At 52.4% G+C, this 461,106-nt stretch overlaps 7 protein-coding genes, 2 long non-coding RNA genes and 1 pseudogene across 28 annotated transcripts; 4 read left to right on the top strand and 6 right to left on the bottom strand.

Moving 5' to 3' along the window:
• The first annotated feature begins 31,725 nt into the window (after positions 1-31,725).
• Positions 31,726-123,348, top strand: PPARA (peroxisome proliferator activated receptor alpha). 6 transcript variants are annotated; one of them, XM_034951723.3, is made up of 8 exons: positions 31,726-31,845; positions 33,062-33,143; positions 78,060-78,309; positions 94,814-94,974; positions 97,924-98,062; positions 99,483-99,685; positions 111,444-111,891; positions 114,776-123,348. In XM_034951723.3, exons 3-8 carry the CDS (start codon positions 78,102-78,104, stop codon positions 115,018-115,020), a joined length of 1,404 nt encoding a protein of 467 aa, XP_034807614.1. In that variant the 5' UTR covers positions 31,726-31,845; positions 33,062-33,143; positions 78,060-78,101; the 3' UTR covers positions 115,021-123,348. The 6 variants fall into 6 exon arrangements, with proteins under 6 accessions (XP_034807614.1, XP_034807615.1, XP_008963040.1 ...); XM_034951724.3 differs by having other exon boundaries at positions 78,063-78,309; XM_008964792.5 differs by lacking the exon at positions 31,726-31,845 and adding an exon at positions 31,959-32,366.
• LOC134730098 (uncharacterized) lies at positions 95,678-99,679 on the bottom strand. Its single transcript, XR_010111755.1, has 2 exons — positions 99,544-99,679; positions 95,678-97,979 (listed from the first exon to the last, which is right to left on the bottom strand). It is a non-coding gene; the product is annotated as an uncharacterized LOC134730098 (long non-coding RNA).
• Positions 123,349-123,605: 257 nt separating the features above from the next.
• Positions 123,606-133,492, bottom strand: CDPF1 (cysteine rich DPF motif domain containing 1). 5 transcript variants are annotated; one of them, XM_003812383.6, is made up of 4 exons: positions 129,861-133,492; positions 127,761-127,873; positions 126,700-126,811; positions 123,606-124,828 (listed from the first exon to the last, which is right to left on the bottom strand). In XM_003812383.6, exons 2-4 carry the CDS (start codon positions 127,871-127,873, stop codon positions 124,682-124,684), a joined length of 372 nt encoding a protein of 123 aa, XP_003812431.1. In that variant the 5' UTR covers positions 129,861-133,492; the 3' UTR covers positions 123,606-124,681. The 5 variants fall into 5 exon arrangements, with proteins under 5 accessions (XP_003812431.1, XP_063459225.1, XP_063459223.1 ...); XM_063603155.1 differs by having other exon boundaries at positions 126,696-126,811; XM_063603153.1 differs by having other exon boundaries at positions 126,700-126,851.
• Positions 133,493-134,562: 1,070 nt separating this feature from the next.
• On the bottom strand, positions 134,563-145,096 carry PKDREJ (polycystin family receptor for egg jelly). The gene has a single exon (XM_014343344.6). It carries the CDS (start codon positions 142,911-142,913, stop codon positions 136,158-136,160), a length of 6,756 nt encoding a protein of 2,251 aa, XP_014198830.4. The 5' UTR covers positions 142,914-145,096; the 3' UTR covers positions 134,563-136,157.
• A 264-nt stretch (positions 145,097-145,360) lies between these two features.
• TTC38 (tetratricopeptide repeat domain 38) lies at positions 145,361-173,983 on the top strand. Its single transcript, XM_003812380.4, has 14 exons — positions 145,361-147,666; positions 148,108-148,185; positions 151,912-151,993; positions 153,480-153,651; positions 154,829-155,002; positions 158,178-158,253; positions 161,175-161,294; positions 163,529-163,588; positions 164,797-164,835; positions 166,632-166,713; positions 167,995-168,160; positions 168,975-169,134; positions 169,399-169,472; positions 172,766-173,983. Exons 1-14 carry the CDS (start codon positions 147,634-147,636, stop codon positions 172,857-172,859), a joined length of 1,410 nt encoding a protein of 469 aa, XP_003812428.3. The 5' UTR covers positions 145,361-147,633; the 3' UTR covers positions 172,860-173,983.
• A 711-nt stretch (positions 173,984-174,694) lies between these two features.
• On the top strand, positions 174,695-213,966 carry GTSE1 (G2 and S-phase expressed 1). The gene is made up of 12 exons (XM_008964776.4): positions 174,695-176,902; positions 177,351-177,450; positions 188,081-188,138; positions 188,250-188,874; positions 192,178-192,342; positions 193,924-194,047; positions 196,081-196,461; positions 203,439-203,511; positions 206,694-206,912; positions 208,956-209,157; positions 209,640-209,849; positions 210,329-213,966. Exons 2-12 carry the CDS (start codon positions 177,372-177,374, stop codon positions 210,410-210,412), a joined length of 2,220 nt encoding a protein of 739 aa, XP_008963024.3. The 5' UTR covers positions 174,695-176,902; positions 177,351-177,371; the 3' UTR covers positions 210,413-213,966.
• Positions 213,967-215,654: 1,688 nt separating this feature from the next.
• On the top strand, positions 215,655-238,160 carry TRMU (tRNA mitochondrial 2-thiouridylase). 10 transcript variants are annotated; one of them, XM_003812378.6, is made up of 11 exons: positions 215,659-216,122; positions 218,053-218,218; positions 224,227-224,333; positions 227,343-227,465; positions 231,151-231,323; positions 232,981-233,034; positions 233,124-233,190; positions 234,627-234,727; positions 236,273-236,417; positions 236,812-236,894; positions 237,664-238,160. In XM_003812378.6, the coding sequence occupies exons 1-11, from the start codon at positions 216,041-216,043 to the stop codon at positions 237,826-237,828; spliced, it is 1,266 nt and encodes a 421-aa protein (XP_003812426.3). In that variant the 5' UTR covers positions 215,659-216,040; the 3' UTR covers positions 237,829-238,160. The 10 variants fall into 10 exon arrangements, with proteins under 10 accessions (XP_008963014.3, XP_003812426.3, XP_008963017.4 ...); XM_034951712.3 differs by lacking the exon at positions 215,659-216,122 and adding an exon at positions 216,184-216,378; XM_008964766.4 differs by lacking the exon at positions 236,812-236,894 and having other exon boundaries at positions 215,655-216,122.
• A 147-nt stretch (positions 238,161-238,307) lies between these two features.
• CELSR1 (cadherin EGF LAG seven-pass G-type receptor 1) lies at positions 238,308-424,031 on the bottom strand. Of its 2 annotated transcripts, none has more exons than XM_034951717.4 (35): positions 420,065-424,031; positions 348,187-348,825; positions 322,193-322,415; positions 319,178-319,293; positions 316,401-316,489; positions 293,824-293,981; positions 292,596-292,759; positions 291,925-292,050; positions 291,175-291,341; positions 281,889-282,074; positions 280,696-280,809; positions 279,845-280,019; positions 278,792-278,933; positions 276,329-276,449; positions 273,818-274,001; positions 273,371-273,472; positions 272,577-272,671; positions 271,481-271,690; positions 268,577-268,760; positions 266,715-266,858; positions 264,032-264,236; positions 262,976-263,143; positions 260,784-260,910; positions 259,253-259,453; positions 254,864-255,038; positions 251,488-251,600; positions 250,962-251,041; positions 249,389-249,515; positions 248,653-248,778; positions 248,046-248,140; positions 246,488-246,591; positions 246,131-246,280; positions 245,412-245,636; positions 244,890-245,151; positions 238,308-244,082 (listed from the first exon to the last, which is right to left on the bottom strand). In XM_034951717.4, exons 1-35 carry the CDS (start codon positions 423,582-423,584, stop codon positions 244,073-244,075), a joined length of 9,027 nt encoding a protein of 3,008 aa, XP_034807608.3. In that variant the 5' UTR covers positions 423,585-424,031; the 3' UTR covers positions 238,308-244,072. The 2 variants fall into 2 exon arrangements, with proteins under 2 accessions (XP_034807608.3, XP_034807607.3); XM_034951716.4 differs by having other exon boundaries at positions 238,308-244,142.
• On the bottom strand, positions 367,385-370,288 carry LOC129395186 (protein FAM136A-like; annotated as a pseudogene).
• An 8,731-nt stretch (positions 424,032-432,762) lies between the features above and the next one.
• Positions 432,763-449,248, bottom strand: LOC129395187 (uncharacterized). Its single transcript, XR_008622694.2, has 3 exons — positions 447,185-449,248; positions 445,387-445,667; positions 432,763-434,069 (listed from the first exon to the last, which is right to left on the bottom strand). It is a non-coding gene; the product is annotated as an uncharacterized LOC129395187 (long non-coding RNA).
• Positions 449,249-461,106: the final 11,858 nt, after the last annotated feature.

Here is a 461,106-nt window from a genome sequence, read left to right on the forward strand (position 1 = left end):
CCCTCCCCTCTTCTCTCCCCTCTTCTACCCCACTCCCCTTCCCTCCACATCACAGACCCAACAGCCTCTCTCGCCAAGCCCATCCACCCTCCTTCCTCCCGCTCAGCCTCCAGGGCTTCTGCCAATTTCCTGGGTCAGCCCCACACAAGTCCTGGCCCCGAGTAAAGATACCATATCCAGGCAGGCGCAGTGGCTCCCACCTGTAATCCCAGCACTCTGGGAGGCTGAGGCAGGCACAGCACTTGAGCCCAGGAGTTCAAGACCAGCCTGGACAACATGGCAAAATCCCATCTCTACAATAAAATACAAAAATTAACTGAGTTTGGTGGCTCACGCCTGTGGTCCCAGCTACTCGAGAGGCTGAAGTGGGAGGATCACCTGAGCCTTGGGAGGTCAAGACTGCAGTGAGCCCAGATCGTGCCACTGCACTCCAGCCTGGGTGACAAGAGTGAGACCCTGTCTCAACAAATAAATAAATAAGTAATAAAGTTGTCATATCCTATGGAGCAGCTGGCCTGGGGGGTCTGGGTGTGGTGGGGAAGGATTTGAAGGCAGACGCTGGGGGACAGCAAGGGAAGAGAAGGGGGAAACCCAGGGAGGCAGCAGGGGAGGGGTGGCCTCCAGAGGAAGGAAGAAAGGGGGAGGGGAGGCAGCAGGGGAGGGCAGGGGAAGAGTTGTGGCTGGTGCTAGGCCTGCGGTGAGTGTGGGAGGGGTTCAGCTGGGCAGACTCATGGGAGGTACATTCCAGGGTCAAGGAAGGAGTTAACAGAGCCTGTCAGAGCATTCGGGATGCCGGGCGGGGAGGGATGGCTGGTCCCCGAGTGAAGAAGGCCAAGCTGTGTCCACAGAGGTCATGGTGAGCCCAGGAGTCCAGGAAGGGCCCAGCCAGGTTGTCCACCGCCCCTGCCAGGCCAGAGGAGTTGAGGCTTTGGGTAGCACCCCACAGGCCCAGCAGTAGAGCTCATATGGCCTGGGGTCACCCCCGGGGGTAGGCACCCTCCAGTGCCCTGCCAGGGGCAGGCTGAGTGCGGGCACCAGAGAGGCCAGCTAACAGCAGGAAGCCCAGCCCTCAAGTGATTGCCCCCTGCAGCCCTAATACATGACAGAGGGGCCTCGGGGTGGCAGAAGGAACACAGGCTGCAGAAACCACCCAGCAGAAAGGTGGCAGCCAGCCGTGAACCAATCCCATGGCCCAGGGCGAGGCCCTTACCCTCTCTGTGTCCTTATCCAGGCTGAAGACAAGGAGACCTGGCTCTCATGGGTACCGCGAGGTCCAGGGGGCAGCAGGCAAGTGCCCTGCAAACGCCAGCCAGGGCAGGCCAAGCAGACCAACGTCCTGAGATGAGACAAGACCCAGCCTGCTCAGCACCCCGCAGTCTGGCCTCCTCCCCTGGACACACAGGGCTGCGCCTGACCCCAGGCCATCAGCAGGCGGAGGCAGGGGGCAGTGGGTGGCAGTGAGGGAGGAGACCAGCCGCTCCCCTCACCCACTTTGATCTTCTCCGTCAGCTGCCAATGCCCTCAGCCCACGGAGGAGTGAGTTCCTGTGGCAACGCAGGCGGCCCAGTGTCCTTTGCCATGAGGGAGAATGCACGCTGTGGGATCTGGGGATCCGGGGGTGTCTGTGATGGGGTGTTTGGGGCTGTGCTGCGGGATGGGGAGGAGTCTGAGGAGGCGGGGCTCTGGGTTGGATGCTCTCAGGACGCAGGATCGTCCTCCGATCAGCAGTCTTAACAAGCCTTGTCTCCAGGGCAGGGAGCCCAGAGCAAGGCTGGAGCTGCGATTGGTGACATGGCTGCGGTCCCCCTGCTGCCTGGGCCAGGAGAGGCTGGACATTCTGTGGCTTGGATGGTGTTCATGCTGTGGTCTGTGCTCAGACGTGATTATGAAGGGGGTTTTGATTTGTCCTGACCCTCACAGTCCCAGAGCTGATGCAGGTGCCCGCAGGTGGACACCCAGGGCCGGTCATGTGTCAGGTCTCGCCTGCCAAGGCCACTTCCCCTTCCTCCACCCTCCCTGGTACATTCTGTGTCTGCCTGTGTGAGCCCTGCCCCATGTGCCCCGTTCACTAGGCTGTGAGCTCCAGCAACCGTGTCTTCTCAGCTCCCAGTCCAGCACCCAGCACACAATAGATGGTCAATCAGTGCCCACTGAGGCCAGGCACAGTGGCTCACACCTGTAATCCCAGCACTTTGGGAGGTCAAGGCGGGCGGATCACCTGAGGTCAGGAGTTCAAGACCAGCCTGGCCAACATAGTGAAACCCCGTCTCTACTAAAAATACAAAAATTAACCGGGCTTGGTGGCGGGCGCCTATAATCCCAGCTACTCAGGAGGCTGAGGCAAGAGAATCACTTGAGCCCGGGATGTGGAGGTTGCAGTGAGGTGAGATCATGCCACTGCACTCCATCCAGCCTGGCGACAGAGAGAGATGCCATCTCAAAAAAAAAAAAAAATGCCCACTGAATGAACAAACAGGTTAGAGTGAGGACTCAGTCAAGTTGAATAGGGTGGAGCCTAGCACCATGGGGAAAGTGGCAGAGGGGGCTGCAGGGCAGGCCAGCAGTGGGGGGAAGCCCCCAGGGGACCCTGGGGACCCAGGCTGAGGAGGTAGCTGGCTGGCTGTCTCTCTCAAGGGCCTGGGAAATGCTCTTGGATGGCACGTTTCCTGGACAGATGATCCACAGTTGCTGCTCACGATGCCCTCTTGGAGTCACGCTGTGGTGAGCCTATTGAAGGCTCTGACAAGGCCTGCAGGGAGGAAACAGGTCCGTGTGACTTGGTTTACCCACAGTTTCCCAGGCTAGCCTGACTGTACCAGCTCTGGCTTTTTACGTCAGACCAGTGGCTGTCCCACAGTGCAGGAGCCAACACAGGGGTGCAGCCCCGCCTGGCAACCCTGCATTGGCCACCATGAAGGGAGAGGTGTTTGTGGGGGTATAGAGCTCTGAGAGGGTGGCTGCTAGGGCTCAGGCCAAAGGATGTGCTCAGATGACAGTAATGACCAGGGAGTGTTGGAGGTGTCAGGTTTGAGAAGCTGTTGAAGGGTGACATTGCTGGGACCTGGGGACCAGCTGGGGCAGAGGCGGGGGTGGCGGGGAGGCCCAGGTCTCTCTAGGTGGGTGGGTGGATGGCCACTGGGACAGAGGAGCCAGGCTGGGGAGAGGTCTGAGCAGGCGAGGTTTAGGACCTGTCATTTGTGAGGTGCCCCAGGGACTGACCTTGAGGGCTGGAGGCCAGGCCTTTGCTGCCAGGGGAGCCACCTAGACCCACCCTGCGACACCAGACTCAGTAGCTGCCAGTACCCCCACCCTCCCTGCCCACCCTGCCCTAGGGGCTTCCAAAGAGAGGCCTGGCTTTCTTACTGTCTCGCCTGGGGCCCTCAGAGTCAGAGAGCACACCTCACAATCTACCCCCATGGGACTCAGCGGGCTCAGGAGCAGCAGAGGGAACAGCAGCCAGGCCTGGGACAGGACTTAGAGCTGGGCAGTGCTCTGAGCTGCTCCATGAGGCTGGCTCAGGGCTGGGAGCTCCGAGGACAGGCACTGACACGTGGTCGTTGGTGCTGCCGCTCTAGGCAAAGCTCTGGGCCATTGTGGGGTCCCCCTTTCCCCAGCGAGCTGGGCCTTGGGCCTGGGCAGGGCCTGGCTCCTAGGTGTGAACCCCAGACCTGGTCCCATTTCCTTGCTATCAAGAGTGAGGCCACTGTCTCCTACAAAGATGCTGCCGAACATGGGCCCTGGGACCCATGCTGGGGAAGCAGGCGGGACTTGCCAGTGCTCACGGCTCCCAGGCCTTGGCGTGGCCAGGGCAGGTGCACCGAACCTCAGGCGCTGGGCTCAGTCCTCCGTCCTTGCATGGCCAGGCCCCCACATCTCCTAAGTCACTTAAGCCCAGCTGCAGGCGCTGGACAGGCGTTAGGAGCCCTGACCTCTGCCCCTACTCCAGGCCCTGCCTATCTGAGGGACCTGGGGAGCTCCTACCCCTCCCTGGCCTCAGTTTCCCCAAGCTTACAGGAGGAGGACATTGAGGGTCTGGGGATGCTTTCCACACGGTTCTGGTAGCGGCGGCTTCTGGCTTGACCACCAGGTGGCGCCTGGTGCCCAATGAAGCACGTGGGGCTGGGAAGGGGCGGCCGCGTGGACACCGCCCCGCTGAAGAATCAGTGTCCGGGAGGCCTGGCCGTCCCCACACCAGCCCGAGGCTGAGTGGCCCTCGGGTCAAGAGCACAGAGGTGGTGGGGTGGGTGCGCAGTGTTTCCAGCACCGGCCTGGCCACCATCGCAGGGGGGCATCTCCGGCTCGGACAGCCATATCCCCCCCAGGCGGGCACGGAGCTGGGTACGGCTGGGGGCTGTGGGTGGAGGGGTGTGTAGGAGGCCAGCCCCTCACCCCTCCAGTGGGGTTGCAGGAGTTCTGCCGGGCTGGGGTCTCACCCCACCTCCCTCTGTTCTCGCTTCCACTTAGCCCTGGGCTCTGCTATCTTCTGCCTCTCCCAGCCTCAGTTTCCCCATATGTAAAACAGGTAATAATCCCACCCCTTCTGTGGGTGGGTGAGGCTGGCCACAGGCCAGGCCAGGAGGCCCTGCACATCCCCCTCCTGTCAGCACCGCCCTCTGCTCCCACTGCCCCAACGGTGGTGCCAGCCCCTGCACACAGGGTATCCCCACCAGGGCCGCCTGCAGAGCGGAGGGTGCTGCCCCATGCCCGGCTGCAGAAGGTCGTGTGGCCCGAGGTCACACCTAGCAGATGAAATGGCAAGAGACAGGAACAAAGAGGAAGCCCCCGTGGTCTGGCACTTGCCGGGTGGCAGGAGGCATGTCTAGGTGACTCACATGATCCCATCTCATCCCAGGAGAAACCGAGGTCCAATCTCCCATCCTTGTGCTCTAGATGAGGACACGAGACCCAGAGACATGAGTCCAGGTCACACTGTGGTGTCCCCCAGAGACAGGGGCCTTCCCTGCTCCCCCCTTCCCTTGGGCCAGCCATAGGAGTGCGAGGCAGTAAACACTGTTGCCTGTTGTGCCCAGCATGGTGACGGCTGGGTGACCCTGGGCAAGTCTCCAACCTCAGGGAGACATCCTCAAGAGAGTCTCGGGGAGATCAGGGGCAGACAGCAGCAGGGAGGGCCGGGGTGTGGGAACGGCTGTGGGAGGGTGGGCAGGAGGCCCTGGCAGCTGGTGGGAGCTGGGTTCCCAAGGGCAGGGGAACCACCGGCTCTCCCAGCTGGACCGACCCATGCCTCAGTGAGGGGCAGGTGGCCCAAGGGTGAGATTGCCCCATCAGCAGTGGGCAGGGTGGCTGCTGGCTGGCACAGCGGGAGCCTGATGGCAGGCAGGGGAGTGGGCTGGGAGTTGCGGCCGGGCCTAGTGGGCTCTGCTGCTCTGTTCTGACCCTGATGTCCCGGGCAGAATCCCAGCCAGGGCAGCCTTGTCTGGAGGTGATGGGCGGGGCCGTCTCACTGGGCCTGGGGGAGGTGGTCCTGAAGAGGTCAAGGCCAAGGCCACTGCTGTCCTGCCCAGCGCAGGGCCCAGTCCCGGCCAGGGTCTACTGGCCAGAGACACCAAACTGCTGGAGCCAGAGGGACTGGATGGCAGGAGCCCTCCCCAACCTGGCTCACAGCCTCAGCTTGATCTCCCCTAGCGCTGAGGGGCTCCCTCTCAGGGACAACCCTCTCCCTGCAGCCTTCCCCTGCCACCCTGGAGGACAGGGACAACCCTCTCCCTGCAGCCTTCCCCTGCCACCCTGGAGGACAGGGCATCTGGCCGCTGCTCCCGGGAGGTCCTCGCCTCAGACAACCTCCTGCTGGCCCCGTCCTTGGCTCACCACTGCCCTGGGCCTTCCATCCTGTCACCCCATCCCACCTGCCAGCTTCTGCTCACACCAACACCAGGCCTGGTGTTATGCAGGGCTGCCTCACAGACTGTGACATCTGACCTCCCCAACTTAATGATGAGGAAACTGAGGTGAAGGGAGGCAGAGAAACTTCCCAAGGTCCCACAGCCTAGAAGATGCCCGTCAGGAGCACCCGAGGCCCCGACACACTTGCACAAACACAGGCACGCCCAGCCTCACCTCCACCAGCCCCAGAGGCTTCCTGGCCACTGGCTGTCCTCTGTGCCCCTGTACTTGTACCCAGACATCCCCAAGTCCTGGCATCGTGGGCACTTGTGGATAGCTGGAGGCGGAGGGGCTTGTGGCCCGGTGCAGCCTTGACTGCAGACTGGCCGTGACAGAATGACCATTGCCTCAAGCGATCAGCGTGGTGGTGCAGCCCTCAAAACTCTTATCTCCTTCAACACATGGCATGGGCCAGGAACAGTTCAGTCAAGGGAGGAATGCCCAGGGCCTTGGGAGCATGGGATAGGAGGGAGGACCCATACAGTGTGGGGTGAGGGGAAGGCAAGGGGGATGAGCTCATGGAGAACTTCCTGGGGCACGGAAGTCCTGAGTTGGGTTTTGCAGGATGAGTAGGAGTTTGCCAGAGTAGGAAAAGCAGTGAGAAGCCCCAAATCCACACTCTGTGACTGTGTGTTTGTCATGGAGCCTGTGAGTGTTGCTATGTGGTATACTGATGGGATGGGAGGGCAACGGACTCTGTGGGCACCAGGGAGCACCCACCCCTGAAGAAGCAAGTCCTTCCTAGAGTCAGACACGGAATTTGTGGGGAAGCATTAGTTTCAGGGGATAGAAACCCAAACCAAATTAGCGCAGGCCCAGAAGAGGATTTGTTTATATAACATAAAAATCCAGGAATTGGTACAGCTTCAGGCGTGGCTGGATCGAAGGGTGCTTCCCCTCAGGGCTTCTACCACACGGGCCCCAGTCTCAGCAGGGTCCCCATGAGGTAGTAGAGCCCGCTGTTCCTCCATCCCGCTAGCTCCCACCAGTGCAAAGCTCTCTCTCCCCCTTTCCAAACAACCCCACAAAAGTTGCCAGGTAACCTCTGGCTGGCAGGGCTTTGGGTCAAATGCTCAGCCCTGAGCCAATGACTGAGGGTTCCCACTGGAGGGGCAGTGGGAGAGACAGGGGACACCCAGTGGGTGGAGCTGGCGGCTGCTCCTGGGGCTCACCGTGGAGTCCAGTGGAACGGGCACCATGCAGCAGGCTCCTTGGAGCAACCTAGAGCTGTGGAGAAGCAAGATGGCACCTGTGGCTTGGTGGGCTGGAGATTCACCTTCTGTCCCCAGAGCCAAGGACAAGCTCGTCTGAACACAGCCTCACCAGGGCTCAGCTCTGCATGGGGGCTGAGGGTCAGGTCTGCGGCCCCCCTGGCCAGAGTGTTGGGAAGGGGACAGCACCCACTGCAAGGCCAGGCCAGCGTGGACCTGGCAGTGACCCCTGGGCGGGCCATGTGCCCTCCCACCTGTCTCAGAGTATCGCCTGAGAGTGGCGTCTTCCGCCCTCTGACCGCCATGGCTCCACAGGCAGCCCGCAAGAGCCTCCAGCCTCTGGCAGCCCTGGACCAGACCTTGGTAACACCTGCCCCATTCTACACAGCCGAGCCAAGGCACTGAGCGCTCAGGAGCCCAGAGGAAGCCTGGAGGCTGTGAGCCGGGCCGGCTGGCTCATTCAGCCCAGGCCCCACCCGCCCTGGGATGATCTGGACCCCGGCCCTGCTCTCAGCTCTCAGCGCTCCCTTCCCAGATGAGCCAAGACATCCCATGCAGACGGATACCTTCCCCAAGTGCCCGTCCCGGCGCTGCACAGCCCACGCCCTGCTGTCCCGGGGAGCAGCATCTTCCACCAGGCTCAGTGTCCTCTCTTGGGGGCACTGGAAGGGCTGGGCAGGCTGCAGCTGGCCCTGGCCCAGGAGGGGCCAGGAGAATGTTCCAGTCTTGAGGCTCACAGCAGGTAGGACAGAGGCTCGGTGGCACCAGCCCACACACCCCTGGCCGCGGTGCTCACTGCTGCCCGGCAGCCATGCTCCCGGCCCCTGGTTCTGCTGTCACTCCCTGTGTGATCTCAGGGTGTGTTGTCACCAGCCACACCCTGAGATCCATTCTGAACCTCTCCATGGAAGGCTGGGTTGGAGGGGTGACGGGAGAAGGCCTTCCACGAGGCAGGCGCCCAAGTCACATGTGGGGCTCAGCCCAGCCCCACAGACAAGAGGCGTGTCTGTGACCCATGAGTTCAGAATCTCGTCGTGTGCCCTGGGCTGCCGCCCCGGGAGAAAGGTCAGGAGTGTTTTGCAGAGACCTGCCCGGAGAGGCTGGAGCTCGGCACAGGCTGCTCCTCCCTGCCCAGGAGCCCCTCCTCCGAGGTTCCCCCACCCCCACCTTGGCATCTCAGTGCCACCACACTGAGTGACACACCAGTGAGTCTCAAAAGAGTCCTGTACAGACAATGAGACCCACAAGTACACAGATGACGACTGCCATGTGGCTGCCAGAGAGAGCCACGCTGTGGGTCTGGCCGGAACCTCTTTCCTTTGTGCACCTGTGCCCAGCCCATGCACAACGCAGAGCTGACACCAAGTGAGCATCTGTCACTAAGTGAGGCAGGCAAATGAGGTAACACTCAATCTGGGCTTTGAAGGATGAGTAGGAGTTCCCGGAGGAGAAAAAGAGAGGCCCTTCCCAAGTGGAGGACGCAACAGGCGCAGAGGCCTGAAGGTGGCGGGAGCTCTGTGTATCCTCCTGCTGCCCACCCTCTGCATGGGCTGGCACAGGCCGGGGGATGGGCTGAAGAGGTTGTGGCACCTCCACCTGAAGGAAGAAGCAGGTCCTGGTCTACCAGGACCAGTGTCCACTCCTCCCGGCCCCTGCTCTGGCCTTGCAGTCTGTCCCCTGTCCTGGCTCCCCAGCACAGCCCTGGCCACTGTCCCTCACGGCTCCCCTTCCTCTCGCAGCCCCTACCCCTCCTCCAGGAACCCCCTTTGGACCACTATGATACTTCCTGCCCATTCCTGCCACCCCTGCCCCTGACCTCACCCTGGTCAGCCCATGTGACCCCCACTACTGGCTGGACAGCACCCATTGGACAGATGCGGATACTGAGGCCCAGGAGGGTGCCAGGTGGCCCAAAGTGACACCCTCAGCTAGGGTGGATTAAGTTAGGAACCCCCTGCCCCAAATCTGGGGCCGACTCCTAGTACAAGACTAAAAGCCCTTTCTGCCTGGATGCCTGCACAGGGGCAGCTGCCCAGGCTGTATGGGGGCAAGGGTGCCCTACCCGGCCCCACACCCACGACCTCGAGACCTAGGCAGCCCCTGCCCCTGGTGGAGCCTCCTGAAGTCCCTTCCTGTGGTAAGCGACACCTCCAGGCAGGCCTCAGCCCCTCCCTGACCAGGCCCTGCTCTTCCATCTCTGGAAGGACCGTCACCCACCCAACCCTCGCCCAGCAGCCCTGCCTCCGTCTCCTGGGCTCCAGCCTCTCCCGACAGGCTGGGGCTAGCAGGGAGAAAACTGGGCCCCCCTTCTGTGCCCCCATGAAACTCAGCCCTGCCGGCTCTGCTCACTGCTTCCCTGAGGGTCCCCCACCTGTGTCACCAGCTGCCTGTCCCCGTCAGGCCGTGGCCACACCCAGCCACTGGCATTGCCAGGCACCCCAGATCGTTTCATGCCTCCCCTGCCCTGGCCCTGCCACCCGCCTGCCTGGAGCACTCCCCCACCACCCCATCCCCACCGCCGGCTCATTCTTCCACTTTCCCCACTCAGTTAAAGCTGAGCTCCTCTGCAGCACTGCCCCAACCTCCCCGAGGCCAGGCTAGCAGTCACCTCGCCACACCCCAGCCCCCAAGCCCTGACCCCCAGCCCCATCCTCCTCCTGAGCACATGCGGCTGGGCCACAGGTGTCTCTGGGCAGCATCTTGAGAACAGGCTGGGGCCAGGCTGCCCCCCAGCTGGGACCCCAGGGGTGGATGGGGCCAGACCCAAAGCAGAGTGTGGGAGGTGGGGCCCTCAGCTGCAGAGGGCCTGGCCGTGGCCCCCTGTGACCACACATGACTGCCCACATCCATCTCGCCCCCCTGACCAGGTGGGCCACTGCCCACGAGTTGGAAGGCTTCGAGCCATGGGCAGCTGCTCTCCTAGTCCCTGCTGGCATCCCCAATGGCAGCAACAGGGCAGGTGGGCTAGGAGAGATGGGGGCTCCCGTCCTGGCTCCACCTATGTGCAGGGAGGCTTGGCCCTAATGCCTCTACCTCGAGATTCAGGGTCTCAGGACACAGAAGGCGCAAGCCTCGCTCCTCCTGTCTGTCCACTGGTCGCTCCTGCACTGCCTGCTACGCTGGGGTTAGGACCCAGCCTCAGATCACCTAGTCCAGCTCCCAGGAGCCCCATGTGGCAGCGCCCAACCGCCACACGAGAGGGCAGGTGCTCAACCTCCCCAGTGAGCTCCTGCAGCCGGAGTGGGCTTTGTCACCTGGTGTGAACAGACCCCTGAGGCCGAGAGACCAGCAGGCCCACCCCAGCTTGGCCGCGCGTCCTCAGGCAAGGCCCCCACTGTCTCTGGGCCTCTGCCGGAGTTAGTAGCCACACAGTGGAGAGTGAGGCTGGGGCTTGATAAAGCTTCAGTACTCCAGCTGATGGGGGACAGGCCCCAGGGTGCCCCTCCTTTCGTTCCCTAGCCCCAGATCACCTAAATCACTCCCTCCCCTTCTCCTGGCACCCCAGCCCTGTGTCTCCACACCCACAATGGGCCTCTCCTGGAGTCAATTGAACCAGATGGAGCCCTGTGGACAGGGCCAAGGCCAGGGCTTGTTGTGGCGCTGGGCCCACCTGGCTTTTGGTGAACAAAATAGTCAGTGGAGAGGGGAAGGAGATGGGGAAACTGAGGCACAGGGAGTGAAGTGCCCAGTCCAGGCCAGCACGGCCTCAGGTTCCACACGGCTGCTTTCATCCCTGACACTCGCTCGTCCACCCCAAGCCTGTGCCAGCCCCCAGTGTCTTGACCCAGAGCCTGTGCGGCTGGAGGGGCTCTCAGCCCAGGCAAGGGCTGGTGGCCAGCTACCCGAGGTGACCTGCAGCTGCAGAGGGGTGGCCTTGGCGCCTCTCTTGCTGCAGGAGGAGGAGGAGGAAGAGGAAGTGGCCCCTCTGCTTTATGGGGCTGTGATTCCAGTGGTAAATGCGGAAATACGGCTTGGCTGAGTGCCGCGTTCGGCCAGGGCCAGCTCCCAGGAACAGCCGGGCTGCGAGGCCATGACCCAGGGCCTGGGAACACAGTGAGGCCTAGCCATGCTGCGAGGCCTCAGAGGGGCGGACTGCTTAGGAGGCCAACGACCTTCCTAAGGGTGGGCAGTCAGGGAAGGGCCAACAGCATGCCCGCTGTGTCCTCAGGCGGGCCCTCCCTCCCTGGGACCCTCCCAGTGCCAGCCTCCTGCCTGGGCCGGGCTGGGAGCTCCCTGACTGCTCTGGTCCCTGGGCTGCTCCCGCGAGCCTGACTCTGACCGTGTCTGCTGCACATCATCCGCGGAGTCCCGAGTTCTGGCCACCGCGGTCGTCCCCATTTCACAGCCAGGAAACAGAGGACAGGGGAAGTCAACTGGAGGTCATGCGGTGGTGAGTGACAGAGTGGGTGTTGCAGGCAACCGCTGGACAGAGCCACAGCCACACTCTCCCCAGCACACCCCACTGCCCCTGTGCTGGGGGACTGCTCCCCATTTCACAGATGGGGAAACCAAGGCTGGCGGGAGGAGCAGCAGGAGCACGTCCGTGGACTCTAAGTCAGCACCCTGCCTGCACACGCAGTCCCAATCCCCATAGTGAGGTTTGCCTCCCTGGCATGAACCAGGAACGTCCGGCCTCATCGGGAGGCTGGCACCAAAATCCATTCTATGTGGGTGAAGGCACCTACAGGGAGCATGCATGGGCCATGGGAGGTGTGCCCTCACCAGCCTGAGAATCACGGAGGGCTTCCTGACCACTAACCTGAGTCCTGAAGGGCAAAGAGCAGAGATAAAGCAGGGCTGTGGGGTGAGGAGAAGCGTGCACAGCCTCCACAGGTGAGGAAGCCCCTGCCAGGGACGGGGCTTGGGGGTCAGGGGAGGGTGGGCAGGCCACCAAGGGCCTTGGGCACCCGTGGGTCCCTGAGGGCCATAGGAAGTCATTGAAGGTTTTAGCAGGTGAGTGATAAGATGAGAGGAGTGTTTTGGTGGTGGTGGTTGTGTTTGTTGCTTTTTTGAGATGGAGTCTCACTCTGTCGCCCAGGCTGGAGTGCAATGGTGCGATCTCGGCTCACTGCAACCTCCGCCTCCCAGGTTCAAGCGATTCTCCTGCCTCAGCCCCCCGAGTAGCCGGAACTACAGGCGTCCGCCACCACATCTGGCTAATTTTTTTTATTTTTAGTAGAGTTGGGGTTTCACCATATTAGACAGGCTGGTCTTGAACTCCTGGCTTCAAGGGATCCACTCACCTGGGCCTCCCAAAGTGCTGGGATGACAGGCATGAGCCCCACGCCTGGCCCAGAGGAGTCTTTTGAAAGTTCCTTCTGGCTGGGTGTGGATTCTGTATTGGGGTCACGAGGGTTGGGGCAGAGAGGGCAGGTTGGTAGGTGGGGGCTTCCCCAGGCAGGCGCCCTGCAGTGTGGACAGGAAGCTGGTGGGTATAGGACATGAGGCAGGGGCTGCATCCCACAGCCCTCAACTCTCTCCAGTGATGGATGAGGGGCGTGGATTCAGCGGCCCCCTGCCTCTGGCAGAGCCTGGGTCTGGGATTGGTGCTGCCAGGCCTCTGGCCCCATTCCCAGGACCAGTCCCTCTACCCTCCCAGGCTCAATCTCGTCAGCCCCGGCACAGGGATTCACGCCGGGGATGGGCCTGGCTCAGACGGTGCCCCCCTCCTAGCCCACATCCAGGCAAACAGCCGTAAGAGCAGTGAGAGCGCCCTCTCCTGGGAGCGCTGGGCAGATGCCAGGGCTGACGCCACCATAAGGGTACAGGGCAGGGGTCACTCCTGCTAAGCTCCAGGGAAGCCCCTCCCTACAAGTTGGGTCCCAGGTAGCAAGGGCAGGAAGGGTGTTTCGGGCATGGGGAACAGCATGTGTGAAGGCTGAGGTGGAGGGAAGCGGGTGGGTCCGGCAGGGGGCACTGGTGGGTTTGGGGTTCAGAGAGAGAGCCCTGTGTTCAGTGTGGGCCATGGAAGGAGGGAAAGTGCTCTAGGCAGGCAGAGGGGAGGGAGGCAGCAGAGGCTGGGGATAGACTTGGGCCCTGTGCACATGAGGGGAGGGGACGGAATGAAGACACTGAGCTGGCCACAGAGGTCACCGAGGTTGTCCGGAACACGCCCGCCATATTTATGGGACACCTCCTGAGACCCCCAGGCCTATTTCAGGGCCTTCAGTGCAGGGCCCCGGGATCAGCAGCGAGCAGCACAAATGAGACCCTGGGCTCAGGGAGAAACACAGGAGGGGAAGAGGGGGCGCAGTTGGGGGCAGGCTTCCAGAAGCACCTCGCCTTCAGGAGTGTGGGTCGGGGGACTGGGCTGGAGACAGGCCCCAGACTGGGGCAGCAGTGGCAGGAGCTAAGAGTGTGGGTGGCCAGGGTGACTGGGACAGGGGTTGTGCCAGGAGCAGCCTCATCGCCCCTGGGTTTCCCAAGAGCCATCAGTGCCCACGCCCGGGTGCTTGTGGCTCCCATACCTCAGGACGAGCAGCAGGATTCGGACCCAGGGCGCTGGGGTCTGCAGCCCCCCACTGGACGCTGAGATCTGCACAGCTTCAGCACTAGCTGCTCTCAGCCATCAGGTCACCCGTGAAGCAGCATGCAGGGACCCGGCACTCTCCACCCCACAGAGAGGGCTCAGGCCCCTGGTCTGCTGTGCAGACCCAACACAGACTCTCATCTTGTAGTTGTTTTTTTTTTCTTTGTTTGTTTGTTTTGAGACAGAGTCTCACTCTGTTGCCCAGGTTGGAGTGCAGTGGGGTGATCTTGGCTCACTGCAACCTTTGCCTGCCAGGTTCAAACGATTCTCCTACCTCAGCCTCCCATGTAGCTGGGATTACAGGCATGTGCTACTACACTCAGCCAATTTTTTGTCTTTTGGGTAGAAATGGGGTTTCGCCATGTTGGCCAGGCTGGTCTTGAACTCCTGACCTCAAGTGATCCACCTGCCTCAGCCTCCCAAAGTGCTGGGATTAGAGGCGTGAGCCATTGCACCCGGCCTCATCTTGTAGTTAATGCTTTCTGTGTACCTGGCCTGTGCTGGCCAGCGCCATGGTGGTAGCCACCCACTTGACAGCAGCTGGGAGGTCCCTGGGCACAAGGAGAAGAGGTGACAAGGCCGGGTGGGAGGAGCTTGGTCTCGCACAGTCCTGAGGTGACAGCCACCTTGGGCTGCATACCACTGACCTGGCCCTGCAATGGAGGCAGTTGCCCAAGTATCAGCTGCTGGCTGGTGCTCCGAGGCAGAGGGCACTGTGGGGTCCAGCTGGGTTGGGGGGCCACTGACAGCCAGGGAGCAGCAGGGGGCTGGGTTGCTGTATTATCAAGGGCACAGCTGTCCCTAAAGCCACTAGGCCAAAGGGCCTCCTCACTCCTGTGTGACGTGGCCCTGAGAGTCCAAAGGCCAGGCCAAGGTCACGCCATGGTCAGTGCCGGCCAGGGCTGGAAGCCGAGCCTCCTGACCCTTGCACCCAGCCCTCTCCTCTGTTCAGGCCACGGCATCCAGGCCTGGGGCCACGAACCCGCAGTTTTCTCCCGTCCTTGGGCAGTCAGCCCTGGGCTGTGGGGGCTGCTGGGGCTGGGGGTCCAAAGGGCTGCGGACTCACAGGAAGGAGATGTGAGCTCTATGGAATCCTAGCAGGAGCCCGTGGCATCCTCAGCTCTTCCGGGTGTGCTGGGTACAGGGGCAGATGGCTGGCATGCTGGGGGGCCTGAGGCTCTGGCAAGGCAGCTGGGCACAGCCTGAAGGTCTGAGTGCCTGGCCCCCAGGGAGGGATGGCTTTGGGCCACCTTTGAAGGCCTCTTGACCCGCAGATGATGCAGCCTGCAGCCACCTCTGTCCACTTAGCAGGCCCTTTCCAGCCTGGCACCGGGTCACAGGTCACATTGGCCCCTGAAGTGCCAGCCCACAGCTCCAACGAGGGCTACAGGGGAACATCGGCTGGCTGGGAACTCACAGAGCCCCAGGCAGCGCTCAGCTCCCTCCCTGGCCCTGCCGCAGGGCCCTGCTGGCCTCCTCACCCCATACCTCCCTGTCAGTCCTCCTTCCAGGGCAAAGGCCCCAGCTCTCACTTGGGGCTCAAGCTATCCTGGGCTCCTCACTCTCTCTTGGTCACTGCCCTCCCCTCCCGGACACCCGTCTCCCAGCCACCTGCACCTCCCCAGCCCTGTGGTGCAGTGTAAAGCTGGCCCTGGCACCCTGTGGTTGTCCCGCCTCGCCCTTGGACCCCCAAACCCCCCAAGCCCCAAAGTCAGGACTGCATGACGCTTAGAAGCCCAGCCTCCAGAGCTGAGTCCCTGGTTCAAATCCCGGCTCCACCAGTTTTAGCTCTGTGACCCCTCTGCCTCAGTTTCCTCACCCGCAGAATGGGGATCACTGGTGCCATCCCATAGGGCCAGCGTGGAGATTAAATGAGCAAGTTCTTACAAAACCTGAGAATGGGGGTCCGGCCATTGCTCCAGTCTGGTCTGGGTGTTCTCCCTGCTGGAACATTCCTGCTGCCCCCTCTCCCCACAGCGCCTTCCCCACCCCACCCCTTCTAACTGGAAAGCAACGGGCCTCATGCCTGGGAGGGGCCTCCTGACCCCCAACCCCAACTGCCCAAGCCACGAACCAGAGCACTCACCACTGGCCTGGTGATCCTGGGGTCTGGGCCAGAGATGGGGTCACCTCCGCATCCCCCACCCAGAGCAAACCTGCCCCTGTCCAGCCCCGGACAGCTCTGCATCTCCCTCCTCCTGCGGAGGGCAATGGTAATCCTTGACATGCGGTCCTCCTGTCCTCTTAAGATTCCGTGGCCTGTGGTGTCTGGAAAACTTTGAATTCCATGACTGTCTGGGGCCAAAAACGATGAGTGCACAACAAGAAAACCCTCCCAGGAGGCCTGGGCAGCCAGGACGCGCATCTGTGCAGGACCCTCAGCGGAGGTGGGGCCAGGGGACCTGCACCTAGAGCTCCCGGCATGCCCAACCCTGCAGGTTCAGTGTCCTTGTCATTCCCCATGAGCCAGAGGCATGTGATGCTGGGGGCTTCATCCTGTGGCCACAGGAAGGCTCCAGAACATTTTAGGCAGAGTGACAGGGTCAGAGGTGTTTTTATTTTCATGTTTTAATTTTGTTCGAGATAGAGTCTTGCTCTATCGCTCCGGCTAGAGTGCAATGGCTTGATCTCCACTCACTGCAACCTCCGCCTCCCGGGTTCAAGCAATTCTCCTGCCTCAGCATCCCAAGTAGCTGAGATTACAGGCGTGCACCACTACGCCCGGCTAATTTTTGTATTTTTAGTAGAGACAGGGTTTTGCCATGTTGGCCAGGATGGTCTCGAACTCCTGACCTCAAGTGATCCACCTGCCTTAGCCTCCCAAAGTGCTGGGATTATAGGCGTGAGCCCCTGCACCTGGCCCAGAGGCACTTCGCAAGAAGGGCTGAGAGGGGCAGGGGAGTGCAGTAGGGCGCTACTTGGGGAGCAGGCGGCCTGCCAGGGCACAGGTGACAGTGACAGTGTCGAGGGTGGCAAGGTGTTGAGGAAGCCACTCCTAGGAGGTGGTCACTGGTGTGGAGGGCAGAGGGGCTGTTAGGCCACGCACAGATTTCTGGCTTAGAAACAACTGACTGGCAGGTGATGCCCTACACCAAGACAGGGAGCACTGAGAGAGGTCAGGCTTCAGGGCAGTTTGGGGATTCCTGTGAGGCACCCCAGTTGGCAGCTCAGGAGGCAGGGGGCAGCTGGAGGCAGCATGGGAGACACTGGCCCCTGGGGATCTGGAGAGCACCCAGGGAGGGTGGCAGGCTGGGAAGAGGCTGAAGCCAGCAAGGGGCCTGGAGAAGGAGGTCAGGGAGGCTTGTGTCAGGAAGGGAGAAAGAGAGGCCAAGTACATCCCACACACGCACATGGGCCGGGCATAGGCCACGCAGGCTAGGATGGATGCCCAGGAGGTGCTGCGGGGATGACCACCCCACCCCCTGCCCCAGCTCCTCCCCGCAGCTTCGGAATTCCCAGGCAGCCCATGGGCCTAGTGACCCTGCTCGGATAAGGAAAGGAAAAAATACATTCTTTGTGTCCCTTTCCCACAAGCCGCTACAATCATCATCTTTGTTCCCTGGTTGCAGCAAATGATAGGGAAATGGACGGCCGTTCGAATTCCTGTTGAACTTTTAAGAGAAGTCCCCTCAGAGCCCTGGGGAAGGGTGGCAAGCTGTGGGTGATGGAAGCTGGCCGGCGGGGAAGGGCTCCACGGAGCGCTGGCCTGTATGCGTCCCTGGGGAGCTAACTGGAAAATGAAGCTTCCACAAGGACATGAGGCTGGCTTTTAGAACGGGCTTGAAACCAAAAGACACAGGCAAGATGCCCTCCATGGGGAGAAGTTGGGAAATAATTGTCAGAGAAGGTCAAAGGTGCTGGTGCCATTGTCCTGGGACGCCTCCTGGCTCTGCCGACCTTGTCTCTGCCAACCTTGACTTTGCCGGTGCCGAGTTGGTGTAGGATGGGCCCCAGGCCCGGGACATCTGCTTCTCTCACTTCTGGCTTTGTCTCCACCTCCACCTCCACCGCTCCTGATTGTCCGAGGGAGTAACAAGAAACTCACACACGCAGACATGTACATGTGTGCACACAAATAGCACACACACCCATATGCATATACAGAGACATGCACAGGTGCTCACTCACATATACATGCAACACACACGGGTGCATTCATGCATGCACACACAGGTATGCGTGTACACAGACGTGTGCAAGCACATATGCGTATTTGTACATGCATATACACATGTGCTAACACAGGTGCCACACACGTACACATGTGCACACACATGCCCGCTCACATGTACCTGTGCACACACATGCCTGCTCACATGTATGTGTGTGCACACACACGCAGACACAAGCACACGCCCTTGTGCACACAGGTATGGCAGGCCCCACGTGGCAGGCAGGCTTCACCAAGGACTTGGTGTGGAGCTGGTGGCTCCCACCCCCGCCTTTCTCTGCTGAGCAAGGAGGTGGAGCCGTGGCCTTGGGGAACTCCCAACTCCCATCTCTGGGCGGCACACAGACTCCTGCTGAAAGTCGGACAGATTTGCTCACTCTGGTTTCTGGGATTCCAAGGGGAGACTGCAGGGATCTCCCAGCAACGTGAGAGGGCACGACCCTGACAGACACGCCATTCCTCTTTCTGTCAACCAGTGGAATCCAAGCAAGAGCAGCCCCTCACCGGCCGTGTGGTCACGGCTGCCTTAGGCCACCTTCCTGCCCTCCTGTCCCTCACTCCAGGGTGTGCCAGGCGTGTTCTGAGTGTGGGTGCAGGCAGCACCGGGCTCGAGAAGGAGTGATGTACAGATGGACAGCTGTCCTGCCTACTGGCCTAAGCGGTCAGTCCCTCAGCTACATGGGCCAGGGCCATGGGAGGCTCCAGAAACAAGGCCACTGCCCACAGCACCGGCATTTGCAGTAGGTGTGTGGAAGCATCTGCAGGCCAGAGGCAGGAGCCAGGGAAATGTGGCGCCCCAGGCTGTCTCGTCCCCTCTGGGCCTCCATGTCCCCACCTGCACCGTGGCTCGATGGAGCAGGACATCTCCCTGGGGGTGGCAGCCACATTGCCCTCCCGCCAGGAGCCTCCCGTGAGCCCCAGGGCACAGGCCAGCTTCCCCTCCAGGGCTGTACATTTGCCTTTTAGGAGCCAGAGTTGAGCAGCTCCTGGCTGGGTGTTGGGAACCCTGCCCCAGGCCCATGGACGGCACAGCCAGCCTCTTGGAAGTCTCAGAAAATGTATCACCCGTCACAGGGATGGTTTCCTGTCTCTGCAGATACTTCACTCTCCCCTCCCCCGACTCCTCCTCCTGGGCCATTTCCCAGAAGCGCTCATCCCCATGCCCACACGAACACAAACCTCCACGCAGCACTGACCAAGAGCCAGGCCCTACCCCAGGACCTCACAGATGTCACCTTCGCAGTCCTTTCAGCAACCGAATGAGGTAGGACTATCATTATCCCCTCTTCACAGATGGGGAAACCGAGGCACGGAGCTGTGAAGTGACTTGCCCAAGGCCCCACCGGCAGCCAGTGGCAGAGCCAGGTGCCCCCCAAGATGTTCACGCCCTAATCCTCAGGATCTGCAGACATGTCACCTTTCATGGCAAAAGGTCTTTGCAAATGTGATGAAACATCTGAAGACGGCAAGATTCTCTTAGGTGATCTCAGTGGGTCCAAGGTAAGCACGAGGGTCTTTATGAGAGGAAGAAGGTATTTGTTGATGTCTCTTTCATTCCTGCTGATCACTTGATGAGTACGGAGTTGGCCAGATTTCTCCACTGAAAAGTTACTGTGTTTCCTTTTGTCATTAACAAGCATCTTGTTGGGCGATACTTTGAGACTTTGTAAATATCATATTACTCAAATTTTCACCCGCTAATTTTAGCATCCTTAGATGACTCCACCTGGATGGGTTATTATTATAATGGTTATTAAATGGTGATTCCATCATTCCTGTAGTTACTGTTTTAATCACCTCAGATGAGATCCAGATTCCCAAGAAACTTCCAGTCTAGTGAGGGAGATGACTTAGTCAACAAATATAATAAAGTGAAATCAGCAAGAGGCACTGGGGCTGAGGGAGTAAGGAAGAGGAACACAACACGGGGAGGAGTGATCAGGGAGGCCTTCCTGGAGGAGGTGGTGCCTGAAGTAAATCCTTAAAGGAAAAACAGAAGTGAAGGGAGGAGATGCCCTACAGAAGGAAAAGCAAGTGCAAAGCAATGGGATGGAAGTGGAGAGCTGGAGAGAGAGGAAGAGACATGACCATGGCGGACTCCAGGTGTTGGGCCCAGGGGCTCTGCCCAGGCCTGCGGAGCCATCAGCAGTGCAGGGCTTGGCCAGGGGGTGGGCTGTGCAGGTGGGCAAATGAGAAATGAAAGGGCAGGGTGGGCAGAGCAGGGGCAAAGCCAGGGCGACAGCTCGTTGACATGCGCCCTGTTGACCTTCGTAACCTCTGACCCTCACAGTGACCTTCCGAAGGTAGCCTTCTTCTTCCTATGGAAAACAGGCGCAGAGAGGTGAGGTGATCCCTGCAGGTCCCCCAGCAGAACCAGGATTCCAGCTCAGACTCTCAGAACAAGCGGTGAACAGGAGGCTGGGCACGGTGGCTCACTCCCGTAATGCTGGCACTTTGGGAGGCTGAGGCGGGCGGATTACTTGAGGTCAGGAGTTCCAGACCAGCCCGGCCAACATGGCGAAACCCTGTCTCTACTAAAAATACAAAAATTAGCTGGGTGTGGTGGTGCATGCTCCCAGCTACTCAGGAGGCTGAGGCAGGAAAATCATTTGAACCCAGGAGGCGGAGGTTGCAGTGAGCCAAGATTGTACCACTGCACTCCAGCCTGGGTGACCGAGTGAGACTCTGCCTCAAAAAAAAAAAAAAAAAAAAAAAAAAAACAGGCGGAGAAGGGGAAAGGGTACCTCTCTCAGCTGCCTGCATCTTTCTTATGGGCCTAAGCCTGGCCCTGAGTACTCACAGAGGATTCCATGGGGTCCCGTCCCCAAGAAACCCTCCGAGAAAGTTCCAATCAGGACTCAGGTCCCACCGGGAGTTCCCCCCCTAGCTGACTTCTTGGGCTCCCTCCCAAAGTGGGCAGAAGGGACTGGGTGAGGGACCTGAGCCTGGTTTTCACTTCCCTAAGCCCGAGGGTCCTCTTCCTAGCACAAGGCCTCGAGGATGCTTGGGAAGCCAGCCTTCAGGTCCCGCTGTTTTGTTATTTTGCCAAAGTATGTCCCGTCTGTAAGTTTGCCCCCTCGGGTCACTTTCTTCACCTTATCAGCAGGGCCCATCATTCCTGCTGCTTTCCAACAAGACGCCAGAGCATATTTTTAGACCAATGAAGTCGGTGGGACAGTGGGTGGGACCCAGAGAGTGACAGACAGTGAGTCGGCCTGGAGGGTGGGAAGGCAAAGCGAGTTCCCCTCCTGGGACGGGGCTGGGAGGGGACATGGGATGGTCTGTCAGCTATGAGTTTGTGGAAGGCAGAGTCGGTGACTTTCAGCTGACCTGCCTTGGTCTGGAAGATTCCAGTAGAGAAAGGGAGGGCCAGGGGCCTGGAGGCTGGTTCCAGGCCTGGGTACTGGGCCTGAGAGCATTTCCAAAGCACTGAGCCTGGGACTGAAGGTAATTCACCACAAGGGCACAGCTGGGGAGGACCGTGTGTGTGCTTCCCCCACCTCCCAGTCCCTCAACTCACCCCCAGTCCCCCCACCCGCCTTAACTCAGGAAAAAGGCCTCCCTCATGAGCACTGGCAGCTGCCTTTGGAGGCATGTCACAGTCACACCCCAGGACAAAACACAGAATCTCAGGCTGGCAGGGGACATTTGAGATCAGCCAGCCCAGCCTCTCATTTTACAGCTGGGAATGGGCGCAGGACGGCCATGGCTGCCCAAGGTCATAGAGCCCGGGAGGGAGCAGCAGGCACAGTGGAAAAAGCAAGGTCACGTGAGCCAGGTCTGGGCACCGGGTCCAGGCCTGCCACTCCCCTGCATGCGGCTCAGGGCGATGGCTCAGCCTCTCGGCCTCAGGTCCACAGCTGGAAGCAGGCAGAGGAACAGATGTTTGCGGGGCTGCCTGGGGAGCAGCGGGGCTGGGTGCCCTGTGCGCACAGCGGAGACTTCATCAGCCACTCTGTAGGCAGCCAAGCCGGGAGGGCCCTCTGGGCACCTGGGCCTCTCCGCAGGAAGAGGAGCAGGGACTCACTATCCTTTGGGTCAACGACGGCCTTAAGCAACGGGCTCGAAAATCCCTCATTAGTGACAACCTCCTGTTGCTAGGCAAGATGGGGACAAAGATGGGTCCAGTTCTCCAGCTGTTAAACATCTGTCTCATCAAGAAGATGGGACAGCACATGGAAAATAAATTTCTATGGTTATAATAACTGTCCCAGATTCTCTGTGCAGTAATGGCAGACCCCCTTTCCCTCTGAAAACAAGCAAGAATTTTGGATAAAACAATAACAAAATTAAGTTAAATGCATCAAAGGGCTGCTAAGCTAGTGGGAAACCTCCAGGCCAAGTTTCAGGGGGAAACCAAGAACCTAGAGAAGAACGCTGGGGTCACTGGTGCCTGCGAGCATTTGCCAACCTGGCAAGTTGGGCTTCGACCTTGGAGGGAGTAGGGGGGTAGACAGAGATCAAGGTATGAGGAGCCTGATAGGGGCATATCAAGCTGGAAGCCTGAAAGGCCTCACCTTGGGTGAAGACTGAAGCAGAGATAACCCTGGCCCCTGCCCCAAAACAAGGAATTCGTTAGCATTAAAAGGAGTGGGAGGAAAAAAGGAAAGGAAACTCACGGATTCAAGCACAAAGAGCCTCGGAGCTCCTGCGGACTTGGACCCCTTGCCCATCACACCCAGGAGGCCCGGAGATGGTGGGGCTTCTGTGCACTTGGTTCCAGGTGGTCTGGGCTGTCCATGTGAAAGTAAACACCATCCTTGTGGGAAGGAACCTCTGTCCTTGGCCTCACGGAAACCCCACAGACACCCTTCAAAGGGCCCCAAGACGCACACAAAGATATCCAAGTCTGAAAGGGAAGAAGGCACCATGAGTAAGAACCAGCAGACAAGCTAGCAGACACCCACACGGTCTCCCCATATTATTAGAAAATTACCAAACAAGACACTAGAGGACATTTCAAACCATAATAGAAGAGATGGCCCATGTTCGGTGGCCAAGCATAGCACAGAGCTCCTCACTCCTCCAGGAATTCCACTGAAGGGTGGCAAGTTCTGGAGTTCAAGCCACTGGGGAGGCAACAGGAGTGCAAGTGGCCACAGTTCAGGCGCTGAGGGGCAGAGGCGGGGAGGGGGCGCTCCCAAGGAGTCCACTGGGAGACGTAGGCAGGGGGCTTCCCAGGCAGCCTCACCAGCTTCCCTTCACACTGATCCCCTGTAAAGGTGTGTCCGGCCTCGACGTAGGAGGAACAGGGAGAAACTGATTTGCTATTCATAAAATGCATCTGCAGAAACAGATTAACTCCTGATCCACTTTCACGGCTGAAGCAGAGCCTGCCTTGTAAAACACATGGGCATTTTCCTATAGTTGTTTTTCTGTTTTCAGTTTTGTTTGCCATTTCCTGAATCTAACACCTTCTGAGGGGGATGCTTAGAGTTTAGAATTTACACAATTACCCGAGTCACTTGTTAACTCCCTGTAAGCAGCACCCTCGCTGGATTTGATCACTTTTGCTTTGCCATGCCTGCATAAGCTTGCCACCGAAATACTTTAAAAAGTGGACTTGAGGCCACACACAGTGGCTCATGCCAGTAATCCCAGTACTTTGGATGTCAAGGTGAGAGGATCACTGGAGGCTAGAAGTTCAAGACCACCCTGGGCAACATACCAAGATCCCTTCTGCAAATAATAATACAAATAGTAATAATAATAATAAATATATATATATATATATTTTTTTTTTGAGATGGAGTCTCGCTCTGTTGCCCAGGCTGGAGTGCAGTGGCGCCATCTCGGCTCACTGCAAGCTCCGCCTCCCGGGTTCACGCCATTCTCCTGCCTCAGCCTCCCCAGCAGCTGGGACTACAGGTGCACACCACCACGCCTGGCTAATTTTTGTATTTTTAGTACAGATGGGGTTTCACTGTGTTTTAGTCAATCTCCTGACCTTGTGATCCGCCCGCCTCAGCCTCCCAAAGTGCTGGGATTACAGGCGTGAACCACCGCACCCGGCCAATAATAATACTTTTAATTAGCCAGTCATGGTGGTGTACACCTGTAGTCCCAGCTACTCAGGAGGCAGAGGCAGGAGGGTTATGTGAACCCAGCAGTTTGAGGCTGCAGTGAACCATGATTGTGCCACTGTACTCCAGCCTGGGTGACAGAGCAAGATCCAACCTCCCCTCCGCACCAGAAAAAAAAAAAAAAAGGAAAGAAAGAAGACAGACTTGTGCCTCACAAGTGGTACTTTTGAGTTCCCACTCAAACTACTGTCTTTGGAGTAGGGCAAGACCACTTTCCATTGTGGTATCTTTGCAGCAGTGCCATTGTTCCTTATGGAACAGTGTCTCAGGACCCCGCTCCTGCTCCTTCTGCCGGCTCTGAGCAGGTGAGGACAGGGGACTGGGAAGGTCCCCTGCCTCTGAGCCCGCCGGTGCTCAAGCATCTTTCTTGGCTGCCCAAGAACATTGTCTGCAGGACAATCCCAGCTCCTCAGCCTGCGTCTCTGGCCCTCCAGGTGCCCACTGCTTATGCTTCTCAGTCACACCCCTGGCCTGCCTGGGCTCAGGGCTGACTCTTACTCCAAGGGTGGGCAGCATGAAGCTGGAGCCATTTTGCAGCAGGAAGGATTCTGACTACTAGGAGCCGAGGCCACACATGGGGGAAGGCAGGGTTCCTCTGCCGGAGCCCCTCCTGGTGTAATGAGGGAGGCAGGCACACAGAGAGGGAGTTAGAAGAATGGGGTTAGTGGGAAACTGAGGTCTGCCCCAGGCATGAGGAGGCAGTGAGGGCAGACTCCTAGCCCAGCAGGGAGAGGAGGTACTGAGAGCACAAAGCCCTGAGTGAACAGCAGCTAGACCAGGACGGGCAGATGGCCAGTCCCTCCTGCAGCGCACTCCAAAGTCTCAGGGAGCCAGGGAACAGGCAGAGCTGAGAAAACGTCCTGGAAACTCCACAGGAGCCCAGAGCCCACCATGTTCTCTGAGAGAAAGTCAGCACTGGGCACGCTAGACAGGGAAGCAGGGTCATGCTTGGAAAGGCCAACTCAGTCCTTGCCACCCACTGAGCACCCACTAGCTAGTTATTTGGTTTTGTTTTAAAAACTCAACTCAGCACGAATACTCACCAAGATGCTTTGATCTAATTTAATGCCTCCACCTGGAGAGGGGGAATGATGAATTGACAGTCTCCCAGCCTGTCTTCCCCACCAGCCATCCAAGAACCCTGCCTGCCAGGATGCTGGTCCTGTGTCTGCCTGCCCCATGCCACCGTCACCTTGCAGAGAAACACTGATTGCCTTCACACATCTGGCTCCAGCCAACTCCCTCCTCTGCACACCTTGAGGCTCCCAGGCAGAGAGGAGGCTCTTCCCCAGGCCGGGGGCCCCCCTGGGAGGGTGTCCAATGTCATGCGAGCCAAGGCCCGTGTGGGCGTAGCTCCTGCAGGTTCTCAAGGTTGTAGCCCACACCCTGCTCCTTGGCTTTGTGAAAGATCAAAATCAGGGCCTCACATAGAACTTTATATTCCAACGTTGCAAGTCTGAACACAAACCAATGTGTTGACTTGAAAATAAATATCACTAATAAAATGGAGGAGAGAGCTGGCATGGAAAGATTGGAAAAATGTCAGGAATTCTTGGTGCTGTATGTTTATCAGTAAATAAAGCACATCTGAGGGGTGAGGGGTCGGCCCTTGGACCTTGGGCTCTTACAGATGGGTGCCATTTTCAACAGCTTTGGAGACAAACATGGTGTTTGCCAATATCTTGGTTTTGCCAAGTCAAAGCTAACCAATATCAGCACTTCATCTAAGCAATTCCCACTAAGGAAAGGTATTTTCAACAACAAAAGAACATAAAGGATATAGTCTTGGCAAGGAAAAGGATATTTGTCTTGTTTTTCTTTGAGAAAAGAAATGAGCCTCTCAATGTTGCCCAGGCTGGAGTGCAGTGGTGCAATCACAGCTCGTTGTAGCCTTGACCTCCCAGGCGCAAGTGATCTTCGCACCTCAGCCTCCTGAGTAGCTGGGACCACAGGCACGTGCTACCATGCGTGGCTAATTTTTTTTTTTTTTTTTTTTTACCTTTTGTAGAGACGGGGTCTCATTATGTTGCCCAGGCTGGTCTCAAACTCCTGGCCTCAAGCAATCCTCCCGCCTCTGCCTCCCAAAGTGCTGGGATTACAGGTGTGAGCCACTATGCCTGGCCTGAAAAAAAAAGGGTATTGATTTTTTTTTTCTTTTTGAGATGGAGTCTCACTCTTGTTGCCCAGGCTGGAGTGCAATGGCGCAATCTTGGCTCACTGCAACCTCTGCCTCCTGGGTTCAAGCGATTCTCCTGCCTCAGCCCCCAGAGTAGGTGGGACTACAGGTGTGCACCACCATGCGCAGCTAGTTTTTGTATTTTTAGTAGAGACAGGGTTTCACCATGTTGGCCAGGCTGGTCTCGAACTCCTGGCCTCAGGTGGTCCACCTGCCTCGGCCTCCCAAAGTGCTGGGATTACAGGCATGAGCCACCACGCCTGGCCCCGAGGTATTTCTTTAAATCAGCTAGTTTAAGTTCTATAGGAAACTCTTCACAATGTCAGTTTTTTGTTTTTTTGTTTGGTTTGGTTTTTTTCACTTTGCTGCAGACCCAGAAAACTGTCAAACATGACCTGTCCCTTCCAGGAGATGAGGGACCATGGCCCAATCCCACATTTTAGTGAAACCCAAGCAGAGCAATGCAATAGGGCAGCCCCCTTTCCGCTCAGCTGCACGGGCTCCGGTTCAGATCGCCTTTCCTGGCTGGCAGGATTCTTTGGTGAAAGGCAGATAACAGGGTGGGACAGGGGATCACGGGCGGGAGACACGTAGGCACTGGGGCTGGTGTCTGCGAGGCATGAGGCCTGCCTGTCGGCTGTCCTGAGTGGAGAGACAGGACCGGGCAGTGGGCCCCCGTAAAGATGGTGCTGGATGCAACAAGAGCCACATGGAACACCGGAGGTGGTGGCCACACAAGGCAGAGGGCAGCTTTGGCAGGGGGACGGTTGCCAAGCAGGCTTCCTGTAGGAGGCAGAGCCCTCAAGCTGGTGGTTACCATGTCCCAAATATGACCCACTCATCAGGCCCCACCCTGCACCACCCCCATGCTCCCTCCTCAAACTCACACCAGGACCCATCCAGGAAGGCGTCCCTGCCCCATTTTAGAGATGAGGGGGCTCGGATAGCATCACCGGCTGGAGGTTGTAGTTTGAGGAAAAGGTACAGGAAGATTTGAATCCAATTCTGTTGAGCTCCAAACCCCAGGCACCCACTCATTCCATGAGGGAAAGTTGGGGGACAGTGCCCACGTGTCACGGTGCTGTGCAGGTAAGCTTGCCTGTCTTGTGTGTTTCCAGGCCGTCATGCCAGACCTCATCTCTGCACTTGCAGTCTTCCCTGCCCGCAGCAGTGCCACTCACTGCCGACCACTGGGTCAGATCATTGCAGAATCCAACTCCATGCAGAGCAGATTGTCCTTTATGGACCAAATATGTCTACCTGGCTGGGCGCAGCGGCTCACGCCTGTAATCCCAGCACTTTAGGAGGCCAAGGCGAGCGGATCACCTGAGGTCAGGAGTTCGAAACCAGCCTGGTCAACATGGTGAAACCCTGTCTGTATGAAAAATACAAAAAATTAGCCGAGTATGGTGGTAGGTGCCTGTAATCCCAGCTACTCAGGAGGATGAGTCAGGAGAATCACTTGAACCTGGGAGACGGAGGTTGCAATGAGCCGAGATCTCACCACTGCACTCCAGCAAGGACACAAGTGCAGAGCAAGACTCCATCTCAAAAAGAGAAGAGAAGAGAAGAGAAGAGAAGAGAAGAGAAGAGAAGAGAAGAGAAGAGAAGAGAAGAGAAGAGAAGAGAAGGGAAGAGAAGAGAAGAAAAAAGAAAAGAAAAGAAAATCCGTCTATCTACACATCACGCTTTGCAGTGAGACTCCCAAGGCACCTAGCATGACACAGGCAGGGGTCCTGCAGCTTCCAGTCCATGTCCTGGACTGAATAAACAACATCCATGATCTAGCCCTGGAGCTGGATCCTGTGTGACGAGGGGGACACCTGTCCCTTTGGAGGGGCAAAGAAGGGAGGCAGTGCAGCTGCAGGTGGGCTGCCCTGTTGTCAAGATCTACAGAGACAGACATCTGAGCCATGTCGAATGGGGCCTGCTGCAAAGCTGGGGACTGGTTAATTTTCAAAGGGTACAGTGTCATGACAGCAGCAGTTTCTGGACCTGCGGAAGCTTCCAGATCCTGCAAAGCTAGAATGGGTGCACAGCTTAAGCCCCTCCCCACCACCTCAGCTGTGACCACTGGTTAACATGTAGCATGCAGCACTTGGTGCTAATCTGATGGAGTCATGCCTCTGCTGACAACCCTCCATGGCAGGTGTCCCACAGCCCTTAGGACCAAAGTTAAACTCCTCACTGGGCTGCAAGACCTGCCTGGCCAGGGCCTTGCCCAGCTCTGCCCGCTTTGTGCCATCTCCACACTCTCTCCCCTTGAATGTCTCCTGCCACAGGCTTCTGCACATGCTGCTGCCACCCCCCTGGAGCTGTGGGGCCAGGACAAGCCACCAGGGAAATCTGATCCTTGACCCTGGGCTCCTGAGTCTGCCAGAGGCTGCCGTATCAGCCAACAGACAGCTTCTGCAATAGACAACCGAACCCCGGGGGTACCCAGGGCCAGGTGCTGATGGACTGGGACTCCGGAGAGTTCTCACTCCCTGCCGGGGACCTTGGCCACGTGCTACCATTCCTGGCCCTTCGTTCCTCATCTGTAAGATGAGCATAAGCACAGCTGCCTTGTGGGACTCTTGTAGATTCTGTCCCCTAGTATGACAATACTTCGTTACCTTGGACCCATGGGGTTTTGCTGTCAGTACCAGGATGGCAACTAAGGACATGCCCATGGTTGGCCCTCACCGACGAGGTCCAGCCTCGGGTCGCCAAGCAGCCGCCTGCTCGCTGCCAGTGAGCCCTCCCTTTCTCAGCCCACGGCCCCTGCCCCGGTGGACTTCCACCACCTGACCTGCAGGCACGCTTCCAGGAGCTCAGAGGCCACTGCCCTGGCGGATGACACCCTGGAAGCACACACTCCCCCTTGACAGAGAGCTTTGCACATCAGCACAGGGCAAGCCAGCAGCAAACTTCGCAGGCCCTGGATGGCAAACAGACTCCAGCCTGGACCCCAAGCCCATAGGAGAAGCTTCACCCTGGCAGGGTCAGGGAAAGCACTGGGGTCCCTGAACACAGATGACCGTCATCACCTGCTCCCAGCACTCAGGGTCTAACTGCTGCCCTGTACTGAGCGGCCCAGCCCTATCACTCCAGGTTGCCTCCTCCAGCAACCCCTTCCCATCTGAATTCCCAGCTTCCCAATTCTTTCCCTGAGGCTGTGGGAGAGCCTCGGCTTCTCTGGCTGGCTGGCAGGTCAGCACTTGCAGGAGTGAGCAGCTCAGCAGGGCAGACGTGGGCTTTACAGACCTGCCTTCCGTCCTGCGCCCTGCCACTGGCCTGGGGGACCCAGTGCAGATGGGGCTTCTCTGTGCCTCAGTCTCCATCTTGCAATGTGGGCACAGTAATAATTACCCTCAGAACATCTTCCGGGTCAGAAAATGTAAAAAGCGACCTGAGACAGCATTGTCACCACATAAATGGTAGCTATGAACTAAGATCCATATGCACCAGATGCTCCCAGTAGTCACTAAGGCACCAGAGAGGAAACTCAGGTGGTGCTCAGAGACATTTTCAAGAGCACTGATTTGTCCTCAAAGTTACAGATTTCTACTCAGTCCCTGCACCAGCGGTGTTTCTGTTCTGTCGTGTGGCCCTCATTTCATCAGCACTGAAGAAGGTAAAGAGAGACTTCCTGGAGCTGGGAATGGGGGTGAGGGTGTGCCCTTTGTGACAGTTGCTCCCATGCTGGGCGTGTGACAAGGTCTTCGTGGCCAACAGAAAATTGCTTCATCTCTCTCATCTGAGCGTGGTTTCCCAAAAGAAACCTACCACCCCCGGGAGGCATGGATATGGGGCTGTTTCTGGCCAGGATACTCCCAAGAGAAGAGTCCTGAACTTGCTTCTACCCTCAGGACGCCTGCGGGAGACTGGCTGACAGCATTTGATTGAAAATGCTTATTTCTGGGACACATGGATGAAAAACAAGTTTTCTCTCCCTAAAACCTTGGGAGCCCCCAAAAACCCAAGAATATCACTTTCCTATGTCTGCTGAGTGTACGTGACCACTCTGCAGACCCCCACATAGCCTTTGTCCTTGTTCATGAGAAGGTTCACTAGGTCTTTCAACACCTGGTTGACCTGGGTGGTGCATCTGGGTCACACACCTGTGTGGACCCTGGTCCTTGAGAGTCTGGGATATGGGTATGCCAGGTAATGTCTTTGAGCCTGGAGGTCCTCATGAGGACGTAGCCCCTGAGCTCTGCGTGGGCAGCCCAGGGTCAGCTTCCCTCACCAAACACAACAGGATGACAAGCTTGGATGTGGCTGCCTGCACACCCCACGAGATATGCAGGATATTACGTGTACAGGTCACCCTATAAACTCTGAAACATAACATAAATGATAGCTATTGCTGGCTAACATGTGCAAGAGAAGGTGAGGTTGCCGTGTGCCAGTGGGAAGGATATGTGGGTGTCTGGAGGGTGGGGCAAAGTTCACCATAGGTGCCTGGCTAATCAACAAGGGTGAGTTTAAGAGAAGTTTGTGAAAGGGCCAGTTCCCGCCTGATCTCCAGTTCCCCTGCCTAATGAGATCTGGGTTTCCTTTCCGGAGTGGGTCCTCCTGGGCGCCCGCTGCCACAAATAGCACAGTGGCAGGCACAGCTGGCAGTGGAGGGCAGGCAGTGGAGCGGGCATAGCACACATTGCGTTCCCGAGGAGGGGAGCCCTGATGTGCCGGCACCCAGGGGCTTTGTGCATTCCGCTCCGGGAGCTCGAGCGTCACGGCGCGAACAAAGCGGCTTTGCAGGGCTCTCTCCTACTCCTCGCCATTGGCCACCGGGCCGCGACCTCTCCTTGCGCTGGCAGAGTCCCAGCGCCTTGCGTAGGCACAAAGTCAGCCCCTCACCCCCCAGCGCATGGAGTAGGGGCGGGCATGGCTCTTGGGCCGCTGGAGAGGGGTGGGGTTGTGGGGTCGGAGCTGGCGGCGCCTCCCCGAGCCCGTCCGCGTTGCCCTTCACCTTCCTTGTTCCCCCGCCCACCACACCGCCCTGGCACCTCCCGCCACCTGTTTCCTTGTCCTCCCAGCTCGCCTTCCCCTTCTCCTTATTTTGCATCCTGGGGTTCCAGGGACAAGGTCCCTCCCGGGCCGCCTCCCACCCTACGCACTTCTGAGACTCAAGGGCACCCGGTCCCGGGTCCCGGGTCTAGACCGGCTCATCGCACAGAGTAGCAGAGCCGGGCTCATCGAGGAGGCAGGAGGGGCTCGCCAGCGTGGCACGGGCGCCCGGCGGGAACCTCCACCCGCCCCGCGGCCGCGCGTCCCCGCCTCGAATTCAGCCCCGCCCCGGTGCGCCGGGCTGGAGGGGCGCTGACGCTCAGCGGTGTCCCATCGGTGACCTTGGACAGTCCCTCCACCTCTCCGGCCTCAGTTTCCCTTGGCTGCAGCGGCCGCGGGGCGCTAGGTGGGAGCCGCTGAGCGCTCCCGGAGCCCCGCCCACCGCGAGCAGCCAATCGGGCGCCGCCCTCCGGGGGGTGTGTCCCGGGGCCGAGGCCCGGGGCCCGGAGGGCGCGCGGGGCGGGCGGGGCTTCCGGGTCGGGCCTCGGGACACTCGCTCGCGCGGACCGGGGCAGGGGGCGGGCCGAGGGGCGGTGCGTGTCGCGGGGGCGCGGCTGGCACGGACGCGCGGAGGCGGCGCCGGGCATGGGCCGTGGACGCGGCGGCCCCGCGGCGGGGGCAGCGGGCGGCGGGGGCGGAGGCGGCCGCTAGCGCCCTGCCCGGCGCCGCCTCCTTCGGCGTTCGCCCCACGGACCGGCAGGCGGCGGACCGCGGCCCAGGTGCCCGGGGGCGGGCGGGCGGGCGGGAACGCGCGCGGGGGTCCGCGGTCCGGGCTTCCCAGGTCCCGGGACCCGGAGGGCGGCGGACGGGGGAGGGGCAGGGGCTGGGCGGCGCATGCGCGGGGCCCGGGGTCTCGGGGTCTCCGGGTCCCGGGGACCCGGGGGCCCGGGGTGCGCGGCTGGGGACCTGAGGGCGAGGAGCGAGGACACACACCGAGGACTCTTGTGAGGGATCTTGGGGCCCAGCTCGGCCTCCCTCCTAGCGCTGGGGGCCTGCCCGGAACCCGAATCCGCGGCTGTCCCTGGGGTTTGGCGCTGCGCGGAGGTCGGGTCTGGGGACCGCAGCGACTCTGGGTCTTCGGGTTGTCCCCTCGGAGGGAGGGCCCACGGGCGGGGACATCGGGACTTGCCCTTTCCTCGGCGCAGTGAAGCTGGGGCGTCGCCGACTCAGAAGGTGCTTTCCGAGACCTCCAGTGATCTCCGAGGCGAGGAAACCCGGGCCCCGGACAGACCGACCCTGGGTGGGTGCGCCCGGCTTCTGCCGTCGGACGGAGACGCGCGTGTTTGTTCCTCCAGCTGCGATCACCTTTGAGGAACGGTTCCCACTTTGTGCCCCAACGCGGCGGGGCGACCCCGGACAGGCTGCGCTGGGCCGGGTGGCTTCTCTGCGGAAGCCGCGCCACGTCGCTCCCGGTCGGGGCCGCTGAGGGTCGGGCGCCCAGGTCTTTCCGGAGTCCCGGGCTGCGCGGCCCGCGTGGTGCGGGTGAAGCTGGAGGGGCGCGGGGTGGTGCCAGTGGAAGTCAGGAGGGTCGGCCCTGCCCCCTCACGCACCCCAACCGGGCACAACTGCACGCCTGTGCTTTTCTGAAGTCTTTTTTAAAAGTTAAAAGAGAGGAAGTGTGCTCCAAGTGTCAGGATTCTTTCCAAGAAAAACCCACAGTTGTCCAATGGCCTGGGCTTCGTGGGACCTCCGGGGCTGCACGCCCACGTCAGCCTCAGCCGACCCCTGCCAGGAAACCAGGGAGGCCCCTCCTCTCCCAGCCTCCTTGGGATAAGGGTGCCTTGGGGAACTGGGTCAGGGCAAGGACACGGGACCCTGCGACACCCGTGTCGTTGCAGGGCAGGGTCAGCATGACTTTCCTCTTCCAAGGTGAAGAGTTGGGGGGCATCCAGAGAACAACCGTAATCACTTCCTCCTTCACCTTCTTACTGCCAGGCTGAAGCTCAGGGCCCTGTCTGCTCTGTGGACTCACAGTTTGTGGCAAGACAAGCTCAGAACTGAGAAGCTGTCACCACAGGTAAATAGAAGGTTTAATTTACTGTTTCCAGATGGAAATATTTAAGTGTTTTCAGTGTTTACTTCTGTTGCACTATAGACCAGCAATCTGGGGATTATTACTTTGTGATGCAAGGTTAGATACGTTTTCAGACTGAAAGTAAAATACATGTGCATGGATTCACTTTTTTTTTTTTTTTTTTTTTTTTTTTTGAGACGGAGTCTCGCTCTGCCGCCCAGGCTGGAGTGCAGTGGCCTAATCTCAGGTCACAGCAACTTCTGCCACTGGGGTTCAAGCGATTCTCTTGCCTCAGCCTCCCGAGTAGCTGGGATTACAGGCGCCTGCCACCACGCCCAGCTAATTTTTGTAGTTTTAGTAGAGGCAGGGTTTCACCATCTTGGCCAGGCTGATCTTGAACTCCTGACCTCATGATCCACCTGTTCCTCCCAAAGTGCTGGGATTACAGACGTGAGCCACCGTGCCTGGCCTAGGATTCACTTTGAAGTTCTGAGTTATTGTGTGACTTTTGCTAGGAACTTCATTGCTTCATGGCAGGCATGTTTTGTATAATTTAAAACTTGATAACATTAACTTTGAGAAATGTGAGTGCTTAGCAGACCCTGGGGATGGCCACACTGACTGGTACCGAGTAGTGTACTGTCTCTGAGCTGTTTTCATTTTGATTTGAATATTAAGCAGATGGCTTATGGAGATACACCCATGCCAGAACATGCCAGGGATAGGCTGAAGAAACGGGCCAGATGATACAAATTTGTGTGGTCACCATCCATGAGAGACCAGGGACACTGGGGCTGATGATGACCTCTGCAACTCTGAAGCAAAAGTAAACTAATTGGCAAGTTGGGTGCGGTGGCTCACTCCTGTAATCCCAGCACTTTGGAAGCTGGGGTGGGCAGATCGCTTGAGGCCAGGAGTTCGAGAGCAGCCTGGCCAACATGGTGAAACCCTGTCTCTACAAAAAAATAGAAATATTGCCTTGGCATGGTGGCGGACACCTGTAAGCCCAGCTACTCAAGAAACTGAGGCAGGAGAATCGCTTGAGCCTGGGAGGTGAAGGTTTTAGTGAACTGAGATTGTGCCACTGCACTGCAGCCTGGGCGCCAGGGCGAGACTCCGTCTCAAAAATAAATAAATAAAATAAAATTAATTAACTAATTGACATTAGAAAAAAATGTTTTTTCTTTCTTTTCCCACATCCTTTTTTTTTTTTTTTTTTTTTTTTTTTGACAGAGTTTTGCTCTTGTCACCCAGGCTGGAGTGCAGTGGCATGATCTTGGCTCACCGCAACCTCTGCCTCACGGATTCAAACAATACTCCTGCCTCAGCCTCCCGAGTAGCTGGGATTACAGGCACTCACCACCACACCCGGCTAATTTTTGTATTTTTAGTAGAGGCGGGTTTCACCATGTTGGCTGGGCTGGTCTCAAACTCCTGACCTCAGGTGAACCACCTGCCTTGGCCTCCCAAAGTGCTGAGATTACAGGTGCGAGCCACCGCGCCGGGCCCTTTTCCGACTTCTTAAACGTAAAGTAGGAGACGTGTCATAATCATCGAATACTGCAGTGGTTTTCATTAGCTCCTGTTTGTCAAACTTATGAACAGAGTTTTAAAAATTGTGTATCAGCCGGGTGCGGTGGCTCACACCTGTAATCTTTGGGAGGCTGAGGTGGGCAGATGACAAGATCAGGAGTTTGAGACCAGCCTGGCCAATATGGTGGAACCCTGTCTCTACTAAAAATACAAAAATTAGCCGGGCATGGTGGCGGGTGCCTATGGTCCCAGCTACTCAGGAGGCTGAAGCAGGAGAATCTCTTGAACCCGGGAGGTGGAGGTTGCAGTGAGCTGAGATGGCACCACAGCACCCCAGCCTGGGTGACAGAGCAAGACTCCGTTTCCAAAAAAAAAAAAAAAAAAAAAAAAATTGTATATGAGAGAGACAGAACTAGACAGAGAAGAAGGAGAAAATGTGTCTTCTTTATACACTATTTTGTAACTTGCTTTATCGAGTAGGTTATGAAAAATCTTTCTATGTGAAAAACATTTCTGCATCATTTGAAATGTCTATATAATATCCCACTGTGTTTAGATACAATAATATTTAGCCAATCTCTTTATATATGTGTATATATTTAATACAGTCATTCTATAAATATTGACTGAGTAGCTGCTGTGGGCTACTGTCCGCAGTGCTGAACAAGACAAGCATGAATCCATGAAACTGATTTTCATACCAGAATATAAAAAAGAAACTTAAAGATAATCCTCATCATGGTAAAAGATGAAGAACCTATTTTTGCCGGGACATCTTACTCTTTAGTAATTGGTGGCCAGTGTTCTTTTTCTTGCATGCTGTTTTGGAGAGTCGGTTTTTTAAATAAATATTTAAGTAGCCTGGGCGCAGTGGCTCACGCCTATGGTTTCAGCACTTTGTGAGGCCGAAGGGGATGGATTGCTTGAGCCCAGGAGTTCAAGACCAGCCTGGGCAACCTGGCGAAACCCTGCCTCTACTAAAAATACAAAAATTAGCCAGGTATAGTGGCGTGTGCCTGTGGCCCCATCTACTTGGGAGGCTGAGGTGGGAGGATCCCTTGAGCCTGAGAAGTGGAGGTTGCAGTGACTGAGATGGCACCACTGCACTCCAGCCTGGGTGACAGAGTGAGACCTGGTCTCAAAAAATAAATAAATATTTATGTAATCATCTTTAAGCAGTGTTTTTAATTTTATTTATTTATTTATTTATTTTTGAGATAGGGTCTCACTGTGTCACCTAGGCTAGAGCACAGTTGCATGATCACGGCCTATTGCAGCCTCGACCTCCCTGGGCTCAGGTGATCCTCCCACCTCAGCCTCCCAAGCAGCTAGGACCACAGGCACACGCCACCAGGCCTGACTCATTTTTGTATTTTTTGCAGAGACGGGGTCTTGCTATGTTGTTCAGACCTGTCTCAAACTCCTGGGCTCAAGCCATCCTCCTGCCTCGGCCTCCCATAGTGCTGGGACTAAGCCATGAACCACTGCACCCGGCCTAAGTGGTCTTTCTTTAAAAAACAAAAAAACAAACAAAAAAAAACCACATTAATTAAAATATGTATTTGCTTATTATAAGTATATTTGAAACATGCCAATTTTTCTTCTCTTTTTTTGCTCTATTGGTTTCTGTGTGTGGATGGATATATTTTTAATGGCAGATAGGATGAGTGTCTTCACTTCCAAGTAGTCAGTGTTTTTCTTTAATGTTTGTACTAATTTTGTCACATTGCAGTTAGAGGTTGTGGCCTGTCTAATTTCTGCTTTGTTGGAACTTGAGAGTCTCTGTTTTTATTTGTTTTTGGTAGCCTGGCATAGAGTCCATTTTTCTTTCCTTTTCTTTTTTTGAGACGGAGTTTAGCTCTTGTTGCCCAGACTGGCGTGCAGTGGCGCAATCTCAGCTCACTGCAACCTCCGCCTCCTGGGTTCAAGCGATTCTCCTGCCTCAGCCTCCCAAGTAGCTGGGATTACAGGTACCCACCACCACACCCGGCTATTTTTTGTATTTTTAGTAGAGGCGGGGTTTTGCCATGTTGGCCAGGCTGGTCTCAAACTCCTGATCTCAGGTCATCCACCCGCCTCGGCCTCCCAAAGTGCTGGGATTACAGGTGTGAGCCACTGCGCCCAGCTGTAGATACTTTTTAAAAAGGTATAGTTTCTGATTATGGGGTAGAAATGTGCTATGTCTGTCATTTCAGCCTTATGAATTGCCCAGAATAAGCTAGATCACCTTTAAGGCCATGTGGTTAGGGAAACTTGGGCACAGAATTTACATTTTCAACTTGGTGATAAGATGGGTTTAAGGTAAGAATCAAATAGGAGAAAGCCTTAGCTGTTCCAGTGGCCCATGTTTAAAAGAATGTGCTTCTTTTTCCAAGTATTTCTGCCGCTTGCATGCACTGAGCTTCTTTGGAAAGGAGCAGCATGCAGGCATATTTTCCAGACAGGACCGGATTTGCTCGTTACTCAGAGGTGTGTGCATTCTTTGCTTTTAGGATATTTAATTAGCATCTTTTAATAGTGATATTACGGTGTCTTAAAAGTTTATGCATTTGAAAAGAAAAGAACTTACTCCTTGCCAGGTCTCACCCTATCATGGTTATCTTTGCAGCTGAGCTGCGTTGGTTTTGAGGCTCACATATGGTAAAAGTGGTTGGAAATTTGGAAATATTGCTGTGTATCTGCAAAGCAGCTTGATATAGTGGAAAGGGTATTAGGTCATTAATCATGAGATTTGGATTCTAGCCCCTTAGCTGCTGCCTGCCAGGCCTGGGGACCTTTGTTCTCTTCTTTAAACTGCTGCTTTCTCATCAGAAAATGAAGTTCCTCTCCATACCACCTCTCTGAAGGGCTGTGAAGCTCGAAGTGGCAGCTTAAAAAACTGCCCATCTCAGGAGGTGTCTTAAGAAGGAGGACATACCGCTGGCTCCTGCCTTCCTCACTTAGCCAGGTCTGATACCTGTATTGTTTTCACTGTGGCCATTTTAGGATTTTTCAAAGGCTTTCAGAAAGCAACATGCTACCTTACCCCTTATACACCAAAACTGGTTTTCATTTTGGAATATAAAAGTGAGATTTCTCCACCAGTACAATAAAGTTGTTACAAGTGGTTCCTATGTGTTTGTTTTTGTTTTTGAGACAGAGTCTCACTCTGTCACCCAGGCTGGAGTGCAGTGGCACAATCTTGGCTTACTGCAACCTCCGCCTCCTGGGTTCAAGCAATTCTCCCGCCTCAGCCTCCTAAGTAGCTGGGACTACAGGCACCCGCCACCACGCCCAGCTAATTTTTGTATTTTTAGTAGAGATGGAGTTTCACCATGTTGGCCAGGCTGGTTTTGAACTTCTGACCTCAGGTGATCCACCCGCTTCAGCCTCCCAAAGTCTCAGGATTACAGGCGTGAGCCACCACACCCGGCCTCCCGTGTGTTTTGAAGGTGATTGTGATCTCAGGTTTTGGCAGGGCTATACCTTGTGTTTGCTCTTACTCCAGCTCCATGGCATACCTGGACCAGGCCTCTTCATCTTGAAGAGGGATCTGCTGAAATGCAGGCCCAGTGAATCTCCCCATGCCTGGACACAGTTCCGTCAAGCCAGGACCCGGTGCTGCCTGCACCCCTGTTCCTGTTAGTCTGACTGTCCTCACTGAGTCTAACTCCTTGAGGGCAGAGAGAATGTCTTATTTATTTCTGCCCCGCCAGCCATGTAAACTGAGTAGGTACTTGTAAATGTTCATTGAATAAGTACCTGATTAATAGAATTTAATTCAAGAAGAATGTATTGATGGGCCTGTGTGGTCACCACAGTACTGAGATGTAGGTGGGAGCTGGCTGAAGGGGGAGGCACCTAAACAGGAGTGCAGACAGCGGCACCTACGGATGATGGCCTGCTCCATCCCACCGCAGTGAAATTGTCCCAGACCTCTGCAGCTTCCCCCACACCTAGACTGAGAGAGAGCTCTTCTTCCTTCTGTAGGGAGCAGGTGTTTCCTCCAGATGTCCAATATGTACCTCCCATTACAGCGGTGTTAGCAAGGTGAGGGCTGCCGCTGAAAGGGTCCTCTTCATAATCATCACTAGATTTGGGGTATATTATGGATTAAATAGAATTTTTATAAGATGACCTGAGGATCTATTTAAATAAAATCCTCTTTCTTTCTGCAAGATCATGGATTTAAATTCAACACAACTGACTTCATAGGGAAGGGGTATGGTGAAAGGGAAGTGAGGTGGGCAGCACTGATATTTAACAAGGTGAGGGTCCTTCTCCTGCTGTGACTGTCACATTAAAATATTCCCAGGAGAAATTGGAGAAAACTCAGATGAAATATCGTCTGTGTTCCAGGAGGCAGGACTCATCGGAATGCTTTTATTTTGCTCCATTTTAAGAGATTTGCAGATAAAGAGGAGTGAAGATTTCTATTGAGATTTACTTGCTTTATACTTTTAACTTATAGACCACAAGCCAACTTTCGAAAGAGCATCATTTTGAACAGTAAGAGTTAGGAAGGCAAATACAGAAGGACTAATGGCTTCCAAGATTATGAGCTTCATAGGAATGGTTTGAGATGAGGCTATAGTAAAGCAGAATATTGAAGTTCCCCCACCCCCTTTCATTTTTCATTTTTCATTTTTAAGAGTGAGCGAGGCCAGGCATGGAGGCTCATACCTGTAATCCCAGCACTTTGGGAGGCCGAGGTGGGCAGATCACAAGGTCAGGAGTTTGAGACCAGCCTGGCCATCATGGTGAAACCCTGTCTCTACTAAATGTACAAAAATTAGCCAGGCGTGGTATCAGGTGCCTGTAATCCCAGCTACTCAGGAGGCTGAGGCAGGAAAATTGCTTGGACCCAGGAGTCGGAGGTTGCAGTGAGCTGAGATCGCACCACTGCACATCTCAGAAAAAAAAAGAGTGAGGCCCCAAGTTTTTTTGCATTTGTTTGTAACTGAATACGTCTGAAGTTATGTGATAACCACGCCAAGGTGACAAATTGCCAAGTTGCAGTAAAAGAGACCCAGTTATTTAGAGGTTGACACGTGGATATGTCCCTTTCTAAGAAGTTCGTGGTCAGCTTTACATGAGTATTTAAATGCGTGTTTATAATTCAGCAATATGGCTTGTAAAATACAGATTGCCAATCAAGTGACATGCAAATCTTGATGATCTGAAACAAGTTTTCTTCTATTATCTATGGAAGAAATGGTAATAGGGATATTTAAGTGGGATGAATTTTTTGAAGCATTTTCAGGCAGTTTTCCACATGGAACAAAATAACATTGACTGGGCTGCTAACATGAGGAACATATTGCCCTCTGCCTAGGATTATGAGTAAATTTGATAAATTCTAGACTGCAGTCTCATTTTAGCTCATTTTATGAGGCAGCTTGACAACTGGGATAGTGTCTCTTTTTTTTGTCGGGGGTGTTGAGGCTGGAGTCTCGCTCTGCTGCCCAGGCTGGAGTGCACTGGCGTGATCTCGGCTCACTGCAACCTCTGCCTCCGGGGTTCCAGTGGTTCTCCTACCTCAGCCTCCTGAGAAGCTGGGATTGTAGGCATGTGCCACCACGCCCGGCTAATTTTTGTATTTTTTAGTAGAGACGGGCTTTCACCATGTTGGCCAGGCTGGGTCTCAAACTCCTGACCTGAAGTGATCTGCCCGCCTCAGCCACCCTAAGTGCTGGGATTACAGGCATGAGCCACCACACCTGGCTTCTGTTTTTCTATCTGTGCATTGGGGATGAAATTAACACAAATGATGTTTAAAGAAAAAAATGTTCAGAGAAGTTAGAAATGTGCTTTAAATTGGAATCATCTCTTAGTATGTGAAAGTTTTTTGTAATAGAAACAAGCAGGGCAGTATTTGACCTGTTGACAGTGTCCTTGGACTTTACAATTTGTGAAGCAGCGTATTTTGCTTGAGTTGTACGATTGTCGTTTTTTTCCCCCCACTTTGACAACTGTTACAGAACCTGTCACCAGATACAGGCAAGGGAGGTTGGGCTTCCCATCTCTGCACGGCTTCCCTGTGATTCACAAGCAAGCAATCAGAAGTGCACAAAAGTTTAGAACGTGATTTTCATTCTCTTCTTTCCTTAGAAAAACTCGCTTTGTTAGCCTTTTCCAGAAAGGAAGGCACTCAATTGTTGTAATATTCAAATCATAAAAAGAAGCCTAGTCTAGTCTATTCAGCAAGGTGTTCTGAAAGAGGGAATTTTTTAAGTTCAATTATGCGAAGATCTTGAAGGTGGGACTCAAAGGAGAGGGCTCTCCTGGGAAGAAGGCTTTGGAAAATGAGAGGCATGAAGGGGAGAGGGGATTTAAATGTGTTTGAAGCCAAGGATCCTTGAGAGAAAAAGCTGGCACTAACAGGGTTCAAAGAACTTGCGTGACAAGTGATGACTAATGACACTGAGGGTGGGTTGTGGGTGCCTAGTGAATTCCTCCAAAGCCAAGAGAGAGGTTTCCAGACCCAGGGAAGAAGGTGTGTACACCCAGAAGTAGTGTAGGGACAGAGATTCCGATCACAAGCTGTGAATGGAAGACGCCGACCACCACTGCAGCAGCCTGAAAACCACAGTCTGGAACCGCCAGCGAAGGGCTGGGAAGTGCGGATCCAGGGCTGGTGCACTGAACCCAGAGGAGCAGGCTCCCATTCCCAGCTAAGGGTGGCAGCTGGCGGGGATCTTTCCAGCAGAAAGCTGTAAGTGGAAGCTTTCAATTCAGAGCAGTAGCAATGCCTTCAAAGTCCCAGGCTTCACGTGGGAACAGAGAATGTGAAGAGTATTTAGCAGGATGCCAATATAAGAAATCTATATTGGTGTTTGTTTGTTTGTTTTTGAGATGGAGTCTCGCTCTGTCACCCAGGCCGGAGTGCAGTGGTGCGATCTCAGCTCACTGCAATCTCTGCCTCCTGGGTTCAAGCGATTCTCCTGCCTCAGCCTCCTACATAGCTGGTACTACAGGCACGCGCCACCATGCCTGGCTAAATTTTTGTATTTTTAGTAGAGATGGGGTTTCACCATGTTGGCCAGGCTGGTCTCAAACTCCCGGCCTCATGATCCGCCCTCTGCGGCCTCCCAAAGTGCTGGGATTACAGGCGTGAGCCACCGCACCTGGCCCAATATTGTTTGTTTATTTATTTATTGACAGGGTCTCACTCTGTCACCAGGCTGGAGTGCAGTGGCGTGATCTCAGCTCACTGCAACCTCCACCTCTCTGGCTCAAGCAATCCTCCCACCTCAGCCTCCTGAGCAGCTGGGACTACAGGTGCACACCACCACACCCAACTAGATTTTGTGTTTTTTGTAGAGATGGGGTTTAGCCATGTTCAGCTAGTCTCAAACTCCTGGGCTCAAGTGATCTGTCCGCCTCGGCCTCCCAAAGTGTTGGGATTACAGGTGTGATTCATGATGTCCAGCCCAGTATTTTTCTTTCACTCTGGAAACCAAAAATTATTGGCTTTTTTTCCTGTTGCATTCCCTTTACTTAGAGGAATCTAGCAAGGTTGGCTGTTAGTGTCTAGGTCAGAAGTCTAAGTGAAAGTGAATATTTAACCACACTCAAGCACAGCTGACGATCTTTAATACTAATAGAGGTATAAGACTTAAAAGAAACAAGAACCCAGAGGGAAAATATGGCCATGGACGCAGAGAAAACCATGGCAGCTTCCGTGGACTCATAAAAAGAGCTCAAAACCTAGGAAGTGGATGGAGACTCTTTTTGGAATGAATGAATTCAAATGTGGGCTTTCTTAGTAGATTAAATCATTTTCTAGAAGGAATTTCAGAAGGATGTGTGCCCAATTATGGTATCAGGTCTGTTGTAGACTCTTCAAGGAGGAAGCCTCTGAAAGACAAGAAGGAACAATTAAAAATTAGAATTCAGGTGAGTGGATCACGAGGTCAAGAGATCGAGACCAGCCTGGCCAACATGGTGAAACCCCGTCTCTACTAAAAATACAAAATTTAGCTGGGCGTGGTATGGCTGTAGTCCCAGCTACTCGGGAGGCTGAGGCAGGAGAATCGCTTGAACCCGGGAGGCGGAGGCTGCAATGAGCCAAGATCGTGCCACTGCACTCCAGCCTGGCAACAGTGAGACTCCGTCTCAAAAATAATAAGTAAATAAATAAATAAATAAAAATTAGAACTCAGAAAAGGAATTAATTTCTTCTGAGAGAGAAAAAGATGAGATTCTAGCCTAAGGTGTAACACATCCATCCACCAGGTATCATTTTTATACACGTGAAGTTAAATCACCGAAGGACCAGGTGAGCAGATGTGGACTTTCCAACTGTGTGTGTGCGACTTCCTCAGAGCCCTCAGCGGCGTTCCCTTTTCTGCGCTAGCGTTTGGTCCCTGCGCTTTTCTGGATGCCCCCACCCCCTCTGGCTCCATGAGGCCCCCTGTACGTCGCCATCACCTTTGTGAGCTTGAAACCTGTCACCCACCCGCCTTCCCGATGTCACCTGGGCCCTCCCGGAGGCCCTCGCCCTCAGTGTGTCTGATTCTGAGCTGTCCTGCGTTTTCCCCTCCCCTCACCCTGGCGACCCTTTTTGGTCTCAGTTGCCAGCCTCCTGCTAGGGCTGGGTGGGGGACATCAAAGGCAGGACAAGGTGTAGGGTCCTCACCCACCACTTTAGCAGCTCTCAGATGCAGACAGATTTTTCAGCTGGCCTGTGGCTCAGTTTCCCTCAGCTACAAGAGGTGTGCATGCTAGGGTTTCTCTGGATTGCTGCACCTGGCAGGTAGTGTGAGCTTGGTAGGTGCTTCCTTGCATATCATTGCCTCTCCCATCTTAATGTTGTCCCATCCATCCAATGTTTATGGGATGAGAGGTTGATAGGAGGGCATGGCCCTGACATTCCAGGGACTGACCGACATGCTGTCTACACAAGCCCCTTCTGGTTCTTCTCGTGCACTGGGCGTGCCGGAGACACACTCCCTTACCCTCGTACCCCGTCGCGCCCCTGTGACCTCTACCTTTGAGACCTCAGCTTAAACTCACTCTTAGGGAAGGCTCCCTGAACCACCTGCTGGGGTTGTATGCTGATGCAGGTACTTGTAACACCTGGTGCTTTTCCTTTCATGCACTCAGGCAGTGTTTATTCAAGTGATGGCTTGGTGACAGTGGCTCTCCCTGAGACCCCGTGAGGCCAGAATCCTTGGCTCATCACTCATGGTTGAACCCGGAGCCTCTTGCTGGTAGGTGCTTCAGGACTGGCTCTGGGAGCCTGTGGCTCCTGCCAGGTACCCACCGCTTGAGATACCTCAAGTTTTAAATGCCACCTCCTTCCTGAAGCCTTCCTTGCTGCTCCCCCAAACTAGAGGCAGGAGTTTTGTCCTTCAGATAACCTATGGCATTTGAGTCACTCTGATTTGATGAATTCTGCCTTCACTTGAGCAGCTATTAGGGGCACATGTCAGTCATTCATTCCTCAGTTCATGTATTTATTCAGCAAATATTTACTGAGCACGTACTGCGTGCCAGGCGCTGTCCTGCTGTGGAAAACAGCAGGCATGATTCCCTGCCACTACCAACCACTGCATCGCATAACTGGCAGACTCCCAGCTTCAAGGAGAGGCACGGAGGGAAACTGAGAGCAGCCTGCAGAGGGGAAAGAGCGGAGACAGAGGGTCACAGGGGTCACGGGGGCGTGTGTGCAGCACCTGCCAGTGAACGGAATGTGCGGCTCCAGATGTGGTTGTCTTTAAACTTCGGAATTTCCTTTCACTAAAGAACCAAGTCCAGGGAGAGGAAAGAGTGAATACAAATTATCCAAGAAACTCGAGAGCTCATTTTAGTTCTCCTGATTATGATCTTAAAGGCATTAAGCACTCAAGTTAAACTCCTTGTGACCCACATAGGTTAGCAGAATTTAAATCCTAGGTGATTATTAACTCTAATCATACATCTAATGACCTATATTGAAGATACACTGCCTGCTTAGTTGTGGCTTCAGCCTTTGCTCCATCACTGATAGTTCTAGCCTGAAAAGCAAATGAGCCCTCATGCTCACGATTTCACCACGGTCACATAAGCGGGAAGAGCAGGCTCCTGGCTGTGGCGAGCTTGACTCCATTTGGTTTGATAGAAATGAGAGGTAGATGATTCCCTAGACAAATGCAGGCCTTTCTCGAAGCCCCTTTCCCAGGACGATGTGACATGAGTGGTCTGTGCCTTCCAGGGCAGCCACATCATGCTTTGCCCAGCCAGGGCGGTGGGGAGGGAGACAGCCACATCCTGCCCAGGGCTCCTGGGACCCGCTGCATCAAGTGAAAGCAGGGCTGGCTCCCTGATGTCCTTGGAGAAGTCGCCCACACTGCTTTCCCCCATGGGAGTGATAAGGATGTGTCCTGCCAGCCTTCCACGACTGACCCCCCACTCTCTATTAATTCCCAAGAAACCAGGCCATGGAGATGGGTTTGAGGGTTTGTATTGGTGTTTTTTAAAGTCAGGTTGACCGAGTGCGGTGGCTCACGATTGTAATCCCAGCACTTTGGGAGGCTGAGGCGGGCAGATCACATGAGGTCAGGAGTTCAAGACCAGCCTGGCCAACATGGTGAAACCTTGTCTCTACTAAAACTACAAAAAAAATTACCTGGGCATGGTGGTGGGCGCCTGTAATCCCAGCTACTCAGGAGGCTGAGGCAGGAGAAACCCTTGAACTAGGGAGGCTGCAGTGAGCCGAGATCGCGCCACTCCAGCCTGGGTGACAAGAGTGAGATTCTGCCTCAAAATAAATAAAGTCGGGTTTATTAAGATGTAATTTACATACAGTAATTTTTTTTTTTTTTGAGGCAGAGTTTCACTCTTGTTGCCCAGGCTGGAGTGCAATGGCACGATCTCAGCTCACTGCAACCTCCGCTTCCCGGGTTCAAGCCATTCTCCTGTCTCAGCCTCCTGAGTAGCTGAGATTACAGGCGTCCGCCACCATGCCTTGCTAATTTTTGTATTTTTAGTAGAGACAGGGTTTCGCTATGTTGGCCAAGCTGGTCTTGAACTCCTGACCTCAGGTGATCCGCCAGCCTCGGCCTCCCAAAGTGCCGGGATTACAGGCATGAGCCACTGCACCCGGCCAGTACATGCTTTCTTGATTTGTCTGTTTCCCACCTGTCTCCCCTTCCTAGAATGGCAGCTCCATGACGACAGAGGTGTTTCTCTGTTTTCTCCACGGCTGCACCCTTAGCTGCTAGAAGGTGGCTCAGCATAGGAGGTATTTAATGAAACCTTCCTCTCCACTTAAATCTACACCCTTGTGCTTATTAAAAGGTGACAGTTTTCTGTTTGAAAATTTTATTAGTGTTTTAATGAGAAAGTTATCATTTGGGTAATGCCTGAATATGAGGAAAACATTAAGGATAGAAATGTAATTGTTTTCCTATTTCATTCAGTCTATGGATTTTATTGAAGATTACAGAATTACTTCTTTGTAGCTATGGAAGTAAAAAAATAATAAGACGAGTAGCTATTTCAAAACATAGGGCTGATAAATTTGGGATGGTTTGAGAACGTTAAGTTGGGGAACTCCATTTCTTTTTTTACATTTTTATTTATTTTCATTTGTTTATTTATTTATTTGAGACAGAGTTTCGCTCTGTTGCCCAGGCTAGAGTGCAATGCCATGATCTCGGCTCACTGCAACCTCCGCCTCCTGGGTATAAGTGATTGTCCCATATCAGCCTCCCGAGGAGCTGGGACTACAGGCACCTGCCACCACACCTGGCTAATTTTTGTATTTTTAGTAGAGATGGGATTTGGCCATGTCGGCCAAGCTGGTCTCAAACTCCTGACCACAGGTGATCCGCCTGCCCTTGGCCTCCCAAAGTGCTGGGATTACAGGTGTGAGCCACCGCGCCCAGTCAGGGAGCTGCATTTCTGACAGTGGCTCAGTAGTTTGGAAGTTAACTGGCAAAGGTGGACAGAATCTTTAAACATATGTGGAGGAATTGGAGAGTTTACAAGATAGTGAAGAACTGCCAGGCCATGGTCTGGAGAAGATGGAAACTTGATGTTTGGGGCCATTGTGTCCCTGGGGTGTTGGCCAATTTATGAAAGCAGCAGTTAAGAGCCTGAGTGGCACTTTTGAGGGGCTAGAAGGGAAGACCCTGGTAAACATCCCAAACTTTGGATTGGGACCCAAAAAAGCTCCCTCCCAGGAGTACAGGTGACCTGGAAACAGATCAGCTTAATCAAGGACTGAAGTCCAGTTCTAGCTACGCCCAGTCCTTGAGACTGGATTAAGGTGATCTCAGATTGCAAGGACCTCAAATGCCTGGCAGAAGCAAGTGAATATCCTTCTGGAGGAACAGAGCCTCATCCTAGGCCTCTAATTATTTTTAAGGACAATTTTTCAAATGCAGGCTTTCCTCCCTTTGCACAGTTCCATTATGCATAAATTTCAGTCAGTGGCTGGCTGCAGTGGCTCATGCATGTAATCCCAGCGCTTTGGGAGGCCAAGGCGGGTGAATTGCTTGAGTCTGGGAGTTGGAGACCGGCCTGGGCAACATAGAACCCCATCTCTATTTTTAAAAATAAAATATTAATTATCACTGCTTAGTTAAATTATAGTGGTCTCCCAACAATACAGATCAGATCCCAGCTCCCATGGTATATACACTGTGAGTGCTGTATAAAGTACAAGCTCTGCCGCCAGTTCTCCAGCCTACAAATCACAGTATAGATAACAGATGTGCATGATGATCACTGGCCAATTGCGTCACTTCTCTCAAAGTCAGTCTGTGATTGGTCCCTGAGCATCTGTCAGTCAGTTTCATGCACAGACTGCAAAGCGTATGGTTGTGTCGACTCCTTGTCTCTCAGTGATAAACCCACATGGCATTTTATAAAAGTGGATACATCAGGCCAGGTGTGGTGGCTCATGCCTGTAATCCCAGCACTTTGGGAGGCTGAGGCAGGTGGATCATTTGGGGTCAGGAGTTTGAGACCAGCCTGGCCAACATGGTGAAACCCCATCTCTACTAAAAATACAAAAATTAGCTGGATGTGGTGGCAGGCGCCTGTAATCCCAGTTACTGGGGAGGCTGAGGCAGCAGAATTGCTTGAACCCAGGAGGCAGAGCTTGCAGTGAGCCGAGATCATGCCACTGCACTCTAGCCTGGGTGACAGAGCAAGACTACCATCTCAAAAAAAAAAAAAAAAAAAAAAAAAACAGTAATCAAGCATGAAAATTATGAAATGCTCAGAGATAAAATGCGCGAGGCCTGTACACTGTAATCTACAAAACACTGCTGAGAGAAATTTTAAAAGACCTAAATAAATGGCAAGTTATAACATGCTCTTGAATCAGAAGACTCAGTATCTTAGGATGGCGACTTTTCCCAAAATGATCTACAGATTCAAAGCAATCGGAATCAGACCTCAGCATGCCTACTTGTAGAATTTGATAACCTGATTCTAAAGTTTATATGGAAATGCAAGGAACCCAGAGTTGCTAAAATAACTTTGAAAAAGAACAACACAGTTGAAGGACTTAGACTACATGATTTCAAGAATTATTATAAAGCTACAGTAATCAAGACAGTATGGTATTGATATGAAAATAGACCATTAGATGAATGGAACAGATTAGCAAGTCCAGAAATACATCCACACGTATATGGTCAATTGATTTTCAGCAAAGTGCCAAGTCATTTAAGTGGGGAAAAGATAATCTTTTCAACAAATGATACGGGAACAACTGGATAGCCGTATGCAAAAGAACCTCAGCCTTCAGCTCACAGCACTACAAACTCATAATTATTATCATTATATTATACAATTATGCAATAATAGTATATATCATGTTACATATTATATTATGTAATATATATCATGTTATATGATACTGTGTTATGTCATATAATTATTATTGAAATGGGTCGTAGATCTAATTGTAAGAGTTAAAACCATCCAGGTACAGTGGCTCATGCCTGTAATCTTGCACTTTGAGAGGCCAAGGCGGGTGGATCACTTGGCCCCAGGAGTTACAAGACCATCCTGGGCAACATAGCGAAACACCGTCTCTACAAAAAAATGAAAAAATTAGTTGAGCATGATGGCACTCACCTGTAGTCCCAGCTACACAGTAGTCTGAGGTGGGAGGATCACCTGAGCCCAGAGAGGTCAAGGTTACAGTGAGCCATGATTGTACCACTGCACTCCAGACTGGGTGACAGGGAGACCATGTGTTAAAAAAAGAGTTAAAACTATAAAACCTTCAGAAGAAAACATATGAGAAAATTCTAGTGATTTGGGGTTTGGCAAAGATTTCTTGAACATGATTTAAAAAGCATTAACTAGGCCAGGTATGCTGGCTTACACCTGTCATTCCAATGCTTTGGGGGACCGAGGTGAGAGGATAGCTTGAGGCCAGGAGTCCGAGAGCAGCCTGGGCAACATAACAAGAGTGGGTCTTTACCAAAAAAAAAAATAAAAAACCTGTGCCAGGCACAGTGGCACATGTCTGTAGTCCTAGCTACTCACGAAGCTGAGGCAGGAGGATCACTTGAGCCCAGGAGTTGAAGCTTGCAGTGAATTATGACCATGCCACTGCACTCCAGCCTGGGCCACAGAGTAAGACTCGGTCTTTTAAAGAAGAAACTGGCCGGGCGCAGTGGCTCACGCCTGTAATCCCAGCACTTTGGGAGGCTGAAGCAGGTGGATCACAAGGGCAGGAGATCAAGACCATCCTGGCTAACACGGTGAAACCCCATCTCTACTAAAAATACAAAAAATTAGGCGGACGTGGTGGTAGGCGCCTGTAGTCCTAGCTACTCGGGAGGCTGAGGCAGGAGAATGGCGTGAACCTGGGAGGCGGAGCTTGCAGTGAGCCGAGATCGTACCACTGCACTCCAGCCTGGACGACAGAGCGAGACTCCATCTCAAAAAAAAAAAAAAAAAAAAAAGAAGAAGAAAGCATAAACTATAAAAGAAAAAATTAATAAATTAGTCATCCTCAAAATTAGAAACTTTTACTCATCAGAAAACACTTAATAAAATGAAAAGTCAAGCCATAGACTTAGAGAAAATATTTACAAAACATATATCTGACAAAGGACTTGGATATGGATTATATAAAGAACTATTGTAATTCAATAAGATGTCAAACAACCCAATTAAAAATGGGTGAAAGATGAACTAACTCTTCAACAATGGGCATGTCATTTGAATGGATGGTAAGCAAGCACATGAAAAGATGTTCATGTGCCTTTCCCTCATTAGTCACTAGGGAAATGCAAGTTCATAGACATCTCTCTTGGTAGAAAGATATCACTACACACCCACAAGAGTGGCTGTAATTAAGCAGTCTGACCAAGTATGCGTAAGAATGTGGAATAAGAACTCTCATACACTGCCGATGGGAATGTAAAATGATAGCCACTTTGGAAAACATTTTGGCAAGTAATACCACTTACATTATTATTGAAAATATTGTATACCTGAAAGAACTCAAAGTGAAAAAGCTATATACTGTCTGCTTCCAATGCTACACATTATGGGAAAGGCAAAACTATGAAGACAGTAAAAAGATGCGTCAGTGGTTGCCAGGGGCTCATGGGGAGGGAAAGAGGAATGAATTGGTGGAACACAGGGCATGTTTAGGGCAGTGAAACTATTCTGTATGGTACCGTAACGATGAATACATGTTATTAGGCATTTGTCAATACCCATAAAATGTACAACACAAAGAGTGAAAATGAAAACTGTGGGCTTCAGTTAGCAATAATATGTCAACATTGGCTCATCAGTGGCAACAAATGTACCTCACCAATGCAAGATGTTTGTTTGTTTGTTTGTTTTGTGACGGAGGGAGTGCAGTGGCGCAATCTCGGCTCACTGCAAGCTCCGCCTCCCGGGTTCACGCCAATCTCCTGCTTCAGCCTCCGGAGTAGCTGGGACTACAGGCGCCCGCCACCACGCCCGGCTAATTTTTTGTATTTTTAGTACAGACTGGGTTTCACCATGCTAGCCAGGATGGTCTTGATCTCCTGCTCTCGTGATCTGCCCGCCTCGGCCTCCCAAAGTGCTGGGATTACAGGCATGAGCCATCACGCCCGGCCACCAATGCAAGATGTTAATAACAGGGAAACTGTGGTGGGAGTGAGGTGGTATATGAGACCTCTCTGTACTTTCCACTCAATTTTTCTGTAAGCCCAAAACTTCTCTAAATAAGAAAGTTTATTAATTAAAAGTTAGTTTTATAGTGTATCTATATCTAGGAATAAATCTGAAAAAGATACATAAGATCTCTACTCAGAAAAGTGATTATGTTATTAAGAGAGCTTAAATATAGCCCAAATAAATAGATGGATATACTATGTTCATGGAAGGGACAGCTTAGTATTGGGAAGGTGTCACTCATCTTAAGAAAAGCCTCATGTGTCACGCAAGGGATACTGACATCTGACACCAAGCACATGTAGGCATCCTGACTACGTTTACTTGAATGATGTGGACTTTACAGAGCTGACTATAGACAGTTCAAATGGCCTGAAAACTGTTCAATGCACTCCCTCCCAGGCTGTCACGGGATGCACTTCAGGAACTTTACTTTTTAACAAGAAAATTCAGTTTTCCTCTTAAACAGCTGGCTTCTGTTCCATTAGCATTCATGTCACTTTAAGTTGCATTCATCTTTGTTTTTTTTTTTAGAAAAACATTTGTTCTGCAACCAGTCTTGTTCTTTAAATACTTGTACTATATACAGGCTCTTTTTCATAGGTCCATTACTTAAAATGATTTAAGTGTGTTTTTGGTGGCAGGGGGTGGGAGTTGTTTGTTTTGTTTTGTTGAGACAGGGTCTTACTCTGTCACCCAGGCTGGAGTGCAGTGGTGTGATCTTGGCTCACTCCTGGCCTCAAGTGATCCACCCACCTCAGCCTCCTAAGTAGCTGGGACCACAGGTGTGTACCACCACACCCGGCTAATTTTTTTTTTTTTTTTTTTTTTTTTTTTTTGTAGGGACGGGGTTTTGTCATATCACCCAGGCTGGTCTCAAACTCCTGGACTCAAGGGATCAGCCTGTCTCAGCCTCCCAAAGTGCTGGGATTACAGGTGTGAGCCACTGCACTGGTCCTGATTTGAGTTTTCGTAAGACAGGGAACAATGTTCAGAATTTAGCACCAATGTCAGATTCATTCTGTAAATTTTTATTGAACGTCTGCCTGGTGTAGGAGAGGAAGATGACAGACAAGAATTGTTCCTCCAAGAGTGACAGGTCAGTTGAGCAGAAAAGGCATACATCAATACCCACAATGAGAGTTGTCGTGATTCAGAGGAGGGACAAAGTCCTTCCCCTGGGGGGATCCTGAGCACTTTGGAGAGGAAAGGCATCTGTACTGCCCCCCAAATGTGTAGAATGGGATGCATTCCTGGCAGAAAGAAGTAGGATAAAGTACAGAGGCCAGGGCTGGGTGCAGTGGTTCACGCCTGTAATCCCAGCACTTTGGGAGGCCGAGACAGCAGATCACCTGAGGTCAGGAGTTCGAGACCAGCCTGGTCAACATGGCAAAACCCTGTCTCTACTAAAAATACAAAAATTAGCCAGGCACAATGGCAGGTACCTGTAATCCCAGCTACTTGGGAGGCTGAGGCAGGAGAATTGCTTGAGCCCAGGAGGCAGAGGTTGCAGTGAGCCAAGATTGCGCCACTGCACTCCAGCCTGGGCAACAGAGCAAGACTCTGTCTCATAAAAAAAGAAAAAAAAAAAGTACAGAGTCCAGGAAGCCTGGGGTGGGGCTGGCAGATGCCGAGTCATCTATTTTGGCCAGAGTCCAGGGCTTGCTAGGGGACATGAAGAGAAGATTCGTGCATTCTAGTTCAAACTCCACCAGATATTTGAGCTCCTTCTCTGTACCAGGCATTGTTCTAAGATACGTAAGTGAACAAAACCCATGACACCCTCGTCTATGAGAGCTGATCCTCTGGCAGGGACAGACAGGTCATGAGTGGAGTGATGGAGCAGCTGGCCTGGTGACTTAGCCGCCTTCAGGTACAGTAGGAGGAGCAAGCCCAGGGCAGGTGAGTGGGTCAAGGGTGCCAGAAGGGGTGAGGGCACCAGGAGGCTGGTCCAGGCTGGCCTCCCTGAGGTGGTGACCAGGACCTAGCATCTGAGGAAGGGCTGGAAGCAGGTGAGAGCAGGTGGAGCAGACATCAGGATGGGAGCATCCTGACAGGGAGGGCAGCAGGGTGGGCTCATGAGAGGAACAGCCAGGAAGTGTGACTCGAGCAGTGTCCTGGAGAGGAGGAGGAGGAGAAAGAGGTCAGGAGGTCCCAGGGGAGAGGCAGGACCAGTCTCGTGGAGGTCGGGGCCGTTGTGAGGACTCTGGTTTGTGTTGTGTGTGAAAGGCCATGGGATGGGGACCAGCGAGGGCTTCTTAGGGGACTGGATATGCTCTGATCTAGCTGCTAAAAAGCCCCCTTGGGCAGCTTGCAGGGCCCGGGCAGAAGCTGTAGGTGGTTCTGAGGTTTGCAGAGGGACCTGAAGGGGTGGGGCCCGGCCAAGCAAGGTGGCTAAGTGGGAAAGGCTCCACCGCGTTGGGTGTAGGAAGACCTTGACCTTAGCTCCAGCCCAGCCACTGAGCAGCCGTGTCGCCTTGGGTGATAGCTGTCCCTGGTCGGTTTCCCTACCTGTGAATCTGGGTACTTGGAAGCCATGCTCGAGAAGAGCCCATCCACAGGAGGTGATCAGGGCTGTCCTCCAGGTGAGGAACCTGGCAGCCGTGTGTGAGAACCTTAGAAAAGGGAGAGGGAGGAGGCTGTGGCAGGAAGTGAGGAGGGAGGGAGTGATACCCTGGGCAGGATGCCATGAGCTGGGATGGAAACCACAGGATGAATGCAAGTAATAAAAACAAACAAACAAACAAAAGAAAAAAAAACAGCATTGGGCCGGGCGGTGGCTCACGCCTGTAATCCCAGCATTTTGGGAGGCCGAGGTAGGTGGATCACCTGAAGTCAGGAGTTGGAGACCAGCCTAGCCAACATGGTGAAACTGAAAATGCAAAAATTAGCCGGGCATGGTGGCGTGTGACTATAGTTCCAGCTACTCAGGAGGCTGAGACAGGAGAATCACTTGAACCTGGGAGGTGGATGTTGCCGTGAGCTGAGATCGTGCCACTGCATTGCAGCCTCGGTGAGAGAGCAAGGCCCCATCTCAAAAAAGAGAAAAACAGTCTTTCAGACCAAACGATCGACAAACCAGACTGTCCAAACAGCCACAAGCCGTAACTTTGTGCAGAGGTAAAAGACCGAGGTCACATCAGGACCAGTTGGATTCAAGGCATGTTGACAGCTGTTCCAGGCTTCAGATAGAGCCTCCAGCTGGCAGGGTGGCCGCAGGGCTTGTTGAGTAGGAAGCCCCGTTGCTTTGACAGGTTACTTGGCCCCATGAGGGACAATCCCATAGTCAGTTACCCAGAAACGTGACTGTCTCCTTGAAATCCTCAGCATGGGGTCTTATGAATAAACCCTTACTAGATCTCCTGTTCTGTCTTATTTTTATGCAGAGCTTTACTTTATAGCAGAAAATTCCATTTTTACCCTTAAATGGCTTGCTTCTGCTCCCTTAGTGCTCTTGTCACTTTAAGTTGCATTCATCTTTGTCCCTTTAGAAAAGGATTTGTCCTACAACCAGCTCTTGCAGAAGGTACTTGGTTTATTGTTAACCGATGTTTGCTAAATGTTTGAATTATGTTGAGTTGCTTAAAGTCATGCTATCAGGTAGATGTTGTGGCTGTTCTTTTCACTCTCTTATTTGGGGATTTACAAAACAGTTATGTTTTTAGTTTTCTTTTATTTGTTGTGTTGAATAGGAATGTAGCTCTGGGAACCTCTAGTTCCAAATAAGAAAGCCTTGGACACATTTCCAGTTGGCAAGCTGGCAAAATGAAGGGCGTACAAGTTGTTAGAGAGGCTGGGAGCCTATTTAAGAACTCAGCTTCAGGATGGGACATGGGATATACCTCGAGTTAGAGGTTCTTATTAACTGTGGATTCTTCTATGCAGATATCTGTCACAATATAAGTTACTATAAGTCAGTACTAAGGCAGCTGCTACATTCTGTTTGCCAAGGGGAAGAAGAAAGCTTGGAAATGGTGGAAATGGTATTCCTTAAAAATGTCAGTATCATAAAAGACAAAGAAAAGCTGCAGAAATGCTTCAGATTAAAAGAGAGAAGACAATAAAATGTAATACCTGACTCTGAACAGCATCCTGTACTGAAGGAGGAAAAATGCCATCAAGGACATTATTGGGTCAACTAACAAAATTTGAATACGAATCATAGATTGAACTGTATCTGTTAAATTAACAGAAGCGAAGTGTTCTGTGGTGTGTAGGAGCACACTGCCATTCTTAGCAAACGTGTAGTTTAGTATTTAGGAGAAAGGGCCATGAGGTATGCAACTCACCCTCAAATACACACACACATACACATATATACATACATACCTATAAAGAAAGAAATTATGGGCTAGGTGCAGTGGCTCATGCCTGTAATCCCAGCACTTTGGGAGGCCGAGGTGGGCGGATTGTGAGGTCAGGAGATCGAGACCATCCTGGCCAACATGGTGAAACCCCGTCTCTACCAAAATACAAAAAATTAGCTGGGCATGGTGGTGCACGTCTGTAGTCCCAGCTACTCGGGAGGCTGAGGCAGGAGAATTGCTTGAACCCAGGAGGCAGAGGTTACAGTGAGCCGAGATTGCACCACTGCACTGCAGCCTGGCAACAGAGCGAGACTCCGTCTCGAAAGAAGGAAGAAAGAAAGAAGGGGGGGGGGGAAGAAAGAAAGAGAGAGAGAGAAAGAAAGAAGGAAGGAAGGAAGGAAGGAAGGAAGGGAAGGAAGGAGGGAAAGAAGGAAATAAATTATGATAAAGCAAATGGTTAAGTTGGTAACTACCAGTGAATATGGGTAAAGTTAGGGTGTTCTTTATTCTGTTTTGGGGGGTGCAACTTTTCTATAAGTGAAAGTACTTCCAAATAAAAAGTTAAAAGGCAAGCAAATAAATAAAAGAGACAGTTTCTATGTTATATATCCTAGCTATGTTTACCATGTCTGGATTCTGAAAGCTGCAGAGCAGAAAACCTGAAGAACAGATCACCTGTTCTTAAAATACCACTGTTGGCCAGACATAGTAACTCACTCCTGTAATCCCAGCACTTTGGGAAGCTCAGGAGTTTGAGAACAGCCTGGGAAACATAGTGAGACCCTGTCTCTACAAAAATTTAAAAAATTATCCAGGCATCATGGCTCGTGCCTGTAGTCCTAGCTACTCAGGAGGCTGAGGTAGGAGGATTGCTTGAGCCTGGGAGTTCGAGGCTGCAGTGAACCATGATCACACTAAAGCACTCTAGCCTGGGCAACAGAGCAAGACCCTGTATCAAAAAAACAATCAAACAAAAAATCACTCCTAATTTTCCTCCCTTTTAGTACTTTTAAAAATTAACTTAAAACATTTTTTGGATAATTGTAGTTTTTTTTGCTTTTTTTTTTTTTTTTGAGACAGAGTCTCATTCTGTCACCCAGGCTAGAGTGTACTGATGCAATCTCAGGTGACTGCAACCTCTGTCTCCGGGGTTCAAGTGATTCTCCTGCCTCAGCCTCCTGAGTAGCTGGGTTCATAGGCGTGCACCACACCTGGCTCGTTTTTATATTTTTAGTAGAGATGGGGTTTCACCTTGTTGGCCAGGCTGGTCTCAGATTCCTGACTTCAAGTGATCTGCCCGCCTTGGCCTCACGTGCAGTTTTAGGAAATAATACAGAGATCCCCAGCACTCTTTCCAGTTTTCCCCAAGGGTAACATCTTGCAAAGTGAGAGGACAATATCACAGTCAGGATACTGACATTGATACCATCAAGATACATAATGTTTCCATCACCAATCAGCGGTCATGGTGCCTTTTATAGCCAAACCCACTTCTCTCCTACCTTCCCATCCCTTTTTTAATTTTGCCAGTCATTAATCTGTTGCCCATTTCTGTCATTTTATGAATGTCACATAGGCCGGGCGCGGTGACTCACGCCTGTAATCCCAGCACTTTGGGGGGCCAAGGCAGGCAGATCACGAGGTCAGGAGATTGAGACCATCCTGGCTAACACAGTGAAACCCTGTCTCTACTAAAAATACAAAAAAATTAGCCGGGCATGGTGGCGGGCGCCTGTAGTCCCAGCTACTCAGGAGGCTGAGGCAGGAGAATGGCGTGAACCCAGGAGGCGGAGCTTGCAGTGAGCCAAGATCGCGCCACTGCACTCCAGCCTGGGTGACAAAGTGAGACCCTGTCTCAAAAAATAAAATAAAATAAAATAAAAATAATCTGTTTAATAGCCTACTAGTGTTCTTCCTTTACTATTTTATTGAGCATTAATTAATCCCAACATTATGTCTATGTCAGGACTGATGACAATATTTGGTATAAAAATTTGATAGTATCAGAGGCTGAGGCAGGAGAATGCTTGAATCCAGGAGGCAGAGGTTGCAATGAGCTGAGACCGTGCCACTGCACTCCAGCCTGGGCAACAGAACAAGACTCCATCTCAAAAAAAAAAAAAAAAAAATCGATAGTATCATATCCTCCAGGATTCAAAGTGAACTTCAAACAGTCTTATGTAGTCTAAATTTTGGAATGCATCCCAGTATTGAGTTGCAGCAGGGATTTGAGTTTTTGTGAAGAGAGAGAGGTATATCAGAATCTTGGGCATAAACTAAGGAGCCATGTCAGAACCTCAGGTGTATGCCAATGAGATAGATCAGAACCTCAGGCATGTACCCGATGAGACAGATCAGAACCTCAGGCGTGTACCCGGTGAGACAGGTCAGAACCTCAAGCGTGTACCTGTTGAGACAGGTCAGAACCTCAGGCGTGTAGCCAGTGAGACAGGTCAGAACCTCAGGTGTGTACCCAGTGAGACAGATGAGAACCTCAGGTGTGTAACCAGTGAGATATATCAGAATCTTGGGTATTTACCCAAAGAGGTATAGCAGAGTCTCAGGTATATACTCAAGAAGGCATATCTTGAGGCTTTAAGTATCTAGCTAAGGATTTATATCAGGATCTCAGGTTTATACCCAGGGAGGTATAGCAGAATTTGGGGTATAGATCTAAGGAGGTCTATCAGTCTAGAGCATATAGCCAAGGAACTATATCAGAACCTCAGGCACCTACCCAAAGAGGCATTTTAGGACTCGTAAGGAGGGGGTAGATTTCAAAAGTGTAGTCTAACAGTTTATCTACTTTGAAATTTAAAACAATATTAAAGGAAAACATGAAATATTTATCTGTCAGAAGGTGACATGAGTTTTAAACAATTAAGAAATATACTGGCTGTGGCCTTGTAACCAAATTATTATGCCTATAGAAATTACAGGCTCCATTTTCCAGGATAGAATAACAGGGACTGACTTACCTTCTCATCTGAGATAACAAAACCTCCATACAAATACATGAAACAATGTTCTTCAAGATGCTGGACATCAGGCAGTGAAGGGCACTGATGGTTGTAAGACAAGGTGAGAGGTGTGGCTTGAGAGAGTTTCCAGGCTGCAGTGCAGGGAGAGGGGAAACTGAGGCAGATCTTGGCAGACTTCCTCAGTTGACAAAATAGAGCTGAGAGTCCAGGGAGACCATGGTGTATAGATTATCCAAAGCAAAGTATGAGAGGTGCAAGCCATATACAGAGGGACTCCAGAGATCTACCAAAGTACTGCTTGGTGCATCCATGTGAGCAAAACTACTTGAGGCCAGGAAAAGAACCATCTGAGAGGATTAGAAGGAACAGTGCCCAGTACTTGTGCCAGCCAGGAATGGTGCCTGGTGCTCACGCAGGGCCAGGAACAGTGCAGGGATTTGAGTGTTTGTTAGGAGAGGGAGGTATATCAGAATCTTGGGCATAAAGACAAGAAACCATATCAGAACATCAGGTGTGTACCAATGAGATAGATCAGAATCTCAGGTGTATACACAGTGAGATAGATCAGAATCTCAGATGTGTACACAGTGAGGCAGATCAGAATCTCAGATGTATACACAGTGAGATAGATTGGAATCTCAGGTATGTACCCAGTGAGTCCAAGAGCATGGTGCTGGCATCCGGTGAGGGCCTTCCTGCTGGATCGTGACATGAAGCAAGGCAAAGAGCCTGTCAGCTCAGGGCTCTCTTCCTCTTCTTATAAAGTCACCATTCCTATCATGGGGGCCCCACCCTGATGATCTTATAATCCTAATTACCTCCCAAAGGCTACCTTCAAATGCTATCAACATATGAATTTGGAAACTAAGTTTCCAGCACATGAAATTTGGGGGATACATTCAAAGTATAGCAAATATTACATCATAACCAGTAGGATTCATCCCAGGAAATGCCAAATGGCTTGATAATCAAAAATTAATGTAACTCACCGTATTAACAGGATGAAAAAGAAAAACCATGTGATCATCTTAGTAGATGCAGAAAAGCAGTTGATTAAATCCCACATTCATTTCTAACTTAAAAAAACAACTGGATTTTGACAGAGGTGCAAAGGCAATTTGGTAGAGAAAGGACAGTCTTTTCAATAAATGGTGCTGGTGCAATGGTTATCCATATGCCCAAAATGAACTTTGACCCATGCCTCATGCCATACACAAAAATTAACTCAAAATAGATCAGAGATCTGAAGGTAAAATTTAAAACTATAAAACTTCTAGAAGAAAACACAGGAGAAAAATCTTTGTGACCTTGGGCTAGGCAAAGATTTCATAGATATGACACCGAGAACACAATCTATGAGAGAAAAAAATCAATAAATTGAACTTCATCAAAATGAAACTTTTACTGTTCAAAAGACAGTTTTAGGAGAATGAAAACACAAGTTACACACTGGGAAGAAATATTCAAAAAGCATTTGCCTGATAAAGGTTATTGTAGCTGGAAGACAGAAAAAATTCTCAAAACTCACCTAGAAGAAAATAACCCAGTTTTAAAAATGGGCAAGAGATCTGAACAAACACATCGTCAAAGAAGATAGATGAATAGCAAGTAAGCATGTGAAAAATTCTCAATGTTATCAGTCATCAGGGCAATGCAGATGAAACCTACAGTCCCCATGCTAATGTTCTACAACTTACGCAGTGGTGGTATGATACCACTACATGCCCATTTGAATGGCCAAAATTAGAAAGGTTGACCATACCAAACATTAGCCATGATGTGCAGGAACTGGAACTCTCATCTCTGCTGACAGGAAGGTAAAATGATACAAACACATTGAAAAACAGGTTGGCAGTTGCTTTTTTTTTTTTGAGATGGAGTCTTGCTCTCCCAGGCTGGAGTACAATGGCGCAATCTCAGCTCACTGCAACCTCTGCCTCCCAATGAATTAGAAAAATAATAATAAAGTAACAATAGCAGTAATAATAATAGAAATAATGATAGTTTCTTTAATAAAAATGCTGTTTAGGCCCAGACTGAAAGGCTTTAAGTAACCACTCCCCCACTGAAGTTAGAGTTAAGAAAGAATATTAATTTTCCTTGTGTGAAACATTAATCTTATCTAGCCTCCATGTATTTTGTAAGTTCTGTAAATTCCTGTTTTCCCTGCACAGCTGCAAATTCACAAGGCAGATAAGCTTAAGCTGCAAAACATGTTTTTCTTAAGATGTAAGGCATGTCACAAGAATATCACAAGATGATAATGGCCTTTATTCTCACTTCTGTATGTCTGCTTCCTGCCTCACATATTTCCCGCCTCAAGATGCATAAAAGGTACTTGCCTTCTTTGTTTGGTGCTCTGACTTTCTGGATGCAAGTCCACTGAGCCAGCGTACACCTTAAATAAATCCTCCTGAACCCCATCAATTGCTCCAGTTCTCTGATTTCCCACTACATTTTCTGGGGGCTCGTCCGGGATTGGAGATGGCAGATTTTCTGTCTCCCTTGCCTATGGGACTGGAGCCTGGGTCGAGGGAGACCTGGGACCTTTGGTGCCAATGGGAGGACTTTAGCCCGGAGAGGAGATTGGCTCTCCTGTGTCCCGGTGTCCTTCCTAGACAGCACAACGGAACCTATAAAGGGCTTTCAGGACGGTTCCAGCAGGGGCTGGGGATGGTGAGAGTAGCTCACCAATTCAGATGACAGGGTTTTGCCATGTTGCCCAGACCCAGACAGGCTGGGGACAGTGAGAGTAGCTCACCGATTCAGATGAAACTTACACCTTAGCCGATGCAGGACGCGAGAGTGGCTCACTAAGTTGGTCAGGAAAGAAACTGAAAATGGGAAGAGTGGCTTCCTGCCTTGACTAAGGATCGGGAACTGGGAGCGGGGAGGTGTGTGAAAGAGATGGTTCCGGGAGGGCCGTGATGTGGGGAGACACAGATCTCTTAGCATGGACTGTGTGCTCTGAGGCGAGTGTGTGATTGACCAGAACTAGGGCATCGCATACGGCTGACAGGAGCTGCCCCACAGCTGCAGCAGGCTGTGGCAGGAATAAGGTACTCTCCTAGCTAAGCAGCACCTGAAACTCCCGTAATAGGACCCAGTCTGGTCAGTCTGGAATGAAAGTGAGAGTGAGTGTGCATCACAAAGAGTGGGATGGGAGGAAAAGCATGGAAACCCACTCCTCTGGGGTGCATGTTAAAGAATTTTAAGAAAGGTTTTGCTGGAGATTATGGAATTAAGTTGTCCCCCCAAAGATTGAGGGTTCTGTGTGAAGTGCAATGGCCTTCTTTTAATGTCGGGTGGCTGGCCGAGGGTACAATAAATAGGGAAGTGATTGGTCATATATTTAGGGTAGTGACTGGGGTTGGAGGACACCCTGGGCATCCAGATCAGTTCCCATACATCAATTCCTGGATGATTACAGTCTAGACATGCCCCAGATGGTTACAGCCTTGTCTGGCAACTTACTGTAAGACTCTAGTGACCTGAGCCGAACCTAAGGCAGTTAGAGGGCCCCCTTCACCAGACACCTCAGGTGGAAAGAAAAAGCCACAGGAAAATTAGGAAAAGCCTGTTCTACTTCACTGGGATCAAGTGATTCTCCTGCCTCAGCCTCCTGAGTAGCTGGGAGTATGGGTGTGCACCACCACGCCTGGCTAATTTTTTTTAATTTTATTTTTAGTAGAGACGGGGTTTTGCCACATTGGCCAGGCTGGTCTTGAACTCCTGACCTCAGACAGTCTGCCTGCCTTGGCCTCCCAAAGTGCTGGGATTACAGGTGTGAACCACCATGCCCAGCCAGCAGTTTCTTATAAAGTTAAACCAATGCCTACCGTGAGATCTGGCAATCCCACTCCTAAGTATTTGGCCAAGAAAAAAGAAAGCATATATTCCATACAGAGTCTAGTCCTGAATGTCTATAGCTGCTTTATTTATAATAGCTCAGACTTGGAAACAATTCAGATGCCATTAATAGGTGAATATATTCTCAAACTGTGGTTATCCATACAATGGAGTATTACTTTGCAATCAAAAGGAATGGCCTATGAATACCCATAACAACATGGATGAATGCTGAAATAATTGTGCTGAGTAAAAGAAGACAGGAAAAATAAGTATAATACATACTGCTTGATTCTATTTGTATAAAACTAGAAAGTACAAACTAATCTGTAATGACAGGAAGCAGATCAGTGACAGTGGGCATGGAGGGGCAAGAGGGAGAGATTAGATGGGCACAGGAAAGCTTTGAGGATCATGGGTCTGCGTACTGTCTCGGCTATGATGGTGGTTTCACAGGTTTATACATATGGCAAAAAATACCAAATTTGTACACTTTAAATATGTACAGATTATTGTATGCCAGTTACATGTCCATAAAGCTTTCTTTTGTTGTTTTGTTTTTATTTTATTTTTTGAGACAGAGTCTCGCTCCGTCGTCCAGGCTGGAGTGCAATGGCACCGTCTCAGAGCACTGTAACCTCCGCCTCCCGGGTTCAAGCGATTCTCGTGCCTCAGCCTCCCAAGTAGCTGAGACTACAGGCATACGCCACCATGCCCAGCTAATTTTTCTATTTTTAGTAAAGACAGGGTTTCGCCATGATGGCCAGGCTGGTCTTGAACTCCTGACCTCAGATGATCCACCCACCTCGGCCTCCCAAAGTGTTGGGATTATAGGCATGAGCCACAGCACTGGGCCCATAAAGCTGTCTTTTAAATGAAAAAAAAGTTGGCTTGAAATAAGCATTAGAACTGTGGCTTTGGCTCTGAAATCCTCATCTGAGGACCCACACTCGGGTGCCCCAATGTGGCGGTGCTTACAGAAATGACTCCATCTGCTAAGTGAGTAAATGGGTAATTCTCCACTGAACACACACTCGTTTAGCAGCCTAAGCAGCAAGAGTTCAGGTAATCCTCACATTTCAATTTGTCATTAGTTTAAACTTCCAGTCTTTGTTTTAAAAACACATTACAATAATACTACATTTTCCCTCATCTCTAAACTTTACTGAAGACTCCAACAGAGAGTAATATTCACCGAGAGGATCATCTACTCAACACAGATAAACTGGGAAAGAAAAATAACTTGTGAGTAATTCAGAATCTGGATTATCAGGTCAGGCGCAATGGCTCACGCCAGTAGTCCCAGCACTTTGCGGGGCCCAGGAGGGCAGATCACTTGAGTTCAGGAGTTTGAGACCAGCCTGGGCAACACGGCGAAACCCTGTCTATACAAAAAATAGAAAAATTAGCCAGGCATGGTGGCATGTGCCTGTAGTTCTAGTTACCCAGGAGGCTGAGGTGGGAGGATCACTTGAGCCTGGGAGGTCGATATTGCAGTGAGCTGTAATTGCACCACGCACTCCAGCCTGGGTGAAAGAAGGAAACTCTGTGTCCAAAACAAAACAAACAAAACAAAACAAAAAAAGCTAAATTATCAAATGTCTAGATCGTTGATGGTTGGAAGTAAAGTTGAGAAATGTTCACACTGGGAGATGACACACAGTGAACCACACAGAGGGTTCTAACGTGGTTGTTAGAAGCAGAAACTAGAGGCTTGCTGCCTGAGGTCAAACCCCGGTCCCGGTGGTTCTGTGCCCCAGCGCATGTTGTGGTAGCCTCTCTGTACTTCAGTTTCCTCATCTGTAAAGTAAACATAATGATAATGCCTGCCTCATGGGGTTGCTGTTACCAGGAAGTGAGTTAATGCACATTAGCTTCTTATTTATGACAGTGCCTGGCATAGGATAAGGGCTCAAAAAGTGTTAGCTGGCACCACTATCATTATCAACATCTCTAATTTATTGCAGGGTTGGTTCTGAAAAATGGCTGATGATGATTTGATGATGACTTCATTTTTATAAAACAATAATATTGCAGTGCAAATTAAACACAAGCAACCTGCAACACGCCACTGCAAGTTGGATGTCTAGAAAAGGTGCCATGAGTTACCTTCTAAAACATCATAAGAAACCATGTTCACCAATAATTACCATAATAGGAGAGAAGTACCAAGTACCATGGGGAGACAGAGTCCAGAATCTCAGAGAGAGACACAATTACCTTTTAGTTACACTAATGGGGAAAACAGGAGCTTTGCTACCCTTGCACCTGATGGAGGGCTTCTCTGAATATAGGGCTATGGGGTCAGAAGCCAGTTTCCTCCCATATTTAGAAGGTTTCCAACTGTTGTCTTTCACTTCCCATGTTGCTGTTGGAAAATCCAAAAGTATTCTATTTGGCCAGGCACAGTGGCTCACACCTGTAATCCCAGCAATTTGGGAGGCTGAGATTACCTGAGGTCGGAAGTTCAAGACCAGCCTGGCCAATATGGCGAAACCTCTTCTCTACAAAAAATACAAAAATTAGCCAGGCGTGGTGGTGCACGCCTGTAGTCCCAGCTATTAGGGAGGCTGAGGCACGAGAATTGCTTTAACCTGGGAGGTGGAGGTTGCAGTGAGCTGAGATTGTGTCACTGCACTCCGGCCTACGCGACAGAGCAAGACTCCGTCTCAAAAAACAAAAAAAGTATTCTGTTGGATCCTTTGTGTGCGACATGTTTTTCCCTCTCAGAAAGCTCGTGGGATCTTCTCTTTGTCTCCAGCATGGTCTGGAATTTCCCAGTGAGTGACCATCTGTGTGTGTGTATTCATCCATTCTGTTGAGTCCCTGGTGGGCCCTTGCAACCTGGAAATTCATGCCCATCATTTCTGAGAAGTTATCCTGAATGCACTGGTTGGTGGTTTCCCGTGCTCCATGTTCTTGCTTCCTGCTCTTCGGAGCTCCTGTTATTTGGATGAGTTTTGTCTCCTGGACTGGTCCTCTCTTACTTCTCTTGCTTCTCCCATGTTCCATCTGTTTTCACTCTACTTTCTGTGAGATCAGGCCCTTTATCTTCCAACCCTTCTATTAGGTTTGCAATTGAGTTTGTAATTCCCTAGAAAAGTTCTTATTCTCTGAATATCCCTTTCGATAGCATACTCTTCCTTTTTCATGAGTGCAGTATTTCTGCATGGCTCTCATCAGAACGTGCTAGTGTCTCCCATTTCTCATAACTTTCTAGAGTGAGGACCATTTGAACTTGGAGTGCCCTCATTTTAAAACTCTGTGGTTGACCTTGTTCCCCTCTTTTGCTGCTGCTTTTCACCAGACTTTGAAGAAGCAGAAATACATTCAGAACTTGTCTGCTCTGGCAAAAGACAATACTGTTGGCTTAATCTAAAAGCTGAAGAAGAAAGCTCAAGGAGAGAAGTTTAAAAATATACCATCTCTGGCTGGGCGTGGTGGCTCACATCTGTAATTCCAGCACTTTGGGAGGCTGAGGCAGGTGGATCACCTGAGGTCAGGAGTTCAAGACCAGCCTGGCCAACATGGTGAAACCCCGTCTCTACTAAAAATACAAAAATTAGCCAGGTATGGTGGCAGCCACCTGTAATTCCAACTACTCGGGAGGCTGAGGCAGGAGAATCACTTGAACCCAGGAGGCAGAGGTTGTGGTGAGCCGAGATCACGCCACTACACTACAGCCTGGGTGACAAAGTGAGACTCCATCTCAAAAAAAAAAATATATATATATATATATATATATATATACACACTAACTTTCAGCATATAGGACTATTGCAGAAGGGATTATCTTTCTACTTGGTTGGTTCCTCTTGGTCTTGAGCAAATTTTGACTTCCCTGAGTTGGCCCCTAAAAGTTAAAGGGAAAGGGCCTTTTCTCTTTCCTTTAAAACCAATATGGCATATTTGCTGAGAACTTAGATACCACAGGATTGGCAGTGTAGACTTACATTCATAGACCGGATGCCATCAGCCAACCTTGAATAATTTGCAGCACATTGCATCATTTTATTTAAGTAATGCGAAGTCCTTGACATGTCTCAGACGTTGTCTTGGTTACTTGTAAGGTCTCACATAAATCTAATTTTCCTCTTTCTCTGCCCTTTCTGGTTCAGCTCAGTTTATTCAAGGGTGTATTTGTGCAACACACTTGAATAAGGTGTGGTCCTGCCTTTGTAGATGTTATAGTTTGGGAAGACCAGCCGGGCGGAGAGAAGAGCATGATTCAAGGATGAAGGCGTGGGCTGGGGGCTGGGGGAGCAAGGATTCCCAGTAACGAGGGAGGAAGGAGCGGCACCATGTGCCCGTTACTCTATAGACATCTCGAACCACCTGGCCATGTAGCTGTCATTAACCTAAATTTACAGTTATTGAAACTGAGGTTCAGCCAGGCGTAGTGGCTCACGCCTGAACACAGGAGGCGGAGGTTGCAGTAAGCCGAGATCACGCCACTGCACTCCAGGCTAGGTGAGAGAGCGAGACTCTGTCTCAAAAATAAATAAATAAATAAAATAAAAGAACAAAACAAAACTGAGGTTCAAAGAAATGTACAGTGCTCCCCCCCTTATCCAAAGAGGATACATTCCAAGCCCCCACAGTGGATACCTGAAGCCTCAGATAGTATCAAACCCTATATATGCTATGTTTTTTCCCTGTATATGCATACCTATGATAAAGTTTATAAATTAGGCACAGTAGGAGACTAACAACAATGATAATAAAATAGAAAAATTATAACATACACTGTAACAAAAGGGTCTCTTCCTCTCTCAGAATATCTTATTGTACTGTACTGGGGGTAACTAAAACCAAGGAAAGTGAAACCATGGATAAGGGATATCTACTGTATATGGTGGAGTTTTCAAGGTCATAGCACTGCCTTCCCCTGAGGTTGGCCTTGCAGCCTCTCTAGGCACTGCTAAGAACCCCTCTGAGGTGAACACTGTAAGCGTCATCATTGCTTCTCAGAAGAGGAGACCTGGCTTACAGAGGTCAAGCCTCAGGTACCTTAAACACCAGTTTAAAACTGAACTCATGGCCAGGTGCATTGGCTCATGCCTGTAATCCCTTCTCTCCATGCTCAAAACCTGCCCTCCTTGTCTTTATATTCCAAATTTCGTGGGTGCCACCTCCTCTGCCCAGTGACTTGCCAGAGCATACATTCATCCTAGACTCTGTCCCAGGTCCCTGGTCCAGGCAGTTGCCAGTTGTCAGGATCAGCTCTTTATCTCGCAGTCCTCCTGCCTCTTGTGTCATTACCCAGGGCTGTCACCATCTCTTCTTGGGACAGTTACAACAGCCCCGTAAGGAGTTGTGCTGCTTCTAGTCTTGTTCCCTTTGAATCTGGATTCCTTCTTGCCATCAAGACAATCCTGATACAAATTTGATCACGTCACACTTCCCTTCAATAGTCTTCCATGGCTCCTTATTGTTTTAGGATGAAATCCAAACTCCTAAACGTGGGGATTAACAATGTGCCATGATTGGCACTGCTGGCCTCTCCTACCTCTGCAGACTCACCTCTTGCCACTTCTCCCTTGAGGTAGATCAAAAATGGTCACAAGTTCTTTGAGGCTCTTCCCATCAAGAGATAGAGTTTATTTCCCCACCTCTTGGATCTGGGCTTGCCTTGTGACTTGCTTTGACCCACAGCATGTAACAGAAAGGACACTGCCTAACTTACAAATGAGGTCTACCTTAAGAGGCTTTGCAGATTCCACATTCAACCTCTTGGAATGCTGCCACCATCTGAGAAGCCTGAGGTGGCCTCTGTGAGGATGAAAGACTTCATGGTGAGAAATACCTAGCCAACAGCCTGGCACCAGCTACCAGGCATGTGACTGAGGCCATCCAGCCATAGCTGAGCCACAAAATGACCACAGCTATGTGAATTATCCCAGGTCAGACCAGTAGAAGAGCCGCCTGGCTGAGCTCAGCCCAATTTGCTGACCCATAGAATTGTGAACAAATAAAATGGTTGTAGTTATAAGCCATTAAGTTTCAGAGTTTGTTACACAGTAACATGTAACTGATACAACTCTTGGAGCCAGTTGTTCAGCCATTCTCAACCACTTATTCAATGATGTTTTGGGCCATATATGCAGATGTGCTGTTCCCTTTTCCTTGAAATGGCCCTTACCCTCCTTTCTGTTGGGTTTTCCTATGGAATATCCAGTCAGCCTTTAGGATTCATCTTGGGTGTCCCTTCCTGTATGTAGGCTCCCTGGCCCTCCAGGATTCCCCTAGTAACAGCCCTCATCACGCTGCCTTTACAACCATTTGTTTATTTGTACCTCTCACCTGCTAGTTGGGCAAGTTACTCACCTCTCTCAACCTCTGCATTTTTCTTCTTTATAAATGGGACCAATAATGCCTACCCTGCCCTGGCATGGATAGATTAAAGAAAAAAAATACATGCAGCTGCCATTGAGGGCCTGGCCCACGTGCGATGTTCAATAATATTATTTCTCCTTGTTTTCCTTCCCGTGCCAGTGCCACACCCCCCTGTCCCAGTGCTCTGGGGCTGTGGATCCCTTCAAAGCTGAGATTGCCTGTCTGTGGTCTCCAGCGTTAAGCACAGTCATTAGCTCAGGTGCGTGCTCATGTGTTCCACGAGTTCAAGCCTCAGCCCTGTAAAGTTTGCCTGCCATGTATCTGATATATTTCTGCTAAAACCCATTAGGCCTTTCTTGTTCTGAAATGTCATCGTTAGTTGTGTGTCACTTCAGTTTTGTAACTGGCCAGGCCACTGTGCCCAGGCTGCTTCCTCGTCATCTGGCTGCTAAATGCTTCAACTTTACCTGCCTTGCTATGCGTCCCATCCTGTATCAGGTCAGAGCTCTTGAGTGGTGAATACGAATTTCATTTCAGTTGACTTTTGATTCTTGTGGCAGGCCTCTCGGCCTACTCTAATTTGATTGCAACGGACACAAAATGTGTCCAAACTTGCAGCTTTTCTTCTCTTATTTTGATATCACCATCCACAAAGGTAAGATATTTTAAAACAGTAACTACAAACTTTCTGAAAATTATAAAGAAGTGCTGGGTTTTAAACGGAAGTCATATAGTGTGAACTTTGTGTAAAGTCCGTAGGGAGTTTTCTTGGAAATGGCTGGGAACATTCTTTTTGCACCTTTGAAGATAAAGGTGGAGGAGCTCACAGCTCTTGTGCCATGTTGGGCTTGTCACTTTTTTTATGTGCCAAATTCTTTTGATTACAAAATTTTAAGTTTAATGCTTTAGGTATTGTTGGGCAAGATCTAGATGTATCTAGTTAAATGTAGGTGATATGCAAATTATTTATGATGCATTTGATTTAAATTCATTAAGATAGAGTGTCTTTACCACCATTATAGTCTGGTCCTTTTCCTTCTGTTTTAAATGTGTTTCCATTGGCATTTTCTAAACTGACTTTGTTAGCGTGTTAATCATTTGGCACTGGTAATGATTAATCTTTTCTTTCTTTCTATTTTTTTTTCTTTTTTTTTTCTTTTTTTTTTTTTTTTTTGAGACAGAATCTTGCTCTGTCACCAGGCTGGAGTGCAGTGGCGCAGTCTCAGCTCACTGCAACCTCCGCCTTCCAGGTTCAAGTGATTCTCCTACCTCAGCCTCCCAGGTAGCTAGGGACTACAGGCACGTGCCACCATGCCCAGCTAATTTTTGTATTTTTAATAGAGATGGGGTTTCACCATGTTGGCCAGGATGGTCTCAGCCTCTTGACCTCGTGATCCGCCCACCTCGGCCTCCCAAAGTGCTGGGATTACAGGCATGAGCCACTGCGCCCAGCCGTGTTCATCTATTTCTGTGAACCGATGCTAGGTGAAGGTACAGAGGGCTTTCTAGCTTCTGTGTTTATTTTGAAATGTTATTTTAAATCTTAGCCCAACAAATTGAGCGAAAAGACTTCTAGATGTTAAATATGATATTCAAAAAATATAAAGACAAGGTGATAAATTAGAATTGGTGGGAAAGAGAAAAATCTGTCTTCTGATAGTCACCTGCCCCAGCAACACTACTCGTTTGAGAAGACTTCCATCCTTTACCCTGAAAGTGTTCCATGAGGTTGGATCAGACCTCATTTAGCAAAGAAAGGTGTAAATAGATTTCTGTAGGGTGGCATTATTAAGCATATTAAGTGGTTACAATACAGTAAATTAGAGGGAGTAGTACAGAAGCATAAGCAGTCAAAAAAGTGAAAGTCTAACGTTCGTAATTATTGTTCTGGAGGCTTTTGTATCACATATAAGTTCCAGGCTGGGTATGATGGCTCACACCAGTAATCCCAACACTTAGAGGCCAAGCCGCGTGGATCGCTTGAGCCCAGGAGTTCAAGACCAGGCTGGGCAACATAGTGAAACCTATCTCTACAAAAATACAAAAATTAGCTGGGGGTGGTGGCAGCGCCTGTAGTCCAAACCACTTGGGAGCCTGAGGTGAGAGGATCACCTGGGCCCGGGAGATCAAGGCTGCAGTGAGCCATGATCTTGCCATTGCACTCCAGCCTGAGTGACAGAGAGAGACTCTGTCTCAAAAATAGAAAAGTTTTGAGTGTGAAAATTCAAGCTCAATTCCATTTGTTGGTTGTCTTGAGTGTCTGATCACATAAAATATAAAGATGTTTTGATAGTCGGGACAGTATTCAGCTACCTGCTATTTAATACATTATTTCAGAAAATATTTACAAAGGGGGCTGGGCACAGTGGCTCATGCCTGTAATCCCAGCACTTTGGGAGGCCGAGGTGGGCGGATTACCTGAGGTCAGGTGTTCAAAACCAGCCTGGCCAAACACGGCGAAACCACATCTCTACTAAATATACAAAAAATTAGCCGGGCGTGGTGGTGTGTGCCTGTAGTCCCAGCTACTCAGGAGGCTGAGGCACGAGAATCGCTTGAACCCGGGAGGGGTGGGGTTGCAGTGAGCCAAGATCGCACAACTGCACTCCAGCCTGGGTGACAGAGTGAGACTGCGTCTAAAAAAACAACAACAAAAAAGAAAATATTTCCAAAGGACCTTCTGGGTCCAAGAACCTCATGTCCAATACAAGGGTGCACACGTGGGTGAGACACAGCAGCTGCCCTCCAGGAGCCCACAGTGGAGGGGTTTCCCTTCGGTCTCCTTTTATTCCAAGCAAGTGGCAAAATTACTTTACTCTTAATACAAACCACTTCCTTCTATCACAGGACGCTTCCCAAGCTCTGCAACTGTTGCTCCTGAGGAAGGGAGTGGAACTGATAATCTGTTCCTCCCTATTGTGTTCAGTATGGTTTTTTTTTTTTTTTTTTTCCTTTTGCTGGCTTTGTTTTCCTGTCCCTATGGGGAATTAAAATTCACTCTGCAAATTAGATCACCTTTCCCACGCAGAATCCCTTTGACTTCTGTTCTAGATATCCATTACATTTTTGTAGTCTTCGGACACACTGTGTGTGCCACTTTGCCCTCTGGGTGACAGCAGGCTGTGGCTGCGGCGACAGAGCTGAGGTGAATTCTCACAGACCATCACTGGGTTACTCCTGGAGTAAGTAATTCCCAAGAGCTCCTTCTGTGCAGATCGTTAGAAATAGATGTTGAGGAAAAAAAAAAAAAAAGAAATAGATATTGAGGCCAGGCGCGGTGGCTCATGCCTGTAATCCCAGCACTTTGGGAGGCTAAGGCGGGCAGATCACGAGGTCAAGAGATCAAGACCATCCTGGCCAACATGGTGAAACCTTGTCTCTACTAAAAATACAAAAGTAGCCGGGCGTGGTGGCGCACGCCCGTAGTCCCAGCTACTCAGGAGGCTGAGGCAGGAGAATCACTTGAACCCGTGAAACGGAAGTTGCGGTGAGCCGAGATCACGCCACTGTACTCCAGCCTGGTGACAGAGTGAGACTCCATCTCAAAAAAAAAGAAAGAAAGAAATAGACATTGAACACCTGCTACACAGCAGGGATTGTGCTAGAACTATGGATGCAAAGATTAGGCGAATATGTTCCCTAGCCTCACAAAGCATACAGTCTAGTAGGAGAGACAGACACGTAAAAAGTTTCAACAGCACAGATAATCAGGGCTACACCAGAATTGGGCCCAAGATGCTGCAGGAATCTATAGGTGAATGGGTTTCATGAAGGAAGAGCTTCTTCTCCCATTTATAACTCATTTTAGCCTAATCTTCCAAACAGTCACGCATCTAAGAGCTGGTGATGCAGAAAATACCTTCGTGTTAGTTATGAATTACCGTTGGAATCCTTCCAGTGTTTGCACCTGCCCTGTGCTCGGGTAACGTAAAACAGTGATATAATTTGATGTCTACTTCCTCTTGTATTTGTCTGCTTTTAAGTGTTCTACAATTTTCATATACTCTGTTTCATCGTTCTCAAAGGAATATTTTGATTGATAAATGTTTAGTTAGTAAGACCTAAAAACCGAATCTCAGTAGTTTGAGCTTATGATATACAAGATGCAGCTCTAACATTTAAATTGGAAGGGAAATGTCAAACAGATACCTGCACTCTTGTTTGTTGCAACACTGTTTACAATAGCTAAGATTTGGAAGCAACCTAAGTGTCCATCAACAGACAAATAGATAAAGAAAATGTGATATATATATACAATGGAGTACTATTCAGCCATAAAAAAGAATGAGATCCTGTCATTTACAACAACATGGGTGGAACTGGAGATCATTATGTTAAGTGAAATAATCCAGGCACAGAAAGACAAACTTCACATGTTCTCACTTATTTGTGGGCTCTAAAAATCAAATCACTTGAACTCAGAGAGAGTAGAAGGATGGTTACCAGAGGCTGGGAAGGGTGGTGAGGGGTTGGGGGCAGTGAAGATGGTTAACAGGTACAAAAAACTAGAAAGAATGAATAAGACCCACTAGGTTTTTTGTTGTTGTTGTTGTTGTTGTTTTGAGACAGAGTCTCACTCTGTCACCCAGGCTGGAGTGCAGTGGCATGATCTCGGCTCACTGCAACCTCCACCTCCTGGGTTCAAGCGATCCTCCTGCCTCAGCCTCCCAAATAGCTGGGATTATAGGCACGTGCCACCACACCTGGCTAATGTTTGTATTTTTAGTAGGGACCGGGTTTCACCAGGTTGAACAGGCTGGTCTCAAACTCCTGACCTCAAGTGATCCACTCGCCTTGGCCTCCCAAATGCTCAGATTACAGGCATGAGCCACCGCACCTGGCCACTGTTTGATAGCATAATAGGGCGACTATAGTCAATAATAACTTAATGGTATATTTTTAAATAACTTAAAGAGTATAATTGTATTGTTGTAACTGAAAGGATCAATGCTTGAGGGCACAGCTACCCCATTCCCCATGACGTGTTTAGTTCACATTACATGCCTATATCAAAGCATCTCATGTGCCCCATAAATATATACACCGAGTATATACCACAAATATTTTAAATAATTTTTAAAATAAAAAAATAAATTGTAAGAGAAAGAAAATTATGAATTTAGAAATGTAAAAGGTCTCAGGTAAGGAAGGAATGAGAGGATCATGCAGAACCTTCCATCATTGCTGGGACTGGAACAGAAGCCCTACCTTTTCCCAACACCCTATCCACCTGTCCCTCACCTCTCAGCTTTTGTGAGACTCTGTCTGTGCTATGAAACTGAAGATCTAATTCAGTGCTGTTTGCATTGTCTTGCCTCCTGGACCAGAGTTTGCAGTTGTTGAGAAAAGGGATGGTTGGTTATGTCTTGATCCCCCCCAGAGCATTTGGGGCATAGGACACGGGAACTGGCCAGCCTGGTTCACTCTTCTCGATTAGCTGGACAGCGGCATGTCATGTGGGTAATAGGAAGGGGTGGGGACTTCCCCGGGATATTCTGCTCCTGATCAGAAGCTCCAGTGATGTGGGGGGAGCCCCAGCACCAGAACATGCTGGGAGGGCGTGCAGGGTGGGGCAGGTGCCCGTTTCGCCTCTGCTGTCTATCTGGGGGATGCATCCAAAGGCAACTGTTCCTTATCTGCTCCTGTTGGGAGCAAGGAAGGGCCAATTTGTTCAATGATCCGTGTACAGCCAGTCCCTCTGGCCAGAGTTCAAGACAGTATTGCCTCACTCTATATAGAGATTGTATCTTGGTTAGCTCTTCATTCATAGCAAGACCAATGTTTCTGTAAATTAATCCTGGGTATTGTTTAAAAGCAACTAAAAATGATGAAATTGTAAAACTTTGAAACTCCCTGAATGTAACGACAAGCAAACTAACATTGTTATATTGGTCGATGCTCCTGGCCAGAAGAGAGAATATTAGCAGGGATAAAAGGCATAGGCCACATGCATTTTCCACCCCAGTGCTGAGAACACGATGGGCGAAAAAGGGAGGTGGCCACAGCCCATCCATCACACAGTCTCTGCCCATCTACTTGCTTTTTCCTTTTTTTTTTTTTTTTTTTTTGAGACAGAGTCTCACTTTGTCACCCAGCGGTGCAATCTCAGCTCATTGCAACTTCTACCTCCCAGGTTCAAGCGATTCTCCTGCCTCAGCCTCCCGAGTAGCTGGGATTACAGGCACCTGCCACCAAGCCCAGCTAATTTGTTTGTATTTTTAGTAGAGACGGGGTTTCACCATGTTGGCCAGGCTGGTTTTGAACTCCTGACCTTAAGTGATCCGCCCACCTCAGCCTCCCAAAGTGCTGGGATTACAGGTGCGAGCCACCACGCCTGGCCCCAGCTACCTGCTTTCTTTTTTTTTTTTTTTTTTTTTCTTTTTTTGAGACAAAGTCTTGCTCTTGTCCCCCAGGCTGGAGTGCAATTGCACGATCTCAGCTCACTGCAACCTCCGCCTCCTGGGTTCAAGCGATTCTCTTGCCTCAGTCTCCTGAGTAGCTGGGATTACAGGCGCCTACCACCACGCCGGGCTAATTTTTGTATTTTTAGTAGAGATGGGATTTCACCCTGTTGGCCAGGCTGGTTTCGAACTCCTGACCTTAAGTGATCTGCCCGCCTCAGCCTCCCAAAGTGCTGGGATTACAGGTGTGAGCCACCATGCCCGGCCCCGGCTACTTGCTTTCTATTGGGATGAACCTCATGGTTAATACAGTTAGTTAGTGACTGCAACTTTTGAACTTTTTGTTCATAGTGAAAAATATTTTAAGTAATGCTTACCCCATTATGTTTCTTGTCATTTGAAAAAAAATCTCCCTTCAGACAGAATGCAGAATAAAATACAATAGAAAATCTGTACAGAGTCACAGGCTGATTTATGCTAATAGGTTACAGAGAAAGAAAGTCTTCTAAACCCTATGAAAGGTTAACAGTTCTCTTTTATTTTTCCCTGTGTGCTATTTGATGATTTCCCTGTGAACTTTGATGATTTATTGCCAGAATTCCAAACATAATATGTGAATTTCACAAAAATGGATGAAATGTATCTATTTTTCATTGGTAGAGGAAGCCAAAACATCCCTTCCTCACCGCACTAAAAGCTGTTGTTTACATTAAGCAAACCTCAAATGTGAACATATTTTTACGCAAATGCATTTAATGGGTGAATATTTTCTTTGGGACGGTATTCTTCACTCTATCTGGAGAGTCTGGCGTTCCGTAATCACCATGTGATGACGGCTGCCCTGACAGTGGCTGGTAGCAGCACATACCCCCGAGCCTCTCCGTGATGTGAGCCGTGGGCATCATGTGACCATTTTCAGAAGGGAAGACAGTTCTGGAAGCTAAAGGTCACCTAGTCAGCCTCATTGGGTGATTGATGACTCAGCTGGGTTCAGGGAGGTGGACCCGAGGCAGAGCCTCTAGAAGGCAGCGGTGGGCAGGGCGGTTGAGGCAGGTGGCACCTGGGCAAAGGTGCAGATGTGGAATCCTGAAAGCAATTCTCAGCGCTGCTGCGTTTCCAGGAGGTAGAAGAACGGTGACAAGTGCACAGTCGGGTAGGGACAAATGTGGAAGGGCTGGGAACAGTGTGTTCAGGAGACTGGACTTCAATCTGGAGGTCTCGGGAAGTGGTTTAAGATGTTTCAGCGAGAGCATGATACAGACTAACCCAGGAAGAACCGCTGCTTTGTCACTTATACCCCTATGGAAATGCCGTTCGCTTTGCTAGTTGAAATAGCCTACCATTGTCTGGGACTCACCCGGTTAGATTTGTTTGGACTCCACAAAGTATTCTTGACCATACAATCATGGTCGAGGACCCCCTGCATGAGCCGCCTTCATGGCTACAGGGAGAGCACACCAAAGTGGATGTCACACCCAGCACACATGCCACCGGCTTGGCCCTGCGCCCTGTAGCCTGAGCCACACTGGCCGCCTGTTGTTCCTGGAATGTGCCAACATGTTTCAGTCCTGCAGCCTTTGCACTTGGTGTTCTCTTCGCTGGAACATTCTCCCCCAAGACATTTACACAGCTTGCCCCCTCATTCCCTGAGGTTATCTCCTGCCCCCTAATCAGTGAGGCCTTCCCTGGCCTCACCCTGGACACTCCACACGTGCATTCGTTTCGTTGTTCACCATCTGTGTCCCAGTTACAAGGGAGGCTCCCTGAGAGCAGGGATCTGATTTTTGTTTGTTGTTGTTGTTGCTGTTTTGAGGTGGAGTCTCGCTTTGTCGCCCAGGCTGGTGTGCAGTGGTGCGACCTCAGCTCACCGCAACCTCCGCCTCCCATGTTCAAGCGGTTCTCCTGCCTCAACCTCCTGAGTAGCTGGAATTACAGGTGCCTGCCACCATGCCCAGCTAATTTTTGTGTTTTTAGTAGAGACAGAGTTTCATCATGTTGGTCAAGCTGCCCTCCAGCTCCTGACCTCGTGATCTGCCCACCTGGGCCTCCCAAAGTGCTGGGATTACAGGCATGAGCCACTGCACCCGACCCGTTTTTTGTTTGGTTTTGGTTTTGGTTTTGGGTTTTTTTTGAGACACGGTCTCACTCTGTCGCCCCAGCTACAGTGTGGTGGCATGATCTTGGCTCACTGCAACCTCCACCTCCCAGGTTCAAGTGATTCTCCTGCCTCAGCCTCCTGAGTAGCTGGGATTACAGGCACATGCCACCACGCCCAGCTAATTTTTGTATTTTTAGTAGAGATGGGGTTTTGCCATGTTGGCCAGTCTGGTCTCAAACTCCTGACCTCAAGTGATCTGCCCGCCTCGGCCTCCCAAAGTGCTGGGATTACAGGTGTGAGCCACCGTGCCCGGCCCAGGGATCTGTTTTTGTCTCTGCTGTGTCCCCAGCACCTCAAACATATTGTATGGAGCTGCGACAGCTGCGCAGTCAGTGATGACTGAGTGATTCCTGGCCCCGTGGGCTATGGCTCCTTCAACAGTTTGTTGTTTAAAGGTTTTTCACTTTCTCAGCGTGCTGATCAAGAGAGAAGCCTAGAGGAGAGGCTCAGCAGTGTTCCTGGTTAGATGATGAATTCAGGCGTATCTTGGATGGTAAATGACGTTGCATTTAAAACCAAGCAAGTGGCCAGGCGCAGTGGCTCACACCTGTAATCAAAGCACTTTAGAAGGCCGAGGTGGGCGGATCACCTGAAGTCAGGAGTTCGAGACCAGCCTCCCAGCATGGTAAAAACCCGTCTCTACTAATAATACAAAAAAACTAGCTGGGCTTGGTGGCGGGCACCTGTAATCCCAACCACTCAGAAGGCTGAGGCAGGAGAATTGCTTGAACCCGGGAGGTGGAGGTTGCAGTGAGCTGAGATCACACCACTGTACTCCAGCCTGGGTGACAAGAGCAAGACTCTATCTCAAAAATAAAAAAAATTTAAAATTAAAATTTAAAATTAAAACAGCCGGACGCAGTGGCTCACGCCTGTAATCGCAGCACTTTGCAGAGCCAAGGCGAGCGGAATACGAGGTCAGGAGATCGAGACCATCCTGGCTAGCACAGTGAAACCCGTCTCTACTAAAAAGAAAAATACAAAAAATTAGCCAGGCATGGTGGCGGGCGCCTGTAGTCCCAGCTACTCAGGAGGCTGAGGCAGAAGAATGGTGTGAACCTGGGAGGCGGAGCTTGCAGTGAGCCGAGATCGTGCCCCTGCACCCCAGCCTGGGCAACAGACTGAGACTCTGTCTCAAAAAAAAAAAAAAAAAAAAGAATAAATAAATAAATAATAAAAAATAAAAACAAACAAGTGAACGTTGTTATACATCAGTCTTACCAATTGTTCCTCTTTCCTCCCAGTAGCTTGGAGCTCGGCGGCACAACCAGCACCATCCAGTCGCGATGGTGGACACGGAAAGCCCACTCTGCCCCCTCTCCCCACTCGAGGCTGGCGATCTAGAGAGCCCGTTATCTGAAGAGTTCCTGCAAGAAATGGGAAACATCCAAGAGATTTCGCAATCCATCGGCGAGGATAGTTCTGGAAGCTTTGGCTTTACGGAATACCAGTATTTAGGAAGCTGTCCTGGCTCAGATGGCTCGGTCATCACGGGTAAGTGTGCTGTTTCCTAGAAAGTTTTATTTAGAAATGTTTCTTCCTCCAAGAAAACTGTTCTCTTTTTTTTTGAGACAGAGTCTCGCTCTGTCGCCCAGGCTGGAGTGCAATGGCTCGATCTCGGCTCACTGCAAGCTCCGCCTCCTGGGTTCACACCATTCTCCTGCCTCAGCCTCCCGAGTAGCTGGGACTACAGGTGCCCGCCACCACGCCCAGCTAATTTTTGTATTTTTAATAGAGACGGGGTTTCACTGTGTTAGCAAGGATGGTCTCGATCTCCTGACCTCATGATCTGCCCGCCTCGGCCTCCTAAAGTGCTGGGATTACAGGCGTGAGCCACCACGCCCGGCCGAAAACTGTTCTCTTTAGCTGGAAAAGAAGTCACACTTTTTTGCAAAGAAAGCTTCAGACGTGGTAAAGCATGACCTCCAGTGCCCCTGGGCCCTGGAAGGCGCGTGTCACGGCTCACGGTGCCCCCTCTTGTGAAAGCCATGCACACATCAAACAGTGCTTGAGATTCAGTCATGGGGAGCAGCTAAAGTACACAGACCCTAACCCCAGCAAGCCCGCGGGGGACAGCTAGACATTTTTAAGAGGAGACATGTGCAAGGGTCTGCATAGAGGTACTGTTGGTAAGAGGGAAGGATGGGAAACAAGCTGTACATGCGTCAAACGGAAACAGATAAATTGGGATGCATTTATACAGTGGTATATACTTCATAGCAATTTAAAAGAACAGACTAGGACGGGCGCGGTGGCTTACGCCTATAATCCCAGCACTTTGGAAGGCCGAGGCAGGTGAATCACTTGAGGTCAGGAGCTCAAGACCAGCCTGACCAACATGGTGAGGCCCCATCTATACAAAAAAAATTTTAAATTAAAAAAAAATTAGCTAGGCATGGTGGTGCATGCATGTGGTCCTAGCTACTCAGGATGCTGAGGGAGGAGGACCACTTGAGCCCAGGAGCTCGAGGCTGCCATGAGCTATGACTGCCACTGCACTCCAGCCTGGGTGACAGTGAGACCCTGTCTTTTAAAAAAAAAATTTTTTTAAGCAACATTGAATGAAAATAAACAAGCTTAATGAATATTTTTATGATCCAATTAATGTAAAATCTTTTATTTTTTATTTTTTGAGACAGAGTTTTGCTCTTGTTGCCCAGGCTGGAGTGCAGTGGTACGATCTCAGCCCACTACAACATCCATCTTCCGAGTTCAAGCAGTTCTGCCTCAGCCTCCCTAGTAGCTAGGATTACAGGCGCCCGTCACCATGCCAGGCTAATTTTTGTATTTTTAGTAGAGATGGGGTTTCACCGTGTTGGCCAGGCTGGTCTCAAACTCCTGACGTCAGGTGGTCCGCCTGCCTCAGCCTCCCAAAGTGCAGGGATCACAGGCATGAGCCACTGCACCCGGCCCAATTAAAATCTTTAACACTAAACAATCTAGTACATCACTGGTGGAAACAGACATACACCTATTGCAAAGGGCATCTCAGCTTTAAGGACTCAGTCACCTCCTGAGCAAGATGGAGGGAGAACTGGGGAGGAGTCCCATGGGGACTGTAATTCTCTCTAGGTTGTATATTTTTAAAAGACTTCAGCAGTGTGATAAACCTGGGTGGTGTGTTCATGGGTATTACAGTCATGTTGCTTAATGACAGGGACAGGTTGTGAGAAATGCATCCTTAGGTGATTTCATCATTGTGTGAAAGTCATAGAGTACGCTTAAACCCAGATGGTACAGCCTGCTGCACACCGAGGCTCTGCGGTGCAGCCTGTTGCTCCCAGGCACGCACCTGTACAGCGTGTTACTGTACTGAACGGCGTAGGCCCCTGTGACACAATGGTAAGTATTTGTGCGTCTAAACATACCAAAACATATAGTAGAAAAGGTTACAGCAAAAATACAGTATTATCATCTTATGAGACCATGATACCACAGTTGAACTTATGGTCTATTGTTGACCAAAATGTCACTGTGCAGTGTGTGACTATACAGAAATAAGCTCAGAGAAATTAAGTAACTTGGCTGGGCGCGGTGGCTTATGCCCGTAATCCCAACACTTTGGGAGGCTGAGGCAGGCGGATCACCCGAGGTCAGGAGTTCAAGACCAGTCTGGCCAACATGGCGAAACCCCATCTCTACTAAAGAATACAAAACATTAGCTGGGAGTGGTGGCAGGTGCCTGTAATCCCAGCTACTCTACTCAGGAGGCTGAGGCAGGGAGAATTGCTTGAACCCAGGAGGCAGAGGTTGCAGTGAGCAGAGATCATGCCACTGTACTCTAGCTTGGGCGACAGGGTGAAACTCCATCTCAAAAAAAAGTTGGGGCGTGGTGGCTCATGCCTGTAATCCCAGCACTTTGGGAGGCTGAGGCGGGCGGATCACTTGAGGTCAGGAGTTAAAGACCAGCCTGGTCAACATGGTGAAACCGCATCTCTACTGAAAATACAAAAATTAGCCAAGCATGGTGGTGCACACCTGTAATGCCTGGGCAACAGAGCAAGATTCCGTCTCAAAAAAAAAAAAAAAAAAAAAAAGTAAGTCACCTGCCACGGTTCATACAGCCAGAAAGACACAGAGCCGGGCCTGGACCCCGCCTCTCAGCTGGCTCTAGAGGGCTATTCTCTGCATGCTGGCATGATCGCGCCTTGTAAAAGGTGGCAGTGTTCTCAGCTTAGTCAATCAGGAATTGCAAGAGACAAGTGAGCCCCTGAGGACTCTGGGGGGCCTTTGTGACCGAGCAGCTTTGGGAGTGACCCTGACAGACCTTTACAGGTGGTGCAAGTTTTGACTCCCTTTCTCCTGGCGCGTTAAGCAGAGGATAAGCGCTGTGGAGAGAGTGAAGGTGTAGGGAGATGATGGCCCCCAGAGCAGTGGGGAAGGGGACAGGGAGGCTGGAGGAGAGCAAGGAAAAGGCTCCATGTCAGGTGGCGCCTTGAGTGGCCTGGGTAGGTTGTCTTGCAGTGAACCCGGGTTAATGGCCTTGACAATGACCGCATTGCTTCCTGAGCACTGCAGGCTGCCCACACACCTCACACCTCGGCTTGCCTAAGCCCAGAGCAGCCTTGTGAGGTCGTTGTTATGTTTATTTAAGGAAGGAGGAAAGGAGGCAGGTCCCAGGACATCCTGACGTGCTGGAGATCACCAGCCCAGAACCCAGCTCTTAACCCCACAACGTGGGACCTTTCTTCACCCATCACAGACACACCCCATGCTGGTTCACCGTTTTCCTATAATGACTATTTGTGCTATTTATCAGAAAAATCTTTTCCTTATGGATTTGAAAAGATTTATCTTGCTTTTGTTTTTCTTTTTTGCCTTTCTTTTTTAAGGCAGGCAGGCTCCCCCAGCCCCACCCCCAGGGTGAAAAATATAGTTCATTGTCTAGTAAAAGAGTTCAGAGATACACTTTTTTCTTTGGGTAAGATATACTCTAGAGCTTGTTCTGAAATATGGAATTTGTGTGAGCTGCGGGAGTGGGTGGGTGTGTGGCTCTAGCTCTGGAAAGTTCTTTCCTGGCAGTGGCCAGGAGGGCTGCCCAGCCCCCTCCTGCCTCCCCCAGCAGCTTAAACACAGGACCCCTTATTCTGTGCTCTCTCCTGACCCCTGGTCCTCATGCAGGAGGGAACCCTGCTCTTCTAGGGTCCTTTTCTAAAAGTAGTGTCTTTTAGGTCATTGTCAAGGACTATAATCTAAAATGTATTTTTAACTCATCTGGAAATTCTGACAGAGGTAAGGCTTAAGAATTTCCTGCATACTAGCCTTGTGGTCTATATAATCCATTAAAAGCCACATTTAACCCAATTCCACAGACTGAACTGTGCTTCCCATCTAAATAAAGAGCAGGCCGGGCACGGTGGTCACATGTGTAATCCCAGCACTTTGGGAGGTCGAGGCGGGTGGATCACCTGAGGTCAGGAGTTCGAGACCAACCTGGCCAACATGGTGGAACCTCATCTCTACTAAAAATACAAAAAAATTAGCTGGGCGTGGAGGCGTGCACCTCTTAAGCTTAAGGACATATTTCTTATGATCCAATTAACGTAAAATATTTTATTTTTTATTTATTTTTTGAGACAGAGTTTCACTCTTGCTGCCCAGGCTAGAGTGCAGTGGTGCGATCTCGGCCTGTAATCCCGGCTACTCAGGAGGCTGAGGCAGGACAGTTGCTTGAATCCAGGAGGCGGAGGTTGCAGTGAGCCAAGATCATACCACTGCACTCCAGCCTGGGCAACAGAGTGAGACTCCGTCTTTAAATAAATAAATAAATAGTGAGGGTTCAGGGGAGGAGAAAAAGGGTTCCAAATTTGTTTTGAACCAATTCCAAGGAACTTTACGGCAAAAAGAAAAAAAAGGGGAACTTACAAAAAGTGACCACACTGAAGCATCCTGGTCACCCATCCCTGGTTTTGACCACCAGCCTTTAAAGTAGCAAGTGGGTGATAACCCATTTCTTATTTCCCCCTCAGCATTTCCTCACTGTTATTCATACATGTGGTCATTTGTACTCCTCTCACAATTCTTAAAACCTCTTTCCTCCCTTCCAGGTTTTACTGAACTGTTACTGCGAAGTCTGAGAGATGAGGTCATTTAAGATTATTTCTTATTTGTAAATTAGATCGTTCATATTTGTACCTAATCTGATCTTTTGGGTAATATTCCTAGTTATGTAGACTGGTCTCTCAGAAGAGCCGGATATTAAATGCTCTACTTTAAACTTTACACCCAGGAGACCGGATGGGTGAGGCTGGTTCACTCGGCCAACGTACCATTTTATCCCTGCTTTTTCTTCCTGGCTTTATTGCCGTAATTGACATACAATAAACTGCATGTATTTACAGGTACAATCTGTTGGGTGTACACACACACGCATCTGTGAAACCATCATCACACTCAAAATAGTGATGTAGAAATTTTGCTCCTTAGTTCAACTAAATCTGGGTTCTTGTGTCATGACCAGGAAAAATTAGGCACGTGGACACATTGAAGGGTGAGGAGAGCAGTATTGGGCGAAAAGGAAAAAAGAAAAAAACTCTCAGCAAAGCTAGAGGGGATCCTGCCAATGGGTTCCCAGCTCACAGACTGATTAGCAGGCCACCACACATGAGCTGGAGGCCAGGCTCCTCCCACTGCGCAAGGTGAGAACTTCCCGTGGCTCCACCCCATTCTCCCAATGCCCAGGTGGGTCCCCGTCCCTTGCGGGCCTGTCCAGACAAGGAGACCCCGGGCAGGTTCCCTCATCTACACAAAAGCATCTGAGGTAAACACTTGTGGGGCAGGTTGCAGATTCTCTGGGGACGCCCCCCTTATCTGCCTCCTGCATCTATCAGTAGTGCCTCTGTCTGTCACCCCTAAAGTTTACTTGTGCTGTTTCTAATTCCTCTTTCCCCAGCCCCGTGCCTCCCTGCCTCCCTCCCCCAGTAAACCATGGATCCACTTTCTATCATTCTAGGTTGCTTTATGTTTCCTAGAATTTTATATAAATGGAATCATACAGCACGTACTCTTTCTAGGCTGGCTTCTTTCACTCTGCAGAATGGCTGTGAGACTCATCTGCATTGCAGCAAGCATCAGTAGTTCATTCTTCATCCATCATGTGGACATAGCACAGTTTGCTGATTCACGCACCTGTTGATGAGCATTTAGGTTGTTTCTAGCTTGTGGCTATTACAAATAAATCTGCTATGAACATTCATGTACAAGTCTCTGTACAACCCTCTGCTTTCATTTCTTTTGAATAAATACCTAGGAGTATGATGGCTGGAACAGATGGCAGGTGTTTGTGTAACTTTTTAAGAAACTGCCAAAATCTTTTCCAACATTTCGGAAAAATCTTAGAAAATGCTATACTATTTTATATTCCCACTGGCAGTATATGGGGGAGTTCCAGTTCCTCCATACCCTCATCAACATGAGACATGATCAGTCTTTTTAATTTTAACCATGTCAGTAGGTGTGTGAAGGTCTCTCACTGTGGTGGTTTTTATTTGCACTTCCCTGGTGATGTTGAGCATCTTTTCGTATGCTTATTTGCCATATATCTTCTTTGGTGACATTTCTGTTCAAAGCTTTTGCTCATTTTTTAATTGAGTTGCTTTTCTACTATTCACTATTGAACACTATTTATATATTTTGAATACAAATACTTTATCAGACGTGTGATCTACAAATATTTTCCCCAGTGTGTGGTTTGTCTTTCTTTTCTTTCTACTGATAGTATCTTAAAAAAAAAAAAAAAAAGATTGTTTTGTTTGTTTTTTTTTTTTTTTTGAGATAGGGTCTCAATCTATTGCCCAGGCTAGAGTGCAGTGGTGCGATCATGGCTTACTGCAGCCTTGAACTCTTGGGCTCAGGAAACCCTCCGACCTCAGCCTCCCAAGTAGCTGGGACCACAGGTGTGTACCACCATGCTTGGCTAATTTTTTTTTTTTAGATACAGAGACTCATTATGTTGCCAGGGGTGGTCTTGAACTCCTGGACTCAAGCGACCCTCCCACCTCGGCCTCCCAAAGTGCTGGGATTACAGGTGTGAGCCCTCATGCCCGACCAGTTCTTAATTTTGATGAAGTCCAATTTATCAATGTCCTTTTTTTATGGATACTTCATTTATTTATTTATTTGAGAGAGGGTCTCACCCTGAGCCCGGGCTGGAGTTCAGTGGCATGATCTCAGCTCACTGCAGCCTCAACCTCCCAGGCCCAGGTAATCCTCCTACTTCAGCCTCCCAAGTAGCTGAGACTACAGGTACCCGCCACCATGCCCGGGTAAGTTTTTTGTATTTTTTTGTAGAGACGGGGTTTCGCCATGTTGCCCAGGTTGGTCTCAAACTGCTGGGCTCAAGTGATCTGCCCATCTCAGCCTCCCAAAGTGTTGGGATTACAGGCATGAGCCACCATGCCCAGCCATATATATATATATATATATATATATATATATTTTTTTTTTTTTTTTTTTTTTTTTGAGACAGAGTCTCACTCTGTTGCCCAGGCTGGAGTGCAGTGGTGCAATCTTAGCTCACTGCAACCTCCTTCTCTGAGGTTCAAGTAATTCTCATGCCTCAGCCTCTTTAGTAGCTGGGATTACAGACATGTGCTACCAGGCCCGGCTAATTACCAGCCTTATATTTTTGAACTCTGTTTAAAACATTTAGGTGCATAAACATTCAGGCTTGTTATATTCTGTTGATGAACTGAACCTTTTATTATTATGAAATTGCTGTTGTAATCCGTGGTAAAATTATTTGTTCGGAACACTACTTTGTCTGTTATTGATGTAGCCACTGCAGCTTTCTTTTGATTGGTGTTAACATGGTATATCTTTTCCCATTCTTTTTCTTTTAACTGGTTTGTGTCTTTATATTATGGTTTGATTTAAATCTATTATCTCACAATTTGTTCTCTTTGGTACATCTTTGTTTTGTTCCCTTTTACTCTTTTTATGCCTTCTGTTGAATTAATTGAGTCTTTTTTGTTTTGTTTCATTTAATTTTGTTTTTTGAGACGGAGTCTCTCTCTGTCTCCAGGCTGGAGTGCAATGGCGCTATCTCGGCTCACTGCAACCTCCGCCTCCTGGGTTCAAGCAATTCTCCTGCCTCATCCTCCTGAGTAGCTAGGATCACAGGCATGCACCACCACGCCCGGCTAATTTTTGTGTGTGTGTGTATTTTTACTAGAGACGGGGTTTCACCATGTTGGTCAGGCTGGTCTCAAACTCGTGACCTTGTGATCTGCCTGCCTTGGCCTCCCAAAATGCTGGGATTATAGGCGTGAGCCACCGCACCCAGCCTAATTGAGTCATTTTTAAGATTCCACTTTATCTCCTTTGTTGGCTTATTATTTATAACACCTTCTGGTGTTATTTTAGTAGTTGCTTTAGGGTTTATAGTGTATCTCTCTAACGTCTCCCAGTCTACCTTCCAGTGGTATCATTCTATCTTACAGATATTATAAGAACTTTATGACAGTATACTTTCATTTTTCCCTTCATGCATTTGTGGTAATGTTTCACATAATTTTATTTATTTACCTACATTATAAATATTACAATATGTTATTGTTTTACATAGACAGCCGGTTATCTTTTTAAGATAGTAGTAAGAAAAGTTTTTTACATTTACCCACATAATTACCTTTTCTAGTGCTATATACCTTTGTATAAATCCAGATTTCCATCTGCTATCATTTTCCTCCTGCCTGAAAGACTTCCTGTGATATTACCTGTAATATGGCTCTACTGGTAATGAATTACTAGCTTTTGTATGTCTGAAAAAGTCTTCATATAACCTTCATTCTAGAAAGCATGTGATTCAAAGGGCTGGGCACAGCGGTTCACGCCTGTAATCCCAGCACTTTGGGAGGCCGAGGCGGGTGGATCACCTGAGGTCAGGAGTTCAAGACCAGCCTGACCAATAAGGTGAAACCCTGTCTCTACTGAAAATACAAAAATTAGCTTGGCATGGTGGCTCATGCCTATAGTCCCTGCTACTTGGGAGGCTGAGACAGGAGAATTGCTTGAACCCAGGAGGCAGAGGTTGCAGTGAGCCAAGATCATGCCACTGCACACCAGCCTGGGTGACAGAGCAAGACTCCATCCCCCTGCAAAAAAAAAGAAAAAGAAAAAGAAAAAAGTATGTGATTCTACATTGGCAATTTTTTTTTTTTTTTTTTTTGAGACAGAGTCTCGCTCTATCACCCAGGCTGGAGGGCAGTGGCGCCATCTTGGCTCACTGCACGCTCCGCCTCCCAGGTTCACGCCATTCTCCTGCCCCAGCCTCCCAAGTAGCTGAGACTACAGGCACCCACCACCACACCCGGCTAATTTTTTTGTATTTTTTAGTAGAGACGGGGTTTCACCATGTTAGCCAGGATGGTCTCAATCTCCTGACCTCATGATCCGCCCACCTCGGCCTCCCAAAGTGCTGGGATTACAGGCATGAGCCACCGAGCCTGGCCACTTGTTTTCTTTAAATGCTTTTAAGATGTTCCTACTATCTTCTTGTTTTTAATTATTATTATTATTATTATTTTTAGAGACAGGGTCTTGCGCTGATGCTGAGGCTGGAGTGTGCTAGTGCCATCGTAGCTCACTGCAGTCTCAAACACCTGGTCTCAAGCAATCGTCCTGCCTCAGCCTCCTGAGGAACTAGGACTAGAGGTATATACCACCATGCCCAGCCAGTTTTAAAAATTTTCTGTAGAGGTGGAGACTCGCTATGTTGACCAGGCTCCTCTCGAACTCCTGGCCTCAAGCAATCCTCCTACCTCTGCCTCCCGAAGTGTTGGGATTACAGGGATTACAAGTGTGAGCCACTGTGCCAGTCCCCACTGTCTTCTGGCTTGCATCGTTTCTAAAAGAAACTTGATGTCATCCTTATTTTTGTTTCTCTACATGTTATATGTCCTCTTTATCTGGTTGCTTTAACTTTATTTATTAATTTTAGTGTAATTTTTAATCAACAAATAATAATTGTATTTTTATGGGGCACAATGTGATGTTTTGGTCTATGTTTACATTGTGGAATGTGTAAATCAAGCTAGTGAACATATCCACCACCTCACACACTTACCATTTTTTGTGTGTGGTGAGAACATGTAAAGGCTGCTCCTTGAGGCCAGGCCCAATCCCAGCAATCTGGGAGGCCGAGGCGAGTGGATCACTTGAGGTCAGGAGTTCAAGACTAGCCTGGCCAACATGGTGAAACCCCATCCCTACTAAAAACACAAAAATCAGCCAGGCGCGGTGGTACACGCCTATAGTCCTAGCTACTTGGGAGGCTGAGGCAGGAGAATCACTTAAACCCAAGAGGCAGAGGCTGCAGTGAGCCAAGATCATGCTACTGCACTCCAGCCTGGGCAACAGAGCAAGACTCCATCTCAAAAAAAAAAAAAAAGTCTATTCCTTGAGCAATTTTGAAATACACAATACATCATTGTTAATTATGGTCACCATAGTGGGTAGTAGATCACTAAATCTTATTCTTCCTGTCTAACTAAAACTTTTTTCCTTTTAACCAACTTCTCCCCATTCCCTCCCTCAACCTCAGCCCCTGATAACCACCATTCCACTCTCTACTGCTATGAGTTTGACCTTTTTAGATTTCACATATGAGATCACATGGTATTTGTCTTTCTGTGCCTGGCTTCTTTTACTTAGCATAATACCTTCCAGATTTACCCATGTTGTTGCAAATGGAATTTCCTTCTTTTGTAAGGCTGAATAGTGTTCGTGTGTGTGTGTGTGTGTGCGCTTGTGTGTGTGTGTATCACATTTTCTTTATCTCTTCATTCATTAATGATCATTTAGGATGATTCCACATCAGGCTACTGTGTATAGTGCCGCAGTAAACATGGAAGTGTAGACATCTCTTCAGCATGCTGCTTCCAATCTCTTTGGATATAAACCCAGAAGTGGGATTGCTGGATCATATGTAGTGCTATTTTTGTTTTTTTGAGAAACCTCCATACTTATTTTCCATAATGCTATTCTAATTCACAATACTACCGACAGTGGACATGGGTTCTTTTTTCTCTACATGCTTGCCAACCACTTGTTATCTTTTATCTTTTTATATATCTGGCTGCTTCTAAATTTTTTTCCTTCTTACCAATTCTGAACCATTTGATGGTTTCTTCCTTTATGCTTCTTGTGCTTGAGGTTCATTGGGCATCTGGGATCAGTGCACTTATTGTTTTCATCAAATTCAGAAGGTTAGTCCATTATTTCTTCAAACTTTTTTGTCCTTCTCTGTCTACCTTTGAGAGCTCCAATTATACATACATTAGGCCACTTGAAGTTGTCATACAGTTCACTAATGCTAAGTTCTTTTTTAAAGTCTTGTTTCTGTGTTTCATTTTGGACACTTTCTATTGCTACATCTTCAAATTTACTAATTTTTTCTTCTGCAATATCTAATCTGCTCCTAATCCTATCCAGTGTATTTTCCATATTAGATATTGTAGTTTTCATAACTAGAAGCATGATTTGGTTCTGTTTTCACCCATGTATCTATATAACATGTCCAGTCTTTCACTCAGCTTCTTAAACATTTAGAATATGGTCAGAATAACTTTTTTTGCTGTTTTATTTTAGAGACAGGGTCTCACTTTGTTACTCAGGCTGGAGCGCAGTGGCATGATCATAGCTCACTGCAGCCCCAACCTCCTCGTCTCAAGGAATCCTCCCACCTCAGCCTCCTATGTAGCTGGGACCACAGGTACACACCACCACACCTGGCTAATTTTTAAATTTTTTGAAGAGACGGGTCTCACTTTGTTGCCCAGACTGGTCTCAAACTCCTGGGTTCAAACAATCCTCCGGCCTTGGCCTCCCAACGTGTTGGGATTACAGGCATGAGCCACTGTACCCAGCCCAGAATAACTTTTTAAAAATGTCTTGAGGCCGAGGTTGGGAAATAATCTGAGGTCGGGAGTTCGAGACCAGCCTGACCAACATGGAGAAACCCCGTCTCTACAAAAAATACAAAATTAGCCAGGCACAGTGGCACATGCCTGTAATCCCAGCTACTTGGGAGGCTGAGGCAGGAGAATTGCTTGAACCCGGGAGGCAGAGGTTGTGGTGAGCCGAGATCACACCATTGCACTCCAGCCTGGGCAACAAGAGCGAAACTCCATCTCAAAAAAAAAAAAAAAAAAACCTCTTAGCCACAATTTCTATCATCTGTGTCACTTCTGAGTCCCTTTCTATTCAGTTATTTTTCTCCTTGTCATGGGTCATATTTTTCTGATTCTTCCTGTGTCCCGTAATTTTCTTTTCTTTTTTTTTTTTTTTGGAGATGGAGTCTTACTCTCTCACCCAGGCTGGAGTGCGATGGCACAATCTCGGCTCACTGCAACCTCCACCTCCTGGGTTCAAGTGATTCTCCTGCCTCAGCCTCCCAGGTAGCTGGGATTACAGGCGCTCACCACCATGCCCAGATAATTTTTTGTATTTTTAGCAGAGACGGGGTTTCACCATGATGGCCAAGCTGGTTTTGAACTCTTGACCTCAAGTGATCCGCCCACCTCGGCCTCCCAAAGTGCTAGGATTACAGGCATGAGCCACCGTGCCTGGCCAATTGTTTTCATTGGATGTCATATGTTGGGAACTTTATTGGGTGATGGATATTTTTGATTTCCTATAAATATTCTTGAACTTTGTTCTGGGATGCAATTAAGTTACTTGGAAAATCTTTTATCCTTTCAGGTCCTGTTTTTCAGCTTCATTAGATGGGACTATCACAGTGTTTGTTTTAGAGATAACTTTGCCCCACTGCTGAGGCAAAACCACTTTGAGCTCTTCACCTGATGCCCCATGACTTTAGTGATCTTCCACTGTGGGAGGCGAGAGCAGGACTATATCCAGCTCCATGTGGGCCCCAGGCAGCGTTCACTATCATCATTTCAGGTTGCTACTGAAGTATCCCTTTTTCAGGCTCTCAGTTGGCAGAGCAAATACATATATGTATACATACTAACCTATGTCTATACAGGAATCTATCGGTATTTCTGTCTGTGGCCATCTGTATCTGTATGAAGCCAAACATGAGTGTGTGCTGATGTCTCCAGCCCTCATCTGTTACCAGATGGATCGTTCTAGCCTCCTCCACTTGCCTACCTGTCAACTTCACCATTCCTTGAATTCATTGTTCATTTTCAGTATACCTGTACAGTGGCATCAGAATTGTTAACCCACACCCTGTGGGGAAAAAACTGCATCAGCTAGAGCACAGTGTTTACGGCCAGATCCTTTTGCCTTTAGTCTTACAGATTCCAATCATTCCAAATTATTTGGTGCAGCGCCTTTCCGCACCTGCGCCCACTTTTTTCCCTGAGATTGTTTCCTACATTCGTAGCACAGTTAGATTGTTTTGTTACATTCTGCATTTCACCCTGGGATCCTCCAACCTCCTAAGTTATTTTTGTTTTATTTGCACACGTTAGGTTCAATCTGAACTATAAAGTTCTGTGGGTTTTCACAAATGCATAGTGTCATGTATCCACCACTACATTTTCCTTCTCTCTCTTTCTTGCTTTCTCGCCTTCTTGTCTCGCTCTGTCACCCAGGCTGGAGTGCAGTGGCGCAATCTCGGCTCACTAAAACCTCCATCTCCTGGGTTCAAGCCATTCTGCTGCCTCAGCTTCCCGAGTAGCTGGGACTACAGGCACGCACCACCACCCCTGGCTAATTTTTTGTATTTTTACAAAATACAAAAGACGACGTTTCACTATGTGGGCCAGGCTGGTCTCGAACTCCTGACCTCGTGATCCACCTACCTCGGCCTCCCAAAGTGTTGGGATTACAGGCGTGAGCCACCACACCCGGTCTCTCTCCTTCCTTTCCTTTCCTTTCCTTTTCTTTCTTTCTCTTTCCCTCTCCTCTCCTCTCCTCTTCTCTCCTCTCCTCTCCTTTGATGGAGGTCTCACTGTGACACCCAGGCTGGAGTACAGTGGCAGCATAATCTCAGCTCACTGTAGCCTCAGCTTCCCAGGGCTCAGGTGATCCTCCCACCTCAGCCTCCCAAGTAGCTGGGATTACAGGTGCACACCGCCGAGCCCAGCAAATTTTTGTATTTTTTGTAAAGATAGGGTTTCACCATGTTGCCCAGGCTGGTCTCAAACTCCTGAGCTCAAGTTATCTGCCAGCCTCGGCCTCCCAAAGTGCTGGGATGACAGGCATGAGCTACCGTGCCCAGACCACTGTTACATTTTCATATGAATAGTTTCACCACATCAAAAAACCCCGTGCTTCACCTATTCAACCCTTCCTCTCCCACCCCCAGCCAGCTCAGAAATGGTTCTTTTTACCATTGCTATAATTTTGCCTTTTCCAGAACGCCATGAATTTGAAATCATATAGTATGTAGCCTTTTCAGACTGACTTCTTTCATAGCAATATGCATTTAAGAGTCATCCATGTCTTTCCATGGCTTGATATCTCATTTCTTTTTACACTGAATGAGTTCCCACTGTCTGTTTGTACCACAGTTTGTATATCTATTCACCTATCTGAGGGCATCTTGGTTGCTTCCAATTTTTGGCAATTAATAAAGCTGACCACGCGCAGTGGCTCACACCTGTAATCCCAGCATTTTGGGAGGCCAAGGCGGGCAGATCACTTGAGGTCAGGAGTTTGAGACCAGCCTGGCCAACATGGTGAAACGCTGTCTCTACTAAAAATACAAAAATTAGCCGGGCGTGGTAATGGGCACCTGTAATCCCAGCTACTTGGAAGGCTGAGGCAGGAGAATCACTTGAACCTGGAGGCAGAGGTTGCAGTGAGCTGAGATCGTGCCACTCCACTCCAGCCTGGGTGACAGAGTGAGACTCTGTCCCAAAAAGAAAAAGAATAAACTGCTGTAAACATGTGTAGGTTTTGTGTGGACAGAAGTTTTCAAATCAGTTGGACAAATACCTAAGAGTGTGATTCCATCATACAGTAAAACTGCTTTGCTTTGTCAGAAACTGCCAGAATGTCCTCCAAGGGGGCTGTCTCATGTTGCATTCCCAGCAGCAATGAATGGGGGTTCCTGTTGCTCCACATCCTCACCAGATTTGATGATGTCAGTTTTGTGGATTTTAGTCATCCTAGTAGGTGTGTGGTGACACCACATTGTTGTTCTCATTCTCAGTGCCCCGATGACATATCATGCTGAGTATTGTTTCATATGCTTACTTGCCATCTGTATATCGTCCTTGCTGAAGTGACTGTTCAGATGTTCAGATCTTTTGCCCATTTTCTTTTCTTTCTTTTTTTTTTTTTTTTTCCTTTTGATACGGAGTCTTGCTCTGTCGCCAGGCTGGAGTGCAGTGGCACGATCTCAGCTCACTACAACCTTTGCCTCCCGGGTCCAAGCAATTCCCCTGCCTCAGCCTCCCAAGTAGCTGGGACTACAGGCACGCACCACCATGGCAAGCTAACTTTTTCTTTTTTTTTTCTTTTCTTTTTTTTTGAGATGAAGTCTCGCTCTGTCACCCAGGCTGGAGTGCATTGGTGCGATCTTGGCTCACTGCAAGCTCCGCCTCCTGGGTTCATGCCATTCTCCTGCCTCAGCCTCCCGAGTAGCTGGGACTACAGGCGCCCCCACCACGCCCGGCTAATTTTTTTGTGTTTTTAGTAGAGACGGAGTTTCACCGTGTTAGCCAGGATGGTCTTGACGTCCTGACCTCGTGATCCGCTTGCTCCGGCCTCCCAAAGTGCTGGGATTACAGGCGTGAGCCACCACGCCTAGCCCCCATTTTTCAATTGAGTTGTTTGTTTTAAGACCTCTTCGTATATTACCACATGTGTGTTGAAAATATTTTCTCCCAGTCTGTGGCTTGTCTTTAATTTTCTTAGCAATGTCTTTTGCAGAGCAGAAGGTTTCATTAGCTTTCATAGATTCCAACTTATATTTTCTCTTTCACGGATTGTGCATTTGGTGTTGCCCACACAGATTTTTATACTGTATTCTGGTGCCATTTACTGAGTTAACAATTGCGGAAGAACTGGAAGAAAGGAAGCAAACAAAACGAGTTCTGCGTGGCACTGTCAGCGCGGGGGCATGGGGAGTCCTGCAGGGTGAGGTATGGGCGGTATGGCAAGGCGCGGGCCCATAGATGTGCAGGTCTGGAGATGTGTGCAGCGGAGATGTGCGGGCCCGAGATGTGCGGGTCCGAGATGTGCGGGTACCCAGAGGTGCAGATCGGAAATGTGGGGGTCCGGAGGAAATGTGCGGATCAGGAGAAGTGCCAGTCCCGAGATGTGCGGATCGGAGATGTGGAGGGCTAGGAGATGCGTGGGTCCGGAGATGCGCAGATCAGGAGATGGGCGAATCGGAGATGCGCGGGTCCAGAAATGTGCGGAGCGGAGATGTCTGGATCAGGAGATGTTGGGGGGTCAGGAGATGCGGGGGTCCAGAGATGCGGGGGTCCGGAGATGTGCGGGTCTGGAGATGTGCAGAGCAGAGCAAAGATGAGCTGATCGGAGATGCCCGGGTCCGGGGATCCACGGGTCCGGAGACGCGCGGGTCGGGAGATGCGTGGGTCCAGAGATGTGCGGGTCCAAAGATGTGCAAATCTGAAGATGTGTGGATGGGAGATGTGCAGGTCCGGAGATGCGCGGGGCGGAGATGTGTGGATCGGAGATGCTCATATCGAAGATGTGGGAATGAGGAGATGTGCGGGGCGGGATGTGTGGATGGGAGACGCGCGGGCCCGGAGATATGCGGGGCGGAGATGTGCGGGTCCAGGGATGTGTGATCTGAGGTGTGTGGGTCCGGAGCTCGGGGTCAGCTCAGCAGCAGTGAGAGCGAGCATGCTGGCTTTGGGAGCACAGCACAATGGCAGCTGTAGGAGTGCAAGAGGGTGTGACCCAGAGGCAGGGCCCGGCCCCGCGTGGGTGTTCTGAGGTTTATGCCTCAGCACTAGAAGCCTCGTATGCGAAATCACATCCTCATAGACCCGGTTCAGACACAGGATAGTGATGCCTGGACTATTCATCCGTCTCTCCTCTTTTTCCCCAGACACGCTTTCACCAGCTTCGAGCCCCTCCTCGGTGACTTATCCTGTGGTCCCCGGCAGCGTGGACGAGTCTCCCAGTGGAGCATTGAACATCGAATGTAGAATCTGCGGGGACAAGGCCTCAGGCTACCATTACGGAGTCCACGCGTGTGAAGGCTGCAAGGTAGAGGGGAGCTGGAACAGGGCCTGGTGGCCGCCACCATCAACTACTTATGGTCACTTTTATAGCAAATGGCAGTCATTACTGAGAGGTTGCAGAAAGTCCCGGATAAGAAACTGACTTCAGGCCAGGCGCGGTATCTCACGCCTATAATTCCAGCACTTTGGGAGACCGAGATGGGTGGATCACCTGAGATCAGGAGTTTGAGACCAGCCTGGCCAACATGATGAAACCCTGTCTCTACTAAAAATACAAAAAAAAAAAAATTAGCCAGGCGTGGTGGTGGGCGCCTGTAATCCCAGCTACTCGAGAGGCAAAGACAGGAGAATCGCTTGAACCCAGGAGCCAGAGGTTGCAGTGAGCCAAGATTGCACCACTGCACTCCAGCCTGGGCAACAAGAGTGAGACTCCGTCTTAAAAAAAAAAAAGAAAGAAAAAAAGAAAAAGAAAAGGAAACTGACCTCAGTGATAGATTAGCCTCTCTTTATAGCACAGAACCCCTGAGAGCGTAAGCCCTGTTGTGAACTGCGTATTTGAGGAATCTAGCTTGTACGCCCCTTATGAGAATCTAATACTTGATGTTCCGAGGTGGAACAGTTTCATCCTGAAACCATTCCTCCCCACCCCCATCTGTGGAAAAATTGTCTTCCATGAAACCGGTCCCTGGTGCCAAAAAGGTTGGGGATTGCTGCTTTAGAGAGTCTAGGACAAATGTTTCCTCTGTGCTTTGTAAATACTTAGAGAAGTGTGTTCTTTAAAAGAAAATAAGCCACATTGGACTGGGTGCGGTGGCTCACGCCTGTAATCCCAGCACTTTGGGAGGCTGAGGCAGCTGGATCACCTGAGGTCAGGAGTTCAAGACCAGCCTGGCCAACATGGCGAAACCCTGTCTCTACTAAAAATACAAAAATTAGCCAGGTGTGGTAGTGGGTGCCTGTAATCTCAGCTACTTGGGAGGCTGAAGCAGGAGAATCGCTTGAACCCAGGAGGTGGAGGTTGCAGTGAGCTGAGATCGAGCCATTGCACTCCAGCCTAGGAGACAAGAGTAAAACTTTGTCTCAAAAAAAAAAAAAAAAAAAAAAGAGAGAAAAGAAAATAAGCCACATTAAGAACATCACTTCATTCGAATACAAGACAGAGAGCCGTTACCATTGATCTCTGGAGCCTCCCTGAAGGCCAGGTGGGGCAGGTGTTCTCATGCTCCTGCTGGGGGAATTGGCCATCAGAGACACAGAGTATCTTGCTTAGGGTCCCACAGCCCCCAGCAGCAGGGACTGGAACCAGAGACTGGCTGCTCCTGCCCCCCGGCAGTTCCTTCCTGCACATCAGGGGCTTCTCTACCCAATTCAAGCGACAGGAACCCCCTGTGCATCTTCATCCTCCTGCTGGCTCAGCCTGCCCTAAACAGATGTGACCCGGGCCAGGAGTGCATGAAGGCAGGCCCTGTTGTCCTGCATGCTGCCAGCTGGACTGGTGGCCCTTCCGTGTTTGTCAGCGTGGTGATGAGGAGAGCTCCTGCAGCAGCGTCCCTTTAGGGTTGCACAGACGTGCTCAAGTCTGGCGCCTTATGTACGTGATATGTGGGAGATCATCATCTGAATGTTTGGTTTGAATCAGAAATCCCTTCTCATGGTGCACGCTGCAGGTGTTCACTAACTTGGAAAATGACACCGCCTTTCTGGCACAATGTACGATCTTGGAACACCAGCATTCTGCCCTGAGCCAGGCTTGGCCTCAGAGGCCTGGGCCACAGGGAGAACCTCACAGCCAGGACACTGTGGCACTCTGCTGTCTAGAAGCCTGTCTCCCCACCCTTCTCATTCTAACCCCATGCGTTCCTCAGCCTCCCCACTGTGCAAGCCTAGGTAAGGACATTATGAAGACGTCAGCCTGCCTCTCACATTCCCCTGCACACTGCTGTCCCTCTCCCGCGGGCCAAGCAGACCCACTGTGGCAAAAATATAGAAGAATGACTTAAAAGCAAAGACAAAAAAGAACCCAAAGCAAAAATGAACTCCTTCGCAAGTTTTCTAACCATATACTTTTGAAAAAGCTCCTTATAAAGTGGCCTTTTCCTTAGGGCCATGATTAATTACTCATTTAGTTTTGTTTTTTATGGACTATTTAGTAACATTGTTTCTTGCTGGGTAGAGTTTAAGATGCTTTTACAAAGCAAGAAAATTGTTTACAAACAGCTGGCTTCCTTTTATTATAATTTTTGTCTTTGAGGGAGTTAATATACTCTTACAAAAATTCTTAGAAAGTCTTTAGTCACAAATATGGAAATGTCATAATGCTGGGGATAGTTACATTCATATACATTGTAACAAGGCTGAGTAACTCTTTGGAAAACTATAATTGTGTTTTCCCAAGTCAGATGAGGGCATTTTGAAATGACTTCGAATGCTGCCTCATTTTATTGTTTTTCACATTAAATGTAACGACATTTAAAGTTCTGTATTTGTCCTAATCATTCCAGACTTCTTAGAAGAACTATTTCTTTCTTTTTTCTTTTTTTTTTTTTTTTTTTTTTTTTTTGAGATGGAGTCTCACTCTGTCGCGCAGGCTGGAGTGCAGTAGCACAATCTCAGCTCACTGCAACCTCCGCCTCCTGGGTTCAAGTGATTCTCCTACCTCAGCCTCCCGAGTAGCTGGGACTACAGACTTACATCACCATGCCCGGCTAATTTTTGTATGTTTAGTAGAGACAGGGTTTCACCATGTTGGCTAGGCTGGTCTCGAACTCCTGACCTCAGGTGATCCACCCACCTCGGCCTCCTAAAGTGCTGGGATTACAGGCATGATCACCATGCCTGGCCTGGAATAACTTTTCTCTAAATTTTGTTCATTTAAAAAGAAACAATAAATGAGCAACAAAAAAGGTGAGTAAAGCAAGTGCGCTGGTTTCTCAGTGGCCCAGGTCTTTAAATCCACTGTGTATTACCCTCACAGGGCTTCTTTCGGCGAACGATTCGACTCAAGCTGGTGTATGACAAGTGCGACCGCAGCTGCAAGATCCAGAAAAAGAACAGAAACAAATGCCAGTATTGTCGATTTCACAAGTGCCTTTCTGTCGGGATGTCACACAACGGTAGGTAAGGTGGCCCTGCACATTTTCCCAGTTCGTTCCTCAGTTCCCCTTCCTTGCTCCAAGGGAACAGATCAAGCTATGGATGAATGTGCTTCAACATTTCACACCCAAGTCATTTTGTAATCAGAGTGGCCTAAGAAAATAAAAGTCGCCCAGGCGCGGTGGTTCACGCCTGTAATCCCAGCACTTTGGGAGGCTGAGGTGGGTGGATCACCTCAGGTCAGGAGTTTGAGACCAGCCTGGCCAATATGGTGAAACCCCGTCTCTACTAAGAATACAAAAATTAGCTGGGTGTGGTGGTGCATGCCTGTAGTCCCAGCTACTCGGGAGGCTGAGGCAGAAGAATCGCTTGAACCTGGGAGGCGGAGGTTGCAGTGAGCTGAGATTGCACCACTGCACTCCAGCCTGGGCGACAGAGGGAGATTCCGTCTCAAAAAAAAAAAAAAAAAGAAAAAAAAAGAAAGAAAGAAAATAAAAGTCTCCCAGGTGTGGTGGTTCACACCTGTAATCCCAGCACTTTGGAGGCCGAGGCTGGTGGATCACTTGAGGTCAGGAGTTTGAGACCAGCCTGGCCAACATGGCAAAACCCCGTCTCTAATAAAAATACAAAAATTAGCTGGGCATGGTAGTGCACACCTGTAATCCCAGCTACTTGGGAGGATGAGACAGGAGAATAGCTTGAACCCGGGAGGCGGAGGTTTCAGTGAGCTGAGATCGCACCACTGCACTCCAGCCTGGGCGACAGAGTGCGACTCCGTCTCAAAAAAAAAGAAAAAAAAAGAAAAAGTCTCAAATAGCTGAGATTCAGTGGTGCATTGGACTCGCTGTTAGAAACTTCAGTGGTAAGACTTTGATACAGAATCGAAAAACCAAGTGGAAGGCACCAAAATGACAGAATGTTCACCTCGTCCATAGGAAGGGTGTACCACTTCAAACATCTCACCACATTATGAATTTCCTTCTAGCCAATCATTTAATAGTTTCAGAACATGCTAATTGTGATGTGAATGTAACTAAAGTAAGTCGTTCATAAGAGTTGCATGTCTACCTTCTGGAAAAAGAAGCAGTTATTATATAAACTCATCCCGAAGCCCCGTTCACCTCCTTCACTCAAAGGTTGATGATGCACCTGATAGTGGTGTGCACCCTACTAATGAGACGAACGATGGTGTCACCTTCAGCCTGCACCTGTTAACGATGGTGTCACCTTCAGCCTGCACCTGTTTAAACATCTACAGTGTATGGAGTTTGAGTTTTTCATCTCTCCATAGTGGAAAGCCGAATAGTAATCAAGGATGGGTCTGAACTGCCTGTGAATTTTCATTCCTGGTTTAAAGTCCTGGGGGAGCCCCTCATCCAGCCCTGTCCGCGCAGTCATGACCTCACTGCTCATGCCTGTGTTTCCCCCTCCAAACCCTAGCGATTCGTTTTGGACGAATGCCGAGATCTGAGAAAGCAAAACTGAAAGCAGAAATTCTTACCTGCGAACATGACATAGAAGATTCTGAAACTGCAGATCTCAAATCTCTGGCCAAGAGAATCTACGAGGCCTACTTGAAGAACTTCAACATGAACAAGGTCAAAGCCCGGGTCATCCTCTCAGGAAAGGCCAGTAACAATCCAGTAGGTGTTTGCGGCTGTTCTGGGTTCTCTTGGCAACATGGAACCAGTGTCGTAGAGGACGATTAAGGACACATGTGTTGAATGTTGAGAAAATTATATTTATCCCACAGTTAAGCAAAGGACAGCGAAGATGGAAACAGTTCATTCTGAGACTCTGAGCTGTAGCTTAACAACAACTCCTTTCTTCTTGCTTGGAGCCACCTCAAAGCTCTTAGCAACTAAGTTATTATACTGGCTATGTAATTAATACACTTAAAAAAAACCTTAATAGCTTACCAAGTACTAAGATGATTTCTTAGGAGCATTTTTTCTTAAATAGAGATAGGTTCTTGCTCTGTTGCCCAGGCTGGAGTGCAGTGGTGCAATCATAGCTCACTGCAGCCTTGAACTCCTGGGCTCAAGCAATCCTCCTGCCTCAGCCTCCCAAGGAGCTGGGACTACAGGTGTGCACCACCACACCTGGCTATGTTTGATGTTGTTGTTGTTTTGTTTTGTTTTTGTTTTTTGGTAGAGATGAGATGTTTCCCAGGCTGGTCTCAAACTCCTGGCCTCAAGTGATCTTCCCACCTCGGCCTCCCAAAGCACTGGCATTACAGGTGTGAGTCATGGCGCCCAGCATTAACTGGATTAAAAAGAAAAAAAAACTGACCAGGCAAGATGGGTCATGCCTGTAGTCCTGGCACTCTGGGGAGGCCAAGGTGGGTAGATTGCTTGGGTCCAGGAGTTTGATACCAGCCTGGCCAAAATGGAGAAACCCCAACTCTACTAAAGATACAAAAATTAGCTGAGCAGGGTGGCACACACCTGTAATTCCAGCTACTCGGGTGGCTTAGGCATGAGAATTGCTTCAACCCGGGAGGCAGAGGTTACAGCGAGCTGAGATCATGCCACTGCACTCCAGCCTGGGTGACAGATCGAGACCCTATCTCAAAAAAAAAATAGAATAATAAAATAAATCCCTACTTTGAGGTGTATTAGTCTGCTATAAAGAAATCCCTGAGACTTGGTAATTTATAAAGAAAAGAGGTTTAATTGGCCCGTGGCCCACAGGCTGTACAGGAAGCTTCTGCTTCTGGGGAGGCCTCAGGGAATTTGACTCATAGCAGAAGGTGAAGTGGGAGTAGGCGTCTTGCATGGCAGGAGCAAAAACAAGAGACACACACTTTTCACCCATCAGATCTTGTGAGAACACTATCACTAGAGTAGCACCAAGAGGATGGTGCTAAACCATTCATGAAGGATCACCCCCATGATCCAGTCCCTCCCCCCAGGCCTCACCTCCACCACTGGGGATTACAGTTCACCATGAGATTTGGGTGGGGACACAGAGCCAAACCATATCATAAGGCTAGAAAAGGAAACCACTTACTTCCCACTCAAAATGTGCTCTTGGTCCTTTCTCCTAAAACTACTCCCTCCCTCTCAGACAAACATGCCTACATTCTTTTTCTGCCTTCAGTGAAAAGACAGTGACATCTTGGGGCTTAGAAAGGGCCACTTGTAAGCCAGGAGCAGTGGCTCATGCCTGTCATCCCAGCACTTTGGGAGGCCAAGACAGGCGGATCACGAGGTCAGGAGATCGAGACCATCCTGGCTAACATGGTGAAACACCATCTCCACTAAAAATACAAAAAATTAGCCGGGCGTGGTGGCGGGCGCCTGTAGTCTCAGCTACTCGGGAAGCTGAGGCAGGAGAATGGCGTGAACCCAGGAGGCAGAGCTTGCAGTGAGCCGAGATCATGCCACTGCACTTCCAGCCTGGGCGACAAAGCCAGCTGTGGCTGGGCGCGGTGGCTCACGTCTGTAATCCCAGCACTTTGGGAGGCTGAGGTGGGTGGATCACTTGAGGTCAGGAGTTTGAGACCACCCTGGCCAACATGGTGAAACCCCATCTCTATTAAAAATACAAAAAATTAGCTGGGCATGGTAGCAGTTGCCTGTAATCCCAGCTACTTGGGAGGCTGAGGCAGGAGAACTGCTTGAACCTGGGAGCTGGAGGTTGCAGTGAGCTGAGATCGCACCACTGCACTCCAGCCTGGGCAACAGAGTGAGACTCTGTCTCAAAAAAAAAAAGAAAGGAAAAGAAAGGACCACTTGTTATAGAAAGCCTGTCTTTTAAGGTAGCTCTGGACCTTTTCAGAGGCAGCCAAATTGCCCCTCATGGCTCGTCCCCCACGTCCCCGCCTGCCTGGCCTAAGTCCTCCTTCCCCCTCCCCAACAGTTAAATAAGTCTTTGTCTCCATTACAAAACAAATCTCAGAGCTACCTTCAAAGAAGAGCCAGCCCTCAGTTGGTGAATGAAGATACTTTGACATTTTCCTATGAGCATAGTGAAACAGGTTTAATTTGTATTAAATAGCTTGAAGCAATCCTTATTGGGAATTACAAGGTGGAATTTTAGTCACAGGAAAATAAAGCATTTCACAAGCTACTTACTTTCATGAACAAACCAAACCTTTTCTTTACTGAGTCCTTTAATTCTTCAGTGAATTCTCCAATTAAATAGGCCGAGACATTTTAGAAGTTTCCAGCAGACACCCACACTAGGCAGCTCCAGAGGCTTGTCCCAATTAGAACTTTCCTGGATTATGAGAGTGAAAGAAAAGGTAACTTTTAGCTTCGAGTCTCTATCCTGGATATGATTAGTACAGCCCAAAATTGGGATGGCTAAAACTTTTGTTTGCCAGCTTATATTTCTCCCTTGGATTTAAGAATTGAAAGCAGGCTGGGCACAGTGGCTCACACTGTAATCCCAGCACTTTGGGAGGCTGAGGCGGGAGGATCACTTGAGGCAATCCAAGAGTTCGAGACCAGGCAACACAAGGAGACCTCGTCTCTACAAAAAATGATTTTTTTAAAAACTAGCTGGGCATGGTGGCATGTGCCTGTGGTCCCAGGTATTTGGGAAGCTGAGATGGGAGGATGGCTTGAGCCCAGGAGTTCAAGACCAACCTGGGCAACATGGCAAGACCACATCTCTACAAAAAATAAAAACATTATCCAGGCATGGTGGCACATGCCTATAGTCCCCGCGACTTGGGAGGTTGAGGAGGATGCCTTGAGGCCAGGAGTTCAAGGCTGCAGCGAGCCACGATCGCGCCACTGCACTCCAGCCTAGGCGACAAAGCGAGACTCTCTAAAAAAAATTCAAAGCAGAGTTAAGTTGTCTTTCTTCCTAACAACCTGCCCCCACCATGGGGTGCAAATGGGACTCCTGGAGTCCTCCTGCACCTCCCCTTGGAGACCACCAAGCTCTGGGAACCCCATCACCTTCAGCTGAGGATCACATGCAGCAACTAGCAGGCAGGAATCTGTTTGCATTTTGGCCTTAAAGAAATAAATAATAGGCCAGGCGCGGTGGCTCATGCCTGTAATCCCAGCACTTTGGGAGGCTGAGGCAGGTGGATCACCTGAGGTCAGGAGTTGGAGACCAGCCTGACCAATATGGTGAAACCCCGTCTCTACTAAAAATACAAAAATTAGCCAGGCATGGTCGTGGGCACCTGTAATCCCAACTACTCAGGAGGCTGAGACAGGAGAATTGCTTGAACCTGGAAGGCGGAGGTTGCAGTGAGCCGAGATCACACCACTGCACTCCAGCCTGGGTGACAGAGCGAGACTCCATCTCAAAAAAAAAAAAAAGAGGGCCAGGTGTGGTTGCTCATGCTTATGCCTGTAATCCCAGCACTGTGGGAGGCAGAGGAGGGCGGATTACCTGAGCTCAGGAGTTCGAGACCAGCCTGGGCAACATGGTAAAACCCCATCTCTACTAAAATACAAAAAATTAGCCGGGCATGGCAGTGTGCGCCTGTATTCCCATCTACTCGGGAGGCTGAGGCAGGAGAATGGCGTGAACCTGGGAGGTGGAGGTTGCAGTGAGCCGAGATCACACCAGTGCACTCCAGCCTGGGTGATAGAGTGAGACTCCATCTCAAAAAAAAAAAAGAAAGAAATGATAGATGAATAGTTTAGGATTGGGGTTCACAATTTGGTTTTCTGTAGAAAAAGAGAACCGGGCACTCTTCCGAGAGTCAGATGCCCTCTTCCACCCACACCCACAAAGCCAGAGCACCACAGGTACCAGTTTTCAAGGCAACCTCCAACCGTCATGTGACTCTTTGTGTTTGATCACACTGTTTGCTCCAAGCCAGGGTTGCGTCCCACCCCATGTCCTTGTCTGTGCACGGACGCTGGAGGCACGGCCCCCTCCTCCCTGCCTAGCCTGCTGACGGGCTTTCCAGAGCTGGCTCCTTCAAGTGCAGGACACCCTCTCTGCTTAGTCTGGGAAAAGGCCCCGTTGGCAGGATGCCCACCACCAGGCCACACTGCCTGAATCTATTGGCAGAGCTCTGGTTTTGTGGCCAAGGTGGGTAGTGGAAGACCATAGCCTGTGTCCCTTACACATCTCAGAAAGCAACGCCATCTGTGGGCAAGAAATCTGTTAGGGAGACCAAGCAGCGGCCGGGAAACACTCACCTTGATCTCTGCCCAGTGGCCCACATCCAGTACCCGTTTCATCAGTTTCCAGCCTGGGTGACCTCACAGCCCCAGCCACGCCCCACAGAGCCTCAGGAAGGCACACTGACCTCAGGGCCGGCGGCTGACTTCATTTCTGTTTGGGGATGAGAGGAGGCACAGTGAACTGTCCAGGCCAGTAAACTAATGGATTCATACGAACCGTAATGAACATGGGCTGTGTGCTGGGGAGGGCAGGCTCGCCTCCTCCCTGCAGGGGCTGCTGGGGTGAAAGCAACCCTGAAATGTTCAAAGCCTTGATGGGGAAGCACAGGGGATGGATAGATTTTAATTTTAAAGCAGCCCTCTGGTTTGCTATAAGTGGGGGACTGAATTTCTCTTTGCAGTGGCCAATGCCTTTCTTCTGTCAAGATCAGCTCATGACCTTCAGATCAGATGACGCAAAGCCCCATGGCTGAGCTGGAACAGGCTAGAATGCTGGGGAGCCTGAAACCAGTGGGGTAGTTGTGGGAGGCCTAGAATCAGCCAGGAGGCTTGGGTCGGGGTTGGAACCGGCCAGGGTGCACGGAGGAGGCTGTGGGGGCAGGGGGAGGCCGCTGCATGGAGCCGCATAGATGCCATTGCTTGAGGAAAGGTGGGCTTTAGCTAAGGGAAGGAGTGAGGGGTGGACGGAGAATGTCTGTGTCCATCTGGACACTGGGACTGTTTGAGCCCCTGAGATTTCAGAACCGTGGGCCAGAAAATGGTCAGGGCCCTTGGTGATGGGGAAGGGCGCCTCTGGGGAACTCACTGCCCCTTGATTTGAGGGTAACACGGATGGAAGCAGAGTCAGGGGGCTGAGGGAGGCAATAAAAATGGGTGCTTTTCAACAGTGTCTAAAAAGATACGATGTTGACCTGTCAGGGGTTGAGAATGTCGTCAGAAGACTTTGGAGGAAGCAACAGAAAATGAGACTGAGGGGCTCGGGCAGAGTCAGTGCCTTCTGTGTGATGCACGCTCATGCACAAATGCGCACACACACACACTCACACATCCGTGCACACACAGGTACACACACATACACGTGCACCCACATGCATGCTCACACACATGCACCCACACTCACACATCCATGCATGCATGTGTACACAAACACACCCACACATACACATGCACCCACACATGTACACAGATGCACCTCCACCCCCATACATGCACATGGACACACACATGCACCCACACGCACACAAGCATCCATGCTCACACGGGTACACACTCACACATCCATGCATGCACGTGTACACACACATACACGTGCACCCACACATGCACACAGACGCACCTCCACCCCCACACATGCACACACACACACATGCACCCACACATGGATACACGCACACTCACACATGTACCCACACCTGTGTACACACACGCATGCTCACACACATGCACCCAGGCACACACAAATCCACATTCACCCATACACTCACACACATGCATACACACACATACAAACACATGCATTCACATAGATGCATACACACACGTACTTACAAACTGCACATATGTGCATATACATGCTCACATGCATGTATATGCACACACACACACCCTCACCTTATGCACACATGTACCCACACACGTACCCACACATATACAAGCATGCACACATATATATACACGCTCACATGCATACCCACACTCACGTGTACACATATGCTTTCACACACACGTGCACACACATGCTCACACACACACACACTTACTGTTGCTCAGGCTTAGCTGCTTTGGGCTTAAGAAGCAAACTGCACCTTCCAAAAAATGAGTGTGGTGTTCAGTTAAACAACCAAATAATTCTTTAGCACTGAATATGTGGACTTTAGAAATTCAAAGTATAAGGTGATAATAACGTTGTCCTGCTACTTTTTAATCTAACAAACATATCAGAACTGACACTCAGTTCAAATGAAGAAAGTAGGAATTGGGCGTGCCATGTGTTTATTTCAAAGATTCTCCTATTGCTCCAAATTGTTGGGGATTATCTTTAAAGTCTTTGAATAGCTTCAGTTATGGAAGATTTTACCCTCTGAGAATAGAACTGAATTTTAGACAAACCCTGAGTCCATTGTAGCTAGACTGGCATGCAAGTTGGGATTAAACAGAGTAAAAGGTCTTGTTTGAAAAAATAAGAAAGGCCGGCTTGGGCAACATAGTGAGACCTCCTCTATGAAAAGTTAGCCGGGCATGGTGGTGTGCGCCTGTGGTTCCAGCCGCTCAGGAGGCTGAGGCAGGAGGATGGAGGTCAAGACTGCAGTGGACTGTGATTGCGCCACTGTACTCCAGCCTGGGTGACAGAGCAAGACCCCATCTCAAAAAAAGAAAAGAGAAAACAGAAAAAAAAAGTTGAGCAAGGAGACTAATTTGTGACATGCAGCTGAACATGGTTTTTAAGACCAGTTTTGAAAGAGGAATTCCAATATTATTCTTAACATTTCAGAAGCTTGGGCATAAGGGTGACCTCCAGGGTGCCGTGTTATAACAGGACTGCTCCTTTCAACAGCTATGACCTTATACCATGTCTTGGGGTGTTGCCTGCCGTGTGACAGTCCAATATTATACCTACTACTTAAGTTGTCTTTAGATTAAAAAATGTGCTTCATATTTTATGCCATTTCTACAAATGTATAGTAAAACATAACCAAGAGAGCTTATTAAATAATTTCATCCAAAGCAGTTCTACCAGTGCTTCACATTTATTTTTTATTTATTTATTTATTTTTGAGACTGAGTCTCACTCTCTTGCCCAGGCTGGAGTGCAGTGGCGCAATCTCGGCTCACTGCAACCTCCCGCTCCTGGGTTCAAGCGATTCTCCTGCCTCAGCCTCCTAAGTAGCTGGGATTACAGGTGCCAGCCACCACACCCGACTAATTTTTGTATTTTTAGTAGACATGGGCTTTTGCCATGTTGGCCGGGCTGGTCTCGAAATCCTGACCTCAGGTCATCCACCTACCTCGGCCTCCCAAAGTGCTGGCATTGCGGGCATGAGCTACTGCGCCTGGTCCACATTTAATTTTTTGCAAAAAGATGACAGCTGCTAACAGAGATGAATTCTCATGAGTGATGTCACTGAGCTTCATAGGCCACATGAGTGTGTGCCGGGACCAGCGTGGCAGCAAGCGGGGCGTTCTGCTCTCGGCATGGAGTGATTGGGGAAAATCTAGGCAGCTTCCTGCCTCACGCTGTTTAAAACCTTTATAATGTGCTTTATTTCATTTATTTGAAATGACTGCCTGTGGTGTCAGATATATTCATAGTCAAGCTTGAGTATAAAAGGCATATTCCAAAGTTAAATATAAGCTGCTGCATAGATTTTTTTGTAAAATGATCTCACCAAGAATGTTTATCCATAAAGTTTAGCGAATTTGCAAGTGTGTTTTTCAACAGCATTTCTCTTTAGCTTTAATATACATTGGTGTCGTCATGGTACCACTCATTTTGAATTCAGTGGTCTCCAGTTTTCCCTGTTCAATGAGGCCCACTTTCTAAAACCAAAGTGATAATTTTATAAAAATGAAATGAGATATTTGTTACCACAGAAGTCCTCATTTATGAGAGTACATCCCCATAGAACTACTCCACGGTGGGCCTCAGGGGCATGCAAGCTGTTTAACGATGCCCCCAGCCTAGAAAGGCCCAGGCTTGGGTGTTCACGCTCCGCTGTTGCCTTCTTGAAATTCATAATCATCTTTGAACAAGGGATCCCGCAGTGTGTGGTGGCTCACGCCTGTAATCCCAACACTCTGGGAGGCTGAAGCGGGTGGATCACCTGAGGTCAGGAGTTTGAGACCAGCCTGGCCAACATGGTGAAACCCCATCTCTACTAAAAATACAGAAATTAACCAGGCATGGTGGTGGGTGCCTGTAATCCCAGCTACTCAGGAGGCTGAGGCAGGAGAATCACTCAAACCTGGGAGGTGGAGGTTGCAGTGAGTCGAGATCACGCCACTGCACTCCAGCCTGGGCAACAGAGCGAGACTCCGTCTCAAAAAAGAAAAACCAAGGGGTCCCACATTTGCATTTTTGCTCTGGGTCCTGCAAATTACGTAGCCAGGCCTGCATTTGTCCTAGGAGATGCTCTACCAAAAAACAATAAATAACACCAAGCATTCTGTAATCAAACACTGTAGGAACCCCTGCTTATCCTAGCCTCATTCTCATTCTGGAAGACTGCACATTTATCATGTTAAAGACTCAGCTAGGGAGGCCCAACTTCATTTAACTCAGTGTTTCTTATTTTTTTAAAACAGAACTCATTTTTTAAAAAAATTATTGGCTGGGCGTGGTGGCTCACGCCTGTAATCCCAGCACTTTGGGACGCTGAGGCGGGTGGATCACGAGGTCAGGAGATCGAGACCATCCTGGCTAACACAGTGAAACCCCGTCTCTACTAAAAATACAAAAAAAAAATGAGCTGGGCATGGTGGCGGGCGCCTGTAGTCCCAGCTACTGGGGAGGCTGAGGCAGGAGAATGGCATGAACCCGGGAGGCGGAGCTTGCAGTGAGCCAAGATCACGCCACTGCACTCCAGCCTGGGCAACAGAGCAAGACTCCATCTCAAAAAAAAAAAAAAATTATTTAACACCTTTATTTCTGCTGAATGTACTTTAGAAAGATTGAGTGATTTGAATAAAGTGACGGTGGCCTAAGAGTCTATTTTCTGGAATTGAGGGAATACTGCCATCGATCCTTGAAAAATATTTATTTAGTTCCTCCTAGAGGCCGGGCACAGTGACTCACGCATGTAATCCTGGCCTGCACTTTGGAAGGCTGAGGTGGACAGATTGCCTGAGCTCAGGAGTTCAAGACCAGCCTGGGTAACAAGGTGAAACCCGTCTCTACTAAAATACAAAAAATTAGCTCGGCGTGGTGGTGTGTGCTTGTAATCCCAGTTACTCGGGAGGCTGAGGCAGGAGAATTGCTTGAACCCAGGAGGCGGAGGCAGAGGTTGTAATGAGCTGGGATTGCACCACTGCACTCCAGCCTGGGCAACAGAGCAAGACTCCGTCTCAAAAAAAAAAAAAATTATCTAGCCCCTCCTAGAAATGTTAATTCCTTAAATCTGAGCTTCAGCTTTCTGTGAAGCAGAATTATCTCCAAACTTTAACAAACAATGGTCAGAACTGTTTTTAAGGTCTTGGAGAGGGATCATTTTCAGTCTTCATTAATCAGACTTGAGATTATTTAGAAACTTGGCTCTGAATATTGTATTCAGAATGTTTTCACTCATTTGTGAGTAATTTTTTAAATATCCCCTTTCCTCAGATGCAGAATCAGGGTTTTTTGTCCAGCATTATGTTGCAAGTCCTGGTTCTGTTGAAACATTCCATACCATCTGTGTGATGGTTATCGGCACCTCCACCGGTGCCCTGAAGACAGTTTTGTGCTGTGAGTCCAGAAACAGGAAACACTTCAGGCTGTGTGTCAGAAGCATTGTCAGTGGTTGTGTTTTGCCCACTGGCAGGGGGCATTCTTTAAATCCCTGGGATGCTTCTGCGCTCTGGGCTCCACTGTTCCAGCAGTGATTAGAAATAACGCTGTAGGCCGGGCGCGGTGGCTCACCCCTGTAATCCCAGCACTTTGGGAGGCTGAGGTGGGCAGATTACCTGAGGTCAGGAGTTCGACACCAGCCTGACCAACATAGTGTAACCCCGTCTCTACTAAAAATACAAAATTAGCTGGGCGTGGTGGCGCATGCCTGTAATCCCAGCTACTCAGAAGGCTGAGGCAGGAGAATTGCTTGAACCTGGGAGGCCGAGGTTGCAGTGAGCCGAGATTGTGCCATTGCACTCCAGCCTGGGCAACAAGAGCAAAACTCTGTCTCAAAAGAAAAAAGAAATAACACCTTAGCCCACTGCATTATTGACCCGTGTCTGCATGAGCTGTGGACCACATTATAATCAGAGAGATCCCTCAGATGCTGTCACTTTCCTGCTCTACCCGCAGATGTAAATTTCAGCCAACAGCAGTGTTTGTGCTCATTTTCCCCGGCTCTCCCACACATGTAATCCCTTCTGAGCATGTTGGCTTCAAATAATATGGCCAGCCACCTCTTCCACCACAAGATCTTCAGGAAATGGCAGGCCACTGGGTTTACATGCAGATGGCATGGGAGCACACAAGGCACGGCTGTGGGGAGTTGGCACTTACTCCAGAATATGGAGCACTGAGTGAAGGTTTCAGTCTCCTGCACTGAGAGAAACAAGGGCGTTCCGCGGCTTTTCCACTTTATCTCTAAAGAGTTTCACAACGCTTGTTTGCCGATTTCTACATAGGTGCCAACTTTCTGAGTTGTATGTATTTACATGCCAAATGTATTCATTGAGCAGCGTTAAATAATGGTGTTCACCCCTAAAGTGCATATACTGGTAAAATTAAGAATGATCGTAATTAAGCCTCTTGCAATAGTCATTAGTTCAGAGAATATTTAAGAATATTAAAGGTGCTTTGCTAATATCCTCGTTAGTTTTGTTTTGACAAAATCAGTACTTCAGTTTCTTGTTTCTTTTTGTTTTTTGAGACGGAGTCTTACTCTCGCTCTGTCGCCCAGACTGGAGACTGGAGTGCAGTGGCACGATCTTGGCTCACTGCAACGTCCACCTCCCAGGTTCAAGCGATTCTCCTGCCTCAGCCTCCCGAGTAGCTGGGGTTACAGGCACACACTATGCCTGGCTAATTTTTTTTTTTTTTGAGACGGAGTCTCGCTCTGTCACCCAGGCTGGAGTGCAGTGGCGCAATCTCGGCTCACTGCAAGCTCCGCCTTCTGGGTTCACGCCATTCTCCTGCCTCAGCCTCCCGAGTAGCTGGGACTACAGGCGCCCGCCACCACGCCCAGCTAATTTTTTTGTATTTTTAGTAGAGACGGGGTTTCACCATGCTGGCCAGGCTGGTCTCGAACTCTTGACCTCAGGTAATCCACCCACCTCAGCCTCCCAAAGTTCTGGGATTACAGGCATGAGCCACCATGCCCAGCCCAGTGCTTCAGTTTCTTAGCAATGAGATCCACCCAATGTCAGGCGATGATTATTATTATTTTACTGATTTATACTGTTCGTTCTCTATTAATGTCTTATTTTCCCCAACCGATTTTGAAGTTGAGTAAGGACTATGTTCCGCGGGTATCTTGAGTCCTCTGGGGCACCGAGCTTGGTGATTTGGACGCAGGAGCTGCGCATTAGTGAGCTGATAGCTGGGAGCATAGCGCATCCCACATCACCTGACTTACCTTGGTGTCCTCCTTTGTAGCCTTTTGTCATACATGATATGGAGACACTGTGTATGGCTGAGAAGACGCTGGTGGCCAAGCTGGTGGCCAATGGCATCCAGAACAAGGAGGCGGAGGTCCGCATCTTTCACTGCTGCCAGTGCACGTCAGTGGAGACCGTCACGGAGCTCACGGAATTCGCCAAGGCCATCCCAGGCTTCGCAAACTTGGACCTGAACGATCAAGTGACATTGCTAAAATACGGAGTTTATGAGGCCATATTCGCCATGCTGTCTTCTGTGATGAACAAAGACGGGATGCTGGTGGCGTATGGAAATGGGTTTATAACTCGTGAATTCCTAAAAAGCCTAAGGAAACCGTTCTGTGATATCATGGAACCCAAGTTTGATTTTGCCATGAAGTTCAATGCACTGGAACTGGATGACAGTGATATCTCCCTTTTCGTGGCTGCTATCATTTGCTGTGGAGGTGAGTGGTTGATTTAATCTCCTGGTGTCATGTCACTGACAGGCTCCTGTCTTGAAAAATTTGACAATGGGAAATCCAGTACCAGCCTGAGCTGTTCCAGTGGAGGGGACACTCACATGGTGGGAAGACGTCTGACCCCCAGTCACTGCTGAGAATTCAGTGGGAATTATAACAATATTGTATAATATTATAGTATATATTGTTATTATCTATAAATACATATTTAATATTTTGTAAATGTATGACATTTTAATCATAATATTAGCCAGGTGTGGGGGTGCACACCTTTAGTCCCAGCTACTCAGTAGACTGAGGCAAAAGGATCTCTTGAGCCCAGGAGTTCAGGTTGCAATGAGTTATGAATGCACCATTGCACTCTAGCCTGGGCAACAGAACAAGACCTATTTCTTTAAAAAAAATTATATATTTTGCACAAATATATATATAGAGAAAAAGAGGTCAGACATGGGCCTGTAATCCCAGCCCTTTGGGAGGCTGAGGTGGGTGGATCACTTGAGCCCAGGAGGTTGAGACCAGCCTGGGCAACATGGCAAGACCCCGTCTCTACAAAAAAAAAATAGAAAAAATTAGTCAAGTATGGTGGCATGTACCTGTAGTCCCAGCTACTTGAGAGGGTGAGGTGGGAGGATCACTTGAGCCCAGGAGACAAAGGTTGCAGTGAGCCAAGGTCACGCCACCACACTCCAGCCTGGGCGACGAAGAATGACCCTGTCTCAAAAAAAAAAAAAAAATTATATATACACACACATACACACACATTTCATTTATATTATATCTAATATTATAAACAGATATAATTTATATATTATGATATTCCTGTATATATTATATAATGATGTTGTATTCATATTATAGACAATATTGTATGAAGTGCTATACAGATGTCAGTATAGTTGCTGTCACAGTTGGTTATGTTGATGAAAAGTATATTTCCTAATGCAAAATATAATATCAGTCAGCAGCCAAGTGGCAGTGACTGCAAGGTTCGCTTTGCCCGAGGAAGCAGATCCCAGGGAAGGCCGATCTGGTCCTCTCTGTGGAAGCTGGCTCTGCAGCCTCCACATTTTTGGCTCGGTATCACGTTCCTTTAAATAGCCCCGTCTCAGGTCTAGGAAGGTCATCCACCTACTGCAAACTCGGCTGACCTTACCCAGGGTTGGTGGAGACGGATGGGGTCTCCCACACTGCCTGCAGCCATACTGCGCCTGGGGGATTGACTCACTGTCAGCATGGAGCTGACTCAGCCCTACCAGCCGTGCCCGTTACTGTGTGGCTGGGCACAAGTCAGATGAAGGAAGTCCTTGCGCTCTGGCGTAAAGTGTACAAAGACAAAGCAGTTACGCATAATTTGTCCTTTAGTATGGTCAGGATGTAGCATTGTGGGTAAAATGCAGTTGCAGAACTATTTATATGTAGCATGATCACAGTTTTATAAAGGAAATTATAATCCTATATCAATCCTATGTATATAGAAAAATGTCCAGTGAGATATATGTTAAACCTATTATGGTGGGATTAAAATTATGAGGGGGGATTTCTATTTTTCAAAAGATTCCTCCTTTTTTTTTTTCTTTTTTTTTTTTTGAGACAGAGTCTCCGTCTGTCACCCAGGCTGGAGTGCAGTGGCACGATCTCAGGTCACTGCAACTTCCGCCTCCTAGGTTCAAGTGATTCGCCTGCCTCAGCCTCCTGAGTAGCTGAGATTACAGGAACATGCCAGCACACCTGGCTAATTTTTGAATTTTTAGTAAAGATGGGGTTTCACCATATTGGCCAGGCTGGTCTCAAACTCCTGACCCAGGGTGACCCACCCACCTCGGTCTCCCAAAGTGCTGGGATTACAGGCACCCGGCAATAATTCCTCTCTTTAGAGACTTAATAGTTATAGCCCCAGCCACTCTGGAGGCCGAGGCAGGAGGATTGCTTGAGCCTAGGAGTTCCAGTCCAGCCTAAGCAACAGAGCAAGACCCCATCATTAAAACAATACAAAAACAAGAATTTTAGAAATAAAAACTTAATAATTACATTTACAACCAAAAACAATGAAGATGTTTAAATCCTCATCACTAGCAACCCTGTTAAGAATCATAGTAATGACTGGGTCTGTGAGGGAGCACCGCCTGCTGAACATGGCTCAGGGCAGTATTTTCTGGACCAAGAATCAGGTCTCATGCTTTGAGACTGTCCCAGGATGTCTAGTGCCAGCTACCCCAGGCAGGTCATCTGGTGTGAATGTTGACTCTTCCTGCACCAAGTCTCAGACCTGCCCCACCCTCCTCCCCACTCTGGGTCTCCTGATCTTGGCTCACTGCAATCTCCGTCTCCCAGGTTCAAGCGATTCTCCCACCTCAGCCTCCCAAGTATCTGGGATTACAGGCGTGAGCCACCGTGCCTGGCCTACAAAACCTAGTTCTAACACAATCACTCCTTAAATATGGTGGAACACTTGAAGCTTAATATGTAGTTTCGATTCAAAAGCTTCATTTCCCATATTATGCAAAACTGGTGGTTGTTATCTCCAGAATGTACTGTTCCTCCTACTAGCTCTAATTTTTCTCCCTGACAGGTGGTCATCAGGTAAATAACAAGTGAAAAGGCTGCACCATAAGGTGTACTTAGGGCACTATTGCCGCCTAGTAGTATGAATATTTAGGAAAGAGTACTGGTCCTGTCTGTCCCTACTTCACCTATTGACTTTGGAAAAACCTATGTCTATCTTCCAGTCAAGTTGACAATATCTAAAGGCAGCTCAGTTTTTTTCTAAGAAAGGCCACATAAAATAGGCATGTTTGGTTCCTGAAACCGATAAGCAGTTCTTGGGTGATTATCACACTCAAACCTCTCTCTCTTCTTTCGAGACTAGATCGTCCTGGCCTTCTAAACGTAGGACACATTGAAAAAATGCAGGAGGGTATTGTACATGTGCTCAGACTCCACCTGCAGAGCAACCACCCGGACGATATCTTTCTCTTCCCAAAACTTCTTCAAAAAATGGCAGACCTCCGGCAGCTGGTGACGGAGCATGCGCAGCTGGTGCAGATCATCAAGAAGGAGTCGGATGCTGCGCTGCACCCGCTACTGCAGGAGATCTACAGGGACATGTACTGAGTTCCTTCAGATCAGCCACACCTTTTCCAGGAGTTCTGAAGCTGACAGCACTACAAAGGAGACGGGGGAGCAGCACGATTTTGCACAAATATCCACCACTTTAACCTTAGAGCTTGGACAGTCTGAGCTGTAGGTAACCGGCATATTATTCCATATCTTTGTTTTAACGAGTACTTCTAAGAGCATAGAACTCAAATGCTGGGGGTAGGTGGCTAATCTCAGGACTGGGAAGATTACGGCGAATTATGCTCAGTGGTCTGATTTTAACTCACCCGATGTTAATCAATGCACATTGCTTTAGATCACATTCGTGATTTACCATTTAATTAACTGGTAACCTCAAAATTCGTGGCCTGTCTTCCCATTCACCCCGCTTTTGACTATTGTGCTCCTTTATAATTCTGAAAACTAATCAGCACTTTTTAACAATGTTTATAATCCTATAAGTCTAGATGTATCCAAAGGTGAAGTATGTAAAAAGCAGCAAAATATTTATTTCAAAGACTTCACTTCTGTTTCCTGAATCTAAAGAAAGACAACATGCTGCTTTTTAATCATAGGATGGAGAATTTTAAAGAACTGTTTGGGCCAGGCACAGTGGCTCATACTTGTAATCCCAGCACTTTGGGAGGCCGAGGCGGGTGGATCACAAGGTCAGGAGATCGATACCATCCTGGCCAACATGGTGAAACCCTGTCTCTACTAAAAATACAAAAATTAGCCGGGTGTGGTGGCACATGCCTGTAATCCCAGCTACTCGGGAAGCTGAGGCAGGAGAATTGCTTGAACCAGGGAGTTGGAGGTTGCAGTGAGCTAAGATTGCACCACTGCACTCCAGCCTGGTGACAGAACGAGACTCTGTCTTAAAAAAAAAAAAAAAAAAACTGTTAGATAAGCTATCAAAATGCAGCTGTTGTTTTGTTTTTGGCTCACTGTTTTCGTGGTTGTAACTAATATGTGGAAAGGCCCATTTCCAGGTTTGCGTAGAAGAGCCCAGAAAACAGAGTCTCAAGACCCCCGCTCTGGACTGTCATAAGCTAGCGCCCGTGGTAAGCGGGACGAGACAAGCTCCCGAAGCCCGCCAGCTTCCTGCTCCACTCAGCTCCGTCCAGTCAACCTGAACCCACCCAGTCCAGCTGTCTGTGGGAATGGTGGTGTTCTTAGGGACAGACTGACACCTTACTTGTCAGTGTTCCTCCGGGCCCCATTTGGCAGCTCCCGTATCTTTTGTTATGTTGCTTTTAAAGATATGATGTTTCATTGTTTTAACTCTTGGTGACAGTAGATGCTCTCTGGAGCGCAGATGAGGCACATGTGTCTTCATAGCCTGGGCTGGGTGGGAGCCAGTCCCCCTGCGGATCGAGAGAGGGGGTAGAGTCTTCTTCAAATGGCAGTTTTACTTCAAATGGCAGATTTCATAAGAGTTGGTTATTTTTTACAATGGTTTAGGTTGTTAAGTCTCCTTTGTATGTAAGGTAGTTTTTTCAACATCTAAAATTTTTGTTTTAGCCTTCAAAACCAACTTACCAACCTCAGTCCAGCTGGGAAGGCAGCGTTGATTATGGCAGTTTGTCAAGAATATATGGACCTGGAAACACTTTCTCTCTCTGTCCACCTGGTAGATAAATTGTCCTGTTGAGAATTTTTAGATCTGGACTGGAACTGCCAGGACCACCGCCTCCAGGGAGTCGCTGGGCACCTGGAGGTATCGTCGATGCCTCTCCCCCATCTTTAGAAAAGTTGGCTCTTCTGAGGTCATTATTATTTTAAGAATGATTAGGATTGATAAGGGTCCCATGACCAGCATTATGAAAATGCGAGAGTGGGAAGGACACAGTGTGAGACTTCCACTAGAAAAAAGTGAAAGTTAGGGTTAGGACATCCTTTTTTAAAAATTACAAATTTAGTCCGTTTTGGTTTTTGTAATCAGGCTAGGCGCAGTGGCTCACACATGGAATCCCAGCACTTTGGGAGGCCGAGGTGCGAAGATCACTTGAGCCCAGGAGTTCAAGACCAGCCTAGGCAACATAGCAAGACCCTGTCTGTACACAAAATTTAAAAATTAGTTCATCGGGGTGGCACACACCTGTAGTCCCAGCTACTCTGCAGGCTGAGGTGGGAGGATTGCTTGAACCCAGGAGGTCGAGGCTGCAGTGAGCTGTGATCTCACCACTGCATTCCAGCCTGGGTGACAGAGTTAGATTCCACCCTCTCCCACCCCCGCAAAAAAAAAAAAAAAAAGATGCAATCAAAGGGGCTGTTGGCCAGCAATGGCAGCAGCAGCAGCAGGCAGTCTGCCCAAGTGTCTTAGGAACCAAAAGCAAATAAAAGTGTTTCCATATATGCCACCAGCCAAGTGGCCATCCTAATTCAGAAAGAAGCTAGCCTTTGAGTGTCATGGTGCATCCGTTTCAGTATTATTTCCTAAAATGAGAAGCCCCTGTGTCAACAAGATCCAGGGGCTGGAGCCCAATGCCAAGCCTGTGTTGTCCCCAACGACCCTGCAGCTGCTCGCTCTGATGTACCCTGTGCCATTCAAGGAGATGTGGTCCAGGAAAGTGAGCCTCATGGTTTTCAGAGAAGTCATTGTTCTGTTTACATTTTCATAAAACCTGTTTAAAATAGCTCCCCGTCTCAGGCTTTCAGCAGTAACAGTGAGCTGACTGGCAAGTTCGATGTTAGCTCCCGGGACACTCAGCAGCGATGGTGAGCATTTGGTTTCCTTAAGGCCCAGCAAGACTTCCAGGGACATCTCTGGTGAAGCCAGAATGGAGACACCAGTGACCTCAGGATGAAAGTCACTCGACATTGGTCTCTTGTGTTGATAGGGAAGGAAATCAGGCATTCCTATTTCTTTAAATAACAAAACCACTAATTGCCACTCAATGCTGGAATATTTTGGGTCACCTAATCATAGATTTCTCAGGGCATCAATACTCAAATATAGGCTGATTATGCCCCAGTTCAAATGGGAACTATTAACAGAGTGCATTTCTTGCTTGCTGGGTTTCAACAGACATCAGCCAAAAGAACAAAAGAGATGTCAGGACAGATTCCAGGAGTGTCGGAGCACATGTGTGGCACCCGCTCCCTCTGGCAGCGAATGTAGGAAGTCGCCAAATTTACCCACTCTTCAACAAGTCATTGTTTAAACACGGTTTTTCATTTTCTCAACTTTTAATAGCAAAAAGTGCCAAAGTCCTCAGAGACCAAACAGCCTTGGTCTACCGTGCTGACCAGGGTGAAGGCACGGCGAGGGACTCCTCCCAGACGTGCCTCTTGTGTGCCAGCTGGCTGTGGCTCGGGAGCAGACGCAGGCCTCCCCACTGTCCAGGGGAGCCTGGCGGCGCATCCCTCCTCTCCCACCTCCTGGCACTTCCAGCTGGGTGTCCCACATGTTGGATTCTGTCCCCACCACACTTCCAGAGACCAGAGAACTGTGCAGGCCTACGTCCGTTTGGATGAATTGTCAAAACAAGATGCTTCCAGTTACAGCGGCAGGAGCGGGACTGGGAGCACGGGCTGACGGCTGCTGGTGCCTTTCTTCCCACCTCGCTTGCCTGTTTCCGCTTGACCTTTCCTCCAGCTCCGATGAGAAGAGTATAAAGCATCTTCCTAATGGGTGTGTTTGCTATACGAACATAATGGACGTGAAGTGGGGCAGAAACCCAGAACTCAGCATTCAAGGATGCCCAGGAGAGCTGTCCCTGTTTTAAAGAGCTGTGTTTTGTTTTGTTTTGCATTTAGAGAGCAGACAAGGCACCCTTCTGCTGCGCTGATGCGTTTCTTACACTGGGCCATTTTAGACCCCCAGGGAAACAGCCTTCCTGGAGCGTTGTCTGGAGGTTCCAGGGACAGGGCAGCCTCCCAGAGCTGAGCAAGAGCTCAAGGTACAAATGAGAGATTTGTTATACCATGAGAAGTCAACAACTTAGCCACCACTTCCCCGCAATGGACCATGTAACAAATACCTCAGCAGGCTCTGCAAAAGGCCATGCTAGAGCTGAGGCGCACACCCTGTGGCCTCTGTAGTTAGGGCAGGTGGGATGGAGACTCCTCGAGTGCACACACCTGAGCCTGCCCACACACAGGGGAGCAGCATCTCGTATGACGTCTGGAAGGAACTTCGGTTGTGTAAAGGGAGCCTTGAAGATACGTGCAAAAGGTGCTACCCCAATTTGGTGAAACTGACATTGGGCACGTCTTGGGCTTAGGAGAAGCGGCCGATGGTCCCGGCCTGCAGTGACAAACCCCCCTCCCCGCACCGCCCCCAGCACCCCCTCTCCTCTTCACCTCTTCCTGCTGGCCATGCGGAAGCCACTTCCTCAAAGAGACCCTACCAGACGCGGATGGAAACAGATGCACCAAAGCAAGCCCTGATGAAACCGCGACCTCCTAAGGTCTGTCTCCTCTGAACTTGCACCTGGGCCTCTCTGTGTTTGGTTCCAAGCACTTCCCACCTCAAACTCCCATTTTCAAACCACTGTATCTCTGCGCACATCTGATACTTACCAGCCGCATACATGATGGAGGGTTTTTTGGTCCTGATCCAGTGGCCACACCTGTCTTTGAAATGTCTCACTGAACTCCAGTTTTAAAATAGATTCATTGCTTCAACACAGCAAGCCCAATGCACCCAGCTAAGACTGGCTTGACCGACAGCCTGGCCTTTGGTGGGGGGCTTCCTGGGGCCTGGGGAAAGCTGGCCACCTTCAACAGCTGGTACCTCTTCAACAGTGTGGCCTTTCAAAATGCAGATGCCACCAGGAGAACATGCCCACAGCTCACCACCTATGGATGCCATGGCTCTGGGCAGCTTTCAAAGCAGGTTCCTGTGGTCTCCTCAGCTGTTTGAGGGGGTAACAGCAAATCAGCCTCCATTTTAAAATGAAAACACCAGCCTCCAGATGTAGGGCCTGCTGGGTGTTGCTAGCCGCTGGTCCCCAGGCACGGTGCACTTTCTCCACCTCCTGCAGCCTCCCTGTTGTTTCTAGACTCTTACACCTGGTGAGTGCAAGGACAGGTGACCCAGGGGCCTGCAGCCTTGTCCTCAGCTCCCATCTCCTGGACTGCCAGCCTCACCCTCTGCAGTTAGCATGGTTGGCCTGATGCAGGGATCCTGAGGGATTACTTTTTAGACCTTCTTTCACATTCAGAAAAGTGGTATAGATTCAGGAGAGGCAAGAAAATTATGCTGTCCATAGAAGTCACCCATGAAGACTGATGCCACCACCTGAAGGCTCATGATTGTTAAAAATGTCCACGGGAACCTCTCGTCCACAGGAGGTTTGTCTCAACACTTCCCATTTTTACGGCATTGGCATTGCCAAGCATGGGGAAGTATCCGCTCTTCTCATGTTAAAAGTGGCCCAGCTTTTCTTAACTCAGTCCAAGCTGACTTGTTTAGCTGCACTGGAATTTCTTACCAACCAAATATTTGCATCGAGCAAAGGGGGCTGTGTGCACCTCCCTAATGGCAGCGATGATGGCTGCTGTCATTCAAGCCCATCTTCAGACGTCACAGTCTGGAAGTGAAATGTCCACAAATATCTGTGGCAGAAAAGGCTATACGGACCACCCAGTTGTGCTGCAGCTTTACAGAGCAAGGAAGGGTTGTGGCAAATAAATGATTAACCTGCCTCGACTGTGCTGAGGGCAACCAAGGCCACCTCACCAAAGGATTATTTGATGCCATTAAATCATCCCGTGACCTTCCTGCTTCCGAGTCCATGGCCTTTACCCAGGGCATGTACTCCCCTGAGAGGCCTTCTGCCTAGAAAGATCTATGACTGGGTTGCAACGGTTGAGGTCTAGGTTTTTGCTGGGATTTAGATATTTTCAGGCGCCATTTTGACAGCATTCAGGAAAACGGTTATTGACCCCATAGACTAGGGTAAGAATAAAGGCAATAAATTTGGTCTGACTCAGAATATAGGAGATCCATATATTTCTCTGGAAACCACAGTATACACTAAAATGTGAAATTGAAGGTTTTGTTAAAAAGAAAAAGATAATGAGCTTCATGCTTTGTTTAATTACATAATGATTTCCATTACGCTATTTCTGTGAAATGCAGCAGGTTCTTAAACGTTATTTCAGTGGCATGGGCTGGAAGCTTATCACAAAAAGCCATGTGTGTGGCCTTATCAGAACAGAAAGAGACAGGCTGGTGCCCAAGGCTGCTGCCTGCTCCACCTTTTGCCAGCTCTGGACATCTGAGGACGTCCCTGCAGATCTGGAATGGGGCCCTCAACTGACCATTTGCTTCTCAGAATTTCAGTTTGAGACATGAGAGGTATAATCAGTTACTTTTCTCCCCCCAGAGAAACCCTTTTGTGAGGGGAGGAGCTATGGAATGTGGTTCAGCTGAAACACATACAACTGCATCCTTTTGGAGTCCTTTGCCAACAAAAACAGACCAACAGACCAGATGGTGTCCATGTTCAATATCATGTCTTGATGGACGCAGCTGATGACCTCAAATACTTGAGTGGTCTCATGGCTGTTAGATGGATTATTTGTGAAAAAAAAAAAAAAGAGAGAGAGAAAATAATTGATTTTTACATCAGAGATAGCAAACTGAGACCTGGGGAGGGGGGTCAGCTTTTATTTTATTTTATTTTTTTTAAGTTTGCTAGTTGGGTCAAATGTGAGGAGGAGGGAGTCTACCTGCCACCTCTTCTCTTGCCCCTCTTCTGCCCACACATCCAGCATCCAAAATCCATTCATTTAATGAATTGATAAAGTGCCATGCAAACTGGTGCACAAACAGGCCCCCAGTCCACCCAGCCTGGCTCCTAGGAAAAGTGGTGACCGGGCGTGGGGGGCCATGCCGCAGGCCTGGGACACAGTCGGGCACCTTCCCCGGCCCCCCAGGCCTTGGCTGTGCCTCAAGTCAGAGAGGGTCAGCCTTCAGGCCCCGGAGAGGAGTGACTGGCCGATCATTTCACAATAAAATCACTCACTTTTGGCAACTTCACTTTTTTTAAGGCACAGTCAGTTCCTTTTTCATGTACCTCACAAAAGATGAAGACCATGTAGTACTCTTTTTGGTAAAGTTACAGTGTTCATGTTAAATATCACTTTTTTCTACATTGTGTGGTAAAAGGAACTATGTTGATAGCTATATCTTAAATACTGTGATTTGAGTCTTTGAAAAATATCCTAATACAAATATTTTACTAACTTACGATCATTCATCTAATAACAAACATTTGGATTCTTTGGAAATCAGTGTTAATTGACTCATATTCTTAAAAGCCTGGCTCTTGACCCTATTGGAAACACAAAGGAAGCTGAAATCAAACATCGAAAATACACTACGCACACACACACAGCTTTTCATTTCTCCTGAGCCATGCAGAATTTACTTTCAATGTGGAAATCTGTTCCCTTTACCACACTGTATATGCACAGAGCACAGGAGAGGCTATCACTAGTCACTTCCACCAGCGACGCCTTAGACTCCGTGTTAGAGGCCACCGATTTCATACAACAGTGTTTCGCTAAAGACCCTTCACTATTCTTGTTTAGTAAATAGCTGTCTGCTCTTCAGGGAACTGTTACCTATGGGTTATTACCAAAGAACGCTGGTAATTGGAAATGTCCTGATGGAAATTCTTTGCACGTGCCGGTTCTCTGGCATCCTCCAGGTGGCCCAACCCAAAGCAGAAAGCAGAAACCACAGACCCCGTGAGTCTCCCCATACCTTGTTTCCAATAACTTGGCAAAACTTCTCAGTGCATATTGGTTACACCCTCTGGGATTCATAATGCCATTAGGCTAAAACCCTAAGAGAGAGGGTTGACAGAAACACACGCGAGAATGAGGCAGATCCCAGAGCAAGGACTGGGCCCAGTCTCTCCACATGTGCTCTACTAGTGAGTGCCTTATACTCTCAGTATTTTGGGGCTTACAGCTTCTTATTTGTGCTAAACAGGTGCAGTTCCAAAGTAGGAACTGCCACACAGGCCCCAGCATCCTCTCTGCAACTTCATACCTCTCCTGGTGGGGGGAGCGGGCATCCAGGACCTCCGGAATCAAGGGTGTGCAGAGAAGAGCGAAAGTAATTTTTCTAGTCACATGAACTGATTGGTTCCAGGCAATTAGAAAATGGCTATAAAATAACCTTAATTTTTAAAAAAATCTTGGGTCTTCATTTTCCTATTAGGAGACTGAACTGACCACATGTATTGATTTATATCCTGAATATACGGGAACTTCTGTGTTTGGGATGTCCCACTGTAAGACTGATGAATGTACAGAGTTAATTTCAGGGTACAGTTTTGCCTTAATGGTTTTAAAAAAATAAACTATTTTTTAAAATTTTTTGGTGAGTTTTGAGTGATGCTGCGAGATGGACTGTTTGGTCTAAAAGAACCAAGTCCCCAGCTGTGGGGTCCGCCCTCCGCCAGAACAGTCCCTGCGCCCCTCATGGAGGCTGTCTCCACCTGCACAGTCCCTTTTGTGTCCTTCAACATACAGAATGGATCAAGGACAATCTGGCTCCGGAATACGACATCCTTTCGTCTGAAGTCACCTACAATGGGAACTTTTAAAGCAGTGAGCATCTTAAAGTCCATCAGTGCACAAGTCAGTAAAAACTCTTTATTCATTCCTTCATGTGACAGTTGGCCTTGAGTAGTTACAAAGACAGAGCAGTTCCTGCCTCTCAGAATTCTAAGCAGACATTCCAGAGCTCACAGATCAGTGTCCCACCAGCTGCTACCCTGGAAGCTTCAGGGAGATGGGGAGCCTGGAGTAGGGGGTGCTGCAGGAACCCCCGGCAGGCAGTGGGGCCAGGCTTCACAGGCACCCAGGGCTGAGTGCGAGATGGCAGGGGGCAAGCAGGCAGGCAGTGGGATGGTCTTGAGGTGTGGAGTGAGGGCAGGAAGCCCACGGCATTCCTGACTTGGAATCGAGAGAGACAGAACGGAGGGGCCCGAGCTGAAGCCAGAGTCTGAGGGAACTGGAGAGGCTAGAAGCCAGCACTCAGCTTCCCAGGAGACCCCAACTATTGCCGGGCCAAGTGTCCAGGGAGAACGTCGGGTATCCAAATGTTTCAGTGGAAGATTCCTTTTCCAAACGAGCTGGTTCTTTGGGTTTTTAATTATAAACATAATACATGGTCGAGGTTAAAAACATTTTCCAAGCACCACATAAGTATATGAAATAAAAATTCTATACCCCTCTAGACCTTCCAGACTGGCTCCAGAAGGAGCTGCTGTCAGTGATTTTCCTTACAGAGAGACCACTGCAGCCACCTACAGTGCACCATGGCCCCGACACAGTGTGGCATCTCCCCCCACATGCACCTGCACGCAGCCTCTTAGGAGCTGCCCTGCTGAAGGAGGTCATCCCTCTCAGTCACATCTGAGCAGCACTCACTCAGGCCTGGGCCCTGAGGGCCATGTGGGGGGACCTGGCCGGGTTCCTGGCTGTGTCTTGTCTGGCATCTGCCTTTGGGCTACCCTCTTGCTACAGCTCCCTGGGCCTGTGGCTGCTCCAAGCTGGACTCCAGCTCCCCTGGGCTGCAGTGCTGCTCCCAATGGTCCAGAAACAAGGCCAGGCATGGTGGCTACCAGCTCAGCAGCATCCCCGGCGCAGGATGGCCCAGGAGCTCTGTGCAGGGTGCCGCCCGATGACCTAGCCCCAGTTGCACTCACGTCCGAGAACCGGGCTGGCTGGGGGTCCTCTTTGATGGAGCTTTCCTTTTCTCCAAGTCTTGCCGAATTTCCTGAGGAAAAGCACTGATGTTCTCCCGGACACAAGGGAGGCAGAATCTCTTGGAGTAGAATAAACTGCATTCCTTAAAGAAGTGGACAAGGATGGAGGCTGAGTATCCTGGGAACATGGTGCAGCTCCTCCCAGGGGCCAGCCCTTCCCACACTTGGGGGGCTGGGCTGGGGCCCCAGCATGCACAGTGTGGGCAGGTGGCCAGAGCTAGACCAGCAAGAGGGAGAGCCAGGCCTGAGGGCCTGGCAGGGTGTCCAGGAGAAATGCAATGCAGGCCTGGGCTACCCTGGGTGGGAACAGCTGGGATGGGACAGAAAGACTCTGGGGCCTGCTCTGCTCCATCACGGGGCAGTGACAACAATGGAAAGGTGGAGCACAGGCCATGCCCCGAAAATCCCAGAGTCCTCCCCTCCCAGCTATCACAGCACGAACAGTGGCCACCTGGTGCTGGGAGCGGCAGGGGACAGGAAGGACAGCCCCACAGACCGAAGACGCCATGGACGAGCCAGCTAGTCTGGGCAGGAGGCCAGAACTGTCCAGCCATGTCCGCTCTCCTCTCTCTTACACACTAGAACTCCCGAGATTCATCACGGTGCACAGCACGTGGCTAAGAATGACATTCCCCAGCCCCCTCTGTAACTGGGCATCGCCATGTGACTCAGGCTGGTTAGGGGTGTCAGCAACTGTGTGTGCCACCTCCTGGTCATGCCCTTTGAAGGAATGGACTGTGCTCTCACATCCCTTCCCGCTGCCTGGGATGCAGATATGATGGTGGGAGCTGCCACAGCCACAAGGGACCCAAATAGAGACTCTGCTGAAGACAACAGGGGTGCCCTTCCAGCCAAGGCCACCAGTTCTGGACTCTTACATAGGAGAAAGTAAGTAAATAACTATTTGCTTTACTTAGGCCACTCTTATTTTTGGTGTCTGTCTGTTCTTAAAGCTTAGTGTGCTCGCAAACATAAGGCTGCCCTCCTGCAGTCCTTAGAAAACACCCTTCGCCATGGAGATCCACTCACTAACAACCTACTGTTTAAACAAACAAAGCTGCAGACTTGTGGTACCTGCGTGCGCCCCCCACCCCCGCCACCCCGCTGCTCACGAAGAGCAGCCCAAGGCCAAGGTGTTGCATTCAAGACCTCCACCTCCCCACCTGGCCCACCCACCTTTGCAGTCTTCCTTTCCCAGCTTCTCCTGGACCACCAGCTCCTCCATGAGCCTCAGATACTCCCATGCCACACTGCGGAGGCTCCTCCCACCCTGGCCCATCTCGTCCCCCTGGCTATTGATACAGCTCCCCTTTGCGCGTGTCGACCTGTGGCAGATGCTCAGGGACTTCTCAGACTCTGGGGTCACTCTGAGTACACTGGGCACGCTGTGAAAGCCACACTGCTCCACTTCCATCCGTCGTTGGGTTTTCAGCTACCCAGGTGAACCTGGCCCACCCAGCCTCTCTGAAGCTCAGTTCCCTCATCTATAAAATGGGTGGAATATAATACTGCTTTACCTGACTAAGGGGCAGGACTGAATGAAGCCTCAGCAGTAAAACAGGTCCCAAGCACAGGACCTGGCACACAACAAGTGCTCATGAAAGGACAGTCCCTTCTCCTGGAGATCCCTCCAAGAACATCTAGAAAGTAAGTCACCATCCTGGTGAGAGGGAGCACAAGGACTGTCTGCACTGTTGGTGGGAAGGGGAGGAACCCTGAGGGGCCACTGGGGTGGGTGCAGAGCCACCAATTACCTATTTCTATTCCTACACCAGGCTGAGACCCTCTAACTGACCCTAGCTTGCCCTCTCACCTCTCCCCTTCATCAGCTGAGGGGCCCCATCTATAATGGGGTGAACCCGCTGGTCCCTCTCTCCCAGCCCTCCCTACCCAGGGAGAGCTCCAGGATAACCACAGCAAGGACAGGTGGCCCCAGCCCACACTGCTTACCCACCGGGCCCACACACACCAGCCTGCTGCACAAACTGCAGCACGAGCCGAGGACCAGGAATCTGTCCTTGTCGGAGGTGAAGGGATCCTTCATGACATAGCTTTCCTCCAGGAGGCTGCAGGAGAGTGATGCCGGCGTCAGAACAGCCCAAATCTCTGCCATCGGAAAATCAGCCATGACCTATGGCCAGGCAGCAGCAGCCTGCACCTCTGCAGGGCCTGCATACCTGCGTGGGCTCATCAGGGCAGGGGACTAGGCCACCCGTGCTGCAGGGCAGTGACAGAAAGGATCAGCAACTGGGGCCACACTGGCACTGAAATTGAACCTGCTCTCACCTCTGTAACAGCCATGGTAGAGAGAACCCCTTGTTCTCAGCCAAAAGCAGGGCTGCTGCAACATGGGCCCCCAGACCCTGACTGATTCACCAGAGTGGGGGCACAAGGCTGCCATCTGAATACCCCAGGCCTCCCTACACCCCAAGCCACACCCTCACAGCCCCTGGAAGCCAGCTGGCCTCATGCTACACATCAGAATGAGACCCCAGGGTGACATGATGACACTCAGGCTCCTGGTCAGCAGAGGGATGACAGCCAGAAGGAAAAAGCCATGCCCCTGCCACTGCATCCCATGTGAGTAACACACCGGCCAGCTTTCCAACAAAGTGGCATTTGATGAAGGACAAGCTGGAGGTCAAGAGATAAGCCCCCGGACCCACTGGCTCTAATCCAGGTCTGCAAGGGAGACAGGCCTCCCATTAAGAAAGTGTCATGGCAAGGGTGCAGCCCCAAAGGGGGAGGCCACCACAGGTCCCCCAGCTACTGAGCTGCTCCCCCACAGCTAGAGCAGGTATTGGACTCTGGGCTAGGTGTGGAGGAAGGTTCTGGAAGAGTCAGACCTCAAGCCTTGCCCAGGCCTCCAGAGATTACACCGGAAGCATTCAGAGCCTGGCCAGGGTGGGGCCTAAAGCGCCACACCTGAGCCAGCTGTCAGACCTAGGCACACCACCCACCAACCAGCACTGGGCACAGGCCTCCCCGGCACTGGCCCAAAAGGCATGCACTCACACCATCGACTGGGTGTTGGGGGGCTTCTGTCCCACATAGCTGTACGGAGCTGTCAAGGTACAGAGTTCACACTCAAACACTCCCAGAGGACGGCACTCTGCATGGGACGCCATCTGCAAGATCAAGAGATGGGGTGTCCCTGGGTCACAGGCTTTCTCAGGAATCCTGCCCCTTTCTCAGCTATGAAGACCCTAATCATATAGTCCTAGGACAGTTTCTTGCTTCCCCACCGTACCCTTTTCTCTATCCCCGGCTGAAACAGGTTTTCACCGGTGCCCAGAGTGACAGGATTTGCTGTCCATATTCCAATGGTTTAAGGTTTTTGTACTGCTAGAGAGAAGGATCCAGACAGGATCGAGCCAGAGCAGCCATCTCTTCTTCCAGGTCTGCACCACGGTAAAAGCGTTCTGGTCTCCTGCTCTGCCCCATTCTTTACCACAAGCCCCCAGTGAACGCTGGTGGAGAAGGGCCCAGAGTGGGTGCAAAATCTCCTGTTTCTGCTGCTCCTAGAAGCTCTATGCCCTCACATTAGTCCACACGTGGTGTGGACATTAGAACTGTTTTCTTGGCCAGGCGCAGTGGCTCATGCCTGTAATCCCAGCACTTTGGGAGGCCAAGGCAGGCGGATCACGAGGTCAGGAGATCGAGACCATCTAGCTAACATGGTGAAACCCCGCCTCTACTAAAAATACAAAAAATTAGCCAGGCGTGGTGGCGGGCGCCTATAGTCTCAGCTACATGGGAGTCTGAGGCAGGAGAATGGCGTGAACCCAGGAGACGGAGCTTGCAGTGAGCCGAGATCGCGTCACTGCACTCCAGCCTGGGAGACAGCGAGACTCCATCTCAAAAAACAAACAAACAAAAAAACTGTTTTCTTATCTGCTTGTATGGAACCCCCTTCTCATGTTCATGGTTGGGTCTTGGAGGCCTCTCTTTCCTTAGATTTCTGGCTAAATGGCTGCCATCTGATGGGTTCATCAAAAGTTACAATTTTGCTGATTACCCAGCTCCTTCTTTGACTATGGAATCAAGTACGACATTATCAGCTGGCCCCTAGCTCTTGGCTGTGACCTCCCCTCGCCTGAACTGAGCATGGTGTATAAAGGCGTATCAAATGCGATGGGTTTCCCCACTGGGTGTCCCCAGATGCAACTCCAGGAAGCATGGGTTACCAGTGACTTTAAAAGTTAAGTCTGGCCCGGTGTGGTTGCTCATACCTGTAATCCCAGCACTCTGGTAGCCAGAGGCGGGCGGATTACCTGAGGTCAGGAGTTCAAGACCAACCTAGCCAACATGGCGAAACCCCATCTCTACTAAAAGTACAAAAATTAGCCGAGCATAGTGGCGGGTGCCTGTAATCCCAGCTACTTAGGAGGCTGTGGCAGGGGAATCACTTGAACCTAGGAGGCGGAGATTGCAGTGAGCCGAGATTGTGCCACTGTACTCCAGCCTGGGCGACAGGGCGAGACTCCTTCTCAAAAAAATAAAAACAAAAATAAAAATAAAATAAAATAAAATATTAGCCGGGCGTGGGGGCGGGCGCCTCTAATCTCATCTACTCAGGAGACTGAGGTAGGAGAATCGCTTGGGGGGGGGGGCGGGGAGCGGGGGCTGGGGGGGCGGAGGTTGCGGTGAGCCGAGATCGCGCCACTGCATTCCAGCCTGGGCGACAGAGCGAGACTGTGTCTCAAAACAAAACAAAACAAAAGTTACGATCGATCGCGGGTGTGCGTGAACCTGATCCCGCTTCTCTTCTGCACACCGGGGCGTCCTAGGCCCCTGCCGAGGCTCCTGGGGGCGGCGCCTGTGAACAGGGACGGCTGAGCGGGTCCGGGGGTGCTGGTGGTCCCCGCGAGCCTCCGCCTGCCCTCTGTCGCCCCAGCGCTGCCCGAGGTCAGGGGGGACAGTCCCGTGAGGCCCACACCCCGCTTCTCGGTCCCGTCCCCAAAGCTGAGAGCGGCTGCGCCGACTCCTGGCGCTTGGAACCCAGCAGGCCACGCCGGCGCGGAACTCAGTCCCGGCGAGCGGGAGGCACCCTGAGGCAGCGCAGGGAAGGGCCACAGCACGCTCGCCCCAGTCAGTCGGCCACCTCGAACTTACCGCCGCCCTCGTCCCACGGCTCCGCGTCCAAGGCGCCTGAGCGGCCCCGCCCCACCGCGGCCCGGCCAACCCCGGTGCAGTCGCAGACGCAGGCGCGGAGCGGGGGCGGGACCTCGCGGTGGTTTTCCGCCTCTGCCTTGCTTTTCCGGTCGCCGCGGTCCTCTGCGCGGGATGTGGCTCTGAGCTTCGGGGTAGTCCGCGAGGCTGGGTTCCGTGCTGAGGGGCGTCGCGTCTGGCCGTGCGCTGCGGGAGCGCGCGGGCCTGGCCTGCTGTCCTGGCCGCTGCGAGGCGCTCAGCTTCTTTCTGAGTGTTCCGCCGGGTTCGACAGGGTCGAGGTCGCCGGCGCGCGGCTCCCGGATAACTGAGGGGCGCGAGGGCGCCTCCAGCCTCCCACCTGCCCTCCCGCGCCGCGGACTAGGCTGCCAGTCTACCCCACCGGGACGTCTGCCCCCGCACGCAGGAGGGGGTGTGTCGGCCCAACGGGGTCTCAGGACCTGTCCGTGCTCCTCCAAAGCCCACGTCGCCTGCGGCGCCCCTCGGGTCTGCGCCGCGTTCTCCTTTAGCCTCCCGGGCCTCTCCGCTGCCCCTCGCCCCCAGGCACCAGCCACACCTGCTTCCTTCTGTTCCCGCCCGTGGCCTCTGACACGCCGTGCCCTGGACCCGAAATGCCCGCCCCACTCCTGGAGCCTCCGGTGTGTGAGAGGCACCTTTCCTTGGGGTCAGGGGCCCGGACTCTGAAGCCGGCCTGGCTTTGTCTGTGGGCCCCAATCCTCCCAGCTCGGGTCCCTCGCCCCAGCCGCCGCGGGCCGTCACCTGTGCTTTGGGGACGACAGGGTGGCCACCCCTCCTTCCCCCAAAGATTTGAGGGTTTTGCTCCACGCGGGAGGAGGTCTGCCTGTGCCACCAGCCGGCAGCCTTTCACATGCTGTTGCGTTACGGGGCCCTCTGTGACCTTTCCCTAGGCCGAGGGGTGCTTCGTCTCTGTTCCTGAGAGACCAGAATTTCTTCTTAGTTTGTCAAGCCACATCTGTAGGAATAGTTGCCAAGTTGCAGCAGGCTGGGGTCTGGGACTTGCTCCTTTGGCGAATTGAGAAGTAAGGATATAGAAGGCATTTTAGCACTAATGGAAACCAGAACCACTCTTAGACCTGGGCAAGAGGGGCCCCGGAAATTAGCAAGCAATTAGCAAGCAGCTGGATTTCGATGACCACTGTACTTAGAGCAACGGCATTCGATTCGTTGGATCATTTCAAAGATGACATACTGGGTTGTTTTTTTGTTTCTGGCGGTGTCTAAAGATGGAACATCTTGAAGCATTTTGAATTTGACCTGTGGCTACCCTCAGATACAATGATGGTAACCCCATGAGTGCTGTTAAAGCAATTTGACTTATTGTAGACAGGTTAACACATGAGATGCGTTAAAAGAGTTAAGTGAAATATATAGGCAGCATTCAAAGAGCAAATCGTGGTCTTTGGCAGAAAATAGAGTTAATTTTGTATTTGAGCTGTCTAGTTATTACAATTAGAAAAAGTTTTAAAGAATCCAAAAGGATTTAAAATATTGCATAAAGTTTTAGGAGAAAATGGTTTCCAAAAAGCAACTGCATATGAAATAAACACTAAAATGACATTAAAGTACAATGTAAGAAAATCGGAACTAGAAGCATTTGCTGGAGTCTGAAGAAAAAGATTTATGCATGAATGATTCTGAAACTAACTTCTATAGAGACGATTTTCCGGCGATGGTAGATCAAGGTGTAGATTGTACTGAAGAGAGAGATTCAAACAAAGTGAGTAACCTACCGCAGTTTTCAGTTTTCTTGATAATACCCCAACAACAACGTAAAAGAAAAACGTAAGAAATCCTATATGGATCTAAATGTAAGAAACGATGATAATGGTGAAATAATAACATTATTTTATATAATGAAAATATTGTGTAATATTTTCTGCAATCATGATAATTTTTCATATGCACCCTTTCTACACTGTTTAAACATGATATCAACAGTCATGATTCAGTTCTACATATAACGCTTTAAGAATTTATTCATAATTCGTTACCACTCAGCAGAGTCAAGTTTCTCCCAATTGAAATAACTAAAAACTATCTGAAAGTATACTGACTCAGGAAAGTTTGTCTAATTTGGCACTACTGTCAAAAGAATGCAATTGCGTGAAAATCTTCATTAGTCATTCTTCTGAAATGAAGATGAGAAACATTTATAGAATAAATAACATAATTTATGGATTATGTGATTATGTATGTCTTTATTACCCATCCAAGCATTAGTGGCCCATCAACATAACACCTAGAGATACACAATAAAAATTAGCTATCTTTAATATTTTGCCAATTTTCAGCTATATTAAAACCATAGTTTTACACATAATTTTGAATTCGGTGTATTTGTCCAGGTAAGTGGATGTAAATATTTTATGTAACAGTTTGTAAGCTTTTAAATATTTAGACATACAGAGATTTGTAGTCCTGCCCTAGGCCCCACAGATGCTAGGGGTGGGCTCACTGGGAAAAATGCATATATGTTGTGGCAATACTTATAAAATGTTGTATGGATGTAATCTTAAAAGATTATCACAATATCAGATATTGTACATTGTGTATTTAGGTGAAGACTGTGAAAGAAAATCTGAAAATCAGAAGGAATTGGATGCAGATGAAAATCTAGAGCTAAAATATTGCTAATAGCAGCAAAAGGGGGTACTGTGGAAGAATAACTTCTTATGTACCCCACTTCACTAAATATCCTATTCACCCCGTTCTCCATTTCCGCCAGTAACATGGAAGTCTAAAGGCTTGCATTTTGTTTCTAGTGCTAACTAATGAAATTCCAGAAGCAGGCCTTAAAAATGCAAAGTCTTCATAATTAACAATAAGTGTTGAGATAGTTGAAGGGCATATATCCCCTTCTCTGTACCTACAGCAATGGAACTTTCTCTGCATATAAAACTTGTTTTTATTAAATATTAAATACTACTCTGAGTATTTAATAAGGGGCTAAATTGAGAACAAAACCAGGAATATCCATCTTCTTGTTCTGTGCAACAGAGACAGTGGGAGGGTATTCGTGACTATAGCCAATTATTCTGGAATAGTCCTACCCTATCCCTGGAAGTATAATGAGAACAAGAGTCTTAAAAGACTCCTTTAGGCTGGGCGCGGTGGCTCATGCCTGTAATCCCAGCACTGGAGGCCGAGGCGGGCAGATCACTTGAGGCCAGGAGTTTGAGACCAGTCTGGCCAACATGGTGAAACCCCATCTCTACTAAAAAAATAGAAAAATTAGCTGAGTGTTGGTGGGAGCGTGCCTGTAGTCCTACCTACTCGGGAGGCTGAGGCACCAGAATTGCTTAGTCCCACCTACCTGGGAGGCTGAGGCACCAGAGTTGCTTGAACCCGGTGGGCAGAGGTTGCAGTGAGCTCAGATCTTCCAGCCTGGGCAACAGAGCAATACTCCATCTCAAAAAAAAAAGACTCCTTTAGAAATTGTTGCTATGGGCCGGGCGCAGTGGCTCATGCTGTAATCCCAGCACTGGGAGGCCAAGGTAAGTGGATCACCTGAGGTCAAGATTTTGAGACCAGCCTGGCCAACATGATGAAACCCCATCTCTGCTAAAAAAAAAAAAAAAAAAAAAAAATGCAAAAAATAGCCGAGCGTGGTGGTGCACACTTGTAGTCTCAGCTGCTTGGGAAGCTGAGGCAGGAGAATTGCTTGAACCCAGGAGGCGGAGGTTGTAGTGAGCTGAGATCAAGCCACTGCACTCCAGCCTGGGCGACAGCGAGACTCCGTCTCAAAAAAAAAAAAGAAAAAAAAAAAAGAAAAAAGGACACCTCCAACCCAACATACACACAAATTGTTGCTCTATCCTGTGAAAATGGCCTTCAAAAGAAACCTGAATTTTTGTTACTTGATACCTTGTCCTCCTGATAATGGTATAATTGGCATCTCTTTGTTTCTAAACTGTATAAATACCTGTCATCACTCTAACAGATTAGAAGAAAACCCCTCGTACTCTCTTTCCCAACATGCCTGGAAAAACTCCTGTGACTGCTGGATTTCTCACTTTCACCAAGAAATTGAGATTCTTGTCTCATTTGGCAGGCCCCACAGCAGCTGTCCCTGGTCGTCACTCAAACCACCTCCAGTGGTTGTTCCTGGGCCTCCAATGACTCCCTACCGCCTCTGCCCACGTGGCCCCTGTGGTTACAACTGTGGCCCTCCCTGACTCATTTGTAATTCATTCTCCCACTGCACAGCTCGGGCTGTGTTGGTGGGAAACCCTTCTCCACCCCTGGTGCTTTCTTCCTGGGAAGGGTGGCCAACTAGGCTACCCTGACCCCGCTTAACCCCTGGGAAGAGGCAGGGACTTCAATGGATTACCAAACTGGAGGAGAAGGCCTGGGAATGCCCACCCACAGACAGCATGTGTCTACCTCGCCCTCCTGCCAGCAGCCTCTGCTGCCTTGAAGGGCAGGCCTCTGCAACTTGCCTGCAACTGGGTCTCGAACTCCCTCATTCTGCAGTTCAGTGGGCAAGTGCATTTGACCCAACTGCAACCAGCCTCTATCAGTAAAAAGTAATCATTTGGACACCTGCTGACGCTTTTTTTCAATCCGTTCAGAAGTCAGGTGGTTAAGAGAGGTGCTATCTCAAGAACATGTGCCCCAGTCGCAACCAGTGGGCCAGTGTGGGCCAGGCCACTCCCATGGCCTTCCCACCAAGGCAGTTAGAAAATCCCCATCTGACTTTTTTTGTTGTTTGTTTTGAGATAGAGTCACGCTCTGTTGCCCAGGCTGGAGTGCAGTGGTGAGATCTCAGCTCACTGCAACTTCTGCCTCCTGGGTTCAAGTGATTCTCCTGCCTCAGCCCCTTGAGTACCTGGACTACAGGTACCCACCACCATGCCCGGCTAATATTTGTATTTTTAGTAGATACGGGGTTTCACCATGTTGGCCAGGCTGGTCTCGAACTCCTGACCTCAAGTGATCCGCCCACCTCGGCCTCCCAAAGTGCTGGGATTACAGGCATGAGCCACTGAGCCCAGCCCCCATGTGACCTTCTGACCCTTGCTAACTGTGTGCAGCCTTGGGTGAATCATGAGACCTTTTCATCTTCCCACCTGGCAACAGGTGAGACAGAACTACATTCTGCCCAGGTCTAGGCATCCCGTTGAAGGAAACGATGGAAGGAATCTACGTGTGTCTGCAGGGGCCTAGTGTGCTATGGCCATTTCAGTGCAGCTGAGGATGATGGACACCGAGGTGTGTACAAAGCAGCCACCCATCTCATTTGGTTGTCCCCCTTTTCTGGGACTCCACTTTGAGGGCAGCAGCTATGTGTGTATATGCCCCTCACACAGAAATCACTGCAAGGCTCAAAGAAGAAATCTCACATTTAATTCTGATAAAGCTTAAAGTGGCATCTACATAAATGAACATGCTTCTGAGTGAAAATAGTACAGCTACCAGCCCTTGTTTCTCTTAAGTAATAAACCACATTTTCCTTATTCCTAAATAGTCCAGCACGCCATGAATAACCAAATGCCCAAATCTTAGATGCATACGTTGCTATATTCAGCATATAGACATATTTCAATGTGAACCCATATGTACCTTTTTGTTGTTTAACAAAACATGTCTCTTGGTCAGAAAATGTTACTGAATTTTACTTTAACTACCAGTAGCTTTAAGAATAAATGAGAAGCACCACATCTGCATTCCCAAGCATGAAGCAAGTCCTGGAACTCCCCACGAGGCCCTAAGCCCAGGGGGAACAAGAGGAGGGGAGCCCTGGTCTACAAAGGGGCCTCCAAGTGAGGCCGAGGAGTTTGGGGCTCTGTCAGGAGCAACAGGCCATTAGCTTACAGCATGGGTCAAGCGCAGAAACACCCAGACAATGCTCCACCCTGGCCAGGTCCCTCTCTCAAATCTGGTTCTCAAAACCAGTGGCTCTGCCTTCTCTAAACTGCAGGCACCAAAGAAACAGGGTTGCCCTTGTACGGGGAGTCACATAACTCCCCTCTAAAGGGAAATCAGTCCAGGAATCCCACACTGTGATCCTGCTGTCTCCCCAGATGCTACACTACACTCCCAACTTTTACACTCCCAAGAGCAGAGGTCAAGATTGGGGATTCTTCCAAATGTAGGGGATGTGCCTTGTGAAGGACATGAGTAGAAAGCATGACTAAGCCACTGACACTCCCTAATCCCCTTAATCCCACAGACTCAGCAGTTGGGGGAACGCTTGCTTGTGACTCATGAAACCATCATTCATCAAACAACAAGGTAAACCATTTTCTTCCCGTTGATGTTTCTGGTCTTCAGCCCCAGATAACGGTGGCTGTTCTTCTCTGGCTGCCCATACAGCATGTCAATAAAGAACTCAGGCTCATCTTTGGCCTTAGATTGCGAGGTCAGAAAGCTGAACATGGTTCTCAGCTTACGGCACAAATAGGTCATTGCTTCCACTTCATCCGATGGCTCCTCATACACGGGCTGCTTCATTCCCTCATGTGCAGACAGAATTACAGCCTGAAATAAGTTGATCAAGACGCAGATCATCACCAGCATGAAAGATGAGAGGAACAGGACCCCTAGAATCCTGTTATTGGAAAATTCAGTGTTCTGGAAAGCTGAGACACAATAGGAAAATACTGTCTGAGTGGAATGAATCAAGTTACTGTAGTTCCATTCATGCTGACCAAACACCAGGTAACCAAAAGCTATGTATACGAAGAAATACACGGACACAACAAATGCCATGTGGCAGATGCCGGGTAGGGCAGCCTGGATGGCCCTCTGAGCCAGGCGCACATCGTAGAAGAATCTGGAATACCTGAGGGTCTTCAAAATTGTCAGAAATAACAGGAAACCCAAAATTATCCTCATAATGTGATCTACCTGAGAAACTGCATGAAAGGGAATGAAGTCTTCCGGGTTCGACAAGTAAAACCGAATTATGCCAGTGGCCAGGAAATGTTTCCTGAGAAAGAGCACAATCAGCACAGTAAATATGCACTTTAAAGCAAAGTTGAGCAAATTATACACACTTCTCACATAGGAGGCTCTTTCTTGCATAATGATACAACCCTCATCAACAACGTAGGCTAAGAAAAAAATGAGAATGGCCACATACAAGTAGATTTCTGCTGAAGCTTTTCTGTCAAAATCAGCAAGTGAAAAAGAGTGCAGAGATACGCTTGTGTTGACAACTCCTAACTGAGAGACTTCAAATATGACCGAAATGCTACAGAACAGATTTATATCTGGATTAAAAGTTGTTAATTCCAAAACCACAGCCCATGTCTTCTCATCCAGCCAATTGCTTTCTTGAAGTTCTTTGAGCCTCCGTGTGGAATTAAACCGCTGCTGTTCTGGAAAAAAATAGAGTGCATATCCTCCAGATCCATAGGTGTGTAGTAGTCCATAGGAATAATATAGCCATTGCGTTCCTTGAGGCTTATAAGTAAATCCATTGGTACTCTCATCTATAGCCTGCTTATCAACTTCATTCCAAAAGCCAGAATAGTTTTTTGTGTCTTCTGGGTCAATGCCATATTTGGGGTGACAATGAATTTCTCTTCTGATGCTGTTTTGCACAAACTTTTCGGCAGGTAGACACATTTTTTCACTAGATTTTGCTCTCACTTGCCTCATCAATGGAAGGCCAAGGATTTTAGACGAGCTTTCAGGAAGAAATGTTGGATTCAGGTCATTGTGTAACAAAGGCAACAGCACGCTGTTTAGCCATCTATAGATGTCTTCCAGCTTAGTCACAGTAGCAAGATCCATAGAGAACCGATCACGAATAAACTGGTTATAGTAAAAGCAGTCAGTGTGACGTAGTAAGACGATAAGGATCAACAGAAGGGCTAGAAAGATAAAGTGAGTTAGAATGTAACTCAGAAACAGGAGTGCTCTTCTCTTGATCCTCTTCTTTCTTTTGAATATTCTGATTTCATCTTCTGTAAGGGGTTGGTACATCCTCGTGCCTCGGATTCGGACGATCTGGTCATGTATCCTCTGCATTTCTTCTGGATGCATACGCATTCCATCCAACCTGATCTCAGTATATTTATACTCGGTTGACCATGAAAGGTTTTTGCAATACTTGGGTTTATTCGTTCTGAAGCCTGACAAGAGTATAATTTTAGATGGCTGCACCAGAAGAACTGACTGACAGAATGAACAAAAAGATGCAAAGAGCCATTCTATTGACTTGTCATAGCCGTAAGTCAGTCCATAAAATACAATGAAGAATGAGGATATGCTAGAAGTAGCAAAAACCAAAAACCATGCAACATAAACACACCACCAAGGTAGGACGATCCGGGGCTTTTTCTTAAGCTGCTGGAGATCCTTTTGGGAAGGGTGCTGTTCGGAATGGACATCCTGATCATCTTCTATGTTGTTACTGGAATTTGTATTTGGCCCGAGGGTCTCCGGGGTCTTGATTTGTGCTTTCCTATGCCTGTGCTTGGGTTTGGAGGTTGCCTTAGGAGAAGCCTTTGGAAGCCTGGGCTTTCCTTTAGATGCAGGTTTTGCAACCTCCCTGGGGTGCACCTTAGCAGTTTCATAAGCATGCCACTTTCTCAAGTATTCTTCCCAGTGCTCACTTGCTTCTGACATTAGAGGATGCTTTTGAGGAGATACCTCATTTAGATCCGCTTGAGGTTTCCTCTGGGAACAGGTGAACAAAAAAGTTATTAATAATTGCACAGGGATTGTAATTAAGACACTTTCAATTCCTATCATCATTGATCTCATGTATTTCCTCTCTCTTGACTCAGTTTGTTCTTGTCTATTTAGATTAAAGAACATAATGTTACAAAGAAGAGAGCTAAGCAACATTGCTAAACAACAGGACAATCTCTGGAGCCTATTGAATGTTTTAGCAACAACACTAGCAAAAATAGAGAACCACATGTGGTTTTTCCGGAGATTACTACTCACATCTATAAAGAAAAAGTCTTTTCTAGTCAGAGGCTCATCTGGATGGGTAACATGAAATGTTCTGTCCAAAGTGGTATCAACAGAAAGCCATTTCTGGCATATGAACAGCCAAATGTGCCTGCTAAACAGATTTTCCACTTTGATTCTACTTAAATACCAGCTAGGCGATCGACCCTCGTTGTTGTGCCACACACGGATGGAATGGATGTCCCCCAAGTCACTTTTTGTCGTTAGGAGGAAAGTGTTGATGCTACCTCGGTAGAGAGTTGTGAAATGTGGATGGCTTAAACAATGCACGTCGCTGGTACTCACAGTTCCTCTAAGTTGCACAAAGACATTGGCCCTGGTCCCAGACCCCCAACGACTTCCTGTAAAAATAGTCACCAAGTAGCATAAATTATCATAAGGATCATTATCTGGTAGAACTATCACATGCCCCCGAAGATGCTGGTCCATTTCATCCCTGTATAAAGCCCAAAAAGCTAGGCCCACGTATAAGAGAATAATGAAAAGCACAGTGAAGAGGGTCACGGGGTTTTGGTGAAGGCTCTTGATGATGTTTAACCGTAGATCCACAGGATTAGGGATCACAATCACCTTGGCCATCACATAGTGGGTATGCAGGTGAATGCCAGTGAGTCCGATTGTGCCCAGCTGCCGCCTAGCCCTTACTGCCTTCTTGCAGATGCAGTGCACCTCATGCCAGCTGGTCTTCTCACCAAGAATGCAGTAACCCTCTCTCCATTCACTCTGGATCCCATACATGTCCAAGCACTGGACGCTGAAAATAGAAATTCTCACTAGCTTGTCATTGAGCTTCATGACAAAACGAGGTGCCTGCAGAACTACAGATACAGTACAGTGGGGAGAGTGGCTGTGCTGAGCTATGAGTTGCAGCAGGGACACAGGGAGGCAGACTACACGGGCCTTCTTCACTGTGCAGGCTGGGTCAAACAGGGCACTCTGGCTGGCAACTGGAGGGATGTCATGAGGCACCAGGAAGGTGGCGACCAGCGCTGTGGGAGTGATCTGACTGCCTGTGTACACCAACACTGTGAACAGCACCATCACTTCTGTTACTATGTGGACCAGAACCTCCCTAAGCACTGTGCTGTCCACTTGAAAGCTAAACCCACCTGTCGTCTTCTTCAAGGACCCATCAACCTCGCTGTTGGGTCCCACTGTGAGATTAAAAGCTGCAAAGGTCAAGTTTTTCCTGACAAGGTACACTTCCGCTACATCAGGTGTGATCTCTAGCACACTACCGTTATCTGCAACTCCTGTCATTCTGAATCCAGACACCTCCACCGAAGTGTTTTCCTGATCATTTAACCAAGGAAAGGGGTCATTTGTGAAATCACAAAACATTGTAGAAACGGGACCATTTGCAGACAGACCAGGAACACTGCTCACATTGAGTGTTGGATAAAAACAATTTCTGCAGTGTTTCTCATTTCTGAAGAGCTGGTTAATACCCCACTTTTCAACTTTCTTGACATACATGTTGAAATTGGGGGTTCTCATTGAGGTGGTTTTGTTCCCTGGCACTTTATTAGCCAGTATTGTGTCTGATAGAGATTCTATTACATAGAAAGGATCTTTAACTACTTGGTGAGGAGAAGTCATTTTAAGAATATTAGACAAACTCATTAGTATTCCAGTACTCACGATTTCTATTTGTTCAGATCGAAAGCGTTTATCTTTTTGCTGATACTCTTGTAGGGCTTGATTTGCTTGCCATACCCTCATGGTGGCACGTTTCTGAGCATCCCAAGTGAATTCAGAGGGTTTCTGGGTTAATTTGGTAATAGTCATGACTACCTGGCCAATTTCTACCAAAGTGCTTACAGGAAGAAGGAAAGACTGATCGATGAGGTGTTTTCGGAGATTGACTCTGTCATCTTGGAGAGGTAATTCAGTTTTCATGTTATTCAAAACGGAAGCTACTATATACAGTAAGTAACCTGCAGGTAAAAAATCCTGCTTTTGAATCAAAGTAGACAGCAATGAACTTGGTCCCACGGTGAAACTGAGTAACTGATTCAACACTGTCTTTGATGAATTTTTGTCAGTGGGAGCCTGTGCGGTGGCATGCAAAGTCACCTGAGAAAAAGCTCCTAGAGAGTCATAGACCTGGGCATATATCTTCAAGCCATATTGACTAGCCAACGTACCAACAGGGAGAAAGGAAGGGGGTGCTGTGGACTGAGGCCCCAAGTACAGGATGGTCCCCAGGGTGTTCTCTTTTACTGAACTGATTTCACCAACACTGTGCAAATCAGAAACAATTATTTTATATGTAAGAGGGACGTGCTTATCCCTAAAATTACTACACTGGACAACAAATTTAGTAATAAGTGCAATTCCTTTAGCTGGATTAATTTTGCATTCTCCGATCTGAGGGCCATGGTTAATAATAAAAGAATGCCTGAAGACCGAGGTCACTCCACTCCAACATGCTAGATACAGAGAAATCGAAAACTCAGCTTCCAAAAAATGCCGAAAAGCAAAAGCTTTTATAGACAGATAAGCACCATTCCTTCCTGTTACAGTTTCCCCCATCCAATCAAATAGCATCTCACCACCTGAAGAAGACAAAATTGACCATTTATAGAAATCACGGCTTGCACAATTTGTGCAATTTAGGAACAAAGAAAATCTATCAGAGACAATGAAGTTTCTCTCACAATTTTCAATACATGTGATGTGTGCTATGGCTTTTGGTCCTTGGAGCACGTGGACCCTCTTATCAGAAAACGCTGTCCTAGAGTCCTTCCGAATCACCATTCTGAAGAAATACACGTGGTCGCCTTTAAGTGTTTCTGGCAAAAGTGTCAGTACAGGGCCCGAGGCCCAGGGCCATTTCAGATTGGCCTGCTCGGGGCGACAGACTTCCTTGCTCCCCAGGTTTATTCGATCCCCGCGGTAGTTTCTGGGATCTGTGGTACAGTACCAAAAGAACTGGAGTCCCTGTAACGGGCTGTCCGCATCTGGGTCCGAGGACGTGGACCCGTCCAGAATCAGCTGCTCTGTGAAATTAGCTGTTATGTTGGCATCGCCAAGCACCACCGCCTGCAGGGAACTCCTGACGATCCAGACATAGACGGCGTCCGAGTCTTTCACCTCGGGCATCTTGGGGTTCCCTGTGGTGATGGACACCGTAAAATTAAACACATACACTCCCCACTGTAACGAATTGCTGGGGATGTGAATGAACAAGGGGCTGTTCCTGATCTCGAGCTGGGGCAGATCCAAGGGCTGCGTCCAGTCGGGCGCCTGACCCACGGCGGGCACGGAGAACACCTGCCAGTACTGGGCGATGGCGCGCGCGGCCGGGCAGTCCAGCTGCACCGAGGCGTTGATGGTGGCCTCCGCCTTCATGCTCAGGCGCACGGGGGCGCCCTTCTGGTCCGTGTTGATCCTCACGCGCTGGATGACGCAGGCGTTTATCTGACAGGACACGGACGACTCGACGGCTCTGTGGCTGGACGAGTTGACGGCCTGCAACATCACGCGCGCGGGGCCGTCTGTGGGGCACTCGGTGCGGGCCACGAAGCCCTGCTGGGGCCGCGGGCCTGGCGCGGCGGAGCGCGGGGAGACGCGGGCCGCGGGGGAGGCCGGGCGGGCGGCGCCGGGTCCGAGCAGCCGCAGGCGGAAGGCCCAGGCCAGGCGCCCGGGCGAGCGCGGCAGCCGCACGGACCACGTCAGGGAGAGGCGGCCTTCGCGCGCGGAGAGCTGCAGGTCGACGAGCGCGGGCGCGGCCGGCCAGGGCAGGCGTTGGGCGCTGAGCAGGACGCGCAAGTCGAGGCAGTACCAGCGCCGCCCGGCCCCGCCACGGGGGAAGCAGAGGCTGCCGCGGCCGCTCAGGACAGCGCCGCCCGCCCGCACCGCGCTGGGCCGCAGACTGAGGAGGGCGCGGCCGCCGCGCACCCCGAGGCCCGGGGCGCCCCTGAGGAGGCCACCGGGCGCCCCGGAGACGGCGGCTTGTGCCCCGCGAGGAGCCGGCGGCAGCGGGAGGCGGCCGACGCTCAGGCTCAGGCCCACGCCCAGAAGGAGGAGAACGGGCCCAGGCCTCATGGCGCCGGCCCAGGAGAAGCTGGGAAAGGCCGCGAGGCGCGCCCAACCGCCACCGGGGTCGCGGGGATAGTGAGGGTCTTGGGGACAGTGGGGGTCTCGGGCGTCGAAGGGCGCTGGCAGAGGGGTCCCAGGGACAGAGTCCCAGAGAGCAGCTGGGACCTCGGAGCTTGGGGTCAGTCGGCACTGGGGACTTCTTGGGTACCTCTTCCCTCTCCGTCCCCAAGTGTGTGCAGGCCCAGGGTCAGGATGGCTCAGGAGGGCAGTTCAGCCCCGTGCAGACCACAGAGCTGACCACGGAGAAGGGGCTTCAGCAGGAACCCTTGGGAAAGCCAGTCACAAAATGGGAGATCAGGAGGGAACTGTGAGATCCCTGGGCGCCCAGGAAGGTCTGATTCTCGGTTTCTTACTTTGGGGTCGCTTTGCTCTTTTCTTTCTAGTTGGTTTGGGGGTTTTGTTTTTTGTTTGTTTGTTTTTTGAGACGGAGTCTCTGTCACCCAGGCTGGAGTGCAATGGCTTGACCTCAAGTGATCCACCCACCTCGGCCTCCCAAAGTGCTGGGATTACAGGCATGAGCCACTGTGTCTGGCCTCATTCTTTAACTCTGTCCATTTTTGCTGTATATTTTGGGACTTGATTGATTGATTGAATGATTTTAGAGACAGGGTCTTTCTCTGTTGCCCAGGCTGGAGTGCAATGGTGCAATCATAGCTCACTGTAACCTTGAACTCCTGGGCTCAAGGAATCCTCCTGCCTCAGCCTCCCATACTACAGGTCTACACCACTACACCTGACTGATTTATTTTTTATTTTTTATTTTTGTAGAGATGGTGTCTTGCTGTGTTTCACAGGCTGGTCTCAAACTCGTGGTCTTAATTGGCCCTCCCCTGTATTAGTCCGTTTTCATGCTGCTGATAAAGACATAATCAAGACTGGGAAGAAAAAGAGGTTTAATTGGACTTACAGTTCCATATGGCTGGGGAGGCCTCAGAATCATGGCAGGAGGCAAAAAGCACTTCTTGCATGGCAGTGGCAAGAGAAAATGAGGAAGACGCAAAAGCGGAAGCCCCTGATAAAAGCATCAGATCTCCTGAGACTTATTCACTACCACAGAACAATATGGGGGAAACTGCCCCTGTGATTCAATTATCTCCCACCCGGTCCCTCCCACAACATGTGGGAATTATGGGACTACAAGATGAGATTTGGGTGGGGACACAGAGCCAAACTATATCATTCCACCCCTGCCAAATCTCATCTCCTCACATTTCAAAACCAATCATGCCTTCCCAACAGTCCTCCAAAGTCTTAACTCATTTCACATTAACTCAAAAGTCCACAGTCCAAAGTCCTGTCTGAGACAAAGGAAGTCGCTTATGCTTATGAGCCTGTAAAATCAAAAGCAACTGGCTGGGCGCAGTGGCTCACGCCTGTAATCCCAGCACTTTGGGAGGCTGAAGCGGGCAGATCACCTGAGCTTGGGAGTTTGAGACCAGCCTGACCAACATGGAGAAACCCCATCTCTACTAAAAATACAAAATTAGCCGGGTGTGGTGGTGCATGCCTGTAATCCCAGCTACTCGGGAGGCTGAGGCAGGAGAATCGCTTGAACCCGGGAAGCAGAGGTTGCGGTGAGCCAAGATCGTGTCATTGCGCTCCAGCCTGGGCAACAGGAACGAAACTCTGTCTCAAAAAACAGAAAAAAAATCAAAAGCAAGTTAGTTATTTCCTAGATACAGTGGGGTACAGACATTGGGTAAAGACAACCATTCCAAATGGGAGAAATTGGCCAAACAAAGGCGTTATAGGGCCCATGAAAGTCTGAAATCCAGTGGGGCAGTCAAATCCTAAAGCTCCAAAATTATCTCCTTTGACTTCATGTCTCAAATCCAGCTCATGCTGATGCAAGAGGTGGGTTCCTATGGTCTTGGGCAGCTCCGCCCCTGTGGCTTTGCAGGGTACAGCCTCCCTCCTGGTTGCCTTCGTGGGCTGGTTTTGAGTGTCTGCAGCTTTTCTAGACTCATGGTGCAAGCTGTTGGTGAGTCTACCATTCTAGGGTCTGGAGGATGGTGGCCCTCTTCTCACAGCTCCACTAGGCGGTGCCCCAGTAGGGACTCTGTGGGGGGGCTCTAACCCTACATTTCCCTTCCACACTGCCCTAGCACAGGTTCTCCATGAGAGCCTTCCCCCTACAGTAAACTTCTGCCTGGCATCCAGGTGTTGCCATATATCTTCTGAAATCTAGGCAGAGGTTCCCAAACCTCAATTCTTGACTTCTGTGCAACTGCAGGCTCAACACCACATGGAAGCTGCCAAGGCTTGGGGCTTGCAACCTCTGAAGCCACAGCCCGAGCTCTACATTGGCCTTTTTTAGCCACAGCTGGAGCAGCTGGGACACAGGGCACCAAATCCCTAGGCTGCACACAGCTTGGGGACCCTGGGCCCAGCCCACAAAACCACTTTTTCCTCCTGGGCCTCCAGGCCTGTGATGGGAGGGGCTGCCATGAAGACGTCTGACATGCCCTGGAGACCTTTTCCCCATTGTCTTGGGGATTAACATTTGGCTGCTTGTTATTTATACAAATTTCTGCAGCTGGTTTGAATTCTCCTCAGAAAATGGAATTTTCTATCACATTTTCAGTCTGCAAATTTTTCAAACTTTTATGCTCTGTTTCCCTTTTAAAACCGAATGCTTTTAACAGCATCCAAGTCATTTCTTGAATGCTTTGCTGCTTAGAAATTTCTTCTGCCAGATACCCTAAATCATCTCTTTCAAGTTCAAAGTCCCACAAATCTCTAGGGCAGGGGCAAAATGCTGCCAGTCTCTTTGCTAAAACATAACAAGCGTCACCTTTGCTCCAGTTCCTCATCTCCATCTGAGACCACCTCAACCTGTACCTTATTGTCCATATCACTATCAGCATTTTGGGCAAAGCCATTCAACAAGTATCTGGGAAGTTCCAAAATTTCCCACATACTCCTGTCTTCTTCTGACCCCTCCAAACTGTTCCAACCTCTGCCCATTACCCAGTTCCAAAGTTGCTTCCACATTTTCAGGTATATTTTTGGCAACACCCCACTCTAATGGTACCAATTTACTGTATTAGTCCATATTAGTACTCAGCTCAAGTGCAAAATTTAAGGGTGGAGGGGCACCAAAAACTCAATAATCAAGACAAATTCTCTTTTATTGAGGTAAAGTTCACATAAAAGTAACCATTTATGGGAGGCTGAGGTGGGAGGATTGCTGGAGCCAGGAGTTGAAGGCTTCAGTGACTTATCATCCCTATCCCCTCAGTCCCTGGTCACCACCAATCTTCTTTCTGTCTCTATGTTTGCGTATTCTGGACATGCATGTAAATGCACTAATACAAGTGTGACCTTTTGTGTCTGCCTCTTCCTTCAGTATGAATGAACCTTGAAAACGCTGTAGGAAAAGTGTGTCTTCTTTGGAGAACTGTCACCTCAAATTCTTTGCCCACTTTAAATTTGGGCTGTTTGTCATTTCACTGTTGAGTTGTAAGAATTCTTTTTTTTTTTTTTGAGACAGAGTCTGGCTCTATTGCCCAGGTTGGAGTGCAGTGGCACAATCTCGGCTTACTCCAACCTCCACTTCCCGGGTTCAAGCGATTCTCCTGCCTCAGTCACCCAAGTAGTTGGGATTACAGGCGTGCACCACCACGCCTGGCTATTTTTGTACTTTTAATAGAGATAAGGTTTCACCATGTTGGCCAGGCTGGTCTTGAACTCCTGACCTCAGGTGATCCACCTGACTCAGCCTCCCAAAGGGCTGGGATTACAGACGTGAGCTGCTGTGCCCGGCCAAGATTTCTTTATGTATTCTGGATTCTAGACTCTTACCCAATATATGATTTACAAATATTTTTTCCCATTGTGTTAATCTTTTCAGTTTCCTGAGTAGTGTCCTTTGATTCAGAAAAGTTTTTAATTTTGACGAAGTCCAACTTATCTATTTTGTTGTTGTTGCTTGTCCTTTTGGTGTTACATCTAAGAATCCATTGCTAAATCCAAGGCCATGAAGATTTACTTCTGTTTTCTTCTAAGAGTTTTATCTTTACAGCTCTCACATAAAACAAATAATACTTCAGTGCAATATTTCAAAAATCAAAACTAATGCAAAAAGTCCATGATGAACAAAATAGCATTTTAAATAAAGGCCAGATCTGCCCGTGCGCTTGGTTTACGCCCTTGATTCGTGCACCCTGGGGCGGGGGCAAATTAAACTAGGGGAGCCCATTGGACTGGGGCTGGTGTGTGGCTGATGGCAGAGTTCAGGCCGGGCCAGACCGGGCCAGTCCAGAGGGAGAAGCCGCTACTGCAGGAGACAGAGCGATTTTTCCGCTGCAAATCCTTGAGAAGGGAGGATGGAGGCGGCGGGACGACCCAGTGAAGCCGGCCCCGAACGCCAAGTGAGTGTGTGCCGTGCGCGCGCGGGTAGCTGCCGACCGCAACGACATAAACTTGAAAGTGACCGCTGTCCCGGAGCTCCCTGCTCCCAAGGGACCCGTCGCGTTGCAGAGTAGTCCGGTCGGGCCTCTGGGGCGGGCCCGGATCCTGGACCAGGGCCAGTCTGTCCGAAACCCACCAGTGAGCTAGCGGGAGAGCGCGGCCGCCGCGCCCCGCCCCTTTCCGCGCCCGCCCCGCCCACTCCCCGGAAGGCCCGGGTGCCCAGAGCTCGCGGTGGACTCCGACCCGGCGCAACATGGCCGCACCCTCGCCTCTGCGCGACTGCCAGGTACACGGAGGCTGCCCCCAACCAGGTCCCCCTCGGGCCCCGGGTCCTGGGGGTGGCCCGGTGCTGGCGGAATAACGGGAGACATGGCCCGGGCGCGGGGCGTGGGGTGAGCCCTGGGCGCACGGGCGCGTCCGTGGCAACGCCTGGAAGGGACCCGAGGCCCTTCTTGTGGAGTCCCCACCGAGGGAAATAAGGGACGCCTGTCAGGGTACTCGGGAGACCCCAAGACCTCCTAAAAAACGTAGCTCACTGGGCATGGCTGGGGACGCAGGGAAGCCCGCAAAGGTAAGGGGCTCCTTGGAACCGGCCCAGGACTGGGAGCCTGAGCCCATTTTACAGATGAGGAAGGTGGAGGTCAGAGGGGCCAGGAGACGTGTGTGTGTTGAAGTTTGAAGGGCTCTTGGAGAGAAGGCACTGCTATTCCCTTCTTGCCGTCTGTAGGCCTGGAAGGATGCGAGGCTCCCGCTCTCCACCACAAGCAACGAAGCCTGCAAGCTGTTCGATGCCACGCTGACCCAGGTATGCCTGCCGAGAGAGGCCGCGGCCCCTTCTGTGGAGGTCTAGGGGAAGGTTTTTTAATTGGGGAAAGCTGTTTTTTTGTTTTGTTTTGTTTTTGAGGCGGAGTCTCGCTCTGTCGCCCAGGCTGGAGTGCAATGGCGCGATCTCGGCTCACTGCAAGCTCCACCTCCCGGGTTCACGCCATTCTCGTCCCTCAGCCTCCCGAGTAGCTGGGACTACAGGCACCCGCCACTGCCCCCGACTAATTTTTTTTGTATTTTTTAGTAGAGACGGGGTTTCACCGTGTTAGCCAGGATGGTCTCGATCTCCTGACCTCGTGATCCCCCCGCCTCGGCCTCCCAAAGTGCTGGGATTACAGGCGTGAGCCACCGCGCCCGGCCATGGGGAAAGCTTTTTAAATTGCGCCATGACCTTAGCAATAGATGGCAGCACATCTGTGCACTTTGTACTGGAGGACGTGGGAGGGTGGGGACATATCTCTGCCCTCCACAGCGTCCTGAAAGGGCCTCTGCACTCGCCCTCCTTCCCCAGGACTCTGAGTGGTGGGTGGACAGCGGTGGGTGCCGTGGGGATGTTTTTTGAGGGTGCTGGCCTTCCCGGGCCTCCCGTTGTGGCCTGCTGAGGGTCTGATGCAGGGCTCGGCTACTTAGGAGGTGGGATCCTGTCCTGGGATGAATCTGTGAGTATACTGCCTTCACCTAGGCTGTGCCAAGACCTTCTGCCACATTACCAGTCATTTCTCTACCAATGAAGGGTCCTATAGTTTTAGAACTAGGAGAAGTCTCAGAAGTAAGATCCAACTAGCTTCCTTGACAGGTGGGGAAACTGAAGCTCAGAGAGTTGAACCTACTTGACTTGAAGGTTGTCCATGAATTACAGGCAGAACCAGGATGAACCTGAGCCTAACTGCAGTGATAGAAACCTAAGCTGACCTTGGCGTGGGTGGTGAGGCCCCTGCATACTGACTTCATCCACGTAACAGGAGGACTCAGGGAGCTCTTAGAAGCCTACGGGCTGAACAAGAGAGGACTGATGGAATGCTGTGAGCTGTGCCATGGGTGCCTCTCCTGTTCCCAGCCTGCCCTGCCAAGGGACTCTGCTGTGGGCATCTGAGTTGTTTGTTTATTTTGTGTTTGACCTGGCTCACTTGCCCTTCCTGTATCTCGCTGGCCTCTGTAGAGTACTCGATTTGTTTTTTGTTTGAGACGGAGTCTTGCCCTGTCACCCAGGCTGGAGTGCAATGGCGCAGTCTTGACTCACTGCAAACTCCGCCTCTCGGGTTCAAGCGATTGCCCTGCCTCAGCCTCCGAAGTAGCTGGGATTATAGGCACGCACCATCATACCCAGCTGATTTTTTGTATCTTTAGTAGAGACGGGGTTTCACCATGTTGGTCAGGATGGTCACAAACTCCTGACCTTGTGATTCCCCTGCCTTGGCCTCTCAAAGTGCTGGGATTACAGGCGTGAGCCACTGTGCCGGGCCCCTAGTACTCAGTTTGTTACACACCACATCCCCAATCAGTGGCAGCTCATCCTCCCAGCCTGGGTATATTTTGTCCCGTGTATTGGTGTCTCTGTGCTGTCCTGTGTTAGAACTTGGCTTCTTTAAATCTCTGTGCCAACCCTCCTGTATCTTGTCAAAATGCTTGCGTAGCCTATAGTCTCAGCTATTTGGGAGGCTGAGGCAGGGGGATTGCTTGAGCCTGGGCGGTTGAGACTGAAGTGAGCTGTGATTGTGCCACTGTACTGCAGCCTGGGCAACAGAGCGAACCCTGTCTTAAAAAAAAAATACACGTACTAATTCTGTGTAGATGTAGGTTAGACAGCTGAAAGGGCATATTTTAAAATCTAATGTGTGATTATAGGTCTAGGACTTTTTTTAAAACAGGCATTTGAGTAAAGGACCAGGTACAAATACAGCAAATTGTTAAAAATGATGATGTGCTGGGTGCGGTGACTCACGCCTGTAATCCCAGCACTTTGGGAGGCTGAGGCAGGTGGATCATCTGAGGTCAGGAGTTCAACACCAGCCTGGCCAACATGGTGAAACCCCGTCTCTACTAAAAATACAAAAAAATTAGCCGGGCATGGTGGCATGGGCCTGTAATCCCAGCTACTCGGGAGGCTGAGGCAGAGGAATTCGTGAACCAGGGAGGTGGAGGTTGTAGTGAGCTGAGATAGTGCCACTGCCTTCCAGCCTGGGTGACAGGGCAAGACTCCATCTCAAAAAAGAGGAAAAAAAAATTAGCCGGGCGCAGTGGTGCACACCTGTAATCCCAGCTACTAAGGAGGGATTCTCCTACCAAGGCAGGAGAATTGCTTGAACCCTGGAGGCAGAGGTTGCAGTGAGCCAAGATCGTGCCATTGCACTCCAGCCTGGGTGACAGGGCAAGATTCTGTCTCAATTAAAAAAAAAATGATAAAATGAGATTTGGGTAAGTTTTATCTTTCAGCTTTTGTGTCTTTCTAACTCTGTAAAATAAATGTTTTCTGTGAATATTTTTAAAACGAATGAATAAGAAGCAGGAATATTCCTATCGTGACCAACTTCAAGTCTCCTCTTAGGGCAGAAGAAGCCGATGTGGAGCAGGTCACCTGTCAGGAGGAACCTGCCTTTTCTTTCTTTTCTTTTTTCTTTTTTTTCTTTTTTGAGACAGAGTCTCACTCTGTCGCCCAGGCTGGAGTGCAGTGGCGCCTGGGTTCACGCCATTCTCCTGCCTCAGCCTCCCGAGTAGCTGGGATTACAGGCGCCCACCAACACAACCGGCTGATTTTTTGTATCTTTAGTAGAGACGGGGGTTTCACCGTGTTAGCCAAGATGGTCTCGATCTCCTGACCTCATGATCCGCCCACCTCGGCCTCCCAAAGTGCTGGGCTTACAGGCATGAGCCACCACGCCTGGCCTTTTTTTTTCCTTTTCTCTGTCACCCAGGCTGGGGTGCAGTGGCACGATCTCAGCTCACTGCAACCTCTACTTCCCAGGTTCAGGCGATTCTCCTGTCTCAGCCACCCAAGTCTCAGCCGCCCAAGTTGCTAGGACTACAGACACGTGCCACCACGCCTGACTAATTTTTGTATTATTTGTAGAGACAGAGTTTCGCCATGTTGGCCAGGCTGGTCTCAAACTCCTGCCCTCAAGTGATCCACCCGCCTCAGTCTTCCAAAGTACTGGGATTACAGGCGTGAGCCATCGCACCCAGCCAGAACCTGCCTTTTGATGTTTCTTTTTTGGAAATGCAGCATCCCTAGCCCTAGAAAGTGTGCCTTGGGTGATGTGTATTTCATTTCTTCGTATGAAGAAAGTTATCAGCCAGGTTATGCCTTCTTTGGGTTAGAGTCCAGAAAATACTCAGTGTTCTACAAAGAAAAACAAATCTGGATTTATTTTTATTTTTTGTTTTTTGAGACAGTCTCTCTCTGCCATCCAGGCTGGAGTGCAGTGGCACAATCTTGGCTCATTGCAACCTCAGCCCCCGGGTTCAAGTGATTCTCATGCCTCTGCCTACCAAGTGGCTGGGACTACAGGCATGCACCACCACGCCCCACTGATTTTTCTATTTTTAGTAGAGATGGGGTTTTACCATGTTGGTCAGGCTGGTCTCGAACTCCTGACCTCAGATGTTCTGCCCGCCTCGGCCTCCCAAAGTGTAAACCTGGATTTAGAGCCACCTTTGTTAGAATGATCCAAGGGCTCCATGAGGACTTGTTTTGCTTTTCCCATTTCAGTATGTAAAATGGACCAATGACAAGAGTCTCGGTGGCATCGAGGGCTGCCTGTCAAAGCTGAAAGCAGCAGATCCAACCTTTGGTGAGTAACGCCTTCCCTGGGTGGAGGAGCCCCGCTTCGCACATCCAGCCCCTCTCTCTTTCCTTTACCACAGGGACACAGTTGGGATGGGGAAGGCAGGTTGGGTGGCAGCAACCAGGGTGGCATTTGCACAGAGGGAGAGAAGATGACAGCTGCCTTTGTGTCTGGAAAAACAGTCACTCCCATAAAGATGCCAGGTTCTAATAGAAGGCATTTTTCTCATCTTTTCTTTAATTACCATCAATTCGGGAATGAAGATGCTGATCTCATTTCTCAGATGAGGAAACTGAGGGTTGGCAAGAGTAAGACTGTACTTAAAGCCACCCAGCTGGTGGTTGACACCTGGGATTAGATAAAGCTTCCTGAATCCAAGGCCCAGACCCCTGGAACATGAGAGGTGGCTGCTGCAGCCTCCGTCAGGGGACCAGTGAGGCCTCATCCAGAGTGGCCAGGGTGAGGTGGTGACAGAGGCCGGCATCCAGGCAAGCCACGTGTACAGCGGGCATGGGGAAGCCAGCACAGTGCATTGCGGGTGGGTGGTCCCACGGTGCGGCAAGGTTCCGGGCCTGGGAGAAGGTCTGATGAGGGGACAGGGCTCTTGTCAGTGCGGCAGGGACACCCTTCTCACCCTGCTGCAGCCTAGTCAGACTTAAGGCAGGGGACTTGTACTGCCCTGGAGAAGACAAACAAGGAAATAACTGGGGGAGGACGGGGGAGCCAAACCCAGTCATGGGGAGCCAGGAGCCAGGGGTGGGCTCGGACTCTCTGAGCAGACCTTGAGCCCTGATCAGGGGGCTTCGACCACCTGAATCATCAGCTGGGCTGGGCTGGGCTGGGCTCGACCATCGGAATCACCAGCTGTTTTCCAGGGTCCACATGGGTGGGCCTAGCACACTATGGTTGGGTCCTGGGTCCCAGGCCTGAGCCAGTGACCAAGTTCCAAATGCCAGTGGACACCCTGGCTCTCCCACAGTGGGGCCTGGGGGCCTGCACTCCTGCCAGCAAGGCTGCTGCGAGGGCCACAAGGCACTCACCCCCACCCTAACTTTTAGCATGTGTGAGCAGCACAGATGGGATCATGACTTCTGTGCTCCGGGGCCTCCTTGGTCCAGCCCCTTATGAGCAGCATCCACTGATGCCTCCCGGGAGCCGTGTGCTGGCTGTGGCGATAGTGTCAGCTGATGAGCCTGCAGGCAGCCTCTAAGTGGCTCATCCATTGAAGGGGGAAGGTGCTTTAGACACTGGCACTCAGCAGAATGTCCTCACTAGAAAAATGTTCAAGGGTGCCTTTAGGCTGGCAGTTCCCTCCATGCTTGACAAGCGCCGAGGCTGAGTTCTAGACAGTAGGCAGGGCCACAGTGCCCAGCCTGCTGCTGCCTGGCTGGCCCCTCCTGGGACGTGGGGTGTCTCTGACATGTGGAGTCTGGGCTGGGATGGGCTGAGCTGGACCATCTGAACCACCAGCGGTTCTCTAACCTCCCACCAGTGATGGGCCACGCCATCGCTACTGGCCTTGTGCTGATTGGCACTGGAAGCTCCGTGAAGCTGGACAAAGAGCTGGACCTGGCTGTGAAGACAATGGTGGAGATTTCAAGAACCCAGCCGCTGACAAGGCGGGAGCAGCTGCACGTGTCTGCAGTAGAGACATTTGCCAATGGGTGAGGGGCCTCCCTGGGCCGGGAGCTGGCACCCTGAGGTTGAGCTGGGGGAGTGGCAGGGTATCCCTTTCCCGATGCCCTTGGGAGGGGGGCGGGGTGGGAGAATGCTTCTCTCCCTGCCTCCTGAGATGCTCTGACAGAAAATCGCATCCTGTCTGCTTCCCTATTCTTGGTGGAGTGCTGAGTAAGGAAGCAGTTGGTGAAGATTCCCAACTTAGTGTCCAAAGTAACTTGCTTTGTTTCATTAAGTAAATTATATATTATTTTCCTTACAAAAATAATAGGGTCACACTACAGAAATTACTAGGTTAGGGAAGAGAGAAGAAAACATGCTTCTTCTAGTGAGAAATAAACAATCAAATCAAATCTTCACCCATAAGTTCCTTGCTCTTGCACTGACTCTCACATCCTCCCCCTGCTGTTCCTACGCTGGTTCCCTCATTCTCCGGGACAGCCCCCATGTCTGCTCAGGCAGGCGAGATGCCCTGCAGAGTTAGGCGACCTTAGCCGATTGTGCAGGGGCTCAGGGATTCCGAACCCTGAGACTGGGGAGGTGCGGCCTGGTCTTCCTGGTAAGTCAGCCCAGGTGTGGGTTCCACCTCAGAGACTTCCGGTGGCTGTCTCACGGTCTCCACTGGGATTATCTTTGGCAATTTGTTAAACCAGTTTTGTTTTTTTTTTAATTGAACGAAAGAGTAAAAGTTCCCACTGGGTTTTCAGTTTGTTTTCTGATTCACAACCTAACATAGAAACTGATTTTTTTACATTTATTTATTTAGAGTTTTGCTCTTGTCGCCCAGGCTGGAATGCAGTGGCGCAATCTCGGCTCACTGCCTCCACCTCCCGGGTTCAAGCGATTCTCCTGCTTCAGCCTCCCGGGTAGCTGGGATTACAGGCACATATCACCACACCCTGCTCATTTTTGTATTTTTAGTAGAGACGGGGTTTCACCATCTTGGCCAGGCTGGTCTTGAACTCCTGACCTCGTGATCCACCTGCCTTGGTCTCCCAAAGTGCTGGGATTACAGGCATAAGCCACCGCACCCAGTCAGAAACTGATTTTTAAAAAAACACATCCATGTAGACCATGACACTGGTGAGAAACAATGCCTCTTACACTCCCTGTGTGGGTGGACTATGTGTTCAGCGTTGGTGAGAAATCTTTCTCGGTTTCCAGGAACTTTCCGAAAGCCTGTGAACTATGGGAACAGATTCTCCAGGACCACCCGACAGACATGTTGGCCCTGAAATTTTCCCATGATGCTTATTTTTACCTGGGCTATCAGGAACAGATGAGAGATTCTGTTGCTCGAATTTACCCCTTCTGGACACCTGATATCCCCCTAAGCAGGTATGTGCCAGCTGGAAATCGCATTATTTCTGTTTCTTAATCTCTCTTTTCTGCCCTAAAAATATGGTGACTCTCTTGGCCCTGTCCTAAAAATAATGGGACCACTGTTGCTATTCTCCTAGTTCCTTAAAGTTCAAAGGCCTCATTTTCTTCACTTGATTTTCATCCCACCTGTGAATGAGGTAGTACCATTATGTATCAGTCAGCATGGGATTGTTTTTGCTGCAGTAACAAACATCCCCTGGTTCTTCTTCCCCAGAGCTTATTACAGCAAAGGTTTATTTTTCACTCATACTACGTGGTTACCTTAGAAGGGCTGAGGGCTCTGCCACCATGTCCTTGTCTCCATCTGGGATCCCAGCTGATGAAGCAACTGCCCTCTGGACATACCTGTCACTAAGAGGGAAAAGCAAGCTTTCCTGGGGGGGGCTTACAATGGCAATTAAAGGTTTAGAATGAAAGGATACCCTGCCACTCCCAAGTCATTGGCCAGAACTGATCACATGACCTCACCCACCCACAAGAGACCAGGAAGTACAGTTCTACCGTGTGCTTGGGAAGAGAAGAAGGCCTGGAATGTGCATGAACAGCCTCAGTGACCACCACACAGGACTGACTTCACTGCAGCTTCATTACAGAATAGTTGTGAGGTTCGGACAGGTTAATAAGCTGTATTATTTAGTCAGCACTCTCCAGAGAAGCCCAGAGAGCTCTGAGACAGAGAGAGAGATGGAGATTTATTTTAAGGAATTGGCTCATGTGAGTGTGAGGGCTGGTAAGTTCAAAATCTGTAGGGCAGGGCAGCAAGCTGGAAATCGCTGCAGGAGTCAGCATTAGTCTTACATCTGGAGGCAGTCTGCAGGCAGAATTTCTTCTTCTAGGGGCCTCCGTCTTTCTCTTAAGGCCTTTAACTGATTGGATGAGGCCCACTCACATGGAGGGTAATTTGCTTTACTCAAATCGCATCTAGAAATACCTTCACGAGACTGGGCACAGTGGCTTATGCCTGTAATCCTAGCTGTTTGGGAAGCTGAGGCGGTAAGATTGCTTGAGCCCAGGAGTTTGAGATAAGCTTGGTCAACATGGCAAGACTCTGTCTCTACAAAAAGAAAAAATAAATTAAAAAAGTTAGCCAGGCATGGTGGCATGTGCCTGTAGTTCCGGCTACTCAGGAGGCTGTGGCGGGAGGTTCCCTTGAGCCCAGGAGTTTGAGGCTGCAGTGAGCTGGCGATCATGCCACTGCACTCAGCCTGGGCAGCAGAGCAAGACTCTGTATCTAAAAGAATATATATATTAAAAATATATATATATTAAAAATTATATATATAAAAATATATATATTAAATATATAAAAATATATATTAAATATATATTAAAAATGTATATTAAATATATATTTAAAACATATATTAAAAATTATATATTAAAAATATATATATTAAATATATATATTAAAAAACATATATATATATATAAAAAATACTTTCACCGCAACACCTAGACTGGTGTTTCACCAAACAGCTGAGCACCACGGGCCAGCCAAATTGACAGATAAAAATTAACCGTCATGAGAACCTAATAGTACCTGACACACAGCAAACATACAATAAATAGCTTAAGTGTTGAGGATTAAATGACCCCAGTAAACAATACATATATACACACACACACACACATACATTTTAAAGATAACTCTGGAAGCCAGTGCTTAAGAACATTGCTTCAATGAATAACAAAAGCTAGAATCAGTCTTCTTGCAAAGTAATGAAGCTAACATCTTAGTCTCAAACAGAAGCCCTATTGCCCTATTTTGTTTTCACTTAACCCCGAGAAACCACAGGAAAGAAAACTTGTTTCATGTGTGACCACCCTAGATACTCGGGTGCGCAGTTGCAGATGAGATTGGAAGTGTGGGCCGGACGCAATGGCTCACGCCTGGAATCCCAGCACTTTGGGAGGCCGAGGCGGGTGGATCACCTGAGGTTAGGAGTTTGAGGCCAGCCTGGCCAACATGGTGAAACCCCGTCTCTACTAAAAATAGCAAAATTAGCTGGGCGAGGTGGCATGTGCCTGTAATCCCAGCTACTCAGGAGGCTGAGGAAGGAGAATTGCTTGAACTCAGGAGGCGGAGGTTGCAGTGAGCTGAGATTGTGCCACTGCACTCCAGCCTGGGCAACAGAGCGAGACTCTGTCTCCAAAAAAAAAAAAAAAAAAAGAGAGAGAGAGATTGGAAGCGTGCAATTATTCAGCAATGTCTTCTAGCCCATCCTGGGCTGGGCCTGGGCTGAGGCTGAGTTGGACAGACAGGTCCCAGCCTGTGGGAGCTCCAGGTCTGGGGAGGACCCGGCCATTCACTGAGTGCATTCCAGGCCGGGCAGGGGACTGTGTACAGCACTGCAGAAGTCAAGGAGGAGCTTTTGACAGCCCACAGGTCACGGAGGCTTCCCAGGGAGGTGCCCATGGGTCATGCCTCTGGGTGGATGTCACCATGCAGACAGGAGCGGGAGGAGACCCTTGTTACTCTCAGTGGAGACCCGTGTTGATTCTTAGAAGGTGGGATGCTAATTGAGGAGCAGGGCCGCTCTCCGTGCTGGGCTTGGGGATGATTGTGCGGATGTAATGTTCACCTTGCCCCTCACCAGTCGGAAGCACGGAATTGCTGACAAGCACAGAGCTTGGCGTGGGGTTGGAGGTTGCGTTAGTCTCCTGCGGTTGCTGTAGCAAAGGGCTGCAAACTGGGTGGTTTGGAGCAGCAGACAGGTACTTACAGCTTTGAGGGCCAAGAGTCCCATCTAAGGTGTCAGCAAAGGCAGTGCCCTCAGAGCCTCAGGGGTGGGTCCTTCCTGCCTCTTCCGATTTCTGGTGGTGCCCAGAGTTCCTTGAAGTCCCTTGGCTCGCAGCTGTGTCACTCTGCCTTGGTCTTTACCTGCCGCCTTCCCTCGGCATCTGCGTCTTCACACGGCCCTCTTGTAAGGACACCAGTCATTGCGCTAGGGCCCACCCTGATCCCGTGTGACCTCCTCTAAACTTACTACCTCTGCAAAGACCCTGTTTCCAAAGAAGGTCACATTCCCAGTGCTGGCAGTTAGGACCTCAGTGTATCTTTGCGGGGACACAGTTCAACCTGCTACCCATCCATCTTCTTGTATTCTGAGATATTTTTTTCTGTTTTTAGCTATGTGAAAGGCATCTACTCTTTTGGCTTGATGGAAACCAACTTCTACGACCGGGCAGAAAAACTCGCCAAAGAGGTAAGTGGGTCCTTCCTAAGGTGCCTGACCCCTCAGGGAGTAGCCGTTGGCTGGACCGGGGCATATGAGGGTCACCATTCATGTGTGACCCCGGCGAACCCCATCCCTGGTCTCACTTCCTCAGAGAGACTGGGGAGCTCATGTTAGTGTGAGCAGCTGCCGCCCGCCAGGGGCTGTCATTCACCTGTGGCCCCCCAAAGTCCCCAGAGCCACGTTCCTTGGCTAACACTGGATCCACATCTACAGATGAGGTTGATGGGGTACAGGGAGCCTGTGGTCAGCCTGCTCACTTAGGGTTGCACAGAATGGCAGGTCTGGGCTCCCACCAGCTCTGCCTGGCTCCGGAGCCCACACTGCCCTGCTGGGACAGGACTTTGTAGGAGGAGAAGTGTAAATAAGCGTTGGCTCTTCCTTCCTGAACTTCGCATTTCTAAGCATCACTCACGGCACCAGAGGTTCAGGGAGCTGAGTGATGTTCGCCAGTCATGATCATTGCTGGGTGCCCATGTGTACCTGGGCCCAGGGCTGGGTGGCAGGCTGCAGCTGTCAGGCCTGGGGCGCGTGTGGTCTCACGCTCTGGGGGTCCCTCTCCTCTACTCCTCTTCTTGCAGGAGTGGAAACTGAGGCCCATGGAGGGGCTGCCATGCACAAGGGAGTGACAGCTTCTCCTGTGCCCGGCTCTGTGTGGCACTTTATGTGTGTCTGCTTGCATCCACACAGCTCTGCCCACGTGATGTCCAACTCCTTGTTGCCCAGATGAGAGGCCCAAGGCTCAGAGGCCAAGGCTAGAGCCTGCCTAAGACCACATGGCTCAGAGATGGCAGAGCCGGATTCTACCCAGGCTACCTGGCAACGGCTGTCCTTTCAGCTGCCTGCTCCAGGCCCCACCTCCCAACATCCTGGCTGGGGTTCTTCCCCTAGTAGTTGCCCTAGTCGGCCTGCAGCACCCTCTCTGGGAGACAGCATTGGGGCCCAAGGGTCGCTGCGCTCTCTGAAGACTGCTCTGATTACAGAATCCGAGACTTGAGGCTTGAGTGATGTGTTCTTTGCTTTAACTCTGAGTCAGGGCAGGTGGGGGACCCGAGTGGCTTTCTGACAGTCTTGGTTCCATGGCCTGGGTGACCAGACAGCACCATCCAGGGGTCAGCTGTAGGAAAGTCCCTTGGAGACCATGGCAGCTGGGCCCTCCTGTGGGTGGCATCCATCTGGGCACCTGAGAGCTCCTGGGACATTTGGAGAAGCTCTGGACAAGGGTAGCTGTGGCAAACCAGATGTGGCAAGTCCCCCGCACTGAGGGTGGCCAAAAAAACATGCAAACCCATGCCTTGCAAGGAGCAAGAAGTGGTGGATAGGGTCCCCTCCCTTCTCCATTGCTCCCCTTTCGCCTCCTGTCCCTTGTCTTGAAGGCACCAACTCTTTGTCTTCAACACCAGCACCCCACAGACAACTACTGGGCAGGAAAAGCAGGCTGTGACGGGGCCAGGAGTGGTAACACATGGGCTCTGTGTCTGCAGCCCCAGGCTGGTGAGGGTAGGAGGAGCCAGGGCAGGAGCAGGCAGGCAGCAGGCACAGCCACAGCCACAGAGCTTGGGGACCTGGAGCTCCATCCAAGTGGCTCAATGGGTGGAGGCTTAGGGAGGAGGCGGCAAGCCAGGGCGCCAGGAGCCAGGGCTGTAGAGGGGCAGGTGAGGACTGGATTCTACTGGGCCTTGTAGCCTGGGAATGCAGTTTGGACTCCTTCCCACGGAACCACTGGAGGGCTCCAAGAGAGGGAAGATGCCAGTCAGCTCATCAGAGCTGGTGACAGCCACCACCCTTCACTCCTGCCATTCGTGAAAGCAGCATGCTTAGCAGGGTCCCGTCTCGGGGCCCCACGCCCACCCTGCTTAGACTGTGCCCAAGTGTCCTGTACTCAGAGCCCCTGCCCAGGGATGCCCACGGTCCCCTACAGACACACTTTCTTTCCCTCTGTTCCCACATGGAGTGGGCTGGGCCCACAAAAGCTGAGTGGTGGGCAGGGAGGCAGGGCTTGCTGGGGCCGACCTCCTGCCAAAAGCCTCACAGGAGGTGCTGGGCCAGGGCAGAAGAGCTTGGGGCTTCTGGACCCCTATGAAAGGCGTGGGGAGACTGAGGCAGTGGGGCTGGCGGGAACTCATGATTTGGCATGGGGGACCTGGGCACAGGCCAGGCAATGGGGCTTCTGTGAGCCTCAGTTTACTGCTCCATTTTCTAAGCTCTGACTCGGGCTGAGTAGATGCTTAGCAAACATGAGCTGAACACATAAATAGAAGAAAGAAACAGCTAGGAGGGGAGGATCATTCCATGAGTCCTGCCTGCCTCGCTGGTCGCTGTCAAGCTCACAGGTCATGGGAGCGGCTGTTGTCATGAACTGTGATAACCTCAGAGCCAGCTGTTTCTGCACCCAGAAAGCCACATGTCCTCACATATATGGTAGTGGGAAGAGGCAGTCACAGCCACTGGAGGACTTGATAGTTCACACGGGCAGTAACCACTTCTCTAAGAGAAAGGCAGCATCCGTGGCCTTCCAGGCGGCAGCTGAGGCCCAGAGAGGGCGGGTATGTTTTGCAAGCGCCTCAGCTGTATGCAGAATGCTGTGGGCTTGGGTCTGAGCCCTGGCTTTAGAAAGATCCTGCTGCCGTCCAGCTGGGTGAAGTCACATAGCCTCCCTAAGACTCAGCTTCCTCATCTGTGAACTGGGCAGTGAGACCCATGAGCTGGTGTGCCCGGGCAGGCAGGAAGTGGTGCTAATTGTCAGTGTTTTGAGTCAGAGCCCTGTCCCCCCACTTGCTCCACCCCGTTCAGCCCAGGCGCCTCTTGCCCCTTAGAGACCTGTCGTCGCCTGCCCCGGCAGCCTGACTGATCTGCTTTATCTGGAATCCTCTTCCCCGCACCCTGCGTAGGCTTTGTCTATTAACCCGACAGACGCATGGTCGGTGCACACCATCGCTCACATCCACGAGATGAAAGCAGAGATCAAGGATGGGTTGGAATTCATGCAGCACTCAGAGACCCTCTGGAAGGTATGATGCTTGTCAATGGGTCACCTCCCTGGGAAATTCAGTGCATCCCCTTGAGTCAGGCCAAGGCTTTATGGACAAGAGTTACAGGGCATGGCTTAATTCTCGGGGTTCCCTCTCCTCCTCCACCTGCTCCTGCCTCAGGTGTTTGGCTGCTGAGCAGAATGCAGTCAAGATTCCAGTCCCCACCCCAGGCCCATACCTTGCCCTAGGGACTCCACTGAGGGTCCAGCCCAGACTTCTCTGTCCTCACAGGGCCTGGTCAGGAGGAGCGAGCAGCCTCTTCAAAGCGCATGAGCTGCACCATGACGGGGACCCTCTGTGGGATGTGGAAACACAGAGGAAGCATTAAACTCAACTGGGCTTGGGGGGACAGTGGCTAGGGAAGGCATCCTGGAGGGGGCAACCTCTGAGTTGGCTACTGAAGGATGAGCAGGTGTGTGCCACACAGAGGGGGAAGATGGAGGGCATCCCAGCCCGTCAGTAGCTTGAGCAAGGCCTCCAAGGCCTACAGTGGCCTGTGAGGGAGAGGAGAGCTGCTTACTTTGGTGTCCTAGAGCCCAGGTACAAGGCGGACATGGGCTGTGCAGGAGGCCTTGTCAGTCCCTCTTTCCAGGGGAGGCAAGGTGGTGTCCAGGCAGAGGCAGAAACGCCTGCAGAGGCCTCAGAGAAGGAAAGGCTAGCACCATGGTGGAGGTGGGCCCTCTGGACAGACGGGGCTGCATCAGGTGAGCCTATTGGGCTCAAGGGAGATGGGGCCTCCCCTGGGACAGGGACACAGCGTCGCTCACTCAGCGTTTACTGAATACCTGCTTTGTATTTGGGGCAGCAAGAAATCAGGGAAGGGTGTGCACTTGGCTCCCAAGCAGGGGCCATGCAGTCTGAGCCTCGCTGCGGAGGATCCTCGGGCCTCCAGATTCGGCTCTGTCAAGGGGGCAGCGGTCAGGTTCCCTTCTCAGGGACACTGAGGTTTGTTTGAGGTTTCTGAGTGCTGGGCACTCTCGCTTGTTGAGGATCACGAGTCCAGTCTCCTGAGCTTGGAAATACCCTAGCAGGGGCCAGCTCTGAGCCCAGCACAGGTCCTACTTTAACACTGCTTCATACTGAGGGCAGCCTAAGGTAGCCACCCACATACCACCCACTCCCCTGGCTCTCGGGGCTTTGCCAGCACCTGTTGGAGTGTGGCCCTGGGCCTGTTGATCTCTGCAGGTTTTTGTTTTTTGTTTTTTCTGAGACAAGTTCTCTCTCTGTCGCCCAAGCTGGAGTGCAGTGGCACAATCAGGGCTCACCGCAGCCTCGACCTCCTGGGCTCGAGCGATCCTTCCACCTCGGCCTCCCAAATAGCTGGGACTACTGGTGTGTGCCACCACACCTGGGTAATTAAAAAAAAAAAATTTTTTTTAGAGAGACAGGGTCTCTTCCCTATGTTGCCCAGGTGGGTCTTGGACTCTTGGGCTCAATTGATCCTTCTGCCTCGGCCTCCCAAAGTACTGGGATTACAGGCATGAGCCACTGTGCCCGGCTGATCCTTGCAGTTTTATCCAAGTGCCCTGAGCTGTTTAGACACCCATGGGCCTCACACCTCCCTGTGGAGTGGCTCTGTTAATCCTTTTCTCAACTTCACATGTGAGGAAGGCAAAGCTGGAGTTGCTGAAGTAACTTCCTCTGCACCAGTCCTGGGGCTGCTGCTCCCCAGCTCAGGCGAGTAGGTTGGGAACCTCCCCTAGCCTCAGTTTCCTCCTTGGTAAATGCAGCATAATTTCTTCACCGCCCTTCGGAGTGGAAGATTATGTGGCCTGGAGGCACCTAGTGCAGAATATTGTTTCCTGCACTCAAAGATGATGGTTTCTGTAGCTAGGCGCGGTGGCTCATGCCTGTAATCCCAGCACTTTGGGAGGCTGAGGCGGGCGGATCACCTGAGGTCAGAAGTTCGAGACCACCCTGGCCAACATGGTGAAACCCTGTCTCTACCAAAGATACAAAAATTAGCCGGGCGTGTGGTGCACACTTGTAATCCCAGCTACTCAGGAGACTGAGGCAGGAGGCTTGAACCCGGGAGGCAGAGGTTGCAGTGAGCCAAGATCATGTCACTACACTCCAGCCTGAGCAACAGAGCCAGACTTAGTCTCAAAAAAAAAAAAAAAAGATGATGGTTTCTGCATTAGCACAAAACAACATTTGTTTTTTTCCCATAGGCCTTCAGACTTTTCATAAATTCTCGTTTTTTTTTTCTCCAGGACTCTGATATGTTGGCTTGTCATAACTATTGGCACTGGGCTTTATATCTGATTGAGAAGGTAAGGTGACCGTCTGTTTGCACTGTCTTATCCTGTAAAGATGTCTAGAGGGAGAAAGATTTTTCTAGCTTTTGCTATGTATTCACATCCATTGGAGCCCTGATACAATGGAGCATTAACATTTCCAAAGAGCACTCCAGGCTTCAACCTTTTTAGGGATTTTTTCACTGTGGAGGCCTGGAAATCACATCTGTGGTGTATAACTTGCAGAGACCATTCAGAGCGAGTGCCTGTGGCTGGAGTGGAGAGCCAAGCCCCAACCCTGCAGGGTGTACCTGCCTGGGCCATGAGATCTTCCAACGGGAGCCAGGCTATGGGGCAGCTGCTCAGGACACCCTTGACCCCAGTGATTCCGCCACAGGGTTCCATGTACAAGACTGTCACTTGCAGTGCTCCTTATCGTGCACAAAAGCTAGAAGCTCCCAGAATGTCCATAAAGTGAGAAATGCTGAGAACATGAGGGCCCTGTCATGACATGGGAATGTGATGATACAGTGTCTGGAAGACAGCACAGAGCCCAGCTAAATGTACAGGAGAGGAAACATATGCAGAAAAGAAAAAGGCAGCTGGGCACAGTGGCTCATGCCTGTAATCCCAGCACTTTGAGAGGCCAAGGCAGGCAAATAACTTGAGATCAAGAGTTTGAGAGCAGCCTGGGCAACATGGTAAAACCCCATCTCTACTAAAAATACAAAAATTAGCCAGGCATGGTGGCGCCTCCCTGTAGTCCTGAGGCTGAGGCATGAGAATGGCTTGAACCTGGGACGCAGAGGTTATAGTGAGCCGAGATTGTGCCACTGCACTCCAGCCTGGGTGACAGAGTGAGACCCCATCTCAAAAAAAAAAAAAAAAAAGAAAGAAAAAGGCTAGAAAGAAATACATGAAAAAGCTTGCAGCAGTTAGTATGAGCAATACCTATATTAACTTTCCACTAGGAGAGAGAATGCTTCCACAGCAACTGTTTCTTCAGTGGTGGTGGCACAGGTGCTGCTGTGCTTTCTACACTGGGGAACCAAAGCCCCGGTTGGAAGCGGGTTCACCTTCTCCCATCCCTAATGCCACCAAGACACCGTCCGTCCCCCACTGAGAGGAGGTGGAGGCCGGAGACCATGTGCTCAGGGGTCTTTGGCCTGGCCGTTCTCAGTTCACGTCCCAGCATTACACTTTGCCTTCTCCAGGGTTTAATAAGGAGAACTTTATTCTTCCAGGGCGAATATGAGGCCGCGCTGACCATCTACGATACCCACGTAAGTTGCATTCACACCGTGTTTGGTTTGTTGCAGCATTTTGCCTTTGAGTCTCAAAGAGACCAGATTTTTGAGTTCATCAGAATTGTCCCAGCCAGAAAAACAGCTGGAGCAAGAACACATTTCTTGTGTAAGGCCTCATGGGGTTAATTTTGCCAAGAGCAATGTTGTAACCCTGCCTATGATGGGGGCAGTGGTTGGCCCTCCTCAACCCGAGGGTGCTGATAGATTTACACATCTAAGGGCCTCACCTCTGCAATTGTGGACTCTCCTCCAGCCCTTTCAGATCACTTTTCTTTGGTAAGACAACTGGTCTACCCATAGGAATTTTTTTTTTTTTTTTTTTTGAGACAGAGTTTTGCTCTTGTTGCCCAGGCTGGAGTGCAATGGTGCGATTGGCTGGAATTTTTTTTCTTTGCTGTGATAAAATAAAAATAACATAAAATTACGTGTACAAGGCCGGGTGTGGTGGCTCACACCTGTAATCCCAGTAATTTGGGAGTCCGAGGCGGGTGGATCATTTGAGGTCAGAGTTCAAGACCAGCCTGGCCAACATGGTGAAACCCTGTCTCTACTAAAAATACAAAAAAAGTAGATAGGCGTGGTGGTGGGCACCTGTAATCCCAGCTACTCGGGGAGCTGAGGCACGAGAATCACTTGAACCCAGGAGGCAGAGGTTACAGTGAGCCAAGATCACGCTACTGCACTCCAGCCTGGGTGACAGAGTGAGACCCTGTCTCAAAAAAAAAAAAAAAAAAAAGTGTATAGCTCTGTGGCATTAAGTGCATTCACATTTTGCAACCATCACCACCCTCCATTTTCAGAACATTCTTCATCTACCCAAACTGAAAGCCTATACCCATTAAACACTAACTCCCCATTCCTCCTCCCCGGGCCCAGGCATTCTTTTGAGAGGGGGGAAAAAAAAAGCCTGAAGCCTGACTCACAGCTCCCAAGGACCCCAGGGATGGCTTCATCAGAAAAGCCTGGGACCACAGAAATGCTTGTGATCTGGGGATCTAAACATCAGAGAAAAACACACAGTAAATTTCCCTTGAAGTAATCCTTTCTACACAGTCAGGAAGCTGTAGTAAGAAATGAAGGGTGGGCCGGGCACGGTGGCTCACACATGTAATCCCAGCACTTTGGGATGCTGAGACAGGTAGATCACCTGAGGTCAGGAGTTCGAGACCAACTTGGCCAACGTGGTGAAATCCCGTCTCTACTAAAAATACAAAAACTAGCTGCATGTGGTGGTGGGCACCTGTAATCCCAGCTACTTAGGAGGCTGAGGCAGGATAATTGCTTGAACCCAGGAGGCGGAGGTTGCAGTTAGCCAAGATTGCGCCATTTGCACTCCAGCCTGGGCGACAGAGGGAGACTATCTCAAAAAAAAAAAAAGAAAGAAAGAAATGAAGGGTGACATACACCGTGAGCTCGAGGTGGCCTCCTCAGCAAAGCTGAGTCTAGAAACGTGATCGGACAGACAGCCCTCCCACCAGTGTGGTCTGAGGCCCAGGGGTGGGAGGTGGCAGATGCTTTGGGCCTGGCCTGGGCCCTGGGTATGCAATGCAGTGGGCTCTTTCTTCAGGTCTACCTGGTGACCCCTCTAGTGCTTGGAGCAGTCTACACCCCAGGCAAGGGTGATGGGCCTGTCAGTTGAGGTGATGGGGACAGTGGCAGAGGGCTTGCTCTATGCAGGCCCCACCCCACCTGGACAGGCTGACCCTGGCTGTGCCTGCAGCCCCATCATCTGGCCCACCCGCTGAGCCCGCCTTGGCCGCCCTGTCTTCCAGATCCTTCCCAGCCTGCAGGCCAACGGTGCAATGCTGGACATGGTGGACAGCAGCTCCATGCTCTACCGCCTGCAGATGGAAGGTAGCCATCCCCGCAGCCCCACTGGCTTCTGCCTCTTCCTCCCACATCATGAGGAGAGGGTGCTGTGGCCTAGGCCCAGGGTTGGGCAAGAGCTCATGGGTGAGCTGCTCCAGACCCCTTTGCAGGCCTGGCCACTGCCTTGGGTACCGTTCTGCAGCTGCCTCCCAGCTGGCCCAAAGCTGGAGAGGGTGTCCAGGCCACACTACTCTTTCTTCCAGTTCCCACTGCTCCTCGATGTGGATCCCTCCAGCTCTGCACCCAGGGCGGCACCTGCTGTGCTGTTCCCATGGCTGGCCTGCCTGCCAAACCTTCGGGGCACTGGTAGCACCTGGCCACCTGTCTCGATGCCACCTCCTTTCCTAAAACATGAGAGAGTTTCTCAACTCCCTGGGATTGTAGACAGGTTTCTCAACCTTGTCATGCTCTGCAGGTAGCCTGGAGGGACCAACCACAGCTCTGGGGGCTCTTGAGGGCTCTAGCCAACCACTGGGGTGCCAGATGGTTCTCCCCTTGTCTCAGGCTCAGCAGAGTCACCCTGGAACCACAGAGGCCTGGGCTAGGCCCTGGATCAGCAGTACGATGAGGGCTGCAGGCCTGGGCTGAGCAATTCAGGGACCTGAGGGAGGGCATGGCAGGCTGTTTCTAGAGATTCAGAAGGCTTCCTAGTGGAGGTGAAATGTGAGCTACCGAAGCATATGTGGGGCTTGCTGGGCAGAGACAAGGGAAAGAGTTACTCTCAGAGAAAGCAGACCATCCAAAGCTACCTGGACATAGAAGCCAGCAGCCTGCTGCGGGACAAGGGGCTGGAGGGCAGGCTTGATGTGGTCAGATGGGCCAACAGCAGGCTGAGGGGCACGGGAGCCAGGGAGTCCACCTGTGGGAAGGGCAGGCTGAGGCTGGAGACCCAGAGAAAAGTGGGGAGCCTGGGGGATCCTTGGGGAGGTCGGGGGATCCATGGGGAAGCCAAGGGTTGTGTGGGAAGGCCGGGGGATCCAAGAGGCCTAGAGTTTGTCAAAGCGGCCAGAGGCTTTATTTAATAACCTTTGACACTTTTTAAAATGTGCTTCCTACTTACGCGTCTATGGCCTCTATAATTAGACAGTCCTAATAGAGGCCTAAGCACAAGGCCAGACGCTGCCCGTGGCCCTGCCCACCTCCTCGGCCTCTCACCTGGGACAGGGTCATCAAGGCCTCCAAGGGAAGCGCTGTGAGGGAGGCCCTTGCACGGGACATGCCCCAGAGCCTCACTCCAGGCCCTGGGTCTCCTCCCCATGTCCTCAGGAGTGTCTGTGGGCCAGCGGTGGCAGGATGTCTTGCCTGTGGCCCGGAAGCACAGCCGAGACCACATCCTGCTGTTCAATGACGCACACTTCCTGATGGCATCCCTGGGTGCACACGACCCCCAGACCACACAGGAGCTGCTGACCACCCTGCGGGACGCCAGCGAGTATGCAGAGGGGCCTTCTCGGGGTGGGGGTCCTCACCCTGCCGAGAGGGTGAGGGGGTGCTAGGGCCATGCCGAGACTTGTTCAGTGCCTGCCCCGCCTGTGAGTGCAGCAGGGGGGATGCCCATGGAGGCAGCTCCCAGGTGTGCACCCCTATAGATGTGCATCCCCTGGTGCAGACCCCCAAGGTGTGTGCACCCACAGCTGTACAACTGGTTGCCCCAAGACACAGAGCTGCCTCCATCCCCAGGGTGGGTATGAGATCCGCAGGGTCACAGGGCTGCCTCCCGTGGAGAGGACACAGTGAAGCCCTGAAGCCAGAGACACCTGCTGCTTACAGGCCCTGAGGTCCTGGACGAGGTGCTTCTGTGCTCTGAACCTCAGTTTCCCCATCTAAATCAGGGCTGGTGCCTGGCAAGAGCTGGTGAGGGCTGACCTGGAGGACCTGGGCTGCCCTGCCCATTCCCTTCTGGGGATGATGATTGCCTTGACTTGCAGTGCCAGGCCTTTGCCTGTATTATCAGCAATCCTGACGGTTCCGTTAGATTGGCACTGTTATGCCTGCTTACAGATGAGCAAACTGAGGCTGGAAGGTGGGGGACCAGGTAGCTGGAAATGGGCAAACTCCAATCCAGGTCTGAGCTCAGTGCCCTGTCCTGTCCCCTCGATGGGCTGCCCCGCCTGTCACCTCACCTCATCAGTGTGGCATGTGTCAGGCACTGGACCAGGGACACCTCGCTGAGGAAGAAATGGCTCTGCCCTTCCCGGATGTTCTGTGATGGGCAGGCAGCTGAGGGCACCGTCTTGGGTTCGCAGATCCCCAGGGGAGAACTGCCAGCACCTCCTGGCCCGAGACGTGGGGCTGCCCCTGTGCCAGGCCCTGGTGGAGGCTGAGGACGGGAACCCTGACCGCGTCCTGGAGCTGCTCCTGCCCATCCGCTACCGGATCGTCCAGCTCGGTGGGAGCAATGCCCAGGTGAGCTGATGGCCGCCAGCTGGGGTGCCTAGGGCCTGGGCCAGGGAGTCTGGGCGCCCTGCAGCCCCCAAGTTTCTCCCATGGTGTTGGTGCCAACAATGTGGATGTGAACGTGTCTCTCACACTCCCGCCCTGTAAGTTCGTCGTTGAGGGTGTGGCATCAACACCACTGTCTCCCTGGAGAGCAGGCAGCCCGCGGTGGGCAGGGGCTCGCCTCCCCCATCCTGAGGTACAGGAGACTCACATGCCCGATTGACATTTCAGAGAGACGTCTTCAACCAGCTGCTGATTCACACGGCCTTAAACTGCACCTCCAGCGTCCATAAGAACGTAGCCCGGTGAGCTCCTGGCCCCTGCCCAGCACTCCCGACCTTCACAGGCTCTCCCTGCAGACCTCGGGAGTGCCTGGAAGCCCCACCACCCTTGGCCCGAGATGCTCCTGCTTCTGAGGCTGTGAGGTCGGGAGGCTGTGGGGAATTTGGTTCTCCTTTGTTAGCAGGCTCAATGTGACCAAGTGGAGCCAGCCCCACCCCAGGCCCAACCTCCCACCCTCCCCAGCCCACTCCCTTTTAGCCATGCTAAGCTACCTGGGTACGTAAACACGTCCTACTCTTTCAGGCTCCTGGGCCTTTGCACGCTTGGAACACCCTTTCTCCTTTTGCACCTGGCCAACACCTAATGCTCAGTTAGACCTCAGCTCATTTCACCTGCCTGCCTGTGCTGGGTACCGAGAGGGAGCAGTGAGCAGGCACACCAGTCACTGGCTACCAGGAGCCCATCTGTAGTCGGGGGAGCGACAGGGAGCAATCAGTCCCGTACACACGTAAACTCGCACTGAGGGAGCAGCAGCTGAGGGCAGACCCGAAAGCACAGTGGGTTTAGCCAGGCCAGGCATGGGGCTGGTAGGAGGGTGGTGGGGCTGCAGGGTGAGTGTTAGGAGGGTGGTGGGGCTGGAGGGTGAGTGTTAGGGTGGCATGGCTGGAGGGTGAGTGTGTTAGGGCAGCGTGGCTGGAGGGTGTTAGGAGGGTGGTGGGGCTGGAGGGTGAGTGTTAGGAGGGTGGTGGGGCTGGAGGGTGAGTGTTAGGAGGGTGGTGGGGCTGGAGGGTGAGTGTTAGGAGGGTGGTGGGGCTGGAGGGTGAGTGTTAGGAGGGTGGCATGGCTGGAGGGTGTTAGGAGGGTGGTGTGGCTGGAGGGTGAGTGTTAGGGTGGCATGGCTGGAGGGTGAGTGTTAGGGCAGCGTGGCTGGAGGGTGTTAGGAGGGTGGTGGGGCTGCAGGGTGAGTGTTAGGGGGGTGGTGGGGCTGGAGGGTGAGTGTTAGGAGGGTGGCGTGGCTGGAGGGTGTTAGGAGGGTGGTGTGGCTGGAGGGTGAGTGTTAGGGTGGCATGGCTGGAGGGTGAGTGTTAGGGCAGCGTGGCTGGAGGGTGTTAGGGTGGCGTGACTGGTGGTTGAGTGTTAGGAGGGTGGCGTGGCTGGAAGGTGTGTTAGGGTGGCATGGCTGGAGGGTGAGTGTTAGGAGGGTGGTGTGGCTGGCAGGCGAGTGTCAGGAGGGTGGCATAGCTGGCAGATGAGAGTGCTGGGGGAACTCCAAAGAGCCCTCACCATTGCCAGCAGCCTTGGTGCTTCCATGGCCCAGCTTGCCTCCCTCCACTTAGGCTGCTGAGCTCTTGGCCAGCAGCCGCGTAGCCCCTGTGTGCCTGAGCGGCGAGTTTGACACCTCTCCTTGCCCATGTCCCTGCGACCCTCAGACATAAGTGAAAGGAAGAATAGAGGAGTCATGGGGTGCCTGGTGGGGAAGGTGTGCTGTGAGAGCAGGTGGCAGCCCGGGTCCACAGGAGGCCCTTGGCTGGTGACAAGCCCAGTGGTTTAGGCGCAGGTGCACCAGCGCAGCTCCCTCCAGGCAGGGTAACCCAAACTGAGCTGTACAGGTTCTGTGGTACTCATGAAACAGGTCTGGCTGGCAGCACTGGAACCGCCTAGAACTGTAAAATGTCTTGGACGCATGCTCCCCGCTTTCACCTTCCATGGCCGTAGGCAAAACCGTGCGTGTTTCTTTAGTGGTCAAGCCCCCTGGGGAGCTCAGGCTGTGGTGTGGGTGGGAGTTGGTGCCTCTGGCAGCAGCGGTGGGGAAAGTGGCTGTGTGGACAGGAGGGCTGAGGGTGGAGCTGGGGTGACATCTGTGGGGCAGTGCGGCAGTGCCGATGTGGCCTTCTGCGGGGCCCAGTGGGGGAGGGCAGGGGGAGAGCAGGCTGCACAGGGAGCCGACTGCATTAGGAGACGTGGAGGGGGCCTTCTCTCCAAGTCCTGTCCTGCTACCAGGCAGCATCCATGGGGCCATCAGCACAGCTCACCAGCCCTCAAGGTGGGAAACCTTCCACCCCCAGCCATGGTGCCCCCCACAATGAGTGCCCGGCCCCAGCCCCTTCACACCACCCACGCCCTCCAGAACCACTGTTTTCAGGTGTTTGGGGGCTGTCTTAGTCAGTTTGGGTTGTTATTTTAAAAGTGCCACAGACAGGCCGGGCACGGTGGCTCATGCCTGTAATCCCAGCACTTTCGGAGGCCAAGGCGGGTGGATCACCTGAGGTCAGGAGTTCAAGACCAGCCTGGCTAATATGGTGAAACTCCGCCTCTACTAAAAATACAAAAAATTAGCCGGGCGTGGTGGTGGGTACCTGTAATCCCGGCTAGTCGGGAGCCTGAGGCAGGAGAATCGCTTGAACCTGGGAGGTGGAGGTTGCAGTGAGCCGAGATCGCGTCATTGCACTCCAGCCTGAGTGACCGAGGGAGATTCTATCTCAAAAAATTTTTTAAAAAAGTGCCACAGTCTGGGCGGCTTGCACAGTAGGCATGCACTGTCTCACAGTTCTGGAGGCTGGAATGTCCAGGAACAAGGCCTGGCTGGGTTCAGTTTCTGCTGAGGCCTCTCTTCCTGGCTTGTGGACAGCCACTTTCTTGCTGTGTCCTCACATGACCTTTCCTTTGAGTGCTAATTCTTTCACGTCTCTTCTTTCTTCTTTCTTTTTAAATTTTTTTATATTTTTAGAGGCAAGGTCTCACTCGGTCATCCAGGTTGGAATGCAGTGGTGTGATCACAGTTCACTGTAAACTCAAACTCCTGGGCTCAAGGAATCTTCCTGCCTCATCCTTCCATAGTGCAGGGATTACAGGGGTGAGCCACCACACCTATCTCTTCTTATAAGGGCACTAATCCCATTCACAAGGGCCCCACCCTCATGACTTAATCACCTCCAAGAGGCCCTGTTCCTAATACCATCACCTTGGGCATCTGGGCTTCAACATATACATTTAGCCTGGACACAGACATTCAGTCCACAGCAGGGTCTTTACCTCAAACCGTACCTGGGTCTTCTCTCTTCAAACCTGGGTTTTCCCCACTGCCACCTGTTGTGCCCCATCTCGGGTGTGGCTTCCTGCGCTGGAGGTCTGTGCCCTCCCATCCTCACCTCTCCCCAAACTGAGGCCAGGCCTCCTGCCCCTGGGCCTTGGCCCTTGCTGTTCCCTCAGTGCCGCAGTCTAGCCTGCCTGTGTTCTGCCTTGGGACCAAGGGACCACCAGGCCCCACATCCCTCTAGAAGGTTCTGTAACAGGACCTCTGTGTCTGTTTCCACAGGAGCCTTCTGATGGAGCGTGATGCCTTGAAGCCCAACTCGCCCCTGACCGAGCGGCTCATCCGCAAGGCAGCTACCGTCCACCTCATGCAGTGAGCCAGCCTGGCCGCCTCCACCCTGTAGAACCTCAGTGGTGGCGTCACTGCGTCCAGTCAGCTGCTCCACCGGGTTAGGGTCAGGAGACGGCCAGAGCCTGTTTGTTAGGGCTGTTAGAGGGTGATCTTCAGTTTTACAGGAAGTGGGTCACGGGTTAATTTTAAATGTGATTCCGAATCTCCTTTCAGTCCTCGAGAAGGGCCAATGAGCATTTTTCAGCAGTCACAGCCAGTGTGAGTGCTGCTCTTTCCACCTGCCTTGCAAATTCTGTTTCCCAGGGGAATGTGTCTACTGCCTGGTGGTTCAAAGGTTGGAAGGCAGGGCAGAGGTAGGGGCTGATTCTGCTGGGACAGGTCTTCCAGAGGCAGCCTCCCCCCACTGCCTGTCCCCGTCCCCACCAGGCTGCCCTTGGGATGGACCTTTTCATTCTTTTCTTTATATTCTAGACAGTCTCTGTTGTCTCATTGTGTTGCTGTCCCATTTTTCAGGTGAGGGTACCAGGGTAGGGGAGTGGCCTGCCCAGGGTCACACTATGAGAGGCCCCCACCTGCTGCCTTTGGACGCAGCCCCCTGCTGCTGCATCCACCACCCTTCTTACAGATCAGCGTGCACATGGGGTCCTCCTGCTGTCTCTGGGGCGAGTCTTGGAGCCCCCTGGGGGGCTCTGTTGGTGCTGATTTGGACCCGTTTCTCTTTTTAAACTGCACATCATAACAGGGCTTCATGTCGAGCATGATTTTAATCATAAATGCACTTCTGAGGTGCAAGGACTGAGCTCAGAGCTGCTCTGTTGTGGCAAAACCCAAAGTGCTGTGATGTGTGGCTGTGACAAGCCTGGAGCGGGTCCTGTGAGCACCGCCTCTGTCTCCTGCTTCCCCACTGAACGCCTGCTGAATGTGCCGCTGACTCAGCTGTGCTGCTTTCAGCCCTCCTGTGAGGGGCGGTCCCAGTGCACAGATGTTTTTCAAGTTCCTCAGTTTGTACTGAAATTAGGGATTCATCAGGGCAGGAAGCAGGCAGGCCTCTCAGAAGGGAGAGGAGGCCTCCAAATCTATTGAGTCCCCACAGTTTGCTCAAGCCCAGGCAAATTTCTGTGATTAAAATGAATTCATCAGTTCCTCCAAGTCTTTGAGCATCTGTGGTGCAGGCCTGGGGCTGGGTCCTGGGGAGATGGCTTCTCCTTGAACTTAAGGTAGGTGGGGCAGGCCAGGTGCAGTGGCTCACGCCTGTAATCCCACCACTTTGGGAGGCTGAGGTGGGTGGATCCCCTGATGTCAGGAGTTCGAGATCAGCCTGGCCAACATGGTGAAACCCTGTCTCTACTAAAAATACAAAAATTAGCTGAGCATGGTGGCACACGTCTGTAATCCCAGCTACTCGGGAGGCTGAGGCAGGAGAATCACTTGAACCTGGGAGGCAGTGATTGCAGTGAGCCAAGATCGTGCCATTGCACTGCAGTCTGGGCAACAGAGTGAGACTCCCATCTCAAGGGAAAAAAAAAAAAAGTAGGTGGGGCATCTAGTCAAGAAAATGGGAGGCCGGGCGCAGTGGCTCACACCTGTAATCCCAGCACTTTGGGAGGCCGAGGCAGGTAGATCACGAGGTCAGGAGATCAAGACCATCCTGGCTAACACGGTGAAACCCCATCTCTACTAAAAATACAAAAAATTAGCCGGGCATGGTGGTGGGCGCCTGTAGTCCCAGCTACTCGGGAGGCTGAGGCAGGAGAATGGCGTGAACCCGGGAGGCAGAGCTTGCAGTGAGCCGAGATCGCGCCACTGCACTCCAGCCTGGGTGACAGAGCAAGACTCCGTCTCAAAAAAAAAAAAAAAAGAAAGAAAAGGGGTAATTATAGTAGTATTTACAGAGAGGCGCCTTCTCTACCCAAGAACTAGGGACACATCCTAAGGGGAGCCTCATTCCCCTCTCCTGGTTCCAAGCAAGAAGACATGACTTGGCTGTGCAATTGGGAACCCTGGTCCCTCCTCCAGGAAGCCTTCTACCCCCCAACCCCCACTGCAGGCTGGTGAGGGTGCTGCCTCTGTGCCTCTCAGCCCTTGGCACTTGCCCTTGCTATTGCACCCCTGCCATGACCTCTCCAGGTCAGGGACAGCATCTGTCCCCAGCATCACCTGGCACATGGCCTGCACTGAGTAGCTGTCAGTGAAAGTTGGTGAATGAAGGCATAAATAAATGAAGTCAAACTCTGTATTAGGCCTTCTTGCATTGCTATGAAGAAATACCTGACGCTAGGTAATTTATAAAGAGGTTTAATTGGCTCACAGTTCTGCAGGCTTTTCAGGAAGTATGGTGCTGGCATCTGCTTCTGGTGCAACCTCAGGAAGCTTAAGATCATGACATAAGGTGATGGGGAGCCAGTATATCACATAGTGAGAGCAGGAGTAAGAGAGAAGGGGAGGTCTTAGACTCTTAAATAACCAGATCTTGTGTGAACTAAGCAAGAACTCATCACCAAGGGGATGGTGCTGAACCATTCATAAGGGATCTGCCCTCACGACCCAATTACTTCCCACCAGGCCCCACTTCCAACATTGGGATCACATTTCAACATGAGATTTTGAGGGGACACACATCCAAACTACAGCAAATCCTATTGGGGGCAGAAATGAATCTGCCATACATAGGCCACACCTACTATGTGCTGACATGATACAGGGAGAGGAGTATCAGGAATGACTGTTGGGGATCCCTCTGCCATTCTCCCATGAGCAGACATCCCCAGGATGAGCTGAGGGGAATGCAATGAGCAGGCCAAACTCTTTCCAAGCTGTTTGACCACACCCACCTACCCCAGCACTCTCAGCCCCTGCCTGGTGCCCTGTGCTGAGCTGGGTGAGGCTGGGGAGACTGGTGAGTGAGGGCTGCCCTGCCCTTTTTGAGCCCCCAGTCTCCTGGTGAAGGAACATAGCAACATGGAGTGATTGGTGTGGATGATGCAAAACCAGGGACATGGGACCCAGAAGTGCCCGAGCCAGCCTGGAAGGCCTCTGCCCTGGGCCCCGGGTGGCTGTTTGCTGGACAGCTCTCCCCACAGCCTGCCCCAAATAAACAGCTTATCTTCGTCCCTGAAAATGGTGCTCTCGAGTTCCATCCTTTCCAGAGCGGGTCCTCCCAGACTCCTCTTCCTGCATCCTCCTCCATCCCGCTTAGTGACACTTTGCCGTGGGTGGAGCCCCTCATTTGATCCTCAAGCCCCCGAGGTGGGTATTATACCTCGTTCGCAGGCAAAGGCTCAAGCGAGGTCAGTCTTAAGTTGCTGCCCACTGACCCGTCTACCAGTCCTGTCCTTGCGTCTCCATGGCTCAGGTCAGGGTTATCCTATCTGCTTCCCACCTCTCTCCAATACATGCACTCCCCAAGGCAGGCTCCATCACCGGGCCCCAGCCCCTGGCTCTCTCCTCCAACGCAGCTCCCCAGGCGGCCTGTAAAACCCAGGACAGGCTCCCGCCACGCCCTCGGCGGTCCTCAGGCCTTGGCGGTTGGGGAAGCCCGCCAAGGGCGACGGTTCCCCTCCAGCCCCACAGGCTGTGCAGCTCCGGCAGTGAGTCTCCCTCAGGTCTCTGGGTCAGCCGGCGCCCCAGTGCGTGCCTCGGGGCAGGGATCCCGGCTTTTCACTACTGTTAGTAACAGCTCGCGCGCGCTGCTTCACAGCAGGTGGGGGAGCCTACTTTTAGTCTTCCCATCGACACCCTTAGATGGCAGTTTTAACTTTCTCCCTACACACAAGGAGCTGCTATACATGGTTCCGGCTTGACGCGGATACCTAGGTGACACTTGGCGGCCAGCCCGGGCAGACTTCCGGGTGGGTGAGCCCTGGCGCTGTGCGGAGCCACTCGCTGCGCTGAAGCAGTGCGCATGCGCACTGGACGCTTCTTACCGGCGTCCTGACTACAATACCCAGGACGCACCCAGCCCGCCGCCTCTCGGAGCCCTTTTCAAACCGACCAATCGGCAACCCGCGTCTCCCGGCGCCGCGTTTAAATCCGTGCCGGAGGCGCGTCCTGCATCGTCTGCCGCTTTGGGTAAGGTGGGGTCAGGGTCGGGGGCGAGGCTTGCCCGGTGGGCCAGGTGCGGCGCGGTGCCCGCCGTTTTCGGGACGGGGAGGGGCCGCGCCCCGCCAGGAGCCGGGCCTGGGCTCGAGCAGGGGTCACTGAGGCCCCTCGCGCCGTGGTCGGGGATGCCGGGAGGTCTAGGGCTGCCCCCCAGGCAAACAGAGCCCCCAACACTCTGGCCCAGAAGCCGAGAATTCCGTTATCTCGTCCGATAGCGTTCGGGCTGACTCCCGGCCTGGCGGCACTCGGCCCCTGGGGTCCCCTGGGATGCGATCATTTCAGAGCGGCCCCCGCGCCGCCTCTCCCAGACCTGGCCGCGGCCTTCAGCTCTCTCTGCCTCTGTGAGCCGAGGGCTGAAGGAAGCCGGAGCCCTGGGCCCTGACACGTACTCACTTTCTGGCCCCGTTCCACCCTGCAGTGACTTCTGACAGCTCTCTCCATGGAAGGAGGCGGCGGCCGCGATGAGCCTTCAGCCTGCCGGGCAGGGGACGTGAACATGGATGACCCTAAGAAGGAAGGCAAGTCCTTGCTGTTGCGGCGCTGTTCTTGTTCAGGATGTTCGGTAGAGTGGAGGGTGATTTAATGTTTCCCTGAGAAATTCTTTCTCAAGTGCTCGACTTGTACTCTGCACCTGTGAAACACATGACATCTGCCTTCGTTTTCTGGTTTTCTTTCACCTCCTCCCCATTTTAAGCTTCATCACAGCCAGGATTCTCATCCGTTTTATTTACCGCAGTGCTCCCATGCCCTGAACAGCACCTAACACTTTGTGGGCTCTCAAATATTTATTGTATTGAATTCGATGTTTCCTTTTTTGTTTGTCGCTGGTTTCTGTTTGCTAAGACTTATTTAGGATCTTTGAGACCATGTTAATGAGTAAGCCTGGCCCCAAATCCCTTTCTTCTTGTGTCTTTGTCTGGTTTGGGTATCAAGGTGAGGGTACAGCTTCACAGAATGAGTTACAGGCCACACCCTCTTTTTCTCTCAAAGCGTTTTTATTTATTTATTTATTTATTTATTGACGGAGTCTCGCTCTCTCACCCAGGCTGGAGTGCAAAGGCGTGATCTGTACTCACTGCAACCTCTCTCTCCTGAGTTGAAGGGATTCTCCTGCCTCAGCCTCCCTAGTAACTGGGATTACAGGCACCCGCTGCCACACCTGGCTAATTTTTGTATTTTTAACAGAGACGAGGTTTTGCCACGTTGCCCAGGCTGGTCTCGAACTCCTGAGCTCAGGCAATCTGCCTGCCTCGGCCTCCCAAAGTGCTAGGATTATAGGTGTGAGCCACCTCACCCAGCCTCACAAAGCATTTTGACATCCCTTTATCCTTCGTTTCTCACACTACCCAAGGATCCTTTCTTTTTGAGACCAAGTCTCACTCTGTCTCCCAGGCTGGAGTGCAATGGCATGATCTTGGCTCACTGCAACCTCTGCCTTTCGGGTTCAAGTGATTCTCCTGCCTCAGCCTCCCGAGCAGCTGGGATTACGGGCACCCGCCACCACACCTGGCTGATTTTTGTATTTTTAGTAGAGATGGGGTTTTACCATGTTCGCCAGGCTGGTCTCAAACTCCTGACCTCAGGTGATCCACCTGCCTAGGCCTCCCAAAGTACTGGGATTACAGGTGTGAACCACTACGCCCGGCCCCAAGCATCCTCAATGCCTCCATTTTGCAGGAACTGTCCTGGAGACTTTACAAATCAATGTTGCATCTTCATATCTAGCAAGGCGCTTGCCTCTGCACCCCTCTCCTCCTTCCTGTCATGTCCTTCCTTTCAAATATGTCCTTTCCACGTGCATACTGCACCCCCTGCTCCTTCTTGAGGCCTTCCCCACTTCCGTTGACCTGGCTTCATTTCCTTACTTTTCCCCTGTCCACTACTGGATCATGCGCATCCACATACAGATAATGTTCCCTTGTCTCACTTGTCGCCACGTCTCCTCCGTTGCCTCTCCATTGCTGTGTTTCTCCTTCCAAGCCAAACTTTGAGAGCTTTCTCACTTGTTATGCCATTTTTTTCCGCCTCTCAATCCCTCCCATTCCGGCTTCTGTCCTTACCACTCCATTCAAGCTGCTTTCATCAGTCGTTGACGACTTCCACGTTGCTGAATCTCTTTTCACTTTTCTATCGCCAGTCAGCTTTTCAGTAACATTCGTCCTTCTGGAAACTTCCCTTGCTTGGAGTCCAAGACGCTCTTGGTTTTTTCCTCCTGCCTCTCTGGCTGGTGTATCTTTTCTCTGTGGGGGGCTCCCCCTCTGCTGTCTTCTGAGGCTGATTTCCCCAAGACCTGCTCTGGGACCGCTTTGTGCTTTCGCCCTCAGGGCAGTCAGCATTCCAATAGCTGTGCAGCGTATCTGCTCTCTGCGGCACCCACGTTTTGTCTTGAGCGCAGCCTCTCCTCCGAGCTCTGGGCTTGTATATTCACCTGCCTATTTGGCGTCTTCACATGCACGTCTCATCTCAAACTTGTCATACCCCCTCTGCATCTGCACACCCTGTTTTTTTTGTCTTTCTCATCACCCATTTTATTTCTCCATTTCACCCAGCTGTGCAAGCTGAGAACCTCCTACATTCATGCCATCACCAACTAACGTCTTCTCCACCTTCAGAAGATATCCTGAATCCGTCTACAGACTCTCCATCTCCATCCACATGCTGCTGTCTGGGTCTCAGCCACGCTGTCTCACCTGCTTCTACTTCCCGTTGGCTAATATGTGCATTTGTAATGTCAGGGGATATTACCTGCTTCCTTTCGGATACACTTTCTACACAGTAACGTCACCTTTTAAAAACACAAGTTAGATTATGAAGCTCTTTTCTTTTCTTTTTTTCTTTTTTCTTTTTTTTTTTTTTGAGACAGAGTCTCACTGTTGGCCAGGCGGGAGTGCAGTGGCGTGATCTCGGCTTACTGCAACCTCCGCCTCTTGGGTTCAAGCAATTCTCCTGCCTCAGCCTCCTGAGTATCTGGGACTACAGGCGCCCGCCACCACGCCCTGCTAAGTTTTTTTTTTTTTTTAGTAGAGATGGGGTTTCACTGTGTTAGCCAGGATGGTCTCAATCTCCTGACCTCGTGATCCGCCCGCCTGGGCCTCCGGAAGTGCTGGGATTACAGGCATGAGCCACTGTGCTCAGCCTTTTTTTTCTTTTTGAGATGGAGTCTCGTTCTGTCTCCAGGCTGGAGTGCCGTGGCGACATCTTGGCTCACTGCAACCTCCGTCTCCTGGGTTCAAGTGATTCCCCTGCCTCAGCCTCCTGAGTAGCTGGGATTAAAGGCATGAGCCACCATGCCCAACTAAGTTTTGTATTTTCAGTAGAGACGGAGTTTCACCACGTTGGTCAGGATGGTCTCGAACTTGACCTCAAGTGATCCGCCTGCCTCAGCCTACCACTGTGCTGGGATTACAGGCATGAGCTACCACGCCAGGCCTAAAGTTCTTTTCTTAAAGCCCGGTAATAGTTTCCTATCCCACTTTGGAGAAAATAAAAGCTCCTTGCCATGGCTTGCAAACCCTCTGTGATCTGACCCAACTTGTGTTTTCACCTCTTCCAGCCACTCTGACTTCTGACCCGTTCCTCTCACACACGCTTTGATATTTTCTCAGAGGTGTTCCCACCTCTACATGTCTCTCACCGCACTGCCTGAGGCACCCTCCAGGGCGGGCTGCATGTACCCCAAGCCTGCCTGGCACCTAGCGAAGGATGTGGTCTGTTGTGGTCTCATGTGTTTGCAGGATGAGCAAGTCAGCCAGCCCGGGACCCCTCGGAGCCAGTCACAGAGCCTAGAGCAGAAGACTGCTTCCCTGAGTTCTGGTCCTGGATTCTTTTTCCACGCCAGACCATTAGAAGTTTCTGAAATTGACTTCCTAATTTAGAGGTGTAAAAAGTGAAATGTCTCCCTCTCTATATCTCTAAGTCACCTACTTGCCCTTCCAAGGGCCATCGATGTCATCAGTCTCTTGGGTATCCTTCCAGACATAATTTGTGCAGGTGCAAGCCAACACGCATAGAGTTTTGCATCCCCCTTTCCATATAGCATGGAGAGCCCTGTCCTGTATCTTGTTTTTCAGGCTTAATTTATCTTGATGAATATTGTGTATCAACACATGAAGAGCATTACTAGTTTTTGTACCTATATAGGGTTCCACCTTGGGGATATGTCATTCATCTCATCTGCTGTGGGTGAACGTTTAGTTTGTGCCTAGAGTCTTGCTGTTACCAATGATGCCGCAGTAAATAACTGTGGACACCGCGTAACTGCACGACACATTGCTTTCCACACCTGTGAGTGTCTGTAGGATACACTTGCAGAAGTAGACTTGCTGGGTCGAAGAGGGTGTGTGTTTCTTACTTCGATAGGTACTGCCAGGCCCTCTAGAGAGCTGTGATAATTTACACCTTCCCCAGCAGTGTAGAAATTGTCTCTTTCCCCACAACCTTGCCTATAATTCATACATCTTTGAGTTTTGCCAGTCATATAGGTGAAAACTGCATTCTCAGAGTAAGTTTATTTTTAATTACTTTTTTTTTTTTTTTTTTTGAGACAGAGTTTCCCTTTTGTCCCCTAGGCTGGAGTGCAATGGTGCGATCTCGGCTCACTGCAAACTCCCCCTCTCAGGTTCCAGCAATTCTCCTGCCTCTGCCTCCCAAGTAGCTGGGATTACAGGCACCTGCCACCAACGCCTGGCTAATTTTTTGTATTTTTAGTAAAGATGAGGTTTCACCATGTTGGCCAGGCTGGTCTCGAACTCCTGACCTCAGGTGATCCACCCGCCTCGACCTCCCAAAGTGCTGGGATTATAGGCGGGAGCCACAGCGCCCAGCCTCATTACTCTTATTTTTGAGTGAGGCTGAACTTCTTGCCATCTATTTAATAATGTTTCGGCCAGGTGCGGTGGCTCACGCCTGTCATCCCAACACTTTGGGAGGCCAGGGTGGGCGGATCACCTGAGATCGGGAGTTCGAGACCAGCCTGACCAACATGCAGAAACCCCGTCTCTACTAAAAATACAACATTAGCCAGACATGCTGGTTCATACCTGTGATCCCAGCTACTTGGGAGGCTGAGGCAGGAGAATCGCTTGAATCCGGGAGGCAGAGGTTGCGGTGAGCCGAGATCGCGCCATTGCACTCCAGCCTGAGCAACAAGAGTGAAACTCCGTCTCAAAAAAAGTAAATAAATAAAAATAAAAAAGAATGTTTTGTTTTATTTTCTGTGAACTTTATCTGTTTGTATCCTTTTTCTATCTTTATTAGATTATTAATTTTTTATTACTTTATAGATATGCTTCATGAATTAGCCCTTTATGAACTGAGTTGCAAATATTCTTTTCCCCATTTCTTGTTTAACTTATTGTGATTTTTGCCACACAGAGATGTTACAAATTTTAATGTTTGAAGGTCAATCTTTTATTTTTTATTTATTTATTTTCTGAGACACATTCTTGTTCTGTTGCCTGGTCCTGAGTGTAGTGGCGAGATTGTGGCTCACTGCAGCTTTGACCTCCCAGGCTCATGCGATCCTCCTGCTTAGGTAGCTGAGACTACCACGCCCAGCTAATTTTTGTATTTTTTGTACAGATAAGGTCTCCCTATGTTGCCTAGGCTGGTCTCAAACTCCTAGGCTCAAGCGTTCCTCCCACCTCAGCCTCCCAAAGTGCTGGGATTACAGATGTGAGCCACTGGGCCCAGCCGATCAATCTTTGGTAGCTTCCAGTTTAGTGTCATAGTTAGAAGTCCACACTCCCAAGTTACAAAAGTTTCCTCATAGCTGATTCTTGTTTGTTTAGGGCTTTGTTTTTTTTCCATTAAGTCCTTGATTTGTTTGGAATTAGGCCTGATGTGGTGTGAGGCATGGACCAAACTTAGCTGGCATTTTTCCAGATGATTATGTAGTTTATTTTAATACCATTTTTTCACTTTCCCTCTTTTTTTTTTTTTTCTTTGAGATGGAGTCTTGCTCTGTCACCCAGGCTGGAGTGCAGTGGCGCGATCTTGGCTCACTGCAAGCTCCGCCTCCCAGGTTCACGCCATTCTCCTGCGTCAGCCTCCCAAGTAGCTGGGACTACAGGCACCCGCCACCACACCCGGCTAATTTTTTGTATTTTTTAGTAGAGATGGGGTTTCACCGTGTTAGCCAGGATGGTCTCGATCTCCTGACCTTGTGATCCACCCTCCTCGGCCTCCCAAAGTGCTGGGATTACAGATGTGAGCCACCCTGCCCGGTCTACTTTCCCTCTTTATTTGATATGTTACTTTTATGATATGCCAAGTCTTCTTTATATCCATTTTGCATATTTCTTGTTAGGTTTGTTTATCGTTATTTTGCATCTTTCGTTGCTGCTAGAAACGAAGTATTTTCTTCCATGTTATCTTCTCACTGTTCTTTGTAGATATGAAAGCTGTTGATTGCTCTGTAATGATTTTGTCCTTAGCCATGTTCTTTTATCCTTTTACTACTTATAGTAGTTTCCAGTTGATCTTCTTGATTTGTTTCTCGTGTCTATAATCATGGCATCTGTGCAGTGTGATCATGTTACCTCCACATTCCTTCCTTTGCCTGACTGTGTTGCTTTATGTGTCCAGAACAGTGTTAAGAATTGTGCTTGGAGATGTCATTGCCACGTGCCTGGCTTTAATGGAATTGCTTCTGTGGTTTTTCATTAAGTCCAATACTGGGTTATGGGTTAATTTCCAAGTAAATGGTAGTCGTAGGTGTGCTATTCATGAGCATTTCTATGTGTTTGTCTTCTGGGCATGTAATAGAATTGTACTCCCTGTTCACTTGAAATTCAGTTGGCTCTGGTGACTCACTTGGCCAGTGAAATGGGAATGTTGTCATGTGTGTCATTTCTGGGTGGAAATCTTCAAGAACCAGTGTGGAATTGGTTCTTTTCCTTCCTGCCATGGAGACCAGCAGTGTTCCTGATGGTGGAGGCTCCATCAGTTGGGGTCCTGGAGTGAGGAGGCCAGGGAGCAGGGCCCCAGCCTACCCCTCTGCAGACATATAGTTTGAGTGAGAAATATACCTTTGTGGTTTTTGGTTTGTTTTGAGACAGTGTCTCTCGCTCTATTACCCAGGATGGAGTGCAGTGGCTTGATCATAGCTCACTGCAGCCGCAAGCTCCTGGGCTCAGCATCCTGAGTAGCTGGGACTACAGGTGTATGGCACCATACCCCGCTCATTTTTTTTTTCTTTTTGTAGAGACGGGGTCTCGCTATGTTGCGAGGGCTGGCCTTGAACCCCTGGGCCTCAAGTGATCCTCCTTGGCCTCCCAAAGTGCTGGGATTACAGGCACAGGCCACCATACCTGGCCTACCTTTGTTGTTTTAAGGGTTGTTACTTCAGCATGTTAGCCTATCCTAACTGGTAAGATCAATTTGTTCCTGTCTTTAGAAGGAATACTTCTGACGTTATCCCACTGAACCTAATGCTGGCTTTGGGTTGAGACGGGGATTTCCTTATATATCTATTACTTTTTATTAAGAGCCTCTAAAATCAAGAATGTATGTTGTATTTTATCATATGCCCGTTCAACATATGAGCAGACGATCATGGTTTTCTCTTTAGCTCTAGTAATAAAATGATTATATGAGTAGATTGTATGATATGAAACCATCTCACAGTCATGAAATGCAGGGAGCTTGGTTGTGTTATGTTATTACCACTTTAATGTTTGCAGGATTCTTTTTGCTGGTATTCTTGTTAAAGAGTTTGATGTTAGGCCAGGTGTGGTAGCTCATACCTGTAATCCCAGCACTTTGGGAGGCCAAGGTAGGAGGAATGCTTGTTCCCAGCAGTTTGAGACCAGCCTGGGCAACATGAGGAGACCCCATCCATCTCTACAAAAAATACAAATATTAGCCAGGCATGGTGGTGCGTGCCTGTAGTCCCAGCTACTCGGGAAGCTGAGACAGGAGGATCCCTCGAGTCCAGGAGTTCGAGGCTGCAGTGAGCTATGATTGCACCACTGTACTCCAGCCCGGGTGACAGAGCGAGACCCTGTCTCAAAAAAAGAAAAAGGATTATTATGCTGATGTAAGTAAGGCTGGTCTTTACTTTCTTTATTGATCAGTTTCTAGGTTTTTTGGTAACATACTTGTTAATCCTCTGGAGTGATGTAAATAGTATTGGAATTATTTGTTCTTTAATGTTTTGATACAATTATCCTATGAATCTAGTTGGGACCCTTTTTTGGAGAGGATAGCTCTTTAATAAATTTTACCAGTTATTTTATGATTATTGAAGTATTAAGATTTTCCCTGTCTTCTGGAGTCAGTTTTATAAATAAGTACATTTAGACAATTTAAATAAAAAATAGACTGGATGTGGTGGCTCATGCCTGTAATCCCAGCACTTTGGAAGGCCGAGATGGAGGGATCACGAGATCAGGAGATCGAGACCATCCTGGCTAACATTGTGAAACCCCGTCTCTACTAAAAATACAAAAAATTAGCTGGGTATGGTAGCACGTGCCTGTAGTCCCAGCTACTCGGGAGGCTGAGGCAGGAAAATCGCTTGAACCTGGGAGGCAGAGGTTGTAGTGAGCCAAGATCACACCACTGCACTCCAGCCTGAGTGACAGAGTGAGACTCCATCTCAAAAAAATAAAAAGAATATATCAAGTGCAGTGGCTCACGCCTGTAATCCCAGCACTTTGGGAGGCTGAGGCAGGTGGAACACAAGGTCAGGAATTTGAGACCAGCCTGGCCAACATGGTGAAACCCCATCTCTACTAAAAATATGAAAATTAGCCCGGTGTGGTGGCGCGCTCCTATAATCCCAGCTACTCAGGAGGCTGAGGCAGAAGAATCTCTTGAACCTGGGAGGCGGAGGTTGCAGTGAGTCAAGATCACCCCACTGCACTCCAGCCTGGGCAACAGAGTGAGACTCCATCTCAAAAAAAAAAGAATAAATAAAATTATATTTTCCTAGAAAATTATCTCTTTCAGCCAAGTTCTTAGGTTTATGTGCATGAAGTTGACAGATGTGCTTATGGATCTTTTCATTCCCTCTCTGTGTGGTTATTTCTCTTTTCTTTCTTTTGTGCATTTGTTCTGACTTCTCCTTGATTAGGTAATTAAGAGTAATTGATTAATTAGGACCAAATTAGGATATTAGTATATTTTCAAATTTTATGATTTTTGAGAAGCATGCTGTGTTGTTATTTTTATTTATTTTTTTATTTTTTTGAGACACAGTCTCACTCAGTCGCCCAGGCTGGAGTGCAGTGGCGCGATCTCTGCTCACTGCAAGCTCCGCCTCCCGGGTTCACGCCATTCTCCTGCCTCAGCCTCCCGAGTAGCTGGGACTACAGGCACCTGCCACCACGCCCGGCTAATTTTTTGCATTTTTTGTAGAGACAGGGTTTCACCATGTTAGCCAGGATGGTCTCGATCTCCTGACCTCGTGATCCGCCCGCCTCGGCCTCCCAAAGTGCTGGGATTACAGGCGTGAGCCACTGCGCCCAGCCTGTTTTGTTTTGTTTTTTGAGACACAGTCTTGCTGTGTCACCCAGGCTGGAGTGCAATGGTGCGATCTTGGCTCACTGCAACATCTACCTCCGAGGTTCAAGCAATTCTCCTGCCTCAGCCTCCCCAGTAGCTGGGATTACAGGTGCACACCACCACGCTCAGCTAATTTTTTTATTCTTTACTTTTGGTAGAGATGGGATTTTGCCATGTTGGCCAGGCTGATCTGGAACTCCTGACCACAAATCATCTGCCTGCCTCAGCCTCCCAAAGTGCTGGGATTACAGGTGTGAGCCACCTTGCCCGGCCTTCATTGTTTATTAAGATAAAAACATTTATGGGAGAGCTTTATAAGCTTTACAGTATTGAGTAAATACTGTATTTCAGTGCATTTTGATAAATATTTGCTAAGTGTCCAGGCCCTTAGCTGGACATTTGGGAATTTGGGTTAGTGTTAGACACTGTTATCTTGGAGGAGCTTATATAGTCTAGTTGGGGCCATAGAAGGGTCAAGAGGCACTCACAGAGGCTAGTGCAGTGGTAGAAGTGAGGTCCAGGCACTGCGGGAGCCTTGCGGGGAGCTGGGGGAGGTAGCAGGTGCCCCTCCAGAGGGACCCACTAACCTGGAACTTGTGATCTGTTTTAGAGGGACCTGGACAGACAGGGCCATGCCAGCTGTGATAGAATTATGGATGGGGTGGGGTACAGAGTAATTTCATCTGAGGGTTCAGGAAGGATTCCAAGAAGCAATGGTGGTCAACAAATTCTTATTGAGTCCCTACTCCGTGCATTTGAGTAATATTAAATTCATTGTTGAACTATGAATAGATGTTTTGTAGCTTGTAAGAGGGGAATTTAATTCTAGGGGAGCTGAGGAAGGTGGTCTTTTGAAAATGTTCTATACCTGGAAAATGACTTATCTCTTCTTGAAAAGCTAGTTGAATGAGTCAGTGAATGCATTTTAGATTATATCTTAAAAGTAAGGACCTAAGCTTTTGGGTGGCTTAGTGAACATAGAATGGCTGATGTAATTTCTTTTTTTTTTTTGAGACAGAGTGTCTTTCTGTCACCCAGGCTGGAGTGCAGTGGTGCCATCTTGGCTTACTGCAACTTCCGCCTCCTGGGTTCAAGCGATTCTCCTGCCTCAGCCTCCGAGTAGCTGGGACTACAGGTGTGCGCTACCATGCCTAGCCAATTTTTGTATTTTTAGTAGAGACGGGGTTTCACCATGTTGGCTAGGCTGGTCTTGATCTCTTGACCTCGTGATCTGCCCGCCTAGATGTCCCAAAGTGCTGGAGTTACAGGCATAAGCCACCGCCCCCAGCCAGCTGATGCAATTAAAAAAAAAAAAAAAACTGGCCAGGCATGGTGGCTCACGCCTGTAACTCCAACACTTTGGGAGGCCACGCCAGGAGGATCACTTGAGGCCAGGAGTTCGATACCAGCCTGGTCAACATAGCGAGACTTCGTCACCAGAAAAAATTTAAAAATTTTTTTATAAAGGAAAAAATATAACTTAGAGCCCCCTATGAAAAACTAAATTAGCATCATGACAGGATACACTTTGGGGAGTGAAATTTCACAGTACCTTTATTTAATTCCAAGCTATAGAGCCTGGTAATATTTTTCTCTTTATCTGCTGTGGCACTAAAATAACAGTGGATTTTTTCCCTCTAGACATTCTTCTTTTGGCCGATGAAAAATTTGACTTCGATCTTTCATTGTCTTCTTCAAGGTAAACAAATGAGTTTTCTTCCCTTGCCGTGGGCATAACCACATTCAGTAAAGTCTTTCCTTTAAATGCCAGTGTTATGAGTTATTAATCATTCTTTTTTTAAAAAAATAGTGCAAATGAAGATGATGAAGTCTTCTTCGGACCCGTTGGACATAAAGAAAGATGTATTGCTGCCAGCTTGGAATTAAATAATGCGGTTCCCGAACAGCCTCCGTTGCCCGCATCTGAGAGTCCCTTTGCCTGGAGCCCTCTGGCCGGGGAGAAGTTCGTGGAGGTGTACAAAGAAGCTCACTTACTGGCTTTACACATTGAGAGCAGCAGCCGGAACCAGGCAGCCCAAGCTGCCAAGCCTGAAGACCCTCGGAGCCAGGGCGTGGAAAGATTCATACAGGAGTCAAAATTAAAAATAAACCTCTTTGAGAAAGAAAAGGAAATGAAGAAAAGCCCCACGTCTCTTAAAAGGGAGACATACTACCTGTCAGACAGCCCCTTGCTGGGGCCCCCTGTGGGTGAGCCTCGGCTCTTGGCCTCCTCCCCGGCCCTGCCCAGCTCTGGTACCCAGGCCAGCCTCGCCCGGGCGCCGGGGCCTCCGCACTCTGCTCATGCTTTGCCCAGGGAATCATGCACTGCTCATGCTCCAAGTCAGGCAGCGACTCAGAGGAAGCCCGGGACCAAATTGCTGCTGCCTCGAGCGGCCTCTGTTAGAGGAAGAAGCATCCCTGGGGCTGCGGAGAAGGTAAATGCCACAGCAGAGCACCGGCCTGGGGAGCCCCCACTCCTTGCCCCTCAGCCCTCTCACAGAAGCCACATGGGGAAAGCCCTGGAGGTGGCGAGGCTCTGAGGCCTACAAAACACAGGAATGCGGAGTCCAGGAAAAGCAGTTGCCAATAGGGAGCTGATGTGGGGGTGGCTTGGATAAGTTGGGTTGACCTAATACTTCCTCCTAAATTCTGTCTGAAGTTGTTCCTTTTGTTTTGTTACAATGCTGGATATACCACACAGTAGGGATTTCATTTGCTTTAACAAGCAACCTCTTCCAAAAACTCCCCTCCCCTGCAATAGCTGCTAGTCAGCCTCCTTGACCGTGCCTCAGTTTACACTGCATTCCTCCTGGGCAATGAGTGAGGTGAGCTTTCCTGGGAGGTGGCAGTTGACAGGGGTGCCTTTGGGTGCAGTCTGCCTACTCTGGGACACTGAGGGTCCTGGAGGTCTGGGGGAAAGGTGGGTGTGAGCACAGGACTTGCTGCCAGGGCTGCCCGATCTGGCTTTTGCTCGGGAGAGGCCGCAGAGAGGAAGATGGGGCGGGTGGGAGCCCCGGGGCCCACTTGCAGCCCATTCCCAGCTCTGCCCCCTCCCCTGGGCAGCACGTACAGAGGAATGACCCTGGGTGGGGCTGATAGGAGGTGCAGGCAAATGCAGAATGCTCAGCAAGGGCCCAGAAATTCCTTTACCCCCACCAAGCCCATCTCCTGAGCCACGTGACTCCCTGTGGTGAGAGCCAAGGATGGAAGGCAGCCGAGGTGCAGCCGCCACGCCACACACTGCCCTTGACAAGGAGGTATGCCCAGCACTGCCACCCCCAACAGCTGGGGCCTGTCCCTTGGTCCTGCAAACTCCTTTATTTGGAGCCCGTCTGGGATGTAGATTCCTACCGTGATGTTTCTAGAATGAGTAGGATGGGTCTTGCTGTGTGGAGCACACGTGGACTCGGGACAGGGATTGTGCATGTAGCACGCGTGGACTCGGGGAGAGAGCTGGTGTGATTTGGGCTGCTCCAGACCCATCGAAGTATCTCTTTTGATCTCCTGGTCCTGGGTGGTGAGCTGGGGTCCAGAGAGCTTGTTCCCAGTGGACAGGGCACTGTCCACACAGCTGAGATGCACTCATGCACACGTGGGAGCCCCACCATGTCCTGCATGTTTCTCTGGGAGAAGTCACTTCTAGAGTGGCTCATGGCACATGCTCACTCCTGTGAGGAGTCGTTAGCAATGGGTGGACCACTTGAGTGTAACACCTCCTTACAAGTGTGCTTGCCAGACAACTGCTAGGATGCCTAAAGGAAGAAGAAAAAGAAAATAACAGGTGTTATTTTGAGGATGAGGATGTTGTGGAGGATGAGGAGAAGGCTGAGGATGTGGAGAAGCTGGAAGCTCACGCACTTCTGGTGGGACCGTGAAATGGGGCAGCTGTTGTGGAAACAGTTTGGCAGCTCCTCAAAAAACTAAATGTAGAGGGTCCCATGGGACCCAGCAATTCCACTCCTTAGTACACAGACCTGAGAGAATTGAAACCATATCCACAGAAAAATCCACATGCAGATGTTCAAAGCAGCATTATTCATAACAGCCAAAAAAGTAGGAGCAACCCAGGCGTCCAGCAAATGATGAGTGGGTAACGAAAATGCAGTCTATCCAAACAATGGTTTATTTTTGGCAATAAAAAGAAACACTGCTGGGCGTGGTAGCTCACACCTGTGATCACAGCACTTTGGGAAGCCAAGGTGGGCGAATCACCTGAGGTCAGGAGTTTGAGCCCAGCCCGGCCAACATGGTGAAACCCCGTCTCTACAAAAAAATACAAAAATTAGCCGAGTATGGTGGTGCACACCTGTAATCCCAGCTACTTGGGAGGCTGAGGCAGGAGAATCGCCTGAACCCAGGAGGTGGAGGTTGCAGTCAGCCAAGATGGCGCCACTGCACTTCAGCCTGGGAGACAGAGCGAGACTCCGTCTCAAATAAAAAAAAAGAGAGAAACAGTACTGATACATGCTTAACACAGACGACCCTTGAAAACATTTTGCTCAGTGAGAGAGGCCATAACAAAAGGTCCCATGTCGTATGCTTCCATTTATATGAAATGACTATGACAGGCCAATGACAGAGGCGTGGTTGAGTGCTTCCCTAGGTGGGGCTGGGGAGGATGAGGGAATGGGGAGAACCACTAATGGGTACAGGTTGTTTTGTTTTGTTTTGTTTTGTTTTGTTTTGTTTTCTGAGACAGAGTTTTGCTCTTGTTGCCAAGGCAGGAGTGCAATGGTGCAATCTCGACTCACTGCATCCTCTGCCTCTCGGGTTCAAGCAGTCCTCCTGTGTCAGCCTCCCGAGTAGCTGGGATTACAGGTGCCCGCCACCACGCCCGGCTAATTTTTGTATTTATAGTAGAGACAGCGTTTCATCATATTAGTCAGGCTGGTCTCAAACTCCTGACCTCAGGTGATCTGCCCGCCTCGGCCTCACAAAGTGCTGGGATTACAGGCATGAGCCACTGCGCCCGGCCGAGTACAGGTTCTTTTTTGGGACACCACTATATTTTAAGATTAGCTTGCGCTGGTTGTACAACATAACAGATCTACTAAAAACCACTGAAGTATACTGTTTAAAATAGTGAATTTTATGTTATGAGAAGTATCTCAGTTTTTAGAAATGCTATAAAGGGAAAAAGTTACTGCAGCGTCTTTACCACTCTGAGCTTCTATTGCTGTTACCTTATTAACTCTCCTGTTATAAGGGGGCTATTTATGTAAGTATAAATTAGTTCCATGAATGCCCTTGTCCCTAAATATGTCAAGAACTTATGTTTTGACTCTGCTGGCCAAAGAAAATGGCTTTCAGTACTAGACCAAGAAGATTTATTGCAATTGAGCAGCTTCTCTGGTAGAGATGATCATTTAATGGATGAGTCCTTTCTGTACAGCATTTTAAAATTTGTGTAACTAGACCAGCTTTCTCATTATCATTCTTAAATAAGGATCCTGACTGGGGAATGGCTTTAGAGAACCTCTCTCCTATTAATGATCTGTGTAGGTATCATTTGATGCTGTTTTTAATGAGGAAGCGAAATCCATCATCACTTTTGTCCATAGTGATTTGGTGGAGGATGTGAACTGCTTGCCCTGTTCCCTTCAATCTAGCTGATGAATGGAGGAGCATGTGTAGCACTGGGGAAGATGGGGCCTGGGCTCGCTCTGAATGGAAGCCTGAGTATCTCTGTACATTGTTAAGCGCTAGACAGTTCTCACAGTTCAAATTAAAATTTTCAGCCCAAGAAAGAGATTCCAGCTAGTCCTTCCAGGACAAAAATCCCAGCTGAGAAGGAATCCCACCGGGATGTTCTCCCTGACAAACCTGCCCCGGGTGCTGTCAATGTGCCGGCCGCCGGAAGCCACTTGGGCCAGGGCAAGCGGGCGATCCCTGTTCCAAACAAGGTGAGTTGGCTGCTGGGGCCCAAACTTGTGGTTGCTGGGAATGAGGTGGCAGCTGTGTGTACAAGTGCTTTGGATTAAAATCCCAGCATTTTGGGAGGCCAAGGTGGGAGGATCACTTGAGCCCGGGAGTTCAAGACCAACCTGAGCAACATGCTGAAACCCATCTCTACAAAAAATACAAAAATTAGCTGGGCATGGTGGTGGGCAATGGCAGTCCCAGCTACTCGGGAGGCGGAGGTGGGATGATTGCTTGAGCCCAGGAGGTCGAGGCTGCAGTGAGTCATAATCACGCCACTGCACTCCAGGTTGGGTAACAGAACGAGACCCTGTCTCAAAAAAAAAAAAAAAGAAAAAGAGGTGGAAAAGTTGAAAATACACCCACAAGAGGCAGCCTGCAAAATACGTGCAAAGAATACTGGCTTCGCAGTGTGCACTGATGGCTAGCCTCTGCCCTGGGAGCTGTGTGGGTTGGGAAAAGTCAGCGTCTCGGAGCCCCAGTTTGTAGGTGGGGATATTCCGTTTCCCTCATGTAGAGTTCTTGAACAGATGACATGAGATGTTGATGTTTTGAAAACAGCAGCTGGGTGCAGTGGCTCACACATGTAATCTCAGCACTTTGGGAGGCTGAGGCGGGAGGATCACTTGAGCCCAGGAGTTTGAGACCAGCCTGGGCAACATAGTGAGGCCCCCATCTCCATTAAAAAATAAAAATCAGCCAGGCATGGTGGTGCATGCTTGTGGTCCCAGCTATTTGGGAGGTTGAGGTGGGAGGATTGCTTGAGCCCAGGAGGTCAAGGCTGCAGTGAGCTGTGATCATGCCACTGCATTCCATTCCAGCCTGGGCAACAGAGTGAGACCCTGTCTAAAAAAAAAAAGGAAAAGAAAGAAAGAAAATTGCGGTTCCTCACAGGCATGGAGACTACCAGCCACATCTTTGCCACTTATTTTCTGGCATTGGCGGTAAACCAAGCTGTGTGTACTGGCAGTTCTTGTTAGAACTGCCCAAAGCTGGGCCCTGCAGCTGCTGACTCATGGGGTCTGGGTTGGGGCCCCAAATCTGCATTTCTGCTAGCTCCCTAATGTGGTCCTCATGCAGGGGTTTGAAGACTACACTTTGAGAAGTGCTGCTTGACTTTTTTCTTCTTTAAATTCAAGATGATAATTATTAGATTATTTTAAAATAGTAAAAACACCAACTTTTTTTGTTGTTGTTGTTGTTGAGACGGAGTCTCACTCTGTCGCCCAGGCTGTAGTGCAATGGCACGAGCTCAGCTCACTACAACCTCCACCTCCCGGGTTCAAGCAGTTCTCCTACCTCAGCCTCCCGAGTAGCTGGGACTCCAGGTGCCTGCCATCATGCCCAGCTAGTTTTTATATTTTTAGTAGAGACAGGGTTTCACCATATTGGCCAGGCTGGTCTCAACTCCTGACCTTGTGATCCTCCGGCCTCAGCCTCCCAAAGTGCTGGGATTACAGGCGTGAGCCACCGTGCCCAGCCAAAAACCCCTTACTTTTGCAGACACAAGTAATAGGTAAATAATGAGATCTTTGCTGATTCTGTTTTTTCACATTTTGCCCCAGTTGGGGCTGAAGAAGACCCTGTTGAAAGCACCCGGCTCTACCAGCAATCTCGCAAGGAAGTCCTCCTTGGGGCCTGTTTGGAGCGGGGCATCCAGTGCGTGCACATCCCCAGCAGCGGGCAAAGGTGAGGCAGCCGGCATCATGCTTGGACCCACATCTGGCCAGGTGAGGCCTGGAGTGCTGCTCAGGCCTTGGAGACTGTTTCTACAGAACCACTTAGGCTTGGCAGGACGTCCCGGAGGGCGTGCTGTGTGCGGTGGACCAGGCTGTGGACTGAGTTGCTGTACCTGCCCTCAGTGCCTCTGTCCCATGAGGAGGGCACACTCAGATGGGTGGCTTCAGTCTACGGGGTACACATGGCCAGAAAGCGTGTATGATACCCCGTGCCTGAGAACATGGAAGGACCCTGGAATCACCCTCATGTCCATGTCATGAGACACCAGTTTTAAAATAGGACTATTCCAGATAATTTAGGGCATATGGCCCCCATAACTCCTGGGTGCCTGTTTAAATCCATGCTCCCACACCTGCTTGAGGTCAAGCCACATTTCAACCTTGCCAAGCCACAGCTGCCATCTAGTGGTAAGGGAAAGCCTTCGCCTTTCTGCTCTTCAGAGCGAAATCCTCTTCGAGGTGCATTGGCCATGTGGCGTCTCGGGGTCGTTCAGGGCAGCATGGTGTGGATTGTGTTCACAAAATGTAAAAAGTGGGCCGGGCGCAGGGGCTCACGCCTGTGATCCCAGCACTTTGGCAGGCCAAGATGGGTGGATCGCTTGAGCCCTGGAGTTTGAGACCAGCCTGGCCAACGTGGTGAAACCCTGTCTCTACTAAAAACACAAAAACTAGCCGGGCATGGTGGCGGGTGCCTGTAGTCCCAGCTACTCGGGAGACTGGGCCACGAGAATCGCTTGAACACGGGAGGCAGAGGTTACCGTGAGCCGAGATTGCATCACTGCACTCCGTCTCAAAAAAAAAAAAAAAAAAAAAAATGATAAGTGTGAACTCTCTAATCAGATTGATCTGATCTGGAATTCTGACTCTGCCATTCTGTGATTAAGAGAGGTTTGTGTCCTTATCTTTATAGACTGAGGTGATGACCTCCTGAGCTCAAGCAATCCTCCCACCTCAGCCTCCTGAGTAGCTGGGACTACAGGCACATGCCACCACACCCAGCTAATTTTTGTGGGGTTTTTTTTTTTTTGAGATGGAGTCTCACTCTATTGCCAGGTTGGAGTGCAGTGGCGCAATCTTGGCTCACTGCAACCTCTGCCTCCCGGGTTCAAGTGATTCTCCTGCCTCAGCCTCCCAAGTAGCTGGGACTACAGGCACCTGCCACCACGCCCGGCTAATTTTTGTATTTTTAGTAGTGACGGGGTTTCACCATGTTGGCCAGGATGGTCTCGATCTCTTGACCTCATGATCCGCCTGCCTCGGCCTCCCAAAGTGCTAGGATTACAGGCACGAGCCACTGCGCCTGGCCCACATTTTTGTGTTTTTTGTAGAGAGGATGGTCTCACTATATTAGCCAGGCTGGTCTCGAACTCCCGGCCTCAAGTGATCTCCTGCCTTGGCCTCCCAAAGTGTTTGGATTACAGGCGTGAGCCACCACTCCTGGGCCTAAAGTTTTTCTTTAAGAATCCTTTACCAGATCGTCTGCGTATATTGGTAGCTCAGTATTTATTACCCTAGTTTATCTGGTCTTCTATTTTAAATAGTGCTTATGGTTAATATGACCCAGCCTCCTTGTAATTTTAAAGGAATCAACCAGTAACAATTGCGTCTTTTTTCCTTGTTCCCTGCCCACCTCTGTGACCAGACAGGTGAGACATGTGACTAGACTATCCCCTTCCATCTGCTCAACTAATGTAGATTTCTCCTGCCAACATAATCAACGAAGATAGGAGAGCTTGAATTTATGCATGCTTATGTACATGTTAGTAATTATTTTGAGAATAAGTACCTTAGAATACACTCAGCTAAGCTAAAAGCTGCCTGAGCCACCCTGTGTTTGATGATGTTGCCTGAAGGGCTTATAGAATATTGTTAACGTGTCTTATGTTTAAGGTAGATATGCTAAAGACAGCATAACTTCTGTGTGTTTGTTAAATAGCTTCATAATTTTATAATAATGTGATTTTTGTGTGTATACCCTTCTAGCTAAATCAAGTGAATTTGCAAGTATTCCTGCAAATAGCTCCCGGCCTCTGTCAAACATCAGCAAGTCAGGCAGAATGGGACCCGCCATGCTGCGGTCAGCTCTGCCTGCAGGCCCTGTGGGGGCACCCTCCTGGCAAGCCAAGCGGGTCGATGTTTCTGAGCTGGCAGCGGAGCAGCTCACGGCACCCCCCTCAGCATCCCCCACCCAACCCCAGACTCCGGAAGGTGGCGGCCAGTGGCTGAACTCCAGTTGCACTTGGTCAGAATCTTCTCAATTGAATAAGACTAGAAGTATCAGACGGCGAGATTCCTGTCTAAATTCCAAGACAAAGGTTATGCCTACTCCTACAAATCAATTTAAAATTCCTAAGTTTTCTATTGGTGAGTAATAGATACATTTTAATGTGTCTTTAAAAAATACTGAAGAAATTGCATTTAAAGTTTTAAACAATTATTGATGGCAGTGATGGTGTTTTTAGTTCTTTCCTCCGACAGTGCTTTCAGGTGTGACCCGCTGTCTTCTCGCCCACGTTGTTTTGGGGGGTCAGTGGAGGCTCCCCGAATGTCTTACGTTCGTTCCTGTGTGTGTGACACCCCGGTGCTCGTAGGCTGCTTATAAGGTTTTCTCTTTAGTGTTACTGTCGGCGATTTGATTATTATGTGCTTTGAGGTGGCTTTCTTTGCCTTTATCCCGCTGAGGGTTTCTTAAGCTTCTTTGATCTGTGGGTTGGTTTTTTTCAGCAAATTTGGAAAACGTTGGCCATTATTTCTTCAGCTATCTTTTCCTCTTTCCACTTTATTTCCTAGGACTCTAATCACATCTATTTCAGGCCTCTTGACGTTGTCTCACAGGACACCGAAGCTCTGTTCTTTTTTTTATTTCAGCCTTTTTTCTTTTTCTTATCTTTTTTCTTTTCTTTCTTTTTTTTTTTTTTTTTTGTTTTTTGTTTTTTGAGACGGAGTCTCGCTCTGTCACCCAGGGTGGAATGCAGTGGCGCGATCTCGGCTCACCGTAACCTCCACCTACCGAGTTCAAGCAATTCTCCTGCCTCAGCCTCCCGAGTAGCTGGGATTACAGGTGCCCACCACCACACCCGGCTAATTTTTTTTTTGTATTTTTGGTAGAGATGGGGTTTCGCCATGTTGGCCAGGCTGGTCTCCAACTCCTGACCTCAAGTGACCCACCCATCTCAGCCTCTCAAACTGCTGGGATTACAGGCGTGAGCCACCGTGCCCGGCCCAGCCTTTTTCCTTGAGCTACGGTTTGGGTAGTTTCTGTTGTCAGATATCATTTCTTCTGCAGTGCCTAATAGCTGTGAAGCCCATCCAGTTAACTTCGTTTCTAACATAATAGTTTCCCCTTATTTCTTCTCATGGTACTTGGGTTTTCTTTTACATCCTCGTGAGCAAATTGATAATGGTTTTAGGGTCTACGATTCTTCTCATACCATCTTCCCCATCATTTTGGGGTCTGTTTCGACTGACTAATTTTGTTTCCGGGTTTTGGCCTCATTTTTTTCACAAGTTTTTCTTGGTTGTTGGATATTGTCAGGTGTACACTTTTGAATGTCTGGTTTTTGTTGTCTTTCTCTGAGGAGTTGGGTTGGGCTTGGCAGGCAGTTAAGGTGCAGATCATCCTTCCGAGGCTTTTTATGCTTTGAAGTGGTGGGTCTAGCATAGCCTTTCTGCCTCCTGCCACCGGCGTCCTTCCCAAGGCCTCTGCTGCACACCCGTGTGTCCCGCAAGGCCCGCGAGACCCCTGCACTCCTGCTGCTGCAAGATGACGCCTTCTCGGCCCTGTGAGCTCCGCTCGTTGCTCCCTGGTAAGACGGCGGTTTCTCGGCCCTGTGAGCTCCGCTCGTTGCTCCCTGGTAGTTGCTCTTCTCTTGACCTTGAGGACTCCTGCCCTGCACCTGTGCACTGCCTGGTGCTCAGCCAGAGACTCGAGATTCCCCTTGGGTTCCTAGAGCTCGTTCTGTCGGAGTAGCCCCCTCCTCTCTAGTTTCTGGCCCTCAGATTGCAGCCACCTCAGCCTCCTGAGCTCCAGCCACTGCCTTCTCCAGTCAGTGAGGCCACTGGCCCCAGCAGGTGTCTGGCCATTAGTGGGTGGGTGTTTGTAAAGTTTTCATGAATTATTTGAACAATTGTGTGCGATGCAGAAAGTTCTCAGAGCTGACTTAAGGTGAGAGGAGCGTCCTGGCCTCCTCTGTCAGGCAGATCTGCCCTCTGGGTGCTTGAGGATTTTAAGTTCTGGCAGTGCCGGCCAGCACAGGCAGCCTGCAACTCCCAGAAACTGCATTCTGAGTCCTGCTATAGGAACAAGCTGTTCTGCTGAGTGTCTTCTCTGTGTTGGAATGCTTTGGGGGACAAGGGACATCATGATAAGACAGACCTACTCTCACTGAATTTCTGTTTAATAGGAAAAGATACGAAATGTTATCAGATGAGCAGGCCTGCAGATCCTAGCACAACAAAGCGACTAAGGGAAGATGGTGTCCTGGAGCTGGCGTGTTTGGGGAGGAATTTGCATCGGGTGGTTCTTTGGCAAAGATGGTCAGGAGGTGACACGGGACTGAGATCTGAATCAGGAGACTGAGGCAGCCGGTAGGAAAGTGCAAGGGGGAGCACTCCAGGCAGAGGCAATGGCGAGTGCAGAGGTCCTGGGGCAGGAAGGCGCGGGGCGCGCTCTGGGAGCAGCACGGGGGCCGGAGGGTGGGAGTGCAGCCGCTGCGGTTGGGATTCCGCGTAGACGTGCGACAGCTGGTCAGTACTCCTTGGTGTCAGGGACCCAGGCTTCCTCCATCCTGTGTTGCCGTGATGAGCTTCTCATCCTCGTGGTCTAGTGTGGCTGCACTGGCTCTGGCCCTCGTACCTCCTGGCAGGAAGCCTTCTTCTAGGTGAAGAAGAGCAAATCCCCACCTTTCAAGGACCCTCACTGCAAGTTGTCCCTGTGACTCCGTTTGTGTCCCATTGATCACGACGCTTCCCTGCACAGGATGCTAGGACACGTTGTCTTTATTCTGCACACAGCTGAAATTTCTTACTGAGAAGAAGAGGAAAGTAGCTGTTGAACAAAAACTAGCAACCTCAGCCAGTCAGTGACCGAGGGGCAGGGTAAGAAGAGATGAAGACGGAGGGGCAGCCCGAGGCCGGCTCCCAGAGCGCCGCATGACCAGAGCGGACCAGAGCATCAGTACAGGAGGACGTGCATACGAGAGATCAGAGCAGAGCGACTTGATCTTCAGAAGGTCCCTCCACAGAGGGAAGAGCAGAGTCTCTGGGCCGAAGAGTGGTGGGGAGGGTAATGCGGACCTGGCCCTCACTGTGTTGGGGAGGAAGCTAGTGCTGGGGAAGGAGGCTGGAGCGCTGCAGTCTGCCTGACGTTCTGGTAGCTTAGGGCTCATGTGGCAGTGCAGAGAGGGACTCGAGTGTCCCTGAGGTTCTGGCGGAACCTGGGTGCTGCCGCTCATGTGACAGGAGGGCTGGAAGAGGCAGCGGGCAGAGTCCACGGCCCCATTTTGGAAGTAGTGAGGGTGAGAGGCCACTTAGGCTGCAGCTGAGGGGTGGAGCAGGCTGAGAGCTCAGAGGAGAAGCCACAGCTGGAGACCTCAGTGTAGGTTTCAACAGCAGAGAGCTGAGTTTGTAGAGATGGGAGCTGTGAGCTGGGCACGGTGGCTCACGCCTGTAATCCTAGCACTTTGGGAGGCCGAGGTGAGCAGATCACCTGAGGTCAGGAGTTCGAGACCAGCCTGGTCAACATGGTGAAACCCTGTCTCTACTAAAAATACAAAAATTAGCCAGGAATGGTGGCGCATGCCTGTAATCCCAGCTACTTGGGAAGCTGAGGCAGGAGAATCACTTGAGCCAGGAGGCAGAGGTTGTAGTAAGCCGAGATGGTGTCACTGCACTCCAGCCTGGGCGACAGAACGAGACTGTCTCAAAAAAAAGAAAAGAAATGCGAGCTGTGACCGGGTGGGTTCTGCAGGGACACCCTACGGCCCAGGTCACGTGGAGGTGTGTTCAGTAGTGTTTGCTTCCCTTCTGCCTGAATGCCTGGAGCCAGGACATGCGTCTGCCATGTCTCTCCTGACCACGTTGGCACAAGTGTCGGCTGGTCTCCTGGCTGTCGGGCTGCTTGATGCCACAGGACTTCTGCTAATCCCAAATTCCCTGTTGGCTTTGCCCTGTTTCCCAGACCGTGTCCCTGCGGGCTCCTTACGCACCTCTCAGATGTGCATTTCACCTTCAGCAGGCGGTTCCTCCTCTCTCCACAATGCTGGGAACAGGACTGTCTCTTGCACACCTTTGGTCATTCATCAGGGTCAAAACTGGTCCCACAAACTCAGCACTGGCCGGAAGAGAGGCCCCAAGGGAGCGGCCACGCTGTTGGGAACACACAGCTCTGGGAGGCACGTGGTGGTGCGCACTTTTTGGCTGAGAGCACTGGTGGTGTTGCTCATTGGCTGTGACACCAGCTGTCACCGTGGAGGAGAGGTGAGGGCTGAGGGCACTCACAGCGTGGGACCACATGAACGGTGCCCTGTAGTGGAGCCTTTCATATGTGCACTTTCTCAAAATACTCGAGGCAAGCAGCATTCTTTGTAAAACAGTCCAGTTACAAATGTTGCTATTTACTATGAGTCCACGCTGCCGGGTCACCCAGAGGATTGAGACTTGGAATTCCGGCTTTGGAGTTTGCCTCCCCGGTACTGGGAGCTGCAGTGGAGACGCGCCGTCCAGGTTTAGGGAAGAGCTGATGTGGGCCTGGGAGGTGTGTGTGCTCAGGCGGCCCTAGGGCAGTCGTGAGGGTGTCAGGAGATGACTTGTTTGTGTTCTGTTTCATAAGAATGACCTTCCCGTGCCACCATGGAAGCTGCTGAAGAGTGCGCTCCACCCAGCTGAGGGAGAGGACAACCGAGAGGAAGGGGTCTCGGGAGAGAGGGAGCCAACACGGGAGGCGGCAAGGGAGAGGGAGGCGGCGAGGGAGAGAGAGGTGGGCTTGCCTCCACACCCGCCAGGAGTGACCAACTTGGGTCTCACAAAGACCTCTGTGAATGGTGCGGGGTCAGTGACCCAAGAATGTTCCCAAAAGACAGGGATTATGGGATGATTTAGTCACAGACCACCCCACTCCATAAAAGAAAACAAACACCAGCCTGGGCGACACAGTGAGACCCCGATTCTACAAAAAAATTTTCAAAAACATTTAGCTGGACATGGTGCTGGGCACCTGTAGTCCCAGCTACTTGGGAGACTGAGGCAGGAAGATTACTTGAACCCAGGAGTTCAAGGCTGCAGTGAGCAGTGATCAAGCCACTGCACTCCAGCCTGGGTGACAGAGCAAGACCTTGTTTCTTGTAAGAAAGAAAAGAAACAAACAAACTGAAAACGGAGGTGGAGAGAGGGTGGGAGCATGTTTGGCTCAGCTGTGTGTGAGCTGTGCGCCTCTCCAGTGCTGGGGTGAACATGGAGGCCTGGTGAACACACAGGTGGGGGCGGTGGGGAGGTGTGAGGGGCAGATTCTTAACTCTTGTAACAAATGGAGTTTCTGAAGAATGCGGAGGTAGCAATGTGGGTGTGTGATTTAGAAATGAGTGAAGGTAGACATCGCAAGAAGCTGCCAGCACGCTGGAAGCAGAGCTGGGTGTGGTGGGAGACTTGTTTGTCTCATAAAATTTTAACCTTCATTTTTAAAAACTCTGTGCATGAATCACTTTGATAGAGGTGATTTTTAAAAGAATAGGAGAAACACGGTGAAACCCCGTCTCTACTAAAAATACAAAAATTAGCCGGGCGTGGTAGCGGGCGCCTGTAGTCCCAGCTACTTGTGAGGCTGAGGCAGGAGAATGGCGTGAACCCGGGAGGCGGAGCTTGCAGTGAGCCGAGATCGCGCCACTGCACTCCAGACTGGGCAACAGAGCGAAACTCCGTCTCAAAAAAAAAAAAAAAAAAAAAAGAATAGGAGAGGCTGGGGCAGTGGCTCACGCCTGTAATCCCAGCACTTTGGGAGGCCGAGGCAGGCAATCACTTGAGGTCAGGAGTTCAAGACCAGCCTGGCCAACATGGCAAAACCCTGTCTCTACTAACAATACAAAAATTAGCCGGGCGTGGTGGCGGGCACCTATAATTCCAGCTACTCAGGAGGCCGAGGCACAAGAATCACTTGAACCCAGGAGGCGGAGGTTGCAGTGAGCCGAGATCATGCCACTGCACTCCAGCCTGGGCGACAGAGAGAGACTCTGTCTCAAAAAAAAAAAAAAAAAAAAAAGAGCAGGAGAGAGGAAATGTAAGTGCAGGCAGCCTTTTTGAGGAGATCTGGTTTAAAGCGGGGCAGGGACGTGGGACAGGAGCTTGGGTGCAGGGGCAGGAGGGCGGGCGTGGGCTTGTTAAGATGGAGGGCCCAGCAGCAGCTGTGGTGTTGCCAGAGAGAGGGGCTGTCTGTGGGGGCAGCAGCCTGGACCCTCGCCTGGCCTCCTGGAAGCACCTGTGGAGAAGAGGCCTCAGCTCCAGGCCCCACCCTTCCCTCTTGGTGCTGGGGTAAGGGGCTCTGAGGGACAGCCTCTTTTCCCATGGCTTCCCAGACATAGCAAGGTGTTCCAAGGGGGTCCTGGTGCCTGAGGCTTTGGAGGCCCCAGAGCACATGTGCTGATACTCAAGTGCACACTGGGATTTTCAAGGAGCCAGTATAGTGGAGGAGGAACCATGGAGCCAGTGTCTGGGGGGGTGGTGGCGGGACTGGACCTCTGGGGCCTGTGTTGGGCCTTAGCTCGGTAACTGGTGACCCCTTTGCCCTCTGAGCCTGCTTTTCATCCCGTTGTGAATATCAGATGAGATCATACACATGGAAATGCTTGTCAACTAAAACAGCACAAACACAGTGTAATGGATTATTATTATCCCAGTAAAGTCATGGTTCGGGAAACTGAGGGAATGTGGGCTCTGTTGCGCGTGCCTGGGAAGCTAAACCCCTGCGGTGTTGTTCCTGTGGGCAAGTGTCTAGCGCATGCAGGTGCCGTCTGACAAGTCGATTCGCTCTGTGAAGGTCGTGCTCTGCCCTGATGGGATATACAGCCAGGGTGGGGCGGTGCAGTGAAGATGGCTCTTCTCTTTCTCCCCTGTGTCCATCCATCAGACCACAGCCTTTGCCTGGGCAGGGGTCCCCGTGTAGGGGTGAATGCCTCTCATGTGGCTGCCTGCAGCAGGGTGGCCCTTTGTGTACTTGTCTGAGCCAGTGCCACCTACACTCAAGTTGGGACAGTGGAGATACTCGGAGAATTGCCCATTCGGTGACGATCCCCCAACAGTAGGTCTCCCCCTGATCACTTTACCTGACCGCACACTTCCTTTCTTGGACTTAGGTGACTCCCCGGACAGCTTAACACCAAAGCTTTCGCGGGCACAGCGGCCGCAGTCGTGCACGTCAGTTGGCAGGTGAGTGACGTCGGTCCGCTTCCTCTCTTTATTGCTGTAGAATGACTCACGCATCTGCTAACCTCAAGCATTTGGTAACCCTGCAGCCTGGCCTGCGCATCTGGCTTCCACGCCAGTCTCTTGGGTGCAGGCCGAGCTCCTGATGTGTACCAGCCCCTTTTAGATCTACTGCAGACTTAAGACATCTGAGACTTCCGCGATGCAGTACGGCAGCTCCCAGCCCTGGACTGGTGTGGTTGCCATGCCAGGCTGCACAGCAGAAGTCCCTCCGGCGCTCTTAGGACTGCCCGTGCCCAGCCCACCCCAGGGGTTCTGATTTGGTTCATCTAGGCTGAAGCCCAGCAGCTGGATTTCCTAAAGCTCCTGGGTGACTGTGACTTGTACCGCAGTTGAAGAGCACTGGCGTGGCACCTTGATTCTGACTTGGCTTTTTTTTTCTTTTTGAGATGGAGTCTTGCTCTGTCGCCCAGGCTGGAGTGCAGTGGCACGATCTCGGCTCACTGCAAACTCCACCTCCCGGGTTCACGCCATTCTCCTGCCTCAGCCTCCCTAGTAGCTGGGACTACAGGCACCCGCCACCACACCCGGCTAATTATTTTTGTATTTTTTTTAGTAGAGATGGGGTTTCACCGTGTTAGCCAGGATGGTCTCGATCTCCTGGCCTCGTGATCCGCCCGCCTCTGCCTCCCAAAGTGCTGGGATTACAGGCGTGAGCCACCGTGCCCGGCCTGACTTGGCTTTGAATCCCAGCTCCACCACTTCCTGGTCTTTGATCCAGTTTAAGTTCCCGAATGTTGCCGACCTTTTTCCTCACGTCAAGTAGGGATGGCCCAAGCTCAGCTGGGGCCACTTGCAAGTCTTTTGGTGACTCTGGGCTTTAGCTTCCTCCTGTGTGAGCTTGGGACACGCTTCGTGAGGTCGAACTAGCCAGTCCCTCACGTGCTGCGCGTGGTGCCGTGCTAAGCTGCCGTCCCTCCCACGCATGGTGGTGAAGAGCAAAGACCAGAGCCAGGCAGCCACTGGCCACCTCACTTGCCTCTCTGTGCCTCAGTTTCCTCACCTCACCCAGGGTTACTTTGAGAATTACATTTATTGGAATTTTTCTTTTCTTTTCTTTTCTTTTTTTTTGAGACAGAGTCTCACTCTGTCACCCAGGCTGGAGGGCAGTGGCACGATCTCGGCTCACGGTAAGCTCTGCCTCCTGGGTTCACGCCATTCTCCTGCCTCAGCCTCCCAAGTAGCTGGGACTACAGGCGCCCGCCACCACGCCCGGCTAATTTTTTGTATTTTTAGTAGAGACGGGGTTTCACCGTGTTAGCCAGGATGGTCTCAATCTCCTGGCCTCGTGATCCACCAGCCTTGGCCTCGCAAAGTGCTGGGATTACAGGCGTGAGCCACCGCGCCTGGCCAGAATTTTTATTTTCACTGGAATTTGTGGTGGGGCTGCCAGAACTTAGCAATAAAGGGAGGAGGGTGGGGAATCCTAGAACTTCGTGGAGAGCAGCAGCTGGGGTTGATAGCAGTTGCTCTCTGGAGTGATTCTGTTTCTCTCTTGATTTCAGCCTCGTTGCTTTTCTTCCATTTAAATAGGCTAGAGTCAGTCTGTTTTCAGGCTCCTTTTGAAGAACGTAACAATTGCCCAGAATAGAGCAATAGACAGGTCTCCCTGGCCTCCCGAGGGGCCATGGTGGTGGGATGTCCTTGACTCATTTTATTTTAAAATAATGTCTTTGTCCTTTTTGGGCTACTATAACAAACGTTCTATCGACTATGTAGCTTGAACAACAAACATTTGTTTCTCACAATTCTGGAGGCTAGAAATCCAAGATCAAGGCACCTGCAGATTTGGTGTCTGGTGAGGGCCTGTTTCCTGATTCACAGCTGCCGCCTTCTCTGTCCTCACTGGGTTAGGGGTGAACAAGTTTCTTTTATGTTGATTCATTTATTTATTTATTTATTTTGAGATGGAGACTCGCTCTGTCACCTAGGCTGGAGTGCAGTGGCGTGATCTTGGCTCACTGCAACCTCCGCTTCCTACATTCAAGCAATTCTCCTGCCTCAGCCTCACGAGCAGCTGGGACCACAGGCACATGCCATCACACCCGGCTCATTTTTTGTATTTTTAGTAGAGATGGGGTTTCACCGTGTTAGCCAGGATGGTCTTGATCTCCTGACCCCGTGATCCACCCGCCTCGGCCTCCCAAAGTGCTGGGATGACAGGTGTGAGCCACCCGCCCGGCCTATGTTTGTTTATTTTTTTGAGACAGGGTCTTGCTCTGTTGCCCAGGCTGGAGTGCAGTAGTGCAATCATGGCTCACTGTAACCTCTGCCTCCTGGGTTCAAGTGATCCTCACACTCCAGCCTCCTGAGTAGCTGGGACCACAGGTATGCACCAATGTGCCCTCTTTTATAAGGGCACAGATCCCATTCCTGAGGCTTTGGCTCCATGACCTGATCTCCTCCTAAAGGCCCCACCTTCTAATGCCATCACCTTGGGGGCTAGGATTTCAGCACATGAATCTGGGGACACAGACATTCAGTCCACAGCAAATGCCAGTTGACTCAGCCTCTTCTTCATCAACAGCAACACAAGAAAGCAACAGTTAGGCAAGACCCATGGGTAGCCCGAACCACAGGTATTGCCAGGGACGTGAGGGGTGTGAGGACCAAGTGCCCAGCTTCCTCTTCACTCATTTGTGTTCACATCTGATTCAGACGACCTTAAGCCTGAGTATGAGTGGGCGTGCAGCGAGACCTGCTCCCCCATTCGCTGGCCCACCAGACAGGCTGCGGCTCTGACTTCTTTATGGCAATATCTGTGACACCAACTGAAAGATGATTTGCTCAGTCTCTTCTGAACCTCGTGGGAAGTGACATTTAATGGTAGCATCCGTAAAGTGTAATCACATTTGATCAATTTTCTTTTGAGTTGCCTGTGAGGAAGAGCAGTGAAGCCATTCCCACTGGGAGCCCGAAGCCCACGCCAGGATGGGTTGGTAGCTGCTCGGAGCCTTGCCCGCCTTGGGGCCTGTCCCAGGAGAGCAGAGCTCACACAGGCTCCCTGGCTTGGCTCTTCTAGGCTGAAACCAAAGCACTCAGCACTGCATTAGCACAGGCTGAATGATTAGATTTGACTTTTTTTATGTCATCTCAGCTTACGACACTGATGTTGTGTTTGACAGGGTCACTGTCCACAGCACCCCGGTTAGACGCTCATCTGGGCCAGCACCACAAAGCCTGCTGAGCGCACGGCGTGTGTCAGCCTTGCCCACACCCGCCAGCCGGCGCTTCTCTGGCCTTCCACCGATGACCCCCAAAACGATGCCCAGGGCCGTGGGCTCTCCCCTGTATGTGCCAGCTCGGAGACTTTCCTCCGAGCCCCGCAAGAACTCTGCAATGAGGTAAGACATGAAGGTGGTAATAAATTGGTCTCAAATTCCTAGGCTTGCTGTCCCAGACAGTGACATACCTTTTTCTTGCCTTGCTCCAGGTTTTAGTGAAGTAAATAGTATTTGGAAAGTTTGTTTGTTTTTTTTTTCATTGCAAAGAGAAAATGCAATAGACATGAGCATACAGGAAAATTAAAGGTATTACAAGGAAATACTGCCTGTAATTCTCTGATAATCAATTTGAAAACCTAATGGTTTTCTAAAATTTGCAAGTTATTGGCCAGGTGTGGTGGCTCACGCCTGTAATCCCAGCATTTTGGGAGGCCGAGGCAGGCAGTCTGCCTGAGCTCAGGAGTTTGAGATCAACCTGGGTAACATGGCAAAACCCCATCTCTACAAAAAATACAAAAAGAAGCTAGGTGTGGTGGCGTGCACTGTAGTCCCAGCTATTTAGGGGGCTGAGGTGGGAGGATCACTTGAGCCCAGGAGGTTGAGGCTGCAGTGAGCTGAGATTGCCCCGTTGCACTCCAGCCTGGAGGACAGAGTGAGACCCCGTCTGTAAAAATTAAATTAAAAGAAATAAAATAAATAAAATAAAATTTATCTAAATTGACCCAGAACACATGAAGTAAGCCATAGCTGGAGCTCAGAAATGATTAAAGATTGAAAAAGGCACCTGATTCCAATGAAGTCACACCTCAGTCGTGTATAACCTTTGAAACAGATCATGCTAGTGTGTAAAGTTAACTATCTTAGCCGGGCGCGGTGGCTCACGCCTGTAATCCCAGCACTTTGGGAGCCCGAGGTGGGCAGATCACGAGGTCAGGAGTTCGAGACCGACCTGGCCAACATGGTAAGACCCTGTCTGTACTAAAAATACAAAAATTAGCTGGGCATCATGGTGGCATGCGCCTGTAATCCCAGCTACTCAGGCGGCTGAGGCAGGAGAATCACTTGATCCTGGGAGGCAGAGGTTGGGGTGAGCCAAGATCGCACCACTGCACTCCAGCCTGTGCAACAGAGACCCTGTCTCAAAAAAACGAAAAACAAAACAAAACAAAAAACCATATATAATATCCGTGTATTTATACACAAATTACATATTTTTATATATCTTATATGTTTCTGTGTATGTACATCTACCAACAGTAGGTGTTGACCCTGTGTGTATCTATGTAGTTCTATGATAATGCAGAAGACTCTGGAAGAAAATATGCTGGCATGTGTGTACATTACAGAGGGAGAGGGAAAGGCATGGAATGCTCAAGAGAAAATGAGAAACAAGGCCTCACTGAAAACACCAGATCTGATATATAAATAGGAATATGTGTTTAACTATCTTGTATGTTTGTAAGTGTAAATGTAGAAACAAAATTCTGCTTGTTTTTGGAATTTTCTTATGAAACCTCTGAAGTATTAAAAAGAAGGTACTCTGTGTTAGTTGATGGACCTGCGGCTTTGCTGGGTTTCCGGAAGGAATTCAGTTTTGCGTGGCAGGTACTCGAGGACCTGTGAGCAGCAGGCAAGCCCAGCAGCGCCCGTGCGGGGTCCTGTGGGAGACGCCATTGGAGAGCTGGTGTGAGCAGCCTGTACCCGGGGCCTCAGCCCTGATCAGGGCACTGGGCAGCAGGGGAGGGGGCATCTGGGGCAGGAGGAGCCAGCTGCATACCCACCTAGGCCTAGGAGAAGCCCCCCACTAGCTGCATGCGAGGAGGAGCTGGCCGTGGCTCGAGGAGGGGTCCCTGTGTGTGGTCTGGGCTCCCTTCAGGAGGTGACGGGCGTGCGCATTACCTTGTGTTTAGTAACTAGAAAGAAAGGGGCTAACATCAGCCCCTGGTGATGCTGGACAGCTAAGATTTGTGAGCTGAGAGGAACTGGAGAGATCACTGAGCCCCTTCCATACACAGGAAACTGGAGGTCTGGAGGGTGAAGGCCCTAGAGCCGGGACGCACTCCACCCAGGACACTGTTCCTCCAGAGTGACCTGCTTCCCACATCAGCCAAATGAACGAGCATTTTAGAAACATTTCCTCATAAGTTTTTTTCCTTCCCACAGAACTGAACCAACAAGGGAGAGCAACAGAAAGACAGATTCCAGGCTGGTGGATGTGTCCCCTGACAGGGGTTCTCCTCCTTCCCGTGTGCCTCAGGCACTTAACTTTTCTCCAGAGGAAAGCGATTCTACTTTCTCCAAAAGTACTGCCACAGAAGTAGCTCGGGAGGAAGCCAAGCCGGGTGGAGATGCAGCCCCTAATGAGGTGGGCAGAACGGGCGCAGCTGGGTTCTGTTAGCTGAGATTCCTGGAGGCTGCTCGGGAAGCCCGTGGAACCCAGGGCTGTGGCTGGCGGAGTTCCCTGCCATGCTTCATCCTGGGGCCAGTGCCTCCGTGCCAAGCAACCCAAAGGGAGGCAGTCAGGACTTCCAGGCCTCCAGGGGAGAAAAAAGTAACACCTTTGCCCTGCATTTGACTAAGGCGAGGGTCAGGGATCAAAGTTGAGGAAGCGGGAAGCAGGGTGGCAGGAGCTGGTGGCTGTCGGTGAGCAGGTATGGACAGGGAGGTGGGCGACAGTCAGAGAGGCACGGCCCACCCCATACAGAGCCTCCTTCCACCAAGGCCCCGCCTGATTCCTTGGCTTTCCAAACCGCCAGCCCACCTGGAACATGAGCAAAGCTCACATTCTCCCAAGATGGTTGCCAGAAAGATGCTGGACTCTGCTCTTAACCTTGGTTTTGTACCCAGGCTCTTCTTGTAGATATCAAACTGGACCCATTTGCGGTCACTCCAGATGCTGCAAGCCAGCCCCTCATTGACCTTCCTCTCATCGACTTCTGCGATACCCCAGAAGCACACGTGGCTGTGGGATCTGAAAGCAGGCCTCTGATCGACCTCATGACAAACACTCCAGACATGAATAAAAATGTAGCCAAACCTTCACCGGTGGTGGGACAGGTGAGAAGTGGCAGGTGGTTCATGTTGACTCAGCCCTGGGTGTCCTCAGTTCTGGGATTGTTCGTCCTCCCAGGGCCATCGTGGGACCCTTGAGAGTGGCTGTTGAGTCTTCTCAGCTACACACCTCAGGGCAGGATGCACCTTTGGCAGCCTGAGCTTCTCAAAGATCAGCTGCCTCTGAGGTGCCCTGCCAGGACCCTGCCAGCTCTTGTTGGACAGGGACCTCCTCTCTCCTGCCCATAGACCCCAGGGCCAGATGTGGGACAGAGGAATGTGCATGGTGGGGGCCTGGGTTTCTCCATGTGTGTCCTGTCTCCTTCCAGCTTCTTAGACGTGGTGGCCCAGAGTGCTTTTCAGTGCACCCGAGCCAGGACGAGCGAGCGGCTGTGATGACCCACGCAGCCAGTCCTCTGTGCAGGGAGGGGAAGGGAGGCCCTAGCCGGAACCACGCTCACCTCCTCCACTCTGCTCTCTTCCAGCTCATAGACCTGAGCTCCCCTCTGATCCAGCTGAGCCCTGAGGCTGACAAGGAGAACGTGGATTCCCCACTCCTCAAGTTCTAAGCAGAACCAAATCCTTTGCCTTGAAAGAACAGCCCTAAAGTGGTTTTCAACCCTCAGAAACAAGCTTTAGGCTGGTCGCAGTGGCTTACACTTGTAACCCTACAACTTGGGAGGCCGAGGTGGGCGGATTACTTGAGCCCAGGAGTTCGGGACCAGCCTGGGCAATATAGTGAGACCCCTGTCCCTACAAAAAATACAAAAATTAGCCGGGTGTGGTAGTGCATGCCTGTAGTCCCAGCTACTTGGGAGGCTGAAGTGGGAGGATGGCTGAGCTCAAGGAGATGCAGGCTGCAGTGGGCTGTGATTGTGCCACTGCACTCCAGCCTGGGCACCAATGTGAGAACCTGTCTTGGAAAAAAAAAAAGAAACATGTTTTAGTAGAAGTTTTATTTGAAAAAGAAAAATAAGCATAAAGATATTCCCAGTGCTGGAGAGGGTGGGCTGAGGGACTGGGGCCAGCACGGACCACCCAAGGCCTCTGCTTCCCGCCGCCACCCTCCTCGCTGCCATTCTCTGGGCTGGAATGTGAAGCCTTAGTCACTCTAAATGAAGAATTTTCTTTTGAATGTTTTGTATGTAAAATAGCAAGTGACTATTTTTAAAGTTAAGTTTGTATAAATAGATATTCTAGATTTACATTAAATTGTAAAATAAATGGACTTATTGAAGCATATCTTGATTTTTAAGCTTATCTTGATTTTCAAACATGCAGGGCTATTTTTATCACTCTAATCAGTAAGGCTACTATCTAGACTCGAATGCTTTCATACAAGTGATTTTCAAAAATTAGTCAATAAAAATGGATGTCGGTGCAGGCCCAGGCCCGCCCCCAGATACACTAGTTTCTAGGTCTGGGGCCAGCCTAGTAATTGTTACTAGGCACACAGGTGATGCTGACTCGATGGCCTGAGACACACCCCTTGAGAAGAAGCTGCTCTGGGGAGACGAGGGTATGAGTGGAAAGAGGATGGGCGAGGAGGCCGGGCTTACCTGGACACTAGGGTGATGGACAGCGTCTGCTGGGCAGGCCTCGGGGAGGACCCCTCAGCTTTGCTCTCAGCAGGGGCCCGACAAGCTCAGTGGGCAGTGGCAGGAACTGAGTGCCACTGGAAAGCCCATTCCCTTTATTTAAAAAACGAGCTCCAGGAAGCCGCTACTTTGTGTCCATTTCTCCTGAGGAAACTTACCACCTTGGTTGAGCGGCTTCACGGCAGACAGCAGCGAGCCAGCGGCCGGACTCTGTATTTCGGACCCCACTCCAGTGCTCCCTGGATCATACCAGGATCTGCCTCTGTCCACAAAGATGAGGGAAAATGATGACTGGGCTGTGCTCTCTACTTCCTGTGGTTATTGCGTGATTCTAAAGCTGCCACTCGGAACAGCGAGTCCTCTGGCGTCGAGAGCAGGGAGGGGTAGGGTGGACAGGCGATGCCGTGGAAAGACGTCTCGGTGGAAACTGCCGTGGTGGAAAGGTGGCACGCTTCTCACGGCTGAGTTGCTGCGCCTGCAGACGGAAGCTCCCCACAGGCAGAGCTGCTTGGATGTGTGAGTCATGAAGCCAGAGAAGCCCCACTCCACGAGCAGTGACTCCCCAGGCAAGACTTTCAGCCAGTCCTGCGCTGGCCAGTCGCCGGGCCCGTGGGAATCACGGCGGCTCCACCTCTCCGGGACAGCAGGGAATCCCAGGGCCCGGCAACGACACCGGAGGGTCCTCAGGGAACCTCTGGTCTGGCCCTCATTTCCCAGGGGTAGAAAAGGAAATCTGAAATTGGATTAAACCATGCAGCAAATATTTACTGAGGCTCTGCTATGGGTCAGGCTGTTTTCTGCTGGGTGCAGCGGGGTGCAGCGCTCAGGTACCCCTTCCCTCTTAGGGCTTCCCACTGGGTAGAGGAGGGAGATGTTCAGCTCCCAGCTCATCTGTAACCAAGCTGTGCCTCAGTTGTCTCCATTCAGGCCCTGGGGGTGAGCCCAGCCTTTGGCCTGTGGCCCCAATTCTGCTGCTGGGGCTCCTCCCCACTGTGCCCTTCCCCTCCCCGCTGCGGCCTCGGTGCAGCCAGGCTCTCCTTGGTACCCAGGCCGGACAGAGTGATCTGACTTTAACTCTCTACAGACAGACAGGAAGAGGGCCCAGGAGCAGGAGCTGGACAGAGCAGAGCTGCTCCTGTCCTGAGGCTCCAGGCCCATTCCTTTCTGTCTGGGTTTCTCCACTGGGCTCTTCCTGCCGAAGCCACCCAGTCTGAGCTCCCCCACTCCCTCTCCTGGTACACAGGCCCTTGGTTCACCCCTCAGAGGGCTCCGGGTGGGAAGATGCACAGTTAGTTGGAGACTGAAGGGCTCCGTGGCCCCAGGAGGGCCAGCCCCTTTCTCCATAGGATGGCACCGAACACCTCAGCTGCCGCTGGAGGGCCACCCTCCCAGGTCCAAGACGTCCAACTTCATGTGATTTTTTACATTTCATTAATTTTGTGGAGCAAATGTCTTCCCATTTTACATCTCTGAAATCCACGTCTCTGACATTGCTGTTGGCAGGCGGCACCTGGGATGTCGTCATCCTGGCCATAGCTAGCCCGTAGTGGACCTGGGTGATACACAGGGGCCTCTTGGAGCTACGGAGTAACTAAAATACCATATAGTTAACCAAAAAGTAGCAGAAAATATGTGAGCATGGATCTCAGCCATTTTGTGGGTTGGCTGCAACTGGGACTTAACCTGCCATAACCTTAGATCAGCCTGCCACACCCAAGGAGGGCCTGCCCCCAGACCCAGACTCAAGTTTAGACACAGCCTAAACGTGTACCTCTAAATCTGCACAAACTCAGCTGCCCAGATACTGGATTTCCTGATCTCTTCCGGGAAATGCAAGATGAAATTGCCCTCCTGTTGGGTATTTTCCTGATCCTTTATTCTGAAAAAGTGGTCATCCTTTTCCCCACAGGCCCTGTGACCTCCCTCCTGTCTTGCAGCTCCTCCTGGCACCAGTCCCCAGGGCTCTCCTGTTGGTAGTTCCTGCTTTTCTTCTTGGAAATTCCTCGTGGACCTCGAGATCTTTACCCTAAAATAGTTCTGTTGAATTTCACCCTGGCAATGTAAATTGATAGCTTATCTTCACAGATGCCAGACAATGGACAACTCACCATCAGTCGTCTGCTCACCTGAGACAAATGCATGTCTGATTGCTTCCTCTGCCCTATTGTTTATGTGAAAATGCAGATTCACTGAGCCAGACTAAGGCATCAGTGACTGTTCCTCTACCTGCCTCTCACATGGAGATTTTGTATTCAGTGAAAGGCTGATCAAAGACCCAAAGGAATGCAACAGTTTATCTCTTATCTACCTATGACCTGCAAGCTGTCCACCACCCCCAGTTGTTGCGCCTTTCCAGACAGAACCAGTGTACATCTTACACGTATTAATTGATGTCCTGTGTCTCCCTAATATGTATCAAAGCAAGCTGTGCCTCGACCACCTTGGGCACATATCCTCAGGACATCATCCTGAGGCTGTGTCACTGGCACGTCCTTAACCTTGACAAAATAAACTTTCTAAATTGAGACCTGTCTCAGGTACTTTGGGTTCATACCACAAGGGAGGGTTCTCATGCATATGTGCCTAATAATAACAACTATCACAAAAGACTGCAAAAACCACAACCTTACACAAAGGCTATCGTAACCTTCCTCAAAAAAAAAAAAAAAAAAAAAAAAAAAAAACTTCTGTTGCAAGGACATCTGCCCAGCAACTGCTTGTCCAACCCTGGAGTGCTGTCACCCTTGTTATTGATCCTTGTAGCCAAAGAATTATCTCAAAACAATGACGTGATCCTCATTTTCCCTTTAAAAACCTTTGTCTTCCTAGGCTGGGCACTGTGGCTCACGCCTGTAATCCCAGCACTTTGGGAGGCCGAGGTGGGCGGATCACAAGGTCAGGAGATCAAGACCATCCTGGCCAACATGGTGAAATGCCATCTCTACTAAAAATACAAAAATTAGCTGGGTGTGGTGGCATGTGCCTGTAATCCCAGCTACTCCAGAGGCTGAGGCAGGAGAATCGCTTAAACCCGGGAGGCGGAGGTTGCAGTGAGCTAAGATCACGCCACAGCACTCCAGCCTAGTGACCGAGTGAGACTGTCTCAAAAAAATAAATACATAAAATAAAAACCTTTGTCTTCCTTTACTTCCCTGAATACCCACATAGCTTATTGTGGCATGCATATTCCCATTGCAATGCCCTATTCACAAATGAACATCTTTTTCGTTCAGAGTCTCCCTGTGCTTTAGGTAGACCTTGTCTAGATGCTAACTCGTAGAGAAGAACTCAGCTTGAATATCACCCCTGGGGGATGACCTCCGTTCTCTCCTCCTTCCTTTATTCAGCGAGGTTATGAAGCACCTGCCCTGGGCCAGGGGCTTTTCTGGGCATGGAGTAGGAGTGGACAGAACACAAAACCCCTGTCCCACACAGCTCACAGACATTAAGGATTGAGTGCTGAGTATGCTTGGAGTCAAACTGTAAAAGATTTGAAGATATTTATTCATGTCATAGTCCCAGGAGATCCTGAGAACACGTGCTCAAAGTGGTGGTGCTACAGCTTTTGGTTTCGTACATTTTAAGGAGACATAAGCCATAAATCAATACATGTAAGATGTAACATTGGTTCCGGAAAGGTGGGACAACTCGAAGGTGGGGTGGGGCTTCCAGGTCATAGGTGGATTCAAAGATTTTCTGGGCCGGGGGCAGTGACTCACACCTATAATCCCACCACTTTGGGAGGCTGAGGTGGGCGGATCCCTTGAGGTCAGGAGTGAGAGACCAGCCTGGCAAATATGGTGAAACCCCGTCTCTACTAAAAACACAAAAATTAGCTGAGCTTGGGGGCGGGCGCCTGTAATCGCAGCTACTAGGGAGGCTGAGGCAGGAGAATCGCTTGAATCTTGGAGGTGAAAGTTGCAGTGAGCCGAGATCGCGCCCACTACACTCCAGCCTGCGACAGAGCAAAACTCCATCTCAAAAAAATTAAATTAATTAAAAATTAAATTAAATTAAAATACTGTAAAATACTTCTATATCTTTCAGGGCCTGCCATCTGTCACGTCGGTATCCTATCGCTACGGAGAGTCCGCCTAGACAGTCTTAAGTCTGTTTTGACGTTAATGCTGGTCCGAATTCCAAAGGGAGGAGGAGGGTCTAGTGAGGCGGGTCCCACCCGGCCTTTCCCATCAGAGCCTGAACTCGCGGTTCAGGTTCCCTCTAGGACGCCCTTGGCCGAGAGGAGGCCTCCAATGGCTGGCTGGGGGGCTTAGAATTTTATTCTTGGTTTACAGCGCAGAAGAAGAGCAGTGAGGCCGGGGCGCGGGTGGGGAGGGCAAGGTGGCGGCTCAAAAAAAAGCCAGCCCCTCGCGGCCCGACAGACTCTCGGCGCCCCGCGGGTCGGTGGAGCCTCAGGGGTGAGCACAGGCCGGAGACAGGGGAACACCGCCGCGGGACAACGGAAGGCCGGACAGAACGCGGCTAAGCTGCCGCAGCTTCCGGCCGGGCCACTAGCGCGGACCCTACGGCCGGGGCGGGACTTCCGGCAAGGCGCGGAAGCGGCGGTAGCGGCAGCTGGAGAAGTTGGGCGACTGGCGGATGCAGGCGGTGCGGCACGTCGTGTGCGCCCTGTCCGGCGGCGTGGACAGCGCCGTGGCCGCGCTGCTGCTGAGGCGGAGAGGTGAGGCGGACGAGGCTCCCGCCCGCCCCCGAGCGAATGTGTCCCCGAAAACCTGTCCCCGTCCGTCGTGGCGTTGTGCACGTCTCCTCCCTCCCTGGGCCGCTGGTTGCGCGCGGGTCGGCAGGAGGACACCCCGTCCTCTGACTTTGGTTCGGAGGCTCCTCGCCCTCCACCTGTGTAGTCGGAGGTGTGCGCGACTGCAGCTCCGACTACCTGGGAGCAGTTCCGCGCCCCTCTCCACCCGCGCCCACCCACAGTGAGAAGCCGGCGGGCCGGGGTGGGGTGGGGAGGGAAGGCTTTCTCACGGATCTGCGGCGTCCACATTCACCTGTGAGACCGTGGACACTGGTGAGGGGAGCTGGGATCGCCGGGCCGGGGCCCTGACCTCTGCACACGCGGCGGCCGCCCGGTGGGAGGTCCTTGTCCTCCCCACTGAGCAGACGGACAGCTGCCGCGCGGCGGGTCTGCTTGTTCAGTGTCTCCTGTGTTCTCCGCTCGCTGGAGGACAAAGTTTTCTCCAGGAGCATTTGCATTTCTTCCGGCATCTAAACGGAGCCCCACGGGTGCTTAGGATTCCTCGGGCCCGGCGCTGAAATGAGCACTTGTTTAACTTCACCTGTGTGGCTCCCCGCGGGAGGCCTCATTCACGGAGTCACGTTTGTGGAGCTCTGCTTTGCGCCATCTTTGGTTCCTGACCTTGGGCAAGTGAATTAAGGCGTCCCCTGTAAAATTCGGCTAACACCTGCCTCACGGGGTGACTGGAGGGATTAGATGACTTAGTACATACTGATGAGTACGTGCCCAGCACATACGAGGTACACAGAAAACAGTAGTGGCTATTAGTTTATATTGTTAATAACCATAGCTATTATGGTAGGTACAGTAAGTGCCAAAGAGAAGGGTAGGCGGACCATAAGCAGAAATAGTTGTGAGGAAGGGAGAGTGGAGGAAAGCATCCTAGAGATGGAGGTGCTCAGCTAAGTCGAAAGAAGAGTAGGATGTCACTAAGCAGAGACTTGGAGGTGGAGGCGGCCCTCCCGGCAGAGTCAGCAGTGCAAGCAGAATCACAGAGGCCTGCAAGTGTAGGCTGGTTCTGGCCAGATGGAGATGGAAGGAGAGGAGCCTGGAGCACGTTTAGCCCTGATTATGGAAGATGCTATACCAGGGGCTTTAGACTGTTAGGTAGACAACATTAGTCTGGTTGATCTGGGATAGGGGTGGTCTTTCGCGTGTGGTGGTGTAGTTTTGACAAAGCTTTGTCATCAAATTTCTGTTGTTTTGGGTACTATATGAAGCCTTCTTCAGCAGTCATTTGCCCTGTCTTTCATTACATTCAGCCTACCTAAAAGAACCAGCTTTCTCATACAGGGTCGGCACCTGTGTAGTTTGCTAAGGTGGTGTAGGGCTAAAGTTGGCCTTTCCAATATTTGGGTGAATATTTTGTTACAATCGAAAAGGTAGAAAATAGGTCATAAACTAGGTGGTACAGCTCTTACAAAATATCGAAAATTTTAATTATCTTTATATCTGATCACTTAGAATCTAAGTCTTAGATGGTAACTAGAAATAACTTTTGAAAAGAGTTTCCTTTTTTGATAACTGAATGGTGCTTTGAAAAATTTTGTTGAGTTTCGACTATTCCTTCATGTATTCCACACACATTGGCTGAGCCCCTCCTGCTAGGTATGGTGCTGATACATAGATGGGGACACAAAGATGAGAAAATACCACCTCATTAATCTTGGGGACTCAGGCACCAAGATGGAAACCGGATCCCTGAAGCCACATGGCAAAGCAGGGACTGCCCGGCAGGCCAGGCACAGAGACACAGGAGCACAGCGTGTGGGGAACTTCTCAGAGCTCAGAAATCACTGCCGTTTTACCGAAGGTTGATTTATGTATTCTCTTTAATTGACCTTCTCGCCCGCAGGTTACCAGGTGACAGGGGTGTTTATGAAGAACTGGGACTCACTGGATGAACATGGGGTCTGTACTGCCGACAAAGACTGTGAAGATGCTTACAGAGTTTGCCAGATCTTAGACATCCCTTTCCATCAAGTGTCCTACGTAAAGGAGTATTGGAATGATGTGTTCAGGTGAGTGCGGGTCACAGCACAAAGGAAGCTTCCTCACACTGTGGATCCTTGCAGTGGAAGGATCCGGTAACCAGCCAGACAGACGCCTGTGCAGCCCAGCACTCTCCCTCCACGGTGGTGCTGAAGACTGCAAGAGGCCTCAGCCACCCTCGGGGCTCTGTGTTAGAGGCGAGGCCTGGACCCCACAGCACACCCAGCTCTCTCACTCCTGTCATTTTGCCACTTGCCTGAAGTCTCTTTAATGCTTTCTTGGACCTTGAGCTGTTTCTGTTGCCCAGTTAGGATAGGGGAGCTAAGGCTGAGGGCTCCCCTGGAAGGTGAGCACCAATGCCTGTGTGCTATGTGGGTCAACGATTAGGGGATTTCTGAGAAAGAGGTGATACATGGCCTGTGCCTCTGAAAACAAGAAACAAACAAAAACTTTTCTAAAATCCAATATAATCCCAATAATTAAGTGCTGTGCGCTAGGCGAGTGCCACATCTAGGAACATTAAGATGTCTGCACTGTGACCTGGTTCTGTGGGAGTTTGCGGTCTAGTTGGGAGGACATTATCTTCACAAGAGGTGACAGTGATGCGTGGCACGCAGGAAGTACCAGTGATGCTATCAATCACTGAACCCAGAGAAGGGAGAAATTTGCAGTGTGGAGTAATCAAGAAGGCTTCGCCGGAGAGGAGGGGTTGCAAACAAAGTTGTAGAGAAGGCACTCCAAATGGGGTAACGAGAGCAGCGTGAAGGGGAGAAGAAATGCTGATTGTGTATTTCAGGACCGTTGTAAAGTTTGGCTGGACTTTTGTTCCTGCAGTGGAAGGAGTGTAGGGCTCATCCTCTGGTGAGCCCTGACTGTGATGAATGTCGGGCAGTTGTCGAAGGCGTCTGACACAGCAGGCCATGTGCGCGGGACAGGCTGCCCCTGCCTGAGTGGGCTTTAGGGGCAGAAAAGCCTTGGGTTGAGTCCTGACTGTAGCTTATTATATGACCTTGGGCAATTTACTTGACTTTGTTTTTTTAATTGAAAAAAATTCTTTTTTTTCCCTGCCAACGAAGACCCAGAAGAGATACTTGACTTTTCTAAGCCTCAATTTTCTCATCTTTAAAATGAGGATAACACTGATGCCTCACAGGGTTATGAAAGAATTAAGTGAGATTAGGTTCTAGTATGTATGCCTGGTATATTAGTAAGCAGTCAATAAACATAGCTGTTTTTCTTTTCTATTTTTTTTTGAGACAGAGCCTCGCTCTGTTGCCCAGGCTGGAGTGCAGTGGCGCGATCTTGGCTCACTGCAACATCTGCCTCCCAGGTTCAAGCGATTCTCATGCCTCAGCCTCCCAAGTAGCTGGGATTATAGGCATGCACCACCACGCCCGGATAATTTTTGTATTTTTAGTAGAGACAGGGTTTCGCCATGTTGGCCGGGCTAGTCTCAAACTCCTGACCTCAGGAGATCCACTCGTCTCAGCCTCCCAAAGTGCTGGGATTACAGGCGTGAGCCACCACGCCCGCCCGCTATTTTTATTTTCATTATTAAAAAGATGAGTCTGGGGAGCTAAGCTATGAGGACGCAAAGGCATAAAAATGATATAATGGACTCTGGGGTGAGGGATAAAAGACTACACATCGGGTACAATGTCCACTGCTTGGGTGACGAGTAAACCAAAATCTCAGAAGTCACCACTGAAGAACTTATCCATGTGACCAAACACCAGCTGTTGCCCAAAAACCATTGAAATAACAATAAAACGAAATTTAGAGAGATTAAGTAAATTGACTATGGTCACCTAAATAATCAACGGAAGAGCTTGAATATGAACCCTCTGTGACTCTATGCTATAACATATGGGTGTCGTATATATTAACAACATGGACAAAACTGATGGCTGAATTTTCCTGGGGAAAGTTATCTGTAGAATGCATGATAAATGCATTAAAAACTTATCTGTAGAATGCATGATAAATGCATTAAAAACTTCTGCAGTTTTCTCGGGGACGTAAGAAAAAAAAAGAGTGTGGCAGCCAAATACAGGATAAATCTGGGGAAAGACCAAAGGCAGAGAGTCTCAGGAAGTGCTGTTGCTGGAGATTTGGACTTCATGGGGAGGGAGTGTGGGAGTGGAAGGTGAGGGCTGGCTTGTTGGACCCAGAGGACAAGTCCACCGGGCAGTAGATCTGAGGTGCTTGTTAAACACAGACCTGGACCGGGGTCTGGGGGCAGCCCTGGAATCTGCTTTAATAAGCACTTGAGCTGTGCTGGTGGTGGGGGGGTTGTCAGGGTCTTTCTTTGAGAAAAGGTGTGATGCGGCTTAGGGACTGATGTGTGTGGGAGACCAGAGAGGAGAGGGGTCAGCAGTAATTTCAAGATCAAGGCTGGGTGGCTGGGGAAAGCCGGTTTAGGGGATTCCTCATGAGTACTGTAGAGTTTGAGGTGACAACAGGGAATCCAAGTGAGCTTACACTTCACCTGCTAGCACAGCTTTTTCAGAATATACGAGTGGATGCGATTTTTGAAGTTTAGCTCAGTTGAGGCCAGATAGGAAGAGTGACTTGAATACTATGGCAAATTAGGAGCGGAGCTGGGATTAAAACCCAGAATTAGGAGCGGAGCTGGGATTAAACCCCAGAATTAGGAGCGGAGCTGGGATTAAACCCCAGAATTAGGAGCAGAGCTGGGATTAAACCCCAGAATTAGGAGCGGAGCTGGGATTAAACCCCAGAATTAGGAGCGGAGCTGGGATTAAACCCCAGAATTAGGAGCGGAGCTGGGATTAAAACCCAGAATTAGGAGCGGAGCTGGGATTAAACCCCAGAATTAGGAGCGGAGCTGGGATTAAACCCCAGAATTAGGAGCGGAGCTGGGATTAAACCCCAGAATTAGGAGCGGAGCTGGGATTAAAACCCAGAATTAGGAGCGGAGCTGGGATTAAACCCCAGAATTAGGAGCGGAGCTGGGATTAAACCCCAGAATTAGGAGCGGAGCTGGGATTAAACCCCAGAATTAGGAGCGGAGCTGGGATTAAAACCCAGAATTAGGAGCGGAGCTGGGATTAAACCCCAGAATTAGGAGCGGAGCTGAGATTAAAACCCAGAATTAGGAGCGGAGCTGGGATTAAACCCCAGAATTAGGAGCGGAGCTGGGATTAAAACCCAGAATTAGGAGCGGAGCTGAGATTAAAACCCAGAATTAGGAGCGGAGCTGGGATTAAAACCCAGCTTTCCAGGCCAGTGCTTGCTGCCGCCTTTTGGCACTGCTTGATAGGGACTGAGAGAAGGAGGCGGCCGGGTAGAGTCTTTTCCCATCTCTGGGGCTGCCCCCGAGGTCGCCCCCGGCTCCAGCCAGCCTGCCCTCTGTCCTTGCCCAGTACCAGCTGCCCGTGGAGGCATTGGTCTTTCCGCTGAAGACTCACTTCTCTAGTAGGGCTCTCTAGCTCAGAGATTTCTTTTGCATTCTTTCATTCAAGACCCCCTGGCCTTCAAGGATCAGAGTCCAGATACGTTTTAGCTGCTGAGTCTTTTAAATCTCTGTCTCCCTCCCGAGGCGCATGAAAGGCTTCTCTTCTTTCCAGTGAGAGAAGAGGCTGGGCTACTCCATTGTTTTTGCTAATGCCAAAACACACGCCTTCCCATCTGCTGTTTAGGAAAGGGTTAACAGTATGTCTTTTCAGAAACTGATTTAAATGTTCAGCCTCTTCAACATTTATTGATGACTGTGGTATAGAAAGTTTGTTGGGTCTAGGACACAGACACAGATTGCACCTTAAGTAGTTTATAGTTTAATGTGCTTCCTGGTAACTTTCCAACAATTAAAGCAAAATGGAAAGAGTGTAATAATATCAAGTGTTGTTGCAAATGTGGAAAAACATGAGTTTTTATGAACTTCTAGGGGGAGTGAGAAGTAGGAAAACAGTTTGGTGCCTGCTAAAGTGGAACATATCCAAGGAACCTCTGACCCTGTGCAGATCTGTGATCTGTCTGCATAACACAACCCTCTTGATCAGCATTGGTTTTTTTTTAACCCTTGTTGATTAATAGAGAGTTTTAGGTTAAATGAAAAAAATCACTTATACCAAAAATACACCCATTTTTAAACTCCCATAATAGGCATCATAACCCTCTTGAAGTGAATCCTCGAAGACTATGAAATTCTTGCCAAGTTTTGCTGGTATCATGGCATCTTTTTCCCATGTTCAGTCAGTCTGTTAGAGCAGAAGTTCACTGAATTAGGATAGCCTGATCCACTTTAAGCACCCAAGAGTTTGCTAGTTCTCAGAAGTGTGTGTTTGTCACCTGAGGATAGTATTTTTGGTATATTTGCCCAGTGACGCAGCATCCCAGGCTGAGATTGCAGAATGGCTCATGGAGCCCTTGTGTAGGGAAGCCTCTGACTGTGTTTCTCCTCTGTTCTCATCACGGCAGTCATCCTCACAGAAGAAGGCTTCTGCGACAAAGGTGTGGGGGGTTTTCCCCATACACCAAGCAGTGGACACCGACTGGGTGTCCTCTGATTCAGTTCCGATACCATCTACTTGGAGATAGTGCTGGATCCCAAAGGTTGGGGGTTCAGTCCCCAAGACGGACTCCCCCCACAACAGCAGTCGAAAGTATGGGCCTCTAGAACTTATGACCAACTGGCTTCCAGTTGGGATTCCCATAACTTCCTCTTTGGGTTCAATTATTAATAATTTGCTGGAGTGGTTCACAGAACTCAAAAAAACACTTACATTTACCAGTTTATTATAAAGGATGTTGCAAAGGATACAGATGAAGAGACGGGTTGGGTGAGGTATGGGGAAAGGGTCATGGAGTGTCCACACCCTCCCTGGGGACCACCCTCCAGGAACCTCCACAAGTGTAGCTGTGCAGAAGCTCTCTGAACCCAGTACTCTTGGGTTTTTATGGAGGCTTCATGACATCGCCATTCTTTCCCCCAGGATATACAGTGGGACTGTCTCTGGGGAGGGTCTTAAGACCCACAGTCAGAAAGGTAGACGCTTGTAATCCTAGAACTTTAGGAGGCTGAGGCAGGAGACTTGCTTGAGGCCTGGAGTTCAGTATCAGCATGGGCAACATGGCAAGACCTCATCTCTACAAAAAAAGAAAAGGATGCAGTGGGCCAGGTGCGGTGGCTCACGCCTCTAATTCCAGCATTTTGGGAGGCTGAGGCAGGCAGATCACTTGAGGCCAGGAGTTGGAGACCAGCCTGGCCAACATGGTGAAACCCTGTCTCTACTAAAAATACAAAAATTATCTGGGCATGGTGCTCCGCACCTGTAATCACAGCTACTCGGAAGGCTGAGGTGGGAGAATCGCTTGAACCCGGGAGGCGAAGGTTGCATTGAGCCGAGATCATGCCACTGCACTCCAGCCTGGATGACACAGCAAGACTCCGTCTCAAAAGAAAAAAAGGAAAGCTGCAGTGAAAGGAGGGCAGGAGGTCAGAGGCCCGACCCTGAGGCCTACCGCACCCAGCATGACAGCAAAGGACTAACAGGGGCGAGGTCAGAGGCCCGTCCCTGAGGCCCACCGCACCCAGCATGACAACAAAAAAATAACAGGGACTATGGGAGTTACAAGCCAGGAACTGTGGATGAAAGCCGGTACATAGCATAGCACCACAGCTCTGCAGGGGAAGTCTAAAGGATTTCATTTCCACTGTCACTCAGGCATCTTCTCTTCCTCACCTAAGCCCTGCTGTGTTGGAGGAGTCCCAGAGGCAGGGTTTTAGTGAGACCCTCATGGCCACTCCCCACTCCTGACCCCATGAGCCCTGTGAGCCTACACAGAGACGGTGGCTCCTGAGCCGTAGTGGCAGAGAATAACACCTTGTCAGGTGGCCCATGCAGCAGGTTATAAACAAATGTTTGATGACTGAAGTTCTCCTGTTTTGCAGAAAATTATAGTTTTGGTATGACAAGGAGAAATTCTACATTAAACAAGCAATTTAGTGAACTTTTTTTTTTTTTTTTGAGGAATGTTTCACACTTGGAACTGAAGTCATTTTCTTTTATTCTAGTGATTTTTTGAATGAGTATGAAAAAGGAAGGACTCCCAATCCTGACATAGTTTGCAACAAGCACATCAAATTCAGTTGCTTTTTTCATTATGCTGTGGATAATCTTGGTAAGTAATTTGGGTTTAAAACATATTTTTTTTTTTTAAAGGCAGGGTCTCGCTCTGTCACCCAGGCTGGATTGCAGTGGTGCGATCATGACTCACTGCAGCCTCGACCTCCTGGGCTCAAGAGATTCTCCCACCCCAGCCTCCTGAGTAGCTTGGACCACAGGCGTGCCACCATGGTGGCTAATTTTTTGTGGAGATGGTGTCACAACTGTATTGTCCAGGCTGGTCTCAGATTTCTGGCCTTAAGCAGTCCTCCTGCCTCGGCCTTCCATAGTGCTGAGATTACAAGCATGAGCCCCTGTGCCTAGCCTGTTTCTTCTTGTGGAAGCTCCTGATACTGAATTGCTTGCTTAGACCACCTCTTGATGTCTGTGGCTATGCTTTATGAATTTTAGGTTCTTCTTCCTGTCCCCTGCCATTGGGGTCACCATAATGAGTTTCTGAAGTTCTGGCTCGGGCTTCTTGGTTTGCTCTGTCCCACTGCAGCTCACCCTGTTGTGTGTTGCTGGGAGATACCACTGTAAGCCAGGGGCCCAGTAGTGTCGGCACTTTCAGCAATGATGTAGATTAGGCTTGCAGATTTAATATGTGAGCAACCTAAAGCTGAGTTGATGATAATGATGAAAGTTAGTTTGTGGAGTTAGGAATAAACAAATGCCTACAAAAACAAAAAATCAAAAAGAAAAATCTTAAATTTCAACATTGGGCTAACACCAAAAACAAGAAACTTAATAGAGATAAATGCAAAGTTTGCTAACTAGGTTCAGTAATTCTCCTAGGACAAGATTGGAAAGACCTAGCTTGGTTGCCATTGAATGTGCAGAAAATCTGGGGGATTTAGGTGCCCCCAAGCTGACTGAGCCAGTAGTGTGATGTCTTTTGTCAGAGCCAGCACAGACGGAGCTCACCGTGATGATCATAGAATGTCTAGGAAGGGGTGATGCGTCCCCTGTGGTCCGTCCTGGTGAGACCGTATTAGTTATTCAGGAAAAGAGTGATAGACTGATAGAATGTGAATTGATTTTTATTTTCAGGGTATCCGGAAATATGTCCTCCCTGAACTGTTGAAATTACTTTGGGTCGTAGTGGCAGTGGTCAAGTGTGTGAGTTAGGATGACATTCTTTGTGTGACACCAGCGGACAGAGTTAGGACTGGCAGGAGAAAGAGTTCCCTGAGGTGGAGGCGCAGGCAGCTGTTCAGGAAGGGAAGGCTTGCCTTTGGAGAGCACTAAGCTGTCACGAAAGCTTTTTAGGGAGCCCCTAGGTGGCTGGCTGCCAGGCACGCTGTGGAAGGAACTTCTGCAGTGAATGTTTCCACACCTGGAAGAAAGGCATGAACCGTGCAACACAGGATGAGAGGACATGACGCCCAGACTTCTGAACTCACCGTGCTTCTCAGAGGCATCCTGCGCTTTTTCTAGTATAAGTGCTGTTCTTTGAGGACATAGATGTAAAGTGGATTGTTTTCTCTAGGAGACTCAGTCAAGATGAGATCATGTGTTTCTAAAGTGCCTTTTTCAGGTCGTTAACATGCAGCAGCTAATTCTTGCTGTGTCTTCTGTTTACATTGAGCTAGTGTGGTTGGTCCAGGATGGAATCCATTTTGCTGCACCTTTCGTAAAAGTCTCTTGCAATACTAAATATCTGTAATTTTTTCTTTTTTTGAGATGGAGTCTCACTCTGTCTCCCAGGCTGGAGTGCAGTGGTGTGATCTTGGCTCACTGCAACCTCCACCTCCTGAGTTCAAGCAATTCTCCTGCCTCAGCCTCCCAAGTAGCTGGGATTAGGTGCCCACCAACATGTCTAGCTAATTTTTGTACTTTTTTTGTAGAGACGGGGTTTCATCATGTTGGCCAGGCTGGTCTCAAACTCCTGACCTCAAGTGATCCACCCACATCGGCCTCCTAAAAGTGCTGGGATGACAGGCGTGAGCCGCCGCGCCTGGCCCAGATATCTGGAATTTTTACACAGTGAAAAGGTTCTGGACTCATATGCTCTTTGGCTCATATGCTCATAGGCTCTTTGGCTTTGTGTAATATGAAAAGAAGAAACAGTGTGCTGGATGATTCTTCACTCTGATGAAAATAATACATATTTATTACGGAAAATTTAAAAGAGGAGAAACGACACCTATAATTTCACTCTCAGAATCAAAGGAATAGACCTGAGATCTTTCTTCAACTGTTTCTGTACAGTAAAAACCGTGGAATCATGGTGTTACATCCTCGCCCTACTGAATAGTGCCGGGCATTTTCCCGTGTTAGTAAACATTCTCTGTAAGGACCCCCCATTGTTATGGCAGTGCATTGTCATTCACTTCACATTCTCCCAGTGTTGAACATTTTGGTTCTTTTTTTTTTTTTTTTTTCCTCCTGAGACAGCATCTTGCTCTGTTGCCCAGACTAGAGGGCTGTGGTGCAATCTTGGCTTCCTGCAGCCTTGACCTCCCAGGTTGAAGCAGTCCTCCCACCTCAGCCTCCCAAGTGGCTGGGACTACAGGTGTGCCCACCACGCCTGGCTAATTTTTGTATTTTTTGTAAAGGTGGGATTTCACCATGTTGCCCAGGCTGGTCTTGAACTCCTGAGCACAAGCAATCATCTGCCCGCCTTGGCCTCCCAGAGTGCTAGGATTACAGGCATGAGCCACCGCGCCTGGCCTCCCTTAGTATTATCACAAACCCTGAAAGGAATATTTTGTGTTTAAATCTTTCTGTGCCTTTCAGACTGTTTCCTTAAGCCAGAAATTAACTTTGGAAAGGCTCTTAAAGGTGCAATAACACTTTAAGTAGCAAGGTTGTATCAGCTTAAGAGTTCAAGGCTGCTTGTTTGATGAAATTGGATGTGTGCCTCTGTTCCCTGGGATCTCTATGTTTGGGTGCAGGGTGGATTGTGCAGCCCCTCAGCCTAAGACTTGGGGTCTATACTCTTCTTTTGTGCCTTGGTTTATGCTGATCAAGGCCTGCAAGTATGAGTCTAAAACCTGATCCTTGTGTTCTAAAAACCTCACAGGGGCAGATGCCATTGCCACAGGTCACTATGCAAGAACTTCCCTGGAAGATGAAGAAGTCTTTGAGCAGAAGCATGTTAAGAAGCCCGAAGGGCTTTTCAGAAATCGGTTTGAAGTTAGAAATGGTAAGTTCATGTGCCCAGGTCAGAGCTGAATTCTTGTGAACAGAGTGAAATCTTTGGAGGAATGACAGTGGGTTGTGCCTGAGGATCACTGCCACCCCTCCCTCTGTGCTCCAGAGTAGCTTGTATGGGATTCACATTTGAAAAGGTGCGGTTACCAAGAGGACATTTTCCCGGAGGGCCTGTGACTGGGTAGTAAACAGTGTCCCTGCCGGCCATGGTGAGGGCTGGTGGAAAATGACATCAGATACCGATAATCCAGCTCTCGACACTATGTGTTGGTGATTTGAATGTTCCAAAAATATCTGGGTAAATATTTGACAGTGATAATTGGGGTGCTGTCAGTCTAGCCAAGGACCTGTACTTAGCAACGAGTTCTCAAGGGCGTGCGGTTCAGGCAGACTTTCAACGTGCTGTGAGCACAGGATCTGCTGTGGATCGCATGGGCTCAGCAGTCAGGCTTTGTAGCCGTATTTACACGTTAGTTTATGCATGTTAGGGAGCCAAGTTTCACCTTTCTAGAAAAAAGTCAATGGCAGACAGTGAGCTGGGAAGCTGCTAGCTTGTCCTGGTGTACATTCGTGTGTAGAAAAGAGGAATTCCCTGTATTGTTGAGCGAAAAACCAAGTGGGGCTCAGAGCCGTGTTTCCGCACGGAGCGTCCGTCCATCAGTGGGGACCCCTGAAGGGCAGCGTTGCTCTTCTGTCCGGAAGTTCGGATGTTGGAGGGAGCCTTGTCCCGCCATCTGGGGAATAGGGGTCTCTGGGGCTGGGGCAGGGCTTTACATACACACATTTCTTTTTTAATTATTATTTTTATTTTTATTTTTTTGAGAGAGGATCTCACTCTGTCAACCGGGCTGGAGTACAGTGGCCCGATCTTGGCTCACTGCAGCCTCCACCTCCTGGGCTCAAGTGATCCTCCCACCTCAGCCCCACCAAGTAGCTGGGACCACAGGTGTGCGCCACTATGCTCGGCTTTTTCATTTTTTCGTAGAGATGAGGTCTCGTTAATGTTGTCCGTGCTGGTCTTGAACTCCTGGGCTCAAGCGATCCTCCCACCTCGGCCTCTCAAAGTGTTGGGATTACAGGTGTGAGCCACCAAGCCCGGCCTCACACGTTTCACATCACTCCTCTTAGCAGTCCATGAGGTGTGTGCTCTCATCCCGTTTCACAGATGAGGAAACCGAGGCCCGGATGAAGCCATCTGACCTGGGTCCCTCGGGTGGCAGAGCTGGATTTCAGTGCACTTCCGCTCACTCCCCAGCCCCTGCTGCTTCTGCTGGGTCAGGCCCCAGCTGAGTTCTTTCCTCAGCGTTGCTGAGCCCATCCTGAAGGCTGCAGTGATGGGGCGGGGCTGTGCTTGGTCAAGGAAGCCCTGAGTGTGCCAACAGTCGTCTGCCGCCCTCTGTTCCCTCTTCGCCTTCCTTCCTTATGCCAGAGGGTGATCAGGTAACTGTACTGACTTGAGCCCAGAGAAGAGCAGCCCACTCCCGTAAGACAGCCCCCCATTTCAGGAAGACATGGGTTCGAATGCAGAGTCCTGCCACTTGGTAACTCCAGGGTGGAATTCACCAAGTAATTGTGCATTTACGGGGCCTGAGGAGATGGAGGGTTAATTTCCATGTTGAATAGATGCGCCTGCTTACCTCCTAGAACACTGTGTGCTCTGCAGAGCCATCGACCTTTATTATAGGCCACGTGCCCTCGGAAACTTGGGACAGTACTGATGGATGCGTTCTGTTGAGTGCGTTTGGCATGTGGGAGTTGTGATGGTGCACGGTGTCTTGGCCTTTACTGGGTTTTGTAGGCACACTAAGGTTTCCATTTCATTCTTCTTCAGTTGCCCTGGCCCAGCCTGGGTCTCTGGGGAGAGCACCTGCAGGGGCAGTGGACGGCCTGGGCTCAGGGTCGGTCAGCACCTGAGACCGGCGCTCCTAGGCCTGGCCTGTGACTGGGCTGATTTTCCCCCACACAGCGTGCTACCACCGGCCTGGCAGAGCCAGCACGGGGGCCGGCGTGTCAGTGAGGCTCCAGCACAGGCAGCCTCCTCCAAATGTTGTTCATTCCTTTCTGTGCTTTTTCCTCTATAGCAGTTCAGTTAGGGTCGCCAGCTTGCTTTTTTGAAAATCATAGATTTTTAGTTTGTTTTAAAATGACTCAGAACTAGGAGAAAATGCAAATGGCTCCTAGTTTTCTGAGGCTTTTACACACATGCAGTGTTTGACTGCAGTTAGTTTGGGATTGAAAGTGGACTCTGAGGCCAGGTGCGGTGGCTCATGCCTGTAATCACAGCACTTTGGGAAGCCAAGGCAGGCGGATCATGAGGTCAGGAGTTCCAGACCAGTCTGGCCAACATGGTGAAACCCCATCTCTACTACAAATACAAAAAAAAATTAGCCGAGTATGGTGGCACGTGCCTGTAGCCCCAGGTACTCCGGAGGCTGAGACAAGGAGAATCACTTGAACCCAGGAGGCGGAGCTTGCCGTGAGCCGAGATGTGCCACTGCACTCCAGCCTGGGCGACAGAGCGAGACTCCATCTCAAAAAAAAAAAAAAAAAAAAAAGTGGACTCTGGAAAGTGCTCTGCTTCCGTGGCGACTGGTCGGCTGAACTTGGTCTCACTTGTCACTCAGTTCTGCTCTTTGTACCTGCCAAGTAAGGGAGGGGGACTCGGGAGGCTGGGCAGCCTCCAGCCCCGCCGCCTCCACCTGCATCACTTTGGGCGAGTCATATGTGATGAACTGGGCCGGCTCCAGTCTCCCCTCTGTAACGTGGGGAGAATTCTCCCTCTCACGGCTAACGTGGGAATCAGCAGATGGAAAACACTAGCTACACAGAGTGTGTACTGTACACGTGGCTCTGCCAAGCCAGGAAGGGTACGTGTGCTGTCTGACCGTCATGGCATGTGGCGTGCTCTGAGTGTAACTCGAAAGGAGAAGTTTATGAGAAAGATTGAAAGAAGCCAGAAAACTGACGTTCGTCTTAGTTTTTTGCCATTGATCATTGGACTCGAGAGTGGAGAACTGTACGGTTCTAAGCCAGGTTTACTCACACCTCTGCTCCGTTGCCTTAAAGCCAGAAATGGTTCTTTACAATCACATAGGGAATGTCGGAGGAACTGCAGGGGCACCTAACAGATGTCAGCTGAGACTCAACAAAAAAAACATTTTTACCAAGAAAGCTAATGCCTTCACAGGTAGGGCGCTGCTGGAGGCGTGTGCTGGCCGCCGGGCAGTGAACCTGGAAAGTGTAGAGTCCTTGAAACCACTGTGGCACGAACACATCCTGTGGTTGTTGGAAGAAGGCACAGCTGACACTATATCAGTGGAATTTTCTGCCAGCAACTAGCTTACTCCATTTTCCAAGATTTGGCTGAATTTATTATTTTTTTTTCTTATCACTTGAGAACATTTTTTCATGTGATGTTTCATCTTTGAAAATATTATAATCTGAAGTATGAGCTGGAATAATTTCTTTGTCATATAAAATCCTTGTTTTTTTTTGGAGGTGCGAATTTTTCTTACATTAACCCGTGGTGGTCTTTTCCCTCGTAGTTGCTATTGAGTGTTGATGTCTGCCTCTGACAGGCTAGGGGTAGTCTGTCTAAGTGAACAGAAGGACATTGTTGAAAGTGAAGTATCATTATTTTTATTCCTGCATCGTCTTTTGTTCTTTATTCTTGGCAGCGGTAAAACTCCTCCAGGCAGCCGACAGCTTTAAAGACCAGACCTTCTTTCTCAGCCAGGTTTCCCAGGATGCCCTGAGGAGAACCATCTTCCCTCTGGGGGGATTAACGAAAGAGTTTGTAAAGAAAATCGCTGCTGAGAATAGACTTCATCATGTGCTTCAGAAGAAAGAGGTACGAGTGAGCAGTTTCCTTTCATTAGTGCCTGTTTCCCTTTCCCGACTGCACGGCGCGGAGCAGCTGGACCTGTGGGTCCCGCACCACTTCCCCTTCTCCAGGACCTAACATCAAAGGCGGGCCTTGGAGCAATAGATGGAGGAGTTTGCTCAGGCGCACGGTACAGGGCTCTGCTGACATCGGGAGCAGCCTATACGAGACTCCTTGCTTTTTTCCTCTCCTCTGCCCCTATGTGGTAGGCAGCTTTCCCCGCAGCCTTGGCAGCTGGTGGGGTGCTCTTGGGATGGCCTGCCTGCCAGGTGAGTGCCAGGCAGTGTGATGCAGCCCCGAGACCCCTGGAGGGGCAGGTGCTGTGCCGCCGTCTGCACACTCGTGTGCCCTGTCACCCGCTTGCCCGGCACAGACTCGTTCGGTGCCATCTGTTCTGGGCGCTGTGCTGCTGGGCCGCGAGGAAGTGGTGACGCGCACACAGTTGCATCTTTGCCTCCATGGAGCCCGCCCGCGAGTGGGGACAGAGGCAGGAGGCCAATCAGTGTAAACCTAGAAAATGTCTACGGAGGGAGGTGTAGGACCCTGGGTGGGAAGCACCAGTGGGGTCTGAGAGTAGGGAATGGAGATGCCAAAAACGGCCTCAAAAGAAGTCACATGGAACCTGAGACCTGGAGGAGGAGAGGATCCGGTGTCCCAGAGAGGGCTGGGAAAGTCCAGGTGAGGGAACGGCAGTGCAAAGGCCTTGAGGCGAGGAGAAGCCAGGGAGCCGCTGTGGGGGTGCCTGCCTGTGGCCCCAGCTCCTCAGGAGGATCGAGCGCGCCCAGGAGTTTGAGGACAGCCTGGGCAACACAGCGAAACTCGTCTCAAAAAGAGAGAACCCGGAGTGTTGGCGGAACTAGGATGAAGCCCGTGGGAGGGCCTTGGGGATGGAGGGCGAGGGCGCTGTGGGATGAGCCTCACCTCTTCAGGGGCCAGTGCGGTGGGAGCTGTCGCTCCTTCGTGTCTCTTCCTGGTAATGGAAACGGCCATACCTTTCATCAGAGCCATCTTCCCTGAAGGGCACGCCCACCGCCCGTCCTCCTCTCCTCTTGTCTTCCGTTTCCAGCGTCGCTCTGTGGTGGGAGCCGCAGGGATGGAAGGGCAGTCTTGAGAGACACAAACCAGAGTAAACGATGCAGCCCCTGATGGGGCCACGGTGGAGAGCGCACGCCGCCCAGGCTCCCCAGCTAGGGCAGATGTGCTTGAGGAAGGCGCCTCTCTCCTCTGACTCCCCTGGAGCCCTCCCCTAAGGCCTTAGCTTCAGGCCTGGCTTTCCTGCTACCTGCCCCTTCTCTGGTCCCTGTCTCTCCCCCGCTCCTCACAGGACAGTGGCCTGAAGGACCTGACCGGGTTCTGCTTTCTTCCCCGGGGCAGCTGGTGTGAGGGTCTGCCGCGCAGGGTCAGACCCCGCGGGCCGAGACAATGAGGCGTTCTCTAAGGCTCTGGCATCGTGTGCGCCGGCTGTGACTGGCGGCCGAGGGTGCCGGTGGGCAGCCGGGCCCCTACCCTGGAAGCAAAGTGTGGGGCGAGGCTGGAAGGCCCCAGGGCCTGCTCAGGATGTCTGGGTACAGTGTGGGCCACCGCCACTTCTGCTCCTCTCACGGCTGCTGTCTTCTCATTTCAGAGCATGGGCATGTGTTTCATCGGGAAGAGGAATTTTGAACATTTCCTTCTTCAGGTGCGTGCTGCTCTTTGACACAAAGAGATGGGGCTGTGTGTCTGCCCTGGGCCTAGATCTCCGTCGGTAATGACATGTTTGTTTTCCAGTATTTGCAGCCTCGACCTGGTCACTTTATTTCCATAGAAGACAATAAGGTTCTGGGAACACATAAAGGTGAGGTGCAGACTCTGCCACTTGTCATCTGAAATGCCTAGAGCTGTGGCGTTTCAGCTCTGGGAGACTAGACCAGAGTTCCCGTCGTCCCTTCCACTTGGCTGGCGAATTGTAGAAGGCTCTGTGGGGCGGCCGGGGGCGGGCACGGCCTAGGGTGGAACAGTTGCCTTGATGGTGGCTGGGTGCACTTCCAGATGTGGCCTCAGCTGAGATGCTGGAGTTCATGAAAAGCGCGCCTCTGACTCGGAAGGACTGTACTCTGTGAGTTACGTATCAAGTCCCTGTAAAAAGAATGATTTCCTTCCTGTGTAAGGAAAATGTTAAACTACACAAAACTCCACTCTGATTCAGGAAGTAAGGTGGACGTCCCGGCATGGTTTGAATGATTAAGGACCACATGCAGCGATGGGATCAGGCGTCCGCGCTGGCCAGGGTGCTGCTCGCTCATGTGCAGACCCTTACTGCGGTGAGGCCTGCGTGAGCCTGTGCTGTGCCTGGTGTCAGGGGACAGGCTCCGAGTTAGTCACACTGTGCAGTCCTGCCATGGGGACAGAGTGCAGCCATTGTTGGGTTAGTACAGTGGCGGGGATGTGCCTGCCGGCGTGATGATCAGGCAGGTCTTGACACAGCACAGACCTGAGCTGTGGGACTGGCCAGGAGAGCCAGGCTGCAGCTCGGGTGTAGGGCGTCTCGCAGTGAATTGCACTTGGAGATCTTCTACCTCTTGTGGAGGGGAGAGGGCAGGCGGAGCCGGGGCTAGGCATTCCTGAGACAGGTGGCGGTGACAGCCTTGCTTGGGACAGAACTGCCAGACAGGATTGCCCATGTATCTGCCAGCCCTGGCCCCAGCAGGAGCCAGTTGGATGACTTATGGCTTCCACCTGCAGTTCACTTCACTGAAGAAGGCTGCCGGCCCAGGCCACGTGGTAAATCCCATGAGGTTTTCTCTGCCTGTGTGCCCCACTGCAGGGGAGGGAGGCAGTGAGTTTGCCATCTGCCGTGTGACATTGTGAGGGTGCGCAGAGCAGCTGGGGGTAGCCCGGATGCAGTTACTGCATTAGATGGATACTGTGAAGACGCGCAGCTGTCATGGGCTCAGCAAGAAGGGCCCCTGGCGTCACACAGGGCACCCAGCCGCATCCTGGGCCTAGGGTCAGGGGCTCCTACAGCTGGAACCTGCACCTTCTGGGGCACAAGGTGCCTTCTTTGTGGCCACCGCATCCCATGTCCAGCCCAGGCCTGGACAATGATGAGATGTGCTCAGGTGCTTGGTCAGGGCTGGCTTTGGTGGTTGGAGAATCGTATCTTCCTAGTGAGTTACACCATTGCTGGGCCTGCTCTGGGCTCCCCTCCCAGCATCTGCCTTCATGATCAGAGGCGTGACATGTGGGCTGTAACTTGTTGCCCAGCCTCATGGAGAAACTGTCTTTCTGTAGGTTGGTTCCTGTATACCTTGGGCCAGAGAGCAAACATAGGTGGCCTGAGAGAGCCCTGGTATGTGGTGGAGAAGGACAGCGTCAAGGGTAACGTGTTTGTGGTGAGTGGGCCGGCCTCTGAGACAGCACTGGGGCTGGTTCTGGCAGGGCCAGCAGTGCTTCCAGACCAGGGCTTGAGAAGGCCTCCAGCAGCCGTGGCTTCCTGGAGGCTGTGACTAACTCTGTTCCTGTCCTTGGTCCCCTGCCTTTCCTGGGACTGGCCATGGTGGCAGGAGAGTTTTAAGGTATTCATTAGGCTGAGTTGTATGCTAGTCTTTTAATCATCATTGAACCCCGATACACAGATACAGTGTCTCCAATTTTATGAAAGAGGACAGCGACGCCCAGAGCTTGGGTGGCTCATCCGGTGGAGAGGGCATGGCCTGTAGGATCCAGTGAGTTGTTGTCAGGCAGGTGCAGATGGCCAAGCCAGGATCAAACCAAGCCTTCCACCACAGTGGGGACCTTACCACTGTGACCCTGGCCTCAAAGCAGGGCCGCTCAGCGGCGGCAAGCTCACCCCACCTTCAGGGGCCTTGCCAGTGTCTAGAGGCATTTTTGGTTGTCACAGCTTGGGTGGAAAAGCAAGGACACGGGTGCTGCTGCATCTGTGGGTCAGGCCGGGGACGCTGCTGGCCGTGTTCAGCACAGCCTCTTCCCTGAATGACCCAGCCTCCACCTTGGCGCACGGAGCTGAGAAGGCCCACTCTCAGCGCCCTGGCTGCTGGCTCATGTTCTGGCACGAATGCTGGGGCGCCTTCTCTTAGACGGAGGCGGGGGCCAGCAGGCGCCACCCGCCGATTCCAGGACATCTCCTAACTAGGAAGACCTGTGGGGTGAAAAGCCTGGCTGCGAATGAATTAAATGATCTAGATTTCAGTTTGCTGTGAGAAGACCAGAAGGGTTAACCAACGGCCTCCTGTCCCTGGACGGGTCTTGGTGCCCGCTTAGAACCCAAAGCCCTTAACTTCATGCTCCTCGTCCTGCTTCAGGGGCGGGGCTTGGCACAATCCCAGGAGGTGCCAGGTCTCAATGGCCCGAGGCCATGGGTGGATGACAGGGAGCAGGGGCCTCAGAACCAACCTAGGGTGTCTGGGGCCCCTCAGACCAGGGCCAGTCCTGGGGCACCTGCGGTAAGCCAGCAGCTACCCGTCCCTCCTTTCTCCTCAGCCATTTGGTGTGTGGAGGAATTCCTGGGGTGGCCTTGAGAGAACAGCCCGTGGTGTGGCTGGCCCATGTCCCTGCGAATAGAAAAACCAGTCCTCGAGGGGAGCCGTGCTGCTGCCCCACAGGTGGTTGCAGGTGGAGGGCCTGAGTCAGACTTGAACCCGCAGCATTCACTGTCATGGGCTCGGATCTCACCCCTGCCTCTTGCCCACTCTGACATGGTACTTCCTTCCTGGGCCTTAGTCTCCTCATCTGTAAAATGGGGATTCAAAGGCCCGGCGGGTCATGAGATGAATTTCTGTGTGTAGAACACTTCGAGCCGTGCCAGCACCGTTACCTGTGTGTGTGCTGGTAGGACAGTTGTTCCCAGGGACCACACTGAGGCCGGCCTTGGGGCGAGGTGCCCCTCGGCGTCCCCACCTTCGCATTCCATTCTGCAGGCCCCCCGGACAGACCACCCAGCCCTGTACAGGGACCTGCTGAGGACCAGCCGCGTGCACTGGATTGCGGAGGAGCCTCCCGCAGCACTGGTCCGGGACAAGATGATGGAGTGCCACTTCCGATTCCGCCACCAGATGGCACTAGGTGACTGACGGGAGGGCTCCTGAGGACGGGCCCCTTGAAGCTGAGCTTCCTGAGGCCAGATTTGGGCCAGGGATGGGAGACCCTGGGGTAGGAAAGTCCCGTTGTGGAGATTATTTGGAGATTACCTAAAATATTTAGAACTCCCGTGTCCTGTGCCTGCCCTGAGCGAGGCCTGGGGGTGCTGGGAGCAGATGCAGGCAGGCCCCGGCGTGTTGGGCTGAAGCAAGCGTGTACACTACCCCGCAGTGTCCTGCTGCGCCCAGGCTGGTGCCCTGCCCTTCCCCTCTAAGCAGGGGTTCTTGACCCCGTGGGCTGGTACTCCTTTCTCCCTGGGGGCCTGAGGTCGACCAGGAAAGGCCTGTGCCCCCTCCAAGGGCCCCTCTCTTCTACCCAGTGCCCTGTGTGCTGACCCTCAATCAAGATGGCACCGTGTGGGTGACAGCTGTGCAGGCTGTGCGTGCCCTTGCCACAGGACAGGTGCGTGGGGTGTGGGGGTGAGCCCGGGAGGACTGTACTGCTCTGCACCCTGCCAGGGCACCCGGGTTACAGAGGAAGGGGCTGAGGCCCAGGAGTAGGGTGTGCTCGGGTCACACAGCTGGTGAGGGCAGAGTGCCACCAGCCCTGCCCTGGGGGCTCCTCCCACAGTGACAACTGTGAGAGGATTTCCACTCTGGTGTCACCAACCAGCCAGTTCCTGCTCGGGCCCTGAGAGGCTCAGCTGCTGCCCGGGCCCCAGAAGCGAGGACAGAAAATGGAAGGGGCATGAGGACGGTGCTCAAAGAGGCAGAGGGTCGGGGCCCCTGTGGGCCGAGTGTGCAGGAGCTCCGAGGATGGGTGCCTGGTGTGTGTAGGCCTGAGGGCTCTCCAGGGGCAGGTGGTGGGAGGGAACCTGGGGTGAGGGGAGCAGAAGCATCCTCAGGCTGCCACCATGCTCCTTCCTGTCACAGCTCCACGTTCCCAAGGGCTGCAGAGACCTGCCAGTCCCTGGAGTCCCAGGATAGGCCCCTGTGACTGTCCCACTCAGGGAGAGGTACCCTGAAGACCCTCCCTAGTGAAGCCACTGGGTGCCCCAGGCCTCGCCTCTCCTCTCCTGTTCAGCAGCAGCAGCAAAACCCTGCTCCCCTGGGAGCTCAGCGCCTGGCGCTCCGAGCACAGGCCAGGCCCCATAGGGGAGCACTCTGCCCCTGCCTGCCCTCGGCTGGCTCCCTGTGGCACCCCTGATGCCAGGGTCTCTTCCCCCCTACAGTTCGCTGTGTTCTACAAGGGGGACGAGTGCCTGGGCAGCGGGAAGATCCTGCGGCTGGGGCCGTCTGCCTACACACTACAGAAGGGCCAGCGCAGAGCTGGGATGGCCACCGAAAGCCCCAGTGACAGCCCAGAAGATGGTCCAGGCCTGAGTCCCTTGCTCTGACAGAGATGGAGCTGCTAGAAGGAACCTGGAGAGCAGGACCCAGGGCTGGGCGGCTGGTGAGCAGTCCAGGTGCCCAAGGGCCAGCTTGCTGCTGCCCAAAGCAGAGGAAGCCGGGCTGGCCGAGGGTCCGAAAAGCCTGCAGGGGCCCGGCGAGCCCCAGGAAGAGCCTCACCTCCAGGCTGGGGCTCTGGCTGCTGGAGCATCTGCTGGCTGGTGGGGTGGCCCAAGTTCCCCTTCACCGCCCCCAGGGAGGGTTTCCCACCTCAGAGTACACCGAGGGGACCTGCAGAGGGGGCTGTCGGGACAGCGTGGAATAAACATTATTTCAAGGACACAGAGTCTGATCGCTGCCTCCACTGGGGCCCAGGGGGCTCCACATCACTGACCCCCTGGCATGGAAAGGCAGGTGGACTGCAGACGCAGCCATGGCAACCTGCGTACCTCTCCCTGAGGTCCCAGCTGCTCCATCCTCTGCCCCCGTATCCCTGCTGCTCCACCCTGAGGGCTGGGGTCCCTGGTCCTGGACTACAGAGTAGGTGCCTGGGACGCTGACCTGTGTCCTTGGCTCCCTTCCTCTTGCTGGGCTGGAGTCTTAGCGTGTTGTTGGTGCCTCGAGACAGGTTCCTGCGGGGACCAGAGGTGCATTCCCCTTCTCTGGGTGAGAAGGTTCCAGAGGCAGCCAGGTGGTGCGCAGAGGGCCTTGCCCAGATGCCCTGAGTTCTTGCTGGTGCGTCAGGGTGGGGGCTGCCATGGGGCCCACTGTCCATCCTGACCCCTCCTCCCATCTCCCCACTGGGTGTCCCCTGACCTGGGGCACCCTTCCTTCTAGCCTAGGCCCCCACGCAGCAGGGAGTGTCCTGAGGGTGAGGAGTGGGCCAGAACCCCGCAGGCCAGGTGAAGAAACGGGGCCTAAGGTGGAGCCGTGGCCCTTGCTGGGCTGGGGCGGGGAGGTGGGGGGTGTGGGGTCAGTGCTGCCCTGGCCAGGGGCAAGCCCCAGCTCTACCAGGCAGGCAGAGTGCTGGCCGGTGGGACCAGACAGGCCCCTGGGGATCCTCGGCCCAGCTGGGCATGGAGGCCGAGCTAAAGCGCCGCGTTTGTTCTGCCAGCTCAGCCCAGCACGGAGCCTCCCTGGGCTCAGGGGTTCCCTGATTTATGGCTGTGGTCGGGCCTCCAGCCTGGGAACTGACGGTGGGAGAGCCCTTGCGGTGCCTACTGCTCTGCCCTAGGTGAACCCTCCCACGTCACAGAAACATGAGTAGGTGGGAGGTGGGGCAGCCAGGCAGAAGGTGGTGTGGGCACCAGGCCAGCAGCGGTAAGGCTGCCCCCGCTCCAACCTCCAGCGGGCTCCACCGTCCTGCCAGCCTCAGGGCCTGTGCGTCGGCCAGTGGAGGAAGCGGGGACACAAACCTGCCTCTGCCCCCTTGAGCCCCCAGGCTCCATGGTGACAGCTTCCTGACTGGCAGGGCTCCCCTCTCTAGCAGGCACAGTGGCCTGCCCTGCCCCCCACAAGGCCACTGGCCAACTCTGGAGGGCTTTGGTGCGATGTCTCAGAGATTCAGCAGAAACTGTTGGCCAGGGGACCAAGTCTCCGGGCTGGTCTTCTGGCCTCTTTCCTACCCTCCCCAGCACCCAAGGCTGGCACACTCCAGAGGCTGTGCCCCTCAGATGACTTCTTGAAGACCTGGGGGCCTCCAGGAGCACAGGCAGCTAGGTAGCCCCTTCTGCCTGCAAGGGTACCCCCAGTGGCCTGGCCTTAGCCCCTTGCCACACCTATCCATGAAGACGATGGGGGAACATCTTCCAGGCCAAGAGCTGGGTGCTTGTACACCTACACCTACTCCCTGCTTGTGATACAAATGAAAGCAAAACCCTCGCTCTCCTCTCCCCCTACGTTGTTCCAGGATAATCTCAGTGATACACGGGTCCTAGGATGATGCCCCCTCACCTCACACCTGGGAGGCTCCTTCCCGAGGCCCTGAGCTGGTTTCAAACACCCTGAGCCTGCCTTCTCCCCAGTCTCTGGCTCCCATGTTGCCCTGTGCCGGAGCCTTGCCTGGGCCCAAGCCCCTTCCTTCTTGGGGAGGTTTCTTTTTTTTTCTTTTCAAGAGACAGGGTCTTGCTCTGTTACCCAGGCTGGAGCGCAGTGGTGTGATCACAGCTCACTGCAGCCTTGACCTCCTGGGCCCAAGCAGTCCTGCCCTGACCTCCCAAGTAGCTGGGACAACAGGCATACACCACCACACCCAGCTAACTTTAATTTTGTTTTAGAAACAGTCTTGCTATGTTGTCTAGGCTGGTCTTGAACTCCTGGCCTCAAGCGATCTTGCCTCAGCCTCCCAAAGCACTGGGACTACAGGCATGATCCACTGTGCTAAGTTTTAAAAACTGTAGAGATGGAGTCCTGCTGTGTTGCCCAGTCTGGTCTGGAACTCCTGCCTCAGCCAGCCAAAGTGTTGGGATTACAGACATGAACCACTGCCTGACCCTCCTAGGGGGTCTTAACAAGCCTTGTCTCCAGGCTGAGGAGCCCAAGGCGAGGCTGAAGCTGTGACTGAAGCAGCTGTAGTCACCCCTGTTACCTGGGCCGGGGGAGTCGACGTCCCGTGGCTTGGCCGGTGTTTGTGCTGTTATCTGTTCAGGCAGGATCACAGAGGGGCTTGTTCAGCCCTCACCCATCACGGTCTGCTACGGATGCTCTGCGGAGCACTTCGTGGTCCTCACGTGGACATCCTGGCCTGGCTGATGGACAGGCCTGCTCTGGGCTGCCTGGACTGCTTTCTCTCTCTCAGATGCTTCTAGTATTTTCCTGTTAATCATGGCTTTGGGGTTGAGGTAGAAATATTCTATCATGTTAGCCACTGAGCATTCTAGGATGTAAACATTAGCAGGTGAACTGAGGAGAAAGCAACAACTTGAAAAATGACCTCAGGCACATGGGTGGTTTTTCCTCTCTCAGATTTGACCCCGGGGGTGGCCCTAATCTGTGGTCCTGTGCAGCCAGCACCAGGGCAACAACTCCAGAGAGGCCTGGGAAACGGGGGCACTGTGGACTAGAGAGGGTTGGGGTTCCCATTTTTCTCTCTTTGCTGTCACTACTTTTCCTTAAGGGTGAGCCCTGTTTCCTTAAGGGTGGAAGCGTGAGACAGTGCAGGTGGCTAGAGCTCTGGGGGAAACCCATCTTTCTGGACAGAGAAACCAAGAAAAGGGACCCCAGAAGTGAGAAAATGCAAGGCAAATTCCAGCAAGGAGAGTGCTGGAGAAGCAGACCCCCAAATTCTCCACATGTGCTGACACACGTCCCTGCCCACCCCACCTGTGAGTGCAGGCAACAACCCAAAACAGCACAGCCAAGGCCAAGGGCTGACCTGGTGGTGGACCTGCTGCTCGTGGAAAGAGAGACAGAACCAGTGGTCAGAACCTAAACCAGGTTGCCTGCTGCTGAAACAAACACATGAAATGACACTTAACAATGAGGGTGTTAACAACCCAGAGTCTAACCTAACATTCCACATGACGAGTGAGGATTCAACCTGCAGTTACTCAGCACACAACCAGGAAAATGCAAACAGAAAAGACGATTTCAGCCCCAAGATGCTCAAACGTTCAGATTATCCCAGAATTCACTGCAGTCCTAGTTATAACCATGCTTCATGAAGTAAAGGTGAACACTCTTGGAATGAGTGGAAAACCAGAAGTGCCCAGCAGATAAATAAAAAGGAACCTAATGGAAAATTTAAAACTTAATTACAGTATTTGAAATAAATTCACTGGGTGAGTTCAGTAGCAGAATTAAGATGACAGAGGAAAAAAATCAGTGAACTTGAAGACGGAGCACCAGAAATAACCAAATCTGAAGGACAAACAGAAAAAAGAATGAAGAAAGGTGAACAGAGCCTCAGGGACCAGTGGGAAAACATCAAGAGGTCTAACGTCTGAGTCACTGGAGTCACAGAAGGAGAGGAGAAAGATCAGTGCAAGAAAAGAAAATTGAAGAAATAATGGCAAAAAAAAAAAAAAAAAAAGTCCTCAAATTTGGTGAAAGACAAAAACTGCCCATCTAGGCTGTGGCAGGCCTACCAGGGAATGGACAAAAAGTTCCAGCACAACATTCCACTGGCTGAGGGAGCATGGGACACGGACAGCTCAGCTGCACGTCCGTAAATCGTCCCTTCCACGGCCACCCTGGGCACGGGGAGGGGCGGGGGTGTTTGTGGACAAAAAACAGCACCGCAGAAGTACAAATTCAAAAATCTTAATTTATTGTAGACTCTTCTCATTTGTAATTCCAGTGTTTTGAACATTAATAAATACATGTCTGTTAAAAACCTCCAGTGTCTAATCTCTCCCATAAAGTCTTAAGTAATAAAAATAGGTTTACATTTTTCCCGTCTCGATAAAACTGACAGTTGTTTTTTGGTAACAGTTCTGATCAAATTAAAAATTACACCTCGTGATGTTGGCTGTGGAGTACGTGGAAAAAAAGAGAACAAAAAAATTACACCTCAGGGGGCAGAATCCTGTTAAAGTCGTGAAAGCAGACTGTTCGAAGACTTAAAAACCTTTTCGTACTTAGGAAACGCCAGGGGCAAACGTTTAAAGGGACTAGAGTTTTTTATCTTCGAAAGACCACTCACCTGGTAAGGCACATGTATAATTCATTCAGGTGTGAGGACTCTGGGATCTCATTTCATCCTCCTGTCCTGGACCATTTTCAGATATGCTTTTCCTCTCCCACAGGCATCTGCTAACAGTGCTCACATTTTCATCAGGGTCAAGTTTAAAACTTAGTGTGGACATCTTTGCATTTTACTTGATTTTCATCCTATTTTATGGTTTCTCCTATTTGGAAGCAGCTGTGCTGATCACTTATTTGGGCACCTGATTTGAAGAACAAAGGAAACGCTAAAATCAAACATGTCTGACAGTTCCGGGACCCGTTCCACAGCCCCTCGGGCCACGCTGTGCCAGCTGCCTGCAGTGGGCCCGACCTTGATGTGAATTTCCAAAAACAGTTTGGTAACCGTTGAAGAGTGTGGCTGTGGCTTTGTCCCTCTGCACAATTGGCCATTTGAAGCAAAATGAAGTAATTGGTCAGACTCCAGAGGGGAGACCCCTGCCTGGAGATCCGCGCAGTCTCAGAGAGTTAGAGAATTGGCAGGAGGGATGTAACGGCCTGGAAGGCCCCACACCTCTGTCCAAATCAGGAACCTGCAACGCTTTAAGGTCCCCGGTCCCACGGGGAGCAGGAGCAAAGGACAAAGCCATCCCCACCTGCAGCTCCCGGGCCACCTGGGAGGCGGTGAGGGGAGGGGGTGGTGGTCACAGAATGACCAGGTGAAAAATGACAGCCGTGTGGCAACCGTGCCCCACAGTGACCTCAGCAGGGCTCCTCACACCTGCCTAGTGCTGCACTGCCCTGTCTTGAATTCACACAGCCGGGGCAGACGGCAGCAGAGGACAAACGCACACACAGCGAACACCGGGGACCCAGGGGGCCGGCGGGGAGGGCCCACGCCATCCTCACTTCCTGGCCGAAGGCAGCTGTAGGGCTTCTAGCCGCTTGGTTTTAGCCCCACTGCTGACGTATTTCCCACCTTTGATCTGCTGGGGCACCAGTTTCGTCAACACATGCCAGATTCAAGTACAACTGTGCAATCTTCTTGACACAGAAGACAGCAAGAGATCATTGCATGGATCTCCCGGGATAACAAAGTCAGCACGAATGCAATATATATACAGGTTTCACCTCCTCAGAGTCCCATACAAATATATAAAAGTATCTCCACCTTTCCCACATAGCGAAGTGATTTTAAGACAAGGGGTGCCTTTGCAAAGGACTGCCCAGGCTACCAGCCACGGGTCCGCACTGCCATGAGATGCCCGCCTGGGCGGGGCTGGACCGCGGTCTTTGGTCTGTGCCCGGCGTTCCTGAACTCTGGCCAGCCTCTGGGCCCAGTCTGGGGTCCCCTCTCAGTTCTGGCTCTGACTGCAGTCTTAGGACCCAGCGGTGCTGGCCCAGTGGTCCACGCCTCCCTCATGCCTGTGGCCTTTGGCACTTGTCACCAGGTCTGACAGGCCCTGAGCTCCTGGGAGAGCCAAGACCTTTGTGTCTGGATGATCAGTCGGGGGGCTGCCACCATGGGGACCGCCACACTCTGGGCCCACTCCACTTCAAGGGCAGTGGCCCCTTGGGCTCCAAGGTCTGAGGGTGATGCCGCAGCCTGTATGGGGTGACGGGCTTGCCTCACGGTTTCCTGATGGTTCAAATTGAAGTTTCATTACTGATGGTTCAAATTGAAGTTTCATTACTGCCTCTGCGCGTGGGAAGAAGCCAGCAAGCAGGTGAAGGGTCAGTGAGGGTAGCAGCTTGGTGGGGCCCAAGGTTGTCACACAGGGGGGCAGGATCACCCCATCAGGGTAGAGGGGGCGTCTGGGGGCTCCAGGGAGGGCAAGCTCATGTTGGATGAGGCTGCCCTTGGGAGGCAGGAGAGGGGACCAGGACCAGCCTGTGGGCCTCTGTGTTGCTGGTCTCTCAGAAGAGCACAAGGAATCCGCGTTAGAAACCGGCCATCTCTACAGTGACTTTTGGAAGGGGCATTCTAAGACCTGGCTTCTCCCTTGTGAGTTTGGAGGGAGGGAGGGGCGACAGGGAGAGGTCTGTGGCCAGGACCCCAGCTCCACCCCGCCCCCTTCACCCCTGGCATTCCGGGACCCTCAGTATCCTCAACTGCAAGGTGGGTGGCAGTGGTCCCAGGTGGAGACAATGCTGATCAAACGCAGAGCCCAGCACCTTAGGTCCTAGCATTTCGGGGCTGGCCAGGGCTTCAGAGTCCCAGAGGCCTGAGACGTGTCCCCAGGATAGGGGGTCTGCCCATCTCCGGGGGATCCTCCTGACCTCAGCTGCAGCGCCTCCCCCCTCCCCCATCCCCGCCTGGGCTTCCTCTGCACTCAGGGCTCCAGGTGAGGTGGGTGTCAGGTCCCTGACCACTGCCCCCTCTCTCTCCTGACTCAGGACAAGGGGGAAGTGGGTGATCCCCGCCCTGGAGGCCCAGGCTACTCACTCAGAGTCGGAGCCATCGGCCTGGGCGCTCCCAGTGCGCACGTTCATGGCCACCCCGTTGAGGTGGTCACGCCCCGGCTCCCTCCCAGGGCTCTTGACTGTGATGGCGCAGTCGGGGCCGCCAGAGCCCAGGGAAGATGTGCGCGAGGATATGGGGCTCTGCTCACAGTCGGCCAGCTTCTCCCGGAGCCGGCCCTTCAGCGTCTGCTCCGTCAGCGTCAGCGTCAGCGGCGGCGGGTAGGTGACTTTATTTTTCAAGATGCCTGGGAGGAGGAGACACGGCAAGGTCAAGTCCGGGTGATGCTGCCGGGGGCAGCTGCTGGGCCGTGTGCATCTGAGCCAGCCTCAGCCCCTGTCCTTCCTCCTGGTTCCCCAGGTCCCAGGGCTAGGCCAGGAGGCCACGTCTGTTCTGCCCAGGCCCTGACTTGCCCCACCAGCCCCAGCCCCACTCCCACCTCCAGACCAGGGACTGGCCCTTCTGGGTCCTCCAGCCTTTCACTGCAGCCCCGGCCTCCCCAGGCACCTTTCCTCTGCTCTGGGGGCTGGCTGCTGGCAAGCCTGGCTGCGCCCCCGCTCTCCTGGTCCGGGGGGTACTCTCCACGGTGACTGCCCTGCTCCTCGCGGTGCAGCTCCACGCTGACCTTGGTCTCCACCTTCAGGCGGGGCTTGCCGCTGGGGTCCTCACTGTCACTCTCAGCCAGGCTCTGGTCAGGCCAGCCGGCCGGAACGTGGTTGGCCACAGCGTCCCCTGAGGCACGAGAGCGGTGCTCAGCAGGCAGCGGCACTGCCACTCGAGCTGCTTCCTTGAGAGCCATGGGTCTGGTGGCTCTGACCCACCTCTCCCCAACCTGCAGGCTTGGTAGGGCTGAACCCTAAAGGTGGGGAAACTGAGGCCCAGGAGGGCGAGTCCTGGCAGCAGGGCCCTTGTTGGGAGCCCCCGCCGCATCTGTACCAGTAACCATACAGGCTACTCCCCCACTGGCAGCCTCACCTGGACCCTGCGGTGACAGTCCACAGAGACCCCCCTGAGATTTCCTGCCTCCGCTCAGGGGGTTGGCCTGGAGGAGCCCTCCAGAGGCTGTGGGGGAGCCCAACCAGAGTCCCCCCACCCCAGGCTGTCCTTTCATGTGGCTGCAGTGCTGCTGGGCATATCTTAGGAGGAAGGGACCCAGCCATGGCCAAGGCCTGCCCCGAGCCTACTGTCCACAGCCCAGCCTGGCCCAATGTGCCCCACATACTCACCTTTGGGGGTGCTATGGACGGCACCCCTGGCCGGGTCCCATTTTTCCTCAGCTCCCACCCCATCGTCCTCGCTGTCTGACGAGTGTGAGGAGGCGTAAGAGCTGCTCTGCTCATCCAGGGACAGCTCGCTATCTGAGTCGGAATCGTGGCCTGTGGATGCACAGGGGACAGGGAGGCTCAGGCCCTGGGAGGTGAGGGAGTGGCACCAAGGGCCAAGCAGAGCCACTGGGCCCCTGGCATGCTGACGCTGAGCTCGTGGCGAGGCTGCTAGTGCTTCTTCAGGGGCAGTCTCTCCAGTGACCGAAGGGACGTGGGAAAAACAACCCACGGGGTCCTCCCCCTCCAGGGAAGCCATACCAGGGGGATCCTTGGAGCTCCTGGGCATGAGGGACGCGTCTGGCTCTCCGTGGCTGCCCCTCACCAGCCCAGAGGACACGCCGAGCTTCTGGATCCCTTCATCCCTAGAGAGGCCAGGGAGGGTGGGCTCAGTATCATCCGTCAGGGAACAGGAGGTGCTGGAAAGTTATCTGGAAGATTCTCTGCCCCTACCCCTTCTGTGTTCCCAACAACAGCACAGACAAAACAGCCTCCCGAGTATGTGGGGGAAAGGTGGTGGGGGGAAAGGTTGGGTGGGGGGAAGGTGGTGGGGGGAAAGGTGGTGGGGGGAAAGGTTGGGTGGGGGAAAGGCTGGGGGGGAAGGTGGTGGGGGGAAAGGTTGGGGGGAAGGTACTGGGGGAAAGGTTGGGAGGAAAGGTTGTCAGGGGAAAGGTTGTCGGGGGAAGGTGGAGGGGGGAAGGCTGCGGGGGGAAGGTGCAGTGCGGGGAAGGTGCGGGGGGGAAGGTTGCACGGGAAAAGGTTGGTGGGGGGAAGTTGGTGGGGGAAAGGTTGTTGGGGGAAGGTGCAGGGGGAGGGAAGGTGCAGGGCGGGGAGGGAACGTGCAGGGCAGGGAGGGAAGGTACGGGGCGGGAGGGAAGGTGCGGGTGGGAAGAAAGGTGGCGGGGAGGAAAGGTGCACGGGGGGGAGGAAAGGTGCACGGGGGGAGGAAAGGTGCACGGGGGGAGGAAAGGTGCACGGGGGGAGGAAAGGTGCACGGGGGGAGGAAAGGTGCACGGTGGGGAGGAAAGGTGCACGGTGGGGAGGAAAGGTGCACGGTGGGGAGGAAAGGTGCACGGGGGGAGGAAAGGTGTACGGGGGGAGGAAAGGTGCACGGGGGGAGGAAAGGTGCACGGGGGGGAGGAAAGGTGCACGGGGGGAGGAAAGGTGCACGGGGGGGAGGAAAGGTGCACGGGGGGAGGAAAGGTGCACGGGGGGGAGAAAAGGTGCACGGGGGGGAGAAAAGGTGCACGGGGGGAGGAAAGGTGCACGGGGGAAGAAAGGTGCACGGGGGGAGGAAAGGTGCATGGGGGGAGGAAAGGTGCGCGGGGGGAGGAAAGGTGCACGGGGGGGAGGAAAGGTGCACGGGGGGGAGGAAAGGTGCGGGTGGGAAGAAAGGTGGGGGGGAGGAAAGGTGCACGGGGGGAGGAAAGGTGCACGGGGGGAGGAAAGGTGCACGGGGGGAGAAAGGTGCACGGGGGGGAGGAAAGGTGCACGGGGGGGAGGAAAGGTGCACGGGGGGCAGGAAAGGTGCGGGTGGGAAGAAAGGTGGGGGGGAGGAAAGGTGCACGGGGGGAGGAAAGGTGCACGGGGGGAGGAAAGGTGCACGGGGGGAGGAAAGGTGCACGGGGGGGAGGAAAGGTGCACGGGGGGGAGGAAAGGTGCACGGGGGGAGGAAAGGTGCGGGGGGAGGAAGGTGCGGGTGGAAAGTTGGGGGTGGAAGGTGATGTTGGTTGAATGGCAGGACACAGGTGGGGGTGGCAGGGGCAAAACCTGAGGGAGTTCGAGAGCCACCTCCCCGAACCTGGAGCTGCGGCCTGACCTGACGATGCTGTCCAGCGAGGCGGTGGACTCGCCCAAGTCTGTGCGCAGCATGTCAGGCCCGTCACCGAAGGTGGTGTTGCAGTTGAGGGAGCGCTGAAGGGAGGGGAGGAGCTGGTCAGTGCCAGGTGGTGGCCACCACATGACCACCACGGGGAATGACTCTGTCCCCACGGCAAGCCCCCCACACCCACACCCTGGCTGGGCCCCTGCCTGGCACACAGGAGGAGCTGGCCCCAAGAAGTCAACCCTCACTGCAAACGAGAGCCTCCTGGAAGCTGAGAGAAGCACATCCTGGCCCACGCTGTGGTCAGGGGCTGCCGCCCTCCCTACGGCCACTGCTTCTGGTCAGGATCCTCGGTGGTCCTGACCCTCTCTTTCTAAGGCCTGGAAGAGCAGGGTTAGGATGCGACCCAGGCCCCGTCTGGCCGATTCTATCACCTTCTGGTTCTGACGCGGCAGCCACACCGTGCACCGTGGGCGGCTCTGCCATCCCCACCGTGAGGGGCACACGGGCCGCAGGACTGGGGCTGAGGCTCGATCACCCTCCCCCGCCACTCGAGATGCCGCCCAGCTCCCAGTCCCGCGGTGTCCCCGGTGTCTCCTACCGTCAGCAGGGTGGCCCTGGTGGTGGCGGAGTCCTCCAGGTGCAGCTTCCTCCCGCCGAGCACGCCCTTCAGGTGCTTCCGGACCTCCTGGTTGAGCACGCAGTGGAAAAGGAGGACGAAGGGGCCCTGGGGGGAGGAAGGTGGGGTCAGCACCTGCTGCTGCCTCCCTAGGCACCTGCCCTTAGGCGCCCCAGCACAGATGCGCATACAGCCTTGAGTGCACACAACATGTCCGGCCACACGGCCCAGGACACGGCCAGGCCTCCCCTCCTCAGGGACTGCTGCTATCTGGAGGCCAGGTGGGGGAGCTCAGAAACTGAGATGCCTGGGCCAGACCCCCGGTGTGCTGGAGGCAGTGACGGCCCCGGCTCAGGCCAGTCTTCTGGGCACTCCTTCCACAGTCCTTGGGGCCCCTCTGGGGTCCCCACTGTGTCGTAAGTCCACTTGCTGTGTGGCCCTTGGTATGACTAGAAATGGCCACTTCTGTTCCCTGGAGACACAAGTGGACTTGTGCTGGCCTGGCACTAGGGTCATCGTCCCCAGACACAGTGGGGAGGAGGCACCAGCCCCCGTGCCGGCTGCACAAGGGACTGAGTCCTCGCAGCCACAGGAGGCCCCCATGCGGGACCCAGGCAGGGCTGGTTTGGGACCGCAGAGGCCTCCACTGCTTTGCATCACAGCGATGGTGTCACGGCGGCCAGGCAGGGGTCCCGCAGGCAACTCGGCCGTCACCTACCTGTAAGCCGCTGAAGATGGCGAAGAGGTAGTGAAAGCTCAGTGCGTCGCGGTTCACAGCCAGCAGCCCCAGCAGCCAGGTGGCGCTGATGAGCAGCAGCAGGAGGAATGCGGTCCTCAGCAGGGAGCTGCAGGAGGGCAGGATCAGGCCTGTGCCCATCGCCACCACCTGCTCCCTTCCTCCCTCCCTCTCTGCGCGTCCACCTGTCCACCTGTCCACCTGCCTGCCCGTCCGCCCATTTATCTGTCCGTCCACCTGTCCACCCAGCCATCATCCACCTTGCTCCCTTCCTCCCCTCATAGCCAGGTACAGACTCATCCGGGAACCAGACAGAGCTCGTGTTAGTGGGGATGGTGGTGGAATACATTAGGAAGCAAATGAGAAAACAGGAGCTGTGAAGACTACACCAGGCCAGGGGGCCTGAGCCACGCCCATGGCTGCACTAGCTCCCGTGAGATACTCTGTGGAGAGGCGAGAGGAAGAGCCCAGGGCCTGCCCTTGAGCTGTGACCCTGCAATCAGCTTCCTGAGCTCTGCCTCAGTCTCCCCATGTGTAAAAGGGGAAGACAAAGGCGCATTCCCTCCCAGGGTTCAGAGGGGATGGAGTGAATCAGGGTGACAGAGCCCGCAAGGTCCACAGGTCATGGATGGCACTGAAGATGAGGAACTGACGAGGCCCCAGGCCCCCTGTGCAACCCCCACATCCGGCCTTCCAGGCCACTGACTGCCTCTCCCTCTCTACCCTACCCCCCTTCAGACTCGGCTCTCTCCTCCCGGGCCGGGAGCCTCACACTCCTCCTGGCACCCAGCCCCTGCGCAAGCATTATCCCTTCGCCCATCCCTGGCTCAGTCCTATCTCAGCTACCAGGTCACCAGGGGCTGGCCTTGTTGTCTGACAGATGCCCCCGTCAACCCCTCCTGACCCTGTCGTGGCTCCTGGATGCTGTGCTGACTCCTCCCGTGGTGCCACCTGCTCCTCTGGGGCCTCGAAGGTCCCCTCTCCTCCCTAGAACACTGGAGGTTCCCTCTGTGCTGGGCCCCTGTTCCACTGCACCCTCTGACAGTGGGGTGGGGGGGGGTCTCCTCCACTCCAGTGGCCTCAGCAACACCCTCACCACCCACCAGAAAGTTTCATCTCCCCCACCCCACCCATCTCCACTATGGGGATTCCAGACAGCCCAATACTTCTGTGCCAGGCGGGAGGGACTGAGGCCCAGGACTGGCTGCCAGCCCCCTCCCTTCAGCTAACCTCCCCCAGCCCCCTCCGCTCAGCTAACCTCCTCCAGCCCCCTCCCCTCAGCTAACCTCCTCCAGCCCCCTCCCCTCAGCTAACCTCCCCCAACCCCCTCCCCTCGGCTAACCTCCCCCAACCCCCTCCCCTCGGCTAACCTCCCCCAGCCCCTGCAGGTGCAACGTGGCAAACCTCTCTCGAGCCCTGGGGCTCACCCAGGCTGCCCCCAGCCCTCCTCCATGAGGCCTACACGCTCTCATGGGGCCCCACCCCGCAGAGACTGGATGTTGGGGTCTCAGGGCCCAGCCGACATGGCTGGCCGGTCAGATTCAGCCCCACTTACACGATCCCTTTTTTCCCATAATAATGGTGCTTGCTTTGGCAGGAAACCTTTGCAGATAGGACAGAAGTGACTGTGTTGATCTGAAAACAAAACAAGCCGATCAATGTCAGGTCGCCGACTCTTCTCTCTCGTCACTGCAGACCTCCAACTGCCAAAAGCGCCTGAGGCCCTTCGCCCTGTCAGGGAGGGGTGGCTGGGTGAGGAGGACCCGAGCCCTGGCCTGTGGGGCGAAGCACACCTGTCCACCCACTGCCCCACAGCGCCCACCACACCCAGCCTGCCTGTGCGGGACCCTCCTGGGTGCTGGACGCAGATGGTCTCATGTGGACACGACGCGAGACCTGAATCCACGATCAGAGGGTGAGGTCCGGGAGGGCCCTGGCGGCTTTGCTGACTGTCACAAGGTGGCCCTTCCTGCCCCCCGTCGGCTGCTCAGAGGAGTTGGTGGCCCCAGCCAGCCCAGAACAGCCCTTCCAGCTCATGCATGCTTGGGGCACCCGGACTCCCGTGAAGGCCCCACACTCACGATTATAACGGCTCCGATGGGCCCCGCAAAGCTCCAAATCAGGGTGTCTTGAAGTGACAGCCAGCAGAAGTCGGGGTTCCCGTAGCCCTGGGGGTCCAGGCCGACCGCCAGTCCTGAACACAGCGGGGAGGAAGGGAAGGGTGAGGGCCACGTGCCCAGTGGCCACCCCATGCCAAGGACCAGCCAGGGTGGGGTGAAATGGGGGACTCAGCATCTCCCTTCTCAGAGGAAGGAGCAAGGAGTCCGGGGAGCCAGCCCGAGGCCCCTCCAAGCACAGTCTCTCCGTGTAGGGTCTCAGGCTCACTGGCCCAGGTGGCAGGAGCTGCTCCGGGATTGGCCCCATGAGGCAGGGGGCGTATCTGGGCCGGGGGCTGCAGAGGAAGACCAGAGACCCTGGAGGGTGGCAGTGAGATGGTGCAGGAGGGATCGTGAAGGCAGACGGTGCTTGGGAGGACCCTGCCAGCTGGGCCATGTAGAGGTCAGGAGGCCATGATGGACCCAAGGTGCAAGGGATGACGCCCCAAAACAGATGGAGGACGGTGTCACCTACAGGGCCATATGTGAGCGGGTGAGGAACGCATATACCCCCATACCACATCCAACCACGTGCACATGCCATACACATGTACATACCCTATACACACGCATGCAGACACACATACCGTGTGCAGACACGCATCACAGATATACACACACACCACAGAGGCACACACCATACACACGTGCACACCACACACACACCCCCGAAACTGCCTCACCACCGAGCCTGCTATACGAGCTGCTTGTTTAGATAGGGGAAGAAATGCTCTGAAGCACAGTTGTCACTCCCAGCCACCGTGTGACAAGCCAGATCCGCCTGTCCATGCAGAGCGTCAAGGTGGCACTTGGGACAGGAGCAACCAGCAGGTGAGACCTGGTCTTTCTGTGCCCCTTGCCCCACCCTGGCCTAGGCTATGCTCCTCCCTATTCTCCTTATTTAAATATTTAAGAGATCCCAGCTCCCTCCTGTTTAACACCCTCCAGCACTTCCCACTGCCCTCTGGAGGAGCCAGTTAACCAGGACCACTGAGGACAGTCACGGAAGCCCTGGATGGCCAGGCGAGGCAGCAGCCAGTGACCAGTGCCTGCAGCTCAGTCTGAGGCTCCCCGGGAGTTATTTTAAGATCTTGTGCAAGACAGACCTAAGTGTTAAACAAAACAAACTGAAACCTGTTTTTAAAGCAAGTAGGAAACGTGAACTATCTGGATTTACAGTCCAAAGGGCAGAGGCATCGCAGAGACCTGCTCCGCCTGGACATCGAGGTGGCTTTTCCACAAAGCCATACGAGCCCCTTTCTAGGCCATGTTCTTCATCTCAGCGTCTCTCACAGTAAGCACCTAATCTAGGCAAGGTATCGCCTCCCTGTCACATCAGGAAGTGGCGGCTGCCACCCTGCCCAACCTGCCCCCACCTCAGCGGCCCTGGGTGGAGGTGAAAAAGGTTCTTCAGGGTCCCTTAGAGTAAGGGAGATGAGTCACATCAGAACACCCTAGCCAGGAGCCTGCCTGGTTGGAGGCTGGTCAGTGACGTTGCTGTGGAGACCAGGACGGTCCAGCAAGTGACCATGGCACTGGCCCCAGGGTGGCTGCTGGGTGCTGCCCTGGGAGCAACACCCCCCCACCCCAGTGCCTCTGGCCTCAGACTGCATCTAATCCCCAGAACCCAGGGATTACCCAGGAAAAGGGGTTCTTCTTTTTGTGAATAAAGGTGGATCTTTCTCAGTAGGGAGCAAACCGACTTTCTGATTTTTAGCAAAATGTGTGCTGAGGAAGTACTGTTTGTTCTACTCACTGATTCACTAATTCATTCATCCACTCACTCATCGCATCCACCCACTGCACCCACCCATCCATTTACTCATTTCATTGTCATCCATTAGCTACCAATCCATCCACCCACCCATTTCATCCATCCATCCACCCACTCATCTCTCCATCCCTCCAACCATCCTATTCATATCCACTCACTTATCCCATCCATCCATCTACCCACCCATGCATCCACTCACTCACCTCTCCATCCCTCCATCCACCTATTCATCCACTCACATATCCCATCCATCCACCCACCCACCCATCCACTCACTCATCTCTCCATCCCTCCACCCATCCACCTATTCATCCACTCACTTATCCAATCCATCCATCCATCCATCCACCCACCCACCCACCTCTCCATCCCTCCATCCACCCACCCACCCATCTTCTCACTCACTCATCCCTTCATCCCTCCCATCCATCCACTCAACTCACTCCTCCATCCATCCAGCTACCCACTCATCCATCTATTCACCCATCTACTCACTCGTCTCTCCATCCCTATATCCATCTACCCACCCATCCACTAATCCCATCCCTCCATCCACCTACCCATCCATCTGCTCACTCACTCATTCCTCCGTCCACCCACTCACCCCCATCCATCCATCATCTACCCACTCACTCACCTCCCACCCATCCATCTACTCACTCACCCCTCCACCCATCCATCTTCTCACCCCATCCATCCATCCATCCACTGACCCCCCCCATCCATCCATCCACTCACTCACCCCTCCACCCGTCCATCCACTCACTCACCCCATCCATCCATCCACCCATCCATCCCTCACTCACCCCTCCACCCATCCATCCACTCACCCATCCATGCATCCACTCACTCACCCCTCCACCCATCCATCCATCCTCACTCACCCCCCCATCCATCCATCCATCCACTCGCTCCCCACCCATCCATCCACTCACTCACCCCCCATCCATCCATCCACTCACCCCCCATCCATCCAGCCACTTGCTTACCCCCCCATCCATCCATCCATCCACTTGCTCCCCACCCATCCATCCATCCACTCACTCACCCCATCTATCCATCTACTCATTCCCTCACCCCTCCACCCATCCATTCACTCATTCACCCCCATCCATCCAGCCACTCACCCCCTATCCATCCAGCCACTCGCTTACCCCCCACCCATCCATTCATCCTCTCACTCACCCCTCCATCCATCCACCTGCACACTCACGCACTCACTTGCTCTTCCCTCCATCCCTCCCATGTGGAGACGTGGAACTTTTGTCTGTTAAGTGCTGCAGAAATAACCCTGAACAGACCTGGACCCAGCTCTCAAGGAGCTCACACCTCACAGAAGACGTCGCCCCAGGTGTCTGCAAGTGCCCCTGTGCGTGCAGACAAGCGTGCAGGGCCGAGGCCTCCTCTGCTGGGGGCTGGACAAGCATTGGGGCTGGGCAGGGAAGAGAAAGGAGGGCAGCGTTCCTGCACAGCTGGGGTCTGTTGGAAATCTGTGGTTTTATGCAGGGCCACTCTGTGCGTCCTCACCTGTGACAATGGCCGGGATGCCCCAGCCCACGACGTAGTAGAACCGCATGGGCCCCGTGTCGATGTTGCGCACCTCGGTCAGCATGCGGTAGACATGCAGGCTTTCCACGAGGGTCCAGGCAAAGGTGCTCATGTAGATGTAGTGGAGGAGGATGGCAACCACTGTGCACAGAAACTGCGCAGGGAGGGGCCACTCAGCAAGGGCCCCTGCATCCCAGGCTGAGGCCAGACAGGCATGAGTGAGGGGTGGGGGGTGGGAGAGCTCACGATTCGGACCACCCTATGTGTCTGTCCTCAGCTGAGCAGGGCTACATGTCTGGCCAATGGCTGAGAGCCAGGAATTGAAAATCAACATCCACGGAGCAGCTGAGCCAGCAGGTGAGCCAGCCCTGCCTGCCTGGACACAGAAAGCAGCGTGAGAATGACAGAGAGAGAGACTAGTCTCCGAGGCCATGAACACAAACCCAGTCCCACGTGCCCCGGAACTGCACTTGAAGATGTGGCCCCAGGGCAGCTTCACACCTACCGCTCTGTGGGGGGGCAGCTTCACACCCAGTGCCCTGGGCGGGGGGGGGGGCAGCTTCGCACCCAGTGTTCTGGGCGGAGGGGGGGGGCAGCTTTGCACCCAGTGCTCTGGGGTGGGGGGGGCAGTTTCGCACCCAGCGCTCTGGGGGGGGTGGGGCAGCTTCACACCCAGTGCTCTGGGGTGGGGGGGGCAGCTTCACGCCCAGCGCTCTGGGAGGGGCAGCTTCGTGCCCAGTGCTCTGGGAGAGGCTGCCCCAGCCAGTGCTCCCAAAGCTGCCGCCAGCTGGGAGAGGATGGCAGGCTCCCCTCTGGGTCCCGGGAGGCTGAATCAGCCAAATGGGAGAATGGGGAGATGGGGGAGATGGGGGAGATGGGGGAGATGGGGGAGATGGGGGAGAAGGGGGAGAAGGGGGAGAAGGGGGAGAAGGGGGAGAAGGGGGAGAAGGGGGAGATGGGGGAGATGGGGGAGATGGGGGAGATGGGGGAGATGGGGGAGATGGGGGAGATGGGGGAGATGGGAGCAATGGGAGCAATGGGAGCACTGGGAGGGTCCCACCACCCTGACCCCACCCCCAACCGGCCTGCTCTGGACACACTGTCTAATCCTCAGCAGCCATCCCATCAGTCCACCCTAGCAGGGGGTCCCAGGGAGATATCCTTTAACAGACACAGAAGCGTAGGAGGAGAACGAGGGCCCCCGCCTCAACCCCAGGCTTAAGGCCACTTTGCTCAGGCACTGGGTCACGGCACCCTAAGGGTGCCCCTGCTGCCACATCAGCCTCGAAGGGCCAGCCACCCTCCAGAAACAACGCCCCCGAGGTGTGGAGGGCCCCAAGTCAGCATCGCATCTGTCAGATACGGAACAGAGCAGGAACCAAAGCAGGGAACGCAGGCTCAAGTTATGCCAGAGACAGGCCCTTTGCCTCAGACCGTGGCCTCGGTCAGGAGACGAGGCGCGAGCGTGTGGCTGGCGAACTCTACACCAAACACCCCGGTTTCCTGAGTGGAAATCACACTGGCTTAGGAAAAGGAAGGGGGTGAGAAGGCTGGTTGGCTGGATGGCTGCTTCAAATAATGTGAAAAGTAAACCCACAAAACCACCTTTTGAAAACAGAAAGTGCGAGGGCTGTGCCATCCTGGCTGCAGCAGGGTCGTACCTGCTTCCGTAACCAATGTACCACCTTTTCCAGAAATAGAACAAAGACAAAAGCGGATGCATAATAAATCATTTCAGCCTGCCAGCGCTCTGAGAGATGAAAAACCTCGCCCAGAGATAGGATTGTGGGTTTACAAAAAAACCATAAAGCCCAGGCACGCTGCCAAGCCCCTAGAACGCTGCCGGGTCACCCTTTCCTTCTCCATGCTCAGCCGTGCGTGGCTGCCGGGACAGCGCTCACTCCGGCAGGCGATGAGTCAGTGTCGGAACCCAGGGGCCGCCTCAGTTTCGCTGGGGTGTTGAGTTGCAGGGAGTGGCCTGCACCGACTCCCCTCTCCCCCATTCACGCCACTCAAAAGCACACTAGAGGGGTTTTGAGATGAAATTCGCACACTTCTCAGAGGCCTCCCAGTCCAATCCGCGGATGAGAACGTGCCCATTGCGGGGATGCGCCCGGCTGCGGGTGTGAAGAAACCTCTCCGCAGGAGCAGCGACCCTGCCATATGGGCCCCGCACACGGAGCCCCCGCCAGCCCGGGGCCTCGGCCTCGGGAAGCACCTGGGAGGCGGCGGGGAAGGTTGGCCCTGGCTGGTCTGACACACGCCTCGGGGCTCGTCCTTCATGGGCCAGGCCTGGTGCTCCACCTACCACTGCTGGGAAGCCATGGAGGCTTCTCAAGGGTGACCTGCGAGGTGGGGGTGCCCGCCTTCCCTCTTGATGTGAAAGGGGTCTGGTCCCACTGCTTGCCGTAAAAAAGGAGGAGCAGCTCAGGTCTGCACGCGGCCCTGAGCAGCTCGCCGGAAGGTTCCAGCCTGGTCTTTTTATTCCGTTTCCCTTCCCAGGGCCTGTCCAGCCCCACAGACACCGTCTCCACCCACGAGTTGGAGGCGGCCTCCCTGGCTCATGCGCCACACCTTCCTTGGCCTCCGCAGGTGTCCCATCTCACCCAGACCCTGCCTCTCAATGGGTGGTACCTTCAACTACTCATTCTCCCTTCTGGAGACGTCAAACTCCCCTGACTCCTCCTTCCTGCCTGCTCCATAACCGGTTGGTCCTGTCCCTCCTTTCTCCCCGTGCCCAGTGCCCTGGCTTCAGTTCTGGGTCTCCACCCCACCTCCCAGGCCTGCGCATTATCAGACTGCTCTGATCTTCTGCCCGTCGTCCACCTGCTGCCAGGCTCTTTTTTTTTTTTTTTTTTGAGACAGGGTCTCACTCTATTGCCCAGGCCAGAGTGCAGTGGCACCATCTCAGCTCACTGCAACCTCCACCTCCCGGGTTCAAGCGATTCTCGTGTTTCAGCCTCCCAAGTAGCTGGGATTACAGGTGCATACCACTATGCCCAGCTAATCTTTGTATTTTCAGTAAAGACAGGGTTTCACCATGTTGGCCAGGTTGGCCTCGAACTCCTTGACCTCAAGTGATCTGCCTGCCTCGGCCTCCTAAAGTGCTGGGATTACAGGCATGAACCAACGTGCCCAGCCTAATTGTTTCTCATAACGTGCCTGTAGACTGTTTTAGATTTTTTCTATGAGATCCTTCATGTTACCTAATAATGACAGCTTTGTTTCTTCCTTTCTGATCTCTATGCTTTTGTTTTCCTTGTTCATTGCACTGGCAAGACCACCCTGCACCACAGTGGTGAATGTGAGTGGGCTCCTGACATTACAGGGGATGCCTCCAGTATCTTCCCATTGTTATTTATGTCAACTGCAGGTTTTCTGTTGATGTCTTCATTAGATTAAAGTTTCCCCTAGTCCTAGTCTGTTCAAAGGTTTTTCTTTCTTTTTAATCATTAATGAGCATAACATTTATCAAAATTCTTTTGTACATTTCTGAGAAAAATAATATTTTTCCCTTAAATGTACTGGTGAGGTAAATGGCATTCATAGATTTTTAAAATGTTAAACCATCCTTGCATTCCTAAGATAAACCCAACCTGGCCGTGGTTTTTATACTGCAATGCAAATTCTCTAATGGTGATAGGACTATTCAGTCTTTCTACATCTTAAATCATTTTGTTTTGTTTTGAGACAGTCTCGCTCTATTGCCCAGGCTGGAGTGCAGTGGCTCCATCTCTGCTCACTGCAACCTCTGCCTCCCAGGCTCAAGCAATTCTCCTGCCTCAGCCTCCTGAGTAGCTGGGATTACAGGTGCCCAGCACCACGCCCAGCTAATTTTTGTATTTTTAGTAGAGATTGGGTTTTTACCATGTTGGCAAGACTGGTCTTCCTGACCTCAAGTGATCTGCCTGCCTCAGCCTCCCAAAGGGATCCTGGTGGGATTACAGGCATGAGCCACTGCCCTTAAATCACTTTTGACAAGAGTTGTATTCTCCTGGGGATGTACACAAGAATCACTTGAACCTGGGAGGTGGAGGTTGCAGTGAGCTGAGATCGTGCCATTTCACTCCAGCCTGGGTTGACAGAGCGAGACTCTCAAAAAAAAAAAGAAAAAAAAAAAAAGAAAGAAAGAAAGAAAGAAAGGGCCCCCCATCTCCCAATAGAGTCAAAGTGCTTGGGCCTGCCAGTGAATCCCACATCTCCACCCACAGCCTGTGACCCGGCACGTTCCTGAAAGGGCGTCTGTGAAGCGGAGGTGGGGGTAGTGAGGAGGAGCTAGCCAGGGTGCTTGGAGTGGCCAGGACAGGACTATGGTAGCTGCTCCAAGGTGCGGCCCAGACAGTGGGGAGGGGAGCAGAGTGGCCATACCGGGTTTTCCGTCTGGTTGATCCCAATCACGAACACCAGCTGAGAGAGGAAGAGCGCCACGGCGAGGTGCTTGTGAATGCTGTGCAGGTTGGAGCGCAGCGTGCGGACCAGGCTCAGGAGGATGAAGGCCACCAGCAGGGCTGCCAGTGACAAGGACACAGCGGCATAGGTGACAATCTTCAGAGGCAGGACCTCCCCGTTCTGTGGGCGGGAGGGTTAAAGGCAGGAGAGAAGGTAAGGGCCGAGGCTCAGATCTGGTAATTGCATAATAGAGATAAATTACACACTTGCTTATGAAACGATCAAGGCTGGCAGGATCAGGCTGGGCTGGGGAGGCCGAGTGCTCATGGCTCTGGGCCTGGAACTGCCCCTCCTGAGGCTCCTTCAATGCCCTGGGCCCTGGGCATCCCTGGGGCCTGTAGCAGCACGCCAGGCTCCCTCCACTGGCTTGGGGGCCATTCAGAGACCTCTGGCTTTGGGGCGCCCAGGCCATGGGAGCCTCGGACTCTCACTCCAGCCTCCTTTCTTCTGCCTCAATTTCAGCTTCCTTGGCCCACATGTCACCTGGCATCCTGGCCATGAGACAAGCCCCAACCCCGCCCACATATGAACAAACTCCACTAATCACTGACCCCGTCTCCAGGCTGGGTCCTGCTGGGGAGTGACATTTGCCCATGAGACAGGGGCAGAGGCGGGTCAGCTTCACCTGCATATTGCACAAGAGGCCGCTGCCCTCCTCCAGCCCCACCTGAGGGCTGACTCACCCTTCCAAGAATGTGACAGAAACCAGGGCCACTTCACATCAAAAAGCCCTCGGAAAGGACAGTGGCCTGGGCCCTTGAGCCACAGTGCAAACCCGGGGAGGGGCCGGGGGAGGCTACCCAGGCCCCTGGTTCTGACTCCTAGACCCCAGGGTCCCACACAGGCTGTGGCCAGGCTGGCTCCCACCTCCCTCCTGTCTGGATAACGGGAGGCCAGGACAGCGCTCCGGCCATTCCCCAATTCATCTGCAGGCCCACAATGGCCGGCTCACATTCCCAGGCCGCTTAAAATGCCAGAGGTTAAACATTAGCCGCCCAGCCTTTTGTCCTGCTGCCCTGCGTGTGGCCCCGAGGGAGAGCGCCCAGCAGCTGTCACCTCCCTTAGGATCAAAGCAGGTGGGGAGCAGCACCGCCCAACAGACCCGCACTGAAGTGAGGGGCAGGTTCCGAGAGCTCCTCGGAGCCTGAGCTTTGGGTCTGCCATTCCGGGGTTTAATACATAACCAGGGCTCTCTGAAAACCCTTATAATGGGGCTTTGTTATGGAAATCCTCAGACTCCGGCCAATCCTCGAATATGTGTTTTAATCAGTTGATTTGTTTTGTTCCAAGCACTTAGAATGGAAGATTTAGTTTGAGGAGGGGACAGATTTGGGGGCAGGCTCAGCGGGTTTGAGGAGGGGCAGGTTTGGCGGGGAGGTGCAGGTTTGAGGGGGAGGGGCAGGTTTGGGGGTAGGCCCAGAGGGCACAGTGGCCATGGGAGGATGCCCACCTCACGCCTGGAGATGTCCATGAGCACCGCAAAGCTGGCTGTGTGGCTGCACTGGCAGGCGACATGTGTCCGGTTCCTGGACAGGAGCTCGCAGCCCCGGGCAGACCACCCTCCCGTCCCACCAACGCTGCGGAGAGGAGAGAGAAGGGGCAGGGGTAAGACGGTTCCCTCTGCCCATGAGTCTGTAGAGGGCAGCCTTTGCCCAGCCCTGGGGGCTCCCAGGCCATCCTGGCCAAACCAAACAGCAGGTGCCGTGAGTGCTGAAAGCCCAGCGCCCTCGCAGGCTGCTCCCCATCGTGTTCCTCACCAGCCCCCTGCACCGAAGACAAGAGCCACCTGGCTGTAAGAAGAGCAGCCTCACTGCCGCGGAGGCAGGACCATGGGAACAGTCTCCCTTCCCTTCTGTGTCTGGTCAGGGCCTCCAAGGAGCACCCTCTGAAGTTCAAGTTCTACGTGCCATCTAGCAGCAAAACTCAAATGGGGCTGTCTCGCGTCCGCCCCGCCGCTGGAACCACTGCCCCGGGGTTCACACAGCTGCGATGCGGTCCCGTCTCCTTCTGAGGGCAGACGCTTTCAGAAAGGACATCTCACCTTCCTCTGACACTTTCATCTTCAGATTGCACAATGTTTTATGGGAACTGCCCAGAAGCCAGGGCCCCATTATGACTCCCGTTTTACTGATGGGAAGCCCCAAATAACAAGGTGTTACAAGGTGTGTCTCAGCTTCAGACAGGGCCCTGCCCTCGCAGACTCTGCGAAAATCACATAACCTCTCAGATCCTTACTTTGCTAATCTGTAAAATGGGATGTGAGCATTAATATGTTTGGCACAAACTTTACAATCTGGGAATAATAAGTGCAACATAAAGCAGAGAGCAGGTCATTAGAGCTGGAGCTAATTGCCAGGACGCAGATGAATGCCCAAGACAGACAGCCGGGCCTGACGTCCGTCGTGGTGAAAGGGGTTCCTTTCTTCTCTCTTTTATAAGCCAAGCGCCTACTACATTCCAGGTGCCATGCTGGTTGCTTATTAACTAGAACTTGGAAAGCACAGAAGCAGGAGAAGAATGAGGCTGGGCTAACCGGGCTCGCTCACCATAGCGCCGCCCCCAGCACAGCCCCCACTCACGGCTCCTCACTGTGCCCAGGGCAACTGTGATGGGGGCAGCGTTCCTGCTGCAAAGACGTCCCCAGATGCACAACGCTCCGCAGATTCAAGCCTGACTCCTGCATGGCGTCTCCCCTTCCCGGCACTCCCTCCCGGTGTGTGGGGAGGCAGTGGGTCTTCCCCTCCCAGATTGTGCTCCCATCCCGGCAACAGGGCCCTTCCCACCACACCCCCGTTCCAGTGCCTTCTTCTAAACAGAGAAAGCAAAAGTGAAAACCAACCAGCAGAGAAAAGGCAAGCTCCCTGTAACGATAGAGCAACTCAAATGTCCACACCTCACGTGAACTCTGCAGCTAAAAAGCAAAACCAAGGCACAAACACTACTGGCTCCCAGCAGACGGGAGCCACACTGTGGTGCTGAATCCAGTCTCACGTGTGGGTGAGAATCACTCATTTTGCATTTTTCTAATGACGAAACGCCTTTCCCTCGCTTGCATGGATGCTAGAACACAGATTCTCGCGCACGGCCTCCTGCGTTCGCCACTCTGTGACTCTCTGACGCTGCTTCTGAAACGGGCCAGATAAACTGTGCTGCAGCCAGGTGTGGCCTCTTGGGGGTGAAGCCAGTCCCCACAGCTGGACTGTGTTGGCCTCTCGGGCAAGACCGTCAGCAGATGGGCTCTTAGGCCAGTCTCTGGGTTCTGTCTCGCGTGTGTGACCGGAACGGGCCTGTCTTATCCAGCGGTGAACTGGGCACTACACTAGTGTTGGCCGCTGCATGGCGGGAGTCCCGCAGGTGAGGGGTCCCCTTCCTGGGTGTCAGCCTTGAGGGATCTCTGTGCGCCTGCACGTCTGTATCTCCACGTGCAGGTCTGTGTGCATCTGTGTGTGGACATCTAGGGGAGGTCTCTGATGTTCCCACAGAAGCAGAGCAGGAGGCTCACTGCCCCACGGGGGACTAAAAGGGGAAACACAGACCACAAGAGACCGTCCTCTTGGGGCGCTCTGCCACTGAGCCCCCGACCCTGCGGGGGCACTCTCCCTTGGCAAAGCCCTCACATGGGGCTCCCGGCGTCGCACTTACGCCAGGGAGTGGTTCCAGAACACGCAGACAGGCTTGGTTCGCTCCTCCACCTCCAGCAGGGCGAACTGCACCAGGACGGGCCTCTCCAGGGGTCTCGGGAGCGGAGCCCCCTCGCTGTACACCAGCGTGCTCACCATCGGGGTATTAATGATGGGCCGGTGAGGCAACCTGAGGTCAAGAAGCCAGAGCACGGGGACAAACACGGTTAGGAAACATCTGCTTAAATCCAGCGCACAAATGCCCTGAGGACACGCCATGATGTGTTTCTAGGGGAGACAGAATCACACTCCGAGAGCTCGGACCCACGGACCCCACAGTATCTTCATCCCTAGGGCAGGTTTTATCACTGACAGGGCACAGAGAGAGGTGTCACCTTTGGGTCAAATTGGGACTTCAGAAATTTAAAAAGAAAGAGAAGGCACAGGTGCAAAGATGTCACAGCCCGTAATAGCTAATGGCAGAATCACAGGGGATGGTTTCAGTGTCCAGCAAAAGACACCAAAATAATGGCAGCTCATGGGGATGAATCACCCGGTCACTGAGAACCATGTAAACACGAGGATCCCAGAGCCAGGGAAGTATCTGTGAAATGGCAGGAAGAAGAAGGGCGGAGCCTTGGGCTGCTCCCACCGAGCAGGTTGCAAAGCTGCTTCTGGGACATTCATCCTTTCCAGCCAGGACTAGCTGAGCAGACCTAACCCCGGGGCCAGCAGCAGGCACTACCCACGACAGCCTTGGGCCAGGTGTGTGGGGACAGAATGGGGTCCCTCTGGGCACAAGATGGGGTGTATGCTGGGGAGGGGGCATTTCTGGCAGAAACACCAGGATGAGCCCAGGCGAAGGGTGTGCAACGTTCCAGGGTGTGGTATCCTATGGCAGACCCAGAATCTCCCTCCAAGGAACACCACAAGGCAATGGTCTCTGTCTCTGGGCCAGGGTCACGGTGAAATGTCACTGTGAAGACCTGTGCTTGATCAGGATCAGGATTTTGACCTGTGGAAGCCTCAGGAGCCTCCAGAACGGGCCCTCCCCGTGTGCCCCGTGCCCAGGCCTTACCGGAGGCTGCGACGGTCGGGGTCGTAGCGCTCGGGCAGGAGCTGCCCCAGGGTGCGGTAAATGATGACCAGAGCGACGGCGAACTGGCCAGCGTCATCAGGGTGTCGCCTCCGCCTGCTGATCGGGGCCTCCCTCTCGGTGCCAGGCCCCGGGCGCGTGGTCTGCGGGGTGGTCCTCCGGCCAGCCGGCCTCAGCAGGGGGCCTTCTGCAATGTGAGCAGAGGGTGAGGACTCTGGCAGGAGCACCTGTGTTCCCCAAGACTGCTGTCAGTGCCAGCAGGTGCTTCTCAAAAACCAACAGATGTCCCACAGAAAACAGTACTGTGCGTCCCCAAAAAATCAAAAACAGGACTTACCACATGGCCCAGCAAACCCGCTTCTGGGTATACACCCCAAGGAACTGAAGGCGGGGACCCAGATACTTCTATTTTTATTTATTTATTTTTTGAGACAGAGTCTCACTCTGTCGCCCAGGCTGGAGTGCAGTGGCGCCATCTCGGCTCACTGCAAGCTCCGCCTCCTGGGTTCACGCCATTCTCCTGCCTCAGCCTCCCGAGCAGCTGGGATTACAGGTGCCTGCCACCACGCCTGGCTAATTTTTGTATTTTTAGTAGAGACAGAGTTTCACCTTGTTAGCCAGGATGGTCTCGATCTCCTGACCTCATGATCCACCCGCCTCGGCCTCCCAAAGTGCTGGGATTACAGCCGTGAGCCACCATGCCCGGCCTGGACCCAGATACTTCTATGCCCATGTTCACAGCAGCACCATTCACACAGGCCAAAAGGTGGAAACAACTCAGGCATGGGTCAACAGGTGAGTGGATAAACAACACGTGCTCCATCCACACAATGGAATATTACTCAGCCTTCAAAAGGAGGGAAAGTCTGACACTTGCTACAACGCAGGTGAACCTAGCGGACATTAGGCTCAGTGAAATAAGCCAATCACAGAAGGACAAATATTGTGTGACTCCTCTTATAGGAAGTCCCTAGAGGAGTCAAATTCAAAGACAGAAAGAACGGTGGGCACCAGGGGCTGGGGAGGAGAGTTAGTGTTTCGTGGGCTAGAGTTTCAGATCTGCAGGCTGAAAAGAGTTCTGGAGATGGACTGCTTAAACATGAATGTATCTGATGCAGTTTGGATGTGTGGCCCCTCCAAATCTCATGTTGAAATGTGATCAGGGTTGAAAATCGGCCTGGTCGGGGGTGTTTGGGTCATGGGTGTGGATCCCCCAGGAATGGCTTGGTGCCCAGCCCTTGGTAATGAGCGAGTTCTCACTCTATTAGTTCCAGAGAGAGCTGGCTGCAATGGAAAGTCAGGGACCTCGTCCTCTTAGTTTCAAGCATGACCCCACATCAGAGTCACCCCTCTTTTTAAGACACATGAGATAACATCATATACCTGACAAAATCCACTTACTAACAACATTTCCAATTTTAAACTCTCCATTACAGAGTTTACCTTTTCATGTCCTTTTTATGTGGGGAAGGTTTTAGTAATTGTCATGGATCTGTAAAAAAGCACCTTAAGAAAATTCAAAATGTTCAAACTGTTTTGAATCATAATCTCAACCCAGGATTGAAGATTTGTTCATAGACAGCATTCTGGTTTGTTGTTTTTTTGCGGGGAGGGGAAGGTGATTCTAAAATGTCTATTTCTATTTAGAAGCAGCTTTCCCTCCAACCAGACAGGTTTTTGCTCTGCTGCCCAGGCTGGGCTGTAGTGGCATGATCACAGCTCACTGCAGCCTCCATCTCCCGGACTCAAGCAATCCTCCCGCCTCAGCCTCCTGAGTAGGTGGGACTACAGGCATGCGCCACCATGCCCAGGTAATTAAAAAAAACTTCTTTGGTAGAGATGGAGTTTCTCTATGTTGCCCAGGTTGGTTCTGAATTTCTAGGCTCAAGCAATCCTCCCTGTGTCGGCCTCCCAAAGTGTTGGAGTTACAGGCATGAGCCACTGCGCCCGGCTAGAAGCAGCTTTTCATTGCACACCAAAGACAACCAGCTCACATACAAATTTCAGTTCTCTTTTCTTTCTCACATTATCAATTACATGGCTGAGTATCCCTCAGCTGAAATGCTTGGGAACATTTTGGAATTTTTTTTTTTTGAGACGGAGTCTCACCAGGCTGGTGTATCTCGGCTCACTACAACCTCTGCCTCGTGGGCTCAAGCAATTCTCATGCCTCAGCCTCCTGAGTAGCTGGGATTACAGGCGCCCGCCACCGCAGCTGGCTTTTTTTTGTATTTTTTAGTAGAGACGGGGTTTTCCCACATTGGCCAGGCTGGTCTCGAACTCCTGACCTCAGGTGATCTGCCCGCCTCGGCCTCCCAAAGTGCTGGGATTACAGGCGTGAGCCGCCGCGCCTGGCCTGGATTTTGATTTTTTTTATTGTTTCATGCTTACGCTCCAATGAGCACTTCCTTTAAGTGTCAGGTTGGTGCTCAAGAAGGTTCAGGTTCTGGGGCATTTCAGATTTCAGGATTACGACGTTCAGCCTGTACCTAAGCACTTGTACAAAACAACCTGCTGTCACCAACAGGACCTGGCACCAGAGAGCACTCGGAACACTCTGGCCCAGATCTTCAGCGTGCAGGTCCTGCAATGCCCGCAGCGGGGCCCTCCCCTCCCTGGACGCTGGGGACTCCGAGGGCAGCAGCAGGTTTCTAAGCGGTTTTACCTTTTTCTTCAGGTGGTTTGAAGAAGTCGGCTGGGAAGGAGACGGAGGACTCCAGCTCCCTAGGGAACTCTTCATGGGTGGCGTCGAATCGCGGGACCCTGGCTCCCGTAAAGTTGAACTTGTCAAAGATGTCGACAGCAAGAACTGGGGGGACAGTTCCTTTAATCAGACATAACTCCCAGGGCTTTCTTGAACCCCTGCTGTTTTCAAAATGACCACAACTGTCACACTGACACTGGCTGGCTATATATTTTTTTTTTTTGAGGTGGAGTCTTGCAGTGTCTCCCAGGCTGGAGTGCAGTAGTGCAATCTCAGCTCACTGCAACCTCCGCCTCCGAGATTCAAGCAATTCTCCTGCCTCAGCCTCTCAAGTAGCTGGGATTACAGGCAGGCACCACCATGCCTGGCTAATTTTTTGTATTTTTGGTAGAGATGGGATTTCATCATGTTGGCCAGGCCGGTCTCAAACTCCTGACCTCAAGTAATTTGCATGCCCCGGCTTTCCAAAGTGCTGGGATTATAGGCATGAGCCACCATGCCCAGACTATTTACTTATATTTATTTTTGAGACAGGATCTCACTCTATCACCCAGGCTGGAGTGCAGTAGCACAATCTCAGCTCACTGTAGCCTCGTCCTCCTGCGCTCAAGCGATACTCCCACCTCAGCCTCAAGTAGCTGGGAATACAGGAGCATGCTACCACACCTGGCTAATTTTTATTTTATTTTTTTTTTAACAGAGACAGGGTCTCACTATGGCGCCTGGCTGGTTTCGAACTCCTGGGCTCAAGCAATCTGCCCATCTCGGCCTCCCACAGTGCTGGGATTACAGGTGTGAACTACCACACCCAGCTGACTGACCATCTTTAGAACAGAACTGACTTCCAACTTCCTGCATCCCGCCTGTACTTACACCTGTCTACAGTGAGCCTGGAGTGAGGCGGGGTCCTCGACACCCACCCTTCTAGAGTCTCACACCTGAGGGTTTGGAAGACCTGCCGGACCCCCAAGATCATGGCCCAACATCTCCCTAGCCCGGGACCTGTCCCCTGGGAGCCATGGGTACGTCATCACAGACTGTCTTCCCAAAGGCTCCATTTACAGATGAGGAAACAGAGGCCTACCTGCTGAATCTTTTTTTTTTTTTTTTTTTTTTTTGAGACGGAGTCTGGCTCTGTCGCCCACGCTGGAGTGCAGTGGCACGATCTCGGCTCACTGCAAGCTCCGCTTCCCGGGTTCACGCCATTCTCCTGCCTCAGCCTCCCAAGTAGCTGGGACTACAAGCGCCCACCACCACGACCGGCTAATTTTTTGTATTTTTAGTAGAGATGGGGTTTCACCATGTTAGCCAGGATGGTCTTGATCTCCTGACCTTGTGATCCGCCCACCTTGGCCTCCCAAATTGCTGGGATTACAGGCGTGAGCCACCGCACCCGGCTTTTTTTTTTTTTTTTTTGAGATGGAGTCTCGCTCTGTCACCCATGCTGGAGTGCAATGGCGCAATCTTGGCTCACTGCAACCTCTGCCTCCCAGGTTCAAGTGATTCTCCTTCCTCAGCCTCCTGAGTAGCTGGGATTACAGGCATGCACCACCACGCCTGGCTACTTTTTGTATTTTCAGTAGAGACGGGGTTTCACCATTTTGCCCAGGCTGGTCTCCAACTCCTGACCTCATGTGATCTGCCTGTCCCACTCTCCCAAAGTGCTGAGATTACAGGTATGAGCCACTGTGCCCGGCCTCAGAATCATTTTTCTAAGAGCATGGCCAAGGGGGGGCCCACCTGCTTCACCCCATGGGGGCCTAGCTCTGGGGCGCACCCCTGATGGTAGCAGGGTTCCACCCCCAACGCAGCCAGCGCCTTACTCATGTTGGCGGTGACGATGACGAAGGGCCGCAGGTACGTCCGCCGCACGTTGCGTGCCACGTTGCTGAAGTAGCCCTCGAGGCGCCGGAGCAGCTGTGCCGTGCCGCCCTCGCTCCGCTGGATCTGCTCCCACGCCGCCCTGGTGGCTGGGGCCAGGAGGGCACTGCCCGAGTGGATGACATCCTGGTCACACAGACAGCACTCAGTACTCAGCCTGCGGAGGCCTGGCTCGTGGGACCGAGGGACACCTGCCCTGAAAGCCTTTGCTTGCCTAGTGGGCTCATTCATTCATTCCAGCCCTACACTTTAGACTTTGCTCTTTAATATTAGTTGTTTTTTGTTTTTTGTTGTTGTTGTTGTTGTTTGTTTGTTTTTTGAGACAGACTTCCGCTCTTGTCGCCCTGGCTGGAATGCAGTGGCTCCATCTTGGCTCACTGCAACCTCCACCTCCTGGGTTCAAGGAATTCTCTTGCTTCAACCTCCCGAGTCGCTGGGATTACAGGCACACGTGTGCCACCACACCCAGCTAATTTTCGTATTTTTAGTAGAGACGGGGCTTCACCATGTTGGCCAGGCTGGTTTTGAACTCCTGTCCTCAGGTGATTCACCCGCCTCAGCCTCCCAAAGTGCTGGGATTACAGGCGTGAGCCACCGTGCCTGGCCTAGCTCCCAAATATTTTTTCAAAAAGTTTATCTTAAGAGGAATAGAAAAATGTTACTAAGCTCACAAAGTATATTAAAATCCAGAGAATTAAAGATGCTTCATATTTTTAGCTTAATTTACTAGATTTACAAGCACTGTTTAAATGCTTGGAAGGTCTGTTTGCTAGCTGAACAATTGAAATACAAAACAAAAAATCAACTACATGACATATATTAATTCCATTTAAAATACTTAGGGGAATTTCATGGTCTAAGTTTATAAATAGGATCAAACATTAATCAAAGTTGAATTCAAATAGATAAGGAAGTCTTTTTGTTTGTTTTGTTTTTGTTTTTTGAGACAGAGTTTCACTTTGTTGTCCAGGCTGGAGTGCAGTGGCACGGTCTTGGCTCACTGCAGCCTCTGCCTCCCGGGTTCAAGCAATTCTCGTGCCTCAGCCTCCCACGTAGCTGGGATTACAGGCGCCCACCACCCCGCCAGGCTGATTTTTTTCATATTTTAGAAGAGATGGGGTTTCACTATGTTGCCCAGGCTGGTCTCGAACTCCTGGGCTCAGGCAATCTGCCCATCTCGGCCTCCCAAAGCGCTGGGATTACAGGCGTGAGTGACCGCACCCGGCCAGAAGTCATTTTTTAATGTGTGATTTTCATAAATCCTGAACCCCATCAAATAAGCCAGAGAGACTGTGGGTGATTCAAATGTCAGAGGCTGGGACTCTGGCAGAGTGAGCCCTGCCAGGGGTTTTTCCACATACACCCCAAGACGCTAAGGCAGGGAAGACGTGGCGATGCCCCTGGTTATTACATCAGAACTCCTCCTGAACCCCACCAACCACGTCAAGCAGTGATGGAACCACCACAACCTGGGCTGCGCAGAGGACCTACACTGAGGCCGCCGTGGACACGTGGACAGCTCCTCCAAGGGTGACCCTCAGCCTCTGTGCACCCCAGGGTCTGTGTGAACGACTGGGTGGAGGCATGAGGCTGTGCTCAGGGGCTTCGGGATCACACCCAAGACAGAAACCAGGGCTGAGCACGGTTGCTCATGCCTGTAATCCCAACACTTTGGGTGGCTGAAGCGGGTGGATCACCTGAGGTCAGGAGTTCGAGACCAGCCTGGCCAACATGGTGAAACCCTGTCTCTACCAAAAATACAAAAATTAGCCGGGCGTGGTGGCGGGCGTCTGTAATCCCAGCTACTTGGGAGGCTGAGGCAGGAGAATTGCTTGAACCCGGGAGGTAGAGGTTGCAGTGAGCCAAGATCGCACCACTGCACTCCAGCCTGGACAACAGAGCAAGACCCCATCTTAAAAAAAAAAAGAAAGAAAGAAAAAGAAACCAGGAAGGAAACTTGTTTGTGGAGTCACGCATGGAGAACAAACGCCACTGGCCCAACTCTCAGGCTGGGACTCAAATCCCAGCAAGGGGACCCTGCCTGGTCTCTGGCGGCCTTATGCAGACTAGAAGGTTCCATGGGGGCCCTGCATGGACTGGAGGCCCTTTGTGGATGAGGAGGTCCCTGAGGGCTCCTTGGGGATGGGTGGGAGGGACAGGGTGTCCCCCATGGGCTGTGTGTGGACAGGCACTCCTCTGGGGGTCCTGTCTGGATGAAGAGGCCTGCAGCAGAGCCACAACGAAACTTCTGGAGTCCCCGAAAGCACTTTCCAAATATCAGGCTGCATGAGTCCCCTCTGCATTCACCCTAAAACGATACTGCTCAGGGGATGACAACTTCCACACACACAGCCAGAGGGTTGAGGCAGAGGTGTGGCCCTCTGAAAGCAGGACCTCAGAGCTGCGGGTGGGAGTGGACATGGGGGCCCACTGCCGGGCCCTGCCCCTTACAAGCTGTGCCTTTGGGAAAACGCCTTAGCTCTCTGTGCCTCTGTTTCCTTACCTGTCAAATGGGTGGACGACACTCCATCACAGGCTGCGTGGAAGGGAGAGGGGCTGATGCAGGTGGGCCACTTAGAATCCCTTAGAAGCCACTTAGATCACACTACAGGCACTACCGGGATCACCAGCAAGGCTGTGACCTGCATGTTTCCTTCCAGAATACTCTCTAACGCTCGTCGTCAGTTTAGTCAGGCCCTGCATCCGCCAGGGCTCACATTTGAGAAATGAGGATGGGGATCCTGGACACAACCGTCTTCCACAAACTGAGGTAGACGCCCAGCCCCACAGCACCCACCCACGGGCATCCGAGTGTCCCCAAGCCAGGGCGGCGGCCACCCTCCTACCTCGTGAAAGTCGGCGTCCTGCGTGGCTGCCAGGTCGAAGCCCTGCTGCCAGCTCTCGTGCTGAAGGACGTGGCCCAGCAGCTGGTAGGCCGTGCGCACGTCATTGCCAAAGAGCGTGCCCGTGTGCTGTGTGGCGTTGCGCAGTGCCCTCACCAGCTGCAGGGCCCTGGCGCCGTCCACCTGCGTCTCGTTGCGGCTCAGCTTCTCATTCTGGAACAGGGAGGCAGTCGCGATGTGTGCAAACCCACTTCGGCCGCTTTCAATCCCTGCTGTTACTCAGCAACTCACTACTGTCTCGTGCAAGTTTCCTTGTCAGAAAGGAACTTTAAAAATCCAAAAGCCTGGCTGGGCATGGTGGCTCACGCCTGTAATCCCAGCACTTTGGGAGGCCAAGGCGGGTAGATCATTTGAGGTCAGGAACTCAAGACCAGCCTGGCCAATATGGGGAAAACCCATCTCTACTCTCCATTTTGAAAATACTCTATGTCTCTATTTTAAAAATAAAAAAATTAGCAGGGTGTGGTGGTGGGCACCTGTAAGTCCCAACTACCAGGGAGGCTGAGGCAGAACTGCTTGAATCCGGGAAGCAGACGTTGCAGCAAGCTGAGACCGTGCCACTGTCCTCTAGCTTAGGAGATAGAGTGAGACTCCATCTCCAAAAAAAGAAACAAAAAACAAAAAGCCCAAAAATGAGCACTGCTGACAGCTAGACCATGGAAACGAGGGTCTGGTGGGCCGAAGAGGGCTCCGAGAAAGACAGCGAGTGGGAGATGTGGGAACAAAAGCCATGAAACAGGGCAGGATCAGAGGGCAAATGGAGTCAAATGCAGGGACCCCGTGTTTTCAGAACCAAAGACACAGAGCTGGGTCCTCTGGGGGAGAGAAGTCCACGTGGGGGTGCCTGGCTCAGGTGCCAACACCCCAAAGTCCACAGGAACCTGCTGGCTCCAGGCTGCGGGCCCGTGGGGCTGTCCCTGCACTATCCTAGCCGCCCCAACACTCCCCAGCCCAGGAGCCTCGGCCCACACAAACTCTCTCACGCATACACGAACACACACGTGCCCCTGCTGAACACACATCCCCGAGGCGCCCCTACCATGGCCCTGAGGTCCACGAAGGAGATGGTGGTACAGTTAAAGAGCTCCGGGGGCAGCCAGCCCTTCTCCCCGCTGCAGTGTCGGACCGCATTTCCTGGGGAAGGAGAGCAGGTGTGCAAAGCCTGAAACTCAAATTGTTGATCAATGCTTGTGTATTTCAATCCCCAATATGAATGTACTTAAATCCAGAACACTGCGTGGTGGTTAAAACCCCATGGGGGCCAGGAGGCCAACACCAGCACCCCTCTTTCATGTCAGGGCCACGGCCGAAGCTGCTCTGACACTGACAACCAGGCGTTTCGGGCGCCCAGCCAACAGGAGCCAGCACTTCCGAGCAAGCCCGTGAGGAAAGAAATCAGCAACACCATCTGCCGGCAGCCACAATCCCATGCACCAGGAATCCATTTCGGCTGGGCCTTTCCTTGCCTCACTGGATTCCCCAGACGCCCCTCACAGAGTGGACACAGTCTTTGTCCCCATTTCACAGAGGTAACCCGATGCTATGAACAGTGAAGCCACTTGTCCCGGTGCCCCAGCCTGAGCGGCAGAGCAGGGACTGGCCGGGCCTGACTGGCGGGCGTCCCCACACGCGCTGCACTGTTCATGTTTCTGTTGCGCCCTCTGCCTGCTTTGTGTATTTCCTGGTAGGGAAAAGGCGATCGGATTTCTCCCCAGCACTTTGCCTGCGGATATTTTTTCAACACGAAACATTCCATGAGTCCCCACATCTCAACTGGCTCCTCCCACAAGGACGCCTGCCTCAGTTCCCTACACACAGGCCACGGCGACTCACCAACGGATCCCTTAGGGCATGGCACCGCAGCCGGCTGCCCGAACTTGGTCTGTGGCCACCAGATGCCGGCCTCAAATGCTTTGGGACAGCCATTGTAGATCACTGGGGTAGAGAAGAGAGAAGTCTGCTCAGCGGGGCACGCCACACCCACGACCACAAACAGGCACCACTGTCTGCATGCGCCTCCCTGCAGGAGGCCCTGCTCCCACCAAGAACCGAACCCTAGCATCTCCCCTGCCCCCATCCATGTCAGAGCTGGAGAGGGGTGACCAGGCTCTGACCCACACCCCCTCACGCAGAACCAGGTTTCTAGAAGGTCAAGAGAACTCAGAACACGAGGGAGCCCAGGGTTCCCCAAACACCCGGCGTGCATGCACACACGTGCACGCCAGTGCAGCAGCCTGTCCCTGCGCTGTAACCTGCAGGGTGTCGAGGGGCAACGCGGACCTTCACAGCCAAGTGTGGTGACCTCGGCAAATGGGTTGTCGCAGCGGTTGCACTGGCGGCCGATGACGCCGGGCTTGCAGGCACACTGCCCGGTGGCCATGTCGCAAGTGCGGCTGTGGGAGCCATGGGGGAAGCAGTCGCAGGGCAGACAGGTGTCCTGGGCTGGGGGCTTGTAGTAATTCTCCTGCAAAAGCCAGAGGCAGGGCCTGTGACTTCAGATGCCCGAGAGAGGCCCTACCTTGCAGCGTGTTTCCCGAGCGACGTCCAGACTCCCAGCTGGGTGTGTGTGTTGGCCGCCAGCCGTCCCACCCCTCATGGCTACCCTCTGCCCACATCCCACACCCAACGGGGGCTGCCTCCCAAGGCCCCACAAGGCCGGACCCAAGAGAGCAGTTCTTCCGGGAAGCACGCCCTCCCTCATGTCTTAACAAGTCTCAACAGTGGGCACCTTCGTATTTGTCCTAAAAAGAATCAGAGATCCAAATGGAGGCTTACGTATGGGGATAGCCCTTGGGCGTTTTTTTTAAAGTTGTTTTGAAAAATTAGAAGCCACCTGAACGTCCACCGTTGGGTGGGTCAGGGTGACAATCAAGAGCTTGTACTTCGGGTTCAGAAAGTCCTGGGTTCATGCCTGACCCTTGCCGTTTACCAGCTACATTGCCTGGGCCGGTCACCGGGCCTCCCCAGGCCCAAGTAGCACCCCCTCAACCCCGCCCCGGAAAACGGGGCAGGCTGTGACCAGGCTGTGACTTGGGCAGACTCGTGAGCAACGTTCAGACCTGTGTATCAGGCGGGGACTCCGACTGTGTGTAAAATGACAGTGAGCGGCAGGCCCAGAAGAGATGCTAAAACACTAATAATCACAGCTGGGAGGCGCATGGGGTGACTGCGATCTTTATGGGTTTTTATTACATTTTGTATAACTTTGTTTTTTTATTTTTTTGAGATGGGGTCTCACTGTGTTGCCCAGTCTGGAGCACAGTGGTGCAGTCACAGCTCACTGCAGCCTCAACCTCCAGGGCTCAAGTGATCCTCCCACCTCAGCCTCCTGAGTAGCTGGGATCACAGGCAAGCACCAGCACACTCAGCTAATGTTTTTATTTTTTGTAGAAATGGGAGTCTCACTATGTTGCCCAGGCTGGTCTTGAACTCCTGGGCTCAAGTAATCCCTCCTGCCTCAGCCTCCAGAGTAGCTGTGATTACAGGCATGAGCCACCACGCCCTGCCTGTAACTTTGGATGAGAAAAAAATCATAGGCAAGTTTTCGCCAATGCACTCCCCACGTTCTCTCTGCTCTGCCACCCACTATGCCACCACCGCCATCTGGTGACATGTGTGGACCGACCCTGACCCAGGAGAGCTGTTTAATTTGAGCCTTTCAGGACACAAGTCCCACTTGCTGTTGGAACCACCGCGGGCAGTGGGGACACTACTGACATCACGAGATGGCATCCAAGGGTGCCCTGGTGCCAGCTTCCCTCCTAGGGCCAACCGCATCTGCAGGAAGCTCATGTCCCTCGCCCAGGCTCCTGTTACCCTCAGACCTAACATTTGGGTTTCAAGTCACTGTGAGCGCCATGGCTGTGGTGTACACGAAGATCCTGAAGGAGGTGATGTACCCTGAGAGGGCTGGGGAGGGGTCCCTAGAGTCTGCACTGAGAATGCGTGTGCATTTCTGGAGACGTGAGATGTGAGCTCCGTGCTGCATGCAGGTTAGGACTGACCGCCCTGGATGGGCGTGGGGCATAACGCACTTAGTGACACTTTCTATTTTAAAACTGCTGTCATCATGGGACACCAGCTTGGTAAAGACCAGGAAAATGGCCAGGCACGGTGGCTCACGCCTATAATCCCAGCACTCTGGGAGGCTGAGGCGGGCGGATCACCTGAGGTCAGGAGTTCAAGACCAGCCTGGCCAACATGGTGAAATCCTGTCTCTACTAAAAATACAAAAATTAGCTGGGCATGGTGGTGGGCGCCTATAATCCCAGCTACTCAGGAGGCTGAGGCAGAAGAATTGCTGGAACCCGGGAGGCGGAGGCTGCAGTGAGCCGAGATCGCACCACTGCACTCCAGCCTGGGCGACACAGCGAGACTCCGTCTCAAAAAAAAAAAAAAAAAAAAACCCAGGAAAATGGCCAACCAGGAGGCCAGGAGGGCCGGGGTGGTGCCAGAGATGAGCCAGCCCTCAGAAACGGGTGGGCTTCCCACAGCCACGGGCAGTAGGCCGGGAGGAGGCAGGGATTCCTGTTCCACGGGCGGGGACTGGCAGGGCTGAACCCGTAGTTTACACGAGGAAAGCAGCCATGGAGTATTCACAGAGCACGGGGGAGCAGCAAGGAAAACAAAAACCACATCTGCACACAAATGTGATGTGGGTGGGCACAGGTGTGTGTGCAGGGGTGTGAGTGTGTACAGACAGGGTATGTGAAGGCGTGTGTGTATTTAGGGGCAGCTGTGCATGTGTGTGAGCAAACACAGCATGCAGAGACCATGGGGGCTGGGCCTCACCTTGCATTGGCACTGGCCGTTGGTCTTATTACAGTCGGGATCAAAGCCTTTGCTGACGGCACAGTGGCAGGGTCCACAGACGGGGTTCCCCCACCAGCCTCTGGGGCACGGAAGGTCGAGTCTGTGGGGAAAATAAGAGGGCAGCTGGAAGGTTTATGTAACTGTGCTTTCTGGAATGAGAAGAGGCCTGCAGGCAGCATGGAGATGGTTGCCCAGGAGGCCTGGCTGGGTCCAGCTCTGGGAGCTTCCCCTTCCACGTTACATGGCCTCAGTCTCCCCTCTACCGGCTCCCAACCTCACCCCCCACCCACAGATCCACCATGCCCAAAGCGACTGGGACGACATCTCTGTCCACCGTGTGCCCCACGTCCACATGATGCCTGACTCATTGGGGCTTAATGACAATCAACCCCACTGCAAGGCTGGCCTTTCACAACGCAGCCCCAGGCAGACTGAGCTCAGCTGCCTGGCACAACTTCTCAAAGTGGTCTTGGGGTGAGTGCCAGCATGAGATGCCCGCAGGAAGCTCCTAAACAGGGAGTTTTGCAGCTTTTGTTGTCCCCCAGGTCCCCTGGCCACCAGCCCCACAGATGCTCAGGGCAGCCATGCCCTGGTGTAGCATGCCCCTTAGGACAGCGGCATGCGCCCGTGCACTCGGAATCCAGCGGAAGTCAGTCCTGCCTCCCTGAGCCTCCCCCGGCAGAGAGCAACAGACACTGAAGGTGATCAACACTGCAGGGACAAAGCCAGGCCTCCGAGGTGCTGGCCGCTGCTGTGCATGAGTCTCCCTACCCGTTCCTGATGGGGCTGCACCTGCACAGTCACCCGAAGGCCCACCTGCCTGCAACGGCCCCGCCCGAGTGTCCTGCGGGCTCCTGCGTTCCCCCCTGGCTAACCAAGTTCCCTCCACCCAGCTGCCAGCCTCTAGCATTCACTCACTTGGCGAGCAAGTATTAAGGACTGTGTACAAATCAGGGTCATAAAGACAACCAGGCCAGAGATAGAGTCTGGCGTTTATGGATGAGTGTGTGCAGCGTGGGGGCCCCAGAACCTTCATCCCCCTGCAGCCGTGGTGACTGTGGCGCCGGGCATGGAGATGCTGGATCAGCCTCTTGGCAACTCCCCCTGCTCCAAGCTGTGCTCCACGCGGCAGGTGGGGGTTCCCTAAGACCAGACCCGGTCCTGCCACTTTAGTGCTGGGCCCCCACGGCCTCCACACAGCCGAGTTCTGTTCCTGGCTTGTGGGCCCACCTCCGTCCCCACCCAGGCCTCTCTAGATCAGCCTCATCGCCTTACTCCTCTGCAGCTTGGCTCTGTTGCTTTCACTCCCAGAATGCCCTCCCGCTTCAGCCACACTGGCTCCCACCTCCCTCTCCACTCCTAGGGCACCTCCTCTGCGCTCTCCCTGGCATCACATCTTGCTGATATCCAAGAATGATGTGGTGCCATCTTCTCGTGAGGTCACCAGCTCCAGGGCACAGGCTGCTTCCCACTCATGGGGTCACAGCCGGGATCACAGCACCTGCTCTAGGCTCGGGAGGACAAAGAACAGAGCGTAGCAGGTGTCCCTGCACCTGATGGCCACCAACAGCTGAGGACAATGAGCCACAGGGGCATCACCTCCAGGCGACCTGGAACCTTGGTTTATGAAGAACCCAGCAGCTCCACCTTGGACAAAGTGACGCTTGTGATGACTACACACCTGTACCCAGCGATCCCCGTGCAAAGGGTACAGAGCCCAGAGCCAGAGAGCACGCTGCTGCCTGTCCTAACCACACTAGGATCTCAGCACACATCAGAAATGACTTCAAGCCCAGCGACTCGACAGAGAAAGCATTCTCTGTAAATCACATGCGTCTCCCTGCATCTCATGGGGCCTGTTTGCTCTGGGCCCAGCGAGGACTCCAGGTGAGTCATTTGCATGTTTCTGGTGTGGACACATGATGCAATGGGGTTAGTGTGAGACGTCCAAATTGATTCTCATTGCCCAAGCATGGTGGCTCACACCCGTAATCCCAGCACTTTGGGAGGCTGAGGCAGGCGGATCACTTGAGGTCAGGAGTTCGAGACCAGCCTGACCAATATGGTGAAACCCCATGTCTACTAAAAATACAAAATATTAGCTGGGCATGGTGGCGGGCACCTGTAGGACCAGCTACTCAGGAGGCTGAGGCAGGAGAATCGCTTGAGCCCAGGAGGCAGAGGTTGCAAGGAGCCAAGATCGCGCCATTGCACTCCAGCCTGGGTGACAGAGCAAGACTCTGTCTCAAAAAAATAAAAAAATAAAAATTAAAAAAATTTTGATTTTCACTTAATTCATGCCAAATTAAAAAAAATATATGTCCCTGTTACCCAGAATTACACATATCTTTGGGTCAAAATAAGAAAGAGAAGACACTGAGTCGAGGGAACACAGCCACATGGACTCTGAAGGCGCAGGGAGGCACCAGGGGCTGCTCTTACTTGTTCTCGCAGTACGGCCCGTAGTGGCTGGGCCCACACTCGCACACGTAGCCCTGCGGGGAGCCGGGGGAGCGCACGCAGGCCCCCATGTTCTCGCAGGGGTTCAGGTGACAGGCATCCACACAGTTTATTCCAAGGTACCCTGCAAGGACAGAGCCAGCATTACCTCCACCCACAATCCACGAGATCTTCCACGTTAAAATATCTGGAGCAACCTGTCCCCTCCAGAAGATCTGACTTTCCCTGGTACTCAGCAGAGGGAAGAGGAAGAGTGCCACAGAGTCCCCGAAAACACAGCGTTAGGCGGGTTAGACTTGGCGATGCAGAGAGGAAGGCCTTCCCGGGCTGCCCCAAGGAGGGTGAGAGCCTTCGAACACGGGGCCCAGGCTGCCCCAGGACACATGGGGAATGGCCACCAGCAGAAGATGACTTCAGCACCTCAAAACTCAGAGGCCACCCTGAATGGAGGATTTTCTTAATGTGCACTTTTCACTAATTCTTTTATTTATTTATTTATTGAGAAGAGTCTTGCTCTGTTGCCCAGGCTGAAGTGCAGTGGCATGATCTCAGCTCACTGGAACCTTTGCCTAAGAAGCTCAAGTGATCCTCCCACCTCAGCCTCCCACGTAGCTAGGACTACAGGTGCGTGCCACCACGCCTGGCTAATTTTTGCTTTTTTTTGGTAGAGATGGGGTTTCACCATGTTGCCTGGCCGGTCTTGAACTCCTGGCTTCAAGTGATCCACCCACCTCGGCCTCCCAAAGTGCTGGGATTACAGGTATGAGCCACTGCGCCCGGCCTTACTTTTCACTGTTTCTTTGCTGATCACCCCATGTGCTGAGGAGAGCGCCTGGGGCACTCTGTGCCTTGAGTAAGGAAGAGGCTCAGAGTCTCTCTCTAGGAGGGGCCCACTTGCTATAAAATAAAGCTCAGGGCTCCACGGAACCACAGGGAGTTGGCTGGGGACACTAATGTCTAAACTGAGCCCCCCTCCTGTGTTTCAGCCATAAGAGACCTCCCTGTCACTGAAGGGCCCCGGGAGGGCGGTCCCACCTTTGTCACAGACGCAGCTGTAGTCCTCCCAGGTGTCGTGGCAGCGGCTATTGGGGGGACAGGGGCTCGAGGTACAGGGGTCGTCCACATCACAGCCGTCCTTCACCCTGACCTTGAGTGCGTTGTTCATGTTCAGGGTGGCGACGTTGGTGGGCGTCCCCCCCATCCTCACTCCCTGCATTAAGTAAATGGCATTGGGGCTACAGGAGCCCGGAAAGGTACGTAGGGGTTAAGGGAACCCTGAGACCTCTCTGGTCCCTTGCGAGGCATTCACCTGTGACGCCTCATTTATCTACAGAGCTGGGGCGGGCAGGGTTGTTCCTCTTGCCCCATGGCCTGCTGGCCGGAGTGCAGTGGAGGGCTGGGTGAGGAGCTCAGAGGGCACGCCAGCCTGACCTCCTGGGGTGCGCGGTGGGGGCGTGAGGAGTGGATGTCCCTGCCGAGGGGGCTGAGAGCTGAACGACTCAGAGCAGCTCCTTCGGCCGTAGCTGGAACCCCTGGCTCCAGGGGACAGGCACGGGGGCCACTTGGGTGACGTCTGTGGTTGGACTGGGTGGGGGTGGCGGCGAGGGGCTCGATTCAGGACACTTCACAAAGGCAGAGGGGCAGGTGGCTGGCATGGCGGTGGGGAGCTGTGGGGGCCAGGGACGGCCCGGATGCCGAGGGGAACCGCAGGAGAGGATGGGTCTAAAGAGGAAACAGGAGCTGTTAAAGCGGGGATGCCTGTCAGACAAATTCTTCACTCGTTGAAAGCTAACAGGTTGACCAACGGAATCACCTATGGTGCTGCCAGCCTCGGAGCTGCCTGTGAGGGGCAGGCCCCCCCACCGCCCCCCACCACCCCCACGTACCTGCATGCAGCCTCGGAATCCACGGCGCACAGAGACCTTGTCTTCAGAGGCGCCCCCGACCACCATGCTCCTTATCGTCAGCCCGGGAAGCATGCCCCCGATATCTGCCTTGTTCTGTGTGGAGAGAGGGGCCGGGGCTCTGGGGGCTGCATCCACCATCCTAGAAACGTCTCTCAGATGGGAAGGATACACTGGAAGTCTAAACAGTCACTTCAACAAACTCCACAGAGCCTGAGGACATCTGGGCCTCCAAAGAGAGAGCTGGGCCCAGCTGGACAGCGTGGCTGGCTGTGATGACCAGGGCGAGGGGACCAGTCCAGAGGATGGGTGTCCATGCCCCAGCCTAGCCGAGGCGGCCAGTGGGGTCAACGTGGGCAACTGTCCCGCCTCCGTCAAGGGCACAACACTAAACCAGCCACGCTGTGACAGAGAGCTTGGCGAGTCAGGAAGACTGCAGTGAACGGAAATCCGCTCACTCATTAACACTGTGGGAACCCAAGAGGGTCTCGGCTGAGATCCAGTCCCAGAAAGGCAGGTGCCTGGAACACACCTATTTACTCCCAGGTCTGTGTTGTAAGATGAGCCTTGGCTCCAAGAGCTCTTGGAGATCCCAGGTCGCCCCTTAAGTGTGTGGGCATTTCACAGACAACATCTTGGGTTACCTGCCTGCAAACTGTGGAAACCTAGTTTGGTTAAGTGTTCCGAACATTGTCTGGGATAACACCACCTGCCTGCCTGGGCAATGTGTGGCTCCCTGGTGTCTCACAGGCCTGTCCAGGACCTGGGTCTCACTGCTCTCCCAGTTTTGCTCCCCATCCATGCTCTGAGGGCACGGGCCCCAGCATTGCTACCTCAGTACCCTAAAGACACGGTGCTGAGCCTGCAGGCGTTGCTCAAGATGGCTTTGCTAAAAGAAACCACTGCTGAAGGCACCAACAGCATCATGATGAGAAATGCAGCTGGAGGAAGTCAGCTGCTGACTGCCGGGGGCAGGGCATCCGGATGAAGGAGGTGAGGAAGATGCCAGTGACCTCAGTACAGGGCAGAACAGAAGCCCACCTGCAGGGGCCCAGAAAGTGCCTCCCCAAATCCACAAGGTCTCCGGCGGGTCCTGGCACATCAAGGGGTCATTCTGTTTTTCCCTGGGCCGGAGGAAGGGTATAACCCCAGAGGAGGTGCAGGTGCCAGCTCACCTGGTCCATCCCATAGTCCAAGGTCATGGTGACCAGGTGCTTCATCTCACTGTCCTCCTTAACATTCTTCAGCTCGATCAGCAGGTGGTGCCACTCCCCGTCGGTCACCCGCAACCCGGACAGCATCACGGACTCCACATCGGAGGGGCCGTGGGACACCTCAAACTGGAGGTAGTTGTTCAGGATCTGGAGCAGGGAGAGCCACACCGACTGATTGGTACAATGACAATGAAAGAGAAAACGTTTTGCAGTCACTTAAACAAGGAAGCTGTGAAAGGAGACTGATGATGTGGCACCAGATACAAGATAGGCTTAAAAATTAGGCAAAGTTGGCCAGGTGCGGTGGCTCAGGCCTGTAATCTCAGCACTTTGGGAGGCTGAGGTGGGTGGATCACCTGAACTCAAAAGTTCGTGACCAGCCTGGCCAACATGGTGAAACCCCATCTTTACTAAAAATACAAAAATTAGCTAGGTGTGGTGACAGGTGCCTGTAATCCTGGCTACTCAGAGGCTGAGGCAGGAGAACTGCTTGAACCTGGGAGGTGGAGGTTGCAGTGAGCTGAGATTGCAGCATTGCACTCCACACTGGGTGACAGAGCGAGACTTGGTCTCGAGAAAAAAAAAAAAAAGTTAGGCAAAGTTGGCTGGGAGCAGTGGCTCAGGCCTTTAATCCCAGCACGTTGGGAGGCCACAGCAGGCGGATCACCTGAGGTCACGAGTTCAAGACCAGCCTGGCCAACATGGTGAAACCTGCCTCTACTAAAAATACTGAAATTAGCCAGGCATGGTGGCAGGCACCTGTAAGCCTGGCTACTCCGCAGGCTAAGGCAGCAGAATCGCTTGAACCTGGGAGTCTACTAGAGGTTGCAGTGAGCCGAGATCGCGCCACTGCACTCCAGCCTGGGAGACAAGAGCGAGACTCTGTCTCAAAATAATAATCATAATTAGACAAAGTTGGCTGGGCGTGGTGGCTCACACCTGTAATTTCAGCACTTTGGGAAGCCAAGGCAGGCGGATTGCTTGAGGCCAGGAGGTCAAGGCCAGCCTGGCAAACATGGCAAAACCTCGTGTCTACTAAAAATACAAAAATTAGCTGGGCATGGTGGTGTGCTCCTGTAATCCCAGCTACTTGGGAGGCTGAGGTGGAAGGATCACTCAAGCCCAGGAGGCAGAGGTTGCAGTGAGCCTAGGTAGCACTACTGCACTTCGACTTGGGTGACAGAGTGAGAACCTGTCTCAAAAAAAAAAAGTATAGGCAAAGTTGTTCTTTGTTGCTGTTGCCTTTAACACTGATCAGAATTGCTTGTCTTATTCTACGGGAAAAAGGATCAATCGCTTCATGGAGATCAAGTAAGGGAAGGGCCAAGAACAAGCCCCATTAGGCTTTTAAGTACTGGGACCCAGCTCGATTCAGGTAACTACTGGGCTCCTATTTTTGGATGTAAACATTATACTTTATAAGACAAGATTTAATCCTCTGTGTTTAATTACATGTATGAAAAAAACAAAAATCAGCATTGCAACTGGCCTAAAACACTCATATTTTAAAATAAGGTAGGCCAAGGGCAGCGTGAAAATCTTAGATCTCCTAAGAAAGGACTTGGCAATTTGGACCACCTCTCCTCTTGAAATCACCTACGAACATGAGACAAAATATTAAAGAATGTCTGTTTGAAGGCACTGAAGTGGCTCCAGGCAAAACAGTTTCAGGCTCACGACCAAGGAAAAGACAGAATCTGCAAAACAGCGTGGCGTGTGCTTCCCTGCAAGGCCGTCAGGTGGTTCTGGAAGACACAGTGGAGGCTGAGCGTGCAGTCAGGTCACGGCTGCCAGGTACCTGAAACCCCTGCCCTCCTTGGCACTCTTCAGCCCTATCAGCAGGTGGTACGACGCTCCATCAGTCGCCTGTGACCTAGAGTCTCAAGATGCCTAAAAGCTTTCTAGGTTCAAGGGGCTGGAGGATTAAAAACTGGGGTTCATGGACTGCCAAGGGTTGTTCCTTGGCTTCTGGTTGGAACCCTGAGGGGTTTACACTAACGATAAAAACGAAAAAGAGCCACCTTTGCAGGACTGGAAGCCCAGCTTTGAACCACCTCAGTCTGTGACTGCATTAAACTCTGTGACTTTGGGAGACCAAGGCGGGTGGATCACCTGAGGTCAGGAGTTTGAGACCAGCCTGACCAACAAGGTGAAACCCCATCTCTACTAAAAATACAAAAAATTAGCTGGGCGTGGTGGCAGGTGCCTGTAGTTCCAGCTGCTTGGGAGGCTGAGACAGGAGAATTGCTTGAACTCGGGAGGCGGAGGTAGCAGTGAACCGAGATCATGCCACTGCACTCCAGCCTGGGCGAAGGAGCGAGACTCCGTCTCAAAAACACACCAACAAAAAAGTCTGTGACTGCATTCAAGTGCTCTGGGAGGGCAAGTGCTCCTAGTGGTTGCCAGAAGCAAACATGGAAGATAATGACATTCCCATCATCCCCATTCTAGTTTCTCTTTTTCTTTTTTTTTTTTTTTTTTTTTTTTTGAGACAGTTTCACTCTTGTTGCCCAGGCTGGAGTGCAATGGCACAATCTCAGCTCACTGTAAACTCCACCCCCCAGGTTCAAGTGATTCTCCTGCCTCAGCCTCCCGAGTAGCTGGGATTACAGGCACCCACCACCACACCCAGCTAATTTTTTGTATTTTTAGTAGAGACGGGGCTTCTCCATGTTGGTAAGGCTGGTCTCGAACTCCTGACCTCAGGTGATCTGCCTGTCTTGGCCTCCCAAAGTGCTGGGATTACAGGCATGAGCCACTGCACCTGGCCCCCATTCTAGTTTCAAATGCTCTCTAGTTTTTCAATAAAATGTCTAGCACTCAATAAAAAATAGCCAAGTATACGAGGATATAAGGTAATATGCTTGAAAACCAAGAGAAGCAAGGAACAGTGGCAACAGACCACAGATTCATCAGACACAGACTCAAAAATAACACTGGGAACCACAAAACTTTCAAGGAAACAGACTCAGTGAGACAATTAGACTTACTTCTGGGTGTAGGTGTTACAGAGATAAGGGTCAAACGGCCATGTTTAAGTACATGTAAGAAGAATCAGAAAACAAGGTTGTAACTAACCTAAGATGCTCATATTTAAAGATAACTTCAAAAAATAGCCTAGATTTTAGAAAAACAACTATTAGCACACTGCTTATATTATACCTGAAATATAAGGATACAGAAAATGTTGAAAGTAAAAGGATAGAAAAAAATACATCATATAAATACCAACCAAAAGACAAATGGTATAGCTACGTTAATATGAGACAAAGTAGACTTAAGGCAAAAGTCCTCACTACAGAAAAAGAGGAATTTCATAATGATAACCAAGTCAATTTGCTGGGAAGATAAATCAGCTCTAAATTTGCATGCACCCAATAACCTGGCCTCAAAATCTATATAGCAAAAATCAAGATTACTAAGAGAAGTAATAGATAAATCTACAGTCAAGGTAGATTTGTAACTAACTTCTCTCAGTAAGTGAGGAGACAAAGGCAAAAAAACAATAATTAAAACCAATAGGCTGGCGCGGTGGCTCACACCTGTAATCCCAGCACTTTGGGAGGCTGAGGCGGGTGGATCACGAGGTCAGGAGATCGAGGCCATCCTGGCTAACACGGTGAAACCCCGTGTCTACTAAAAATACAAAAAAAAAAAAAAAATAGCCAGGCGTGGTAGTGGGCGCCTGTAGTCCCAGCTATTTGGGAGGCTGAGGCAGGAGAATGGCATGAACCCAGGAGGTGGAGCTTGCAGTGAGACGAGATCAAGCCACTGCACTCCAGCCTGGGCGACAGAGCAAGACTCTGTCACACACACACACAAAAAACAATAACGATATAGAATATTTGAATACCACGATTAACAAATTTAACCTACTTGATGTATATAGAACAGTACAGATAACAACTGCAGAGCACACAGGGGCATGTGTACAAAACTGGCTAGAGGCCAGGCACGGTGGCTCACGACTCTAATCCCAATACTTTGGGAGGTGGAGGCAGATCACCTGAGGTCAGGGGATCGAGACCAGCATGGCCTACATGGTGAAACCCCGTCTCTACTAAAAATACAAACATTATCTGGATGTGGTGGCAGGCACCTATAATTCCCGCTACTAAGGAGGCTGAGGCAAGGGAATCACTTGAACCCGGGAGGTGGAGGCTGCAGTGAGCTGAGATTGCACCACTGCACTCCAGCCTGGTGACAGAGTGAAATTCCGTCTCAAAAAAAAAAAAAAAAAGGAAAAAAGAAAAAAAAAACTGACTAGATCTGGGCTGTAAACCACATTTCAAAGCTCTGAAACCACATGGTATACATTCTTTGACCTGCAATTATGCTAAAAACAATACCAAAATGATTTACTAGAAAATGCTACATGAGGCTGGGCGCAGTGGCTCACACCTGAAATACCAGCACTTTGGGAGATCGAGGGGGGTGGGTCACCTGAGGTCAGGAGTTGGAGACCAGCCTGGCCAACATGGTGAAAACCTGTCTCTACTAAAAATACAAAAATTAGCTGGGCGTGGTGGCACACACCTGTAATCTCAGCTACTCGGGAGGCTGAGGTAGGAGAATCCCTCGAACCTGGGAGGCAGAGGTTGCAGTGAGCAGAGTTCACGCCACTGCACTCCAACCTGGGAGACAGAGTGAGACTCCATTTCAAAAAAAAAAGAAAAAGAAAAAAGAAAAGAAAACGCTACATGCTTGCTAACCTAGAAATCTACTTCTAAATATCACATCAGTCTAAGATAAATTCATGAGAGAAAATAAGATACATACAGGTTTTAACTGGCTGTAAAGATTATGTAACTAAAACTGTATTTTGCTTTTTGGTCTCTATTGATAGTTTGGGTTTTTGGTGGGCGGGGGGGCACAAAAAAAACAAAACAGATGCACACCTGGCTAATTTTTGTATTTTTAGTAGAAACAAGGTTTCTCCATGATGGCCAGGCTGGTCTTGAACTCCTGACCTCAGGTGATCCACCTGCCTTGGCCTTCCAAAGTGGTGGGATTACATCCATGAGCCACTGTACCTGGCCTGATAGTTATTTTAAGAAGATAACTTTTCACCTTTTTCTATTTTGTCTTTTTTTTGAGACAGAGTTTCGCTCTTGTTACCCAGGCTGGAGTGCAGTGGTATAACCTTGGCTCACTGCAACCTCTGCCTCCTGGGTTCAAGTGATTCTCCTGCCTTAGCCTCCGGAGTAGCTGGGATTACAGGTATGCACCACCACACCCAGTTAATTTTTGTATTTTTAGCAGAGATGGCGTTTCCCCATGTTGGCCATGCTGGTCTCAAACTCCTGACCTCAGGTGATCCACCCGCCTCAGTCTCCCAAAGTGCTGGGATTACAGGCGTGAGCCACTGCGCCCAGCCTCCATTTTGTTTTCTTTTGTTCTATAGAAGTCAGCTTATTAATTTCCTTTGCTTGGCCGTGCACAGTGGCTCATGCCTGTAATCCCAGCACTTTGGGAGGCCGAGGCGGGTGGATCACGAGGTCAGGAGACCGAGACCATCCTGGCTAACCCGGTGAAACCCTGTCTCTACTAAAAATACAAAAAATTAGCCAGGCGTCGTGGCAGGCGCCTGTAGCCCCAGCTACTCAGGAGGCTGAGGCAGGAGAATGGCGTGAACCTGGGAGACGGAGCTTGCAGTGAGCCGAGATCATGCCACTGCACTCCAGCCCGGGTGACAGAGCGAGACTCCGCCTCAAAAAAAAAAAAAAAAATTCCTTTGCCATCTCTTGCATTGTTCTTGCTTGAAGAACTCGAAAGTGAGCAGATCAGTGATAAAAGTGACGTTATATCTACAAACAAAAGTGATATCCACAGGATGAACCTGTTTTATGGGAGGTAACTGAGAGTGTGTCCCCGGCTCTCAGTCAGAGAGGCATTCAGCAATCTCAAGGTTATCCCACCTGACAAGGTGGGTGGATTTTGGGTGCCCGAGAGCAATTATCCAAATTGCTTGGGCTGTGGGATTACAATGGAGTCTTCTTTGTCCCACCACAGTGGCAGGGGCACAGGAGACATCCTTTGAGGGACAGCCAAACTGCTGCTTTACAGAGCTCACAGGCCGACGGGAGGCCTGCAAGCTGATAATGGCAAGGAGAAATCCCCCAGAACCTTCGGTAACGTGTGGCTGACCGGCCTCTGCGAGCTGCCCTGGGGGCCTTCTGGGTGCCCAGTGGGGTCTGCAGCATCCCCTCAAGGCCACCCCTCCAGCCACCCAGACTTCCACAGGGAGGGCTGGCTGTAGTCCCTGGCAAAATTCCTAATTTTGGGATGAGCCCTCCATGATGTAATTACACAAACAGCACCGGAGTCTGTGGCTTCCAGCACCATTCCTACTGAAAGCGCACTTTTTTCCTACAGAGACCCAACTGCCAAATGACAACTTGCAAGCTCCAGTTCATCACCTGCATCCAACAGCCAATTTAATTTGTTCAGACAGTGAAACCACCACACAGAAAATACCATCCCCAGGCAGCACCGCACTTGCCAAGTTTTGGCCTGGAGCAAGCTTCTGGGGCTGCCTGGGAGACTCATGAAATTACAGGTTTAACAAGGGCCCACAGGCCAGCTGTAATCATCCCTGGCGCACACCACACCTTCCAGGCAATCCGAGAGGTCTGTGCTGGAAAATGCTCCCGAGCTGTGATGGGGAGGAACAGGAGGCTCCCTGTCCAGGCCTGAGCCCCTGCCCCAGCCTCGACCCATCTCCTGAGCCCTCGCTGATCTGCTGAGGGACTGACCTCCACCAGCCTGCTGGGAGCACTCTCGATCCTGCCCCCGCCACCCTCCAACCAGGCACTCATGATGGGGAGGGCATGTGCTGGGCAGTCCCTCTGTCCACCTGCCAACCCTCATGCCAATCTTGGCTATACAGAACTGTTTCTAGATGGGCTGTCCTTAGGAGTGACAGAGAAGGGCCTGTGGCCGTCCCAGGAACCTGGGCAGTAAAAGAACCATAGGGTCCCGAGTGAAGAGCCTCTACGCCTCAGTTTCCCATGTGTGGAACGAGAGCTTGGAGCAGGCACTCCGTAAAATCCATCTCACCTCTCACCATCTGACCTCAGCCCAGCTTCCCCTGATGCGGGATGGTGTCCAGGACACACTGGGCAGCACAAGAAGGCCCAGAGCCCAACGGAGCAAAGGCAATAAGGCATGGCCCCGCCACGGCACACAGCTGATGGCAGAGGACACGCAGCCCAGACGCCGCTTTGGGAGGGACTTCCTGACCACAGGAGCCTGGGGGGGGGGGGTCATCCTGGGAGAACAGGGTGAGTGTTCCCGTGTAGCCGACCCCAAGGCAGGAGAGGAGGCTAACCTAAGGGCAGCATCTCTGTGCGCTGAAGGGAGGTCAGGAGGGAGCCCCAGGCTCACTCTGGTTGGAGATAATGAACAACCAGAAGGAAGTCAGTGCTGCTCTGATACCGTGTGCACCCAGGTCTCATCACATGCGTGCACACACATACACATACAGCCACATGCACACAGACATGCACAAATGTGCACGCATGGAGAGATGCACATGCACAGACTGACATGCACACACACTTGCACGGAGATATGCGCACACACACACATACAAACTTGGAGAAAAGCATAAGAGTCACATCTGTAATCCCAGCACTTTGGGAAGCTGAGGCGAGTGGATCACCTGAGGTCAGGAGTTCGAGACCAGCCTGGTCAACATAGCAAAACCCTGTCTCTACTAAAAATACAACAAATTTAGCCAGGTGTGGTGGTGAGCTCCTGTAATCCCAACTACACTGGAGGCTGAGGCAGGAGAATCGCTTGAACCTGGGAGGCAGAAGTTGCAGTGAGCTGAGGTTACGCCGTCGCACTCCAGCCTGGGCAACAAGAGCAAAACTTTATCTCAAAAAAAACAAAAAACAAAAAACAAAAAACCTAGGATGAAGGAAGGAATAACTCAGTTATGAATCTGTCAAATCAAGACAGAGCGCTCTGCTCAGGCACGGCTCCCACAGGCCACTCCCGTGCCAGGGGATGAGAATTAGGCCTAAGGAGAGACATAAAGGGAGCTTTTTAGGAGGGAGAATTGCCCAGTGAGTTTTCAGAGCTAGACGCTGATCAGAAAGGGTCACAGCAGCTGGGTTTACAGGAGAGCGCCCGTGCCCCGCCATCACTACAGACGGGAATGACCTTCAGATGCACAGGCAGAGGGGCAAGAGGGCAAGCCGAGGGCCGGGCACCCTCCCGGGGAGGCTCCCCATGGCTGCCTCATGCGGCAGAGGGGGTGGCAGAAGGGCAGCCCGATGACAGAAGACAGGGCTCATAACTGTTTCTCAAACAAAGTGTCTATGGAGCATGGAAGATGCGAGCAGAAACCGTGTGGCGCAGAAAACCGGAGGAAAGAGTGCATTCGAATCACCTTCTAAAAGCTGTTCGGAATTTTTATCCAACAAATAAACTTTTGTTTCAAATAAACGAAACAGTAAAGATCAATAAGACAGAGAAAACAGGCAGACAGCGACAGAGCGGGGCTTTAGGCATTTCTGGGCTGAGGCATCTCAAGCTCCCAGAGAAAGTAGACGTTCATTGGTGCCAACCACCACCTGGCTATGGCTTTGTGAGACGGAGTCTCAGTCTTGTCGTCCAGACTGGAGTGTAGTGACACGTTCTCGGGTCACTGCAACCTCTGCCTTCCAGATTCAAGTGATTCCCCTGCCTCAGCCTCCCAGGTAGCTGGGGTTACAGGCCCCCACCACCACGCCTGGCTAATTTTTTTTGTATTTTTAGTAGAGATGGGGTTTCACCATGTTGGCCAGGCTGGTCTCGAACTTCTGACCTCAGGTGATCCACCCGCCTCCGCCACCCAAAGTGTTGGGATTACAGGCATGAGCCACCACCCCGGCCTGCACCTGGCTGCAGCTTTAACTGGTGAGGCCCACTGTTTCCGCCTGAAGTCTCGGCACCTCCCTCAGTTCTGCAATGCCCATGCTCCAGCCAAACCCTCAGGCTAGAGGGAGACCAGAACTGCCGCTGAGCTCTGCTGGGCCCCAGGGTTGGCCCAGCCCCATGCTCCCTCGCTCTGTCTCCGCCTCCCAGAGGAAAGAAAGGGCTGATATTCCCTCTCCTCCTCTTCGGAGAACCCCAGGGGCGGGCGCCGGAGGAAGGGCGAGTAGCAGGTGCCCGAGTGTGCACCAGGAAGCCCAGCGCCTGGGTCCCTCCCTCGGGCACCCACCTAGCAGGTGCCTTGGTGGCACAGGGCCCCAGTCACCTGGAGGCGAAAGCTGGTGGGTCCGCCACTGGTGGCCTCCATCAGAACGCTGTCCTCCTTCCGGGTCCGGAACATGAGCCCCAGGTACCAGGGCACAGAGATGATGACGTTCAGGTCACTCCAGGACACGACGCTCTCACCACTGAAGAGCTGGGGGTGAGGCATGGCTGCGGACACAGGCCCAGGGACCTCAGGTGTCTCCCGAAATCACACGGCCGCGGACTTGGCTGCAGGGGTGGGGGATGGGCCTGCAGGCTAGGCCTGGGCCTTTTTCACTTTAACACTAAGATGGGTCTGAGCCTCCCCTCTGTGACACATCCAGCCCTCACAGTCAGCCACGTGGGCTCCAGAGAAGCGCACCCTGGGACGTGAGCCTCCTTCCTGGGAAGCATGAAGATCTGCAGGCTCCCAGCCACAGATGGGCACGGCAAGGGACTCTCAGGCTTGACAGGAGGCAGACGGGGGCGGGTTCAGGATCCCTGGGCTCAGTGGCTGGGGTGCTGGGGCTGGGCTCTGCCGGCCCAGCCTACCTGTCCCACCCCACACCTGAGGGACTGGGGACCACAGAAGCAGGAGCAGGGGCTCTGCAGAGGACAGTCTCTTGGAGAGGGCAGTGTGAGTCCACAGTAAATGCAGCATATGCCACCAGAGGCTGGATGTGAAGCCCCCTCACGGTGGTCCCGGGCACATCAAGGAGCAATGCCTCCCAAGCCGCCGCGACCGGGGGACTGGACGACGCCGGCCACTCACCTTGCTCACAGTTCTTCCCGCCGAATCGGAGTGGACACTCACACAGATACATATTCCACCTGTTGACACAGGTGCCTCCATTCTGACACCGCCTCCCATCGCAGAAGTTCCTCCGAGCAGCGCAGCCTGGCAACACAGAGCGTGCGGCAGAGCCTGACTCGGAGGAACCGCCCAGGGTCCCCGGCGCCAGACGTGGCATGGGAAACCAGGATGGAATGGACCCGGGGCTGGACGGAAGTCAGACCAGGTCCGAACGCCCCTGGCAACGGCAGGAACATGGGAACTAAGAAGGTGCTGAACGCACTGACCACATTTGGAGACGCTGGGACTCCAGGCCATCACGGCAGCCGGCCTGGTCACCTGGTGACACAGGTGCAAGACCCCAGGATCACGTGTGCCTCGGGTTAGCTGGCTGGGGCACTGCGCCTCGGGTTAGCTGGCTGGGCCAGCAGTGCCAAGGCAACCCCAAACTGCAGATGCAGGAACTGCGGAGATGCGCATCTCCAGCCTGTACCCCGGGTTCCACCCCAGGAGCTGCCCACCGCTGCACACATACATTTCTAAGAAAAACACGGCTCCCCAGGGATCTGCAAGCAGTGACCTCTGTGTGGCTGCCGACGTCCAGCCAGGTGCCACTGCGGCAGCTCCGACGCCCTGATGGCCACCCGTACCTTCCCGGGTGCCATTGTTGGCGATGAATCCAGCCATGTCCACATTTTTGCCGTCGACTGACAGGTTCCGCATGCAGCCCACGAACTGCCGGTTGTGCACTGGGAAGTCTTCTGGCAGGTTGGGGACACCCCCCAGGAGTAGAGGGCCGGTCAGATCCAGGGACCTGGGGAGGTAAAGCCATCTTCTGTGACGTCAGGGCGGGGAGAGGCGGCCACGGCGGGCTGGGCTCCGCAGTTGCTTCTGTGTAGCCTCTGCCACCATAACTACTTCAGAAACCAAGCAGACAGGCGGGGAGAGGCCAGAGTCAGAGGGGGCTCCTGTGTCTGGTGCCGCCACTGGCTCCGCACGCCTCTCTGTGCCTCCGTTTGCTCACACTTGCGTTCAGTCCTGACGATCTGGGTGTTTCACGCTCACCAGTGACCACCAAGCCCCGCCCACCCAGGCTGGTCCACACCGAGACAGGATGTGAGCGCAGGGAGCACAGGTCAAGGCCAGCAGGGACTATACTTTACTCTGGCCTCTGAGACCTTCCAGGAAAAGGAAGGGACTTGAAGGGAGGCCAGAAGAAAATGAGAACCCAGCACTTTGGGAGGCTGAGGCGGGCAGATCACGAGGTCAAGAGATCGAGACCATCCTGGCCAACAGAATGGTCTCTACTAAAAATACAAAAATTAGCTGGGTGTGGTTGGTGGTGCACGCTTGTAGTCCCAGCTACTCGGGAGGCTGTGGCAGGAGGATGGCTTGAGCCCAGGAGGTCAAGGCTTCAGTGAGCTAGGATCGTGCCACTGCACTCCAGCCTGGGCAACAGAGCGAGACCCCATCTCAGAAAAAAACAAAACAACAACAAAAAAACATAAGCCTCTGGGACCAGCTGGCTGACACAGTGCTTCACTTAACAGAGTCCTGGAGTCCCAGGTACCAGAATTTGCGGGGACAAAGCCAGTGATCCATGGAGATGGGGCCGGAGACCGTCTCGGGGTCCGCAAGCCGGCCATCACAACCCTGGGGTCAGCCTGGCCACTCTTGACACATACTTAGGGAGACTTATTCTAGAAGGTCAGAGGGAAGGTGCCCCAACCATGGACAGGGAGTCTGACTCTAGCCTGGAATGAAGTCGCCAGGGCACTGCACCCAGAGTGCCTACGTGGGGCCCTGCCCTGGGAAGGCCGCAGGGTGAGCATGTTTGGGGGTATGGACCCCCAGGGCCTCCCCTCCTGGGATGCTCACTTCTTGGAGCCGGTCTGAGTGCCCTGGGCAGCGCAGCTGTAGTTCCCGATGTCCTTTCCAAAGCGCACAGCCATGGTGGTGTCACAATCATCCACCGTCACCACGGCCATCTTCTCCCCAGACGGCCCATGGGGCAGGCCCAGGTGGCCGATGTTGGGCTGTAAGAAGAGAAAGCACAGAAGGTGTCAGCGTCTTCTCCGCCAGTGCCCTCAGCAGGCGCACCTGTCACTCACAGAGTGAGGAGGACATGGCACAGGGTGGGTGGCACGTAGACAAGGGATGAGAAGCCCCCGGCCTTTAGTTCCCCAAACTAGCTGTGCTGGGCTGCTCAATGCCCCCTCAAGTTCTGCTTCCCAGAATCTCAGAACGTGGCCTGGTCTGGACAAAGAGCTGGTGCTGATGGAATTAGCTAAGATGCGACGTCCTGGAGTAGGCGGGCCCTGATCCAAGATGACTGGTGTTCTCTTAGGAGGACAGATGCTGAGACGCAAAGGCACACAGGGAGAAGCTGCGTGACCGTGGAGGCAGCTGCTGGAGCGGCTGTTTACAAGCCAAGGGCCACCTGGGCCACCAACAGCTAGGAAAAGGCAGGAAGGGTCCTCCCCTTCAGCCTTCGGAGGAGGCACGGCCCTACCCGCGCCTTGACTTATAGGCGCCAGACTGAGAGAGAATCATGTCTGTTGTTTGAGCCACCCTGTCCGTGGTACTTTGTGATGGTGGCCCCAGGAAATGAAGTTGCAGCCAACACCCAAGTCCCGGGGCCCCTCCTGTGAACACCCGCTTCTGCTCTTCTGGGGGTGTCCTCCTGACCACGGCGCCTGGCCAGGTTCGTGCTCCTGGAGTACAGACACCAGGAGGCCACTGCCCGGCCTGCAGACGGCCCCACATCTCCCCTCTAAGGCGTGGAACTCCCTCCCTGGGCCAGGATCGGGTACAAGAGTTCTTCTGGAATCAGTGACCTCGGGTGAAACCTTTCCCTTCTCCAAGAGACTATGGTTTGCCACCCGGGGACAAGCCCACTTTCCCCAGACAGCCCCCGCAGGTCTCAGCTCCTGGTCAGCCCCTCCCAGGACACGAAGCATATCCACCCAGCCAGCCTCAGACTCCCTTCCAGGAGGAAAAGCAGCACCCGCCCTACACAATCCATGCTGGCCACGGAACTTAAGCATGTGGGTCTCGAAGTTCCAGAAACACAGTTGGTGCCAGCTCCAACCGGGACAGGCAACAGAATGTCTTTCATCTGCACAACCTGGATAACAAGACCTACATCTCACGGGTGGCCGTGACGATGAGCCAGGAGATCGCCAGGCAAATGCCACCATGCCCCACAATTGGCACACAATGCGCAGCAGAGCCTCCCCCTCCACCCCAGAGAGAACCTTTTCTTCCAGTCCCAGCAGGGTCCCTCCCACCACCCCTATAAAGGATGGGTTCGATGCCTCCTCCTGATAGTTCTGGGGTCAGTTTGAGTTTATAGCATGATACAATCTCATGCTTCTTTATAAAACGTGGAAATAGATCGTTGTAAAAACGTAGAATTTAATTAAATCATCCTCAGTGCCTTTTAATAGGAAAATAACAACCACATAGTTCATTCAAAAATAAATCTTCAGTTTTTAATAGGAACAAAGTATCTATTTTGATCAGGGAAACGAGGCTGAAAAGCAGGACACACAACTGGAAAGAGGAGCTCAGCCAGATGGCCAAGTTGCATGACTTCAGGGAACCCTGGACACCCAGGCAGCATGCCCTGCCTGGAGTTGTGCAGTGGGCAGCCTGCACAACTGTATGTGGCCACCCCAGCTGAGGCTTCTCCTCCTCTTATCCAATCATCTAACGTGGGTGAGACCCATGACTGTACCTCAATTTCTTTTTGTGCAAGATAACGATTTACTATTAGAACACACATCCTCTCTGTGTTACAGGGAATTGAGGATGATATCAACAGAGATACCTGAGTTTCCCACACGCCCTTCTCTGTAAATCCAAGGGAGGCTTCTACCATGACCCCTGGTATTCGAGTGCATGGATCACCTTTTTCATTTTTCTTTTACATCAGCTGATGAAATCACAAGGTCTGATAAGCTGTCTCCTTGAAGACTCCACTTTTGGTTAAGCAACAGGTAGGTGAGTGCATTAAAAATCATCTGTTTTCTCGCTCTGTAACGCGGCCCACTTTGGAAAACGCGTGGAAGTGCCCATTATGGGATGCTTAAATGTGAGATGCGATCCCAGGGAAAGGAGAAGCTCCCCTCACTGTGTGAGCCCCACCTTATCTTTACAACTTATAATTTACATTTTTGGGGCTGGGCGTGAGACTGCTGGAGGAAGGGCGTAAGTAGCATTTACACTGGGAAGGCTTTCATGACATTAAGCTGCTGTTTACAAAACTGCAGTTGCTGTAAACTGCTGCTGGTAATCAATGGCTCAGAGCTACGGATTCAAGCAAAAAACAGCAGGATAAAGAAAGCTGGAGGCAAAAGACAAAGCCAATGCAATCCACGCTTGTTTTTCGAGTGGCACTGACTCATGTGAGACACCCACTGCTAGGACACCTGACTTCAGTCTGGCCTTCGTGAATCAGAGCAGCAGGCACAGGGCGTTTAGGAAACGGTCTCTGATAGACAGCGCCCAGCATGTGCTGCTCGATTCTGACTCCCAGAGACACCCACCGGCGGCCACTGGGTCAAAAGTAACAGCACTTTTGGCGAAAGAGCCGAATGTTCTCAGGTGGAGAGCTGGAAGAACCAGCAGGAGGGCTGCACAGAGGAGCGGGGGAATCTGTGGGGTCTGAGGTCCCTGCTGCTCGGAGGAGAAATCACAGCATCCCGATGGCCCATCCCTCTCCTGTCACCCCTGAATAGGTGCTAAGTGAGGCCCTGGTTTAAAATGCCCGCCTCTCGGCGAGCGTGGGTTTAATGCGTAGGCTAACCGTCCACTCTCCCGCCTCTTGGTGACTGTGGGTTTAACACGCAGGCTAACCGTCCACTCTCCCGCCTCTCGGCGAGTGTGGGTTTAACGCGCAGGCTAACCGTCCACTCTGCGGTTGAGGCCAGCAAGTGTCGCGGAGGCAGGGAGTGCATAGACACGGTGCTGTGGGTGACCTGAGACGCACAGACGGGGGTCCCCAAAGCATTAAACGCAGAACTACTACATGACCCAGCACCACCAGCCCCAGGCGTGTACCCAAAAGAACTGAAAACAGGAACTCAAAAACCAGTTCATGAGTGTTGACGGCATTGCTATTTACAACTCACAAGAAGTGGAAACCACCTAAATGTCCATCAGTAGATGAGTGGGCAAACTGTGGCCCATCCCTGCACCGGAATCCCAGCCACCGAAAGGCACGAAGCACTGATACACAACGGTGCGGGGGTCCCAGAACACATCATGCTCAGTGAAAGCAGCCAGACACGAAAGGCCATGCACCGCACGACTCCATTCCTACACGATGTCCAGGACAGGCACATCCACAGACACAGAGCACACAGATGTTGCCAGGAGCTCAGGGAGGAGGATGGGGGGTGACTGCTAATGGTATGGGGTGATGAAAATACTTCTTTTGAGATGGAATCTCGCTCTGTCACCCAGGCTGGAGTGCCGTGGCATGATCTCGGCTCACTGCAACCTCCGCCTCCCAGGTTCAAGCGATTCTCCTGCCTCAGCCTCCCAAGTAGCTGGGACTACAGGTGCCCATCACCACACCTGGCTAATTTTTGTATTTTTAGTAGAGATGGGGTTTCACCATGTTGGCCAGGCTGGTCTCGAACTCCTGACCTCAAGTGATCCACCTGCCTCGGCCTCCCAAAGTGCTGGGATTACAGGCATGAGCCACCGCACCATCCAGTCTGGGTGATGAAAATATTTTATTATTTTTTAAAAAGTTACTATTGGTCAACTGATGGCATGAAAACATTTTAGATCTCAATAGAAGTGGTGTGGAACAATACTCTGAATATACTAGAAGCCCCTTTAAAGCTTAATTTTATGCTATGTGAACTTCACCTCAATAAGGAAAAAATTAAAAAAAAAAAAAGATTCCTGGGTGGGCATCCCCCCCTTCACCAGCCCCCTGCCACTCTCCACCTGAAGAACTTTTGGGAAGATCCTTCCAATTTTTCCCTGACATGGAGAGAAAATGCATTATTTGGCCTTCCTGCCAGGTGGCTATGAGTGATAAAACGCAGTCAGAGAGGTGAACATTCTCCAGGAGGGGTCGAGAGGCGCGTGGACAATTACACAGGCTGCTTGAATGGGGATAAGTGAAGACAACAGCAGATGTGTGTGATCTGGGCTCAGATCATCCATTTTTGTCAAAGGAAGACAAAGTGCGTCTCCGCTGAAAGGCCGGCGTGGAGCACGAGGCGGCGGCAGAGAAAAGACTACGTGGTGGTAACAGCTCCAGACTGTGGGGTGGCGCGTCCGCCTCTGAGTTTTACACAGAGAAAGCAGCTCAAGCAGCTTCCGCAGGGCACTGGCGTGTGGTGTCCGGCCGGGAAAAGCACTTGGTGGCTTGGCTGGGTCACAGCTGACGATGAATGGTACAGGTTGCGGGCGGGCGGATAAGGAATGAGACAGACGAACCGCCTCCTCACATTTCTAAGAGGAATTTTTAAAGTTTGCCACATATTTATACAAAAGAAAAAGACAGCATGGGAATGAAGGGGGCCACAGGGTCGTATCTGAGTTTTTTCTCAATTCTTGTGTTGGAAGGCGCTAGGCAAAGGATGAGCCAAGGCCAGCACGGTGGAGGCCCCAGCGCCCCGGCACCTGCCCTTCCAGGGCTCAGCTGGGTACTGTGCAGCAGCCGGCCAGGCCCAGAGGACCCCCCCAACCCCTGCACCAACACCCCTTGCAGGAAAGGCCTCAATTCCCAGGCCTCGCTTCCAGGACGTAAAGCTCAGTAGCTGGACCTGGTCACTCAGGCCGAGCAAGGCAGGCAGCGCACACAGTGACTGGAGACAGCAGGGGCTGCCCACGGTGCCTCTACACCCCTTGGCAGACAACCCTGGCCAGCACAGGCTCCCTGGGGCAGGCGGAAACAGAGCCAGCAAGGAAAGGCCACATGCTCACTCCTGCAGCCACCTGAGAAAAAAACTACAGTGCCGCTGAGCACTGCAAGGAGTGGCCCAGAAGCGCTAAGCTGTGCAGATCCGGATTCCCGCTCCAGGAGTCATCCCTGGGGTCCAGCCTCTTCTTATTTTCCTTCAAGGTATTTTCTTCCCTGTGTGCAGGCCCTCCCCCTTGGCCTCCACTCAGCCGCTCTACGCAGTGCTGGGAGTTTTTGTGTGCGCACAAAAGCGTTTGGTCCTTACGAAGTGCTCACATTTCTCCAGCCTTTTAACCTGCTGCAGACGATTCTGCATTGGGAGGTCGGTGGGGGTACGGTTTCAATGCTGGGGAAGGTAGCAGGGGAAGGCGGTGTGGGGGTGGGAGGGGCACGTCTTAGGAAATGAATGAATTCATGTTCTGTGTCAGAAATGATTAACCAACGTTCATATCAAAGAATTCACAGATGGCTGGACCTCAGGAATGTCTGTAGAGTCAAACTGCAGCGCTGAACGTTCCATGCTGTCATTTCTCAAGATGACAAGGTTCAGGCCTGTCTGGCCGACAAATGCCCCAGGAAATGTGGGCAAGACCCCGTGCCAGTTCTGGCACGGAGACGACAAGCTCTCCCTCGGAGGCAGCCACTGCAGTTCTCCGAAGCTGCTTGGGAAAGTGGTGGGAAGGGTCACGAGGAGCAAATTCACGCAGATGCACACAACCTTCCAGAATTCAAACTGGACTCCCAGGAGCCTCGGACAGGACTTTGCCAGAATGCAAACCTCAGACCAAGCTGCTACTTCCTGGTGGTCCCAATACCCCTAAGGCAGGTAACAGGACCCTGTTCTGCCAGGTAGCCACCCTCTACACAGGGGCTGCCGGCTGCTTTTGATGACCTGGCTCGAAGGGTGCGGTATCCCCCCAGGGCTGTGAGCAGCAAACCATCTGGAAGCCCAACTGAGCCACTGGGCCACCGGGTGGGGAGGGCAGCTCCACACTATCCCAGGTTGTAAGGGGAACTCAAGTTCCTCTGCCCAACTCTGGCTGAGGGGGACAGGTGCTCCTGAATCCCTCACCTGCCAGGGACCTGGGGCAGAAGACATACTCTATGAGCCTAGGCAGACTCTTCTAGAAAGTGGGTAAGTGCATAGCTGCTATCTCTAGGGCTGTTTGGGAATGAAATGAAAGGACGGATCTGAGCAGTGCAGTGTCTGAGCTGGCGTGGCTGATATTACTATCATCCTCATTCTCAACTCAGGGTCCAGCTGGGCGGGCCCAAGGCCGGCGGGGGGCTCACAGGACAGCAGTGTCCACAGCATCCAACGAACATCACCTCCTTAAAGCCAAGGGTCCATATCCTGCCCCTACTTGGGAAAGTCACATGACTTCCCTGCATGCCAGGACTTGGCTGTACAACTGGGGGTAAAAATAGCATCTTCCTCGTGGGACACATGAATGACATGTGTGAAGTGCCTGCAGCCATGCCTGCTGCTATTGTTATTTCTTGAAAAGATGTGAAGAAAAGCAAAATAACGTGCAAGTGGTTTTCTCAAGTTTCGCTGTTTTAATACTTCCCTATATTAAAATAACATAATACAGGGGCTGAACGCAGTGGCTCACGCCTGTAATCCCAGCACTTTGGGAGGCCGAGGTGGGCGGATCACTTGCAGTCAGGAGTTTGCGACCAGCCTGGCCAACAAGGTGAAACCCCATCTCTACTGAAAAAATACAAAAAAAATTAGCCAGGCATGGTGGTGGGGGCCTGTAATCCCAGCTACTTGGGTGGCTGAGGTGGAAAATCGCTTGAACCCGGGAGACGGAGGTTGCAGTGGGCCGAGACTGTGCAACTGCACTCCAGCCTGGGCGACAGAGCAAGATTCCGCCTCAAAATAAATAAATTAATTAAAATAAAATATAACATAAAATCATAAAGTTGATTTTTACATCTTTAAAGAAAAAAGCAGCAAGTAAGCAACTCGTGCAATTAGCCTCTCCGCTGAAACCGCAGGCTCTTCTCCAGGAGCTAAGACGCAAAGCCACCTGCAGCTTGGAGTTCGGGCACTGGCCCGCCATTTCCTCCATTTATTCAACTATCCAAGAAAGTAACGCACGGTGCTATTAGGCTTATTGTGGGAGCATTAGAAAAGTTTTCAACAAAGGTCAGAACCAACTGGTCACCTAGAGATTCTTAAAGAAATCACACAAAGCCTTTTATTTCTCAGGCAAGGGGGTCTAACCCATTTCCCCGATGATTCTGGCCAAAGACAAAAGTGAGGAGCTCTGTGCTTTCCTGATGGACGTATACAGTACATTTGGAAACACAAGAACCGTGGGTCCAGAGGCAGGAGTCCCCTGGGCAAGCGTGCTCAGCACTGGACGGAGATAAGCTCCTCCTACAGAGCTCCATGATCCCCGTGGTAGTTAATTTTGTTCTGGAAATGATCCAGCAGGGCACCGTGCCAGCCCCCACTGAGCCAGACCCTGGACCAAAGCCCCCAGTTCCATGGGAGGAAGCCAGGGCCATCTCAGCCCTGCTCCTTTGGGGCTCAGCCATCGGGACCAGGTCACCTCTGCGGCCAGGCTACTCCCCCAGGTGTTTTGGGAGCCTGGGAATTATATGGGGATTTGCTCAGAGGGGGGTCTTCTTGCCAATGACAAATGAAGGGCCAAAATGCAGTGAGATACAGCGCCTTCTTGGAAATCAACACGTTCCTTCTCTTGGGGATTTTACAGGCAAAAAGTTGCTTGGTACAACCTGAGGGACCCTCAAGCACCCAACAAGAAGCTCACTCATGTTCCTCTATGGGTGGGAGGCATCTCAATCCGAATGCTACTCCCAGCTAGAGAAATCCTGACAAGCGGGACAAGGAGGAACGCACACTTCCGAGCTGCAGCCTCCCGGGGCCTCCTCCACACGGGTACCGGGACAGAGTGCCTGGGATGGGGCCTCCGAGCTCAGCCCCCACAACACAGTAGCCTGAGTGTCCCGGGAAAAACAGGAGAAAGCTTCAGGAAGGATGGCAGGTGAGCTACAGCTCCCTCGAAAATGACTTTTCTGAGCAAGCAGAAAAAGCTTACCAGAAATGTGTACACTCGCCCACTCACACTCACGTGTGTACACTCACCCACACTCGTGCATACTCAAACCCACACGTGCACACTCACCACTCACACTCAAATGCGCCCTCACCCATGCACATGCACTCATACTCGTGCACATTTACCCACGCTCACGTGCATACCCGCATTCACACCCACATGTGCACTCCCACACGTGCCTTCACTCACATTCATGTGCACTTATTCATACGCTCACACGTACACTTACCCAAACTCATGCACACTCAACCCACGCACACATGCACGCACCCTTATGTACACTCACCCACAATCATGTGCATACTCAAACCCACGTGCACTTACCCACACTCACACTCAAATGTGCACTCACCCACACGTGCGCTCATACTCACTTGTGCACACCTACCCACACTTGTGCATACTCATCCACATTCACACTCACATATACACTCACCCACTCAAATGTGCCCTCACCCACATGTGCACACCTACCCACACTCGTACATACTCACATTCACACCCACATATGCTCACCCACTCAAATGTGCACTCACCCACACACGTGCACTCATATATGCACACTCAGCCACTCATGTGCACTCACATGTGCACTCATATGCACTCACCCACTCACGTATGCACTCACGTGTGCACACGTGGACACACCCACTCACGTCATTCATACTTGCATGTGCACACACAGATATACTAGCACACACTTGTGTGCACACATGCTCACCCATACTCGTGGTCATGCTTGCACAATATACTCACCTGTGCACACTCACCTTGCGCACAGTCTTGCACACTAACACATGCTCATACAAAGTCACGGCCTGCTCCTGTAAAGACCTAATAGTCCCCTCTCTGTCCTCGATCTGGGCCCGCAGGACCCCCTTCCTTAGTCCCCCTGCCTCCTCTTGCCCTGATGACCTTTCTGACCAGCCTCCCTCCCTCCTGGCCTGCAGGCCACTAAGGGATGACATGCTCAGTATCTGTGTGATAAGGTGAAGGTGGGGAGAGGGCTGAATTGGGGGACAGAGCATGGAAGCGCCTGGAAAAGACAGGGAGAAGGTGGGGGCCGGGGATGGTCACGGCAGGAAAACGCGACAGCCCTGGGATGGCACGTCCCAGAGCAGCAGATACACGGGTGGGTGAGAGATGCTGGGTCCATGGCTCCGCCTAAACCCAGCCCTCCCATCATCTACTCTGTGCCTCAGTTTCCTCATCTGTGAAACAGCAACAGCACCTCCTCCTCCAGTAGCTAACATGAGGATCACGTGGGGGACACACATGAGCCTGGCACAAGACAGGACATCAGCCAGTACACTTCAGCCACCACCACCCTCCCTGCCGAGGTGCTGGGGGGGCAGAGGCGGGAAAGGCCAGGAGCCCAGAGAGGGGAGGGAGGCAGCCGTGGCACAGTGCATCTCAGAGCCCCAGCAGTGAGGGGTTGGGTGGGGTGGGAAGGATGGGGGTGAGACAGAGGCTGCTGGAGGACAGTGGCTATGATGCCAGACAGGAAGCAACCTCAGCCGGGCGTGAAACTGAGGGCTGCTCCAGCCCTGGGGCGACTTTCCATAACAGGGTTCTGTAACACAAAGGCCCAGGGTGGGGCGGCGCTTGCCTCCGGGAATCACCATGTTTCCATAGCAGGTGACTTTCTACCACCTGACCAGGCCCGTGTTTGGGAACGGAAACCAAGTGACTTATCTGTCACATCACACAGCAGCAGCGGGGCAGCCCCCACCTGCCACAGCGCCTGCAGGCAGGGCCCTGCACCACCTTTCTGGCAGAGCTCGCTAGCCACCTGAAGACCCCTCTGTCGGCTTCTATGCCCCCATCACTTGGGCTCAAGGAGGCAGGAACATCCTGAGTCCGAGATGCAGGGTAAGTAAAGGCAGTGGCCGCTGACTTCACCACCTGACGGGAGCACGTGCAGACTGCCTTCGCAGAGGCCCCACTAGTGGATTTGACAGAACACCTGCTGGGGCTGGAGAAGCCAGAGAAGCTCATGAAGGGCGTGACCTTTCACGCAGCCACGGAACACCTGGGGAGCATCCCCATCCCTCCTCTTAAACACAGAACTTCCTGTGAGACAGAAGCAAAGCCAACAAGGCCCTGAGGGCAAAATTACCAGCCTGCGTGGCCGCCTCCTTTATCATAAGGATTTTACATACTTTGCAAGGCTTAATTAACTTTGTAAAAGTTTAGCTTCTTTATCTTACATATTCTGTATATCCAATTATCTTTTTGTTTATTTTTTTATTTTATTTTTGAGACAGAGTCTCACTCTGTCGCCCAGGCTAGAGTGCAGTGGCACGGTCTTGGCTCACTGCAACCTCTACCTCCCAGGTTCAAGAGATTCTCCTGCCTCAGCCTTCCGAGTAGCTGAGATTATGGGCACCTGCCACCACGCCCGGCTAATTTTTTTGTATTTTTAGTAGAGATGGGGTTTTTGCCAGGTTGGCCAGGCTGGTTTTGAACTCCTGACTTCAAGTGATCTGCCTGCCTCGGCCTCCCAAAGTGCTAGGATTACAGGCGTGAGCCACCGTGCCTGGCCCTCAAATGATTTTTTTAAACAGAATATTTAAAAGAAAAAAACAGGGCCGGGCGCAGTGGCTCACACCTGTAATCCCAGCACTTTGGGAGGCCAAGGGGGGCGGATCACGAGGTCACGTGATTGAGACCATCCTGGCTAACACGGTGAAACCCCATCTCTACTAAAAAAAATAATAATAATAAAAATAAATAAATAAATAAAAATTAGCCGGGCATGGTGGTGGGCGCCTGTAGTCCCAGCTACTCAGGAGACTAAGGCAGGAGAATGGTGTGAACCCAGGAGGCGGAGGTTGCAGTGAGCTGAGATCACGCCACTGCACTCCAGCCTGGGCGACAGAGCGAGACTCCATCTCAAAACAAAAAAACAAAAATGGCTCATAGTCCCATGACCCAGATAACTGCTATATTGTTTTTTTAAATACAAAGAACTCAAGTGCATGTAAGAAGGCACAGAAGGGCATAAAAGGAACACGAAATCCACCTCACTTTGCATCCTTCTTCCCATTGGTATCCACCTTTCCTATAAGGGCCGCGATGATGCCTCCTGCACTGTACGTCTGGCCTCTGCAATGCCACCTCCTGCTCTTGCCACCAATGGTCCATGTCTCTACCTAGAGGCTGGGCTTGGCCACATGACCTGGGCAACAGGACATCAGGGCACAAGGACACGAGATAAGGCCTGGAAAGCACCGTGCACTGGGACTCGCCCTCTCTGCTGCTAGGAACCCCCTGCCACCAAGTGAACAGCCAGGGTGGCCTGCTGGAAGATGAGAAGCCCCAGCTGCCATGGCTAACGGCCAGGTCATATGAGTGAGGCCTTCACACAGCCCTGGCTGAATCGCATAGACCAGAAGAACCAGCAGCCAAACCACTGCATCACCAGGAATAATAAATATCTGATCAAGACTCCATGCTGGCCAGGCGCGGTGGCTCACGCCTGTAATCCCAGCACTTTGGGAGGCCGAGGGGGGCAGATCACCTGAGGTCAGGAGTTCAAGACCAGCCTCAACATGGAGAAACCCCGTCTCTACTAAAAATACAAAATTAGCCGGGCGTGGTGGTGCAGGCCTGTAATCCCACCTACTCAGGAGGCTGAGGCAGGAGAATTGCTTGAACCTGGGAGGCAGAGGTTGCGGTGAGCCGAGATCGCGCCTTTACACTCCAGCCTGGGCAACAGGAGCGAAACTTCGTCTCAGAAAAAAAAAAAAAAAAAAAAGACTCCATGCTTTAGGCAGTTTATGACCTTGAAAAAGCTATCCGATGAGCACTATTAACAAGTATGGGCCGGGTGCAGTGGCTCACACCTACAATCCAGCACTTTGGGAGGCCGAGGCAGGTGGATCACCTGAGGTCAGGAGTTCGAGACCAGCCTGGCCAACATGGTGAAATCCCATCTCTACTAAAAATACCAAAATTAGCCAGGCGTGGTGGTGGGCACCTGTAATCCCAGCTACTTGGGAGGCTGAGGGCAGGAGAATGGCTTGAACCCAGGAGGCGGAGGTTGCAGTGAGCCGAGATTGTGCCAGCCTGGGTGACAGAGTGAGACTGCATCTCAAAACAAACAAAGAAAAAAAACACAAGTTTGTTGTTTTGGAGAGCATAGGGTTATCCTTCAGAAAAACATATGTATATACCAGCAAATATTGTAAATCTTTAAAAAAATTTTTTTTTTTTAAGACAAGAGTCTCACTCTTTCGCCCAGGTTGGAGTGCAGTGGTACAATCATGGCTTACAGCAGCCTCGACCTTCCAGGCCCAACTAATCCTCCCACCTCAGCCTCCCAAGCAGCTGGGACCACAGGCACATGCACCACATACCTGGCTAATGTTTTTTTTTACTTTGTATTTTGAAGAGATGTATTCTCCCTATGTTGCCCAGGCTGATCTTGAACTCCTGGGCTCAAGCAATCCTCCCACCTTAGCCACCCAAAGTGCTGGGGTTACAGGCGTGAGCCACCACACCTGGCCTAAAAGTTATTTTGATGAAACTTTCTATTTTGAGACAATTTTAGATGTACATGCAATTGTAAAACAATAATACAGAGATATCCCATGTACCCCTTACGGTTTCCATCCATGGAAACACCCTGCAAAAAGATAGTATAATATCAAACCCAGGTACAAACACTGACACAGTCCAGACAGAACGTTCCATCACTGCAAGGACCCTGCCTGTGTCCTATCATAGCCACACCCACTTCCCTCCTGTCCCCAGCCCAATCCCAGGCAACCACTACTCTGTTTTCCATTGTTATTCTGTCGTATTAAGAATGTCATAAATGCCAGGTGCAGTGACTTATGCCTGTAATCCCAACACTTTGGAAGCCCGAGATGGGTGGATTACTTGAGGTCAGGAGTTCAAAACCAGCCTGACCAACATGGTGAAACCCCTTCTCTACTAAAAATACAAAATTAGCCGAGCATGGTGGTGTGTGCCTGCAATCTCAGCTACTTGGGAGCCTGAGGCAGGAGAATCACTTGAACCCAGGATGTGGAGGTTGCAGTGAGCTGAGATCGTGCCACTGCACTCCAGCCTGGGATACAAGGCAAAACTCTGTCTAAAAAACAAACAAACAAAAAAACACAATGTCATACAAACGGAATCACATAGTATGGTCCTTTTGGGGGTTGCCTTTTCCCACTCAGCAGAGTGAGAAGTTGTTTGGTGCTAAGAAGTATTCCCTGTTCCATGGTACGGACATACCAGTTTGTTTAACCATTCACCCAGTGACGGCCATCTGGGCTGTCTCCCATTTGGGGATATTATGAAAAGCTGCTGTACCACTTGTGTGCAGGTTTCTGTGTCAACATGAATTGCATCTATATTCATGAGGAACAGTGGTCTGTGGTTTTGTTTAGTCTGTCTTCATCTGGTATTGGAATGAGGGTAATGCTTCATGAACTGAACTGGGAAGTGCTCTCTATTTTCTGGAAGAGACGTTGCAGAATTGATGTAATTCTTTAAATATTTGTTAGAATTCTCTTGTGAAGCCATCTGGGCCTGGAGATTTCCTTTTTGGGAATGTTAAACTACAAATTCTATTTCCTCAATAGTTTATACAGCCATTCAAAGGACTGACTTCATCTTGGGTGAGTTGTAGTAGTTTGTGTTTTTTGAGGAGTTGGTCCGTGCATCTGGGTTTTAAATGTACACATGTAGAGTTCTTTTTATTATTCCCTTATTACCCTTTTTAACGTCTACAAAGCCTATTTTATTCCTGATATTGGCAATTTGTCTTCTCTTTTCCTTATCAGTCACGCTAGAAGATTTCCCCCCCTTTGAAAAGATTTTGTTAATCTTAAAGTTATCGGCTCTTTGTTTCATTGATTTTCTCTATTGTTTTGCTGTTTCAATTTCACTGACTGCTGCTCTTATCTTTATTATTTCCTTCTTTCTGCTGGCTTTGGGTTTATTTTGTTCTTATTCTAGGTTCTTGAAGCAGAAGCTCAGATTATTGATTTGAAACATCCCCCTTTTCTAATGTAAGTATTTAGTGCTATACATTTCCCTCTCAGCACTGCTTTAGCTGCAGCCCACAGCTTTTGATATTTTGGATTTTTATTCCCTTTAAATTTGTTTTAAAAACCTTCCTTCTTCCCTTCCTCCCTTCTTTTTTGAATAATGAAATATTTCGGTCACGTCTCTATGCAGACCCATCTCCAGCTGCTGGAGTCGGCTAGTACCATCAGGGCTGAGTGAGGCAGAGCAGCAAGGCTGGGGAGGGTGCAGCCGGGAAGTGCGCAGCTGGGGAGGGGGCAGCCGGGGAGGGGGCAGCCGGGGAGGGGGCAGTCCGGGAGGGGGCAGCCGGGGAGGGAGCAGCTGGGAAGGGGACAGTCGGGGAGGGGGCTGAGTGAAGCTGCAGCCTGGTGAGGTTGGAAGGTTGTTTAAATAATGGAAGGTTGAGAAAAATCACTAACTATACTGAGGAAAATGAGAACAAGGTTTCTAACTGGTAAAGAGTTACACATATAGAAGAGGAAAAACAACAAGAATGACCTCTAACTCTGCTTGGGCTGCTGTAACAAAATACCAGAGGCTGAGCGCCTTGTAAACAACACGCATCTGTTTCTCACAGTTCTGGAGGCTGCGAGTCCAAAATCAAGGTGCTGGTAGATTGAACATCTGGCAAGGGTTCGCCGCCCGGTTCCTAGACCACACCTTCTTACCACATCCTCACATGACAGAAGGGGTGAGGGACGGTCTTGGGGCTCTTTTATAAGGACATTCATTCCACTCGCGGGAGACCCTGATCACCTCCCAAAGGCTGCACTTCCTAATACTATCACCCTGGGGGTGAGGATTTCAATATAGGAATTTGGGGGTGCTATGGTCTGAAGTGTCCCCCAAAGTTCATGTGTTGAAACTTCATGGCCAATGGGATGGTTTCAAGAGATGGGCCCTTTAGGAGGTGGTAAAGTCATGAGGGTGAGCCCCTCAAGAATGGGATAAGGGCCTCAATAAAAGGGTCCATGGGAGTGGGTCCACTGTCTTGCATTCTTCCGCCATGTGAGGACACCCAGACGCTGCCATTTATGAGGAATGGGCCTTCGCCAGGCCCCAAACCTGCAGGTGCTCAGGCTTCCAGCCTCCAGGACTCAGAGAAATCAATCTCTGTGGTTTGTAAGTACCCAGCCTTGTGTGTTCTGTTACCAAGCAGCACGAATGGGCTGGGATGGCATCAGGGGGATATGAATGTGCAGAGCAGAGCAAACGCAGCAGTGCTCCAGTGAAGTTCATGGCTTCCAATAGGGAGTGATAGATAAATAGGAAAAAAAAATCAATATGAAGTGTGTGTGCGTGTATATATGTACACACACACACACCTACACAGACGTCTATGTCCTAGCTCTGCCCAGTAAGAGAGACTGGGAGTGAGACACCCCAAAGCAATGAGCACACCAAGCACCCAGATCTGGATTTCTAAATGCCACCCTCCACTAAAAGAACCAGGCTCAGCCAGGTGCAGTGGCTTATGCCTGTAATCCTAACTCTTTGGGAGGCCAAGGCAGGGAGATCACCTGAGGTCAGGAGTTTGAAAACAACCTGGCCAACATGGTGAAACTCCAATCTCTACGAAAAGTACAAAAATTAACCAGGTGTGGTGGTGAGCACCTGTAATCCCAGCTACTCAGGAGGCTGAGGCAGGAGAATTGCTTGAACCTGGGAGGCAGAGGTTGCAGTGAGCCAAGACAGCAACAAAGGCGCCTGGGCGACAGAGCGGGACTCCATCTCAAAAATAAAATAAATAAAATACACCCTACAACTATGGCTTTTAAAATCTAGTAACAAGATCCTGGGAGCTCTTCCCCTCATCGCTACACAGAACCCCACTGCACTGGTGGCAATGGTTGTATGACATTCCGCCGTCGGAGGACCTGACTACACAGAACCCCACTGCGCTGGTGGCAACGGTTGTATGACGTTCCGCCGTCGGAGGACCTGACTACACAGAACCCCACTGCACTGGTGGCAACGGTTGTATGACGTTCCGCCGTCGGAGGACCTGACTACACAGAACCCCACTGCACTGGTGGCAACGGTTGTATGACGTTCCGCCGTCGGAGGACCTGACTACACAGAACCCCACTGCACTGGTGGCAACGGTTGTATGACGTTCCGCCGTCGGAGGACCTGACTACACAGAACCCCACTGCCCCACTGCACTGGTTGGCAACAGTTGTATGACGTTCCGCCGTCGGAGGACCTGACTACACAGAACCCCACTGCCCCACTGCACTGGTGGCAACGGTTGTATGACGTTCCGCCGTCGGAGGACCTGACTACACAGAACCCCACTGCACTGTTGGCAACGGTTGTATGACGTTCCGCCGTCGGAGGACCTGACTACACAGAACCCCACTGCACTGGTGGCAACGGTTGTATGACGTTCCGCCGTCGGAGGACCTGACTACACAGAACCCCACTGCACTGGTGGCAACGGTTGTATGACGTTCCGCCGTCGGAGGACCTGACTACACAGAACCCCACTGCACTGGTGGCAACGGTTGTATGACGTTCCGCCGTCGGAGGACCTGACTACACAGAACCCCACTGCACTGGTGGCAACGGTTGTATGACGTTCCGCCGTCGGAGGACCTGACTACACAGAACCCCACTGCACTGGTGGCAACGGTTGTATGACGTTCTGCCGTCGGAGGACCTTATATTCTATTAAATACCTTCCAAGTTCGTTTCTGTAAGTTGGATTCTGTGCGTGTAATTGGCACTCAATTAACATGGAAGGGAGAGGAGGAGGGAGGGAAAGGGAAGGCCACGTGGCCTCACCCAGGGGACCACACAACTGTCTAACCACGGCAGATCTGTAGAGCCCAGAAAGGGTCCCATCAAAAAACCTCACCCTGACCCAAGCGTCTGGGTGGAAGCCCTCGAGTTTTTAGAACATGTGCAGAAACGGAGAAGCTCCCCTGACCCCAGGGGTGCTCCAGGGGTACATCTCTCACTCTCCTTGGGACTCTGGGGTTTCATGTGCAGCACAGACCCAAGAGGTTTTGAATGACCTGACAAGCAACAGGTGAGCAATCCCTAATGACAGCAGGACCTAGGGGTCATCTCAAGGTCATGGAAATCTCAAAGCACTTACATCCTCTGCTCAACAGAAGCAGAGGCCGGTCCTCCGGTTTGTTGCAACCGGGCCTCATGCTGTCTTTATAAAAGCACTTTCCGCAGCATGCCAAAGACAGCCCCGCGCCATCTCAGAATCACCAGAACCAGAGGAAGCCAAATTGCCGAGGCAGAGTCCCAAGGACTCCAGCAGCCAGCTCAGGCATGGGGCTTCACTGCGTGTGGTCTAGCCACACGTGGCCAGCATGGCGATCGCGACCAGCACAGCACCGTCCCCGGCTAGGTGACGGATGCCGAGTGCCCCTTGGAGACCACCTGCTGCCCACGTAGAGGCTGCTGCCTCAAGCCCCGGCCCAGGGTCTCGCATCTCCACCTGAAGCTACCAGGACTCCCTCTAGCTGAGCTCCCGTCTCACTAGCCCAGTGGTTCTCATCCAGGGCATGACCTCAGGGGCCTGACAATGACGAAGACCTCTTGGTTGTCAAATCTGGGTTAGGGGAACAGCTGGAGTCTAGTGACCAGAGGTCAGGAATGCTGCCCAGAACAGGCCTCACAATGAAGGATCATCGTCCCCGAGGGGCGGCAGTGCCCAGGTGGGAAATCCTGATGCGGCTGCTCACCGCCTCCCACATCTGCTTCATGCGGGACCTCCCAGCAGCTCTGGGCCTCCTGGCACCCCACCTCACTGCCTCACTGCACAGCTCACTCACGGGTCCCCAGCGGGCCACACTGCCTGGTGTCCATGTCAGGCACTACCTCCCCTGCATGTACCTGCCTCCCCAGCTGGCCAGGAGACTGTGCTCCAGGCTCTGGGCAGGCTCAGCTGGCTTTAGAAGATGCCCGGGTCAGGTGGACACGAGCCACCCTTGCTTCCCCAGGGCCCCGTTAAACATCTTGCTGGCACGTCTGTGTCCCCGACCCTACCAGGAGCTCCTGGAACAAGGTGGGGTCTAAACATGATCCCCGCAGGCAGCCTCAGGGAAGCACAGTAAGGGAATGACCCGCTCAGTGCAGCCCCGAGGATCCCCGTCCTTTCAGACGGCCCCTCCCCAGCACTGTCTCCATGGGGAATAAGCTTCTCCCCACACTTCCCAAACACCCAGGATGCCGAGGGCGATGGGGGAGCAGCAAACACTTAAGCATAATGAGGGCAAAACCGATTCTCAAGTGGGGAGAACGTTTTCCATCAGGCATGTTCACCCTTTTGAAGTTGTGGTGGACGCACCTTCAAACCAGCCTTGGGGGAAAAAACAAACAAACAAACAAACAAACAAAAAACCAGCCTGGGGTGAAGCAATGACTGAAAATGCTCCACTCGGCCCCAAACCTCCCGGCGTGGCTGTGGGCATGGGGGCTGTGTTGTTTCATCTGTGCTTGGCGGAGCGCCACACAAATGTACAAGTGCCTGCCTTTGAAACGACAGTCCTGGAAGAACATCCGACTCCGATGGACCCTTTGGTTTTGCTGAAGGTGAATTAGATCAATAAACCCTCCCGTCTACAATGTCATCAGGCAGAAAGGAAAAATAAACAGACTCTGCCTGCTCCCTGCCTGGGAGGGTTCCCTACCCCACGGCTTCTGGTGGCTTTGGCCAGTGGGGAGCCAAACGGGAGGATAGAGTGAGGGAGGGGAGGGGTGTCAGGAGGGTCCCAGGTTAGCTGTGCCCCTCCTGGGTGGTCCGCAGCCCTCTCCTGTGGCTTCTGACCATGACCCCTTCTTTCTGGGCTCCAATCTGCCCTTTCCCTTGATGCTCTAGGACTAAGGGCCATCGCAGCTCCGCTGGCACTGCCTCCAGCCCTGGGTCCCACACCGCCTCCCATGGATGCCCCACGCCCTGCCCAGCCCCCTTTGTAAATAACCCTTCCAGGGCTGGTCCCACTGGAGCACCACATCTGCTTCCTGTGGGGACCCTGACTGCTCCACCAGCCTGGCAGCTCCCCGGCCCTGTACACTGGCGGGTGGGGGAAGGGTCCCCGCAGGTTGCACGTGGACGCAGTGCAGGAGGCCACTCTGACAGGCAACACCCAGGAGATCATGCTCAGACCTAAAATGCAGGTGGCCCACACCTCAGAGACACAGCCACTCTGGAGGGCGGGGGACAGAGAACGAGACTGAAGAGAGGAGGGTGGGCGGCAGCGGCGCGGCCCGCACCAATGCTTCCACCCTCTCCAGACTGCTGTATGCTGAATTTTTTCAAGTATGTTTTCTTCATCATCCCCCAAAATGCAAAAACCAAAACCAGCGAGGTGGTGTGGCAGGTAAATGGAGCGTGCTGGGGCAAGGACACAGCTGGGCGGGGCAGGGGGGATGACCGTCCGCATCAGCCAAGGCAGGCAGGGGACACGTGTGCAGGGGGGTTCCCTCGGCTGTGTCACCCACCACCCTCAAGATCACCCTTGCAGCCCCAGCCCTGAGCCCCTCTCAACTGGTCATGGCCCTGGACACCCCTCATCGTCCAGCCCCAACGCCTCCTCCTCGTGGGGGTCCCCTCCCACCCTGAGCCTGTCCTCTTCCCCAAAACCTTCCCTGGTGGCCCAAGGTCACCCCCAAGGTGGCTGCTGGAGGACAGGACCAGAGGTGACATTGGAGACAAAGTGGAGGCCCAGAGAGGAGAGGAACCAGCCCCCAGAAGATTGTCTTCCTGACCTCAAGCCAGCCCCCGCCACCCCTCCAGGCCCCCACACTGCTCCCAACCTGACTGGTCCTGCCCCCAGCTCAGGTGCGCTCCAGAGGAGGCCTCTGCACCTGGGTTTGTCAGAGCTGCCACTCGGAGACTAAGTCACGGAGCAGCGGTACTGTCTCCTTCTCGGGCTGATGCTCATAATCTCTGCTAACACATCCTAGTGTGTGGCCCCGTCAGACCTCCTAATGGAAGCCTAAAGACACAGTAAAAACTGGTTGGTTTCCTCCATCAAATAACCTCAGGCAAGAGAGAGAAGTATCTAGCGCTCGCAGGAAAGGCCTAATCCCACACAGGAGGCTGTGCTCAGGCACCGCTGACAGGACCCGGCCCTAGACACGGAAGCCGTGGATCCCGGTAATCCACCGTCCTGTTTATCTTCTTACATGAGGCCCCTCTCCTCCGGGACAGTGCAGGTGGCGTCCTGCATGGGGACTTTGCTCCTCTGAGCTCCCGGAAGGGGGCAGCCACAGGCGGGCCCCAGTGAACACTCACTGTGGTCAGAGCCAGGGCGGAGTGTGGACAGAGGTGGCCACAGTGGCGTCCTGGCTGCGAGTCCCTCTGCAACTGCAGTCACACTGTTGCTTCTGCCATAGGCAGATGATGATTCTGGACTGTTGAGCACTGATGGGGAGACCAAGGCTGACTCAACCTCCCCCTGCCTACCCCCTCCCCAGCAAAAAACGTTCATCTCTGGACTTGGTCTTCTGATACGTGCAGGAAGGAAAATGCGCCACCTATGCCCTATGCTTCCCTGACGATAGGGCACCGTCTCCAGGGTCCCCTGTGGCCCAGCCCTTGGGAGGCACCACCCCAGGGGGCATCGAGCTCTGGTGTCCAGCCCCAGCTGGCTGGAAGGGCACAACAGAAAGGGTCACCGGGTCAGAGTAGGCAGCGCCAGGCAGCAGGACCCAACGGCCACCCGTGCAGGTCACCCAGGTGAACGCGCTTCACACTGGCTAGCACTGCCCCATGCAGCCACAGGACGGCACCGTATCAAGAAAAGACTCGGTCTTTGAAATGGACAATGGCAGCAAATAAATCCGCGTCTGTGAGGGCTACCCTCTTCCTCTTGCTCAGCCCTGAGCCCCTCACCCCACCAGCCCCTGCACCTCTGTCAAGCACATGGTTCTCCAAACATCAGCCAAGCCCCACTAGGGGTGACATCCAATGTGCGGCAGCCCAGACCCTGCCCAGACACCTGCCAGCCTTCTCTCAATATCCCCCCAAACCCCGAGCAAGCACTCAGCTCCCAAACCTCACCAGCACCTCCCATCTGCCCTCCTCCCAAATGAGGCTCAAGCTCCACCTGCCCTGGGTTGGCACTGATGGGACAGAGGACAAAAACTATGGTCTCTGTGCAGGTGACCACTACTTGGAGTCTGTGTGGCATGCCTGGGAGATGATGGGATATTCAAGGCAGATGGGAGGGGCGGGCCAGGGAGGCGGAGGGACGCCGGTGGCCAGCATGGAAAGGAGAGTGAAAGCCAGTGGAGGCGACACTACGACCTCAGGCCCACTGGCTGGACCCCAATGGCTGGCAAGTCGCAGCCAGGCACAGTGGCTGTGAAAGAAGGAAGATGCTATCTCCATAGAAGGACTGGCTCGATTCTCTTGGAGGACAGAGGAGCCCTCGTCTGCCGACCAAGCTTAGGCCACAGCCTTGTGAAGTCCGGGAAGCGGGGCACAGGTGGGGTGGCCAGGCTCCAGGAGGAGCCGGTAAGACCCACGCAGACCCACGAACACGCGGGGGCACACCCTGGAGCTTCCCAAGAAGAGAAAAGGGATTTGCAAAATCACAGCCGTGGAAAGCACAGCATTTTGATGCAAAAAACAATGTGTTTCCTTACAAGCCAACGAACAGCAAAATAAAGTGAAACCAAAACCACCCAGCCTTCACGACACTTCCTTGGAGAGTGTTCTGGCTCTCCAGTTACACCCAGGTACAGTGGACGATTTTGGCTACAGAGCCGTGTATGAACAGCCCAGAATTTCAGCCACTAGTAGACTCTGGCCAAGGTGGCTGCAAATGAATAAGCCCTTTCTGTGTCCCTCCCACAGTGCAGGAGATCTCCGGGGTCCCTGTGTACCCCCCGACCCAGAGCTCTGGGTGGGACTATGACCCCAGCACAGGGCTCAGGTGTATTTACACAGACCCTCCACAAATGTGCATTTCCTAAACCATTTTTTCCAATAGCACATTTTAAAAAAAAATTCAGAGCACAAATGTCTCAAGACAGAAAATCTACCAGGGCACCTTTTTTCCTCTTTTTTTTTTTAGATGGAATTTCGCTCTGTTACCCAGGCTGGAATACAGTGGCACGATCTCGGCTCACTGTAACTTCTGCCTCCCAGGCTCAAGTGACTCTCCTGCCTCAGCCTCCTGAGTAGCTGGGATTACAGGCACCCGCCACCACACCCGGCTAATTTTTTAATTTTTGTATTTTTGGTAGAGACAGGGTTTCACCACGTTGGCCAAGCTGGTCTCGAACTCCTGACCTCAGGTAATCCACCTGCCTTGGCCTCTCGAAGTGCTGGGATTACAGGCGAGAGCCACTGCGCCTCGCCCCAGGGCACCTTCTCGAGCCGCCCCGGGGCCTGGGGGAAGTGGTGGGGCCCATCTTACCTTGTTGTAGTACTGCACCTGCACAGAGTGCCACCGCCCGTCACTCACACCACTGGGAACCTTCGGTGCCACGGTCGTTGTTGTCTCACCTGCATGGTGGGAGGGAGACCCAGAGAGAAAACAGGGGTTGGCGGGGCCTACTGGGGACCGAGGATTGGGCTGTGAGGCATCAGGGAGAGACAGGTGCACATGGCCACGTCCCCCCTCCCCTCCCCACGGCACCATGGTGGGAGGCGCCCACCACTCCATCCACTTTCTTTTCTGGTTACAAAAGTAATTCTTGTTCCTCTTTTCTGGTTTTGTTTGTTTTGAGATGGAGTCTTGCTCTGTCACCCAGGCTGGAGTGCAGTGGCGCAATCTCAGCTCACTGCCACCTCCGCCTCCTGGGTTCAAGAGATTCTCCTGCCTCAGCCTCCTGAGTAGCTGGGATTACAGGCACCCACCACCACACTCGGCTAATTTTTGTATTTTTAGTAGAGACGGTTTCACCATGTTGGCTAGTCTAGTCTCGAACTCCTGACCTCGTGATCTGCCTGCTTTGGCCTCCCCAAACTGCTGGGATAACGGGCGTGAGCCACCGCGCCTGGCCTTGTTCCTTTTCTAAATATGAAAAAATATAAACACGGAAAACCCATCTGTCTGTACCAGCAGCAGTCACACCTACACCGCAGCAGGGGTCGAACCCTTTTTCCTATGCATTGCATCAGCGTAGACAAAATCATCAAAACCAATTCCCCTTTAGGTCACTTAATCAAATAAATGTCATCTCAGGCTTTTAACAACTCTTAAACCACGTAACACGTCCCATCGTGAGGTCGCGGACGCGTCTCTTGTGCATCTCTGCTTTGGGGTATCTGTCATTTCCACCCCTTGAGCTCCTGCTGGAGTGGGGCGGGCGAGTCCCTTTGGGGATTCTGGGGCACAACCCTGAGTCAGCAGCAGCAGCTGGGAGGAAGGAGCTTCAGGGGCACCAAAGGACAGGTGCGGTGGGTACCAGGTCCCGGGCAGAGAATACCACCTCCAGGGAACCAACAGGAGTTCTGGAAACGGGTGTGGGAGACACTGGCCAGGGGAATAGCCTAATCCCACCTCACAGAGCCCGGAGGGCTATGGCCACCTCTCCCATGGTGGTTGGCTGCTGTTACAGGTGCCTCCCTTTCTTTATTGTGTATAGAAAACCAAGCTCCATCCTCCACCATCACACACATGTCATTCAACACGGACCAGGGTTCTAGAGACAGAAGCACCTCTGAGCCATCTTGGTGAACTTCCAGGTGAAGGAGGAGATGGCAGAATTCACTCCTGAAAGTCAAGTGTGCCAGGCTGAGCCTGGTGGCTCACACCTGTAATCCCGGCACTTTGGGAGGCCAAGGTGGGCAGATCACTTGAGGTCAGGAGTTCAAGACCAGCCTGGCCAACACAGTGAAACCCTGTCTCTACTAAAAATACAAAAATTAGCCGGGCATGGTGAAACGTGCCTGTATTCCCAGCTACTTGAGAGGCTGAGGCATGAGAATCGCTTGAACCTGGGAGGTGGAGGTCGCAGTGAGCCGATATTGCACCACTGCACTCCAGCCTGGGTGAAAGAGTAAGACTTTGTCTCAAAAGAAGAACAAAAACAAAAAAAAAGTCATGTGTGCCAGAAAAACACAGATATACCTGTTGGCAGTCTGGAGAAATGTTATTTTCTAACAACTGGAATAACATGTTTAATGGCCTTGTCGATATATTTTTTTTAAAAGAGACAGAGTCTCGCTATATTGCCCAGGCTGGTCTTGAACTTCTGAGCTCAAGCAATCTGCTTGCCTTGGCTTCTCAAAGTGCTAGGATTACAGGCATGAGCCACCTTGCCTGGCCAGCCTTGTCCAAAAAAAAAAAAAAATTTTTTTTTTTTTTTTTTTTTTTTGAGTTGGAGTCTCACTCTGTCACCCAGGCTGGAGTGCAATGGCATGATCTCGGCTCACTGCAACCTCCACCTCCCAGTTTCAAGCAATTCTCCCGCCTCAGCCTCCTGAGTAGCTGGGATTACAGGCAAGTGCCACCATACCTGGCTAATTTTTGTATTTTCAGTAGAGATGGGGTTTCACCATGTTAGCCAGGCTGGTCTCTAACTCCTGACCTCAGGTGATCTGCCTGCCTTGGCCCCCCAAAGTGCTGGGGATTACAGGCATGAGCCACTGCACCCGGCCAGCGTTGACATTTTTAATCTAGAGATGTACCACAATTTAATGATTCCTTGGTTTCTGAAAACATGAACCAGATCGTCCACATTTCCAGCACTATAAATAACACTGTTATGAACATCTTTTTATTATTATTTTTTGAGACAGAGTCTCACTCCGTCACCAGGCTGGGGTGCAGTGGCGTGATCTCACCTTACTGTACCCTCTGCTTCCTAGGTTCAAGCAATTCTCCTGCCTCAGCCTCCTGAGTAGCGGAGATTACAGGCGTGCACCACCACGCCCAGCTAATTTTTGTACTTTTAGTACAGACAGGGTTTCACCATGTTGGTCAGGCTGGTCTCGATCTCGTGACCTTGTGATTCACCCGCCTTGGCCTCCCAAAGTGCTGGGATTACAGGCGTGAGCCACCACGCCCGGCCTGTTATGAACATCTTTGTGTACTTTGGATTTCTTCAATAAGACAGGTTCCTGGACCTACAATTGAGGGATGAAAGGGTAAGCAGCTTGGAGGCGCTGCACAGGGTGAGGGTCGTTTTAACCCACAAAGTATCTGTGAATTGCTCAGAGCTGCCCTTCCTGGAGAGAAGGCCCCACCTGCAGAGAAGGTGAGCTGCACCTGCTCGTCCACGATCTCCAGGGCGATGAAGTCGTGCTTCTCATTGAAGCGGCCGTTGTAGAGAAGCAAGCCGTTCCTTTCCTGAGTGGCAAACCTGTGGGGCCAAGCAGAGGCACATCACAGGATGAAGACCCCAGGGTCCAAAGGCTGCCTAGGAATGACAAGTCCAGCCGGAGGAGGGCAAGCACGTGGGGCTACGATTCAGGAAAGAATGGTGTCAGGCATGCGTCCTTCTCATAGGAGCAGACAGCCCATCGAGCTTGATAAGCAGGGTTCTTTTCTGGAAGCAGCAAACCAGAATCCATGGGGAGTCTGGTTACTACAGCCTGTAGAATGCAAAAAATATCCCATTTGCACAACATGCTACAAGTACGACCAGCGGCCAGGACATCTGTTACTGATGTGTTTGGGCAAAGCACGTGCTGTACATTTTCTGCTGCTGTGAACAGATCCCCTCGTGTGTGCGTCAGGGCATGGGGACGCGGTACCTTCCCAGGCAGGGATGATGCTATGGAAGGACCCTTCTTATGGCCTCTCCCCCCGGCACTCAGCCACAATAGCATCTTTTGGCTCCCAAACACAGGTCAAAAAGACCCCAGGGCCTTTGCACCAGCTGCCCCCTATGCCAGAAACAATCTTCCCAGGCTTTGCAGATCACTCAGGGGTCAACCCAGCTGTACTTACCCTGACTCATTGTACTCTACGTTGCCCTCACCTCCCATCAGCCTAAGACATCACTCAGTTAATTTCTGAAATCATGCTGCTGACTCATTGGTTTATAAGAATGTATGATCCATAAGGGGAGGAACCGCAGCTCTCATTCCCTGCTGCATTCCAGAACCCAAAGAAGATCTGGTCCATATCAGTGCTTAATATGGGCTGTGTGAATAAATGAAAGGAAGAGGCATGAACAGACGCCTGAACACGAACAGGCCTGTCAGAACTTAGAGCACGCTGAGCAAAAAACCACCTGCTCGGGCAGGAGATCATCAAATTCTCAGAAATCCTTCTCCCACCCAGGGGCCCCGGGCAGGGGGTCTTCAGATCCAAATCACCACAACACCTCCCCCACCTCCCTGGTTTCAGAGAACTTGGCAAACCTCCTGAGTGAGCTTGGGACTGGCTCCTGAGCTGGCTGGGTGTCTCCACCATCAGAGATCCACGGCAGGAACTCCTTTTAACCTAAGGTTGGTTTATCCATTTTCCTGCAGCAGGAGTCGGCCTCAGCCAGCCTGGAGCATCTGACCTCAGCCTTTTCTCTTGAGTTAAAATTGATGGTTTCGGCTGGCCGGTGGCTCACGCCTGTAATCCCAGCACTTTGGGAGGCCGAGGTGGGTGGATCACCTGAGGTCAGGTTGACCAGCCTGGCCAACATGGTGAAACCCCGTCTCTATTAAAAATACGAAAATTAGCCGGGCATGGTGGTGGGCACCTGTAATCCCAGCTACTCAAGAGGTTGAGGCAGGAGAATTGCTTGAACCTGGGAGGCGGAAGTTGCAGTGAGCCGAGATCATACCGCCGCTGCACTCCAGCCTGGCAACAAAGCAAGACTCCGTCTCAAAAAAAAAAAAAAAACTGATGGTTCCCAACTGTCCCCCAAACCCCCTCTCTTTAGAATGCAAGCAAGAAATGACGACAAACACAAAGAAAAATACCCACACAGCACACTGATGCTTGGGCAGGGAATGAACAGGGAGAAGGGATCTTAATGACGACGGGACCAACTCAGTGCAGGCTTGTTTCCTGAGACTCAGCCCCTGGGTCATACCTGATTGCCTTTGGTAGGTTTCACTTCTGTGCGGTTCCCTTTGGACCCAGGTGGGGGCTGGTGGGCGGTGTCAGTGTCAAACAGTCCTGCACGGCCCCCCTGGCAAGCACACGTACACCGCTGGCGATGGAGCAATAAAGAAGGGACCCAAAGCCGAGGGGAGGGTTGGAACAATGCAAGCAAAAGCAAAAAAAGGAAAGGCCAGAAAACAGAAACCAAGGCCCAGAGACGGGGGCCAGGGAAGGAGAAGGAAAGAACAAAGAGCTGTGGGGATGAGAGGCAGCTGGGAACGGAGCCCGGAGCCCACTTGGGAGCCTGGACACTTGGCAAAGAGAAACTAGAAAGAGGAGAAGGGGCTATGAAAGCACCTACCTGAAACAAAAGCAGCTACGTGCCCCCCAACCCGGCCCCTCACAGCGGCTCTCAGAGGCTCAAGAGGGCCCTGCCCACAGCCCCCACCGCTCCCAAAGTGTCACTGCCCTGGAAACTTGGGGAGACACCTTATGATTTTACTTTTAAAGGTATTCCCTACAAAACCCTCAGTGATTTAGTGTCAGCTCTGATTGTTTAGCCACCATCACACATAAGGGAAACTGTTCATAATTGTCCAGTGCAATAATCTCAGACATACAGAATCTGACAAGCAGCAGCATAACATTCCCTTGTGCAGACATTTAATTAAACGTTATTGAGGTGGAGAGGATAGTGGTGGTCACCAGAGGCTGGGGAGGGAGCAGGGAAGGGGCTGAAGAGAAGTGGGTTAAGGGGTACAAACAAAGACACAGAAGGAATAAGCTTTTGTGGTTTATTTTTGAGATGGAGTCTCGCTCTGTTGCCCAGGTTAGAGTGCAGTGGCACAGTCTCAGCTCACTGCAACCTCCACCTTCTGGTTCAAGCTGTTCTCTTGTCTCAGCCTCCTGAGTAGCTGGGATTACAGGCGTAAACCACTGTATCCAGCTCATTTTTATATTTTTAGTAGAGATGGGGTTTTGCCATGTTGACTAGGCTGGTCTCAAACTCCCAACCTCAGGTGATCCACCCGCCTCGGCCTCCCAAAGTGATGGGATGACAGGCGTGAGCCACCGCGCCTGGCCTGGAGCTACTCAACTATCAAAGGCCACACACGGAGGACATCGACGTCACGATCTAGAGGGATGGGGTGCACGGAGAAGCTCGCCCCTTTCCTAAAGGGAGCCCCGTGTGGCACGGCGGGACGCACACTCACGTGAGGGAGATGGTGAAGTGGAAGCGCTGTCTCAGGCCCCGGAAGGTGACGAAGGACCGGGGCGGGAAACTCCTGGTGGTCACCTCACAGTAGGGCCTCTCATACTCGCCAGGAGGACACACGCAGTGGAAGCCGCCGATGAGCAGGTTCACGCAGGTGCCCCCATTCTTGCACACCCCGTTGGCACAGCGGCCTGAGCGGGCATCCACCTCACAGTGCTCTCCTGGGGGGCGAGAGGAAGATGCCAGAGTGGAGGTTACCGACCAGCCAGGGAAAAGCCAACGAGCCTGTCGCAGACCCTGGACACACCCCAGCCACACAGTCAGCTGCTGAAAGAAAACCCGACTGACTCCAGGACAGGTCTGTGACATGAACAGAAACCCCTGAGTTCTCAAGGACTTGCCCAGAGCCGTGCCAGAGTCGGCTGCACCCAGCTCCTGGTGGGCAAGCTAAGGATGGTGGCCAAGGGGTTTCCAAAAAGCACTCTGTGGGGTCAAAGAAACGGCAGCAATGAGCCCTTCCCAGCCTCCAACCCCGTTCTGAGCACCCTGCAGGCTGAGCTGGACTCTTCTGAGGGGAACGCCTAGAAACAGACCAGAGCACCTCAGGCCCCTCCCCCCACCTATGCCCGTGCCACAGCAGAACACAGCACAGCCTCGTCAGAGATCTGGAGCATGCTGCCATCACATGACCCAAAGGCCACCTTCTGAGCAGGCCGCCCGCCCTGACTGCCGTCCGCCCTCCCATCCCTCACACAGACCCCTCGGCACTGTCTGGCCACCCCTGGATTCCAACCCGGTTCTAATCTGGCCCGTCTCGCCCACCAGCCTGTGAGCTCCTGAAGGGCAGGCACCACCCTACTCTGATGTCCTTCCCAGAGTTTAAACTCTTTTGTGACAGGAAGGTTCTGGAAGCTTTCCCAGAAAACCAGCCAGGCAGCCCACAGCACACTGCCTCTCTCCATCCGCCCTCAGACCAGGAGTGCTCAGAACCTCATCTGCTCGGAGGGTCTCAGTGTTCGCCATGCTTCGACCCAGTTGTTCCTGGACTGGCCGCTGCATCCTCCAGCAACCAGGTGTGTGGCTGGTGACACTCCCGCCCCCAGACAGGGATGGTGAGCCGCAATCTGCACAGCCCATGCTGCCTCCCCTGCCTCCACCACATGGGGTGGACATTGGCTGGAGACCCCTCACAGACCTTCAGGGGCTTCCAACGACCAGAAAATTCCCAGCAACATTCTCTCCCAGTTACAGAATTTTAAATGAATGCATTTTAAAATTAAAGTATTACATTCACATACTAAACAAACAAAAAACACAGTGCAAAAAGTATGGCGTGGGCCGGGCGTGGTGGCTCGTGCTTGTAATCCCAGCACTTTGGGAGGCCAAAGTGGACGGATCACCTGAGATCCGGAGTTTGAGACCAGCCTGGCCAACATGGGGAAACCCCGTCTCTACTAAAAATACAAAAATTAGCTGGGTGTGGTGGCACACGCCTGTAATCCCAGCGACTTGGGAGGCTGAGGCAGGAGAATCGCTGGAACCCGGGAGGCGGAGGCTGCAGTGAGTCGAGACTGCACTACTGTACTCCAGCCTGGGCAACAGAGAGAGACTCTGTCTCAAATCGCAGTATTCCATCAGAGGACCATGTCAAAACTTACATCAATCACATCCAATCGACGGGCATGTGGGCCATTTCTAGTTTTCGTTTATGGCAAGTGACTTTTCAGTAAACATTCTGCTATATAAACCTTGGTGTGCTTTAAGACTCTCTGGAGAAAATCCCAAACACTGCTCAAAGGTCACCCACAAGTGACATCATTTTTTTTTGAAACAGAGTCTCATTCTGTCACCCAGCCTGGAGTGCAGTGGCATGACCGAGGCTCACTGTCACCTTCGCCTCCCGGATCCAATCAATTAGCCACCACGCCCGGCTAATTTTTGTATTTTTAGTAGAGACAGCGTTTCACCATGTTGGCCAGGCTGGTCTCAAGGGATCAGCCCGCCTTGGCCTCCCAAAGTGCTGGGACTACAGGCATGAGCCACCACGCCCAGCCACAAGCGACATTTTGATGGATATTTCCAAACTGCCATCTCCAAAAGGCTGCACATACCCACTCCCATCAACACAGATCACAGAATTTTGTTTTGTCTCTTCAACACTAGGTATCATCAATCTTTCTTTTTTTTTTTTTTTTTTTTTTTCCCTGAGACGGAGTCTCGCTCTGTCACCCAGGCTGGAGTGCAGTGGCGCAATCTCGGCTCACTGCAAGCTCCACCTCCCGGGTTCACACCATTCTCCTGCCTCAGCCTCCCGAGTAGCTGGGACTACAGGCACCCGCCACCACGCCCGGCTAATTTTTTGTATTTTTAGTAGAGACGGGGATTCACCGTGTTAGCCAGGATGGTCTCCATCTCCTGACCTCGTGATCCGCCTGCCTTGGCCTCCCAAAGTGCTGGGATTACAGGCGTGAGTCACCGCGCCCGGCCAGTATGATCAATCTTTAAAATATTTTGCATCTCTGACAAATGGATCTCAACGATCTTTTCATTTGCATTTATCTTTGATGAGGCCAGCATCTTTTCCTGTTTTATTGACAATTGACACTCTCTTTCCTAGAAGCTGCCTGAGTTTGTCTTTCTGCTGGGTTTTTGGTCCCGCTCCCATTGTGTTATAGAAGCTCCTTGTAAATTAGGGAAGGAACGATTGTCATTTTCGTGGCAATTTCCCCCAGCTTAATGTGTAACATTAGGTTTTACGTATTTGTAGCCCCACAGAAATTTTTTGTCCGTATGTGATCATATTTATCCATTTTTTTCTTCATGGCTCTGGTCATCTTGGGTTGTTAAAAGACTGCCACAGGCCAGACGCAATGGCTCACACCTATCATCCCAGCACTTTGGGAGGCTGAGGTGGGTGGATGTCTTGAGGCCAGGAGTTGAAGACCAGCCTGACCAACATGGTGAAACCCCGTCTCTACTAAAAATACAAAAATTAGCCAGGCGTGGTGGCGGGTGCCTGTAATCCCATCTACTCAGGAGGCTGAGGCAGGAGAACTGCTTCAACCCGGGAGGCAGAGGTTGTAGTAAGCCGAGGTCACACTACTGCACTCCAGCCCAGGTGCCAGAGCGAGACTTCATTTCAAAAAAAAAAAAAAAGAGAGAGAGACTGCTATAAAGATGGAACCAGGGGGACATCCAATGTGAGGATGCTCAGTGCATGACCCAGCGTACCCTTCAAATGGCAGCATCTTCCTGGAGCCCAGACCTCGCTGGAGTCCCCAGAGTGGGATGGCTCCACGATGGGCCCTTTGGACAGGCACCTGCAATGTCCCCCGAGAGGCCTCCAACCACGATCCGGACGGCCAGTGGGATTCACACAGCCGCTGCCGTGTGGGGCAGCCTAATTTGATGCCAACTCAAACAGACAGAATGAAAACACACTTACGATGCCTCAGTCTGCTTGGGCTGCCATAATGAAGCATGAGAGATCGGGGGCTTATACAACAGACACTTACTTCCCAGAGCTCTGGAGGTTGGAAGCCCAACATCATGCTTCCAGCTGAGGTGGCCTCTGTGGAGGTCTTTCTAGCTAGCAGATGGTGCCTTCTTGCTGCGTAAGGGAGAGGGCTGTGGTCTCTTCCTCTTCTTACAAGGACCCTAATTGCAGCCTGGGGGCCCCACCCCATGACCTCATCTAAACCTAATCACCTCCTAAAGCCCATCCTGGGGCATAGGGCTTCAGTGTAGAAATTTATGAGGGCACCATTCTGTCCAGAGCAGATATGTATGAGACAACTGGCAATTTTAAAAGACTAGTGAACATTAAACTTTATTATCCATTTTTAAAAATAAAGAGATCACAGTCGCTCACGCCTGTAACCCCAGCACTTGGGGAGGCTGAGGCGGGTAGATTACCAGCGGTCGAGAGTTCAAGACCAGCCTAACCAACATGGTGAAACCTCATCTCTACTAAAAATACAAAATTAGCTGGGTGCGGTGGCACACAACTGTAATCCCATCTACTCGGGAGGCTGAGGCAGGAGAATTGCTTAAATCTGGGGAGCCGAGGTTGCAGTGAGCCAAGATGGTGCCATTGCACTCCAGCCTGGGCATCAAGAGCAAAACTCCGTCTCAAACAAACAACAAGAAAAAAAAAGAAATCAGGTGCTATCAAGGGTAGGTGCTGAGGTATACTCCCCACCCTTCCCCTCCAGGACGGGGCTCTGGGGTGTGGGTTGCTGACGGCTCACAGCTGAGACCCTGCACTCAGATTCCGCCTCCCGGCCCAGTTCCACTGCCCTCGCTGGGGCAGCCCCCATCCAGCAATGGGTCAGGGTGGACACAGTGACCATCAGACTGCCCAACGCAGGCCATCCCCGAGGGGCCATCCCAGCTCTGCAGCACGCTGTGGGGTGGCTGAGGCCTTGTATACCTGCAGGGCAGTCCGACCTCCCCTCTGCCCAGGCCAGGGCCCCTCCCTGCCCCCAGCTGTGGCTCCTGAAGGCTCCTGGACACCGGCTGCCTCCTGAGCTGGGGCCTGGAGTCTGTTTCTCAGGGAGGCCAACCTCAGCCACGGGCTGATTTCAGTGAGTTCAGTCGTTTTAGGGAAGCCTGTCAATCCTCCAAGGGAATGCTTCCAATGAGCTTTTGAAGAACAAATGAAACTGATTTATAATCAGCATAACAATCATCAGAGGTAAATGGTGCCTCTGAGGAATCTGAGTTCTCCCTCTGCTTCCCCCAGGCATCTCCCACTCTTCATTACCAGGTTGCAGCACCTAAGAATGTGTAACTGGGCCTGGTGCGGTGGCTCACGCCTGTAATCCCAGCACTTTGGGAGGCCGAGGCGGGAGGATCATGAGATCTGGAGATCAAGACCATCCTGGCTAACACGGTGAAACCCCATCGCTACTAAAAATACAAAAAAAAAAAAAAAATTAGCCGGGTGTGTTGGCGGGCGCCTGTAGTCCCAGCTACTCGGGAGGCTGAGGCAGGAGAATGGCGTGAACGCGGGAGGCGGAGCTTGCAGTGAGCTGAGATCGCACTGCGGCACTCCAGCCTGGGGGACAGAGCGAGACTCCGTCTCTTAAGAAAAAAAAAAAAAAAAAAGAATGTGTAACTGGCTAAGCCAAGGTGACTCCAGATTCCAGTATGAAGCCCTCTCGAGAACGAGAAGGGCTGAAATCGCTGACGTTTTGCTCAATTTCATGAGCATGCACGGCCTCCACGCCAGTAACCCCGAGGGCTCGCAGGCACCAGAGCTGACACCGGGTCAGAGCCAGGCACAGGCCAGGGGGGTGCTTTCCCCTCCACCCCAGGAGTCAGGGCAGGATCCCATCTGCCTGTTCTGCACTGGCAGGGGCTGCCCCCAGGGAAATGGGAACAGAGGGGTTTCCCACCCCACTCAGTTAAAGCAGACAGAGAGGATCCAGCCCTAGACCCTCATCCAGGCTCCCAGCACCCCTGGAGGCTAACCTCCCTACCACTCCCCGCTATGGGGGTCAGCCCACCACAGATGCTGCACCCCGCCGCCCTGCAGGCGGGCCATGTGCACACACACACCTGCACACACATTTGCACAATGCTTATAACCTTCCACATGTATTCACACATGCACTCACAATTTCCCGTCTACACATGTCCATACACCTGTTCACACACACACACATACATACACATGCGTTGACACACCCTCACAGACACCTCACATCCTGTCACATACAGGTGCATACCTGCACACCCAGCTGCACACTCATATGAGCAAGTCAGTGCTCGTGGCTTCCTGGCCTTTGTAAATCCCGTGCGTTCACGGGAGGTGTGACGCTTAAGGTATATTTCTCCTCCTTTGGACACTTCAAATTATCTTGTTTCTACTTTTAAAATATGTGACATTTGGGAGTGTTTGCTTTCCAAGTTCCAGCCAGTGGCCAAGCACAGCACACTCTGGAATAACAAAGCCACCGGGAGAGGCTGGGTGTACTCACCCAACCGCGACGGCAAACAAAGGGCCTGTGGGGCCCAGCCCTGCCCTTCCCACAGCCGCTTCTGTCTGTCCCAGGTAGTAAGAACCCAGGCTGGGCCCGGGGCTCAGACTCTCCCAGAGGAAAGTGAGGCCCAGGCCCATGACCTCCACATAGCTTCCCGGTCCCACCTGCTCTGGGTCGGAACTCACTCTCCCCTCATCTGAGGGCTGGAAGATTCGGCTTCTCACCTCCAGCCTGGGATTTCCTCTAAAAGGCCCAGGAAAAGGTGGCCAGCCCTGAGTGAAGACAGCGCTCTGTATCTGGAAGGTTTGAATTTGAACTTGCAGACCGGCATTCCTGCTTCCAAATTTGATTTTTAGTGGCCCCCGATATCCTCAGGCTGCCCTGTGAAAGGGAGGCTGACAGACATAAGCTTGTCCTGCCCCCGAGGGGGGCACCTCTGCAGGGACCAGAGATCAACAGGTGGCTGCTAATGCCCGTGAGAGCACAGCAAACCCAGCCACAGGTGTTTGCCCCTCGCTGAAAAGGTCTTGCTCCTCTGAATATGTGGCAAATAAAACTAATCTCCATGGAATTGTTGGTTTGGTTTGGTTTGCTTTTTTAATGCGGACTTGTATTTGCTTTGCTTTTTGTTTGTTTTCATTTTCAGAAAGTAGCTGTATGTGTTTCCCGTGGCTGCCGTAACAGATGACCCCAAACTGGAGGCTTAAAACAACAGAAATTCATTGTCTCACAGTTGCACAGGCCAGGAGTCCAAAATCAAGGCATCAGCAGGGCCCAGCTCCCTCTGGAGGCTCCAGGGTGGATCTCTCCTGCCTCTACCAGCTTCTAGTGGCTCCCAGCATCCCTGGCTTATGGCTGCATCTCTCCAATCTCTGCTGTGTCCTCACAAGGCCGTCAAATCTCCCTCTCCTTCCTGTTATTAAAGACACCAGGCCGGGAGCGGTGGCTCGTGGCTGTAATCCCAGCACTTTGGGAGGCTGAGGTGGGTGGATCACCTGAGATCAGGGGTTCACGAGCCTGGCCAACATGGTGAAACCCAATCTCTACTACAAAAATTAACCGGCGTGGTGGCAAGCGCCTGTAATCTCAGCTACTTGGGAGGCTGAGGCAGGAGAATCCTTTGAACCCGGGAGGCGGAGTTAGCAGTGAGCCAAGATCACACCACTATAGTCCAGCCTGGGTGACAAGAGCGAAACTCCGCCTCAAAAATAAAAAATAAGGCTGGGTGCAGTGGCTCAGGCCTGTCATCCCAGCACTTCGGGAGGCCGAGGCAGGTGGATCACCTGAGGTCAGGAGTTCGAGACCAGCCTGGCCAACGTGATAAAACCCCGTCTCTACTAAAAATATAAAAATTAGCTGGGTATGGTGGCGCATGCCTGTAGTCCCAGCTACTAGGCAGGCTGAGGCGGGAGAAGCTCTTGAATCCAGGAGGTAGAGATTGTGGTGAGCCAAAAATTGCACCATTGCACTCCAGCCTGGGTGACAGAGCAAGACTGTCTCAAAAATAAATAAATAAAAAATAAAGACACCAGTCATTGGATTTAGGGTCCACCCTAAATCCACGATGACTTAATCTCAAGGACCCAAACTCATTACATCTGGGAAGAGCCCATTTCCAACTGAGGTCTCATTCTGAGAGTCTGTGTGGACAAGGATTTTGGGAGCCACTGCTGAATTCAATACAGTGGCCCTCCGTGTTTGTCCTGGAATTGCAATCGCGTACATTCTAGCCTCTGCAAACCCAGTGCCCCGAGAGCAGCAGCGCCTGGCTGGCAGAGCCTTTCCCGTGGATGCTTCGGAGGTGGAAGCGTCCAGAACTCCCCGGGTGCTGTTCTCCCTGCTTGCAGGAGATGCTGCTCCTGGCCTTTGCCAGCTCATCCTCCCACCCAGCCAGGGAGAGATGGAGTCCTCACTGCAACCCCTCCTGCCACCAGCAGCCCCTTGCACAGCCACAGGCCCCCTCACCTCGCGGCCCCTGCTCCTGCCGCACAGCCTCCAGACCTACTTGTCCCTTGCCTCGCGACAGCAGAGTCCTCCACAACGCTGGCCTCACCATGTGTCAGTCCCACTGGCTAGACTCCCACTGCTCCATAAAGACCCCAGCCTAAGGGGTCCCAGGGCCCAGCCCCCAGCCACACACCCAGCCCCCTCCACACCATACTCACGAGCCTGTGCCGGCCCCACTGTCTCCCTCCTCCCAGGGCGGCTACAGATGGCCCTGTGCGTACACTGCAGGCCATCCTCCAGCCCCGCGTCCTCTCTCTTAGTCTCTGCATGTGGCTTTCCAGTGCCTGGAGGCCACCCGCATCCCCTGGCAGTACCTGTCCTCTGCCTCGAGCACTCTCCTTCTGGGGAAGCTCGGGCCACCTGCCTGCTTAGGGTGACCCTGGGGACTCTCATGGACTCAAAATCTCCCCTCTCTAGCAATCGCCCCACCAGCTCCACATCCAGCCCTGCTTGTACGACGGTTCCCCCGTGTGTTTCTCTCCCCAGCTCTGTGCAGGCAATGACAGGGTCTGTTTGGGGGCCAGTCTGAGACTGTCAGGCACACAGCGAGTGCCGAATAAATGCCTGGTGTGTGCAGGGCATATGCTGAGCACCTGGCAGGGAGGGTCGCAGGGGGTCGGTGGGGGGGAAAGCTGGGTCCATAGCAGGTACTGACAGACACTTGTGAAATGAAGTCAAAAAATGCCAGGATTTCCCCAGTTCCAAGCCAATGATTGATGCCTGCACTTAATCCATGAGTTACAAAACCACATAATTCCCGTATTTGATTCAAATAGTGCAGGAAAGGTGTTGATGAAATGAATTAATTTTATAGTTAAAACATCTTTTTTTTAATAAAGGACCATGAGAACCAAGAGCAACTGGGTTCTGGATGAACTGGACCAGCCGGGGAAGGTCCTGTCCCTGTGTTCCTTAGGGCTGACTCCTAGCACGGAGCCAATTCAGGATTCCCCTGAGGGTTGGTGGTTAAGCACTTGCAGCACAGCCCTGCACAGAAGATAAAGTTAAGCAAAGCGGGAGTGGATTACAGTACTGTTTATAGGGAGCTGGAGGGGCTGCTAGCATGAGTGGATTACAGCGCTGTTTAAACAAGGTAACTGGAGGGGCTGCTCCCCACCAACCCTCAGGGAGAATCCTGAATTGGCGGCATTTGTAAACACTCCCACCAAGGCTGAGTTGAAAAGAGATGTGATATGACAGATTTTTAATTCTAAAATCATCTGAAGGTAAATAGGTCAAATTTAGTGAGCTCTCTTTTAGCTCTGTATCTTTTATTTTCTAATAGAGCTTTTATAAGACACACTATTTTCATAAAATAAATGTTCAGCTATGCTGACTATCAGGATTTATCTTTCCTTTTCTAGGAATTCTCATTCAAAATAAATTTGATGTTCTCCTTACACCCTAGGATTCTGCTTGGAGTCAAAGGCTTGCTGAGTCATTCAAACCTGGGGGAAATTCACCCATACTCTGCACACCCCCATCACCATGGCAGCCTCGCCTCCCACGCCAAGGATAGAGTCCACCTGGGCAAACCGATTGCTGTGCTCAATCATGCATGCAGCCTGCCAAAAGCTCCCCCTCTCCCCGTAGGAGGGACGCAGGGCTCAGCTTCCTGGCTATAGTACAGAAAAGCTTTTTAAGAGAGTCTTACTCTGTCGCCCAGGCTGGAGTGCAATGGTGCGATCTTGGCTCACAACCTCCGCCTCCCAGGTTCAAGCGATTCTCCTGCCTCAGCCTCCCGAGTTGCTGGGATTACAGGTGCACACCACCACACCTGGCTAATTTTTGTATTTTAAGTAGAGACGGGGTTTCACCATGTTGGCCAGGCTGGTCTCGAACTCCTGACCTCAGGTGATCTGCTCACCTTAGCCTCCCAAAGTGCCGGGATTACAGGTGCGAGCCACCACACCCGGCCAGAAAAGCATTCTTAACGGCAAAAGAAAAGCTCCCAGGAGCCAAGGCCCATCCAGCCCTCATGGCCTCATGCACCTGCCCCGCCACTGGGGACCTGTCCCACACCAGGCTTGGGGCTGGTGCACTGCCCTGCCTGCCCAGAGACCCTAGCACCAAAGCCATCAACCCTTGGCCTAAGGGGCTTCCAGAAAAGCCCTGGCTTCACAGGGCTTCAGCAAATGGCTTACCTGCTGCAGGTGGGGGCTGGGTGCTGGGTGTGCTCCTGGTCTGTGAAGAAGGAAGGGGGTGCCCAGAGGGTCTCTGCATCATTACATGGAGACTCTGGCAGGGGGCTGGACACAAGCCCAGGGAAGACAGAGGGCACGGGGGTGGGGGCAGAGGGCCCACGCGAGGGGATGCTGATGTGAACCCCTGGCTCAAGAGCCAGAACTTACCCCTGGGGGGCTGCTCCAGGAGCTAGGAGAAGAGAAATGCAGGGTCTCGGGGCTCACCTAGAGAGGGGGCACAGCAGGCAGAGAACCTCAGGACCTGGGGGAGGGCTGGGAACGCGCTGGGAACGTGCCCCAGGAAGGGAAGGGCGTGTAAAGATTCACCACTTAAGTTCTTAAATAAATAAAAAGACAATTCCTTTCTGGTCCTAAGAAACAGCTAAGAGCTTTGAACTAGAAAAACTAGAATTTCCAAAGGCCACAATGGGAAAACTCAAGCACTTGACGAAGGCTTAGTTTATGGAGAATTAACGATCAAAATGAAACACAAGAACAGAGAACAAGGAGTGAATGGAAGGGCCCGGGAACAGGAACACAGGGCAATTTCAAAGTCAGGTCATATCACGCAAATGCACAAAACCTGAAGTCAACTCAAAGCCCCATCAAAGAGCTCAGTCCTAACACTGGATCCTAGGATGCAGAAAGCACAGTCTTGAAGACACAACCCAACAGCGTGGCTCATGTGTCAGAAACTTCACTACCAGAGAAAGCACACAGATAGGAGGCAAAGAGGGCAACGTTACAGGGTTTCTAAGAGGAAAAGGGTATGTCAGAATGATAAAACACCACACGAATTTGCCCATCTGTTATTCCATTCACTCATCTATCCATCCTTCCATATACCCACCCACTCATTCACCCACCCCTCCACCCTTCCATCCATCCATTTATTCACCCATGAATCCATCCACCCATCCATTGTTCATCCACCCACCCACCCAGCTTCCATCCACTCACCCAGCTTCCAAGCACTCACCCAGCTTCCATCCAACCACCCATCACACATCCATCCATCCATCCATCCGACCACCCATCACACATCCATCCAGCCATCCAACCACCCACCATGCATCAACCCACCCATCCAACTATCCACCATTCATCCATCTATCCACCCATCACACATCCATCCATCCATCCGACCACCCATCACACATCCATCCATCCATCCAACCACCCATCACACAGCCATCCATCCATCCAACCACCCATCACACATCCATCCAGCCATCCAACCACCCATCACAGCCATCCATCCATCCAACCACCCATCACACATCCATCCAGCCATCCAACCACCCATCACACAGCCATCCATCCATCCAACCACCCATCACACATCCATCCATCCATCCGACCACCCATCACACATCCATCCATCCATCCGACCACCCATCACACATCCATCCATCCATCCAACCACCCATCACACATCCATCCAGCCATCCAACCACCCATCATGCATCAACCCACCCATCCAACTATCCACCATTCATCCATCTATCCACCCATCACACATCCATCCATCCATCCATCCAGCCACATCACACATCCATCCAACCACCCATCACACAGCCAATCCATCCATCCAACCACCCATCATGCATCAACCCACCCATCCAACTATCCATCATTCATCCATCTATCCACCCTTCCACCTACTCACCTGCACTCAGCTGCCCACCTGTCCCTCCACCCACTCATCCATCTAATAAACTGCCAGCGTGGGCCATTCTTTAGGCAGTGGGGTTATAAGAATGAACAAAACAGATCCCTGCCCTCATGGAGTTTCCATCTAGGTAAAAAAATGTCACATGTTCAGAAAAACCAAAAATACATGAAGAGTTATAGCAGATGGAAAAAGCAGAGGGGGAAGCTTTGAAGGGGTGCTGGCATGGAGGTGGAGGGGAGGGGAGGGGTCAAGCTGCAGAACTCAGGCAGGGCAGCCATCAAAGTAGGGTCAGGACCAGAAAGGGTGGGCACAGCTAAGGCTCCTCGCCAAGCCCTTTCCACCCCATCAGATTCCAACCAAACCTGAGAAAGTACCTCCAGCCTCCAACATACATGGCTCACGTGCTCACACACACTCACATGCTCACACACACTCACATGCATGCCCACAGGCACACACAGGGGTTCCCACCGCAGGGCAGTGGAGGCAGAGCCCCAGCCCTTTCCTGTTCTGCAACGTGACAGTCCCACACCAGCAAGGCCCCCACCGGAGATAGGAGCTGCACAGAAAAGCCCAGGCGGCTGCAGCCTTAGCAATGGGTCATGCATAGCAGTCCACTGCCAGTCAGGACCCTGCCTCTTCCCGGGGACTTCAGAACCCCTGTGGCATGCAGCCCCAGGCAGAAGCCAGGCCAGCAGAGGCCCCCAGCCACCAGGGCCTTTGTCCAGCAACAGAGCTGTGGGGGAGCACGTGCTACCAACTCGGCCCTGCAAGGCAGGCTGACATAGAGATAGAGGGACAGACAGGGCAGGGCCACATGGCGTCCCAACAGCTCAGGTGATGCTCCCTGACCCTGGCTATCCCCAGGTTCACATTTGGGGATGAGGACATGAGCACTTTCACAGCAACCTCCTCCAGAGGTGAGCACAGTCCACACATGACCTTCCCTACAAGGCAGGCCGCAGCACCTGGCTGGTCAGATGAGTACACGAAGGTTCAGAGAGGGCAGTTACTTGTGCTGGGTCACACAGCTGCATGGGTGGGAGCTGGAGTTAAGCCTGCATCTGCCTTAATGTCCACACAGAGCTTGCAGGGACGGGTGCAGTGAATGAGTGCACCTCACCGCCTTCCCTGGACAGGTGTCCCCTCCGAATGTCCCTATAGGAGAGGCCGACCAGGGGGTGGGATTGCAGGGGCCTCAGCACCCCATTCCAAACCCCCACAGCACTGCTGTCAGGACAGAGGTTTCCTGAGCAAGATCCTGGCTAGTGCCTCAGTTTCCCCAGCTGTAATAAATCCATCCCCCAAGGCAGGGATTTCTGTCTCTCTTGGCCAGGAGCATTCCCCAGCACTAACAGGCTGATGTGAGTGAAACAGCTCATTTGGTACGGCTGTGAGCTACGCACCTGCGCAAGGGCGAGGTTACTATTACTGGTCCCTGTTCCTCCTGTTCCTCACTGCCTTCCTGAGACGGGAGGCACCCTCTGTTCACCCCTCCATGCCCCACTCCCTCTCCTCCTCCCCAGCTCCCACCGGGAACTGCTGTCTGTCAGCACCCACGTCTGCCCTTGGGTTTCACGCATTGTTTGACTTTCTCACCTCCTGGTGACTTGCTCTGCACCTGGAATCCCTCCTGAGTCACACCTACAGGCGGCCCAGCCCCGCCCCACCTGGCAAGGTAGCCAGGAAAGCCCTCAGCAGGAGGCCCAGACCCCCGCCCCACAAGGAGGGAGCTGGGAAGGGGGAGGCCAGGGGAGCCCGGCACTGCAGAAGCCGCTTGTCCAGGGCTGGCCTTCTCTGCGTGACTGCATTAGTGTCTCTGAAGCAAATTCCCAGATGATCTCCAGACACACCCATTTAAAAAAATAAGAAATGCATTCCAGCAGCAAAGAAAAATGATTCCCACTGATCCACTGCTTTGCTGTTTCTTACGGGAGTCACCTACACGCTGAGGGCTGGAAACCCTGCCGAACCTGAAGGATGGGTGCATGTTTGACCGTCTTTCTGGCGCTTGCAGCAGCTCCAAGCTGAAGGCTCCAGCAGCATACGGGCCCAGCAGGCCCAGGCGACTCCAGCCTGAAATCACCCTCGGGGACACAGCCTTTCAGAAGAGGGGCTCCCTACAACCTCCCTCTCCACAACACCGACGATGGAGGAGAGACTAGGAAATAACCCACCCTGTAATGGGCTACACGGTGGCCCCCAAAAGGAAGTGTCCACATCGTAATTCCTAAAATCTGGGAATGTTACCTTATATAGCAAAAGAAGGAATTTTACTTATATGGCAAAAGTGCAATTAAGGATCTTGAGATGAGGCAATCCGATTAGCAGGTGGGCTCGATGCAATCACAACATGAATGATCGTAAAATGAGCGCAGAGGGAGATGAGAAGCAAGGGGAAGGGCTGGTGCACAGGGAGGCAGAGCCTGGAGCCAGGCAGCCACAAGCCAAGGCCTGCAGCCACCAGGCGCCGGGGAGGCAGGGGGGCTCCTCCTAGAGCCTCCAGGAAGCGCAGCCGGCCCTGCCAACACCTTGATTTCGGCCTTCCAGCTGCAGAACTGAGGGAAGGCATGTCTGTTATTTTCAGCGCTCCGGTTTGTGATCACTTATCACAGCAGTCCTAGGAGAACGAGGCCCAGAACACACCGAGGAAACCAGCCAGTCAGCAGGAACCCTCTTCCAGGGTCAATCCCCTGAGGAAGCTGCACCCCAAAGCCTCCCAGCGTCTCCTGGAGCCTACACAGACCTGGAGCCACGGGAGATAAAACATTCCTTGTTTGCCAGGGCTCTTATGGCACCGGGAAGACAGCGGCATGAGGACCCAGTGTGCCGAACAAACACAGCGTCTCCTGGGCCCGAGTGGACTCGGGAAGTCCTGGTTGCCAAGACTGGTAGGGGAGGGGCAACCACAGGACTCTGGACACCACAACACCTGGTCCCTGGCACTGGGGGTACACACAGCTGGCACTTAGGGGGCGGTCAGCCCTGCTGATCACCAAGACATGAGGGTCCCTACAGCCCCAGCACCACCCTGGGTACAGAACCCCATCTCGACTCCCCCTGCAGGGCGTCTCCAACCCCCTCAAAACAAACCCAGGGTCCTTCCAAGCCAAGGCGTGGGCCAGGGACTTGGCTCTCTTTAGAAGGACATTGGTGGCAGCTCAGGAGGCCTCCAGGACCCAAGATGAGTGTGAGCCTGGTGGTGGGTCCTGCCTAGGGGGGACAGGGCCCAGCCAACACTCCCTGGTCCTGGAGTGAGGGGGACGCAGACTTCACGCTGCCCTCGGCCCAGCACACGCCAAGAAGACAGTGCCACTGTCGGGCAGGCGGGGCTCCCCTGTGCCCTCCAGGCCTCAGTAGTTGCTTTTCTCCAGGGGCCATGGGGGTGAGCACAGCCTGGAAACAGCCTTGTCCAGGGAGGGTAGGGTTGAGGGGGGACATTCGGGTGGGATGGGCCTGGGTCTTCCACCCGGGGGAGAGGGCACTGTGCAGCCTGGCGCCCCACTGAGCACTTGGCTCCTTATGGTAGGGAGAGGACTGGCCCTGCCATGCCTCGGAGGGAGGCACGTTGGGGGGCCTGGATGTGGGGCCAGGGTCTGGCCATGCTCCTGCTAGACATGGAAAGACGACCGAGGAAGGTGAGCCAGGCAGCTGTGCACAGCAGGGCTGGAAGGGACGTGCCCGGTGGGTTCGTTATCAGCATGCAGGGAAACCGTGCCAACTACGAACAGCAGCGTGCCCGGGCTCAGCTGGAATGCTAGCGAAAACCTCACTCATCACGAGAAAAGGCTGCTCAGCACCCCAACGGTTCAAATTCCCCTGGCCACACCAGTGTGGGCCAGGACAGACAGTGCACTAGTGACAGATCAACGTCCAGAAAAAATGAGCACGAATTCTTAATTCATCACTTGGAGTTGGGGGTCACGAACTGCCCTCGTTAATACAAAGTCTACCCCCACTATGTCCAGCCAGCTTCATCTGATAAGTGTAACCCCACCACACCCAGCCCTGGGAGGCCAGAGGTGCGTGATTAACCTGGCCCCTGGCCCCCAGGAGCAGGACACAGGCGGCTTTGTCTGTCCACACCAGAGAAAGGGCTTGAAAGTGCTGACCGGAAGCGGGTGAGAGAGCAGAGAACACTCGCCCCCGAGGTTGTCTGGGTCACTACTCTCAGGGCAGAGGCTCAATTCGGACTCTCCAGCAGCTCCTGGCAGCCCTGGGTCCAGATCGTGGCCGGTTATAAACAGCAGAGACTGCCAGACCCCCACCACAGCGCCGAAGGCGGGGCCTGCTCACTACGCATGCCTTCAACAAATATTTACCAGGTGTGAGTGGTCGAGATTGTTTAATTAGGGAGAGGAGACACCAGGAGCAGCCGGGGTTGTTAGCAAAATAATGGACCCCAAAAGGTGTCCACATCTTCATCTCTGAAAGCCAAGGATGTGTGACCTCATGGCCTAAGGGACTTTGCAGATGTGATTAAGGATCTTGAGACGGGGCAGTCATCCTGCATTACTGTGTGGCCCCAAAGTCATCACAAGGCTCCTTGTAAGCGGTGGGAGGGTGAGGGGCAGAAGGTGCTACAGTGGTGGAAGCAGGGGTCGGAGTGAGGTGAGGAAGGTGCCAGGGACTAAGGACCAGGTGGCCTCCAGCAGCTGAGGAAGGCAGAGCAGGAGGCCCTCCCCAGGGCCTCCCGGAGCAGCCCCGCCCACGCCCCTGACTGCAGGGCTCCTGCCCTCCAGAACAGTAAGAATGAATCCGTGCTGCGTTAAGCCCCCCGTGTGTGGAAATGTTACAGCGGCCACAGGAGACTCATGCAGGGGTGAGCGAGCGTGCCCAGCCCTGCTGTCACGGAGCCCACACTCTCTCTGCAGAAGCAGCATCCCTCCAGTGCACGCACAGACGCCCATGACCTGCAGCCAGCCCGGCCAGGCAGCCTTGTCTCCCCTCAACAGCACAGACTTCGAAGTCACGGGGAACGGCGTGCGTTTTAAACCATAGCGAGGTTTCTATTGCATGCGGCTCGTCTTCAGGCCACTTTTCTAACTGTGGGCCAGACATTTCTGGGCAGATGTTTGTTCCTCACTGACTCACATTCTACACCTAGTTCAGCTCGCCCACCTCCAAGCTGTCCGGGTGGGACACGGGAAACCCTCTGCTCCTGCGCTTAGCGTCCGCAAAGGTAAACACATCGCAGAAACCTGCCTGCCACCCTGGAGTAGCCCGTGGTCCTCGCAGACACGCGACAGGCAGGCCAGTGAGAAGTGCCAACAGCCCTGGTTCCCAAACTCCTTAGCTCCTCAGCGAAGGAGCACCCACGGCTGAATTGTGTCCCCAGAAAGATACGCTCAGTTACGAACTCCCAGTACCCTTGAAAGTGACCTTGTTTGGAAATAGGGTCTTTGTAGAGGTAATCGACTTAGGATGAGATCATTAGGGTGGGTCCTAATCCAGTGACCGGTGTCCTTACAATGAGATGGAAACCTGGACAGACAGACGTGCACGGAAGAACACAGTGTGAAGACGGAGGCGGAGACTGCAGTGATGCATCCGTGAGGCAGATACCACCTGGGGCTACCAGAAACTGGAAGAGGCCAGGAGGGGCCCTCTCCTAAAGCCTTCAGAAAGAGCACAGCCCTGCAGGGACCTTGGTTTTGAATTTCTGGCCTCCAGAACAGTAAGACAAGAGACTTTTTTCTCTTTTTCTTTTTTAGACAGAGTCTCGCTCTGTCGCCCAGGCTGGAGTGCAGTGGCGCCATCTCGGCTCACTGTAACCTCCGCCTCCCAGGTTCAAGCGATTCTCCTGCCTCAGTCTCCCAAGTAGCTGGGATTACAGGTGCCTGCCACCGCGCCTGGCTAATTTTTGTGTTTTTAGTACAGACGGTGTTTCACCATGTTGGTCAGGCTAGTCTTGAACTCCTGACCTCAGGTGATCCACCTGCCTCGGCCTCCCAAAGTGATAGGATTACAGAGGTTCTAGTTTTGAACTCCTGACCTCAAGTGATCCGTTTGCCTCGCCCACCCAAAGTGCTGGGATTTCAGGCGTGAACCACTGCACTTGGCTTGAGACAACAGATTTCTGTCGTCTTCAGCCACTCAGTTTGTGCTGATCAGTTACAGCAGCCCCAGGAAGCTCACGGAAGCCGGAGGAGGACTGCAGGGTGTGAGGACCGTGCTGGGCCCCAGTGCTGGTGGGCTGTGCCTGCACACGCCACACAAGACGCTAATTCTGTTTATCAAAAGCCCCAGCTTTGGGGGAAGAAATTGAGTGGAGAACAGGAGATATCTGGCTACATTGACCCACACCCTGATCCCCCGGCAAGATTTTAATAGAAAACAGTTACCCAGAAATGAAATAATGCCCCAGCTTTACAGCTACGTACCAGAGACATGGCAAATCTCAAAACCTGGACTCTGTAGAAAAAGCCAAATGCAAAAGACTTGAGAAGCACCAAGGAGAGAAAAACTTGAAGTAATCCTGAATTATCTGAAAAGCACGTTTTCCCAAGAAAGGATTCTGTTTCTGCTTTATTTGAGATTTTAATTACAGGTTATGTAATGAGTTTTATTTTGAATGATAATTAACGCTCAAGTTTAAGGACTAACTGCGACTTTACTAGGAATACTTGGAAGTGAAGCTTTAATCCTGGAAGCCACAGTGAGCACTGGCCCACATGCAACCCTGCGCTAAGCAGACGTCACTCCGCAGGGTGATGGCACAGCTTGCCATGAATGAGGACCTTATCTGAAAGTGCAGAACTTGCAGGCTGGGAGGGATGAGTGCGTCAGCAGATCACATGAAGATGGAAACCCCATGACTCTGATAAGAGAACCCAAAATAGGCCGGGCACGGTGGCTCACGCCTATAATCCCAGCACTTTGGGAGGCCAAGGCGGGCAGATCACGAGGTCAGGAGATCGAGACCATCCTGGCTAACATGGTGACACCCCATCTCTACTAAAAAAAAAAATACAAAAAATTAGCCGGGCGTGGTGGTGGGCACCTGTAGTCCCAGCTACTCGGGAGGCTGAGGCAGGAGAATGGCATGAACCTGGGAGGCAGAGCTTGCAGTGAGCCGAGATCGCGCCACTGCACTTCAGCCTGGGCGACAGAGCGAGACTCTGTCTAAAAAAAAAAAAAAGAGAGAACCCAAAATAAAACTCACAGCTGGAGTGACGTACACATTTTACAACAGAATCGCAGAAGGGCTATAATTTATTTTTAAGATTTTCCCATGAGCACACAGGTGATTATGTTTTTACACCAGAAGTTTCTCTGTCCTTGAACCTACACAGATTGTCCTTGGCCCTAGGAGGCCCTCGCAGGGACAGTTGGGGACCATGACCTGGGGCGGGGGGGCTCATACAGGACAATTGCTATTGTCCCAGCCTAGGGAGTTGGTACAAAGCTCAAAGCCAGCAGCACTGAAGTGCTCCCAAGTGGCTACTCACCTACTCGGTTCCTGATTCCCAAACCAAGCTAAGGCCCCAGCTAGGGAGCACCCGACACTCCCGAAGTCCACGTGGCGTGGACGTACAGGGCCCACAGCACTTTGGGAGGCCGAGGTGGGCGGATCAGAAGGTCAGGAGTTCGAGAACAGCTTGGCCAACATGGTAAAACCCTGTCTCTACTAAAAACACAAAAATTAACCAAGCGTGGTGGTGCATGCCTGTAATCCCAGCTACTCGGGAGGCTGAGGCCGGAGAATTACTTGAACTCAGGAGGCAGAGGCTGCAGTGAGCCAAGGTTGTGCCACTGCACTCCAGCCTGGGCAACAGAGCAAGACTCATCTCGGGGGGGGGCGGGGGGAGATTATTCTCGCAGCCCCTGGGGTCCTAAAAGCAGGCGATCAAGAATAAACTCAACCCTAACAAAGCAGCCCCGGCCCACTGATGCACACAGGAGGGGCACCCAGGTCTGCCTTTACCCAGACATGAGGTGAGTGAAAGTGACTTGTTGCCGTCCCCCTCCAAGATGTTCAGCCTTGCAGAAAAACCCGCCTTTCCTGTGATATCAGAGCTGCCACTCAGGAATGCGCCCCACGGGAAGACGAAGACGTTACCGTGATGACAAATCACCCGCTCACAGCACGGACAGAGATGAGGAAGGGAAGTGCTTCCCGGGAATGCCCAGAGGCCTGGAGCCCACGCTCCCACTCACAGCTGTGATGAGCACGAGGGCGGACCCACATGGGAGCTTAGCCAGTGCTCACACGGGCAGGACAGAGTCAGACATACCTCGGCGTCCCCTAGGAAGGGGCAAAGGAGACAGGGAAGGGAAGTGTGCGTGATTGGAGGGTCCGGTTCCTCCTAGCTCAGCACCAGAGGCAGCACAGGCAGCACTCTGACCACAACACAGAATGAGTTTCAGGCCCTGAGGGCATTATCTCTGGCCTACGTGGAGGGGCGGGATGGCCAGCCCTTGTCTCATTTGCACACGGTGCCTGCTGCAGACCGGCGGGCATGTTCTGTTGGGCGGAGGACGCTGCTGTCTGCATCTAGTGCAGAGGGAGGAAGGTGACAATGACAAGCAAACACCGCCATGGGGGTGAGGGCTGCAGGGAGGACAGAGGAGCGGGGACAGGGAGGGAACATTCAGGGAAGACCTGGGGGAGGGTGCGCTGGAGGGGCAAGCACCACGGTGAGAGAGGCCAGTGTGTGTCCCGAAGGCCAGAGTGACCTCAGCCTGGGGAGCCGGGGGTGAGGCTAGACCTCTGAGTGCCACAGGCCCAGTGACTGCACTTTATACTGGAGCACCGGTCACCCCAGGAAGGCCTGAACACTGATGTGACAAATGCCTGCTTCACCAGGCATCCTGGGCGCTCCGTGAAGAAGGGATCGTCAGGGCAGGACGAGGGTGGCAGGGAGGGCAGGAGAAGGCCCCACCAAGGTGATAACATGAAAACAGGGACAGGCAGCAGAGAGAAGAACTGGGCTGGGGAGGCAGCGTCATTAGGTCGTGGCAAGAGGCTGAACGTGGGGCCAAGGGGCATCCACTGTGAGCCCGTGGGCTGAAATGAGGGATGGGGAGAGGAAGCAGGATCAGAGCAGGGAGTATCTGGAGTTGGTACTGGGGACACCCTCCAGGGGCCCAGAGGGAAGAGGCTGGAGGCCCGGGGCATCTGACCCTCCCAGGAGCAGCTGTGAGACTCACCTCTCACAACAGATCCCCAAGTCGAATCCTGGCCCCGCCCGCCTGGTGCTGCACCTGGGTGTTGACAGAACTGGGATGACAACTGTCCCACCTCCTGGGTTGTCACAGATACATGGGAAAGGCCGAGTGAGAGCAGAGCCCAGGACTTCCGTTCTTGGTCACCAGTAGAGAGTACTGTTCCCAGTTTAGGTTTTTAGTTTTTTTGTTTTTGAGACAGTCTCACTCTGTCGCCCAGGCTGGAGTGCAGTGGCATGATCTCGGGTCACTGCAACTTCCACCTCCTGGGTTCAAGCGATTCTCCTGCTTCAGCCTCCCAAGTAGCTGGGACTACAGGCGTGTGCCACCACACCTGGTTAATTTTTTGTATTTTTAGTAGAGACAAGGTTTCACCGTGTTGGCCAGGATGGTCTCAATCTCCTGACCTCGTGATCCACGTGCCTCGGCCTCCCAAAGTGCTGGGATTACAGGTGTGAGCCACCGTGCCCAGCCGGTTCCCATTTTAGTAATGAGTGAGTGGTCGTAATTGTTTAATTAGGGAGAGCAGACACCAAGAGCAGCACCAGGATTCAAAACCAAGTCCTAAGGCCAGTCCTGATTTAATGAGGTCAGGTTTCTTGTGGGGAAGGAACAGCGGCCTCCCAGCCCTTCGGGTGTGAGGTTAACAGCTGCAAAGCCCCTCCGGGGCCACTGCATACCACCCATCACACTGCCCCTTTCAACCAGCACAGAAGGCGCCTTTTACAAAATGCTGTTAAACAAATGATGCAAGAGGAAGGATCTAAGCTGGTAAACCTGGCCGGCCGTTGACCCTCGAGGGTCTACAGCTGCAGCTCAGAAGCCAGAATGCCTGGGTTTGAATCCTGACCCCACCCTCCACAGTGCCAGCAGGGTCCTTGCCCTCAGCACTGAGGCTGGTTCTCTGCCGTGGGGCGGCCCTGTGCACTGCAGATGTCAAGCAGCATTCCTGGCCTCAACCCACCAGCAACCCCACCCCCAGCTGTGACAACCAAAAATGTCTGATTTTGTCAAATGTCCCTGGGGGCAAAATCACCCCTAGTGGAGAACCACTGGGCTAGATGCTTTGATGTCTTGTACCTCAGTTTCTATGACCCCATTATAAAATGGGATCATAGAGCTGCCTCGAGAAGTCAATGAGAAAATACGTGTAGAATCATCTAGAGCAGTAACCAGCAGAGCAGAGCACCACTAAACATTAGCTACAATCCGGCCAGGCGTAGTGGCTCACGCCTGTAAACCCAACACTTTGGGAGGCCAAGGCAGGCGAATCACCTGAGGTCAGGAGTTTGAGACCAGCCTGGCCAACATAGTGAAACCCAGTCTCTACTAAAAATACAAAAAATTAGCCAGGCGTGGTGATGCATGCCTGTAGTCCCAGCTACCCAGGAGGCAGAGGTTGCAGTGAGCTGAGATCACACCACTGAACTCCAGCCTGGGTGACACAGTGAGACTCAGTCTCAAAACACACACACCCAGTAGCTACAGTCCCTGCCATCCTGGGGGACAGAGACATGGAAGTGTGTGAACCACACCCAGCATGGGGGTGGACCAACAAAAGCATAAGCAAGGCACCCAGGAAGCTTCAAGGGAGAAAACCTATGATCCATCTGAGGAGGTCAGGAAACTTCCAGAACCTTCTCAGAGCAGGGTACAGCTGCGGAAGCAGATTTTGAGGGAGGCCCATGATGGGCAGATGGATGGGGAGGAGACACATTTCAGATGAAGGGATGGCAGGTGCAGAGGGGAGACGGAACAGGGCCCTGTGTCTGGACCCACAGGAGCCAAGTCAGAGCCTCAGCAATTTAATAACAAACACAGCTACAATGTTTACAAAAAGACCGAGGGGCTGAGAACCGAGGAACACCAGCCCGTGTTTGCCTCTCAGGGTTGTTCAGGACTCTCTGCGGAGCTGAGAAACTGGGAGGCCATCCCAGGCACATCTAAGATGCCGGAGCCTTAAGGCTTCCTGCCCTCGTCCCTTTCGGAGAATGGGATGGCTGCAGACCCCAACCACAGTCCCAACGCCGTGAGTGGGTGGCAGCCCTCCTTTCCCTGCAAAGATCAGGGGAATCCACAGACTCTGGGGCCTTGGACTTCTCTAAGGCCAAAATGGATTTCAGGGACACGGGAGAGCTGTCAGTATTTTCTCCAGCATCAGATTTGTTGAGCTTTTCCTGAAATTAATTGCTACTTCCTTCATCCAGCTCCTGCTGTCTCCTGTCCCGCAACACAGGAAGCCAGGGGCTTTCAGCAGCCACTTGGGCCGATTCCAACCTTGCAACCGTGAGGCCCCCGAGCTCAGCTTACCAGGGAGCAAGTAATAAAACCCCTCTGACGACAGCACCACTTTCATCGTGAATAAATGAGCTCAATTACCTCCACGCAGAAAAAGGAGTGCTTCAAAGGGAAAGAGGGAAAAGGGGAGGAAGAGGGACGGAGTAGAAATAATCAGTCTTAATTAGCCTTATCTCCGAGGGAAATACATATGATAATTTTGGTACCCAAAGAGATTCAAATTAGTCTCATGCCAATCATTACATGTTAGTGGGTCTTACTGGTGATGACAGACTTGGCCGTTCCCCAGTCATTAGTTTTCTAAAAATGACTCTCCCGATGAAAAGAAAACCTGAGAAGCTCAGAAGGTGGGTTCCCCCCAATGGGTCAATCATCTTCAGAGGGTATCTGCTGGCCCAGGGGTCCCCAGGGGCCTCGACCACCCCTGCCCAGTGCAGCCCCAAGCTTCCTGCAGCCTGGACTGGCGGCCTCTCAAAGCCACGTTAGACGTTACCCTAGGGCTCCTGACTCATCTGATAAAGCCAGAGGTGGGGGGTGCTTGCACGGTCCCCTCTACCCATGAAAAAGCCAACGGCACAGATGAACTTGGTCACCCGCCAGAACGGGCTGGGGGAGGTCTGGCTGTGTGCGCTGGCCTGGTATACGGTAGGTACTATCTGCGGAGTAAAGATGGCGTCCTTGCCAACTCTTGGGAGCGTAACAGGCCCCTTCCCAGGGACCCGCGGCCACGGCTTCTTCATCTGAAGCAGGAAAGCCGACAAAGCGCCCCCCACCCAGGCCACATGGCGGGCACTGGCTCGGGGAAGGGGCGCTGACCGTGCTGGCCGCTGCTACATCCAAGCTGGCCCTTCAGAGAGGCAGAGCAGCCCACTCAAGGCCGTGAGGGGCAAAGGGGAGGAAGGGGACCTGGGGAAGCTGACACAGAACAGGAATCCACTGAAACTCAGAGCAGAGGAGGGGACCTGGTTCAGGCCTGCTCATACCTGGAGTCGTCCCCACCCCCAAACCCAACGCAGGTGTGGGCTGTGGGAGGCGGGGGTCTCCCGCTGCCTCTGCCTGCCTGCCTGCCTTGCCCACAGCCGAGCCCCGGTATAGCCAGGAATTTAGGATTAGCACTCAGTGAGAGACAGCGGGGGGAAGAGCCCCAGACCCAGACGGCACCAACAGACAGCCACAGACTAGCAGGCGTGGGAACACCACGGGGCAGGTGACCACACTGCCTTCCTTCCACCTGCCATATGACCAGAGGGCCACCAACCTGGAGTGCAGGAAGTCAGAGCCGGGAGCACCCCTGCATCAGGCTGCCAACACCTGTGCTGGTGGTTTTCCCTCCACTTCTGATGCAGAGAACCTTGGAAGCCATCCTTCCTCTCTCTCTGCTCCCCTGCGCTCTTCCTGCCTGATAAATACCTGCTAATACCTCAAGCCCTTGTTATAAGCTCGATAAACTTGTGCTATGTGCTGCTAACGAGCAGCTAACGATTGCTCAGGTGTTTATATTAAACAGATTAATCGAGGACACAGTCGATGGAAGAGTCTCAAAGTTATCTCCGGTATGAACCAAATCCCGCCTAATCCCAGAGAGCTTTCAAAAAAAAAAAAAAAAGACAGACTATTCACCACTGGGACCATTGTAAACTCGTTTATCAAATGAGCTGTCATTTTGTGGAACAGCCAATCAAAGACCAAAGCAAGATGTGCGGCTGACTGAGATGCAGAGAACGTGTGTTTCTGTACCACTCTCGGGGTGGCTCTTTATTTTTAAAAACCACCATTGGCTACATTTGGAGTAATTCATCTTGGTGATGAGTCAGGAGGTATCAAGGAAAGAGCATCTTCAGAGGCGGGAGGATGAGTCACGAAATTTCTACGGTGACAGGGAGGCATGAAAAAACAGGATTTCAAGACCCAAATGATTAATGGCTCAATGGTTTCCACCTGGTTCCACTGTTGTACGCTAACCAATTAAGCCTGCAATCTGGAATAAAGTACTTTCACCTGAGGGCCACTTAAAAGCAACTCATGTCACTTCATGCGTTTAGGTTTTCTTTTAAGTGGATCTCACCCTGTAACCTTGTCCTACTGTTCTCCTAAAGCAGGCAGTTAAGTCGGGCAGGGAAGGTGAGTAAGCCGTGGGCTACGGTCAGGGAAGCCCCGAGCTGGCTAAGAAAGTGCCATTGCTGGCCGGGCACGGTGGCTCACGCCTGTAATCCCAGCACTTTGGGAGGCTGAGGCGGGTGGATCACTTGAAGTTAGGAGATCAAGACCAGCCTGACCAACATGGTGAAACCCCATCTCTACTAAAAATACAAAAATTAGCTGGGCGTGGTGGCCTGTGCCTGCAACCCCAGCTACTTGGGAGGCTGAGGCAGAGGAATCGCTTGAACCGAGGAGGCGGAGGTTGCAGTGAGCGAAGATTACGCCACTGCACTCAAGCCTGGACAATAGAGTGAGATCATCTCAAAAAAGTTTAAAAAAAAAAAAAAAAAGTACCATTACTGAGATCATCTCCAGGTTCGTGGAGCCCACACCTGGGCCCAGCGCCCATCCTCCAGCTCTTTTCCCCGGAGGGAAGTAAACAGAGGAAACCACCCGAGACCCTCGGCCATGTGACCTGGGGACATGTACACAAAGCCAGGGTGAGCCCGGCCACCCGCAGGCCCCGGGCACCTACCAGTGAAGTCCTCGAAGCACTCGCAGGTGTAGCCGCCCTCGCGGCTGCGGCAGCGGCCGTTGGCGCCGCACGGGTCGGAGTAGCAGAGGTCGATCTCCGTCTCGCAGTAGTCGCCGGTGAAGCCGGGTGGGCAGCGGCAGCGCAGGCCGTTGATGGGGTGGATGGGCCGGAAGAGCACGGTGGTGGAGCTGAGGAAGGGCGCGGAGCTGTCGAAGCGCAGCACGGACACGCACTTCATGTAGTTCTCGCAGGGCTCGCGCAGGCAGATGTTGTCGTCGAAGGGCAGCACGCGCTGCGTGGAGATGGTGGTCAGCAGCGTCCGATTCAGGTAGATCTGCTCCTGCAGGTCCTCGGACGGGAAGAACTGGCCGCGGACGCCGCCAGGCAGCAGCGCCGAGAAGGTCACGTTCAGGATGTTGGAGCTGACGTCGGTGTCGTTCTGGACGTTGAAGACGAAGACGTCGTCCTTGGTGGTGGACAGCACCGCGGCCACCCCCTCCACGAAGAGGGCCAGCAGCGGGGACAGGAACTTCTCCTGGGACATGTTCTCCAGGCGGACAGTGATGCTGTTGGTCAGCATGTCGTCCGTGATGATGGTGACACGCAGGGTGCAGAAGGCCGTGACGCTGTGGATGCCATCTGCAGACACAAGGAAAGTCAGGGTCATTCAGATGCTGCGGGAGTCACAGGTCCTATAGGCCCCATCCCAGGAGCAGCCTCAGGCATGCTTGGCAAAGGAGAAGAGAGCCTGGGCATCCCCACTCCCCATTCCCCACCCATGACCACCACCTTGACCCTTCCTCCTTCAGCACCCTGGCCCCTGCCCCCCATGACCACCACCTTGACCCTCCCTCCTCCAGCACCCTGCCCCCCACCCCCAACGACCACCACCTTGACCCTTCCTCCTTCAGCACCCTGCCCCCCGCCCCCAACGACCACCACCTTGACCCTCTCTCCTTCAGCACCCTGGCCCCCGCCCCCCATGACCACCACCTTGACTCTCCCTCCTCCGGCACCCTAACCCCTGCCCTGGCTTCCTAAAGCACAGCTCCGATCACATCTTTCTCTGGCTCCGAATCCCTCAGAGGGCCCCAAGGCGCTCAGCAGGGCACCCTGACGACCACCAGGATTCAGCCCCTCACTGCCTGAAACTCCTCACACGCTTTGGTTCCAGCCACATGAGGACTTGAAGCCCCCTTCTACCTCCTCTGCACCTGCCCTGGCCTCCAGGGATCCCACCCTGCCCAACCTCCCAACAGTTCTTCCTGTCCTCGCAGCTCAGCTCAAACTCTGCAGTGCCTGGCAAGCCCGCCCTGGTCCTGCCCAGGCGACATCCCCACCGACGTGCTGTGCTGAGGGTCCCACTTAGCTCGGCTGTACCCCACGCAACTCCACATGCCCAGCACACAGGAGGAGCCGAGGAGCACCACTTTACAAAGACACACAGCAGCCTCTCAGCCAGCAGTAAACACATCATCAAGTGAGGTACTTAGGAGTCTGAGGCCAAGACGGTGGAGCACCTCGGTTGCAAAGTCGCATGCATCATCGGTTCCAGGCCCAGAATTGGATGAGACGTTCAGGGGGTGGGTCATGGGTACCAGTGGCTCCCAGGGACGGAGCAGCGGCCCCTGCCCAGGGGCCCTCACCTGCCACCTCCAGGCCCGGGCTCAGATGTGGGGTGGGATTTGCAGAATAGCCTGCCAAGTCCAGGTCCTCCAGGCCTGGCTCGGATTCTGTGTTCCAGGAGCCCCCACCCCATGAGGCCCCCTGCCCATGGCCCCCACAAGAGCTCCCACCCTGGTTTCCATGGAGCGTGGGGCCCCTGTCACCCCTCAGAGTCCTGGGCCTCAGTAAGTGCCCCAGTCAGGAGGACAGGAGCTGGGCAGGGAGCCAGAGAGGGCCAGGCCCTCCTCCCTCTCATTCTGGGGACTGTGAGGAAGTGTCTGGGCCTTTGGAGGGTGATGAGGCCCAGAGGCCACCTTGTCACCCCGAGCCCGGCAACACACCCGACAAGGCACAGCGGCACGCGGGGATCCCAAGAGGAAACGGAACAAGAGCAGCAGGTGGCTCCGCACCCGGTGCTTTCCCAGCGCCAGGAGCCACCAGTCACATCTGGGAGGGACCTGGAGTCAGGTAATTTGTCTAAACAACAAAGAAATGCAACCACTGCAGAAGCCACAGATGCGTGCAGGTGCAGTGGACCCAAGATCCCAAGAGATTCTAACAGAACCAGCACCACCCCCAGTTCACAGGTGAGGAAAACGGAGGCAGAAGCCAAATTTCACACCCAGAAACGCAGGCCCGGCTGGGGATGCCCAGCTCCCACCCCAGTAACGACACTCGGGTCATGCCCTGGGTGCTGTTGCTCTGCCAGGTGGCCTTCAGGACAGTGTGGCAAGTCAGGACTCAGAACGTGAAATTAATATTTGTACAACCTCGGTGTGGGGAGGGCGCCTCTGGCTCTGGCATAAACCCAGAGCCCTTCGAGGCTACTCAGTTCTGTGGGCAACTCCCACAGAGCACCTCGGAGCAGGAAGGAGCAGCCCAGAGGGCGTCCGCAGAGCCCAGAGGCAGAGGACCAGTGGCTGTAAGGAGAAGAAGAGGTGGGGAAAAACACAAATGAGGCCAAAAGGTCTGAGGCAAAGGACATGGTGGGAGACGGCCTCAGAGAGTGCGTTCCTTCCCTCCCCGACCCCAGCTGCTCCCACTCCGAAGGGGGCCTCCACTGCCCTGCCCTGCCCTGGAGCAGGGTGGCCCTGAGATGGCTGGGTCCCACAGGATGTAGCAGGAAACACGTCCTCCAGTTCCTGGCCCAGGCCCCAAGAGGGCTGGAAGGTTCTGCCTCTTTCTTCCTGGTGCCCAGAACCCACACTAGAGAGGGCACATCGGGAAGAAGTCAGCACTCCCGTCCAGGGCCCCGGCCAATGGAAGCCCCAGACCCCAGATGTGACCCACCGGGCTGCTGAGACTCAAGCCACCCCAGGGAGGACCCGGACACCACAGAGCAGAGACCAGCCCCGCACTGAGCCTGGCCACACTGTGAGTAGGTAATACGACCAGAGTTGGAGGCCACTGGGTTTGGGATGCTTTGTTACACAGCACCAGACAACCAAAACCAATACAGTCGACTCATAGACCAACCGTTCATCAACTTAAAACATTAAACCTCACTGCCCGGCATATAAGATATTAATGTGTTGCTGGGAACCGAACTGTGTCTCCTCAAAATTCTAACCCAAGGGGATGGGTTTTGGAGATGAGGCCTCTGGGAGGTAATGAGGGTCAATGATGAGGTGACGAGGGTGGGGCCCCACCAGGGGATTTGCATCCTCACAGGAAGAGACAGCAGAGAGCTCTCCTCTCCTCCGCATCAGGACGCAGCAAGAAGGCACTGTCTACCAGCCAGGAAAACAAAGCCTCCAGGAACCTGGCCACGCTGCCTCCCTGATCTTGGACTTGCAGCCTCAAGAACTGTAAGAAAACAAATGTTTGTTGTTTAAGCCACCCATTCTGTGGTATTTTTAAATGGCAGCCCTAGCAGACTGACATATATTAATATAATTCAATTAAAATAAATTAACATGCTAAACAACGTGTTAAAAATGTGAACGTAAGTTAACATAGTTTTGTCTTACGCAATGCTCATAAATAACTCTAATTTGCTACATCCCGTTTATATATTCCTTTGCCAAAAATAAATTGTAAACATTCAACGACCCTAAGCTTTGAGCAATCATCCTTCTGGAAGCCCAAACACACACACCAAAGACAAAGAAACCACCTAAAGGTCCATCAGCTGGGAAATGCACAACCCAATTAGAGAAGCCACACAATGGACTACTACGCTGTCATGAACATAAGTGTGTCTAAAATATGCGCAAATAAAATGAAAGGGACACGCACAGTGTGATCCCATTTTGTGAGGGGGCTGCTTTACTTATGCATGAACATGTTATATATATATAGAAAACTCTGGAAGGAGCCGGGCGTGGTGGCTCACACCTGTAATCCCAGCACTTTGGGAGGCTGAGGTGGGCAGATCACAAGTTCAGGAGATCGAGATCATCCTGGCTAACATGGTGAAACCCCGTCTCTACTAAAAATACAAAAAATTAGCTTGCGTGGTGGCGGGCGCCTGTAGTCCCAGCTACTCAGGAGGCTGAGGCAGGAGAATGGCATGAACCTGGGAGGCAGAGCTTGCAGTGAGCCGAGATCATGCCACTGCACTCCAGCCTGGGCGACAGAGTGAGACTCCATCTCAAAAAAAAAAAAGAAAAAGAAAACTCTGGAAGGATACTGCAGCGACTCCTACAAAGGATGTAAAAGGATGGGGTGGCAGAGAGTGAACCACCTTTCTACTTTACTGCTCATTTTGTGTTACTCAGCTGTCTTAAAATTAGCATGTACCATTTGGGTTGCTACTTTTTGTAACAAAAGAAAAAGATGAGTCAGCCACACCTATGTTCATAGCAGCGCTATTCACAAGAGCTGAAACATGGAAGTGACCTGCATCCACCGACAGATTAACGGATTAAAAAAATGTGGTCCGGCCAGGTGTGGTGGCTTACACCTGTAATCACAGCACTTTGGGAGGCCGAGGTGGGTGGATCACGACGTCAGGAGTTCAAGACCAGCCTGGGCGACCTGGTGAAACCATGTCTCTACTAAAAATACAAAAATTAGCTGGGCGTGGTGGTGCATGCCTGTAATCTTAGCTACTTAGGAGGCTGAGGCAGGAGAATCGCTTGAACCCAAGAGGTGGAGGTTGTGGTGAGCCAAGATCATACCACTGCACTCCAGCCTGGGCAACAAAGCAAGACTCTGTCTCAAAAAAAAAAAAAAAATGTGGTCCATGCATACTATGGAATATTATCCAGCCTTAAAAAGGGAGGAAATTCTGACACACGCTACAACATGGATGTACCTTGAGGACTTGATGCTCAGTGCAATAAGCCGGTCACATGGGAGGCTGCACTTACAGGAGGTCCCTAGAGGAGTTCGATTCATAGAGACAGAAAGTAGAATGATGGGTGCCACGGGTGGGGAGGCAGATTGGGGAGCTGTTGTTTAATGGGTGTGGGGTTTCAGTTTGGGGCCATGAAAAAGTTCTGGAGATAGATGGTGGTGATGGCTGCACAGCAAAGCTAATGTGCTTAATGCCACAGAACCACACACTTAAAAATGGTTAAAGTGGTAAACGTATGTGTATTTTACCACAATTACACATTTTTTAAATAGGCCAGTCTCAGTGGCTCACGTCTGAAATCCCAGCACTTTGGGAGGCCGAGGCGGCAGATCACCTGAGGTCAGGAGTTCGAGACCAGCATGGCCAACATGGTGAAACCCTGTCTCTACTAAAAATACAAAAAATTAGTTGGGCGTGGTGGCACGTGCCTGTAGTCTCAGCTACTCGGAAGGCTGAGGCTTGAGAATCGCTTGAACCTGGGAGGCAGAGGTTGCAGTGAGCTGAGATTGCGCCACTGCACTCCAGCCTGGGGGACAGAGCAAGGCTCTGTCTCCCCTCAAAAAGGAAAAATCTTAAAAACAGCCTATGACCCATAGGCATTGCTCGGCCATGTGCTGAACACCCCTAGGGTCTGCCAGCCTCAGTTTCCCTCCACCATCATCCTCATGTGGCAGCCAGGGTGGTCTTCCTAAAATATTGACCTCATCACCTTGCTCCCTTGTGGCCCCTAATGGCACCCAGCATAAAATATACACCCCTCTGTCCTGTGGTCTGCGTGATCTGTCCCTGTCATCGTGTGACCGCTCTTCCTGCCCCGGGGCCTTTGCACATCTCCTGGCTGGAGCACTGCCCTCCTTCTCATACACTGGCTACACCCCTGGGTCCCTCGCTGGAGGACCCTCCATGCTGAGCCCCTCACTCCCATCTGCCACATCCCAACTTCAGTTCTTGCACAAGAGTGGCAGGGCTCTCTGTGTTTGTTTTGTTGTTTTTTGTTTCTTTGTTTGTTTTGAGATGGAGTCTCGCTCTGTTGCCCAGGCTGGAATGCAATGATGCGATCTCAGCTCACCGCAACTTCCACCTCCCAAATTCAAGTGATTCTCCTGCCTCAGTCTCCCAAGTAGCCGGGATTACAGACGTATACCACCACGCCTGGCTAATTTTTGTATTTTTAGTAGACGAGGTTTCACCACGTAGGCCAGGCTGGTCTCAAACTCCTGACCTCAAGTGATCGACCCGCCTTGGCCTCTCAAAGTGCTGGGATTACAAGCATGAACCACCGCGCCCGGCCTAGGGCTCTGATTTTCTTATTTGTTTATATCTGTTTCTTTCCCCCTGAGTCCCTGAGGACCCAGAACCTGTAGGTCTTGTTCCTGCTGCACCTGTCACATCTAGTACAGTTCCTGGCACTCAGAAGCCACTGGATAAACATTTGTGGAAGAAAGGGAGGGAGGGAGGAGGAGGGGAGGGAGGGAGGAAGGAGGAGGGGAGGGAGGGAGGAGGAGGGGAGGGAGGGAGGAAGGAGGAGGGGAGGGAGGGAGGAGGAGGGGAGGGAGGAGGAGGGGAGGGAGGAGGAGGGGAGGAAGGGAGGGAGGAGAAGGGGAGGGAGGGAGGGAGGAGGAGAGGAGGGAGGGAGGAGGAGGGGAGGGAGGGGGAGGGAGGAAGGAGGAGGGGAGGGAGGGAGGAGGAGGGGAGGGAGGGAGGAAGGAGGAGGGGAGGCAGGGAGGACGAGGGGAGGGAGGGAGGAGGAGGGGAGGGAGGGAGGACGAGGGGAGGGAGGGAGGAGGAGGGGAGGGAGGGAGGAGGGGAGGGAGGGAGGAGGAGGGGAGGGAGGACGAGGGGAGGGAGGGAGGACGAGGGGAGGGAGGGAGGAGGAGGGGAGGGAGGGAGGAGGGGAGGGAGGGAGGAGGGGAGGGAGGGAGGGAGGAGGGGAGGGAGGGAGGAGGAGGGGAGGGAGAGAGGACGAGGGGAGGGAGGAGGAGGGGAGGGAGGAGGAGGGGAGGGAGGAGGAGGGGAGGGAGGGAGGAAGGAGGAGGGGAGGGAGGGAGGAGGAGGGGAGGGAGGAGGAGGGGAGGGAGGAGGAGGGGAGGGAGGAGGAGGGGAGGAAGGGAGGGAGGAGAAGGGGAGGGAGGGAGGAGGAGAGGAGGGAGGGAGGAGGAGGGGAGGGAGGGAGGAGGAGGGGAGGGAGGGAGGAGGAGGGGAGGGAGGGAGGAAGGAGGAGGGGAGGCAGGGAGGACGAGGGGAGGGAGGGAGGAGGAGGGGAGGGAGGGAGGACGAGGGGAGGGAGGGAGGAGGAGGGGAGGGAGGGAGGAGGGGAGGGAGGGAGGAGGAGGGGAGGGAGGACGAGGGGAGGGAGGGAGGAGGAGGGGAGGGAGGGAGGAGGGGAGGGAGGGAGGGAGGAGGGGAGGGAGGGAGGGAGGAGGGGAGGGAGGGAGGAGGAGGGGAGGGAGAGAGGACGAGGGGAGGGAGGAGGAGGGGAGGGAGGAGGAGGGGAGGGAGGGAGGAGGGGAGGGAGGGAGGGAAGAGGGGAGGGAGGGAGGAGGAGGGGAGGGAGGGAGGAGGAGGGGAGGGAGGGAGGAGGAGGGGAGGGAGGGAGGGAGGAGGAGGGGAGGGAGGGAGGGAGGAGGAGAGGGAGGGAGGGAGGAGGAGAGGGAGGGAGGGAGGAGGAGGGGAGGGAGGAGGAGGGGAGGGAGGGGAGGGGAGGGAGGAGGAGGGGAGGGAGGGAGGAGGAGGGGAAGGAGGGAGGAGGAGGGGAGGGAGGATGAGGGGAGGGAGGGAGGAGGAGGGGAGGGAGGGAGGGAGGATGAGGGGAGGGAGGGAGGGAGGAGGAGGGGAAGGAGGGAGGAGGAGGGGAAGGAGGGAGGAGGAGGGGAGGGAGGGAGGGGAGGGAAGGAGGGAGGAGGAGGGGAGGGAGGGAGGGAGGAGGAGGGGAGGGAGGGAGGAGGAGGGGAGGGAGGGAGGGAGGAGGAGGGGAGGGAGGGAGGAGGAGGGGAGGGAGGGAGGAGGAGGGGAGGGAGGGAGGAGGAGGGGAGGGAGGGAGGAGGAGGGGAGGGTGGGCGGATGAGGGGAGGGAAGGAGGGAGAAGGAGGGGAGGGAGGGAGGACAAGGGGAGGGAGGGAGGGAGGAGGAGGGGAAGGAGGGAGGAGGAGGGGAGAGAGGGAGGGAGGAGGAGGGGAGGGAGGGGAGAGGAGGAGGGGAGGGAGGGAGGGAGGAGGAGGGGAGGGAGGGAGGACAAGGGGAGGGAGGGAGGGAGGAGGAGGGGAAGGAGGGAGGAGGAGGGGAGGGAGGGAGGGAGAGGCAAAGGGGCCAGAGAAGTATGGTGTCACTTTTAACTCCAACATCAACATTGACACAAACAGCATAATGAGACTTCATTTTTTCATGTGAGCTATTTTTTTGTGCCTGTTTGACGTTTTTTTTTTTAGGGTCCACTACAATAATACAGATAGGGTACTGTTTACTTCCTCGTGGCAGTTGTTATGAAACATGCTTTTATCTTAAACCACACATGGATGTGTTTGTTCTGGCCCAATATGCAAAGGCCACACTGATTTTAACCAGGAAAATAAGCAGGTACTTGAAAAATTGATTAATGTTTGGGTCTGAGCTTATGTATCATAGTGAGAAGCCCAGGCCTTCTTGGGGTGCCCTGAGCTACTCTGACCCCCACAAGTTGGGTGGAGGCTCCAGCACTGGGGCCTTCCTGGGGGCAGCCCAGGAAGGCACAGCACAGAGAAACACCCCAGAACAAGGACCCATATTCTAGGGACATCCATCTTCACTCAGGGATAAAACGATGACATAACAGACAGAAAATAGCATGAAATATTAACGACCTTGAAGTGTGCTACAGAACACGACGAGTGCCTTACTGTTAATACTAACATCAATTTCCTTCGAGACCACGGGCCACGGTGAAATTACTTTTTACTTCAGTAGTCTGGGTTGGATTTTGAACCAACCTGCAGCTTAAGCCTTCAGATACACACATCTAAACGCCACCAGTATGGGAATGCTGAGCCAAGCACAGCCTATCCCCACGACGGAATATGACGCAGCTAAACCACACAGTAGCACTAACCTCCATTTCTGGCAGAGATAGATCAAGACAACATGATGTTAGGTTACAAGAAACAGGCCGGGCGCAGTGGCTCACACCTGTAATCCCAGCACTTTGGGAGGCCGAGGTGGGCGGATCACCAGAGGTCAGGAGTTCGAGACTAGCCTGGCGAATGTGGGGAAACCCCATCTCTACTAAAAATACAAAGATTAGCGGGGCGTTGTGGTGCACGTCTGTAATCCTAGCTACTTGGGAGACTGAGGCAGGAGAATCGCTTGAACCTGGGAGTCGGAGGTTGCAGTGAGCCAAGATGGCACCACTGCACTCCAGCCTGGGCGACAGAGTGAGACTCCACCTCAAAAAAACAACAAAAAAAAGGAAGGAGTTACTCTTTCACACAAAACAAAACAAAAAAAATGTTTCTACATGAGCCCAGAGAGCTATCGGCACTGTGGACAGTGGTTCTGTCTGCGTTGCTGATTTTGTTTTTTGTTTGTTTTTTTTATAAAACTTAATTTTGAAACGGTTTTAGATTTACAAAAAATTTACTAATACAGCGGGTTCCCAGAGACCCCACACCCAGGCCCCTATTAGTTACGTTATTACATTAGCATGGTAGGTTTGGGGGTCTTTTGCTTGTTTGTTTTGAGACAGAGTCTCATTCTGTGGCCCAGGCTGGAATGCAGTGGTGTGATTACTGCAGCCTTGAGCTTTGAGCTCCTGGGCTCAAGTGATCCTCCTGCCTCAGCCTCCTGAGAAGCTAGGACTACAGGAGCACGCCACCATGCCTGGCTGGGTTTTCTCTTCTTGTTTTTTGTAGAGGTGAGGCCGTGCAATGTTGCCCAGGCTGGTCTCACACTCCTGGCCTCAAGTGATCCTCCCACTTCAGCCTCCCAAAGTGCTGGGATTCACAGGTGTGAGCCGCTGCCCCTGGCCTCAGCATTTGTCGTAAGGAACGAGCCAGTATTGATAGGTTATTAACTGAAGCCTGTTCTCTCTGCAGATTTCCCTCATTTCCACCCACTGTCCTCTCCTGCCCCAGGACCCCAGACCACACTCAGCTCCCCTGCACCGTGGTGGCTTCCAGCCTTCCCTGGGTCTGGGACCTGTACAGTTTTCAGGGGCTGCGGTCTGTGGCCTTCAGGTGATGATGACTTTCTGCCTCACGCTGTCCCCCGTGGTTTCATTTCTGTGTGTGAGTACAGGTCAGTTCACAGTTTGGGGTCTGCTTGATTCCGGGAGGCACGGCACCCACCCAGCACTCTCTCTGCCCGTGCTCCGGGCGTTCCTCCCAGGCCTGCAGCGGCTCCGCGGCACCTCAAAAGCGATCAAGTGCCATCCCCTGCTTTCCCGGGAAGGGTGAGTCACCTCATAGTGGCTGAGACATGGGAAGGAGACAGAGCAGATGGCAGAGCGCGAGGCTGCGGGGCCCTCCTGGCAGGTACTGTACAAACCTGAACCACATCATGGGAAGGAACTTTCTGGGTCTTCATGGAGGTTGGGACCTGTCCAGTCCCCCTGACTTTCGTGAAAGACTCTGCAGTAAGATAAAGGTTATCTGCGATCGTGTTCCCCATGGTGGGCTCATGCTGTGGGGCAGTGGGGGCAGAGGTCACATCATGGCCTTCAAGGAGCAGGCAGCCCTCAGGGGACAGGGGACAGTGCCGCAGTTCCGAGACTCGGTGGCAGGTGATTGGCAGCTGTGGGTGAAGAGCAGCGCAGCTGATGCTGGACGGCCCCGGGAGACAGGGGAGGGGGTTTCCTAGGAAGAATGGAGTTTGCCACACAAAGTGAAGGGGACAGGCCTCCTGAGAGCACAACGCATGAAAAGCAGCAAAACCAGCAAGGCATGGGGACGGGTGGCATCAGCTCCCGGGGCCGTCGGAGCAAAGGGCATCACCAATACAGGACATTCACTCTCTCTGTTTTGGAGGCCAGGGATCTGAAATTCAGGTGTTGGCAGGGTTTGTTCCTCCTGGAGGCTCAGGGGAGGGTCTGCTCCGGGCCCCTTTCCCTGGGGGCTGGGGGTCCAGCAGTCCTTGGCGTTGCTTGGCTCCTAGGTGCACCCCTCTGGCCTCTGCCTCTGCGTCAAGTGGCTATGGCTCTCCCTGTGTCGTCACGGCTCTGTCTTCTGTTCACCGCACCGGAAGCCAGTACAGCCTCATGTCAACACCTCAATTACAGCTGCAAAGAGCCTATTTCCAAATAACATCCCACTCTGAGGTTCCAGGTGGATGTGAATTTTGGGGGGACGTTAGTCAACCCCGGGAATGCAGAGTAGCCGAGAGACACGGGCACGGAGGCAGGGGGTGGGTGAACCTCCGACTGCTGCCGGCCTCGTGGGCTCTTGGTGCAGGGTGGCAGGGGTGGCTGAAGGAGAAATGTCCGCAGAGGTGTGGACAGGACCCATGCACCACGAGGAACCATCGCTGGCCCCTTGACAGGTGAGGACACCAAGGCACAAAGAAGCTGAATGTGCCTGGTAAGGTGACTCGGGCTGAGTGGCAGGGCCCAGATTAACCTGAGGCCAAGTCCCCAGTGATGGTGGATGGGAGGGACAGAGGAGATGGTCCAAGAGGACCCTAGTCCTGGCATGGGAGGGTCTGCTGAGGACATGGAGGAGGAAAGGCCAGTTTGTGACCCACCTGGGGCCTTGGGGATGACCCAGTGAGATGGAGCCACAGGCAGCTGGAGACGCAGCCAGTGCCAGGCAGGAACCAGGGGCCCACTCATTCACTGTGAGTCTCTGTCACCACCCCATGCACCACAGCCTGGGGGGCTCCTCCACTCTCCCATCACCAACGCCCCTCGAGGCCTGGTTAGGGCAGCCCATGATGCCCTCGAGGTCCAGAGTCATTCCCCGTGGCCGGCTGTGATCACATCCACAGGGCGTTGCTTGCTGTCCAGCTGGTAAGAGACACAGGGTGCGTGCCTGTCCTTCCCGAGGCCTTCACAGCAGGCAGGGAGGGCCCTGCTTGGTGGCTCCTGGTGCCTCCCATTCAAAGCCAGGGAACTTTGAAGTGGCTGTGTGCGTCTCTCTCTCTTCTGGGTTTGTTTTGTTTTGTTTTAGAGGCCAGATTGGGGCCAGACAACAGGTGCGATGTGTCGATCCTGCTACCTGAGGGCGTGTGGCTTTTCTCCTTTCTGGGCAACAATCTAGGACCTGCGTCTCACGAATGCAGGTTCACGTCACAGGAACAAGGGGACAAGCACTTTCAGGGTTGGGTGTGCGGCGCATGTCAGGATGTCAAGCCACGAGAGGAAGAGTGAGCCTCGGACCCAGGAGAGCAGAGTCTCATCCCAGCACGAGCGTCTCCAGCAAGCTGGACTGTAGAAAGGCCCACGTGCGGCTCACGATGCCTCGGGAACAAAGTCCTGTGTTAACCTTGCAGTCAAGGTAAAGGGCGCAGCTCTGCCCGGGGGCAGGGCTGGGGAGGGCAGAGCCAGCCTCCTAGTCCTCCTTGTCCCCATCTGTGCCACTGGCTGGAAAATGGAGAAGGAGGAGCCCTCCTGACACCCCCAGGAAGCCCACATCTTGGTTTCCCTGGTTTTCTCCTCTTTGGAATCCAAGTCTACACTCTGTAACCCCACCACTGCCATCCCCTCGGGCTGCTGCAGGTGGGTCCTCACACATCCTCCCGTTGGTCCCACCTAGTCTTAGCCTCAGACAAGCACCCCCGGCAGCCAGCACCCACCCCAACCCTGCCCCAGTGTCTGGTCCTGATGCCTGGTCCTGACCCCTAGACATTGTGTAAAACTCAAATAAGTGTATTTAATATATCCATTACTTGTAAATTTATCATTTATTTGTGGTAAGAATGTTCAAAATCCTTTCCTCTAGCTATTTTGAAATATGCAATACAATATTATTAACCATAGTCATCCTATTGTACAATAGAGCAACAGAACTTATTCCTGCCATCCTACTGTAACTTTGTACTCTTTGACCAATCTCTCCCCAAGCCCCTCTTCCTCCTCACCTCCCCAGATTCTGGTGACCATTATGCTACTCTCTACTTCTTTTTTTTTTTTTTTTTTTTTTTTTTTTGAGACGGAGTCTCACTCTGTCATCCACCCTGAACTCAAGCTGCAGGTCCCAGGCAGGTCACTTAACTTGTTGGAGAGGCTGCCGGGATCTGCCAAGAACAGCAAGCCGCTTCTCCCATGGCCAAGCACAAATCAAATGGAAACGCACAGGCAGGCCCTGGGAAGCCCATCAACAGGCAAATGAGGAGCGTGTTAAAAGCTCTGAAAAGCTTCTAGAGCTTCAAATCATTCAAACACAAATGCCATTTTATCTTGCCGCATTATTCTGTTTCAAAGGCACACTTATTCACTTAACATCCTTCCTCGTCTCCTAAATTATAAAACCCTAGAAATGACAAGAATTATTCTGTCACAAGATATGGAGGAGAGCACGAAAGAACCACATCCCCAGACCCTCAGCATTAGATGAGTCAGGATAAACATTACACATTATTATTACTGAAAAAAACCCAACTTCAGGTAGCACAAGAAATAAGGAGGCCTTAAAAACGACAGACACCCTGACACACGCTACAACACAGATGAGCCTTGAAGACATCACACTGAGTGAAAGAGGCCGGTCACAAAAGGACAAATACTGTCTGCTTCCGCTTACGAGAGGTCCCGAGAACAGTCAAATCCACAGAGACAGAAAGTAGGATGGTGAGTGCCAGGGACTAGGGGAGGGCTGTGGGGAGGTGGCGTTGAATTGGCACAGAGTCTAGTTTGGGAAGATGAGGAAGTTCTGGAGGTGGATGGTGGTGATGCCCGTGAAACAATGTAAATGCATTTAATGCCACTGAACTGCACACTTAAAAACGGCCAAGCTGGTTCGTTTTATAAAGTTTATTGCAATTAAAAATAAAGAAACGAATGGGGGGGAAAGAAACAAGGAGAAATGAAGCTACGAAGATATCTAAAACCTCCTTCTCAATGTCACTCCCACATTTATTATTTATGGTAAAATCACATAATCCTCGATAACACTTATTAAGAAATGTTCTCTCCTGATTTCATGTACAAAATAAAGCTCATATCCTAAGGCAGAAGTTAGAATCTAATTCAGGATTTAATACTATTAAGTTGTTCCATGTTATTCCAACACAGCTCATCATGTCTCTGCTTGATGGAACCTTCTGGAAGCCTGAAATAATAACAGGCCCCACTGTGCCCCAGGAAGGTGTGTTCACTCACCAACATAGCCAGCCCAACGCCAGCCTAAAGAAGTTGTGGGCTGAGACGTTGAGCAAGTGCATTCTTGTCAGGAGGCAGAACTTTCATTTAAGAGTTAAGGATTGCTTCCTCACAAAGCTCAACATAGAATTAACACATGACCCAGAATTCTATCCCTAGGTGCAATGCAAAAAAAATTGAAAACATACATCCACACAACTTGTCCACAAATGCTCACCACAGCATTATTCACAATAACCCAAAGTGGAAACCCAAACGTCCACCAATGTATGAATGGACAAACCCAATATGTTCCATTCATACAATGGAATATTATTCAGCCATAAAGAGGAAGTAGGCTGGGCACAGTGGCTCATGCCTGTAATCCCAGCATTTTGAGAGACCGAGGTGGGTGGATTGCCTGAGCTCAGGAGTTCAAGACCAGCCTGGGCAACATGGTGAAACCCCATCTCTACCAAAATATAAAAAATTAGCCAGGCGTGGTGGTGCACACCTGTGGTCCCAGCTACTCAGGAGGCTGAGGTGGGAGAATCGCTTGAACCTGGTAGGCAGAGGTTGCAGTAAACTGAGATGGTGCCACTTCACTCCAGCGTGGGCAACAGAGTAAGACTCCGTCTCAAAAAAAAAAAAAAAAAAAAAAAAGAGGAAGTACTGACCAGGCTACAACGTGCATGAAACTCACAAACTTTCCGCCAAGTGAAAGAAGCCAAACACGAAAGGCCACATAATCATGATTTCATTGATATGAAACACCCAGAATCCACAGAGACAGAAGCCATGCTGGTTGCCAAGAGCAAGGGGCAAGAGGTACCGGAAGTGATTAAGCTTACTGGGTATGGGGCTTTCTCAGGTGATGAGAATGTTCTAGAACTGCACAGAGGGAGAGGTTGCACAACACTGTGAATGTAACAAATGCCACTGAAGTGTTCATTTTAAAGTGGTAATTTTATCGTATGTGAGTTTCACCTCAATTTTTTTAAAAGGAAAAAAGAGTTAAGAATTGATTCTTAGTAAAAATTTGTATCATTTTGGCGTGTCATTGTCCAAAAGGAGAAAGCGATTCTAAAGGGCATTTCAAGAACGATTTCTTTCAAACCAAGCTGTCGAATGAAGTCAGAAATGAACAGGTTTCTAAGACGTGGAACCGCTTCTCCTTCCAAGAGCAGGAAGCCACCTTCCGACCCTGGAGACACCAAACTCCCCCACCTTAAAGATGCTGAGTATGGCTTGGGTAGAGCCAAAGTCGCCATCTGTTTACACCATGAGCTAAATATCATGGGAGAAGCCCACACAGGCCCACCCGCCGCAGTGAAGGCACCAGCCGGGACTTCGACAGGGATCAAACACCCGGAGTTTATCAGGAACCTTCTGTTGTCTCTGCTTAGCTTCAAGTCCTCACAGAACAATCTGAAGGCATTCGTTTGCTGAACAGGAATCCAAACGTCTGACCACAAGAAACCCCTTGTTGGGGAGTGCCGGGAACTCCTGTGGGGAGACGCTGAGTGGCCAACGAGCCTGTTTTTTGTTTTGTTTTGTTTTATTGGCTTTTTTTTTTTTTTGAGACGGAGTCTTGCTCTGTCACCAGGCTGGAGTGCAGTGGCACAATCGGCTCACTGCAACCTCCACCTCCCGAGTTCAAGCGATTTCCCTGCCTCAGCCTCCCGAGTAGCTGGGGCTACAGACGTGGGCCACCACGCCAGGCTAATTTTTTGTATTTTAGTAGAGACAGGGTTTCACCATGTTGGCCAGGATGGTCTCGATCTCCTGACCTCATGATCCACTCGCCTCAGCCTCCCAAAGTGCTGGGATTACAGCCTTGAGCCACGGCACCTGGCCAATGCTGTTTTAAGATAAGAAGAAAAAGAAGGAACCCCTGGGCTTCAGCTTCCAGGACAGGTACCCCATGGCAGCACTGTGGACTCTCGTGGGGGCTGGGTAACTCTCTGTGGGGTGCCAGCCCCCGGGAGGATGCTGGGCAGCACCCCTGGCCTCCACCCACTGGATGTCAGCAGCACCCCCACCCCAGGCTATGATGACCACACATGTCTCCAGACAACACCTGCCAGGGCAGCAGCACACCAGCTGAAAACCCAGCCCTCGGAAATGATCACCCAAACCTCTGGACCCCTTCCGGCCTGAGACGCTCAGCAGGTACCAGGAGCCCGGGAAGCACCGAGCTCAGGGCTCCTTGGCTCAGCACCTGGCTTTGCCAGACCACTCGGGCCTCTGCGCCTCCCGACAGCGCCGTCTGGGGCATTCCCCTGCCAGCTGAGCCCAGAGATTGACACGGGCTGGGTGAACGGGGAGCCATTCCAGCCTCGCTCTTCCCTGCCAGAACCAGAAAGCCACCTCTCTGCCCTCGTCCTGGAAAAATGGGCCAAGTTCCCCAAGGCAAAGATTAAACGACAAAACAAATTTCAAAGAACAAGTGGGCACCTGGTTCTGAGCCAAATGATGCCTTCCAGCATGACAACGCGGCCCTGAGCACCTGCCAAGGGACAACCATATGTTCCCTGGCCCGACGTGTCCACGAGCCACTGCCAGCCCAAGAGAGCTGTGGACAATAAAGATGAGAATTTTTTTTTTTTTGGGATGGAGTCTCGCACTGTCGCCCAGGCTAAAGTGCAGTGGTGCGATCTCGACTCACTACAACCTCTGCCTCCCGGGTTCAAGCGATTCTCCTGCCTCAGCCTCCCAAGTAGCTGGGATTACAGGTGCGTGCCACCATGCCCAGCTAAATTTTTTTTTTTTTTTTTTTTTTTTGGTATTTTTAGCAGAGACGGGGTTTCACCATGTTAGCCAGGCTGGTCTCGAACTCCTGACCTTGTGATCTGTCCGCCTCGGCCTCCCAAAGCGCTGGGATTATAGGTGTGAGCCACCGTGCCCAGCCGAAGATGAGACGTCTTAGTAAACACAGCAACGAGCCCAACCCAGCCCTGCAGCAGGTCCTGCTCAGAGCTCTCAGGCTCTTCAGCCACTGCTCACCGCAGGCCCAGGGAGTCAGGAACGACCAGGGCCAGTCTGGAACATTCCAGGCTCCAGGTCTAAAAGTGCCATCCGGCACCCAGCCAGGCTTCTCATCCAGCCACCTCAATGGCCAGAGCAGCAGGTGACCCTCGGCCTCCCTCTGCGTGCCCCTGTGCCACTATCTCCACCTTCCTCCTCTCCTTGCCCGGAGTCTCCCATGCTCACACCTGCGGCTGGTGCAGCATCCGCCGACGGACACTCCCGGGGTTTTGCTGAATCCTGGGAGCTTCTCTCCCTCCAAAATGACCTGCTGGACTCAGGTCTGTCCCGACCCCCATGCTTGTCAGCAGTGCCTCTGAAATGCTGACTCATCTCCAGGGACCAACCTGCGTCAAGCCGCTCCTACTCCTGAGCCCGAAGGCCCTCCTGTGCAGAAAGGCTGCGGCAGCTGCCAGGGGAAAACTGTCTGGGCCCTGCCCTGGAAGCCCCTACCACTCCAGGTGCGCCTCAAGCAGACGCCTCGTCTTTGGGAAAAAGCTACCCATGGTGGCTGAACCGGCACTGCAGCCATGTCCCCCGCGAGCTCATCATGGAGCCAGAGACCACAGCTGCCTCTGGGCAGGAGATGCTGGGTTCCAGGGGCCAGGGATAGTGAGCTGAGAATTTTTGTGGTTATTTGGACTTTTTTGGGGGGGCGGGGGTGGGTAGAAAATTAAACCTTATTTATTTTTAAAACCAAACCACTAGGAAAATATATCACAGCCGGGAAGCAGCAAATGGACAGGCTGTCTTATCATTTCAAGTAATAAGCTGGTGAAAATACAATGAGGTTGCTATCAAAACAACAAGGTGCCATGCCGGAGCAGGAACACTGCAAGCTGCGAAAGCCCCAGGCAGAAATGGTATTTGGTAACGGGGGCTGCCTCTCCTTCACTCTCAGGGAGTCAGCTCATCCTAGCCCAAGTTGCTTCCTTTTTCTCCCTTGAATTTCCTGTTGCCAGGGGTTTGTCTCGACTGGACTCTGTTAATTCAGGGGCTAAGTAGGCAATGCTCGGTTTAGGTCTTCATTCCATCTGTTCTACAAAAACCAGGTTTTTCCAAATCCAGTACTTCATAACTCTGTTATAATCAAGTAGCCAAACGCTCCTCTTCTACTGTTCACTCCTATATACTAGTATGTATCACAATCAAAACCCCCTTCTCTTCACGGGCAAAGTGTTACTGCAAGATTGTCCTGTCATTTTGCTACACACAGCCTCAAGGCCCATCAGCCAGTAATTCTGCTTCCCACAATTAGCGTGTCGTCGCCTGTCATGTTTTTGCATGGTCTCCAAGCTGTGGTAGACAAAATAATGTCTCCCCCTCACCTCCCAAGAAGAGGTCCATGTCTCAAGATGCAGCATGTCATAATTTTAAGAAATGTACATCCACATCATGATGACCAGAAATGGGGATCCTTTCAAAGTTCTTATCCAAATGATAAGGAACCTTTCAAAGTTCTTATCCAAATGAGTTTCCCTCCCAATTCCACATCTTAAAATCAACTTGTATGCCCTTGTATAAATTACACAAAACCAGGAAAACAAAGACACAGAAAACATTTTTTCCCTTCTAAGTGAGTGACCTCATGGATTTTGTTTCACAGCTTATGGAAAATGATGCAGAAACACTTCTGGTAAACAGGATGTTGGCAACGAAGAGGAAATATCTCTCTGCAAACTCCACCAACTCTAACCTGCCAGCCTGTTGGTACCTGTGTAGTAAGAAGAGTCTGGTACCTTGGAGTGCTCTGGCTTGTTACAGGGGAGATCCTTACTGCCAGGACAAGCACTGGCCACAGGAAATATAAGCTCTAAAACTCTCCTGTCATATCTCTGACCCAATTTAGCACCACTTTTTTCTGTTTCATTTTTTAGGACTAAAACATAAAAGAACCAGTGTCCAGAGGCAAGTGACATATGCTTTACACTTACGACCATCCTTCATTTCTTCATTCATAAACTTTGCTTAAAAGACTAAAATTCCGGCTGGGTCCGGTGGCTCACGCCTGTAATCCCAGCACTTTGGGAGGCTGAGGCGGGTGGATCACGAGGTCAGGAGTTTGAGACCAGCCTGACCAACGTGGTGAAACCCTGTCTCTACTAAAAATACAAAAATTAGTTGGGCATGGTGGTGCATGCCTGTAGTCCCAGCTACTCAGGAGGCTGAGGCAGAAAAATGGCTTGAACCTGGGAGGTGGAGGTTGCAGTGAGCTGAGATCGTGCCACTGCAGTCCAGCCTTCCAGCCTGGGCGAAAGAACAAGACCATGTCTCAAAAAAAAAAAAAGACTAAAATTCCCAATTCCTTATAAAAAATATATTATTGCCCTCAGCCCCGACGGCCACTGGCAAAGACTTTTATTTCCCAATGGATGAGAGAGCCTCCTTCACCTTCTCGGTCATAGTTGGGAGCAGGTGCATGTGGTCATCCACACACTTGGTCACACCACCTTCCAGCTTCTGCTTCACCTGAAGCTCCTTACTCCCAGCATCTATTGAATCTTTGGCTTTGTCGTTGCAATGCGTGGTGCACTGGACCAGGCGGTCCTGGAACTTCTCCAGCTCACTGGTGATCAAAGCCTGGGCTTAAGCCAGAGGCACATGGCGGCGCTCGATGCACTGGTGCACCTGCTCCGTGGAGGCCTGACTATCCTCACAACAGCTGGTGCTGCACCAGAACATGAGACAATGCATCTTCCAGATGTTCTCTCTCTCCAGACTCTTCACCATGGAGTCCACCGCCTCCTGCACCCGCAGCTGCTGCAGCTCCACAGTGGCAACCCTGTGCTGCCCCAGTTATTTGGACGTTTATAAATCTTTTTTTTTTTTTTTGAAACAGAGTCTCACTCTGTTGCCCATGCAGTGGCATGATCTCAGCTCACTGCAACCTCTGCCTCCCGGGTTCAAGAGATTCTCCTGCCTCAGCCTCCCGAGTAGCTGGGATTACAGGCATGTGCCACCATGCCTGGCTAATTTTTGTATTTTTAGTAGAGATGGGGTTTTGCCATGTTGGACAGGCTGGTCTCGAACTCCTGAGCTCAGGTGATCCACCAGCCTCAGCCTCCCAAAGTACTGGGATCATAGACATGAGCTACTGCACCCGGCTGACTTTTATAAATCTTGGCCATGGCCACGTGTGGTAGACAAAATAATGTCTCCCCCTCACTTCCCAAGAAGAGCTGCATGTCTCAATCCCCAGAAGCTGTGACTGCGTTATGCCACATGGCACAGGGGCACGGCCGCTCACCAGCAACCTTAACCCAAGAGAGTATCCTGGAGGATCTGGGTGGGCCCAGTGTGGCCACAGGATCCTTAAAAGCAGAGGAGGGAGGAAGAGTGGGAGAAAGAGCTTATGGGGACAGAGGAAGTCAGGGGATTCTATGCTGCTGGCCCTGAAGACAGAGGAAGGGCCATGAGCCAGAGCAGAATCTGTTCTGCCTCCCTGGGTAGCTGGAGAGGCAATACCAGATAATGAGAGCAAAGACTTGTGTAGCTCTTGCAATCCTCAGGGGACTCCAGGAGGCAGAAAATCCAATCACCCGGTTTTACTGATGAGGAAACCAAAGCACACAGAGGTTAAGTGACTCGCACAAGGTCACAGAGGAAGTGGGTGGCAGAGTGGGATTGCACATGCCTGTAAACTCAGCTACTCGAAAGGCTGAGGCACGAGACTCACTTGAACCCAGGAGGCAAAGGTTGCAGTGAGCTGAGCTTGCGCGCTGTACTCCAGCCTGGGTGAAAGAACAAAATCCCGCCTCAAAAAAAAAAAAGAAAATTATCTACAGGGTCCTTCATAGGGAACTCACAAGATGATTCTCTAATCTCCACAGAAGACCAATAGGTCAAGAATAGCCAAGGCATCCCTGGAGAACAGGGGAGGGGAACAAGCTCTATCTGATGTCAAGATTTATAGCCTGTAGACAAAGGAGTGCTGGCATGGAGCAGACCAACAGACTGATGGACAGAAGATGGAGCCCAGAAACAGGTCCACACGCACACACAACAGAGCTGGCAAATGGGAAAGAGGAGCATTCCCACACATGGTCCCAAGCCACTCAGCTGTCTACATAACGGACAAAGTGAAACTGGATCCCTACCTCACACCAAGCACAAACATCAATTCCAGGTGAACTAAGAACTTAAACAGGAAAGACAAAGCCTATTTTAGCAAAGATCATTCAAAATCATGTTTATGATCTTGAGATAGGTAAGCAATTCTTAAACATGACACACAACACACTATCATAAAGGGAAAAAAGTATGATTTTGATTACATTAAAAACAAGGACTTTACAAAGAACCTTATTAATAAATTAATGATGAGACATTAATTAACATAAGCCACAAACTGTGAGACCTGCCTCACTGGGTGTCTAGGGCGCGGTCCTCACAGTTGAGCACACCCTCTTTATGGAAACATGCTCTTCCTGACTTTTTTTTTTTTTTTTTTTTTTGAGACAGAGTCTCACTCTGTCACCCAGGCTGGAGTGCAGTGGCAGCCCACAGGTTTTCCATTCAAGGTGCTTTCCCTGACAATCCCACTCTGCCACCCACTTCCTCTGTGAACTTGGGCAAGTCACTTAACCTCTATGTGCTTTGGTTTCCTCATCAGTAAAACCGGGTGATTGGATTTCCTGCCTCCTGGAGTCCCCTGAGGATTGCAAGAGCTATGTAAGTCTTTGCTCTCATTATCTGCTATTGCCTCTCCAACCACCCAGGGAGGCAGAGCAGATTCTGCTACCCCAGTGACAAGGGGTGTGGGGCCCAGAAAGGCTCAGGAACTATGCCCAGGACACACAGCTGTCTGTTGGGGATGCAGGTCGCCATCTTCCTGCCAAGGTAGAGTGAGGTCTGCAGTCTCCACGTGTCTACTCAGCTCTTTCACACCAACACTTTCAGGAGAGAAAAATAATTATTAACTGCAGAGGCTTAATGAGGATATGGAGCTGCAAGGCTTTCTAATACCAATAATTTGTACCTATTTAAGAGCAAAGGTGTAACAACAAAGGCACTGGCACCAACAGGCTCAGATGCCACATCCCTTGCCTCCAGGTAAAGGAGCACAACTGTCAATTTCACGGAGCACAGAACATTCCCAGGCTCCCACAGGCTCCCACGCTCTGGCCCGGCTCTCAGACTCACCTGTAGGGAGGAGCGCCCCAGGCCTTCCGCCCAGAAATCCAAGGGTACAGGGCAAGAGAAGGGGAGCTGCTGGGGAGAGCCGTTACGACGGTGGGGACGGGTCCGAGGTCTGAACTGGGCACCAGTAAACCTGGCATCCACAGGGCCCACCAGACCCAGCTGCTCAGTCCCAAGCAAGACCGCTGGGAGGGTCCTGCAGGGGACAGAGTCCCTCCTTCCACCAGCCCAGCCCAGCCCATGGTGGCAGCTGCCTCGGGCCCAGCCCTCCCCAGAAATGCAGGCTGCAGCATCTGCCAGGAACTTGGAGGAGCCACCCCTCCTAGCCCTGAAATGTGTCCCCACTCAGGGGCCCTGAAATCCCTTCCAGAATAATTTCACAGAGACCTCTTTTGAAATGCAAATACCAGGGAGAGGCTATATTAAGCCACTGACCCCTGATAGGGTTAGTGCCTCAAGTTAGAGCTGGGGGCAGCCCGGGACAGCCTGGCAAGGGGCAGCTGCGCTCACATACCATGAGGGCTACCTGGCCCACTCACTGCAGCACCTGTTTTGGCTGGGCATGGGGGTTCTGCCCCAGAGACCCTGTGGCCATCAGAGATGCTGGAGTGAGTGCTCACAGGGACCCCGCCCAGGTGCTGGGGAGGTCCAGCTGCTGCCTGAGGTCTCCAAACACTACCGAAGCCCACCTCCAGGAACAAGGATATCATCCTTGTTACTTCCAGGGACGCCTCCCTCCAATTTAGTGAATGGCGAGCAAATCATTTTCTTTGGGGGAAAAGATCAAATATTGGCCCAGACGTCTATTAATTTGCAACTTGCATTGAAACTGCTGAGAACAGAAAAGCTGAGATTTCGTTTTTCTAGTTAAATATTTGCTGAGAAAATTCCAGTCCTAAATTTCAAGAGACTGATTGGGCATGACATTAGAAGGGTCATTTGAGATGATTAACTAGATGCTCTCGTGGAAGAAACCTGAGAGAAAGATGACGCAGGCCTCCCCGTGAAAACACTCAGTTTTAGCCAACAGAGAAAGTGTGTGTGTTAGCATCCTTGCTTTTGTCTTGATTGCAGCTTCGAGGTTTTTCTGTAGTTGAGTATTTTAATTTATTTCTTTCAGGCCTCTCTCCCCTGCCACCTCCAGATGGTGAGATTCGTTTCCAGTATTCAAAGACTAGAACAAAAACTCTCACCTCATATTGGGTTCTGCTGGAAGACAAGCCCTCCATCCTGACCTTGGCTCGGGTTCCTCTTCCCAGGCCTTTGTGAGTGGCACCCCCAACTCCCTCTCCCTGAGGCTAATGAGCTGGACGCCTATTTTGAAACCAGTGAGTAAGAAGATTCAAGCAAAGACTCAAAGCTCCGTTTGGACGGGAGGAGGCCCATGTGCCCGGGAGGCTGCATGCGGGGCCGCCAGGCAGCTTCTGTCTGGCTCATTATGGAGGATCCGGGAGAGAAGTGAACGTCACAAGTAAAGCTGAAAATAAAATCTGGCTGGCTGACACCTCCCCTTTCATCACACATCCCATGCCTGAGCATCTCCAAATTGCCGAGGAGCAAAAGCTCATCTCCAAGACAGGCGGCCAGCAGGCTCCATGCACCTCTCCATCCACACCTGCGCTGTCTGCGCCCATGGGGTTTGTGTGGCAGGGACCGTTGACGCTCAGGTTCTGCACAGTGCCTCCCACAGTCTGGGGAAATGGGCGCACTGGAGCCATCAGACCCCGCAGAGGGAGAAACAGAACCCTGTTCTGCAAACGTGAACCTGTTTTGTTCAGCATGTCCTGCTTGTGTCGTTTGTCTATGACAGTGATACGTGTCGTGGTCCAAACTAATCTGCTCTTAATATGCTCTAACCTTTCAGGTACTTTTTTTTTTTGAGACAGAGTCTCGCTCTGTCACCCAGGCTGGAGTGCAGTGGCGTGACCTCGGCTCACTGCAAGCTCCGCCTCCCAGGTTCACGCCATTCTCCTGCCTCAGCCTCCCAAGTAGCTGGGACTACAGGAGCCCGCCACCTTGCCCAGCTAATTTTTTGTGTTTTTATAGTAGAGACGGGGTTTCACCGTGTTAGCCAGGATGGTCTCGATCTCCTGACCTCGTGATCCGCCCGCCTCGGCCTCCCAAAGTGCTGGGATTACAGGCGTGAGCCACCGCGCCCGGCCTCAGGTACTTTTTAAAGTCATGCATCAAGGCCGGGCACGGTGGCTCACGCCTGTAATCCCAGCACTTTGGGAGGCAAGGAGAGTGGATCACTTGAGGCCAGGAATTTGAGACCAGACTGGCCAACATGGTGAAACCCCATCTCTACTAAAAATACAAAAATTAGCTGGGCGTGGTGGTGGGCGCCTGTAATCCCAGCTACTCAGGAGACTGAGGCATGAGAATTGTTTGAGCCTGGGAGGCAGAGGTTGCAGTGAGCCAAGATCATGCCCCTGTACTCCAGCCTGGGCGACAGACTGAGACTCTGTCTCAAAAAAAATAAAGGCTGGACGCAGGGGCTCACGCCTGTAATCCCAGCACTTTGGGAGGCCAAGGCAGGAGGATCACCTGAGGTCAGGAGTTTGAGACCAGCTTGGCCAACATAGTGAAACCCCCTCTCTACTAAAAATACAAAAATTAGCCGGGCGTAGTGGCGCACACCTGCAATTCCAGCTACTCGGGAGGCTGCAGCAGGATAATCGCTTGAACCCGGGAGGTGGAGGTTGCAGTAAGCGGAGATCGTGCCACTGCACTCCAGCCTGGGCGACAAAGCAAGATTCCGTCTCAGAACAAAAAAATTAAAATAAAGTCATGCATCAGGACACGTCCACACAGGATGTCTTCTGAAATGCCTCCAGGCCCATATTCCCCCACCTCTCTCCAACAGTTTCTGTTCTGGCCCCTGCTCCCCACTCATCACACGTTTACTGAGCACCTACTGTGTGTCTGCTCCCGCCCCCTGCCCCCCTCCACTTCCTGCCCTCACTCCCACTCCCACTCCCACTTCCACACACCCAAGGTCTCAAGAACAGCAGCTCCAAATTCTTCCCATGGCACCTTTGGCTCAGATCTGGAGAGATGGAAGAGCTGACGCTAATATCACATATCCTGCTATTACATGATTAAGAGATGACTTACAAGTAACAAATTGGATTTCCCTCTTAGAGTACCCCAAGGGTCCTGAAAGAGGATTTCAGTTCTCGAGCTAATTACTGCAGCTGACGATGTCTGCAATTCACTCATAATTAAAAACTATTTGGTATAATATCTTTTTAAAGATTCTAATCTGCAACCTAAACTCAAAGAAACTCTAATTAAAATTGCTGTCACTCATTAATTCAACAAACATTTGCCGGCCCTGTGTGTACGAGGCTGAGATCTAGGGATGCCAAGAGGAAAAACCACAGTCCTGCCCTCAAGGTGTCCTTGGCCTGGTGGAAAAGACAAATGGGGCCAATTAGCATGGTGAGCCCCATGCGGGAGGGGAGTCTAGGGTGCAGTGCAGGTGGGGGGTGAGGGGGAGGGGAGTCCAGAGTCCAGGGTGCAGGTGGGAGGTACAGGGGAGGGGAGCCCAGGGTGCAGGTGGGGGGTGCGGGGGAGGGGAGCCCAGGGTGCAGGTGGGGGGTGCGGGGGAGGGGAGCCCAGGGTGCAGGTGGGGGGTGCGGGGGAGGGGAGTCCAGGGTGCAGGTGGGGGGTGCGCGGGAGGGGAGTCCAGGGTGCAGGTGGGGGGTGCGGGGGAGGGGAGTCCAGGGTGCAGGTGGGGGGTGCGGGGGAGGGGAGTCCAGGGTGCAGGTGGGGGGTGCGGGGGAGGGGAGTCCAGGGTGCAGGTGGGGGGTGCGGGGGAGGGGAGTCCAGGGTGCAGGTGGGGGGTGCGGGGGAGGGGAGTCCAGGGTGCAGGTGGGGGGTGCGGGGGAGGGGAGTCCAGGGTGCAGGTGGGGGGTGCGGGGGAGGGGAGTCCAGGGTGCAGGTGGGGGGTGTGGGGGAGGGGAGTCCAGCTAATGGGGGTATATGGGAGGGGTGTCCAGCTGATGAGGGTGTAGGGGAGGGGTGTCCAGCTAATGGGGGTGTGGGGAGGGATGTCCAGGGTGCTGACAGGATCAGCTGACGGGGGCGTGAGGGAGGGGTGTCAAGTACCAGTGGAGGCATGGGGAGGGGTCCTGCCCTGCACCTCAGTTTCAGGGGAGGGCTCTGCAGGCTGACAGCAGCTGGGTGACAGCAGGAAGCAGCTGTGGTCAGCAGTCACTCAGGGCTGGCATCCATCCTATTGTCTCACTGAAACTCATGACAGTGGGAGGTGAAGGTGACCCCCAGATAGTCCCCAGAGCCAGTGCTACATGGGAAGCCCTGCCCTCCTGGGGACAGGGGGATGGTCTTGGGGGATGAGAGTCCCACTAAGGAGCTGAGCCCTTCCTCTCCTAAGCCCGCAGCTTCCCTGCTCGCCTACAGCCGGCGAGTGCGGCACAGGAGGCCACCGTAGTGCCACAGAGCATGCACCTAGGCGTGCGTGCCAGTGAGCTCAGTGGGACGGTTCGGCAGGAACACGGCTTGAACCCACACCAAGGCTGGACTCGGCACAGGCCAGAGGGAAGCCCCACAGGCCTAGCTGAGGGACACAAAAAGAACAAACGCACCCCCCGCGCCACAGTGGAAAGTCCCCAGAAGCAGCAGTTTCTACGGCACAGCAGTGACCACTCCCGTGCCACAGCCCTGCCCTTTTTTTTTTTGAGACGGAGTCTTGCTCTGTCACCCAGGCTGGAGTTCAGTGGTGTGATCTCGGCTCACTGCAAGCTCCACCTCCCAGGTTCATGCCATTCTCCTGCCTCAGCTTCCTGAGTAGCTGGGACTACAGGCGCCCGCCACCAGGCCCAGCTAATTTTTTGTATTTTTAGTAGAGATGGGGTTTCACCGTGTTAGCCAGGATGGTCTCGATCTCCTGACCTCATGATCCGCCTGCCTCGGCTTCCCAAAGTGTTGGGATTACAGGTGGAAGCCACCACGCCCAGCCTAGCCCTGCCCTTTTGAGCATGCAGCAGTTGGGGTCACCGTGGCAGTAAGGGACATGTCAGCTCAGACCCCCAGACACACCCACACCCCATGGCAGGGCAGGGCCACCTTCCTGCTGGTCACCCAGACTAACGCAAAGAATAACTGCAATTCAGCTCTTCCAAATGCACTATTATTTCCCGTTTGGAACCCGGCTTGGGGATGGCGAAGTGCCCTTCCTCTGCTTGTAATGATAAGCCAACAAACTGTTCTTGTCCCCAATTCCTCGTCATCACAATCAAAACTGCCAGCTGGTCATTGTCCTGGGGCACCTTCCCCCTGGCTCAGCGGGGCAGGTAGATGCCATGCTCTTTGACGAGGGCACTTTTGACTGTTAACTCACCCGGCCTTCCCACCCTCCTGCCCTGGCTTGAGAAGAAATTGCAATCCGTCACCACCGTGAAGCACTTGCTGAAGCTGGGGAGAAGAAGGCCCCAAGCTTGGGGGCCCCAAACCTCTCCTGGTGCCCCTCCTAACTACAGGACATCCACTGCTTGGATTCTGAGGGCCCCTGGTGGCCCCAGACTGCCCCTAACTCAGAGGAGAGACATAGCCCACACTTGGACAGAGCTGGGTTTCTCTCATACCAGCTCCTGGGGGCAGCTCAGACTCTGCCAGGAAAACGCCCATCTTTGGCCGTGCACGGTGGCTCATACCTGTAATCCCAGCACTTTGGGAGGCCGAGACAGGTGGATCACCTGAGGTCAGGAGTTCGAGACCAGCCTGGCCAACATGGTGAAACCCCATCTCTAGCGGGGCGTGGTGGTGCACACCTGTAATCCCAGCTACTCGGGAGGCTGAGGCATGAGAACTGCTTGAACCCGGGAGACAGAGGTTGCAGTGAGCCAAAATTGCGCCACTGCACTCCAGCCTGGTGACAGATCAAGACTCCTTCTCAAAAAAAAAGCCCATCTTTCCTGCACTCTGTGGCCTCCAGGTTCCAAGGACAATAAACTCCCAGATCCAGATGTGCTGCGCAGCCTGGTTAGTGGGAAAGCGTCCTCCTGGCCATCTCAGCATCCGCCCCTGCAGTGGGAACACCTAACGTGGCCACTCCACAGGGCTGCACAGAGACCCAGTGAGCCGCTTTCTGAGAACCAACGTTCCCAAGTGCAAAGTGTACACATGTCGACATGGCACTTCTACCTGGAGTGCATGGGTCCTGCTCTCCTCCAGCCATAAGACACACTCAGACACACAGGGTCCTGCCCTCTAATTTCCATCTCATGAGACAGGAGCCAAAAGAGAAGGATTCCCCAGGGTCACCTGGAGAGGTTTTATTTTTATTTTGTTTTATTTTTATTTTTGAGACAGAGTCTCGCTCTGCCACCCAGGCTGGAGTACAGCGGTGCAATCTTGGCTCACTCCAACCTCCGCCTCCTGAGTTCAACCAATTCTTCTCCCTCAGCCTCCTGAGTAGCTGGGATCACAGGCACCCACCATCTCGTCTGGCTAATTTTTGTATTTTTAGTAGAGACGGGGTTTCACCACGTTGGTCAGGCTGGTCTCAAACTCCTGACCGCAGGCGTGCCATCCCCCTCAGCCTCCCAAAATGTTGAGATCAGCCAACCGAAACCCACTTTTCAAGCAGGACCTGGGAGGGAAATGTTCTAAGCAGAGTGAGCATCGTGGAGCCTCCCTCAGGCATGGCTGTGAGCGCCAGAGCTGCAGACTCAGGAAAGTGGTGGGTGTGCAGGGACACTTTAAAATACCAGAAAAATCTACAAAACCAACTCCTGCAGCCACCACAGGCTGCAGAGTGAGTTTCTGGTTTTGCCGCTCTTGTGAACAACCACCCACCATCGAGCACCCAGCTGGCCTGGGGCTGCTGCACGTGCCGCACCCTGATCCTCCAGGCAGTCCAAATGGCCAGGTGTCATTTTCGCTGCTCTACAGACCAGGCCTCAGAGGATCAGGAGGTCCAGTGACTTGCCCAAGGCCACCTGAGGGCTGCCTCTGCACCCACAGGCGGGGGATTTTGTTCCCCTACAAGTTCAGGACCTCGGAAGTCAGGAGACGCCTGCAAATGGAGGGCCCCCCCAACATCCATGCTCGCCAGGTCTCCTGAGGCAGCTTCTCCACCCCGGGCCCTTGGACATGGCCAGGACACAGAGCAGCATCTCCCATCTCCACCTACCAGATGCCAGTAGCACCGCCCTCCATACTGTGACAACCGAAACATCTCCAGACATGGCCACATGTCTCCTGGGGGAAAAGCAGCCCCATCTGAGCGCCACTATACTAAAGAAATCTAGCCAGAAAGTCACTTTTTTTTTTTTTTTTTTGGAGACAGAGTCTAGCTCTGTCGCCCAGGCTGGAATGCAGTGGTGCAATCTCAGCTCACTGCAAGCTCTGCCTCCCAGGTTCAAATGATTCTCCTGCCTCAGCCTCCCGAGTAGCTAGGACTGCAGGCATCCACCACCATACCTGGCTAATTTTTGTATTTTTTAGTAGAGATGGGGTTTCACCATATTGGCCAGGCTGGTCTCATACTCCTGACCTTGTGATCTGCCCACTTCGGCCTCCCAAAGTGCTGGGATTACAGGTGTGAGCCACCACGCCCAGCCGTCAGAAAGTAACTTTTTAAAAATTTTTCTTGTGAACTAGCAGAAAGGAAACATAGTCTCTATTCTCTCTCTCTCTCTTTTTTTTTTTTTTTAGACAGGGTGTTACTCTGTCACCCAGGCTGGAGTACAGTGGCACAATCTCAGCTCACTGCAATGTTCACCTCCCGAATTCAAGCAATTCTCCTGCTTCAGCCTCCCAGGTAGCTGGGATTACAGGCGCACACGCCACCACGCCCGGCTAATGTTTGTATTTTTAGTAGAGACGGGGTTTCACCATGTTGGCCAGGCTGGTCTCGAACTCCTGACCTCAGGTGATCCACCTGCCTCAGCCTCCCAAAGTGATGGGATTACAGACGTGAGCCACCATGTCCCGCCTCTCTATTCTTTTTAATATTTTCAGGTAAGTGATGTCTTTCCAGGCTTCGCCCCACGTCTGTTTCACCAGCACCTCGCAAGTGCCCAGCAAAAGGCTGGGCAAGGCTGAGCTAAGACACACAAGGAAACAACTGCCACGAGAAGGCAACGGTCAGGGCGCTGCGACCTGCAATGGCAGAAGCAGGATGTTCCCTCGGGGCTGCTTCCCAGGCTCCAGCAGGTCTGCAGGCTCGGTCATTCCTCCAGGAATGAAGGCGGCCAACATGCCAGATGCTACCAGACAGAAGATCTCCACATTCACAGGCTAGTCTCATTTCAAAACACAAGTTCCACTTCTCATTGTAAAATTCTCCTTTAAAATATGTCAGCCCTCAATGGTCTCAGTTACGTGTTTCTTATCTATGTACACTAACAACATGGGGCACACTGATACACAGTCCTGCTTTAATTCCCAGCGCAAAGTCTTTCTGGCCCAATTTCAACCAGGGACAGAAATTACCTCTTTTTTCTTTTCCATAAAAATGCACCCCTTTGTTTTAAAAACTGGCAGCTTGTGTTATTCCCACCTGGATATATATTCTTCCAGATTAGAAACAGGCTCTTGGGGCCAGGCACGGTGGCTCACGCCTGTAAACCCAGCACTTTGGGAGGCTGAGGCAGGCAGATCACCTGAAATCAGGAGTTCAAGACTAGCCTGGCCAACATGGTGAAACCCCGTCTCTACTAAAAATAACAAAAATTAGCTGGGTGTGTAAGCAATCCCAGCTACTTGGGAGGCTGAGGCAGGAGAATCACTCGAGGCAAGATCCACCGTGCCTGGCCGAAACCCAGGAGGACAGTAGAGGTTGCCAACAGTGAGCCAAGATAGCCAAGATCATGCCACTGCACTCCAGTTTGGGCGACAGTGACTCTCTGCCTCAGAAAAAAACCAGGTTCTTCGTAACAGGACAAAATATTAGAAGGTAGACAAAAAGAGCATGGAAAACATTTAATATTTCTATGGGAGAGAAAAAGTATGTAAGAGAACAGACTAAACAAAGCACATGTCTATAATCCCAGTGCTTTGGGAAACTGAGATGGGAGGATCACTTGAGGCTGGGAATTCCGGACCAGCCTGGGAAACATAGCCAGATCCTATCTCTACAAAAAATAAAAGTAAAAAAATTAGCCAGGCATGGTGGCTCACACTTGTGGTCCCAGCTACTTGGGAGGCTGAGGCAGGAAGATCAGTTGAGCCCATGAGTTGGAGTCTGCAATAAGCCATGATGGCACCACTGCACTCCAGCCTAGGCAGCAGAAAAAGACCCTGACTCAAAAAATAAAAACAGGCAGGGCGTGGTGGCTCATGCTGTAATCCCAGAACTTTGGGAAGCCAAGGCGGGTGGATCACCTGAGATCAGGAGATCAAGACAATCCTGGCTAACATGGTGAAACCCTGTCTCTACTAAAAATACAAAAATTAGCTGGGTGTGGTGGTGGGCACCTGTAATCCCAGCTACTTGGGAGGCTGAGGTAGGAGAATCGCTTGAACCTGGGAGGCAGAGGTTGCAGTGAGCCAAGATCATGCCATTGCACTCCAGCCTGGGTGACAGAACGAGACTCCGTCTCAAAAAAAAAAAAAAGATTAAAATTTCATTAGTGATATGATTTGGCTGTGTCCCCACCCAAATCTCATCTTGAATTGTAGCTCCCACGATTCCCACGTGTCGTGGCAGGGACCCAGTGGGAGGTAACTAAATTACGGGGGCAGGTCTTTTCTGTGCTGTTCTCGTCATAGTGAACAAGGTCTCATGAGATCTGATGTTTTTATAGAGGAGTTCCCCTGCACAAGCTTTCTCTTGCCTGCCACCATGTAAGACGTGACTTTGATCCTCCTTTGCTTTCCACCATGATTGTGAGGCCTCCCCAGCCATGTGGGACTGTGAGTCAATTAAACCATTTTTCTTTATAAATTACCCAGTCTCAGGTATGTCTTTATTGTCAGTGTGAGAACACACTAATACCTTACTTCTCTGAGTAAGATGAGATTGTACCCAGCTAAGCAAGCTAGTAAACTGGAAAACAGGTCAAAAAAGAATATTAAGAATGAAACAGATTCAGAAAAAAAGGCAGACACAGAATCTACCCTCGCGGAGGACAGTTCAGCTCTATGATTTCTTTATTCCTTGTGACTCGACTGGCTACACTGTTAAATATGTGGAGCCTGTTTTCTGGGCTCTCCCTTCCTTTCCGCTGGCCTATCTGGCTATCCTTGGCCACTCTTAATGACACACTCTCCTAATTACAGTGGCTCTGTAACAAGCCTTGACATCCAGCCAACCAAGTCCTCCCACCTCGGCTCTTCCTCAAAGTGGCCTTGGCTATTCTCAGCCAATTTTATTTACAGATAAATTTTATAATCAGATGGTCAATTTTTTTCAACTTCCTCTAAATTATTCTGTACCAATTTGATTGGCACTGCACTGAATCTACAGACCAGTCTGGGGAGAAATGATATCTTCATAACATTGAGTCTTCTAATCCATAAACATGGTTAAGCCCTCCATTTATTTAAGTCCTTCTTAATTTATTTTATTTTATTTTTTTGAGATGTAGTCTCATTCTGTTGCCCAGGCTGGAATGCAATGGTATGATCTAGGCTCACTGAAACCTCTGCCTCCCAGGCTCAAGCGATTCTCGTGCCTCAGCCTCCAGAGTAGCCGGGATTACAGGCATGCCACCACGCCTGGCTAATTTTTGTATTTTTAGTAGAGACCGAGGTTTCACCATGTTGGCAGGCTGGTCTCGAACTACTGACCTCAAGTGATCCGCCCGCCTCGGTCTCCCAAAGTGCTGGGATTACAGTCAGGAGCCACTGCACCCAGCCCTGAATTTCTCTGAGTAACATTTTATAGTGTTCTGCCCATCTTTCATTAGATTTATTCTTGGTTATGTTATCTTTTTATACTATTGTAGGTTATATATTTCACTTTTCATTTATTGCCAGCACACAGAAACACATTTTTAAAAACAGTACAATCGTGCATCACTTAAAGACTGGGGAAAACATTCTGAGAAATGCGTTGTTAGATGACTTCATCGTTGGGTGAACATCACAGAGTGTCCTTAGACAAACCTAGCTAGACCCAGCTGGTACAGCCTACTACACACCTAGACTATGGTAAAACCGACTGCTCCTAGGCTTAGACCCAGCTGGTACAGCCTACTGCACACCTAGACTGTAGCATAACTGACTGCTTCTAGGCTTAGACACGGCTGGTACAGCCTACTACACACCTAGGCTGTGGTATAACCAACTGCTTCCAGGCTACACACCTGTACAGCATGTTACTGTACTGAGTACTGTAAGCAACTGTAATACAAAGGCAAATATTTGTAAATCTAAACATATCTAAATATAGAAAAGGCACAGTGAGAACATGGTATAACATTAAAAACAGTACACCTATATAGGGTACTTACCAGGAATGAAGGTTTCAGGACTGGAAGTTGCCCTGGGTAAGTGGGTGAGTGGTGAGTGAATGTGAAGGCCTAGGACATGACTGTGCACTCCTGCAGACTTTATCAACACTGAACACCAGGCTGCACTACATTTATACAGAAAATTTTTCTTGGCTGGGCACAGTGGCTCACGCCTGTAATCCCAGCACTTTGGGAGGCCGAGACAGGCAGATCACCTGAGGTCAGCAGTTCGAGACCAGCCTGGCTAACATGACGAAACCCCATTTAGCCAGGCATGGTGGTGGGCGCCTATAGTCCCAGCTACTTGGAGGCTGAGTCAGGAGAATCGCTTGAACCTGGGAGGCGAAGGTTGCAGTGAGCCGAGATCGTGCCATTGCACTCCAGCTTGGGCAACAAGAGTGAAACTCCATCTCAAAAAATATATATTTTTTTCTTTATTTGATACTAAATTAACCTTAGCTTACCTTAACTTTTTTACTTTATAAAGTTTTTAATTTAAAAAATTTCTTGGCTGGGCATGGTGGCTCATGCCTATAATCCCAGCGCTTTGGGAGGCCAAGGTGGGCGGATCACCTGAGGTCAGGAGTTCAAGACCAGCCTGGCCAACATGGTGAAACCCTGTCTCTACTAAAAATATAAAAATTAGCTGGACATGGTGGTGCAAGCTTGTAATCCTAGCTACTTGGGAGGCTGAGGCAGGAGAATCACTTGAACTCGGGAGGTGGGGGTTGCAGTGAGCCAAGATGGCACCACTGCACTCTGCACTCCAGCCTGGGCAACAGAATGAGACTTTGTCTCAAAAAAAAAAAATTGACTCTTTTGTAACAACACTTAGCTTAAAACACACATTGTACACCTGTTCAAAAATATTTTCTTGGGCCAAGCACAGTGGCTCACGCCTGTAATCCCAGCACTTTGGGAGGCCGAGGCAGGTGGATCACCTGAGGTCAGGAGTTCGAGTCCAGCCTGGCCAACATGGTGAAACCCTGTCTCTACTAAAAACACAAAAACTAGCCTGGTGTGGTGGCATACACCTGTACTCCCAGCTACTCAGGAGGGTGAGGCAGGAAAATCACTTGAGCCCAGGAGACGGAGGTTGCAGTGAGCCAAGATCACGCCACTGCACTCCAGCCTGGGTAACTGAGTAAAACTCTATCTCAAAAAATATATATATTTTTTCTTTCTTTATATCCTTATTCTATAAGCTTTTATCTATTAATTTTTTTTTTTTACTTTGTGTTAAAAACCAAGACATAAACACACACCTTAGCCTAGGCCTATGCAGGGTTAGGATCATCAATATCACTGTCTTCCACCTCCATATCTTGTCCCATCGGGAAGTCTTCAGAGGCAGCAGCACACAGGGAGCTGTCACCATCTATACTAATAATGCCTTCTTCTGGAAAACCTGAAGGGCCAGACTCTAGCTACTTCACAGTTAACTTTTTTTTTTTTAAATATAAGTAGAAGGAGTACACACTGAAATAATAATAATAAAGAGTATAGTACAGTAAATACATACAGTAAATGACCAGTAACATAATCATTTATTATAATGATCAAGTGTTATGAACTATACATAACCGTGTGTGCTAGAATTTTACATGACTGGTAGCACAGGTTTGCTTACACCCGCATCACCACAAACACGTGAGTAATGTGTTGCGCTATGACACTACCATGGCTGTGACTGCAAGGAGGCAGTAAGAATTTTTCAGCTCCATTATCATCATATGACACCACCATCCTATATGCAGCCCGTCCTTGACAGAAACATCATTACGCCTCTCTTCACTATAAGTATCCAGCAATCCTGCTGAAAGCACTTATTATTTAATCATTTATTTGCATGTTTTATTTTATTTTCTTTATACATAACTTTATCATCTGTGAATAACAGCAATGTTACCTCATCCTTTTCAATGTTTATAGCAATTCTTTTTCTTGTCTTACTGCATTGCCTAAGACTTCCATTACAATGTTGTATACCTGGGACTTAATGCAAAGTCTGGCAAGGAGAATCTCTCTCCCCGGGAGAATCTGTCCCAGGCCTCTGTCCCGGGTCTCTGGTAGTAGCTAGAGGAGTTCCTTGGGTTGGGGCTACATCATCCTACTCTCTGGTCTTCACACATTCTCTGTGCTCTATGTCTGTGTATTCTCCTGCTCTCTTCTTTTAGAAGGACTTGCCATTGGAGTTAGGGCCCCTAATCCAGGATGATCCCATCTCAAAAATCCTTAATTTAGTTATATCTACAAAGACTTTTTTTCCAAATAAGTCATGTTACATGTTCTGGGCATTCGTATCTTCTGGGGGTGGGGGACACTGTTCAACCTACTACATGGAGTAATCCTTAAACACAATGTTATTCTCACCAGATTCCTATGGGGTTTTCTTTTCTAATTCAACAGACCTTTATAATGTATTTATTGAGCTCACACAGAAGAGAGTACCCATTAGAATAATCTAAGAAAACTATGTAAAAGAACAATGGGAGAAAATGTGCTCCACCACCTCTCAGAATATGCTAGAATGTAACTGTGATTAAGATAGTCTGGTGGGGCCAGGCACGGTGGCTCACGCTTGTAATTCCAGCACTTTGGGAGGCCAAGGTGGGTGGATCGCCTGAGGTCGGGAGTTGGAGACCAGCCTGACCAACATGGAGAAACCCCATCTCTAATAAAAATACAAAATTAGCTGGGTGTGGTGGCACACACCTGTAAGTCCTAGCTACTCAGGAGGCTGAGGCAGGAGAATCACTTTAACCCAGGAGGTGGAGGTTGCAATGAGCCAAGATCGTGCCACTGCACTCCAGCCTGGGCAACAAGAGTGAAACTCTGTCTCAAAAAAAAAAAAAAAAAAAAAAGCGAAACTCTGTCTCAAAAAAAAAAAAAAAAAAGATAGTCCAGTGGGATCAGGCACGGTGGCTCACGCCTGTAATCCCAGCACTCTGGGAAGCCAAGGCGGATGGATCGCCTGAGGTCAAGAGTTCAAGACCAGCTTGGCCAACATGGTGAAACCCCACCTCTACTAAAAATACAAAAAATTAGCCGGGCATGGTGGCAGGGGGCCTGTAATCCCAGGTACTCAGGAGGCTGAGGCAGGAGAGTCACTTGAATCCAGGAGGCGGAGGTTGTAGTGAGCTGAGATTGTCCCACTCCACTGTACCCTGGGGACAGAGTGAGACTCTGTCTCAAAAAAAAAAAAAAAAAAAAAAAAAAAAAACACTCCGGTGGTATGGGATAGAAATAAACATGGACAGGGAGGTGACAGACGCTTCCTCTCGTGTGGCTGTGGAATGAGGTTGATGATAAAAGGTGGCATTTCAGGGATGGTGGGAGAGACTCTTCAAATAAAAGATATTAAGACAACTGGGAAAACTAAGCCTCCGCCCCCTAACATTACCCCAAAATTAACTCAATAAAGAGCAACCCATGATGGGAAATAAGCCTATAAACCATTAAAGTAAAACATGGGGCTGGGCTCGGTGGCTCACACCTGTAATCCCAGCACTTTGGGAGGCCGAGGCAGGTGGACTACCTGAGGTCAGGAGTTCAAGACCAGTCTGGCCAACATGGTGAAACCCTGTCTCTTCTAAAAATACAAAAATTAGCCAGGCATGGTGGCTCACGCCTGTAATCCCAGCTACTCAGGAGACTGAGACAGGAGAATTGCTTGAGCCCGGGAGATGGCGGTTGCAGTGAGCCGAGATCGCGCCACTGCACTCCAGCCTGGGCGATAGAGTAAGACTCTGTTGCAAATCTAAAAACAAAAAAGAAAAAAAAAAAAAGTTAAACATGGGAGAGTTTTACACTCCTGGGCTCAGCAATGCTAACCCCCACACAGAAACCACAGAGGAAAACTGAGACAGGACAGGAATTGGCAGACCACAAGAAATACAGACAGCCAGTCAACATCTGCAACGAAGCTTCCTGGCAAAGGAATCAGAGGAAGGTGAAAATCACAGGCTACTTAGTACCCATCAGATTGGCAAAAATCTTAGACAATGATAACATCAAGCCTGTGAGGACACAGACGAACAGGCTTAGATGCCAGTGGCGAGAATATCAATCAGCAAAGCACTTTTTTGGGACAATTTGGTAATGTGATCAAGCTTTAAACACGATAAATCCATCCAATTGTATATATCTATTTTCAGGAAGCCCTGGCACAGATATGCAAAGACTTGTCCCAAGGACGGTCACCACTGAGTCACAAGAGCAAGAAATGTAACATGACCCACACCCCCATCCGTCCCTACCACGGGAGATTTTGCAGAATTTTCTCAAACTGTATCGAGGCAGCTTCCCGCGTGCTCCTGGTCCCCCACCCTTGGGACACCATCTCCCAGCATCCTCTGCTCTCGTCCCTCAGAACCCCAAGCCATTAAGTGCTGGCCCGGGATGGCCCTCTTCTGGATCCTTCTCATCTGTCAGACATAAAACCCCTCCACCGTCTGCAAACCCCTCTCCTAAAAGCCAGAACCGTGCCTCTTCCTCTCCTCCAGAACACGCCAGGCTCCAGGAGTGACCATCACCATCCAGCGGCCGTCCCCACCACCCTGAATGTCCATTTCCACCCCACGCCTGGCTCAAGGCTCAGCGGCGACCTCTCCCGCTTATCTTCCTAAACGGGTTGTTTTCTGTGAGTCTGGCCTCTCTGCTCTGATCACACCCCAGCCCCTGATCCTCCCAGCATGATCCCACCCCAGCCCCTGGTCCTCCCAGCATGATCCCACCCCAGCCTCTGGTCCTCCCAGCATTGCTCAGCAGGAAAGCTGGGCTCACGGTGTCTGCAGGACTCAAGGAAGGGACATAACTGCGACAAAACCCTGGCGCCCGGTTTTCAGCACTGCGCTAGGTTTTAACTGCCTGCTGGAGATGACCTTTTATATGGAGCCACTGACAGCCCCCTCCCCCATGGCGCAGAGATCACATTTACAGCGGTGGCGGTAACCATGGAAACTGGCAGTCGGTGCAGGAGGGCGAATGGTTGATGGGCAACCATGGGGACAATGGCAAGGCTCTGGGCTTATTCAGATGACTGGGGCGTGCTGAATGGGCTCTGAGCACAAAGGCCACTGGGAGCTCTGGGAGCTTCCAAAGGGGGCGTAAATGACACCCATAACTTGTCACAAAAGAACAGAGGCCCGAGCTAGCCCACACCTGTGTTTTTTGATCTCTGGGGGAGTTTACAACAATGACTCTGCATGCCTTTTGTCAGATGCCATTTTTCTTACTTTATTATAATTATCTGGTCTGTTTTCTGGGTGACCTGGGAGCCTTCGACTGCAGTTTCAGAATGAAGCTCACCACCGTGTCCCCACAACTGGAGCTGCCCGGGAGGCCAGCAGCAGGTCAGGCCACTACATTGCGTCTCTCAGGCTCAGAACATCCCCCATCTGCGGGCAGAGCTGTCCTTGTGAGCATGCCCATGATGGGACCTGAAAATCAGCCCATTTACATGCCAAGTGCTGAGAACCCTGTTTCTAACACCCCTCCGAAGATCCAAAGATCTGAAATGTTAAGATGTTTCCACTAAGAAAAGTTTATTTATTTATTTATTTATTTTTTTGAGACAGAGTCTTGCTCTGTCACCCAGGCTAGAGTGCAATGGCACAATCTCAGCTCACTGCAACCTCCGCCTCCCAGGTTCAAGCAATTCTCCTGCCTCGGCCTCCCAGTAACTGTGCTTACAGGCACCCGCCATCATGCCCTGCTAATTTTTTTTTTTTTTTTTTGAGACAGAGTCTTGCTCTGTTGCCCTGGCTGGAGTGCAGTGGTGTGATCTCGGCTCACTGTAACTTCCACCTCCCGATTCAAGCCATTCTCCTGCCTCAACCTCCAGAGTAGCTGGGATTACAGGCATGCACCACCACGCCGGGCTAATTTTTTGTATTTTTAGTAGAGACGGGGTTTCACCATGTTGGCCAGGCTGGTCTCAAATTCCTGACCTCAGGTGATCCACCCGCCTCGACCTCCCAAGAGTGCTGGGATTACAGGTGTGAGCCAGCGCGCCCGGCCCCACTAAGAAAAGTTTTAAACGGACATTTAAAGAAGCTAATAGGAGACCTTTTCGTGAAGTGGCATCTCATAGGAACCTACGGAAACACGCAAATATCCAGCCCTGAGAGCTGAAAACAAGCTGTGAGCCAAAACACTGTATGATGTGCTTGTTTTCCTTCAGTCAATGCAACAAAGATCTGAAATGTTATTTTTTTTTAAATGCCAAACATCACTCCCTTCAACACTGACATCTCAGATGAGCAATAGCAGAATGGATCTTCCCATGAACTCCAAGACTAATTCCCCAAAAAGGATTCCCGAAGAGTTCCCCTGCTGGTACAGTCATGGGCTTCCTTGTCTTGAAGAGAAAACAAAGAAAAATCATCGGATCTGCACCCTCCAGGGAGTAATATGTGACTCACTTCATTCTGAAGGAGCAGAGGAAGCTCATTACATTTTTATAAACTACTCAGAAAACTGCCCTATAGAAAACAGGGCTGGGCGTGGTGGTTCAGGCCTGTAACCCCAGCACCTTGGGAGGCCAAAGTAGGAGTATCCCTTGAGCCCAGGATTTTGAGACCAGTCCAGGCAATGTAGCAAGACTCCATCTCCAGAAAAAATAAAGTAGCTGGGCACGGTGGCGCACAAGCCTGCAGTCCCAGCTACTCAGGAGGCTGAGGTGGGAGGATCACTTGAGCCCAGGAGGTCGGGGCTGCAGTGAGCTATGATTGTGCCACTGCACTCCAGCCTGGGTGACAGAGTGAGACCCCATCTCAAGAAAAGAAAGGGAAGGGAAGGGGAAGGGAGGGTGGGGAGGGGAGGAAGAGGGGAGGAAGAGGGGAGGGGAGGGAGGGGGAGAGGAGGTGGGGAAAGCTGGAGGAAAGGGGAAAGGGGAGGGAAGGGGAAAGTGGAAAGAAGAGGGAAGGGGAAAGGGGAGGGAAGGGGAAGGAAGGGAGAAAGAGGAGGGAAGAGAGGGAGGGAAGGAGGCAGAAAAGGAGGGAGGGAGAGAGGGATGTTATTGAGAAATTGGTGATCAAAGTCACTAGTGACAAAGCTGACTCTTCCGAAGCCCCAGTGGCATGGCCAATACTTTGCTTTGTGCTTTACAAATCCCTGTGAAATTGGTCTCACCACCCCACTATCACATGGGGAAATCAAGGTTCTCAGAAGCTGAGTGACAAACCTGAGGTCACCAGGCAAGTGACAGATGAACCCCATGATCATAGCCCCACACTCTCCTGACTCTCTCTGACTGTTCCCCCTTAACATTAACTATTAAACCACCCTGGCCAAAATCGGCAGCAAGGTGTTTTTAAAGAAGCATGCTCCGTAAGAGGTGGTACAGCCACTGCTGACCTTAACATAATTCCCGGGAGACAGCAAGCTGCACAAGAGTGTGCACCCTGGGAGCAGGTCCCTGCAGGCCAGCGCACTCGGAGAGCAGGTCAAAAGCTCGAGTTGGAAGTACCCACTCCATGGGCAACTCCAGGACACCCCCCCTTCTCCGTGCCCACCCTCTGCAGCAGCTTTGTCCCTTAACAGTCGGGGGACGCTCTCTCCTGATGAGGTAAGTGGCCTCGGATGGCCTCAGATGGACAAGACTCAGCTTAGCTATAATCCCAGGACAGGGACAGGACCTAAGAGCCAAGCAGACTTGGAGCCCTTGGAATAGAGGCCAGCCCCCAGCAATTCAACCTGCATCGCTCCAGCCAGGAGGGCAGCAGATCCTTTGCTGGGAGATTCAGCCTCTGCTTCCAGCGACCCTTTCATGCCAGACGCTACCAGGGCAGCTGAGAGGGTGCTGAGCACGCAGGACGGGAGCCACACCTGTACTTCCTTCTGTTTCCCAGGCTGGGTGCACTGATCTCCCCTCCCTGCCAACCCCATGGTGGTGAGGACACAGGGGAGGCCCCTACAGCCGACCCCACTGTGACCACGGGAGGCTACTGAGACACAGGAAGAACCACATTCACTATGAACTCAACCAACTGCATCCAGCGAGAGGAAGCCAAGAGGCCCGAGGCCGGACCAGGCACTTCTTGATCCGCCCGTTCCTTCATTTAAGCCTCATGCAACCCTACGGGGTCAGTATTACTGTCCCTATTTTTAAAAACCGAAAACGGGGCCCAAAGAAGTTAAGCAAGTTGTCCAATGGCACACAGAAGCCACTAATGAACAAGACGGAGATCCCACAACAAAAAATATTTAAGGCTGGGTGCAGCGTCTCACGCCGGTAATCCCAGCACTTTGGGAGGCTGAGGCAGGAGAATTGTTTAAGGCTTGGAGTTTGAGACCAGCCCTGGCAACACAGCAAGACCTCTGATAAAAACTAAAAAATTTTAAAAGTAGCCAGGTGTGGCGATGTGCATCCGTAGTCCCAGCTACTCAGGAGGCTGAGGCAGGAGGATGGCTTGAGCCCATGATTTGAGGTTACACTGAGCTATGACAGTACCATGCACTCCGGCCTGGGCAACAGAGCAAAACCTTGTCTCAAGAAGAGAAAAAGAAAAACATAAACATTTAAGACCTACATGGCAAAAGAGACCATTGAGTTAAAATAAAATTCAAAATTATGAAAGATATTTGCAACAAGTTAAAAATTCAAAATAGTTAAAGAAATGTAAATCCATAAAAGATAAGCAATCTAACTGAAACCGTAGACTGGCAATTCACAGAAAAAACAGGAATGGCTGGCCAGGCACAGTGGCTCACACCTATAATCCCAGCACTTTGGGAGGCCAAGGCAGGCGGATCACAAGGTCAGGAGTTCGAGATCAGCCTGGCCAATATGTTGAAACCCCATCTCTACTAAAAACACAAAAAAAATTAGCCGGGTATGGTGGCGGGCACCTGTAGTCCCAACCACTTGGGAGGCTGAGGCAGGAGAATCGCTTGAACCCAGGAGGCGGAGGCAGCAGTGAGCTGAGATCGCGCCACTGCATCCCAGCCTGGCGACATCTGCCTCCAAAAAAAAAACAAAAAAAAAAAAACAGGAATGGCTGCTAAGCAGATAAAAAACTGCATTTTCCCCAAAGAGACATGCAAATCAAAAAAGGAAGACATTTATTTTTACCTACAGGATTAGAAAAGAATAAAAGAGCTAATCTCTCCAATGAGGATGAAAATATGGCAGATTTCATCTTCACACACGGCTGGCTCTAGTATTAATTAGCACAAATATTCCCGAGGCCATTTGACCACGGTTATCAAATGTGAGGTATGCAAATCCTCCGCACCAGTAATTTCACTTCTGAAAATTTATTCCTCAGCAAAACCTCAAAAGTTACACACACACACACACACACACACACACACACACATACACAGACCACACATCAAACTAATATTCCCTGAAACGTTATATGAAAAAGAAACTTGGAAACAAATATAAAAAAGAGTGCTGGCTGAATATATCGCAATACACCAACACAGTGGAAAATGAGGCCATCTCAAAAGAGCAAGGAAAGGCCGGGTGCGGTGGCTCACGCCTGTAATCCCAGCACTTTGGGAGGCCGAGGCGGGCGGATCATGAGGTCAGGAGATCGAGACCATCCTGGCTAACACGGTGAAACCCCGTCTCTATTAAAAATACAAAAAAATTAGCCGGGCATGGTGGCAGGCTCCTGTAGTCCCAGCTACACGGGAGGCTGAGGCAGGAGAATGGCGTGAACCCAGGAGGCAGAGCTTGCAATGAGCCGAGATGGCGCCACTGCACTCCAGCCTGGGCGACAGAGCAAGACTCTGTCTCAAAAAAAAAAAAAAAAAAAAAAAAAAAAAAAAAAAAGAGCAAGGCAGGTCTTCATTTGCTAGAACGCAAGGTCTGCAATCAAACATCCTTTAAAAGCAACTTGGAAGCTGTGCGTGGTGGCTCACACTCATAATCCAAGCACTTTGGAAGGCTGAGGTGGGAAAATTGTTTGAGCCCAGGAGTTTGAAACCAGCCTGGGTAACACAGCAAGACCTGGTCTCTATAAACAATACAAAAGTGGGTATGCACCTGTAGTCCCAGCTGCTGGGGAGGCTGAGGTGGGAGGACTGCTTGAGCCTGAGAGTGGAGGCTGCACTGAGTCGAGATCCCACTGCAGTGAGTTGAGATCATGCTACTGCACTCCAGCTTGGGTGACAGAGTGAGACCTGGTCTCAAAATAAATTAATAAATAAAAATAAAAAGCAATTTGCACTTGGAGGTGGGTGAGGAAACACAGAAATGGTGTATATGTTTATACCCAAAGAAAAATGTTCGGAAAGACACCCAGAAAGCGTTGATTTGCTACTTTATGCACCTCTCTTTGAATTTTTACAATGATGTTTTACTTTTTTTATTAATGAGATTCCTAAGGATTTTAAAAAATAAATCTATTCTACCCATCCTTGCCTTCCCGTCAAAAAGAAACTACTGGCTGGGCGTGGTGGCTCATGCCTGTAATCCCAGCACTTTGGGAGGCCGAGGCAGGTGGATCACTTGAGGTCAGGAGTTTGAGACCAGACTGGCCAATGTGGTGACTCTGTCTCTACTAAAAATACAAAAATTAGCAGGGCATGGTGGCAGGCACCTGTAATCCCAGCTACTCGGGAGGCTGAGGCAGGAGAATCACTTGAACCTGAGAGGACGAGGTTGCAGTGAGCTGAGATCACGCCATTGCAGTCCAGCCTGGGCGACAGAGACTGTCTCCAAAAAAAAAAAAGAAAGAAAGAAAGAAAAGAAACTACTGACGGATTGCTGGGTTCTGGATGGACGTGCAGAGCACCCGTCATGATCCCTCCAAGCCTGGCACCTCCACCGTGCCTGGCCTGGGGGAGCAGCAGAGCCCCGCAGGCCCTGTTGGGGTTTGGGGAGGCCCCACCTCCCTCCTCAGACTTACTGAGCCCCTCAGTTTCCCAGATCTCAGACTTGGGCCCAACCCCTGCAGGCCTCAGACTAGGCCTCCCTTTGTGTATCAAAGTCCAGCAAGAGTCCAGCCCACCCGGCCCTGCCCCAGGTCTCCCTTCTGCCCGCCTCAGCCCCAGCCCCCCAAGTCTCACAAGTCCAGGGAGCTGTCTCACCTCCTGGAATTCTCACCCATTTCCAAGACCACTTCCTTAGGGTGATGTTTCTAGGACTTTCAACATCTAAATTCTAGATCAGTTTTCAGGGCACACCCTCCCTACCCGCAGTGACGCACAGCCGCTGAGACAAGCCCAAATCGAGAGTTACGTTCTAATTTTAAGATCTCTGTGCCACCATCCAAATGTGGACAGATGCTGAGATCTCTCTGGAAAGATGCCCGATAACAGGAAGCTGAGGCCAAGCCCGGGGGCGTCTTCTCCACGGTCTGTCACCCGCACCGCCAGGACACAGCCTGCACACACAGGAAGTCCTTTTTTCCAACACATAAAAACCGATTCCAGGCCGGGCGTGGTGGCTCACGTTTGTAATCTCAGCACTTTGGGAGGCCGAGGTGGGCGGATCACCTGAGGTCAGGAGCCTGGCCAACACGGTGAAACCCCGTCTCTACTAAAAATACAAAAATTAGCCGGGCGTGGTGGCGTGTGCCTGTAATCCCAGCTACTCGGGAGGCTGAGGCTGGAGGATCACTTGAACCAGGGAGGCGGAGGTTGCAGTGAGCTGAGACCGCACCACTGCACTCCAGCCTGGGCAACAAGAGTGAAACTCTGTCTAAAAAAAAAAAACAAAATAAAAAACAAACCGATTCCAATGGAGCCACCGGGGCAGCAACCCCCAGCACCCCAGAGAGAGCACAGAGGCCACAGGTGAGAGGCCACGGCTGGGGGGCCTCCGTCCAGCACCACAATGCCAGCTGAAGTCAGGGGGGTAGCCAGGGAACAGCTGGACTACCAAGAAGACACCATCACTGCCTCCCCTTCAGCAGCCGAGGCAGGGGGCCCATGATGACCCCCACAGCACCCCGAGCAGCTGCAGCGCACTCCAGCTGCCCCAGCACCTCCCTCCCTCCCCGGCCTCTGTGCAGCCCTGGCTCAGGTGGGCTATACTCGGTGTGCCCCAGGCCCCAACAGCCTGCGGTGTGAGTGGAGACCCAGCTCAACACTCTGCCCTAACCCCTCACCAGGCCACGTGCACCCCTCAGCGCAGAGGCCCCGCTGTGACCCGCCTCCTCCTCCTGCCTCGCCCACAGTCTGGACTCCCTCTCCCATCCCTGAAACTGGCTGGCTGTGCCACCCGGAGCCCTGCCCCTAGAGTACTGGGGAGCCTGTTCAGTGGGGCAGGGGCCCCACTACAGGTGAGCACTGTGAAGCCGGCGAGCCTGCCTCTTTCCCAGAACCTAACACAGCCCAGAGTACAGTGGGCAGTCAGAGGAGGCACTGGGGGGCTGCATGGAGAAAGGACATGGCTACCTCCTCACACCCCCCACCTCCCCCCACCTCAGCCGTCCTGTGCCGTGGCCACCCATCTGGCTGTTCCCAGGCCGTAGGCTCCTAGGTGGGATAACCATGCTGGGGATAGCTTGGTCCCGCCGGGATAGCCCTGGCTGCCAGCAACACTGTCATCATCACTGCCCAGCTCTGGTCCTGGCCCACAAGCCTTCCATAAACCGGCACAGCCTGTACATGCCCCTTTGTGACTCAGCCCTGCAGGCGTAGACCCCCTCCCCCACGGCTCCTAGGACACCAACTGACCCCCTCCCACCCACTCTCGCCACTCTCGCCCTGCCCTGGCCACAGAGGTGAACAGACCCTGGGCGCCGACTGGCCCCCGCGGGACAGAAGCCAGCCCTGCTCATCCACACACCCAGCAGGTGTGCGGGAGGATTTGCCCCAGGAGGAAGGTGAGGGTGATGGGGGTGGAGGGTGGGATGGGAGGGGCACATGGGCCCTGCTTCCTGCCTGCTTCCCCCTGACCATCCTCTGCATGGTGGTCATGCCCACCCTGTGCCCCCCCCCACCCCCCCGCCCCTTGCTGTCCCCTCACTGTCCTCCTGCCAGAGCCCTTTGTTGCTGGGCATTTCTCACAGCCGGGGTCCCCTCCCCACCAAAGGGCCTCACTTACTTGCCAAATTCCAGCTGTCCCTCAGCCCCTTCACAGTGGCCTCCCACCCCCTCACCGCCTGGGGCGTCTGGGGCTCAGGGAGGGGCCTCTCCAGAGCCACCCCCACCCCATGGCATGTCGCCTTCCAAGGCTGTGTGAGTCTCAGTTTGGCTGGAATTTAGAAATGTCAGATTTCTAAGAATGAATATGTTAAACAGTTTATAAATAACACAATCCCCATGGGAATGCCGAGACACGCCTGCCGCGTGAGAATGGTCTCTGAGACCCTGAGACGTTCCCTGTGTCTGTGAACCTGGGAAACTGGGCCCCGGGGACCGCCATGCAGTCAGACCCTGCTGTTGTCTCTGCCAAGGCCAGCGGCTACGATGGTCAAAGCAACCCCGAGCTCCCAGAAGGCTCCAGGATAGCCACGACCCTCACCTCTTTCCAACCAGTGGCCTCCACCTGGGCAGGACAGGCCAGCGCTCAGCCGTTTTCTCTGCTAGATTTTAAAGGCGTCATCATCACACGACACCTCCTAGGCATCCTGTCCCTGTATCTGGCACCCCTCCAGTGCCCAGGGCCTGCACTGAGTGAGGGGCTGGGGGGCTGCGAGGACACTTCTCTGCTCCCATGGCCAAGTCCTAGAGAGTCCCCAAGATGGCCAGGTTCACAGGCACCACAGGGTCTGGACAAGGGGGTGCAGACCTGCAAAGCGGGGGCTCCAATGACCCCATGTGCCATGACACCTGCAAGGCAGCTCTCATCACGGCCTTCTACAGATGAGGAGATGGGGTGCAGAGGGGGTGACGGGTACCCCAAACCACTGAGCAGGGCAGGGTTGGGCCAAGCCAGCCTCCTCTCTACCCGGGACCCACAGGCTACTGTTCTGTCGGTGTTGGTCACTGCGTTGTCACAGTGTAAGGAGCCCTGAGCCCATGCCACTGGCCATCCAGAGGGCAGCCCAGTTCCATGGCAGTCATCTCAGTGGGGGAGAGGGGCTAGAGGACATTTGGCAAGGTCTGAAACATTTTGGGTCATCTCAACTGGACAGTGGGTGCTACTGGACCCCATTACATGGTAGGTAAGGGCCAGGTCGCTGCTCTGTACCCAGCAGTGCTCAGGATGTCCCGTCACAGAGGCCCTGAACATCAGCAGTGCCAGCGGTGCTGGGGGAGACCCTGCTGTCAGCTCAAGTGAGTAGTGAGTACAGGAGTGAGGTGGCGGGGTCTGTGGGGCTCCTGAGGATGGCTGGCCTCAGGGAGCTGGGAGGAGGGGTTTCATGAGGGGATGGCTGTGGGGGTCAACAGGGTAGCAGGGGCGGCAGGGCAGTACCCATGCACAACGCGGGGGCTCAGTCCAGGGACCCGGCACACAGGTGAGTCCTTCTCCAAGATGTCATGATGCGTCCAGTGAGGAACGAAAGACACGAAGTGCCCCCCTGCCCGGCTCCACTCACAAGGAGCAGGTGACAAGGCTGGGGACTTCATGCCACATCTGGCCACAGGGCTGGAGGCCATGCAGGAGGGACAGCCCATGTCCCTTTCCAGGGCAGGAGGCAAGAACATGTCCAGAAGGCTGGCTCTAAAACCAGTGAATTGGGCTAGCTCCTAACCCTCTGCATCCAGCAGACGAGGACGGCCCACGTGGCACCCTCTGCGTCTGTCTCTCACCCATTTAGGTGAAGTAATAATAACAGCTAAGGTCTTCTGGTGTGAAATTAAAAAATGATTTTTTTAAAACGAGGGATCCAGGCTCAAGCATTTTCAGGAAAGGAAATATCTAGTTGCTCAGCTCATGCCACAGAGGCCAGAACGCACCCCCTTTCCGAGCCACGGAGGCTGGAACGCACCCCCTTCCCGGAGCTTCCCCTTGGAGGTAATTAAAGTGAGCCAGACACACAAACAGTCCTTCAGGGCCCCATTGTCCCTGGACAAAGGGACCGCTCTTCAATGTAAGGGCCCCATGAGGTGCCCCCTTGGCTCAGGGAGGGCCCATCACCATGACAACCCCTGCCAACAGGAGAGGCGCTGCGGTAAACGCTGGGGGGACGAGAGCCGCCTCCATCTCGGCTCACACGCAGCCCCAGAAAAGTCAGAGCGCAGCGGAAGGAAAATTAAGACATAAAGGAAAAGGCCCCTGGGCTTGGGTTTGGGGGTGTTTTCCTTTCTCCTTTATGCCTTTTGGTACAGCCAAAATTTTCTAGAGTGTGTGTGCTTATCTTTGTGAACAAACCAAAAATATTCCTATTCTGAAAAGCAACTTCTAGTGCTCCTGATAAAGCTTTAAAGATTCAAAAACACAAAGTGCTGGCCGGGTGCGGTGGCTCACGCCTGTAATCCCAGCACTTTAGGAGGCCCAGGTGGGTAGATCACCTGAGGTCAGGAGTTCGAGACCAGCCTGGCCAACATGGCAAAACCCCATCTCTACTAAAAATAGAAAAATTAGCCGGGCATGGTGGCAGGCACCTGTAATCCCAGCTACCAGGATGCTGAGAAGGGAGAATCTCTTGAACCCAGGAGGCGGAGGTTGCAGTGAGCTGAGATCGTGTCATCGCACTCCAGCCTGGATGACAGATCAAGACTTCATCTCAAAAAAAAAACACACACACACACACACACACACACACACACACACACTCACAAAGTGCTGGTTTTCTTCACATTATAGACCCTTGGCAGTTTTTCTGGTTTTGTTTTTACGTAGAAGATGGACACCAAAGGTGGGACAGAAATACGATTAACACAGAGAAAAAGCACATGCAACAAGGGCACACCTGGAGACTCCCTGAGGACCACACGCAAAGCAGGTGTCCCCGGCTCTTCCAGTCTACACAGCTGGCTGCTCACCACAGCCCAGGGCCCCCACCAAAACCTCCTGGCCAGGCCCTTAAATCCCAACCGGGACCAACACGTGTGACAAAGCATCGCTCCAAAACAGAGCATGGCGTGGAGCAGACTTTCCTTCTGCTCTATTTCATAACACGATAGTGACTGTGCTGAGCTTCTTTGGCACGCCGTCGTTCATTCCTTCAACAAACGCTGACTAGGCCTTGACTTCGGGCCAGGCACCCAAAGCTCAGAGAGCTGTGGATCCCAGGACTTGAGAAGCCCAGGGCAGTCAGTGGTGCTGACAGCGCCAACACCCCCACAATGCCACACTCCCCTGGGGGCAGCGGGCATCACGGGACACCCCAGGGGGTGATGTGCTGAAGGCCAACCGTGGGGAAGGCAGGGAGAGTAGGGGGCAGAAGAAGAGTAAGAGGGTGAGATGAGGGAAGGAGGTGTCCCCCTGGTATGGGGCAGCCCCAGGAAAAGCCACTTTTCCCACTGACGGGGGCTACCAGCTCTGTAAACATCCTTCGGTCATTAGACACAGTGACCTGCCTCTCTGCTCACTGCTCATCCCAGGCACTAGGTAAGAGCATCCCCTGCCCGGATGACATGACGGTCACCTCCTGCTTTCCTCCTGGTGTCAGCTCTTACTATTCTGCCAGGATGTCCTTCATGCTGCCTCCGAGAAACACAGCAAGTCATTCAGGTTCTGGGGTCCTGAAGTGCCCCGAGCCCACCCCCAGATCCCAGCCCAGTGGCCCCCATGCTGCCAGGAGCTCTGAGCGTGGCAACCACAGCAGCAGCAAGAGTGACGGCGGCGCTCATGAGCCCTTACTAAGCGTGCTGCCCTCGAGGGCTCACAGCTAGGGGCAGGTGTCCCGGATTTGCAAAGCAGGACCAAGAAGCACTCAGGGACTGAGGTTGTCAGCCCCCAAATCAAGGTCCAATACTGGCCAGGTGCGGTGGCACATGCCTGTAATCCCAGCACTTTGGGAGGCCAAGGCAGGCGGATCACATGAGGTCAGGAGATCGAGACCATCCTGGCCAATATGGTGAAACCCCATCTCAACTAAAATACAAAAAAATTAGCCCGGTGTGGTGGTGTACACCTGTAATCCCAGCTACTCAGAAGGCTGAGGCACGAGAATTGCTTGAACCCGGGAGGCGGAGGTTTCAGTGAGCCGAGATCACACCACTGCACTCCAGCCTGGGTGAAAGAGTGAGACTCCATCTCAACAACAACAAAAAATCAAGGCCCAATACTATGCATTGCCTTGACATCTGCTGAAGCCAGGAGGCCTCAAATGGCCTCACCACAGGTCCCCTGCCCCACTCTGCTCCTTCGGATAAGATCCCTCCACAGTCAACCCTTCTTGTCACGGGGATCAGGCACAGCTCCTGCTTATAGAGGGTAGCGGGTTTCCGTTCCCTGCCATCCAGAGGAATTATTCAGACAAGCTACCCATGTGCCCCTGCAAGAACCAGGGCCCCCCCACCCTCTTGTTCCTTCCGGGTCCGGGCTTGTCCCCCACAGCACCTGGCTGTCCTCTGCTCCTGAGTGCTGCCCCGGGTGGCCCCACATGGCAGGCGACGTCCTCCTCCAGGCTGGGCCTCTGTGCTACTCACGCACTGCTGCTGACCTCATCTGTCCAGTGTCAGGTGCTCAGCAATCCCCATCATCCTAGGACGGGAATCCATCCCCCCCCAGTGGAGTGAATAGGAGGCCATTTAACCAGTGAGTGACTTCTGGGGCGAGATTCAAACCCGCGACCACCATCACGGGCGCCTCTCAAAATCACGCGACTGGGGACAATACACCTGGGGACTAGGCCATGTGGGCTCAACGCTGCTGCAGTGAGCCAGAACGCATGAAGGAAACACTCAAGGAAAGGCGGTATCCAACTACTGCCTTTATTCCTCTACTATCAGGCAACACGGGGAAGAGCGTTCATGATCACGAGAGGCAACATGGCCTATAAGTGTGCAAGAGGATTAAAAATACAAGTTCAAAAGCATTCCCCACGTGGGGTCCTGAGTTTTACAGGACACTTAAACCAGCCCACATACCTGACCATACCAAGAAGTCCTATGCAGTCACACAAAAACATGTACACTAAAAGGGAGGCAATCCAACACACTTCAAGTTGCAACTTGAGTATTTCAAGCAATATTCTCAACCATAAAATCTTAGGAGCCAAGATCAATGTGGGGAGGCCTTTAGGTTTACCATAATGAGACACTGCCTGTACACTGTTATAATTGACCCTTATCTCATGCACCAGGGATAGGAGCCCCAGCCCTGCAGTGTGCACTTCCTACGGGCAGCAACACTTCTGTTTACTCCGTCACTACATCCCCAGAGCCAACACTCACCTGCGCAGAGAGCCTCCTAATAAATACTGGTTGGACTATGGCCCAGAAGCTCAAAGCCATAGATAAGTTTATTAATACTTTTTGTTGTTGTTGTTGTTTTGAGATGGAGTCTTGCTCTGTCGCCCAGGCTGGAGTGCAGTGGCACAATCTCAGCTCACTGCAGCCTCTGCCTCCCGGGGTTCACGCCATTCTCCTGCCTCAGCCCCCCGAGTAGCTGGGACTACAGGTGTGCACATCCACACCCAGCTAATTTTTGTATTCTTAGTAGAGACGGGGTTTCACCTTGTTAGCCAGGATGGTCTCGATCTCCTAACCTCATGATCCACCCACCTCGGCCTCCCAAAGTGCTGGGATTACAGGCACGAGCCACCGCACCCAGCCCTCATTTGTAATTTTTCACAGCTCTTTACTTGTTTTGTCTACACTTTTCTCACATCCCAGCACCCACCTGGGAAAGGTTCCTGGGGTCAGAATCATCTGACTGTGACTGTGGTTCTTTCCCACCCAGGTAGGCTCCAACACCAGGGGAATCCCACCCAGTCCTCAAGATGACAGTGTCAAAAACCCAGTGAGTGAGACTACTCACAATGGGGCCGGCATTTCTGAAGGGTGATTATTTAAGCCACACCTCAACTGCGGGCCTCTGTGATGCTGAAGCTCTTCCACCCAGACGTTTAACCAGGCCCCGACAGCCCATCCAGGTGAGGGCTGCAGTCTGAGGTCCACCTGCACTCTGATCCCCGGGGGCCCAAGGCCACACACCTCTGGCTGCCAGTCAGTCAGAACCAGTCCTGGTGAGGTGGGGAGTGGGGGCATGAAGGATGTGGCCTGAGGACACCCCAACAGCATCTGTGTATTACCGCCAGACCCTTGCTGAAAGTCAGGGATAATGCAATGGCCCCTCTCAGCACCTCCCCAGACCTCCCCAGACTCTGTGGTCCCTCCTCCCAGCATCAAAGAGAAGAGTCACTCCCCGGAGGGAGCCGGGGCTTCAGGGCCGAGGCTCATGGCTGCGCTCTGGAATAAGAGGGGTGTTTCTGAATGAATTGCCCAGCCCTGTCCTGCCTCGCTGAGTCATTCCCAAGTCAGCAAGCACAAGTCACTGCGGGAAAAGCTCTGGAGCTGCCACCCCTTCCCACCCCAGGGATGCCTGTCTGTACCCGCCGTCAATCCAGCCTTCAGGCCTGGGGGATGAGCACCTCAGACGTGCTCTTTGCAGCTGGCATCCGCTCCAAACTCCATGCCTCCCCACAAAAGTGGCTCTGTCCAAACCCCAGCCCGCTTGGGCCCTGGCAACCAGCCTAGCCCTGGCCAGCCCCTTCTAGACAGCACCCCCAGCACCCCCTCAGCTTCAGCCTGGGCTGAGAAAAGGCTGTCTGGCAGCGTGGACCCCCCTCAGCGTCCCAGCAGAGCCAACCCCCCCGGGAACACTCATGGGACACAGCATGGGCGGCAGGAGCCATTCCACCCATGCATCAGCCCTCTGGCCACACTGTGGGACCTCACGGCCCTGCCCACCACTCCCAGCCCACAGCCAGGCAAGTGACCCCCACCTGGGCCCTCCTGGGAAGAGCTGCACAGCTGTCGGCAGCACAGCTGGGACCACAGCCCAGCGGTCTCAGTGCGTATCACAAAGGCTAGCTTGTTAGTGGATGCTCCCAAGTCACGTGACCCCCAGGTAGGAAGGTTTGCACATGTTTCATCAGGGTAAAGGGAAAGAGGCTCACCTTAAATACAAACTCTATGAAGGCCTTAGACAGAAAACAGGAAAGCATGACAGTCTGTGTCTCCATGGTGAGGTCAGCTCTGGGAGGGCTGAGCCTGATGCAGAGTGGGTGTGCACAAGCTGCAGGGCCCCCCGGGGGCTGCAGGTGGAGGACACAGCCAATAGGACAGGCCTCAGTCACACAGTGCTCAGGGCTGGGGACTCAAAGGCACAGAGGCTGAGGCTTTGTAAGTCCTGCTGGGGGGTCAGGGGATGACTAAGTCACTGGGGCCTCCCCAGCCTGGCAGGCTCCTATCTGTGTAACAAGCTCCCAGCAGCCAGTGTAGGAAGGCAGCCCCAGCAGGAGGGTACACCAGGACATTCCACCCATCCTGCAGATCTCCAGCACTGACCAGCATCCACAGCACAGTCAACTGGGGTTAAGAAAGTAGGAATGAGTTCAGAGAAATGCAAATCAAAACCACAATGAGATATCATCTCACACCAGTTACAATGGCGATCATTAAAAAGTCAGGAAACAACAGGTACTGGAGAGAATGTGGAGAAATAGGAACACTTTTACACTGTTGGTGGGACTGTAAACTAGTTGAACCATTGTGGAAGACAGTGTGGCGATTCCTCAAGGATCTAGAAGTAGAAATACCATTTGACCCAGCCATCCCATTACTGGGTATATACCCAAAGGATTATAAATCATGCTGCTATAAAGACACATGCACACGTATGTTTATTGCGGCACTACTCACAATAGCAAAGACTTGGAACCAACCCAAATGTCCAACAATGATAGACTGGATTAAGAAAATGTGGCACATATACACCATGGAATACTATGCAGCCATAAAAAATGATGAGTTCATGTCCTTTGTAAGGACATGGATGAAGCTGGAAACCATCATTCTCAGCAAACTATCGCAAGGACAAAAAACCAAACACCGCATGTTCTCACTCATAGGTGGGAACTGAACAATGAGAACACTTGGACACAGGAAGGGAAACATCACACACCGGGGCCTGTTGTGGGGTGGGGGGAGTGGGGAGGGATAGCACACCGGTTTTGGGGGTTTTTTTTAAATTATTTTTTATAGACACAGGGTCTCGCCATGTTGCCCAGGCCGGTCTTGAACTCCTGGCCTCAAGCAAGCCTCCTGCCTCGCCTCCCAAAGTGCTTGGGATTAGAAGCATGAGCCACCACACCCGGCCAGGACATACTTTTCAAAGCTCATTTGCTGCCACCTTGACACCTCAGGTAATTTCCTCGACCAGCTCATGTTATGTGGCTCCTCCGGCCCAACGGACCACAACGTCCATTCCCTCCACTTCTCACCCAGGCACACAACTCTCTCAGGACACAGGCAACACCCTATGTTGTGCCAGGCAGGAAGCTGCGGGGTGGGGACTGGCAGGAAGGCAGGCGGCCGAGAGCTGTCCCCTCACCCTCCCTCCCCGTTTCCCACTGCAGCTGACCCCCACTGACCCATGCCCAGAACCCCACCTAAACCAGTGTCACGGCTGGCAAAGCCATGGGATGCCCTTTTCGTGTTTTAAAGCAAAGGAACCTTTATCACCCGTAAGGGATGAGCTGGGCTCATCCACTTCCTGAGGCTGGTGACTCTGGGGGAAGAATCCAGAGGGTCTGGCTCTGGCCAGGGCAGGTTCTCACCCCAATGGATCATTCCCCTGAGGTATACAAACCACCTCCCCATCCCCCACTGCCTCAGTTTTCCCAGCTGCAGAGCACGGAGCTGCCAGGTGCAAGTTTGGCCCCTGAAGGGGCTTGGCCCATTTTCCTACTGCTCCACCTTTGCTCTGGCAAAAAATGCTGGGCCGATGACCCGCAGGAAAAACAGGAGGGAAGAGAGAATTCCTGCCACAAACGCAATGGGTTTCCCAGGCCAAACCGGAGACTTGGACGGCCGTCCAACACCAAAGCCACCGGTTTCCTGCCTACGGGGTCATCCCGGCCTGGTTTTCCCCCAAAACAGACTCCATCTGGCACTTGCCATCTTCCACGGGGCACAGGGCGGTATCTGGAGGGTAGAACCACAATGGCTGATGTGCACTGTCCCGGCGCCCCAGGCCGGCTCTTGTCTCGGTACCTCTGTCCACAGTAAGGTGCCCCTGCAGACACACCGCAAAACATGCCCCTGAGCTTCCCGTCCTGCACACACAGACGCACCCCTGACCTCTGACGGCCACATGCAGGACAGACAGGAAGTCTCACAGAACAATAAACCTTCATATTTTCCATTCTCTCCTCTTTGAAGAATTGGGAGAACTTGCGATTATGTGTTAGAATTTTCCATGCTTAGAAGCGAGGGCTGCATTGAAGAGGCGACTCCCTTGGCTATGGCACTTGGCATTGAGACCCAGAGGGAAAGGGAGGGTGAGCTGTCATCTGAAAGCACCCACCACCCCGTGTCCCCATATTCTGTTTACTACACACCTCCCACGGTGTCTTCTTCCTTTTTTTTTTGAGACAGAGTTTCACTTTTGTTGCCCAGGCCAGAGTGCAATGGCAGGATTTTGGCTCACTGCAACCTCCGCCTCCTGGGTTCAAGTGATTCTCCTGCCTCAGCCTCCCAAGTAACTGGGATTACAGTCATGTGCCACCACACACGGGTAATTTTTTTGTGTTTTTAGTAGAGATGGGGTTTCTCCATGTTGGTCAGGCTGGTCTCGAACTCGTGACCTCAGGTGATGTGATCCATCCATCTCAACCTCCCAAAGTGCTGCGATTGCAGGCGTGAGCCACCACGCCTGGCCTCGGCATCCCCTTTCTAAAGGACATCTCGAAGCACAGCGCGGCCCCTCAGCACAGACGCTGGTATCACGGCAGACCTTACTGAGGAGTCAGAGCCTGTGGGGGCACCATCAGCAGGGGCGCTCAGCCCGTGCCACACTCAGTCTCGTTAGAGGAAAACGAAGGGAGTGGGCTCCCACAGACCACATTGCACTGCGACAAGGCAAACCGATGGTGTGCTCGGGCATTCGGGTGGACAGACTGCAGATCCCACTGAGAAGGGAGGCCTCGGTTATCTGATTTAACACGAAGAAACCAGTCACACACACAAACATGAAGGCAGGCGTGGCAGTGGGTTCACTACCCTGCCCCAATGCCCAGTACCTGTGAATGTGGCCTAGCTTGGAAATAAAGGCTGCAGATGAAGATATAAATTAAGATGGGGCCAGGCACGGTGGCCCACGCCTGTAATCCGAGCGTGGCTGCGGTCTCTGCCTCCATCTTCACGTTGTGGCCTCCTCATTGTGTGTCTGTCTCTGTCTTCTCTCTTATAAAGACTCCAGTTGTGGCCGGGCGCAGTGGCTCACGCCTATAATCCAGCACTTTGGGAGGCCGAGGTGGGTGGATCACTTGAGGTCAGGAGTTCGAGACCAGCCTGGCAAACCTGGAGAAATCCCATCTCTACTAAAAATACAAAAATTAGCTGGACGTGGTGGCGCATGCCTGTAATCCCAGCTACTCGGGAGGCAGAGGCAGGAGAATCGCTTAAACCCAGGAGGCAAAGGTTGCAATGAGCCAAGATTGAGCCACTGCATTCCAGCCTGGGTAACAGAGAGAGACTCCGTATCAAAAAAAAAAAAAAACACCAACATAAAGACAAGAAAATACTGCCACGTGCTGCGCTGTGCACGACCCGGAAAACATGACACTGGCCGGGGAGAAGCCTGACACAAAAGCCCACGGGTTGGGGCTGCCAGAGGGTACAGGCTTTCCTTTGAGGGAAATGGAAATGCTTTGGAACTGGACAGGGTGGGGGTGTTGCACACCACTGTGATGTTCTAAACACCACAAAATGGCTCACATTAAAATGGTTAACTTCACGTTCTGTGAATTCCACCTCCGTAGAAACAAACAAGGACAAAGATCAAGCCAAATTGCTTCAGTGTATCCAAATACTGATACAAATACACTCGAACCAGCCCGTGTACTGGTGGTTTTGGACCCAAGGCTTGGTCATGAAGAGAGGGTGCTGAGGGCCAGCACTGGGCCGCACAGAGCACAGGGCTACAATTTGGCAGCCCCCGGGTTGGCCCGGGGAGCAGCGGTCTCAGCCGCCCACTACAGCTCACCTCTTGTCCAAGTTGGTGGAACCAGGCAGAGGCTGGGCATCAGGTCTGAATGCCCAGCTGGTTTCCCTTCCTGGGCAGGGTTGGGAGGTGCCCAAGACACCCACATACCCAGGGACCCCCTCTCATGCCCCTGAGACGCAAGGTCCCAGAACCTGCAGAAAAACCAGGAAACACTGGACCCTGCACAGGTGCCTCCAGAAACACGAAGCCTTCCTTGCACCCAGGGCCCCTAAAACAGGGAACATGTCCATTTGTGTGGCTGTTGATATCACAGTCAAATAACCAGAGATTTGATCCACGTACCAGGGGCGAGATTTATAGTTCAGTACCTACCCCTATTGCTTTTTTTTTTTTTCTGAGACAGAGTTTCGCTCGTCGCCCAGGCTGAAGTGCAGTGGCGCAACCTCAGCTCACCGCAACCTCTGCCTCCTGGGTTCAAGTGATTCTCCTGCCTTACCCACCCGAGTAGGTGGGATTACAGGCACCTGCTACCACATCCAGCTAATTTTTGTATTTTTTTAGTAGAGATGGGGTTTCACCAGGTTGGCCAGGCTGGTCTCCAACTCCTGACCTCAGGTGATCCACCCGACTCGGCCTCCCAAAGTGCTGGGATTACAGGCGTGAGCCACTGCGCCCAGCCCCCTATTGCCATTTGTGATCTCAAGACATGGTCTAAGAGCACAGGAAAAGGCACAGAAGGAAGAAGAGCCCCGATCCCGGCAGGAGGCCCTGGATGGCCTCAAACCCCAAGACAGGACCAAAGGAACCCGCTCAGTGCTCAAGCTCTCAGGGAAATCATACCTGAAACCACAGACACAGGCACCTGCTCCCACGCCTCCCACACCTGAGTGTCTGCAACAGTTTGCATTAGTCCTTCTAGCATTTTTTTTCTTGTAATAAAATGTACATAATACGGATCTTAACACGGTAACCACTTTTATTTTTGAGACGGAGTCTTGCTCTTCTCACCCAGGCTAGTGTAAAATGACCCGATCTCAGTTCACTGCAATCTCCTCCTCCCCAGTTCAAGCAATTCTCCTACCTCAGCCTCCTGAGTAGTTGGGATTACAGGCACCCGTCATCAGGCCCAGCTAATTTTTTGCATTTTTAGTGGAGACAAGGTTTCACCATGTTGGCCAGGCTGATCTCGAGCTCCTGACCTCATGTGATCCACCTGCCTCGGCCTCCCAAAGTGCTAGGATTACAGGTGTGGCCCACTGTAACCATTCTTAAATGCACCCACAGTTTAGGGGCATGAAGTACCTTTACACTGTTATACAACCATCATCACCCTCCATCTCCAGAGCCTTTCATCTTCCCAAAGTGAAACTCTGTCCCCATTAAACACAACTCCTGTCCCCTCCCCACCCCCTGGCAACCACCATTCTACTTCCTGTCTCTATGAATTTGACTCCTCTAGGGACCTCAGTGGAATCATACAGAATTTGTGCTTTTGAGTCTTGCTTATTTCACTTAGCATAATGTCCTCAAGGTTCACCCACATTGTAGCAAGTGTCAGAACTTCCGTCCTTTTTCAGGCTAAGTAGTATTCCATCATGCAACTGAACCACATGTTGCTTATCCATTCATCTGTTCACAGACACCTGGGTTGCTTCCACCTTTTGGTTACTGTGAATAACACTGCTATGAACATGGGTGTACAAATACCTCTTTAAAGATCTTGTTTTCAGCCGGGCGCAGTGGCTCACGCCTGTAATCCCAGCACTTTGGGAGGCCGAAGCAAGCGGATCATGAGGTCAGGAGATCGAGACCATCCTGCCTAACACACAGTGAAACCCCATCTCTACTAAAAATACAAAAAATTAGCTGGGCATGGTGGCGGGCACCTGTAGTCCCAGCTACTTGGGAGGCTGAGGCAGGAGAATGGCGTGAACCCGGGAGGCGGAGCTTGCAGTGAGCTGAGATCGCACCACTGCACTCCAGCCTGGGCGACAGAGTGAGACTCCATCTCAAAAAAAAAAAAAGATCTTGCTTTCAGTCAGGCCGGACACAGTGGCTCACACCTGTAATCCCAACACTTTGGGAGGCTTGAGGCAGGCGGATCATCTGAGGTCAGGATTTCGAGACCATCCTGGCCAACATGGAGAAACCCCGTCTCTACTAAAGATATAAAAATTAGCCAGGTGTGGTGGCACACGCCTATAATCCCAGCTACTGGGGAGGCTGAGGCAGGAGAATCGCTTGAACGCAGGAGGTAGAGGCCGCAGTGAGCCGAGATCGCGCCATTGCACTCCAGCCTGGGCAACAGAGTGAGACTGTGTCTCAAAAGCAAGAATAAAAATAAAGACCTTGTTTTCAATTACAGCATACCCAGAAGCGGAATTGCTGGATCATATGGTAGTTCTATTTTTTCATATTTTGCGGGAACCTCCATACTGCGTTCCATAGCACCTGCACCATTTTACACTCCACCAACAGTGCAAAAGGGTTCCAGTTTCTCTGCATCCTTCAACATGTGTTTTCTGAGTTTTTTTGACCACAGTCATCCTAATGGATATGAAGTAGCATCTCCTTGCAGGTTTGGGGTTTTTTTTGTGTGTGCGTCAGTCAACTCACTGGCAAACAGTTATTGCCCTGCAAAAGCGTGTATGTGTTAGACAGGGTCTTACTCTGTTGCCCAGTCTGGAGTGCAGTGATGCAATCTCAGCTCACTGCAACCTCCACCTCCCAGGCTGAAGCGAACCTCCCGCCTCAGCCTCTTGACTAGCTGAGACTACAGGTTCATGCTACCACACCCAGCTAATTTTTTTATATTTTGTATTTTTTTTGGTAGAAATTGCCAATTCCTCAGCTCAAGCAATCCTCCTGCCTCAGATTCCCAAAGTGCCAGGATTATAGGCTGGAGCCCCCATGCCTGTGGTTTCGACTTGAATTTCCCTGTTGACTAATGACTCTGAGCATTTTTTTTGTGCTTATTGGCCACTTGTATCTTTGGAAGAAATGTCTATTCAAGTCCTTTGCTCATTTTTTAATTCCATTCTTTTCTTGTTGCTAAATTGTAGGAGTTCTTTACATAGTCTGGATATTAATCCCTTATCACATATAGGATTTGCAAATATTTCATAACAGTTTTTAAATGGGATACTTTCTCAGCGCTTGCGACATACATGGGCAAGAAAAAGGAGGTTTCCCCAATCACAGTCAGATCTCCAGGCTGGATCTCTGCTTTTCCAATCCCCAACCTACAGAAGGGTGAGAGGCAGCAGGGAAGGCGCCCCAGGGCATGGCCATTCCACCTTCTGAGGTCCAGAGGGGGCCAGGCTGACCCAGCGTCAGGCAATCTGAACGGGGCAGTGAGTGGAGAACAGCCCAGGCCTCATCTCTGGTGAAATCTCAGGCCGTCTCCAATGCTGGGAGAACACCTGCTCAGCGGGCCCACGCCCAGCATCACAACACATCAAAGGACAGACCCTGGGGCCTTGGCCGACAGCGGAACTGCAGGGCAGCTGAACTTCATTCTGATGATGAAAACCGCCCTGCAACAATCAACTCACTGACAAATGGTTATTGCCCCGCAAGAGCATTCTTATCTCCGAATACTAACAGGGCATGTGATTTTATTTGAATTAGTTGCTGTTAGTTTACTTTAACCAAGTGTCATTTAGATTAGATATGAACAAAAATCATAAAAAATATTTAAAAGAAGATACAAAACTGCGAATAAAAACAGACTATTAAGAATGAAAAATCTTAGCCTGGTGCAGTGGCTGATGCCTGTAAACCCAGCACTTTGGGAGGCCAAGGTGGACAGATCAGCTGAGGTCAGGAGCTCGAGACCAGCCTGGCCAAAGTGGTGAAACCCCGTCTCTACTAAAAATACAAAAATTAGCTTGGTGTGGTAGCGGGCACCTGTAGTCCAGATACTCAAGGGGCAGAGGCACGAGAATCGCATGAACTTGTGAGGCGGAGGTTGCAGTGGGCTGAGATTGCACCACTGCACTCTAGCCTGGGTGCCAGAGTGAGACTCTGTCTCAAATAAATAAATAAATAAAATAAAAAGAAAGAAAAATCTTGATGGGTGGATGGATAGTTGGAGGGAGGGAGGGAGGGAAGAATACAGGGCGGGAGAAAGGCGACTCCCCGGCCAGTACAATGCAGCTTCTCTGAGCTGGAAGGCCCCTCAACAGGTGCGTCAGCCCCTGCTCTGAGCAGGCTCCTCATCTGGTATCTCCCTCCCCAGGCTCCCCAAATAGAGCCTCCAGCTCTGACCAGTGACATGCCTGCCTCCCTGCACCTGGTGCCCAAGTCCTGCACTCTACAGCTTCTTCTGACAGCTCTACCATAAGAGACCCCACAAGGACCCAGAGAAGGCTCCGAGGAGCCCCTTCTCCAGCCTCAGCCCCTCCCACAGTCCTGCAGCACGGCTGCCACTGTCGCCCACCCCCGCAATCAGGCACCATGTGCAGGTAACTCTCAGCCATCCCGTTTCAGGCAATGCAGTCACTTGCACTGAGCTTCCGTCCTCAGAAATCTCCAGCTCTGTGCCCCAGGGCCTCGCCACTGGCAGACAGAGGGGACCGAGGCTGTCAGCACCACGATTAGAGCACACAGACCCCAGAGTCTGCGCCTGGCTCTTCCTGCCGCTACAAGCTCTCTAGCCTCAGTTTCTCTGCCCTTACCATGGGGATCTTGTAAGATTTCACTGAGACGATGCAGGCACAGCCTGAACAGGCACCGCGGTGGTGGGAAGCACACAGACCCAGGCCCGTGCCCACTTCTCAATCACCCCTGCTCTGGGCCAGCCTCCTTGGCTACATGATTCCTCTCTTACAGGCCTGCCCCCTGTGCTTGGGACACGCGTAAGCCCCCAAACAAGGCCCGCAGCTCTGAGGGACACACCCTGTCCCCTGCACGATCCCCATGACAACTGGAAGGGGCGAAGTCGGTGTGTCGGGCGGCTGGAAGGAAAGGTGTTACCCCACACGATGACCTTGAAAACGGCCCCCACCCCCGTTGTGTGTGTGTGTGCGTGTCTGTGTGTTTTGTTTGCTTTTTAAGAGCCCCTGGCCTTCATCCAGGACAAGAGAACAGGCGCTAGAGGGATGACACCACTAAAAGGCTGGTGTGGGGCTCTTCCCAGCTATGGAATGTTCACGCCCAAAAGGGGGACCTGATTACTAAGGTATCCACAAGTCCTTACCTGAAGCAAAAGCCTAAGAATTCAGTCACTGGTGTTTTCCTGAAAAATGCCCATCCCTTCACCAGGGCAAGTCCCTCAGCACATGTGGGAGGAACCGAAAACGGCTCCTGGGGGCTGTCCGTGCTTCTGCGCGGCTCCCCTTGTACCCCAAGTAAAGGCACTGGGCCCTCCACCTGGCAGGCAGCCCCCTCCACTCACCCCTCCGAGGGTCCCCTCCGGCTCATTCCAGAAATAATCCACACCGCCTACCAAGCCCCAGGCCCACAGGCGACAGGACAGGGAAGCCCAGGGGCCTCCACGAGGAGCGGCCACTAGTGCAAGACTGGCCTCTGGACCCTCATGGCTTGAACTTCCACCTGAATTTCCTCCCAAAACAAGCAAGAGGAAGGCTGGGTCGCTGAATTAAAGAGGGTCGTTTATGGCTGGGCGCAGTGGCTCACGCCTATAATCCCAACACTTTGGGAGGCCGAAGCGGGCAGATCACCTGAGGTCGGGAGTTCAAGACCAGCCTGACCAACACGGAGAAAGCCCCATGTCTACTAAAAATACAAAATTAGCCGGGCGTGGTGGTGCGCGCCTGTCATCTCCGCTACTCGGGAGGCTGAGGCAGGACAATCGCTTGAACCCAGGGGACAGAGGTTGCAGTGAGCTGAGATTGCGCCATTGCACTCCAGCCTGGGCAACAAGAGCAAAACTCTGTCTCAAAAAAAAAAAAAAAAAGAGGGTTGTTTACTACAACCCCTCCCAGCATTAAGGAATTTCATTCTAGGGAATTTGGTGCATTTATATGAACCCTTGTGTTCAGGTTACAGGAAAAGAAGAAAAAACTTAGAAAACGATTTCCCCCAAGGCTGTGAACTGAAGAAATCACACCAAACTCAGGACTACTTTCTACATGCTGCACCCAGAAGATAACATCTAATTCTGTTTGAATCCAAGTGCTGGCAGGGATGAGCCCCGTGGCACCGGGCCACAGGCCACACCCCAGCTAAGGTGGCCGCTGCCAGGGGCCCCAGACCCCATCTACCCACCTATCCCGTTCCTAAACAGGTTCTGCTATCGGGTTTCAAAGTGTGCAGGCACCGGCACCAGCCCAAACCCAAGGGGACCCTTCAGCAGCGACACTGGGGCCGGCGTGGGGTTCTGGCACGCCCAGCAACATGGGCCCGCTCCAGGCGTGGCCAGCACCGCCCCTCCTGCCGGCTCCTGCCCAGGGCTCCGGGAACTTGCCCGGAGTTTCACCTGCCTGCTACTTCACCTGGACTTTTAAAAATGGTCTCTCAACACCCTGGTCAGTACATGGGGCCAGACATAGACCTCTTGTCCCCAGGCAGCTGGTGCTGAGGTGGGCACCCTGCCCTGGTGAGTCCATGTCCCGTGGGCCTGTGGCCCCTTCCATTCTCCCAGGCCCCCTTTTCCCGTCCACCTCCTGCTCCTCCATTCCCTCCAGGTCCGATGACTCAGAGAGAGGCAGAAGTTACTGTCCTGGCAAACCCGTCTACGAAGCTTGGCCACAGTAGCCCTTTGGGAGACAATGAGGAAGACCTGACACTGCCCACTCCCAAAGCCCCTGAGACGGGCCAGTGCCACGCTAGGCTGCAGGACAGCTAGGTGCTGTGCGTAACCTGCCAACTCTGCTGGGCCTTTAGCTCGGCCTTGTGCAGGCCTGTCCCCATGACACCCTGCCTTCCCTCTGAGGCTGGGTCCTGTTCCCATCCCACTCATGCCAGCAACCTTGTCATTTGCTTCTCAGAGGCACCCCCAAACCACTCCACTCAGATCTCACAGAGGCCACCAAGGACCTGCCCTTGGCTAACCCATCACATCTCTGTCCCCAGGCTCTCCAACCGCCAGACGGCATCCATCACGGATGACCCCCTCAGAGACACTCGCCCTCCCTCAGCCTCCAGGGCCTGCACCCGTGGGCCCTCCCCTGCACGTGGTTATTCCTGCTCCAGCTCCCAAGCAGACGTTCCCCACCCAGGAGGCTACTCGGGCCATGGCTCCTCAAGGCTGGGCCTGGGTCCCCTCCTAACTGCCAGCACCCTCACTTCTGTGTCCATAACCTGAGCTGGTCTCCCCAGTCTGGACCTGCACACACAATCAACTTCAGGACACTCTCAAAGACGCCCAGCCACACGGGGCCAAAAATGGCCTCATGTCTTCTCCCCAAAGCCGATTCCCAGTAAGGACTCTGGCTAAGGGAACGAACCTCTCTCAGTTTCACTCTCATCCTCCCAGAGCCAGTTTTTTCTGGAAGGCACAGACAGGGAACATGCCTTAGGAGCTGCCCAGTCCAGGTTCAAATCCCACTGCTGCCATCACAAGCTGGTGCCCTGGGAGCCCTGTCCTTGGTTTGCTCATCTCTAGGATGGAGGTGGCGATGGTACTTTCCATGCCACAGTGTGGCGGCTGGAAAACTGCAAGCGATGGGGCCTGCAGAGCCTGGGAGGGTTCCCGGCACATGGAGCACATCGGCTGAGATGTGTCTGACCGTCTAAGCTGGCAAAGCCCTCCTCAGCCACCCCCATGCTGGAGCAAGCATGATGTCCCCAGCTTCCCTCCCCTCCACTCTCACCGCCCAGCAGCTGGGACATGGGACCCAGCTCTTGCCTAAATCCTCCCGAGGGGGCCCACCAAACCCTCCACAGTCAGCCCTCTCTCGACCCGGGAGATCCATCTGACTCCCGGTCTCCCTGCCCATCACACACTGCACACGTCCAGGGGGGTACAGGAGAGTCCCAGCCGGCCCTTGCCTGCAGCTGGTGTCACCACTCTACCCCTGGGCTCAGCCCCCTCGCTCATTGGATGGTCCATCTCCACCCAGCCGCAGAAGTCAGGACCACACTGGCTCTCCCGGCTTTCGCACACAGCAGGTGCTCAATAAACAAACCAACACTCCTTATTTCTGAGGCAGTGTTTCTCAAGGTATGAGCAAGCCACTATCTCCAGACTTATCAGAGCTCTGAAATGGTTAACTCATTGCCAAAAGCACTGAACTCTCCTGGGAAGGTTTGACGCTGGCAGAATCCTGCTTGGCCACTGAAGCAATTTAAGATGATCCGACCCAGGCTGGGAGTGGTGGCTCACGCCTGTAATCCCAGCATTTTGGGAGGCTGAGGCGGGCGGATAGCCTGAGGTCATGAGTTGGAGACCAGCCTGGCCAGCATGGTGAAACCCCATCTCTACAAAAATACAAAAATTAGCCAGGCATGATGGCGGGTACCTATAATCCCAGCTACTTGGGAAGCCGAGGTAGCTGAGGCAGGAGAATCACTTGAACCCGGGAGGCAGAGGTTGCAGTGAGCCAAATCATGCCATTGCACTCCAGCCTGGGAGACAGAGCAAGACTCTGTCTCAAGAAAAAAAAAAAGGTCCGATCCTCCCCTACCCTGTGAGTTCCAGAAAAGCACGCTGCCATGCATCCAGACAATGCCTGAACAGCAGCCCGCCCCTACTTCCTTCTTTGCAATCGTCTGTTTAAAAGCCACTGCGATATCCTGTATTTAACTAGGCAAACACTTAGGGAAGCTTTATCAAGCCTAGACGACTTTATACCATCCACTCTCCACCAAAGTCAACGGCGAGAAGGTTACTCAATCCTGTTATTTCACCAAGTTTCAGTATTTTCTGACATGCCTGAATGACTCATCCGCCAATCATTCTCACCCACAAATGCCACTTTCCCACATCCATGGGTCTGCAACACACACAGCAGGAGAGGCAGGGACATCGCCTTTCTCCCAAGCTCCGCATTCTGCAGCAAGAGGCCTGCAGCCCTGCACCCACAGACACAACGCTCAAAGTGAATTAAAAATAACGTGGCCCGGCAACAGATGACTGGAGAAAAGAAATGTGGTACATATATACCATGGTGTACTATTCCACTATAAAAAAAGAATGAGGCCAGGCGCGGTGGCTCACGCCTGTAATCCCAGCACTTTGGGAGGCTGAGGCAGGCCGATCACAAGGTCAGGAGATCGAGGCCATCCTGGCTAACACGGTGAAACCCCATCTCTACTAAAAATACAAAAAAATTAGCCAGGCGTGGTGGCAGGCACCTGTAGTCCCAGCTACTCGGGAGGCTGAGGCAGAAGAATGGCATGAACCTGGGAGGCGGAGCTTGCAGTGAGCTGAGATTGCACCACTGCACTCCAGCCTGGGCGACAGAGCGAGACTCTGTCTCAAAATAAAATAAAATAAAATAAAATAAAATAAAATAAAATAAAATAAAATAAAAATAAAAAAGAATGAGATCCTGGGCCGGGCACGGTGGCTCACGCCTATAATCCCACCACTTTGGGAGGCCGAGGCAGGTGGATTACGAGGTCAGGAGATCAACACCATCTTGGCTAACATGGTGAAACCCCATCTCTACTAAAAATACAAAAAAATTACCTGTGTGTGGTGGCGGGTACCTGTAGTCCCAGCTACTCAGGAGGCTGAGGCAGGAGAATGGTGTGAACCCAGGAGGCGGAGCTTGCAGTGAGCCGAGATCGTGCCACTGCACTCCAGCCTGGGCAACAGAGCGAGACTCCATTTCAAAAAAAAAAAGAATGAGATCCTGTCATTTGCAACAACATGGATGGAACTGGAGGTCATTATGTTAAGTGAAATAAGCCAGGCACAGAAAAACAAATATCCCACGTTCACACTTGCTTGTGAGATCTAAAAATCAAAGCAATTGAACTCATGGGGACAGAGAATAGAAGAATGGTTACCAGAAGCTGGGAAGGGGGTAGCAGGAGGAAGGTGGATGCTCAATGAGTACAAAAAAATAGCTAAAATTGAATAAGGCCAGGCACAGTGGCTCACGCCTGTAATCCCAGCCCTTTGGGAGGCCGAGGCAGGCAGATCACTTGAGGTCAGGAGTTCGAGACCAGCCTGGCCAACATGGTGAAACCTTGTCTCTACTAAACATACAAAAATTAGCTGGGTGTGGTGGCGTGCACCTGTAATCCAACGTACTCAGGAGGCTGAGGTAGGATAATCACTTGAACCCGGGAGGTAGAGGTTGCAGTGAGCCGAGATCATGTCACTGCACTCCAGGCTGGGAGATACAGTGAGACTCCATCTCAAAAAAAAAAAAAAAAAAAAAAGTATTTAGCCCAACAGTGAGACTACAGTCAATAATAATTTAATTGTACATTCAAAAATAACTAAGAGTATAATTGGACTGTTTATAACACAAATGATAAAAGCTTGAGGGGATGGAGACCCCATTCTCCATGATGTGATCATTACACATTGCATGGCTGTGCCAGAATATCTCATGTACCTCATAAATACATACACCTAACCAGGCACAGTGGCTCATGCCTATAATTTCAGCACTTTGGGAGGCCAAGGCAGATGGATCACTTGAGCTCAGAGGTTGGAGACCAACTGAATAACATAGTGAGACCTTGTCTCTATTACAAATACTAAAAAAAAAAATCAGCCAGGTGTGGTGGTGCAATGAGCTGAGATCAAGGCTGACATGAATCGTGATCACGCCACTGCACTCCAGCTGGGGCAAGAGAGCAAGACCCTGTCTCATACACACACACACATATATATATACATACACACACATAAATTTGTGTATATAATTTATATATAATTCATTATAATGTATATACTATATATTATATATAATTCATTATAAATTGTTTTTTAAAAATAAAAATAAAAATAAAACAAAGAACATCAATGTTTCTGAAAGACCACTGTCCAGAAAGAAGGCAGAGCATATTCAAGGCTTCAGTTGTCCACTGGGTCATCAGCCACATTGCTCTGAAAAACGCAAACACAGCCTTTATACAAGCGCATAATAAAAAGTTCCTGTCACAGAATTTAAAATCTCATTCAAAAACCATCGCAAAAAGTGAACATCTTGTATCGCTGGATGTCATTCAAAACTGGCAGCTATTTGAATTTCACTATCTTCTGACTTCAAAAAATTTTCAAAAAATGTTTTCTCCTTGGTGGGCCACATAAAACCACCACCAACTATGTAGTCACAGTCAAAGTGTTCAACCCCACGCCAGGCTAAATGAACTGCCCCCACCACGTGGGCCTTCCCAGGCCCCGCCCTCCGATGCGCTCCTCCCTCCTGGGCTCCTCTGCTGAAAGCTGGCAGCCCTTCCTGGAATGGCCCCCACTAAATGTAGTCGATGGCTGGCCTGTTGCATACAGCACCTCCAGGCTGGTCATATTGCATCAAAGGCTTTAGGGCATGGCTGTAAATCCTGGGGAAGCAACAACACTCCATTGAAAACAGTGGATGAGTTTGAAACCACCACTTCCCCGCATTGTTCCTTAATAAAACCTCCGGATAATTCAAGGGCTGATCTTTTTGTTTGGTCTGTTTTCTATCCAGTGCTTTGCTATCTGGAACCATAGATCTTATAGTCAATAGTGATTTACTTATTTGGAGCATTAAATCCTAGTCGAATGGTCTGAGATTTCTGCGCATCCTTTTATTTATTTATTTATTTATTTATTTTGAGACAGTCTCACTCTGTCACCCAGGCTACAGTGCAGCAGTGGGATCTCGGCTCACTGCAACCTCCGCCTCCCAGATTCAAGCGATTTTCCTGCCTCAGCCTCCCGAGTAGCTGGGACTACAGGTGCTCGCCACCACCCCAGGCTAATTTTTGTATTTTTAGCAAAGACAGAGTTTCACCATGTTGGCCAGGTTGGTCTTGAACTCCTGACCTCAGGTGATCCACCTGCCTCGGCCTCCCACAGTGCTGGGATTACACGCATGAGCCACTGCGCCCGGTCATATGCCTGCTTTAAAGCACCCATTTGACCCTGGAATAATTCAGTTTAGCAACTAATTCGTCAAAAATGTTCTCCAAAGGAAGAGAGGGGAATGCGAAGAGCGGGCTGCTTTCTGCGGATCGTGGTTTAACGCCGAGTGCCCCCCACTGGCTGTGCGGTCCTGAGAAGGCCACTCAACACCCCCGGGCCTCAGTGTCTGCATCTGTAAAATGAGCAGCAGCATGACACCACTCAGCTCCCAGTTACCAGGGAAACACATGACAGCGCAAATAAAAGAGTAAAGAAAACCGCCTGCTGGAACCCAGTCAAAGGTAACCACTGTCATCCGGGTGTGTGTTGGGGCGGTGGTGGTCTGGGGGGGCGGTGTGGATGCATGAGGACACAGTACCCGATTTACACGAGAGTACGAGTGTGTCCACAAAGGAGCAGAGCCAATAACTGGATGACTGAGACAGTGACTACATAGTGTGGAGCCCCCAGCCCATTTTCAACTGTGGTCTAAGCTGCGCCCCAGGTGAGACAGCCCTCAGGAACCAACCTCCTTGGAAGGGAATCCATCCTAAACCCTGCTGTCTGGCTAACAGCGGGGGGGCCCACATTACTGATACCACAGACACACAAAACATCCCTGCCCCCAGCATGGATCTGTTCCCACTACCTCGTCCCTCATTAAATCTAAACCCTATTATTGGGCCAAGTCATTTTTAAATAGGCCAAATTTCCCACTGTGCTTTATCTATAAGATAAAGTGGTGCAGAAGAAAAACTTCCTAAGAATATCCATAACCCAGGTTAATTCGCCCTTAAGGGCCTATTCCATATTCTCTACACGTTTACAATCTCACAAACCTGAAATATTCACCAACAAACAGACTGTACTGCCAAAATTGTGCGGAAGGTTTGTATTATACCAAAACTGAACCTGTAAGTTTCACATCTTATAAGCAAACTGTAACTGGAAGCTGTTAGCTATCCAACCCTTCCTGTATTACAGAATAACAGCCAACCTTGGAAACGAAACAAATCAGAAAGTTAACTTTTTAATTATTCCAGGGCTCCTGTGGCAAAGTTGTAGCCTAATAACTCACTGTTTAAACAATTCCTCTGAAACACTGACTCAAACAGCCAGCCAATCTGAGCTCTTCTTGGCAGTAGTTTGGGCTTATAAATAAGGTCACCTGCCTGCACCAGCATCCTTGGATGCACGGTCAGGCAAACCTCAAAGAGCCACTGGGGGACCTTTACTGTTCCCCCAGGCCCCTTGAAGTTCTTCTCTCTCTTCTGTGTCTCCCAATTCCAACACCTTCTATTAGTCCCCCTCCCCAGCACCGCAGACCAGCCCCGGCACACAGGGTCAGAGGTATGGAGGACCGGCCAAGCTTCTGACGGCTCAGCCGAGGCTTCCTCTCCCTCCTGTTCACCTCCAGCCCCAGAGCAGGTAAGCGAGGTTCCCACACTGGCTCCACCACTAACTGGGCAGGCCTCTTCAACAGCACCCAAATTACAAGCCCGCGTCCAGGGGCAGAAGCCAAGATCAAATGAGGCTATGCTTTTCAAAGAGCTTGCACAAAGCCCTACACACCTAAGCCCGACTGTTATTATCTGCAGGAGACAGAAAAGCCAGACCAAGGGAACACCGGCTGCATTATAGGGTGACTCAGGGACCCATCTGACAATTCCAACGGTCCCACCCTGGAATTAATTGGCACTGGGAAGGGGCAGTGACCTCTGATCTTCCCAGAGAGCCCTGTGGCTGGCTGACGAAAGAGCATCCCCAAGCAAATCCTGTGACCCAGATCACCTGGAGGCCACATTTTAATAGCTGTACTCAGGAGCCACTAGCCTGCTGAGGAAGGCGCTGAGCCCTGGTCTTGAACTTGGAGAACCGCAGGCCTGCTCCCAGGAAAATGCTGACGGAAGCGGCGCGGTGCCTCTCCCCCTCGCTGGGCCTAGGCGGGGCGCTCACCCCCAGCATCCAACCGGCGGCAACAAATCCTTGCAGAGTTGCCCGGGCCCGGCCCAATTGCGCCCCGGCATGCCAGGCGGAGCCCTTGGCGGGTTCCTGAGGCTCTCCAGGAGGCCCATCAGGAGCTGCTCCTCCCACCCCGACGGCCACTCACCAGACACAGACACCTCCATGAGCGCCTCCAGCGGCCGGTTGTTGTCCAGGTCGCGGCTGAGCTGCAGCTCGCCCGTGGCGGGGTCCAGCAGCAACAGGCGCAGCTCATTGCCCTGCACGAAGGTGTAGTTGAGGCTGTCTGACACGTCGGGGTCATGGGCCGGGATGCGGCCGATCACCCCGGTGGGGAAGCTGTTGGACTTGTTGGTGACATAGTTGTTGAAGAGGATCTGGAAGTCGGGCAGCACGGGCGGGTTGTCATTCTGGTCCACGAGAAGGATGTGCACCGTGGCTCGGCTCACCAGCGGAGCCGACGTGGCCTGCACCACCAGCACATACTCCCGCCGGACCTCAAAGTCCAGCTCCACCATGGCACGCAGGTCCCCGTTGAGCAGGTCCAGCTGGAAGAAATGCCGCATGTCCCCTTCCACAATCTGATACATGATCTGGGCATTAGGGCCTTCATCAGGGTCGTGAGCACGAATCTTTGCCACCACCGACCCCACTGGGTTGTTCTCCTCAACAAACAGCTCCAGTTCGTCCTTCTCAAACATGGGGGCATTGTCATTAATGTCCAAGATGGTCACCTGGATTTCTACCGAGGTGCTAAGGGGAGTGGGACTGCCCCGATCCACAGCCAGAGCCCAAAGGTTGTACACGGCCACATTCTCCCGGTCCAGCCGGCGCTGGGTGCGAATCACACCAGACGTGGGCTCGATGTAGAAGTCCCCATCGCCGCTGTCCCCACCCTGGAAGGTGTACAGCAGACGCCCATTGGGACCTGAGTCCCGGTCCGTGGCAGAGACCTGGAGGATGCTGGTCGAGGGTGGAGCATCCTCAAAGATGGAACCCTGGTAGAAATCCCACAGGAACTGGGGTGCATTGTCATTGGCATCGAGGATGAGGATCTCTAGGGTGGTGGTGTCTGATTTCTGCGGGATGCCGTTGTCCTGGGCCATGATGGTCAGCGTGTAGGCGACCTGGTTCTCATAGTCCAGCTCCATCATGGTATACATGGTGCCACTGTCGGGGTCGATGCGGAACTGCGGCACGGGGTCCTGAATCACGTAGGTGATGCGGGCATTCTCTCCTGTGTCCTCATCGTTGGCACTGAGGGTAGCAATGGAGGTGCCCACAGGCCTGTCCTCACTGACACTCACTGTGTAATGGGAGCTCTGAAAGACGGGCCTGTGGGTGTTGGCATCAGTGACGTTGATTAGGACATGAGCAGTGTGCGACCGTGTGCCGTCGGATGCTGTCACCGCCAGCACGTACTGCTGCTCCTGCTTGTAGTCCAGAGGTAGCGCCAGGGTGATGAGGCCGCCCCCTCTCTGGCTGCTGAGTGCAAAGCGGTTCCGGGTGTTGCCGCCTGTGAGCTGGTAGGTAATCACACTGTTGGCGTCACGGTCGCGGGCCTGCAGGGTCAGCACGCTGCTCCCCACGGCCGCATCCTCATTCAGACGAAGCTCGTAGGTGGGCTGCGTGAACACCGGGTCGTTGTCGTTCACGTCCAGCACCGTGATGGACACGCTGGTGGAGGAGCTCATGGGGGGCGAGCCGTGGTCCACCGCCTCCACCCCGAAGCTGTAGTGCTCCACCTCCTCGCGGTCCAGCTCGGCACACACTGTGATCCAACCGGAGCTGTTGTGGATCTGGAAGGGGAAGTCAGGGGTGGGGGCAGGATTCTTAGGCCCAGCGCTGCCGCCCCCTAGAAAGGCGGAGGCCGTGTCCACCAGGCGATAGTGCAGCCGGGCGTTCTCTCCAGAGTCCGCGTCCACCGCCTGAATGTGCACCACGGGGTAGCCCAGGGGCACATTCTCCAGCACCGTGGCCTGGAAGGGGCTGCTCACAAAGATAGGCTCGTTGTCGTTGACATCCAGCACCTGCACAGACACCACCCCGGAAGAATTGATGAGCGGGGGCCGGCCCCCATCCTGGGCCTTGATGCTCAGCGAGTATTTCTGGACATCCTCGAAATCCAAGGGGTTGATCACATCCAGGATCCCGCTCAGCGAGTGCAGGTAGAACTGGCCGGCCACGTTCCCGCTGAGGATGCTGTAGTGAATGGCCGCGTTCTGGCCCTGGTCCCGGTCCGTGGCCTGCACTCGCAGCACAGCCGTGTTGAGCCCCACGTCCTCGGGCACCTGGACCACGTAGTTCTGCTCGCTGAACTGGGGGTAGTTGTCGTTCTCGTCCTCCACCTCGATGTACACGGTGGCCGTGGCACTGAGCGGGCCCGGGTTGCGCCCCTGGTCGTTGGCCTCCACCAGCAGCTGGTACTCGGCCGCCTCCTCCCGGTCCAGCACCGCCCGTGTGCTCACCACGCCAGAGCTCTCGTTGAGCTGGAAGACGTCCCACGCGCCCCCCAACACGCGGTAACGCAAGTTGGCGTTGATGGGCGAGTCGCGGTCGCTGGCGCGGATGGTCAGCACCTCGTAGCCCACCTCCAGGTTCTCCCGCACGCGCTCGCGGTACTCCGACTGCTCGAAGACCGGGCTGTGGTCGTTGGTGTCTTTGACCAAGACAGTGATGTAGGTGGTGGCCGAGCGCGGCGGCGTACTGTAGTCCACGGCTTTCACCCTGAGGACGTGCGTCTCCTTGGTCTCGCGGTCCAGTACGCTGTCCGTGCTCACGGCGCCCGTGGCAGAGTCGATGCGGAAGTAGCCCCGGGAGCGCTCGTCGAACAGCCCCTCCATGTAATAGCTCACGCGCTCCTCCTCGCCCTCGATGGTGTAGTGCGCGTGCAGCTGGAGGATGAGGGTGCCCGCCGGTTCGTTCTCAAACAACGCCACCTGGTAGTTGGGCATCGGAAACTTCAGGCTCCCTCTGCCGCTCGTGCCCCGCCGGGCCCGTCGCGCCGGCCCCGCCCGGGCTTCGGGCAAGTTCGGCGGCAGGGGCGGCGATGGGGATGGCGACGCGGAGGGCGTCCCCGCGGTGGCGGCCTCCAGCGCCAGTCCCACCCGGACGGCGCCAGCCGCGTGCCGCAGGGCGCACAGCAGACGCAGGCGGACCGAGCTGCCCGGCGGCAGGCAGATGGGGCGGCCGGGACAGCGGGGCCTGGGGCGCGGCGGGCAGCGGCAGGCCGGTAAGGTGGTCGGAGCTGCGAGCGCCGAATGCTGCGCGGCTGCGCAGCCGCCGGGGACGGGGAAGCAGAGCGCCCCGCAGAGCCGGGCACGGGCTCCGCAGCCGGGAAGGTGCGTGCGCGCCCGCAGGCGGCGGCTCAGCGCCGTCGGGGCACCGCGGGCCACCAAGCGGACTTGCAGCGGCAGCGGGCGCCCCGCGCCCGAGACGCGCCGACGTCCTGCCAGCCGCCCATCGCGGCCCACGTCCAGCAGCTCCCGCGGCGCCCGGGGCGTGCGAGCGGCGCCCACCGCGTAGGTACAGCCGGGCCGGAGGGCGAAGGCGCGGGTCCCGCCGGGTACGCGCGGCTCCCAGGCGGCCGCTCGCAGCCCCATCGCCGGCAGGGCGGCGGCGGCGGCCAGGAGCAGCAGCACGGGCAGCACGGGCGGCGGCGGCGCCATGGCCCGGAGCCCGAGCCCGAGCCGGGCGCCCGAACACAATCCATGCACCCGGCGCGCCTCCGCATCCACCCGGCGAGGCCGGGGAGCGGCTCCCGGGCGCCCGGCCCTCGGGGCGGTCCGCGTCCCGCCTCCCCGGGGGCCCTGGCGGGGACTGTGGGGACCACGCGCCCGGCCTCCCCCGCAGCTTCCACTTCGAGAGCACTTTGCGAAAGTTTGCGAAGTTGGTTTCAAGATGGCTCCTCCGCGCGTCCCGGGAGGGCGCCGCGCATCAACCTGCGGCGGCGGCGGCTCCAGGCGGCTCCAGGTGGCTCCGGCGCGGGCTCGGCTGGACGGGCGTGGGAAGCGGGGCGGGCCCGACGCGGGGCGGGGGCTGAGTTCCCGGAGCGGGCTGGGCAGCTCCGCGCCGCGCAGACCCCGGCGGCCGGCTGCTGCCTGGGCGGTGCGCTTGGCCCGCGCCCCCTCCGCCCGCGCTCTCCCCGCCCCCGGCCTGGCCCCGCCCCGCCCCCGGCCCAGCGGCGTATTGTTCGGCCCCGGGGGGAGCCGGCTCGGAGGTGCGCGCCGAGAGGATCGCTATGGAGACGCGAGGGCGCGGCCGGGACGGGGACTGGGGGCCTAGTCCCCGGAGGCCTCCCCACCCAGCCTCCCGGTGGGGCGGGGCCGAGGCAACAGGGCCGGGAAAGGTGGGGCTGGGGCCCCCGGTGGCCGCTACCCGTGGGGCGATGGCTCCGCACCTCGGGCTCGGGGCCGCGGCTCAGAGCCTGGCTCCCCACCACGGCAGAACAGATCCACGGAGGCCGCCGCCAGGAGTGCCGCGCGGGTAGGACCCGGGGGCGGAGGACTGGGGCCGAGGGGCCGGGGAGCGCCCCCCACCCATTAAGGACTGCGGAGGCTGTCGAGGAGGGTTACCCATTTTACAGCAAGACTCACGGAGGCTAAAATGCTTCACCCCGACTGAAACTCCCTGGACTTTGAAACCCAATAGGCAGCTACCGGATCTGCGTCCCACTTGGTTTAAAGCGCAACTTTTAAATGAAAGAAGAAAACCCCGGTTGACATAAGGGATTTGGAGAGGACGGCGGAGGCGCGCTCATCTCCCGCGTGCGGCCCGACCCGAGCGTTCGCGGACGCATCGCGGAATCCCAGAGCGTCCGGCTCCTCCCGAAGCGGGTTGGGGGGAAGGGGGGGCTGCGGGTCCTGGAAGCTGCCTGGGGCAAGCAAGCACCCGCAGGGATTTAGAGCTGTGCCACAGCCCCTGCCCAGCCTCCTACAGAGGACAGCGGGGGGCGGGGGGCAGAGACCTTAGAACTTTCAGAAAAGCGACACACACCCCCGCCTCCTGCGGGGAACCACGGGGGGCCGGGGGCAGCTTTAGGTCTGCGTGACGGGTACACCTGCCTCCGGATGGGGCACAGGGATAAAGGGGGTGGAGGCTTAGGACTTGGCGACCCCCCGCATGGGCGGGGCTTTGGGACTGTGCCACCAGCGGCTGGGAAGGGCGCGCACTCCCTTGGTGGCGCTCGGGGCGCCAGAGTCCAGTGCAGCCCTTAGGCCTCCCAGTGGTCGGGGACGGTAGGTGGGGGGCGCCTCTTCTCTCCTAGAAGGGCTTCTCCTGGGGCCGGTCGGAGCTGTGGGGGTGGGAGTAATGCGCAGTCACCCCTAGAACGGGTCTTTTTGGCAAGGGAGGATCGGATCCTGCAGCCAAATCTCTGAGCTGAGCTCAGATGAGTCCAGTCTCAACGAGGAGGACCGTGGGCGGCTGTGGAGAACCGGAAGGGTTTCTCCCCCGGAGCGATGTGTCTGTGTGTGTGTCACACGCATACTCAGCCAACTTCGCTCAAAGCTGCTGAAACAGTGTCTTTGTGCTGAAGCCCAATGTGAGCATTTTCTTTCCAGTAGCAAGGATTTGAACACGTTATATTGATCTAAAAGGTGGAGTTGCTTTGGAACCTTTTAATTCGAGGTTTCCACTGGAGAGTCCTGTTGGGAAATGTGTGTGTGGAGGGAGGGGAGGAAGGAGAAAAGTCCGTCTCCTTAATGTGAGCGGTCCAGGACCTCCCCACCCCCCATATACCCTTCCACTGGGATTTTTCCGGGAAGGATGAAAGGACAGGAGTTCTGGGGCCGGAAGGCAGGGCGGGTCCCTGAGCCCGGAGCCTCCCAGTGGAAGGCTACTGGGCGAACCTGAAGGGGACCCAGGCAGGAGGAAAAACCAGAGAACCCCAGGAGTGCCTGTTTTGCAATAAGGCTTTAAGCAGAGTGGGTTGGGTTTAAATAAACAAAACTCAGCTGCAGCCAGTGGGTTCAGGTGTGGGCCTGCTTTTCTGGAATAAGACACCTGCAGGCTGCGAGGTAACCACAGGGACTGCCCAACACCTAGGGACAGGGGAGGATGGATGAATCTCACTAACAGGATGTCCAGCAAAGACAAAAGATCATTCCATTCACACTTAGACCGACAGCAAGCCCAACTCCACCATAACGTTTAGAGGTGTGCACAAATAGGGGAAAGATGAAGAAAAACAAGGAGGTGACTATGGGCACATTCAGGAGGGCTCTGGGGGGGGGAGGGGCATCCCCTTCTGGACCTGAGGGTTACCAGAGTGTCGGCTTCATGATCACACTTTGAACTCCAAACACATGATTTGCGTACTTTTCCCTATGCCTGCATCTAGAGTCGGCAGTTTTTGTGTTTTTTTTGTTTGTTTGTTTGTTTTTGTTTTTTTGTTTTTGAGACAGAGTTTCACTGTTGTTGCCCAGGCTGGAGTGCAATGGCACGATCTCAGCTTACCACAACCTCCGCCTTCCAGGTTCAAGCAATTCTGCCTCAGCCTCCCTAGTAGCTGGGATTACAGGCGTGCACCTCACGCCCGGCTAATTTTGTATTTTCAGTAGAGACGGGGTTTCTCCATGTTGGTCAGGCTGGTCTCGAACTCCCGACCTCGTGATCCGCCCACCTCGGCCTCCCAAAGTGCTGAGATTACAGGCATGAGCCACCATGCCTGGCCTATTTTTATTTATTGCTAAATAGAGATGGGGTCTTGCTATGTTGCCTAGGTTGATCTCAAACTTCTGGGCTCAAGAGATCCTCCCGCTTCAGCCTCTCAAAGTGCTAGGATTACAGGTATGAGCCACCACACCCTATTTAGAGTCCACAGTTTTATTTTATTTTACTTTATTTATTTTTGAGACGGAGTTTTGCTCTCTCACCCAGGCTGGAGGACAGTGGCGCAATCTCAGCTCAATGCAACCTCCACCTCCTGGGTTCAAGCAATTCTCCTGCCTCAGCCTCCGGAGTAGCTGGGATTATAGGCACACACCACCAGTCCTGACTAACGTGTGTATGTTTGGTAGAGACAGGGTTTCGCCATGTTGGCCAGGCTGGTCTGGAACTCCTCACCTCAGGTGATCCACCCACCTCAGCCTCCCAAAGTGCTGGGATTACAGGCATGAGCCACCGCGCCGGGCCTAGAATCCACAATTTTAAGTAAGTGGGGAGGGGAGCGGGACTAACAAGACGGAGGCCGCAACTTGTGCTGAGACGGCCAGGTGGTCTGGCCGCATCAGAAATCACGAGTTTGGAATGACTGGCACCTTCGAGGGGTTGAGCTTTAATTCTGCCACTAACTAGTTGTGTGACCTTCGCCAAGGCGTAACTCCTTGTTCTAACTGGACACAATAGTCCTAGACTCCTAGCGTTGTTGAAGGATTAACAAGACAATCTGCGTGAAGCGGTCGGCACAGGGTCTGGCTCAGGCATGGATCTGCCAGGAATAGCATTTACTATTTTCACAGTTGCTGTTTCCTAGCATGAGTTCAAGGCTGCCTCCTCTCCGTCTTCATTATGTGAATTGAATGTGGTCACACATCTGTGTTGGAGCAGAGGCAGGGGCTGCAGCTTTCAGCTGATTTCCCAAGGGGTCTGTACTTGGACACTGATCCAGTCCACCCAATGTGTTTCCAGAAAGTGGAGCTGATTCCTGGAGAGCAGAAGGGATATATGTGGGGCTTTGCAAAGGGCAGCGACCTATGTGGTGGGCTTGTCCACTGCCCGAGTCTGCGGCTCCCACAGGTCACTGCCCGGCTCATGTCCTTCCCCTTTGGGATTGGCTTGGAGCAGGGTCTCTCCTCCCTGGCCCCTATGTGCCCACCATCTCTGGGGTCAGTGGCCCACTCATGACTCTCAGGGCGGGGAGGGGGCTTGGAGTTGAGTAACAGCACCCTGGGTCATTCTTGCACCTGTCACCCTGAGAGCCACTGACCAGTTTTCTGTGCCTAGAATCGCTGCTTGCGGCCTTTCTCAGGGGCTCAATGGATTGTAATTGATGTTTGTATTTTGCACTTGCCCGGAGGTGTTTCACGGGAAGTGAGCATTTTTTAAAACAAAAATAGAATTTAGAAAAAAAAAAGAAGGCAGACACGATGGATTTCTAGTGTTGTACATGCTGTAGAAAGCACTTGAAAATGCGTTTTGCCAGGGGCCGCAACCAGAAGCTACATGACTTCTGGAATCTGTTCCTTACACAGTAAATTCCTGGGCCAGTTGGTAAACAGCAAGGAGCCACAAGAAATCACTCATAGGCAAAAGCCGAGTGAGCCCAGGCCAAGCTCCACTTTGTCCACTTTGCCCTATTTTTGGAATTCAGGGGGAAACATCTTGGGAGCAGGCCCATTGCACCCCTCTGCCTCCTCTCGACGCCTTACTGTTGGTGGGGTTTGACACATGGAAAATTGTGAAAGTTAAAACACGGAACAAAAATGAAGCCTCAACATAGAGTTAATAGAGGCAAGGGGCTACAGAGAATTTAGATCCTAATCAAGCACGTCTTATGTACTAGCGCTTCCCTGGAAGGCCAGGATAACGTTATGACTACAAAGAAAACATGTTTTCCTGCTTGGAAGTTGCCAGAACTTGTCTAATATAAAAGTTGGGATTTCTTGCCCGTGGGCTGTCGCGTACGGCTACCCAGGCCGCCTCGTGAAGCCTCCTCCTGGGAGCTCGGCGCCCTCAGGTGCTCCCTGAGATGCCAGCACCTGAACGACCTGCTCCAGGGAGGCTTTAGCCCCAAGAAGGTTCTGGAAAGCTCCAGGAAGTTTAGCCGGCACGCACAAAAGCCAGAGACGAATCTCCAGCCTGCCTGGAAATGCTGTGGGCTCAGGGCAATGGGCTAAGGTCTTGTGTCCTAAACTGCTCTTGCATCTCCCTGGGGAGCCCGGGTGGGCAGGAACAACAAGGTCCTGTGGCCATGCCCTCACCCCATGCTCACCCACCCTGCCTGTGCCTGCTGGGCCCATCTCAGGGCTGCACTGGCCCCTAGTGGCCAAGCACGGGCTCTACCCCTCTGCGCCTGCCTGGCTGCCTGTGCAGGTGCCCACCACACTGTCCCTGAGCAGAGCAGAGACCAGCCTGAGCCCCGGGCTCCGTGGCTACCATGCTGAGAGTGAGCCCTGTGCATGCACACACACTTACGATGCTGCTGGCCCCGAGCAGTGGCCGGCCACACGGGCTGCTGGTCATACTGCCCGCTGCTCCTGGGACTCCTGAGCCCCTCACTCTCTATAGGGTGAGGATGCCCAGCTCTGCAAGACACACAGCAAATGGAGCCTCAGAGTGCACAGCGTGGAGATGGGGCTCCCCCCACAGGCTGCACCCCCATCTAGTCCCGGGGAACGAGAATGAAGGGCCTAGCTGAGCACACAAGTCCCAGGAGGGCATGGGAGCTGCATTTGGGGGCAGTGACTGGGAGGGCTGCTGACTCCAGGCTCAGGTAAGGGAGATGCACGTGTTCCCGGAAGAGGGTCCACACCTGCTGAGTTCACGCTGCTGAATATCCTTGCTCCTATCACTATTATTATCATTGTCTTGGTCGATCTTGTTTCCTGGCCCCCACCTGATGCACATAAACGTTATCATGGAGCCAATATGGGGGAATATTGTCTCACTTGATTACTGTTCTTTTTTTTTTTTTTTTTGAGATGGAGTCTTGCTCTATCACCCATGCTGGAGTGCAGTGGCACAATCTCGGCTCACTGCAAGCTCCGCCTCCCAGATTCACACCATTCTCCTGCCTCAGCCTCCTGAGTAGCTGGGACTACAGGCACCCACCACCACGCCTGGCTAATTTTTTTGTATTTTTGGCAGAGACGGGGTTTCACCATGTTAGCCAGGATGGTCTTGATCTCCTGACATCGTGATCCGCCTGCCTCAGCCTCCCAAAGTGCTGGGATTACAGGCGTGAGCCTGCGCCCGGCCCTGATTACTGTTTACTGATTACTGTTCTTCTTTACATACCTCCCTCCCTTTTTATTTCCCTGAAACTGGGTCTCACTCTGTCACCCAAGCTGGAGGGCAGTGGCATGACCACAGCTCACTGCAGTCTCAAACCCCTGGGCGCAAGTGATCCTCCTGCCTCAGCGTCCTGAGTAGCTGGGACTACAGGCATATACCACTATGCTTGGCTAATTTTTTCTTTTTAATGTTTGTAGTGACAGGGTCTTGCTACATTGCCCAGACTGGTCTCAAACTCCCAACCTCAAGCTATCTTCCCTCCTCAGCCTCCCAGAGTGCTGGCATTACAGGCATAAGCCTCTATGTCTGGCCTTATTTATTTATTTTATTTATTTTTGTTTCACTCTTGTCACACAGGCTGGAATGCAATGGTGCGATCTTGGCTCACTGCAACCTCCAACTCCCAGGTTCAAGCGATTCTCCTGCCTCAGCCTCCCATGTAGCTGGGATTACAGGCATGCGCCACCACACCTGGCTAATTTTTTGTACTTTTAGTAGAGATGGTGTTTCTCCATGTTGGTCAGGCTGGTCTCGAACTCCTGACCTCAGGTGATCCACCCACCTCAGCCTCCCAAAGTACTGGGATTACAGGCATGAGCCACTGCGCCCGGCAAAACCTTCATTTTCTTGCACCATCTCCATCTCTAAGAGAAGTCTGAGTGACCTACATTTAAGTTCTCAAGTTAAACTATTACATTTCCCTGCAACCTTGGTGCAGTGGCTCACGCCTGTAATCCCAGCACTTTGGGAGGCCGAGGCGGGTGGATCATGAGGTCAGGAGATGGAGACCATCCTGGCTAACACGGCGAAACCCTGTCTCCACTAAAAATACAAAAAAATTAGCCGGGCGTAGTGGCGGGTGCCTGTAGTCCCAGCTATTCGGAAGGCTGAGGCAGGAGAATGGCGTGAACCTGGGAGGTGGAGCTTGCAGTGAGCCGAGATCGTGCCACTGCACTCCAGCCTGGGTGACAGAGTGAGACTCCGTCTCAAAAAAAAAAAAAAAAAAATGAGATCAAGGGCCAGGTACGGTGGCACATGCCGGCAATCCCAACACTTTGGGAGGCCAAGGTGGGTGGATCACTTGAGCCCGGGAGTTCAGGACCAGCCTGGGTAACATAATGAAACCCCGTCTCTAAAAAAAAAAATTTTTTTTTTTGAGACGGACTCTCACTCTGTCCCCAGGCTGGAGTGCAATGGCGCAATCTCAGCTCACTGCAACCTCCACCTCCCGGGTTCAAGCGATTCTCCTTGATCTCCTCCTCAGCCTCCTGAGTGGCTGGGACTACAGGTGTGCACCACCACGCCCAGCTAATTTTTGTATTTTTAGTAGAGATGGGGTTTCACCATGTTGGCCAGGATGGTCTCAATCTCTTGACTTCGTGATCTGCCCACCTCAACCTCCCAAAGAGCTGGGATTACAGGTGTGAGCCATTGCACCCGGCCCAAAAAATACATGTAAAAAGAAAAAAAAAAAGGAGACACACTTCACATATCTTAAAAATTACCCACTTTAAAGTGTACAATTCAATGCTTTCAGTATAGTCACAGAGTTGTGTAGTCATCACCGCTATCTAATTCCAGAACATTGGATCACCCCAAAAAGAAGCCCCAAAGTCATCATCAATCCCCTGCCAGCCCCCAGCAACTGATAACTGGCTTCCTGACTCTATGGATTTGCCTGTCCTGGGTGGTTTGTGTCAGTGGAATCACACACTGTGTGGCCTCTTGGGCCTGGCTGCTTTCTCAGCATCACATTTCACTGTTCCTGCACATTGGGGCATAAATTGGTGCTTCCTTCCTTTTGAAGGCTGAGTAACGTGTCACGCTATGGATACACTACAGTTTATCTACTCATCAGCCAGTGGGGATTTGGGCTGTTTCCACTTTTGGACTCTTTTGAATATCCTCCCTTCCTTTTGAGTGGAGAAAAAAGGGCAAGACATTCCCTCTGCAAAATTGCACACAAAATCTTTTTTAAAATTATTCTTTTTATATTTTGGCATTGTAACTACTACTAACCATGCTGTCATCAACGGCTCAAAGAGGACTTTCCCTGGGGACTTTCCTCTGCCCCTGCTGGGTATAGGGAGGAGCACTAAAGTTGCTCTGAGGGCCGGGCACGGTGGCTCATGCCCGTAATCCCAGCACTTTGGGAGGCCAAGGTAGGTGGATCACCTGAGGTCAGGAGTTCGAGACCAACCTGGCCAACATGGTGAAACCCCATCTCTACTAAAAACACAAAAATTAGCTGGGCGTGGTGGTGCGCACGTGTAGTCCCAGCTACTCAGGAACCTGAGGCAAGAGAATTGCTTGAACCGGGGAGGCAGAGATTGCAGTGAGCTGAGATCAAGCCACTGCACTCCAGCCTGGGTGACAGAGCGAGACTCCGTCTCAAAAAAAAAAAAGAAACTGTTCTGAGGTAGGATTGGCAGATTGGGGGTGGGGGAAGCCAGTGGCTCCTACTTTTCTGTCCCCTCCTAACACGTTCACCCACCCCCTGATGCTGTTGCTGGACAGGAGGGCCACCCACCCCAGCAGCCGTGAGTTGATGACACTCTGCCAGCCTGGCCCTGTCCTCCCTGGCCCCCCGCTTATGTCCTGATTGGAATGGGGAAGCGAGAACAACCACACTTGAACCACCCACTGTCTCCTTTCCTTCATGCACATTCAGCCATTCATTCAATATTCATTCAATACCGTGGTGGACATGGACACCCCTCCTCCCACAGAGAGATTATTGTCATGGGAGAATACAGACAGTACATGTCAGATTATTTTTTTCTCTTCCTGAACTTGCAAAACTTTTCTGGGGTGCAAGAGAGATGGGCAGGTGATTGTGGGCAAGAACGATTCTACAGGAATGGGAGAGACCCAGAAAAGCTAGAGACAGTGTCAGCATTCTAATTATTATTATTGGTTTTGTTTTTGTTGTTTTTTTTGAGACACAATCTTGCCCTGTTGCCCAGGCTGGAGTGCAGTGGTGCGATCTTGGCTCACTGCAACCTCCGCCTCCCCGGTTCAAGCGATCCTCCTGCCTCAGCCTCCTGAGTAGCTGAGATCACTCCCGGCTAATTTTTTTGCATTTTTAGTAGAGATGGGATTTCACCATGTTGGCCAGGCTGGTCGCAAACTCCTGACCTCAAGTGATCCGCCCCGCCTTGGCCTCCCAGTGCTGAGATTGCCGCATCCTAATTATATCATTGTATCTTCTTTTTAAAGATTAAAAGACAGACGGCAACACTGGGGTTGCAGAGCTCAGGAGCCAGTCCTGGCCCCCTGCCTCCTCCCTCATGAGGTTCCCCTGATCCCCAGGACATCGGCTTCCACATCTGCACATCTGGGAGACAAATGCGTCATCAGGGAGGGCAAATCATACCTGGGAAGGGCCTGACTCCAGCAGTTTCAGCAGTGGCTGAAAGATCATGGCTATTTTTGCCATCATTACAATGGAATGTCCACTCCCTCCAGCCACCTCCACAGCAATCAACACCGGTGTCCAGCCACTCTACATGGACGTGTGGGGAACAGAGCACAGGCCTCTTGGCTTGGCTGTGGTCACCGGGAGGGAGCAGGGAGGGACAGCTGCCAAGAGGATGGGGGAGGGAGCCTGCTACTCAAGAACGCTGGGGCAAGACATGAGACAAAGGGCTGCCTTCACCCACCAGTAGAAGCCTGACCCTGAGCCCAAAGAAACTGCCCACCTGTGTGCTGACCCCAGGGCCTGAGGACAGGTCCCCAAGTGGATGTCTCAAAGAGAGTCCCACATTCCAGGGCACATGGGAACTATGGCCTTCTGGCAGCTGGAGGGCAGCAGGAAGGGCACAGCTGTCTGAGACCCGTGTGGCTTCCCAGAAAGAGGTGCCACCCCTGAGGAGGCACCGGTGCTCACGGACTCCTGGTTGCCAGTCTTGCCAGGGCAAAAAGGCAAGCGAAGGAAACCCTCTCTTCGTGGGGCACTCTGCCTTGCAGTGTCAGGTGAGATCCCGGGGGGAAAGCTGGCTTGAGCTTCTCTGGAATGTGCAGGGAGGACTCCGTCAGGCCCGGCTCTGCCTCCAAGCTGGGCAGCAGGCGAGCCCCAGAGCTCCACCAGCCCCATTGGCAGAGGAGGGCCCTCACGAGGCAGGAGCCCATGATTCATGCCCTGCTGGAATTTGTCGAGCATGCCGAGATTTGCAGCTCCTCCGAGATCGGGTCCTGCCCTGATCAAAAGAAAAGAAGATGGATGAGGACACTATAAATAGGCCAGAGCCACCCAGCTGGCCTCGGGGATGCAGGCGGTGTGTGTTCTGGGTTCTCACGAAGCTAAGAAACTCTAAATCCAGGGTGACATCGTGGCACACCGCCACCTGTTTCAGGGGGACACAGGGGACAAGGAGGAGCTATTGGCAGAGCGCTTGGTTCCTGCAAGTTCCAACTTCTGCTAAAATTGGTTAATTGGTTCCTTTGCATGATTCAGGGCACACAGGCTTCTCTGTCCACAAAATTTGCTCGCCTGCACACCCAGAGAAATGGACTTGGCTTGGTTTTTCTGAACTTTTGCCTCTGCGGAATCAGCAGTGGACGTGTGAGCTGGGGCCTCTGTCCCTGTCATGTGAGGAGGTCAGGCAGGACAAGCAGGAAGCACTGGGCAATGAGTCAGGAGGCCTGGTGGGGAGCTTGGGTGAGTCTGTTTTCCTCTCTGGACCTCAGTCTTCTCCTCTGGTTGATGTAATAAAATCCTACAAACTGAGTCCTTTTTTTTTTTTTTTTTTTGAGACAGGGTCTTACTCTCTCACCCAGGCTGGAGTGCAGTAACATGATCTCAGCTCACTGCAACCTTCACCTCCCGGGTTCAAGCAATTCTCCTGCCTCAGCCTCCTGAGTAGCTGGGATTACAGGCATGCACCACCATGCCTGGCTAATTTTTGTATTTTTAGTAGAGACAAGGTTTCACCATGTTGGCCAGGCTGGTCTCGAACTCCTGACCTCAGGTGATCCACCCGCCTTGGCCTCCCAAAGTACTGGGATTACAGGTATGAGCCACTGCACCCAGCCACACAAACTTAGTGTTTTGTTTTGTTTTGTTTTGAGACAGAGTCTCGCTGTGTCGCCCCAGCTGGAGTGCAGTGGCGCGATCTCGGCTCACTGCAAGCTCCACCTCCTGGGTTCATGCCATTCTCCTGCCTCAGCCTCCCGAGTAGCTGGGACTACAGGTGCCCACCACCACGCCCGGCTAATTTTTTTTTTTTAGTAGAGACAGGGTTTTACCGTGTTAACCAGGATGGTCTCGATCTCCTGAACTTGTGATCTGCCCGCCTCAGCCTCCCAAAGTGCTGGGATTATAGGCGTGAGCCACCACGCCCGGCCCAAACTTAGTCTTAAAGTTAACTTAGTCTTAAACAAGATGCTGATTATCTGCTGGTTGCGGAGGTCAGTGGTCTGAGATGGCTCTCTCTACATCTCTACATGGGTGAACGTCACAATGTCTGCCTTGTTGGGGTCAAGCCAGGTTCTGCTGGGAAGCCAGTGCTCGTGGTCTGCCAGAGTCCAGGACGGGGCTGTGCAGTCGGCAGGAGGGTGAGTGATCCATCAGTGTCACTCCTGGCCAGGGTGTTCTGGGAGGAGAAGGGGGGCTTTGTTCGAGTGGAAGCCAGGAGCATTCCCAAGGCTGGCCTTTGTGGGGTACCCACTGTGACCCCCAAATCCACACTTCAGAGATGCTTCCTGAGGCCAAGACTGGGGCAAAGCTGCTTCACTTCATCTGGGCCATGCACCATTGTTGGGGGCCTGCCTGTGCCCAGCCCTGTGCTGGACTCTGCCCCTAATTTTTCAGATGTGTGGCCCGCCCTTGGTAAGTCCCGTCTGCTGTGCTGGGGAGACAGACATACACACATACTCGGTCAAATACTGTGGAGCAAAACCAAGGGACAGGTCACTCTAGAGAGACAGTGAAGGGGGATGTCTGTGAAAGCTGTCCAGGGTAACTGGGTTTTGAAGGTTCTCCAGGCAGACAAGAATGTTGAATTCCAGCCAAGGGGAAAAACATATACAAAGACCTACAGGAATCAAACAGACTCTGTGTGGCAGGGGAGGGTTTGGGACTATAAGCAATTTAATATTACTGAGGGGCGAAATCGTAGGGGTGGAGAGTAGGGTGGGAGTTGAGGCCAGAGGTAGGCAGGGGTGGGTTAAGGGGTCTGGCCTTTGTACTGCAGGCACTGGGGATTTTCAGCTGTAGAGGGACAAGGTGAGCTGTGCATCTGAGAGCATGGGTGGCTGGAGAAGCGCAGGGGTCGGGGAGGAGACCAGTTGAGCATAGAACCAGAGGCCCGTGGTGAGATGTTGCCGGAGGACACAGGTGAAGAGGCGGCTTTCCATCCTGAAAGGATGTCTGCCCAGCATAACACACAGGGCACCAGAACCCACCCACAATGACTCTGGCCAGCCAAGAGGTGGGTTACCCCAAAGTCCCACCCAGGAGCTTCTTTGGTGGAGGAGGGGACTACTGTCCCCAGGCTGCCAGTCTCAGAGATAACGAGAGTTCTTGTCTTTCTCATAGTCAGCAGTTCCAACATTTGAGAGTCACTGCTTTGACTATGACCCTGCGCACCCACCTGCAGTGATGAGGGGGGTTGAATCTCTTTGTTTCTGCCTCTGTAAATGTGGACACCTGGCCCCTTTACTGTGGCAATACTGCCGGGTGAAGCCCCCCAACCCGTGTGGAGAAGGGGCTCCGAGAGGCCCCCGCTCCCGCACCCCAGTCAGGTGAATATGATCGTGTCCTTTTGTGATCAGCGTGGGGACAGCAGCAGGAATTAGAGCAGTGGGACAGGCACCAGCACCCACTCCTTCAGGCCGGGCTTTCTCCCCATCTCCCACCCCGTTCACTCCTGCAAGGGGCTCTTCTCTTGCCAGTGAGGCGAAGGCCAGAGGAGAGGGGTGGGGACGCCTATCCTGTCCTACCTGCCTTCACCGCGGAGCAGGGCAGTCGGGGCCAGTCCATGCAGCAGGTTCTGGCTCACGGGACAAGCCCAGAGCCAGACAGCCTTTCTCACTGGGTCCGTCTGGGTGGGCTCCTGGAGGTGGGGACGGCATCTCCAAGGAAAGGACTGGAGGTGAGGCTTGTGGAGGGGAAGGCGGACCTGGGGCAGGAGGGAGGGATTCCAGAAGCTTCTGGATGGGAGGTGGACTGCAGGGAATGTGGGATCTCCCCAGAGAGAGGCCAGACATCCCCGGTGTCGGGAGCTGGGCCATGGAGGGGGAGTTTGGTGAATGCCCTGGCCATGGCCCAACAGGACAGAGCTTTGGCTTTAGTGTAAATCAGAATCTCCCCTCTAATTTTGGGGTGTGGACATGGTAACAAATTGGGGCTCTTCCGGGAAATAAGAGGGGGACGGACCCCACACTTCCAGGGTCCAAAAAAACTCTACCTCCCTCTATGCCCCACATGCCCAGAGAAGGTGTAGCTTCTCTGCTTTGCCTGTAACCCTCTGAGTGTCCTCCTGAGACCCTTCTGCTGGGCAGTGGGCACAAAATGAGGCCAGCCCAGCTGGGCACAGTGGCTCATGCCTGTAGTCCCAGCACTTTGGGAGGCCAAGGTGGGCAGATCATGAGGTCAGGAGTTTGAGACCAGCCTGACCAACATGGTGAAACCCCATCCCTACTAAAAACACAAAAATTAGCCAGGCATGGTGGCATGCACCTGTAATCCCAGCTACTCAGGAGGCTGAGGCCAGAGAATCACTTGAACCCGGGAGGAGGAGGTTGCAGTGAGCCAAGATCACGCCATTGCACTCCAGCCTGGGCGTTCTGAGTGAGACTCCATCTAAAAAAAAAAACAAAAAACAAAAAACCGAGGCCAGCCCAGTGACATCAGACCCCAGATCCCTCCCCTCCTCCACTGCTGTCTCTCCAGTTTCTGGGTGCTTGAGGGGATGATGTGGCTTATGTGGCCGCCTGGTGACAGGGGTTCTTAGGGCCTCCAGCCTGAGTCTCTGCCTCCTCATCTTCCAGCCTGCTGTCCCCTGAAGGACCCATGTCCCGCTGTCCTGGCTCCCGCTGGCATTGGCAGGTGGGGGGCTAGGGACAGGTCTCCTGGCCTCAGCTTGCCCTAGAACTTGGACCCTCCATCTGCTACCCTCTGCTCCCATGCTGCTGCAGGCCCCGACAGTCTCCCAGCCGCTTCTGGGTCCCAGGAATGCCAAGCCCCTAGCCTCCAGCTCTCTGGCCACATGGACCACATTGCACAGGCTGGTGCTAGAGCAGCCCATGAGGCCATCTCCGTCTGGGGAGCAGAATTCTGACACGGACCCAAAAGGAGCTTTGTGGCTCTCTGCAGAGCTGGTGGCTCAGGAAGCATCTCATTTTTAAAGCAATACTGCCACTAGATGGACAGAGCTGAGGAAATGCTACATGGCCGGGACAGGCGAGGGTGGGTCCAGCAGCTGGAAGCCCCCTGGATCGAGGGCAGTCCTCCCGTGGGGCTGTGGGGAGACTTCTCCCTCTCTCCCTCAAAATGGCCTCCCTTAGCCCCTGCCTTTCTTCTTATTCCTCTCTCTGAGCTGCTTTCCCTGCTTCTCCAGGCACCCTGTCATCGGCCAGAGCTCCTGGGCTCAGCACTCTCCCCAGTTCAAATGAACGGCTCCTGGCGAACGAGAATCTTGTTTCTAATTCCCAGTTCCCAAGCTGGCCTGGTCTGTGTGAAGCAGCTACATGGTCAAGTCATCAGCGTCAGACAGGGTCATGAGACTACACATAAAGGTGTTCACCGAGGGCTGCACGGGGCCTGAGACCCAGCCCAGCCTGGCTCACCCAGCCCGGCTACCTGGCGTGGGCTGGCTGCTGCTGGGAAGGGCCCCTCTCAAATGCACACAGGCACAATGACAGCTGATGACAAATGGCTCCACTCCTTCCTGCCTTCACGCCTTCTGCAAGGTGACATTTCAGCTCATGGGAAGGTGGGAGCTATTTCCCCACCCCTGCAATCTGGCAGATGGCCTTATGATTTGTTCTGACCATACAGTGAGGCGGAAGTGATGTCAGTTCTGAGCCTAGGCCTTAAGTGCTCTTCTGCCCTTCAGGAGCCCTGTGCTAGAGGATGAGAGACCACATGGAGCCGAGAGCAGCTGTCCCAGCTGAGGTCCCAGGAATGTGAGCCCAGCTAAGACAGCAGAGCCATGTCGCCAACCCTTAGTGACCTCAGAAGTGAGCCCATCTCAGATCAGCAGAGCCACTCAGTGGGCCTGGAGGCTCATGAGAAAGAATAAATGGTTGTGTTTGAAGCTATTACATTTGGGGGAGTTTTGTTACACAGCAATAGATAACTGATACAGACATCCCATGGACTATCTCTGAGCATCACATACTAAAAATGTGACTGCAGGAGCAGTTAATCAGAGAAGCAGGGTCTCACTGTAACTCAAACAGAGACCCCCAGCTGTGGCTATGGCCTCTCCAGAGGAGAAGAGTCACAGTGGTTAAGATGCATAGACAGAGCCTGAAGGCAAGGTTCACTGTGTGGCAGCCAATCTCCAAAGATGGCCCCAGGGAACCATGCCTCCTGGTGTTTCCTCCCTTGTTTAGTCCCCTTCCACATGGAATCTGGATTGGCCCTAACCCTCACATCAACCAACAGAATGCAGTGAAGTGCCACTGTGCCAGTTCCAGGCCTGAGCCTTAACAAGACCCAGCAGCTTTGGCCTGTGCATTCTAAGGAGACTGCTGCCACCTAAGAAGTCTGACCAGCCTGATGGAGAGGGGCTACCCAGAAGACATTGAGGGTGCAGAGATGTGAGTGATAAGTCATCTTGGACATTCTGCCACCATCTGACGGCAACTGCATGAGAGACCACAAGCAGAACTACCCAGCTGAGCCCAGCCAACCCACAGAACCCTGAGAAATAATAACGAAGTGTTGTTTCAAGGCATGAGGTTGTGGGGTGTTTGTTATGCAGCAATAGGTAGCTGGTGCACTCTACTTACCAGCCAAGGGTTCTTGTGCAAGTCATTTGCGTGAACTGTACTGCACTTTGCAAATGGGGGTGATTCTCACTAATCTAAGCCAGGAAAGTCTACCTCCTCACCCTGGGTATCATGAAGAACAGCTTTAGAACGATACTTTAGTTCCCTCTTACAAAGCCATAAAGGTTCCAGAAATGTGAGGTTCAGACTCAGAGAACCCAGTAATCTATCATCCCAAATACACATCTGAGAGGGTTGTTCCCCTCTTGAAGGGTCACGGGCAGCTCCTCATCTCTGGACCTTTCTAGGTCTGCCCTGCCCACCAGTCAGCCCCATCTCCCATCCCCCACTGGCCCCTTCCCCAGTTTGTACATTTGACAACGTATGACTTGGTGTTCTAGCTGCAGCTCAAATGCTGCCTCCTCTGACACCTTCCCTGTCCTCTGGGCAGGCTAGGGTGCTCCTCGTCTGTTCCCACAACCACTGCATCATGCATTACAGCTGTCACTGTCCTGTATTACTGTCTCCCTAATGATGACCCCAGAGGGCCAAGACCAGCTCCTTCCACTGTGTGGCACTGAGCAGAGGGTCAAATACAGAGGGAAGATCAATAAGTACTCCTGGGCCGGGTGAGGTGGCTCACACCTGTAATCCCAGCACTTTGGGAGGCCGAGGCGGGTGGATCATAAGGTCAGGAGATTGAGACCATCCTGGCTAACATGGTGAAACCCCGTCTCTACCAAAAATACAAAAAATTAGCCGGGCATGATGACAGGTGCCTGTAGTCCCAGCTACTCGGGGGGCTGAGGCAGGAGAATGGCGTGAACCCGGGAGGTGGAGCTTGCAGTGAGCCGAGATCACGCCACTGCACTCCAGCCTGGGCGACAGAGCAAGACTCCGTCTCAAAAAATTAAATAAATAAATAAATAAATACTCGTGGGTGAATGAGGTCCAGGCCAGGGCTGCCTTCATGGGGGTAGCATCTCCTAGGGAGACAGACCCCCCAAGCAGGGACACAGGTAGCAAGGCTGGTCTGGGGACGAGTGAGTGTGGACAGCGTGGGTCTGAATGTGCCTGAGAGGAGAGGAGGAGGGTGTGAGGGCTGGAGAGCCCTCAGGGTAAGCAGAGCTTAGGCCTGTCTCCGAGGGGGTGTGGGATTGCTTTCTGTTGCACTCAGGCGTTTCTGTTCATTTTGGCCATCTGCAAAGCAGCCCATTAGGTTGTATCTGTGGTGCCTAAAACGGAGAGGAAATCTGGGAGTTTTCTAGGTAACGTCCAATCCAGATGACTGGCTTGAACAATTCTAGGGCTCTTCCCACTACCAACACCCTCAACACATCCCAGTGCACCAGCACACACACAGGTGCCCCCTCACTCTTTCTGCTGTGCATTCCAGCTGCACTGAGTCACAGCATCTCACTGGCTGCCCTCTGAGGAACCCATGAGGTCACCAGGAAGGGGGACTGCTGCAGGACCCTGAAGCCTGGAAACAGGCATGAGAGCTGAGGAGTAAGCAGCAGCGGCCAGGCCCCATTCCATGGCTTAGCCAGAAAATGTACACCCTGAATTCTCTCCAAAGTACTCCTCTGGAGCAAGGTGAGAGCCATGTTGGCAGCCAAGGATGTAACTCCCAGAATGAGCTAATGAGTCAACTTGACTTCTGGCAGCATAGTGACCAGATATCCCAAAATGCCATCTGCTACCTGATTGCAAGTAAATGTCTACAGACATAACATTATTGCACTGCCAAGATCACAAGGAAGCCCTCCTTCCTCAAAAGAAACAAGCAATAAATAAAGCAAACTGTCTGGAACCAGAGATGAGCAATAAGCACTTTCCTTAGGTAATGCAAAATGCAGAGTGGTGAGTCGGGGGAGTTAACCCAAGAGTCCTACACCGACTTGAGACCCTCAAAGGAGGCTACCCGCCTAAGGAGAGGGTGGTTCCAACCAAATCTGCCTGCCAGGACAGGGATCCCTCTGGGAAACCTGGGTGTCTGCTTCAGAGCTCCAGGTGGAAACATTTAAGAACAATAATAATGTCCCTGGAGGATTTGCAACCATTTGCTCTCCTGCAGCGCTGAAGTTAAATTTACACTATCCTCATAGACAGGAAAATCCCCACTCAAGAAATTAAATTAAATTGGTCCTGGTCAGTGATAAAATGGTAGAGGCAAACAGAAATTCTTTCTGGAGGAAAGCATCCCAATTTAGGCCTTCAGGATTCCTACAGATGAAGCACAACCAAATACACACACATACACACACACCTCAAGGAGACAAGCCACCATAAGGCGAGACTCAATAGAAATAACAAATAGATTTAGACCTCTGAGAACTGCTTGAAATAAATGAAGTGCCGGCCAGGCGCGGTGGCTCGAGCCTGTAATCCCAGCACTTTGGGAGGCCAAGGCGGGCGGATCACAAGGTCAGGAGATTGGGACCATCCTGGCTAACACGGTGAAACCCCGTCTCTACTAAAAGTACAAAAAATTAGCTGGGTGTGATGGCGGGCGCCTGTAGTCCCAGCTACTTGGGAGGCTGAGGCAGGAGAATGGCATGAACCTGGGAGGTAGAGCTTGCAGTGAGCCGAGATGGCACCACTGCACTCCAGCCTGGGCAACAAAGCGAGATTCCGTCTAAAAAAATAAATAAATAAAATAAATAAATAAATAAATGAAGTGCCAGGCGTGGTGGCTCCACAACTGTAATCCCAGCACTTTGGGAGGCCGACGTGGGCAGATTGCTTGAGCCCAGGAGTTCATGCCTGGGCAACATGGCGAAACCCCATCTCTACAAAAATGTCCAAAAATTAGCGGATGTGGTGGAGCATGCCTGTAGTCCCAGCTACTCAGGAAGCTGACATAGGAGGATCACTTGAGCTTGGGAAGTCTAGGTGGCAGTGAGCTGTGATAGTGCCACTGCACTCTAGCCTGGGAGACAGAGTAAGACTCTGCCAGGAAAAAAAAAAAAAGGAAGGGAGGGAGGGAGAGAAAAGAAAAGAAATAGACGAAGTCTATTCATCTATCAATTTTTCCTTTTTGATTGTCTCCCTTATTCCATCTAAGGAATTCCAGCTAAATCTGCCTGCATATTAAAGAAGTTTTTTGTTTTTGTTCATTTGTTTGTTCGTTTTCGAGACAGAGTTTCGCTCCTGTTGGCCAGGCTGGAGTGCAATGGCACGATCTCGGCTCACCGCAACCTCTGCCTCCCAGGTTCAAGAAATTCACCTGCCTCAGCCTCCAAAGTAGCTGGGATTACAGGCATGCACCACCACTCCCAGCTAATTTTGTATTTTTAGCAGAGATGCATTTCTCCGTGTTGGTCAGGCTGGTCTCAAACTCCCAACCTCAGGTGATCTGCCCACCTCAGCTTCCCAAAGTGCTGGGATTACAGGCATGAGCCACCACACCCAGCCAATTAAGGAGGATTTAATGGAATAAGGAAGATGATCAAAAAGGCAAAAGAGTCTATTGGAGAAAAAAAGGCCAGAGAGATTTGAAAAAGAACCAAATATACTTTTACAAGTGAAAGAATACAAATGTTGAAACTATGAGTTAAACAGCTAAAGAGAGAATCAGTAAAATGGAGCATAGATATGAAGAAATTTCCTAGGATGCAACATAGAAAGATGAGAAGAGAGAAAATATGAAAGAAAGGTAAGAAGGCTGGGAGGAGAGTATGAGTGAGTCTAATGTGCATCTAATCAGAATTCCTAGAATTCCAGATCCCTGGATGAGGTGGTACTAAGTGGGGGCAATGGGTGGGGGTGCAGTGCAGGGCTGTTCCAGGCAGAGGGAACAGCATGTGCAAGGCCCTAAGGAACCTAACCAAAGCTGGTCTGCTAGAGCCCTTACTCTGTGCTGCCTTATGCAGGGCAATGCTGGGGCACAGATGGGGCTTAAACACTGTCCCTGCCTGAGCAGTAGGCAGTCTAGTGGGGAGCCAGCCACAGTGAGGTAGACAGCCGTGCTACTGCCTGGCCGATTCCATTTCCCCTTCAACTGCTAACTATACCTCTTCTCCTCCCCAGCTCTCAGGCCACATAGCCCAGGCAGAGCTAGCCTCAGTCCTTCATGCTTCAGGGATGGACAGGTGACCTCGGCCAGGTTAATCACAGCCAGTGAGGTCCAGTTCTCAAACTTTTGTTAGAACCATCGGGCAGAGGAAATCTCTGGTTTGTCCAGGGGTGCTGACAGGGGAGAATGTTGGTCTGGAACCACCATGAGATGGAACCAACATAAAGAAAGGCCCCCTTTGAGCCCTGGATCCAAGTTTTCTGAAGATACCCTGGACATAATGGTTACAGAAGTTAATAGATTTCCTTTTCTGTTTGAGCTGGTCTGAGCTGTTTTTTTCTGTTACATATAACTCCTTGCTCTGTCCCTGAAACAGAGGGAAATCCCAAGGCTGGAGACCCCATGGGAGGACCTGGCCCAGCCTAGGGGTCAGTGAGGCTTCTTATGGGAGGTGACAGCCAGGCTGGGTCTTGATAGCTGCACCAGAGTTAGCTGGAGGGAAGAGGTGCACCCGGGCAGGCTAGTGCAGGTGCTGGCTGCCTTCCCAGGAGTCAGGGCAGCTCACTGGCTCCTGGGCACAGTCTCTGCCCAGGCAGGCCCTGGGCTCCCAGGTCAGCTCTTAGCAGAGGCTTCTGAGGGCCTCAGGGTTTGGCAGGAACAGGAGGCCTAAAGAGGGGACAACTCAGAAGCACTGCATAGGGTGGGGCAGGCCAGCCTCCAAGGGTCTTATTTCATGTGCCATGTTGGTGTCAGGACCTCCAACCTCAGGATCCACTGAGGTTTGTGAGAGGAGCTGTGTCGGGAGGTCACCAGCCCATCCTGTCCCTCCCTGGCCCCCAGCATGGCCAGTGCCATGGCCACCCCTGTCGTGTTGCCAGGCAGGTGCAATGTGCAGGGCACCAAACAAGTGGGCTTAAGAATCTGCTCTCAGCTCTATAACAAAGTCGTTTCAGCTTCTTGATGCCAGCTGACTTGGCACCCACCCATGTTCAGTCTCTTGCAGATCAATCAGCTGATCAGTGGGCTGCCTGGGTCTCTGTGCCCTGTGCCTGTGTCACTACCAGCCCAGGCTCCCATGCCCAGCTTAAATGCCCTCTCCTCCAAGAACCCTTCCCTGATCACCCAAGGCATAAATGTTCCATCCTGCCTCTAACAACCCTTTGAACCAGGACCCCAAGCTGCCGTGGGAGGTGGTTACTTGTAGGTATGTTGTATTTTCCTTTGGTTCATCTCTGTCTACTCAGGGCCTAGTGAGGACCTGGCAAGAACACCTGATAGGGTAATTCCTAGCCAGAGAAATCAGGCCAGAGAAAGAAAGAAAGGGCATCCAAATTGGAAAAGAGGAAGTCAAACTATATCTGTTTGCCAACGATACGATCTTATACCTAGAAAAGGCCAAAGATTACTCCAAAAGACTCCTAGATTAGATAAATAAATTAAGTAAAGTCTCAAGTTACAAAATCAATGTATACAAATCAGTAGCATTGCCATACTCCAGCAATGATCAAGCTGACAATCACAAGAACTCAATCCCTTTTTTTTTTTTTTTTTTTTTTTACCTTTGAGATGGAGTCTCGCTCTTGTTGCCCAGGCTGGAGTGCAACGGCGCGATCTCGGCTCACTGCAACCTCTGCCTCCCAGGTTCAGCAGTTCTCCTGCCTCTGCCTCCTGAGTAGCTGGGATTACAGGCACCCGCCACCATGCCCGGCTAATTTTTGTATTTTTAGTAGAGATGGAGTTTCACCAGGTTGGTCCACGCCTGTAATCCCAGCACTTTGGGAGGCTGGGGCGGATGGATCACCTGAGGTCAGGAGTTTGAACTCAATCCCTTTTACAGTACCTAGACACAAAAAGTAAAATGCTTAGGAATATACTTAACCAAGGAGGTGAGCGATCTCTACAAAGAGAACTATGAAACACTGCTGAAAGAAATCATAGATGACAAAAACACATGGCAATACATCCCATGTTCGTGGACTAGAACAATCAAAATTGTGAAAGTAACCATACTGCCCAAAGCAATCTACAGAGTCACTGCAATTCCAACCAAAATACCAACATCATTCTTCACAGAATTAGAAAAAACAACCTTAAAATTCATATGGCATCAAAAAAGAACCTGAATAGCCAAAGCAATCCTAAGCAAAAAACAAATCTGGAGGCATCACCTTACCCAACTTCAAATTATACCATAAGGATGTAGTAATCAAGACAGTATCAAGGAAGTGTCTACTGGTACCAAGCACTGTATCAAGGTAGATATATAGACCAATAGAACAGAATAGAGAATCCAGAAATAAAGCCAAATACTTACAGCCAACTGATCTTCCACAAAGTATGCAAAAACATAAACTGGGGAAATGACATTCTATTCAATAAATGGTGCTGGGAAAATTGGATAGCCACATGCAGAAGAATGGAGCTGGATCCCTCTTTCTCACCATATACAAAAATTAACTCACAATGGGTTAAATACTTAAACCTAAGTCCTGAAATCATAAAAATTCTAGAAGGAACCCTAGGAAAAACTCTTATGGACATTGGCCTAGGCTACATATTTATAACGAAGGCTCCAAAGGCAAATGCAACAAAAACAAAAATAAACAGGACCTACTTAAACTAGAAAGCTTCTACACAGCAGAAGAAATAATCATGAAAGTAAACAGACAACTTAGAGAATGGGAGAAAATGTTTGCAAACTATGCATCTGACAAAGGACTAATACGCAGAATCTACAAGGGACTCAAATCAGCAAGAAAAAAAAATAATAATAATTCTGGCTGGGCGCAGTGGCTCAAACCTGTAATCCCAGCACTTTGGGAGGGCAAGGTGTGCGGATGACTTGAGGTCAGGAGTTCGAGATCAGCCTGGCCAACATGGTGAAACCCTATCTCTACCAAAAATATAAAAAATTAGCTGGGTGTGGTGGCAGGGCCTGTAATCCCAGCTACTCAGTAGGCTGAGGCATGACACTCAACTTGAATCCAGGAGGCAGAGACTGCAGTGAGCCGAGATTGTACTACTGCACTCCAGCCTGGGTGACAGAGTGAGACTGTATCTAAAAAAAGTAATAAAATAAAATAAAAATAATAAATACTTTATAAACATTAATTTACTGACTCTTCTTAATGACCTTGATGTTATATTCTGTTTGATCCCTATTAACAGACAAGGAAACTCGAGCACAGAGAGGCTAGGTTACTTGTTCAGAGTCACACAGCCAGTGTGCAGCAGAGCCAGAAGTAAAGCCCAGGGAGTCCCTCTCCAGTCTGTGCTTTTAACCCTGGGCCATGACATGTCATCACCCTAGGTGTGCAGTGAGGGGACTGGGGCCCAGGAAGGGGAAGGGACTCATACCTGAAGCCACACAACCAGGGTCCAGCCCCAGGCAGGCTCTTTCTCCACAGAGACAGAGCCGGTTTGGGCCCCTCCTCTCTTCTCTTGGTGACAGTTTTGCCCATGGGCATCCTGTGGGCAAAGGGGAGGCTGAGTTTCCCGTTTGTGGGTGTGTTTCAGGAAGTGCAGCTTGATGGGGTCAGTCTTTGTGTGCAGGGAGAGGAGCTGGGTGGAGGCTGGCTGGATGACTGGGCCTAGGCCTCCGGACGACGGAAAGGAGCAGAGAAGACGAGGGATGCGTCCCGGCACTGGTATTGTGGAGAGAGACCCCAACCCCCAGGAGGGGTATGTAGGGGTGAGGAAGGGGCTGTTGGTTCCCCCGCTGGTGAGCAAGGGCTGGCTGTGGGAGGGGCTCCAGGAGTGGAGGGGAACTGTTAAAGATTCAGACCCAGCTGGGCGCGGTGGCTCACGCTTGTAATCCCAGCATTTTGAGAGGCTGAGGTGGGCGAATCACCTGAGGTCAGGAGTTCAGACCAGCCTGCCCAATATGGAGAAACCCCGTCTCTGCTAAAAAATACAAAAACTAGCCAGGCGTGATGGTGCACACCTGCAATCCCAGCTACTAGAGAGGCTGAGGCAGGAGAATCGCTTGAACTCGGGAGGCGGAGGTTGCAGTGAGGTGAGATTGCACCACTGCACTCCAGCCTGGGCGACAGAGTGAACTCTGTCTCAAAAAAAAAAAAAAAAGATTCAGACCCAGCCTCCACCCCCTGTGTCACACAAACTGTTCTCCTCCTAGGGCAGGCTTAGAGGGGCCCATGCCTGGGGCACCCAGGTTGGCAGGCAGCTTCGTGGATGCCTCTGGGGAGGCCTTCCTGACTGCAGGCCGGCTCTGGGGTGCTGCAGAAGAACTCACTTCCATCTCTTCTATGGTGGTGCTGTAGGTAGCCATGTTTGACAACATGTGACTATGCCTGGTGGTCACGTGATTCCAAAGGCACCACACCATAGGTCAGCCCAGGACCAATAGCTGGTGGCAGGAAGCAAGGAGCTGAACAGGTGGATTCACCGCTGGGGACTTCAGCCTGGCCATCCCAGAAGAGGCAGCTGCTGACAGGGTCTCATGGAGGGCTCAGGATGCAGGGAGGTCTGGGGGTCTTGAGGGCCACATAGGGCCTTGGGAAGTCTTGGGAATTTAGGTGACCTAGGAGACCTTGTGGGGCTTTAGGAGGGCCTAAGGGACCTGGGGGGCCTTGGGGATCGTTGAGGGGCCTGGGAAGGCCTTGAGGGGTCTCTGGAGGATCTTTTGGGCCTTGGGGGCCTGAGGAGCCTTGGGGGACCTCCAGAGGCCTAAGGGACCTTGGGAAATCTTTGGGACCTTAGGGGGAGAGGGGATGTAGGAGACTTGAGAGGCCTGGGGCTTTGGGTGGACCTTGGAAAGCAAGGGAGGTTGGGAGGGCCATGGCGGGTGGAGCAGCCCCCCCAGAGGGCCTGGGTCATTCAGCAGCCACAGCCTGGACACTGTGCTCCGGCTCTGGGAGCCCTGGTCATTCCCTCTGTATGATGGGGGGATCCCAGGCCTGCTCCAGCATCCCTGTGAGGGTGAAGTGATCCCAAGGGGACAGGCATTGCCCCCGCTCTCAGGCCTGCATGCCCCACACTGCACTTCCACACAAACTCACCTGAAGGCACATGAGGCTGTGTGGTCTACCAAAGGCTTCATGGGGAGGTGGAGGAAGGAGCCCCATTGCAAGACATCCCCATGTCCCCAGAGCTCCTCTCATGCTGACAGCCACTCTCTTCACTGGTTCATATAAAGTGCCCAGAACGGTGCCCGGCACACAGGAGGTGTGAGCCATCGTCACTGCTGTCACTGTCTTTCAGTTCTCTCTTTCCCAGATGGCCTCTCAGGATCCCTCTTTTTGCCTCCAGCGACCTGGTGCCCCTTGTGTCAGAACAGATGCATCCTGCGATGCTCCTCATGTGAAACAGGAAGAGCCTATACATGAAAATGTGCGTCTTCCCCCATGGTGTTTAGTTTTCTTGCGGGGGGACTGAGTCTCATTCTGTCGCCCAGGCCGGAGTGCAGTGGCGCGATCTCGGCTCACTGCAACCTCCCACCCCAGGTTCAAGTGGTTCTCCTACCTCAGCCTCCCAAGTAGCTGGGATTACAGGTGCCTGCCACCATGCCCGGCTAATTTTTTGTATTTTTAGTAGAGACGGAGTTTCACCATGTTGGCCAGGCTGGTCTCGATCTCCTGACCTCAGGTGATCCGCCTTGGCCTCCCAAAGTGTTGGGATTACAGGCGTGAGCCAGCACACCTGGCCCTCTGTGGGGTTTAGAAGTAGCTCAGCACAGGCCAGGTGCAGTGGCTCATGCCTGTAATCCCAGCACTTTGGGAGGCCGAGGCGGGCGGATCATGAGGTCAGGAGATCGAGACCAGCCTGGCCAACATGGTGAAACTCCGTCTCTACTAAAAATACAAAAAATTAGCCGGGCGTGGTGGCGCGCACCTGTAGTCCCAGCTACTCGGAAGGCTGAAGCAGGAGAATGGCGTGAACCTGAGAGGCGGAGCTTGCAGTGAGCCGAGATAGCGCCATTGCACTGCAGCCTGGGCGACAGAGCAAGACTCCGCCTCAAAAAAAAAAAAAGAAGTAGCTCAGCACAGCATGTGGCGGGTGCCACCCAAGAAGGTGGCACAGAGGACAAAAGTCCACAGAGGACAAATGCAGCCAGTGTGGAAATCAGGCCTCAACTTGCGGGGCCGAGGCCGTGAGCAACCACAAGGTGGCCCCAGTGAGCCTAGGGACCGGCCAGTGCAGGGCAGGTGGAAGGTTCACGCACAGCTAGTTAGGCTAAGAGAGACGTGGCAGGGTCTCCCTGGGGCAGCAGGTGGGGGCTCAGCTCACCCTGGCTCCCGGCTGCACAGCTCAGAGTGGGCACCTCCTCGCCTGAGGAGAAGGAAGGGCCGCCTGCAGCCAGCAGGTGTGCCACGATCCTCCTACCTGGGCTGGGGCCCGGAAGGCGAACACAGGGCAACTGAACCCATTGCAGAGCAGGGCCTGAGGGCTGGCTCGGGAGCAGGTGGTTGGAGTCTGGCTCTGAACAGGCCTTGACCCATCCCTTGGGTCCCCCAGGCCCTTCCCAGCCTCCACCCCCTGCTGCAGGCCACACCTACAGCCTTCTGTGCTGAGGGCTGTGCCCCTGGAAGCCACGTGGGGCAGACTGGAGCTGCCTGGGTCCTGGAGCAGCATTTCTGGGGCTTCAGCCCAGGGGAGCTGACTGGGTTTGCGGCTACACTCACACCACACTCCTCCTCCAGGGTGGGCCGGGTGAGAGGAGGGAGATGAAGGAGGGCGGGCCTGCCCTTGCTGGTCATCAGGGTCACTCATCTCTGGGGATCTGGCTGGAGCTAGGAATTGAGGAAGGACAGGCTGGTGGCAGGGGCCAGGGCTGGGCTTCTGGCGGGCCAGGCCCCCCTCTAGGGAGGTCTGTGCTCACTGCATCCCTAGGGACACAAGCCCAGGGCCAGGGCCTCATGCATTCTGGCCTGGCAGGCTGCCTGCCTCAGCCCCACCCCACCCAAGGCATCCAGGGACATTGGCCTGTGGCAGACACGCCCACAGCTTTGCTGTGTGTCCATCTTTGTTGCTTCTCGTTTTGGGGAGCTACCCCCAAAAGGAGCTTATATACGCCGGGCGCAGTATAGGCCTTGCCCATACCCATCAATAGCCACTGCATTCGTGAATAGCCACTGCATTCCAGCCTGGACAACACAGCAAGACTATATCTATTTTTTGTTGTTTTTGTTAAAGTACATTAGTGGCCGGGTGCAGTGGCTGACACCTGTAATCTCAGCACTTTGGGAGACCGAGGTGGGCAGATCATTTGAGGTCAGGAGTTCGAGACCAGCCTGGCCAACACGGTGAAACCCTGTCTCTACTAAAAATACAAAAATTAGCCCAGCGTTGTAGCTTGCATCTGTAATCCCAGCTACTCAGGAGGCTGAGGCAGGAGAATCGCTTGAACTCAGGAGGTGGAGGTTGCAGTGAGCCAAGATCGCGCCACTACACTCCAGCCTGGGTGACAGAGCCAGACTCTGTCTTAATAAATAAATAAATAAAGTACATTAGATGATGTCTTAGTCCCTTTTGTGCTGTTATCACAGAGTATCTGAGACTGGGTAATTTATAAAAAATAGAAGTTTATTTGGCTTATAGCTCTGGAGGCTGGAAGTCCGAGAGCAAGGTGCCAGGATCTAGGGAGAGCCTTCTTCGTGCAACACCCCATGGAAGAAGGCAGAAGGGCAAGAGAGTGTGCACTGAACCCATTCTTTTATCAGGAACCCACTCCCAAGATAACTAACCCACTCCCAAGATAACTAACCCACTCTCATAACTAACCCACTCCCATGATAACTAACCCACTCCCAAGATAACTAACCCACTCCCAAGATAACTAACCCACTCTCATAGCTAACCCACTCCCATGATAACTAACCCACTCCTAAGATAACCCACTCCCATGATAACTAACCCACTCCCAAGATAACTAACCCACTCCCATGATAACTAACCCACTCTCATAACTAACCCACTCTCATGATAACTAACCCACTCCCAAGATAACTAACCCATGCCCATAACGAACCCACTCCCATGATAACTAACCCACTCCCAAGATAACTAATCCACTCCCATGGTAACTAACCCACTCCCATGATAACGAACCCACTCCCATGATAACTAACCCACTCCCAAGATAACTAACCCACTCCCAAGATAACTAACCCACTCCCAAGATAACTAACCCACTCCCATGATTATAAACCCACTTCCATGATAATGAACCCACTCCCATGATAACTAACCCACTCTCATGATAACTAACCCACTCTCATAACTATAATTAACCCACTCCCAAGATAACTAACCCACTCCCATGACAACTAACCCACTCTCATAACTATAACTAACCCACTCCCAAGATAACTAACCCACTCCCCTAACCCACTCTCATAACTAACTAACCCACTCCCAAGATAACTAACCCACTCCCATGATAACTAACCCACTTTCATAACTATAACTAACCCACTCCCATGATAATGAACCCCTCCTATGATAACTAACCCACTCCCCTAACCCACTCTCATAACTAACTAACCCACTCCCAAGATAACTAACCCACTCCCATGATAACTAACCCACTTTCATAACTATAACTAACCCACTCCCATGATAATGAACCCCTCCTATGATAACTAACCCACTCCCATGGTAACTAACCCACTCCCAAGATAACTAACCCACTCCCATGATAAGTAACCCACTCCCATGATAAGAAACCCACTCCCATGGTAACTAACCCACTCCCAAGATAACTAACCCGCATCCATAACTAACCCACTCTCATGATAACTAACCTACTCTCATAACTAACCCACTCCAAAGATAACTAACCCACTCCCAAGATAACTAACCCACACCCATGATAACTAACCTACTCTCATGATAACTAACCCACTCCCAAGATAGCTAACCCACACCCATGATAACTAGCCCTCTCTCATGATAACTAACCCTCTCTCATAACTAACCCACTCCCAAGATAACTAACCCATGCCCATGATAACTAACCCACTCCCATGATAACCCACTCTCATGATAACTAACCCACTCCTCCGTCCCAGTGCTGTGCTGTCACCTGCTGCCAAAAGGTGGCATAACCAGTTACCCTCAGAAGCCAGAACCCCAAGTTCCACGCTGCAATCCCCATCCCAAGCTGGCGGCAGGAGCATGCCCTCTGCCACTTCCCTGGGGCCTGGCAAAGCCTTCGAACTGCAGGGACAAACCCCCTGGAGAGTCACAGCAGGAGAAGTCCTCCACTTCTTCCATTACCTCCATGCTCCCTCCTCACCACCCCGACACTGATGTGGGCCTGGGATGCTGATGCAACTTACAACGAGGGTGTGCATGGCTGCAGCGTCTCAGGTCTTCCTGGAAACAGGTGTTAAGTTGGTGGTGCATCTTACACCCAGTGGCATTTTTAAATCAAGGAAACACATGGATGAGGTTGCAGTGAGCCAGGATTGCACCATTGCCCTCCAGCCTCGGCAACAAGAGTGAAACTCCATCTCAAAAAACAAACAAAAACAAAACAAACAAACAAACAAAAATGCATAGTGCTAGAAAGAAATAGAAAATAGCAGAGGAAGATTGCCATGGTGGATACAGGAGTGATTTTAAAGCAGGTGGTCAGGGTGGATCCCAGAGCAAAGGTGTTCCTTGAGCAAAGACTTGAGGAGGCTGAGGGATGGAGTGATGCAGACGTTGGAGGGACAAGTGGGCCGGGCAGGAGGGACAGCAGGGGCTCCCCAGGATCACAGGGAGGGCTACAAGCCCATAGGTGAGCAGCAGGCCCTGCGCAGAGAAGCAAGAGGGTGGCCCCAGGGAGAGGAAAGTGGGCGGGGTGAGGGGGCCTGTGCAGAAAAGAAACAGGGAGTCCAGTGAGGAGGCTCCTGCAGAGGCTGGGGAGGGAGGATGGCCTGGAAGCAGTGGCAAGGAGCAGGGCCAGGCGTCCTGCACCTGCAGGCCCAGGGGTTTGAGGGGTGCGGGGATCAGGGAGACCCACAGGAGGGCCCTGCCGGGAAGCTCTGTTAGCACAAAGAAGTGAAGGGGATGGTGGGAGGGAGGCCGAGCGCTGAGAGGCTGTGGGAGGCCCCAGTAGGGGCTCAGGGGGCCCAGGGTGGTTTAGGAGAGGAGGGGACAGGACAGACTGGGATCCGCAGCAGATGAAGGGTGGACCTCTGGGCAGGTGGCTCAGGGTGCTGAACCTGTCTTCACCCCTGGCGAGGGATCCTCTCAGTGTGTGCAGGGCTGGCTCCTTGACCCCAAGATCACAGGTGCCTGCTGGCGGACACTGAGCTGGTGGTGGAGTCTTTGCCCTTCTTCCACTGTGATGGCTTCTTGCTGCTGGGCCACCCCCTCCGCTCCCGGTCCCTGCTCTGGCTTGGCGGGTGTTGCTCTGTCCCAGGACCTTTCTCACGAGCCACTCCTAACCTGTGTCATTCCCTCCTCCCAAACGCTGCTGTCCCGCGTGTTTTCCACCGAGGAGCGGACACTCTCACACTTGCACCCTCACACACCTGGCTGTGTGTGTCTCCTCCAGCTCCTCCAAGCCCCCAGGCCATCTCTTTGCCCTGTGGCTGCATCGCTCTGTCACTGTCCCTGTCTTTTCAGGCTGGTGGTGTCAGGGACATGGTTGCTGTGGGCTCATAGGGTATCCTGGTTGGGCCTTGAACTAGCTGTGTGATGCTGGTCCAAACACATTACCTCTCAGGACTCAGCTTTTCCGTCTGTGGGATGGGCACAGTAATGCCCCACTGCCTCCTTCCCAGGTCAGGCGGGAGCAAGGCTGAATCCCCCGTGTTCCGTATCTGTAACTGCACTGTGCCTGTGCCAGGGCTCCCCTAGCCTAGGGCCTGGCGGGGGACACCGGGATTGAGGCTGGATGTCCGTCGGGCCTGATGATGCGGGCCTTGCAGGAGTCTGTGCTTTATCTCAAAACCTGGGAAACTGGGTTCTGCCAAAGGCCTGGGTTTGGCCTTGGGGCCTTAGAAGATTCCAGTGCCATTTTCGCAGGAGGGGATCCAGGGTGCTGCTCCACGGCATGGCCCGGAGCCCAGGCCCCAAGCAGTCCCGGACCCTGGGCTCCCTTCTCTGTCCCTGCATCTTCCCCATCTTTCCAGAGCTGGGTTCCGAGGTTAGTGTGCCAGCTCCTGGGCGCCCCTCACTGACCACATGGGGGCTGTGTGATCTCCGTGGCAGACAGAGAACCCAGGGACCTCCTGGCCTGCCCGTGCCCACCTGCCCTGTGCCCAGAGCTCCCTCCCCCAGCTCAGCTGCTCTTCAGGTCCTCACCCTGCCCTGCCACAGCCCTGCAGTGGCCTTTCTCCCAGGAACAACAGCCACAGTGTGGGGAGGGGCTTGCTTTCCACACCCCTCCACACCTCTGGTGGTGGGAAGAGCTCTGTAAGAGCTGCTCAGATCCCTGTCTCAGTAGGTTTTCTGTTGCTTATAACAGAATTCCGGAAACTGGGTAGTTTATAAAGAAAAGGAATTTATTTATTACAGTTATGAAGGCTGAGAAGTGCAAGGCCGAGGGGCGAATCTGGGGAGGGCCTTCCTGTTGGCAGGGCGAGCCTCTGCAGAGTCCCGAGACAGCGCAGGGCAGCACACAGCAAGGGGCCTGAGAAGCCTAGCGAGCTAGCTCAGGTGTCTCTCCCCCTTCTTATTAAGCCACCAGTTCCCCCCTCCCCCATGATAACCCATTAATCCCTTAACCCATGAATCCATTAAGCCATGAATGGATTAGTCCATTTATGAGGGCAGAGCCCACATGATCCCATCACCTCTTTATGGCCCCACCTCTCAATACTCCCCATGTTGGAGATTAATTTTTTTTTAAGACAGGGTCTCACTCTGTTGCCCAGGCTGGAGTGCAGTGGCACAATCTTGGCTCATTGCAGCCTCCAACTCTTGGCCTCAAGAGATCCTCCCACCTCAGCCTCCCAAAGCACTAGGATTACAGGCAGGAGCCACCTCACCCAGCCGAGGACTAAATTTCAACATGAGTTTTGGAGGTGACAAATGTAGAAAGTAAAAATTCCTCTTCAAAGTTTCCCTTCTTGTTAAATAAATCATAAGTGTTAAAAATAATAGTTTCTTTGAAAAACTAACTTCCTTCAAGCCTCCTTGCTTTGTGCTAATAACTCTTTGTTAAGCCCTAGCCTATGTAGCTGCTAAACATGCTCATGGGGCAACATAGTACATTCTATGTCCTTGAACCTTAACCAAGATATTTGTGCTGTACCTGCTCACAGGCATGCTCCCGCTTGCAGCCTATGCCCCTTCCCTATTTGGCTTAAGCAACTTCCTCTTTTCCTTTGTCTTTCCATTACTTTTACCTTTTTAGAAAAGTTTTAAACTGTTAGCCAATCAGGTTTTAGTTTAAATTGTGCTGTCTGGCTGTAGCCAATGGAGACAGGACACAGTAGCAGGGACAAACTGCGTAAGGGATAAAAATTGCTTCCCTCCTTTGTTCAGGTGTGCTCTCGCCATTGTTCCATCTGCGATGAGCACCCTTTCTGCAGAAAGTAAAAATGGCCTTGCTGAGATAATTAAATTTATGTTTGAGTGCTGTTTCTTTGCAGCACTGGGGAATGAGCACTCTGTTTCTAAATAAACATTTTATATAGAACACAAATATTCAAAGCACAGCACCCCCTCCCACCTGCTTATCACCCGGAGGCCTCCAGTCTATACCCAGAAGAGCACTGATGGGATCCAGTTGTTCCTGCTTGAAACCCGGCCATGGCTCCTTCCTGCCCTGGGATATGGGCTGTCCTTCATGGCAGCTCCTGCTTTTTCCTAGGTAAACAGAACAAGTGGAGCTCTCTCTCTTCCCATCAGGCCTTTGCATATGCTGTTCCCTCTGCCTGGAATCCTCTTCCTACTGTCTTATCCTAGTTAACCTCTGGTCACTCCTTGGCCTCTCTTAGAGTATCACGGTCTCCAGGAAGCCTCCTCAGCTTCTGTGGCTCTCTGTCTCATCATTGACCACACTGTGACTTCATTGCCTGCCTGCCTCTGCCTCTCTGTTGGATAAGAAGGCCAGGGGACCATCTTGAGTGTTCCTCCCTGACACATGTCCACAGCATAGGGCTTGGCACCAAGGAGAGATCAGGATAAGTTCATCCCTGGGGTGCTCTCAGCCTCAGTTCGATTCTCTAAAAATGATGAGGTTGGCCAGGCACGGTGGCTCAGGCCTGTAATCCTAGCCATTTGGGAGGCCGAGGCGGGTGGATCACCTGAGGTCAGGAGTTCGAGATCAGCCTGGCCAATATGGTGAAACCCAAACCCCGTCTTTATTAAAAATACAAAAATTAGCCAGGCATGCATGGTGGCACACACCTGTGGTCCCAGCTACTGGGGAGGCTGAGGCAGGAGAATCACTCAAAGGCAGAGGTTGCAGTGAGCCAAGATTGAGCCACTGCACTGCAGCCTCTGTGACAGAGCAAGACTTCGTCTCAAAAATAAAATAAAATAAAATAAAAAAGATGAGGTTGTCCTGGATCCCTTCTCCCAGCCATGACCCTTATGGGGTGCCTCCCACATGCCTGTAGCAGGGGAGACTGGGGGTGGACTGCCCGCTGACCCTCCCATGCCAGGGCACAAGGACCCAGATGCATCTGGAGCTAAAACACTTCTAGCTCCTGGAATTTTCAGGGGTGGGAGGCAGGTGTCAGCGCAGGAGGGGCTAAGGAAGCACCACCTTCCCACTGATTCCTGGCAACAACCCGGTGCCAGGAGTGGTAGCAAAGGTGAGAGTGAGGCCGCCTCCTGGGAGCCCTGACTGTTGAGGAGTGGGACTGGGCCCCTCAGCTCTCTGGCTGCGAGGCTGCCATCTCTGGCCCAGAGCTGAGAGCCACCAGCTGCTGCTCTGTTCGGTCTCCTATAGGAACCCCAACTCCCAGCCTGGGACTCTTCGCCCAAACCTCTCACCGCTCCAGATCCAGGGGCCTTCCTCCCTAGCCCTGGCCCCACCCCTTCTCCCCTAATCAGGATGAAAACAGCAACCGCCGGCACTTCCCAGTGCCATTTGGTGCCAGGTGCTGCCATCTCTGGGGGGTGGCGACAAGGTGATGTGGGGAACGGCCTGGAACCCAGAGTTTGCACACCCCGGGGCTTGGAGTGCTTCCTTCCCACCTCTCCTCGGTGGCCCCGGGCAGGTTCCTGAGCCCTCTGTGCCTTGGCGTCCTGTGTAATAAAATATGCGGTTCTGTGCATGTGGAGTGACAGCCTGGATACTACATGCCAAGGTACGAACCTTCCAGGTGCACCTGCTTGGTTCCAGGTCCCGTCTCAGAAGGTGAGGGGGGGCTGGGATATGAACTTGGATTGGCCTGCCCCTGACACACCCCTGCTTCTCACCGACTTATTTCCATGCCTTTGGCCACAGACAAACATAACAGGATGGCCTTGAGGAGCCAGTGGACAGTGCAGGGGTGTCAGGCTATATGGAGAGCCCTGCTACCACTTGTCACCGGTTCCTCTCAAGTCCTGTCATCTTGCCCCCGATTCCCCTCAAGGCTCTGAGGCCGGGAGGCATGGGTCTGAGGGCCCCGCTGGCCCCTGGTGTGAGCAGGCTCCAAGCCTCCTTCCCAGGCCACCCACCAAGCTCAGGGCTCCGCTGTGCCCACTCGGAGCAGCCCTGCCCTGCCATCCCTGTGTCCAGTTCTGCTTTGAGCAGAGGAGCGGGGAGCTGGCGGTGGCCTTGCCATCACCAGCTATGTGACCCTTAGGGTCTGGCGGCCACTCTGAGCCTGTGCCCTCGTATGAGTTTGCCAGGGCTGGTGTAACCAACACCACAGACAGGCAGCTTACACAACAGAGCTTCATTTCCTCATGCTTCCAGAGGTTGAAAGTCTGAGATCAATGCGTCTGCAGGGCTGGTTCCTCCTGAGGCCTCACTCCTGGGAGTGCAGATGCCGCCTTCTCTCCGTGTCCTCATACAATCCCCCCTGTGTGTGTCCGTGTCCCCATCTCCTCCTTTTATGAGGACACATGTGCTGTTGGGTTAGGGCCCACCCTCAGGGCCTCATTTACCTTCATTGCCTCTTTAAGAACCCTGTCTCCAAATGCAGTCTCATTGGGAGGTATGGGAGTTAGGACTTCAACAGATGAATTTTTGGGGGGACACAATTCAGCCATAAACGCTGCTCTGTAAATGGGCTAATAGGATGGCTGTGAAGAGCCACGGAGCAGGGTGGTGGGCACCACGTAATATCAAGTGTCCCCCTTTGTGGGGTGTGTGGTCCGTGCTTGTCCACCAGGCAGGGGCTCTGTCTGACTCTCTGCACTGCACCAGTTTTGCGCCCCTACCAAGCAGGGACTGGGCACCCAGCAAATGTCTGGAGGGTGGGCCGGATATGAGGGGCTAGGCATGCTGGGTGCCCTCGTCTGGTTTCCCTTTGGCTTCTGCCTGCTCACTCCTAATCCTGGCCGTTCACGAAATGAACATTCCTTGGGCGCTTGCTCTGTGTCGCGCTGTCTGCTGCAGCCCCTTTTCTGTTGGGGTACTGCCTGCCTCAGCCCCAGTGGTTCAGATGGCACTGCCAGTCACAGCACCCTGGCCTCTGCCCCCGCAGTCCCCTTGGCTCAAGCGTGGCACATGACCGAGCAGGGTGATGAGAATCCTTCCAGGAGACTTGGTGGAGGGGTGTGGGGCAGGAGGGGGTCTCTCTTTGGGATCGCTGCTGTGAGGATGGAGGCTTTTTCTCCACCGGGAGAAGCAGAGAGGTTCAGAGATGAGAGGTGAGAAGCAGCAGGTGTCCTGCTGGCAGAGAGACTGCCACTGCTGCACCCACACAAACAGGTTGCCTTTGGGGCTTGGCTGAGGTGAGTCATTTGTGTACAAAATGACCCTGACAATGACACAGCCTGGCCAAGATCTTGAGATGTGGGGACAGCAGCGAGGGACTCGCACAGGAAAGCTCTGGGCCTTTGCTCCCAGGAGCAGCTCACCTGGGCTGTCAGGGAGAGTGGAGAGAGGAGACAGGAAGGAGCACAATCAACAATGAAAACGATTAAAATGTGGTCACAGTGCTGGGGCAGGAGGTGCCCTAAGGGCCCCCGCCCTCCCCCAGAGCCTTGGCAGGTGGAGTCCGGGTTCATTTCTGACCAGGCTGGCTCAGGGCTTCCTGGAGTGGGCAGCTCTGGAGCTGGGCCTGGCAGGCTGGGTAGAGTTAGCGTAGGGCAGGTACCCCTGGGAGGATATGGCCAGAGTAGGGAGCGGTAGGCAGGAAAGTAGAGCTTGTGTTTGGGAAAAACAAATCCTGTTTCCCTGGAGGACAGAGATAAGGCAGGAAAGCCTGGAGGGTTTGGACAGCGGGGAGGGGGAGCCAGAGAGGTCTGGCGGTCAGGCCCGGTGCTGGATGGGGGCTCTGGGCACAAATGTGAGTCATCTCCGCCATCCTGGGAAGAGACGGTCCTGCAGACAGCGCGCCATCGCACCCCATGCTGCCTGCGGAGGCACAGGACAGACGCCACTGGGCAGCCCTTGCGGAAGCGCTGGATCCTTTACCCTGAAATCACTGGGTCCCCAGTTCTGCAGACAGGAACCTGAGCCTTGGAGAAGTACAGCTCACCTGAGTGCCTGCCTCTAATCCAGGTCCATCAGGGCTAGACCTGGAGGGGGATCAAAGAGAGGCCCTGAATCTTGCCACAGGGAGCTTCAGGTGCACTTGAGCTGGGGCCCTCGAGACAGAAGGAAGCGGGGAGGGCGGATCCAGGTCTGGAGTCTTTGGATTGAAAGGTTGGAGATGCCCGTGGGACTCCCAAGGTCAGTGAGTTGAGGGCAGGGCACTGGGGCAGGCAAGAGACACAGGAAGGGCGGGGCAGAGCACAGGGGCAGAGCACAGAGGCAGAGAGAGCTGGGCAAAAACAGCCTCCAGGCCTTGTCTATTTTCTCCACTCCGGTTCTCCTCCACCCTCCCACCCCAACTCCCCGCAACCATCCTCCTGGGTAAGACACTAAAGCGTGTCCCCTAAACCCAGGGTTCTGCAGGGTGATCCCCTCTGCCCCTTCACTGAGCAGTCTCCTGTGAGCTAGACGGCCTTAAAGCGGGGTGGTTGGTGGTTTCTTCTGGAGGGTCCAAAACCCGGGGATAGGTGGGCTTAGAGTGGGTCCCCTCTACGGGTGTCCTGCCCCGCAGGTAGTGCCTGGGGAGATGCAGGGGTGTGGGTGAGATTCAGAGAAAGGGTGGGCCCAGAGGTCCAGATCCTGGGGACAGACAGCACCCCGGGCACCTTGGGATGGGCGCGCCAGGTACTGCGCGAGTCTAGCGGGGTTCGTGCTGCGTCCCGTACAGCGCGGGCTG

The sequence above is a fragment of the Pan paniscus genome, chromosome 23 (assembly GCF_029289425.2).
Source record: "Pan paniscus chromosome 23, NHGRI_mPanPan1-v2.0_pri, whole genome shotgun sequence".
In the NCBI taxonomy this organism is placed as follows: domain Eukaryota; kingdom Metazoa; phylum Chordata; class Mammalia; order Primates; family Hominidae; genus Pan; species Pan paniscus.

Coding starts and splice junctions, on each gene's coding strand:
- PPARA (XM_034951723.3), top strand. CDS start 78,102: ATGGTGGACACGGAAAGCCCACTCTGCCCCCTCTCCCCACTCGAGGCT. Junction 78,310..94,813: donor AGATGGCTCGGTCATCACGG/GTAAGTGTGCTG, acceptor CTTTTTCCCCAG/ACACGCTTTCACCAGCTTCG. Junction 99,686..111,443: donor GAAAGGCCAGTAACAATCCA/GTAGGTGTTTGC, acceptor CCTCCTTTGTAG/CCTTTTGTCATACATGATAT.
- CDPF1 (XM_063603153.1), bottom strand. CDS start 127,873: ATGGCGTCCCATGCAGAGTGCCGTCCTCTGGGAGTGTTTGAGTGTGAA. Junction 126,852..127,760: donor CCCAACACCCAGTCGATGGT/GTGAGTGCATGC, acceptor TTCCGATGGCAG/AGATTTGGGCTGTTCTGACG. Junction 124,829..126,699: donor GGCTGGTGTGTGTGGGCCCG/GTGGGTAAGCAG, acceptor CACTTCTTTAAG/GAATGCAGTTTATTCTACTC.
- PKDREJ (XM_014343344.6), bottom strand. CDS start 142,913: ATGAGGCCTGGGCCCGTTCTCCTCCTTCTGGGCGTGGGCCTGAGCCTG.
- TTC38 (XM_003812380.4), top strand. CDS start 147,634: ATGGCCGCACCCTCGCCTCTGCGCGACTGCCAG. Junction 151,994..153,479: donor AGCAGCAGATCCAACCTTTG/GTGAGTAACGCC, acceptor ACCTCCCACCAG/TGATGGGCCACGCCATCGCT. Junction 161,295..163,528: donor ACTCAGAGACCCTCTGGAAG/GTATGATGCTTG, acceptor TTTTTTCTCCAG/GACTCTGATATGTTGGCTTG.
- GTSE1 (XM_008964776.4), top strand. CDS start 177,372: ATGGAAGGAGGCGGCGGCCGCGATGAGCCTTCAGCCTGCCGGGCAGGG. Junction 177,451..188,080: donor GGATGACCCTAAGAAGGAAG/GCAAGTCCTTGC, acceptor TTTTCCCTCTAG/ACATTCTTCTTTTGGCCGAT. Junction 188,139..188,249: donor CTTTCATTGTCTTCTTCAAG/GTAAACAAATGA, acceptor TTAAAAAAATAG/TGCAAATGAAGATGATGAAG.
- TRMU (XM_003812378.6), top strand. CDS start 216,041: ATGCAGGCGGTGCGGCACGTCGTGTGCGCCCTGTCCGGCGGCGTGGAC. Junction 236,418..236,811: donor CCGCCACCAGATGGCACTAG/GTGACTGACGGG, acceptor TCTTCTACCCAG/TGCCCTGTGTGCTGACCCTC. Junction 236,895..237,663: donor GTGCCCTTGCCACAGGACAG/GTGCGTGGGGTG, acceptor TCCCCCCTACAG/TTCGCTGTGTTCTACAAGGG.
- CELSR1 (XM_034951716.4), bottom strand. CDS start 423,584: ATGGCGCCGCCGCCGCCCGTGCTGCCCGTGCTGCTGCTCCTGGCCGCC. Junction 282,075..291,174: donor CCACCAGCTTTCGCCTCCAG/GTGACTGGGGCC, acceptor TCCCTGCTCCAG/ATCCTGAACAACTACCTCCA. Junction 246,281..246,487: donor GAGCTCCAAGGATCCCCCTG/GTATGGCTTCCC, acceptor GTGCATCCACAG/GCCACGATTCCGACTCAGAT.